Source organism: Canis lupus, chromosome 11, assembly GCF_011100685.1.
Source record: "Canis lupus familiaris isolate Mischka breed German Shepherd chromosome 11, alternate assembly UU_Cfam_GSD_1.0, whole genome shotgun sequence".
Lineage (NCBI taxonomy): Eukaryota > Metazoa > Chordata > Mammalia > Carnivora > Canidae > Canis > Canis lupus.
Window position 1 is genome coordinate 61,470,704 of NC_049232.1, and position 576,716 is coordinate 62,047,419.

Below are 576,716 nucleotides of genomic sequence, written 5' to 3' on the forward strand. Positions count from 1 at the left end.
TTGCTGAGCCCAAGCTTGGGTAGGAAAAGACTGAAAAGTTGTAGCAAGTCACACTCAAATTTGCACCCTTCCTTCACATCACTGAATTTGGTTGGTCCCAAAAAATTGCAACTTCTGAATTTATTTTGAAATAGTCCTAAATGGGCGATGCCATTGAGCACATGGCATAATCAAATGTATATTCTCTCTGGAGGAAAGCAGCTTCATCTTAAACCATAAAGGATTGCACATGTAATTTTTCAAATATATGAGCAGCACACAGTCAAAAATAGTCAAGCACACAAGCAAGGCACCATGCATAAGATCCTTTAAAAGCAGTAGGACACATACACAATATAATTAGATTTTCACAGAGTTCTGAGGTCATAATCGTGAGACCCAGGGTATAACACAATTATGCCTAGTATGTTGTTATTGTTAGTTGTTGTTTGAATAGCTGGGGAAGGGTATTTTTAAAAAGTTCTGGAGAGAGCCCACTTCTGATTGGAGAAAAAGGATAAGGAATAGGAAACCATTAAAAGTAATCTCAAAAAAAGATAGTCTAGCGCATTTGAAAAGGAATGTCTATGAAAATTATATAACCAAAATTAAGCACCCAGTAACTGATTAAATACAATTAAATAGAGAATAAATGAACTAAAAATAGGTCAGAAGAAATTACCCAGAATGTTACACGACAAATAAAAATATGGAAAATATGAGCATTAGGAGATTTACAGGATAGAATGAGAAGGTCTGGTGTACACACCCTTGAAGTTCCAGATGGAGAAGGAGACAGAATATTTATTATGCCTCTTTTATCTCTTTGTTTTTTAATTATAAAATTAAGCATGCATGAAAGAAAAAACTCGATAAATAATACTATAAACCCTATACACCCATCATCATTCAGACTCCACAATTATTAAGATCGGGCCACATTTGTTCATTTTCTTTCTTTTTCTTTACGTCTTTCTTTGTTGCTATGTTTTAAAGCAATTTCCAGAGTTCATATCGCTTTTGCCCCCAGAGGCAGTTTTTAAATATTGAATGACTGAGAATTTTCCAAAACTAATAAGAAGATAGCATCTACACAGACTCAAAAATTCCAACTGTTCCCAAGCAAGATAAACAAAAAGAAATCCACATATGGACACTTTGTACAGAAACCACAGAGTACCAAGACAAAGAGAAAATCTGAAAAGTGGCTTACCCAACTTGCTTAAGGCCATGTAGCCAATAAAAAAGACAGTCAAAGCCTCCTTTTGGGGTCATTTCATTCCAAATTCAGTATCTTTCCTCAATACTACATGTAGAGCAAGGCAAAATTGCCCACAAGCGAACACTGAGTTGATTGGAAGTAGGCAGTGCATACAGGCTTATTAAGTGACTCACCTTGGAATAACCATAGTCCCTAACTGACCAATTACAACCAGGCACAGTTCCAAAGATTACCAAAAAAAGGAGAAATTCCATACATCCCCATACTCACTCACTCTGCCTTATAACTGTGGCTCCTTACCACCGCCTGTCGCAGACAGTCTCTCCATTGCTGTGCAGCCCCCTGCTCCCTTTTTACGTCTTGGGTGACTTCGTTCACTGCCTGCAAGGTTGGTCTCCACCTAGTCTGGTTGTCCCACACTATATTAATCCTCTATCCTAGAAACCCTTTGCTCAGAAACCATTCAGAGAGCTAATATATGTACATTGTCTTGCGATGTATATTAGATATATTAACCCGAAGAACTAGACCCAAAGAACTAACACCCATTCCTTGACTGGTCTGTTTTTAACTAAGGATTGGGATTGGGCAGGGACTTCAGAGCTTCATGAGTTTGTGTCTTCATTTTATAGATGAGAAGAGTGAGCCTCATGTGAAAAGATGCAGCTAACATACCATTACCCAGATATTTAGAAATCTTATGTTTATGATAAAAACAGCTAACTTTGTCCAAAATTTCTGGAGTGAGCTAGCTACAAGGAAGTTTTTAACAAGATGGGGAAAAAAAATGTTCCATCTGACTGGAGAAACTTGGATTGTGTCAATATTTCTTTCCATAATCTCCTAACGAGAGAAAGAAATTGGATGTCCTTATAAAAAAGCAATCAAAGGAGTAAATGAATATCTTCTCCCGGGAAGGTTACAAACAAAGAACTGATAGAATAAAAGCCACTAACAGCTGAGGGGTAAAGACGTGAGAGAAGACAATAAAGTGACATTGAATTTCAGCCCAGTCCACACATTGTTGGAAAGTGTGAGCTGTGCACAACATTTAATCAAAACGCTATACGAAAGATCGGGATTCAATGATTGATGAGTTGAAGATTCACCAAAAATTTACCAGCAATTTTTTAAAGACATATATTTCAAATTTTTAGGGAATTTCACATTTGATGGGGCCCCTGGGTGGCTCAGTCCCTTAAGTGTCTGCCTTCAGCTCAGGTCATGATCCCAGGGTCCTGCATCAGGCTCTCTGCTCAGCAGGGAGCCTGCTTCTCCCTCTCCCTCTGCCAGCTGCCCCACTTGCTTGTGCTTGTGCTCTCTCTCTCTGTCAAATAAATAAACAAAATCTAAATATATGTTCTCATTCATTTGGGGAATATAAATAATAGTGAAAGGGAATATAAGGGAAGGGAGAAGAAATATGTGAGAAATATCAAAAAGGGAGAACATAAAGACTCCTAACTCTGGGAAACGAACTAGGGGTGGTGGAAGGGGAGGAGGGCAGGGGGTGGGGGTGAATGGGTGACGGGCACTGAGGGGGGCACTTGACGGGATGAGCACTGGGTGTTATTCTGTATGTTGGCAAATTGAACACCAATAAAAAATAAATTTATTATAAAAAACAAAAATAAAAAATAAAAGAAGGGCAGCCCCGGGGCTCAGCGGTTTAGCGCCTGCCTTAGCGCCTGCCTTCAGCCGGGGGCTGATCCTGGAGAACCTGGATCCGAGCCTGCTTCTCCCTCTGCCTGTGTCTCTGACTCTCTCTCTCTCTCAAAAATAAATAAATAACATATTTTTTAAAATAATAATAAAAGAAGATCTCACATTTGAAAACATTCACATTCTTAACATAGAAATTTTAGAAAATATTGAAAATTATATACGATAAAATAAAAAATCATCAGTAATTCAGTAACTAAGAGTTAGCCACCAGTAACGTGTTATTGCTTCCTTCTCAGCTTTCTATGTACATAAATATGTTTTTACAACTATCACTGTGATAAGTACCCTCATTTATAAATCTAAAAACAATTCTGTTTATATCCTCTGAATGTATTCCCTAAGGTTATAAAGATATACAATAGTAGAGTTATTAAGAGATTGAGCTTTCAGGTGCACCTGGTTGGCTCAGTCGGAAGAGTGTGCGACTCTTGGTCTCAGGTTGTGAGTTCAAGCCCCACATTGGGTGTATAGATTGCTTAAATAAATAAAGTTTTAAAAAAAGACAGAGATTGGGCTTCCAGTCAGAGTTGTCATTGAATACCAGCTTTGCCACTTATGAACTTATATAACTTCTCCAGGTCTCAGTTATCTCCTCTGTGAAAAAGGAAAAGGGGAATGTGAAGAAATGAAAAATGTAAAAAATGACCTACTTCATAGGTTAATAGTGAAGATGAAAATAATTGAATGTACAAATCTTGGGATACATACAGTAGATAAACAAGTTATTGTTGTCTTTAGATAACAGGGCCACAGGGACTTTTAATGCATTTTGCATGCCTTTTTTACACATCATATATTTTCTAAATTAAAAAGCATCTATTGCCATGGGGGTGCCTGGCTGACTCAGTTGGTAGGGTTTGTGACTTTTGACCTCTGGGCTCATTCAAGTCCCATGATGTAGGTAGAGATTACTTAAAATAATAAAATGAAGTGGTTAAAGTGGCAAATGTTATGTGTACTTTACCCTAATAAAATTTTTTTTTAAAAAAGCGTCTGCTGGGACACCTGGGTGGCTCAACAGTTGAGTATCTGTCTTTGGCTCAGGACGTGATCCTGGAGTTCTGGGATCGAGTCCCATATCGGGCTCCCTGCATGGAGCCTGCTTCTCCCTCTGCCTATGTCTCTGCCTCTCTCTCTCTTTCTCTCTGTGTCTTTCATGAATAAATAAAATCTTTTTCAAAAAAAGAAAGCATCTACTGCTATTATTACAGAAAAACATTATTCTTTTTAAAAGATAACACTACTTCTTTATTGGGGCATTACGTCATATTTCCATCTCTCTCTCTCTCTCTCTCTCTCTGCAACACAAAAGACCCTAGAAATCTCTTTGTTTTTAAGACTTGTAGAAAAATACTAATAGCTGACACTTGTTGATTGCATACTATAACCAGGAGCTTTATAGTATTGTGCCAAGGGTGGGGCAGTGGGAGTAGCTAATGACATATAAGGTGCATTGTCTATAGAGAATTTTCAAAAGTAATCAAGCTTTATCTGCCTGCTTTTTATTATTACCATGTGCCTGAAATTTTGAACAATGTCAGTGATGAAATTGCTCTTCTCTAAAACATCTTTGGTTGGACTACCTTCTAAACTGCTTGCTGAGTTTTAAGAATATGTATATATATTATATTAGATGTATATATATAACCTTATAGATGTTTATTATATAATATGTATATGATACTTATTATATAATATATATTTTATATATACACCTCATATTAGCAAAAGTTTATTACTTGTCTCTTAACAAACATTGTATTCCAAAATAGAAGTTAATCCAAAGAAACCGTACTTGCACAGTCAACCGTGATACATGTAGACACAGCTTCATGGGTTTGCTTCAAGAGTAAGTTCATAATGGTTAGGAATTGTTCAAGCTCATTTAGGGCAGTGTTCCTCTTTATAGCACCTTGGTAGGACACACCCCTACATTTAAACAGCAAGTACAAATAAACAATAACAGCACAGTCATTCAAAAGGTAAAGAAACAAAACTAGATTAATTTAATGCAATCATTTTATGTCACAGTTTGGGTTTTTAGTTATAGTTTAAAACTTCAAACAGGGGGGATCCCTGGGTGGCTCAGCGGTTTGGCACCTGCCTTTGGCCCACGGCATGAACTTGGAGTCCTGGGATCGAGTCCCACGTCGGGTTCCCTGCATGGAGCCTGCTTCTCCTTCTGCCTGTGTCTCTGCCTCTCTCTCTCTCTCTGTGTCTCTCATGAATAAATAAATAAAATCTTAAAACAAAACAAAACAAAACAAAAAAACTTCAAACAGGGATGCCTGGGTAGCTTAGTTGGTTAAGCGTCTGCCTTTGGCTCAGGTCATGATCTCAGGGCCCTGGGATTGAGCTCCCTGTTCATTAGGGAGTCTGCTTCTCCCTCTCCTCCTCCCCCATCTCGTGTACTCTCTCTCGCTCTCTCTCTAATAAATTAAAAAATCTTAAAACAAACCTCAAAATAGTAAAACTGTGAACTGCAAGGTACAATACCTTGGTGAATAAGTGTATATTTTTCACACAAAATACACCTTTTAGTTCTTAAAAATTGAAATTTATTTTTTAATTGTTTTGAAACAGAAAAATAAATTAGAAAATGATTATTAGTGATAATAACTTTGTCACCTAGAGAGGTGCATTAAAAATGACCTGTTCCAGGCATCAAATATGCCCAATACACCATTGTAAACCTGCCAAGTGCTCTCTGCCTTTTAATAATCACAATGCAATGTCGCAGACTAGGACAAGACCCACAGCTAGTAATATGCAAAGCTGGTGATGAAACCCACCTTTGTCTGACTCCAGAGCCCAAGATTGCAACCAGTGTGTCAGGTTGTTTGCATTGCTAACAAGAAAGGCAAAGTAAGGAATAGAAGTTGTTGTGTTTCAGGCTTCTTTTGAAAAAGAAGCCTTACTTCAGGGCAGTTCATTACTTTTGCCTTGAACCTTAGCTCCTAAGATTGTAAATTATCTCTACCAACACTCTCCTAAACAATTACCTAAGGGCCTGAAAGAGTTTATGCACCTTCCCACAGGAAACAATTTACTTTCTTTTCCCAGGAGTAAAAGCCCCATTAAGCTTCTAAATAAGATATTTTTTCCCTATTACCTGGTTGCTTTAATAGATGTTTAATTTGTTTTTCGAAATAACATTAAAATAATATAGAGGACCTCTTTTCAGAGTTCAGAAGAGGCTACACTGATGAACCAAATGGGCTTTCTCAATAGGTTGAGAAACCGGAGGCATTTACGTTCACTCTACATTAATGTGCCTTGACATTTACTTCTTAAAAAGGCTCCAGCATTTCCAGTGTTTTTAAATGCAAAACTGTTCTCAAGCCACAACTTTTAGTTCCATTGCGACATTATCCTTTCCTTTTACCTGAAGTCATGAATGAGCTGTGCTTGGCAATACGTGAAGAAAATTGCTGATGTCAGAAAAAGGACTGGTAATAGAAACAGAACTTTAGTGCTGGAAGTGTTGGGATCAGGTTACTGATGTCTCTCCTCTGGCAGAATTTCACTAGAACTTTCAGTAAGGTGTCACTATAAGGACTTACATCACATGAAGCATTTGTGTGACAGAAAGAGGGGCAGGAAAAAGAAATGCTAAGAATTCAGATTTAAACATTTGTTGAGGAAAAGTTACATTTCATGAAGGTTCTCATACATTTCATGAAGGTCACTCTCACAGTGACCTAATGAAAGAGTTTTATTGATCCCTATTTTATAGACTGGAATATTGCTGTTAGCAGAGACGCTAAGGGACTTGCCCAAGGCCTCACAATTAGTAAATGGCAAAATGGGTATAAAACCCATCTGTCTCAAGTCCAGAGATCTTTCGACTATGCTGTATAGCTGCCTCCTATGCCATGGCCACTTCTGTCCCTAAAGAAAATGCAATGGTGAAGAACATGGGCTATGGAGTCAGACAGCTTGGCTCTAGATGCCAATCCTACCACTTCACAGCTATGGGATGGTGGGCAAATTATTACCTCATAGGTCAATGACAGTGAGTGAGCAATGCCTATAGAATATTCCATTTCTCCTACATTTCTTCCCCCTTTCTGTTCTGTGAGGACACGTACTAGCTAATGAAATACAACCAAAAGAATAAGTGTCCTTTCTGGGCTAAATCAGTGAAAAGTCCATGGGTAATTATCTAATGCTTTCTTTTTTTAAAGAGAGATTTATTTATTTATTTACTTATTTGAGAGAGAGCAAGAGAGCATGTGCAAATGAGCGGAGGGAAGGACAGAGGGAGAAGGAGATATACAAACTCCCAGTGGGGCGGAGGCTGACTCAGGGCTCAGGTCCAAGCCCCTGAGATCATGAACCAAGCTGAGATCGAGAGTTGGCCGCTTAACCAACTGAGCTGCCTAGGCACCCCATTATTTCTTTACTTTGAGAGATTGAAAGACCTGAAGTTTTACAAGATGCAGTTAAAATCCATTCAAACTTCCAGAAATTTGGGTACCTGAATAATTCCATGGAGCAGTTACAACCATCCTCTCCCATCTGAGCCACACACCATGTCATAAATACTGTGAGGGCAAAGGAAACCTTTGTTCTACTAAACCACTTAGATCTGAAGGTAAATTTGTTGTAGCAGCATAGTCCAGTCTGTCTAGATCACTTTTTTTTTTTTTACATCTCATTTTCCTAGTCTCTAAAACAGCCATAATAATTTTTACTTAACTGAATTATCTTGAGGATGAAATGAGACTTTTTATAGGCCATACCTGAATGCATCGTCAAACTAGGAAGAGGTAGGAGGAAGGAGTTGAGTATATGGCAATCTGGGTGAATCACTGTCTCTCTGCTTTTTCCAAAAGTAAAGGAAATTAGACTACATATATGATATTCAAAGGTTTCTTGCCACCAACTCAATATTCTGCTACTCCTCTAAATTTCTCCTTGACTTCAGACTTCCATCATTCAGTTGTTTGACTCAAGTTAATTGGTGACTATTCCCTGCCAAATGCTGTGTTAGGAGATGACCAAGGGGACAGGTCATGAGAAAGGGCAATTTGGATTTTCTCTAAATCCAAACTGAGGATAGGGCATACATGTTCTGGGAATGGAGAGAAAATGATCTGAAGAAACTTGGCATAGTCTCTCTTTCCTACTTTTGAAGAAACCATAAATGAAGCTCTCCAGGAAGGAGTCTAGGGAAGCTGGTGATAGTCATGAGAAGGCCCTTTGGGAAGGGAACAGCATGTCATTTTTGCTTTAGTACTCTTTTAAAATGTCTTTCTATATCCCTGCAACTAGCTGAGGGGGAGTAAGAGAGCAAAGCTGTCAGACCAGCAGCATCTTAATTATGGAGATTAGAAATATTTTATGCAATTGACACAGCCTCTTCTAAATTACATAGTATTAGGGAAAATGACTCTGTCTAGTGCCAATGAAGAAGGAAGAAAGGAGCTCTGAGAAAAAGAACAGGTGGATTTTGACAGTTTGTCCAATAAAATAATAATAGTTGGGGGGAAAAAAACTTTAAAAACCAGACTAATGCTACAATTTTCATTACCTAACACAAATCTCTTAACAGGACTTGAGGGAAGCTGGGAATGACTGCAGCTAAGCTTCAAACTGCCAGTCCAGCCAGACCTCACAGTCTCTGCCTGCCTCTTTTCCTTCACTTTGTTCTGCAGCACCACACTAGGAGGCCAGCTATGGGAACACTTGGGAGGAGAGGAGTTGGCGGTCAAGAGATGGCTTCCTTCCCAGGTAGTCTATGTTCTTTGCTCAGTCAGAGAAATATCACTTAGTTTCCCTGAAGTGGTACCTTGGTATTCTCAAAAAGTTCAACTACTTCCTATGGCCTAGTAATTTCCTGCCAGGCATAGGAGCATCTGGTTCTACAAGAATTGAGGCCCGTCAAGAGCATCCTGAACACTGAATGCTTTGTTAAGAATATGGAGGACTGGGATCCCTGGGTGGCGCAGCGGTTTGGTGCCTGCCTTTGGCCCAGGGCGCGATCCTGGAGACCCGGGATCGAATCCCACATCAGGCTCCCGGTGCATGGAGCCTGCTTCTCCCTCTGCCTGTGTCTCTGCCTCTCTCTCTCTCTCTCTGACTATCATAAATAAATAAATAAATAAATAAATAAAATAAAAAAAAAGAATATGGAGGACTCCCATCAATCATACTTGGGCATCATTTTGCTGAATTGAGCAGAGGAGTTGATGACTAGGGGCAAAAGCTTTAGCACCTACTGTTTTTATTACTTAATCTCTCCTTCTTCTAGACCTCCCCTCCCTGTAACATATCATCACAGTGAAGTTTTTAAAGGTTCTATTACCATTTTTGCTCCATTCTCTGATCCTCTTGTCTGTAGGAGGTGTGAACTCCAAGGTCTATGGAGCCAGGGGGTAATGTAGATGGGAGAAGCTGGCTCTTGTCAGAAGACACTTTAGAGACCAGTATTAGGAACCATGGCAAACTGGAGAGCTCATAGCAAGATCTCCCATCCCACATACTCTTCCTACAATGTGACATTGATAATTCTTCCGTTGGGGTCAGGTGTTGGTGGCAACCAACATCCCTTTCCTTGAGTCTGAATGGGCTTGTGACTATAACAAAAATCATGTTATGTGCTTTCTGATGCTAGGTTATAAAAGGTAATGTAATGTAGTTTAAGCCTGGTCCTCTTCGGATGCTCACTCTTGGAACCCAGCCACCATCCTGCAAGGAAGCCCAGGTCATAGGGCAAGTCTCCATGTAAGTATTCTGGCTCACAGCCAACAGCCAGCATCAACCACCAGGCAGGTGAATGAAGAAATTCTGAGATGACTCCTGCCCCATCCACTGTATGATTGCAGTGACATGAGAGCTCTCACGTGAGAAGTCCCCAGAACTGTGAGAGATGGTAATAAATAATTGTTGTCTTAAGTCTGATTTGTGATACAATATATAATTGGAACACCCAACAGATCTTATTCATTTCTAAGCCTGTGCCTTGCTTAAGTTATTTTATGCCAGAGAAATCTTTTTATTTCCTCTCTTCACTTACTGAAAATCTACCTGTTGTTCAAGGATCAGCTGAATGCCACTTGCTCCAAGAAGTCTTTATTAATCATGGCTTTTGATAGCGATCTGTTCTTTCTCTGTACTCTGGACGCTTTGCATGATTTCTCCATGATTAAAAGGTCATCTGGGAGGACTGCTTTCCCTACAATCATTTTATAAAAACATTTAACATAGTTTAAAAAACAGTGCCTGGTTTGTCAAAACCACAGCAATGCAGAAGTCCATAATTCAGAAAGTCTCTCTCTTCTGTCTTGCTCTACCTCACCTCAATTTAATCTCGCATCTTCTCCAAAGGTGAATGGTATATTTACCAGCAGAGTGGTATATATTTTTCACAGACTTTATTACAAATACACAGAGACAAACACACAGTATTTGTATAAACAGGATTCCAGGGTGGCTCAGCAGTTTAGCACTGGCTTCAGCCCAGGGCATGATCCTGGAGTCCCAGGATTGAGTCCCATATTGGGCTCCCTGCATGGAGCCTGTGTCTCCCTCTACCTGTGTCTCTGCCTCTCTCTCTCTCTCTCTCTCTCTGTGTCTCTCATGAATAAAGAAATAAAATCTTTAAAATAAATAAATAAAATATAAACAGGATTCTATCATAATACTGTTTGGTAAACCTTTTTTAGTAGATGATGTATTGTGGTTATCTTCCCATGTCAGTAAGTACTAACCTACCTCATATTTTTTATAGCTGTAAAATATCTCCTATTAGCTAACCAATTATTTAATATTCTACTTATAGAAATTTAGGTCTTTCCCAATTTTTCCTTACTGTAAACGAGATTGTATTGCTGTTAAATACGTTCCTGGACAAGAAAAGGTTGAACTGAAAGAAATGCATCTTTTAAATTTTGGTATAAATTCTTAAACCCTTTTCCAGAAAGAGGTAACTATATCCCCATCAATAGTATATGAGAGCACTGTGACTTTCTCTGACACTGAATATTATCGAGCTTTTAAATCTTCACCAATTTGTTAGGTGAAGAATGATAGCTTCTAATTTTTTAACTTACAGTTTTATTCCTAGTGAAGTTGAGCAGCATTTCACATTTTATGAGTCCTTGTATTTCTTTCACTGTGGGTTTTGTCTGCTATGTCCTTTGCCTGTTTCTTTCTCTATTGAGTGCTTTTAGGGATTTTTTGGCTTTTACTTTTTTAATAGGAACCGTCTGAGTATTAACAATAGTAAAAATCTTAGTCTGTTCAGGCTGCTATGACAAAATTCCATAGACTGGGTGTTTCATAAACGACAGAAATTAATTCCCCAAGTTCTAGAAGTTGCAAATCCTAAGATCAGGGTGCTAGACAGCATGATGGAATTCTGGTGAAGGCCCTTTCCTGGTTTCATACTGCCAACTTCTTTCTGTGTCCTCACATGGTGGAAGAGACTGAGGATCTCTCTGGAACCTTTTTTATAGTCACTAATCCCATTCTTGAGGGCTCTATCCTTAAAACCCACATACCTTCCAAAGGCCCACCTTCTAAAACTACCACCTTTGGGAATTAGGATTTCAACATATGAATTTTGGGGGACATGAACATTCCTGCTGTAGCAGTGAACATTTTATATATCACTTTGCAAGGATTTTTTATCTCTGTGTTGGGTGTGTTTATGGTAACTTTTGCATCTAGGGGTTTAAAGAGATTTATATAGTTAACACTGTCTTTTGCCAAGGTGTTAGGTTACAGTTTCTTAAAAAACAAAAAACAAAAACCCTTCTATACTTTAAATATTATAAAAATAAATATATTTCATTCCAGATGTTTTACAGAAAAAAAAGCCAAACATTAAAAAAAATCATATAATATTTCTGATAACTCTTCCTTAAGACATTCTAGGCATTTGTAAATGTCAATTTCTGGGAACTCATTGACAAAATGCAGTTATTTGTTGAAGAAATATTTGTGACCTATTCCTGGATACCATCCTCTTTTCTAGTCTTTTGGTACACAGTGGGAACTTGTCTAGTGGGGATAAGAAGAGTTAACAGAGGGAAAAATGTAATGCAGCATTTTTTTTAACGAACAAAATAAATCAATCTCTGTGGTCCTCCTCTGAGCTTATATAGCATGTGGACTCATTCCTCTCATTACATTTAATCTATACTCTAATTCTTAGTTTAAATGTCTTTCCACCTCACTAAAATGTAAACGACTTAAGGGCAAAAAATGTACCTCATTTATCTTTGAATCCCTGGCATCTAGCTAGGTATCTGGCTCATTATAATGGCTCAAGACCTATATTGTTAAATAAATGGATTTCCCTACTTTACAAGTTGCCTCTTTTCCTTCTCACATGAATACTCATAATCCTGTCTCCCTTCCTCTCTTTCCTCACCCAACCACCTCAAAATAAAAACCAATGCTAACTGTATGATGGAAACAGCTGAACTCCCCAAGGACTGATGTTTACATAGTGATATTTAATCAAACATGCTTAGCTCATAAGAAAGACTCAATTAAAAAATTATTGAATAAATGATAACTGCAGATTTTAAAAATGTCATTCAGGAAAGTAATAAGGGAAAAGCTAACCACCACCCCCCAACACAAATTCACAGCTAGCATTTTTAGAGAACTTACAAATTGCCTGATATTGCAGGAGAAATCCACATGAAACCACAAATAAAAGATAGAGTTATTAACACCAGGGAGACATCAACTTAAAGTACAGGCAGAAACTAAGTTGCAGAACTAAGGATTTATAATTCTTAGAGTCTTGCGGGGAACAACGCTGTCTTTTTTTTGTCACACGCCTGAGTTCAGGCAAGCTCTTTTCAGGGGTTTCTAACTTCAAGACTTAACTGGGAGCCTGCGATACATTTCCATCTTCTCAAATAGAGACTTGCTCTTGCCTTTCTGGTAATGAATGAACAGTTACAGCCCTTGGTTACAATTAGTTTTTGCTTCTGGAGCATTTCCCAGGGGTGATATGCCAATGCTTCCAGGAGGAGATTGTGAGGCAGATCTGGAGGCTGGGGCTCTGCTGAAGCAAATGTGCTCTTATGGGATGCGGCTGTGAACACAGTATGTGCTAAAATGTAAATAACACAGCCAAAAGCACCAAATGCCACTTTTTACAAAAAAAAAAAAAAAAAAAAAAAAGAGGATGATTCTGAGCAGTTACAGGCATACACATACATAGATGCATTTATATTTGTACCCCCAAACCAGCAATCCTGTGAACAATTAGTCAGGCATTATTAAAATCGTAGGAAAGACCAGTGATTCAGTGTTTTCCTTCTGTGAGTGACCAGCACCAAACCCTCCATCTGAAACTGGAAACCCTGGAATTCACTTGGCCAATTATGCAATACTAGACCACTGGGAAGCATTTCTGGCTGGCTCAGCTGGTGATCTGCTTTTACCCTGCAGCACCAAGATTGATAGACCTTATAATTTTATCCTGGTTAGTGCAGATGCTGTTCTTACATAAGTTGAAAAAAATAAAAAACCAAAACAAAAAACCACGCTCTTTCTCTCAAAAGAAAAACAAACTAAGCCCTTCCCAAGTGGTTTGCCTTGATGACACCTCATGGTAGTGAGATCAGTACCTTGATCACTGGCTAGAATTAAAAAAAAAAAAAAACACCTTTCGCAATTTCTGAATTTTCTGTAGCTTTCATTGAATCCTGAACGTGCTTGTTTATGAGAAAGAGTGAAGAAGAGGAACAGCAGTTTGTCCCCCTCTAAATCACTCCTTTTATGAGGCTTCTTTGGGTATGAGGGGGATGGGAAAGAGACTCCTTCTTAGAAGGTACAGAATATCAAGTCGGGAGCCCTTAGTTTCTCTTATGCTAATGACGAGGTATAATTTTAAAACATCACATTCATATGCATATATGATGCATACATACATAATTAGTATATTTACAAAGCCCCTCGCGGAATCTTAGAACTCCTAGTTCCATTAACCCTTCAAGGGAAACCGATTTCATAACAGTCAAGCACAATGGAATGTGTTTCCTTTCAAGTATATTCACCCAACCTCCGTATCTACGAAAGAGACCTCCAAGAAAGTGAAATACATTATTTTTTTCTGAAGCACTGCCACAGCCTGTTACGTATTTATCTGCTTTTGCAGCTCTAATTACAAAATAAGCACTAGCTACTACATGGAATAGCTATACTAGCCAAAAAGATTTTTATAATCTGGGAGAAATGCTCCCATATTGACTCTGCTAAGAGAAACAACTCCCCTTTCCTTGATTATAAAGAAGGAAGACAGATGGCTTCTTGTTTAAGACTGTAATTTTACTTTCAGCCTCCTCCCTCAGTTAAAAACAAGATGTACTTTGAGGCTTTGAGGGAAAATCTCAAGGGAAGGTTTTTTTTTCTTCCTGACTGCATTGAATAATTCAACAAACATTTGAGAGAGCTGAGGGAAATACAAAGAAGAAAATCCTTTCCCTTGTTCTCAGGGAGTTTACAGTCTAATTGTGAAGTTTATAATCAGAATTGGGACGAGAGCCATTCAAGTTTTATTTTTTTCACTTCTATATAGTGGCTTGATGGTTCCTGGTAACACATTGAGGATTTACTAGCCCAGAGGTACGGTGCACCCTTGGAACAGGCTGAACTAGAACGCGGATAGGATGCAGAGGAAGCATTGATGATCTCAAGCAGTACTTGTGGAGTGGAGCTCTACCTACTAGCCGCTTTCTTATCTGATCTTGAAGATAACCCTTCCTGGTCTTCCTATCATCAAGTCACAGGAGACAAGAAAGTGGTTTAGAAAGGTGATTCATCCGCTGTCACAGATCTAGGAAGTGGTATTGGAACACACCAATCAGGGATTCTTCATTGGTCTTTTGTTTGTTTGTTTGTTTTGTTTTTTAGCTGTCTCCAGGTTCCTGTTATGACTTCCCTTGGCTTTCAATGCACATAGGTCAACTGACTTCAGTGCTGTCTTTTTCCCCCTAGACTTGGAGTAATCTCTAAAATTTGCTGTCTCTCATTTGGGTAGGCCTTCTAAAGCCTCACTGCTTTGCACCTTTGTAAAGAAACTCCCCTCCCTCCCCCATTCGTCTTTGAGACATTCTTTGGCAGGATGAAATGAAACCTGTAAAAGGCTTGCAACAGTGCTTGGCAGGTGGTTCTCTTAATTTTGACCCTGATCTTTAAGTTTTATTCCCGCCACCCTTTCACTTGCTTCTTTTCGCCTTTTCTTTTTAAACACTTGCTTCTTTAGCCTTTTTGTTTTTTTTTAAAGGATATATATTTTTTAAAGATCTTGTTCATGAGAGACACACACAGAGAGAGGCAGAGGGAGAAGCAGGCTCCATGCAGGGAGCCGGACGTGGGACTCGATCCCGTGACCCCAGTATCAGGCCCTGGGTTGAAGGCAGGTGCTAAACTGCTGAGCCACCCAGGGATCCCCTTGTTTTGTTTTTTTAAGTAAACCCTACACCAACGTGGGGCTTGAACTCAAGACAAGGTGAAGAGTTACATGCTCCACTAAGGAGCCAGCCCGGGGCCCCTATTCCTTATTGGACGCTATTTCCCCAGGGCTGTACGTCTCTGGAAGGTGGCGACCACGCCTATTCTAACTTGTTGCAAGTCCACAGGGTATTAATGTAGCAATGGGGACTGGTTAAGACCACAGAAGCTGTCATTCTGGTTCACTTCTTCATTCCCAGTACCCATACGTTACTGGGACTAAGTACGTCCTCAGTTAACTCTTTTTAATAGGAACGACTTAATACTGGCTTATTGCTTTTTGCGGACAATCCTGCATACGAAAGTTTCGTTCAGACCAACATCGCTGTGCACTGGGAGACTCGGCGAACCTGCTACCTGTTTCCCCATCCATGGCTCTTTGTAAACATTTTGACCTTGGGGTTGCGTGCATCTTACTAGGCTGTCTCCTGCAAACGCTCAGTTTCATCAGCAAAACGGGGCCAGCAGCAACAGATGCAGGTCTCTCCCCGTCGTCTACCACCCACTCCGTCACCAGGCAAGGTTGAGTGTGTACACTTTCCTCTCGGGCCAAGAAGCCCCCGCGGAAGCAGGGAGGTGCCAGCGGGGTCTTCGGGCTGCGCGCCCAGCAGCAGGGCGAGCGAGGAGTGCACGAGCCTCGCCGGAGCCTGCCGGGTCCGGAAGCGCCACAGCCCCCGGCGCCCTCCCGCTCCGAGGCAGCGCCGTGCCTCGGTGCCACCGCCAAAGAGGCTCGGCGCTGCGCAGGCTCGGACGCGCGCCGAAAGGCCCGGGCTCGTTGGGGCCGCCGCCGCCCGGCTGTCGGCGCGGCGCTGCACTGGGGGCGGGGAGTCTGATGGGAGACGCGCGCGGCGCGGAGGAGGCGGCGGCCCGGGAGAGGGAGAGGGAGCGGGAGAGGGACTGGGCGCGGGAGGCGGGAGGCGGGGGACAGGGGGAGGCGCCGCCGCCGCCGCCGCCGCCGCCGCCCGCCCCTTTCCGCTGGGGAGCAGCTGCAGCAGCAGGAGCGGAGCAGGAGCCGCGCAGCCGCCGCCGCCGCCGCCGCCGCCGCCGCCGCCGCCGGGGGATGTGGCCGGCGCCCGCCCCGAGCCGCGCCGCGTCCTGAGCGCCCCGCCGCCGCCCGAGCCGCCGCCGCCAGAGCCGCCGCCGCCCGAGCCGCCGCGCCGTGCGGGGCCAGGCCGCGCCCTCCCCGGGCGCCCGCCGGCTCGCATGCCGAGGGGCTCCGGGGCGTAGCTGCGCGCCGGGCGCCGCCTCCGGGCTCCTCCGGCCCCGCCATGGGCTGCTGCAGCTCCGCCTCCTCCGCCGCGCAGGTGAGGGGCTCCCGCCTCCCGGCCGCCCGCCCGGATGCCTCCCCCGCCCGTGCGCCCCTTCAGCCCCCCGCGCACTCCGGAGGGCGCCTCTCCCGCAGGTGCCCCCCTCCCGCAGGTGCCCCCCTCCCGCAGGTGCCCCCGCGGCCGCCTCTGCGCCCCCCCCCCCCCCCCCCCCCCCCCGGCTCTGCGGGCGCCTTCCCGACTTGGCCTCCTCTTCCCAGTCACACCTGAGCGGCCCGTCCCGCCGCCTGCAGGTAGAGGCGGCCCGGGCGCCTGCCCGCTGCTGTGCCCCAGGTGGCACCCGGTCCCCGTCTTCGGGCCTGGCGCCTCTCCTCCCATCCCCTGGGAGTCTCCCCTTCCCCATCCGCCGGCTGCGTGCTGTGCCCCCAGGCGGGGTGCCCCCCAGCGTGGGCTCTTCACCCCTTTGCCATCTTATTGCGGTGTCTGCTCCATCAGGCATCCGTCCTGCCCCTTGCTCGTGGCCCCCGACCCCGGGTCCAAGTGCTGGAGCGCGTTCCGAGCCCCTCCACCGCCCGCTGCCCGGACCCCAGCGGCCGGCGTGCGCCCCACCCCCGTGCCCCGACCCGCGGCTCCGCGGCCTCCGCACCCGAGGCCCCTGCGGGAGCGCTGCCCCTAAGCCGGGCGGGAGATTGGGCACCTGGGGGGGGACGGGAGCGTTACGGAAACTCGCTCTTTGTTGCCAGTGTAACAGGAGGAAGAGGTGCCGAATTTAGTTTTTCTGTGGGCACTGGCTGAATGTTGTCGCTGAGGGCTGAGATGCAGAGATTTCTCCCAGCTTCCACCCTGCCCCCATCCAAATTTCGCTAACCTCCCTCTCCCTTGCCGATCCGAGCCTTGAACCTGGATGGAAATGTTTAGACAACTGTATAAGGATCAAATGTAATGGAACTTGACTGCTGGCCACTAATAACTGAGAGGACCTGTTTGTAAATTACCTAATTTAGTGGATTAGTGAGTGTATTTACAAATACGATAAAAAGCAATCAGGAATACTGCATCAAACTGTCTGGCGGTGGTGTATGAAAAATAGGCTCTGACAACGCCTGGGATGTAATCTCACAGTTTCATTAGCGTAGAATTTAACTGTGGTCTTTGGTTTGTTTGTTTTGGGGGAGACAAGGGCTCTTGTTTTTGGAAATAAAGGCTGGTTGGTTCTTGGTGAAGAAAAAATGCTAGTTTGGAAAAAAAAAAAAAAAATTCCTCCGGAGATCGAGCATCTGTGATAATGCCAGAAGTGTTTTGCTGCTGCTAAATGACTATATATAACTCAGTTTTAAATAACCTGCATACTTGTTCTGAAAATCTGAGATCTGTTAGAAAATGACTAGAATTGCAGATGAATGGAGGACATTTATGTTTTATCAAGTATCCAACCCATTTGTCCAGTTCTTTTTTTTGGGGAGGGGGTGTTTGCTTACTGGTTTTTTTTTTTTTTTTCCCCCTCCCCTACTAGGATCACAGTCAGGCTGATTGGTTTAGTTAGTTAAACCTTCCTATTTAGTTGGAATAGCAAAGAAAACTATGTGTGGTTGGTGGTATGGAGCAGAGGTCGATAGACCAGGGTTTTCATATTAACAGTTAAAGGTGTGGGATTATACAATACCTTTCCACTGGTTAGGGAGTTTTGGGGGAGGGGGAATCTAATTGAGTGCTATTCATCTAACATTTACTTACATATTATTTTCAATAAAAAGGTGTTTTCATACTGCTTTTCTTTTAAGAGCTGGGGTACCTTACATCCTCTTTTGGTGGTGAAATGCCTTTAAGGCAGGAAATTATTGATAGTTTGTAGATGGCTTGTTCAGTGTGTGAACAGTTAAAATTGGGAGGGAGGAACGCTGGACCAAAACTCTGCTTTAATCATAGGTCTTGCATTTGACTAGCTCCACATCTTACTTTTCAGAATGCTGTCACATACGTTTTCTTTGCCTTTTCCTCCTCTTGTAGTCACTGTTTCCTTCATGCCACGTTCTACAGACAAGATGCATGTCATGCACCCTCAGGGATGCATTTTTTTTTTTTTTCCTCTAGATTCCTATAACCAATTGACAGCTGTCATATGCCTTTAAGTTCAGCTTTAGGGACTTGTAGTGTTCAGTGGAGCATTGAGTAGCAGGTTTTGTGCCAAAGAGCTCCTCTTTTTTTTTTTTTTTTTTTTCAATTTGAGATTTTGGCATCATTCTTCATTTGTGAAATGTTACCAGTCTACTGGCATTTAAATGCCCCTTTCAGGAGTATTTCTGGTTTTAGAATAATATATCTATATATATTATGTTGAAACAAAATAGGAATGCAACTTCGCATCACTTTGAACCTCTCTTGGAGGCCTCAGTGATAATTTCAGGCAGAATAGGTTTCTTTTCATCCCTTCTACTGGACTGTAAGCTTCTTGAGTATAGGAACTGTTTTTGTTTTCCTCATTTTTGTATCCATTGCAGTGCCTCACTCTTATATACCTTGTACAGAATAGTTGCTCAGCAATATTCAGTAAACAGAATTATGTACACACATTTGAACATCTGGCTGCAAGTAGCATTGAATATGAGTCCAGCCCTGACCCATGTGCTGTTTTCACTTCCATAGGCTGGTTGACTAATTCTACCAAGCTATCCTCTTTGAAGCTCAAATTTGAACTGTTTAAGTTAAAACTGACCTGCCTTTCCCACGTTCCTTCCTATTCTGTCAGTGGTACCATCAGTTTGCAAAATTGAGCAGGATTTTCCTTTTCTCCTGGTGCTCTGCTCAATGCCTATATTTTAGCTGGAGCAGTGGCTGTAACATCTTTAAAAAGCTTGTCTGCAAACTCTAATGATAACCTGCACAGCACATCAAAACAACGTGCTTCGGGGTACTCTGCAGTTCAGCTTAGCTTTTCTCAGTGGTATCGTCAGCAATTTTAAAGCTCTGGCAGGTTTTATCAATGTAAATATAGTACGTTTCCTTTTTGTAGTAGCGATTCACTTTTGAAATGTAATTTATTTTTCCTCCTAGTCTCTTGCTATGTTGTAGACTCTCATGAAAGAGTTTATGGTCTTCCCAGCTGTTTCATCTCTTTTAGCCTGTCCTGGTATTATTTTCATTTTCTTGGCAGTGTCTGGATATCATAATTTGCCATCAAAATAATTACCCTGTTTTAGGATTTAGATCAAAGGAAAGTGTCACATTCTATACTAACTTGCATGTCATTGCGGAAGGAGCAAATTATTGGCAGAATAATTTGTGCTGTATCAGTTATGTACATCTAAGAATCTTAAGAATATCTAGTGAGTCAGGGCTCTTATAGAACTCTTAATTATGATTTTTATTAGTGACCACTATGAGTTATTTGCTAATATTAGTAGCTGCTCAAAACAAGCCAAACACATGATAGCCTTTGCCTAAAAATCTCTTTGAAGGGAACATAAAAGTGAGATAGTCTTGAGTTTCTTTTTACAGCACTAATCTTCCCTAAGACTCTTAAAATTTATTCCCAACTCTCCATAATTCGTTTGTTCTGTTATAACCTGACATAATTTCTATTCTTGTAATGTTAAACTTCAAAGTTCACTTGTAAATCTTCAGATTTATGAAATGTTCTTTTCCATTGACAAACCCGTTTGAATGAAGCAGGCTTTCCAAAGATTACTTAGCAAATTGCCGTAAGTCTTTGTCGTTAATGGCTAGATCATTATTTCTCACAGCAGTGCTTTGGAGGCCAGGAGATTTTGCAAGTGCTCTGAAGTTCTGTGTCCTTTGGTTCTAACCTTAGAAATTGTGAGAAAGATAGAGGAGTATCTTTCTGGTTGAACAAACCGCCTCTTGTCTGTCTGACTTTAGGAGAAATAGTGCTTGTCTATTGTCTTGTCCCATGGTCCTCAAACTGAGAGCTATAAATTTAACTGTCTTTTTCTAGCTCTTACATCTTGTCGAGGGAGTAATAAAAAACAGCCAAGTGGTTCACTAATACTGGTTAACTTTTGAGTATGTTAACTGTTCCTTAACAGATTTTAATAATACTGTAGTCTCCATCTACTTTGTGGAATTTGGAGTCAGATGATAAAAATGGTATTTGAAGAGTGTGATGGGATTTCCCAACAGAAACTAAATTGTTCCATTAAAATATGTCCAGGAAAGTAGACTTGGTACAACTAGGGATTAAAAAGTCATGGCATGAAGATGTGTTTTGTTTTGTTTTGTTTTTTTCCTACTTCTGAGTGCTCTGCTGTTAGTATGGAAGACCCACTCCTCAAAATATGTAAATCAAAGTTACTGTTAAAATTGGAAAATAATGTAAAAATGGTAATGCTTTTTGTACAGTTATTTTCCACAGCCATTTTCAGGTATTAATTTCTATAGTAATTCCGAAGTTGACTCTACTCTCATTTTACAGCTGAGGAAATTAGGAGTTGGAGGTTGGGAAACTTGGCTGAAGTCAACTACCGAGTGACAGATCCAAACTTTAACCCTGGTTTCTGGATCGCAGTTCTGTGTTCCTGTGTTCACATGCATGCTTCCCAAATCTTACATTGCAGCTTACTCTGTCTTTAGAAAAGTTCCACTGGGGCACCTGGGTGGCTCAGTCTGTGAAGCTTTTGCCTTAGGCTCAGGTCATGATCCCAGGGCGCTGGGATCCAGTCTCATTTTGGGAACTGGAAATGGGGCTGGATCCTCTCTGCTGTTCCTCATGCTTATGCTTTCTCTCTCTCTGTCGAATGGATAAATAAAATCTTAAAAAAAAAAAAAAAAAAAGGTTCCACTCAATACAATTCTGAATTAAGGAATTTCCAAGTTAAAGTCATGCCACCATTTTGAACTTCCTGCAGTTTCTAGCTGTGGAACAACATACTATAGCAAAAGTAGTCTGGCTAGAATGTTCCTAGGCTTAAAAATACTACCAAATACTATTTGATGTGTTCATCCTATCATTTAGAAATGTTATTGGCTTGGGAGGATAATTATTTATAAAAATACATTCTCTATTATGCTACTGGTAATTGGTTAATAGCTGTTTTTGCATATAACCCTCCACCCCCTCCTGCCCCCACCTCCCACCTTCCAAGAAGAAAAATATTTCCATGTTGTAACTTTGGCTCAGATTTTTGGGACTTTAGGGGATATCAGAGATAAACCAGTCCTACTGTCTCACTTTTCTGTTGAGCTAAACTAGAACTGAGAAGCTATGAAGTAGTCTGATGTCAGAGAAAGATGTTGTGATGTAGCTGGGACTAGAAGCCTACTCTTAATCTCTTGCTTTTTTTGTAGTACAGTTAATTCTTAATGTTTTAAGTCTTATCTTTGCAACCTTGGCTGTATATTAGAAACACTTGGGAGAACTTAAAAAAACACTAATGCCTGGGCGGCTTGATCCATTAAGCCTCTGCCTTCAGCTCAGGTCATGATCCCAGGGTCCTGGAATCGAGCCCTGCATCTCTGCGTTGGGCTCCCTTCTCAGTGCGGGGCCTACTTTTTCCTCTCTCTGCCTCTCCCCCTGCTTGTGCTCTCTCTCTCTATGTGTCAAATAAATAAAATCCTTAAAAACAAAATAAAACAGTAATGCCTGGGTCCTACTCCCAGAGATTCTGATTTCAGTGGTTCTAGGTCACTGCGTGGGCATCACAATTTTTTGAAGCTTCCCCGGTGATTCTTCTCTGCCGCCAAGGTTGAAAACCATGGAGAACATACTTTTATTTAGGTAACTTCATCCCCTCTTATGGTTTCAATTACAGTCTGTATGCTGACAATTCCCAAAATGAATTACTGAATTGAAAGAAACTCTGTTCTGGCCTCTGATCCTAATATCCAGCTGATGACTTAGCACTTCCACTAGAATATCTTAGAGGCAGCTCAAACTCAGCTTGTCAAAAACAACTCAAAATTTGTACACACACACATCTTTTTCAGAATCTCTGGTTCACTGAAGGATACCAATATCCTGGTGTGAAAGCTGGAAACTGAGGCATACAGGAGCCTACTTTTCATTTCTTCTCATCTAGTCACCACGTTTTGCTTCTTTTACCTCCTAAATTCAACTGCCAGCACCCCAGTCTAAGCCTCCATCATCTGGCCAGAACCTTGCTTACAGATCTCCCTGTATTATTCATGCCCCCTTCAAATTTTTCTTTGTACTGTACTCTTAGTGATCTTTAAAAAAATCCAGAGTTGGTTGTGTCCCTCTCCTGCTTAAAACCCTTTAATGGTTTCTGATGGCCTTTAGGACAAAGACCAGAATCTCTGACTTTAACCAACAAGACTCCGTGTTGGCTGGTCTCCCACTCTCCAGCGTCATTGTCCTCTTATGCCAGGCATCGTACTCTTTGTGCTCCAACCTCACAGACTCCTCAGTAGATTGTATTTCTTCTCCCTTTAGGACCTTTCCCACTTGCTATTCATTTGTTTGGAAGATTCTTTGTTTTCTTCCTGGCCTTTGGCTGGCTACTTACTCTTAAGTTTTAGCCTTCCAGTCATTTCTTTGGAAAAGACTCCCCTGATCTTTCAAACCAGGCCACATCTCCTCAATAAATTCTCATAGCCTTAAGTATTTTCCCTTTGAATGCTTAAAATAATAAACAAATAATTATACAATTGATATTGTCTGGCCTGAGAGTTGGCAAAACTTTATAGTCCATGGGCCAAATCTGGACAGCTACCTGTTTTTTATATGGCTTGCAAGCTAAGAATGCCAAAATTGTGTGTGTGTGTATTTAAATGGTTGAAAAAATCAAAAGATTATTGTATGATAATTTATTTCATACAAGTTGTATGAAATTTGACTTTCATTGTCCACAAAGTTTTAATGGGATACGATCCTACTCATTCATTTACATATTGTCTGTGGCGGCTTTCATGCTGCAAAGCAAGGTTGTAGTCTACAAGTGTCAATATTTATTCTGTGGCCTTAAAAAAAAAAAAAAAGTATGCTGACCCCTGGGCTAGACCAAGCTGACAAAGAGTAGGACCATGTCTCTTTTGTTCATTGCTGTTATTCTCTGTGCTAGATTGATCCCCGGTACATAATAGGTGCTCAGGAAATATTTGAACAAATTGGCAAAGGTTCTCTTTTTTCCATGGATGGGTGTGGATGAACTCCTACCTTAGCAATTCTGCTATTTTAAGATTCAATATGATACTTTTTTAAAGGGATACTTTCAGAGAATATTCTCTATAGCATCTTCAGCAGCATTCTTCAGCAGCTTGTATGTTGCAGATATACATCTCACATGAAGCAAGGGGACTTATTAAAGAGGTGTAAGTTCCTGTGTCAAGGTGGATGGGAAAACACTGGTCCACTCTAATAATGGACCAGTTGGATTTACAGTGCTGATGTTTTTATAACAGGCACAAATGGATGGGACTTTATGTGTAGTGTTACAAAGAAAAAGTGTTTGAACTGGTAAAAACTTCAGTTGTTAAAGAGGCATTGTTATTTATATTGTGGGAATTCACTCTGGAAATGGTTAAAGTTTCTGGTACAGTAATATTTCTTCCCTTTTAGTACTTTTTGTTTTCTTATTTATTTGGAATTTAGCACAGCATGATGTTCCAATTTTAAATTTATGCATTGTGTCAAACTTGGTACTGTTTAAAAGGTGATTTTTGAGAGTTACTTGCACTTTTCAGTAGTTTTTTTTTTCTTAAGATTTTATTTATTTGAGAGAGAGAAGGTGCACAAGTGTGGGGCAGGTGGGACGGAGGGGGAGAGGGAAAAGCTGACTCCCTGCTGTTCTGGGAGCTGGACTTGGGGCTCTATCCCAAGACCGTGGGATCATGACCTGAGCTGAAGGCAGATGCTTAACCGACTGAGCAACCTCAGGCATCCCTTTTCAGTATGTTTTAATATGCTCATTGGTGGTGTGGGAGGTCTTAGTTTATTTTTTCCTGAGATAGACTCTTTTTTTTTTTTTCTTTTTTAAAGATTTATTTATTTTAGAGGGGGGTGTGGACAGAGGAGAGAGGAAGAAGCAGACTCCCCTCTGAGCAGGGAGCCCAACATGGGATTTAATCCCAGGACCCTGAGATCATGATCTGACCTGAAGGGAGGTCCTTAACTGACTAAGCCACCTAGGTACCCTGGGAGAGAGTCTTAAGTTGACTCTCTGCTGAGCACAGAGCCCCATGGATGCAGGGCTCCATCTCAGAATCCTGAGATCATGACCTGAGCTGAAACCAAGAATCGGACGCTTAACAGACTGCGTCACCCAGGTTCCCTAATAGACTCCTTTTTAATTTTGTATCAGTTGTATAATAGAATTTACTTAAAAAACATTTGGTTGATAAACCACTGGAATTTATTTATCATGTGAAAATAATATTACTCTTTTTAGCTGTTCTCTGTAACATCTCACAAACAACTATTTGAACATTTATTTAGAAAGGAAACTCTTCAAAGCTATTTTTAGTCTAATTTTTGAGGTTGCTAGATACACTGAAAATTGTTAAACAGAAGTGTTTGATTTCTGGATACTTTAGTATAATGTTAAAGAAAATAGCAAGAAGAAAAACTGGAAATAGATGGTTACTTCTTGTTACTCTAGTAGCAGTGAAGATATGAAAATTTGCTTTTTTTTTTGTAGCATTGTGATAATGATGATGATCTTGTAAGATTTTTCATTATGAACCACTTAGGATGATTCAGGTGTAAGAAATAAACCTTAAATCTAAGTAGCTAAAACAGGGGTGCATGGTGGCTCAGTGGTTGAGTATCTGCCTTTGGCTCAGGTCATGAATTTGGGGTCCTGGGACCAAGCTCCACATCGGGCTCCCTGCTCAGTGGGGAGTCTGCTTCTTCGGCCTGCAGCTCTCCCTGCTTGTGCTCTGTCTCTGTCAAATAAGTAAAATCTTAAAAAAATAAATAGTTACAACATTAAAAAATTAATCTCTCATAAATTGAGAGGTAGGGTGTCTACTAAGTTGGTTAGTTTAATGGCTTGATGATGTCAACCAGGACCTAACTTCCCTCTTTGTTTTTTTTTTTTTTTTAATTGTTTAAATTAGGCAGCTTCTCCTTCCTTATCTGCCCTCATGATCCCAAGATGGATGTGGCTCTTCTGACCTTCTTTTGCTGAGCCAACAACCTCCAGTGGTTTCCCTGTAGGAGGAGATAGGGAGGGCTGCATACTCATCCCTAAACAATTTCTAGCGAGGGGGAGGCAAAGAACCCTGTAATTGGTTGGCTTAGGCTCACCAGGATTTCCTGGAGTCAAGTGGAGGGTGGAGCAACACTAGAACAAAATTAGAAATCTGCCAGCAGTGCAGAGGGTGGGGATGGTGACGGAGTATGTCAGCCAATAGTACCTGTTACATGGTTTTGCCATTTTCTTCTGCCTGTGAAGTCACACCTCTGTAGTGTTTCCTAACATTTTGCTTATAGCTCCATTATAAGACTTTTCACAGTTCATAGCTGAAAGTCACACAATTATCTTCCTGTTCTCCCAGTAATACTGCTCTAGCCACCAGTGAAGCCCCTATTTCTTTTACCCACCCCACTGCCTCTTTCCCGTTCTGAGGTCAGGATAGCTTCAGGATAAAGAAGACCATTTAAGGTTGGAATGATGGTGAAGTAGCTCATTAATATTCCCCCAAGTCCATGGATCCCCAAGAGAATCTTGGGGGTTAGTATAAACTCTTCCCTATGGCTCTCAGTTTCCTTTCTACCTCTTCCGTATGTGTTTTTGTCTATTCAGTACTCATTTATTCTCTTTTCTCTTACATTTTCTTTTTTCTTCACACCCCTCCCTGACGCATCAGGAGTCATAATACTGAGTGGAATAGACTGGGACAGAAGGAAGAGAGAGCGCCTTTTTTTTCTTTCCCTCCTGTTAATTTCTTTCTTTTTCTTTTTGTATAAAGAATAAAAAAGCTGAAGGTTCACATCATTATTTAGGAAATCTATGATGTAAAGAGCTCATAAAAATGCATCTCTGCAACAAATAGCTAATTTACAGAAGACGAAATAGTAAACTAATATGTAAATGTGTTCAGTGTTACAGATAATCAAATTAACTGAAAGTACAGAGACTCTCTTACACCTGCAACTTTGGTAAAAGTTAACAGAATATTAATTGCTCATGTGGTTTTGACTCAAGTGTACTTTATTGATTTGCTGAATAAATTGAAATGACTCTCTTGGGACATTGTTTGATGACATACATTGAAAGCCATAAAAAAGCAGTTGACATCCCTTATTTAGTACTTCAGAAGTACAATAAATACTATATGCAAGAATCTTTCCTTTTGGTGTTATTTATAATAGCAAAAGAATTTAATTTTAAATATATTTTTGGTGTAAAATTTCTTTTATGCTAAAAAAAGTGTATTATATGTGTCTCATTTCCTATCCCCAGCTTAATGATCCTCCTTTAATGCCTTCTATCTTCCTTATAAGATATCTTTTCCCTACTGTTACCCTGAAGAGCTATTAGAATCCATAGAATTGAACACCTTCTTATACTGATGGGAGTAATGGCTGTATAGCCAGACTGCATGGGTTTGAATTTCAGTTTCTCACCAGCTGGTTTATTTGGACTAAATTCTTTTAACATTTGGCTCCTCACTTTCCCCAGATGTAAAATGGGAACAATTATAAAACCTGTCTCATAGGCTTATAGCAGATTGCACAACCCATGAAAATGTCTCCACCATTATGATATTAATGGAAACTAAATCTGTCAGATGTCTTTGTATATATTAATCCTGCCCTGAAAAAAATCCTGTGTGGGTTTGGGAAAAGGGACCCTGACTTCTAAAAATTTTCAATTATGTCAGGAAGATGAGTGCTAAGGGTGAAATAGCAATAATGAGAGCTAAATTGGGTGCTTAGGGATTCAGGGAACGGGGAAAACAAGAAAAGATGGACCAGTTGGTGAGTGGGCTACCTGAAAATGGCCATTGATCTGGCCTTGAAGGATAAGGCTTAGAAAGAGTGGGGGGGATAGTCAGATTTCAGTAGAGAACAGGGAGAGAGGAGGCATTTCAATGAAAGGAATTGCTTGAATAAAGGCAAGGAAGCCTTTAACATACTGCAAAGGAGACCTGGCCCGAGTAGAGAGAAGAGGTCGTACTTGTAGGGAAGGCATTAATATTTGACGGGAAGGAAATAGGCAGCCATGGAAGGGTTTTCAGAGTGATTTAAGGAAGATTAATATGACAGCCTTGCCTGTGCTCAAAGTAGGAGAAGGGGAAACAGATGCCACCCCACGAAGCTGCTCACTATCTTGGACCAAACAGTAGTGTTTCCCAAATGGGTAACAGAGAAGAGATATTATGGAATTGAAATAGGACAGACTTTCCTGATTTATCTGGGTATGTGGGATGAAGGAGAGGGATAAAACCAGTTTAGAATGCCATATAATGGAGGAAGGGTATTATACTAGGCATCACAAGTGGAGATGGAGACCGGTATGTGGGGAAGGGAAGATGAGTTTAATTTTGTGTGGACTGAGTTTTGAGGCGATACTGATACCTACATATAGCAAGCAGTTTCCCATAGGCAATGGAAGACCCAGAACTGGATTTCAAGTAATGCTTTAAGTCATGTGCATTGAGTGGATGCTTTCAGGATGGGTGATCTCTGAGGCGAAGGAGAGGGCATGAAATACGAGAGTAGACAACTAGAGAATGAGTAATGACTGGTCGTTAACTAGGGGTTTCCCTGTGCTGAATCCCATCTGCTCTCATACAATAAATTTCATTTTTTTCTCACAACTCTGGGAGGAGTAGCAGTGTTAGCCCCATTTTATAGATGAGGAAGCTGAGGCTGAGAAGGCTTAGGCAGTTTGGCCAACTTCCCTTATTTTTTTATTTTAAAAGATTTTTTTATTTATTCATGAGAGACCCACAGAGAGAGGCAGAGACACAGGCAGAGGGAGAAGCAGGCTCCATGCAGGAAGCCCGATGTGGGACTCGATCCTGTGACCCTAGGATCACACCCTAGACTGAAGGCAGATGTTCAACAGCTGAGCCACCCAGGCATCTCCCAACGTCCCCTAAATAGTGTCAAGCCCAGAGTAGTTGAAAGCATGTACATTTCCTCCTGCACATTCATTTTTCTCTACTACGTTTGAATAGTATATTAAATGTACCTCAGACACCACTTTTCTGTCACTTAAATTCATAGATTGTATGTACTACTTCACATTAAAGTATGTGTGTATAGAGGAGGGTGTTGGTTTTATCTTATTTTTTTTTAGGATTATTTATTTGAGAGAGAGAGAGAGAGAGAGAGATTGGGCAGGGGGGGAGGGGCAGAGGGAGAGGATCTCCAGAAGACTCCCTGCTGAGCACGGAGCCCAAGGTAAGCTTGATCTCAGGACTCCCAGATCATGACCTGAGTCAAAATTGAGAGTCAGAAGCTTAGCTGACTGAGCCACCCAGGTGCCCAGAAGGTGTTGGTTTTAAATCAGCGTACCCCAAACTAGAGGTCTGGAATGACAATTTGGAGCAGAGTATGTGGTCTGCATAAGTGGTGGTTATAAACCTCAGACTCTAGGGACCCTTGACTACCGTGTATTCATGCCTGGGCCCTTTTACAGATTCTTCTAAGACCTTGAGTCTGAACAAGTCTATCATGGCATTAAGTTTACTAAATGTGACTATAATTGTGTCCTTATCCCTATAATTCAGATTGTTGAGAATATAGTTTTAAATAAGGAATATATGTTTAGTCAGTCAGTCTTTGGAGGTCCATGACCTCTAAAAGGGTTAATGTAATTGATGCTGGTGTTATTTAATAGTGAGTACCAACAAGGCTCTGGAGAGCAGTAAGAAAGGAAAGGGTGAAGAAAATGGCCACAGTGAAGTTGACTTTGTAGCACAAATGATTAGCATGCACATTAGGATCAAATTACGAAGGCAGAGATTTTCACCACCAGGGCAAAAGCTGGATTAAAAAAAAACAACTAAATTATACTTTAAAAACTCAGCATATTTAAGAGAGTTTTATTCCTTCTAGGCTCTGAAGTTTTTTCAAGTCTGTTTTGCATGTGATTTTGTATTTTCATGACAAGTCTAAAAACATCGAGTGTTGGAAGACAATTCTAAGGATATCAAGTTTTAGGTCTAGCATATTAAATACATATTGAAACTAACCATTCTACATCAAGAAAAACATTTTGGAATAGACACAGGTGGTAGAAGTAGATTTCAGTTGTGAAAGTTTAGAAATAATACTTGAATACTTTCATGTTAAAATTGAATACAATTCTGTTTTTAAATAGATAGTGATAATTTTTAAAAGTTTATAGTTTAATCTGAGAAGGTAAACCAAGAGTTAGTAGAAAGGCATGTTTCTCTCACTTTCCCATACCCTCCTACTGGCTATTTATCAGGTTCTATGCTCCAGGGGTGGTGCTCCACGTTAAGGATACAAATGTTACTTAGCTAAGAATGCCTTGAGGGTTTCTTCCAAGGATGTGCTTCCTCAACACCAGAGCTACTAGATGATCATCCAAGAAAAGGGTTCTAAGGTCAGAAAAGTTGGGAAGTTCTTGCTCTTGCTCGTTCCATACCACCTCCCCAACATCTCCCTTTCCTTACCTCTTTTGTTTGGGTCACAGTGCATATCAGTGTATTAAAGGGTCATTGCTACACACTTCCCATCCCCAACCCCAGGAAACCAATTTAACTTTGCATAACTGACCTTTTTGAAATTATTTGTCCTTAGAAATTTTTTTTATTACATCTATTTTAAGTATATTTATTTTTTTTAGTAAACTACCTCCAACGGGACTCAAACTCACAACCCCCAAGATCAAAAGTTGCAAGCATTTTCCACTGAATCAGCCAGGTGCCCCTTTCATCACATCTTGAGGAACTATTATGCAGAACACACTTTGAGAAATAGTTCTTGGAGTATTTCTTCTCAATTCTCTTAAGGGACAACAAAAGAGAGAGTGGTAGCAACACAGATAGGTAGCCCTTAGGTAGAAGTGCTCAGCAGATCTGAAACCATATTTGAGACCTCATGTTCTTTAAAATATTGACAGGACAATGTAAATAAATTTCAAGTCACTCTACTGTATTATAATCTAAAAGCCTTCATGTGAATTATTTCTCAGATTTGTAGCTTGAGATCTCCCAAGAAGTTGGGGAAGAGTTAATAGTTTAAAAAGGAGCCAACCAGTTTGTAACTTGGGAATCTGGACTGCTATGAGGCCAGCTGGGCCAAGAGCTAGAGAGGGAACTAGACATTTGTGCTTGGGGGTTTTCTTCTTTCCTCTAGGTCTGCTGCTAAACACTCCAAAGGGCCATCCAGTGAGACCTGGTGATCCGATGCTGTCTTTTGTTGGAGAAAGAATTGAGGATGGAGATGAAGCTATAGGGAGGGGCTAAGCAAATAATAGATTCTCAGTGAACACTAAATAAATGTGATGGGGGCATGGGGTATTCAGGGGCTAACAGTTTAGGATGCTAATGATACTTGTCAAAATTACTATTAAAACAAATATAACCTGTGGTGTAGAGGAAATGTGAATGAACCTGAAAATTACAATAAGCCATTATTCTAAATGTTTGTCTTAATCCTTGTGATTGTGAACCTGACCTTGTTAGCATGTGTTCCCTTCATTATAATGAAGTCTTGGTAAAGACCTTAATGCTAGCAAGTTAGGGGGGAAAAAAAAGCACATCATAAACTAGAGACCTCCGGCTGGTCCATACCTAAGTATGCTACGTAATCAGCACTGGTTGATGGATTTATGGGAATGAAGCCTTCTCTTCCCTTCTGCCTCTGCCTCCTGCCCCCCCCCCCCCCCCCCCCCCCCCCCCGCCCTTTCTTTTTTTACTGGCTCATGTTGCAAAATGTGTGAAGGAAGCTCCTCTGGCCTGTCTTCACAATGCCTTCCTGGGAGCAGAGTGGGTACAGCCACAGATCCTATGTATTTTGTTCAAAGTGTGACTGGAAGGACAAAAAGCACAGCAGAACTGAGCCCTGCCTGTGGCTGTGGTGCACCAGTGAGGAAGCTCTGAAGCCAGCGGGAAGGCACTGAGAAGAAAAAAATAAAAGCATCAAGAATGTTAGTAAAATAGAAAATTCTAGGCTGGTCACATGCTTTGGTTTAGTTTAGTGTTTACTGGTGAGTATGCTGCTCAGGCTGCTAAGTACTGGCTTTAACCAAGAATGAGACTTTGCCTCTAGAAGTGTACAATCTACAGAGGAGTGTAGGGGCTTCCACAGTGTTGGGGTACACCTGCAACTCTTTTTTCTTTTTAAGATTTTATTTATTCATGAGCAACAGAGAGCGAGGAAGAGACACAGGCAGAGGGAGAAGCAGGCTCCCTGCAGGGAGCCTGATGTAGGACTCGATCCTGGGACTCTGGGATCACAACCTGAATCAAAGGCAGATGCTCAACCACTGAGCCACCCAGGTGCCCCTGCACCCCTGTTTCTTAAATAGCCAGAAGTTAAACTTGTTTACAGTGTGTAAAGCACTGATAATTTCTTGGTAGATTTTTTTTTTTTTTTAAGATTTTACTCATTTATTCATGAGAGAGGGGCAGAGACATAGGCAGAGGGAGAAGCGGGCTCCTCACAGGAAGCCCAATGCAGGGACTTGGTCCCAGGGCCCCAAGATCACGACCTGAGCCAAAGGCAGATGCTCAACCACTGAGCCACCCAGGCAGGTATCACTCTTGGTAGATCCTAAACTAATTTTTAAAAATATAAGCTAGCAGTCTCGGCTGACTCCTAATTAAGCTCAGATCATGATCTTGGGGTCCTGGGAGCAAGCTCCAAGTCGGACTCCTTGTTTAGCTGGGAGTCTGCCTGAGAATTCTCTCTTCTTCTTCTTTTTTTTTTTTTTTTTTTTTAGAATTCTCTCTTCCTTCCCCTCTACCCCTCCCCTGCCCCTGCTCTTGCTCTTGCTATCTCTCTAAAATAAATAAATCTTAAAAAAAAAAAAAAAGAGCTAGAACTAGACATTATGACGTATGATCTGTGTCAATTCTTAACTACTAAGCGTGGAGTTCAGTAAACTTTGCGATAAATTTATTGTGTCTATAGGTGCGGTAGTATTTTATTACACTGAGCAAGAGGAAAAATATTGTCCTTTACCAGAAAATAAAGCTTCCCTAGAGTCCATAGACAGGTCACACTGACTCCTGAGGCAGTCCCATAGAAAAGATAGTACCTGTAATGTGTTTAATATATATATATATATATTTTTAAGTTTTTATTTATTTAAGTAATCTCTACCCCCAATGTGGGGCTCCGACTCATGATCAAGAGTCACATGCTCTTCTAGTCAGGCGCCCCATTTGTTTAATATTTTTATTATTCCTGCATTGAAATGACCAACATTTAAGCTATCTGATTTTTGTTCTTTGATAGTGCAAGGTTATCGTAACTTTATTTAAAGTAGAACAAATCAAAGGTATTCTTAGGTTGTTTTCACTAATTTCTGGTAGCTCTTGCTGCTTATCCACATCTGTAGACTGAGTGCCAGATCTCTCCCCTTTCACCCTGCCAGGAAGCCCAGGTACTGTCATACCTAACTGGATACTGTAACCTGTTAATGACCCACAGCCACCGAACCACAGGGCCCAGAGTAGATTTCAGTTGTCTCTAATCACTGCATCAGACCAGCTTCTTGTCTTTTCCAGTTTTCTCCCACACAAATGGGCATTTTCTCTTCTATTCTCTAAGTATTTACACTGTATCTGTTTCCGAAAATATTTTACGTGATTTGTTAACAAATGTAAATATATTTAAGAGTTTCAAGATGAAAAATAAAAAGCTAAAAGGAGAGGAGGTGGAGGTGGTAAAGAAGAAAGAGGCACACATGTCCTAAGTGCCTAAACTTACCTATCAGAGTTCCTAGCCCTACTTTAGAATGGTACTAACTCAAAGGAGATTATTACATGGAATCCTTTTACCGAATCCCACAACTGTCAGAGACTTGAGGTCTATAGCCCAACCCACCAAAGTATCATATCCACTAAGTGGACTTTGTTCAGGCTCTGCTTAAATACTTCCATCAGCAGAGAACTCACTGCTTCTTGAGATACTTAATTCTGGGCAGTTAGTGGAAATGTCTTCATTTTTGCACAGCTGAGCTCTTGTGTCCATGCAACTTTATGGTTGGTTCTGATTCTGCACCCTTTGGCCAGATAAAATAACTGAACTGAAGATAGAAAACTGAAATCAACCTTTAATGTGTGCCAAGTAATGTATGTGTGTGTTTTATACTTAAAAACCCTTATACAACTATTTCTAAATGTCATGAGTCCAGATCCTGTACTATTCTGGGCTCCCCCCATTTCTCTCTCTTATGCTTTGATTTTTAAATTTTTTTTATTCCTATCAAAGCTATACATGCATATATTTTTAAAGAAACATTTCTAGCAGGAGCTTTTTTTTAAGTCTCCCCCATTTTTTGTTGCCCGGAGGCCATCACTTTCAAATCTTTGAAGTAAATCTTTTGCTTTTCTCTCTGTATTTCTAGCATGCTTATATTGCTACCTCCTGGCTCTTCAGTTTTTGACATTAATTTTGGCCTCTGTTATGGATGATGAAGATTGAGCTCTCTTGCAACACCCTTTTTTGTACCATCCCATGTGCACACTTCCAGTCCCTGTTATCCATCTGCTGTAGACCTATCATAATGTTTGGGTCAGTGTTCAGGCTTTACGTTATGACTATATAAATGCTCTTCACAGCTGAATCATGTAATATTTCATTAATCTTACATAATCTTTTGTTGCTCTTGGAGATAATTGTTTTGTTTGCTTTTTACTTAGTTTTCTGTGGACTTAATGACTACCTCTAAATTCTTGCCTAGTTGTGTGAATTTCTTTGAGTTAGCTCAGGTACTTTAGATACTCTTTTCAATTTCAATTTCCTGACTAGATCTCTCCTATAACTCTAATCCGAGCTGGCCACTTTTCAGGCTTCTATTGCAAAGCTCTTAATTTGAGATTTCCCTTCATACCAGAGATTACCTTGGTCTTTCTTGTGTTGGAGTCCCAGTTATCTGGATGTTGTGTACTTTTTAAAAATTTATTTAAAAATATTTAAAGTGCCTGTGTGGCTTTATTTTATGAATTCATGTAAGGAAAATGAAGGAAAGGAGGAAGAAGGGAAAAAAGAATTGGAGGAAGAAGGCTGCTTTTTTGCCTTCAAACTGCAAGATCTGGGGAGAGTTCAGAACATCTCTGCTTGAAACAAGACCAGTGAATGTGGTCAACATGGTAGATTCAATATGCACTTGTCTCTGCTCCTTCTCCAAACTCCTTGGCATGGCATAAATATGGATCCAGATCACTTAGAATTTGAGGCCGAGGATCACTGAGGGCATAGGTGAGAAAAGAGGCTGAAAACAACAAAATTGGTTGACAGTGTATGTTAGGAATAGGTAGACCCTTGGATCACTTCCCAGCCAAGCAACTAGATAACACTCTGCCCTCAAATTTTCTGTTTTTACATGTTACATTAAGGTCTCTGATCCATTTTGAGTTCATTTTTGTAGATGGTTTGAGGTATAAGTTGGATTTTTTGTTTGCATTTTTGCATATGGGTTTCTAATTATTCCAGTACAATTTGTTGAAAATGCTATACTTTTTCCACTGGATTTCATTTGTTCCTTATTCAGATATCAACCATATATGCGTGTGGGTCCATTTCTGAACTTTCTATTCTGTTACATTCATCTGGGGTTTTTTTGTTTTTTAAGATTTTATTTTTATTTGACAGAGCACAAGCGGAGGCAATGGCAGGGAGAGGGAGAAGCAGGCTCCCTGCCAAGCTGGGAGCCTGACATAGGGCGCAATCCCAGGACCCTGGGATCATGACCTGAGCCGAAGGCAGACGCTTATCCAACTGAGCCACCCAGGTGCCCCCTTCATCTGTTTTATGGTAGCTTTATACTGTATATTGAAGTCAGGTACTGTGATTCCTTTAACCTTTTTCTGCTTTTTAAAGAACTATTTTGGCTGTTAGAGTTCCTTTGTCTTTCCTTACACATTTTAGAATCAGCTTGTCAATATAAATCCTGCTGGGGTTTTTATTTGTCTTTTGTTAAAGCTGTAGATCAATTAAGGAAGAATTGTTAAATAATACTGAGTTTTCATATCTGTGATTGTGGTATAGTTCTCTGTATATTTAAACCTTTGATTTCTTTCCTTAGTGTTACTGTTCTGATCTTTTCTGTCTTGGTTTATTCCCCTGATTTGGTAAAATACCTCTTTCTGTAGTTTCCTGAGAAAGGATACTTGAGGTAATTTTTTTTTTTTTTATATACCTCGCATGTTTTTATTCTTACTTCATAACTGTTTTACATTTGGCTGGATTTAGAATTCTGGATTGGAAATTATTGTTCCTCAGAATTTAGAATGTGTTGTTCTTTTGTTGTTTTGCTTCTAGGGTGACTGTTGACTCTTGCCATTCCGATTCTTGATTTTTCAGTATTCAACTTGTTTTATTCTCTCTGGAGCCTTTTAGGATTTTCCTTGTAACCTGTATTCTGACATTTTTCAGTGATGTGTCTTTTGAGGATCTGTTTTTATCCATTATGCTGACCACTGGAAATCTGGAAATCTGTGTTTTGCAGTTGGAAAAATTTTTCCTGAATTTTATTTGATTCTTTCCCATCTGTTTCCCCTGTTCCTTAATTTTCTTCATCATTTTTGAACTCCTTGTCTTCTCCACATTCTGGTAGATTTCCTCAGTTTATCTTTTAGTATTTCTATTGTATTTTTATTTCTGCTGTGGAACTTAATTTCCTAGGGTATTTTTTTTTCCTAGGGTATTTTATTTTTTTCTTTTCAATGTTCTTTTTTATTTTTGCATCTTCTGTTCTTATCTCTCTGGGCATATGTGTACGCATTTGTTTTAAATTCAGTTCTCTATTTGCATCATCTGTTTCTTCTAATGTACTCTGTTTGTCTCTGCATTCACCTTAAAACTTGCCTTAAATGTCTGGTAATCTTAGCTATCTGCTCATTATTTAAGTGTGGGGCTCTAAAAGGCTGTTTGAAAATACTGTATTCATTTGGAAACAGTTGACTGGGCTCCACTGTGGTGTGGCCTGGCTGGGCTGTTTCCTTGGGAAATGTCCAGCGTCAGTATCTTTGGGACTAGTCAGATTTTCCCAAAGAAGTTTCTTCCTGTCTCATGGAGGGCATTACTAGTCAGGTTGCCAGAGTTCTGGGATACAGAGGGGAAAGGAAGTTGGATGGGAGTTGGTCTCAATAGTTAATATGTAAACTTCCACCTAAGTTTTTTGTTTCCCATGTAGTACCCCTGGCCATAACCTGTCTGGACAGACAAGGGGCTGTTAGTTGCTCAGCTGCACACAGCGTATAACTGCTCTTGAGCATCCTTTCACTAAATTCTCCCATTTAAGTCTACTGTCACCTCCAGTTCTAGAGATATGATATACCACTAATTCCTGAGGTTTGGGGGATTTTTATGCCATACATTGGTATGCTTCCAGGCTTTCACTGTTGACTTGGAATTTAGGTTTTTGGATTCTTATATGTCAATTATGTCTTTCCTACCCACTTCCAAGCTCCAAATATTTTAAGTCCCTTTACTGTCATTTTAGTGGCATTTTGGAAGAGAGCAGAGTTAAATGCATGTATTCAATAAGTCAGCATTTACTGGATTTACTATCCAAGTCTCTTTTGTCTTTATGAATTCTAGTTTAACAGTTTCATTAAAGTGTGGTGCACAGAAAGGAGCTCACTAACCTAGAGGAAGTCAGTCCTTCTGGATTCTTCATGTTGCCCAAGGTGGAATTAGCTTTTCTAATAACTTCACTTACATTAGCTTGCAGTCTACCAAAAGCCCTAAGTCATCTTTTATCCTGTCCTGATGTTTTTGTAATGTTGGGTTTTTAAAACAGGACAAAGCTTGAATTTACCTAGGATTTTTAAAACTGTTGGGTTTTGCCCAGTCTCTTTAGTTGGTCATCTCTTTTCTTAAGGCCATTTGAGCAATTGTGGGACATTTGGGTGACTCAGAGAGTTAAGTGTCCAACTCTTGATCTCAATTCAGGTCTTGATCTCAGAGTTGTGAGTTTAAGCCCCATGTTGGGCTCCACTCTGGTGTGGAGCCTACTTAAAGAAAAAACAAAACACCACTTGAGCAGTTCCAACTACATCTGACACTTATTTGAGTCCATTTCCCCCATCTTCAGAGATAGGATTAGGATGGGGTCAACACATTTTAGTAAAATTTAGCTATATCATATGTTGCCCAGTCTCTATTCTGGTAATGTCGAAAGAGAACATCACATTAACTAGGGATGCCTTGCTCTGGTATAGGTGCCGGCTCTTACTATTTACCTCTTCTTAAGAGCCCACTAACCCTCCTTTGTTAATTCGCTCTAGAATTTTACTCAGAGTTGAAGTTATGCTCAATTGCAGTTTGTGGCATTCACTTTATTCCCCTTTCTGGAAATGGAGAGGCTAACGTATTTCCCCTGGTTCTCTGCCATCGTGGAGGGCATATAACTGGTCTGGATGACCAGGGTGTGAACTCTCGCCTGGGAGATAGGAAAGGAGGCAATGTCTGATCTGCCTGTGTTCTCAGCACACTGTGCTGGTCTAATGTAGGAGACATTCTGTAAATGTTTGAGTTTGTTTGTTTGAAACAGCTTCACCTTCTTTCTGGACTTCCTCACCTATTCACCTATTGACCTTAATGTTGAGTCTCATTCTACTAAATTTTTGTGATACTTTCTCACTTGTGTTTAAAGTGTCAGGATGTTCCAAGTATTATGCTGGCTTTTGGATCTATAGTAAAGCCTAAGACGGTTCCTGCTGTCATGGAGCTTACGACTCAGTGGGGAGGAAAGCACTGAAGAAGGGCCGACAGTAAAGTTGGTGCATGACCCATCCTATGCACATAGTCTTTATGTAACATGTCTGGCATGTGCTAACTTTGCTGCCACCACCCTAGTCTGAGTCAACATTGTCCTGTGTTTATGGGCTTGCACTGCTTTCTCCACACAGCAGTCTGTGTGATCAAAAAGCTAACTCAGATCCCATCTCCCCTGTGCCTGCAGCCCATCAGTAACTTCCATCCCACTTCACAGTGATATCCAGACTTCCTTTCTGCCTTGATCTGGCTCTGCCTATCTCTTCACCTCCCCTCCTACCAGTTTCCATTCGTTATGTTCTGGCCAGATTTATTGTTTTCAGACATGTCGATCCTTCCATGTCATAGCCTTGCTTTTCTTCTGTCTGCTTAACTATACCCTCAGATTTGTCAGGCTTGCTTTCTCGGTTCTGAGATGGCATTTCTACCTCAACCCTGTCGTGCTATTTCTTAAATTGGTTGTATGTTTCTTTAAGCTGATCATCACCTGGAACTATTTACATATATTTACTGGCTTTCTCCCTCCATAAGCTTCATGAGCACAGGAATTTTTCTGTTTGGTTGAATGCTGTATCCCCAATGTTTCAGAAGGCTGTGGCAATTAGGAGATGGCCAAATAATGTTTATTATTGGATGAATGATGCATTACAGTATTGGTTTACATCATTTTTTCTACCTCTCCTTTATTCGTTTAAAGTTTAAGGCCCTTTTGATGAGATAGGCCAGTTTGTGAGCAAAAGCATTCTTCCAGACTTGATAAGGTACCTGCTGGCAGAGTTGTGTCTTAAACTGTAAGAAATTAAATTCTCTTCTTTGATGCCATTTGTGTAACCAGTGGTTAATTTTCTGCATGCTTCCTAGTCCTGTTGGAATAATAGATAAAAAGACCAACTGTGGCTCTAACTCCTTGTGTTTCATAATTCTTAGATATGTTTCTACTGCTAGGCTTTTTGTATCACATGATCGTTTTTTTGTTTGTTTTTGAAGTAATCTCTCTGCCTAATGTTCTCTGCCCAGTGTGGGTCTTGAACTCATCATGACCCTGGGATCAAGACTTCTATGCTGTATTGACTGAGCCAGCTAGATGCCCTAGTATCCTGTAATCTTGACAGGCTTTCTCTTACCTTTTGGATTCCTCCTGTTGAAACTTGTTAGACTTGTTAATTTTCTGCTTAGCATGGGATGATGGTCTTCTAGAAGATTCTGCAAATCTTTAGTCCTATATTTATATCTCCTCTAGTCCAGATTTTTTATTCTCTTCTTCCTCTATGTTCCTGTTCACAATGGTATTTTTTTTTAAATCACTTCCCTAATTCCAGCTGGTCATGGGAAAGGCTTTGTGAAGCAAAAGGATTGGAGTTTGGTCTTGAGGATGAGTAATAACTTTAGTGGGACTACGTAAAGGAACTCTGCTGGTCTGTAGGAATGGCATAAGCAAAAGCACAAAAGGGCACAACACACAGTGTGTTTTGCAGAAGTGGTCTGGGATGACTGGAGTATGTGTTTATCAGCAGTATGGGGGTCTGCTGAAAAGTAGATTGTGACCTTAAATGAAGGCTCAGGATTATGGAGGTTCTGTATTCTCTCCCGTACTATTTTTATTTTTTCTATTTTAAAAAAAGATTTTATTTATTCATGAGAGAGTCAGAGAGGCAGAGACATAGTCAGAGGGAGAGGCAGGCTCCCTGTAGGGGAGCCTGATGCAGGACTCGATCCCAGGACACCAGGATCACGCCCTGAGCCGAAAGCAGAAGTTCAACCACTGAGCCACCCATGTTCCCCTTCTTTTATATTGTTAGTGTGGGAATTATTTAATTCTTTTTACATATTGGTTGAAGGTGAATATCTCTTAATTTCTTTTCCTGTCTTCAACAGCACCCTACATAGTAGCTTGCATATAATAGGTGTTCACTGTTGAGTTAAATTGAATTTTGATAAGATTTAATCTCCCCAAGAATCTAGAAGGCCAGACTTTTTCTATTGAATTAATCTAAAAAAGGGGATAAATGATTTTGTATTGTATACCTCATGCATCTGCACTGTGGATGTTCATTTTTTTGGTGTCTTTATTTCTTACATGTCGCTTTTCCATTTATAATCTATGTTATCACAGCAAGCAGTACTGGAATCAAGGAGAGGCCTTAGCTTTCTCAGTATCTCCATCAGGTCCCCATTCTTGATAGGACAGTTGATATTTCCATAATCTCCAGTGCAGTACTGTACAGGGCCATCTTCATGTACTCCCTTCCAATCAGGGAATTCTCTTTCCCTCAGAGAAGAAAATCTGGAGCCACTATGGATTATCTCATGTTAGGTATAATGGTCTTGTTTATAGATAAGAAAATCAGGGAGGCCTGAGTGGCTCAGCGGTTGAGTGTCTGCCTCTAGCTCAGGGCGTGATCCCGGGATCTAGGATCAAATTCCACATTGGGCTCCTTGCAGGGAGCCTGCTTCTCCCTCTGCCTGTGTCTCCTCCCCCCTCTCTCTCTGTGTCTCTCATGAATAAATAAATAAAATCTTAAAAAAAAAAAAAAGGAAAATGAGGTGATAGTGGTCAAAGGTCTAAAATTACTTAGTAAACAAATGATGTGGAATTAGAACATAAGTCTTAGGTTGGTGTTTTCCCTGTTTTGGGTATCCCAAATCCCACTTAAGGTTGATGAGTGGCCTACTGGCCAATTGAAAAAAAAAATGCAGTTTGTGCATCAGTGTCTAGGATACATGCTGAAAGTGGGCCTTCCCATCTGCTGAGAGTTACAGGCAAATTCAAAGTGTCTGGCCTTTCTTGTGACAATTGCATGAAAATGGGTAAGAAAAAGAAAAAAGGGCACCTAGGTGGTCTAGTCGGTTAGGTATCTGACTCTTGGTTTTGGCTCAGGTAACAATCTCAGGGTTGTGAGGTTGAGACCCAAGTAGGGCTCCATGCTTTGTGGGGAGTCTACTTGAGATTCTTTCCCTCTCCCTCTCCTTTTGCTCCTCCCCCTGCTTGTGTGTGTGCTCTCTCTCTCTCAATACATAAATAAATGTAATCTTTTACAAAAAAAACTTCTACCACATTAAATATTATGTTAAAATAACTATTTCACATGTTTAATTTTTAGTTTTCTTCCCTTGGATTTTCACCATGGACTTTATAATTCTCAGAAGGGCTTTCTCCATTTGTCATAAACTGGAACTGATACTGATAACTTTGATTAGTTAGAGTCAACCAAAGTTTCTTTCTTTTTTTAAAATTTTATTTATTTGAGAGGGAGAGAAAGAGAGAGAGAGAGAGAGAAGCCGACTCCCCGCTGAGTGCTTGAGGCAGGGCTTGATCCCAGGACCCTAGGATCATGACCTGAGTGGAAAGCAAACACTTAACTGACAGAGCCACCCAGGTGCACCCCAGAGTTTATTTCTAAGACATAAAATGTTGATGAATTAGAGGTGGAGGTCTTACTCCTTTATTGTCAATGTAGTCAGTATGGACTGTGGAGGTGAGTGGACTACATTTTGCTTTTATTAATACTTGTCAACTAGGTTTTTCTTTTTTTCTTCTTTTTTCCAGTTCTAATTGAATAGGTGCCCATTGATTTGAAAAATCTGTATGTAAACTCAGGATGCTGGGCTCTTATATCATTTCATGGTGGATGATTTGTGTAAAATTGCAACTGAGTGAATTTCATTCAAGCAGTGAGAGTCTTGAAGATGTGAGTCCATTGCAAAAAAAGTGTTATGTTCTGTGTATATTGTCTAATTCTTAATCTGCAGTCACAGAGCAGTGATAATTCAAACCATTGTACATATCAGTATCAGAGTTCATTAACCAGTTTGGCATTGCTCTAAAATTATGGCTTTTGTTTTTCCCTCCACAGAGTGTGCCTAACTTTTTTGTTGTTGTTGTTCTTGGTAATATTAATGGTAAACTACTTTTCCTGCTTCTGATGGTCTTTTGAATCAGGTAGCATTTTTTAGTTGTAAGGAACCCTCAACCCTGTGTCTTCTACATTTTATCCACACCCACAGATACATGTGAATGAATATGGGAGTTCTCTAAATTATTATTTCTCTCTGCATACAAATATGTTTCATAGTGCTGAAAGATGGGATAGGATAGGACCACTGACCTTGAGGTTAGAGATAACAATGGTGAAGAAGACTAATCAATACAAAGGATATATCTCTCAAGATTTGTTTATGCTCATTATAGCAAACTCTTAATGCATTTATTGGATAAATCCCTAATTCTCATTTTATTGGATAATTTCCTATAAGCAATATGAAGCTTTCCCTTTCCCACTTTTATCCTGTTGAACAGTGTATCTTTTATTTCAGCATTAGATTCAAAATTCCCTCTGGATTCTGCCCTCAGTTTCTTCATATGATCTTTGTCCACTGAGCAAGATGGCACTTGAGGCATGCTGGCCTTTTCCAGTAAGCAACGTAATCCTGTCCCACTGCTTTTCCTTATGATGTTCTCCTTGTTCTTGTTTGGACTTTCTATTCTATGTAATTTTGTTCCAATGAGCCAGCTCATATTCCTTCTATTTTTTTTTTAATATTCCTTCCTTTAAAGAAGTCTTTCTCATTAGTCTATACTGATTACTCCTATCTCTATGCACTTAGCACATAATCATCTCACTAGCCTGAGTATTATTACCTGAGTTTTCCAAGTCATCTACCTACAGAAATACTACTTAAAAGCATAGAAATGGGGCCCTGTCATTCTGGGCATGAAGCAAATTCTCATGCCCACAATTTAATTAACATATTGTAGAATCAAAGAACACTAACACATAAGTGTATCAAGTTACTTTGATAGCTTGCTATCAGTTTACTTTGCTACATGTAGTGCTATGTATTTTGTACATATTATCACAATGTTACGGATGAGAAATTAAGGGCACATTGGTTAAGTGAGTTGCCCCAAGGTCAGATAGTAGCTTCTTTGTAGTAGAGCCAGGGGTTTGTAAACAGGTTTGCCAAGCTTCAAAACCAGTGTTCTTTGTACTGTGTGAAAGTCTTTGTACCTCTAATTCAAATGTGTATGTGTGTATAACTGAAGGAATAAAATAGAAGTCTTTCTTTGAACGTGATTTTCTTCTTTGATAGACGCTGAGTACTACTACAACATGACATTATCATGGGTCAGGGTTGTGAAGGATAATAATTTTGCCTTCTTGTCCTCAAAGCACTTGAATCTAATTGGCTAATATAGGTCTATGTATTGTTACCTACACACAAGGAAGGATGAAATAAGATCTGTAAAAGGACATTAGGGGCACCTAAGTGGCTCAGTGGTTGAGCATCTGTCTTTGGCTCACATCGTGATCCTAGGCTCCTGGAATCGAGTTCCACATCTGGCTCCTCTCAGGGAGCCTGCTTCTCCGTCTGCCTATGTAAAATCTCTATCTCTGTCTCTCTGTGTCTCTCATGAATAAATAAAATCTAAAAAAAAAAAAAAAAAAAGAGGAAAGAGGAACTTAAATAGTCCTATAGGTGTGTGGAAGAGATTATCATTTCCAACTGGAAGAATTAGAGATGGACCAGAAGCTAGCATTCTGGGATTGATGGAAGGACAGAAGTTGGAAATAAGATTGTATTGAGCTTGGGGGATCCCTGGGTGGCCCAGCGGTTTAGCGCCTGCCTTTGGCCCAGGGTGGAGTCCCGGGATTGAGTCCCATGTCAGGCTCCTGGCATGGAACCTGCTTCTCCCTCCTCCTGTGTCTCTGCCTTTCTCTGTCTCTCTCTCTCTGTCTCTCTCTCTCTCTGTCTCTCTCTCTATCACGAATAAATAAATAAATCTTAAAAAAAAAAAGATTGTATTGAGCTTGGATTTTGGAACTTGAAGACTGGGGTTCAGTTTCTTACACCATCATTTACTAGCCAGGTAACCTTGGGAAAATTAGCCAATAGCTCTGACTTTAGGGGTTAATGAGAAGACTCTAGGAAAAAATTGTATGTGGATCTCTTGGCATTGTGCCTAGTACGTAATAAGCTCTCAGTAAATGTTAGCTAAAGTAATTTTGTTAATGAAAAGGTCATGAACAAACCCTTAGAAGAAGCTTGAAAGTGACTAGTAAGTTTTTGGAGGGGTTTTAGTCTCTTTGGGACTAAATATAATGGTACACAGTGGGATGAGCCTTGAAAGGCAAATTGGAAATTATGGTTTCAGTGAATCATTTGATCCTCAGAATGTTATTGCTTCTTCCTTAGACAACAGATAGAGCCATTCGAGTTTTGTATTTTTGTTTTGTTTTGTTTTGTTTTCACAGAAGTGGTGTCATGTAACGTGAACTTTAGGAAAATAATAGAATGGGAAAATTAGACTGCAGATGAGTGGAGGGGTATGGGAAGACTGATGATGCAGCTGACTGACTAGGGGAAAACTGATGAGAATCCAAACCAGTGTAGGTTGGTGGGGAGTAAGGGGAATAAGAGGCTGAGACGTGCAGGAGCAGAAATAACCTCCTGTTATTTCACCTCAAGATCATGTGCACTAACACTGAAATGTGTGTATTCTTATTGTTCAGCTTATAAAATCTTTATGTGCTCATTTTAGAGAAAAGTTTAGAATAAAATAATCATAATTCCAGGGACGCCTGAGTGACTCAGTGGTTGTGCATCTGTCTTTGGCTCAGAGCATGATCCTGGGGTCCCGGGATCGAGTCCTGTATTGGGCTCCTCGCAGGGAACCTGCATCTCCCTCTGCCTATGTCTCTGTCTCTCTCTCATTAATAAATAAACAAAATCTTTTTTTTTTTTTTTTTTTTAAATAAACAAAATCTTAAAAAAAATCATAATTCCAGCACATAGAAACAACCACTATGTGTGTGTGTGTTTTTTTTTTTTTTTTTTAAGATTTTATTATTAGAGAGCACAGGGACGTGGGGCAGAGGGAGAAGCAGACTCCTCACTAAGCAGAGAGCCCAACTCGGGGCTCGATTCCAGGACACTGAGATCAAGCTCTGAGCCCAAATCAAGAGTCAGATGCTTAACCGACTGAGCCACCCAGGCTTACATTTTTATTTGGAATAATTTTAGATTTACAGAAGAGTTGCAAATAATACAGAATATTCTTGTTCCCTTTATCCAGCGTCCTTTATGTTAACATCTTATGTAACAATGATACATTTATCAAACTAAGAAATTAACATTGGTATGACACTGTTAAATAAATTATAGTCTTTATTTGGGTTTTCCCAGTTTTTCCATTGTTGTTTCTTTTTTTTTCTATCCCAGGATTCAGTCCAGGATCCCACATTGCATTTAGCCATCATATCTTCTTAGTTAACTCCTCCAAGCTATGACAGTTTCTCAGGTGATTCTTTTATTTCATTACCTTGTATCTATTGAAAAGTAAGCACATATGCTTTGAAGTAATGAATTACAGGTTCCCTCACTATCCAAAAGTAGAGGAGTCCCATGAAAGCTGAAATGCTGAAAAGTGAAGAAACAGTTACTGTTTCATAAAGGCAGAAATCCTCTTTGGATTTCTTTCATTTGAGGAAAAAAGAACAAATGTAGTTTTTTAGTAAAGTGAATTTTTGGATAGCAGGGAAAATTTATGCATTATTTGAAATCCACTTATGTGTAGGTCCACATGAAGTTTAAATTCTTTTTTTTTTTTTTAAAGATTTAAAAATTTATTTTAGAGAGCCCGAGCAGGAGGAGAGACAGAGAGTGGGGAAGCAGACTCCTCACTGAGCAGAGATCCCAATGATCTAAGCCAAAACCAAGTGTTGGATGCTTAACTGTTGGAGCCACCCAGGCGCCCCTAAATTCTTAAAAAAATTCTTGATAATGATGCAAAACATATTTATGAAATTAAGGTTTCAGAATTAATTTGAAATCATTTTGAAATATAATTTAATAAAGTTAATCCCCAAAGTGCAAAATTACAGGCCTGGAACTAATCATATAGCATTCTTGATGTATTGATAGGAAAGTGGCATTTAAGAAACAACCATACTCTGCAGCTATAGGGTATATAGTCAGGCATATTTCAGTTTGTCCTGACTCTAGGGTCACATCACAAATGTAAAGCTCCAGTGTTAATTTCAGCCCTTTCCTGAAAAAGAGTATGCTTTTACAGTAGTAGACACATTGTAGAATTCAGCACATGTCCGAAGTTTTAGGATACCTTTAAGCTTGTAAATTCATCTTCAGACTATCTTAAATATTGACTCTTTGTTGGTTAAATTTTGTCTTCAGCTCTCGCATTTTGTTCATGAAAATGTGAACCATGCCAGTGGGACAAATGCTTGATGATTCAGGCCTGTCTCTGAAGGATGCACTTTAGAGGTAATGACAGATACTCTTTTGAGATTAATTGATAAGATTCTCTAATTTTTAAATTCAGTGATTCCACAGAATGTGGGGGTTTGTCAGCTATTAAATGAATCGCAGTTTCCATTGGCTTGGTTCACATGTCTAGTTTGAATCAGAACACTTGAATAGCCTTGGTCATATCAGTAGTGCTCTGGTTTTTTCCCTACAGTTTCAGCTTTGGTGTGTTCAAATGTCTTGTCACATCATGGAAGAACAATCTTGTGAGTCGCCAGGGGGTCTGACAAGTCGAGCCACTCAAAGCCCTTTAATTCCAAGTGTCCTTGATCTGAGGAAGCAGCTCAGTAAATCTCTTTAAGTTTTCACAGCCTAACCATATGCCTGCATTAAAATAAACTTCTCTGCACTGTTTCACCATCTTCCAAATACTCCTTGAATTTGTGATGATGAAGGCCATAACCTGGAGTTCCTTTATCATTTCATGTAGTGAACCTGATTCATTCATTCATTCAGTATTTGTTGAACTCAATAGCATTCTGTGTGCCAGCAACTCTTCTAGGTACTGGGGATACAGCAGACAGCAAGCACCAGGCTTCTTTTCTAGTGGACAAGGCAGGTGCACAAAATAAGTAAAATAGACAGTTTAGCATGCTGCTGTGGAGAATAGTAAGTTAGGGAGTGTGTGTTTGAGATATACAGGATGGTGGTCAGGAGAAGCCTCGCTAAGATGACATTTGAGCAAAAACTTAAGGGTAGTGAGGGGGCAAGCTAGCTTTATTACCCAGGAAAGGACTGTTCTAGGCAGAGGGAACCATAAGTGCAAAAGTCAGGAGATGGAAGCAAGCCTGAGAGACTAGAGGGGTAGGGTAGCAAGGCTATAGTGGTTGGAGGTGTGTATGGAGGGAACAGCTCAGAGATGGGTGGCACCGGAACACTTAGCATGTTGTAAGCCATTATAAAAACTGGCTTTTGCTCTGAGTGAGGTTAGAAAACATTGTGGGGTCTTGAGCAAAGGAATAATATGATCTGGCTTTCTTTTTTTTTTTTTTTTAATTTTTATTTATTTATGATAGTCACAGAGAGAGAGAGAGAGAGAGAGGCAGAGACACAGGCAGAGGGAGAAGCAGGCTCCATGCACCGGGAGCCTGACGTGGGATTCGATCCCGGGTCTCCAGGATCGCGCCCTGGGCCAAAGGCAGGCGCCAAACCACTGCGCCACCCAGGGATCCCTGATCTGGCTTTCTGATGAAAAGGGTTTCATTTTATTGAAACTAGTGTTGAGGGGACAAGGATAAAAACAGAAGGCTGTTGCAGTAATTCAGATAAAGGTGGCTTGAGCCAGGGTGGTGGGAATGGTCAGATTCTGGACATGTTTGGAAGATAAAAGACATCAGCATTTCTTTTCTTTCTTTCTTTCTTCCTTTTTTTTTTTTAAGATTTTATTTATTTATTCATGAGCGACACAGAGAGAGAGGCAGAGACACAGGCAGAGGGAGAAGCAGGCTCCTCATAGGGAGCCTGATGGGGGACTGCATACCCAGATCCAGGATCACACCCTGAACAAAAGGCAGGTGCTCAACCGCTGAGCCACCCAGGCATCCTGACTTCAGCATTTCTTAATGAATGGGATTTGTGGTGTGAGAAAGAGAGTTCATAAGGTTTTTAGTCTGAACACCTGAGAAGATGGAATGACTGCAGAGATGGGGAAGGCTGTTGGAGCAGGTTGTGTGGGATAATATCTGGAGTTTTGGTGCTCTGTGTGCCTTTGAATGAGACAATGGGGCTGGGTGTGGCCACACTCTTTGCTTGCATGTTCTTCAGAAATTTGCATATGCCCTCTCCCCTGCAAGGTACTCCACTGATGACAAATGGTTTAAACTTTTCCAATGTTTAAATCAAGCATCTTAAATTCTTTGGTGGCGGGTACTTCCTGTCTTTTAGCTACTAGGTTAAAAAAGAATCTCACATTTCAAGTGGTTTCCCTGTGATAAGCAAGTTGCAGTAGACCCAATAGTTCTGGAATACGGATGTTTCTGCTGCCACACCCTATAGGTGAACCTGGAAAATATAAGCAAACAAAAACAGAACGAAACTAAAGCCTCAATACTTTAAAAGTAAAATAAACAACTTCATGTTGTGTAAAATCAAGGTTGATGGGAGAAATGGGGTTGGGACAGAACATTTAAAACTAAGGAACTTTGTGGCCAGGTAGTCCTAATAGAAGTATTAAGAAAAAATACACATAGTTTACTGGCATTGCACCCAATATGGCAGTGAGAAAATTCTTTGTAACCTTAAACTCCAGAGTTCGTGCTTTGTTCTTTGGAGAAGTAGGTCTTAGGGGGTATTTGCTTCTAATAGAGACCTTTTCATCAAAGTTAAAAATCTGATCCAGGTTATATAGCCTTCATGGATTAATGAAGCTGTCTTTGCATCTTGCTCATCTGTATTTACAGCTTTGCCAGATAGTTAGTTTAGAAGATGGAGAGTGTAGTTGTATTTGAAGCCGATGAATCAGCCACCTCTTAAAAGTAAGTCACTTCTATAGATTTTTCAGCTTTTTTCCCTGTTAAGTTCTACTTGCTAAGGCATTCTCTTTAACAATCATGAGAAAACTTATGTCTGATTACTCGGAAACATTAACATGCTGGGAAAAAGTACATGAGAGCCAGTGTGACTTCTTCATTATGCGAATGTCATTCATCTCTTTGCCAGTTGTGTGTGAGATAATGAGAATCAAAGAAACACATTGCTGCAGAACAGGTTATATTGCTAGGCTGGGCCTCCTGACTCCTGAGAGCTGATGTACAGTCCAGGACCAAACTTGGATCTACCTCTTTATTGGATTATCTAGAATTTTTCTGTTTAAAATATGTAATCAATAAATAAAAGTTAAAAAAAAATTAAAAAAAAAAAAAAAGGGATCCCTGGGTGGCGCAGCGGTTTGGCGCCTGCCTTTGGCCCAGGGCGCGGTCCTGGATATCCGGGATCGAATCCCACGTCAGGCTCCCGGTGCATGGAGCCTGCTTCTCCCTCTGCCTGTGTCTCTGCCTCTCTCTCTCTCACTGTGTGCCTATCATAAATAAATAAATAAAAGTTAAAAAAAATTAAAAAAAATATGTAATCAAGTGGTGCCTGGATGGCTTGGTGGGTTGAGCATCCAACTCTTGATTTTGGCTCAGGTCACCATCTCAGGGTTGTGAGATTGAGTCCCGCATTGGCTCTCTGCTCAGTGGGGAGTCTACCTGAGATTCTATCTCTCCCTCTGCCCCTCCCCCTGCTCAGGTGCTCTCTCTCTCTCTTTCTCAAATAAATCTTTAAAAAAAAGTGTGTGTTAAAAAATAAAAGAGGTGTTCAGTAAGAAAAATCCTAATGTTATTTCAGTAGTATACTCAAAAAACATTTGAAAAAGTTCAACATCTATTCATTTTAAGAAGCAGGAAGTGAAAACTACATATTGAATGAGACCCACTCTCTTGAACCAACCAACAGCCAATATCACACTTGATAATGACACACTAGAGGATTTTCTGCTTACTTCTGGAGCATATTAGCAAGACTTCTATTACCATTAACAGTATTCTGGAAGTTTTGACTGGTGAAGTAAACTATAAAGAAAGAAACTATAATTATTTGAAAAGAGATAAAATACAAAAACCAAGAAAATCAATTAAAATTATTAATAAGCAGTATATATGTTAAGTATAAAAAATCAATAGCTTTCCCAAGTGTTGACAATAACCAGTTAGAAACATAAAATGTGAAGAACATCCTTCAGTATAGTAACAACAAATATAATATACATAGAAATAAGCCTAGTAAGAAGTGTGTGGTATCAAAATCATGAATACTTGGGCAGCCCAGGTAGCTCAGTGGTTTAGCACTGCCTTCGGCCCAGGGCGTGATCCTGGAGACCCGGGATTGATCTGCCTGTGTCTCTGCCTCTCTCTCTCTCTCTGTTTCTCTCATGGATGGATGAATAAAATCTTTTAAAAAAAATCATGAATACTGTAAAACTTGGAATTTCTAAAGCAAAACTTTAATGAACTGGAGGGATGCACCTTTTTCCTGGGTGTGGAAACTGGAATAGTGCTATGTCATTTTTTTCCCAGTTAATTTACAGATCTAACATAATTTGTGTAAAAATAATGTACATTTGTAGAGGGACTTGAGAAAATGATTCTAAGTAATAAAGGAGAGACTAATACAGATAACAAAACTTAATGCCATAGCAATCAATTGTGTGTTACAGTTAGCATAGTGGTCATGAGGTCACGTGTTGGAGGTAGAGCCCTTGGATTCTAGGCTTGGCATTTACCAAGCAGATGACCATGGCCCAGTTACTTAATCCCTCTACTCCTAAATTTTCTCACCTGTAAAGCATGAGATTAAATGAGATACTGTAAATAAGGAGCTGAGCAAACTGCTGGTACATGGAAAGTACCCAAAACATGTTAGTTGTTCTTATTTTGCATTGACACAAGAGTAAAACATGTCAGTGGAAGAGAATTTATAAACATAAGACCATAACATATATCAGAATTAATTACTTATTGAAAGAGCCATTTTTTTTTTTTAAGATTTTATTTATTTATTCATGAGAGACACAGAGAGAGAGGCAGAGACACCGGCAGAGGGAGAAACAGGCTCCATGTAGGGAGCCTGATGTGGGACCCCATCCCGGGGCTTCAGGATCGTGCCCTGGGCTGAAGGCAGCGCTAAAGCGCTGAGCCACCCGGGCTGCCCTGAAGGAGCCATTTTGAATCAGACAGTTGATTAGATATTTAGGTTAAAAATTTTGGATGACTCGTATTCCACATCAAAATAAATTCCATGGAACCATAAACAAATAGAAAAAAATGTATCAAATAATTGAATAGCTTAAAAGCCGTGAGAAAAGATCCAAAGTCAAATGGATTGACTGAGGCGCAAGGAGTGGTATATTGGTCAATATATAATAACCAGCTCTGTGAGGGAGGAAAGCAGATGCCCAGGTTGGTCACATCTGTAGATTTCCTTGGTATAATTCTCCCGCCATGCTGATTTCGGGCTACCAACATGAAATCAGTGAGCAGGAATTGGGAGGAGATGTGCATCGCTGGCTCTCATGAACTGGTACAATCTGGCTGTAGCATGCCACTTGCTCAGAAATGGCAAAGCATGCTGAGAAACCATCTAGTGATCATCCTAAGCCAGAACACATTCCTGCTGGAAACTGTCTTCCTCAGGAAGCATCAGATAGAGAGAATTGAGAATAAAAACTTTACTCTGTTGTATCATGGAGATACCTTGCACTGGACCAGCACCAGTAGAAGGAAGCTGAACCTGCAAAAGGTGTTGGGGGTGGGGAGGGCGGGGAAGAGGCCTGTGGGGTGGCTCGGGCCCACTTGGGAGCAGCCTCTTTGGAAACAAAATCATACATTGGTTGAAGACTAAAGGGGCAAGGTATTGCTAGGTAAATGCTTAGCAGTAAAAGAACAATTAGACCAGAGTAGAGGTTGTTTCCTCCTTGGTTTCTTCTTCTGAAGCCCGTGGTACTCTTGGTGGTGGATATGTGTTTTACTATCTTCTGTCTCTGCATATTTATATTCTTATCTCTCTTTTATTCTCCCTTTGTTCAGTTACTGTCTATAGTAGTTTTCATAAGTATGGTCCTCAGAAAGACCAGACATGGTGGGAATGATGATGTGTGAGAGCACAAAGGCTTTTGTTTAGAAAGTGATGAAGTGAGCCACGTGGTTTTTTGTAGTAGACCAGAAGGCCAAAGATGTGTCTCATTGTGATCAGGGAATCATGGTATTGTCAAGAAGGGAGGCTTCACGGTATGGAGACTTGAGGTCCTGTCTCATGTTTGTTGGATATTGGGATTCCAGCAGGGGCTTGTACCTTTCATTCCATAATGGATTGCTAGCTTATTATTTGGTAGCCCTGTCTTAGGTTTATCATTTTAGAATGGATTGTTTCTTTGTGATCATATCTGGGGTTCTAATAGATTGGAATTAGGATTTAATTGGATCTCAAGGAGGTGGAGACTTTTTGAATATGGGAACAAAATTGTTAGAAGTTGTATAGTTGCTGGAAGCCTGTAATTGAGAATCATTACATACTTTAGGCAGTACAGAACCAATTGGTATGGAGTGGGATAGGTATATGGAAAGAGAAAATAGTTACTTTTAAGGGGTTAATCAAAATCAATCTTATGATGTAAGAAAAGTAACTTATACATACAGAGGACTAATTGGATTGGAAAGATGGGTTGCCAGATTTGGATACAGACCAGTTGAGGTATGAATGAGGTCAGCTGGTTTGGAACTTGGCTTTGGAGATGGACAAACATTGTTTCTTATGAGTGGGATTTTTTTTTTAAAGTGGGCCCTACACCCACATGGGGGGCTTGAACTCACAACCCTGAGATCAAGACCTGAGCTGAGATCAAGAATTGGACACTCAACTGACTGAGGTACCCAGGCACTTCATTCATGGTGGGATATTTTAGTGACTTATTGGGCATGGAAGTTTACAGATACTCATGTTTTTAGAGCATTTATTTATTCAAGTTTGGTCCATTAACATTCATTTTTCTTGGTTGATTTTTTTTTTTTTTTTAAGAGCAAGTTTAGTATCTGTCATTTATAGGGCTATTAATTTGCTGATTCAGTGTTCCTTCTTATTTGGGTGTTTCTAGTCTTTTTGTATGAAGTGTATTTTTAATCACTTCAGATCTTTAGCTGGTTTTCATTAATTTAGCTCCTGATGTGCCCACATATTTTCTTGAAAACTTTCCCTAATGATGGAACATTGTATCTCAGAGTTGCAAAGGACTGTAATAATTTTCTAATCCAACTTTCAATTCGATGCTTGAATCCCCTGTATTATTCTCTTCCATTTCAGCCTTACATAATATCTTGATTTTTAAGAGTTGGGTCTATCAAGAAGTGGGATTTGAGGGTTTGTGGCAGTATAGCATTCTCAGACCCAGCATTCACTTGGAGATAACTAATTAGTCATCCTTAGGGATGGCTGAAGGCTGGAACATGGATACCATTCGGTTGCCCTTACTACTGGGTACTCTGACCTTTAAACTCTAGGCAGGGGTGGCAGTGTGGTTGGATTTAGGACCCAGATTCTAGGCCTGGACTAAACCCAGGACTCTCATGTTCCTAGGGCTTCCTCCATAGTTCTTATCTATTTGTAGGGGGAGATAGGGTGTTTGAGGTTGGTGGTAGTATAGAACCAACTTCTTTTTTTCCAGGCTTGCCTTCTAATAAGGTCAGTCTGTAGGTCCAACAGCTACCCGTTTGTAAATTATGCTGAAATGCTGGGAAAGTTCTCTAGAAGGGTTCTAAATTATAGCTCATTAATGTTTTTTTTGCTTATAGAATTTTTTAAAAAAGATTTTATTTATTTTTAAAAGATTTTATTTATTTGTTCATGGGAGACACACACACACAGAGAGAGAGAGAGAGAGAGAGAGAGAGAGAGAGGCAGAGACTCAGGCAGAAGGAGAAGCAGGCTCCATGTAGGGAGCCCGACGTGGGACTAGATCCCGGGACTCCAGGATCACGCCCTGGCTGAAGGCGGCGCTAAACTGCTGGGCCACCCAGGCTTCCCTGCTTATAGAATTTGAATGCAGAATAGTTGGTGTAGTTTGGGTTTTACCAAGGAAGCCCAACTGATGGCTGCCAGGAGGCTTTACCGAGTATCCTTGATATTAGAATTCACCAAGCCCTAGAGCTTTTTAGGCTCAAAGAGTCAATTTTGCTAGTATATATAGAGTGCATCCTTCTCTTAATAGTAGAATTATGTAAATCTAAGTAACAAGACACATGTCAACTCAGGGGGCTAATTTATTAAGTGAACATACTGACCAGAAAATTTTAGTCATCTTAGCTAATATTAAGGTAAAGCTGAATTATTATTTTAAAATTATATTTATTCTTAATAGAAAGTAGTACTTTTTTTTTTAATAGTTCAATCCAAATATGGAAATGTGTTAAGTCGAAAAGTCCTTTTGTGATCCTACCTTGTGAAATAACAATGGTTAAGAGCAGAGTCTAGATGTAGTCATCCAGACTCTCTGCACATGGAGTTGCCTCTGCTACTCTCTTGGCTTTAGTTTTCTATAGCTCTCTAGAGCACATCACTTGTTAACTTGTGGGAAGAAGCTAGAGGACAGTCATAAGGTTACCTAATGACATGGAATCAGATGAGCAGAGCAGTCTGGATGACTCACCGTGTAGCAGCATGTCAGTCAGTAGCCTGAATTGTCTATTCATCAATCTAGAGTCTGCTGCCCTGGCACCTCTTCTTCAAGATAGTTTGGAAGGGCGATGTCAACATTTATCTCTCAGACTGTTATTTTTCAGTGTAACTGGTCAAGTACAGATCCTGCCACCTAATAGTTGCTAAATAAATAGTAGCCGTGGGTGTACCTGCCCTTCCCAGCCCTTTTTTCTGACAAGTACATTTTTTCTCTAGGTATGTTTATACCACAGCCTAGTTTTACTTTAGCATGTGTACCCTTTAGCCTCTTTAAGATGTCTTTTCTATTTCTACTTTGATCTGTTTTATTTCAGTTCTGTACAAACTTATTTCTCTTTTTCCTCTTGTGCTTTCCACAGAAGGGTTGAACTAGTCTATGAAAATCAGCACTATCTAGTAATTCTTGTAATTTCTGATTTCTTACAAAAATACTTCCTTTCATCAAATTTCATTATTACCCAACTCTCCACCTTGATTAAAATTACTGTTTTTATCTTATTGTCTATCTAATGTATCGTCTATCTAATGTATCTACATTAGGTGTTTATATGAAGTCTGTTATGAAATCAGAACTCCGTGTGTGAAGTAGCCAAAATGGCCTCCTTTTACGTGTTTTCTATGATTTCTTTTATACATATAACAGCTTTATTTTTTTTTTTAAAGATTTTATTTATTTACTCATGAGAGACACAGAGAGAGAGAGGCAGAGAGACACAGACAGCAGGTTCCATGCAGGAAGCCTGACGTGGGACTCGATCCCAAGTCTCCAGGATCATGCCCTGTACTGAAGGTGGCGCTAAACCACTGAGCCACCCAGGTTGCCCTAAGCCACCCGGGTTGCCCCATATAACAGCTTTAATGAGATACAATTTTTAGGGGGGGAAGGGACAGAGGGAGAGGGAAAATCTTAAGCAGTCTCTACACCCAGTGCAGAGCCCAACGTGGGGCTTGATCTCACGACCCTGAGCTCATGACCTGGATTGAAATCGGGAGTTGGACACTTAACTGACTGGGCCAGCCACCCAGGTGCCCCAAGATTAATTCTTATACCATACAATTTGTGCATTAAAAATTTATTGTTCAGTAGTTTTTAGTATATTCAGAGTGTGTAACCAACACTTCCATCAGTTTTAGAACATTTTTATCATCCCCCAAAGAAACCCCATACTCATGAGTCATCATTTCCCATTTCCCCTCAACTCCCATCCGATTGTAGGCAAGTTCTAATCTACTTTCTGTCTATAGATTTGCCTATTCTGGACATTTTTATATAAATGGAATGATGTAATATGTGGCCTTTTGTGTCAGGCTTTTTTCGCTTTAATGTTTTCAGAGTTCATGTTGTAGTATGTATCACTACTTCACTCCTTTTTATTCCAAAGTTTATATTCCATGCTGTGGATCTACCATACTGCATTTATCCATTCATCAGTTGATGGGCATTTGTATGTGATTTTTTTTCTTTTTTTTTAAGTAAGCTTTACACTCAACATGGTACTTGAACTCATGACTCTGAGATCAAGAGTCACATGCCCTACTGACTGATCCAGCCAAATGTCCCTGTATGTGATTTCTTATTAGCAAAGTAGCTCCTAAGCATTGTTTTTCATTTTGAAATCCAAGCAGTGTTTTAGAAAATATGGATGGAAGCTGTAGAAGGCTAGGAGGAAACAACAGTTGTTTCTACCTGTTAGACATCGCTGCAGGTGTTTACTTAAATATCAACAGCAATATTTGGACATTTGGAAATTATCTTTGAACTCAAAATCCAAAATATGTTAATAACATGTTATTCTTCGTTATGGCCTATAATTTTCCTGTAAGAAAAATGTTAACCATGCAAAAAAATCAATTTAGATAAAATAAGCCACAGAATGTACTATAGTAATTTTGCTGTAATTCTTATGCCTCTCATTGTTCTATTTTCCCTGTTCTCTTTCAAATATATCATCAGTTCACAGTATCCACATAGGATGTTAACCACAGTCAGCAGAGAAGAGCAATGGGGTCCTCAGCCCTGGAGCTCAACTGCTTGCTTCACATGCCAGCTGTTTTAGTACTTACTGGCTGCATGACTTGGACAAGTTACTTACTCCCTCTTTGCCTCAGTTTTGTCATCAATGAAATGGAAATAATAATAGTACCAACCTCAGGCTTGTTGTGAAAATCAAATAGGTTAATGTTGTAAAGTGTCTGGCATATGGGATATGTTCAATAATATAAGATATAGTCTTCATTTAATGTCATACAGTTACTAAGCGCTTGGGATAAAACATTTTGGTAATCCATTTTTTTTAAAGATTTTATTTATTTATTGGGAGAGGGAGGGAGAGAGAGAATGAGAGAGAGTGCTTGAGTGCATGCATGTGCCTTCAGACTGGCAGGGAGAGGGACAAACTGCGCTGAGCACAGGGCTGGGTGCCAGGCTCCATTCTACAACCCTGAGATCATGACCTGAGGCAAAGCAAGAGTCAGATGCTCAACTGACTGAACCCAGTCACCCAGGCACCCCTGATTTTGGTAATCTTAGCTGAGGTTGATGGATAACCTTTTCCCACCTTCAGTAAACATGTGCATTTTACCTATTTCACCAAGCTTCATGTGTGAACTCAAATGAATTGCATATTTATAAAAGGAAGGAAAGAAAAGGTAAAACCTAGAGATGAGGAAGGTTAGAAAGAGGAGAACAGAAAGGTGAAAGTCAAGTACCAAATTTCTTAGGCCCCAGTGCGGTTCCTTTCATGTGGTAATGACTATTTATCGAATGGATGGATTTTTGTGTAGTTTGGTTGACTCTGGGTTTTATTATTTTTTTATTTTTTAGAATTTATTTATTTATTTATGATAGTCACACACACAGAGAGAGAGAGAGGCAGAGACATAGGCAGAGGGAGAAGCAGGCTCCATGCACTGGGAGCCTGACGTGGGATTCAATCCCGGGTCTCCAGGATCGCGCCCTGGGCCAAAGACAGGCGCCAAACCGCTGCGCCACCCAGGGATCCCGACTCTGGGTTTTAGAATTGAAGTTTTCTTCATATTTCTTAACAAATTTAAGACCTAGGAAGGCATTTCAGTTGCTCTTGTTGGCCATTGCCATTTGAAGGTTACTATTTATTTCTTAACATTTACCATGATAATCTCTGCTATAACTGTGCACTCATTAATTTCTCCTGTTTTTGTTTTTGTTTTTTTTTAAGATTTTATCCATTTATTTTGAAACAGAGAGGGAGTGTGAACAGGGGGAGGGGCAAAGGGAGAGGGAAAGGGAGAAGCAGGTTCTCCACTGAATAGAGAGCTTGATCTGGGCTCGGATTTCAGGACCCCAGGATTCTGACCTGAGCTGAAGGCAGACCTACTGGCCACTCAGGTGCCCTAGTTTCTCCTGATTGTATTTTCTTATACAACTAATTTTTCATATTTTTCAGGCACACATTTTAGAACGTATGCAATATGGGAGCAATTTTTACGTGTTTGACATGAGTACTGGTCAGAAATAAATTTTTAAGATGCATCGTAGGGAAGATTCCCCCCTTTGCCAGTTGTGAAAGGGCATTGATAGTGATTTAGGGCCTGGTTCTAGCTCGGAGCTTTACTTAAATTCATTTAGTCCTTTAAACCACAGCACATGATGTGGGGATAGTCTCCTTTACCTTTCAAGTGGGGAAATCAGGTCAGCTGATTATACTTCTATTTATAAGAGAAGGTAGGATTCAAATCCAAGTTTATGTTGCTCCCTCTCACTGTACCCGTGTATTACCACCTTTATAATGTTTGCCAGTATATTTATTATCTGTGTCATGTTGCCACTTCTGCATTCTTTAGGAGAACCTTGCTCCTGCCTGGCTGATTGTCAACATATAGCTTTCAAGTGACGTTTTACATGTTCTGATCTCCTGTCAATAAGTGTCAGGATGAGTGAATGTTTTCCGGTGCTTTTGATACTGTGTCTATTTATAGTTAATACTATACTGAGGAAGTAGAAAAAGAATAACCTGGAGAAATGGGAGCCAGTATTACTTTTTGTTGTTATTTCCTCCATAATTAAATAGCATTAATGGAAATCAAAGTGAGGAAAATGCATTATAAGTCAAACTATTTAAAAATTTCACTACCTCCTTCCAATGCTTGTACATTTTCATATACTATTTTATAAGTTGTAGAGCTAGAACATAGATTTGCTTTCATACCATGTTTCTTTTTAAAGAAATTTTTAAAGATTTTATGTCTTTATTGATGAGAGACACACAGAGAGAAGTAGAGACATAGGCAGAGGGAAAAGCAGGCTCCCTGCAGGGAGCTGGATGCAGGATTCCATCCCAGGACCCCGGGATCACAACCTGAGCCAAAGGCAGACACTCAAACACTGAGCCCCCCCCAGGTGCCCGCCCCTCCTACCATGTTTCTTAATATATATAACTTTTTATCATTACCATTTTTTTGGTTACAATGCAAACTCTTCATAAGTATTTTTATGATTGCTCAGTATTCCACTCTCCTGTATAACTATTTTCCTGTTAGTTAATTCTTTTTTCATAATGGCCCTGTATTGAACATCTTATGTGTAGCTATTTTAACATTTTAGATTATTTCCTTGGGTTTTTGAAATGTAGTGCCAAATCACTTTCTAAAAGTATCTAACCAGTTTAAACTGCTTTCAGTTTCAGCATAGTCTTAACTAGTGCTGCTTGCTACCTGCCTTCACTTTTCAAAGTGTTTTTCAGTGGGAGCATGAATCCTTATGCTGTGGTTTCCAGAAATGTATTGTTAGAGAGGTTGGCACTGTCTGTATTCATGTCTCCCAATGGATATCTGACCGCATAACTTTTTAGGAGTCTCACATTAAGATGTCAAAGAAGTCTTACTTCAAAGCTAGATTTGTTAGCATTTCTGAAACTTATTTAAATCTGAAATTTATTTTTCTCATAGACTTATTAATAAGTCTATGAGAAGACCATACTATATAATATCTGTGGGAAAAGGAGCCAGCCTATAACATAGTAGAATGCTCTTTAGGAATGTGATCTTGTGCAGGGGAGGCAAGTAGGGATGTTTGCTCTAACATTACATCACTCTAATGGTAAGGGACCTAACCTTGTTCGTTCATTCATTAGACATTTAGAGAGCCTGCTGTGTGCCAGACACTGTTCATCTACTGGGGATATAGCTGTGAATAAAACAACAAGTCCTTGCCCCTAAGTAGGCAGTAAGGTGGGAAGAATGGTCCTTATATGTTCATTCCCTTGCAGAGGATTCTGTACACCTTGATTTTTTTTTTTAAGATTTTTAAATTTCTATTTGAGAGAAAGAATACGAGCTGCAGGGTGGGGCAGAGGAAGAGAGAAAAGCAGACTCTCCACTGAGCAGGGAGCCTGATGCACGGCTTGATCCCAGGACCCCGAGATCATGACTTGAGCCCAAGGCAGGTGCTTAATGACTGAGCTGCCTAGGCACCCCTCTTATTCTGACTTAAAACATAAATTTACTCAATTCCATCCACTCATTAGCTATTTTATAGTCAGTGTAATCTTCACATTTCTTCTCCTTAGTCAGTATAGACTTCAAGTCAGTTCTTACCTATTGTGTCATGGAAAGGAAGCCAGATGTGAGTTAGAATCCTAAACTGAGTACCTGTGAACTCCTGCTTTCATAAATATTTTTGGCATAGCAAGGAAACTCATAAATCCATTAGCAGTCTGGAAACTGGCTGTACTGTAGCAGGGAAGTGGTGCAAAGTAGACCTTGGTCTTGTTTGTCTGTCCTTGGTATCATCAAGTACTGAAGAAGTTCTGATACTTACAAGATGTAATGGGGGAAAGACAAAGGCCATTAAAATTTATAATTAAAAAATAGTAATTCCAAATTAAAAACATTGCTCACCACTGATTCAGAATAAAGAAATACTGTTTGAGGACACAGACAAGGCTTGTCTGTACAATTTTGTTCATGTTTCATTTGATGATGGTGGTAAAAGATGCTATTAAGCTATGTTGCAGAGCAAGATGATCTTGGCCTCTGCCCAGTAATTATCACATGCCTGTGTGCAAGAAAGACAGCCACTGAGGAGTCTGATGTAAGAACATTTTTTAGCAGGCCCCTCAGTTATTTATTTATTTATTTTTAGAGCAGTTGGAGAAAGGGTGAAGACAGAAGCAAAATATCTCCCCAATGATCTTTCTATCTCCATGTAACTAAATAACTTATAAAGCAGCTCTAGTTGCCATTTCCTTCTTTTTTCTTAAACAGATGAATGTCTGTGATTTAGTATAAAGTTCATGAACTAAGAAAAGCGGTTGGACACAGATGCCTGTATCTTTCCACTCTATGTATCTTATTACCTTTAACTGCCTGTTAAAATCATGCTTTTATTTTTACCTTTCAAATATAAATTGCCATCACCAGGCTTAGCAAATGAAACGGATTACTTATGGTAACTGTGAGTAGTTATGCACTCCAAATCCTTGAGAGAGCTTTCCCAAAGGGCAGGCAATGTCTTTCAAAATCCTATTACAGGATTTTATTTGCAGGTGCTATGAACAGAAGGCTGAAAGCCTCCATGTTTTATTGCTGCCCAACTTCATCAGGTCTGCTCACTCTATTGAAAATTGTGGCAAAAATGATACACATCAGCTCTTTTATTCTTTTGTTACTACTCTGCGCAAATAAAAGCATATTGGGGAACTTAATGAAGCAGTATGTCCTTGGAGGGAGCTTTGAAGATTTGGAGTGTATGACTATTTGTCTTTAATACTGGAGATTTTTGTGTAAAACAGACTGGCACGAACAAAATCAAGTCCTCACAGATAGCCCAATGTTTGCCACATATGTACTTAAATCACACAAATACCTAGTAGTAGTCACCTTGGAGATGCATTCAGTGACTACCTTAGAGGCTTTCTGGATGTGCCAAGGAGCAGCCAGGGCAAGTGAAACTGTAGCAGAGCCATTGGAACCATGGAGCCAATTTTAGAGGTGATCTATTTAGAGAGACCATGATTTCAAAACAAAAACAGAAACACCCCCCCCCCCCCAAAAAAAAAAAAAAAAACCAACAACAAAACACTGGGGAGGGAGAATTGATTATTCAACAAATTAGCAAACATACCCCACAGATACACATTCTGGGAATCTGTCCTACAAGAGAGGCCACGTCTCAGTTTGCTTTGGCCTTCACATGCATAGTTGGCTTTTCACTGGAATCTGGAAAAGGCAGCATGGATGGAAAGGATGGATCTGTGCTGCAGAGATCTAGGTACACATGGTGTCTCTATGCTTCTCGTGAGCTATAGGCTCCAGGTTACTGCAATTCCTGACCTACCAGTTTAACTCTCATTGCTGGAGAGTGTGGGCATGTGTCGAATATCTTAAAAGGATAATCTTGATTCTGCTTAAATTTCTGAGCTTCGGTACTTAATTATTCATAATGAATACTTGCGGTATACCTCCCGACTGATCAAAACATACAAGGATGGGCAACTATAGTTGTGACTTTGGCCCTAACGGTGTTGGAGCTGACGCTGGCCTGCCTTTATTTGCAGGGTTAACACCGCCTGTACACCACTTCTTTTCCTTTGAACCAGCCCCCCAAGTTGACACTTAATGCTTATTTGAATGTAGTAGGCTGCAGTCCTCTGGGTTCCTCAGGGGAAATGACAAGGGACCTTGTGGCCAGTTATTGCAACAGAAATCCCAAGCTGAAGCAATTCTAGATGTATGCGACCGGATAGTATTTGGGAATCTCACCAGTGACATGAACATGAAAGTATTCCAGCGGCTAAGTAAATACAGTGCTGCACTAATTGTGCCAGAAAAGAAAGGAAAAATGGTTTTCCTTTCTTTGAAGACTGAAAGGCCGCTTCCTAACTGAAGCAGCCATAGAATCTTTAGTATAAAGAAATCTTAATGGATACAAAGTAAAGAAATGGCTGATTTTTGTATTTTTAAATCAACTTAATGTTCTGTTTGTTTGCTACTAAACATTTCTGAGTGGAATAATTCTTATTTGGCAGTCGGTATTTCCCCATCATAGTGAGCGAGAATTTTCACTCACATTTTGGGCACAAAACACATTCTATTTTAGACACCGAAGGATCATTTTTCAGTGTTTGCTTCAGAATTTGTGAGGTAATTTCAACAGATCTCACAAATGTTTACTCAATAGTTCTGCATCTCTATTTCTGCAGTAATTTGTACACATCTCTATTTTGGCATCCCTTGATGAGATATCATGGTACCTAATTTGTCTCTCTCTCATGAAACTGGAGCTCAGTGAGGGCAGGGCTATCTCAGTTGGCTTTGAATCACAGGTACCCTGTGTGGCGCTCAGTATTGATCTGAAGAATCAATGGAATGTTTAAAGGTATTGTCTTAAAATCGAGTAACTTCTTAATATAATTGTACTCTTTTTGTAACACATTTTTCATTATTTCAAACCATATCTACACAAGTCTGCTGTGTCAAGGAAAGATTCATAGCATAAGGTAATACTGTTACTAGATTAGTATAAGAATCTTTTGGGAAGCTTTGTACTTTTAATTAGGAGAAAGTCATACAGAGAGTAAGTATAGAGTATCGAAAGAGGGCTGGAAGCATTCAGTCATTGCTGTTAGATATCACCTGGGTAACTTGTGACTGCCTGGATTTTGGATCTTCCTCAACTCCATAATTGAGACCCGCTTGTCTCAGTTCTGGATTGTTGTTGGTATTGCGTCTCTGATCTTTTCTTTTTTTCCTGATCCTTCCTTGCCCTGCCTACTTCCATGAACTAGATTCACATCTGCTAGACCTTTTGCTATACTTGGCCCACCCTTCCTGCCCTATGAGGGCTGATGGCCTCCAACGATACCTGATTTGACCTAACAGGTTATAACATATCATTTCTCCAAACCTGTGTGTGTTACTGTTATCTTTAATACATTTACTCAACAACTATATTTTCATTAGAGATAACATAGAAATTTAAGTCAAAACTTATTTCAGGTTTAGTTCCTAAAAAATACACATTCCTACTACTTGCCTATCAAATTCATCAGAAGGCCTTGGGTATTAGGGCTCATAGTGAATGTAGAGGCTAGGGCATAGTTGCTAGTGCTAAGACTTCTATGAGAGATACTATGGAAGCTTTTCTTCCTCCCTTCCTCCTTCCCTTCCTCCCTTCCTTCCTCCTTCCTTCTTTTCAACTATGATATGCAAAATGTAGGAAGGAATGGGAAGATACTAAACATTGTTCTTTCCTAACTGTAAAGATATGAATATAATAAAACATAAACATGAGGTAGATGTCAAGGGAGTCGGGATGGGTCATTCGGTTAAGTGTTGGACTCCTGGTTTTGGCTCATGTCATGATGTCAGGGTTGGAAGATCAAGCCCGGGTCCAGCTCCATGCCCAGCATAGAGTCTACTTGAGATTCGCCTGCTCATGCATGCATGTTCTCTCTCTCTCTCTCTCAAATAAATAAATAAATAAATAAATCTTAAAATAAATCTGTGAATAATAAATAAATCTTAAAAAAAAAACAAAAACCCTCCAAAACATGAGGTAGAGGTCAGTTATGGTCTTAGAGTTGTTTTGTGTGGTCTAGTAACTAATATTAAAAATTACAATTCTACTTTCTAGATTATTAACCTTGTATAGCTAAGAAGATTATATGATGTGAATGTCATTGTACATACATATTTGCACCCTTATTTTTAAAATTAAAAACAAAACAAAACAAAACTTTGGGGCCTGGGTGGCTCAGTCAGTTAAGAGTTGGACTCTTGGTTTCAACTCAGGTCATGATCTCAGGGGCCTAGGATTGAGCCCTGCATCTGGTTGCCTATTCAGTGGGGAGTCTGCTTGTCTCCCTCTCCCTCTGCCCCTCCCCTCACTCATGTGCTCTCTCTCTCACTCTCTAAGATAAATAATTCTTTAAAAAATAAGTAACAAAAAACTTGATTATGGAAAATGTCAAACTTTAATTTTACCCATTTTATTCAAAACTTTTCTTTGTATACATTCAAATTTGGTATCTTATTCTTTCAATCTAAGAATTTGTAAAAAAAAACATTTTTTTTTGTAGTTGAGGTTTGCTGCTAATAAATTCTTAGATTTTATTTGTTTGAAAAGGTTTTTATTTCTGAAAAACATTTTTTGGGGGTGGTATATGATTCTGGGTTAATAGTGTTCATTGTTTTGTTTTGCTTCATTTTTTTTTAAAGATTTTATTTATTTGAGAGAGAGAGCACTAGAGAGAGCTAGTACAAACAAGGGGAAAGGGCAGAGGGAAAGGGATAAGCAGGCTCCTGCCCTGCCTCCCAGCCAGAAGCCCAACGTGGGGCTTGATCCCAGGTCCCCAGGATCATGACTGAGCTGAAGGCAGATGCCTAAAAGACTGAGCCACCCAGGTGCTCCTTGTTTTTGTTTGTTTATTTGAAGATTTTATGTATTTGAGAGATTGAGAGAGAGAGCTTGAGCAGGGAGTAGGAAGGGACAGAGGGAGAGGGAGAAGCAGACTCCCTGCTGAGCAGGGAGTGGAAGATCATGACCTGAGCTGAAGGCAGGTGCTTAACCAACCCACTGAGCCACCCAGGTGCCCCTAGTATTGGTTGTTTTACTTTTTTTAAGTAATTTAAAGCTGTCATTGCATGGTTTTTTGCTTTACGTAGTTTCTGACAAGAAGGTTGCTTAATCTTTGTATCCTGCCCCTGCCTCCACTGCCATTGAGATGATCTCTGTATTTTTGGTTTCCAAGGGTTTCAATATAATATGTGTAGGGTATGTATGTGTGTGTATACACACATGCATGTGTGTGTTGGATTTATCCTGCTTGGGATTCTCTGAGCTTCTTGGATCTCTGCTTTGATTTCTTTTGTTATAAATTTAGTAAATATAGCTGTGCTATTAGTTACAAATTTCGGAAAATTCTCAGTCATTAGTTTTCCTAACATTTTCTCTGTTTCATTCAATCTTCTTCTAGGATTCCAATTACACTTCTGTTAGACCATTTGATATTTCCCTGTAGTTCTTGGATGTTCTGTTGTGGGTTTTTGATTTTTCATTCTTTTTTTCTTTGTGTTTCACTGTCAGTAATTTCTATTGACTTATCCTTGAGTTTATTGATTTCTTCCTGGGCTGTGTTTAGTATATTGATGAGCATGACAAAGGCATTCTTTATCTTGTTACCATGTTTTTTATTTTTAGCATTTCCTTAACTCTTACTTATATGCCCATCTCTCTGCTTGAGTTTGAGGTCTCAGGTTTCAGAAATAGATTTTACACTTATTTTCTTTGAACCTTGTTTTTCTCTTTTATAAACTAAAAAATCATTATATATGTATATAATAATAATATATAATAATAACTAACAGAATTGTTATGAGAATCAAATATGATCCATTGGACTAGTTCCTACCTCTCCTTTCCCATGGTTCAATCTGTCACTCAAGGCTTGCATGGTATGATTACTTTGACCCTATTTAGTTCCTAAATTGTGAGATTCTGTGAAGGGGAAGGGACCTAATATTTACTGACAGCCTATATTAATCTCATGTAGAATTTGAGAAAGGGATAAAAATCACATTTAAAAAGTGCTTTTGTAAAACATTTTACTTTTACCAGGTCTATGTGGATTTTAATTGAAAGAAACAGACAGCATTAAATCCAGTTGCCACTTGGTTAAATCTGTTAAAGAGTCATTAAAATTTTTCAACTGTTGGGTTTCTTGACACACTTGAGAAATGTCATGGCTCATAAAACATCTTACTCTCTTTCTCTGCGCATATAGGATTTTAAATAATTGGATTGGCTCCCAAATTTTGCATTGTGAGGAAAAACTAATGGAGGTTTTTCTCCTTACTGACTGGTGGAAATGAATGTTATTCTCATTGGATTTGCCTTTGTAGTCACAGACTTGGATTCAGATTCTGGCTACACAGCTGTATAATCTTGGGCTGATTATTTAACTTTAGAGCTTGAGTTTTTGTTTTATCTGTGAAATAAGGATGATACCTACATCAGCTGTTTTAAAGACAATGTTTATATACATAAAGTATGTGAAGCTTTGGGTATAGTGCCTAGTTAATAGAGATCAATGAGTGATGTGGCATTAAGAATAATAGTAGCTAAAGTGGAAATATGCCATTATTAAGTCAAATTTTAGTAAATAGAAGGGGAAAGACAAGTTTAATATTCTTTTTTCTTTTAGTTGAAAAGATCCATCTCCCAAGACACACACACACACACACACACATATATTTTTTAAAGATTTTTATTTATTTATTCATGAGAGACACACAGAGAGAGGCAGAGACATAGGCATTTAGTTTAGGCAAGAGACAGAGGCAGAGGGAGAATCAGGTTTCCTTCAGGGAGCCTGAGGTGGTACTCGATCCCAGGACCCTAGGATCACGACCTGAGGCGAAGGCAGACACTCAACCACTGAGTCACCCAGGTGCCCCAGAGTATTTTAACAAAAGGGAGAGGGCTAACTAAAAAATGAATGTTGATGAATAAGAATAATAACCAAGAATTCGTGTTTGCTATGTGACGAGATCCTCAGAATAGCTCCGTGAAGTAAGCTGCCACTCTTCTGAGAAGTCTTTCTTTATCTGAATGAGCGTGCCACCCCGTTTTGTGTTCTTCCATTCTAATTTATACTTTATCGCAATTTTTATGTATAACTCCTGTCCTTTTTCCACTTCTCATCCCCAGTGAAGGTTTTTTTATATATAAGGTTAGAAGTGGCCCACAGTGAGTTGAATTGTTGAGATTTTTGAATCTTTGCATGTTTCTGGTCAGGAGTGAAATCCCACTTTATGTTATAGGTGAAAATCTAAGCATTAAAAACGGAATATTTGTCTAAAGTAAAACTACTAAGAAAATAGCTGTGGATAAATAAACTGGTCAATCAGCCTGAGCCCCCCCGCCACATCCCCGACTGTTTAAGATAAACAAATACAGTATTTTAAAGTAGCTGTTGCTCTAGAGGTTACCTTAGAGTAAATATAATGAATTTCGCAGAAGTGTCCAAATTCTGTGTTTGTAAATAATATTATTGTAATGGGTATTACTCAAGATTGAAATTATTTAATACAAAGAAACATTCTTTATTCATACACTGAGCAACTGTGTTCCAAAACACAGACCACAATACCGGCCTTCTTACTTGAATAGTACAAGGAATAATGTCAAATTATTTTTGTAGCTTTTTCTTTTTTTGGTCATAAAAATTTTCACAAAACTGTCTTCATGATCACAGATTTTTAGAGTTGGAAGGAACCTAAGAGATCCAATCTAACTCCTTCCTGCCACCCAGAGAGATGAAGCGATTTATCTAGTCCTGTAGCTAACTAATGACAGAACCAGGGAGAGAACAGAGCCCTTCATCTATTTTCCATAGTGTTACATTCCTCTGGAAAAAACTGCCTACTCACTCTTGGTTTTTAATGCTAGTTAGAGTCTTGGGGTAAGGTTTTTTCCCCATGACTCACTACTGCTCTTTTGTTTTCTTGTGTGGGTGTCTGGGAGCAAGCTATCAAGGGTGGCGGGGTTTTTTGTTGAACAATTGAACAGTGTAAGGCTCTGAACAAGGAAAAAGCATTTGTCTGGTTAGCACGCGAAGGGTCAGGAGGAAGTGTTGTAGCTCAGACTCTTTGCCCTCAGTATTGATAGGCAGGTATTTTAAAGTTGAGTTTCCTAACCTGGGGTCTGAATTTTCTAAAGTTTTATGAAAATTATGCAAATAGATGCATACCTCCCAAGACCAGAATGTGTACCTTTCATCAGGTTATCAAAGGGTATGTAGCTAAAACCTTTCTTTCTTTCTTTCTTTTTTTTTTTTTTTTAAGGGAGGGAAAGCTAATAAAACCTGAGAACCAGTTCCTCACTCTTGCACTCTACATACTAATTATACTAGAGGGCTCCTTATTATCTCCAGCCACCTTCTGCTTGTGTGCCCTTTCTGGTAGATAAGACTTCCCACATGGTTTCCTGGATCTTGTCATGGAAGCCTTTGGAGGCCCTGGCCTTCTTCTTACAGGAACTTTTCCTGTAGGTTTTCCAAGGCTACTTACTGTCTCTCTCCCTTCTCTGTTTATTGTTTCCAGCAGAGGGTGCAGGATTTTTGTTCATTAGAAAGCTTAGGGGTGTTATTTCAATTACATTCTGTTTAAAAGGAATTTGTACATTGACTTGAAAACATAAGACTATTTGCTGTAAGAAAAAAAAATACAATCAGGATTCCAATCAATACTTTGCAAATTCACCTTTAGAATGCTGCTGGTTCTTAAAAAAAAAAAAAAAAATGCTGCTGGTTCTTTAGTTAGGGAATCTCTGTTAAATCTAGAAACTCTTTAAACTTTCCAGAAACAGAATGAAAATCTGTGGATGGTGGTTTAGGAGTTACCCAGATCAGTCTATAAAAATGTTTTAATTTATGGGACACCTGGGTGGCTCAGCAGTTGAGTGTCTGCCTTTAGCTCAGGGCTGATTCTGGTTCTGGAATCGGGTCCTACACCGGGCTCCCTGTGGGGGAGCCTGCTTCTCCCTCTGCCTGTGTGTCTGCCTCTCTTTGTTGTCTCTCGTGAGTAAATAATTAAATAAAATCTTAAAAAAAAAGTTTTAATTTAGTTTTTCGTTCCTGAATCTTACTAGAATTCATTTTAACGGACTTTCTTCCTAGAAGAGAACACATGTAAAACACATTCTAAATTTGTAAATCTAACATCTGGACACACAACAAGAAAGCTACCACTAGGATTGAAGTTGGAAGAATTTGTCATTTTATTTTATTTTAGTTTAGTTTATTTATTTTTAAGCAGGCTCCACGCCCAGCATAGAGCCTACTTTGGGGCTTGAACTCACAACCCTGAGATCAAAACCTGAGCTGATAACAAGAATCAGGAGCTTAACCGACTGAGCCACCCAGGCACCCCTGTTTATTCTTTTTAAAGAGCTAACACTGAGTATATATCTTGAACCCTTTGGTGTCATGTTAGATGCTGGGAAATGAGAAGAGGTCTCTTTCTTTGTGAAGCTCATGATCTTCTGAGGACATAGCTCAGCACGTTCTAATTCAACATGCTAAATGTAATAGAGGTACAAAAAAAAAAAGCATTGGAATCAGTACTCTTCCTGGCCAGAAGAAAGGTGGGAGTTAGGGAAAAGTTCCCAGGAAGGTGACACATATATGAGTTGTGTATTAAAATGTTCAGTAGAAACTTGTCAGGCAAGATGGAATCTAGGAATATGTGGTATGTTTGTGCCTTCCTCATTTTAATTAAATTTAACATTCACCACTCTATTATTTTTCATTTTCCATTAGAGTTCTAAACGAGAATGGAAGCCACTGGAAGATCGTAGCTGTACAGACATACCGTGGCTGCTGCTTTTTATCCTCTTCTGCATTGGGATGGTAAGGATACTCTCACAGATGATCAGAACCTGATGAATTCACGATCCAAGGGAATGATGGGGAATTGGTTTAAAGAGGGAGCTTGTTATTTACTTATATTTAACCCCTCCTGCATTGCTTATAACTAGAGGTTCTAGGATACCATTGAAGCTGCTTAATTTTGCCCCATACAATTCGTTGGTATTTGGTACCCTTTGATTTTTTTTTTTTCTTAAGCCTCCATGAGATAAATTAAGAGGATTGGAACTCTGTCTCTTTTCCTAGATCATTTGAGAAAGCCAGATCATTTGACATAAATTTCTGTGGATTGTGATCTTGGTGGAGTGTTGAGCAGAGCACTGGCCCCTGAGTCCCGAGTATTTATCCAACCCAGTCACACAAACCTAATGATTATTTTTGAACCAGTTTTCCTCTCAGGGGATTTGGTGTTCCTTTGTATAAAATTAGACTTTTTGCCAGAGGATATCTACAATGTTTCCAATTCTGACATCTTTCAGTTCTTCTTGGAGGGGAGGCTGATTGCTCCCTGCTTCTGCCCATACCAGGCCCCTGCTGCCTGCTGTGTCTGCTGGAAAGAGTGGCATCTCTCAGTTGGAGATCCAGGAACCTGGTGATTTTCCATTGGGTATAGAGGATGGAGGAACAGAGCCCCTGGTGCAGAGTGTCAGGGGTGTGCTTATTCAAATTGCATCCCCACCCTGCCCTGCAGGATTTCTGACACAGGCCTCTGGAACTCAAGAGTCACAAGGTGCTGAGCTGGAAAAAAAGGTTGAAAACAGTGGTTTTCAAGCTAGCTGATGTTTAGAGCTAGAATCAGAGCAGAGTTGGAAATCCTCATCTGGTTCATCACCCTCCTTCTACAGATTAAAAGCATCAAACCCAGAGATGGAAATGACCATGCCAAAACCACATCATGTTAATGGGAGAGCTGGTAACAGAACCCTGCTCTCCTTATTTCCAGGGCTGTGCTCTCTTCTGTCAGCTTGTTTCCTCTTCCTTAAAGGGACTGTGCAGATGGGCATTGCTTTCTCTTTCTTAGTCTTTACAACCAAAAACACAAACATGCTACCTCTCTGGCAGCCTTTTTCCACAAATGTGAGAGTATTTTTAGTCCCCAGCTCCCCATACCTTTTATAGAGCTTCTTTAAGGATAATCTTACTCTGTGTTCTCTGTGACTGCACACCTCACAAACGCCCTTTGAAAAATCACAGAACCACCCTAATCCTAATAGACATAATTGCAGGTACCAGTTATATACCCGAAGAAAGGAAAAGAAAGCAGCAGACTTTAAAAAGATATGTAATAAATTGGGCAAAATGAGGAGTGCTAGTTTTAAAGATAATAGCTCAGTTTCATGAAACCTGAGATATTTAGAAAACTTCAAAATACCCATTTCCTCACTTAGAACTTCTGAGATGTGGTTCAAGAGTCTACTTAGTTTAATGGAGTAGCACCTGAAATGCAGTGTGCATGCAGAGTGTGGGAGAGATTTTCTTTTTTTTTTTGCTAACAGAATTAGCGCAACCTCTCTCTACACCCTGAATTATCCCTGAGACAGACAGCAGCTGACCTTTCAAAATTATGTTTATAAAAACATGTACCTGCCACTCTAGGTGCTTTTGATTTTTCTATGCTAAAATAGCTCGGTAAAGTGCAGTCATTAATGTTGATAGGCTGATTTGGGAGTGACTCAGGGTAAGGAGCTATTTGTTTACTGACACATTTTAATGCATTGGTAATTAATATAATACTGATTTCGGTGCCATGGTAATTAAGACCCACTGTGTGTACTTTTAAATGCAGGCATAGTGTTGTTTGTTTTGGAATGATTTTTTTTTTTTATTGGATTACCCTCATAGAGTTGAGCTAACCTCACATCCTGCTATGTGGAAACTGGAGAAATTTCCAAATTCTGTTGCCCACCATACTGGCACAGCAGTTCGAGCCAAGTTTGTCTTCTGTGTATTTGTTTTGTATGGTTTTTAAAAGCCTTTTTTTTTTTTCTTTAGGATTTCATTCTGTAGTACTTTTCAGAGAAACATTCACCAAACATTTGTCGAGCATTATCCTGTGCTTGATGCTTCTGTATGTATTTATCTCATTCAGTTCTCTCAGTTGCCTTATGAAATAGATTCTATCCTCAGTTTACAAACAAGGTGTAACAAGGTTAAATATTAGCTTGTCTAAGAATAGAATACTGGTAACATGTGACAAAGGTAGAATAGGAACTGGAATACTCTTTAACCTAGTAGCCAGTGGTCTGCTTCTTTCTGTCATCTCGGTGGCCTAATATTTAAGCTGTATCTTTATTCACTGTCCTTACTTGAAGTTCTTTGCTCATTCCTTGATATCTACTCTTTGAAATATTTTAAGGTCTTTCTTATTTCATTCATCTTCACCATTAAGTCTTTTTTATATGTGTTCACCTCTTCATAAGTAGAGGCTTCTCTTTTATTTCTTCCCTTACATTCAGTTTTTCCATGCTTGCCTTGTCTAGAACTTAGGGTTTTTTTCAAAGCAAATTGCTACCAGCCTTTTTGAGAGCTATCATCTTCCACATTTGAACTTTTATCGATATTTTGAAATTATTGGACATACATTTACTCTGTTCTAAAAAACTGCATGTAGCATTGTACTTCTAAATTTATGTTTTCCATTAAGGTAGCAATCAAGTGGTTCTCATATTGGACAAGTTGACTACATACCAGAATCAGCTAGGATTTAAAACAAACAAACAATTCTTTCCTGGGTTCTTCCTCTGATTCTGACTTAGTATCTGTGTTTTCAATGTTTATCCAGGGTTGAGACTACTGTTTTAGGCACCAATAAACCACTGAAGAGTTTTCTGTTCTTTTTCTTTTTCTTTTTTTTAAGATTTTATTTATTTATTCATGAGAGACACAGAGAGAGAGAGAGGCAGAGACACAGGCAGAGGGAGAAGCAGGCTCCATGCAGGGAGCCCGATGTGGGACTCGATCCCAGGTCTCCAGTATCACACCCCAGGCTGCAGGCAGCACTAAACCACTGCGCCACCAGGGCTGCCCTATTTTTTTTTTTTTTTTTTTTTGAAGAGGGAGAGCTGGGAGGGGCAGAGGGAGAGAGAGAATCTTAAGCAGGCTCCATACCTGACACGGGGCTCAATCTCACAATCCTGAGTTCATGACCTGGGCAGAAATTAAGAGTTGGAAGCTTAACTGAACTGAGCCACCCAGATGCCCCAACCACTGAAGAGTTATGAGCAAGAAATGATGTGACCGAGTTTACAAAGATGGCCCTGGTAGCCAATGTTATAGATAGCTTATAATGCCGTTATAAAGGGGAAGCACTTTAGAGGCTGTAATAGTCCAGATAACATGTGGAAAACTTGAAATAAAGTAGCGATAAAGGAGAGGAGGAGAGAGTGTCATCAATGTTGTAGATAAGATGGAGGCAGAGTATGCATGACTAAGAGGTTCTTGTATTAGGGGTTCAGGGTAGGGTTCTTCAGGTCAAATCTGACCCCAACTTATAAGTTCCAAACCACAGTTTCTATACACATGCAGGAAGAAGAATGAGATGGATAAACAAAGTATTATATTAGTAGCGAGGCTGTACCCTGATTATACCCAAATAAAGAACTCCTTGGTAAAAATGACTTGTAGAATGAAGCGTGGGCCATGTGGCCTGAAGGTCCTTCTCATCGTGGGTTGTGTGACTTAATTTTGTCTCAGGGAGAGAGAGGTATGAGTGAGAAGAGAAAAGAGATCCGTCTGGACCCTATCTGCCCAGATCAGCTTACCACAGAAAGACAGGAAAGAGGTGGCTACTTGGCCTTAATGGGAGTGCTCCCCACAAACAGTAAAAGGCACAGAGATGCCTACAACTTACCCCTGATACTTAGTCCTATTTACTGTGGACTAGGGGGTGTTCGGCATGCGACATAGAAACATTTCAATTTCACAAATATACAATGAAGTAGATTCTGTTGTCAACATCATTCTCTTTTACAGTTAAGAAAGCAGAGGCACAGAGCTATGTTAAATAACTTGTCTAGGTTACATAGTGGCAGTAGTGGACCCAGAAGAGAAGATGAAAGATGGTGAGGCCTCAAGAGGTCCTCTGTTGCCTGAAATTGGGAACAACAGGAAAGTAATTGTTTAGAACATGGACACGGTAACCTCACCTGCCAGCAAAACATGGACTTGTCAGTGTTTCAGCAAACAGGTTAGCATTCTTGCTTCCTCCCATGAAGTTAGGAAGTGAGAGTGATGGCAGGAAGTGTGGAGAGGGGAGACTGAGGAGTCCCTCTGACTTTGTATCTCACATATGCAGTCTGGTGAAGAATGATACTACAAAGACAGACAGGGTAGATGTAGGAAAAGGGAAGTGGTTTGGGGAAATGTGGAATGAGAAGATGAGTTTGGGAGAGGTAGGGTGTGGGTAAAGATAAGCAATGGGTTGGAGTTTTAGAGAATGATCTGGACTAGAGCTGGGTGTAGGAGACCTCCCTGTATACCTTGTCCCTTCAGACTGCTTTCAAGGACCTTTCTTTATTTGATAGCATTCGTCTAGTTCCCAGAGCATAGTGTTTCTACCTCATTAACTATTGTCGAGCATGCAGCACAAAGTGAAAGACTCAGAGACTCACTGCAGTATTTAGTCATTTGTGTGATGGTCTGTGCTTTGGCAGGATTGGAGAAAAGGAATAACAGCATGCCAAAAATTACCTTAAGGTTACCCGATCCAAATACCTACTTACTTCTGTTAATCCTTTGGGTTTTTTTTTTTTCCTTTTTTAAAAAAAATTATGGCAAAATATACATAACATAAAATTCACTATTTTAACTATTTTAAAATAGTTTGAATCAATTTGCTTTTGATCCACTCTTGTTTTTGTATTCTCGGACACTATGGACCAAATGGGTTTATACTTCTTCCAGCAAGTATAGTTTGAAACATTTTACTTTTTATCTACTTTCCCTTAGGATCATAAAATTTGGGAAGAGGAAAGGGCTTTAAAGATTAATCTAGTTCAAGCCCCTTGACAGGTAAGGAAACTGAGGCTCAGAATTTACAGAGACTTCCCCACGATCATAAGGAGTATTTGTGGCAGAGCCGGGTTCATTTCCTAGTATTCCTTGTCTGTGTGTTTTATTTCTTTTTTTCATTGTTCAAGCTGCCTATGAAACTGAGCTTCTCTGATTCTGTTTCCTCACACCTCATTATTTTCTGATCTTTTGAGAACATTTCAGTTCTTTCAGGGTAAACTTTATGTATTATAACCCTTTCATACCCTGCCTGGCATCTTGTGTTTGATTATGCTCAATAAATGCTTATGAACTAGACATTTCTTAGACTTCCAGTAATTTTTGCTTATTGCTTCTTTCTTCCTTTTAGAGTAGTACATCCTATTAAACTTTAAAGAAATCTAGAAATTTGGCAGATTGGCAAAATTTTTAAATTTTTATTTGTTTGTATAAATATTAGTTCTGCATTAGGCATTCTTATGCTATCCTGTCTGCTGGGTCCTCATGGCCTTTCTTGTTTCAGGGCTCTCAGAAGAGGAGGAACAGAAGCCAAATGTTACTTCAAGGTTTGACAAATTAGTTATTAGGAGATTGACTCCAAGCTTTGACTGAGTTTAGGGATAGAGGAATAGGATTAGGTAGAGAGCTAAAGGAGGTTATATTTGAGGAGAAGAGTCTGGATATATTTTCATTAGTCCTTGGGAGAAAGCTATAAGTGTCAATCTTTTTTGCCCATCTTTTTATTTTGAATCATTTTGTTATATTCATATTTCATTGCCATCTGCCACACATGTTTTTGTTGATTTTTTTCCTCACCCCTCAAACCAAAACTAAGGCCTTCTGTCTTGCTCAGTTGCATGTTAAGGCTCCAGGTTTGAAATTCAAACATGCTTGTGAAATAAAATGTGTCCCTCTTTTTGACTAATAGTGAGTGAAACTAAGCAAATCCTCCTTCTTACGTTGAAGTAATGAGCACAGTTCATTAATTAGCAAATTGTCTTTCTCCCACATAGGCAAAGTGTGTCTTTCTCACACACTTCCGAGTGTGCCAGATCCAGCTTGGGATCCACCACCACTGGATGCCTTGATCTGATTTGAGTCACCTCCTGTTTGTGATTAGATTTGTCTGCTCCTTCTCTCCCTCTCTCAGAAGAGCAGTTCTGCCAGCACTTCAGTAACTCAGTCCTTTTAAGATTTTAGCCATGGTTCTCTTCCTTACTAATAGGCTTACTTTCTCTGCAGTGATTGCTCTCTACTATAGGGATATAAAAGCTTTCCTCATCCCCCTTATCATTTGCTTCATTAATATGATTTCCTTCTCTTGAATGCCTCTTCCTCTCCCCACTCACAGCCATTAAATTACTGAGTGGATTCTGTAAAGTTTCTCTCGTCCTATTTTAATTTCATGTACCACATTTTTTTCTCTTCTGAAACTGTATTGCTTCCTGCATTTGGATTTCAGAATGTTGTGTGTGTTTTTTTAAGGGCGATTGTATTTTTAATTATATTTGGCCTAGTTCCCCATCATCAGTACTTGTACCATATGGGAAGTCCCTGGGATAACAGTCATGGTTTCCTCCTATCTTATTACCTTACTTATTCTCCTTCCTTTCTCCCCTGCAGCTTCTTACCCTCCCTTCTCTAATGCCTTTGGAAGCTACTAAGAAGTTTAAATGGCCTGTGTGAAAATATGTCAGTGTCCCATTTTACCACATATATGTAACATTTATAATTTATACTCTGTCTACATCCCAGAGGGATATGAGGTGGCTTATGATTTAAAAGACAAAAAAACACTCAGCATAATACCCTCCATTTCCATCCACGTCGGAACAAAAGGACAAACATTATATGGTCTCATTCATTTGGGGAATATAAATAATAGTGAAAGGGAATAGAGGGGAAGGGAGAAGAAATGGGTAGGAAATATCAGAAAGGGAGACAGAACATGGAAGATTCCTAACTCTGGGAAACGAACTAGGGGTGGTGGAAGGGGAGGGGGGCGGGGGGTGGGGGTGACTAGTTGGCGGGCACTGAGGGGAGCACTTGACGGGATGAGCACTGGGTGTTATTCTGTATGTTGGCAAATTGAACACCAATAAAAAATAAATTTATTATTAAAAAATGAAAATAAAAAACAAAAACCAACAAACCCTCACATATCCAACTGTACTGTTAAAAATAGTCACAAAGGGAAATCAGAAACCATTTAAAGGAATCTGTAACAAAAAGTCCTTATCAAACACAAGAAGAAAATTTCTATAAAAAGTGAAAGAAGAACATAACCTTTTAATTATGCAAGGGCTTTGCTATTTTAGACTAGTAGAGAAAGAAGATTGTAATTGTGGTCTGAATGTTTCTGTATAGTGTCAGAATTACTGACATGCTTTCTCATTTTCCTCCCTAGAAATTTTTGTTCTAAAGGAGAGAACTAAAGGAGTTTTTGGTTAGTCCCCAATTACTGGTGTCAACTTCTTTAGTCTGGCTTTGTCTTTCAAATTTCCCACTAACAGCTACCCTGTCTTGATGACCAGTCATGCACCAGCCCAGCTAGGGGTTAGATATGCATTATCTCATTTAGTCCTCATCATCAGGCTGTGAAATAGATGATGGTACTTGTGTTAGGGATGAGGAAGAAACACTCTAAGTAGGTAATTGGATCAAAGTCCCATAGGTAGTAAGTGGTAGAGTGAGGGTTTAAATCCATATCTCTCTGGGTTCCCTTTCTGTTACTCTCTGATTCATCTTGTCAAAGAACTGTATTGGAAAGGTTAGCCATTAAACCTCCTAATCACTTCCAGTTTTTGTTCGGTGTAGGATTTCCTAATTTGAAGTAATGATATGCTTAAAATGGCATGCTGGTTTGCATCTCTGTATGTGTACAGGGGCTTAAGTATTTTTTTTTTTTTTCTCTTTTTTAGTATTGGCGTGAAGTCCTGTCATGGAACTATCATGCATTTTCCATGGAGGAATCAGGAGAGAGGGAGGGGGCAAAAGGCGAGAGTGAATGAGTGAATCCCCACCAGCCTTCTGCCTAACTCTATTGCGAGCAGTTAGCTGCTGCTTTGAGGCAGAAGGGTACTAACATTTTTATTGAAACAGACACTTACATGCATTATTTCATGTAATTCTCACAGCAGCCTTTGTGGTAAGTGGTTTTAGCCTCAATTTATAGACAGGAAAACTGAAGCACAGAACATTAAGCAGGTTTGTCCAGTGTCACACAAGTAGAAAATGGAGTGATCAGTATTCCATTGATCAGTGAAGGTTATCTGACCCTAGAACCCATGGTCTTTTCCTTTACGTGTTCTCATTTTTAACAACAATAATAGTTAATATTTATTGAGCTCTTACTATGTGCTGAGCAGGATTCTTGCCACTTTACTGGATTATTTCATTTAATCCATATAGCACTCTTATGAGATATACACCCACTATCTCCATTTTACCTGAATAGAGTGAGACGCAGAGTTGAAATCACTTGGCAAGGATCCACAGGCATGAGAGTAGCAAATCAGAGATAGTCTCTCTCTGAAATTGGACTTTCTTACAGACTGTAGTTTCAAGCAGTTTCTACTAACTAGAGCCACACTCTCTACACTTCCCCCCTCCTCCCTTCCTTACCTGCAAGATAAAAAATAGAGGGGTTATTTAGAAAAAAAAAAAAAAAGAGTTTTTGCCTTTTTAAGAAAGTATGTTTAGGAAAGAAATAGTCTCCTTGGAGGAACTGCATATGAGTACAGCACTGAGCACCATAGGCCTGAGATCTCACTGGGCTGCTTATACGCACACTACTCATGAGTCTTGACTATCCTACGTTAAACACTGATAATCTCTGCCTTCGTTGGCCACTTCAATAAGGACAAAAAAAACCATAACCTTTTAATGACCATGTTGCAAGATTTTCTAACCCCAGTCTTTTCTCCCAATTCATTTTGTCAGGAGTGAGTGAGTCACTTACTTCCTATTCTTATGACTGCTAGCCTGCAGTGAGTATAGGCTGTTATTGCCTTGTCTCGGTCACTGCATACTTGACTTAGCAGGCACGATACAGTTCCGAAGCGTCTACCATTTATTTGCCTTTGGCACTGTGATGAAGCCTATTCCTGTGAAATGAAGTAACCTTTGTGGCACACAGACCCAGTGCCTCACTCTCTTGAGTCTGCGACATTAAAAGCATGGTGGTGTTGCACGGTGTAATTCTTTGGCTTGTATACAGCTTTATTGCAGAAAGGAAACAGAAGTGTTGCATGTACCAAAGTGATAATAATTCAAAACCCACATACCTATGTTCTTTGATTTTTTTTTCTTTCATCTGTTGCTATTGTTCATTTAACAGAACTCCTTTACAACCAAATAAAACTAAAGAATGAAACAAGCTGGGTTTGATTTTATGGTCTGATCTTTACTAGCTTCTGTGGCATTGGGCAACTTACTGAACCTCTCTGGGTCTCATTCTCCCTCCTGAGGATTAGCGATAATGTCTGGTAAGCACCTAGTAGGAGCATGGCACGGTGCAGATGTTCAATACAGAGAAGCTATTACTATCATAAAATGCAAAGACTATCTTATGATGTAAAAGCTTGAGATTTGTTTTGTTGTGGTAGTAAATAGTGTTTCCCTGTGGGCTTCTTGTGCTGCTTATGTGAAATCCAAGGAAAACAGTTGAATAGTGTTTGCAATAAGGAAAGATGGCTCTTTGTTCCCTTCAACAGACAAAAGAAGCTCATTATCGTATCAAGTAGTGACTGTTGCTATTGAACTGGTTTATTTGTATGTTTTTTCTGTTTTTTTTTTCTAGGGATTTATTTGTGGCTTTTCAGTAGCAACAGGTGCAGCAGCGAGACTAGTGTCAGGATACGACAGCTATGGAAATATCTGTGGGCAGAAAAATGCAAAGTTGGAAGCAATACCAAACAGTGGTATGGACCACACCCATCGGAAGTGAGTAGACTGTTGGCTGAATGAACACTGTGGAAACTTTGAATGGGGGGTAGAAAATCCTGCTTTTCCAGTAATATCTTACTGAATATTATTTTTATATGACTCCTGTTGGTGTTTTTATTTTTTTAACCTCCCACTCGAATTATTCCTGTTTTTGGTCTGTCAATACATTTTCCAGGAAATAAAATTAGCTACCAAGTTAAAATGCACTATCTTGAGGTTTTAATGAGTATAGGCTTGATTTGAGAGGATTATTCCTATACTCTGTTTTCCCATTAGCCTTTAGGTTATACATGAAGTCTTAAATCAGGAAATAACTTAATACTTTTTCTTCCTACGACTGTATTGATGGGAGACAGAGGGATGATAATGGATTTTGAAACATTAAAGGTATAACGAAACATTTTGTGATGCATCATTTATAAGTACAGTACACATCAATTTCCAATTTTATAAGATACATTTTCTTTGTCAGACTTTAAAATTTGTTTTGAATTTGCAAGTTTCATCTTTCGCATTTCATGAAATTCCTGACTTAATTGCCTTTTTTCTTCAGAGGAGCTATTATTTCATTTTTAATGTCTGTGAGGAAAATGTCATCATACATATTTTAGATTTGATGTCAGTATATTTGTCCACACTGTATGTTTATGCCCCATTACAGTTGATTAGACAGGTTTAATAAATAAATCAAGTCTTCAAAATTAACCAAACATTTTAAAGTAATGGGTTACCCAATTCAGTTTATGAACTTTATAGGAAAAGGCTAAGCAGTGAAAACTATTTTTAAGGATGTAGTTGTCTTAAGAAGTATTTTCCAGGATATAGTAACTATATTTATTATTAGATAAATCCGTTCATTAAATCAGTGCCTTTACTGGAAAGTATAAGATTAATTTGATAATTTCACAAACTTGAAGAAATCCAAGTAGTTATGATATGATCTCAGAAATATTCCCCCATTGAATGGAGTAATGCAGTTCAAATAAATATAATTTTAAATAATAATAATGAATATTTGTGTAGCGTATCATAGTTGGCAAGCATATAACACCATGCTGTGAGGTAGGTGTAGCAGAGGTTTAGAGAGATTGAAATGATTTTCTCAAAAGTCTGGTTGGTCAGTGGAATATCAAATGCAGATTATGAGCTTTTTCTCTTGATAAGCATCTGCATCCCTTGACAGAAGTGAAAATTGGACTCAGAGTAATTTGGAGGATTTTCATTTATCCCTTTTTTGATTGTTTTATAGAATTAACACTTTTAGGCCTTGTGTTATTTCTGATAACAAGACAGCCTATATATGTATATTGTTTATTTGTTTATATATAGACAGCCTATATATATATATATGTATGTGTGTGTGTGTATGTATATATTTCTTTATATATATATATTTCTTTTACTTTTTGTTTTGAAATAATTTTAGACTCATAGAAGTTACAAAAATAGTACAGAATTCCACATCTTTTTTTGTTGTTGTTGTAGGTAATGTCTATGTTGCAAACACTTTTTGACTCTTTAATGCTATTGACATGTACCAAACATAAAATATTACCATTTAGGTAACTGAAGAGATAGGAGGAAAAGAGATCTCTTCCTTCAGATCTACTGCTCACATGAGGTCATACTCATGTTTATGGCTCCCTTTATAATTTGCTGATGGTTCCAAACATATTGTCACCATAAGATTTGTGTAAATGTCACTCTTCACACTTAAACTTATAGAAGTTCATTTGGTCAATTTTTAATTTCAAGTCCTTGTATTTTCTAAATACTGATACAGCTATTTCTTGTATACTATATATTCTTCATACTATATATTCAATACACTATGTATGTGTATGTACACACACTATATATATTTTTATAATTGGCCTCTTTCAAAGAGAGCCTACTTCTTATTCCAAAAAAGTGGTGACTTTTCCCTGAGTATTAGCATAGTTGGGAGCCATTCATGGATAGCTATAGAGGAAATAGTTTCCCAGGTAGCTATACCTTAAGTATACATGTTTGTTTGTTTGTTTGTTTATTGAGAGGGAGAGGGTGAGGGAGAATCTTAAGCAGGCTCCATGCCCAATGTGGAGCCTGACCCAGGGCTCGATCTCACAACCCTGAGATCATGACCTGAACCAAAATGCAGAGTCAGATGCTCAACCAACAGTGCTACCCATTTTAGTGCTGAACCATCTAAGTATTTCTCTTAAAATGCTACATATATATTTTAATGAGTAATACATTTTTTAACATAACTTTCTCAGGTAAGTCTATATTGTTTGGATTTGAAAGAAGGCACAGTGTCTCTGTGTTTGTTACCTTTACTCCGTCCTCTTATTTTTTCAGCCAAATGCATTCATTTCCTAGTTTTTCATTCATTTCCTACTATATGTTTGTCTCCATTATGATACTAGGCCCTACCATAAGCAATAAAAATTTTTTATACCTGTTTTGTCTGCTTCTACCCCAACTTGACCTTGATCACTATTTTCTCTCATTTTTTAATCCTCAGTCCCTAATACCTGATATTTACTAGGACCTACCTCCATACATACTTCTTGAATAAGTTAATAAATGAATCCTCTAAAATCTTGAATACAACTAATTCTTTCTTGCCTTCATGAGTATTATTTCCTCTGTCAGAAGGAAATATTTCTCCCATTCTTCATGTGGCTGCATTCTACTCATCCTTCAGTCCTCATTATATATGTTATTTCCCAGAAAGGTCTTTTTTGACTTCACAGTTTAAATCAGGTATTTAAAAATACTTTCTCATGGGGAAAATGACTCTTGATCTTGGGGTTGTAAGTTTGAGCTCCATGTTCAGTGTAGTTTATTTTAAAAATAAATAAATGAAAATAAATAAAAAGATTCCCATTGTGTCCTGTAATATGTGTAATAACATATTTATTTTGTGATTATTTGTTAAATGTTTGTGTCTTCTAAGTTCATGAGAGCAGAGGTGAAGTCTGTTTCATTCAGACTGTATCCGTAGTACTTGGAATGTTGCAGGCACTCAAGTAAATGTTTGTTGAATGGGTAAAAAATTTATTTTCTTAAAATATTTTTTAAGAAGTGAAATACCAAGTCTGAGGATAAGATTAAGATTACTAATAAATATTTTAAGATTATAAAAATTGCTAATGAATATGGCTTTCCATAATGTCCATTCTATTTACATTACCACCAGTGTCTGAGGCTGCTTTATCTTTGCTTGTATTACTAGTTTTTATTTTTTGCTAATTTGGTTAACCAAAAATGGCATTTTATAGTTTTAATTTGCAAGTCTTTGGTTATTCATGAGCATGAGCCTTTTTCCTTCACATGTTTGTTGACCTCAGGACAGCTGTTGTGGTAGCATATCTATTCTTGGTCTTCTAATCTCTAATCTTCTCCATCCTTTATGCTGTGATAGGATTAAGTTCTTTCAAATACTTTTTATGGTCATTTCCCTGCTCAAGAGCCTTTCCTTAGTGTTGATGCCTACATTATCAAAGGGGAGCCTATTCAACACCTGCCTTTGCAGGCTTCCCATGATCTAGACCCATTGTACCTACTCAGTCCTTTCCCACTGTTTCTCAGTGCAGTAGATAGTATTTTTATCCAAGATATTCATTCTATTTGTGTGCAGTCCCCTCTACTTCTCTGCCAGTTTGAATTCTTGAAAGACTTAATAAGATGGGTCCTGTAACTAACCTCTTCATGAAATATTTCAAAACAAACTTTATCCTATAGTGATCTTTTATTACCTGAACTTTCCTATCTCAAATCTGTTTTTCTGTTGCCCTGGAGTTCTTCTCCAATTATACTGTGTGTTTCTTCTGCCTGCATTAATTATCATTTGCTAGGTAACAATGTTACTATAAATTGGTGGCTTAAAACAAGACACAATTACTATCTCACAGTTTCTGTGGGTCAGGAATATGAGTATGGTTTAACTGAGTCTTCTGCTTCGGAGTGTCTCCCAGGACCTCGATCAAGGTGTTGGTCAGGCCTTGGGCTCTGTTGGGGAGTTCTCCTTCCAAGCTCACATAGTTGGCAACACCCCGTCTTTCAGGATTGTTGGACTCAGGGCTTTAGCTCTTCTTCATGGCTGTAAGCCTGGGCCACCCTCAGTGCATGCTGTGAGAGCCACTCCATATATATGGTGGCTTACTTCAAAAGCCAGCAAGGGAAAGCATCAATAGAGTCTGCTAGCAAGATGGAAATTAAATTTTATGTAATATAATTATAGAAGTGATATCTTGTTACCTTTGCCATTTTCTCGTGTTAGAAGCATATCACAAGTCCCACCCAAAGTCAAGGGAGGGAATTACACCAAAGTGTGAATTCCAAGAAGTGGGAATAATTGGGGCATCTTATAGTCTTCTGCCACCCTACCCAACTCTGTCTCCCTGGAGCGCCATATTTTTACAGCTGCCAGATTAAAACATCCAAGAGTTATTTCACAGGGGCTTAGTAAGGATGTGAAAGAAAATGGTAGATAATATTTTATGAAATACAGGAAGGCCCCAACTTCAAATGGATTATGTTCCCAAAGTTCACTTTTAAATTGTTTGTTTGAGATATGTATAACTCTTCTGCATAGAAACAATGCTATAAATAAGGTTCTGAGGCTGGGTTAACTCAGAAAGGTCATTTGTCTTAGAATCATGGAGTGTCAGAGATGAAAGGGATTTTTAAGATTATCTAGTGTGTAACCTCCTTAAAGCATCCCATCAAGTATTGGTAAACTTGTGTGTAACCTCGGTAAAGCAGCCCATCAAATATTGCTGCCAACTGAGGCTCAGAGAAGAAAATGACTTATTTTGTAGTTGAAAATGACTTATTTTGTAGTTGAGCTATTATTATGTAGCAGAGATGCTAGAGAACATAGGTAAGGCTTACAGTCTTTTTTCCTTTCTTTTTTTGGTGGAGGGAGTAGTTGTAGGGAGTGGAGTAGTAATAATATATTTGAAGTCTGATAGACAATTCCAAAAAGATCTCTTCTTCCACATTCTACATTGCCTACCATTTTCAGAACTGTAAAGCTAGCCTTACAGTATATGTGTCAATTTTTAGACAGAGAATTATTATTATTATAGAAATTGTTCCCAAAGGGGAAGCCCCATATCCTCCATATCAATTTGGATAGAGCAAGGCTGCTTCTAGTTCTAAGATATCTGGATTTGTCGATATGGGGACTATACTGGGGCAAAGCATCTAGCTCTGTTAGCCCCTGGGAGACAACTGGAGGAGCAGGAGGTATTATTATATTTCTACCATGGATGTTACCTTGTCCTGGGTGCCCGGGATGGGAGAGGCTATGGCAAGATGGTAGTGGCTCTTAGTATGCATAGGTTATTGTAAAACCAGATAAGGGTATGTTGAGAACTGCTTTTAATGTTTTAAATGTAGGTATTATATCATTATTAGAAATTTTTCTCTATTCTGCAAAAAGTCCTAACACAGAGCTTAGTGAGTCTTTGTGACTCTTAAGAAATTTTCTCAGTGAGATAAGTGAGATAGATCTCACTTATCACTATTGATTTTTTTCATAGAGGTTCCAAAGATTTATTTTTTGCACAAATCTAACTTTATTCTTTATCTTTTTATCTTTCCTCTAAGGAAGCCATTTAAAGCCCCAATCACTGATAAAGGCTCTTTGACTGTAAAATGCCTCTCAGATTTCAGATAATCAGTATGAACAGAATGTACAGGAAGTAGAGGTCTGAGGAGGTTGATGGCATACATTTATAAGTAAAATCTATAGGGGGCATTTTATTTGAGACCTTTTTCAATTACCTTCATAACCTGTGGCAGGGTATATCTACTGTGAGTTTTACTTTTTCTTTAACTGTCTCATTCCCCGGAAATCCACTGCAAAGAATGTTTGTGCTTAAAAGGGCCGTGGAGATCACTGAGCCCCTTCATTTTTCGGATAAAGAGACTGGGGTCTAGGAAATGTCAGTGGCTTGATGAAACAGTAGTATCAGAACTAGCACCCCACTCTTTACGCTCAGTCTAGTGCTCTTTGCGTTATGTACTCCACCACCCCTGGTAAGCGACACAATGATTTCAGTTTCCCATCCTTTTTACTTTTGGGGTCTCTCCCTCTGGACATTTAAAGATGAAAAACTTTTAGTAGAACATGCAGAGAAGAAAGGGCAGGTAATATAAATTAATAAAGTTATAACTAAAGAAACTTTGAAACCTACACAATCTATGAAGGCTTCGAATAATCTGAAGGCAGCCTTGTCTGTTTCTCTCTGTCAGATGAAGAACGTGCATTTTATTGATGAAATATGTTGTTCTTATTTCACACTTGGGCATTTTTAGCATTTGTGTGTTTTAAATACCTACTGAAAAACATGTAGTTTATTTTTTTATTTTTATTTTTTAAAGATTTTATTTATTTATTCATGAGAGACAGAGGGAGAGAGAGAGAGAGGCGGAGACACAGGCAGAGGGAGAAGCAGGCTCCATGCAGGGACTCCAAAGCAGGACTCCATCCTGGGCCTCCAGGATCATGCCCTGGACTGAAGGTGGCACTAAACCACTGAGCCACCTGGGCTGCCTGAAAAACATGTAGTTTAAACTAATAATGTTACTTTTTTTCTCCTGACAATGTTACTTTTTTAAGATAGTTGATTATTTAATAGACAGTAGTCTTATTTTAAAGAAACACTCTATTTTTACGATCTCTGTATGGACACAGGATAGGACTGTAGTGGCCACCGATTACCTTCCCTAAAGCTCAGGTCTCTGTAGGTTTAGTGTCTGGCTCAGTCCACCCCATGATGGCTAGTTAGCTTACTTACTCTTATAAAAAGCTTTTTGGGGAGTTGGGACTGATATGGTACCAATTTGGAGAATGTGTTTACTCTTTAAACTACTCATAAGAAGATTGGCAAGTTTCCCGTGCCTACATCATACCGAATACCCATCTATATTAGGAAGAATGTTTTTCTTTAATTAGTTAATAAGTAAAACATGCCTTTAGTGAAGAGTTTTTAAGGAGTTATCAAGTCTTCTTGACTGTGCATACCTGTCCCTGTTTGAAGAAGAAAAGGAACTAGAATAAAATTTGCTAAACTTCTTGCTTCGAGGATCCTTGTCAGCCAACTACAGTTAGTTCTTATTCAACTAGGACATCTTTCTCTTTCAGATGACTTAAATTACTGCTTACTGAATGACTATCCTTCACCATTCTTGAAAATTCTATTAATTATTTTATTTAGTCCTCAGCATTTATTAAAATGTGTGTGCAAGAGATCTCCATTAGGAAAAACAAAAGAGGAAACAACCCAAATGGCTGACAAAAGAGGTTTGGTTAAATTCATTTATTCAGGCATTCTATTTTTTGCCATCTTCTTTTGTTTAGGCATTGGCGATTATAATCTTGAGCAAAAGAGGCACACTCTTTAACTCATGGAAATTATAATCTAGTGAACAAAACAGAACTTAATAAGGTCATCTGACAGTCATAGTATTAACAGCTGTTTTAAGTGTTATGAAGGGAGAAGCATAAAGGCTTGAGACAGGTTGTAGTAGGAGGACCTGGCCCAGTCCGAGTTACTGTTGAATGGAAAATTATGGTGTAGAATCATGTCCATTGATATGGAATAGCCACATAACATTATGAAGGGAAAAATAAGTTACAGAACAACAGAAATAGTATGATTTTTATATATACATATAAAAACGTGCATAGAAAGGTATAGAATGACATGAAGATGTTAACGTGTGGTTAATCTGTCATATTTTGGATGGTTTTGATTTTATACTGTTTCTCCTAAGTTCTCTTCAATCAATATATATAATTTATGTAATGAAAAAAAGTGGGGAAAAAAGACATTCATAATCCCTGTCCTTGAAAAGCTTGGATTTTAGCAAGGAAGACAGAATATGCAGATAAACCATGACCGTGCCATGTGGGACATCCTGTAAGTGTTGTGTGGTGAGTGCCTTTTCCTAGGTTCCTAACAGCAGGCTGGTGGGGACAGAAAAATAAGGCAATTTGATGGTGGCACTGGAACCACTGCTCTATTATTAGTTGCTTCTGCAACTGTAACAAATTGCCACAAACCAAGTGGCTTGAAACGCAAAGTTCTCTGTAGATCAGAAATCTACATGGTAAGGCTCAACCGGTTCCCTGTGCAAGGTTTCACAGGGCTGAAATCAAAGTGTCAGCAGGGCTAGGTTTCTTACCGGAGGCTTTGGGGAATGAATCTTCTTCCAAGCTCATTCAAGCTCTTACCAGAATTTGGTTCCATGTGGCTGTCAGATTGAGGTCCCATTTCCTTGCTGGTTGTCAACAAGGGGTCGTTCTCAGCTTCTAGAGGCAGCCTATATATTCAAGAACCTATATTCTGTGGCTCATGGTCCATCCTTTAGCAACAATGGGCCAGATCCTTCTCATGCTTCGGTGTCTCTGACCTCCCCTTCTTCAGGGTAACATGTTGGTTCTAGATTGTCCATTTGTGTGAAAGAATCTCTCTCAGCCAAAGGACTTGGGGGGTTCAGGGACAGAGTCATTTCAAGTAGGGTTTTAGAGCCTTACGTTGGAGGTCCAGAGCAGGACTTGCATTCTAGCAAGGCGAAAATCAAATAAAGTAGGCTTTTTGGAAGAAAGGCATACGTAGTGGTGATGAGGGGGAAACTGGTGAATGGATGGTCGTGTGGGTTCTTGGGCTATGTGGCAGCTCAAGAGCCTATCTCCAGTGAGGATGGAATTCCAATTAGAATGTCAAGCTTAGTTCTTATTTGCTGAATAACATTGTGGGCTGAGTCTACAGGTTGGAGTTCTGTAGGACATGCTAAAGCTGGGTGACAACTGGCACCTATAATGAATAGCTCCTAATTCTATCTTGTGGAGTTGTAGAGGCTTAGAAGAGGAGAGGCAGTGCATTTTATCCATGGTGCTAATGCTTGAGTTTTACAGTGTTCAGGGTTTTCTCCAGAGCAGCCCAATAGAGCACTTGCTTATTCCTACAGTTTGAGAGGAGTTTGAACAAATGGAGATACTTTGGCTTTGCCTTGAGGGAAAGCCCTGTCCTCTTGGCTTCTTGTCAAATATTCTCTGATTCTAGCATTAACCTACCATCTCTCCTAGTTTGGTTCAACACGAAAAAGAGCAGCCTAGATACTACACATGAACTTGTATTTGTGGACTCTTTTTGTCATAAACTGATAAGCATTTGAAAAGAATAACATTTTTGAAGTTCTAAATGGAAACTTATTGTATTATTTATGCAGTTTTCCCTAAACTCTGTTTTACTCTCATGGAAAATGTGAGGTGTTGTAAAAATGATAGGTAAATATTCTGAGGGCAAATTTATGGAGGCATCTTTGGAATTTCTTTTTTTCCTTTTTCTTTCTTTCTTTCTTTCTTTCTTTCTTTCTTTCTTTCTTTCTTTCTTTCTTTTCTTTCTTTTCTTTCCTTTCTTTCCTTTCTTTCCTTTCTTTTTTTTTGCTGTATTTTGTGATCGCACCACTATTTTTTTTTTTTATCACACCACGATTTAGCCTGAATTTTAAAGCTTTCTACAAAGATAACATCTGTATTACTAGTCTAATTCTAGGATATTATTTGCTATGGATAATACCGCTAGCAATTTGAAAGAAGAGATTCAATTATGTACCTTAGAAAATGCAGGAGTTGAAATTTGAAATGTTTTGCAGATTCAAAATAGGGAAGTAAAAAGCCACTTAGAAGTAGATGACATGCATGCAATGAGACAAGGATGAGGTGATTGGTTTTTCTCTGTGTTACCTGCTTCAGTGTATATCCCGCCCAAGTGAGTTAAACATGCTCAGTCCAGACTTTCACTACTTGGGTTGGTTCCAGGTTAACCAGGCAACTGTAAAGAGTCTAATAAGCATTTGTCATTGTATATAAGCTCATAGATATGACCTTTGTAATATACTTTAGATAATTATTAACCACTTCAACTATGAATGTTAAAGTCATTAGTTTGCCACCTCTTTATTTATCTGGATGTGAGGGTCCACAGTCCACATATGACCACACTCAATTCCGACACTTATGCAAGATTGGATCCCTAAGATTATCTTTACTTCTGATACCACTTGCAAGTTCAGGGGGTCCACACGACCATTCTTAAGACTCACAGAACTTGCTGAAATCCATTATATTCACAGCTACAGTTTGAGGGAAGAGCTATAGATTAACACCAGCCAGTGAAAGAAGTACACAGGGCAGAGTGTTCATTGTTTTCTTTCTGTGGTGTCAGGGCATTTGCGTAACAGTATACATGACACATTGCCAAGTGATAAGCTCACCCAAGTCTCAATATTCAGAATTTTTATTGTGGCTTCATTATGCAGGCATGATTCATTGCACATGTGGCTGATCCTATCTCTAGCCCCTTATCAAACTGACAACACATGATCCCCAAATTCCTTGTCTACATGACATTGCTGGTGTTCCTAAGGGTGGTCAACCCCTTGGGCAGCTGGCTAGTTCAGTTGGTAGAGCATTCAGTTCTTGATCTCAGTGCTGTAAATTGAAGCTCCATGTTGGGTGTAGAGATTACTTTAAAAGCTTAAAAAAAAAAAAAGAAGAAGAAGAATGATCAGTCCCTGCCCTAAATTCTATCTGGTGAGGCCCTGCCCACACCCTAAATCATATTGTTGGAGTATCTGCCATGACCCAAGGTCCCTGGCAAATAAAGACACTCCTTTGCCCTAGGGCAAAGTTGAAACCTTTTTCTGAGTAGATTAAATTCTTTGTTATGCACTTTAAATGTGTAGGACTTAATTAGGGGATTCTTGGATTTTGTAAAGTATGTTTTTCAAGATGAAATTTGAGATATTTTATTTTTATAGTTTTATTACAGTATAATTTACATATAATAATTTATTGTAACTAGTAACTGTATATTCATACATGCTTTATCACAATCCACACTTCTGTTGCCCCCTGAAAATTACTTTATGCCCCTTTGCAGCCAGTTCTTCCCCCATTCTTGTCCCCAAGTAACCACTGATCTGCTTTCTGATGGTATAGTTTTACCTTGTCTAGAATTTCATAGGCATGGAATCATGTAGTATATTGTGTTTTGTGTCTGGCCTTTTTAACATAGCATAATAATGTTATTGAGATTCACCCATGTTGTTAAATACAATAGTCTGTTCTGTTTTAATTACTGAGTAGTATTCCATTCTGTGGATATACCACATTTTGCTTGTCTGTTCACTAGGTTTGGGTAATTTGGTTTATTTACTTATTTAAAATAATTTTTTTTCTGTTGTGAATAACACTGCTTTGGAAACCTATGCATGTGATGCTATATAGATATGTATTTCATTATTCTTGGGTAGATACCTAGGTTTGGGATTGCTGAGTCATATAGTACAGTTATGTTTAACTTTATAAGAAATTGCGGAACTATTTTCCAAAGGAGTTGCAGCATTTTGCATTCTCACCATAGCTGGAGCACAGGGGTGCAAGAGCACCTGGCCCTGGGGGTTCCAAATGGACCAGGTTCAGCTGGTCACATGTGCATGTGATGGTATTTCTGTATGGTTTTAAATCTCGTGTTTTAGTTTTAGTGACCAGTGATGGTGAGCATCTTTTTAAAGTATTGGTTAACCATCCATAAGTCTTCTTGTGTGAAGTATTTGTTCAGATCCTTTGCACATTTCGACAAATTGGTTTGTTTTAAAAAGTTTTAAGAATTCTTCATATATTCTGTTTACAAGACCCTAATTAGGTATATGTTTTGCAAATATTTCTCTAATTTGTGGTTTGCCTTTTTGTTTTCTTAGTGGTATCTTTTGACAAATTTTTAATTTTGATGAAATCTCATTTGTCCATTAGATATACTTAAAACATACACACAAATGTATCTTTTTAATGGCTCAATGTTTTTGTACTCTGACAAATCATCGATGTGACCCAAAGTCATAGAGATTTGTTTCTATGTTTTTGTAGCCGGTGCACAGGGGTACAGGAGCCCCTGGCTCCGGGGTCCCCAAACAGACCAGGTTCAGGCTGCTTGCCCTTAACAAAATCCAAAGGCAGAGAGACACGTGGTGAGGAAACAAGAAAGGAATTTATTTCAGTGAGGCCAACACCAGGAAGGCAGCGGATTAACGTCTCAAAGACCATCTTCAAAGTGCTGAAAATACTTCTAGGTTTATATAAGGAGAATGTGGGACAAAGGTGGGTGGGTACATGCAGGTGGGCTGTAAAGGTCAGGTCATCATTGTCTTGGGGTCAGTCACGTGGGGTCTTGTTGGCTCTGGGCAGTCTTCTTGCTTGAGAGGGTGGTTTTGGTTCCCAACAGGGGATGCTTTACCTGCAGGGTCTTTTGCCTGAGTTAAGAGATAAGCTGGAAAGAAGAACTTAATCAGTTGGAAAGTACAGACTGAGGTTCAAATGGAAGTACTTGACATCCTCTTTCATTTTCTTCTGTACATTTTGTATTTAGCTCTTATGTTTATGCCTATGATCCATTTTGATTTAATGTTTGCATACTGTGTAAAGAGGTCAAGATTTGTCTTCTTTTTCCCCCAATACAAAAACCCAGTTATTCTAGCTTCATTTATTGAAAAGACTGCCCTCCCTGTTGAATAACCTTGGCACCTTTGTAAAAAAATAGATTTTTAAGTCTAGGGCATTAAAGGAAGCTGATAGAGTTTCTGGTAGCGGCAGATACCGGTATTACTGAAAAAATTAAAGTAAGGCTATCACCTCTTTTTGTAGCACTGTTTTAAATAACTAGTTGCAACAAATTATATAAAAGATAAATGGAATGTGTGTAGGTCAGTAGAGATAAAGATAATACTATCTGCCAATGACGAGGGACGGTAACCTAAATGCTTAGGAGATTTAACAAAAACATATCTTGAAATGAGATGCTTAAATCATGAGTTATAAGACATACACCTAACTCAATTCAGTAATTTATTTTATCACTAGACAAAATAGAATGAAAAACGTAATACTTGTCTTATGAGAAAACAATCTAACAAGATAGAGGGCCAAATACAGAGAATTATAATACTTTAATAGAAAAGAAAACAGGGGATCCCTGGGTGGCTCAGTGGTTTAGCGCCTGCCTTTGGCCCAGGGCTTGATCCTGGAGTCCCTGCGTCGGGCTCCCAGCATGGATCCTGCTTCTCCCTCCTCCTGTGTCTCTGCCTCTATCTCTCTCTATGTCTATCATAAATAAATAAATAAATCTTAAAAAAAAAAAAAGAAAAGAAAAGAAAACGAATAATAAGAGAATATAATCTACTCCTAGTTGAGTAGCCTTAATAAGGATGACAATACTAACAAAGTTAATTTATAGATTTAATACAATACCAGTTAAGATCCTGATAGGATGGTGAATTGGGCTTGATTGAGAGTATAAATCACAGAATAAAGGAGCAGGAAAGAACTTCAGGGGAGAACATGTTAAAAATTATGCTTGTTCACAGAATAATTTGAGAGGATTAGAATTAGGAGCATATATATTTTGAGACAGTTAAATGGAGATAGAAGAGTAGGGAGCCATACAATGGAAGTAGAGAAGTAAGATTAGACCAGAAATTTAGGTTAAGTGTGGTTCCTAAATGTTAGCATCAGATTAACTGAAATTACTGGCTTTGGAGATAGAAAGGGAAACTTTTGGGTTTCACCAGAGTTTGCCTATTTAAAGGCCTCTAGGCAGGCACTATAAGTCATGTAAGGGGGCTGGGATCATAGGGAATGTTGGACACTTTGAACTTGATATGTTTGTGCCCAATTAAAGAATAGTTTCTACTTGGTTCTAGATGATTTTTGGCATGTGGATGGATGGCCCAGTGGTCCTCCTTTTTCAAAAGAAGCCAGAAATCTATTTATGGAAGGAGAGTAGGCGAGCACACATAACCTATCACCTTAGTCTATTCAGGCTGTTAAAACAAAATGTCACAGACTGAGAGGGTTATAAACAACAACAGGAATTTTAATTCTCTTAGTTCTGGAGACTAGAAGTCTAAGGTCGAGACATTGGAATGATAACAGTCTCATGAAGGCCCTCTTTGTGGTTCATTGCTAATATCTCCCTGTGTGCTCATGTGGTGGAAGTGGAGAGAGATCTCTTTGGAAACTTTCATAAGGGCACTAGCCCCACTCATGAGGGCTCCACCCTCATGACCAAATCACCTCTCAGAGGCTCCTAATACCATCGCTTTTGAAAGTTAGGATTTAACATATGAAATGTGGGGGCATACATTCTGACTATAGCACTTACTGATCTTCTGATTTTTAAATATTGGCAATTAATGTATTGGCCAAACAAAACCGGAAAGGGGGGAAAGATTACTCGTTGTCTAATTAGTGATTGTGTAGGTTAGAGCAGAACAAAAAGGAATTTTGCCATTCAAAAAGTATGTTAACAAGACCACTTGAACGCAGGTTAGTAACAGTGATAGAAACACAATAGAAATATCAGAAATAAATTGATAGCAGCATATGAGAAATCAAATCAAATAAAATAAAAACTAATAGCAATTGGTGTTTAACAAAAGACATTGTTGGATGATAGTATGAAGGAAGATATATCTAGAGCTATTTTAATCTCACACCATGCAAAATAAATTTTAGATGAGTTAAATATTGTAAAACAAATATTATACTTACTTTTGTTATGGAGAGGAAACCATTTATATATTATTGAAGCATTAAAGGAGTAAAGTAGAACCAAGGTGGGTATGTTTGATTGTTAAAAAATTTGATTCTCTGATATAAAGAGAAAAGCAGTACCTTGAGAACAGCGTTTGTAGTTTTTCTATGATCAGTAAGATTCTTCCTGTAATTGGAGATATATCTGTAAGGGTAGATGCAGTAGATAGATTACCAACAATGGTTTACATTTTCACCAAGGATGATTTACACTGGAGAAAATAACATTAATATGTGTGACCTAAAGATCTTCATTTGGTAAATGAAGTTAATAATAAACACCCTATTTCCTAGGGTGTTTTGGAGGTATAAATACAATAAATGATGTATGCTTCTTAGCACACTGCCTGGAACCATAGATGTTAAACTCTTATTTATTATAATCATTTTCATTATTATTATTTTCCAAAGCAGGTTTCAAAGTTACTTATCAAAGCTTCTTCCCTTTTTAACCCAGATGGCTAAATTAGCAGTTTTCCCCAAGTTTACATTTGTGGAGTTTACAAAGTACTTTCACATATTGTCTCATTGATTCTCACTCTAGCCCTGGGAACTCTGAATTTCTTCTCAGTGGGGGCTTTCAGGATTCACTCTTCGGAGTCACAGCTTGGTTTTTGGTCATCACCCTTTATTGCTCCACCTATAACATCAATTCAAACTAATTCAAGAACTCCCCACTCTGACCACAGCCTTCTCTCCTTCCTGCTTGTCTGTTTTTCTTTGCCTACTGGAGCCATTCTCTGACCTTTAGTTCTTTGACTCCAGTACCTTCTCCTAACTGCTTTTCTTTCTTTTGTCCTTATTTTCTGTTATAATTTTTCATGCTGTTGTGATCATATCTAGTGCCTGTTTCTGCCTTATTCTGTCCTTCTCAAAGACTAAGAAGTCTATGACAGGCAGAGGATTTAAATGGACATTTCTTCAAAGAAGTGAGGTTGAGGGGTGCCTGGGTGGCTCAGATGGTTAAGCATCTGCCTTTGGTTCAGGTTACGATCTCAGGGTCCTGGGATCAAGCCCCACCTTAGGCTCCCTGCTGGACCCTCTCCCTCTCCCTCTGCCTGCCACTCCCCCTGCTTGTACTTTCTGTCAAATAAATAAATAAAATCTTTAGAAATAATTTTTTTTTAAAGAAGAGAGGTTGAATGGCCAATAAGCACATAAAAAGATGTTCAACATCAAGGAAATGCAAATCAGAATCACAATGAGTTACTACTTCACATCCACTAGAATAGTTAATGGTAAAAAAAAAAAAAAAAAAAGACAGTTGCAAGTGTTGGCAAGGATGTGGAAAAATCAGATTCCTCATATATTGCTGGTCTTCTGAACATTAAATGAAGCACCTGCTATGGAGAAGTCTGGCAGTTCCTCAAAATAATAAATACAGAGTTACCATGTGACCCAGCAATTCTACTCATTACTTATATTCATAAAAGCATGCATCCATACAAAGGCTTGTATATAGATGTTCATAGCAGCATTATTCCAAATAGCCGAGAAAGGAAAACAACACAAATGTGTACCAACTGATGAATGAATAAACAAAATGTGTTTTCTCTGTACAACATAATATTCAGCCATAAAGAAGAAGTACCAAAAAAAAAAAAAAAGTACCACCGATATATGCTATAACATGGATGCGACTTGAAGACCCCATGCTAACTAGAAGAAGACTGTTACGAAGGACCATTTATTCTATGATACTATTTATATGAACTCTCCAGAACAGATAAATCTGTAGGGATAGAGAACATATTCGTGGTTGCCTGGGGCTAGGGGTTAGAAAGTGGGGGGATGGGGAATGGCTGTTAACAGGTATGAGATTTCTTTTGAGGGTAATGAAATGTTATAGAAATAGATTGTGGTGATGGATAAACAACTCTGTAAAATATACTTAAAAATATTTAATTGAACTGAGTTGTACAAAACTTTGAACTATACAGTTTATAGGAAAATTTCATGGCATGTGAGTTATAGCTCAATAAAACTGTTAAACTAAAAAGAAAAATAAATCTCTGGTCATTGACTCTTAGCACATATTATTTCTCAGCCTGAGTGCTGGAAGAAGTTGATTTTGAGAATACCCCCCGTGACTGTGTAGTATTGCCATTGAACTTGGGGTTAGGGATGTTATTCCAGTTGACTAGATTAAATAGAGAGCTTTTCTCTCTTACAGGTCTTGTGGATTATTTTTAAGAGGTATTTTAGGGGAACCTGGCCGGCCTAGTTGGTGGAGTATGTGACTCTTGATCTCAGGGTTGTGAGTTTGGGCCCCACACTGGGCGTAGAGATTACTTAAAAATAAATCTCTTAAAAATTTAATTTGCTTTTTTTTTTTTTTTTTTTCTGGCTTCAGCTTAGTGTGAGGAACACAATTTACTGTCTAGCTCTTGGTTATCATTCTGATGATTATCTTTTCCTTTATAGTATATGCATAAGGAGCCAACAGACGCTTAGCTAAATAATAGAATCATTTTTTTCCCCATGCCGTTTCAGGTCCATGCCTTTGTTTTGTCTCTTTGTTCATCTTACTTTACTCTTAGTTTTAATCTCTTTGGGAGGCTTTGACAATCTGATAAAAATTATAAGAAATCTCTCTTCAGAAAACTGCATGTGAATTTGTGCACCAAATTTTGCTTATAATTTCAAGGGGGCCACAAAAAAATTTTTCAAGAGGATCACAGGTTTCACCTAGGATTAGAATCTCAACTCTGGGGGCACCTGGGTGGCTCAGTCAATTAAGCATCTCCCTTTAGCTCAGGTCATTATCCCAGGATCCTGGGATTGAGCCCCACACTGGGCTCCCTGCTCAGGGGAGAGCCTGTGTTTCCCTCTCCCTCTGCTTGGTCTTGCTCACTCTACTCAAATAAATACATAAAATTAAAAAAAAAATCTCTGCACACTCACTTTGGTGATCTCATATACTCCTGGGGGTGAGGTTATCATTTATTTATATGCTGGTAATTCCACAGTCTTTATCTTTTGTCCAGATTTTTGTGCCAAGACATTCCAACCAACTGTCCAGGTCTCTACTTGGACATTCCACAGACACTTTGGACTCACACTATCTACAGTTAGAACATGATCTTCTCCCTCCAAACTCTACCTCTTCTCCTGAGATGAGTGTCTGATTGAACAGAACAGGCGTCCAAACCACAGTGCCCTGGCTACTCTAGTCTAAACCACATCATTCTTAATTTCTTCCATTCTTAATTTTGTCCACAAATGAGCATCGTGCTTAATTTCTTCCTTTCCCTCCACATATAATCAATCATCAGGTTTCTTAATTGTGTTAATTCTGTGTTTCCAAAATTTCATTTTTGTTCCCATTCCCATCCTAGTCGAAGTCATCCTCTCGGTAGAGATTCAGTCTTTTTACTTTCTCTCTTGCCCGCCTTTAATTCATTCCCCACATGACAGCTGGTGAACCCTCAGTGGCTCTCCAGTGTCGTTAGGTTGAATTCCCAAGTTTCTGACCTCTTTGCCACCATCTACGAGGCCTGTGTGAAGCAGCTCCAGCTGACCTGTTTGGCCACTGGTTCTTCACCACAGTCCGGTTTTCATTTTCTCTGTTATGCCACGCTGTCTCTCCCTTTCATGTCTTTGCATGTTCTCTTCCTTCCCTGTTTCTGCCTCCGTTCCCCCACACCTTGCAAATTCATTACTCAGTCTTTAGGTCCTGGCTTTAGGTTTCCCTTCTTCTGGACACCTGTCCATTCATAGAGCCCTTTGGAGGCATTCACTTATCCTTCTTCCTCTGCGATAGCATTTGTACACTTTTGTAATTACCTCCCTACTCTCTCTGGACTCAATGCTGGGAAGGGAGACACTGTTTATGTTGGTCTTATTTATCATGTCATCGCTAGTGTGTATTTAGCCCTGTACCTGGCAGAGGTGTTCAATATATTTCTGTTGAATGAATAAGAGTATTTCCTTCTACCTAAACTATCTTCTTCCTTACCTTCTCTCTACCCTCTGCTCTGCTTGGCAAAATCTTACACAGTTAAGGTCCATTGATTAACTCAACAAATACGTTAGGAACTCCTTTATTCCAGGCACTGTTTTCAGCACTGGAGATAATAATGATGAATGAGACAGCGAATATTTCTGCCTTTTGGGAGCTGATAGTCTATGGATGGAGACAGATAATAAACAGATAAATAAGTAAAATAGAGAGTGTGTGAGTATAAGTGCTAAGGAGAAACAGAAGGCAGGAAAGATGCATGATGCACATTTTAGAGAGGTGGCTGCCCCACCTTCATGGAGACTTGAAGCACATGAGGCTACCAATAGCTGTGCTGCTCTCTGGAGAAAGAACACCCCAGGCAGATAGAAGGGCAGAGGTGTCTAGGCACGAGTGAGCTGGAAGAGAGGAACAGAAAGGAGACCTGTGGGAGGTGAGGTCAGAGAGGTAAACATCTCAGAGTGTTTCTGTCTTAATCTGATCCCTGGGCTTCCTCCACAGTTGGAAGCTGTTTTCAGCTCTCAATGCTGTGAATTTACCAGAAACGAGAAGAAAGTTTCCCTTCTTAGCAGTTATCTGTGAATCAAGGGCTACAGAAGTGCTTGCGTAGAGGGCTGCCAGGTTGGTGAGGTACGTGCCAAGGCACTTCTTTAACAGGTGATACCCCTGGGGACGTTTTTTTGCCTCTTCCTCAATGACATTGGGGGGCGGGCAGTGGGAAAGTAGGGCATCGCCATCGTCAACCTCGCAGGTCGGGTCGCCCACAGTTCACCTCCGCCCTTTGTTTCTGTTCCTTTGTCTGTGTTCTTGCCATCTTGGGGGCATCGTGAACATCCTACAGTTCTCTCAGCCACTGTCTAGAGTGACAGTTTTGAAGATAAATCACTGCTTTCAACTTGTTTCTCTTTCTCCGCTTGGCTTTGTTCCAGAAAGTAGAGGGCCAACGGGGGTTTCAGTTAATTATGTGTTGGGTTAGTGTGTGTTGAGTTAGTTTGGGTTTTTTATGGACTTCCATATGCAGACTCCAGTTGCTCTGCCCTTGTGGAACACAGCACTTCAGGGTGGGTCTCCCCTGGGATGCTGGCACCCCACACAGGAAGTGAGAGGCCTCCTCTGGACACAGCCCCACTGCGGGTGGGGCAGAGATCCAGGGCTCTCTGAAGTCTATATTTAGCGATGGGAGAAGCCTCTGCTAGGCTGTTGTGTCCTTCCTTTTGGTGCGATTCACTAATGGCAGCGTGCTCTGTGGATAGGGGCTGCAAATTGTAAATTGATAGGTGGTAATAATTGGAAAAATGATCAGACTCCGTTTCTCTTCTCCTCTGGGGGGAAACATGCGTCAGGAATCACTAACGCAGAGGGCGACGGGCAGAGGGATTTTTCAGCCAGCGTTCCAGCTCTAGTGCTGCAGTGCTTCCGTCCTGATTAGAGAGGAGAGAATCCAAATTTGGCAGGAGGTGGCCAGTAGACTAGTATCTGTTTGCCACTTTTTGCTCCAAAAAGCCCTGCCGCAGAGTTGCCATGGCAGCCGGAGAGGATTTAATGGCAAAGGCTCAGCTCAGGGAGCAGCGCCGCTGGTGGCCCCAGCCTTCCCCTCCCCTGGCCGTCAACCCCAGGGCCTGTGACCCCAGGGTATCCGTGTGCCGTGGCTGCTGAGAGCACACGCGTGATGCCCTGGGGCTGGAGGGGCCTTCAGATTCCAAGGGTGGCCACTTCTGTCTCCTGTTTCCCCTTGGGCGTAGCCCTCTGAAGTCCCATCCTGCAGTCCACCTTATCAAATCATTTGCAGTTCCTTAAATATGCTCTTTCATGCTCCTGTACTTTTATACATGCAGTTTCCTCTGCCTAGAATGCTCCCCTCCCCAACTGTCTGGAAAATTCCTACTCATTTTCAAAATGTGGCTTAGATACTGCCTCTTGCTCCATAGTGCTTCTTCTAACCCCTCATGCTCCGTGCAGAATTACGCAGTTTCCTCTGCCATCTCAGCCTTGCTACGTATCACCTGATTTGGAAATTACTGTATTTTTGTTTCTTCTCTAGACTGTAAGTTATTTGCATTTAAGAACTGTTATTTTTTTTAAATGAATTTCGTATCCCCAGGCCTATCCCACAAGTAGTAAACACTTCGTAGTGTTTGTTGAGGGAATGAAGTGTTTCCACATCATCCTACGTCCTTCTTATCCTGAGAGCGTTGCATGCCACGTAAAGGACCGACTGTGTCGTGTCTGGCTAGGGTTTCATCTGCTCTCAGGCTCCAGAAGGTTGAGCCGATCTAATTGGTCTGTAACTCATTCACCTTTTATTTATTTATTTATTTCCACTTTCCATTTTGAATCGGAGGGGCGCTGGTGGAAAGAGCCACCCTTGGGATCCTGTCCCCCCAGGGTTCAAGTCAGTGTGGCCTTCGGTTACTTGACCGGCTTGTAAATCTCAGTTCCCTCTTGTTGAATTAGGATGGGTGAGGATAGTGCCTATGATGCTCTATGGCCCCGAAGTAAATTCTTGGTAAATCTTAGGTTCTCTCCTTTGCCCTATCTTCCTTGAAGAAAATGAAAGCAAACTAGAAGTTTAAATAGTTTGCACCATCTCTAGCATCCTTATCTGCATTGGGTTGCTCAGTGTCCACTCCCTTGCCCTGAGCACAGCTGGAGAAATCGCCTCTTTCTATGTCTCTTGTCTCTTTTCCCGAACTTCCATGCTTGCTTGTTTTTGTCTTTGGTGTATCTGTCCCCATGAGTTTACTCTGTCCTGCCATACCCTGTATTTCAAGAATTTCAATTTAAAGTGAATTTTCCATTTCTCACCTTCAGCGGTTCCCAGGACTATATCTCGACTCTAATACATGTTCCCACGCCTTACCTGCCGTTCTCTGTAATGTTTGCCTTACAGTTCAGTGTTCAGCATTTTTCACCATTCCTGTAACTAAAGTTCAAAACTATCTTAGGTTGCTTTGTAGTGCTCTTTGCAAATGTGTCCTTCTCGATACCACATGATACTGCTGCATGCCTGTCATACTTGCCAATGCCTGTAGGTGTCTGGGCTGTCGGTTTGTGAATGTGTTTTTCTCTTGTTGCATCTTTTCCTACTTTCATTCCCACTTTTGGTATTTTATTCATTATTGCTCCTCTATAGAATATGAGCTAATATGAGCTAAAGAAATTTTTAAGTTGTTAGTAGGTCTAGCAAAGACTCCTTGAGATAGCAATGAAAATTGGCTTTTCGGGGCAGCCTGGGTGGCTCAGTGGTTTAGCGCCACCTTCAGCCCAGGGTATGATCCTGGGGGCCCAGGATCGAGTCCCACATCAGGCTCCCTGCATAGAGTCTGCTTCTCCCTCTGCCTGTGTCTGTGCTCTCTCTCAATCTGTGTCTCTCACGAATAAATAAATAAAATCTTTAAAAAAAATTGGCTTTTCACTCCAGTTTATTGGTTATCTGTGACAGTGGTTCTCCACCTTGAAAGGATGGGGCAGAGGAGCCAGGGCGTGTAATCATGAATCCATGGGCTCCAGCCCCTTCCCAACCATTTATTTACCCAGTGGCAGAGTCCAAGAAGACTATTTAGGAAACCTTTTTAGTATGTTTTATAGCCTCCTATCTGGTGTCTTTGCTCTCTCAGTTAAAAAAACCCCAACTTATCGGTAGATTTGTTAGTTAAAATAATCGGGTTTGCCAATGTCATGCTTATTTGAGAGTTAGTTATTTGTTTCATTTCCCAAAAAATGAAATTGGCAAATACAGTTCATTTTGTTTGAAATGAAAACTGAAACTAATGTAAGGATTTATTTACCTGGCTAATGGCATTTTTAAATCAAAAGGCAAGAAGGTGCAATTTTAATGAATCATAAATTTGTCTATTTGACACATACACTTTTCCTACTCAAATATTCGGTTAAATGCCATTCAGTTAAAATTTAATTACTTACGAACATGTTGCCATGGATTGAATGAACTTCAGGATGCTGGAAACAATATTAAATGTTAATACAGAACAGTTACAATGATTTATTATTTTGTAGGAAATATTTTGGGAATAGAGCAGGTTGGACACGGCGTGAAACACCAAATCAGAAGGACTAAGTTTAAATTCATGCTCTGGCATCTACTAGCTGACTTGGGTCATGTAGTTAGTCCCTAGGGCCTCAGTTTTATCCTCAGTGGAATGGCAATAGCCTCTAGCTCTTAAAATTGTTGTGAGGATCAAATAAAGTCATGAATGTGACAGTTCCTAGGACCCAGACATCCAGTAAGTGTTAATAGAATCAGAATCTCGCCCGGCTAGCCTAGTCAGTAGAGCATGAGTCTCTTAGAATTGGACTCTAAGGCCTATAAATCATTTTAAATGTTGTGTGTATGCACATACATATGTTGTGTGTATGTGCATTTTAATATGTGGAGTGTGTAAGGAATTAAAGGCATGTATTCATAGACTGTGGAGGTGGGAGACTGTTTTGCATATAATGGTGTATATATGTGCAAGTGATTTTATTTCCTGAGGATATCGTTTAAGATCATCTTCTGTTGAAGTAAATTCTTCCATACCATACATACAGGCTGAAGAATGAGTGGTGTTAATTTTATAGTGTTATAGACATGCTAGAGTTCTTCTCTGCCTGCTGTGTTATTTTATACCTTGTGCCAGACCGCTTCTAGAGGGCTACTTAATTGTTGTTGTTTTTAAAGTTCATTTATTTATTTTTTAGTAATCTCCGCACCCATTGTGGGACTTGAACTCATGGACCCTGAGATCAAAAATCACTTACTCTTCCAACTAAGCCATCCAAGCACCTCAAGGCCTCCTTAGTTCTTATCATGGCTAATGACCTAATGGTCGTGAATACTCCTACACAGATTTTTCTTCCAAATAATGGATAATGTTAGTATAAGAGTCCTGTTGTATGCCCATATCAGAAAGTGCTGAATTTAGTGCCTTACTATCATATGTAAAATTCCTGAAAAGGCAAATAGTTTTCTTAAGGATATAAATCACTGAGTATATACTGCATGTTAGCTGTTTTATGTATAGTATCAGTAACATTAAACTATAAAATAGGTATAAAAAAACTATAAAACTATGCAGTTTTATACATAAGGAAACTGAGGCTCAGAAAGAAGCATATTCCCCAAGGGCAGAGAACTGTTAAGAAAGAGAGCCAGAAAGTAGGCTCAGATTGGTCTGACCCACGCCTGATAGAAGGCTACTGTTCAGTCACTAGGATAAATCAAGAGTGTGCTTTAAGGTATATAAGAGATTGCAAATACAGTGAGAACATTTTTGGCCTTGGAGAAGGCAGATTCCTGCAGGACGGTCAGACAAGGTATCTGATCTCAGCAGGTTGTGAAAGGCGATGTCACTGATCCAACAGCAAAGGCCTAGGAGCCTCTGGCCCTCCTTTTTCCCAAGCCTGTTTTCCTATTGTCATGTGATGATTATTATTATTTCTTCTTCTTCTTCTTCTTCTTCTTCTTCTTCTTCTTCTTCTTCTTCTTCTTCTTCTTCTTCTTCTTCTTCTTCTTCTTCTTCTTCTTCTTCTTCTTCTTCTTCTTCTTCTTCTTCCTTCTTCTTCTTCCTTCTTCCTTCTTCTTCCTTCTTCCTTCTTCTTCCTTCTCTTCTTCTTCTTCGATTCTTTATTTATTTATTCATGAGAGACACACACAGAGAGGGGCAGAGACATAGGCAGAAGGAGAAACAGGCTCTATGCAGGGACCCCGATGCGGGACTCAATCCCGGGACCCCAGGACCATGCCCTGAGCCAAAGGCAGACACCTAACCACTGAGCCACCCAGGCGTCCCTGTCATGTAATTTCTGCAGATACTTCTCCAGGCATTGCTCATCACTTAGAACTGTGCATCTAACTCCTCTTCCCACCCCAGTTCCACAGCCCACCTGCCTGCTCCCCACAAAAACAGACAGCAGGATTGTGGTGAGGACTGTGTGATGAGTGAATTAATATGTGTAAAAGGTGTAATACAGCATCTGGCACATAGTAAGTACTCAATAAACCTTGGCTGCCATTATTTTTTATTGTTCTTGTTTATCCTTGGTGGTGCTGGTAAATGATTCCAAGTTTTCATGACACTTCCCACAAGGACCTGTGTGTTCTCTGCCCTGGAGCTGGCTTCGTGCCACGTCCCTTGCCAGATTTCCCAGGCATGGCAAGCTCACTCCCATGCACAGGATCGATGGAGAGAGAGGGAGTAGGGGAGCACTTGTTTCCACACAAAGATGGTCAGAAGGTTTTCTCTGTGGGCTAGTTCCCTGTCATCAGACACAGGAACAGTCTGTGAATTCCACTTCCAAATAACATCTTTCTGCTTGGCTTCTTTCTTTCTTCTTATCTATGTAGAACATTAATGGTATTGGAGTCATGAACATTGTTACAAATTTGGGGTTTTTTTTGTTTGTTTTTAGTTTGGTGGTTTGTAGCTTATCCCTGGCCTTCGTGCTTGAACCTGGCTCCTCTGCAGTATGTGACATGACTGCACCTAAAAAGGCCTCTCAGGTCCTCCTCCCTGTGACATACGCACTTTTGTTTTCAGTTTAATTTTTTTTTTCTGGTATCGTTTTATATTGTCCATTCCAGCATGTGTATTGACTTGCTTTTCAATTTTCTCACCTAGTTCTTATATTTGGTTATGTTTCCTGATTTGAATCCTATTTTATATAGCAAAGCAACAGAGTTTAACAACGTGGGAAGGCTGTTGGCAGATAGATGATTTCATAAAACTTTCTGCGGACCCAGTAGAATGGAAACCAGCGCACCGGAGGTTCTTTTAACTGCTCTCTTACTTAAAGGCATTCCTACTTGTACCTCCCACACCACTGATCCATGGTAGACCTTGCTTTTCTCAGTTAAGAGTATTTGGCTCTTACTTCCTTTTTGGGAGATGAGAACATCCACAATCTTTGCCATCTCCTCTACTTTTTAAAAAAAAGATTATTTCATTCATTCATTCATTCATTCATTCATGATAGACACAGAGAGAGAGAGAGGCAGAGACACAGGCAGAGGGAGAAGCAGGCTCCATGCAGGGAGCCTGATGTGGGACTCGATCCTGGGACTCCAGCGTCATATCTTGGGCCGAAGGCAGGCGCTAAACCGCTGAGCCACCCAGGGATCCCTTCTCTTCTACTTTTTAACATTTAAAAAAAAATCTGTTTCAGGGTAATTTCTGACTAATCTTTCCTTTTCCAAAATATAAATGTATAGCATATAAAAGGGATGATTTAAGATTTGGACATTATTTTGTTGATATGTAATGGACCTTTTTAATAAACAATATTTATTATAGTTACCTCTTTTCAAAAGTCATTTACATTTTCTAGAAAATGAGAATTCTGAAAAGTGAAAGAAATTAAAATCACCTTATTCTAACATCCAGAGATGACTGTAGTTAAAATGTTGATGTTTTCCCCTCTAGTCTCCATTCAACTTTATATATTCAATTTTATATAATTTTATAACTCATAACTTTATATATTCAATTTTATATAATTTTATACTCATTTTTACAATTACATATTCATTAGCAAAAGTTTATGTTTTTATAATTTTACTTTTTATATAATTATATTTTCGTTAGCTAATGTTTATATATAAACTATAATTCATGTTATTCGGCAGTCTTAGGATACTCTAGTAATTTTTAGGCACAAGTTTGACAAAAAATAAAACAAATTAATTATTTAAAAACTAAAATAGATAATTTCTAATTATAAAGTATACATTACAGAAATTTAAATATTAAAAAAATGCATCATGATAAAAGTCCTCCAGTTCCTCCAGCCCCCATTATTTACAATTAATTAATTAAAAGAAAACTGATTAGATTGGTGAAATGTCTGTTCATCTTTGATAAAATTTGTGAATGAGTATGGAATAGATGTTCTTTGCTTTTAGGCTTAGTCAAATTAGGCAGTGGACCAGAATGTGTTCTTGTGAAATAACATCTCAATATTTTTCTCCATGCTTTAGGTATGTGTTCTTTTTGGATCCATGCAATCTGGACTTGATAAACCGAAAGATCAAGTCTGTAGCACTCTGTGTAACAGCATGTCCAAGACAAGAATTGAAAACCCTAAGTGATGTTCAGAAGTTTGCAGAGATGAATGGTGAGACATGAGGCCATCCAGGTCCTCACGCTGGTCATTTCCTCTCACTGTTGAAAATTGTATTTGCTTTCCAATATAACTAGTGTTAGATCATCAAAGAACCTTAAAAAAGAGAAAGAGAATTGAAAGTGCTTTTGGACTTTCTTGATGAAAAAGATTATAGTCACCTGGGGAGCTTGTTAAAACTCCAGATTCCTAGGCTCCCCCCAGGGAAATTCTGACTGAGTAGGTCTTTGGGTTCTGGAAATTTGTTGTTGTTGTTGTTTTTCTTTTTTATAAATGTCTCAGGTGATTTTGAGTAGCCTCTTTGAGCATTTGGGAATTACTAGAGACTATTCTTTGTGAAATGTTTTTTTTTTCTTTTTGTCTTCCTAAGTATTGATTAAAAGTATTTCAATGAGTATATTTTGTTTTTATTCCTGGATAATCATATATGTCTATTATAAGAAATTTGAAATATTCAGGAAAAGGAAAATGAAGTAAAAACCAAAATTCTACCATCTTCGAATTATGTTGGTGCATTTTGCTTTTTTAAATTTAACACTGTCTCATAAGCATTTTTCTTTTATTTTTTTATTTTTTTAAAGATTTTATTTATTCATGAGAGACACACAGAGAGAGAGGCACAGGCAGAGGGAGAAACAGGCTCCGTGCAGGGAGCCCGACGTGGGACTTGATCCCAGGTCTCCAGGATCATACCCTGGGCTGAAAGTGGCGCTAAACCGCTGAGCCACCTGGGCTGCCCACATAAGCATTTTTCTAAGAGTAAAGTTTTGCGAAACTTTGAGGTTAAACATAAACGAATTAGTTGAGAAAACATAGTCCATTTCCAGATCTCTGACTCCATTCCCTTGGGTTTCCAATTTCCAGGAGCTGTCCTCACTTCCCTCTGACTTACCTTAGTTCTCTTCAGAGAATTTTGTTTTTAACCTCTCTTCGTGGAGGGCCACAAACTGTTAGCCTGTAGTTTTAAACTTCCATGAGGTTTCATGTTTGCATTTTGTGTGCTGGGATCCTTGGAGCTACCTTCACCCTACCTGAATTGACAAGCTCATTTTGGTTCCTAGGAACAAGGGCTAACTCAGGCATGCATTTGGTACAACTTCTAGCTGGGTGAAGAGACAGCTTAGGAACGTAGCTGCACACACACCTCTACGTGGCTCCAGTTCTTCCCGAGATGTTGGTCTCTGTAGAAGGACCACACGTCCTTCCAGACTGGCAGTATTCTTATCCTAACACTCCATGCCCTCAGCATGAGGTGGTGGGAAGAGAATGAGATTAATGTGACTGGATTCTGATTCTACTGCTGTCACTAACTGGCTCTGTAATGAGGGACAGAAGGTATAGCCTCTGAACTAGATTGTTTCATCTGGGGGAAAAAATGGATTAAAAGCAATACCTCCTTTATAGGTAATTGTGAGGAATAAATGAGATGATGCATGAATTTTTGGCACTTGGTGGGCACTGAATAAAGAGGTACCCACTATCCTTCAAGATCTCATTTTTTAAAAATTTTTATTTATTTATGATAGTCACAGAGAGAGAGAGAGAGAGAGAGAGAGAGAGGGAGAGACACAGGCAGAGGGAGAAGCAGGCTCCATGCACTGAGAGCCCGATGTGGGATTCGATCCCGGGTCTCCAGGATCGCGCCCTGGGCCAAAGGCAGGCGCTAACCAGCTGTGCCACCCAGGGATCCCTCATTTTTTATTCCCCCAGGATATCCTTACATGTATTGATTTGCTGAGTCTAATAGTGCAACAGTTGGCCCTTTCATTATCAAGTTTCTTAGGGAGGAATGTGTTATCCCTTACAGGCTTTTCTAAAATCTTAGGCAGCGTGAGCATGCACAGTTCACTCTGTGAGGTGGTGGTATTGAGTGATTAAGATTATTGGCTCTAGAACCAGATTATCTGGGTTCAAATGTTGGTCCTACCACTTACTAGCCATGAGACCCAGGGCAAGTTACTTACTGATCTATAGATGCCTCAATTTCTTCATTTATGAAGGAGATAATATTTGTACGAAAACTATTTCATAGGTTGTTATAAGGACCTCATAAGTGAAAAATGCTTAGTAGAGTGTCTGGCAAATAGCAAATTGGTAAAAAAAAAAAAAAAAAAAGTGTTGGTTACCCCTGTTACATTACTACTGTTAATGTTCTTATTCTTCAATGGAATGTAATATTTTCCTGCCTGTAGTCTCTCTCTACTTCTAGCCCCTTACATATTGCTGCCATATTAATGTTGCCAGAGTTTCAATCCTATCAATCCCTTACTTAGAAGTCATCAGAGGAAAAAAAAAAGGAAAGAAAGAAAAAAAAGAAAGCACTATATGTCTTACCTTGGCATTCAAAGCTATGACCTAGTGTCAAACTATCTTCTAACACGTTTTCTTGAACCCACTGGGTATGAGTCTTGGTCCCTTGAACTTGACATGTCATCTGGAGGGCCAGAAGAGAGTTAGTTCATTGTCAACTGTATTGCCTGCTGTGATGATCTGGGAAGAAATGCTCCATGCCGCCCTGCTGGTATGTTTATTTCCAGGCCATTATCCTTTTAAGTGATTATGATACTGAGTATGGCCTATTAAGGCAGTGTATAAGACCTTTCTGGTGAGTTTTGCAGCTTTTTTTTTTCCACAGTGTCTTACACAAAGCAGGTGTTCAAGAATATTAATGAATAAATATTATTCCAGAAAACAGACTTCTTAAATTGGTGCCTAACTATACAGGCACCCTTAGGCTTTTGAGGCAGCTGTTTGTAAAATAAGTTAACGTGTTAGGCATAAAAAAAAGTATTAATAATGGCAGCTTCAAGAAACACAGCAGTGGAGGATAGAGAAGATAAATATTTTAAAAGGCAATAGAAAAACTATGAAATTGTAATAAAGAAGGGAGCCTTTGGTGGAGGGACCTAAATACTTTTATTTTAGTAGCAACCCAAAGTTGAAAATTCTGAATTTCTTAAAAAGAAATCTATGTTGTTCTTTGGATTGGTGACTTAATACTGGACCTGTAAGATTTAATTCCAACATTGTTCTTGTCATGGAGAGAATTCTGTGTCTATTTTGTGCATTATCCTTTTTCCCTCTTTTGTCTATCATTTGAGGTGGATATTGATTTGGAAGGAACAGATGATTTTAGTTTTAAGTGGGGGAATTTCCAAACCTGTAAGAAAGAATTGTCCAAAATCCACAACAGAGTCAGAATGTGAGAGCAAACTATAAAACTCTTAGAAGAAAACATAGGGGAAAACTTAATGACATTATATTGACAATAATTTCTTGGCTCGGAACCAAAAGCACAGTCAACAAAAGAAAAAAATAGGTAAATTGGACTACATCAAAATTTAAAACTTCTCTTCATCCAAGGACACAGCAGAGTGAAAAGGTAAATAGGAGAAAAGATTTGCAAATCATATATCTGATAAAGGATTAATATCCAGAATATATAAAGAATTTTTAGAACACAACAGGAAAAAAAAAAAGTACCCAAAGTGGCCAAAAATGGCAAAGGACTTGAATAGACATTTCTTCAAAGAAGATACATGATGGGCCAATAGTAAGGACATGAAAAAATGTTCAATCTACTCATCATATGAGAAATGCAAATAAAAACCACAGTGAGATACCACCTTACACACATTAGGACAGCTTCATAGAGAAAAACCCAAAACACCACAAGACAGAAAACAACAAATGTTGGTGAAGTTCTGGGTAAATTGGAATCTTTGTGCATCATTGGTAGAAATATGGAATTGTGTGTCTGTTATGGAAAAGAGTTTGGAGTTTCCTTAAAAAATTAAAAATAGAATTACCACAGAGGATTTTAGGGCAGTAAAAATATTTCGTATGATACTTTAATGATGGATTCACATCATTATACATTTGTCCATGCCCCTAGTACTGTGGACTTTGGGTGATTACGATGTGTCAAGGGAGGCTCATCAGTTGTATCAAATGTACCACTCTGGTGGGGAAGTTATAATAGAGGAGGCTACGCATGTGTGGAGGCAGGAGGTATGTGGGAAACCTCTGTACCTTCCTTTAAATTTTGTTGTGAACCTAAAACTACTCTAAAAAATAGTCTTTTAGAAAGTAGATTACTGCAGCACGTGGGTGAGTCAGTGGTTGAGCATCTGCTTCCGGCTCAGGTTGTGATCCCAGGGTTCTGGGATCGAGTCCCATATTGGGCTCCCTGTGGGGAGCCTGCTTCTCCCTCTGCCTTTGTCTCTGCCTCTCTCTGTGTCTCTCATGAATAAATGAATAAAATCTTAAAAAAAAAAAAAAAAAGAAAAAGTAAATTACCATATGACCTAGCAATCTCACTTTCCGGTATATATCCAAAAGAAGTGATGACAGGATTTCAGAGAGGTATTTGTATACTCATGTTCACTGTAGCATGATTCATAATAGCCAAAAGATGGGAGCAACTGATGGATGAATGGATAAAGAAAACATGGTATTAACCTTCAATGGAATATTCGCCTTAAAAAAACAAGGAAGTCCTGTCATATGCACTACAACATAGATGAACCTTGAAGTCATTATTTTAGGTGAAATAAGCCAGTAATAGGAAGATAGGGCGATGGTTTTCACTGACTATAGAATTTCAGTTTTTCAGATGAAAAGAAATTCTAGAGATCTGTTGGACAACAATATGCATATAGTTAACACTATATACACTGAAAAACTGGTTAGGATGGTCATTGTTGTATTACATGTTTTACCACAATTTTTTTTTTTTAAAAAGGAAGGAAATTCTGATACATGCTACAATATGGATGAATCTTGAAGACATTGTTATATGAAATAACCCAGTCACCTAAGGACACATACAGTATGATTCTACTTATATGAAGTACTTAGGGTAGTCAGATTCATGGAGACAGAATAGAATGGTAGTTGCCAGGGGCTGCAGGGCGAGAAGAATGGGGAGTTACTGCTTTATAAGTAAAGAGGTTGAATTTTGCAAGATGGGAAGTTCTGGAGGTAGAGGGTGGTGATGGTTGAGCAACAACGTGAATGTATTTAAAGCTACTGAAATGTGCACTTAAATGGTGGTAAAATGGTAAATGTTTTATTATGTGTATTTTACTACAAGTTAAAAAGATCATGAAAGAAAAAAAAAGATCATGAAAGAGAAAGATCCTGTTTAGAGTAGTAACTTTTTAAATGATAATTTTAAACCTTAATTTAAAATATAAGGTAAAACAACATTTTTCTTACCAGACTAAAAACGACAATATAAATCATTTCAAAGAGTTTTAAGTTTCCATGACAACATTTGAAAGGGCTTTTTAGCATTTACAACTATCCATTTGTGTGACCTTTTATTACCTTCACAAATTACTTAAAATCTTTATAAGGGAAAGCTAACTTTTAGGCTCCTGTAATAATGTTTGTAAGAAATGCATTTATGAGGCAAAAAATATTTCCTCAACTCTTTCTTTTAGATAAGAAAGAGGAGTTGTTTTCTTGGACACTGCAGTTTGTAAAACGCCTCCGTCAAATCTGTCCGGCTAAAATAGAAAATTTAGAAGAAATAGCTGGACATGAGATGGTCATGTGGAGATGCCATATTACAAAGAGCTTTAAAAGGCAAGCAGAAGAATTTAGACAAATGTAAAAGTCTAAATTCTGACACATGAGTTGAGTGGTAGCTGTACAAGCATACACTTTATTATTATGATTTGTCGTTTTTATATGATACGAATGTAAGTATGCTAGAGAATAAGTTAAAAATTGTCTTTTAAAGATTAAAGTTGTCAAGTACTATGACTCAGTACTAAACTTTTTTGGTTCTTTGTTTATTATCTTCCTGCAATAGTGCATGAGTTTCCTGTGTGGCAGGATTGCGCTCTTCACTTCTGTATATGCAAGCCCAGTACAGGACCCCACATAGTAGCTATTTATGTTTTTTGAAAGAATAATGGATTGGACTTCCCTACTTTAAAAAAAAACAAAAACAGATTTTATTTATTTACTAGAGAGAGAGAGAGGAGAGAGAGAGCACGAGCAGGGGGAGAGGAAGAGGGAGAAGCAGACTCCCCTCTGAGCAGGGAGCTGGAGGCTGGGCTCCTATCCCAGGACCCTGCGATCATGACCTGAGCCACCCAGGTGCCCCTGGACTTCCCTCTTCATTTCTCTCAGCACTTCAGAATTTCTCATTCTCTCAACACACTTTATCCTTCGCTCAATTCTGAATCAGCATCAGTTGCCACCAGGGTAAAATGTTTAGCTTCATTCTAACCAGAATTGATGTGAATCTTTGGTCATCTTCTTCTTCATCTCTCAAAATGTTCATCTTATTCATTCATTTCTCTCTCTATCCAGCTATCCACGTGATTATTCATAACCTTTTCTTTTTTCCTAAGCCCTCTTGTTTTTCGTCTTTCCTAACCTTGTGCCCTACAGAGAAAACTGCAACCATCTGGTGAGAGCCCTCACATGAGTTATTTTCAGGAGAGCATGAATTCCATCTTACTCTAATTTTACTTCCCTCTAGTTACAAGAACAAGTTTCCTTCATACTTTATTATTGTTAATTTTGAAAAATCAACTAATGTGTCCATTGTAGGGGGGAAGAGAATGCCCTGTCCCTCTGAAGCTCTTGTCAGCCTGATATGAGAATTTTACCTCAACCCAGCCTGGCCACGCCAGGTCGTAATGCCTGCTGGAACAGTCCCTTCCCTTCTTCTCTCCCTGCTCTGAGTCTGGCCCTTAGTTTGTCTTTTGCTTTACTCCGCTATCCTCGTTAGTCAGGATGGGTGCCTGGGTCTATATAAATCAGACTTAAGCCCTGCATTGTTCTACTGTGCCATTTATCAGTACCTACTTTGTGCCAAGCACAGTGCCAGTTGGCTTTTGCATGTCATTTTATTCTTTCTTGCAATCTAAATTCTAAACAGCAGTTTAGAAATAAGAACAACCTAAAAGCTGGGAGCCCACTGCATATTCTCAGTCGTTGCTAGTATTTTACACCTTTTGCATTACTCTTACCAAACTTTTTATGATACCTGATTTTTATTTTTCCTAACGGTAGTAAAATGGAAGAAATCTTATTTTTCTTGTTCATGTCCCATTTCCAGTATGTGAGAAATGATTCCCATCTGAGAGTGCTTCTTTGGTGCACTGTATTTTGTGAAAAGTCTGAGAGCTTTATGAACTACCATTTAGACCGTGTTCATACTTTGAGTAGGGCCATCCAGCGTGGTGCTTTCTCAGCAATCGTTGTTCTGTCTTTGAAAACCTCGAAAGATGATGTGGTACATCAGATAAAATTTGTGAATAGAAATAAGCCTTTGATTATCATTATCTAGGTGTTATGTTTAAAGTTAGTATCAATAGATGACCAGTATTACCCTCTTTCTTGCCAGTCAGTAACTATAGAACTTAAACCAGAGAGTTAGTATGTTTTCTTTTTGGCACAGTGAATCAAAAGATTGGACTTGATATCATTTATAAAGGAATGAAGTGATCAACCCTAGCAACTGTCTTAATTGCATCCAACTCAGAAGCCAGCAAGGGAAGCTTGATTGTTAAGGGAAAAAAAAAATCTTTACATTTCATAATGCAATTTTAAGTAATTCCTTCATTCAGCAATTAATTAGCACCCATTAAGTGCGTGCTAGAGAAACAAAGAAAAAGTACAGTACCCTTTAAGGGACTTGCATGATAGAAGACAAACTTTTCATTGTCCTTCACAATACCTAGGAGTCTTACACATAGATGCCCAAAATTAATTCACTCAGCAAATATTTATTAGGTACATAGTATGTGCTAATACTGGTTGACAGATAATGTCATACCACCAGCTAGTTAATGGGTGCTTCTTGGGAAATACATGCTTTTTTTTGCTGGTTACTGGTATCCTGGTTGTTGGCTTTCCTAATTAGAGAGAAAGGGGTTAAATTCATTGGACCTCACACAGCAATGTAATTTGTTTTTCATAATGAACACTGTTCTGCATTGGGAGATTTTCTTTTTTTATTAACTACAATGTTCTAAAGTATGTTTTTAAAGGAATCTTTGCTCTTAATTTAGTGTGTCCTACTAATATCATTGATAGCAAATCAAGCAAAATTTTAAAGCAAGAAGAATTAGCCTCCAACTTACCAACCCCATTTTGTATTTTTGTTTCAAATAATTTGGTGTTTTAGACCAGTAGTTATCAACTAAGGGTAATTTTGCCACTGTATGCCTCCCCCTACACCCCTCACTCCATACACATGCATAGCAGTGTTAGGAGACGTTTTTGGTTGTCAAAACTGAGTGAAGGGTTAGGGAGAGGGCACTGTAATCTAGTGGATAGAAACCAAGGAGACTGGTAAACATCCTGCAATGCGCGGGACAGCTCCCTGCAAGCAAGAATTGCCCAGCTCAAATTGTCATAATACCAAGGTTGAGAGATTTTGTTTTACATAGTATAATTTGTAGTGAATAGTGAAAAGCATATAAACATTTTATATAACATGTAACACCCAAATAAGAGATTAAAAATAGGTTATTTCATTTTTTTCAATCAAGATGTCTGTTGTATTCAACAGATGGCTTTTGACTACTGTCTATGTGCCAGAAGAGAGGAGTCCCACATGTTTTGAAGGCATAAGATCCCAGTTCTCAAAGAGCTTGCTTTCTACAAATAGAGATGATATGTAAGCTTTAAAAAAAAAAAAAAACCCACAAAATAATAGACTAAGTTGTATAATAGAATTAAACAGTAAAGAGCTTTGGGTGCATCAGAGAAGCTTGATGAAGATGGTGAGGCTTGGTAGTTTGTAGAAATTCTGCTCAAACTTGAATACTCACTCAAATGGTAATTAGGAATGGATAATCCAAGCTGAGGGAACAGCATGTGAAAAGCACGGAAGTTTGTCAAACAGCAGGAATTGTAAGTAGTATATTATGTTAAAATGAGGCTGGAGTTTTTGGTGGAGGCCTACCTTAGGAGAGCTTTGAAGCCAAGGAGTTTGGAAATTATTCTGAGGGCCAGAGGATAATACAAGTAAGGACCATTTTACAAAGACCATTCTCAAGGCTGTGTGCAGCATGCAGAGAAGAAACCCTTTGGGAGAATAGTTTGTACCAATAGGAGATCTTGAAGGTCTGATATAACAGAAAGATCTGATTGTCAGAACTTGGTAATTTGAAGTCTTGAATACTATATGGAGACGGTGGCTAAAGAAGACAATAGAAGATGACCTCCCATTTCATCTTGGGGATTTTGTGGATGGTGAAGCCATTACCAACCATAGATGATGTATGAGAGAGGCAGAGCAGATTTGAAGAGTAGGTGACGGAAATGTCTTTTTTTTTTCAAACGTTGTTTTTGAGGTATCTGTGGAATGGATGTTTTTTGCCCAGAAGCTTATTGAATATTTGTCTGATTATGATTATTAAGAATGGCACAGAAGAAGCATTGTGGCCTAGGATGAAAGAATTTTATTTCTAAATTTGTCAGTGATTGCTTATAAGGCCTTAGAAGTATTACTTATTTTATTTCATCTGTAGTGTTTGGAGCATGGTGATGGAAACATACCTCTTAGAGGAATTCTTATAAGTGATATTGAGCTAAAGAATAAATAATTGAATATTATAAGGCATTTGAAAAATTATAGTAGTTAAACATTCTGGGGACTATAGCAACTGTTTACCAAGATAAATGTTTATATACCCAAGTTGGCTTCCTAAGATCACTCATTTTGAATAACATTGGCTGAGATGCATGAATTGCCTCTGGTGTGGTTTAGATAAGCTTTTGTTTTTGGTTTTAGACTCCATTACTCAAGTACGGTTTTCCCTGCCTTTTACATTAGAAGAAAAACTTTGTCTTACTCTTTATGACCAAACCTCTTGTGCTAAGTATTGTTTATACTATCACTATAAAAAAAAAATAATAAGATGGATACCACCTTAAAAGTGTTTGCTGAAAATGCATTAGCTAATAAACATGAAAAGAAAAACAATTGTAAAATGTTTGCCATTACTGGGTTGTTTTAATGTTTTGCATTGAGACTTCTGTATCCATCAGCCCTTTGAACAGGAAGCATTATAAGGTTTCTTCTGATTGTTACTACTCACACATTGTAAAGATCTTTTTCCTTTAATCTATTTAGTACAGGATCTATTTAGTACTGGCCTATGTCCCAGAATACCATCAGAGATAAGGCTATTATCCTTTCATTGAGCATTATCCTGGGAAAGTATTTATAAAATTGAACTCTGTTGCACCTGCTGACCTCCTTTTTTAAATGAAGAAAGGGTGGGGATGGAGATTATGTTCACTGAATTCAGACGGAGCAGTGTGTTTGACAGCCCTGACACAGAGTGCTTTGGTTCGGCCCTTTCATATTGTGCAAATCGATTCCATCTTGGACTCTGAAAGAAATAAGTTGACAATTCAGATCAGGAAGTTGATGATCACGTTGGGTGCTCTGCAGTTATTGGCACAGTTGCTGTTTTTTTCATGAGCAATTCTATAGTAAGACTCCCAGATATTTCAGGATTAATCTAAAATGTTTGCTTGCCACTGCTGTCATGTTTTCTCTAAAATTGCTGTAAATAGAATCTAGTGGCATTATCTTCAAATGTGAAAGGCTAATTTTAGAAGAGTTAGTTATTTAATATTCATGCTTAACTTAAAATAATAAGTCATTAAAATGGAAAAGAATGTTCAAAAACAATTTCAGAAACTTCGTTTCCTACAGAATCTATCTTAAGAAGCTGAAGAAACTTGAACAGTGCCATGTAACTTTCAAGTATCTCTCTTAAAATATTTTATGTTGTCAAGGGACACCTGGATGCCTCAGTCGGCTAAGCATCTGACTCTTGATTTCCACTTGGGTCATGATCTCAGAGTCCTGGGATAGAGCCCACGTTGGGTTCTCCGCTCTGCAGAGAGCCTGCTTGTCTCCCTCTCTCTTTGCCCCTCTCCTTGTTCTCTATCTCTCAAATAAATAAATTAATCTTTTTAAAAAAAGTATCTTACATTGTCAAATTACGTGAAATATCTTTATATAAAATAGATGCTGTATGTATTTTTTAATGATGATATTTATAGCCCACGTACTTAAATACCTAGCAAGTTGGTCGCTGGTTTTGGAGCAGCATTACTGAATAAAATGCAGGTTTGTGGCTTTTTAAAAATTCTTTGGTTGGTAGGACCAACCATGTATTCCCTTCTAGTTCTTTCTTATATCTTCACGTGACATTTCTATAATTAGCTCAATGTTAAAACCTGCTGTTTTCACTTCACCTTTTTTCTTCAACTTTTTCCGTGGTCATACAGTGTGCAAGTCCATTGTTACTGTAATATAAACACAAAGCTATTCCATTTATATTTAATAATAAGTATTTGACCAAATTTGTAATCTGGTAGGAACTATAATTAATAAAATATAAATCGGTTACCTGATAGAGTACAGTAGGTCCTCAGCAAAATTAGAACTAGAACCTAGGTCTTCTCAGTTAACGATATCTATTGTATGACAAACCTGACAACATTCTAGTTGCCATATGACAGAATTAGCAGGCCAATAAAATAAGACTTATCAAGGATTTGGTGGACTGCATCCATCTGAATTTTATATATTATTGAGATACCTATTAGCCACAGAGACCAAGAAATAGATGGCTGTTTGCATAACCCAGTTTATGATGGAATATGAGCTGTCTTAAACTATCTGAAAACAGAGTCCTTTAATCAATCTGTTAAGTTTATTTGCAACTAGTATTTCTTGCCTTTTAAATAAGGAAAAAGTGGTGTATTGTCTGAAAGGATATATGCTATGTGCAGTCACTTAAAATGCTTAGTACTGGAAAGCATAGGGAAGAGGGACAGCAAGTATAGTTGAGGGTGGATTTGTAGTCAGAGATCTAGGGGTTCAACCCCAGCTCTGCTGCATAGCAGCTGTGTCATCTTGGGCAAGTTATGTACCTTATCTCCTAGCCTCTATTTTGTCCTCTCTAAAGTAGGCTTAATAACACTTGCATAATAGAGTTGTAGTCAATACATAGTTAATAATATGTATGAGATGAGAAGAGGGCCCTCCCCCCAACCACTCCACCAATGACTTTCTAAGAGTTCCCAGTATGATGAAAGGAGAGGGCAGGCCCCTTGTCCTTCCCCAACCTTCCTGCTGGGATGAGAAACTTGCATGGGGAATAGAATCAGCCTTGGGAATGGGCTGCTCTTGGCCTGATCCTCAGAAGTGCTGAGGCTGGCCAAGATGGTTGGCTTCTTCAGTAGGAGGATTTTGTCATGTTTCTATTGTTGTGTTGTTTGGAGACATTCTTGGACACAGTTTGGTCAGTTAAAATTAAAAGTTGACTCTTAAAAAACAAACAAACAAAAAAATATATATATATATATAGCACCTGATATGTGGCAGACACTCAATAAAGTTCTTGTTGTTATTACCTTAATATTATTAATTAAAATTTGCATATTAATTACCTGAGAGGAATCCATTTTAAATGATTGAGGATTGATATTAAAGACCAAATCAAATTCTTATTAATTCTATAGTATTTGAAAGTTCGATATGTTGAATTAATATTAGCATATAAAATAAATACAGTGGATCAATGAGACAATTTATTTAGGCTCTGTTCTCTTAGCTAACATACAGCTTTTCTTTCAACAGGCTCAGCACTATGTAGCTACAACCTAAAGCCTTCAGAATATACTACATCTTCAAAAGCTTCTGTTCTGTGCCCCAAACTACCAGTTCCAGCGAGGTAAATTTTATTGTATTTTGTTCACTTGTGACTTTTGTTTTTGTAGGTAGATTTTAAACTGGGGAAAGAGTAACCTGATATCTGTTGCTCAGGACCAATACTTTTACAACAAAATTTAAAAAGTAGTACTAAAAATGACAACATGTCTTTCATATCTTAAAACACACACAGAGGAAACAACTTTTTCTCATTCTCAGATTTTAAATTGCTTTTGGGGGCTTACTTTTTTTTTTAATGCCATAATTTTTAAGTATGTAGAACTACTGAGTCATTGCAAAATCTAGAAGCCAAGTCTCACAGTCTCCAAAGATGCCTTGAAGTTGATCCTTATAATACTTCCTAGGATTATTTTTAATTTACTTTGTAAATGTAGAAAATATGCCAGTGACTGTTCTCTATACCTTGTTGCAGGCTGTATTAAGGTACATTCTCTATAATAATACACTGTTTGCCATATCTTATCCAAGGTCTTACTCAACAAACATTTATTATTTCAGTACTTACTGCATATAATGGATACAAAGAAGAGACAAGAAATACTCTTTGTATTGAAGGATCTCAGAGTAGTTATGAGTAAAGCCAACTTTAAAATTATAAATAGGTTTTTTGACAAGGAAATAAATTTGCAGGTATTATAGAATATATCCTCAGAATTAGATGCATAGGATTTGGAGCATGCCTGATCTTGAGAACCTTAAGTGTGTATCACTAAGCATGTATGACACGAGTCAGCTTCGCCAGGAATACGAAGTTGAAACCACTTTTATTATATCTTGGTATATTACAGCAAGCTACTGATTAAAATTTTGAGACTGATTTTATGTGTGCATTCCTTTGGCTTGCTTATGGTTGTAACTTGTGCTGCTTTATTAACTTGAATGAAATTTTCTGTTGGAAAGTAGACAAAGGATATATCCATTTAATTGATGTCCAGCTCTTTTAGTCTTGTCAAGTCACCATTGAAATTAAAATGTAAAGCCTATGAAAATGAAAATTAAGGGACTGTTTTAAAAGATACTAAGTAGGACCTATAAATTATGGGCTTAGACCAATAGATAAAGAGACTCCATTCATGACCATTGAGAATAGAATAGAGTCATTGGAGAAAATTTATCAATGTAAAAACAGGAAAGGCTCTGTCCTCTTATCAACTCAACTGCTAAAAAGCCTGTTTTAAATGCATGCTATGAGTATAGAGTCATATTTTAAGGCATAAACATATTATAAAAGGATAACCAAAAGCCTAGATGTGAGGATGAGGTTGCTCTGCTCCTGTGTGGGACAGGGGTTCAGGTAAATCCTCATTCACCTCTGACCTCTGGCTCTACCATGTTGATAACTGCCTGTTCCTGATTATCTATCTTAGGTGTTCCATTCTTGGCTGTACAGAACTCACACATCTCAAATACAGTGTCCTAAGGGGCATTCACTGAAAGATGAAACATAGTATTAGGGCTTGAGTTTTAAACATGGACAAAAAAAAAAACAAAACAAACAAACATGGACAGATTTGTCTTCTAGCAAGATCATACACTAATGTCTCAGTAATCTAAGAAGCAGTGATGACCCTATGCCATCTTAAAATGGACTATACCCAATGTTTATGCTGTATTTAAAGATCCTCATGCTTAACTTATTTTAGCATACCTCATAGTCTAAGTATCTTAGCACTTTTATCTGAATTCAACCTGTTGGAAAGTAAAAAAGAAGTGACAGTTGATACAAGAAAAATCAAGTTAGGACCTTGTAAATACCATTTAGCATTTGGCAAGCAAAGAGCAAAGATCAGAAAACAGTGAATGTGTTTTAATAAAAAACTTGGGGCAATCCCACATTCTTCACCTCATATTAGATATCAGATCTTCAAAGATGAGTAAGATCTAGTTTCTGTCCTTAAGAAACTCTGTCAATTAAAAAAAAAAAAAAAGGAACTGGTTTTGGTGACTTTTTTATATACACTAGAAGACTGGCACCACGCAAACCTATGATGCAGGCAAATGGCCCTGAGCATTGTTTATATCTCTGTTGCTCTCCTTCTAGAAGCACCCTAGCAGGACAGAAAGAGCTGAACTTTGAGTCCAGATAGGCCTGGGGGTGAATTCTGTGTCACCACTTGTTCTTTGTCACCTTGGGCAAGTCTCTTCACCTCTCTGTGAACCAAGCATCCTCACATGTAAAATGAGAATATTAATACCTCTATCATGGAATTGTTGTAAGAATTAAAGTAAAAAAATAAAATAAAATAAATAAAGTAATATGTTTTAAGCATTATTGTGCTTGGCATCCGGCGTAGGGAAAAGTATTTCTCTTAACCTCTAGAGCCTCCCCTTTTGCCCTTCACCTTCCTGGGTACGTGGGCACCTTCTGCTATTGAAAGCAATGCCTTGTCTTAGAGAAAAGCAATTGTAAACTAATTTACAATAAAACACTAACACTACACAATTGCCAAATGATTACTATTTCTAAGAGCTTTTGAATTTTAAAAGCAAATGCCTGGAAAGGGCAATGTTTAATCCAAATTTGTAACTGTTGGTGGCATGCTGAGTATGGTAGTGATAGGGAGACTAGCCCTTACACTTAAAACACTTAAAGGTTTAGGTGTAGCTAAAGAAAACTGCAGTAGTAGAAATATTACATAAATTCAGTTTACTCACCAGACGTTTATTTTGATACTTCTGGATGCCAGAAAGGATATTAGGTGTTGGGGAATTAATAGTATGATATGGAAAAGAGAAACTAATAGCCAAGGAAAAAAAAATGTTATATATTCATATTTTTTAAATGAAGGATTCAATGTAAATTAACATTTATAAATCATCTACTGTGTGCCAGCCACCATATGAAGCTTCTCATGTGTATTGTCTTATTTAATCTTCACAAAAGCCTATGAGGATATTGTTCCTGATTTATAGATGAGGAAATAAAAGATGAGAGAAGTTAAATGTTGTGCAAAGTCACACAATTAATTGTTGGGAATCAGAGTTTTAATCTAAGATCTTATAAAATCTATACCATAGTTTTACACTATGCGAATGTTAATCTACTTATAGCCATGGGATGAGGTGACCTTAGGGTCCTCCTACTCTGCCCTCTTCCCCACGACATAGTCCAATACCACAGTTAAAAAGGTGGAGGCGACCGGCATGCTTAGTTGGTAGAGCATGTGACTCCTGATCTCAGGGTCATTAGTTCTAGCTCCACATTGGGCATGGAACCTACTTAATAAAAAAGTAAAAAGTAAAAGTAAAAAAAAAAAAAAGGAGTATAGGAAGGAAAGAAGAGAGAAAATAAAAGAAATGTATGAAAACCACTGAGTATTACAATTAGATTCTTGATTTATTTCCTTCATTTTCTGTGTTATAGAGATACTGCTAGAACTCTTTATTGTTATTCTTCATTAAATAAAACTTTTCTTTAGAAATCATGTGTAACTGCTTATTTACACATGCTTATTAACCTGAAGTTTTAAGATAATTGTGTGAGATACAAACCCCTGTCTTCTCTTATGACGGCATATGGATAAGAGATATTAGGCATCATGTGTCGTCAGGCTTTGAGGGAGGAGAGCTCATTAACTGCGATAGCCTGGACTTAAGGCCAGTGGGCAGTGTGTTTGCCAAGGTAAGATACAATTTCCCTCTGAGTGGCTAATTTTTAAAAATCTTTAGAAGACTTATTATAAATTCATTTTGTTCTTGTTGACTTATATTTCAATAATGTGAAACAGCATCAGTTCCTAATGGGACTACATTGACTTCTTAAAGATTCAATATTCTGTGGGCTTCAAAAGGTAGAAAAAGTTGCTATAAATAGAATTCTTTATGCTTGTCCTCCTAATTAAGAAGCACAGAGTGTGTCATTTAGGTTAGACATTAAAGCAGAAAAGATCTCACATACCAGGTTCTCAGAAGTGTTCTTTTCTGAGAGGTATATGAAGCCAGCAAACATTCACTATATCATGTAGGTCTTAAATGGTGAAATACCAGACAAACCATTTCAATGCCATGATTACTTAGATATGTATATTTTTTTAACAAGAATGTCATTTGAGTATTAAAAATTCATGGCTGGTTAAGTTGTTTTTGTTGTGGGAATAGTAGAAGAAAAGAATGACCAAGGAGTGTAGTGTTTTTTACTTTAAAACTAACTATTTAACTTTGTTTTTGACTACTGTGTCCAAATACCATCTTCTCTTTTATTTGCCTCCTATTTTTGATATGCCTTACCACTAAGAGCAGATTTTGACCATCAGCTAGACAATGTAATCAGTTTATGCTAATTTTATGCCTTCAAATTTAGAGCTGTCAGGTGTTGTGGTTTGTTTGTTTTTTTTAATTGACATAGGTTAAATTATAAGGTAAGGGACTGTTGTTACTTTGCTTCAGTTCTTTGAAGGAGACTTGTAAAAGTACTCTTTCCAATTAGCCAAGTGTTTAGGTATAGTTTAAAATTGACTTCAAAGGGTAAAAGAGCAGATATTACTCAGCGTTAACTCTTAAATAGAAATGAAAGATTAGAATTTTAAGAATATAATCCTTCCCTTTCAAGCCATTTATCCTCATTATAAGTCTGAAAAGCAGAAAAACACCAACACTACTGAGCATGTTGCTCCTGTTAATTTAGAATCACTGACTTATGGCTGGGCTTTATTACTATTTATTATATTATTACTACTCCCACTCTTTCAGCTAACAGGAAGAGAAACAGGCGGCTATGTAGTGGTAGGAGGATCACCGCAGGCTTTTGAACTCATCCAGGTTTGTTCCCATTATAACAGGCCCCGCTATCTTTTGGAAGTGATGTGTATTTCTCTTTGAGTCTAAAACTATGGCAGCATCCTGGTAGGATTTGGGAGATAGAGGCAGAGCTGCCTCTGGACAGAGGATAAGTTTCACTTATGGTTATATGACAGGAAAAGGGGCCAACAAAATTGGTAGATATTGAAAATGAGAAAATGGCATCTGTATCCTCAAGGTAGATATATTTTATGTTCCAGGGTGAAGGCAAGTGAGTTAAGCAGAGGCTACACCCGAAATGATAGGGTAATAAGTAAAGCAGATGAAGATGTAGATAATCGTGGAGCAGAGAAGACTTCAGTTTTGAAGGATAGAGAACAACGCTTTAGTTAAAATATGGTTAGAACTCCTTACATAGGGACATTAACCTGGCAGAGACATCATCTAGTTAGATAATATCAGGAAGAAAAACAGGTGTAGGTCACAAAAGGTTGTCAGTTTAAAGGTTTCTGTCCCAAGTCAGCCACCGTTGACCATGAACTTATGGTTAATTCTTTTGATTCCTTCCTGTGCTATTTCGGATTAAATTCATTTCATTTATTGTAGCTATAATTTTATAGTTTTTTATACGATTAGTGAAACAAGTTTGGTCAAAAACATTGACTTGTATACCTTTATTTAAACATTACTCAGAATGCTCTTTCTGCAATTTCTGACAAAATATCAAATCTTGGGCATTCACTTTCACCAACACCAACATTTTAGAGGTACACACAAATAACCCACAAGTCACAAGAGACACTTCTTTTTTTAAGTGAACACTATGTCATAGTGTCACATCATTATTTTGGGATACATTTTACTGAAGCATAACGAAGGTAAGACTAGGTCTTTATTATTATTTTATTGTTCCATGAAGATGGAACATGAAGCATGAAGATGTTGCCTATTCTTACTCCCATTGGTGCTCATTTACCAGCATTTAAGGAAAATCAATACTTAGCACACTTATATTTTTATTTGGAAAGAAATATTTTTGTTGTTTTTTTGAGGAAGGAAACACAAAGATAGTGTTTTGCTTTAGGTCATTCAAAATTGCTTTGCTGAGATCAGAAAACTTGGAATTTGGTATTCAGACATGTACTCCTATCCACTAATTTGACCACAATACAGCGCCAACCAAGAATGAGAGCACACCTGCCTCACTGCAGTCAGCTGTGTTATATGAGAGCTTTCTCTGAGTTCTACAGATAATTCTGAAAATATGAGATTTATGGTAGCGATGGCTAACTTTTAATGCACACAGAAGTGTGTATATGTGTATGGACAGGCATATGGAATCTCGTGGAATCCATACAAATCACAACTGAGGGCATATTCACAGAGCTCTTTTAGAATCTCTCATTGGTCAGACGTATACCATATTCTCAAAGGCTAAAGTAGAATATGTTATAACAAACCAGACCTTATGTCTCTGTTCACACACAGCCGTGTTCCTTAACAAGAAGAGCTGTGGTCAGTATAAACCTGATATAACTGGTTACCTCTTTTTTTGGACATAAATAATCTCACAATAATAATGACATATAAAAAGAAAACAGTGCAGAATCTCATGACCCTAACAAATCAGAGATTTTTCATTTATTCTTATTTTTTTCTGTTCTCATTCTTATGTTTATATCTTTTGTACAGAGACAGCAACCATCACATTAGATACAAATCTTTGGGTTTTTTTTTTCCCCTTGTACTATTACCTCATAAAGTGTTCCCATACATTAATATCCATGGTTATTGGGTTTTTCTGTTTTTGTGTTTTTGTGTTTTTTTAGATTTCATTTATTTATATGAGAGTGAGAGAGAGCGTGGGGCTGGAGGGGCAGAGGCAGAGGGAGAAGTAAACTCCCCACTGAGCAGGGAGGCCCACGCAGGGCTCGATCCCAGGACCCCAAGATCATGACCTGAGCTGAAGGCAGATGCTTAACCTTAACCCACTGAGCCACCCAGGCACCCCATAGTTACTGTTTGAAACAGCTATGTATTATGCTGTATGTTGATGTCTCGGCATGATTAATTTCTAAGAGCGTTAATAAGCTTGTGCCCCAAACACCTTTTCTTTTCATGCCAGGTTTTGTATGCTGTTCTGATAGAGGAAACATTTTATTAACAGTGGCACGTTTTGAGCAAAAGCATGTGTGTTTTCTATGTCTAAATAGCTTATGGCAAAAATTCATTTTCAGTTCAATGAAGTGTATGTTTGTAAGTTCTGTCATCTGCCCATTGATTGATAGATGTGCAGGCTAGGCGTTTATGTGTTCGGTTTTGCTTTTGGTAGTTCTGTACGTGTGTGTGTATGTGTGTGTGTGTCTCTTTTCAGAAGGGGAGGGTACTGTCTTCCTTCGGAATATGCACTCCACCCTCTGTGATGAGGCCTGTGGTGAGATGCGCATCCCTGCCCATGACAGTCATCTTCACGGCATTGAGCTCCAGCTCGTGGCCCCCATGTGATGCGTGGAGGGTGGAGTGTATCGCAGTCACAGTCACCTTTCATTTGTGTGTTGGATGTGGCATTTATATTAAGGAGGAGTAATTTTTTTTCTGATTTTTGTTTTCTTGTATCACCAGTGCACCTATCCCATTCTTCCATCGCTGTGCTCCCGTGAACATTTCCTGCTATGCCAAGTTTGCAGAGGCCCTGATCACCTTTGTCAGTGACAATAGTGTCTTACACAGGCTGATTAGTGGAGTAATGACCAGCAAAGAAATTATATTGGGACTTTGCTTGTTATCACTAGGTAATTGTTTTTCTCATTCTTAGCTATTGCATAGTACCGCAGTAGAAGACTGTTCTGTCTTGTAACCAAAATATGAATATAGCCGGGATACCTGTAAAATGTTTAACTTCCCATAGCCAAACTAACTGTTTCAGATTATATATAGTTACAAATATATACATATTTAAATAAATATATATATATATATTTATATATCTGAAACTTTCTTTTTCTCTCATTGGAGAAAACTGGTGTTTTCCCAAACTTTGATGACTGTCTATAATAACCTTTACTATGATAGCAGGAGGCTTCTTTTAATGAATCAACACCCCTTTGTTTTTTGTTATGATTCCAAAGGCTTATACAAAGAGGCCACATATTCTTTTCTATATTTTCATCAAAGAGCATAGCTTTCTGATAGATTACTTTTGAGATATGGGTTTTTTTTTTTTTTTCATTGCTACAGTTCATAATATCACTGTATTGCTGGGAAAGTTAGAAAATCTCCACTTGGTAGCCACTGAATTCCTGTCATTAGATAATATAATCAAATAAATGTGATTTTCAAGATGTAAACTGCCTGTATTATCCTAGAGCTCTATATGTAGCCATATCAGAATCTAGAGATCTTTCTAGTTAAGAGGAGTAAACTGTGGTAGGAACCAAGCACCTCTTTCATTATATAAGTAAAATGAGTATTTTTGTCTGTTAGCAACAATTATAGTCATTGAGAAGACTAGCTGAATTTCCATCTTGTCATTAGAGACTATTTTCTTTTTGCTTAGGTAGTACTTGACTCAATTGAAATAATGCTGTCCATATGAAAAGCTATTTCTGTGATATTTGAAACGCTCCCATCTGTTTTTGGTTCCTATACATTTATTGCAAAAGTGATAATGTTATCTAGTCACAGATCCCAACCATTTTTTGGCTTTGCAAATGGCCCCCGAAAACTTGACTATTAGTCTGGCTTTATTAAAAAAAATTATTAAAAAAAAATTATTTACTCTCTGAAATAGTTGAATACTTTAAGGAAAAAAGAAATCGAAACCTTAAAAATGGTGATAGTAATTTTAAACCATTGGAATTCCAGTTTTTATTAGAATGGTTCTCTTTAGGCTTAAGATCTTTGTTCATTTGTTTGTGAAATGGGCCTTTAGATAATTAAAGATGAACATATTATGATTTCAGAAATGAATTTCCCTATGCAAAGGTCAAATCTTCCCAGTTTCTTTCTTTAAAATTTTTCACTCCAGATTTTAGCATGTCAGAATTTAGCTTAGGATGGGTAGAGGTGTTGGCTAAATCACTCAACTAGGCTTTGCTCTTTTTTTGAAGATCTGTCAATCAGGACCCCTGACCCCAATTGAATTGAGAAATAAGGTCAGAGGGATTAGGGCCTTCGTGGCTTCAGGATACTATTCTGTAGAGTCAGAGCATTTCTTGGGAATTTTAGAGGAGAAATGACCAGAAAAAGATTAAAATACTGTCTAGCTTGTTGACCAGCTATCAGAGAAGTTGGTCCTGAAATGCTAGGATTACTCTAGGGAAGTACAGCAGCTATTTTAACTGACCTTTGCCTACGTGTAGCAATTTTTCTGATCACCAACATGACACGTCATTCTCTACACTCTGTGTGTTGGCATGTGTGTTTGCATGTGAGTTCTGATGTCTTCCCGTGGTGAATCCACAACAGTTCTGTGCTGTTTTTGAGTCACCATATTGCATTTGCATGTGTTCTTTGTCATTTATCAACCCACAGTTAGGAACCTGAGTTTCAAGCGACGCTCTTCCAGTGGCGCAAGTACCAAAGTCAAAGTGCAAAAGTAGCCAGTTAACCTTTCTTACCAAAATTGGGGTCTTGTCAAGAGCAACAATTTATATCCCTAGGAGAAAACAATTGAAAGAGTTTCTCTTTATGTTTTCCAATGTTTTAAAATAATATTCTACATGTTCTCTATCTTCCCTGCAGTTCTGTCCATGATTCTGATGGTGATAATCAGGTATATTTCAAGAGTACTTGTGTGGATCTTAACAATTCTGGTCATACTGGGTTCACTTGGTAAGCTTCTTATTCCTTTGTTTTTTAGTAATTAGAATTGAGAGTTAAGTTTGCTTTTAGCAACCCCTCAATTCAGAACTACGTTCATTATTTTAAAGATTTTATTTATGTATTTGAGAGAGAAAGGGAGAGGGTACACACATGTGAGCTAGGGAAGGAGCAGAGGGGGAGGGAGAGAGACCAGCAGACTGCGCTGAGCGGGAGCCCAACAAGGGGCTGGATCCTAGAACCCTGGATCACGACCTGAGCCAAAGGCAGACACGCTCAACCACTGAGCCACGCAGGTGCCCCTGCTTCTTGTTCTTCAATTTTTCACTCAGTACTTTTCAGTGTTCCCTGCCTGGCAGAGGAAGCGACTCTTTCTTTTTATCCTAAACTTTTTAAAGGCCTGAACACGCCATCCGAAAGTGTTGAGATTCTTTCTGGTTGAAATATTCCTGGCGTAATAATCGAATGTGTGTAAAATATTGTTACTCATTTTTCTATCTATTGATATTCTATTTTGTGTAATGTTTTTATTTTACTATTTCTAATGAAACCTTCTGGGTTTTCTGTATTTATTGTCTTTTTTTATACCTACTCATGGTATCTAGCTACTTCCATGGTAGAAAATAGAAATATAAAAAAAGAAAGAAGTTTTATTTTTCACATAACACCTCTTTTCTTTAAAGAGAGTTTGCTTTTGCCTTTAAAATTTTCACAGTTTAACCTGGCTTCCCCTCAGTTTACCACTACTAGCATATGAAATTCAGAACTTATATTTATATATGAGTTCATTGAACTTATATACAAGTTCACTGAAAATTGTTTTTTCAATGCTTTACCCAATATGAAACTTTATTATTAGGGGAGTTTGCCCCCATTACATTTATAATCCTGCCTGCTATGTTTGGTCTTATTGATGTCATCTATTTTATATTTTCTTTAAGTCTATGCTTTCTTATTTTGTTTTCTCTATGTTTGCTATATATACTATGCTTTCATTGGTTATTTTTACCCTTGGTTTGGATGGTATACATTTTATATTTACTTCTACAGTAGATAATCTATACATTTTCAGAAAATATTCTTTAATCTAGAATCTTCTTGTTATTTAAGGGTGAAATGGAAAGGGTATATGTTGGGTTTTACCCTGCTTCCTTTAAATTCAACATGTACTTCTTCCATTCTAACCCTCCTCTCATCTGCCTGTTCCCGCTTTTTAGCCATTAACAAATAATCCGAGTTTTTGTATTCAGGTTATTAAAGTTAAAATATTATTTGATACATTGTATCTTTCTAAAGAATGTTTGCTTTGCCTTGAAATGTTTCATAATAATGTTTATAAAATTATTTACATTCTTCTGCCCCAGTTTTAGTGAGAACTACTGGTCTTATTTTTGTAAAACTTCATTCTTGAGTTCTTAATTTCAGTTCATCTTTGTTTTTAATTCTTAGTTTCAGGGGTAGAATTTAGTGAATCATCAGTTACATATCACACCCAGTGCTCATTCCATCAAGTGCTCTAATGCCCATCACCTAGTTACCCCACCCCCCTACTCACCACCCCTCCAGCAACCCTCATTTTGTTTCCTAGAGTTCAGCATCTCTTATGGTTTGCCTCCCTCTCTATTTTTATCTGATTTTATTTTTTCTTCCCTTCCCCTGTGTTCATCTGTTTTGTTTCTTAAATTCCACATGTGAGTGAAATTATATGGTATTTGTCTTTCTCTGATTGATTTATTTCGCTTAGCATCATACACTGTAGCTCCATGCACAGTGTTGCAAATGGCAAGATTTCATTATTTTTGAAGGCTGGGTAATATTCCAGTGTGTGTGTGTGTGTGTGTGTACACGTCTTCTTTATCCATTTATCTGTGGATGAACATCTGAGCTATTTCCATATTTTGGCTATTGTGGACATTGCTGCTATAAACTTTGGGGTGCGGGTGCTCTGGTTCATCTTTGTTTTGATGAGAATTTGAATTCATGTAGCTTATTCATGAAGTACTTGTGGGTTGTGTATTTTCTCAACTCTTTATTATCTAAGATTATCTTTGTCTTACATCTGAATATTGAATCTGCTGCATATAAAATTCTCAAGCAGCAATATGTTTCCTGTGTCGGTACTTTACTTTTTGGAGACCAGTCTAATTTTGTGCCCTTGCCCATCACCCATCTCACTTACCTTGTTGTGTATCTAATTTTTAATTTATCTTTATAACTTAAAATTTCCGTTTAGTTCTGAATCTTAACTAAATTTGCCAATGATTCTTTTCTTTGGCGGGGGGGTGTCTTTTACAACTTTGAAAAGTGGTCGTATTTCTGTATCTGATTACAATTTCTGTTCCAGTGGTTTTTCTCTTAGCATCATTGTTCATTCTTCTGCTGTCATCTTCTAAATTATCATTTTAATCCTTTGACATTTTCTTTACACTCAGGAAGCTCTCTTCAAGCATACCTTCCAGATCACTGATTTTGTTTTCCTCACTGTCATTTCTGTACTTGACTTACCTCATTTTGTGATTCCATTTCTTACTTCTTCCAGCCATCGTGTGGCCGTTGTGTCTAGTACTGTGTTTAGATGTTGTCTTAGTCACTTTGGGCTGCCATAACAAAGTACCATTGACTGGATGCCTTATCAACAAGAAATACTTACTTCTCATAGTTCTGGAGACCAGGAAGGTCAAAACCAAGGTGCCAGCAGATTCGGAATCTGATGAGTTCTGGCTTCCTTTGTCCAGCTGTCATCTTGCTATTTGCTAACATGGTGCAAGTGGAGAGGAGCTCTCTGAGAGCTATTTTATAAGGACACTAATCCTGTTCATGAGGGCTACACTCTCATGACCTCATCATCTTCCAAAGACCCACCTCCAAATACCATCTCATTAAGGATTAGGAATTCAATCTATGAGTTTTAGGGGGTCATAAACATTCAGCTTATAGCAGATGGGTAGTTTTTTATAATAAAAGTAGATTTGCATTCCAGCTCTGTCACTTACTAGATGTGTCACATTTGGCATGTTACTTCACTTTCCTGAATTTCAATTTTATCATTTATCTATAAAGTGGGACTTTTAATACCTACTTAATAGTATTATGGTGATTCAATTTGGTCACCTCTACTGTGTACTTCCGAACACAAATTTACATAAGCAATGTCTATTGTGGCTGTTATGGACAGTGACCTCCTTGATGTCTTCATTATTATCTCATTCTGTTTTCTTTTCTGTTTGTCTTTCTCTCATAACTTTTTTTTTAAAGATTTAAAAAATTTTTAAGTAATCTCTATACCCAGTGTGGAGCTCAAACTCACAACCCCGAGGTCAAGAGTTACATGCTCTGCCAACTGAGCCACCAAGGTGCCCATTTCCCTCGTAACTTTTTATTCCCATTTGTAGATAACATGTTTTATTCTGTTGTTTGAGGCAATGACACTTTTCTTTAAGATTTCAAAATGAGGGATCCCTGGGTGGCGCAGCGGTTTGGCGCCTGCCTTTGGCCCAGGGCGCGATCCCGGAGACCCGGGATCGAATCCCACGTCAGGCTCCCGGTGCATGGAGCCTGCTTCTCCCTCTGCCTGTGTCTCTGCCTCTCTCTCTCTCTCTCTCTGTGTGACTATCATAAATAAATAAAATTAAAAATAAAAAATAAAAAAGATTTCAAAATGAAAATAGTTCCCTTTTTCAAATGTTTTTCATAGACTTGTGTTTAAGTTTGTTTACTCATCTTCAATAGAAAAAAAAAAATTGATTCTGGCTGTTTGGCACCAGGTAGGGTTGGCATTTCCCTTTGACCCTGCTCACTGTTTACTTGAGTGCAGTTGGAGGTCAGGTTGATTTGTATACTTCTTGGTCCAATTTCTCATCTCCCAGACATTTATCTTGTCTGCCCATTCATATACATCTTTACTCAGAATCTTCCATTTCCTTACCAGAGCCTACAAGGCCTTCTAGTATGATCTGGTCCCCAGAGCCCCTCTGCCCACAGCTCCCACCACTCTGCCCCTTGCTTGTGGCCTTCTCCTTTCTCTCCTGCCAGACATGGTCTCATCTCAGCATCTTAGAACTTGCTAGTACCTCTTGCCTGCAACACCCTTTCCTTAGATGGCTTTATAAATTGTTTTCTCTCTGTCTTTGATTCTTTTGCTCAAATACCATTTCACCACTGAAACCTTGCTTACTCATCCTTTCACAATGCTTTCCCAACCACAGCACTTTCTATCCCTATTAAAAGATGACTTTTTTTCCCTTAGGCTTCATAGACTATATTTTTACTTATTTCCTTATTTGTTTTGTTTCCTTATTACTATATAAGCTCCTTGAGGGTTGAAGATGGGGATTTAGTTTTGTTCACAGCTCTGTCCCCAGCACCTAAAATAGTTGATGCTCTGGGCACTCAGAAAGAAGGTGTTTGATGCAGCTCTCTCATGTGGAGGTGGGTTTTCCCCCATCTTTAGTCTAACTTTTGGAATCTCTGAACCAGTGATAGGGAGAAACCTGCATCCAGCACACACCACTACCAAGCTATCAAAGATCTCCTATCTTTGTTCCTACTTTTGGTGGGAATCGTTTCTTTCATCTTCATTTGCTCCTTGTACAAATACTGTCTTAACTGCATGACTGTGTCTGCACGAGGCACTGGGGTTACTGTGGTAACACAACAGAGAGGATCTGGGCCTTCCTCAGCTTCATTGCTGGTTTCTGTGACCCTTACTAACTTCGTACAAGCTCCTCAGGTCTCAGCAGGCACTGATTCTCTCTGTATGGTCAGTTCCTCTCAGGGGTACTTGTCTTTGCTTGGCTCTCTCTGAGCTTCAGCGTCAATAATAAATACCATTGAAGGACATTTATTTGGTGTACTGAAAGATATCTTAACTACCTAGTGTGAATGATGATAATGGAGTAATTGGAGCTCCCCTTATGCCTGCAAAAAGTGACAGCCACACACCTCCCAGCCAAATGGATTGTTGCTGCGTTAGTCCCATGGTGATGTATAGGAAGGATCCGGGAAAGTGAAGATTTATGTTATGAGTTTCCTTGTGCTTGTTATTTCCAAAACAATTGTTTTTTGAATGCAGGTGGCACTGGGGTACTGTGGTGGCTGTATGCAAAGCAAAGAAGGTCTCCCAAAGAAACAGTTATTCCTGAGCAGCTTCAGATAGCTGAAGACAATCTTCGGGCCCTCCTCATCTATGCCATTTCAGCCACGGTGTTCACAGTGAGTGGGCTCGGGTGGATCGTTTAGGTTTATGTTTTTATTTACAGGGATCATTAATGAAGCAGAAACTCACCTCTGGCAATTGCATGCCTAACCCTGAGCTGCATTAGATGAAATCTCTGTCCCATAGGCATGGAACATTAAAAGGTCTTCAGAAGGCTTCCCTAATTGATGAGTGTTATTTGATGCAACATTTGGTTCTGCATTGCCTGCTCGTTAAGAGGGGATTTTTACCTAGAATATTTATATTATCCTTTGTTAGTAAAAACATATTATTTTGCTGTCATAATATAATTCCCTTTTTAAAAGTGGTTTTCTTTACTAAAGTATGTTAAGAAATACACCACTTCATATCATTTCATTTCCTTGTGTACTAATTATTTTCCTCTTTTTTTCCTTTTAAACTTTTCACAACATTATTCCAAGTTAGAGATGAACTTCACTGCCTAGGCACTGTAGAGTAAATTACTGATGAACGTGTGGTTAAATAATGTGTACCCATATATTTGATTCATCTCCTTCTCCTCTCTGAGAAAAGAAAAAAAAATCTCAGACCACTTCTTGGACCAATCCCAAGCTTTTAATTGAGCTTTAGAAATAAAAAATAAAGGCAACATGAAACCATTGGTGCCAAAAGGTATTTGCTTGTTATTATTATACAAATACATATTAATCGTCTTTTAAACAGTTTTTTCCCCTCTTTTTTAAGTATAGTTCACTGACCCTCACCCAGGGCACGGTGAGGGTGTGTAAGGGGTGAATCTGACACAGACCCTGCTCTTTAGGAGCCCTTGGTCTGATAACAGAGGTGAAGTGCAAATACCTCCTTTTGTAGTCATGGCATATGATCTCCCCTGTTTTCAGAGTGACAGGCATGTATCTATTCAAATAAATGCAGAGCCTCATCCTGACTGACAAACAACATGTTTTGATTCCTAATGAGTAGAAAAGGAAAGTTAGGAGAATTCTAGGATATTAATAAACTGAGAAATCCTTTTATGTTTAGCTTTAAGGATATTTTCAGGATTCAATTGAGAATGCTAAATGCCACAACACTGATAAAGTATTTTTGGGATTCAGAGAATAACCTTTCCCCCATGTGGGATGAAGTGTAATGTTCAAAATTTCCACCATCATTTGGTTTCTGTATTCACTGCTTAGGGCAGTAACTGGAACCTTTCTCTGCATTTGCTCTTTACAGGTGATATTGTTCCTGATAATGTTGGTCATGCGCAAGCGTGTTGCTCTCACCATTGCCTTGTTCCACGTGGCTGGCAAAGTCTTCATCCACTTGCCGCTGCTAGTCTTCCAACCCTTTTGGACTTTCTTTGCTCTTGTCTTGTTTTGGGCATACTGGATCATGACACTTCTTTTTCTTGGCACTACTGGTAAGAAGACCTGCTGCTGCTTCTCCTTATTCGTGATGAATCTGATTTGTATTAAATTACTTTAAAACTTCAGATAGAATTCTTAGACCTTTATAACGAAGGTCTGATTGCCATTGGAACTAGCAATGAATTTGGTTAAGATTCTTCAACAGCCCATTCCCTATTCATGATTTTTAGATCCTCCTCCCAAAGTAGGTCCAGACAGGTCATGGCTTTGAAGTCCAGTACTGATTCAGACATTAGGATTCATTCTAAGATGGACAAATGAACTCTGTGCGGCTGTGGAGCAGCCTTAAACCCCAGTTACAGCCAAAGATCAACTTGCTTCCTCGGGATTTTCTAATTTGGAAAAGATCTGAACCTAGGTAGAGTTTCTGGTGATGATATTGTTTGTAGTTAGACTCTCAGACTTGCATGTAGCTACACTTTATATCAGAAGTTAACCCTAAATGGAATTAATTGTGATGAGTGGCATAAGGATAGTGTGCTTGTATGTAACTTCTCTGGCAGTTCAGCACGCATTCACCAATTGAATATAATATTAATTTCTGTCCTTTGCTAATAATTGAGATATCTATAATTATTGGATGAGTAATAAAAGAGCCCTGAAAAAAGATTGAAGTGTTTGAAAATTCATGCCTAAATTAACTGACGTGGTAAGAACTATATTCAAATAGAACACTTTTTAAAAGCTTTATGATGCCTTTGGGGAAAACAAAATGCTTAAATGTAGAATGTCTGGCTTCACAGCTTTTCAAGTGATAATTATTTTTGTCTCTTAATTAAATAGCACCGTGATCATAAATTTTGTGGTTTGGGGGTAGGAGGGACTGTTGTTGGAAATTAGATTAATCTCTTATATTTAACAGCCATATTTCTTAGTTTGTACTTTATGAGCTCCTTCTTTCCTTCCTTGATTATTTTCCCAGGCAGCGCTGTTCAGAATGAGCAAGGCTTTGTGGAGTTTAAAGTTTCTGGGCCTCTGCAATACATGTGGTGGTACCATGTGGTGGGCCTGATTTGGATCAGTGAATTTATCCTAGCGTGTCAGCAGATGACTGTGGCAGGAGCTGTGGTAACATACTATTTTACTAGGTGAGAATTTATTCTTGTCAGAAAACTTAAGATCTTCTAAGTGATTGTGTCTGAAGGAGATGGAAGTAAGGCTGGTAAGGGTTTTATTTCTTTAAAAAGTAATTGGAAATAAATATGACAAAATGTTATAGCTGATAATCCTGAGAGGTAGGAACATGGGAGGTTGTTATTTAATCTTTATACTTTTCTGTAAGTTTCTCAAAAAGTTAGAACAGCAGGTCATGACATAACTTCAATTATATTAGGCAGAAAAATAAATCTTGTAGTGTCTTATGTACTTTTTGCTTTATATAAAGGTCCATCGGGGCACCTAGGTGGTGCAGCAAGTTAAGCATCGGACTCTTAGATTTGGCTCAGGTCATGATCTCAGGGTAGTGAGATCAAGCCCTGGGTGGGGTGCTCAGCATAGAATCTGCCTGAAATTCTCTCCCCTTTTCCCTCTGCCCCTCACATTTGTACTCTCTCTAAAATAAATCAATAAATCTTAAAAAATAAAATAAATAAAGGTCCATCAAAGGACAACAAGCCTTTTTTTTTTTTTTTAAGATTTTATTTATTCATGAGATATATACAGAGAGAGAGGCAGAGACACAGGCAGAGGGACAAGCAGGCCCAATGTGGAACTCTATCCTGGGACTCCAGGATCATGCCCTGAACCAAAGGCAGACACTCAACCACTGAGCCACCCTAGGCGTCCCAACAAACCTTTTTAATTTATTTGGGTCAGAACAGTATTGTGACTCCCATTCCTAACTTCAGAGATGAATATAAGCTGTAGGCATTTTAGTTTTCTTTTTTTTTTTTTTTTTTTTTTGGCATTTTAGTTTTCTATTAAAATGAGGTACCTGGTCTAGATTGAACATCTTTTTTTTTTTTTTTTTAAGATTTATTTATTTATTTATTTATTTATTTATTTATTTATTTATTTGAGTGAGAGAGCAGGTGGGGAGAGACAGAGGATGAAGGATAGTCTTTTAAGCAGACTCCATGCTGAGAATGGAACTGACATAAGGCTCCATCCCACAACCTTGAGATCCTGACATGAGCTGAAACCAAGAGCTGGATGCCTAACCAACTGTACCATCTAGGCACCCCAGAACATCTTTTTTAAGTTCTGTTTTTTGATTGTATATTTAACTCTGTATTTACTAGTAAAAGCTTTCAAAGCACAGTTTAATTTTACTTAACGTCTTAGAGCCTAAGAACCCCATGAAACTACCATAGAGAAATGAAACATGAACTCTATTTGGTACATCAGCAGCATTTGTATTAGTTGTATATTACTTTCCCATTTTGTCACAAATCTAGAATTCTTTTTAGATGAACTAATTTTTCACTGCATTGGATTCTGAACCATTCCTGTACTTAGCCTTTGTTTTAAATGTCTTTGGTTATTTTTTAAACAGGGATAAAAGGAATTTGCCATTTACACCTATTTTGGCATCAGTGAATCGCCTTATTCGTTATCACCTGGGTACTGTGGCAAAAGGATCTTTCATTATCACGTTAGTCAAAATTCCACGAATGATCCTTATGTACATGCACAGTCAGCTCAAAGGAAAGGTAAGGAGAAAATACTTTTCTGGGCTTTCTGTGGTCATATCCCAGACCTCAGCTCTGTGTGTGGTAAAGCTCCCAGTGATGCTAAGTCCATAGCTGTGAACATTTTCTTCAGAATCCTTGCAAAGCAGAATCTAGTCCTGCTTTGTCCCCTACTCTTGCTCTCTACATGCTGTGGCAAAATCCATCGTGTCACTGGTTTCCCAAAGTTATCCTGTGCTTCTCTTCCTCTGTGTTGACTCACACCTCCTCCTTGGATCCTCTTCCCTATCCCTGACTGTGGAGATAATACACATTTCAACACAGGTTGGCTCATATGCCACCCCTTCCTAGAAACCTTCCCTGATTCCTCCTCCTCGATGACATCATCTCCTTCTGTCCTCCACTCTTATAGCACTAGTATCTATTGCATATTCTGTTTCTAACCTTTTTTTATGTTTAGCTTTTTTTTCTTCTACAATAGTAGAAGTTCCTTTCTGGTCTTGTATACCTGACTTTATCTTATATGCAGTAGGTACTAAATACCTGTTGAATTAATTGATTACAAATAATTTAGCTATTACATTTTGAGGGAAAAGAGGGTGGGTACGGAGGCCTTTGAAACATAGGTTGTGATTTTTTTTACTTTATTTTTCTAACATTTGGAATATTCTATATGATGGTTTGATTCTATATGATGGTTTTTAATTATTTCTAATTTGTCCTTTCCAGGAAAATGCTTGTGCCCGATGTGTGCTGAAATCTTGCATTTGTTGCCTTTGGTGTCTTGAAAAGTGCCTAAACTATTTAAATCAGGTAAAATATTTTAAAAAATAAATCTAACATTCACTTTCAAGGATAGGTTCATCATTTCTTCTTCCAAGATAAAATAATTGAGCTTACTTGAAAGATGTTACATATTTCTCATGATGTTATACATTGTGGCTTATTCGTGTATATCTATTTCTATCATATTCTTTAAAAAAATAAAAGACTTTATTTGAGAGAGAGGAAGAAAGAGCACAAGCAGGGGGAGGGGCAGAAGGAGAGGGAGAAGCAGGCTCCCCGCTGAGCAGGTAGCCTAATGCTGGGCTCTATCCCAGGACCCTGAGGATCATGACCTGAGCTGAAGGCAGATACTTAACCAACTGAGCCACCCCAGTGCCCCATCATATTCTTATTTTTAAGAGTGATGTATATTCTTGTCAAGGCTCAGTATTAGTTAATTGTAACATAAGGATAAAATATCATTAGGGTTCATCTTCAGGAAAGACATTTATCCCTTAATTCACATCCTTTCATCTTTGATTTTCTCTAAGAATCTGTCTAAGCTAGCCATATTTCTTTAATTCTTCTTTTAAATGTTTGAGAGGTACCTGGCTGGTTCATCCCATAGAGCATAGTGACTGTTGATCTCAGGGTCGTGTGTTCAAGCCCCATGTTGAGTATGGAGCTTACCTTTTAAAATGAATGAATGAGTGAATGAATGAATGAATATTGTTTGAAAGCTTTAGTGAAAAGTCATTGTGACACTTAAACTCATTTTTTTGCTCTGTCTACTATTGTCTAAGACTAGTGTGCTGTCTATCCTGATACTTTTTTCAGGGAGATCCAGCTGCTTAAAGACTATGATATTAGCCTGGGAGATAGTCTCAGAGGAAGTGCTATGTCTTGCTGTATCTAGGCACACAGGACTCTCTCTGAAGCACTCTTCCCATCTTTTCTTCTTCTTCTTCTTTTTTTTTTTTTTTACAACTCCTCTGCATTACTTGAAAATCAGTTGTAATGTGCCAATGCCCTCATCTAATAGACCAAAGATAGAAATGGGCTTTCTCACCATTTACCTCTAAGTGATTCAAGAGTAGCAGTGTACTTTCATTCACTCGAGGCTAGTCAGAGGATGGTAGCCCTGTTCGCTGTGGCGTTGAGCATGCCTGGAATTTTGCTTTATTGGAGTTCTATGGTTAATATGAAAAAGTAGGCATGACATTTCATTAGCAAAATAAATTCTTGTCAATTGTAATATTGTATGGATGGAAAGTATTTGGAAGGTCATTATTAAAAAAATTAGTAATAGCCATAGCAATCTGAAAAATTACATTCTTTAAAATTTGGTTTGGGACCAAGTCATCCTTATCGAAGAGTTGATGGATGCAGTACTAAAAATAATCATCATTACATTTTGTACCCATCACTAAATTGCTCATCGGTAGAGAAGAAGCAAAACCCATCTCTTCATTCTCAGTTTCTACCATCTTCCCAACAGGAATCTTTTGCTCTTTGTAGTTTTCCAAACCTGCCTGAAATGAGTTCCTTCCAACACTTGAATAGCTCCTACTAATCCTTAAAGATTCTACCTTGAGCTTCGCTTCAAAGAAGTCTTCCCTCATTATCCTAGACCCCTGCTGACCCTCCACATAACAGATTCATACCTCTGTGAAAACACTAACAATGTTACATGGAAATCATCTGTTTACCTCTTTTTTTAAAAAAAAAAGATTTTATTTATTTATTCATGAGAGACACAAAGAGAGAGACGCAGAGACATAGGCAGAGGTAGAAGGAAGCTCCATGCAGGGAGCCTGATGTGAGACTAGATCTCGGGACTCCAGGATCACACCCTGAGCCAAAGGCAGGCGCTAAACCGCTGAGCCACCCAGGGATCCCATTACCTCTTTATCTCCACCTTCAGACCTTTAGCTCCCTAAAGACAGGGATCTTAATTATTTTTGTCTCTAGAAACTATCCCAGTATCTGATATAGAATAGGTGGTCTTTAAATGTTTTCCAAATGAATTGTTAATCAGTGAATACCTGGATTTTAAAAGACTAATAGTGTGATGTAAAACCAGAAGAAAGAGTCTCAAAAAGGAGATGTACAGGTATACAGAAGGAAGAGAAGAAATCACACGGTTTGATGAGAATCCAAGGTTCTCAGCTCATCCCATGCTAAACGTTAATCATTTTAGTACTGACAGTCCTGAGACATATATCCAAACTTCAAGTTGGTCTTTATTGTACAGGTTTTGTACACTTTGGATCTTCATTGAAGATTTAAGGGAACTGTTAAAATAGTAATAAATAAGTGAGTTTAGGTTTAGAGAGAGTGATTCTGAACTAATACTTAGTTCTGTTTGGGAATGAAACGCTATCAGGCCTGATTACCAGAGTGCTTCATGTCTCCTTTTCTCACAGGAATCTCACTGGAGTTGAGGTCAACATCCTGAAGACATCGGAACAGGGCACCTGGGGGTAGCTCAGTGGTTGAGCGTCTGCCTTCAGCTCGGGGCATGACCCTGGGGTCCTGGGATGAAGTCCTGCATCAGACTCCCTATCAGAGCCTGTTTCTCCCTCTGCCTATGTCTCTGCCTCTCTCCCTGTGTCTCTCATAAATAAATTAATTAAATCTTTTTTAGAAATTAAAAAAAAAAAGTGTTCTAATGAACCCTTCCTGCCAGGTTAAGCAGAAGTATCTGTTGCCAGTAGAATTTTTTTCTTAAGATTTCATTTATTTGAGAGAAAGCAGAGAGAGAGAGAGAGAGAGAGAGAGAGCATGAGCAGGGGAGAGAGGCAGAGGGAGAAGCAGAATGCCTGCTGAGCAGAGAAACCATTGCAGGGCTTGATTCCAGGACCCTAAGGCCCTGACCCTGAGCCACCCAGGTGCCCTACCAGTGGAATTTTTTTAAACCCTTGCTCCCGTGAAATGTTTCAGAGTTGGGTGGGCACCCGTCTGTTTAAAGCATTTAAGATGACAGGAATCATGGCAGTACTGAATAGATGAGCTTTAGAGACTTTTCTAAAATTTGGAAAAAAAAAAAAAACAGTAAGGTCTAAGAGTATGATCTGCTGGTGTTTGAAGGGACATTCTTCTCAGTGCTGTCACAAACATTTGGCAGTTACAAGATTAGTGCTGTGCTAGAGATCAAGCCTGAGCTGGCACCAAGATAACAGGCAGCTCACACCTTTCCTTTTGTCTCTAGTATTTATCACTTCCTGAAAATGAAGTTTCTTTTTCCCATATGCATTGGATTGAGTCCATATTTTTATAGCCTTGTTGGAGAAGACAAGATGGATAATTGGGGGGATATACAGTGGAGAAAGCCCAGATATTGAAGGTGTGTTTCAATCCCAACAGTTTAATTATTTGGCAAGTCCAGTGAAACTTCAGAATCTCCGTTTCCTTCTTCACTGAGTAGAGAAAAATATACCTATCCTCATAGGCTTTAGGCAAGGATGAAATATTAATGCAGATAAATCACCTCTTACAGTGCCTGGCTCTTGATCATCACCTAGTAACCGTTATCGCTCTCTCCTGCTCCCTTCATTTTATTGTTTTATAAAGAACTCCCAATGTTTTACTCTAAGATAAGAGAGCTCTGGCAAAGATAAAACGAGAAGTAGTTCTAAAGATGTATCTACTTTCTTTAAAAGTAAATATAATGTAAAAAATACTGAAGAGTTTGGAAAACCAAGAGAAAACAAAGTCACCCATGATCTCACTGTGCTAATAAAAGTGACCTTTATTGAAATATGTACTATTAGCTTTGAGAAAAAGTTTCTAATATTTTATTTCAGTGTAGTAATGTCTTATCAGACATTGCTTATAGACTGATAAGACAGTCATTTGTAAAACGAGGATAATAATAGTATCTGTAGTGCCCATTACCATGAGGATGCAGAGATGGTATCTGTAGTACTCTGAGTCTGTGCCTGGACACAGCAAATCCTCTGTAATGATGACTCTTATTGTATAGTACTGTTCACAGTTAGTTTCTTTTACATTTTTTAATGTGCAGTGGTTTTTATTTTTCTCCTGGCAGGTCTTTCAGACTTTTTTTTTAACACTTTCTTACTTAGCTTTTTATGCTTGGAAAGATTTTTCCCACCTTAAGGTCAAATAATTATTCCAGTATTTTTTCCTCTAATATTTCAGATGTTTACCTTTTTTTTTTTTTTTTTTAATACTTTTGAGTTGGGGATTTAATCAGTTGTCTCATGGCCAGTTAGTCATTATTCTTGCTTCTGCTATGAAATGTCACTTTAATCATGTACTAAATTCTTCTACATCATACTTGAGTATGTCTTAGGACTTTCTTTTCTGTACTATTGATCTGCCTATGCTTTTACACCAGTACTGCAATATCTAACTACTATACCTTCTTCTACTTCCTCCTCCCCCTCCTCCTCCTCTTCTTCTTTTTCTTTTTCTTCTTCTTCTTCTGGATACAATGGGTATTTTTTTTTTTAATTCTATAGCTTCATTATATATCTCTAACACATATAATACAAATTCCTCTCATTCTTATTTTTCAAAATTTCTTGTCAAGTCACCTGTTTACATTCTGAAATTATTTTTGGAATGTTTAATAGAGTACAGTGAAATAATAATACTAATTTTAATGCCAGCTAATATTTATTGAACACTTACCACGTGCCAGGCACTGTGGTTCGTTCACACTTTACATGTAGAGTCTCCCATCCAGAGATCTGTTTTGTCTACTCTTTGGAAATGGTTAACAATTAGTTAATGCCTGTTGCATTGTTTTCCTCCTGTCCTTTCTTTTGCTGTCACTCCTGAGATCATCATGCAACTTTTTTTTTTTAAGATTTTATTTATTCATGAGAGACACAGAGAGAAAGAAAGAGAGAGATGCAGAGACACAGGCAGAGGGAAAGCAGGCCCCATGCAGGAAGCCTGACGTGGCACTCGTTCCTGGGTCTCCAGGATCACACCCTGGGCTGCAGGCGGCGCTAAACCACTGTGCCACCGGGGCTGCCCATCATGCAACTTTGAAGTCAAAAGCCTTGAGTAGGGCTGGACAATGCAGACCCCTGCAGGACAGTTGAGGAGCATTAGGTTACTCATGGAAATAAGTGCAGCAGACTGGGCCCAAGGCAGTAGAGAGTGGTAGAGACTAGTAAACTGGGGAGTTCGTATTGCATCCCCAGAGGACAGTCACTTCTTAGCTCTGATATACTCTTGCCATGTGAGAATTTCTAGACAGTTGCTAACTCTTCCACTTTCTCAAGTGAAGCCAGAATTCTCGATGTTTGCATTTTGTCTCCTGCTATTAAAATGTTGACAACTAAAAAAAAAAAAAAAAAAAAAAAAACTGAATGAGCCAGACAAATAAGGTCTTTAGGCCACCAAAAAGTCAGTTGTCCGGGATGCCTGGGTGGCTCAGTGGTTGAGCGTCTGCCTTTGGCTCAGGGCATGATCCTGGAGACCTGGGATCAAGTCCCGTGTCGGGCTCCCGGCATGGAGCCTGCTTCTCCCTCTGCCTCTGTGTCTGCCTCTCTCTCATGAATAAATAAATAAAATCTTAAAAAAAAAAAAAAAAAAGGGTCAGTTGTCCATAAGCCATCAGCTTATTGCCAGTGCTTTAAGAATTTAGAGGATAATAGTAGAGGAGTATTGATAATGAAGGTAGAGGAGACCAGAATCCTTTTGCAGCATGGTATGAAATTCTAAAAGCCCAAGCCATGGTCCAGTGCCAAACTGCATGGAAAATACAGCTGGCTTCAGAAAAGACCGTTGGATTTTCAAAATAAGCCATTTATTATTTATAGCATAGGTGCTAGAGTTTTGCACATAAAGAGAGTGAACTGTGAACTGCTCTTTGTTTCTGCAAGTGCATATCTTAAGTGACCAGGAAGGTGATTGTACACCTCATCTAACAGAATTCACTTTAGGTGGAGAGACTGTTACAACTAAAATCTGTTTCTTGTGGGCATTACTCAGCCCTTGGTTTGCTTTGACACCATTTAGAAGTAGTGTGTTTAATACTAGACGGGATCTGCTCTCTGGCTGCCAAGCTTTTAAGATTATAAAGCTCTTCTCTATGCAGCTGCAAAGATATTTTTTGAGCACTTACTACCTAATACTACATTAAGCACTTAATATATATTATCACTTTCTCTCTAGAACTCTGTAAGGAAGGCTCATTTCCTCCGTCTTACAGATGAGAAAGTTGAGACTAGCATCTTGTAGCAAATCGTATGACCTAGAGATGGAGGAAGTTTTCAAAACTAAGTTTGCCCAGTTCTTGCCAGGGGATCACCATTTCCCATATAAATATATACTCATTGTATGCATCATAAAAAGGACTAGAGTACAGATTATTATAGACATCATGCAAACATCTCAAATTTTCAAGTTTTGTGCTATAAACTAAGAGAAACAGTGGTTTTCATGACAATCAATTTAAGATTTACAACATATTTTTAATTCTTATATCCCTTAAAAAGTCCTAAGAATTTAGAACCAAACTAAATGAGGGACACTTGAGGAATGGTTGAGCATCTGCCTTCGGCTCCTGGGGTCCTGGGATCGAGTCCCACATCAGGCTCCCTGCATGGAGCCTGCTTCTCCCTCTTCCTGTGTCTCGGCCTCTCTGTGTCTCTCATGAATAAATAAAATCTTTAAAAAAAATAAAAGAACCAAACTGAATGAAATGTATGGTATAGGTTGTTGGGCTTTTTGCCCCCCGTTTCTCACTCAAAATAAGAAAGGGATAATTTCACTATATTTTCCCTTATTTACTTTATAATGATCCACACATACCTTTTCCTTTTTCCTACCATTGTTGTCTATCTTGCCCTAGTGAGTTATTATATACAGATTTTAAATTTCAAGAGAATTTCTAGTTCTGTAAGTGAAGAAAAGAAAGGTGTGAAAATGTGGAAGCAGTATTCCAGAACATGTGGCCAAGCAGGCCTGGGTTATATACATGGTGACCTTCTACCCTAACATTTTCTTCCACATGCCCAGGACTTTTTCTTTTTATTCATTCATTCATTCATTCATGGGAAACACAGAAGGGCAGAGACATAGGCAGAAGGAGAAGCAGGCTCCCTATGGGGAACCGGATGCAGGACTCGATCCCAGGACCCTGGGATCATGACCTCAGCCAAAGGCAGATGCTTAACCACTGAGCCACCCAGGTGCCCCGACCAGGACTTTTATACCTCATCCTGTCACATACAAATGCTACCAGGGACCCCTTGGGCCTAACAGTCATCCTTTTAAAAAGCTCCCTGGATGGCAATCACCTTCTATCTTCCTTCTGGGAGTTATACAGTCTCAAGCCTATATCCTGCCTGAGCAGATGTTGGGCACTGGCTAAATGTTCATCATTTGCCTCTCTGTGGGCAGTTGAGTGCAAGATCAGGAAGGTTGTCTGTGAAGGTAGGTGGGCTGTAAAAATCTCAACCAAGTAGTTGAACAGAAAGTTCAGAGAACAGTAATAGGGAAAGCCACAGAGAACTCAGAATTTCTTGAGAGCCTTAGCGTGAATCCTTTCAGACTAGGAGGTATAGAAGTGAAAGGAAAGTTTCATTGGCCTGCTGTGATCTGTAGCACAATTTTATTCCTGAAGAGGTCATCTTGACCTTTGTGTGTCACATGCAGCTCATCTTCCTGCCTTAGGAGTGGGAGAAAGAGCTTATGAAATATCCACTTAACTTTTTTTCAGTTAGGTTGAATACAAAGGAGTTGCACAGATCTGTAGGAATTTTGCCAAGAAAGCTAAATTTCTGTGATATATCCAACCCTGAAACTGAGGAGTGGAGAAAAGAAATTATTGCTCCCTCCTTCCATGTCCACAAAGGGTAGATGGAATGGGTGGGGCAGGATGGGAAGAGAAGAAGCAGGTCAGAGGAGGAATAATAATTTCTTCTGAATTATTGAAAAACAAAACTTCTGTGGCTTAGTTTGGAGATGTTAGACCCTCTTTGAGTTTGCTGGTCTGATGATAACAGAGGAGAGAGGTTGGAGGTGTGTGGATCCTCTCTTGCTTCTATCTCTTTCAAAGAAGGTCATGGTCAAACTGGGAAGGGTAAAGAGGCACCTGGGTGGCTCAGTGGTTGAACGTCTGCCTTTGGCTCAGGTTGTGATCCCGGGGTCCTGGAATCGAGTCCTGCATCAGGCTCCCTGTGGGAGCCTGCTTCCCCCTCTGCCTGTGTCTCTGCCTCTCTCTCCCTGTGTCTCTCATTAATAAATAAATAAAATCTTTTAAAAAATAAATAAATAAACTGGGGAGGGGAGAATAGCATAGTTAACAATGAGTTGTTGATACTCATTGAGGAGGTAAAGTTTAAGACAGTAACTATTTGATTTAAATGGGTTATCTGGTATCCTTGATTCTAGATATTATAGTGCCTTTTTTTTTTTTTTAGCTTCGGAAAACATCTAATAATACATAGTTAATATGACAGGTATTTTCCCCCTGAGAACCTGTTATTAATTAAATGGTTCATTAGTCTCCTGATCATGTCTTAGAATAAGGGAAATAAGGTATTTTCCTGTATTTTCCTTATGGGATGTTCTGTTTCAAATCACCACAGACATCTGTCAGTTGTCAGAAGTCGTAGAGAAAGGTACTAAAAGACTGGAAATGAGGAAATGTGGTTTGTTTTCCAAAAGGGATGAGAAGATGGGGTTCGTGGACTATAAACAAGGTTGATGTTGATACTGGGCAATACTCTAGAACAGGAGTCAGCAGCAAAGTTTTTCTGTAAAGGACCAAATAGTAAATAGTTTTGGCTTTGTGGCCATATAGACTCTGTCACAATTGTTCATTTCTGCCATTGTAGCATGAAAACAGCCATAACACTATGTAAACAAATGAAAATTGCTGTGTTCCAATAAAACTTTATTAACAGAAGTAGACAGCAGGCCAGATTTGGCCCACAGGTTGTAGTTTGACAACCTCTGCTTTAGAATAAATTGTTAAATGGGTTTTTTGTGTGTTTGAGTATAGAGGGAACTGGTTGGTCTTGGTTCTTTGAGAAGAGATCAGGCCTAGGAAGTCCTTCTCCATCATTTTTCAGCAGAGTTACTGTTACATAAGATCAAAAGTATAGTTTATTTTGATGTCATTGAGGCATTTGGTAGAATGTTTCAAAAGAAGCTTTATAGGTAAAATGTAGACCACTGCACTGCAGTTAGGTAGTTGACTCTTTGGTGCCTGCTATCTTTTAGCTGGTAAGAAGCAATGGCAGATGACAATATATGAGAGCAAGCAGCAAACTAATGCTACCAGAACAATTTAATAGTATTATTTCTTTAAAACACTCTATATATTAGCTTTTGAGATAAAAAGAACTGTAAACATAATGAAGTAGTATATTCTGATAACAAATTAACCTAGTTTGTTTGATGGAGTGATATATAGTAAAATCATGTTATCTTTCTCAAAGAGCATCATTATATCCTACTGCCTCCTTGCTGAAAAAGTAGTGCCCTACCCGTATAGTCTTCTTTCCTTGGCCCTATAATATTCTGTGTTTTCAGTCGATGAATTTAACTGTATAATAACAAATTAATTTTTTGGTGACTCAAATTTCATGCCAAATTCCTATTAACAAGCATACAATAGGAACATTCATAAATTAAAGACTATATCTCCCAAGCTCAGTGTTTAAATGGGACTGGGAGATACTGGCTTCCAGTTATGGAATGAATAAGTCATGGGGATGAAAGGTACAGAATGGGGAAGATGGTGGTATTGTCATACTGTATGGTGACACATGGTAGCCACGCTTGTGGTGAACAGAGCATAACTTACAGAGTTGTGGAGTCGCTATATTGTATAGCTGAAACTAATGTATCATTGTGTGTTAAGTATACTTCAGTTTAAGAAAAAGACTTTAGGGACACCTGGGTGTCATAGTCCCTTAAGCATCTGCCTCCAGCCTAGGTCATGATCCCAGGGTCCTGGGATCAAGCCCACATTGGGCTCCCTGCTCAGCAGGGAGTCTGCTTCTCCCTCTGCTCCATACCCCACTTGTGCTCACTCTCTCTTTCTCTCAAATAAAGAAATAAATCTCTTAAAATAAAAAACAAGTTAAAAAAAAACTTTACAGGGGCACTAGGTGGCTCAGTCAGTTGAGTGTCTAATTCTTAGCTTTGGCTTAAGGTCATGAGATTGAACGTGAGGCTCCACACTCAGTGGGGAGTCTGCTTGAGATTCTCTCTCTCCTTTTCCCTTCCTTCCACCTTGCTCCCAGGTGCATGTTCTCCCTCTCTCTCACTCTGTCTCTCTCAAATAAATAAATAAATAAATAAATAAATAAATAAAATCTTTTTAAAAAGTGGACAATGTAAAGTAAGCCCTTTATATGGCAGCTTTCCAACAGCTGTAACATTCTGGACTCACCAACAATTTAAGTCTGCACTAAACCAAAAATTCCCCAGGATAAGTTTTAGTCACATACTTTCCCTTCTTAAGACTTAGACGTATTTGATGTTCTAGTATTTATTCACATTTCCCAGAAAATGTCAATCCTATTCTAGAATGCTGTGTAAAAAGGGGGAAAAAAAAATCAGAGTCTGTGACAGAGGGTCAGAGAAGACATGGAGCAGCAGAAGCAGGTATAATTGAATAAAAGTGTGTCAGCTGGGACTCCGTATGACAAGGGACAGAAAGCCAGCTCAATCTGACCTAAAAAAGAGAGCATGAGGAAGGGGCAGAGAGAGATTGGGAGGAAAGATTCTTAGCAATGTATTAGCTTGTGTGGCTGGAAAGTCCAGAAATGTGGCTCCTAATCATGCAAACATTGTCACCAGGTACAAGTAACTGGTTTCTCTCTGCTCTCCCCCCTACCCCCCCCCCCCCGCCCCCCGCCCCTGTGATGGAAGCCTTGCCCTCCCTTTCATATTGGGACCTCCAGCAGCTTCAGGCTCTTTGCATTATGTTGGCAAAACAGCCATGGCAGTTCATACCCTCACACATTGCTATCCAAGAAAATGAGAGCTGGTTTGTCAGGAGCTCCTGTGGAAGAGAAGGGAAACTTATTTTTTCCCAGAAGCCCTAGGGAACATCTTTTGCTTTCATTGGCTCTATTAGTGTATGTACCAATCCCAGAACCAGTCATTGTGGAGGTAGGTAAAACATGCTGATCAGCTGACATCAGTCTAGGCCACCCCCAGAGCCAGAGCTAGTGTCCCTCACTCAGACTCTAAGAGAATGGGGAAGGACTGTTTTCTCAAAGGGGATGTGGGGTCCTACTCCCAGGAGGGTATGTTTGCAACAAACAGCTGTCTACCACAAGTACTGTGAGAAATGATAGCATAATGGAAGGCACCAAAGAGGTAGATGGCAGGTGTTCCAGAAAACAACACAGCATCCCTGTGCCTTTTACCTATTTGTGTAGCTTTTAAAGCATCACTGGAATCGTAATAATGCATCACTGATATTCATAATGATGAACCTGAGACATCTAGGAAAGGTTAAATTATGTTTGATTTACCTAAGGCAGGGAAGAACTTAATGGATGTTGGAAAGGTTTGTGCATGCTTTAATAAATATCAGTATTTTAGAAGGACTAAAACTAAGCCAACCAAAAAGCTCTTTTTACCATATCAGGTTTTGTTTTTTTTTAAATGTCTAGCATTTCCTTGTGCTAAGTCTTAACCTATACCTCACCAAAGGCGTGAGTTTAACTGTGAACTGTTTTCACAAGCTATGCTTTATTTATTTTTATTTATTTTTATTTTTTTATTTTTATTTATTTATTCATGAGAGACACAGAGAGAAAGAGAGGCAGAGAGACACAGGCAGAGGGAGAAGCAGGCTCCTCGCAGGAAGCCCGATGTGGGACTCGATCCCGGGTCTCCAGGATCAGGCCCTGGGCTGAAGGCGGCGCTAAACCGCTGAGCCACCTGGGCTGCCCTGTTTTCACAAGCTATGCTTTAACCATATTATTTGGTTTATATCTTAACAGAGTAAAATTACATTTATTGATGAAAATATTGTTTTTTGCTTTGGTCCAGAATGCATACACAGCCACAGCTATCAACAGCACCAACTTCTGCACCTCCGCGAAGGATGCCTTTGTCATTCTGGTGGAGAATGCTTTACGGGTGGCTGCCATCAACACAGTGGGGGATTTCATGTTATTCCTAGGCAAGGTAAGACCAAATATGTTATCTGAAACATAAAGTCAATTTTTGCATATTTATATATGAAAAATATCTTGCTCACCAAAGTACTAAATATATGTAATATAAAAGAAGCACTTACAAAGCCCTAATTTGTGTCAGATACTGTTCTAAGTATCTATGGTGCTCATTTAATCTTAACAAATTTGTAAAGGAAGTTCTAATATTATCCTCATTTTTATAATGGGGAAACGGAGACACAGCAGTTAAGTAATTTGCCCATGTTTCTCCTTACATATTTTGATCTGTAAAGAATTCAGAACCAGTCTGCTTAGTGATTAGGGGTACTGCATCAGGAGTCTGACTGCGTCAGTTTAAATCCTGGCTCTGTTACCTACTAGCTGTATGACCGAGGCAGGGTACATAACCATTCTGTGCTTCAATTTGTGCGTGTATGAAAGTGGGATAATAATAGAGTCATACCTGTAGGGCTATGAGGATTAGATGCATAATACGGGTAGTGTACCTAAGACAGTGCTCAACACATTTTACGTTCTCGATGAATGTTGGCTGTTACTGTTACTATGTATAAATGCCTTTAAAACAGAGCTGTTAGGAAGTGAGACTTACCTGTCCTTAAAGTGTCTGAAAAGAGGTAATTTTTATGTACTTTTAAAATCTGCAAAATAATAAATAACAATATAATGGATTTCTTTGTATCTGTAGTTTGAACCATTAGAATCTCAGAAAATTTGAAAAATTGAGCTGACACCATTATAGCCTAATAATATCATTTTCATATATTCCCTCCCAGTGTTTTTTTGTAGGCTTATATTTCTGTAGAATAACAATCATAGCATCATACCAGTTTGTTCTGTCCTTTGTACTTCATATTATATCATATACAATTCTCATATTGCCCTGATAATCTTCATAATTATTCATTATCATGATGGAAAGTATTTTATCAAATGCCATTCTTAAATATCCTCTTACTGCTAAACATTTAGGTTACTCCAGCCACTGTGTTTTGAAAATGTTTTTGAAAGGGAAAAAATATTTGATGTATAGAGGCATGGATAGCACAGTGTGGTTTCAAGTTCTCAGGCAACTGTCATCTGAAAAGAATTATAAAACTGTGCAGTTATTTTGAGAATCTGTAATTCAACTTACATTATGACTGTTGGATTTGTCCTTGTCATGTTCTTACAAGAGGAAATGTTTTATAGTAAGGACTGAATGAGTTAATCCATGTTAAGGACTGAGTGTAGTGTTTGACACTCTTATTAACTATTGCTGTTATTTATATGCTATATGACTAATTTAAGAAGGCTTCAGATTTTTTGTCTATATGTTTTACATATTTATAATTTATCTACTAAGAAGGATATGAGGCAACTTAAAGTAAGAACATGTGTACACAGAGCAATTAAAATAAAAGAGAAGCCATATTAGAAGAGTAACAGAAAATTATATTCAGGAGCAGCACTTGATCATGATGGTGATTTTAGTAAACTCTGATGGAGACACTTGCTCAGCACTAGGTACTGAGGAATGTATTTTATGTGAAGTGTTAATCATCCTCCCCTGTAAGGTGAGCCACTGTTATTACCTTCATTTTATAGCAGAGGAAACCAAAGTTAGGAGAACTAGATACGTTGCCCAAATTTAGAGAACTAGAATGTGGCAAAGCTGGAGTTCAAACTTAGGTCTGTCTGGTTTCTCAGTTTTAAGTCACTATGCGCTGACATTAAGTTTGCCCTTGGATTTTTTTTTTAAAGAAGTCTTTTGATTCAGGAATTCTCTTGATGGTAAACCACTACTAGAAATAATTCTAAATACAGAAAAATAGAGTATTATTTCTAATAGTTATCAATTGCAAACAATCTGCTGCCTAACAAATTGCACTACTAAGCATTTATCATAAAGATACAGATGTAATCTGAAGGGGCACCTGCACCCCAATGTTTATAGCAGCAATGTTCACAATACCCAAACTATGGAAAGAGCCCAGATGTCTATTGACAGATTAATGGATAAAGAAGATATGGATATACACCATGGAATACTACCCAGCCATCAAAAAAGAAAAAGAAAAAAAAAACAAAAAGAAAGAAATCTTGCCATTTGCAATGACATGGATAGAACTAGAGGGTATTATGCTAAGCAAAATAAGTCAATCAGAAAAAGACAATTATATGATTTCACTCATAAGTGGAATTCAAGAAACAAAATGGGATCATAGAGGAAGGGAGACAAATATAAAACAAGATGAAATCAGAGAGGGAGACAAACCATAAGAGATGCTGAACTCTAGGAAACAAATTGAGGGTCGCTGGAGGGTGGGGATCTGGGGGACAGGGTAACTGGGTGATGGACATTAAGGAGGTTCATGTGATATAATGAACCCTGGGCATTATATAAGATTGATGAACCACTGACCTCTACCTCTGAAACTAGCAATATACTACATGTTAGTTCATTGAATTTAAATTTTAAAAAAGTAAAAAAAAATTTTCTAAATCTACTGCCTAACAATAGAGAAATGGTTAGAAATAATAGCAGACTATTATTTACCTATTAGACCATATTTTTCATTAAAAGTTTATAATATGATAAGCGAAAAGGCTGAGTAAAACTACTGGACTATCACTGTTAAGTACTGTTTAAGTACTTAAACTGTTAGTACTGTTAAGTACTGTTTAAGAATGTACATATGAAAAAGAATTACTGTCTCAAAATGTTAATAATGATTATCTTTGGATATTGAAAATATGTTTGGATATTGAAAATGTCAGTGATTGGAAACCCCTTCCCCTGCGTTACCATAATAATCTCTATAAAATATGGATTTTTGGAATGCCTGGGTGGCTCAGCGGTTGAGTGTCTGCCTTTGGCTCAGGGCGTGATCCTGGAGTCCTGGGATCGAGTCCCACATCAGGCTCCCTACAGGGACCCTGCTTCTCCCTCTGCCTATGTCTCCACCTCTCTCTGAATAAATAAATGAAATCTTTAAAAATAAATAAATATGGATTTTTGTATAATGGAGAAATATAGAGATGATAAAATACAATATTTTAAAATTGACTTTGAGTTTTTCAGCAGCTTAGTGACCTGTCAAAATTTTTTCTTTAGTTTTATCATAACCTTTTTTTCATTCCACAAATATTCTAGAATGCCCACTACTAATGTGTGAGGGACTTTTCTGGGTACTGGTTATATACTAGTCAATAAAAAGAATTTAAAATCTAGTAGAAAAGGCAGCTTTATATCCCTCTTTTCACTTCATATTGTGTTATGAGCATTTCCTATTTTATTAAAAATGTTTTAAACATGGTTAAACAATTGCTGTATCATCATTTATTTAACCAAACCTCCAATTTCTTTTTACGGTTAAACTGTTCTCATTTATGAATATAAAGTATGATACTGTGAAACTTTTGTATACAAATCCTTGCCTGTGTCGATCCTTATTTCCTGAGCCCAGAATCATAGAAGTGGAATTAATGAGTCAAAGTACATAATAGGTTTCTTGATGTACATTGCTAAATTGCTTTCCAGAAACATATAAGTTGGAATAATACAAAATTTGTAACACTGTAAAAAAGCCACGGATGATAAATTATTTTTTAATCGAGATACTAAAAAAGGAGGGAAAAAATTGAGAGGGGAATAAAGTCTTCTGGGTTTTCAACATACTGAGATAAATATTCTTTAGTTATCTTTTTTAAAATGTAGTTCTGATCACAGAATGCAGGAAATCTTTTGAAAGCATTTCTTTCGTTACAATTAAAAGTGGCTACTAGTATGCAGAAATAGTTTTCTGATTAGATAGTTCAAGTGGGTAGATCTGAATAAGCATTATAAAGGACAGGGAGCATCTGGGTGGCTCAGTTGGTGAAGCACCTACTGTCTGCTCTTTGGCTCAGATCATGATTCCAGGGTCCTGGGATCAAGCCCCACGTCATGTCATCCCGGCTCCTTGCTGAGCAAGGAGTTTGCTTTTCCCTCTGCCCCTCCCCCTGCCTGTGCTCTTTCTCACTCACTCACTCTCTCTCAAATAAATAAAGTCATTTTAAAAAAATAAAAGTGTCAGGAACAAACTATTGATAATATACAACTTGGATTAATCATGAGGGAATTTTGCTGAGTGGAAAACTCCAATCCCAGAAAATTAAATACTGTATTGATTCCATTTATATAACATTCTTAGATACCTTTTTTTTTTTAAGTAGGCTGTATGCCGAATGTGGGGCTTGAAACAGTCTTAAAATGACAACATTATGGAAATTGGGAACAGATTTGTGGTCACCCAGTTAGAGATGGGGTTGGGGGAGGAATAGGAATAGTCATAAAAAAGGGTAAGGTGAAGGATCCTTGTGATGATGAAAATGCTCTGTATCTTGACTATGTTGATGTCAATACTGTGGTTATGATATTGTACAATACTATAGTGTAGTTTTACAAGATGTAATCGTTGAAGGGAACTAGGTAAAGGGTACATGGAATCATCTGTGTTATTTCTCACACCTACCCATGAATTCAAAATTGTCTTAAGATTTAATTTTAAAATCCCTAAATTTAAAAGAAAACCAAAGACAGTGCCATGGATCCCATTTCCATGGAACCCAAGTAGTTTCATGGCATGGTAAATTAGATTTGGGAGGGATCTTAGGTCCTCTAATGTAGTGGCTTGTGAACTGTGATCACTGGTCTATAGGGCCCCCACAGATAAAAATAGAGATTTACAAGCTATTTAAACATTTTCAAGTCCAGTAGATAGTGCATATTTGCCCAATAAAACTATACAAAAACACCCACAAAATCTCAAGCTCTTCACTTCTGTGTGAAATTATTTTATCTCTATTTGATAATACTTTTTCTAACATTAATCATTGGAAGTTTATTTGGTATCGATTAATTAAAAATGAGGATATGAATTATTACTTATAGGTGCTATTTTACTGGTAAACAAAATACTTCAAAACTTTGAGTTCCATGTGGAAAGGACATCATAAATGCAAGATTTATGGTGGAAATGAAAGGAAAAAACAATGATTGCCAAGCACTGTGGGGTTTCAGAATGCCTTATTTTAATACTTAGGGATGTGTGTACTATTATGTCTCTTTTAAAGGCAGAAAAACAGACTCAGGTTAAATTTGACCTTGCTTCGAGTTACAAAACTAAGAAGTATTAACTCTGTGATTCAAATCTACATCTTTCTGATTACAAAACTAGCACCCTTTCCTTCCTGCAGAAGAGTCAAAACTTTTTAAATCATATGTCTTATTAGAAAAAAGTTTTGAGCCCACTTCCTAATATATTTATATTTATTAATATATGTGCTGTGTTTAATAATTTATGAAGCATATAAAGCATAGTATTAAAAAATTTCAATAAATGAGAGAGACAATTTGAAGTCCTAGGTGATCCCCTCAAATACTCCTCGGGTATTTGTGATCAGTATGGAGATCACTGATACAGACCAGTACTTCTTACAGGCTGTGGACTTTATCACAATGACCTTAGGTACTTTTTAAATGAATATTGCTGGGCTTCCCCTTATTGGACTCTAGGGGTGGGGCCCAGGAATCTGTTATTCACAAACTCCCCAAGTGATACCTATCTCCTCTATTGTTTGAGAACCGTTAATGTATCCTCTGCTTGAATAAATGGATGATACCCTTTCATAATATTTGGGAGTAATTATTATATTTCTTTGACCTTTTTGGCTAAATATCATTAATTCTTGAAGATTTTTCTCATATGACAATATCTAGCCTCCCACCTCAACAGCTTTGGTCTCAGCATTGGTTTGTCTGAGCCATACCTTCTCCCTTTACTTGACTTTAACATTTCAAATGTGGCTTAACTTCTGGTGGTATAATGAGAGCAAAAGACCCTCAGTCCTGCAGGATGAATATCAAAAATTTGAAGATGAGTATAAGAAATAACTGATTCTAAAAACCAAAAAGAGTGAAGGAAAACAGATATAATTAGCTATCTGTAGAAATCACCCCAGAAAATAAGTAACTATTAAAGAGGATTCCTGAGTGCCTCAAAAAATGGTGGAGGGTCTTTCAAATTTTGGATAAACCCAGATTTGCTCCCTAAATCTGAGAAGGGTCATTTATAGCCTGATCAATATTTCACCTAATGCCTTATAACTCTTGGTTAAAATGTTGAGGGAGAGGTGCTTTGGTGTGGATAAATAGTAGGGAAAAGGCAAGAGAATTCTCAAACCATTCTCAGCACTGGACAAGGAAAGGCTGCTGTGATTCTAGAGCATTCTTTCTTTTCCTTTGTTATTTAATGCTGGGTGGTAGGCCAAGTAAGGGGCTGAGCAAAACTCTGTTCAGGATTCATTAAAACCTGTTACTGCTTTATATTCAAATCCAAGCATTTCCTGAGTTTTTACCTACAAATAGTGCTGGAGTTGGCATTGTAACATTCTCAGCACTGGACAAGGAAAGGCTGCTGTGATTCTAGAGCATTCTTTCTTTTCCTTTGTTATTTAATGCTGGGTGGTAGGCCAAGTAAGGGGCTGAGCAAAACTCTGTTCAGGATTCAATAAAACCTGTTACTGCTTTATATTCAAATCCAAGCATTTCCTGAGTTTTTACCTACAAATAGTGCTGGAGTTGGCATTGTAACACCGTTATTTGGGTGCTGCCTGCTCTTCTACTCTGTGACCTTGGGCAGGTTGCCTAGCATCTCTGAGCACATTTCCCAGTCTATAAAATGAGGATGATAATGTTCGCCATAAACCATTCATAGAGATTGAAAAACCGAACTAAAATGTATTAAAAGAACCACAAGAAATGTAAAGTGCTGCATGGGAAAGATCAGAGTAGGTCATTCTTGACAATAAGCAAATTGGCTATTTCTTGTATTCTTCTATGATGGATGTTTGTGGCAACCTCTTTGCTCATAAGGTAATCCAAATCTAAATTTCAAGGCAAATCATATTAAATTCACCACGTATACTGTGTGAAATAAAATGTGAAACAAAGAACCCTTAGAGATGTTTGTTGCAGCCAGAAAACAATAGAAGTCTCTAGTTGGAGAAGCCCAGTCAAATTTTAAATCACCCCTAAAATGAAATTATGTGGCTAAGTATTTATGAAACATTTAGAATGATGCTATAAATATTAATGAATAGATTTTAATGATTCATATATAATACTGTTTCATATATGTAAAAGTGCTTAGAAAAAAGTACATAGCAACACCCTGGAATGTCAGTAATTTTCTTCTAAGTGCTACTAAGGGAATTTTCTAAAATATGCATACCTTGATTTTAAAAATTGCTAAATATGGGAAGTTTTAAAGGTGCTAAATATGGGAAGTTTTAAGGAACCAGCATAACATTTGGAAAACATGACTATTTTTCATTTAAACCAGACGTGTTTAACGGATTCTGTTTTATTTATGTGATATATATGTATACGTGTCTGTGGATATATGTGAATTATACTTCCTAACTTGAGGTGGAATGAATGTATGCGACCATCATTTATACATGTTGAAGGGAATTTGAAGTCTGCAAATGATGAAGAAATGGTGATTTTCTGTTGTAGGCTATTAAGTGTCCTCTTTGTTCTCTCTGCTTCAGGTGCTGATAGTCTGCAGCACAGGCTTGGCTGGGATTATGCTGCTCAACTACCAGCAAGATTACACAGTATGGGTGCTGCCTCTGATCATCGTCTGCCTCTTTGCTTTCCTAGTCGCTCATTGCTTCCTGTCCATTTACGAAATGGTAGTGGATGTATTATTCTTGTGTTTTGCCATTGATACAAAATACAATGATGGGAGCCCTGGCAGAGAATTCTATATGGATAAAGTGCTGATGGTAAGTACTTCAAATGCCCTCGACTGCTTTAGGGGTAAAAATACTAGTGAAAATATTCTGCAAAACGTTCTCTGTAATTCACTCCTAGTATATGTAACTGAGTAATTTGGAGTTATACCTGTAGTGTTCAGGAATGAGGTTAGTCATAGGGAAATCAGGGAAGAAAGTCCCATCCTTGGCATGGATGGGAAAATTTAAATACACCAAGCTGTAGCCATACCCACTTTAGCCCTGAGTTCACATTATGTCATACTACTGCCTCCCTCTCTGCGATTAGATGGAATAGAATTGACTTTTTAAACCGAGTTTTAGCCCTTGAATTGGAACATTGGACCACTGATGTTCTCAGTGCCCTTTCCTAAAGTGGAGCTCAAAGACTTCCTAGGTTGTAGTACCTGTCTGTATTTCTCCATCTATCATCTTTCCAAATATTATTGCTATCAACCCCACTAGAACTCATTATCCTAAGTATGCCAGGCCAAATTGAGGGTGTTGCGTAATGAATACAGATGAACAGACCCTGATTGTATTATTTTCCATTAGTCAAGATCCAAATCTTTACACAGGTATTAACATTTACATTCTTTATACTTATGTAGCCTCTGCAGCTTCCCTGTTTTCGAATCTCAATAGAATTTTTTAAAAATTTAGAAACCGTATTTAAATGGTTCAAATACTGTTACCAATGTCAAATGCTACCAAATTAAGGATACTTCTTAATAATAATACTTTGCTGTTAAGCAGTGAAATATTCCTACCTGAAGAGTAGGTAACATTGAAGAGTAAATATTAGACACTAAGATAACAAGTCCTCTGCCCAGGAGTGTGGTTTATCTAGTTAAATCTAAAATAAATGTGGTAATAAATAAGATAGATTCCTTTTTTTCCCCCCAATTGCAAAAGTTGTAAATGATTTAACGGACATATTTGGTACTGATGATCTCTTTCACTGAGAACACCATCAGCTAAATTTTGGACTTTTTCATAATGTCTAAATTATAATTCTAACTGGTTGTCTTCATGATGGTATTTGACTTGTGAGCATTCTACCTCCCTGCTGATGAAGGCATTTAGAAGAAGAATTTGGTGATATCTGGCTGGCTTAGTCGGTAGAGCATGTGACTCTTGATCTCGGGGTTATAAATTTCAGTGCCATGTGGGTGTAGATTAAAAAAAAAAAAAGGAAGAAGAATTTGTTTTTGTTTTTTAAACCCCTGATCAGAAGCTGAGTAAAAAAAATATACTTTTTCTTCTTTTAGTGTTTTCTGTAAGAATGATGAGAATATTTAATGGAGAAGTACTCCATAAACTTTGACAGGATAGAAATGTCTCCTTTGGGGCACAATCCCATTTTAACTACTTTTGACCACAAGTTCTGGTTGTTACTTCCTGTCTTCCTGCTTTATGGAGTAATTTCAAAGCCAGATAGGCATTTTTTTTTAAGTAGCTCATTTATGGCTTGGTAAAAACTGTGTTCTGGACATAGTAGTATCGATGTTTTCTTTTACCTTCTAAGGTTATTTTAAAGAGAGGGCGTAAATGCTGGAGTATGGAGTAAAATGCTCTTGTTGTTCCGTTTAACCTTGATTTGGAAAAAGTAGAACAACAAAACAATAACCAAGTCTGGGAAAACAGTCCTTTTAAAAAAAAAAGTTAGGTATTTTCTCTTCCAAATAGAAGTAACATTCTTACCTTGAGCCTCAGTACGATGGTCACAACGAATGGATCAAAAAGATTTTATCTTGACAAATTGCAGCCTATCCACACAAATTTAGCAGCTCTTGTGTAGAGTTAATAAATATAATTTACTGCTATGTTTTCAGGCCATCCATTTACTAACATAGAATCAAAAATGTAAATGCTCCTTAGAAGTCATCTACCAACCATCATCTGAAAGGACCCAAGAATTCATGCAATCTGGTCCATATTTTGCAGGAGTTTGTGGAAAACAGTAGAAAAGCAATGAAAGAAGCTGGGAAGGGAGGCGTTGCTGATGCCAGAGAGCTAAAACCGATGGTAGGTGGAGATGAGGCAGTGGCCGGCCTCCAAGAGTTTCATTTTCACTTCCTCTCTCTCTCTGTCTTCACTGATTGCACTTCTTCGGGAGAAGCTTTGGTTATCTGTATCACGCAGGACATGCTGCTCTTTCTGTTTGTGTGTTTACCCATCACCTGGATTGCAGAATTCTTGTCACAACTGAGGTCACCTTCTGTAAAAGTAAGCTGAAAGGAACAGCATCGTTTTCCTGTGCCTGTGGTGGGCAGGGGCTCTTTTGTCCCTAAAGTAAAACTGCTGGTTCAATGCAGGGTGGGGAGGTTGGGGGGGGGGGGGGGGGACACAAGAGGGGGGGATCTTTTTAACTGTCAGTGTTTGGTTTTCATCAGACTGAACATGTGGTTATACGGTTGAATGGACAGTCTGATTTTTGTCATTTTTGGGAGGTGATAATTCCTTTCAACTTGCTAAAATTCATATCCCCCACTTTTTAAATATTGTTTTGTTTCTGTTCCTGTCTTTTACCCTTTGCTGACTTTTTCTTCCGTTGCCTGGATTGTACTTTCTTTGTTTCTTAAGCTATTTTTCAGTAGCCAACAAGGTTTATTTCCATCAGCACTCACGTTCCCGCTCAGTAAGACAACCTGGTCTTCTCTAACCTCAGCTTAATTGTGAGAAGGATAAATGATCTCTGGTCAGTGATATATATGTATTATAAGTACTCTACTTACATTTGAAGAAAAAAAAAAAGCAACTTAATCACTGTAAGAGACTCCTGAGTTGCTTTTCCCACAGATATTCCCACCTCTGCATAATGACAGATGTCTCTTGCGTATGTTTGTGTAATTACTGCTTATTTTACAAATGTATTGTTCTTAAAGAGCATGTTACTACAAGATATTATATGATTGCCTACCTCCTTAAACAGTTCATTTTAAATAATGTGCCTTCTAATTGCACATAACCTCCAAAAGTATGAGATGAAGACTCTTCTTTCTTCTTTATAGTGTAGTAAGTGGTTGATTTCATAGGTTTCCATCTTAAAAATAAATACATAATATAAAACAAGCCCATTTAAGTATACAAGAGTAAAGAAAATGGGTCTGTTTAAGATAGGGAGGGAGGAAGGCTATATGGATATGCAGAATAATTGTATATTCAACCTAAATTAAAACCTCAGCAGAATGTTTAGAATAAACTCTTTCCTCCATAACCCCTTCCAGGGCATGTTTTGGTGTTACTTTTAATAGCATTGATAATTATAAAGTCAAGACTTCAATGTTTACTTTCCAAGGTACAGATCACTCTAATCATAAGTAAAGGGATGTCGAGCTCTTAGTTTTAATTAAGCCTGCATCTACCAGAACTGCATTGAGTGAGCGAGGGGCACCATCAGCAACACCCCCAGTCTGGTTACTTGCCTTCCCTTTCTTTCTTTCTGTATCCCTCTTACTTAACACTGGCTGAGGGGGACAGCAATAAAGGTTCTTGCCAACTTTCTGGTGGCATGGGGAAATGAGGAAGGCTTTCTTCTTGCCACTGTTCGTCTTTCTTGTTCAGTAAATAAGGATCCCAGCCTATAACTTAAAAAGGTAAAACATAAAATCTGAAAATGCAAGCCATTTTTTCTCTCCCTTTTCTGCCTTTCCACTAGTTGACACTTTTCTATTAAATCATTTGTCGGTAATAATCATTTTTTAAAAGGGAGAAGTATTTGGAGGTCTAGACTAGCTTAGTTTGACCATGAATTGGCATATGTATTTCTGCATCATTCTTTAGTGAAAGATAAATTGCGGTTGACCAGAATGCAGAATTCTCTTACCTAAACCCCTAATTCATTGGTGATAATACTAGGAGAATTGCCCAAGTTATGGGGCATTCTACCAGAAGCCAAGATTTAGAAAGATTTTTTTTTCCAATATTACTTTCAGTTTTAAATTAATGTCCCTTAACTCAAACTCTGCTTTAAAATCTTCATTCATATTTTGCTTTTATTTTATGTTGTTCATCAGTTCATTGCTTGCTGATTAATGGCAAAACCCTCCACTATGTCCCCAAATCTATCTTTTATGTGCATTGTTCTTCTGGTGCTTTGGACATTATAGCATTTGATCTCTAAGAATGATGTTTTATATGATTTAAAAACTTCCCAGGAGAGAAGTTGAGATGTTGCTTACAGGGTAGTTAAAAATTTGAAGCATAACCAGTAGCTCTGATTCTTAGCTCTCTTTTTAAATTAGCATGATAAGAGTTGACCACTCTCTTGGATGTGTCCCTAAATAATTATCTGAGAAATTCCTCACTCAAATTTAGGGATTGATAGAATTTAGGATTGCTTATTTTTATTTGCTTGGTTTAATTCACATGTTGTTCCCTTAGATGAAAATTCTGTAAAAGTGTCATACCTATTTTGCTGTATCTATACAATCTGCTCTTTAAGTTCACTTGTCTATCTTCTTTCTTGATGGGATATTTTAATTTAGGGTTTACTTTTTGCCTATAGAATAACATTCAGGAAAAATGAGGTTTTAAGTTTCCCTTTTGACAGGAGACCGTTGAAGTAAATAAGTACTTCCAGTTTAACTCTTGAGCTTTTATTTTTATTTTTATTTTTTTTGAGAGAACCTCACCAGTTAAGGAAACTTTAAAGGTTTGTGAGGTCATCCTATAAATCTTTGAAAATGATTTTAGAAAAATTGATCCAAATGTGATGTAGAAGTTTAAGAAAGAGACATTCCGGCCTTCCGCGTACAGGAAAGAATTTATAGAGGAAAGGGGAGAAAAGAAACCTGAACACTATAGCAACTTAGGCCATAGACGTATTCTTCTACATATCTCAAAGATTCCCCCAAAAGGAAGTGTGATTTTCAACATTCATAGGAATTATAGCCCCTGGAATAGAAGTTCAAGGAGAAAGGCTCTCAGTCCATTTTGCTTTGCTGCCGCTTATCACCATCTATGTATTTGTAACATCATTCATGATCTCCTTTTAATGGTAATTGTCTAAGATTATACTCTGTATGACTTTGTTTTCTAGGCTTCGGGAGCAAGTTCTGCTTGAACCTAGCCGACCGTTATGGAACCCATTGACATTCCAAAACAATATATACACATAACTATGTATTTGTGTGTGTGGGTGTGTGTATATATGTATATGTATGTGTGTATATATATGTATATGTATATACACACACACACATAATCAGCCAAAATCAGAGAAAAGGAACAGGGATTTAATACCTTTTTTATGCTTATTTTTGTCAAACATGTACTCCTTTCATACGGGTGGCTTTTACAAGGCAACTGCCGTCATTTAATGTTTTCAATTGTAATTGTCTTAATGGAAATGTTAAGATTCATATCTGATTAACATTTTTAATAACTTAGAGGAGATTTTAACTTTAGTTATTTAAATTAGGTAAAATGATTGTACCGAATTCTCTGTCTAAAGTTTATTCAGGGGTGATTTTCCCTGATGTATGCATAAAATCAAGGTCTTATTTTACTGATGCATAAGTCCTAGTGGGATGAGACTAGGCATATGCTTTCAGATAAATAAGGAGATACTCCAATCAGTTTTCCCCAATCAAAGAAGCCATGTCATTTTACTTTTAGAAACATACTAGTGGACTCAATATGGGAATTTTCATAATAGCTCATGCATTTGTCAGCCAACATTAAAAAGTAACCAACTCCTCAGGTATTTGTAGTTTACCCTAAGCTTCTATAAGAGAGTAGGTTAAAAAGAAAAGGGTAGATAATCTTTCTTATGCAAACTTTGTTCTTATAGTTTGTCTTTCTTTCATTTTTTACTGTAGTAGCATCCTCCACACATTTGTGTGCCTGATTTGAAGGGAAGCTGGGGTGCCCAGCAACTTTAGCCTTTAAGTTTCTGTGTATTGATTTGCTGATTAAGTAATGCTGGGAGGAATAAAAAAGGGAGAGAATTGTGGAACACAAAGCATTGCAGATTCCAGTGCTTGGGCTTCTGCTTCTAAGGAACTTCAGTGGCTTCAGGCTTAAGTGGCCATTTTATTCAAATGCTTGCTGTAAAATCTGAAAACATACTGGCAGGTGCTCCTCTCCTCGGCAATTCATTCAGTATCCAGAATCCTACAATGTTTCACTGAAGAATTGGTTATATTTTTTTGATCCTCAAGTGTTGAATATTCTTTTTCTTTGGGAATGGGTTTGGGGTTTTTTGTTTCTTGTTGTTTTTCTTTTTTATTCCTGAAGCTTACCAGATATGAATGGCTAATATTCCATTGTTCTGCTTATTGTAATGGTGAATGCTTTAAGAAAAAAAAAGTGTAATTTGCTAAGAATAATTCATGATCTGTTTATGCGATAACTCCTTTTTGTTACGATTTTTTTAAAAAAAGCTATTTTTGTTAATGTAAAGTAAATATTTCAGAGCAAATTTTTTAAACTTATTGCACTAAATACAGGCTCTGTACAAAAAAAAAAAAAGCCTCAGCATTTTATCATTCCATGGAAGAAGAATCTTTTGAAAGAAAGCATTGCCTCCTACCAGAATTAGACAGTGAATTAGACCGGTATTATGGAAATGCATACAATTAATGTCACTAGGGCTTAATAAGCAGCGATTTGCTCACGTGCTTGCTTTCAAAGGGTTAGACCTTTAAATTGCTGCAAAAGGTAAATTGTTTCCTTGTTTTTTGTTTTTTGTTTTTAAGTATCCGTGTTCTTTACTCTAGCTAGGCTAAAATTTGCTAAATGCCTTGGTTTCTTTTCAAAGCTCATGTAATATTTCTGATTTTTCAGAATATTTGCAATAAGAGTCTGGATTAAAAAAAAAAAAAAAACCACACAGTTAAGAGCTCATATCTTGGCAAGACCTGAGAAACCAACATTGTGAGAATAGCTATTTTGAAACAGTAATTCTCCAGAAGTTAACATCTAACATCAGCCAGACAGTATCATTGTACTCTTTTGTATCATTTGAAATGGAATAAATATAATTATGTAACTAACAATTACCCAAATAGATGAGAGAGCAAATAATGTGAGAAAATTCGGAATACCTTCTGTTTCATAGCCACACAGATTTTGGACGTTAAGAAACATTGGGAACTAAATTTAGGATTGGAAAAAGTTTGGAAGACGAGTATCAGAACAGAAGACATTCTAGGAGCTAGCTATTTTAGGAGATGTCCCTCCAAAGTGACGTGATGGAAGTCTTGAATTTGGAAATTAGGTTCTACTCACTTGGACATCCCAACATCATGGACTCTTGCTGCTCCCTGTTGCATTTGCTCGCAATCTCAGCTATTTGGAAGCCACCAGGAATGCTTTCTAATTATCATTTGCAACTAGAACTGTAATCAGAAAGAAATTTTGTATTTTTGTATAACTTGATTGTGTGCCATTTTATATAACAGGTCCTGTTTTACAAATAAATTTTGTTTTACTAACATTGTGTTTAGAAATTATGATCTATGTGTAACCATGTCATTTGAGTTTCAAATTAATTGCCAGGCTGTTTTCCCTAAGTAAATTTGTGTGCCATGTAAGTAGATATATGCATCTGTGCATATATACATTACACAGGCACACACAGAGAGATATTTAATACAGAGAATATCACTCTCTTGTGAGCTTCATTCCTTGATACGTGTTATAAAGCCTCACAGAGGCTTTTTAGCAATATTTAAATGTTTTGAGGTTATGTTTGGATATTCCTGCTGCCTCTTTCATTCATTGCGAGTCATTCTCCAGCTAGCTCTGGGCTGCCTTATTGCTATTCGCTCACTGCCTCCATCTTCTGCCCAAGTGCGAAGAATAGATGAAAAACAAAAATTATCTGTGATATGTGGTGACCTGAATAATTTTATAAGCCATTGACTCTGTGTTGTGGTTTGTGTCTTTTTCTGTGGTGGATCTTCAAAACTGTGTTCAGTACTTACATCTCCAGAGTCACAGTTAGGGTCCTCTACTGTAAATACTGATCATGGTGACCAGAGTATCACTGTGGGTTCTGTTATCAGAAAAAGGCTCTGATACATGATTTAGACTTTCTAGGCTCCTGCCTCAAGAGCAAGCGCTGCTGTAATATAAAATGGAAGGGAAAAGGATATATATTTCAGTTATAAATCCACGAGACCCATCTTCTATGGGAGGCTTAACCAGCGCCTTAGGTAAACATTAGGAATTTAGCTAGGGCATTGAGATTATATAATCCTTGCATGGATGAGCAGAGCTCAAAGCAAGTTGTTCCTTTAAATCATTTAATGCAATGCTTCATGTTTAGGATTAGAGCTTTTATCCTATCCTATAGCATGATTAAACCCCACGTACTGCAATTTAAGTAGCTTAACTGTGTGTTGTTCCCCAAACTTCTTCCACAGTGGTTGGGGAGGAGGCGCTCCCTAAGTCTATTTTAAAATTATACTGGAAATAAGTTTTTTTCTCTAGAGAATATCCCCTTACTCTTATATTTTCTTTTTTCAGCAAAGAACATTAAGCTGCTGATTTCTGATACCATTGACCTTGGTATCTGCCAGGGGCCCTTGTCTTTCCAGGGCAGTTTCAGGATTTCATCCCACTAGGGGGTAGTGAAGAGCTGACCCCTGCCTTTGCCCTGGTCCTGAGCTGCAGCTTTACACCGGAGCAGTGTTCTCCCAACAGAACTGCTGGCACCAAAGTATCAGGCCATGTCAGTGCCCCCAACGCTTCAGCCATTTCCACCAGGCACCTGTACTAGCTAATAAAATCCATTTCAGGAGGTCCTCTCCACCCACCCCACCTACAAAACAAAACTATGGGGTCAGTTCCAAAACCAGAGTTGCCAATTATGGTGACCCAAGCATTTAATTTTATCTTTGGTCAATAACCTTCTCACTTGAATTTTTGGAGTTTCCAGTAGCCTTAACATAGCCTGTGAGAAGTTTCCTTCAGAAAAGTCTTTAAGCTTTCTTTCACCTTTCAATAAGTTCTCTACTGCTTTTTTTATTGCTACTAAAAAAAAAAAAAAAAAAAATCCTGAGAGTCTGGAGGCTTATCGATGCACCTGCCACAGTTAATTTCTGTATTCTTTTCATATATTCCATCTGACAGGAGTGCACTACAAGGGCTTGCTTAGAGTTGTTAAGACGTGGTCTGTGAATATATATTGGAAAATTGCAGGTTCAAAGTAAATACATATATAAATGTGTTATATATTCACAGCATAGACTGCCTTTTGCTTTAAATGCATATTCATGTGTCTTTGTGTACTAAGTATGCACATTAGCCCTTTTGAAAAGTAGGCACTGTTCAGATACAGTGGCTGCTTTTGGAGTTAGCTCATCTTTGATTAGTGGCACATAGCCTAAATTTTGAAAGCAAGACCCTTGAATGGGTCAAGAGAAAAATCTAAAGCATGTAACAAACTTAAAAAGCAAATCAGAAAACTAAGCATGTTGCATATGCTTGTCAATTTAAAATAGCACACTCTCCCCATTCAGATTTCATAAATGTGAGCCAAATTCTTATTCTCTACATTTTAAGAGGAAAATTTTAATCCAAGATTCAAATCTTTAAAAATATCTTTCTTACAGAAAACTTCAATGCCAAGTTTTTAAATTTGAGAGTTTCTGTGGAAAACCTTTCTATAGAAATACTATAGTACCTTTTCTTCCCATCTTCGTGATTTTTATATGTGTAAAAAAAGACAAATCATGGTTCAGTTTCAGTATTGCATGAACAATGATCACTTTTGTAAATTACACGGACAGGATTTAAGTCTGATATTTTCTAAAGGAGTTCATTAGTAAATTTGTGGAAAAGACGTGAAATTATTAGGAACCAAAATATTAGACAATGTTTTCCCATTTTGATACTCAATTTTACAACTAAAATGATTTCGTGAGGAATAAATACTCCAGGCCAGAGCATTCAGAATAATAAAGCTTTTCAGTTACTAAATTGACTAAACTAAAGGTTTAGTCAATATCTGGTTGAATATGAAAACATTGTAATTCCTAAATGTTTCAGAAAAATTTTCACTTTTATTTGCTAAGACCTGATTTTAATATTTGATATTCCTAAGCAGGTTCTTAATCTTTTGGGAGGACTATGGGCCCCTTTGAGAAGCTTATGAAAGCAATGGACTTTCTCTCAAATGCGCATAGCACATCTATGAACATTTAAAATGGTAATAGAATTTCAGGGCCCTCCATCTGCCAGCCTCCACCCCACCAGCCCCTTGGAGCCTAATGCACACAAATCAAAAGCTGCTCTAATGTTGATGTGATAACATGTTTTGAAATAAAGTCGTGATTAGGCCGTCCACTGAAGATAACTTCTAAGATAGTACTTACCAACTTCTGTCTTGGAATCATTTGTATAACTTGAAGACTTTGATTTAGTACCAGCTTTGGAAATCGAAACCACACTAATCTGAGTGAGTAACAAAATGGTCAACACTGAATCTTCAGGACAGTAAGATTTCTTTCCTTGGAGGTATGATGGTGTGTGTTGGAGAGGGGATTTTGGCAAGCTACCAAATTCTTGGGCATGGACAAGAAAATCCAAGAAGGAATCCTTATAATTATCACATCTACCAAAACACTCAATTCTTTTTATTATTGCTCAGATATGACAAACCTTATCAGTAGATCACTGTCTAAAAATATATCCGTCATCATGACCAAGAACAGTTGAAGATGATGATCAATGAGCAAACTCAGTATAGTTCATAGTTGATAACATTTTAGTAGAAAGTTGGAGGAGCAGATGCTGGGGGTGGAGGGCAGGGAATTCAAAATTTATTTTTCTCCCTCCTTATATCAGGGAGGTATTTCTTTGTTTTGCCTTTCTAGTCACCCCCTAGAGCAGCCTTTGGCCACTCTGCTAATGAGACTGTGCCTCCACTGCCCCGCAGCCACCCGGTCTTCTTTAGGGAAGCATGTGGATTTCTTGACATCTCAACCTTACTATTAGTTAGGGTGCTGCATCTACATTGAGGGCCCTCGGGGCCCTTAAAGGAGCAGCTAGAAATCCTTAAAGGAGTTTGAAGTTCTTTTTAAGATTGGGTTCCAATGAGTCATTTATAGTCAGACATCAAACCGTTACCTACATTTTCAAGCTGAAGAAAGCAGTGGGAATCTCATAACTGGCTGGAGAAGAAAGGAGAAAATTCAGCTCCCTCCCCGACCCCATACCTCCAGAAGAGCTTTAATGAACCTTCTGCAGTAGCAAATGGAGAGACCATGGGTGGAAATTCCCATATCGGGTGCAAAAGGCCCTAAGTCCAGTGTAAGTATCTACATTTGATATTCCTTTTGTTGTAGATGTGTATGACTTAGAGAGAATGTTCTGATCTTCACATCTGAATCTGATCCACCCATCCTGTCAGATTGGAATGTAGTTGGAGTTAGTTATATTTTTTTTCAGGAATTTGTGTTAAACCATTCTGTGTGAGTAAAAGTAAGCACTGAAAAGAAGACTTGAATAAATGGGCATGGAACTGAGTGGAAGCTACAGCCAGCATCCCAGAGACCATTCTACCTGCCACTAGAAAATGTGAGCACTCTATTTGCCGTGTTGATCATCAGGCCAGGATTCATAAATTGTGTTAGATACCTCGCAGGAATGAGACAATAATAGGACAACTTTGGGGGCTGATGATTTGGGACAGGGACCATTCAGTAAATTTTCCCCATCCTTCTGGGTTCCAGTAGTCTGCTCAGAGTTCTTTTTGGCTCCTCTTGTTTTTGTGCTAGTTTTGGTTTTCAGAGACTTAGCATGGGGAAAGTTACCTTTCTTCTATGTTGCCTTAGTGCTGCAAGGTTATATTGTGTTGTTGAGGTTTTCTGACTTCTTCCTTCCTATAAAAGGATACTGGGAGCTCCATAATGAAAAGAAGTTTCAATTGTACTAACTCAGTACATTCTTGACCACTGAGTGCACTTCAAACAGGTCTTGTACCCAGTGAGGTAAGTTCAGTGGGTTGTTAGCTGATCCGATTATAGGAGGAAAAACATTACAACTAATAAAAAAGTAGGGAGAAAAGCATAGAGGGCACCTAACAAAATAATAGGGGCTCTGGAAAAACAACCAAAGACAAAAGCATATCTTCTGAAGACCAAAGGTCCAACTTTAAGTACTTGCTGGCACAGCCCATCTGAACTTCTGGAGATGAGAATAGAGCTCCTAGAAGAGGCAGCCAAGCTTTAAGATGAGTCAGTGCAATAGGGACCTGCTATTGATCGCTCAGGCTCTGAGCCTTATATCCAGTGTCAGGCCCAGCCCGGTGTACGGAAGTGCAGTGTAAGGGGTGATATGAATAGAAAACACGCATCAGTGTCTCGATTGCTCACTGCTGTGTGATCCAGCATGAGAAGTATGTTGTGGTACCACATATTTCTCTATCTGATGCCTTTTTTTGTCTTCGTCATTTTCTTTTGCCATTTGCATCCTATTTCATAGTGTCAAAATGAATTTTTGTATCACGTCCTGTCTGTCCATTACGAACTATGGGATCACAGTTCAGCCTTCCATGAATTCTGTAGTTCGAGATCCTTTACTTTAGCGCTATTTTGAGCTTTTCCTTATCACAGTGTCACTACACTGTATTCAGGTGGGGAAACAAACATGTAGGTGCTTGAACATGCCCCACAGACACGGTTGTAGCCCTACTATTTGTGACTGTCATTATTGACACAGTGCAGACTTTACAGACAGAGCATTATGCTCTCAGAGGACTTTAAAAATATGTATATTAAGCAATTAACTTTCTGGAGTTATCAAATCTTGCTGGGAAATTAACTTACAAGAGCTCTGAAATGGATGGAATTCCATCTGGCTTCAGAGTACAATGAGCCTATATGAAATGGAGCTTTGAAATGTTTTTCTTGTGCAGAAATATGAACTAGAAAAAAAGTGCTGATCCAATGCTAAGTTTTCTCTGTGTACTGACTCAGTTGCCAGAATTATAATGAAAACTGTATTTTAGTCTAAAAAATGTATAGAATTTTTTATGTAATAAATAAAATTTTATAGGAAAGAATATCATTGTCTACTGTGTTGGAACCTTTCCCATGCCCAGGATGGTGATAAATAGCACTGTAAGGGAGGAAAATAATTTTCCCCCTACCCTTCTGAGTTTTTAGCTGAGACCCCTACATGACAGAAGACAGATCAATGAGAGAAAAGCAGGCAGAAATTTGTTAACATGTATACCTCATGTATACATGGGAGATACCCAGGGAAAATTGAGTCGTCCCCCGCCAAGGTGACTTAGAATTCAAGCTTAAACACCATCTTACTAGGGAAAGGGGAGGTCTCATAGAGAAGAGGAGATGATTTTTAGGGAAGATGAGTGGGCCCTTAGAAGAATACAGGAGGGGTAAGATAGTTTGTGAGAGAGTTAGCCTGGGTATGGTGTCGACTTCTTGTCTCCAGTGATAAGTCCATTCTCCCTCGTTGAGGAACCTCCCAAAAAGAGAATTGATGACACTCAAGTTCCTTTTGGAGGATCTGTCTTTAGCCAGATAAGGAGCATTCAGAGAAAGCCTCTTCCTGCATTTGCTGTTTTTCAAGTACCTACAGTTCAAAATGATCAATATACCACAATGGCATTTTTTGGGTGGCATGTTTTGAAATTGTAGACTGTAGAGTCATATTTTGGGGTGGCATATTCTACTCTTCAGTAGAAATAGTGATCCTGGGCAACATCTTGTCTTCAGATTAGGTCATTATGCTGCAAGGGTACCCTAGAATTTCCCAGCTCTTCCTTTCTAGCACCTCTCAGCATATCCTAGGGTCTTTGAGATACAAAATATAAAAGCACTACAAACCAAAGAAGTACCAAATTCATCCACTGCCCGACCAGGCTTGAATCTGACTTGCCCTGTGAATGCTAAGGTTACAACTGAATTAAGCCATTAGGTGGAGTAGAAAAAAGCCTGTTGGATAACATTTACAATGGAAAACACTTTTGGCTGGTACGCCCTGCACGTAAATGGAAGCCTGGATCTGTGCTAAGTTCATGGGTTTGTGAAACTGTGGTATGCCATCATTTATGCAGTGGTTGTGCCCCATTAAAGTTTGGAAAAAGCAAGCTTGTTTAAAACTAATTGTATTTTAAATGGTACTGGGGACTAAAGAAGAGGATGTGCATAAGTGGAAGACCTTTTGGTATACCAATAAACTTCTAATTTGTTTCATAGTTTTGGACTTTATTTAAGATGCTGCTGTACAGACTACTTTTCATTAGCAAATGTGAATGATGCCCAGATCATAGATGTTTATCTGTACCCATCTTGCCAAAAGTTGTTACAGAACATTTGTGAGGCCTCCTCAAACACTGGAGGTACTTGAGGTACTGGAGTATATTAATGATTCTGGACTGTTAATTCTTTTTTTTGGGTGGTTCTGATGTAAATATATATAATTTCTTGTTCTATAGACCACCTAGTGATTAAAGATCCTGTGAAAAGCCTCACATCTCCTAAAAGGAACCCAGAATTTTTTTCTTTGACTGTGGAAAGTATACTCTGTATCCAATTTCAAATTTCAGAGAATAAAGAAAAATCTATAGGATTTCTTCCAGGAAGCTACTATTTGCACACTCCAGGTTAATATGTAAGTTAGGATTGAAATTTGAGCTTCAACTAGCTGTATAGATCGAAGCTCTTACAGGTGTTGAAAAGTTCAGAAAGAAGCCAGTGTCCTATGAGAATCTTTGGCCTTAGATCTTTGATCAAGTGCTATGAAACTATTCAGTGCCTTTTCACATCATTTGTGTTTTCTGGTTGGTTGTGGCAAGTAGCAGTGAAAGCAAATGTGCTTTGTGCCTTTAATTTGATATTATGCGTTAACTATTCAAATCCTGAGAAAAATAACTTTAGAAGATGCACCTAGATTGCATTTGGGTTTTCAGAAAACACAAAGCTAAGGTATTAGACCATTTCATGGACTTATCAGCAATTTCAATAGAAGTCTTAAAGCTTTCTGGATAGTTAGCAGCTCCCTGGCCAGGTATGTCAGTCTAGAGAGGCGACAGTAAGGAATTGCCTTCAAGGCAAAACAAAAGGGCTTTTAGTCATTCATACTTATCATATAACTTTACACTTGGAGACAGGATATTAAGAGTTTGTGTTTGATCTACTGTCCATCTGCTAGGAAGGATTCTCACAGCTTATAATCAAATAATTTAACAACAAAGTTAAAAATAAAAGGCAAATGAAAATTGGGAAAAGAAGATTAGCTGCTTAAGAAACCCAAGGATGAGCATTAAGACTGAATTCCCAGTTGTCTGTCAGTCCTGCAAAGAGGAAATCAAGAAAGGTACATAGTTTTACATGCCTAATAAAAAGAAGTGTTGAATAGAACTTTAATAAGGAGGGACTGGGCAGGTATTAAAGATGAGTAATGTTTAATGACTTGACATAATGTCTACAGTATATAGTCAATGAAAAAAGGATAAAGCAGTATTTCCAGCCTGATCTCATTTATGTAAAATCAATATTTTTATACATTTTTAAATAACTAAGGGTACAGTAGATGTAATTCTGTAAGCGCTGGTACTTAATCGGTTAATTGAAAAATTTGGTTAATGAAGAGAATCATTATTAATGAAAAAGTTTAAATACAAGTAAGTATTCATTGGCCAATCTTTGACATAGTGTAGTTCTTTTTTATGACTGACTCCTCTGAATTTGTCTTTTGTCCTTTTTTTTTTTCATTAACCACACCGATAATGTAACCACCTAAAAATGTAATAAGTGGAATTATCGATTTTTAAAAGTGGATCGGGAGTTTAGACATGCATATGAAGCCAGCTGTGTATGGACTCCCAGATTTTTATAATTTCTTTCCATTTGTTATAATCCTCACACACACAGAATTTGAGAGTAATATTTTTAGTATCTTTATAGTCTTTCCAAAGCGAAGCATTCAACTCAGTTTTCATTGCAATTACTCTCTTCATACTCATTGTTTTAATCAATATGTATAATGTAAATAACCATACCATTAGAATCAACACTGCACCTGGCATAACATGTTGGAATAAACACACCTGACTCTTGCTAAACATAGTCCACTGATGCCGAAAACAGTGTACAGTGCCCCTGGGAACGTTCAGCCTGCTATGAAATCAACCAGTACCTTCTACAAGGGAGTGGAGAATGGCAGTTAATCTGGCAAGATGATGAAGTGGAGGTCAGCTAAGAAAGCCACTCTATTTATATCAAAATGATGGTGATGGTTATCTCTGCATTATGGGATTGTGGATAATTTATTTTTTCTTTGCTTATTTGTATGTTTAAAATATTCCTCTACAGTTTCTTAATATGAAAAAACATAGTCACATTAAAAAGCAAATAGCTAGGTAAGTATCGTAAAACGGTAGTAACTAAACCCATATGATAATAGATCTAATGGAGTAGAAGAGATAGTTGCCAAAACAAATTATATTTTTATAAGAATTTAATAAAAGCTAAGGACCTCAAATGAATAAGGAAAGAAATTTCATTTAATAAACGGTGTTAAAAACAATTGACTTTCAGTCTGAAAACAAATCTAAGTTAAATCCAAATGGATTAAGAATTTTTTTTTTCTATTAGATGAAGGAAAGATCAGGGGAAGGAGTGGGAGGGACTTCATGAATTTAGAAGGATTAGGTTTAAAAAAAAAAGCATGGACTGGTGGGAGTGGTGAGATCCTGTCCCACATTTTGTGGAAAATGTAATGAGCAAGGCCCATTTCAGATGCATTTACTAAGCATATCTACAGCAGTCTGCTAAGTGTGTCCACTTTAACTCAACGAGCATTTCCTGAGACCTCCTCTGGTCAACCAGATTTATAATGTGGGAACTCAGTGGTGAATATTCACTCCCTGATCTTAGGTAGCTCACAGCTTAATGAGGGAGATAGGCAGCAGTGAGTGTTAGGATGAGAACAGGGTGCTTTGGGAGCACATAGGGAGGTATTGGGGTCATTAGGAGCTACCTGAGCTGAGACTTGAAGGATGAGCAGGAATTAGCCAGATGATGAAAGGAGAGATGGGGGGAGGGGAGAAGATTCTACTCAGGAATAGCAGCGATCCTACAGCAACACGGAACAACACCAGTTGTTCAGCATGTCCTAAGCCAAGAATATGTGGATATGTAGCTAGAGGTGCCTGTGACCCCGGAGAGGATACAGGAGTCTTGCGTGTGCATTCAGGTCTGAACCAAGAGCTGTCAGGAGCCTGGAACAGGAAGAAGGAGACCTGAGAATGGGGAAGGAAGAGGAAGAGGAATATTCCAGGGGGAAATCTAACAGGCCTGATGACCAACTAGTGGGGAGAAAGAAAAGGAAATTGTGGAGGTCTATACTCAGAGTGGTGCGTGTCACCTTTGCACTTAAAGATAGGGGCTTGCACCGGGTGGTCACATTCATCCAGGCTCTGATTCTCTACTTGAGTGAATATCAGAAATATTTACCTTTACTCCTTAATGCTATCTGATACAAAAATTCTGTAGTGATAAGAAGGAGTCAAATGGAGAAGAGTGTGAGGGCCTGAAGAAAATTCTCTCTGTCAACAAAATATTTTTTTCACTCCCTGATAAATGAAATCCACCTAATTTCTGGTTTTCAGTTAAGAGATCCCAACCTAACAATGGCTGTGCAGTTCAGGTAGCTGCAGGCAAACTGTCTCCATGGCCTTAGATCTCTGATCTGCTGATTGTTAATCATCTGCACACTTCTACACTAACAAAAAATAATGCAATATATTTGGTGTATTTGTATGTTTACATATACGTGCTCCACTTTTTTCCAAAGAGGCATCTATACAACAAGATTACTAAAAATAGAAAAGCAAGGGTGTCTACCTGGCTCAATCGGTGGACCATGCAACTCCTGATCTCGGGTCGTGGGTTTGAGCCCTACGTTGGATGTAGAGATTATAAAGAAAGAAAGAAAATAGAAAAGCAAAGGATAAGCGAGAAGAAACAAATATGCTAGACCCTAGGACTAATTGTCACAGCATAATAAGGCATTAATATTTTGAGCTTCCTGGCATCCTGAAAAGAGAGGAAAACACCGAGGTTTATAGACTATGATTTTTTGATGTAAGTGTATGTATTATTCAAGTTACTGTGAGAGCAAAATTAATCTGCATATGACCATCAAATTGGGGTTTGGAAGTGCTGAGCTGATAAAGTCCCAGCATGTAACTCCGAGTCTTTAACTGAGTGTGTTACTTTATCCTTACCCAGATCTTCCTCTATTGGGACTTAAAAGACACATTCTTAAGTATTAATAAAACAGGAAAGACTTTTCGTTTATTCCAAAGACATTTACCGAGTCCTATATTTGCTAAGGATACAGAAATGAGAGACCCAGGCTTTGCCTTCAGCATTTAGGAAAGCAGAGGGATGAGCAGATGATTGTAATGGAGTGAGCCAGACCCTCCAATGGAGTTAGCTCAGCAGCGTGGAGGGACAGAGAGATGGGATGGCGTGAGGTAAAGAAACCTTAGAGAAAGGGAGGTGGGTTCTCTGTTCCAAGCAGAGGGAACAGCATGTATAAAGAAATGACATGTCTGTCAATCTGTACCAGAGAATGGGTGCAGGGACCTGAAATTGGAGATCTCAACGCAAGTCAGGTCTTGGGGGTCTTGTGGGTCATGCTAAAGGATTTGATATTATGCTGAAGAAAATGGAGACTCACTGAAGGATTTTTTTTTTTTAATTTTATTTATTTATGATAGTCACACAGAGAGAGAGAGAGAGAGAGGCAGAGACACAGGCAGAGGGAGAAGCAGGCTCCATGCACCGGGAGCCTGACGTGGGATTCGATCCTGGGTCTCCAGGATCGCACCCTGGGCCAAAGGCAGGCGCCAAACCGCTGCGCCACCCAGGGATCCCTCACTGAAGGATTTTAAGCAGAAGAGTTGCTTGATGATTTGAGCATTTTAGGGGGGGAAATCACCATGGTAGCAGTGTGGGAACTTACTCAACCTGATAAGGAGTGTTTATGAAATCCACACAGCTAATATCATACCCATTGGTAAAAGATGCAAAGTTTTCCCCCTAAGATCAGTAAAAAGACAGGCATGCCTATTCTTGCCATTTCTATTCAACATTATACTGAACGTTCCAGCCAGGGCAATTCAGTAAGAAAAACAAGAAAAAAGGTACCCAGATTAGAAAGAAGTAAAATTATCTCTCTTCCCAGATGACACAATTTTATATATAGAAAATCATGATGAATTCACACACACACACACACACACACACACACAATTAAAGTAAGCATTGTTGTGGGATACAAGATCAACACATAAAAATCAATTTTATTTCTATGCAGCAGCAACGAACCATCTAAAAAGGAAATGAAGAAAACAATCCCATTCACAGCACCAAAAAGAATAAAATCCTGAGAAATAAATTTAACCAAGGAGGTACAAGATGTTTACATTAAAAACCACAAAATACCATTGAAAGAAATGAAAAGAAGACACAAATAAATGGAAAGACATCTATGTTCATGGGTTGGAAGAGTTAAATTTTATTTTGAAGTGGGCTCCAAGCCCAACATGGGGCTCAAACTTACAACCCTGAGATCAAGTCACATGCTCTACCAACTGAGCCAGAATTACTATTATTAGGATGATAATACTACCCAAAGTGGTTGACAGAGTCAATGCAATCCTTATCAAAATCCCAGTGGCCTGTTTTTGTAGAAATTGCAATTCAAAAATTCATATGGAGTTTTCCCAAGAACTCCATATTGCCAAAACAATCTTGAAAAAGAATAAAGGTGAAGAACCACCAATTCCTCAGTCTTCATCACTTACAACCTTGACATTTTTTAAGAGTCAGGACATTTATTTGATAGAATGTCCTTCAATTTGGGTGTAAGTTTCCTCATGATTAGATTAAGTTATGCATTATTGGCAGGGTTACCACAGACATCACGTTGTATTGTTCTCAGTGCTTCATATCAGGAGGCACCTAATATGTGTTTGTCCACTATTGGTGATTAGTGGTGATTGATCATCTGGTTAGGGTGGATCTCCCTGGTCTCTCCACTATAAATTTGCTATTTCTCCCTTTGTAGTTAATAAGTATCTCGTGGGATCCCCGGGTGGCTCAGCAGTTTAGCGCCTGCCTTTGGCCCAGGGCCTGATCCTGGAGACCTGGGATCGAGTCCCACATCGGGCTCCCTGCATGGAGCCTGCTTCTCACTCTGCCTGTGTCTCTGCCTCTCTCTCTCTCTGTGTCTCTCATGAATAAATAAATAAATAAATAAATAAATAAATAAATAAATAAATAAATAAATGATGTTAAAAAAAAGTAAGTATCTCGTGAAGAGGTATTTTGAAACTATGTCAAGATCCTGTTTCTCATCAACCTTTCACCCACTGGCTTTAGCAACTCTTCGTGATTCTTCTCTGAAACAACCACTACTGTGACTTTTGCCTAATGATGGTTTTCTAATACCATCATTCCTTCTATGTTTATTAGTTGGTGTTCTACTGTAAGGAAGAACTTTTTCTTCTCTCCCACTTATATATTTATTCATTGAATAAATATCTAATTATGGATTTTTTTTCTATCCTCATTGTCTTTATGCCCGAATTGTCTCACATTTGCCCAACGAGAGCACATCCATACTGGCTTCTTTATACTTTGACTTGTCTCTATGAGCCTTTGAGTACTTCTTGTTTACTAACACAACCCAGATATTCCAGGCTCATCTAGGGCTTGCCCTGGCTCAGCTCTGTAATCACTAATTCTTAAAGGAACCCTGGTTCCTTTTGATGGAAGTTGGTATTTAGAAACCAAAGTCTAGGCACTACAAGTACTCATTGTGGTAGCTTTTATTGAAAATACAGAAAGCTGACTTCACCTAATGGCACTATACAATGCTTTTTTGTTGTTTTATTGAAACGGCAATACAAAATACAAAAATACTGAAAATATTCCACCCCTTGCCTACGTCCTTGTGCCACTATTTTTATCTTGTACATATGATTTCTAATCCTACATAGGAATGTGCATATTGGGATGCCTGGGTGGCTCAGCGGTTGAGCGCCTGCCTTCGGCCCAGGGAGTCCCAGGATCGAGTCTCAGGATCGAGTCCCAGGATCCAGTCCCAGGATCCAGTCCCAGGGTCGAGTCCCACATCAGTCTCCCTGCATGGAGCCTGCTTCTCCCTCTGCCTGTGTCTCTGCCTCTCTCTCTCTCTCTCTCTCATGAATAAATAAATAAAATCTTTTTTTTAAAAAAGGAATGTGCATATATATATATGCACATTTATATATAGTTATATATGCAAAGTTGCAACCATATGTCATATCACTATGTTTTCCTTTTTTCACGTATGTTAAATCCTGTTCCTAAATATGTTGTCGTGCTGCTACAAGGGCTTAATCCCTCTCCTTTCAAATGGCTTCCCCGAGTTCCATTGAGCAGCTGTGCCCTGTGCACTAAGTTCTTCTTTCTCTAGTGTGGGCATGTAGTGGCTTTTAGGTTTTAGCTATTCAGAGATGGTTCTGAAAATCTAGCATCCATGTTTTTTCTTCAGCTGTATTTGTTCCTCTGGATAAATTCCCAGAAGTCAAAAAAAGATTTTTTTTTTAAGTGTAACACAATTTCTTTTCCTCACTATCTTTTCAACCTTTAATCTTTCACATTTCTTTCTCCTCCAAGGATGCCTGGAGCTCCAACAGTGTGTTGGAGTTTCACTGGTCTTCATCAAAGTCATAAAGCAAGGAGTGCCTACCAGGCACCAGATTCTGTGCTATAGCATAGCAGAACCATATATGGTTCAGAGATGTGTGCTTGTGCATGCATGTAGATGTGTTTGCCTCCTCAGGACAAATGTGCAAAGTGGGTATTATCTGAGGAATTGAGAGACAAAGAGGTTAAGGAGTTTTTCTGGTGGCAAATGGCAGATCCAGGATTCAACCTGAGGTCTTTCTTACTGCAAAGACCTTGAACTTTGCCATACAAAAGGCACTCCATCCTGCCATGATGTGTTGGCTGGGCTGCCACACCTGCTGCCTGCATTTAGGTCAGAGCTCGGATTTTTCTTCAGCATAAGCCTGGTTCTGGGAGCCCTTACTGTTTATCTAAATTACAAAGAACAAGGCTCTCAGGAGCTTAGCAGACCTGAGAAGAAATATGGGTGGAATAGTCATTAATTGAAGGACCAAACCTAAGACTTGCTAATTAATTTCAACCCAAGGGAGGGCTCCAATAGAGGAGGCAGACGCCAGATGTGAGTAACAAAAAAACCCAAAATAACAGTTGCTGAAAGAAGACAGAAGTTTGTATTTCTCACACATCGCCCTAAGGCAGTGCATTACAGTGATTAATTAGGAGCATGAGCTCCAATTCAAGCACACCTGTGTCCCTTAGGAGCTATATGATCTTGGGCTTCAGACTCTCTAGGCCTCTGTTTTTCCACCTAGGTAATAGAGAAATAGTGTCCAGTGTAAAAGAGTTTTTTTTTTTTTTTTTTTAATGATTATTAACTCCATTGTTACATGCAAAATTCATAAAGCAGCTCCCGGCATACAGTGAATGTTCAGTAAATATTAACTCTTGTTGTTGGTCTTTTGCCTTAGTCTTGGACAGTTTAATATTTTTCCTGCTGATGTGGATGAAGAAATGGAGAGAGGGGCGCCTGGCTGGCTCAGTTGGTAGAGCATGTGACTCTTGATCTAGGGTTTGTAAGTTCAAGCTCCATGTTGGGCATGGAGCTTACTTAAAAAAGAAAGAAAAGAAAGAAGAAAGAAAGAAAGAAAGAAAGAAAGAAAGAAAGAAAGAAAGAAAGAAAGAAAGAAAGAAAGAAAGAGAGAGAGAGAGAGAAGAGAGAGAGAGAAAGAAAGAAAGAAAGAAAGAAAGAAAGAAAGAAAGAAAGAAAGAAAGAAAAAGAAAAACAGCAAAGAGAAAAAAGAAGGAAGGGAGAAAGAAAGAAGGAAATGGAAGGAGTGGCCAAGACTACAACTTGTCTCCCCATATCCTTTTTTTTTCAGTCTTTAATGGTGACATTTACCTGATTTTTTAGATGGATATATAGCCATTCTGAACAAAGACTACATTTCCCAGCTCCACTTGCAGCTAAGTTATGACTATGTGACTCAGTTCTGGCCAGTGGGATATAAGTGGAAATGATATGTAATTACCAGGAAATGTCTAAAAGGAAAGGCTATTGTCTCCTCCTTGATTTCCTCTTCCCTGCTGGCTGGGATTCAGACATGATGGCTACAAGTCCAGCAGCAATCGTGGACAATGCAGTGACCTTGAAACTTGCAGAAGTTCATAATAGAGTAACAAGGTAGAAGGTGCCTGCGTCCTTGACACTTGGCATATCATATCAACCCTGGGCTGACAACCTCCAGACATTTTTTTTTTTTTTTTTTTGAGAGAGAGAGAAAGAGGGGATAGAGAGCAAGGAGCAGGGGTAGAGGGACAGAAGAAGAGGGAGAGAGAGAATCTTAAGCAGCCTCCTTACCCAGCGTGGAGCCTGATACTGGGCTTGATCTCATGACCCTGAGATCATGACCTGAGCCAAAATCAAGAGTTTTCAGATGCTTAACCAACTGAGCCACCCAGGTACCCCCACCCTCCACACTTCTTGAATAAACTTGTGAGTAACTGTTGTTTGGATGGGGTTTTTGTTTTGTTTTGTTTTTTGCCATTACAGCTGAGCACAATCCTAACTAATACTAAAAATAGATCATATTTTAGTGACTTAGAGCTAAAAAAGCTAGCTGTATAGTTTATTGGATAACAACCAGAGCTCCGGAGCAATGGACTAAATCTGGCAGCATGGAGTTTAGCAATGATTGTGTAAAGTGCTTCCTTGGGTCCATAAAACCAGCCTTGCAATGGCCCAAATGAGGTTGATATGGCCTTGGGGTCTCCTGAATGGAGTGTCTTATAAAGGAGACAGCAGAGTGGCTTCACAGGGTATGTATGTGTCCCCATTGCCCCACCCCTGCCCCACAAGCATCAGAGTTCAAGGCATGCTGTGTATAAATCGATAGTGGGATGTTTCAGTTCAAGGGATTTGGGCCTCTGTTAATAGCACGGTGTCCAGCAGGAAGGAAGCGATGACTCTGCATTAGTTTTTATAGGTCAATCCGCACCCGGAATATAAACAAATGAGAGTGTTTTCAAAGACAAACCTGGAAAAGACATCTACTTTGAAAAGAGGTATCTTGGGGTGAGGGACGTGAAAAGAAATGATCACTGTATTCAATTATCGGAAGGGATGTTACAGAGAAAGAAGAGTTTCTATAATCTTGCCCTAAGGCCTTGAAGGGTTCTAATGGTTAGAAAGACAGATTTTATCAGCCAACTAACATGTTAATCACCTATTACTATCAGGCTCTGGCAGTGACTGCTAATTGTCCTACCCAATATCTGTTCTGTCCTTCTTCCCCGTGAGTTTAACCCAGATGTTGTTCCAGTCACCCAAGTGCCCAACTAAAACACCCACCTTCTCAGACTGAAGTCTGAGGTGGTCATGTGACCTCATTCTTGCAAAGAGATATGAGGTGGAATATAAGAGAGAATTCCAAAGAAGGTTTGCCTTCTAATAGAAGTGCCTCCCATCCTCCAGGTTTCCCTGCCTTCTCCCTGTCTGGAATGCAGCCACGCCTGCTTCTATTTATCTTGGGTTTGCAAAGGTAACACGACAGCAGAACCTATACTCAGCAGCACTTGGATCTTCAGATACTAATGGGTTTATTATTTTTGTCTTTGTTTTAAAATAATGGCTTTATTATTGTCCATGTTTTAAGGAATGGATCTTGGTAACAGGATTCCTTTTCGACTGTATGTCCTAGGAACTAACCAGTAGGGATCAGGTTATTGGCAGCAGTCGTCTTACAAGCAGGAGGAAGAACCACAGGTGAAAGGCGGAGCAGAAAGATGGGAGGGGCCTAGCTCCTGGAGGACAGCTCCTCATTCAACTTTTCCTTTGTGCTTCCTGTTACCTAAGAAAGATTGATGCCTTCCTGGTTTAGGCCACGGTAACAGGTTTCTTGCCTGTGCAGCTGAGATGCAGTCCCAGCCCAGGCACCATGCTGACTTTGATGGGGTCAGGAAAGGCTTGCTCATGGAGTCACTGGCTTTTCCTGCCTTTCCTGGTCAGAAGGTGAGGAGGAAGTTCCCAGAAACAAATGGACTGAGTTGGGGGAAAGGAAATGATCTCCTTGACCCTAGAGGAATGCATGCAGAGGCTGGGAAGCACTTTGTTTTTTTTTTAAGATTTTATTTATTTATTCATGAGAGACAGAGAGAAAGAAAGCAGAGACACAGGCAGAGGGAGAAGCAGGCTCCCCGCAGGAGCCTGACATGGGGCTCGATCCTGGGCCTCCAGGATAACGCCCTGGGCCAAAGGCAGGCACTAAACCACTGAACCACCCAGGCGTCCCAGCACTTTTGCAGCTGCGTGTTATAAAGCAGTGTTCAGTGTTGAGTGAAGAGTTGGATTCAATGGCCTTTAAAGTCCATTCTAGAACAAAAACTTTCCAAAAGTCAGAAAGTTCGTTAAAAAAAAGTGGGCTCAGGGCATTTAAGTGTTGGTCACTGAACAGATGGTGTGTTTCAGCCGTAGACTGCACCGGAATATACGATCTTCATTAGTTTCTAAGAAAGCGCTCTCCCTGAACCCCCCTGGGTAACCATGTCATGCCAATTTTTAAGTTTCTAATGGAATTTTAGTTTATGTTTTATTCGTAGTAAAGTAATTTATCCCACTCTTCCACTACTAGGGTTTCTATTTATCTTGGGTTTGCAAAGTTAACACGACAACAGAACCTATACTCAGCAGCACTTGGATTTTCAGATACTAATGGGTTTATTTTGTCTTTGTTTTAAAATAATGGCTTTATTATTGTCCATGTTTTAAAGAATGGATCTTGGTAACAGGATTTCTTTTTTTTTTTTGGTAACAGGATTTCTTTTCGACTGTATGTCCTAGGGACTAACCATTAGGGATCAGGTTATTGGCAGAGTTTTTGTAAACGTGGTGGTCGGTGTTCTTCATGCGAAAGGAGGACTTTTTTCCTCTTGTATCGAAGTCTGGGTTCTTTGATGGGATGAATATAAGAATGGACCATTTCAGTCCTTCCTGGAGGCCGTGTCAGATCCTCCGGGGTGATCTCAAGCCTGAGGAGGGGCTGCCTCTGTGAAGGTACCCGGTGGTGCCTGGCAGGCAGGAAGGGCTCAGTAGATGTTGGGGGAATGAATGAACACATGAGGCCCTTTCCAGCCTGACTATCCCTGAGTCAAGGCTGGGAGATGCTATCATATGGGCTGCGTGGGGTGCAAATCAGTGTTTCTCAAAGTGCATCACAATGGAGGATGGAGGGAGGATAAGAAGGTGGTGCTTAAAATGGAAATTTTGATTAAAAAAAATTTTTTTTTAAAGATTTTATTTATTTATTAATGAGAGACACAGAGACATAGGCAGAGGGAGAAGCAGGCTCCTCGATGGGATCCCCAGACCCCAGGATCACGACCCGAGCCGAAGGCCACCACTCAACCACTGAGCCACCCAGGTGTCCCTAAAATGGAAAATTTTCATTCAAGGCCCTACTCCAAACCTGCTGAATCAGAATCTCCGCAGCTGGGCCTCAGGAATCTGCATTTTGACAATCCCTGCCCTCCCAGCGCCTCTCCTGTGTAATGAACTCTAGCACCACCGGTGTGTATATTGGCTGTTCTGGTTAAAGCTTCCACAGAGGGATGGGACCTTAGAAAGGAGCAGGAATTCCTGCTGGAGCTGGATTTTGGGTGGTCATCCTCGAGGAAGCAGCCGTAGCAGATGTGCTTGTGTCTGACGACACCTGCTGGTTGCTGGTGACAATTAGCAAACGCACCAGCCCCTCCAACGGCACAGGTGTTTTCTCTTATGGGGCCTACAATGCTGCATTTTAGTGTTTGAATTCTAACAGCAGTGAATAATATCCCCAAACCCCAGGTATTGGGGGGACACCTGCTTTCACATTTCTGTCCTCTTTTCAGTAGCTCTGGGTAGAATCAAGAGATTATTGAAGAATATGGTCCTTCAATTATCTTATATGTTTCTTAGAACAAATATTCTTATTTCTTTTTTTTTTAAAGATTTTATTTATTTATTACAGAGAGAGAGAAAGCAAGAGGAGAGGCAGAGGGAGAAGCGGACTCCCCGCTGAGCAGAAAGCCTGATGCGGGCAAATCCCAGGACCCTGAGATCATAACCTGAGCCAAAGGCAGACACTTAACTGACTGAGCTACCCAGGTCCCCAAATATTCTTATTTCATGCTCCTATGAAACACTGACAAGTTTTGGATTTCCTCTGAGAGGATTTACTGAAACTTCAACTAGAGAGCTCATTCTTTGTGGTTGTTTTAACGAAATCATGAGAAGCCAACTTTTATCTCTCATTGAAGACTCCAGGCAGGATAAAGAGGAAAATGTTTCAAGATATCTTAGCGTAATTGGTTCCTTTCCTTACTGAGCACCTACTCTATGGCCGGCCCTCCTCTCAGGGAGTTCAAAGTTCAGGAATGGAGAGGGGGTGGGTGTGGTCAATGCCATGGAAGTGGGTGTGATGTGTAGAAGCAGTGAGGGGATAGAGGTGGAATCCACAAATATGATGAAGCCTGCAACAAATTCATTCTTCTGAATCCTACACAGACATTCCCAGGTCAGAAGTTCCCAGAATAGAGACAAGTATGTGCTAAAACATAGAGGTGTGAAATGGGATTTGGGGTGTCTGCACTGGGAGAGGGGTAACCTCCAATTAATTTGCTCTTATGAAGAGTGAGGCTGCAAGTGACGGGTGCTGGGGCCAAGGAGGCAGGCTGGGCCTCATCTACCTGCCAAGAAGGTTAAATTTCACCCTATAGGTGTGAATGACCACTGAAAAGTTGAAATTTAAGATTTGCTTTTTTTTTTAAGCTTTTATTTATTTATTCGTGAGAGACACAGAAAGAGAGAGAGGCAGAGACACAGGCAGAGGGAGAAGCAGGCTCCATTCAGGGAGCCTGATGCGGGACCCAATCACGCCCTGGGCCAAAGGCAGGCACTAAACCACCAAGCCACCCAGGGATCCCTAAGATTTGCTTTTTATCAGATAATTTATTGCATTGGAATATCAATGCAGTAAGTACAGGACTTCCTTTGTAACTAACGGGTCAAATCTGAGTCCAAATTCCTGAAGATTGTATATAGTAGTTGAGAATTTTGTGCAGATTCAACACAAAAGGTCCCAGTCCATTTGGAAAATCTCTTAGCATTCTAGTAATTAGATTTGGCCTGTGTATTTAAACAGGAGGTTCTTTTTATGTAGATAGATGGCAGGCTTGGATCCCTGCACCTTTTTTCTAAAGATCATACTTATTTATGTATTTGAGAGAGAGAAATAATAAAAGCAGGGGGAGGGGCAGAGGGAGAGGAAGAGGGAAAGAATCTCAAGCAGACTCCATGCTGAGCATGGAGCTGGAAGCTCCATCTCGTGACCTTGAGATCCTGACCCGAGGCCAAACCAAGAGTGGGACACTTAGCCACCCAGGCGCCCCATCATGCCTTTTATTTCAGAGCTTCTGCACTGCCTCTCTTCCTGTCCTAACAGGACCCTCCATGAAGCTTTGCCTGTCACACAAAATCTCTCAGGTATCCTTCCCAGGACCCAAAGCTAGCACTGGTTCATAGTCAGAGCCAGAGGCAGGAAAGAAACCAATTCATTGTTTTGTGCATAACTTTTCATCTTTTAAAAATAATAAATGATTGGGGGCACTTGGGTGGCTCAGTTGGTTATGTGTCTGCCTTCAGCTCAGGTCATGATCCCAGGATCTTGGGATCGTGCCCCACATTGGGCTCCCTGCTCAGAGGGGAGCCTGCTTCTCCCTCTCCTTCTGCCCACCACTCCCCCTGCTTGTGCACTTTCTCTGTCTCTCAAATAATTAAACAAATGAAATCTTTAAAAAATAATAAGTGATAATGGATATATTTCCATGTTGCTTTTCACAGCAGCATAAGGTGCTCACCTTGTGTTCATGCTACATAATCAACACTTTTCCTCGTGAAAGATGGACAAACACAATCTTTTTATTTCTTCCTCCTCCCTTCTGCTCCATCTTCAGCCACACTGTGTATATATCCTTACACACTTGACCTGATCCAGCAGAAAGAGCATGGATTTGGAAACTGATGGACTTGAATTTGAATCTTGCCTCCTCCCTGCCATTATGTTAGCAAGCCACTTAACTTTTCCTTTTTTTTTTCCACTGGGCGAAAGGAGCTAATAATACCTTCTCTTGAGGATTGAGTGAGAAAAATATGTATAAAATGACTGAGACCAGTACCCAACACCCAGCAGGCCCTTAATAAATGTTAGTCCTTTCCCTTTTTTCTTTCCTTCCCTTGATATCGATGAATCATCAAAAGACCAGGAAGCACACAGCATTCAGACTGCAACAGTGGTAAGTGGCTATTAGTTCATGCTGTTCTGTGCTGTTCTATGGGGTTTACCTCTGAAACAGGTTAATTAAATAAGAGACCTTTTCTTAGCTTACAGATTTTCTGTCCCAATCGCTCTGTAAAGAGTTTGAGCTCTTTCAAGTATGGAGTCTGACGGTCATTAACCAGCTGTTCCGAGAGGAATCCAGTCCTGTCAATATTTGCTCACCGCTGGCCATGGACCATAACTCTGATGTGATCCCCAGAACCAGGCTCTCTTGACCTGGGGGTGGGACTGCCCCATCAGCACAGATAAGTAGCTTGTGCCTGACTGGCCCAGCCCCAAATCAGGAGAGGGTCTCTTAGCCACTCATGCCGAAGTGTGACTTTCTTATTAACAGGTATTACCTAACAGATGGAGGGTTCTTGCTTATTAGCCAGGTCAACAGCCTAAAGGACATTACTCTCAAAGATTTGGTCCAAAGTTAATCTTTGACTTCAAGGGGTAACATTTGGGGGGACAGTTCCCCAAAATTGTATATATTCTGTTCTGTGGTAGTCATCTACTCTTAATATTCCAGAAATGCAGAGATATTGGCAAATTGTGCCTGAACAAAGTTTGGCCGTGGACATGACAATCAAAAAAGAGTCAAGTGACAAAAGATTGAAGAACCCAAAAGAAAAAGACTTAGAAGATGAAGAATCCTAATGATGGCATGCAGATGTGTGGTAGGAATTGTGCTGGTTTGCACACCTTCGGTACCTCCGAATAGCACTAATATAAATTATATAAACACCTGCCTGAGGGGGTGTTTATATGTTATATTAGTGCTACCTACCACAGACAAACTGGTGACTGACATGGGGAGATAACGATGATACTCAAACATTACTCTGCTTTATTGTACTTGAAGGATTTTAGAGTATGTTCAAAGCAATTTTTTAAAAAAAGATTTTATTTATTTATTTGACAGAGAGCATGAGAGAGCACAAGCAGGAGGAGAGGGAGAAGCAGACTTCCTGCTGAGCAGGGAGCCAGATGTGGGGCTCTATCCCAGGGCCCTGGGATCACAACCTGAGCCAAAGGCAGATGCTTAACCGACGCAGCCACCCAGGCTTCCCAAAGCAATTTTTTAATTTTGTGTTTAATAAGCTCAAAGGGTTGGAAAGGAGATTGTACCTTCATTGTAGTTTTACAAAGGCAGCACCTTTCAGGAAATACACGAGTCAAGAGAAAGAGCCTTTGGACAGACCGTTATCTCCCCATCTGGGATTTTAAAGGTTTGAACACACTACACTCTAGGAAGCATCTTGTTTGCTCTGGAACTTCTAATTTACAGGTACATACAATGGCGAAATTATTAATAGAAATTAATTTAGTAATCCCTACCTTCTAACCAGTTTAGGAGTCCTCGTAGAAGGCAGCATGTTTGCGTGCTGCCTGCTTTGACAGTTGGAGAGCAGAATCTGGTGCTTTGCACCTTCCATAGTATACTCAGCTGTCTTTGGAACAGCTGGTGCCTGTGCTGTTTGAAACCTGTCAATCATTTGCTCAGAGGGCTCTTTTGTCTGCTATTACTCAGGACAGATGCCATGGTCTCCAGAGCCCATCCAGTCCAGGATCTCCTGGTCTGGATGGAAAGCATCCTGCTGCCTGCAGCCGCAACCACCCCCCACCCCCCATTGGGGCAGAAAGAGAGGGGAGACACCAAATGTCCTGTTTAACTTCCTGTTAGATTCCAAGGAAGAGGGAGGAAGACACAGGACTTAATTAAATAAAAATCATGGTTATCTGTAACTTCTGTTATTTACGAAGCGTTGGCCTACTATTGGGAATGGAAAATTAAAGTTATCATGAGATTCTTAATTGTCCTGGAAACAGAAATGTGCGCATGCAGGAGTCAGAGTGGAGTTACAAAGGCTCTTTCCTTTCACTGGAAATCACATATCCCTTTTTCTATACACATCTCTTTCTTTTCTTCCAAAGTAAGGAAGTCTGCAATGTCAGAAAGTTGAGCTGATTATAGTCAATATAATATTTATTTAAATAGCATGGTCTAGATAGATCTGCTTTTGGGTTGCTTTGAAATGCTTCCAAGAAAAGAACTGCAAAAGCCCATTTGAAGACATAGGTAGATAGCATAATTTTGGGAGATAGAAAGTGTTCAGCAGAATTTGAATAAACTGACAAATACCTAGAGTTCCAGAGGTGTAACCATATTATATATTTTAAGAAGGCAGATGTTAGGCATTTAAAAAAATCATGTTATGTTAACTTATTTTTTCATTATAAAACAATACCTGGGAATGATTCTTCTGGTTTTCAAATAGATGGTCTGATAAATAAGACGCATTAGTATTTTGTGAATCAGATGTGCTAGTATGGTGTACATTGTTCCAGGAACAGCCACCATTTACTGAACACTTACTAAGTGAGAGCTACAGCACTATGGGCTTTATGTGGATTATCTCTTTACATCCTTATAAATCATGAGACACTGAATTGTTCCCATTTTATTTTATTTTTTTAAAAAGATTTTATTCATGAGAGACACAGAGAGAGAGAGAAGCAGAGACACAGGCAGAGGGAGAAGCAGGCTCCATGCAGGGAGCCTGATGTGGGACTGGATCCTGGGACTCCAGGATCATGCCCTGGACCAAAGGCAGACGCCCAACTACTGAGCCACCCAGGCGTTCCCTCCATTTTATTTTATGATTTTTATTTTTTTAAAGATTTAGTGTTTAAGTAACCTCTACACCCAATGGGGGTCTTGAACACACAACCCTGAGATCAAGAGTTGCATGCTCTACCGGCAGAGCCAGCCAGGCGCCCCCAGTTCCCATTTTAAAGATAAGAACACAATGACTCAGATCAGAGGGCCTCTAGCAGGTTACTGAAGTGTTAGATCCACAGTGATTAACAGACCTCTGGATTATGGGGGTTTATATAATAGCCCACGTTCAGAGAAGAGAGCAACAATATTCATGATCCAGTCTTGCTTTAAGTTCTTTTTTTTTTTAATTTTTATTTATTTATGATAGTCACAGAGAGAGAGAGAGAGAGAGAGAGAGAGAGAGAGGCAGAGACACAGGCAGAGGGAGAAGCAGGCTCCATGCAACGGGAGCCTGATGTGGGATTCCATCCCGGGTCTCCAGGATCGTGCCCTGGGCCAAAGGCAGGCGCTAAACCACTGCGCCACCCAGGGATCCCTTGCTTTAAGTTCATAATCCTCCAGGCATCTCCTTGTAATTTCTTTGGCGCCTGGGTATGTTATTATTTTCCAACCGTGTATAGGGCCCAAGTCTTCCAATAACTAGCCATAGATTCAGTGTTATGCTTGCTGAAATCTTTTACTAGGTGCCAGCTGACAGGAGGCAAGATGGTGTTGTTGGGTTGGACTTTCCTGAGTTACAACAATAAGGATGTCCACCAGCACCTCTTTTAACTCAAGCTCAAAGTCAAATCTAGCAATTTAAGTACTCATTCCAGTACCAATTTAAGTACTCATTCTCAATTTGAAGTACATTTCCTACTTCAAATGTAAGAACTGCTCCTAGGGGCCTCATGCTCTGATGTGGGGTCTCCTGTTCCATCAGCTGCCATGAGACAGACCCCTGGCTAGGGCAGTCCTGTCACAAGTCTTGGTGAGGTGATGTGGCCACTGGCTAAGAGTAAAATTTGCATTATGTTTTAAAAGCTCATTGTAAAATAATGCCCTCCAAACTATAGTTCCTTGGGGCAAAACCTGGATTTGGTATCCTATTTGTGGTCTGCACGAAGTTAAACATTTTCTCTCAAAATTCTTCGAGTGCCATCACCAATCTAAACGAAGAAAGAATTTTAACTTATTTAGATTACTATCCAGACCTAAAGAAGAAGTTTGGGGCATGATATCCAAGTCACCCAACTAAAAACTCTAGAATCTTCCATAGCTTTTCCTTCTCCCCAGTCATCTCCCAGCCCGCAACAAGGAACAAAGCTAGATTTATCTCAGGCCCTGTGTGGGACATAGTAGGTACTCAACAAAGGCTACTTATTGAGTGGACAAAGGAAAAGTGGGAGGGAGAGAAGGAAAGCGGGAGGACAGTTTAGAACTTCAGTGTTCAAAATCTGCCCTAAGGTTAACAGTGTGCAGAAACAGCTCTTTTAAAAGTTATTTGGCGATGTGCATTAAAATCTAAAGAAGGTGCACATCCCTTAATCAAGTACTTCTGTATTTAGAAATTTAAGACGTGCAAAAAGATTTTGTCACAAACCAGAGTATTGTTCCCAGTGAGAAGATATTTCAACCAACCTGAATGTCCAACAAGAAGGAATCAGATTGGTGAATCACAATACATCTATAGCTGTTCTTCCTCTGGTTTTTCCCATCTCAGTAAATAGCATGACTTTTAAGCCAGCTGCTCAGGCTGGGAAGCTAGAATCATTCCTAAATTTCCCTCCCTCCATTTCAACTGTTATTCCAAATCCTATCATTTTCCAAAATATACAGGGAGTCATCTTGTGTTAGCCCAAGCCGGCAATAGATGTCGTCAAGCCTAAAAGCCAGTGTATGAAACAGTTGTGAATGTTTCAGGGGTTGACTTGTCATGATACGAGGAAATACATTGTTCCAATAACGGTAAGTGGGTAATGATCACTCCATCAACATCAGGTAGGATGAAATTAACTGAGAGACATAGAGAAACATGGACAAGGAAAAATTAGAAAACAATGATACAGGATCATACGCATAAAACATACTGTACTATGCTTGATGGATGGTTTATTAGATTTTTCAAAGTTGATTTTGACTAGATGCAATCAGTACCGCCTGAAGTAGCACTGAGCATCAGGTCCTCACTCCTGCCCTCCTCCCTCTGGACCCCTTCAGAGGGCAAGAAGTCCACAGAGCCGAAGGGACATGGCCCCCCAAAGCCCACTTCCTTCCCCTGAGGCCACACTGAAGAAACCCAAGCCCCCAGAACTCTCTCCTTCAACAAGGCCTGAATGGGTTTCTTTTCCAGGTACCTCCTCCAAGGGTGGATCCTGGCTGTGGCAGGGGTGTGGATGGATCTTGGACTAGTGGGCTCAGGAGTCTGCAGGGAGCATCAGAAGGGGGCTGGAGCAAGGAATGGGAAAAGAATGGGTCCTCTTGCCTCCGACCCCACAAGTGCTAGTAGCCACCCTGGATGTGGTATTTCCTGCCACCTCCCCCCCCAGCGCCACCATATCTCATCTGCACCCATTACTACCTCTACACTACTCTGGGCCCTGTCCCCTCTTAGATGGGTTGCCGTGGTACTCCCCTAACTAGCTTCCTGTCGTATGCTCTTGTCCCCTAGTCCCTTCTCCTACACAGGATAAGCAGAACGAGCTTTCTCAAACATGCATCGGATCATGTAACTGCCATGGTGTGACAATGTGGTGTCTACTCCGTGCCATGGCGTGGGTGCCTCCAGCTTCTGCTGTCTCGGCCTCAACAAATGCCAGCCACAGACACCATCTTTCAGTTTCCAGCGCTTGCTAAGAAATTTTCCACCTCAGGGCCTTCAAGTATGTTGCCATGCTGTGCCATCCTCCATAATGAATTTTTAATGGTGGCCTACCTTTTTATTCGGCCACCTGCATCTATTTCTCCTGTTTGTTTAATGCCTACTACCTCCATCAAATTGTAATCATCACATTCAATAATACACACACCAGAACTTAGTAATATGTAGTACACATGTGCCATTAATTAATCTGTAAATGGAGTACCATTTTGTCATAAAATAATATTTATTGGCATATAAAATGGCACATGATGTAAAATTAAATGAAAAAAGCAGATTATGTAGTAATATAATCCCATTTTTGTTTCTAAAAATGTGAATATGGGCAGCCTGGGTGGCTCAGCACTTTAGTGTCACCTTCAGCCCAGGGCATGATCCTGGAGACCCGGGATCGAGTCTCACATCAGGCTCCCGGCATGGAGCCTGCTTCTCCCTCTGACTGTGTCTCTGCTTCTCTCTCTCTCTGTGTCTCTCATGAATAAATAAATAAATATAATCTTAAAAAATTAAATTAAATAAAAATGTGACTATATATACTACACATACATTTGTGTGTGTTAAAAAATATGCAAGGTGCAACAGTGGTTTTCTGGGTTGCAAAATTATAATTTATGTTTGCTTATCTTTTAAATACTGAGTGTGTATTATCTTCATAATAAGAACACATTTTGGTTTTTATAACTAAATAAATACATTAATATCCACCTGTACAGAAACTATCCCAGTAAACTGACATTTTACTTGGAAATAGGTTAGATGTCCAGCGTTATGGGATTGTTGAGCTGGGTTATGCCACAACAATTCAATAAAATGGTAGGTAACCATCAAAAAACCATTATGAAGGATGCCACAGCCTTGAAAATACTAATGATATTACATTAACTTAGATATTTAAAAAGTGGGATGAAATGATAAAAAATACTTTTAAATGGCTTCTTTTGTTCACCAAACTCCCTATTATATCACTTAGTACATTTCTACGTGCTTGAACAATTTATGTCTGATATCCGCTAGTTGCATGTTAATTTTTTTGGTAAGAATATTTGTAGAATTTAGGCTTTATATATAAATTACTTCTAAATAAAATCTCAAATTCCCTAGGATGTGAAATGCATCACTAATCCACAAGGGGGCGATATCATAGTCATTAAGCCACATGAGAGAATTTGCTGAGGTTACTCAGTGCATTGCATCGTTCCTAACGTTATTTCTTATTTGATCTTTGATCTACGTTGGCATTTACATTCCTTTTAGGCCCTAGAAATGTAATATATTTTGTGCTTTTATTTTTAAATTATGAAGTAAATAATTCCCCTGGCTGGGAGGAAGTGAAGGTCTCTCTCCGCCCATACGTTTTTGGTTCCTCACTACTTTGCTTCCTAAATCTATTTCATTTTCTAAAATAACAAATAATATCAATTGATATTTCCTGAAAACATTCTATGAGTAAGTCATTGTGGTGGGTCTTTATATATATTATCTCATTTACTCTTGCACAGTGGATGGTCTTCATTTTACAGATGAGAAAATAGAGGCTAAGGGAAGATTGGTAATTTGCCCAAAGTCCACAGTTATCTTTTGCCAGAGCCTGGATTCAAGCCCAGTCTCTGTAAAGAAATTGTTAAATGGATAAATTGAAAACTAAGCAAATAAAGGAGTAAACAAATGACTATACATAAATAAATGAGAGAGAGAGAGAGTGTGTGTGTGTGTGTGTGTGTGTGTGTGTCTGTGTGTGTATCTATCTACTATCTATCTAATTCAGGTCATATTAAAAATAAAAGGTTACAGTAAGTTAGATACCTATTAAATACTTTCTATCCTCTGTTTTCCCTTAATATAAAATATGAGAATTTTATTGTGTGTTATTAAAAATTCCTTGCAAACAAGGCTATAATAGATTTACAATCTTCTTTCATTTTATGTACTATATTTTCTTCAGTCTTTCCTCTATAATTGAATTTAGTAGTTCCCCCTCGAAATTAGAGAATTATTAATAATGTTAAAACGATCACTTTTGTATAGAGATCTTTGTCTTTCCATTGTTAAGGTTACATCTCTGGAACTTGAATGACTTATTAGATAAAAATAAACTTTTTTTTCTTAAATTTTATTTATTTGAAAGAGAGGGTGAGAGAGAGAGAACATGAGCGGGGGGAGGGGCAGATCCTACCCACTGAGCAGGGAGCCCAATGTGGGGATCAATTCCGGGACCCTGAGATCATGACCCGAGCCAAAGGCAGACGCTTAACCGACTGAACCACCCAGGCACCACAAGAAATGAACTTTTAAAAGGCTCTTGTTAAGTTAAAAGTTTATTTTTATTTTTTTAAAGATTTTATTTATTAATTTGTGAAAGACATGGAGAGAGATGCAGAGGTAGAGGGAGAAGCAGGCTCCCCACAGTGAGCCCAATGCAGGACTCGATCCCAGGACCCCAGGATCATGACCTGAGCCGAAGGCAGACGCTCAACCACTGAGCCACCCAGGTGCCCCTAAGTTAAAGTTTTAACCTGATGATCAAAGTAACTCATTTTCCTTTCAATATATGTAGCAAATATTTCCAGAAAGGAAAGAAAAACTATGCTGTATCCCCCTTACCAGAATTAACTACTTTTATGATGTTTATTTCCTGCTATATATTTATGTATATGTAATATTTATCTACATGTATGTCTCATTTCCACAGAGTTGATAATAAAACATATACACATAGAAGCTTCATATCCTGTCCTCGCCATTTAAACATTATATATAACATTATATATAGGTATGTACATAAACATATTTCAGATCATTAAATATTCTTCAGAAACATGATTTATAATAGTGGATTTATATTTCCTTATGTTAATGTTTTATCATTAAACTTTTAGATTATTTTAATCTTTTGATTGTAGGATGTATTTGTCATACTGCTGATTGGTTCCTTAAGATAGACTTCTGGAAATGGTATCACTAGATCAAAAGGTAAAGGTACTTCTTTATGAATGTTGATACATATTGCCAAATTGCTTTCAAGAAAGGTACCAAATTACTAAGGTAAATATTTACTAAGGTCTATGAATGTCCCCATTTTCCCACACCTGGCAGCTACTCAGGACACCATTCTCACTCACTTCTGATAACCCTAACGGCAGAAGATGAATGACGGTCTCTTGTTTTTGCTTGCATTTCTTTATTAGTGAATTAAATATGTTGCATTAATTTATCAGCCTTTTCTATTTCCTCTTCTGTAAACTCTCTATTCATGTCCCTTGCCAATTTTGTTATTGAGATATCACTGCTTTCCTTACTGTTGGATAAATGATTTTTATATATTAGGGATATTAGCATCTTTTCAGTCATATATTCATTGCAAATATTTTTCCTTATTTATAATGTGTCTAATTTTGTTAGTGATATTTTATCTATCAATGGTCTAAATTTTTATGATAGACAAATTGATTTATTTTGTGTTATTTTCCCAATTTTTTCGTTCAAGTCTTTCCTTATTCCCCTAAATCAATAAAATACTTACCTATATATTCTTCTATTTTTTTCAATTTTTTTATTTTCAAAATTGAGGTATGGGGTACCTGAATGGTCAGTCAGTTAAGTGTCTGCCTTTGGCTCAGGTCATGATCTCGGGGTCCTGGGATTGAGCCCCACCTCGGGTTGCCTGCACTGGGGAGACTGCCTCCCCCTCTGCCCCCTGCTCGTGTTCTCTCTCATTATCTCTCCAAATAAATAAAATCTTTTTAAAAATTAAGGTATAATTTATATTCTGTTTTTAATTTTTTTTTAAGATTTTCTTTATTGATTCATGAGAGACACAGAGAGAGGGAGAGACACAGGTAGAGGGAGAAGCAGGCTCCCTGCGGGGAGTGACATAGGACCCGATCCCAGGACCCCGGAATCACACCCTGAGCTAAAGGCAGATGCTCAACCACTGAGCCACCTAGGCATCCCTGTCTTTAATGGTTTTAGTTTTCATTTTTCATATTTATTAATAGCTGGAAGTCATTTTGTTATATAACATGAAATGAGGGGATCCCTGGGTGGCGCAGCGGTTTGGCGCCTGCCTTTGGCCCAGGGCGCGATCTTGGAGACCCGGGATCGAATCCCACGTCGGGCTCCCTGCATGGAGCCTGTTTCTCCCTCTGCCTGTCTCTGCTTCTCTCTCTCTCTCTCTGTGACTATCATAAATTAAAATAAATAAAATAAATAAATAAAATAACATGAAATGAGGTCCATACTAAATATTTAACCAATTTCCACCAAATCATTTATTGAATAATTCATCCCTTCCTTCACTGATTTTTAAAGATGTTTTATTGTATGCAGTAGACTCCTTAATATTTCCAAGAAAGATAGTAGTAGCCAAGAGTTTGGACTTTGTGATCAACCACATTTAGGTTCAGATTCTGGCTCTGCCTCTGGCTCTGCTTTTTTTTTTTTTTTTTTTTTTTTTTTTGGTTTGGGGAAATTACTTAGCTCATTGAATCCTGTTTCTCCACCTATAAAAGAGGGATTGTATTGTAGAGAGGACTCTATTATATTATATGGTGCATCCAGAGCATTTAGCATGAGGTGTGTCACCTGGGAAGTAGTCTATAGAGTACATATTAGTTGCTATGATTATGACTGTGATATTGGTAAAGTTATTTCATATTTTTTTAAAAGATTTAATTTATTCATGAGAGATACAGAGAGAAAGGCAGAGACGTAGGCAGAGGGAGAAGCAGGGAGCTTCTGTGGGGAGCCCGATGTGGACTTGATCTGGGGACCGTGGGATCACGCCCTGAGCCAAAGGCAGATGCTCAACCGCTGAGCCACCCAAGTGTCCCAACTTAGTCCATCTTTTAATAAATCTCAATGTTCTTGAATGATGTAGAAAGCTTTCATGAGTTACTGGGAATCTGAAAAATAAAGCTGCATTTGTTTTAACCTGTAATGAGTTACTGGGAATTTGATTAAAAAATAAAACAAAGCTGCATTCATATCTCCACAGTGGATTTTAGTGAGGCTCCACTCACAACTAAATGATACACTTCCACATCTACAGGGCATACAATTCAGATTATGCTTTAGAACAAAGACCTGAAGAATAAAACAAACAAACAGAACAAAACAAAAAACAGATTATCTTAAAAGCTAAAGGGATTTGGGGGTAAAGTTTTCTGTATTACTTTATTTTTTTTGACAATAATTGTGTATATTAAGGGAAGAATAATAAAGAAGTTTCCATTGGAAAAACTGCATACCTGAACAAAGTTGGAGATTAATCATCACCAACATTTAGAGCTCATTGCAAATAGTAAAACATCAATGCTTAAATCTGTAAATTCGGAGAAGCCCTGTAGGAACTGTTTCAAGGCATATTTGTTTCATCAATCTCTCTGGTTTCCTGTGCCAGGTTTGTTTATTGTAGTTTTAGATTGCACTTTCATATCTGTGAAGCCAATTCCCACCTTAATCTTTATTTTGAAATTTTATTTAATAGCAACTCTTGCCCATTATTCTTCCAGGTGAAATGTAGATTCACTTTTAAGCCTTTCCAATTGCCTACCTGCCATCTCTACTGGATTTCTTTTTTATTTTCTCAAAGATTGATTTTATTATTTATTTATTTATTTATTTATTTATTTATTTGACACAGAGAGAGCACAAGCAGGGGGAGGGGTAGAGGGAAAGGGAGAAGCAGACTCCCTGCTGAGCAGGGAGCCCCATGTGGGGTTTGATCCCAGGATTCTGGGATCATGACCTGAGCCAAATGCAGACGCTTAACTGACTGAGCCACCCAGGCACCCCCACTTGGATTTCTAATAACCATATCAAACTTAACATTCCCAAACCGAACTCTTCTCATTAAATAGCAACTCTGACCTTGGCATTTGCTGAGAACAAAAGCTGTGAATCATCCTTGACCATGTTTTTTCTCTCACACCCCACACCCAATCCATTAACAACTCCTGTGGACTCTATTTTTCCATAGAGAGCCATAATACAGTCATTCTCACCTCTTCCATTGCTGCTACCCCTTATTTGTTACCTGGAAAATGGCAACAGATTCCTAACTCATCTTCCGGGTTCCAGCCTTGTCCCCTTACATTTTATTCTCAACACAAGAGTCAGGGTGATCTTTTTAAAATCTAAGTCAGATTTCATCAGTCCTCTGTTCAGCACTCTCCAAAGGCTTACCATCTCACTCAAAATAAATTGACTACATTTCAAAGTCCCTATATGATTCACCCCCCTACTGCTGCTCTCAAATCATTTCCTACCATTCTCCCTTCAATCACTCTCTTCCAGCCACGAGACCTCCCCCAGGACCTTGCTGTTCTTTGTATAACCAGGTATATCTTAGGACCTTTGTACTTGCTTCCACATGTCTCATGCACTCACTTGCTTTAGGTCTCAGTACAAATGTTACCTTATCAGTAAGGCCTTCCTTGAACTACTTACAGAAAATAGTAACACCACCACCACATTCCCTGTCTGGTTCATATCTCTAATTTTTCCAATTGCCACTTATTATCTTTTGATATATAGAATCACTTAATAACTGTTTACTGTCAAAAAGGTCATGAAATTTTAATTAGAAGACTACTAGATTTATAAATTAATTTGGAAAACATTATTTTTAAAATAATTATTCTTCCCATTCAGAATTGCACCTGAAAAGAGTAACTCTGACCAGTTCCAAGAGCCTCCGAGAGACAAATGGTCAAATAAGACCCAAATTCCAATCCATATAGTATAGTTAAGAGAATTTGAAGCCTAGTAAATTTTAAGCAGGTATAACTCCACATGTCATCAGAGTACCTTCAAATTCATCTGATAAATGTTAATTGAGTTCCTATTCTGTACTTTGCACAGTAAACAATTGAGGACTTCTTTTTCTGGCATACTTCCAGCATTTTACAAGATTACCAAAAACAGGAAGTTGGCTATATTAAATTATCATTTTTCATAGGTTAAAAACAGTTAAATGGTGGCTCTAGTTTTTGAATAATTGCTTTATAGGCCTACTCTTTTGTCAATGATTACCTTGTAGGCCAACAACTATCTGTTCAGACCACTCCTTGTTAGAAGTGATAAAACCTTACCATTGATGTAGAATAGAATGCCTGTTGTTCTATTTCACTTTGCTGAAGGTAGCTGGGAGGAAGCATCTGAAAGATTGAAGAAAACATCCAAAAATAATATCATGTCATTAATAAGCAAGGTATAAAGAAAGGGGGCAGAGACAATGATTCTCTGGGCCTGGAAGTTTTGTTCTTCTGTCTTTAGGGACCAAAGTGTTGTTGCAATATGCTCTTCCAGAAAGAACAACCAAAGGTGGATCCCTCTTTTCTTCTTTCCTGGTACCAAAAATCATAGAGTAGCATGGTATGTAGTTTGTGTCTGATAATGTTCTATTATGATCACAGCTGGAACAAGAATCGTAACCCTGAACTTTGGAACAAAGATGGATTTCTGCTCAGCACAAGTTTTATTACAGTACATTACAGCAAATCCAGAAAGACAGCCCTGATTTTTTTTAAAGATTTTCTTTCTTCTTTCTTTCTTTCTTTCTTTCTTTCTTTCTTTCTTTCTTTCTTTCTTTCTTTCTTTCTTTCTTTTTTCTTTCTTTCTTTCTTCTTTCTTTCTTTCTTTCTTTCTTTCTTTCTTTCTTCTTTCTTTTTCTTTCTTTCTTTCTTCTTTCTTTCTTTTTCTCTTTCTTTCTTTCTTTCTTTCTTTCTTTCTTTCTTTCTTTCTTTCTCTTTCTTTCAAGAGAGAGAAAAATAGAGAGTGTGAGCATGAGCCAGGGAAGATGCACAGGGAGAGAATCTCCAGCAGACTCCACACTGAGCTTGAGCTGGACACAACTCTGAGATCATGACCAAGAGTCAGATGTTTAGCTGACTGAGCCACCCAGGCACCCCAAGACAGCCCTGATTTTTAAATAAAAATTTTCCTTTTTAAGTTGCTTAAAATTGAGTCTTAAATTTGCCATATTAAAAACTAGGAACTTCTGTTCATCAAAAGACACCATGGAAAGAGAGAAAATAGAAGCCTTAGACTGGAAAAATGACATTTTCAAAACACATTTGATAAAGAGTTCCTATCCAAAATGTATAAAGAACCTCTGCAATAGAATAAAAGAGACCCCAAATGAGTAAAAGACTTGAACAGGCACTTTCCAAATGCCCAATGAGCATATAAAATGCTGCTTAACATCTTCATTTATCTAGGACATGCAAATTAGAACCACAATGATACTACTACCCAACCTAGCCAACAAGATGGCTAAAATTTAAGGTGTTGGCTAGGTTGTAGAGCTACTGGAACTCTCATTTACTGCTCATGGGAAAATAAATCGGTGTAAGCACATTGGAAACTTATTTGGCTATATTATTAAATCTAAAAATAAATATATGTCCTAAGATCCAGCAAGTTCACTCCTGTGTATGTGCCCAATGAAAGTGCATGCATACATGCACCAAAAGTTATGTTTAATAATCTTCACGGGTGGATTATTTATAAGAGCCAAAACTGAAAAAAAAAATAAAAATAAATAAATAAATTTTAAAAAGAGCCCAAACTGGAAAAAACTCTATTGTTTTTTAAGTATTGTCAACTATACTTCCATTTTAAAAGATAGTAAAAACTGGAAATAATTCATGTTTATAATAGTCAAATGGATTAATAAATTGTGTTATAGTTAAACAATAGCATACTACACGGAAGTGAAAAAAGAATGAGCTACAGCTAACTTGAAACAACATGAAGAAATCATACAGATGAAATATTGAGCAAAATGCTAAACACAAGAGTATATACAGTGTGATTTCATTTAACTCAAGTTTAAGAACAGGCAAAAGTTATCTATGATAAAAGAGAACAGAATAATGGTTACTTTGTGGAGTGTTTTGACTGAGATGGGGCATGAGGGGAAGAATATATATATAGGAGATAAAGATATATATATATGTCTTCTTTATCCATTCATCAGTTGAAGGACATCATGGCTCCTTCCAAAGTTTGGCTATTGTGGACATTGCTGCTATGAACATTGGGGTGCATGTGTCCTGGCATTTCACTACATCAGTATCTTTGGGGTAAATACCCAGTAGTGCATAGTAGGGTCATAGGTTAGCTCTATTTTTAACTTCTTGAGGAACCTCCACACTGTTTTCCAGAGTGAAGCAACCAGTTCTTGATTTTGGCTCAGGTCATGATCTTGGGGTCCTGGGATCAAGACCCACAGTGGGCTCTGCACTCAGGGGGAATCTGCTTGAGGATTCTCTCTCTCCCTCTTCCTCTGCCCCTCCCACTGCATGCTCTCTCTCTCTCTCTCAAATAATAAATTGTTTTTAAAAAGTACTAAATTCAGATAGATCATAGAAAAGATTATGTAGTGAAAATAGCTTTATATATAAAAGAGGGAGTCTCAGAAAAACAGAGCTCTTGAAAGTTAGCAATAGAATAAAAATGTAAAATTCAGTAGAAGAGTTAGAAGATGAATTTGAGGAAATCTCTCAGAAAGTAGGGCAAAAAAAGATGGAAAAGATAAAATTAGAGATTCATTCCAGGGAATTCAATGTCCAAATTCAGGGCACTCCAGAGAGGTTGTCGGGGAGGGGCCCCTGGGAGTGAGGGAGGGAAGGAGGGAGATGGAGGGGGAGGGGCAGGGAGAAACTGTTATACATAGAAAAAGGATCAATAATCAGAATGACAATGGCTTTCTAACACAGTACTGGTAACTACAAAAAAATGGAAGAACACTTTCAAAATTTTGAAGGAAAGTGGTTTCCATTGTAGATTCTCCATCTATCCAGACTGTGAAATCTATGTGAGAGTAGAATAAAGACATTTCAGATATACAAGGGATTTACATACAGTCATACCAATTATACCAGATCATAATCAAAGACAACTGATCACTCTATTTTCTATATAAAAAGAAATGATAATCATGATCAACTGTTTTTATTTTAAGGAGGTAGAATGAGAAAAATTAAGTCAAAAGAAAGTAGGATGATAAAAAAAATGAGTAAAATTTGAAACCATTTAAATTCACTTTTTATTTAACAAATATGTACCTAGTGTCTATTTTTTTTGCCAGCACTGTTTGTTTGTTTTAAATTTGAGAGAAATAACACAAGCAGAGGGGAGGGGAGAAGCAGACACCCTGATGAGCAGGGACCCCCATCCGGGCTCCATCCCAGGACCCTAGGGTCATGACCTGTGTCGAAGGCAGATGATTAACCAATTGAGCCACGCCGGTGCCATTGCTAGCACTGTTTTATTATTTTTTTTATTTTTTATTTTTTTGGTCTTGAATCTGGTTTATTAAAAGCTGAAACTCTATCCTCTCACTTCTGTGCCAACGCTTCTTTTTTTTTATTTTTTTATTTTTTATTTTTTTTAATTTATTTTTTATTGGTGTTCAATTTACTAACATACAGAATAACCCCCAGTGCCCGTCACCCATTCACTCCCACCCCCGCCCTCCTCCCCTTCTACCACCTAGCACTGTTTTAAATGCTCAAGGTACAATGGTGAAAACAGAGAAAAGTCTTTGCCCTTATAAAGCACATTAGGGAAACATTTAAATAATAATTATACATCTACTTAATGAAATATTGTGTAACCTTTACAATTATACATGAATACCAGAGACATAGGAAATGTTTATAATATAATGTGAGGTGAGAAGAACACAGGTTTGGCCAAAGATAAAAGGGAAGTCATAAATCTAAAATAGGTATGCTACAATGGTGAGATTATGAATAAAGTTTTCTTTTTGTAAAAATTCACTTTAATTTTATGCTGGGTTTTTAAACAGACAAGGAAAACATTAAAAATTAAAAAAAAACAGAATTAGTAAAAATCCTATGTTGGCTGTTTAAAATTCTATGCCAAGCATTTCATTTGGAAAGAGTTGCTGACAAAGATGTTTATTATCTGAAATTTTTATAACTATTAGCTCTTTGCTAATAGGATACTATTTGCTAGTAAGATACTAGAGGGCATTGTATTTAAGTTCAGGGGCCATCCAAAAAATTGTACAAAGGGGTTTTCTTTCTCTTCCTTAAGAGAGAGAATGGGAAATTACCTCTCCTGGTGGGAAAAATATGACCATTTGGTTGGATGTTATCATGAACGCTTTCTTTTTTACTCCAGCTATGCAGAGGAAAATGAGGGTGTCGAAAGGAATGCAGAGCCAATGTCAAATTGGAGGCTAGAAAGATCCATTAAACTTTGCCTATTAATTAGCTCTGTGAGCTAATGAGCTCTATGAACAAGGTGAATAGACTCCCTAAAATTCAATCAGAGAAGAGTTACTGGCAGCTTACTGGCAGCTGATACCACAGTTTTTCATAAAGGACACTCTAAAACTCCCGGCTGGTGAGGGAATAATATCGGCAGTGATATTACTGAGGTACTTTCCACAGGTGGTAGTGAGAGCTTATTTTAGCACCATGTATTTGTACTAAACATGAGACTTCAGGAATCTCTATGTAGAAAACTGCTGTATACTGTATAGGAAGCAAAACTTTCTTGGATCAGCTAATTAGATCTAGTCTTGGACATGAAATCTGGGGATCTGACATAACAGGAAAATTCAGGGAGCCTTGAAATGAATGTTATAATCATGTCTCAGGATGAGTTAGATGCTGTGGGTTTTTTCATGTTCAAGAGCAGTAGGAAAGATAATGATTCCATTAAAGTGTTGTATAAAATCGTATTCAATCAGATTACACACATTATTTATATTTAGCTTCTTAATCAATATTTTATAATTTTAAAAAGGAGGAAGCTAACTGTAATGTAGTCTCCTGGATGGGATCCTGGAATAGGAAAGGACATTAAAGAAAATGAATGAGATATGAATAAAGTACAAAGTTTAATTAATGACTATATACCAATATGGGCTCATTAGTTTTAACAAATGTACATAGTGACATAAGATGTAAACAATAGGGACATAAAATGTAAACAGTAGGGTGTGGGGTATATGGGAACTCTCTGTATTATTTTTGCAACTTTTCTATAAACTGAAAACTATTTTAAAATGAAAAGGTTATTTAAATTTTAAAAAAGGAGGAAAAACTTTTGTCTCAATTTCAGATAAATTACAACTTTGGCTTGAGCCTAGTTTTCAGACCGCACAACAGTAACTAACACATCAACCACTATCGGATGTCAGTCTAATCCTAGGTTCTGTTATTTTCAGTGGCAGGAAAAAAAATCTTGGAAGTTGAAACTGCAAATCGAAATATGTAAAATCATAAAGCATGGAACTGATGAGACAGCAATGCTTAGAAAAGGTGGTATGGTATATAGGAAAACATTGTAATTTCTTTCTTTGTTTTTTTTATGAAAGATTTTATTTATTTATTCATGAAAGCCACAGGCAGAGGGAGAAGCAGGCTCCCTGTAGGGAGCCTGATGCAGGACTCAATCCCAGGACTGAGATCATGACCTGAGCCAAAGGCAGACGCTCAACCACTGAGCCACCCAGGTGCCCCAGAATTGTAATTTCTTAATTGAGGAACTGAAATAGTGAGAGCAATGACTTAGGGATTTATTCTATCAGGTGTTTGCAGAATGCGTTGAAGATGGGGAGAAATCTGTGGCAGGGGATCAGCAAAAGGCAATAACTGGCATATGGAACAAAAGCTTCAAGACTAAAAACCTAAAATGAAATTCGGGGCAAGGGTTTCAAGCAATATTATTCTTAGCACCACATACAACCTGTTTTAGGTGCCCAGAAACAAGCAGAGCCTACTGAGGAGACATGTATCCAGGTGATCTTAGCCTGTCTCCACTGCACCTTTGAATCCTAGGACTACTTTATGTCCCTTGTTCAAGTCCAAGCTCTCTTGGCATCTTGTCTGGACTGCATCTTGTCACCTCTGATTGTCCTTGCATCCGCACTGCACTTGTTTGATAGTTGAGCTGGAGTCAATGCTTCTTTTCTATTTTTAACCCATCCTAATGGGTTTAAAAAGAATTTTTTTGGGGAAAATATTTCAAACTTATAGAAAAGCTACAGGGATAAGAATGGGACACAGAACACTATATAAACTCTTGTTACACATATTGTTAAATATTTCTCTCTCTATATATATATACATATTTATTTATTTATTTATTTATTTTTATGTATGTGTACACACCCAATATTTTTGAACCATTTGAGAATAATTTGCATACACCATCACCCTTTAGTCCTAACAACTTTATTGTATATTTCCTAAGAATAAGGATATCCTTTTATAAAACCACAGTATATAGTTGTCAACTTTGGTACACTTTACACAGTCACTGTTTCTTGAATTGAACAGTGAGAACACCTATTATCCTGGTTTGACCTGTCCTACTGCTGAGTCACAGCGGGGAGAAATCCAAAGTCTTATTTGAATTTCAGGTTTGGGTCTTTGAGAGTGCGAAAGGTTCAGATTTTTCAGATTACTTTTGAATTCGACTCACTATGTGTTTGACTTCATTGTTCAGCTATTCTGAAAACATCTTTTTCAAAGAATAATGTTGAAAAAAAACAACAAAGAATAATGCCGATACCAATATTGGCAAACACTAACTGGACATTCATTATTATGTCAGGCACTGTTTTAAGCACTTTATATTTGTTAATGCACTTAATCCTCACAACAACTGTAAAGGACCATACCATAGCTATCTTCATTGGATACAGGGGGAAATGTAGGCATGGAAGTTAACTAAGTTGACCACAAATAGCTGATAATGGCATAAAAATCAAGATTTGAACTCAAGCTCTTTTCCTATTTGTTAATATGTGTGCATGTGTGTGCATGTGTATGTGTGTGTGTATTTCGCCTTCTTACATTTCACAGTGTCTTCTCTAAAGATGACCCCATGCTATTTCTTGTTATTGATTGATTCTCATTGTGTTGTGTTCCCCTAGGAGAGAAGCATTCATTTTCTTGATGTGTTTATTTTTCAGCTGAAGCGAAGGTGACTGGTCCCATGAGCCCGGAAGAATGAACTCAGAAGAGGCTGTTTACATGAGGATCTCCCACTCACCAGCTGTTGAGAGTCTGTGGATGAAGAGCAGGATCTTATTACTTCAATGGAAGTGGGGGACCATGTTGCTGAACCACCAACAGCCAAGTGGATTTGGCACAGTAGGGCTGCCTAATAAATGATTCATCAGAAGAATTTGATGCAAGTCTGTCTTGCAGCAGTGTCTTCAAAGTTAGAGTTGCTTTCTTATCTAGCTTTGTGTATGTTTGCGTGATCTCTGCTGCTTCTCCCTCAAGCGCCACTACTGGCCTGAAGACTAGATCCACAATGAAATTCTCTTCATTCAGGCTATTTATAGAGCCAGTGTGGGTTCATAACTATTTATTGAGTGCCTGTTCCATGCCAGTCATTAGGCTGAATGCTTTAAAATATTTACGCTTCACAAAACACCTACTTTATCCATTTTGCCTACAAGGAAATGGAGGCTCAGAGTGATTGTGCACTATGTATAAGATCACACAGTTGGCAGAGTCAAGGCTCAAGTCTAGATCTAGGTCTAAAGCCCCTTCATTCTAACACATTGCTTTGCCTATGACTACTGCAGGGATAATTAGCCCATCATATCATCACTGGTATTCCTCTCATAACTAGACACAGGGATGGGGGTATATGTAGGAAGTGTCTGAGAGGGAGGGTCAGGGAGGCTTTAGAGGCACTGAATAATTGCAGAATTGTTTTCTAAGAAAAATAACATAACGTGCTTTTAGATGAAAGGTTGATAAACTATGGCCTGTGAGTCAAATCCAGCCCCCAACCTATTTTTTGTAAATAAAGTTTTATGGGAACACAGCCATCTCCAATCCTGTATGTGTTGTCTATGATTGATTTCTCTCTACAGTGGCATAGTTGCATAGTTGTGGTAGAGATCATATGGCCTGCAAAGCCTAAAATATTGACTATCTGGGTGTTGCCAGAAAAAGGTAGCTGATCCCTGTTTCAGATGACTTAGGAAGAAAGCCAACAGTTTTCATTAGGCTGATTTATGTTTTTTTTTTCCATTGAACTGAAAAACTACTTGAAGATTTGTAATACAGAGGTAATCACTGTATTCTAATGGTGGTGTCCAAGTCTGAATGGGGGTGGAGGGTTTGAGATCTAACCCCAGAAGGTTAAGGGATAGGGAGTAGAAGGGAGATGTTTGAGCCTCTGGGTCCCCAGTCAACTCCTCACCCCAGATGCATCCCACTCATGCCCTTCCTATTCCTCCTGCCAAATCAGGTTTCCTAAAATAACTCTTTGCTCATAAACTTGTAAGTGGTTTCCCACTTACAACATGCTCAAATCCCAATACTCCAGCCTGGAATTTAGAGACCACAACAATCTGACCCCTACTAATCTCTCTTTCCACTCCTTTCCTTTTTAAAAAAATCATGAGTAAGTCATGCCAAATTTGAATTTATATTTCAAAGCCAATTTACTACTCTTTGATTCTTTAAAGTTTTTTAGTGTTAATTCCAGTATAGTTAACATACAGTGTTAACATTAGTTTCAGGTGTACAATATAGTGATTCAACAGTTGTATGCATTACTCAGAGCTCATCATGATAAATGTGCTCTTTAATCCTCATTGTTTATTTCACCAATCCCCCCACTCTTTGATTCACCTTTTTTTTTTTTTGAGAGAGAGAGAGAGAGAGAGAGAGAGAGAGGAACCATGTGCTGAGGCAAGGGTGCCAGGGAGGGGGGAGAGAATCCTAAGCAGACGCTTAGCCCACAGGCCAACACGGGGCTCAGTCTTAAGACCCAGAGATCATGACCTGAGCTGAAATCAAGAGCTGGATGCTTAACCAACTGAGCCACCCAGGCACCCCTGATTCACTGTTATATAAGTAGAAAAGTAAGCATATAAAAGTATTTGATAACAGGAAACCAGGCTGTGCTTTATATATGATGTCACTGTACCTAAGTTAAAACTAAACAAAAGAAAAAAATTTTTAAAGGTTTTATTTATTTATTCATGAGAGACAGAGAGAGGAGAGAGAGAGAGGCAGAGACACAGGCAGAGGGAGAAGCAGGCTCCACGCAGGGAGCCCGACATGGGATTCGATCCTGGGTCTCGAGGATCAGGCCCTGGGCTGTAGGCGGCACTAAACCGCTGAGCCACCAGGGCTGCCCCCTTGTTTTGTTTTTAAATTGTAATACAAGCATTCTCTCACATTACCATGTAGTTTTCATAAAGATAATTTTTCATGCTGCAGAACAGTCCATGACTTAGATGTTCCAATGTTTTCCTAATACTTCCCCGGTATCAGGACATTGAGGGCTCCTATTTCCATTCATTTCATCTCCTATCTCCATTCCTCAGAGTAGTTCTTGGTTCCCAACTTCGCTCATGCTGTTTCCTTGGCTTGGAGAGGGTTTTGTCTTCCCTTCATGTCTGCTGGTATTACGTTCCCCCATCCAGCTTTGGTTCTGTCATCCCCCTGTCACCCCCAGCCTTTGAAAACTCCTATGGCTAAGGAAAAGTTCATATAGTGCCCTGCAGAATGAGAGGTGGATTTCAAGAGATTTATTTCCCTCGGACGTGCTGACATGGCACCATCTGAACCTGACAATAAGAGCACAGTAATACCGAAGGGCTCACAGACACCATTATTTCCTGGTGCTGTGCTCAGGAGAATGGTTTATTTTAGAAAATGATAATTGATAGGGGCACCTGGGTGTTCAGTCAGTCAAGTGATCAACTCTTGACTTCAGCTCAGGTCATGATCTCAGGGTCGTGAGATGGAGTCCCTCGTTGGGCTTCATGCTGGGAGTGGAGCCTGCTTAAGGTTATCTCTCTCCCTCCCTCTGCCACTACCCTGCTCCTGCTCTTTTTCTTGCTCTCTTCCTCAAAAAATAAAAATAATTGATAGCTACCATATACTATGTACTTTCCATAAATCGGGGATTATTCTAGGTAAGCACTTTACATCTTCATGACAACCGTTTCAGGTGGGTATTGTTAATACTCCTCATTTTACAAATAAGAACATTGACGTACAAAGAGGTTACCAAATCACCCAAGGCCACACAACTGGTAAGTGGTAGACTTGGCATTTTTTAAAAAAATATTTTATTTATTTATTTATTCATGAGAGACACACAGAGAGAGGTGGAGACATAGGCAGAGGCAGAAGCAGCCTCCCTGCGGGGAACCCGGTGTGGAACTCAATCCCAGGACCCTGGGATCACAACCTGAGCCAAAGGCAGATGCTCAACCACAGAGCCACCCAGATGCCCCTAGGCTTGGCATTTGAATTCAGTCTGGTATCAGAATCTGGGTGCTTAGCCAGTGGTCAATTCACTATGGCCCTTTATCTTCCAAGTCTCAATTAGTCTCAATCTGGCCCATACTATTCCATACCATAGGAACAGTGAGAACAACTCTGTGTTGGAGGGACCAGGTGGTGGGGTGGGGCGGGGGGCAGCATCCTTTCACAATGAAGAAATATACAGGCCGATAAATTTGCTTTGTCCTTGGTCATTCCCTGAACAAGATGAGTCTAGAGACATTTCGAGAGCCAAGGCAGGCTCTGATGGAAACACCTGTGTCTTCCAGACTTCTCTTATCTCGGTGTCTCCAGTGCCTAGCATAAAGCAAGCCATAATACATGGAGAAGGTATTGTGACATAGCAACATCATAATGGCTACAGTTTAGTTAACTGCCCCTTTCAAGCCCTGACCCAGGAAGGAGAGGGGCCTCCTGCAATGGAGCATATGAGAATGGGGGTGGGGAGAAGAGATTCAGAGCACATTCCAGAGGTGAGTACAATTGCAAAGCTGAGTCAGAAATGGAATGAATAGTCATGGCTTCTAGTTTGCAGAATGACAGACTCTCAGGGTTTGGAAAGATGAAAAAAGTTATCTCGGCCATCTACCCTTCCACTGCCTGATTCCCCCTAGGAAAGCTCTGCAAAGCACATGCCTAGCTCCTGCTTGGAAACCTCCAGTGATAGGGACCTCACCACCAAAGCCCATTCCAGTTGTGTATGGCTATCAAGAAAGTTGGATTTATTGTTGATTGGAAATGCATCTTCTAGTAGCTTCCATAAATTGGGTCTAATTCTATGTGTGAGATGTTAGAGAACAAGTCACCTGCCTCTTCCACACAACTACCCTATAGGGATTTGAGGTAAATGATCATGTCCTCCCTGGCATGAGAGATTTTTCCTTTCCAGGCTAAATACTCACAGGCGCTTTTAATTGTGTCTCTTCTCATAAGCCTTCCAGGCCCTTCCGTCATGTTTGTGTGCACTGATTGCATCCCACTTTGCTTACAGCGCCCCCAGGTATGGAGCTGGACCACCCCATACAGCACGAGCTCACATAGGAACAAATCATCCTTTCCCTCCTATGAGAGCTTAAATGTCTAAAATGAGTTCCTAGGGCCAGAACTTCGTACTCTGAGTTCAAGGGGGTTCTAGGACTTTTGGTTGAGTCTGTTTTAGTCAGAAGGAGACAGGGGGAAAAAAAGACATAGGTTTCAATGATTAGGAAGAGAGGACAGCTAATATTTTTTGAATACTTTCTACATGACAGATGCTGTGAAACTCTTAACGTGAATTATCTCATTTAATCAATCCAAAAACTGTGCAGGTGGTACTGTTATGATGCTGCTTTCACAACTGAAGAAACTTATGCTTAGAGAAACTCAGGGTTTCCCTGGGTTGGGTGGTGAATGCTAAGACTCAGGTCAGATATTAACAGGGAGAAACAGGTGGAGATTTGGAGCTTCAACCAAGAGCAGCATCTGGCCAGTGATTATGCTTCAGAAAATCCAGGATAACAATGAAAACGGGAGTTAGAGGTGAGAATAAGACTCCTAAGGCCCCAAAGACTAAGAGGGTTTCCCCATCCAAGGGTGGCACAGAAGGAGATGATGTAGGTAATAATAGTAACAGCTACCATTTGTTAAATTCGTACTAAACCCGGCGCTTTGTATATGTAATCTCCTTAATCCCCACAATAAGCATAACTGGGAATGACTACTACTCTCATCACTGTTACAGATGAGGAAGTTGAGGCTTATCTGGGTGGAAAGACTCACTGAGGGCTACACAGCTGGTAGGGGACGGTGGCGGGATGTAAATTCAGACTGCTGACTCAGGGCCCATGGCCCTATACAGACTCTCAAAGGGGAACACTGTTGGCAACACTTAAGGGAAGGAACTTTCCCTCCTAGGAGATGGGAGCATCCCAAGAATTTATGAGGGGACTCTGGCTTCTGGAAGAGACAATTTTGCCAGACTCTTCACATAAGGTTATTCTAACTTGACATTTCCTCAGAAAGGTATTCCTAGAGGCCCAGGAACCTCAATAAAATAAATACATATGGCTAGATATGCTATCTTAGAATTAGAAACATAAAGGTTCAAACAGCTGTTTTTATGCCTTTGTAGTTGCTGCTTCTTTTTTTTAAACAATTTGCTTTCATTTAGTTCAATGGTTCTCAAGCTTTAGTGGGCATCAATCACCTGGAGGACTTGTTAAAATACGGATTTCTGAACCTTCATGCCAGTGTTTCTGACCTAGATGAAGGCTGGGGGGTGAAGGCTGAGAATTTGCCCTTCTAACAAGTTACCAGGTGGTGCTGATGCAGCTGGTCTGCGGATTATGCTTGAGAACAGCGGCTTTACTCTATTAGTAAAGCTACTTTTGAAAATTGCCAAATCAACTTGGCTGTGAAAAGGTAAGTACAGAAAAGGCAAAGGACTTGCCCATGGGCCCAAAGCAGCGGGAATGGGGTGGGGGTGCAGACTCAGTGCCCAGCCAGGTGCATGCTGCTGCCAGAGGGCCTGTATAGGCTGGGGACAATGGAGGTCACAGCCAGAAGAGACAGGAACCAGGGCAAGCAGAAAGCCCAGGTGAGCTGGGCAGGGAAGTCAATCTGCCTAAAGAAACAGAGACCTGGGGGTGTCTGAGTGGCTCAGTCAGTTGAGCATCTGCCTTCAGTTCAGGTCATGATCCCAGAGTCCTAGGCTTCCTGCTCAACAGGTTGCCTGTTTCTCCCCCTCCCTCTGCAGCTCCCCCTGCTTGTTCGTTCTCTCTCTCTCTCTCTCTCTCTCTCTCTCTCTAATAAATAAATATAAAAGAGGGATGCCTGGGTGGCTCAGCGGTTTAGCGCCTGCCTTCAGCCCAGGGAGTGATCCTGGAATCCCAGGATCAAGTCCCACATCCGGCTCCCTGCATGGAGCCTGTTCTTTCTTCTGCCTGTGTCTCTGCCTCTCTCTCTCTGTGTCTCTCATGAATAAATAAATAAAATCTTTAAAAAATATATAAAAGAAAGAAAAAGAAGAAAGAAAGGAAGGAAGGAAGGAAGGAAGGAAGGAAGGAAGGAAGGAAGGAAGGAAGGGAAAGGAAGGGAGATCTGGCAAAGTTAGAAGTCAAATGAAGCAGAGATCTTGTCAAAAGCTGCAGGCTCCTGGCTGGGCTGCCGGGAAAGAACCAGAGGAGTGAGGAGGCAAGGAGCCAGGAGTGAGCTCCCAGGATGTGACCTGTGACAGTATTCTGGTGATCACATTTCAGTTGCGACTTGCTGTCTCCAAAGCCTCTTTCTGTCTCCTCCTGTGGTTATACCTATCAGTCATAAAGTGCCCAGGAGTTGCTCTCTGAAGTCAAGTCCTTGCAGCAAGAGAACTGGGGACAGTGCAAAATGCTGTTTCTTCCCTAGTGATAAGTCCCATAGCAGAAGGCAGGGACAGGGCTAGGGAGCTCAGTCAGGCAGTTTGACCTCTAATGTTCTCCAGTCCCCAGGCTGCATTTCTCCCTTATGGGAAACTGACTCAGCAGCAGTGAGGACAGTGCAGATGCAATGCGGAGAATGGCCTTCATGCTCGCAGCCCTGCACTAGAGGCCATGTGCTGGGCTGCTCCCACTGCTCCTTGTGGAACTGGGGTGGCTTGGATAGGAGGCTCCTTTCCCGTGATACCAAGAGACGGAGCATCTCTCTGCAAGTTCGCATGCCATTACTCCATGCAGCTGCAGGATAAAATTGTGCACATAGGCTCCCCCTGGGCCCTGGCCTTTAAGCACACTGTCCTCCTAGCTTAAGCCAAGTCCCTGTTTTTCCTTTTGTGTCCTTCAGCTTGTTTCTTGTATATGTCTGTCCAGTATAAAAAGGATTTATTGAGTGCATACTGGATAGCAGGCCCTGTGCTGGCGATCCAGATTCCAGTAAAAGAAATTTCAACCTGCATAGAAGTCACAATACGGAGTATAATTGTATGGAGACAATTATAGCCTTGTAGGATAAATGCTTTTTCTTAAATAGAGTTCATGCCCTCTCGAGGCCTTTGTATTTTCTGTTCCTTCTATCTAGAATGCTCTTCCCCAGATATTTGTATGGCTCATTCTCTCATTTTGCTCAGGTCACTTCTGAGGCCTTCCCTGACCTTCTTATAGAAAATGGAGCCCTCACAAGTCTTTGAGTCCATTTACTATATATATATATATATATATATATATATATATATATATATATATATATATATATATTTCCCCCCCCTGCCTCCTATACTAGATTGTAAGCTCTCCCTGCAGAGCAGGGCCCTGTCGCTGCTGAATTCTCAGTTTAGAGAACTGGTACCTCATAGGTACTCAATATATATTTCCCTTCTGTTCATTCCTGAGTGATTGACTAGTTGGAACTCTTCTGAGCCTCTCCAGAGTCATTGAAATGGAGGATGAGGTTTTTCTGCTAGAGGAAGAACCTTTTCAAGCCTACCACCCCTAGCTTTCTACAGACTGCATGCATGGTCCCTTCAGGTCAGACTGAGGAGGTTCTAGCTCCCCACCAACAGTTATAATTTACTGGCCATTAACTCTGTACTGGGCACTTTTTTTTTCAAACTTCAAAAATAGTTTAAAAATTATTAAAGGATAAAACTGACCCCTCCCCACCCCCCCACTCCCCCACTCTCCAGCCCTGTTCATGCATTGTTCTCAGTACCGCTGTTGCAGAGCTAAGGTAGGCAGGTGCGGTTCTGCTCCCCCCACCCCTCACTGATGGAAATCGCTGCTGAAGATGGCTGAGGAGAGGGATCTGGCTTTGAGGGTGGCTTTTCCACGCAACTGTGTGACTTTGGACAAGGTCCTGGACCTCTCTTGTACTGGGCACTTGCAATACGTTATTTAATCCTCAGAACGCTCTGCAAAGTCATCATTATTGACTTTTTATTGCTCTTTTTTTTTTAGGAAGGTGAAATAGGCCCAGGGACAGCGACCTGCTCAGAATCCAGGAGGATGCCCAGGAGGGCTCTCTGGGAAAGGTCTGCTGGGCTCCGCGGTCTACTCCGGTCTCTGCGACGTTCCTGCAGGCCTTTCCGTGCTTCCACTACACCCCTCCCACCCCCCCGCCCAGCCCTGTCCTTTTCGGTGGTCGGTGGGCCTGGTCTGGCCTGGGCAGCCGGTGTCAGGGGCGCTTTAGCGGCGAGCAGGAGGCGGAGGGGGCTGGTTTATCCCAAGGGTCAGCGCTGTCCTTGCCCGGCCCTCCCCACGGGCCCCGCTGCGGGACGTCCCGTGGTCCGCTCCGAGGCCCGCAGCGATGGCGCGGGCTGGAGGGAGAAGGATGCGCGAAGGAAGGCGAGGCTCGGCCGCGGGCCCCGAGGGACGACGCGCCCGCTCTCCGCCCCACCCCCGCCAGCCGCGGACCCCGCCCCACCCCGTCCCGCGGCAGCGCGCATGCGCCGGGCGCTCCGGCCCCTCCCCCCGCGGGCCGCCCTTTTCACCCTGGCAACCGCGGCGCGACGGCGGCGGCGCGGGCTGGGCGCGGACCGGGCGGGGCGGCGCCGGGCGGCCGGAGGCTGAGGCGGCCGCGGGGCCGGTGTTGGCGTGTCCGACTTCCCTCCGCCTCGCCGCACGGCTCTTCGACGCCGGCTTCGGGCCCAGCGGACAGAGCCCCCGGCCATGGACTCCCAGAAAGTGAGTGAGGGAGGGCGGCGCGGGGCCGCCGAGGTGGGGGGCGGGGGGCGGGGTGGGGCGGGGCGGGGGCCCGGGCTCGGGGGGCGGCGGCTCGGGCGAGGCTGCGGGCCCCGCGCCCTCACTAGCCTTCCTCCCTAGCCTCCCTAACCTCCCTAACCTCCCTCAGCCTCCCTCCTCAGCCTCCCTCCCTAACCTCCCTCCGTCCCTAACCTCCTCTCCCTAACCTGCCTCCCCCCCCCCCAACCTCCCCCCCCCCCAGCCTCCCTCCCCCGTGAGAGCAAAGCAGCGCCCTCCGGGCTGCGGAGACCTTGCCGGGTGACCCAAGCTGGCCTTTGGCCCCGGGCCCCGCTCCTGAGGGGCGGAGAAGGGAGCTGTCCCCGTTTCTCTCCGTCATTTTCTGCGGCGCCCTAGGCCCCCTTTGATGCTCGAACCTCCGCGTGCGGGCGCGGGTTTATCCCTCCTCAGCGGGGTCTGCCTGCCGACGCCCAGGCCCCAGGCCGATGCTCCTTCCCCCCGCCCAGCCGTCTGTCTCTGCACCCTACGCTGTGCTGCGGGTCGGGAAGCAGCGCCCCGCGCCCCCCGCGCCCCCCGCGCCCCGCCGCCGCGTGACCAGTTCGGAAGCAGGTCTTGGTGTTTGGTGTTAGTTGAACCGGGAGAAGAGACTTCGAGTTGGCAGCGGTCCCACACCCTCTCCGACCGGCTGGTCGCTGGTCACAGTTACCTCATGGTCATGGTGGCCTGTTGTAGACTTTACGAACAAGTTAAGGAGAGGATATGCAGAACTGGTCATTTCAATTAAGAAGAAAAAAAAAAAAAAAGAAAAAGAAAAAGAAAGTTTGGAGATCACAGCCAATGTTTTGAATACAATTAGAGTTATTAATGTTGTCATAATCCCTGCATAGAAATCCTGTTCTCTTTGTTAGATAGCAATTGAAGCACAGTACGGTATAGGAGGGGAACACAAGTGTTATTAATAATGTAGCAGGGAAAAACAAGGGCATAACCAACAGGCCATTCTTTTCTATTATTAGATGGAAAGCACTGGAAAAACTTTTTGGAACAGTATTTTCTCTAATTTTGCCTGCATTCCCGGACCCCAAGGAGCCCCGGGGGCACGGGAGGGTGGGTAGTGTAGTGATGTGTTAAGCATTGACTATTACAGTATTTTACTGAAGTGCAGTATGATTTGTGTGCGTGCATCTTGAGACTCAGTTGGGTAATAATACTCAGTTTTCATTTCCATGACTGTTAGACGTATGTAAAAAATGACATTTCGTGTTTTGAATATATCTATGTTTAAAACATCTCTGCCTAAATTTGTAAAAACATTTCACACCTTATTTAACTTTTCTAAAGTAAAGTCATGTGATAGCTGAGTGGGCGTTAGTTCAGGGCAAATGGAAGGCCGGAGGCTTGGGGTCCATTCTACTATTTACTAGCTCTGTGATATGAGCAAATCACTCTAACTGTGATCAATCTATTTCCTCATTTATGCAGTGGAAGTAAGAATATTTTACAGTTACTGTAAAAATCAAGTAGGGTAATTTATTTTGAAAACATAAGGTTTTAAAGTTTACAAAGTACTAAAATTCTCCATGTGTGGTAAAGTATAATTTTAAAGAGTATTTTAATGTGGATCGTCATATTTTGCCAGGGCATGCATTATCACTTACTTTAATAACTCAAAGAGTGGGAAGTTGTGGCCCTTGCAGAGTCCTACAACTAGTCATAAGGCTGAGATTTGAACTAACTTGGTCTCATTCCAAATGGAGTTTTTGAGTAGCTACAAGTACCACATGCAGTTTCCTCAGAGGTAGTAGCAAAGAATTAGGTATTCTTTGTGATAACTTTGAAAATCAACCTCTCAACACTAGAAAATGTGTTGAATGCCATTTCACTTGTTGGTATCAAATACTATTTCTAGAAAAAACAGTATTTCCAATAAAAAACTATTTGTCTTATAGCTTAAAATCTTAATGCTTATAACCAATTTATTATGAATTTGAGCATCTTTCTCATGAATTACTGCAGAATCCATTATATACCTCAACTGATAATGAACTGTGTATTTATTTCTCTTTATGTAAATAGTACACCCCTAGCATGCTTTTTCTTCCCTGTTATAGAATGTTACAATGAAAATAGGTACTTTAGTCATTGTAAGGAAAATAGTAAGGTACTGCAAATGGCAAATGGTGAGGATGGCTTGAATATATACTTGATAGTAAGGCACTGGGATTTGGCCTTTAAATTATTAAGAGGATGACTTTGGAGACAAGTCTTCAGTCCTACTACTATCTATGAGTTGAATGAGCTTGGGTAATTTGCTGTGTGTCTCTATTTTATCATCTATAGAATAGAGATAACAATTATACTTACCTCAAAGGGTTATTGTGAGGATCATGTTAATTTTTAAAAATCCTTGGTGCCTAGTGCACTTAAGTTCTGCTGGCTGTTGTTACGAATTTCATAATCCCAACTTGAAAATAACTTTCTCCTTTTGTTGATAATTTGTATAACTATTTTTTTTCTAATCCAGCCTACCAATTTTTAACCTTTGTCCTTAAGTTTTAAAACATGTTTTCTGTTTTTATATCTGTAATAAGTGATTTCAAATGATGGTGTCAAAGAGTTGTTGAATTCTAATTGAAAGAGGATTCGGAGTTCTGACTCATGCAGTCTGACAATAGGGGTTAAGTTAACTGGACAGTCTTACAGAAGCTGGATGGTGGCTAGTCAGCAGATGGATTAGCTTGACCAGCTGCTTTTTTGTCTGTGAAAATAACTTGGACTTCAGTGTTGTGTTAGCAACAGATGCTCTATTTGAGTAGAGGAAGAAAACATAATTGCCTTGGGTATGTAAGGCATACTGTTGGATACAGAAAACCACAGTATTATCTCTTAGAAATAAACAGAAGAATTTTGTTTATATCCAGTTTATGGGACACTTTTGCCAACAGGATATGTTACAGATAGGCGGCTTTGTTCAATACCCAAACCTTTTGATTATGTCCTTAAGTGGTTTTAAGATAAAATCCCGAAGGTTTCCATACCTGATTAAATACATATGTTCAAAGAAACCAATGAAACAAAAGACATTTACACCTTTCTACAATCTTGGTCCTTAGAATTTGATAGTTTAAGGTTTTGCACAGGACATCATTTGTATTCATAGGGATTGCTGTTTCTAGGAAAGGTACATGCTGTAGGAATAATAAAGGTGGAGCCCAGAAGAAGGATGGTGCTAAGAGCATACTTTTTGGGGGAGACATGCTCCCTAGCCTCCCTCCCTAACCTCCCTAATCTCCCTTCCTAGCCTCCCTAACCTCCCTCCTAGCCTCCCTCCCTAACCTTCCTCCCTAACCTCCCTCCCTAGGCCTCCCTCCCTAACCTCCCCCAGGATGGTGCTAAGAGCATACTTTTTGGGGGAGGGTTTGGTTTTTTGGTGGATTTCCCTGCCTTTTCCTGCATATTCTTTACTTTCTACTTAGAAAGTGGTAGTGACACAAGACTGGACACATGAAGATTGGGTGAACACATGAACTGAATAGGATTGGTTTTAAAGCGTGACAAGCCGTAGCAAGTAGCTGTCTGCACGTGGCTTCCTTATCCCAGTTTCCTCCTCTACCCTGGTATTCATTCTTTCCCTTCATTGTACCTTAGCAATTCAGAGACCTCCACCATATCCATATAACCAGCCATTTCATGTTCCGAAATTACTTCCTTTTCTCAGTCAAGAAAATATTATTTCCTGAAGAAAGGAAAGAAAAATAAAATTTGAGTATTCTGCATCCAGTGTTGTGTTAGATTTCTTTAAACTTTCATGATAGTTCTTATTCCTGTTGCACATCTATATGGAAAACCAAACTCAGCGGCTAACTGACTTGTTCAGAGTTGCACAGCTAGCAAGTGATAGTCTAGATTCAAACCTGGTTTTCACAGCCCAAGCTTTTTTCATTACCACCCTTCTTTACTGAATCTTTTGTCTTTAATGTGATATGATTAATTAAAATTTAAGTTGTTATTAGGAACAAATTCCTATAAATAGAGTTTTTTAAAAAGGATTTTAGAGGCACCTGGGTGGCCCTGTCATTGAGTGGCTGCAGACTCAATGGGGAGTCAGCTTCTTCCTTTGCCTGCTCATGCTCAGTCGCTCTCTCTCAAATAAATAAAATTAAAGTATTTATTTTTTATTTATTTGAGAGAAAGAGAGAGAGAGAGCACGAGCAGCAGGAGGGGCAGAGGGAAAAGGCAAAACAGAGAGCTCCCGCTGAGAAGGGAGCCTTGACCTTGGGCTGGATCCCAGGACCCTAGGATCATGACCTGAGCTGAAGGCAGGCGCTTAGCTAACTTTAGCCACCCAGGTGCCACCATAAAGTAGTTTTTTTAAAGAAGCTAATTAAATCTAGTGAAAATCGTTGATAGAAAGAGTAGAACATGATTTTTAAAATGATTTTATTTATTTATTCATGAGACACACACACACACACAGAGGCAGAGACACAGGCAGAGGGAGAAGCAGGCTCCATGCAGGGAGCCCGATGCGGGACTGGATCCTGGGACTCTAGGATCACGCCCTGCGCCAAAGGCGTGCCAAACTGCTGAGCCACCCAGGCGTCCCTAGGACATGATTTATATAAAACTCTGGAATTTGGTCTCTCTTGATGCCCTGTATACAATCTTTATTTTTCGTGTGTGTGTGTGTGTGTGTATGTGTGTGTAGGTGTATGTATCCTCTCTCTCTAGCTCTTCTTTTTTGAGAGAATGTCTTAGCTTTCTAAAGTAGAACTCTGAACAGGAAGTGGAGTTTTATGTATCCTACCCAAATGCAACCACAGTCATTCCCAGGGAATGGATCAAAGTAATCTGGGATGTACAGGCATGAGGTACCCTTTTCAAAGGACCATACTGACATACTCTTGATCACTATATTTAAATACAGATTTATTCATATGTTATTGAACTTGGAAGTTTTAAAAAATTGGAAATACAATTGACCCTTGAACAGCACAGGAGTTAGGGGTGCTGACATGCCCCTGATTCGGTTGGAAATATATATGCATATAACTTTTGACTCCCCCCAAACTTAACTACAGATAGCCTGCTGTTGACTGAAACAGTAAACTGGAAGCCTATGGATAACATAAACAGTCATTGAGCATATATTTTGTATGTTATATGTACCATATACTCTATTCTTACAGTATATGGTACATTAAGCTATAGCTTATGGTACAGTAAGCTAGCACAAAGAAAATGTTAAGAAAATTATAAGAAAGGGAAAATATATTTACAGTAATGAACTGTAAAAAGTCCATTTATAAGTGCACTGGGACAGTTCCAACCCAGGCAATTCAAGGGTCAATGGTGAAGCAGATTTTTTAAAAAATTTTAATTTTAATACAGTGCTTTTTTGCAATGCCTGGCTGAATGTAAACAGGATTATTCATGCAGTAAACACATACTGAGTGTTTGCCATGATGATAGGTAATCCACTCTAAGCTACGGTGGACAATATTTTAAAGTAGGTAGATTTTGTCTCCAGCTTTCTTTTTTTGACATTCTTCTCAGCCACAGGGTTCTGGTAGAATCTGGTTTTAGTTATTGATACTTGTTGATTGATAGCTAATTATATTTTTAGCTAATTTATATAACTAGGAGTTAGCACAGCCAGTCTATGCACTTTTGTTACATTATAATTAATACAAACTTATTGTAGGAAAATAGGAAATACAGATAAATGAAAATAAAATGAAAAATCACCCAAATCCTGCCACTCAGGGATAACCTGTTTTAGCATTTGTATGTATTACATTCCAGTTTTTAAATGAATATAGAACTTAAAAAGACTATGGTATCATGTATGGTAATACTGTTTTCTAATTTGCCTTTCAATTAATACATTATAAATCTTTTACCATGTTAATATCATTCTACAGCACTTAATTCAGAATTCTTTTGTATGGCTGTATATTACTTGATTTTTAATCAGTACTCTTTATTGTATGTTTATGTTGGTCCCAACCTTCTTGTGTTATAAATAACACTGAGACAAATATAGTCAAGTCTCTGTTTATACCTTTAGTTATTTACTTAGAATAAATTTATTTACTTATTTACTTTTAAAATTTTTTAAAAGATTTTATTTATTTATTCATGAGAGACACGGAGAGAGAGAGGCAGAGACACAGGCAGAGGAAGAAGCAGGTTCCATGCAGGAGCCCGACGTGGGACTTGATCCCGGGTCCCCAGGATCAGGCTCTGGGCTGAAGGCAGCGCTAAACCACTGAGCCACCTGGGCTGCCCTATTTATTTACTTTTAAAAATATTTTATTTATTCATGAGAGAGAGAGGCATAAACACAGGCAGAGGGAGAAGCAGGCTCCATGCAGGGAGCCCAAAGTGGGACTCAATCCTGGAACTCTAGGATCATGTCCTGGGCCATAGGCAGGCACTAAACCGCTGAGCCACCCAGGCATCCCAACTTAGAATAAATTTAGTAGAAATGGAATTATTGAGTCAATCTGTCTAAAGTTTTAAAAATCTTTTGGTACATATTGCCAAGTTGCCCTTGAGAAGGGTTGTTCTGCTTCTCCCTCTGCCTTCGTCTGTGCCCCCCCCCCCCCGTCTGTGCCCCCCCCCCCGTCTCTTGTGAATAAATAAAATCTTAAGAAAAAAAAGACACAAGGATTGTTAGTTTGTATTGCCACCGCAGAGCCTGAGTGTACCCTGTCTTCATTCCCTTTGCACCTCCCTCAGATGGTGGGACCTCTGGTTTCTCTGGCTGAATATGAGCTTCCTAGACTTCACTGAATGGAACAGCCAATTCAGAGGTCACTGTGCAAGGGTAAAGCTTCCCTAGGTCGTCATTCATTATATTTCTTCAAATCCTAGGTGAGAGAGTACCTCTTCTGTCCTCATATCTTCCAGCTGGGTTCAAGGTTGAAAGGCAGCATTTCCCACCAGGTCTTTTATTAGATTTTTTTCTGTGGATCACCTCAGTTGCCTCTGTAAACAGGTGGTGTTCCTAACTGTTTCACTGATAAAAGAGGGCATGGCTTTCTACCAGTTATGATGATCAGATTCCTGAATTCCTCAGCAATATATAATTCTCCTTTTTCAGTTCTTCATATAACATCTGAGCATAATACTTTTATTTGTGTTGTCAGAGCTATGGTCAGCTGGTGAGATTCTGATTGTCTAGCTTACCAGCTGGATAGAGCGTTCTAGATTTCAGTTCTTGTTACCTAATTCAAAGGAAAAGTCTATGGTGTGGTGTGATGCAAGTGGTATCATTTCTGGTGGCATAAGGATGTTTTCCAGAAATGCTATATCCTGGTTTCATTGATCCCTTTACTCTAATTGCAGGAACACTATGCTTGTTATGTACAGTCCATGGCAGTGTAAGCAGCCTAGGGTACCATGAAAATAGAGGGAGCTTCCTAGATTTGAATTGTGACTGCCGCTTGATAGCTATGTGATGTAAGAAAATTTCTTTTTTTTTTCTATTTTTTTATTTTTTGTAAGAGAATTTCTTCTCTTACTTTCCTTTTCTTGAGCCGTTAAATGGAAAGGCTGATACCACTTTTTAAAAATCTATTATGTTTAGCATAGCATCTGGCACACTTTCTATGTGCTTAGTGAATACTACTGAAATGGCCATAAGAATAGTTTGACCTTCTTAAATTGTAGATTGACTAGTGATATTTGCAGTAATTCTAGATTTGTGTATTTTGATGGTCTGGAATACTAATGTAGAATTTGAATCAGAGATCTTGTCAGTGTGAGTAGATGCTGGTCGGAAATTCATATGTCAAGGTGTTTCTCTAATTATGACTGCTTGGTCATTGAGGTCCTCAAATTCAGACTAGCATATAAACCTGGGTATAATGAATTTCTGCCACTGGTTCTAAGAACAGGAGGTTTCTGAAACGTAATTTCAGGAACTTACTGCACTGGATAGTTTCTAAGTAAGTAACCCAACTTGGCAGAGTTTTTGTTGAATGTAGCAGAATTAACACTCAATATTTGAATTTGGCATCTTCACATATATTAAGCTAAAACGAGTAGAACCGTGCCCTTTCAAATGTTGAAAGTCATTATGTTCTCAGGCTTAATAAGATGCCTATAGTAAGAATAGCTGTTTTTGTTCCTCTTGTATCTGGCAGGGTGGTATATGTTACAATCTGCTAATCAGCTCCAGTTTTTTTTTTAGCTCCAGTTTTTACAGTCTTGAAGTAAAATCTTAGTCTTTTTGGTGCCCTTAGATACTCTTTTCATTTACCTCTCATCTTTATTTTCAGGTAATACAGTGTAATAATTAAGAGCACAGACTTAGGAGTGAGACTGCCTTAATTTGAATCCAGGCTCTGCCACGTTAGCATGGAGATCTTGAGCAAACTATTATTTAACCTCTCTATATCTCAGCTTCCAAATTGGAAAATAGGGATAATATTAGTGTCCTACTTCATAGGATTCTTGAGAGGGTTAAATGAATTAATATATGTAAAGAGCTTAAAATGGTGCTATACTTAAGAGTATAAAAGTGTTATTTTGTGGAAGAGACTGTTGATTGTGCCTTTACTTCGCGATTGTGACTATCAGCATAATATTAAGCTATGCTTCTTTGAAGAGGATACCTCATGCCTTGCACATCGCAGCATCCTAGATTTTTGATCCATTCCATGGGAATGATTGCAGTTGTGCTTGGAGAGGTATATAGCCCCCCTCCCTGTTTTTGTGTTTGTTAGCATAGCACTTATCTGAGCCAGTTTCCCTTGTCAAGTAATTGAGAGGCTAAATCCTGATATAGTAGATTTTTGAGGTCCTGGTAACTGTGGTTCTTGACCGAAGGATAATGGCTGAGATTGCCTGTGCACACTTCTTTTAGAGATATATGCCCTATGTATTTTATTGTGATCCAGCAAATTTGGTATTTGGCGAAGCGCATCTTCAGACCTGTATCACCTAGAACTTTTAGTCATGGCCACCTGAAGTCTTCCTAATATAATTATATTGAAAGGTAATGGGAGACTTGAGGTCTGAGATGAAATCTGAGATCCTTGTAGGCATCCTTTCACATTGGTAGAATCCGACAGAGCAGGTGTCGTCTATCATCAGGTTTTGATAATAATTGACGCAAATGTATTCTACAATAAGTCCATTCCATAAATACCTTTTTGGAACTTATCTTAATGATGGAACTTCTTTTAACAATACGTTGTGTATACATTTTAGAACAGTGTTTATAGGCAGAGGAACTGATAGGTGTGAAGGTTCCCAGGTGGGAAACAAGGCATATTAGAGAAACTCACAGCAGGCTGCTGTAGCTGGAATGTAGCAAGAAAGAGGAAGTCTGGTGTGAGCTGAAGCAGGAGAGGTTGGCACCGGGAAGATCATGGAGGGGTTTACAGATTATATAAGGTCATGTTAACATCATGTTAAAAGATTTTCAGGGTTTTTAAAAAGATTTTATTTATTTATTCATGAGAGACACACACAGAGGCAGAGACATAGGCAAAGGGAGAAGCAGACTCCATGCAGGGAGCCCAACGTGGGACTCTATCTCCGGATCATGCCCTGAGCCAAAGGCAGACACTCAAACACTGAGCCATCCAGGTGTCCCAAGGCTTTCAGTTTTATCAAAGGAAGCCATTGAAGACTAAATTAAAAGAAAGAGTGATGCTATCATATTATTCTCGCTGCAGTATTCAGAACTGATTGTTGGGGAGAAAAAAATGGATCACAAGCTAGTTAAGTTTCACAAGAGTATAAGTTGAAATATGATACTGACTTATGCTAAGGTAGTAGTATTAATTACAAAACTACTTAAGAGGTAAAATCCACAGGACTTGGTGACTACATGTAGAGCACAAATGAGAGGAGGGGGATGTAATGATGATGGCAGCCTAGGTTTCTGATTTTGCAGCTAGTACCACCATTTGCAGAAATAGAACACTAGAAAAGGGCTTAGGTTTAGTGGGGGACATTATGACATGTTGAGCTTTGAAGTGCTTATGAGACATCCAGGTGGAGATTCCAAGTAAGCAGTTGTATGAAGATGATCTGGGGCTCAGAGAAGAGGCTCTGCATCTACTGGTGCACTGATTGCTTACGTTACATTCATTGAGACTTTTGGCTTTGTGCTTCCTCTTCAACTTCTTTACCAATTACTGCGTCTCCATTTTAAAAGCTATTGATTAATTGTGGAGGCCCTAAAGGGATAAAGTGGGGTAGAAAACTCAAAAGATTATGGTATCTTTTAATTCTTTTCTCTTTCTCTAATTTTCTGAATATAGATACCCTGCCCTGGCATGTTGCCTGTCATATTTATAAAACACTTTAACAAATTTATACTGGATTTGGTACATATTTAGCTAGTCTCCTGTTGTATGCCTATTAGGCACACACTATCGCTGTATACACCTTTCTTCTGACTCTTACTACCTACAGAAAACTTTAGCCTCACCTCATATCACATACACAAGATAGAGTTGAGTTTCAGAACTCAGTTCATGTAATCCTTATCCTTTAGTTTTTATAAGTTTTGGTATTGGTGGTGGTACTTAAAATTTTTGGTTACTTGTATTTGTTTTCCAGTTCTACTCAGTCCCAAGTTCCTTAGTTCTTTCTGTCTTCATGCCATTTTCACCCTTAGTCTAGCCAGTCCCTGTTCTTGTGAGGACCAGAATGATTGAAGCCTTGGTCCCCTTGATTATTTATTTCTCATCCCTTCCCTGATGAACTTTGACTATAGGAGAATACAAAATGTGAGTTCTTGATTACAGTCTTGCATTTGCTCATTCTCTCCAGATTAAAGGGAAAGTGGCTTCAGAGCTTCTGGAGCTCTTCAGCAGTCTATTCTTGGAGAACTTTCATGATACATCCCTTTTTTCTTAGAAAAGCTTAGAGTTGGGACGCTTGGGTGGCTTAGTGGTTGAGCATCTGCCCTAAGCTCAGGGCATGATCCTTGGTTAGGGGATTGAGTCCCACATTGGGCTCCCTGGAGGGAGCCTGCTTCTCCCTCTGCCTGTGTCTCTGCCTCTCTCTCTGTGTTTCTTATAAATAAATAAATAAATAAAATCTTAAAAAAAAAAAAAGAAAAGAAAAAAGCTTAGGATAGAGGCAGCTCTTTATCTGTATTAGCTACCAAGGTCACATTGGTTGCTTTGGGTACTCTTATTCACCTGGATGATTGTTTCTTCGGTTTTTTTTCTTCTTCTTTTTAAGATTTTACTTATTTGAGAGAGTGAGAGAAAGAACGAGTGTAGGGAAGGTCAGAGGGAGAGGGAGAAGCAGATTCTCCAGTGAGCAGGGAGTCCCTATGTGGAGCTTGATCCCAGGACCTTGAGATCATGACCTGAACTGAAGGCAGAAAGCAGGCACTTAACTGACTGAGCTACCCAGGTGCCCCACTGCAGCCATGTTTTCTAATGCATTTGGTAGCTGTTAAAATACAGGTCACCTTAAATGCTGAGGCTCCAAAGCCCTCTACAGCTGGCTTGTCCATTCATATAGCATCTCAGTGGTGTACATTATAGCAAAGGCTCCGAAGCTCTCCCTACCTAGAGATTGGAGTAATACCCTCCCCCACCCCCAGAGAATTTCAGACTTCAGTCTTTTTACTTTGGCAGTAAGGTAAGCTGTCTTTCTCAGGATGTGGGCCCTTTGTTTAGGTGTTCCGTGGTAGACCCTAATTCTGTACTGGAACTCCCACTGAAGTGCAAAATGTGAGCCACAAAGCATTTTCTCTTCAAAGAATGAGATGATGTTTCCCTGAAATACTATATCACACTTTAGAGACCTTTGGTTCCCAACTACTTTCTGGGGGAGTGTGATATTTTTAAAACCTTAGGTAATTCATTTAGAATACCATTACCCCCAAAGCTTTAACACATAGATCAGAGGGTTTCTTTCCAGAAATTGCTATTAACTCTTCATGGACCAACACAAATTGAGAAAGATGACTTTTCATTTTCTGGTAATGGCAGAGTTTTGAATTAATTAAAAAGGAATAGTATTTACCATTAGATTTTTTATGGTCTTTACCATAAGATTACTGTAATCTCACAGTATTATGTCTTGGAGGTATGGAGTAGTACAATACACAAAGGACAGCATTATCCTGATGATTCTTTAAGTTCATATAACTTACATGTCAGGTGTCTTCAGGTGCAGCTTTGTTTTTGTCTCAGACAAAACTCAGACAAAAATATGAAAAACTGTTTTGTACTAGGGAAGTTTTTTGGGCTTTGTGGGCTTTTGTTGTTGTTGTTCTGAATTAGATCTGCCTTTTTTATGTATCAGTGCCTCACAGGTTCTTTGGTGAAATTTCTTTGTTTTTATTGGACTCATATATATAGGTGATTGAAATTTTGTTTTTGAGTTGAATTCATTGAGTCTGACTCCTCCTTTTCATGGGATAAAATCTCTCCTAGGAAGACTCATCTTTACCTTGAAGTTCATGAGTATGCTTAGCACTGGACAGAGCTTAACCTCCACCAGTGATTCTTTACTATGTAAATTCTAAGTTTTGTATGTCATGAAGAGGCTTAGCAAACCAAAATTTAAAAAGAATATATAGTTTATTATATGAATATTTCATATGATGGGCAAATTGGCTAGACTTAGAAACAGTATTCTAAAGTGGTAAACAGCATGGACTTTGTAAACAGACTGAGCATAATTTTTACCCTACTAGCAGTTACTACCATTTTATCATCTGTACAGTTTGAATGTAGCCCTGCCATTAGGAGAGATAAAGGAGGAGGCAGCTATAGTCCATTTACCAAAAAGAGCCCAGTCTCTTTTTTATTTTTTAAATATTTATTTATTTATTTGAGAGAGAGAGAGAGCGCACACAAGAGCAAGAAGGAGGAGCAGAGGGAGAGAGAGAATCCCAAGCAGACTACCCGCTGAGCCTGACCCAGGCTTCATCTCACAATCCCAAGATCATGACTGGACCCTCAACTGACTGAACTACCCAAAGGCCCCAGAAAGAGTCCAGTCTTCATTGAAGCTTACTCTACACAGTCCAATGATTATGCAGAACCATTACTACTCTTCCACTGTTTTTTTAAAAAAATATTTTATTTATTTGAGAGAGAGAGTGAGAGAGAAAAGAGCACGACTGTGTGGGGAGGGAATAGAAGGAGAGGGAGAAGCAGACTCCCTGCTGAGCAGGGAGCCCAATGTGGGGCTCAATCCCAGGACCCTGAGATCACAACCTGAGCTGGAGGCAGATGCTTAACTCCCTAAGCCACCTAGGCGCCCCTTCCATTGTGTTTAAAAAAAAAAAATATATATATATATATATAAATATAAATATTTACTTACGAGGCTTCCAATTATTCATCCAAGGTAGGAGATATACCTTGGATGGATAATTGGAAGCCTCTTAAGTCCTCTGCCCTCTTTTTCTATTATCTCTGTACTACCATTCTTGCCCTTACAACTGTACTCACCCCTGCCCCAAATCCTGGCTTCATACTGCCCCTCTGCTGGTTGTTTTTGTATTAAAATCTTGGTGCACCTATTTCTGGAAAGAACACCACAGGATAAACAGCTAACTCTTGGTATTGATCTTCTCTCATAGCATAATTTCATTGTATTATTATACTAAAATACTACCAACTGTGAGAATGGGAAAAATAGTATAAGTAAGTGAATATATATAACACAGAACCCTGAGCAGCCTCAAGGATGAGGATAATACCTCCTTATCTTCAGAGATTCTTGTGAAAATTGAGAACTATTATGATTATTTTTAATTTTTTCCTACTATAATGCCTTATGAGCATTTATATGAAATACTCTTTATCAGTTTATTTCCTGAGCTCTTTAGATATAGCCCTTTACTGATATCTGGTTATATACTGAGGAGAACCTTTATCACAAAGTCTTATATGATATTATTAAAATACTTATATTTCTGGTACTTACAGAAGCAAGACTTGTACTTCTGGGAAAATTATAAAGTAAAAATACTTGCATTTGATTCTTACTGAGAATACAAGTACCTTGTTTGGATTTTGCTCTTACTACCCATGAAGAGTTACTGAACAGCTAGACCTATGCTGTCCAGTATGACAGCACTTGTCACATATGGCTAGAGAACGTGAAAATAATTAAAGGTAAAATCAGTAAACTCAGTTCCTCAGTTCTGTCTACATTTCAAGAGCTCATTAGCTTCATATAGCTATTGACTAGCATATTGGACAGCACATGTATAGGCTATGTGTATCATAGCAGAGAACTTAATTGTATAGCACTGAACTGGAGAGTATGAGAAGATTAAATAACTAAGTATTTTATTTAAATAGAAAGCATTATCAAAAAGTCTTTTGAGGTAGGGCACCTGGGTAGCTCATTGGTTGAGCATCTGCCTTTGGGGTCCTGGGGTCTTGGGATCAGGTCCTGCATTAGGCTCCCCTCGGGGAGCCTGCTTCTCCCTCTGCCTATGTCTCTGCCTCTCTTTCTGTCTCTCTCATGAATAAATAAATAAATCTTAAAAATCTGAGATACTTGCTATTAAAATTACTTAACTCTTTAATTATGGTTTTATAGCATCTGTAAGTACTGTGATGAATATTGTAATTTTAGCTACAAATTTATCTACTTTGGTATTTGTTTATTTTTATAAATAAAATGTCAACTTTTACTGCTCTTTAAAAAATTCTTCATATCTTAATATTGTATTAGGAAGTTCCATTTGTTTTTGCAGCATTTAAGGATTTGGTTTTATTCCTTACCTCTGGCCCTATTACCTAAAATAATAGTATTGGCATTAAATTATATTGATTATCTTCAATATGAAAGGTATGGTGGTGATTAAGTTGTACACTAGGAATAAGAAGTTTTAAAACAGTACATGCATATCCTATCTTTTGTAATTATAGGCCTTTGGAAATTTGATAATGAGAAATTTTACATTTCTCCTCTTATATGGATTGTTGAGAGAATTGTTATGCTTAATACTTTTATTAAAATATCATGATGTTAAGTTTTGTTTGTTTCATTTGTTTTAATCCTAGGAAGCTCTACAAAGGATCATTTCAACTCTGGCAAATAAAAATGATGAAATTCAGAACTTTATTGATACACTAAATCAAACACTAAAAGGAGTACAGGTATGAATCTTTTTAAAAATGTGTAAAAAATGTGTAATATGAAAAAAATGTGTAATGTGTTGCAAGGAATGATGTTGGGTCAAATCAGAAGCATAAATATACTACATCAACTCTAGATTATAAATTAAGGTGAGAGCATGGTTTTTAAATGCAGATAAAGAAAAATGTTTTCCTTACTATTTTTGTATTCTCTATGGAAAGATCAAATAGTAGGGGAAGAAGAAAACTCTGGAGTAGTAGTTGGTAGGGAATATTACAGTGCTCGCTTTTGAACCTTTCCATTATAGATAATTGTTTTATAATTCCAATTAAGAGCAAATTACACGTTTTCAGAGTAGTGGGAAGCTAACCATTTCTTTTACAGTAAATACTGGAAGGAAAATGTGGCTGGTAAGAGGTCTGCTTGCAGAACTGGAAGAAAGTTAAACTTTTAAAAATAACGTGCCTAATGAGGAAGAGAAATGTTTAGAAATGGTTCCAGGTTTGGGCAGATAATCCATGTAGTATGTAATCAAATGTGGATGAATGTGCCTTAATGAATTTATTGGTGAAATAAACAGAGGATCTATAGGATACCAGTAGACAGTAAATCCTTTCCTGTGATTTTTGTTTGTTTGAACCTAGGTTTTTGCTTGGGTCTTGGCTTGTTAAACTTTATGGTCCTTGTTATTTCCTTTACTTCAGAATTTATTGTAATTGAGGTTAGTTGATTAAGATCTTCATCACTTTAACTGTCATTCTCAAACTTTTTTACTGGAAAATTTGGTGAATCCACAAATCCACTTTCTTTAAATAAGCAAAGCTAGTTCTAAGACTCTTGATCTGTATATAAGAGAATTATCACATTTGACATCTGGAAAAAGAGATCATAAGCCAGAGATAGCCCAAACTATTTTTCTGATGAATAATTATTAGTAGTCTACCTTAGAACCTAGAAAGAAAACTAGAGGGAGAATTGAACTACAACCTTGTCACTGAAGATGGAGGCATAAGAGGTAGAGTGTAAGAGACTATAAGTATGTGTCAATTGGTTATCAAGAAGTAGTCCATTCTCTTTTTACAGATAAGTAAACTGAGGTCCACGAATTTAAGTGGCTTGTCCAAGGTCACACTGTTACTGAGTGGTTAATGTGAGATTTGACTTAGTTCTTTTTCCTACCAGACTGCACATTTCTTTTGCCACAGCTTGTTCTTATTACTGCAAATCAATTAGTAAAATGATTAATGCCATTTTTGGTAAGACTCCAAGTGAGGTAATATCTAATTTTTATAAAAATTATAAGCAAAAGTTTGGTTTATGTTACTACAATAGATTGTACATATTAGTTTTCTTAACCAGTGCCAATTCTCTTAATTGAATGATTTATCTAAGTTGAGAAATGCCTAAGATGATTTCTTCTCATAATTACTGCAAGTGTGGTTATTGCTTATCTAGAGATTTCACAGATATTTTAAGTTATTGTTGAAATAGCAGCATCTTGCTTAACGTGGCAGTGAGGAGCTCTGGGACGTCAACAGGCTTGAAATGTTTTATTGATTCTGCCATCATTAATTAGTTGTGTGGCTTTGGGCAAGTCACTTCTGTATTTTAATTCCTAAAATTTAGGAGTTTGACTACAAATTTTAGTCAGTAGATGACTTGTGAGGTTCTTTGAGCACTAAAAATCAATGTTTGATAAATCTCTTAGGTCCAGTAAGGAATTGTTTGGTCTTGTTAAGTTCTGTATATCTTATGTAAATGCACTGTTTTAGACAACCTGAACAATCGTACCATTCACGCAAAATTAGCCCCATCCCTGTGTGCACAAACTGTTCTTCAGTTATGGAAACAAAATTTCTGGAATATTTTATTAAAATGCTCATTGATGATTGTGATGCATGACAAAGGTTGAGAACCACTGGCTTAGGATCTGCCTTGGAACCTGAAATTCTGGACAAAGTTGGCAGTTTAAAACAATTTTTCACATTGTCCTATGGAAATGGTGTTGTAAAAGATAAAGAGGAGAGTATGGGCTACTCCATAAAAGATGCTTAACTCAGCATAACTGAGATAGTGCTGTCAGCATTAGCAGCCAGCTTCTAGGATTTACCTGTTTTTAAAGCATATGTCAAATATTAGAATTTTTAATTACATTTTTTATTCTACTCCACCCCCTCTGTTCTATCACTTAGGTAAGTCATATTGCAAGATGGATTAATTCTTTCCTTTATCTTGGCCAAGGCCCTCCCCTGTATAGTTTTTACCCTTCTACTCTAATCTAGACTGTCATCATTTAGGTAGGGACTGTGTTCCCTAAGAAGAACTTTTATCCTTTTTTGCTAATGTTCCTTAGATTTTTCCAGATCCCACTCATCTCTGAAAGACCTTCTTGAAATGCTTCTTCTTCCCTCTTAAACTTGTACTCATTTGACCTCAGTGCTTCCAGTTAGTTGGCCCTACAGTGTTCAACTATTGTTAAATTACCTTGTCAGTTATTCTGAGCTTAACGTGTCTGTGTGTATTTTCAGATCAACTTATGGTAGGCTAGTTATGATACTCCTTAGCATATAGATAATTTTCATATAGCAGTTTAATAAATTTTTAAAACACTGGGCTCTAGTTGGACCATTCTTAAATTGATATGATACCCTTCCCCCCCTCCAATCAGACCAGAGGCTTCTAAAGATGGAAGTGGTATCTCATTGTAGGATATCACATAGAGGGTCCTCATTGATATCTTCCATGTATTCTTGGACATCTCATCACTGTTACTTCATTGTTGATTTTTGATAAATACTGTATTGTGTTTAGGAAGTTTCCTTCTATTCCTGTTTTTATCATTGATTTATTATTTTTTAAGTAGGTTCCATGCATATGTGGGGCTTGACCTCAGGAATGAGAGCTGAATGCTCTATTGACTGAGCCAACCAGATGCCTCTCTATTCCTGCTTTTAGAAAAAGCAAGATAGTACAGTAGTTAAGAATACTGACTTTGTGCCTAGTACCCTTATTCAAATTCTGGGTCCAACCACTTTTCTAGTTGTATGACTTAGCTTCATTGTGTGTCAGTTCTTCCATCTGTAAAGTAAAGCTGTGCTTGTTAGGATAAAATTAGTTCATAAGTGTTGGGTATTTAAACAGTACTTGGCACATAGTACCCACTATAGCAATTATTATTATTATACTTAGACTTCCTAAGTTCTATCAAGGTTTAAAAAAAATTTGTTGATTTAATTTTATGGGTCATGTCCTTTATTTTTGTAATTCATAATTTTTTGGGCAAGTTTCCAAATAGTTGAAATTTCCTTCAAGTCCTGGAATAAAATCCATTCGTGTGTGGTGAAAAAACAAAACAAATATTAGAATTTTTTTGCTTATATGATTTTAGCTTGAGATAGTTTATAAATGTGAATCTGTTCTGTCTTTTGTAAGCATATCTTTTAATTTTCAGGTATTTGACAGCTCTTCAAGTAAAAATCATTGTTTTGTTTATTAAACAGGAAAATTCTTCTAACATACTTTCGGAGTTAGATGAAGAATTTGATAGTTTATATTCTATTTTGGATGAGGTGAAGGAAAGTATGATTAACAGTATCAAGCAGGAACAAGCTCGTAAATCACAAGAATTACAGGTGAGATCATGCAGCATATTTAAATATAGATAACTTTTGTCTGTTTAATATTTGATTTACTGACAGAAAAAAATGAGTGAATTTCTGTGAATAACTACTTTTATCTTGTAGAAAAATGATTAACTTTTGGTTTCCTCATAGATATCTTGTTTTTTCTTAATAGTGATAAAAACCTAAGATTTACCATTGTAACCTTTTTAAAATGTATAGTTCAGTAGTGTTAACTCTATTGACATTGTTGTGTAACAGATCTCTAGAACTTTTTATCTTTAAAACTGAAACTCTATACCCATCGAACAACAACTACCTATTTGCTTTTTACCCCACCACTGGCAACCACTAGTGTGTTTTCATGATTTTGATTACTCTAGATAACCTCACATAAGTGGAATAATTCAGTATCTGCCCCTTCTGTAACTGGCTTATTTCACTCAGTGTAATGTCTTTAAAGTTTGTCCATCTTGCAATATGTGCTAGAATTTCCTTTTTATGACTGAATTATATTTCACTATATATGTGTGTATGTGTATGTATGTACATTTATATATCTTTATATGAATAAAAATGTGTGTGTATATATGTACGTTTGTATAGATTTTTTTTAAACTAACAATTTTTTAAAAGATTTTATTTATTCATGAGAGAGACAGAGAGAGAGGCAGGCAAAGACACAGGCAGAAGGAGAAGCAGGCTCCATGCAGGGAGCCTGATGTGGGACTCGATCCCAGGTCTCCAGGATCATGCCCTGGGCCGAAGGTAGGCAACTAAACCATTGAGCCACCCGGGCTGCCCTATATATTTCTTTATATGAATAAAGAAAATGTGTGTGTGTGTGTGTATGCAAATATATATTGACATGCAACACCACACATAGTTACACATTTTTTTTCTTCTAATGAGAACCTTTAAGATCTACTCTTTTTTTCCTCTGAGGCTATTCACAAATTACTGCTTTAAATCATATGTCATATTTTTTTCATCAGTTTCAGAGGTAGAATTTAGTGATTTATCAGTTGCATATAACTCCCAATGCTCTTTCCATCAAGTGCCCTCCTTAATGCCCATCACCCGATTATCTGTTCCCCCCACCCCCTCCAGCAATTCTCAGTTTGTTTCTTAAAGTTCAGTGTCTCTTATGGTTTTGCCTCCTCCTCTGATTTCATCTTATTTTATTTTTCCTTCCCTTCCCCTATGTTCATTTGTTTTGTTTCTTAAATTCAACACGTGAGTGAAATCATATGGTATTTATTTTTCTCTGACTTATTTCACTTAGCATAATACCATATAGTTCCATCCATATCATTACAAATGGCAAGATTTCCTTGTTTTTGATGGCTGAGTAATAATATTCCATTGTGTATATATACTACATCTTCTTTATTCATCTGCTGATGGACATCAGGGCTCTTTCCATAGTTTGACTGTTATGGACATTGCTGCTATAAACATTGGGGTGCAGGTGCCCCTTTGAATCACTGTGTTTGTATCCTTTGGATAAATAGCTAGTAGTTCAATTGCTGGGACAAAGAGTAGCTCTATTTTTAACTTTTGGAGGAAGCTCCATACAGTTTTCCAGAGTGGCTGCACCAGTTTGCTTTCCCACCAACAATGTAAGAGGGTTTCCCTTTCTCTGCATCCTCATCAACATCGGTTGTTTCCTGAGTCATTAATTTTAGCCATTCTGACAGGTGTGAGGTGGTATCTCATTGTGGTTTTGATTTGCATTTCCCTCATGCCAAGTGTAGTTAGTTAAGCATTTTTTCATGTGTCTGTTAGCCATTTGTGTGTTGTCTTTGGAGAAATGTCTGTTCATGTCCTCTGCCAATTTCTTGACTGGATTTTTTTGTTTTTTTTTGGGTGTGAAGTTTGATAAGTTAAGGTCTACTCTCTTAGCAATGTTTAAATGTACAATACAGTAGGGGCATCTGTCTGGCTCAGTCAGTAGAGCGTGAGACTCTTGATCTCAGGGTCATGAGTTCAAGCCCCACATCCGTCCTAGAGCTTACTTAAAAAAATATACAATATAGTATTCTTTTCACTATGCTGTATGTTACATTTCCAGGACTTATTTTATAATCGGAAGTTTGTACCTTTTGACCACCATCACCCATTCATCCATTTAAAAATTTTTTTGGTAGTAGCCATCTTAATGAGTGTGAGATGATGCTGTTTGGGTGTGGTGACTGCAAGGATGTTAGAACCATTTTTTCTTCCTGTAGCATAACTTGAGATCTTCATTTTTTCCAGTGATTCCATTTTTTAAAAATTATCACCCAGTTATCCTTTGTAACTCTTAATATTTGCCTCTTCTCAGTGCTACAAAAATTTTGGCAATGTTTTTTCATAGGAGTAGTGATCTAGGTGGGATGAAGAGGTATTAGGGAATAGCAGGCTATAAAATAAGACTGAGTTGTTGAAATACAAATTTAGTTAACTTCATTCTTATGTTATGATTCAAAGGAAAAGCTATGGTAATATCAGCATAATGGTAATTTAATATCAGCATAATGGTAATGGTAAAGCTTTATTGGGATAGTTTAAAAACCAAATATTAAAAAAAATCACAACTTGGCTACCGATGCCATTTTATTCTTTAATTGGAGACAGTAGAACATCTCTGTTCTTCATTTGGGTTCACAAACTTGTTTTAATTGTATTCCTTTGTACCCCTTTGTTAAGCTTTCCCTTTTGTAAGCAAATTCATAGAGGTTTCTTTTTTTTTAAGATTTTATTTATTTATTAGAGAGAGAGAGAGAGAGAGAGAGAGAGAGCATGTACAAGCAGGGGGGCAGACAGAGGGAGCAGCCGACTCCTCCCTGAGCAGGGATCCCAGGACCCTTGGATCATGACCTAAGCCGAAGGCTGATGCTTAACTGAGCCATCCAGATGCCCTCATAACATTTTCTTAGAATAAAATATTTTATCTTAAACTTTGACCTCAGATTGGATTCTTTCACTTTAATAATTCCTTGAGATATATTCCTTATTTTTTTAAAAGATTTTATTTACTTATTCATGAGAGACAGAGAGGCAGAGAGAGAGGCAGAGACAGGAGAAGCAGGCTCCATGCAAGAAGCCGGATATGGGACTTGATCCTGGGACAGCCGAAGGCAGACACTCAACTACTGAGCCACCCACGCATCCCTCCTTATTCTTTTAGTTACCTTTTACTTTTAATACTACATTAACTTAGTCTGCCCTAGTGATCCTGTGTAGACCATTAATAGCTACCATTTTTTTCTGAGTGATTTTGCTTAAATTTTTCATAAAGCTCTCATCCAAATGGGATGTTTCAAATGGTGGTTTATTAATTATTCTTCAGAAGTCATGAGAGCTTTACTTATAGGAAGTATAGTATTTTTGGGAAATTATGATTAGGTTCTTAGAATAATACGTGAAAACCTATTTTAACCTCAAATTTGGCAAAACTATTCTACTTTTCGAAGTAAAAATATAACGCATGAGAACCAATAAAATGAGCCATAGTTTTATCTTTAGTGCTGAACTTAATGGATACCTAAGTAGATTTGAATGTGGAATAGATAGTAATAAATAGATACTAATATTCTAAGTAGAATCTTGGGTACATTAAAAAACTTAGAAATAGATCTGTTTCTTTGCTTAAAAGTATCACAGTATTTTTGCATGACTGGGCTTAGTTTTAGACAACAGATGATAGAGTGACAGAGAACTGAATAAGAAAGACTAGTACATGAATTTAATATATCACTATAACAGAGCATATCACTGTAACAGTTACTGTCTTTTATTTCTCTTTATTCTTTTTGAATCCTGTCACTTGGATTTGTGATTCCTATGTTACCCAATTTTGGAAATTATAAATTAGCATTTATGGTAGTAGGTATTACTTGGGTTGATGTGGTATATGGAGTACTAAAGTGGTGCTCAACTGCATGCATCTGTCACTTGATTCATAAACTTTAAATTGTTAAATATCAAAGAAACTTAGTCTTCATTTATACAGGATGTTGTCTGCAGATGGATTATTTTGATATTTTATTATTTTTTATTTTATTTTAATGTTTTGAAAGATTTTGAGACAGCGAGCATACAAATGGGGAGGAAGGTCAGGGGGAGAGGGAGAAGCAGACTCTCTGTTGAGCAGGAAGTCTGATACAGGGCTCGATCCCAGGACCCCGGGATCACAACCTAAGCTGAAGGCAGACACTCAATCTACTGAGCCATTCAGGCACCACCCATATTTTGATTTTTTAATTTAAATTATTGATAGTTTAAAAAATATTTGCTAGTTCCCTGACTGCCCTGATCGAGAAGAATTGTAAGTAAATTAAGTAAATAATTGCTTTATTTTGTTTTGTATTTTTAAATGATGAGTATATCTGTATGCAATTTAGCTATTTTGAACAAATTATGGAAGGATGTTTAGTACAATATATTAAGATAGTTAAAATTTGTTACATATATGACTAGTGATTATATTGCTTTAATAGTTCTCTAAAATATTTTTGTTCAATTTTTGCTATTAAAATTGTAAGTTCGTTATAACAATATATATTTAAGATTCTCAAGGAAATAGGAAATTTTATTTTAAAGATTTATTATTGTTTTTTAGAGTCAGCTCAGTCAATGTAATAATGCCTTGGAGAACTCAGAAGAACTACTAGAATTTGCAACACGGTCATTAGATATAAAGGAACCTGAAGAATTTTCAAAGGTAAAAATCCAGCCCAAAAAACTAGACTAACCATTTAAATAGGAGAATTTTGTTTAAAAAAAAAAATGATGTTTTCCCTTTCAATTTTGAATTTATTAAGTCATTTCTAATACTAAAAAAGGCTTGGAATTTTTAAAAACATATTTTATTTATTTATTCATGAGAAACACACAGAGAGAGAGAGAGGCAGAGACACACAGGCAGAGGGAGAAGCAGGCATCATGCAGGGAGCCCGATGTGGGACTCGATCCCGGGACTCTGGGATCACGTCCTGAGCCGAAGGCAGATGCTCAGCCACTGAACCACCCAGGCATCCCTGGCTTGGAATTTCTTAAGTAAAATGTTATCTATTCATTATTCCAATGTGGATACCTAGATGTATGTATCTTTGGGGCCATGGACAAATTATCTAATTTCTCTTAAATGCTCTATTAAGATGAATCAAGTTATTTTCCTTTTCAGTTACATTCTTATTGGTCACTTATTTTAAGGGTACTTTTGTATTTTATCTGAGTCATACCTTTGTTATAAATATTTCATGATTAAGGGAAGATTAATATTGCTATTAACATTCTTAAAAATCTAGTTTTGTATTCCTTCCTTCTATGAGCTGATTGGAAAAACATCACTTGATGCATATAAGCACTGTAACAGTGAAATTTGCTATTATATTTATTATTAAGTGCCCCACTGTTTAGTGTAATTGTATGTTTAATTAAAATATGAAAATGTAGGTTCTTATTTTAAGGGTATGTTTGGTATGAAATATAAACAGTAGAATAAGACTACTAGTGTTGTAACCTAGATCCTGTTATTTAAGAGATTCTGAATTCTAGATTTTTATTTTTATTTTAAATTGGGTCATTTTTAAATGATTACCAATTTATCAAATCAGATTTCTGTTTGATGTAGAATACAGCTGTAGAATATATTAAAAATGGTGTGAGGAAAAGTGGCAACTTGAGCTGTATAATGAGCTCAAGTGTGTACTAATGTAAAATATGTACTGTGTAGTAATCATATCAAGATAAGGTATTCACATTTGATATTATTTCCTTGGTCTTTGTGGACTAGGTAGTGAACTGTATTAGTGTTAGAAAGGTGGCTTTATTATCCTTTTGTGTTCATCTAATATTTTAATTTCATGATTTTTCTTTGAACTTGAAGGTAGAAAAATCTTCCTTGAGAAGATAACATTTGGTGGCTTATGTGCTGCGTTTTGAAAATGAATTTTAAAAATGGATTCTTTTAAGTGAAATGAATCAAAAGTTCTTTTGCTATAAATTCATGAACTAATTAATTCTTGAATTTAGAGGTAGACTGTAAGTAGGTTCATCTTTGCACTTGGTAGGACTAGCTATGTAAAGAAATTATGAGATAAATGTATCATACTTTATGTTTTAATTTTTATTTTTAAAAAAGATTTTTATCCATCTATTCATGAGAGACACAGGAAGAGAGAGAGGCAGAGACATAGGCAGAGGGAGAAGCAGGCTCCATGCAGGGAGCCCAATGTGGGACTCGATCCCCGGACTCTAGGACCACACCCTGGGCTGAAGGCAGGCTCCAAACTGCTGAGCTACCCAGCCATCCCGAAATGTATCATACTTTAAAGTACTTTAGAAGAATAGATAGATCTCCTATTCAGAAGACATTTATGGGATAACCTCAAACATCTGGAACATAGCCAAAAAACATACAGAAAGCAAAAAATAATCTGAGTCATCAAAATCAGTATCATAGAGTTGATGGGCAGGAATACATGTTCTTTTCTCATGATAGTTTCTCAGCATCTAGTTCCTGCTATCTCCATGGTGCTACTAAATTTTTAGTTTTTTTCTTCAGTTTCCCTGTTAATAAAGTCCTCTTCTAGTGGAGTGGGATAGCTGTTAATGATAGGCATATTCATAGCCGCAAGAATTAATAGCTGAGAGCCTGAGAATGAGGAAGAAGAAGACAGGAAAACCATAAAACATGGACACAAGTACTCAAAAACAACTTGAGCCCAGTTACATTTAAGTAGGGATTGGTACTCCGAAAACCTGTGATCAAGTTTGTTTCTCCTAAGTTTCGCTTTCCACTATGTCCTCTCCCCTTCCTCTCAAAGGCTACTATTTTCTTTCTCCTTTGTCCTTTCCAGCTTTGTTAAAACTTGTTCCCAGCTGATGTAAATTGGAAAAGTTCTGATAAAATAAGTCACATTGTGGTTTAAACATATTTTCTTTTTTAAATTATTTTTTAAAGATTTTATTTAGGGGGATCCCTGGGTGGCTCAGCGGTTTGGCGCCTGCCTTTCGGGATCAAGTCCCACGTCAGGCTCCTGGCATGGAGCCTGCTTCTCCCTCCTCCTGTGTCTCTGCCTCTCTCTCTCTCTCTCTCTGTCTCTCATGAGTAAATAAATAAATAAATATTTATCTATCATAAATAAATAAATCTTTAAAAAAATAAAGATTTTATTTATTTACTCATGAGAGATACACACAGAGAGAGGGAGAGGCAGAAACACAGGCAGAGGGAGAAGCAGGCTCCATGCAGGGAGCCCGACATGGGACTCGATCCCAAGTCTCCAGGATCAAGCCCTGGACTGAAGGTGGCGCTAAACTGCTGTGCCACCTGGGCTGCCCTAAACATATTTTCTTAATGTTCCATTATGTGTCTTATTTTATTATTTTGGTTTTCCACCATTTTGTGGCACTGCTTAATAGCTTAAAGCATTTGGAAATGTGATGAAATGAATTATTTGTCAGTGTTTACTACCTAGAAATCTGAGTTTATTATTATTGAAGAAAAATGCTTAACTGAGAGTTGTTTGAAATTATTAGTACATCCAAATAGTATCCAAATAATGGTTTGATTCCAAGTCAAAAACCAAATTCACTTTCTTAGATAACTGGATGTACTAGAGGCTTGCCTCAAACACCTAATTGCTGACAAAATAGGGAAGATGACTTTGAAGATCAATTTTATTTGGCTTTGAAGAATAATTATCTAGTATATTTTTAGAAATTTGGAAAAAAATTCTTTTAAGGTGTGCTGTTTATGAATATCCCATATTAAAGTGATTAAATCAGACTAGTATGAATAGTTCATGGGCACAAAAAATCATAGGCTAGAATCCAGCCCATGAATCTTTTTAGACTTTATTATCTTCAAAAAGAGTAATTTAAATACTAATATTTAAATAATCACCTTACAGTACCTCATTATGAGAATTGAATATGAAGCTATGCTATTTACCAGCATTAGGCAATCTGAAAATGAACGGGTAAAAATGGCACAAATGGGAAAGGATTTTTGGAACATACTTACACTAATTTTTAAAAATTTGGTATTACAAATTGGTTTTATTTTTCACTAATTTTTTTAAATTGTTAGGAGTTTGGTTGATAGTAAATATATGAAGAAGGATCACCAGCAAATGAGATTTGGATTATTTGCTTTATTTCTGGATGGACAAGTAGCTGAAACTCCACCGTACCTGGCTTCTCTGCTAATAGCCTGCATTGCTTGGATCCTTTGACAAAATTAATACTTCTTTCTCTCTTTTTTTAAGATTTTATTTTATTTGACAGAGAGCACAAGTAGGCAGAGTGTCAGGCAAAAGGAGAGGGAGAAGCAGGCTCTCTCCACTGAGCGGAAGGCAGACGCTTAACCAGCTGAGTCACCCAGGTGCCCCCAAAATTAATATTTCTATTTTCCTACCCCGAATATAGAACTTGAATTCTACATTTGAAAAGAGCCTAGTTTGGATACCTGGGTAGCTGAGTGGTTGAGTGTCTGCCTTTGGCTCAGGTGGTGATCCCAGGGTCCTGGGATCAAGTCCCCCATTGGGCTCCTTTGCACAGAGCCTGCTTCTCCCTCTGCCTGTGTCTTTGCCCCCCTCTCTCTCTGTCTCTCTCATGAATAAATAAATAAAATCTTAAAAAAAATGAAAATAGCTGAGTCTGTGGGGTATTTCCAAGTCATTAACCATCCACTTCCTCACTATCTTGCCACACGTAACCCAGTTGTCTGACTAGAAGGGAGGTACTGGTCACCAGTACACAAAGCCTTTCCTGGAATAAAAAATACAAAGTGGGGTGAAAGGGGAACAGTGTCTTCTGCACTTGATCACAGATGAAAAGGGAGGTTTTGTGTATTTCCCACTTTAGACTCACAGTAACTAGCCACTGGCATATTGTTCAGTCAATGTCAGCTTCTAACTACTGGGAGGAACAAACAAAAAGGATAGAAGCTCTGTATGTTTTCAAGGGAATAGAAGTATTGGCAGAAGTGTTTTCTGTGGGTTGAAATCAGGAATGCTGAGAGAAGAGGACCTTCACTGAAAGCATGCATGATTTTAGTTACTGAGGCAATTTAAAGACAAATGTAAATATTTGTTAAGAATAGTCCAGACTATAATTTTTCACCTTTATTTCATTTGTGGATGTTTAAGTCTTACAGAAATAAAGTTTCCTGTTATATAAATGTGCTTACTTATAGAACAGATGTATGCAGTACTGTATTCAAAGTTTATTTCCAGTTATTTACTATAGCTTGTGAAGACTAAGATGATCATATTTTTTGAAAAGTAGTTCTTTTTATAAACATATGTATAGAAAATATAAAACTTTTAACATATGGAATCAACTGCTTTGCAGTGTTTTTGTTTTAGTTTTTTTTTTTAATGCTGGTATTTTTTCCAAATGAGAAATAGCATATTGAAGCTATATTTTTTTTACTTTCTCTTGATGAATCCCTCGCATTTCCCAAGTCATTCCTTAATATGGTATTTTTAGAGTGAGGGTAGAAGTCTCAGTTATGTATTGTAAAAAGTATTGGAAAAGTATTGTATGTTTGCCTGTTAGTCATTTTCAGATTGTCTCAAGGAAATATTACAAAATTTTCTATCCCAAATCTAAGAGGAAAATCTGAAGTATAAGACCATGTAAATATACAGACAAGACTTGAAAAGTTTCTTAGTGTTGTGTGGCATTGAGAGTGTTAGTAGGAACTCTATTGGGCTTTACTGCAAATCAAAATAAAGACAAATCATGTCAGGCAAATGCCAGTTTTGAACTCTAGTTTTTGCTAGATTCATCATTTTGACAGTGTGAGTGTATTATTTTCTGTTGTTACCCAGAAACAGATATACAGTTAGCCTTTAAAAAACATGAGAATTATGAGCACTGAGCCCCATGTAGTTTAAAATCCATGTCTGACTTTTGACTCACCCAAATCTTAACTACTCATTGTTGACAAGAAGACTTACCTATAACATAGTCGATTAATGCATATTTTGTGTTATATGTATTACATGCTCAATTCTTAAAATAAGCTAGAGAAAATATTACTAAGAAAATCATAAGGAAAAGAAAATACATTTACAGCACTGTGTTATAAAATCCTGCATATAGGTGGACCCATGCAGTTCAAATTGTTAAGGGTCAATTATATTATTTTTGTTGCTTTTTATTAATGCTCTGATTTTAACTAACTTTTCCCTTGCGGCCTCTTCACTTCAGCCTATATTTCAGAGAATTAGATTGTTAAAATGCTTAATTTATTTTGGATAATTTTTAAAAGCTACTGTGTGCAAATAAGATGGCTTAGGATGGACTTTTAGGGTTTGAAGATGCTTTAGTACTTATCATTTTATAGATAAGATAATTGAATCCTAAGAGTTAAGTGATTTGCTGGTTAATGTGGTGTGAAACTCAGATCTCTTAAGCCTTTGGTCTCATGCTCCATATTTTTTGCTGAGGTGTTTTAGAACTTTTGCTAATTGGGAAGATATTTAGAAATACCAAATTTTGTTCTTTTTGGGTAAATGATTCATTGAATACAATAAGCAAGATCTAAAACATATTTTGTTTTATTATTATTCCCATTTTAATGTTTAGAAAATACTGTTAAGTTAGCTGCTTCACAGTAGAGTTATTTTCTAGGGTACTTTCCATATAACATCTTTCTATAAAAGGAGAAAAATATGATAGTAAGAAATATAGAAAAAATAAGATCTGAACTTTCAGAGTGCTTGTTAAATTAAACTCATGGAAGAAAATAGTTTCTGTATTTACTTACAGCAGATTAAAAACAAGAAAGATTGGGAAAATATCTGGTTTAACTTCTTTATATTTAATTGGTAATTATGAAGAACCATTTGTGATTACTTCTACTTGTACTCTTATTACAGGTCTTTTTAAGGGCGTTTGGTCTCAGGTGATAGATTCCTATAACTGATAAAGGATCAGAATTATAAGATTTATTTTGAAAACAATTATTGAGAGATGGAGGAAGGGAATGAGGGAGAAAGGAACCAACTCTGATCAGAATAAAGAGAAATGAAGTGTTGGCAACCAAGATTTCAGTGGAAGATTGAAATGGAAATAGTGATTGAAATTGAAATAGAAAATAGTGATATTGAGCAAGGTAATGTGGCTAATGCTTCTTGAAAACTTTCTAATAATGTACAATAAGTAGCATTACCCAAAAATCTAAAGAATTAACTGAGGCCTGTTCATTCTGGAATCGTTTTGTACTTGGTAAACAGAGATGTTTAATTGACAAAATAACATCACTCTTGAAATTGAAATTTACAGAAATCAAGCAGTACAGTAATGTGTATCTTTTGGATAGATTTCTACTTTGGGAGAAGAAATTCCAGAAAAAAAATTAAACCATTTGTTTTCCAATTTAAGATGTTTCTTAAAATTGGGCCCTTTTAGAGAAGTATCTTCAGAATTTGAGACTTTCTACTCTTTTATCATTGCACAGAATAACTTTTTCAACCCCTTCTGCATTTACACAGTGTATATACTGTTAAATTCGAACCTAAATGAAAGAGGAACCGCTGAGTCTTCAGTTTGATCACCTGGGTATGTTTATATATAAATACACAAGATGACAACTTTTCCAGCATTATTTGGCTTTTCATCTGTTTCTTTTCTGGTTTGTCACAAGCAGCCTAGTACATTAAATGATGAAAGGAAGCTTTACATGCATGTGCACACGTGCACACTTGTACACAGACACACTAAAAAAAGTCACCTTACTGAGTTAAATAATACTAGACACACAATTGAATCATTCTGGTTAGTTTAAAAGACAGTATTGGGGGTGCCAGGCTGGCTGAATCAGTAGAGCATGTGACTCTTAATCTCAGGGTTGTAAGTTTGAGCACCGTATTGGGTGTAGAGATCACTTTAAAAAATGGTTGTAGGGAAATTATTATTATTACTTTAATATTTTATTTAAGTTCAATTTGTTGTGGGGAAATTAAACATGCATACTGTATAATGTTCTTGAAAGATGAAAGAAAATCAATGTTTAGAAAAAGATAGTTATGGTCTCCATATTGTTAGGTTCTTTGGGAGTGATTGATAAGTAACATTCTTCTAACCAAATTCTAAAACAGTTGGGAAATAAAGCAATAAAGTTGATAAGAGGCCAAATACCAATAAAATGATATTAGAGAATTTTAGCTTATATCAGTGGGCAAGCTTTCTAATATTGAATCCTAGAGTTAGTCAGACTTTCCCACCCAGATATGGTCAATACAAGGGTACCTCGACTCTGTGTGTGTGTGTGTGTGTGTGTGTGCACGCGCGCGCGTGAGAGAGAGAGAGAGAGAGCGCACGCGAGCACCTGTTTCTGTGAAACTTCCTACACAGAGGGAAAGAACAGAATATATGTTCCCTGTAGGCAAGCAAGCTTCCAGAAAGAAGGGAAAATAGCTGAGCTTATTTCTAGTTTCTCCTTTCAAACTCGTAATCAGATTAAGTCCTTTCTCCTCACCTGAAGAAATGAAGGATTAGAGAGAGGCTAAGGGAGTGATTAATGCTAGTAGCACTTAGGCACTTATCTATATGTAAAGAAACATCAAGAGCAGAGGAGTCTCCTTTTTCTCTTCCCTGACACTTATATTAAAATCCTTGGTTGTAATTCTAGCTGTAATGACAATAATTTAAAAAAATTTTTGTAATTGACTTTAACATTTCTTATTCCTAGTACCAAAGTCATGTCAGGATGTAAGACACGTATTAATGCCAGTGGGTTGGGTTGTTTGCTGTAAAATGTGAAGCTTGGAAAGGATCTATAGAACGAGTGAAGACTAAAATTTCTTAATAAAGAAAAGAGAATGATTAGTATACAGGATCTCACAATTGATTATTGTAGTGCTGGAAATGTCTCATATGCTCATCTCGTAAATGTCAGTTCTGTTTTTTTGTGTAGAAAGGTACTCAAGACCACATTATTTTAGGATAGATATAAAAATGACCAATACCAAGTAAGAACAGTGTTAGAACTGAAGAAGAGATGCAACGGAAACATTGCTATATACATCAAATTAGTGTTCAGTTAAATTTAATAATTATTAGTATCACCATGTGGCAAGCTTTGTGCTCGGCCTAGGATAGAGTGTAGAGCAAAATAATCATGGTTTACATTAGATGCATTGTTAATTGTGGTCAGTTTGGGGGAGAAAAACTGTTGTTGAATATATTGTATGTAAATGTGAAGGGGACAGTGGATTTTATGTGTATTGTTTTCCTGTATACTCTACAGCACCAAGTGACAGCTGTGTCCTTTCCTAAATTCATAAATTTGTGCTAGCATTCTCAAAAAAAAAAAAAAAAAAGATATCTCATGCCAAGTAGGCTTAAGTTAGCAGGTTCTATGAAGTCATCTCAGGGAAAGAACCTATTGCTAGAAGTATTTCTCTGATTTCTCCTCGTCTGAATTTTTGTCATTATCGCTTCACTCTTTGGGGTAAAGGATTGTAGAACGGCAGCTCAGTTTTATATGTTAGCAGGCAAGCCCTCAAAATGCAAAGTCTTTGCCCAGGGAAGGCATATAGAGAAAACTTGGAGCAACCATAATGAAGTGGTGAAAGAGATCATTGAAGAAAAATTGGAGAGCAGATTTGAAATGTATAAGAAAATCATTAGATTGCATAGAAATGTGTGCCCCATGAAGGAGATTGATTGTTCTAGTTGAAGCGTGTCAGACTGAATGGAAATGGAGGTTTATTTTGATAATCTTAAGGTAAGGAAAATCATTTATAGTCATCTGGAATTAGTTTGAAGTGTTCAGTTTTCCTCCTTTTAAGGTGATTTATATGGGGTCCGGATATTGTTTTTGCTATAGTTCTAACATCACATTATGCAGGCTGATGTGAACTGTACAAATTTCCTGTAATTCATGTTTTGGGTGACTGTGAACTAATCTATTCCAGGATTTTATCCTAACTTTTCTTGCATGTCACTGCCATTGAAACTTGCATGAAAAGCACTAACTGCCTTCTTTCTCTTCTCCCTGATTTGCTCCAAGGCTGCCAGACAGATCAAGGATAGGTATGGTATAAAACCTACATTTTTATATAAGTGTCAATATTTAAGTCAGAAATGAAATTCAAGAAAAGTTTCTTATTTCACTTTTGTTGGTTAAAATAAAAATACCTAATGCCATGTACAAAAAAAGAAAATGTCTTTTGCATATCTTATGGGATAAACAGTATATTAGCAGGGTTAAAAAAACAGTTGTGGACAATTATATACTTAAAGAATTTCATTTCTGATATTATATAGTTAGTTTTAGTACAGTTCTTAATTAGCTATGAATGGATGGGGACCCATTTTGGATAATTAAAAATTATATTCCTGCAATGTTTTTTTGTTCATAATTTTATAAGTATGTCCTATTTTCTGAGAAGTCATAGCATTGTTAATAGTCCTCAAGAGCTAAAGCTCTCCTACTTCAGTGCTCTCCTGTTTAACACCTTTGTATTCTCATTCCATCCTGTTCCTGGTGCCATCTCTTTCTATTTTTCATGCCACTACTATCTAATGTGTGGGAAGAGAAAATTAAAGAAAGTGATGACCTAATGAAAGACTTTCTCATTGGTAGAGCCAGGATTCAGAAAGGTAATTTAGTACTTGCTGTAATGAGTACACCAAAGGGCTAAAAAAGCTGCTGACAGTTTTGGATTGAGTTACCACAGAAGGGATGGTTTTGATCTTCCTGGTTAGTCACTGAGCATTGATGATAGTGAGATTATCCCTTAAAGTTTCTTCCTTTGAGGATTATGAGATTCTCTGAAAGGCATATCTCTTCAAAACACCACTCTGAATCTGAGACTAAACTATTTATTCTTCATCAGATAATTCACAAAAGTATTCATCATGGATTGTGTGAAAACCAGTGTGTCTATTGTTACAATCTTGGCTGAAGCCTTCAATTCTGTTTTTCTGATCGTCTATTATTTGACTAGAGGCAAGATTCACATGGCACTCGTAGCACTCTCAGTACAAATACTAATTTTTAGGTATTTTGGTGTATTTTATATCAGGGAATGGTTAAAAGCATGGATCATCTTATTCTGGATGTAGAAAGGTGATTATGAGAGTCTGAAGGTGAAAAGTATTGGCTATGTGAGTAGGTAGGTGCTAGGTAGGTCAGTTTTTTGAGTAAGATAGAATTAGGTTGTATCTGCTGGAATTTGCTATGTGTAACCCATCTTTCACTGTGGCTAGATTATTCTTCAGTTTAGGCACATACTTCCCTAAGTCTTGCTATGGTCTCTGATTTTCTGGATTAGAAGTCACTTCCTAATCAGGCTTCGGCTTATCCAAAGACTTTTCAAGAGCCCTTGCAAGATCTTCTCTTGTTCCTCTCCTAGGAATCTGTATGGTTCTCTACTTCCAAGAATCTGTCCTTACCCCTGACATCTTTCTTTGTTCAGCTTTGTCACAATTTAATGATGAATTTTCATGGCTGAATGCAAAGCTTTGGTAAAGCTTGACCTCTTTGCCTCTTCTATGCCCACTTCTTGGCTTGATTTAATTAGTTTTCAGGTGATCTTAGGAGTTGGAATTCCTTTTCTCTGTCACGGCAAGCCCCCCCCCCCCCCCAAAAGCTTATACATTATCTATTTTGGCTACCCATGAAATTATTACTTCCTTCTCAAGAACACTTCTGGGTCTTGACTTAATTTTTTAAACTTGATTTTTAACTTCAAAATGTCCAGATTTCTCTTATATATTTTATTAGGTGCTGCTAGAAGCAAGCTGCTAGAATTCCATCATTGCCATTTATGATATAAAAATAATTTAAATACATAATCATAGTAAGATGATTTTTACTAGTGAAGAAGGATTATTCTCTTATATGAGGGCAAAAATGATGTTTAAGAAAGAGTGTCTAGGGATCCCTGGGTGGCGCAGCGGTTTGGCGCCTGCCTTTGGCCCAGGGCGCGATCCTGGAGACCCAGGATCGAATCCCACATCAGGCTCCCGGTGCATGGAGCCTGCTTCTCCCTCTGCCTGTGTCTCTGCCTCCCTCTCTCTCTCTGTGTGACTATCATAAATAAATAAAAATTTAAAAAAAAAAAAAAAAAAAAAGAAAGAGTGTCTAACATACTTGAGCAGAGAATCAAATATGTAAAAATCATTTGTGAGAACTGAATATTTATCATTTGTTGTGGTAGAAGTTATGCAGGAGAAACAGTGGGAATGACAAGAAGAACTAAGCAACTGAAATGAAAAGATAATAGCAGATCTCTCTAACTTTACCAATCACTGATATGTATTTATGGGTGCTTTTAGTAATGTTGGAAGAGGATTAGTTGAGGTTTGCTGTGGACTTATGCTTCTTGAAAGAAAGGGGTCATGAAAAGGTGAGTCAAGTTAATTAGATAATTTGAGGAAATGGAAAGTGTTCATTTATATGTTTTGCAGTTATATTTTCTTTGTAAAAATGAAACTGAGGGGAAAGGATCTTTGTATTCAATTTGTACTATAGGCAATAAATAAAAAAAGTCAAGGTGAATTAAAACATTCCTAACCATCTGGTTCTTGTAGAGAATTATCTATGGATTTTAGGTTGTTGATTTGGGCTTTCAGGCACAATTACCTAAATTTATTCAGTTTAGGTTTTGATGGACCTTTCTAATGCACTTTCGGAGGACATTCTTTTTCTTTGAGGCTACAGTGATTAAAACCAAGTGTTTTTTTTTTTTTAAGATTGTATTTATTCATGGGAGATACAGAGAGAGAGGCAGAGACATAGGTAAAGGGAGAAAGAAACAGGTTCCCCGAGGGGACTCCGATGTGGAACTCGATCCTGGGACTCTGGGATCACGACCTGAGCCGAAGGCAGATACTCAACTGCTGAGCCACCCAGACATCCTAAAATCAAGTTTTATAGATAAAATTTTAGATTTAAATTCCCTAAAATACTTTTAGATTTTTTCAACAGCTGTCAACATTTAAGTAGATTTAGAAGCATCCAAGTAGTTTCAAATCCAAGTAGTTTCATTGATTGAGTGGTCATTTATACTAAGTACCTATCTGAATATAGCTCTTTCAGAAGTCTTCAAACGAAAAGATACTTGGGGCTTTAAAGAACAAAGTAAGACTTAGGTTTTGTTCCTAACCTCTTATTGATGTAATCTGAAATTTAATTTTTGAGAACCAACAGCTTAAAGTAATGTGTGTGAAATATTCAGCATTATGCTTGGTTTTCAGTGAGTTCACTTCCCCATAAGTTGTATTTCAGTATAGAACATTCTTCTTGATCGATAGTTCAGCTATTGTTGACTCACTGTTATTAATAAAGTTATTACTTTCCTAGTTTTAAAGTGAAATAAAATAATTGAATGCAGCAATAAATTTAATATCTTTTATACCGCATTATATCTGGGTAGATTTGCCAGATCTAAATAACTAGGCCTAGTATTCCCTTTGTTTGTCAGCTTTACTTCTTCTCCCAAATTATGCATTAACAGGACAATATTCCATGAATAGTACTTTTAATCATTTTTTGACCAAAGATAATAAGGGACGTTACTTTGTGACACTTGTGGAAATTTACTGTAATGTGAAAATAGAAATTTGAGATAAAATGACAAATTAATAGAATATGAGAATTTCTTTTAATCTCTAGTTTTAATTGACAGAAAAGTGTCCCCATACTTTGGGTAAAATGAGGTCTGATATAGCTTCTTTTGTGTATATGTCTGTTTTTTTTATACCACACCCATCTAATAAATATTTATTGAACTATTATTTCCATGGCATATGGGCTGTTTCTCCTTGTATCCTTCCATGTATCAGATGTTGATACATCAGGGTGATACCTACTAGCATGGTATTCAAAATTGTGATTTTACTTCTCTCCTTTCTCATCCATGCCCTATCTTTAGCAGGTACTAGGCTGTACAGTATTTGGTCAGGGTACTTTTACTCTTAATTGAGGTTACAGGGAGTAGCTGTGACTACTAAGGAGAGTGTAGAGTTCATTATTTGGCATATGAAAAGGAATGAGGTTGGCATCAGGAAGTCAGTGAGATTGAGTGTACTAGGTTCAGACACCTGTTGGGTCTGTGAACGATGATTTATAAGGGATATTTTCTTTTGTGAAATTTTTGTGTGCCATTTTATAAAACTGGCTGGAAGAAAGTTACTTAAAGTTATATTAAATGTCTAAATTTAAAAATATTTTAAGTTTTTTATTTAATTTTCTAAAGACTCAGAACAAATTTCTTTTTAGCTTTGTTACCTTTGTTATAGTTTCTGAAATCACTAAAATGAAATAACTTCTATCTTCATTTATAAATTAAATATGGCATACTCTCCATTCTTTTATTTTTAAAAGTATATTTGTGTTTACCGTAGAGTAACAATGGCTTCAGCCTTTCGCCTTTCTTTGAAACCAAAGGTCAGTGACAACATGACTCATTTAATGGTGGATTTTTCTCAGGAAAGACAGATGCTGCAAACTTTGAAGTTTTTGCCTGGTAAGTATGTACATATATTACATGTGAAGTGTTTTATTGTAATGGACTTTGAAATGTAAATATTAAGTATAGTGTGGGTTTTTTCCTTCATTCAGCTAAGGAATAATTAAATTTGGTAGCCTTTATTTTTAGAGAATTATTTTACTGGTAGTAAAAATTCCATTTTGAGAATTTTTAAAAAAGATTTTAGAGACACACACAGAGAGAGACAGAGACATAGGCAGAGAAAGAAGCAGGTTCTTTGCAGGAAGCCTGTTGTGGGACTCAATCCAGGGACTCTGGGATCACGCCTGAGCCAAAGGCAGACTCTCAACTGCTGAGCCACCCAGGAGTCCCATTTTGAGATTCCTATTAAAGGGATATCTATGATTGTTAATTTGGTAAAGAGAAGCAATATACCATGATGGTTAACAGTGGGTTTGGGGGCCAGACTTAGACTTGAATCCTGGTTGCCATTTACTTACTGTGAACCTTGAACAAATTATTTAATTTTGTTTCATTTTCTTCATCTTGAAAATGTGATGTTACTCTTCTAGGGTTTGTATGAGGATTAAATGAATTCAAACCTCTGAATCGCTTGAAAATAGTGCCAGGCACTTAGTTAATACTCAGTGCATATTAGCTGCTGCCATTACCAGTATAGTTGTGGTTGTTGGCTTAGATGAACTTTTATTTCCAGTAGTAATAGGTTAAAATTGGTTTATTAGAGTATTAGTATAAGGGTTAGTACGAGGATAGCAAAAACCATTTGAAATTGAGCCCCCAATTTTTCCCACTTATGTGAGAAAGCAAACTAAGGACCGTTTGTTGGTATTCTCTTTTTAGCTAACGTCAAGAAGTGGTGTTAGGTTGATAGCTAAAACAGTTTGAACATGATGATTTGAGGGATCAGGTGTTTGTTTTACTTATTTACAGGTGCTTTTTATTACAGGTTCTAGTTAGAACTGGCTTTAATTTTTGGAGATTAGCTGTTTTTGAATAGAGAGTGTTGATCATATGAAACCATTCTCTGAGTATTTGGTCAGGCACTTTAAAATATGATTGTAAAGATAGGTTAGTAGTCATGAAACCAAAATGGAACTAATAAGGAAGGGTAGTTTAAGTGAAGCATTAACCTGTGTGGTAGTTCCAGAGGAGTTTATTCTTTTTTTAAAGATTTTATTTATTCATGAGACAGAGCGAGAGAAAGAGAGAGAGAGAGAGAGAGAGAGGCAGAGACACAGGCAGAGGGAGAAGCAGGCTCCATGCAGGGAGCCCAGTGTGGGACTCTATCCCAAGACTCCAGGATCATCATGCCCTAGCCAAAGGTGGCGCTAAACTGCTGAGCCACCCAGGCGTCCCTCTAGAGGAGTTTATAGAAGGAAAAGATGACAGAAGGAACCATAGGTATAGAGGAAGGGGGTATATTTGTCAGTGGATATCTACCTGTAAATTCGCCTTTCAGAATTACTATTATAGTGTCATTCACACTATTTCTAAATTCAGAAGGAAAGTCAGGAGTTGTGGATTATGAATGTATACATGAGTATTATTATTTTGATTTTTTTTGGAAAAAAACTGTTAAAAAGCAGTCTTTTCACCATTACTTTCCTTCTCTTGGGTTTTCTGTCATGGCTTAACAGACCAAGGCCATGTCTACTAAAAAGTCAAGTAGATTGCATACACAGTAGGATTTCCTTTTTTGGCAAACTGTGTTATGACAGTCTCAAGCAATGCAGTATAATAAAAAACAAGAAAACCTTTTGTGGAGGAATTTCATCTGAAAGGAAGATTATAGTAGGTTGTTAAAATTTGTGAAAGATGAATTCATGTCACTAATTTTTTATTCTGTGATAGCATAAAAATTTCCCATAAGATGGAATCAGATTAACTTAGAAAAACAAATACCTTTTTTTTAAAAAAAGATTTTTATTTATTTATTCATGAGAGACAGAGAGAGAGAGAGAGAGAGAGAGAGGCAGAAGGAGAAGCAGGTTCCCTGCAGGGAGCCCAGTGTGGGACTCAATTGGGATCCCAGGATCATGCCCTGAGCTGAAGGCAGACGCTCAACCGCTGAGCCACCCAGGCATCCCGAAAAACCAATATCTTCATCCTTTAATAATCTGTTCCATAAACACCACAAAAATCAACTCTTACACTGTAGTATGTATAGTAACATGAGTTGTACACTTACTTGAGTTTGAAAAATGGAAGTGGTAGTGATAATAATTCTAGTCATTTTCTTCTACTCTTAGCTATTTTTTATACACTAAAACTTAAGAATTTATATCCTCCTCCTCTCTGAGCTCCTGCAGCTAAGAAGAGAAACATATCTGTGGCAGTGTTGATGTCACTTGCCTTTTTACATTCACATGCAGGAACATAAAATTCTTGAACCAATTTCTACACTATTGCCAGTTGAGTGTTACTTTATGGAAATTGCTGTGAATTGCTTTCCATTCTCATTTCCAAAGAAAATCCTGCATTTCCTAAGTATTTTTTTCTGTTACAAATATACCACTTTTCATCTTACCCTGAAGCTCTGTCCCCCATTTGATGAACTCTTCTCTTCTGTATAGAATCTTGGGTGAATTTTCCACACATTAGATCCAGGTCAGCCTTAATTTGACATATACCACTCTTAGATTATCAAAATTTTCTTTCTCCTTCCAGGTATCATCACTTTCTTGGATTTTTTTTTTTTTGTCATTTTTACCTCAGTTGCCACTTCTAGCAGTTTGTTCTCTTTTGGAGGCCATTATTCACATGAAAGAAATATCTACTTGCCAATACATTCTTACTGGAATAGCAGCTGAATTAAAATGTAGATTCTGGGGAGTTAGCTGGGCCTGCTTACAAATTAAATGCTTAAAAAAACAAAACAAAACAAAAAAAAAACAAATTAAATGCTTTTTGCTTTTACATCAGCCTCTTGGAACTTTCAGGCTTTTGACTTTTCAGGCTTTTGTACCGGCCTTTGACTCAGCAAAATTACAAAATTATTACATGCCATAGGCTGTTACATTTCCTCACATGTAGGCAGTGCAGAGCATATTAAATTCATAAATGCCTGTGGTTTATTCTTTTGGCAGTGAATACTAGTCTATATTGCTTGTTTCAATAATTGAGATTAGCATTTGTTATGTATTATAGGGACAAGAACCCTACAAAAGCTAGATTAAGAAAATTAACCATAGTGACAAATGGTAAATATTTATTGGAGGGCACCTGGGTGGGTCAGTGGTTTAGTGTCTGCCTTTGGCTCAGGTCATGATCCTGGGGTCCTGGGATCTAGTCTTGTATCAGGCTCCCCATAGGGAACCTGCTTCTCCCTGTGCCTGTGTCTCTGCCTCTCTCATGAATAAATAAATAAAATCTTTAAAGAAATACTTACTTGGTTATCTTTTATCTTACTAATAAGGTATATCAGATTCTAAATATTTATTGTACAATTACTCACACAGACAAGAGTTGAACTTTGGAGACTATATTTAATGGAGATCAGTTGTCCCATTTTTCTCCCTTCCTCTTTTCTTACTAGTTAGGCTTGAAGATGTCAAATTTATATCAAATTCTTTTCATATTGGTCTTTTTTTTTTAAAGTAGGCTCCAATGCTAGGCTACAGTCTTGAACTCATTGACTCTGAGATCAAGACCAGGGCTGAGATTAAGGGTCAGATACTTACTGACTGAGCCACCCAGGGACCTCTAGGACTCATCATGGTCTTGATTATTTTGTCTAAGATGTAAAATATTTGGTTTACTTTGTTATTTGCTAAGTTCTACATTGCTTTGCATTTTAACTTTTGTGTATAATTCCTTTGTTGTCATAGTTTTTAAAAATTAATACTTTGGGGTGTGCCTGAGTAGCTCAGCTACTGATTCTTGATTTTAGCTCTGGTCACGATTTCAAGATTGTAATCTATATTCCATAGCTGTTTGAAGTAGTAGATTAAAAAGTATGTGTTGAGGAATAACAAGTTATTCTTGATTATTTATCTTTAGCATATTTGACTTGCTTTTTGCCAACTAGGATTTTATTAATAAACTTTGAGTAAGTCTATGAAAAAACTTTAAACGTGAATTTTTATATGGAACTTTGAAAAATAGTTACTTTGCCTTTATAGAGTATCCTTTCCGTTAGCCTCATTCAATTACACCATTAAAAACAACATGAAAAAAAGTTTGAATGATAAACATAAATATTAGATTAGTAGTATAATAAATGAGAAATGAGCTTTTTTTTTTTTTTTTTTTTCCTCTCAGTCCCTAAAGCTCCAGAGATAGATCCAGTAGAGTGTTTGGTGGCAGACAATTCTGTAACAGTAGCTTGGAGAATGCCAGAAGAAGATAATAAGATTGATCACTTTATACTAGAACATCGGAAAACTAATTTTGATGGACTTCCACGTGTAAAGGATGAGCGATGCTGGGAGACAATTGATAATATTAAGGGTACTGAATATACACTGTCAGGTAAAATGATGACTGCATTTCATAAATCTCATTCTCAGAAAGTAAGTGTAATTGTGAAAAGTATTTTGAGTTACTTTAAAAGATAAAGTTAAGCTTCTTTGGCCAAGCTGACTTTTTCTATAATTTATTATAGAAGTAAATTTCTCTTAAAATATCAGGAAGACTTTCATTTTAATTAGTTCTGGATATTTGTAATCTGGTAAAACAATGTACGTAAAACAAACATGAAGGGGTGTTCTGGAAACAATATTTCAGAATAACATTGAATTTTACCCTTGATTTTTTTTAATAATAAAAAAGCTGTCAATTTTCTAGATATACATACTACTCTGCATTTCAGTGGTACTATAAAAATTGTTGCTTTTACCTTTTTATGACTACCTTCACAGTAATACTTAAAGAGCTGTGACTTGGCATTAGAAATTTGTGTTAGCCTTTGAAAAGTCTTTAAAAAGGTATCTCTACATACATAGGGCTTTGGTATTTGAAATGGCCAACTGTTTCCAGAATTGTTCAACCTTATGCATGAGCAGTTACATTACCATTATTAAACGCTTACCATTTGTCAGGAGCTGGGCTGAAGTGTATTACACAATACATTATTATTTAATCTTTATAATTATGAAGTTGAATCTATTATTCTATTTTGCAGATACAAAAACTGGCTCTGTCAAGTTGTTGATGATCTCATAGCTAGTAATTTTTAGACTGAGATTTTAAAGATTTTATTTATTTTTAAAGTAATCTACGTCCATTGTGGGGCTCAAACATAATTCTGAGAATCAGAGTTGCCAGTCAGAGATGTCATACATTAGGATTTTTTAATCTGGACTTGATTACTTCAGAGTTTCCTATGCTTTACTTTTTCTTTAAATTCATTTTTCACATAAAAAGACAATGTTTCATAAATATAAAAATTGTTTAGGATATCTTCTTTCCAGAAATTGAATATGTTATTTATGTATTTATTTATTTATTTTTAAAGATTTTATTTATTTATTCATGAGAGACACAGAGAGAGAGGTAGAGACACAGGAAGAGGGAGGAGAAGCAGGCCTGATGCAGAACTCAGTCCTGGGACTCCAGGATCACACCCTGAGCCAAAGGCAGATGTTCAACTGCTGAACCATTTAGGCATCCTGAATATGTTATTTTAAATTAGCATTTCTCCTTGAATGAAACATCACTTTTAACAAGGTTTGAAAGTACCTTTTTATCACTAGATTTTTTAAAAATCCACATTGGTAAACTGTATATAATTTATTTCTTTTGAAGAAAGTAATAGATAAATTTTGATTACTCTTATTTGAGGCATTATCACCTTTTTAACATAAATGTGTACTCTCCTGGAGTAAAGAGGTAAGTAAGTAGTTCCAAGGAGGGAAAGTGTCTGAAGGTTCATACTCATACTTTTGGAATAGATCCCTTTATTTTTCATATCTGAAAACCATTTTCATTTTTTTCAGGCTTGAAGTTTGATTCAAAATATATGAATTTCAGAGTACGAGCTTGTAACAAAGCTGTAGCTGGAGAGTATTCTGATCCAGTGACTCTAGAGACCAGAGGTAAGATCATAGATATTTATATAGCATAAAACAAAACTTAACATCTGAAGTTATTCAAGACTGTGAGAGGAAGCATTTCATGTATGGTAGCAGTTTTTCCCCACTGCACGTGTACACACACACACACACACACACACACATACACTTGGAATTCCCAGCAGTAGGAATTTTACGATGGGGGAATTAGGACTACAATATTGGTTTTCCTTTGTTCATCTTTTATGATGGTGTTCAGGTGGGTAAAATAAACCAAGATGATGGCATTATATTCTCTGGTGGATGTTAGTTTATAAATTGCAATCTAATATAAATACATAGGCATCAGTGAAATTTGCCCAGAGATTTCTAAGGGAATGGATTATGGCTCAATAATGAGGAGGTACCATTCAGTTTAGTTCCTGCTCTCTTTTCTTGCTTTCTCTCACTTTTTCTTTCTTTTTTTTTTCCTCTCTCTCTCTTTTCCAGAGAGGGAGAGAGAAGTGGGAGAGAGAAAATCTTAAGCAAGCTGCATGTCTAGGGCAGAGCCCAGTGCAGCCTTGATCTCACAACCCTGAGATCGTAACCTGTGCTGAAATCAAGAGTCAGACCCTTAACCAACTGAGCCACCCAGCTGCCCCATGTTTTCTTAAACCTTACTGTAGAAATTAACACTTGTATTTTTATTAATGATTATAGAGCACTCTGAGAGTTCTCCATTTGATTATTAAAACCATCTTGGGGGACGCCTGGGTGGCTCAGGGGTTGAGTATCTGCCTTCAGCTCAGGGCGTGATCCTGGAGTCCCGGGATCGAGTCCCACATCGGGCTCCCTGCATGGAGCCTGCTTCTCCCTCTGCCTGTGTCTCTGCCTCTCTCTCTGTGTGTGTCTCTAATGAATAAATAAATTAATTAATTAAAAAAGATAAAACCATCTTGAGAGAACAGTAGTCTAGATATTACTTATACCCATTTTGTAGATGAAAAAAGTGAAGTTTAAATATGTTAAATGACTTGCCTATGATCTCTAGAACTAACTTGGAAAGGTGTAATTAAGAATCTATTTCCAGGCTGCCTGGGTGGCTCAGATGGTTAAGCATCTGCCCTTGGCTCAGGTTGTGATTCCAGGGTTCAGGATCAAGCCCCACGTTGGGCTGTCTGCTGAGCAGAGAGCCTGCTTCTCCCTCTCCTACTGCCGGCTGCTCCCACTGCTTGTGCATGCTTGCTCTCTCTCTCTCTCTGTCTCTCTGTCAAATAAATAAGATCTTTAAAAAAAAATCTGTTTCCAAGTTCCTTGCCAGCCCTTACTGTGGGCCTGGAACCTGGGTGTTTATAGTCTTCTGAGAGCAATTTGGATTTAGTTAAAACTCTCTAGAATAACATATTTCAACATAGTTTTTTTTAGGTAGTTAGCACTTGGAAGGCCATAGTGCTAGAGATCTTGTCAGTTGTGAGATGATAATTGACTGGGTTTACTTCAAGAATCAGATTCAACATATTGTTGAGGTACTTGAGCTTTCAAGTGGTCCACTGACATAGTTCATAAAGCATTTGGATGGGTTTACATGCCAGAGTTTGATATGATTTGGAAGTGATATAAAAATATTATATCAGAATAAAACAAACTATGAAGTCCCTAAGTTATTGACAAGACAAACTCAAAAGAATGTGTCACAAAGTTAAAAAAAACTAAGTTGAGTAATTTGCTTAGATTAGCAAATGTTTTTATTCAAGAACTATAGATAACTTAGCCGAGAATGCAGTTACTTTGAATTACTTGTAATCAAATTAAGATGTTATTGTGGTTTCTTTAGAGATTTTAACCATTTCAAAGTATAGTCATATATATGTAGATTATTTTCTACACAGCTTGAATTGTTTTTAGTCCTTGTCAGGTAAAATTGCATTATTATTCTCCCTCAGGAGTATTTTATCTTTTTATGTCTTTTGTTCCTTCTCTTTTACCCTTTATATTTAGGGACCAAACTTGGACCTATACATTTCTATGCAGATTCCACAGATTCAGGAAAATAAACAGCTGGCTTGTTTCTTTGGAGTTGGGCTGGCTGCTCCTATTGGCAGTGTGTGAATCTTAGTAGTCAAATTCATGGTCTTAGTGTTTGTAGAGAAAGACTAAATTCGTTTTAGTCCTTCCAAGAATTCTCACTGTGAGGTAAACCCCTTGGGGTGGGGATAGACTGAAATTTAACCTTGAGGCCCACTAAACATGGTTCTGACCTTCAGGGAGACTCAGAATTTGTCCCTTAAATGGCTGTAGGTCTCAACTTTTCTAAAGTTATTCCATACCACTGAGTGGTTGTGAGCTACCACTGTGGCAAGAGCTACAGAGGAAAAGGTTAGGTTTTTTAAAAGATGACGTGGTGAACAATTATTAATTTTTTTTGGCTTATTGCAGTACTTTTTGACCAAACATAGAAATAAATGTATAGAACAAAGAATTGGAGGGAAAGGGAGAAAGATGGAAGTTAAATAGTGGAAGCCTACCAAAATTTGATATCCTGCCTCTTACCAGTGTTCAATGTGGGAAATAGTGAACATCTTTCATTTCTGTCTCTCCAGTGTATGTAGTAGCACTATTTCATATTATTGGAACTGTCACATGTGATGTGTAACCTAAGGTCTTATGAATAGAATTTTTAAGTAATTTTACATTACTTCCTTGTAAAGGTAAATGATATTTTAATCACAAATTACTCTCTAGTTTCAAATGATAGTGGCTATGATGCAATTTTGGAGTGCAGAGAAAACAGGTACCAACACAAACATGAAACATAACGATAACTTTGATTTTTTTGGTCCTTTGTTTTCATAGACTTTTAAAGATACAGAAACTATTATAGAGATAATCTGATGTTTGAGACCTCACTTTTGAGACCAGTCCTGTATTTTTTGTTTTTGATACACAGTATCACTGTTAGCTGAGAGAGGTTCAGTGACTTGGTTGACGTCCCATAAAGGAGATAGTATACAAAACCAAAAAAAGAAAAAAAGAAAGAGGGAGAGAGAGAGAGATGAAAGATTATACCCCTGGGATTAAAGTTCATACCTTTCTGTCTGCATGCTGTGGTATTTAAGTCTAGTCTCAGGTGACGTGAAGGTGACACCTTTTTTTTTTTTTTTTTTTTGCCACTTATGACTCTGTCCTTCTCCATCATATTAAATATTTGGGAACAGCCTTAGGATTTTTTCTTGCCTGTTTTTTTGAACAGTCTTAGAATTTTAACAAGCACCTGAGAATTGATGGCACCTTAGACTTAAATGTACTTTTTTTTTCTCTCCAGAATGTAGATACCCTAACATATTATTAGCTACTAGCTAATATAGGGGTTAATTAACTCTTGTTTTTTTTTAAGTTTATGGACTTTTTTTTAGTTTTTATTAATATCTACAACCAATGTGGGGCTCAAACTCACCACCCCTGAGATCAAGAGTGCATGCTCTCCTGACTGAACCAGCCAAGTGGTTCAGTTTTCTTAAGGCAGCTCATTCTTGATAGTGCAGGGTGTCAGATTTGCTTAATCCTAATTTTTTAGTAACCTGCTTATCAAGTGCCTATTTAGTAACCTTTTAGGCACCTTATTAAGTGCCTATTTAGTAACCTTTAGTAAGGAATTTTGTTACCATTTATACTGGAAAACTATATTCTTTTTGTAATTTCATTTCTGTTTACATGCAGATTTTGAAAAGCTAATAACTTACTTGTATGATATTTCCTAGAAGCAGTATGTTCAGTAGATTTGTACTTAGGAAGTTATTTTATAAATAGACAATGAACAATGGATCAGATCCATAGCTGAAATTAAAGTGCTCTTTATAGAACAGTGAAGGAAAAATTTTTTTAATCTACTAGGTAAACATTAGGCGCTGTATATGAATATCTTGTTTGATGATGCATACTTCATAGAAACATTGAAGCTTTGGCTAAATCAAGTAATATCCTTAAGTAAAATGGAGTTATAAAGGAATATCACTTCAATGAGTAATTACCAGAAATTTGAACTTTTGCAGGAAAATACAGCTAACAGAAGCAGATTCGTTAGTAAATATATAGTAGATGATGCCTTGTGTAAGGCAGAGATTCTGGGAATTGCATTGGAGTATCTGAGGAATTCTGCATTATTCAGCTTAATAAATACATTTTAATGATTTACGTTCAGTTTCCAAAGAGAGAAGGTAATACATCTATCTCTATTAGGTGGGCCAGTTTCCTTGCTTCTCCTGTCATAGGCTGTTTATCTGTGCTTTTTAATTCAAAACTACTGAGAGTTTAAATATGAAACCATTAAGTATTAGAGCCTCAGAGAAAATATGTGTGTGCCAGACTGTATAATTTTCTACATCACTTTTTTCCCACATCCTCAAGTCTACCAGCTCCTCTTCCTATTTAGTCATAACAATCAACTGATAGTCCACTGATATTCTAATAACAGAAAGTTGAGATTATTATGTGCTGATGGAACTTCCAGGAGAGGGAATAGCAGTAACACCAGAGGCCATACAAGTACATTGTGTTTGGTTGGGGTTGCAGGATATATAGAGAACAATAATGGGAAATAAAGTAGGAGTTAGTTAATTACAGCCTTATCTTTGGAAACTTTAAATGCTAGCATTAGGAATTTTTAAAAAAGATTTTATTTATTTATTCATGAGAGACCCAGAGAGAGGCAGAGACACAGGCAGAGGGAGAAGCAGTCTCCATGCAAGGGAGCCTGATGTGGAACTCGATCTTAGGACTCCAGCATCAGGCCCTGGGCCGAAGGCAGGGGCTCAACCGCTGAGCCACCCAGGCATTCCAGCATTAGAAATTTGAACTTTAGCTTTGCGCAGTGGCAGTATCGTAGCCAATGAGGTTTATCCAAGGCGCGATTATTGCTAATAGAAATTTGAACTTTATTCTCTTTGTACAGTGCTGAATAAATTAAGAAGGAAAATAATGTTATGATGGTTGTGCTGTGGATATGTTCTATATATTTTTAAAAAGTGAACTATTTTTTTGGACAGCATTAAACTTCAGTTTGGATAACTCCTCATCCCATTTGAACCTGAGAGTTGAAGATACCTGTGTAGAGTGGGATCCTACTGGAGGAAAAGGTCAAGAAAACAAAATGAAAGGGAAAGAGAATAAAGGCAGGTAAGTCATTTCATTAGATCTGTTATGTGGACACATGCTTGTGTGTTGATTCTTATTTGACAGTGACTTATGAAATTCTTCCTCTATACATCAGTATGATTTGTGATAGGCTAGTAACACAGAGGAATATAATACTGTTTATCAGTACTTGAATTTGTTATAAATTTTTCATTACTTTTTCTTTCCTAATCCTCGTTTTACACATTTTTATTTCAGTATTCCATTTCTTTAAAGTTATATCTACAGCAACTTGAACTGATTAAGAAAGAAGTTCCTGAATTTTAGATCACCAATCTTACCTGAAGTCTGCATTAAATGGCAACTTTTAGCATGTACAGTCCCATTGTCTTGTCCCTGATCAGCAACCTTATGAACTAAAGAGGAAGGAAGGCTTGGGACCTTTTGTTGTTGTCAGACTTTTTTAGACAGTCTTTGAAGTATGGGGGCCTCTTTTTTAACAGAGGAAAATTTTGCTCAAACTGAAATAAAGCAATATCACTGTGAGTTACAACAGTGAATCAAAAGAATTTTTCTCAACAGGCTTTTGATCTAATTTTATTATAAGCTGTTAAATTTAAGTTGTAAAGCAGTCTCTTAACAGTTGCCTATTTTTATCTAACAGTGTCCATGTTACTTCACTGAAGAAACATACAAGGTGATGATCTATGTCTGTCTGGTTCTAGGACTTAGTATACCTAGCTTCGCTGAATAACTTTAATTTTTCTTTTAACCGATAAGCAGAAGCCATTGCAGCAGCTTTCATAAGCTAAAATACTGCTCTCTGTAGACTGTCTGTATTGGTAGCTTATGTTTTGAATTTACAGCATTATAGTATGCTGCATACTGTTTGGATTATGTTGTATATGGTAACAAAACAATAAGCTCTGCTTTAAAGTCTTTGTTGAGTTATTTTCCCTCATCTCATTTTTTTCTGCATTTACTTGTAACTGGCATCTTTCTTGTGCTGTATTCAGTATATCTAACATTACAGCTTTGTTTTTATTTGTACTTGACACGAAGCAGGTTTGAAGTGTTCTTATATTGTATGATAATAATACAGTTTCAAAAGCATTAAGGATAAAAAGTAAAGGTCATTATTGAAATTACTAGGACGGTGCTCAGAAAGATGAATCAATTCAAATTGCATGATTAATAATGTGCTAATTTGAAGATACCACATCTTTACCAGAAACCAGAATGTATTCCCTTTTCAAAATTATCTTTTTTCTAGTTTGTTTGCTCATTATTAGTGAAAGTGACTTTGAGTTAGCATATTATAAATTACAAAATGTTGCTGGACTTAATAGAATATATGAAGTTTCATTTGGTCACTTGGAGATTTTTAGACTGCTTCTATTTAAGCAGTTCAGATCATATTACTTCTCTTTCTCCTTCCCTTTTAAGGATACTTTATGTGTAGGGTACTTCTGGAATGTTATATCCATTTATTCTTTCTATAAATACTTGGTCAATGTAAGGTGTTAGCTAGATGTGGTGGGGTTTGTAGAGATTAACACTATTCCTGCCTTTAAGAAATTTGCCTTAGCTTATGTATATGGGTTATATATCTATATACAACTAATGATAATACAAGGTAAAGGGGATCCCTGGGTGGCTCAGCGGTTTGGCGCCTGCCTTCAGCCCAGGGTGCAATCCTGGAGTCCCGGCATCGAGTCCCACGTCGGGCTCCCTGCATGGAGCCTGCTTCTCCTTCTGCCTGTCTCTCTCTATCATGAATAAATAATAAATAAAATCTTTAAAAAAAAAAGAAATACAAGGTAAAGATTACATGTAATGGTAAGCATGAATAAAGAATTTTGAGGAAGAAAGATGTCCTGAGCTGCCAGGTTTTAAAGTGGTCAGTTAGGACATTGAGCCGAACTGAAAGTAACAATCAAGCCTTTATTCACTTACGTGATAGTATAAGCAAGAGGCCACAAAGGAAAGGGTGCTAGCTCTCCTCACTGTTCCATTTTCCCTAACATAATGGCATTGGGTGAGGGTCAGGTAAATCAAAGCAGATTGCAAATGATGGTTATCTGGAGGATCATCTCACTGCCAAGAGAGTCTCAAACAGAATGCTGTTCCTGTTCTTTTATGGACCTGAGGCCAAGAAGAAGAGAGAAGAGGAAGGGTTAGAAGTGGGAAAGTATTGAGATGGAGTGGAGAGAGTGTCTTCAGATTGCATACATCATCCTTGCTCCCTTTAAGGAGGTCTCCAAAGAGGGCCTGAAAAGGTCTCATAAGGGAATCTCTGAATGGAAGTGCCTAAGCTAGGAGTGCAGATATGCATATGAGCACTGGGTTGGGGTGGAGGTGGATTGCATCTCCCTTCAGAAACTGGGATAAATTAGGTAAGTATCAGGTCTGGCATAGGAAAGGCAGCCCTCCCAAGCCTGTCACTAAAAGCCTTTTATTCTTGTCTATAGTTGGGCCTGAAAAGCTACACATAGGATTTTAGCCTGGAGATGGATTTCCCAGAAGAGTTATTTAGCCTGGTAGAATCTGGAAGATCTTCATTAATGAAATAATAGGCTGGTTCTCAAGAAAGTAGAATGCATGCCATTTGGTCTTGCATTGAGAGAGGGAGAAGTAAGAGAAAAGACACTGAAGCAGGTTGCCTGAGTTTAAGGAACACTTTAGCTGCTACATTTAGCTAAATAGTGCTCTCTAACGGTGAGAAGGCTAGAAAAGCAGATTGCGACCAAATATAGAAGAACCTAAAATGCCAAGCTAAGCTTTATAGGCAATAAGGAAGTACTTGAAGATTTTAAAGTAGGAATATCAGACTTAGGTTTATCTGGTAACAGTGAACAAGATGAATTAGGTGGCAAAGAGAATTTCAGAAACTAGTAAAACCATCTTGAGTGCAGGTAAACAAAGAACCTTAATTTGCACAATTAAGCTGCAAAAGTATCTGTCTTTAGAGGAACAAGGTGGGAGGGATCATGTTTGACCTAGGATAGTAATAGCTGTTGTACTGCTTGCAAAAATGTTCTTAGGGTTGGAAGTCTAGAACGCTGCTATCAAGGAGCCCTCCTTATTTAACTTTTCTCTGAAATTTAAACTGCCACTCTTAATAGTTAAATCTGTTTGTTTTTTCTCCATGCTTTTCCTTTTATTTCTTTACTACTGGTAAGTTATAATTTTTTTGTTTTTTAAATGCAGTGATTCAGTATAATTGAAGTGTTCTCTTTGTCTTTGGGTTTTGATTTATTTTGTGTTTTTGAGATTTAGTGCAAGACATCATACTGTCCCATTTATCATATCATGTAATTTGATATAAGGAGAGGTTGACTCTTGTCCATTTTAGCAGGAGAAATGCTTATAATATTTGATATTATCCTCTGTAAGGATTTGGGCATATACTATTCTTTTTAAGAAGATCCAGAGAAAAAAAATACCTGCTGCTTATGAAAAGGTTATTTAGTTTTCATTAGAATAAGCATATTTTTGCCATTTTAAAATTTAAATTTAACTGCAAGAAATGTAAGCTCTATAATCTGTTACTTTTCTTGAGGTTTTTTTCCCCTTCCATTCTTTTGTTTTCCTTTTCATCTTTCTCATTTTGGCATTGTTTCTTATTTCAACTGTGTGTTCTTTGTATCAACTTTGTTGTCTGCATGATACTAGTGTTCAGCCTGCTTTATGTTGATGACTTCTTACATTTCAGTGTTTATAGTTGAAAACTCTTTAATGATAATTCAGATAAAATAATTAAAAATCTTTTCAAAGTTTCCTTTTATGATTTGTGATTTTGGTTTGTGAAACATTTATTACATAGAATATTTGTTTTCCCTTTTTTCCTGCTTATATAGAAGTGGCACACCATCCCCTAAACGGACATCTATAGGCTCCAGGCCACCAGCAGTAAGAGGCAGCAGAGATCGTTTTACTGGGGAGTCATACACAGTGCTGGGTAGGATAAACATAGCCTTCATTTTGTCAGTTAATATTAAAAGCATCATGGTCACACTGGTGGCCACTCCTGAGCTGGAGAGGCCTATGTATTGAATGAATATTTGCCAAGTTTTCTCCCTCTTGAAGCCTGATTACTTTTGGGAGGTTTCAAATTGTCTAATTATTGGTTTGTTTAAAACTTTACTTCATTTTACTTTGTATTTTAAGTATATGCATATCTTTTTAAAGAGATAATAAGGAATAAAAGTTTTAAAACCTTTTATAAATGAGAAAATTTAATAGGAAATATACAAGTAAAGTTATAGCAGATACTCTGCGTTTGTTGTCTGTGTTAATATGGTTATTTTTCTGAATCAGATTTTTTGTGCCATTCTGTGGGATAAGAGATAGGTAAAAATCTATGTAACTCATAAAGAAGAAGTAATAGTCAAATTTGCCTTTCTGATCTTTTGTAGGAGACACTGCTATTGAAAGTGGACAACATTACTGGGAGGTCAAGGCCCAGAAGGATTGTAAATCCTACAGCGTGGGAGTAGCATATAAGACTTTGGGGAAATTTGACCAATTAGGAAAGACAAACACTAGTTGGTGTATCCATGTCAACAACTGGCTACAAAACACATTTGCAGCAAAGCATAATAATAAAGTCAAAGCCTTGGATGTTGCTGTTCCTGAGAGAATAGGTGTATTTTGTGATTTTGATGGGGGTAAGTTTACTGATTTTCTCATAAGTCCTTTTGTCATAATTGCTTATATTTTAGTACTTTTCTTTGGTAATTGTCAATATGCAACTTCCATTAATATGGTGGTAATGGTGTCTTGACCTACCAGGATTTGATCACAAACATATGCAGCTCTAGAATTGACTGGAAGTGTGTGTGATGTTTGCCGGAAGCCTTAAACAACAGTCATCTGTAATATGCTTATAAGTCTGAAAGAATGGTTTTCTTAGTTTTAGTCTTAAGCATTAAAATTTTTTTCTATTTTAATTCTTTCCTGACCTTATTTTATTACCTATAAAGAGTTGTGGAGTCAGATTTTTCAAGTTGGAGTAGACCTTAGAAATTGCCCAAACCATGTGCCACACAGTAAAAAATACTTATTATGGTTGTCTCTGCAGGTAGTTGTCACTGCTGTGCTTGATGAGCTTTTTAATATGAAATTTAAAGCTTATTTCATTGTTGGACAGTACTTAGTAGTAGAAAGTTTTTCGATAATTGACTCACCTTGTTTTCTAATAACTTCTGAGATTACTGTCCTTAAATTTTGTCACCTGAAGAAACACCGAATTATGTTCCCTAATCCACATTCTTATGATAATACTTGTTAAAAAACTACTAACATTCTTCCCTTGCTCTTTTTCCAGACTATACATTCTCTGTATCATTAGCTATTCCTCTTACTCCTTTAATTTTTCCAAAACTTTATAAGCTGCTGTGGTTATTTTCTGTGTCAGCATATTTCTTAAGCATTGATTCTCAAAGTAGAACATGGAACTTCTGATCATCATGGACATGTGATTTGGCAACACAATTTCTAGTAATGTGACTTAATAGTACTGTTGGTCTATATTGAACTTATAGCCACACAATCCACTAGGTCTTTTTCATGGAGTTGCAGTCAGATTGTCTTTTTTCCCCCATGTGTTAGGCAGTTTGTTTGTTTGTTTGTTTGTTTATTTATTTATTTTTATGATAGTCACAGAGAGAGAGAGAGAGAGAGAGAGAGAGAGAGAGAGGCAGAGACACAGGCAGAGGGAGAAGCAGGCTCCATGCACCGGGAGCCTGATGTGGGATTCGATCCTGGGTCTCCAGGATCGTGCCCTGGGCCAAAGGCAGGCGCCAAACCGCTGCGCCACCCAGGGATCCCTGTTAGGCAGTTTAGTGTGTTCAAACTCAAAAGGAAAATACTACATTTGTCCTTAAGTTTCTTTTTCTCTTTTGTTTCAAATTTTTATTTTAATTCTAGGTAGTTAATATACAGTGTGATACTGATTTCAGGAGTAGAATTTAGTGATTCATCACATACATATAATGCCCCGTGCTCATCACAAGAGCCCTCCTTAATACTCATCACCCATTTTAGCCCATCCCCCATCTACCTCTCCTCTATCAACCCTCAGTTTTTTCTCTATAGTTAAGAGTCTCTTACGGTTTCACTGTCATAGAGTTGGCCAAGTTTTTTGAAAACTTTTGTTAAAGTCATCTAAAAAGTAACTTGATTTATCTTTTGTAAAATTTGCTTAAGCTTTTTGAATTAGGTACTTGATAAGTATCTTCACTACTATCATCAAAATATATATATATATTTTTTGAGAGAGAATGAATGAGCAGGGCAGACGGAGAGAGAGGGAGAGACTCTTAAGCAGGCACCATGCCCAGCACAGAACCCAATATGGCGCTCAGTCTCATGACCCCGAGATCATGACCTGAGCCAAAATCAAGAGTCAGATGCTTAAACGACTGAGCCTCCCAGGCATTCATATAAAAATTTTGAAGATGTGACTATTAAGTTAGGGAACAAAACTAATTCCCTAGATACTTCTTTCCAAGTTGACACTTTGAGCTAATAAAACCCTATTTTGTCATTTTAAGTAACATTATGTCCAAATAATTTGCTGAGCCTTCAACCTAGTTACTCAAAAGAAAAAAGTTAACTTTGGCTTGGTTTAATTTTAGTGATATGTTAGTTTTGCTGCATTCTTTTTTACCTACTCACTTTGAATCAAATAAATAATTCTCCTCAGGACATATATACACATTTTATTCTTTTTCAACTCTCAAGATAGCTCGCTCTTACCCTTTTCTGTCTCTTTTCTCATACTTCATGGTTCTTCAAAGATAGTAGTGAGAAATGTAATTGCTAGCCAGAACATAGGGTACAGGAAAGAGTTGTTAATGTAGGATGGGATCAGATTCTGAGGGCCTTGACAAATAATGATAGGCTGTCTTTTTTAGTGAGGGAAAGGAGTTTCTGGGCATTTTAGAAAACTATAGTCATATATGATGGTAATCTAGTTTTAGAAATATTGGAGAGTATGTGGTTAAATATGAAAAAGATTGCAAATATAGGGTAAGACTTTTCAGGAGTCAGTCTTTAAACAGTGTAGGCAGGACCATATTTATTTATTAAGTATTATATTCTTATTGCCTGACAAGTGCTTTTTACATAGCAAGCTCTTAATAAGTTCTGGTTCAGTGATTAGTATTAACAAGGGCCTGAGCAGTATGGAATCAAGAGGAATGGATTTGATAGTGAGTACTAGGAGAAGTTACAGGGCTCAATAACTAAATATGGATTGGAGGGTAAACAAAGAGCAGTTGAAAATGACTGAGATTCCAGCCAGTGTGGTCAAGAGGATGGTATGTGATCAGAAGCATGGGAACATAGTCCTGGAGAAAGATGAGATGCCATCAGGACAACCATGTGGCACAGCTGGCTAATACTTAGAAATTCAATGGTAGAACTCTGAAGACTAGAGCTGAAGCTGAAAGTTAGACACGGCATCACAGAGTGGCTACTGAAGATCTCACAGATTGCTCTACTGTTTACTAACTTTGTGAGCATAGTTTGGCTAATGTTTTGAGGTAATGTATATAAAGAACCCAGTGCTTTAATGGTAGACATAAATAATAGTTTCTCTTCTTTGTTTTGTGGTAGCTGAGTCATTAAGAGAACATTGTAGAGAGACAACAGAGCCTGGACAAGTGCCTACATTCAGAGTAGGAGAAAAGGAGACAGGAGGTATCCTCAGGGTTAGAGATATGGAGAAGTCATGGGATAGAATTTCAAGAAGTGGTAATAGATGTAAGGAGGCCATCAGATTGGATAGTTAAGTGGTTAGAAAGACAGTAATTTTAGTTGCATGATCATGTTGAAAGACTGTGAGGGTATTTTAAAAATTAGAATAGCTGAAGCAGTGGGATGCCTGGGTGGCTCAGTGGTTGAGCATCTACCTTCATCTCAGGGCATGATCCTGGGGTCCCGGGATCAAGTCCCATATTGGGCTCCTTGCATGGGACTTGCTTATCCTTTCTCTCTCTCTCTCTCTCTCTCTCTGACTCTCTCTGTGTCTCTCATGAATAAGTAAGTAAAACCTTAAAAAAAATTTAAAAGCTGAAGCAGTGATAATTATGATTTCAGAGACTGAAATGAGTATGGCTTCAAGTGGTTAGAAGACAAGGTTTGATAGAGTAAGCCTTAAATGAAGATAGGAATTGCATAGCGAAGCTGGTTATAGCAAGAATGGGAAGAAATAGCCCGGTTTTTACTGAGTTAAGAAAACCATTTGTTAAATAATGATAAAGTAAAGAAACAGTTTATAGTTGAGTAAGTAGAATAGTGCCAGATTATGGAAGCACTATGGAGATCTTGAAAATCAGGAAAAAAAATTAGATTTTGGCTTTTCCTTAGCATGTGTACTAATTTTCTAGTGAGAATTTCTGAGTCCAGTCTGTATAATTTGTAACCAAAAAAAAGTGCCAAAATATGTATTAAGTTACTACTTTTACCCATGATTTTGTGTTAGATTTAATAAAATGTTTTTGTATAATAAGGCTTTTTTTTTCCCGTTTTAGGTCAACTTTCTTTCTATGATGCAAGCTCAAAACAGTTGTTGTATTCCTTTAAGACAAAATTTACTCAGCCGGTACTACCTGGTTTCATGGTTAGTACTTAATTTATATTTTCTTTGGCTTGGCAACTTTAAGGAGAAAAATCTGTGCTATATATTTGGGGAAGCCAAATACCTTATTTTTTTCTTTATATTCTTCCTTCTTTCCCTAATCTATCTCTCCCAAATCTGTGATTGTCTCTATATTTTTGGTATTTTTATTGAAGTAAATATTATTACATAAAAGTATTATAAGAATGCAGTTTGATGAATCTTTATAGGACTGCACACATTTTTGTAACAAGTGTCTAGATCAAGAAATGGAACATTATTAGAACCTCATTATCAGAACCACTTTGTGCCTATTTCTAGCCCCTAGGATCAACTGGCAAAGTGGCTACTATCTTGAGTTTTAATACCATAAATTCATTTTGTCTCCTTTCCAACTTTGTATAAATCATACAATATCTTTTTGGTTCAGCATTATGTTTGTGAGATTTATCCATGTTCTATGTGGTGATAGTTTATTCATTCTTACATAGTTTTCCATTATATTTATATGTATTGTTTTCCATTAGATGAGTATTTCATCATTTATATATCCATTGGGTTCTTGAGTGGTTTACATACTGATATATGTATTGCAAATTTCTCTTTCACTCTGGCTTTCCTTTCCCCTGTCTTATTGGTATCTTTTGATGAACAAAAGTTGTTAATTTTAATGTTGCTCAATTTATTAAGATAAAAACTTATGGTTTGCACTTTTGTGTTCTATTTAAGAAGTCATTTTCACCCCCCCAAGGTTATGAAAATACTCTTGTTTTCTTGCAAAGCTTTTTAAAAGATTTTATTTATTCATGAGAGAGATACATAGAGAAAGGCAGAAGACAGAGGCAGAGGGAGAAATAGATTCCCTGAAGGGAGCCAGATGCAGGACTCAATCCCAGGATCACGACCTGGGCCAAAGGGAGACGCTTAACCCCTGAGCCATCCAGGTGCCTCAAAGATCCTTTTTCTGTTGCAGTATGGTGTCACCTTTATAAAATATTAGATGAGTCTATGTGTGGTAGGCAGACACATACATAGACACACATACATAATTTGAGGACTACTCCATTTCAGGTTGATTTATACAAGAAAAGGTCATGATTCTACACAAAATGTGGTTTGAGTTTTTTTTTAATTAAGATGTTACTGCTTCTTCTTATCCTTTATCCTTTGTATTTGTAGTTTGGGCTACTGTGGGGAGTTCTGCAGTACAGTTGAGATCCTCAGTATTCTGGCTTAAGTTGGGTGCTACTTCTACAATCAGAACGGTATATTTCCAATGCAGAGCTTGTAGAAAGTTTTGTATGTGTGATCTTCATCATTATCCTGACTGCAGCTTCTAACTATGAAGAGAACATATTTAAGGTGTATGTGGGGCTAAAACAGTACTTTTAAATCTCACAATTGATAATGATAATTTATTTACCTTGGGTACCCTAAAATCTTAAATTTAAAAGTCCTAATAACTTTGGTTTTTCATTAAAAGTAAAAGGGATCAGTGAATAAAGTTATTGTTCATAGAAAAATACTTAGGTATTTAGAAAAAAGGTTATTATTACTTTGCCAGAAACCTCTGCTGTATTATGTTTTTGGCTGTTTTTCCAAATAGGTCAATCAGGAACAAATTTTTTTAGCATATGAAACTCAAAGTAATTTTTTCCCTGTGTCTCAGAGGGTAGATTTCATGTTTGAGTCTATCTCACATAGATATAGAGTGAGTTTATTGCTTTCCGTTCCAAATAGTTAAACCATGATTTATTAGTAAATGTTGAAAGATGCTTTAGGAAATGTATCTTCAAACTGGTTGGAATTATTTTTTTCTTTCATTGAAGGCTGTATTACTAGGTAACTTACATTTTTTGTGTACAAGATTAATTTTCTTTTTAAAAGTAAGCTTACTGAGGTTAATGTATAGGAGTGTACAGTTCTTTGGGACTTGACAGATGCATATAGTTGTGTAACACCACCGTAATCAAGACCTCAAACATTTCTATCACCCTAGAAAAGTCATTCCTTTGTTGTGGACTTCTCTGATCATACCTATCCCTGGCAGTCACTAACCAGGTTTTACTCTACAGTTTTTGCCTTTTCTAGAATATTACAGAAAAGGGATTGTATGGTATGTAGACTTTTGATTCTGTAGCATAATACATTTGAAATTCATCGATGTTGTGTTTATCAGTAGCCTTTCTTTCTTACTGGTGAGGAGTGTGTGTTTAATTGTTGACTATGTATGTATGTACCAAACATTATCCACTCACCAGCTGAAGGACTTTTGGATTCTTTACAGTTTTTGGCAATTTTGAATAAAGGCACTATATACATTTGCAAGTGGGTTTTGTGTGAATATTCATTGTCATTTCTCTTGGGCAAATACCTAGGAGTGAGGGTGTTAGATCACATTGAAAGTTGATGTTTATCTTTAAAAGAAGCTACTGAATTGTTTTTTCCAAAGTGGCTGTATGACTTTTGCATTCCTACTAGAAATATATGAAAGTTCACCACATCCTTGCCACTATTTGATATTGTCAGATATTTTATTGGTCAGCAATTGTAATAGGCATGTAATGGTATTTCATTGGGGTTTCAAATTTTCCTAAGGACAAATGACGTTGAGCATTTTTCATGTGCTTATTTGCCATTTGTATTTCTTTGGTGAAGTGTATACTATTTGTTCATTTTTTATTGGGTTTTCTCATTAATGAGTTTTAAGCTTTCTTTATGTATAATAGATATGAGTCCCTTAGCAAATAACTGTTTTGCAAATATTTTCTCCCAGTTTGGCTTTTCTCATTTTCTGAACATTTTGAAGAGAAGGTTTTCATTTTAATGAAGTCCTATTTATCCATTTTTTTTCTTTTATAGATCATGCTTTGCCTAACTCAAGGTTACAAAGATACTTTCTTTTGCATTCTTCCTAAAGTTTTACAGTTTTACGTTTTACATTTAGGCCTGCGATCCATTTTGAGTTATTTTTTTGTATATGGTACCAGGTCTGATTTTTTGCATATGGATTCCAAGTGTTCCAGTACCACTTTGAAAAAGACTAATCTTTCTTCATTGACTTGCCCTTGCACCTTTGTGCTCGATGTTCCAAGTAAATATGTTTGTTAATCACTTAAATAATTTACAAAAAAGTAATATAGTGATTTTATGATCACAGAGCTGCTTTTGTATGTTGGGAGTTATCATTACTGAACATGCTAGTTTTAAAAATTTGGATTGTTAATCATACAGCTATAAACTTCACATGTCAATAAATTCTTTGGTACAGTACTGTAGTCACTTAGTAAATATTGAACACTTTAGGATATAATTGAAGGTGGGAATACTTCAACAGTTTCTAGGTCCCTTGTCTCAAGCTATGTCTACTACAAACCAGGCACTTATGATAATTTAAATGATCCATTCTCACATATTTTAAATCTTTTGAGTCTGTTCCAAATCAGTTATTGTTCATCTTATTGAATGATACTTACTCTGTTTACAAGCAAAGCAGTTTCATCTTTCATGAACTTATTCACATTCATGATAATAGACTATGGCAATGTGGTATATGTGGATATTGCCATTTGCATTTTTCTCAGAAGTCCTTAAAGAATTGTAAAGAGTTCTTACTATTAACAAGTTAGGGAAAAAATAACGGATTTTACTGTTAACACAGGAACATTAGATTCCTATAGTCTCAGGCCACACCTCATTATCATAATCTAAAGAAATAATTGGGATAAGGAAATTGGCTCTTTTTGCACTTCTCTTATTGTGAAGTTTAGCATCATTAATAATAGCCAATATCTTTGGCTATTAATCCTAAAAAGTTAATCTCTAAATCTCTACAGCTCTTAGTTTCTTCTCTTACATGCACTTCCAGTGTGTTCTTCTACCGTAAAGACTCCCTCTCGCCTCTGTGGTTCTAAGACTCTTGAGTTAGCCTTTCCAACATCCCCTCAGTTCACATATGAAGGTTATCAGTTTGGAGCTTGTTCACTTGTTCACATAAGTGGCATTTTGCGTTTCAAATGGAACTTTAAGGATCACCTAAGTTCTAATTTGATTTGAAATCTAACTGAAGCTTTGTTTCACCTTTTCGTAGGTTTGGTGTGGTGGACTTTCTTTGAATACTGGGATGCAGGTGCCAAGTGCTGTGAGAACACTTCAGAAAAGTGAAAATGGCATGACGGGTTCAGCTAGCAGCCTCAACAATGTTACTCAGTAATGCTTACTCAGAATATGTTTACCCCCTTTTTGATTGGGTGGCCTTTTCTGTGCAGTTACTAATCCCAGAAATTTCTGAGTGGTGGAAATCAGGTTTGCTACACTCTGCTTTAAGGCCTGGAATGTATTAGCATTAAGCATCTAGTACAAAATACTCACAGGAACCTACTGTGCAGGATCATCAAGCAAGCAGATACCACACAAGAAACTGATGTTTTAAAGAGTAAATGGGAAGAAAGGCAGTGTTAAAATAGTTATATAAAACTCATTTTTTTGTGTGTTTCTTGGGTTACTTTGGCTCTTCTGATATGTTTAGTTACATATGGTAGCCCTAGGACCTGAGAGGAAAGCGTTAAATTTTGTTGTCTTTCCTCTATACTTTATCTCATCACACTGTTACTAGGTTCATACACTGAAGCTTTAAAAAAAAAAAAAAAAAAAAGGTCTTCTAAGGTTTTCTAAAAATTGAAATAATTGGTTCAGGATGCTAGAATGGCTTTCTTACAATGGTTTGTTTTTCTCCTTTTAAATAAGTTTGAGTTTTGCTAAATTATCCTCTTTTGTTTACTGACTAGATTGTGTGTCATTTTCTCTTTTCTGAATGTCGTGATATTTCTCTTATGGTTAAAACTCAAAATAGAGTGAATAGGAAGAGTTTCTAGACATAGTTGCTTAAAAATCACCAATACTAAAAAAATAAAAAATAAATAAAAAAATCACCAATACTTTAGTTTTTACCAGCTGCACTAACAGCGGCAAAGGGATATGCTTTGTATGTTGCCTTGTTTAAGTAGACTTCTTTTCACTCCATCATTTTGGATGATGGATAAAATTTTTAAAAGCTTTCTATTTTCTGATTTTGTTGTCTAATTCAATACTACCTTTAATAGTTATCTTGGTAAAATTCCCACTTGAATTTGATAATAATTGATAACTATACTGATTTTTAATATTTTAAGTAGGAATGAAATTTTATTAAAGTTATACATTAGGTAGAAAAACCTACACCATTTATGTTTCATCTCAGAAGGCTAGGTTATAAAGGAAGGTGCCTGAAACTATACTGAAGTCATTAATGTCTGGTTTTTAGTAAGATTTGGAAGGGTTTAAACAAATGTTTTGAAAAAAGGTCTACATATCTCTTTCACTTACTTGCCACATGAATTTTTCAAACATAACTATTCAGATGTTATTTTTCTTTTAATCCTTTTGCAACATTCGTTTATTTCCTAAAGGGGTATAATTCTTCCAAAAATTATCATAGACAAATCTTTCCCAAACTTAGGGAAAATGTGTTAAACATAAAACACATGGTTATTGAGCAGAACGTATCTATTATTTAAAGGTTGGTTAAAATTTGTTATACAAGTTCTTTGAGCCAAACTGAAAGTTGTGATTACAGTATTTAAGGATTCTTTGAGCATTTTGAGTGGTCTCTGGATTTTTACTTTCTCATGTTGACTTTCATTCTAATTTTAAGTATATTGTGCTAGCAAACTTCTCCCAAGAAGTGATTGTTGCTGCTTACAGCTGAGTTGTCTATTATAGAAAGGCCTGTTGAATAGGTATAGTGGATTCTCTCCTATTAAAGTTTACTGCTTACTGTTAGGATGTTTTGTTCATTGGTAAAACAAACCTAAATGAGAAAATTCCTTTGAACTGGCTATTATTTTTCTAGAAGACATTTATATCTTCTCTAGTGTCTCATGACATATTGGTACTTTTAAAGACCAATGCAGTTGGGAGAATGAAGTATGTCAATAGATATCCTTTTGATTCTCCAAACAAAGTAGAATTTTGGGTTTTGTTCTTCTTAAAGATCTTCAAAAAATTGTTTGGACGTTCTTTTCCTTACAATGGGGTTATTCTAGGAACTAAGGAAACAGGCAGTTAAAATTATCTTTCATAGAGTCAAATCTGAAAGCAGTGAGTGGAATGGCTTTCTGCGAACATTTACACGTGTATATTTTAGCAAAAATGACACACAAAATGCCAGATGTTCTTGTATAAAATTTTTTACTATTACGTCTTACATAATTGTGTCTTCTCTTTAATTCAGTGCCTTCTTCCTCTAAGCGTGCTCTTGCTCCATGCCCCATGCAGTGTCAACTGATATTTAAGCCAGAGACCATTATGTTATACTGGTTAGGGCCTTCTATTTGCAGGGGTGTGGAGAAGAGGAAATATTAATCAGGGGCTGGAGGAGTGCATATGATTCTTTCCTGTGCTCATGCCATCATTTGAAAACTTTCATATAAAATTTTCTAATATTCATTTGGAAAATTCATTTGAAGTAATAACAGTTATGACTTCATTATAAGAATCTGAGATTACCCTCTTACTGTGCTTCTTCTTAAAGGTCTCTATTAAGAACAAAATGTGTAGGGTTTTAAGTTTATATGTGTTAAACTGGAAAAGTTTGCCACCTTCATTTTCAAAATAGAAAATAATCAACTGTAGTGCCTATTTAAAAAGTCTCACATTAAGGTAACTAAATATATAACATTTTCATTTGAATTAAAAAATATTGAGCCTTTTTGCTTAATTCAATGCATTATGGGAAGGCAGTATACCCTTTCAGATGTTCTTTATTAGTTTATTTACTCTTTGTTGTGACAGGTCAAACATGATTGCTTTCTGTAAAAGAAATGCATGAGAGGTTGACGGTAATGGATGTATCATAGGTATAAAAAATTGTTTTATAAAAACATGCGTTCAGTATTGCATTTCTCTTTTAGCAGTTGAATCCCAAACCAGTTTTGGTAAACTGGATAAAGGAATGAAGGAATTGCCTTAAGCACTTTAGAATAAGAATTTTTTCACAATTGATTTTGATTATTTGGGCTTACCATGTCACATACATCTTTAACTTGGTAAATATGTATATATCAAGCATTTAATAACTGAGCGCACATAGCAATTTAATATACAGTAATTCTTTGAATGTTCCAGGTGTAGGTAAACAAATTGATAGTATTAGAAGTGTGCCTGTCTGTACATGGGTTTTATTGATGGCATCTGTAACATGTTGACAAACCCAGCCACTGTACAGCTAGACTTGGCCTACTTAGTTCTGCAAAGAGTAATTTTTTCCCATATTATCATCTAAAGAAACACATTGGCTTGGTTTTGTTTACTCATTTGTTGAATTAAAGTATAAACAGTATCATGTATAATTTGAATTTTTTGTAACTGATTCTTGGGTGGTACAAATAATAAAAGTAAATAATTTGTAATGAAAGTTTAATTAAGCTAACATACTCCATTTCATTACTTACCTAGAATGATTAGTTTTTCTCTGTACTTCTAAAATTATAGTTATTTTTTGTTTCTTTTGAAAACATGGAAAAAGTTGGAAAAGGATATACATGGAAGATGATTATTTCAGAGTATTAATTTTGGAAGAGGACACTGTAGACTTCTTAGTATAAAATATGGTGGATTCCAGGCTAAAAATACTAAGAAGTTTATTTTCAAATTATCGTAATTCTTATTTTTTTTATCGTAGTTCTTTTTTAAAAACCCCATATTTTTAAGATCAATGTCCATTCATCAGCTAATTCATGCAGCAGATATTTAAGTGTCTGTGATATGGGCAGCCATGCTTTGTATTTAGATTTCCACAATTAGTGAAGTTTGATTTATTGTGCATATAGTTTTACTACCTTTTTGAGTAGTGTGACAAAATTTGTATCTTAAAAACAATGTTTTGCTAATAAGTCAAATTTTAAAAAGTAAATTTGTTATAGTTTATAAAAAATTCAAATTAACTGCTTATAATATGGCTTACTTTTATATAGTCACATAAAATGGGTCTAGAAAACTTTCTTCCTTGATTTTATTTTAAACTGGATATATTCTCTTAGGGAAGTGTATAGTCAGCATACATTTACTCAATACCCAAGTAACCATAAAGTTATTTGCTATTTTTAACCAAAATGTACATTTCATAATGCTGGTACTGAAACGTTATACTAGATCATGAATGTTTCTTTAATCACTACAGAACGATTACCTCATGTTCAGTATAATTTTAGTTTTCTGTGTATTTTACAGTATTCACATTATCCAAATATTTGTGACCTGATATGCTTTGCTACCTGGAATATTTGATTAATGTAAATACAGCTTTTTGAGTAGTTTGGAGTTTAAATGGACTGTATTTGGTATATGATGCTTTTATTGAAAAGATATTGTTGGACTTGTCATATAAAGGTTAGTACTGGCTTATAAATAAATAATAGATTGCCATAGTACTTTTCTCCTCAGAGTACCCAATTATTAAATTAAAACAGTATTTGTTATTTCTGGGTCAATATAAGGTAATCACTTTTGATTCATAATCATTTGACCTATGTTTAAACATATTTTCTTATAATGATATCCATTCACTATAAGTTGGTCTTTGGGAATGGACATGTAAGGACTTCACAGTATGTAGGGCAGAAGGTGGGTGAATGTGTTTGCTTTGGCTTGGAGTTTTCATAAGTTTGGACTAGTTTTAAAATTAAGTCAAATTATGATTGGTAAAAGGCCTTTTTATTAGTACTGGAAATTTTTGGAGAGCCTAAGGGCTATAAGAACGCATATATATTTTTTAACATTTTCAATATCTCTAAGGTACCAAAGCACAGAGTCTAATTTACCATTTAAGGGAGACTCTTTAAAATCAAATTTATAACTAATTCATACTATAAGATATGTAATAGTTAAAGTTTTAGATCAATCTACATTAAAAACCACAATCTTTAAGATTTCTGGATATGATATAAAAAGTATTTTGGTTTCATTTCTTTTGAAGTAATTAATTTAAAATTAATCACCATAGTTCTACCATATACTAACTAGGCCTATGACCTCTACATAAATCATTTCTCATCTTTGGGCCTCCACTGCCTTACATAAAATAATTGTAACTTGTTTGTCTTTTCTCACATGTGTGAGAATTTGTGAGAAATAAAATGAAATGGAGTATGTGAAATTGCTTCAACACCATAAAATGCTATATAAATGTGTAAGGTATTATTTTCAGTTAATAATGGATTTAAGTGTTGGGATAGTTCCAGATGCTCTTTCATTTAATAAAGCATGTGCTTAAAGTGGTATGACCAGGACTTCAAAAAAAAAAAAAAACAAAAAACAAACAAACAAAAACAAACCTTCCTGATTAAAATGCCCTTTACATTCTTTATTTTCTGCATGACCTGTGGCCTTTTTGTGTTTTTCACATCAAGCTTATTACTCTATATATCAAGACTTTGTACAATTGTAAACGTCTCTCACAGCATTAGTGTGTCAGTGTAGAATAGTAGCATAAATAAATGATTTAAGCTATGTTTCCATTCAGGCATTTGCACTTTCAATTTATGACTGCTCAGTGCCACAATACAGAGTGAATTTAGCCCAAATAATTATTTCCAAACAACCAAATGATTCAGTAGTTTTTTGTCATGGGATAAATGATATTAGGTGTATGTGCCCACTTAACATTTGACAACTTTAGTTGCATTAACAAATATGAAGCATTTCAAAACTTTGCTAACCTGAGTATCATTTAGTATCTCTCCTAACATTTTGTTTTTGCTTTAAATTGGATTTATAGGTTATCTTGATCTATAGCTTATTTGTTATGTCTGTCATCTGGACATGGTTTTGCTATGCAGTTCTGATAATAAAAATTCTGATTCCTCAGGTTTAACCTTTAAGTTATGGAGAACATTAATGAACTACTTAAAGTGTACTCAGTTCTGCAAACTAGTGTTTTAATAAGCATATTGCCTCATTATCCTTGGAAACGAGACAAAGCCTTTTAAACTTTAACTAGAAACTTCTTAACTTTAAAATAGAGTATGCAAAGTGGAGTAACTTGTATGTTGAAATGATTGTATGTTCTGTATAGAATGACCAAGTTAAGTTCTTACAAAAGCACCTGGAATATCTCATCTAAAAATTAAACATTTTTCTGCTTTCTTTTGCTTCAGTGCTTGCATTTTTACCAACTTTCATTAACTATCTACAATGTGCTGTTGGGAATGAGAAGATAAAAAAGCCCCCACAAGCTTATATTTTAGAGCAGTGCTGTTCAACAGAATTTTATGCAGTGATGGGAAGTTCAATATTCGTGCTGTCCAACATGGTAGCCAGGAGCCACAGGCAGCTCTCGAGCACTGTAAATATGACTAGTTCAGCTAAGAAACTGAATTTTTTATTGTAATTCATTTAAATGTAAAGAGCCACATCTTACTACTCCCTACAGTTTTGTACAGTGCAGCTATAAATGAAAGATGAAACATGCTATAATATAAATCCAGGACTTAGTTTCTGTCTTTGAAGCTTGTCACATCTTGGGTTACATTTTGGCAGATTGTAGCTAAAAGAGTCAGAACCAGAATCTAAGCCTTTTTAAAATGTGTTTCCTAACTTGAAATTGGTTTAGGAGAAAAAAGAAAACCAATCAATGACTAAATGAGACCAGAGCTCTGAACTATGGTTATTTTCACCAAAAGAAGAATGAAGGGAGACTGGATCCTCTTGAGTCATAGGGAGAGAAGTGTGACATAGATACTGAGAAACCAGTACCCTCCTATAGAAGATGAAGTGGAGAACAGTTTAGCAATATTAAATACACATACCTTTGAACAGCTAATTCCATTTATTGGTATTTGTCATACATACAAATAAGCCAGTACTCATTATAGCTTTACAAGAGCAAAATACAAGCAACCTGTCAATTGAAGAAAAGATAGGCTACCAGAATTCCAAAGACTCCCCTTTTCTAACTTGCTGCACTAATAAGATAACATTGTTACATACTTTTCTAGATATAATCTGCATGCCCTTTCCCAATAAATTTTAAAAATATGTAGACTATCATGGGGGTTGGTTTCCTCAATTAGAGTCCTTTCCATGAATATCAGTCCTTCTGTGCCTGTCTGAATCTCTGTGGGATAAGAACTCGGAAATCGAGTGCACTCTACTTCTGTCCCAAGTGTTTCCCTTACTAAACCGTATTTTACATTTACACTGCATGGGATTAGTAGTATGTTTATGCCCCTTTTGCACAAGGTCACCACAATGATTAGAATATGGTGCTTCCAAGTAACCCTACACACCTGTTCCAGAATATGCTACTAATGGAAGGGTACTCATGATATGAAATGGAAAGAGCAAGTCTAACAGTATGTATGGTGTGACACATGGGGGTATATGCGCACCTAGACTTGGGCAAGAGGGATCCCTGCCCTGATCCTCATACTGGCTGTGCCTCTTCACGGAATGAAGAAGAACCCAAAGGATTGCACCCACTTGGAAATTCATGCTCCCCTATCCACTATGCATCAGACAGCCAGAACCCCATAATTCCCTGCCTGACCAGCCCAAAGCTTGATTCCAGAACAGATGCAGGCCTCTTTGTGAAATCATCCTGAAGACAGACTGTGCTACAGTCACACACACCTTAACACTTAAAGGAGTGGCAGTTCGTGATGGATGGGGCTTAGATATCAGACTGGGGTGTCCACGTGCATGCATACCAGGACTCTTGTGGTAAGCTGAAACTAGAAATAAAAGGAGACAGACCAGGGCCTTGTGAGGACAGGCCGACCTAGCTGTGCTCACACTTTACAGTATATGTCTGAGAATTCCAAATTTGATCCTAAATTTCTGTTTTTGAGAAGGAATATTTGCCAAGGTAGAGGATACATACTTATTTGATGGTTCTTTACTTAGTACTTAAAATATGTCAGTTAGACTCCATTTGTACTCTTGCCCCAGGACCCAGAATGTTAGGGTGGGCCAAGATGTAATCCCATAGCAGAGTAATGTTTTTAAAAGACTTTTAAAAATATTTATTAGTGTATTTGACAGGGAGAGCAAGCACAAACAGGAGCAGCAGGCAGAGGGAGAGGGAGAAGCCGGCTTCCCACTGAGCAAAGAGCTCGATGCAGTGCTTGATCCCAGGACCCTGGGATCATGACTTGAGCTAAAAGCAGATGCTTAACCAACTGAACCACCCAAGTGCCCCTAAAATATTTTTTTTAAGATTTTTTTTTTTCATTAATTAGAGCACGAGTGAGGAGAGGTAGAGCAGACAAGCTGACTCCCAGTGAATAGGGAGGCAGATGTGGGACTTGATCCCAGGACCCCAAGATCATGATCTGAGCTAAAAGCAAATGCTCAACTGACTGAGCTCCCAGGCACTCCTACCTACATCTGTAATTTTTAAAAGATCTTTGGGGTGCCTGAGTGGCTCAGTTAAGCGTCCAACTCTTGATTTCAGCTCCAGTCATGATCTCAGGGTCATGGAATTGAGCCCCAAGTTGAGCTCTGAGTTCAGGGAGTCAGCTTGAGATTCTCTTCCCCAACCCCCCTCACGTGCACATGTGCACTCTCTTTAAATCTTTTAATAAAAAGATACATCTTTGCCTATAATAAAGACTGCTTTTACCCATTCTTGTACCCTTTGTCCAACTGGATTGGCTGACCAAGTTAAAGCATACTGACTGGGCTTCTCTGGTATGCTAGAGAAGTACTGCTTCCACCAGTTGAGTTGTGTTTACATCCTGTTAGCTGTTTGTTCCCAAACTTGTTTACGCTAGTGTCAGTCATTTTAATTATAGAATTTAAATATGACCTAAACCAATGATACACGAATATGAAAAATTCTAAGTTGAGGGAAACCTTAAAGATAGCTAAAAAATAAGTCACTGACAAGACAGTCGTGTCCAAGATAATTGTAAATGATAGGGGAGGACTGCAAAAACAAAATCTCAAAAATATAGGCTCTCTGACTTGATTGCTTCACTTGTTTAAGTTCTTGGTCCACTTAAAAAAAATAAAGTAGGAATAGTAGATGATGCATTGTGCTTTTAGTTTATGTGGGAGAAATAGAAGCTCCAATCAGTTGATGTGTATTTTAAAAGATCTTCGCTCAAAAGATTGCCAATGTAATCCTCACTTTAACTGCTGTTTTTTGTTTTTTAGGTCTATATGGAAAAAGATTTGTTATGTATTTGAAAAGTATTTACTTCTAAGAACCTGATGATAATTTTTCCCTTTTCTTGTTCATTTTTATGATCGCTTTCAAATATACAGAGGGAGAGGCTATTAATGAGCACTTTATGCTCATCACAGATTTATCAGTTACTAAAATTTTGCCATGTCTGTATCATCTTTTAAAAAGCTTTTTAAAATTTCGCCTATAAGCATTGCAGTATGTGTCGATGATGACTTAGTCTTTTAAACACAGCCACATTGTGTTAACATTCTTAGCAAAATTAACAGCACTTCCTTAATATAATCTAATGGCTCTGTTCATATAAAAATTTTGTCTCAAAATTTATTTTTTTTTAAGAGTGAGGGCATGCATTCAGAGGCAGAGGGAAAGGATCTCAAGCAGACTCTACACTAAACAGGGAGCCTGATACAGGCTCAGTCCCACAATGCTAAGATCATCACCTGAGCCTAAATCAAGAGTCTCACGCTCATCCAACTGAGCCACCCAGGTGCCCCTCAAAATGTCTTTTTATGGTTGTTTTCTTCAAATCAGGATACAGGCAAGGTCTACACACTGCCTTTGGTTTTAGGTCTCTGATTTTGTGGTAGTTCTCTCCCTCCCTCCTCTTTAAATTCCATTGATATACTGGGGCCTTTACCTCTTAGAATATCATACATTCTGAATTTGGCTGATTGCTTCTGTACATACCCTTTGTTAAATCTAGAGTTTTGATTAAATAAGTGCAGGTTCAATTTTTAGGCAAGAATCCTTCGCAAGTGGTGGTGTGTACTTTCTGCTGCATCACATCATGGCATACAGAGTGTCTCACCCCAGATCAATCATAAGATTGATCAGCGGGGTGGGTTCAGGTGGTGTCAGCCTAATCCACTTATTAATAAGTTCCCCATCAAAAAAATAATATAAAGTTAAAAAGTTCCTCATCAATATTTCACCTAAATTTTAACATCTATTGATAAATGTTGTTCCATATTTCATCATGAGTAGCAAAATGGTAATTGTTCTTTAATTCATTTATTAGCTAGAATTCTAATTAGCATGTTGGCTAACAGTTCATGCAAGAAAGGATAAATGCTTGATGTTTTTCCTTCATCAAGTTTTACAATAGAGATTTGGTGCCCTGGCAATCTTCAAGTTATGACTAGTGTGCTTCTCATTTTTAAGAAATTATAAAATCAAGAATTTTTATCTGTAGTGTTTCAATCAATAAGTTACTCATTTTGATGCTCACATTTTCCCATCTTTGGTCTGCCAAGTTAGCACTCGTGTCCAGTGATCCCTTTAACCTTCCTTTGGGTGTTCTCTTTTTTATGAATCTACCAACTACTAGTTCTAAGTATACAGAACTAGTTTTTTTTTTTTTTTTTTTTTTAACAGAACTAGTTCTTAAGTAATAAGAGGACTTGGACAAAATAAGTTTGTATGTACACGGAAAATTTCTAAAAGGAAAAATAAACTGGTATTATAGGAAATGCGGGGGGGTAAAAAAGAAAAAAAAAACCATTATATGATGTTCCAAAAAAACAGAGTTTAGAAAACTCAGATATATAAAAGTATTTTCAGTTTTTACGATGGACTGATAATAGTAATCTTTGTATAAACAAAATTTACAGTATTTAGTGCTTTATACAAAATTGACGTCAAAATCGATACATATCTGATTCTTACCAATCCTTTGGATTTCACTGTGAAGTTAAGAAAACCAGGGCCGGGGGCAGCCCGGGCGGCTCAGCGGCTTAGCGCCGCCCTCAGCCCAGGGCGTGACCCCGGAGTCCCAGGATCGAGTCCCGCGTCGGGCTCCCTGCACGGAGCCTGCTTCTCCCTCTGCCTGTGTCTCCGCCTCTCTCTGCCCGCCTCCTTCTCTCTTTCTCTGTGCGTGTCTCATGAGTAAATAAATAAAATATTAAAAGAAAAAAGAAGACCAGAGCCGGGACTGTATGCGTGTGTACTTCCCCCTGGAGCTTGGATGTCCTGCATCTCCACCTCCTGAGCAAGAACAGGCTATTTCCCACTACATCCCCGTCTCACCTGATGGATGGTCCCCAGACCAGAATTCAGGGAGTTACTCTGAATCCCTTTGCATAGCACACGCGCTATAAAACAAACAACAAACAAAAAAAACACCACCTCCTCGTTTTATCTGAAATCCGCATCTTTAGCATCCTACACTGTACCTGGCAAGCTCACACTCTTAGCAGCACAGCTCGGCTGGGGCCTCTGCGGTCCTTGCTGCAGCTCCAGGCCTCAGGTCGCCTCAGCGTGCCGAGCGATGAGATGGCAACAGGCAGGAGAGCTTCAGGGATCGGGGAGGCCGCGGCCGGAGCTGCGGACGCGCCGACGCCCGGGGCAGTGCCGCGCGGTGGTCTCCGACGACGACCGGAGCAGCCACGGCCCTGCGCTTGACGGCACCTTTTGCAGCGGTTGCTGGGAACGCCGTAAAGCGGAGTTGCCGCCGCTGTTGGGTGAGGTAAGGTGTGGGAGACGCCGCGGGGCCGCGGGGGGGCGGGGGGTGCGCCTTCAGACGTCATCGCTGGCCGGTCGGATGCGCTCCCCGTGCATCCCCAGCATTCCGGGCACCTGCTTCCCCGCAGCGGCCGGGGCGGGACAGCCCCGCCCACGCCCCTGAGCGGGTCCGCGGGGAAGAGCCGCATCCGGGGACAGGCGCGGTTTGGGGGGGCGACCGAGACCCTCGTAGGACTTTGCTCGGGGTGGCGACGTTGGAGCAGGGTCGTGAGAGCCGTGTCGGGATTGGCGGGAGCACCGCGCTGGGGGTGAGTGGCGGCGAGCGCGGCGGGCCGTGGGGCGGCGGGTGCGGGGGCGCGGACGCACGGAGAGCCGCCGGCCTGGGGCAGCCCCGCGGGCGGGTAGGGCCGTGGCGGGAGGGGCGGGGGGGGCGGGGACCTCGACGCCTCCCGCAGCGCGGCCGCTTCCTCGGGCGGTGGGAGGGAGGGACGACTCCGTTAACCATCTCTCTCTCATCCTGATGCTTTCCCGGTGGGCTCAACGGGAGCCTAGGAGTGGGGAGCAGCCTTCTCTTCTGACATGGGAGAGGGAGAGAGCTGATGGAGAATAAAATTGTTAATCTCGAATTTGCTGGATTTGAGGCGTAGGAAGTAGACTTGGAAATACAGGCAGATGGAGTGCGTACATTGGGAACTTAAATAGTAAGTTGTCTCTCAGAGGGTGGTAGTTAAAGATCTTGAAATAAATTTGCTTTGAGGAATAGACTTTTTTTTTTTTGAGATTTACTTATTTATTTATTTATGAGAGACACACAGAAAGAGAGGCAGAGACACAGGCAGAGGGAGAAGCAGGCTCCATGCAGGGAGCCCGACGTCGGGACTCGATCCCGGGTCTCCAGGATCGCGCCCTGGGCCAAAGGCAGGCGCCAAACCGCTGAGCCACCGAGGGATCCCCCGAAGGGTAGATTTTTAGAGTGACTAGAGGATGTGCCCATGGGTGGGAGGCTGGAGAAATGATTGAAGGAGACGTCTGGCCCTGAGCGGTGAGCAAGGATCTCTTAAAAGATTACATGTAGTCACTCATAGTAGATTGTTGAGGCCAACATTGTTATCATAATAATGTAATGGCATTTGCAGCAGATACTAAACACCCGTTTCTAGGAACCCTGGCGGAAAATAATTCAAATAAATGTAATTTTTCTCTGCCTTTCTAATTGCTCAGAAATAATAACATTTACATGTTTGTTCAACAGGTATAGATGTGTTTCAGGCACTGCTAGGTGCTAAGATGAACAAGGTAGATATTGTTCTGATTATTGCTGCATCTAAGGGCCTTAGCTTCTAGGTCAGTGCTTTTCAAATTTATTTAGTTTTTTTTTTTTTTATTGGGAGTTCAATTTGCCAACATACAGCATAACACCCAGTGCTCATCCCCCCAAGTGCCCCCCTCAGTGCCCGTCACCCAGTCACCCCAACCCCCCGCCCACCTCCCCTTGTTCGTTTCCCAGAGTTAGGGGAATTTTAACATACATAGGAAATCACCTGAGGATTTTGTTAAAGTGCGGATTCTAAATCAGTAGGTCTATAGTAGAGTCGTTGTGTTATTTTTTTGACAAACTAATGGCGATGCTGATATTGCTGGTCTCAGGACCATCCTTTTAAGTAGCAATGATCTAGATCCTGTCTAGCAAATGTGGCAGCTATTAAACCACTACTACCCATCATCTGTTTTTATTAATAATTTCAATGCCTTTATGAAAATAAGGTATGATCATTATAACAATATTGGGACAGTACAGAACAGTACAGTATAAAGAACAGTGTAAAAAATCATTCCACTTTCCCCACCTAGATATTATTGATATTTTGGTGAATATCCATCCAGGTTTTATATGTGTACATGTGTTCATACTTTATATATTGTCTTAATATTTGATACATTTTGAGCCCTGTGTTTTATTCTGTTAGCCATATAGTTTTACTAAGTACAGTACCCAAGCATCAACCAAGCAGTTAAGAACTTGCATTCTTGAGGGGAAGACTGCTCAGTTAAAAATACTGTGGTTTAATACCATTCTGTTACTCAAAAAATAGGAAGATATTAACATAATCAAAGCTTATAACATGTGTGAGCTGTAGTAAATGAGTATTTTTAAATTGATTCAGAGGGACGCCTCAGTGGCTTAGCGGTTTGGTGTCTGCCTTCAGCCCCGGGGCGTGATCCTGGAGTCTTAGGATCCAGTCCCACATCCGGCTCCCTGCCTGGTGTCTGCCTTTCTCTCTGCCTGTGTCTCTGCCTCTCTCTCTCTCTGCGTCTCTCATGAATAAATAAATTTAAAAAAATTGATTCAGACTTTTTGAAGTTTTTTAAAAAAATTTAAAAAATATTTGAAAGTCAATTGATGTTCACATAGGATAAATAGAAAAAAATACCTTCACTCCACCCAACCCAAAGACAAACAGTGTTCTTACCGTGGAGTGTATGCTAACTAAGGTAGCTCTTAAATGACCTCAAGGAATAGCTTATATAATTAATGTTTGGGATCAAAAGAAATCCTTGGTTCATCAAGTTTCTGCTGCTTTCAAAATAACCATAATCTTCTGTGGTTATACATACCCTATAGTCTTGTGACAGGGAACTGCTAGCAGCTTGCCCAGTGTCTAGTGCAGAGGACTCAGCAATATTTGTGAAGTTAATGAAGGAATGAGTGAATGAAGTAGCAAACCCAGCCCACCTGTGTGACATAAACTCTGGCTATCACTCTTCACCTGCAGATGCTTGAATTCACAGCTCATCTCAAATTCTTTTGTACTCTTCTAGCCACACAGAGCTCTTCTATAAAAAGTTGCTTTTTAAGTCTGTGTGCTTAAATTCTGTGAAAGAATTTGGAATTCGGAATACCGTGGGATAAAGAAAGATGCATAATAGCCTCTTGTCTCAAGGAACTGTAATTTAAGACTAACTGCAAAAATAGTACAGATGTACAGTGCTGTGGGAATATAAGGGAGGGAGACTTTAATTGTGTGAGAGTGGAGGGAATTATTAGTAGACCTTTAAAATGGCTTATTAATTATTGCTAGCATTACTGTATACTCTGTTCTAGGTGCTATTCAGTGCTTTACATGCATTAATTTGTTCAGTCCTCAGAACAGCCTTGTGAGTCAAGTACAATTTATAAATCCACTTTAAAGATGGGGGCATAGAGACATTAAGTAACCTGGCCAAAGTCCTACGAGTTTCAAGTGGCAGAGCAGGATTTGGAGACAGCAGTCTGTTTTCAGTACTCTTAACTACTTGATAGGCAGCAAGAGGGGCAGGGAGGTGGGGGGAGAAAGCATTGTAGATAGAAGGAATAGCATAAGCTAAGGCACCTAGGTGAGACAGTACTGTATCAGAGGATTTACATAAAAGAATAGTACAATGGGGATCCCTGGGTCGCTCAGCGGTTTGGCGCCTGCCTCCGGCCCAGGTAGTGATCCTGGAGTCCTGGGATCCAGTTCCACGTCGGGCTCTCTGCATGGAGCCTGCTTCTCCCTCTGTCTACATCTCCGCCTCTCTCTCTATGTGTGTCTCTGATGAATAAGTAAAATCTTAAAAAAAAAAAAAATAGTACGAAATAAGCCATAGAAGGTCTTAATGTAGAGAAAGTGATACAAAGAGGTACACTTGATATAAATTTGACTTTGACCCCTAAGTTGGGTATTTTGAGGAAATATTTGGAATGGAGTACCGTGGGATATTCTACTACCAGTTGGTAGTAGGATATTCATGTAGGAGGCTTTCTCTCTAGGCAGAGGTAATAAGACCTTTAAATTAGGTTAATTATAGTGCAAGTGGAAGAGAAATGGCAGCTTTTAGAGGCACTGAGAAGAATATACACAGTTTGACTCATTAGATATAGAGTTAGAACCACAAAACTATTTTGTTTTGAATATAAAAGATGGAGAATATAGGTATACTATTAACGGAATATAGTGGTCAAGTCATGGAAGAAATCTAGGGTGAAGGCAGACCATGATTTGTTTAGATGCTAATGGAATGTTCAAGAAGACATATCTAGCAGTCAGCTGGAATATTTGTAAGTAGTACTAAGCCAATAGCTTATGGCAAGTGTATCTAATAAAATGATTAAGAGCAAGAGAATGTAAAGAGAACTTCATCTAGATTTTATAGCCAGCAGACAATTCTAGGCAATTGGACAATACAACTTCCTTTACCCTTTTACTTTGCCCTTGTAATATCAGTCCCCTCCTGTCCTCACTTCGTTTCTTAGCTAGACTTTCTTGTCTGGGTCTGTCATTTCTGACACTTTGCAGGACCTCATCATTCCATAGTTATTCAGAAAGGAGTCACTACATATTTGCAGTTTTTCTGGAGCATCAAATGGAGAGACCAGTTTTTTTTTTTTTTTATCTTAATTTTGTCAGCATGTTGAGATAGAGGTTATATTGCAAAGGGTTAAGAAGTGAATGAGTGGTAAACAGAGAATTCTTAACCCCAGGCAATCTAACCTTAACTTCCAGGCTATTCTTAACTCTCAAGTTAATTATGAAAAGAAAGGAAATGAACAACATGAAAGACCAGTAGTATTTAGGGAAGATGGGTAGCATTTATTGCTACTGTGCCTTTTTTTGTTCATAGCAACTGGAAATGTAGATTTTTTTCATGTCTTTTTTTTTTTAAGATTTTATTTATTTATGAGAGACACAGAGAGAGACAGAGACATAGGCAGAGGGACAAGCAAGCTTGATCCTAGGACCCCAGGATCATGACCTGAGCCGAAGGCAGATGCTCAACCACTGAGCTACCCAGGTGCCCTTCATGCCTTAACCTTGAATACATGTGCAGAAGCATTTTCTCTTTGTGCTTTCTAAAATGCTACCTCACATCTCTAATTGTACCTTTGTCTAATTACACTGCCCTCTTTGTAGGTTAGCCTCCTGTTTTATTTTGCAGTGCAAACCATATTTGAATTTCAGTTCTGTCTAATTCATACCACCCATGCCTCCCTCTTCCTCTCCCTCTCTGACGTCCCTGAATAACTTGGCACCTAGCAGCATTGAAGGGAACGGGCTGGCGCACATCATCTTAGGAACCTAATTTAGGTATCAGGCCTGGTCATTTCTTGTCAGAGTTCTGATGTCAAGAGAGGTGGTCCAGAAGGCAGGAGTATGGGAAAGTGAAATAAAAAAGGCAATTAGACATTCAGATCCTTTCTCAGATGATTCTTAAAGGAGTGATGGTGGTGGTGGTCATGGGATGTCAGGTAAGCCAGGTGCCAAAGTCTTTCATTGCCATTACCTCCAAAGAACAAATTATATAAAACAAGCAAATGGGAAGCCAGGAGAATATGAACTGCTGATCTTGGCTGTAGAGCAAGCCTGAGAACTTGCCGTGAACTTCCCATCCTGCACATTTTCCCTTCGTATTTGTGTATGACTTTGATCTACCACCAGTTTTTTCCAACCTTTCCATGTCTTGACACATAGTGAAACTGATAATAAAGGATATAAGAATGTGTTTGTTCTTGACTAGACGTGACTAGTCTTGGGCTTTGGTTATCCCAGGCCCAAAGACTGAGAGGACTGATAGCTCTGACACCCATAATCCATTAAAGGTTCAGTTGGGAGACAGATCTGCCCAATCCTTTCTTCTTCATTGCCAAATGTCAGTTTACGGTACCGGTGATGGCAGGTTTCCGTGTCATCTGAGATGAATTCTGTGCTGCAATACACCATACTTATATTTCTCACATTTACATTAGAACTTGAAGATACTTGAATTACTTAAACCTCATAACTCCCCTTATATCTGCATTATTATTTTTCTGAAAACGTTTGCTTTTTTCCTTTTATTTTCCCTTCATTTTATTATCTGCAATACTTGTACTCTTTTTCATTAGACCTATTGTGTTTTTTAGGAAGCTTTACCTAAGAAAATACATAACCTTGGGACGCTTGGGTGGCTCAGCAGTTTAGCGCCTGCCCTTGGCCTAGGACGTGATCCTGGAGTCCCAGAATTGAGTCCCACATCGGGCTCCCTGCATGGAGCCTGCTTCTCTCTCTCCCTGTGTCTCTCATGAATAAATAAATAAAATCTTCCAAAAAGAAAATACATTACCTATCCTCCCCAGAACTTTTATCACGATCGCTAAAATGCCACATATAAGAAGAAACATATACGTGAAGAATATTTTTATTTTCTATGCCATATTTCTCCATACATTATTTTTAAAAGTTTCCTGTTGAGTTGGAACAAAGTATGGGCTTTAAATTCTTTTTTTTTTTTTTTTTAAGATTTTATTTACTTATTTGAGAGAGAGCGAGCGAGAGCACAGGTAAGGTAAGGAGCAGAGGGAGAAGCAGACTCCCTGCTGAGCAGGGAGCCTGATGTGGGGCTTGATCCCAGGGCTCCAGGATCATGACCTGAGAGCCAAAGGCAGAAGCTTAACTGACTGAGCCACCCAGGCACCCCTGAGCTTTAAATTCTTTTAAAAGAATCACTTTTTCATATTTTGCTTTAACATAAAAATTCCTGCAAATCTTCTTAAAATAAAAAATATTTTAAATAATTTTGTGTGTTCTTTAGCATTTTTGAGTATACTTGTTATTTCTTGATATTAATTCAGCCAGTTTTAGGCTGGTAGGGGAATGATTCATATGTACTAATAAGTATAATTCATAGTGGAAAGTTAGAAAAGCCTCTCCTTGTGCTGCCATGATAACTTGTGCCTACTCCTACATAGCAGTTACACCATTTCCATTTCCCTCATATTTTCCTCTGATAGAGTCTATCACAAACTAGATGTGGGGATGGTAAGGAGTAGCATTTGTTTGATTTTGGAAAAAACTTCCCATGCTATTTTTTAGGTACATCACGTTATTCATCACCATCAACATCACCATTCTTTTGAAAACTCCTACTCATCTCTAAACCCTTAGAAAATAGGAAACTGTATCTTATTTATCATTTTATGTCCAGTGCTTAGCATTTTTATGGCCTCTGCTTGTAAGGTAGACAGTAAATGTTCCCAGCAGGAAAGTAAAACTAGGAGTTTCAGTATAGGAGAAATTAATTTTGATTTGGAAGACCATGAAAGACTTTATGCAAGGGTTACTTGAGAAGAGTTATGAAAGAAGCGTAGAGCTAGTTTTATGGAAATGGATGAAAGCATTTCACACAAGAGAGAATGAACAAAAGCAGAGGCAGAAAAGTGTGTATACTCCAGGATTCTTGGGCAGAAATCTCAGAGTGTGTGAAGTGGGAGAAGCCTACAGAATTTGCCTGTGTTCAGTCAGATTGTGAATACTCTTGAAGGCCATTGTATGGCATTGGAACTTTATTTGTAGGTGGAAGAGAACCATTGAAAAATTTTTTATCATGGCACAACTTGATTCATCTGTCAGCAATTTGGTATATCATTCTGTGGGTGAGATTATGGGCAGGTCGAAAGCTTTAGTTAAAATTATGACATTAAGTACAATTAGAGTCTAAATTAGAATGACTATGAAGAAAGAAGAGGGAATTGATACCAGAGATAAAATGAATAAGCCTTAGCGCCTCTTTTTTTAAGTATCACATTTTTCATTTTAAAATGGTAACTACATTCCTAATTAAGAGATTGTGCTAGCAAAAAGGAATGCTTTGACAGGCAAATACTCCTTCTTTGCAATTGAAATTGCCTTGGCATTTATAGAAAATAATGAAATAAAGTTAATTGGATATCATCTTGATAATAGTAGAGTTAAGTGATTGATGATAAGTGTTGGAGGTTTATTTTATGTAAGAATTGATTGCAGATTAGAGACCTGTCCAAAAAGAGAACAAGGTAATAATTTGGACCTTATTTTGGGTCTCTGTAATGGTTTATATAGGCCTTTTATGCTTTCTCTCTATGTATTAATTTGAGCATAGAAGAGGCTCAGTTATGGCACACTCTGAATGCCACTTTAGAAAAGTACATAGGAATCAGTATATAATATGTTGAAACACTATTTAGTATAACTACAAGAAACTGAGCTGAAAAATTAAAAATGAAGGAAATTCTCCTTGTTCTCTTACAAGCTACCCTTATCAGAGTATTTATTTTAGCAGATTTTAGCTGATAGCAAAAACTAGTGTCATCATCAATGTTATTTTATGTATGTTGCTAGTTTTTACAGTTTAATAAGAAAACAGAACACGATCGTGATTTACTCAGTTGTTTTTACTCTACACATTATCTGTAAATCAAGTGAATTATTCCTACGTTTAGCATCATTTCTCCTAAGTAGTTTGTTGACTTTATATAATATTGTATTTGCTTCATGTAGGCTTCAGCTCTGGAAGCTCATTTGTATTGTTTTAAAACTCTAAACCAAGACTTGATTTTCAAGATGGCAGAGTAGAGACATTTGTACCCTCTTCTATCTGAAATTACCCTGAAATTACAAGGAAAATGAGAAACAGAGATTGTATCTTTGATGAGACCAGAAATCCTAAGACCCCAAATCAAAATATTTGAGAAATGGTTGTCAAATGTAAGCAGGAAGAGATTAAAAGAGGATGCTAATTGGAAGAGATCTCAGATACAGTTTGTAGAGTGATATGAGAGAGATCGTCTGTTTACAGGGGGATCCGGGTGTATAGGAAGGCAGCGGGAGTTTCCTCGGATGGTTTGGCTGCATGAACTAGCAGGAAAGGAAGAGCAAATGAGAAAACACAGACACACCCACCATCTTGCAGGAAGTACTTTCTTGGTAAGGCCAAGAAGTCATGGCCAAACAACTTTCTCTCACTTGTTCTCAAGACACATTCTCTTTGCCTCTGTTTTTGTCACACACACTCATGCTCAGAACACTGTCATAAAATGCGTTCTTGTATATCAGAGACTACCTTCTAGACCAGAACACAGCCTACTTCTTCCTTCCACAGTCCCCTCCAAATAATTAGTCCGAATAGAGTTCACATCATCTACAGGTAAATAATAAAATGGAAATGGGCACAGTATCTACACAAAAGTGCTGCAAGAAAAAAGGAAAAAGTGAACAGGGAAAAACACTTGACAAAGAACCCATGAGAAAACTGTATTGGCCTAACAAATTTAATGAAATAATCACTTCTTTAAAATAATAGAGAAAGTTAATTGACTAGGGAGAAATAGTAAGACAACAGGATGTGATAAATCATATTCTGGCGGAACTCAAGAAAAGAAAAAAAGAAAATCAGAAATAAAAGACCATATTGAAAGCAAAAAAGGAGAATTAACATTGTTGAAAAGTCAGTAAAGGGCATGTTGATGGACTTTTGAAAATTGAACAAAGTAAAATGAGAATGAAAGGAGATGAAACAAATGCTCATTGTATCCTGGAAATAGAGAATTCAGCATGAAAGCAGAAAAATAGGGCAGCCCCGGTAGCGCAGTGGTTTAGCGCCGCCTGCAGCCCAGGGTGTGATCCTGGAGACCCAGGATCGAGTCCTACGTCGGGCTCCCTGCATGGAGCCTGCTTCTCCCTCTGCCTGTGTCTCTGCCTCTCTCTCTCTCTAGCTGTGTCTCTATGAATAAATAAATAAAATCTTAAAAAAAAAACAGAAAAATACTCAAACATATAACTTAAACTGCTAAAAAGGAAATCTTAGTTCTATAGGTCGAAATGACACATAATGAAGGAAAGCTAATGTACGTTAACCCTTGAATATTGTGAGATTAAGGACACTGACCTCCCATGCAGTTAAAAATCTGTGTGTTAACTTTTGACTCCCCCAATTCTTAACTGCTAATAACCTAACCTACCATTGACCAGAAGTCTTATTGATAACTGTTGATTAACACATATTTTGTATATGTATTATATGCTGTATTTTTACTATAAAGTAAGCTGGAGAAAAAATGTTATGAGGAAAATCATAAGGAAGAGAAAGTACATTTACAACTTTAAATAATCCATGTATAAGTGGATCCATGTAATTCCAATCCTGTGTTAAAGGGTCAGCTGTAGAGTCGTCAACATCAACCTACTTTTTAAAAATTGGATTTCAGAGTTAAGGAGTGCATTCTCTGCTCATTTCATTAAAAAAGTCAGTTTACCTATAGAGGAGTACTGGGGGAAGGATCAGATATTGTCAAGGAGATATTTAGCATTATAGGACAGTGGTACAAAGCCTACATACAAGTCATCAGGGGGAAGAAAGTATGACCTCAGCACAGTTATCAGTTGATAAGTGTATTTCAACAATGCAAGAACTCAAGGTAAATAATATCTATTAAGTTTTTTGATAAACTGTGAGACGATGAAAATCAGCCATCTAGAGATGAATGGAGATGATAGAGCAAAAGGCTTGGCAGGGAAGATATGAACAAGAACAAAAGAACTGTGGGATTTGTAGCAACAGAATATAATAGAACTGAAACAAGGTAGAAATAATTAATAAAAGTCAAGATTGAAGGAGGAAAAAAAGGAGGGTGAGTATAAATTTATTGATTTCCTCTTATTTTTCAGCTGGGGAACAAAGGACAGAAAGTTTAGACATCGAGTAATAGAGGTGTCGGTATATTTAAAGGAATAAAGATGAACACTTGAAGAACTAAATATATGTTTAACCAAAATCAGGGCAGACTAGGTACAAAGAGGTAGAACTATATTAAATGTTTTATCTTTAATTGTCAGATGCAACCAAAGGTGGAAGGACAAAAATTTTTATTTTTATGGTTTATTTACATTTGCAAAAGGACTGAAAACATATGTGGGATATTTATAAAAACTGACCATATCCTAGGTCACAAAAAACAACAAAAAGCTATCATACAGATGATGTTTCCTGACAAAATTTTCTCAGTTTCTTCTATGGAAGTAGTTAATATGCTCAGCAGCATCAGCATGGCCTGGCAACTTGTCAGAAATGCAAATTCAGAAGCCAGATCTACTGAATCAGGAACTATAGAAGCCCCCAAATCTCCATTGGCCAAATTTTACAGATATCTTGTTCATGTTTGGTATTTGCAATTGTTATTTGTAGAATGACATGATAAATATTTTTGTTCTTTCATGTTTGGTCTCATATCTGATTATTTATTTAGGAGGAAATAAGCAAATCAAAGAATGTTCTATAGAACTTCAGGTGACATTTTCTCTATTTTTGTGGTGTTTATTAGAGGTGAAAAATTAAAAATAGGTTTTTGTTTTTTTAGAAATATCTTTTTGTTTACAGAAAACAAGATTATCTTCTTATCCAAAAAAGATGAAATCAACTGGGTTACTCTCAAAAGACAACCAAGTGAGCACCGCAGACTAATGAGTAGAATCAATAAGAACGTGATTTTGGCGCTTTTAACTTTGACAAGTTCTGCATTTCTGCTGTTTCAGCTGTACTACTACAAGCACTATTTATCAGCAAAGGTAATATTTTTTTCTCTCTTCTCATCATTAGGCTTAATTTTAACTGTATATTTTTCTAATTAAATTTAATTAATTAAATTTAGTTAATTAAATTTAATTAGTTGCAGTTTTTCAAATTCTTGCAGAATTTTTTTTTTTTTTTTTTTTAAGATTTCATTTATTTGACAGAGAGAGAGAGAGACCACAAGTGGGGGAGGAGGGGCAGTAGGCAAAGGGAGAGGGAGAAGCAGGCTCCCTGCAGAGCAAGGAACCCATCAAGGGCTTTGATCCCAGGACCCTGAGATCATGACCTGAGCCAAAGGCAGACACTTAACTGACTGAGCTACCCAGGCGCTCCTAGAAATAGATCTTACTGAGATTCTCATCTTTGTAAAGTGTGGCGAGCAATTCAACATTGCAGTTAAATATTATTATAATAACACACTAGTCAAAGGTGCCAAGTTTCAGTAATGTTTATTGAATTTTTTTTCTGTTACAGTTATATAAAAACTATTATTCTTCCAAACACATCATCCCTATTGGGAAGAATTCAGTAATAAATAATTTTGATAAAATACCAAAATTGGTTTATTTTAGTACAATGTACTTCTCCCTCCCACTCTAGGGGAGGATACTTCTCTGCCCTCGTTGAACTTGACCATGAGACTTACTTTGGCTGGTGGAATGTTACAGACACATGCAGAAATTTCAAAGAGATTGTTATGATGTGACTTGCCCTTTGTGTAACCCTGACTAGAATGTGCCCTGAGTAGATGCTGCTCCTCCAGTCTGGGCTCTGGATGAGATGTATGAAGCAGATCAAAGCATAGCTGCCCAGCTTGACCCATGGATCTGACAGAGAAAATAAATGCATGGTAGCATTTTAAGACTGGGTCAAGTTTATTATGCAGCATTGTTATGTGGAGTTGCTAGATCTCATTTTACAGATGAGAAAACCAAAACTCTAACAGAGAAGATAACTTACCTCCCTGAATCACCCAATTTCTAACAAGCAGGGCTGACAGCTTGTCCATTCTTTGCAGGCTAACTTATTTCTGAAATAATTGGCAAGTACCCAGGCTACCAGCTATCTTGGCTGTTTATCCCAATGAATGCCTTTGTGTGCCATCTTCAACCCCCTCCTGAGTACTTGCTCCGGAGAAGGTCCTAGAGTAGAATTTCTGGGTCTAATGTGCATGTTTTAGATTTTGTCACATATCGCAAAGTTATATTCCGTAAGGATGAGTAGTGTGTCTAATTTGCTATCCCCTTTTCAAATGTGGGAATAATAGCAACAGTAACAACAGTAATGGCATCTGTATGAGTTAGAGATGTTTGGGGCTGACTACTAGTAGCTTAAACAAATAGAGGATTATTGGTCTCTTCTGCCTTTAAGTCCAAAGCTTCTCAAATTCTCTTGACGTTTTCCTTGTGCTAGACAAGGCTGGAAGAAGACATAGTGCATTCTAAAAGGCTTCTACTTTTGTGACATTTACCTACAGATTTCCAGATATAAGATAATCTGGGAAAGCAAGGTTTTATTACTAGTGTTGTTGTTGTTGTTACTTAGCTTTTCCAGCCTATATAATAGAGATTGCAGAGGAGAAGTGTGAGAGTGGGGGTCAGGTCAACTGACCTACAGTGTCTGCTACAGCAGCTACATCTTTTGGTGTGCTTCTAGGCTTGGCACTGTGCTAAGCATTGCACATACATTTAATTCTTAAAACAGCAAATTAAGTATATCTTGTACTTTCTGTTTTCCTGGAGAAAAAGCTGAGGTTTGTTGAGATTTCTTAATTTGTCAACTGTCACATAATTTATTTTATTTTATTTTATTTTTGAGAGAGAGAGTGTGCAAGTAGGGGGAGAGGCAGAGAAAAGGGAGACAGAGAATCTTAAGCAGACTCCACCCTGGGCATGGAATCTCAGTCTCACAACCCTGAGATCATGACCTAAACTGGAATCAGGAGTCAGATGCTTAAACCAGCTGAGCCACCCAGGCACCCTTATGTCACATAATTATTAAGTGAGGGAGATAGAATTTAAACCTAGGGAGTCTACCCCCAAGAACCTTGTTCCTAATATTTTTAGTGTTTTTGATGTTCAAAAACTGAAAAGATATTAAACTCCATTATAGGTCATTTATTTGATTACTACTGGGGCTAAACTTTCCATATGCTTACTGGTTCTTTCTGTTTCTTTTTTTTTTTTTTCTTACTTCTTTGTATTCCTACCTGCATATTTTTCTGAGGGTGTGTTCTATATAATTTTAAGGATGGTATACCTTTATCAGACATATTGAACATTTTTCCTGATTTATGAATTTGCCTTTTAACTTTATATTCATGATATAACCCCCCGTAATACATTTGTATTTAATTTCTAGGTAGACAGCTGTCTTCCTTAAGGCATCTGGTTTTTATGTCATAAGTGGTCCAAGACTGTGGAAATATTCACCTGTATTTTCATCTAATACTATTCATGTTTACATTTTTTAATTAAATAGAATTTACTTTAGAATGAGGTATGAATTCGATATCTAACTTAAATTTTTTCCCAAATGGTTGATCATTTGTACCAATATCACCTTTTTAATTCCATCATTAACTTAAAAATCCCATCTTAATTATACGTTAAATTCCTATAAATAACTATTATCTCGACCCTTTCTTTTGGAATGCATTGTAGTTTTAGTTGTTTAAAGCACAGACTCCAGCCTAGGAATAAACCGTATCTATACTGCTTATTAGCTATGGGATCTTGGGTAAATTACTTCTAAATGCTGTGCCCTCATCTATAAAATAGGGAGAATAACAGTACCATCTTGTAGACTTATGAAGCTTAAACAAATTAATGCACATAAAACCTTTGGAACAGTGCATGTCACATACAGATCAAAAAATATAGGCTTTTTATTTTTTTTGAGGAAAGATGTTACCTGACCCAAGGTTTATTTTTTTTTCAAGTAATATCATTCATTCACTCATTCATTTTGTTTCAAGTTTTTATTTAAATTCTAGTTGTCATATAGTGTAATACTGGTTTCAGGAATAGAATTTAGTGATTCATCACTTATATGTGTAGCACCCAGTGCTTAATCATAACAAGTGCCCTCCTTAATACCCACCACCCATCTAGCCCATCCCCCACCCACCTCCTCTATCTCAACCCTCAGTTTTCTATAGTTAAGAGTTTCTTACAGTCTGCCTATGAGCTATTGTTTTTAAAGATTTATTTATTTGAGAGAGAGAGAGAGAACACAAATGTGGGGAGAGGCAGAGAGTGAAGGAGAGAGAAGAATCTCAAGCAGACCTGCTGAATGCAGAGCGTGATGTTGGGCTCGATCCCAGGACACTGAGATCATGACCTGAGCCAAAACCACAAGTCGGATGCCCAACCAACTGAGCCACCCAGGCACCCCATGAGCTATTTTTTTATTATTATCTTCAGTTTTATAATCAAAAGTAGTATTTGTTATATTGTGTCCATGGCATATAAACTGCCTTAGTGATAAGTGCCATTAAGCAAAATTGAACAAAATAAGGCATAAAATTTTAAAAAGTTCACTAAACTTGTATGCTCTTAGATTTGCGAAGTTTGTATTTGTACTAGTTATTTTTTATGTTCACTATTAATCATACGTAGAGATGAACATCTAAGTTCTGAAATAACAAAGGTTACTTTTATGTTATTGAAAAATATAGAAACTATATTAAACTATTCCTAGTTAAGTAATTTTACATTTTACAAAATGGAATTTTAAACTTTATTAATTCAAAAATTTTTATTTAAAAGTCACTTTTGCCAGGCATTCTGACAAAGTGATAGAAACAATGAGAAATGGTTTCTTTCTTCATATATTTATGATTTGTTTGGCTTACTACAAATCAATTTGAGCCTCATTTTTTTTTTTTTTTTTTTTTGAGCCTCATTTTTTTTTAAATGCACTAATAGCAACTTTGCTGGTTAAGATAATGTATGTAATTCATCTAACTTACTGTTGGGTATATGGTAGATGCTCAGTGGATGGTAGCTAGCTATTAGTAGCTCATACATTCTGGTCCTTCTAAGGTTTATATTGCTGTTTGAAAATTAAATTGTATTTAATTATTACAGGTTTCTCATGAGCCTACATTTATCAGTTTTTCATAAGTGAGTTATCTGGGGCCCAGATATGTTAAGCTTCCTGCTGAAGATTGCCAAGTTCAGATCCTAAAACTTACGTCTTTACTCATAGAGCTAATACCACATGTAAATATGAATATGTTCAAATGAAATACTATAGCATTGATAAGATGTGAAATGAGATGGCTTTAAAGTATTATGAATCACAGTAAAAAATTATAAAATATTATTGCCTAAGTGGAAGGAAGAAAAGTCAACAACCTATGTTTATATAAAGCACTGAGTGAACCAAACTGTTGGTTTGATTAATGATTTTTTTTAAGATTTTATTTATTATAAAATAATATAATAAATTATTTTATTATTAATAATTATTATTAATAATTATTAAATTATTATCTCTTATTCATGAGAGACACAGAGAGAGAGGCAGAGACATAGGCAGAAGGAGAAGCAGGCTCCTCGCAGGGAGCCTGATAGAGGACTCCATCCCCAGACCCCGGGATTATGACCTGAGCCAAAGGCATATGCTCAACCACTGAGCCACCCAGGCGTCTCAGTTAATGATGTTCTTGACTTAGAACTATAAGCAACATCAGTACCTGCAATATCCAGCTATTCTTATTAGCTAGAAAGCCACTTACAGGGTTTTGTGCTAGGATGTCTTTCTTTGCATTATATGTAGTAACCTCTGTGTGTTTGGTTAGAAGACCAGGAAGGAAGAAAGGGGAGTTTGGGTTTCAAGTTTAACAATAGTCATTCACAGTGAACAATTTTATATGCTGTTATTAGAAATGGAAATAAATCTGGTAGCCATTTAGATCATTTGCAACAAAGATTTTTGAAATATTTTGAGTTGGTCAGTTGGCTAAAATCATGCAAGAAATGATTTTTAAAATATCTTCTTTTTTTAATAATAAATTTATTTTTTATTGGTGTTCAATTTACCAACATACAGTTAAAAATATCTTCTTTGGCTATTGGCTCTTATGTTCTGAAGGATAATATATGGGTCATTGCTGGAGGAAAAATATTTTATCTGATAATCTGATGTAGTATGATAAACTTTGATAAATGCTGTTGTCCTCTTCCTAATTTTTCCTCCACATCTCCCTGGCCCCATTATTGCCATTGTTCAGGAGAAATGTGAAAGAATTTCTTCCATTGGAATTGACAGATACTGAAAAAATATTTCCATGTGTTCCCAGACTTCAGACTTCATAGGTTTTCTGGCCAAACATTTTGGCTTACTAATAAACAAAGCTTTCCACCATCCCACATCACATTTATGAGGCCTATCCACTAAGAACTTGAGTGACTTGGGAATAAGGAAAAGAACAGTGCGTCCACTGGAAGGAAAGGCACTGAGATCCAGAAGGGGAAAGCTGCCTGTAGGATTGATGGATTTACCATGATTCGTGTTTCTGATCCTTAGGATCGCAAATGTATAAATAATTGAAAAAGATCAGTTATTAAAGACTTAAAAAGATGTTCTTAAGTCTTACTCTTCGATTCTCTGTAGGCAGATTAATGATCATGCTAGATTAAGAATTCTGGTTTTTGGTTTCTGTAAGTTATTGGATACTCTCTTTCAAAAAAAAGAAAGGATTTTTTCCTTAAATTTTCACCTCCTCTGTCTCAAATACTTTGTCTTTAATGGCATATCTTAATTTGACTCCTTTATCCGTGTAGTTCAGTAAGCCACCAGACTTTCTACCCTTTTTTTTGGCATCTGATTCCATCTTTATTTACTTCACTTAATTTATTTGTTCACTTAATTTTTACTCTAAATATCCTATGGGAATATATTTAGGCTTAAAATTTTTTATTTCTAAAACTCCTGGTTTTATGTAGCATTTCTTTCAGAACATTCAGCCATTTATTTCTGAAGTGTTGGTTGAGCACTTACTGTGTGCCAAGCTTAGTACTAGGTTGTGAGACAAAATGATGAGTCATGTGTAATCCTTGCTGTCTAGGAAGTCACAAATTGGGGAAATTTGGGATTGAAGAAGCAAGGAGTTAAGAAATGTATAGAGGCGCCTGGGCAGCTTAGTGGGTTAAGTGTCTTGTCTGACTCTTCATTTCAGCTCAGGTCATGATCTCAGAGTCCTGGGATCAAGCCCTATGTCTTGCTCCACACTCTGCAGAGTCTGCTTGAGATTCTCTCTCCCCCCCTCCCTCTGCCCTTCCACCTTGCTCACTGGTTCTCTCCCTCTCAAATAATGAAATTAAAAAAAAAGAAAAAGAAAAAAAAAAGAAACCTAGAAAGAGACATATAAGCAAATAACAATATAATATGTTACTTCTTTAAAGTATACTTCATAAACCCTGTTCTGCCTATTTTACTAGTTACAGTTTAAGAACTTTTAGTCTCTAGCCTTTGTAATCCTTTTCTGTACAGCTGTCACAGTTATTTTTCTTAAGATCAGATCCAGTTATTCTCTGCATAGCACACCTATGAAATAAGATCCAAATTTCTTACCATGTGGGTAGTCACTGTTAGCTCCTCCAGATTGTGTTTTCTCCATACTCTGGGCCTTGGGAGGCTGACCTCTATGGACTGCATTAGCTGAGTTCCCTTGTATTTTCTAGTTGAGGTCAGCCAATGGGAAACATCACCTGGAGATTGGAGACCAGAGGGAAAGAGAGGTCAGGTTATTTCTTCTCTTGGTTCTCTATTTGTAGGATCATTGCTTGATAGGGACTGCATTCCTCTGATACAGCTACAGTATAGCCACTGGGTGCCAGTAACTTCTTACCAGGTAGATTAACTATTAAGATAAATGAAATTTAAACTGCAGGGTCCTTCACTTCCAAAGGCCCTTGAAGGGGCCTTAGGAATATATTACCAAGCTAAATTTTTTGGTGAAGTTTGCAAAAGATATTTTTGCATTCTTTTCTTAAAAAGGACTACCACAATTGTATAATTTTCAGGCTCCTATAAAGCTGGAACCTCCTATGTCCTTATCTTTGACCCTTCAAGCTTAGGTAAGTGCAAAGTTTATAGTGAATGAAAAACTGCTGAATAACCTACTTAGGAAGGTTACAATAGAATACTTAATGGATGAAATAGTATTTTGAATTGATTTTATAAGTTCTCCAGGTAAAGAAGATAGGGAAGGCCATTACAAATAGAGGAAGCGGCCTATTTGAAGAGAATGAGCTATGTGGATATTTAGAAGAGGAGCATACTACCCAGAGACCAAAGGAAGCACAGAAGTCCTAAGGCAGGAACATGCCTCCCAGTTTTAAGAGCAGGAAAGATATCAATATGGCTATAGAGGACTTTTGCTTTTATTCTAAGTGAAATTAGGAACCATACGAAAGTTTTGAGCTGATAGGTGGCATGATCTGACTCTTAAAAAAGTAGTAGAGTGAATGCTCTGTTGAGAATAGATTGTAAGGTCAAGGGCTAAAACAGACCAGTTAGAAGGCTGTCCTAGTAACTTACACAAAATGGTAATGGCTTGAACAAGGGATCTTGTCATGAAAAGTGGAAGAGTTCATGAAAAGTGGTAGAGTTCAGAAAAAGTGGAAAGTAAAGCTGTCAGAATTTGTTGATGAGTTAGTTATTGGATGTAAAAGACAGAAAGGAGTCAGGGATAATTTCAGTGTTTTGGGCCCAATTGGAAACGTTGCTAATTGGGAAGTTGCTATTTACTGAGATGGGAAAGACAGGAGAAGCAAGCTTGAGGGATGGAGATCTGAATTTGAGATGCCTATTTGACATACAGGTGAAGAGGTGAATAGAGTTGAATATATAAGTTTGGAATTCAAAGGACTGGTTTGGTTGGAAATATAAATTGAAAGTTGTAAGTGTGTAGATTGTATGTAAAGCCATTAGAGTAGATGAATTACCAAGAAAGTGAACAGTGAGTAAAAAGAGAAAAGTCTCATGGTCTGAGTTTTGGGATCCTCCAATACATCAGGGAGGTGGAAGAACTAGCAAATGAGAATAAGAAGGAGCAGCCAGAGAGAAATCCAGGAAAACTAGAAGTATGGGATTCTGAGAGCCAAGCAACTGAAGTTTAAGTGAGACAGAAATGATCAATAATTCTTGTTAGATCAAATAAGGAGTAATAATTGACCATTGGATTTAGCAACGTGGAAGTCATTGGTGATCTTGATGAATACCTGAAAGAGTGAAATTAATCTTGTGAGCTCATGGGAAGAAAGGAATCAGAGGCAGTGAGAACAGACAACCTATTAGGGGTTTTGCTTGAAAGAAGAGAGAAAATTGTTAGTTGGCAAGAGGAGTTTTTTCTTTTGTTTGTTTGTTTGTTTGAAGATAGGAGAAATAATACCATGTTTCTTTTTTTTTTTAATTTTTTTTATTTATTTATGATAGTCTCACAGAGAGAGAGAGAGGCAGAGACACAGGCAGAGGGAGAAGCAGGCTCCATGCACCGGGAGCCCGACGTGGGATTCGATCCCGGGTCTTCCAGGATCGAGCCCTGGGCCAAAGGCAGGCGCCAAAGCGCTGCGCCACCCAGGAATCCCTAATACCATGTTTCTATATTGATGGGAATGATCCAGCAAAGAAAACAAAGCTCAGAAATTGTGTCTCATCTACTAATGAAGGGCTAAGTAAGCAACAAGGGCTATGTCACAGAGTTTGCAATCTCTTTTCAAGGATGAAGATTACAAAGCTATCTCTTTGTGGTTTGTTCTCAAATATCCCTTGGTATGAAAATATTATTGTCAAATTGAGAGCTTATGAGGAGAGACCAGTTCGCTCTATCTTACTCAGTATATCTGTTCCTCTTTTCCGCTCTCCTTCCCTGCATTTAACAAACCATCATTAAACATTTACTCATTGCCCATGCTAGGGCACTGTCAATACAAAGAAGGATTGGATTCAGTCCCTGCTCTTGAGTTTGCAGTTTAGTGGGGGAAGTAAGTCTCCTTTTTAGGAGCCTGGGGCATATTTCATTTTTAGGATAAGGCTATTCTTTCTTCTTCAGTATCCTCCCATCTACATCTTCTAGGTAAAGAACACACTCAAGGCATAAAAAACTTCTCTGGATCTTCTTTCAGCTTGAAGCATTCTTCCTGTTGTCTCTAGGCCATCAGACATTCTTTTTCCTTATACTTTCAAAGTATTTTGGGGCTTGTCAGATGAAAACTGATAATGTTTTCTTCCTTCTGATTCTCTAGCCCTGAATATTTTTTCTTAATTTTTATTTGTTACTGGAGTATAGTTAACACACAATGTTACATTAGTTTCAACACTGATTCAACAGTACATTAGTACATTAGTAAATTAGTACAACACAGTGAATCAAGTCATGCTATGCTCACCACAGGGGTAGCTACCGTCTGTCATGCAGCACTATTACAGTACCATTGACTGCATTCCTCAAGCTGTACCTTTCATCCCTGTGGCTTATTCATTCCATAACTAGAAGCCTTTATCTCCCACTCTCCTTCACTCATTTTGCCCAGTCCCTCCCCCGCCCCAGCCACCACCAGTTTGTTCTCCGTATACCAACTCAAACAAGTCAGACAGAGAAAGATAGCTTTGAATTTACTAAAATATTTTTCTGTTATCTTCTTAGAATGGAACTGGTTTATCAAAATCTAAAGGAAGCCGAATTGGATTTGATAGCACACAGTGGGTATGTACAAGCATGAAATTCCTCATTTATAGTGTTCATTTAGTTCATTTGTTTATGTACTCAATAAGTATTTGTTGAATGATGACAATGGTGATAGCTATCTTCGTGGGCAGTGAAAGTAGGTGGTGGAGGGGAAGAGGTAGGCCCTGTGTCAAGTGCTTTATATACAGTATTTCATTTAGTTCTTATGGAAACTTTATTAAGTCAGTACATGTTTTTATCTCAGTTCACTTAGAAGGTTTAAGGTTAGTTGGCTAATAAGTGACTGAACCCAGATTCTAAATGTTTGCCTTCAGAATTCTCACTCACTAAACGATGGTGCATCTCCAAATGAAAAAATATGTGAATCAGAATGGAACTATGAATAAGGGAAAATAATGATTAAGAATAGAAATCTAGTCAACATGTTTACTTTTTAAGATCAAGAAAACTAGTGGTATGCACAAGATATCCCTGTTTTGATTTATAAATTTTAGAGTATACATTTATAAAATATGTTTCTTTACCTTTTTTCTAGCCAAATTTAGAATGAAAAACAGTGCAAGGTTATTGGTTACTAATAAAAAATTACATTTATCCTATTAGTATACATTTTGAATATGACCATTTATTTCTTGTGGATGACTCGTCTTTGGCATCTCTTTAACCAGAGACATGAAGCTTTAGATAGGAAATGGGTTTTCAAAATCATGAAGCAGCAATGAAGTAGTAATAATTTTAGGTCATTGCTGACACCAATTGGTCTTGAACTATTATTTAAAAGTAAAGTCTGGGATATCCTAAATCAGCCTCCTCAACTATGAAATATCAAAATAAATTTTTAATTTATTAAAAATATCAGATATTTTGCTCTGTGAATGTAGGAGTTGTCTGAGGGGAATGGGAAAAGCCTCATCTTTTTCTTTCAGGGAAGGATCCTGAGGTAGGAGAAAATAAGGGATTTTTTTTTTTTAAAGGGTTTGCTTCCAAGATAAATGAGAAAAGATTAAAGAACAGCTCACTATTCAGTGAGTTCTCTGTGTTAATTACATTGCATGGTACTAAGAATCACTGTTTATAATTGCAGAATCATGTGGAGGGGGAGAAGTACTAAAATACTTTTGTTATGGTATTTTAGAAGGAAGGAGGGATGAAATCTAATCAGTAAGTGTGATACTGCAAGCTGATAAGATTCTAGAATGAGTTATTAAATAGATGACTTGAGGAAAGGGAAGGATGATTATTAGGAACCAGCCTTTCACTAAGAACAAGTCCCGCCAAAGCCCTTGTAGATGAATAGGCTCTTACAGTCTCAGTACACCCTGCTATCAACAAGACATTTTTCTTTCCTCTAAACAAAATGAATTACGATGATGATAGACATGTTTATTTAGAATTAATTGGATTTAGAGTCAATTGGACATCTGTTTCTAAGGAGCATTGATGATTGCATTGATAACAGCCTGGAAGGCATATTTAGAAGGTGAGTTAGGGAATCTCTCCTCCACCCTGCCCCAATCTATACTTATATCGATAATTGTAACAAAGCCATAAATGTGTTTGTCATGTTTGTATTTAACACTAAGCTGAAAGAGATTCATTCTACAAACGTTAAATACTATGGTATGTGCTGGTGTCTGTCACTTCATCATCTTTCTTCCAAAATCATTCTTTTATTCTCCTAGTGTGAAGCACAGAAAGCAACCACCATAAAAGAAAAAAAAAAAAAGATAAATGAGAAAATCAAAATTTAAGACATCATTTTTTTGAAAAAATTTTTGTGAAATTGGTATTATTCCTTAAATTGTTGAATTGTTGATAGAATTCACCTGTGAATCATCTGAATCTGGAGTTTTTTCTTGTTGCTATTGTTTATATATATATATATATATATATATATATAAAATTCATATAAAGTATATGAAACAAATATATACAAATATATAACATATATGAATATATAATGAATATATGTATATATGCACATTCAATTTAGTTAACTCATATAAAATATATTCAAATAAAATATACAAAAATATATATGAATATATAATATATAAACATGTAACATATATGTATATATAAATTCAACTTAGTTAATAGGTATAGGGCAATTCAGATTTTCTGTTTCATCTTGTGGGAGTTTGTTAATTGTGTTTTTAAAGAAATTTATCCATTTCATCTAAGTCATTGAATCTCTTGTTTTTAAAGATTTTGTTTATTCATGAGAGACAGAGGGAGAGGCAGAGACATAGGCAGAAGGAGAAGCAGGCTCCATGCAGGGAGCCTGATATGAGACTTGATCCTGGAACTCCAGGATCACCCCCAAGCCAAAGGCAGACGCTGAACCGCGGAGCCACCCAGGTGTCCCTAAGTTATTGAATCTTTTAGCATAAAGTTGGCTTTCTAATTTTTAACTTAGTTATTTCAGCCACTAAGAGATCATAAATTCCTCTAGAGCAGAGATTATTGTAGTCTTGGTATTTTGCATACTCGGCCTAAGAACAAATGGTAAGAGACTTATTACTAGCTTTATCTCATTTTTTCTTTCTTTAAAAATTTTTTTATTTAAATTCAATTTAGTTCACATACAGTGTATTATTCGTTTCAGGGGTAGAATTTAATGATTCATCAGTTGTATATAATACCACTGCTCATTCTATCACCTGCCCTCCTTAATGCCCATTACCCAGTGACCCCATCCTTCTATTCACCTGCCTTTCAGCCACACACAGTTTGTTCCCTATAGTTGAGAGTTTCTCATGGTCTTTTTTTTTTTTTTCGCCAATTTTTTTAGATTTTATTCATTTATTCTTGAGAGACAGAGAGAGAGGCAGAGACACAGGCAGAGGGAGGAGCAGGCTCCACAAAGGGAGCCCAATGCAGGACTTGATCCCGAGACTCCTGGATCACACCCTGGGCCGAAGGCAGGTGCTAAACCGCTGAGCCATTCTGGCTGCCCTCATTTTTTTTTCTATTCTTAAAATTTTTTTTTAATATTTTATTTATTCATGAGAGACACAGAGAGGCAGAGACATAGGCAGAGGGAGAAGCAGGCTCCATGTGGGGAGCCTGATGCGGGACTCGATCCCAGGATCTGGGATCAAGACCTGAGCCAAAGGCAGACACTCAACCACTGAGCCACCCAGGCGCCCCAGTCTATCCTTAAAATTCTTAATATCCTTATCTGTTTATTATCTTGTATATGTTTTTACATTTTTCTTCAAATTTTGTGAATAATTGTTTATCCTTAATTCTGTGAGACATCTTTTTAATGGGCATACATCCCTTTGAAATCATTATTACTTTCATTAAAGTATACTTTAAAAAAAAAAGATTTTATTTATTCATGAGAGACACAGAGTAAGAGAGAGAAAGAGGCAGAGACACAGGCAGAGGGAGAAGCAGGCTCCATGCAGGAAGCCTGATGTGGGACTCGATCCTGGGCCTCCAGGATCACTACCTGGACCAAAGGTGGTGCTAAAACCCCTGAGCCACCCGGGCTGCCCTAAGGTATACTTTTAAAGCAATAATGTATACCAGTTCTTCTATTTATCTTTGCTGTTCTTTGGTGTTACACTTGAGTGGGATTGTGTTTCTATTCTAGTTTTGAAACTTATTTTTTCAGTAGGGGTCTCTACTTACTGCTCCAAAGAATTATATTTTAAAATATTACATTACTGTTAGAAAATCAAACTATATTTGAGAATAGTCAAGCATGCAATATATTTTAGTTTGAATCTTTTGCTTAGAAAGATTATTAAGCAGTATTAACAAACATGAAAAAAAGTAGCACACAGAATTGATTTTTTATTTTGAAAAGGTTGACATTACCATTTTTAAAAACTGACAGATCCGGTATTACCTCTCCAACTTAGGCTCAAAAAGATTTAGCCAATACCAAGGGAATAATTTGTAAGCCCCAGGTTTTCATCTCAGGTACAATTTCGTCTATGTTGTTCTTTTGATGTATAATTGGTAGCTTACTTTTCTGTACTTTATAGTGTGTTGCATATATTTTTACTGTAGCATATTTTATCATATATTGTAAATACTTGTTCATCTTGCTTAGTATATTGTGTATATCCTGAGAGCAGGGGCCCTATAGTATTTATCTGCTTACTCGTTCAGCATAAATAATAGACATGGTATCTTTTGAGTAAAAACTGTACATATTCTTATAAAATTAATGAATAAAAAAATTAATAAGGTGGATTATTGTATTGGTTTAGAAGAGTTAGGAGATTCTTTTTCTCTCAAACAGCGTGCAGTTAAAAAATTTATTGTGCTAACATCCAGCCAAAATGTACCAGTGTTCCTTATTGATCCTTTGATCCTGGAATTGATTAATAAAGACTTTGAACAAGTCAAAAATACTTCTCATGGCTCCACTTCAGAATGCAAGTTTTTCTGTGTTCCAAGAGACTTTACCACATTTGCGCTACGGTATCACCTGTGGAAGAATGAGGTAAGATGATTTGCTTTCACATAACAGAATGTGTCCTTTACAAAATAGTGTGGGAATAAACCAGTTTTTTAAAAGTAAAACATGTCAAAAATCTTTAAAGCTTTTTATAAATTGTGTTGGGAATATTTTCAGCTATAAGTAATAGAAGACAATTAACAATGGCTTCAGCAAATAGAGGGACCTACTTTTCTTGTGTAACAAGAGGTTAAAAGATTGGTGCCGTTGGTATTAGCTGCTCACTGATGTCAGGGCTGGTATCACTGAAGTTCTTTCTTCATTTTTCTCATCATTACAAGATAGCTGTCCTGGTTATCAGACATCATAATCCATGTTTAAAGACAGGAAGGGCTAGTGACACTATCCTTTGAAGCAAGAATTTTCTCAGAAGCTTCTGATAAACTGCTTATAGCTCACTGTCCAGAACTAGATTCGTACGTCTTCTGGTTGTAAAGGGCTTAGGAAGACAGGTGTTTAGCATTTCCATCAGCATAGGCAGGCAAGTAGGAAGGGTTTTGGTGATGAATATTCAGTATTTGCCACATAAGGTGTGTGAGGGCAATGTCACTAGTCCATAGCACTACTCTTTCCATCTTGAAAGTGTGTAGTACTTGTTTGATACTCATGATTCTGTGATGGTGGGATTTTTGGGTAGCATTTAGCTGGGCAGTTCTGATCTCAGCTAAGCTCAGCTTCTAGTCACCTAGGCAGCTCTGCTTCTCCAGGGTGGCTTGCTGTCAAATGGAGCAGTGGAGGTATCTTGACCATGTGTCTAATCATCCAGGCTAGTCTGAGAAAGCAAAAACATGAAAAGTTTCTTGATATTGTTAAAATATTAAGATTTCTTAACTGTGAACATAAATAATACCTCCTTTCATTCAGATGTTCTTTGATGAGATTTAATAAAATACTGTATTTTTTCTAACAGATTTTACACATTAAAAAAGATTCTATTATTTAGAGAAAAAGAGAGAGCATACAAGTTGGGGGAGGCGCAGAGGGGAAGGGAGGGAGGGAGGGAGGGCGGGAGGGCAGGCATCTCAAGGAGACTCTGCACTGAATGTGGAGCCCAACGTGTGCCTTGATCCCGCAACCCTGAGATTTTGACCTGAGCCAAACCAGGAGTCAGGCGCTCAACCAACTGAGCCACCCAGGTGCTCCATATTTTGCACATTTTTGATAAGATTTATTCCTTGCTACCTTATAGTTTGTGTGCACACGTGCATGCACGCACAAGGGGTGGAGGTGACAAGATAACATGGATATTTTACCTCTTCCTTTACTAATTCGTTATTAGAGGTAGTTGAGAATGCTGTTGGTTTTTGTATTTTGACCCTGTTTCCCAGCTACTGTTCTGAACTCTGCACTGTATAGATAAACTTCAGTTTCTTCCCTGCCTTCTCCCTTCTTCATCCCCTTTCCCACCCTCTTTCTTTTTTCTCTTTCTTTGAATGTAGCAGGTTATATTTTCTGCACAAAAAGACAATTTAGTGGGATGCCTGTGTGGCTGAGTGGTTGAGCATCTGCCTTTGGGTCAAGGCATGATCCTGGAGACCCGGGGTCGGGCCCCACATCGGGCTCCTTGCATGGAGCCTGCTTCTCCTCCTTCTGCCTATGTCTCTGCTTCTCTCTGTGTGTGTCTCTCATGAATAAATAAATAAAATCTTTAAAAAAAAAAAAAGACAATTTAGTCTCTTCCTTTCCAACCTTTACACCTGATTTCTTTTTCTTGTGTTACTGATTTAGGTAGGACAAGATAATATTAAATAAAAGTATTCTTTATTTTGAAAGAAAGAACTTTGTATTGCTTGGATGTTGGACCTCCAGAATTGAGTCTCTCATTTTCTTGTCTTTGATTTCTTTCTCATCTATAGATTTTTCATCTCTTTTTCTAACTGTCCTACTTTTATTTTTTTATAAATTTATTTTTTATTGGTGTTCAATTTGCCATCATATAGAATAACACCCAGTGCTCATCCCGTCAAGTGCCCACCTCAGTGCCCATCGCCCAGTCACCCCCACCCCCAACCCACCTCCCCTTCCACCACCCATAGTTCTTGTCCTACTTTTAAACAAAATCTAACACTGCCATTGATTTTCTTCATATTGCTCAAAATTTTTATATTTTTCCAAAAATTTTGTGTACTGTTTCTTATGATTCTTGTTTCATGGGTATGGTTATATCTTTTTTTGTTCTGTAGATTTTCATGTTTTGGGGGTTTTGTTTAGTTGTTTGCTCCGTATTGCATTTTGTTTTTCTAAATCCCTTCATTTTGGGCATTTATTTTTTTGTTATGGTTATTTATTTTTTTGTTGTGGTTATTTTATTTGGTTTTCATGATATAGCCATTCTTTAATGTTTGCTGATCTTTGTTCATATTTAAGAATGAGGCACTGAAAACCAGTTGGAAGCTTTCTTTTAGGGCCATGTTTCATAAACTGGTGACTTTCATGATAGAGTAATAATAAGGCTATGCCAGCTTTCTCACTGACTCCTAAATGTCAGTATTTGTAGCCCATTTCTACTGGACTGTTTGATTTCCTCATAGAAAAAGACCACAATGCTTATAAGCCTTTTCTATAAAGAGTTTTTATAATGTTCCTTTGTTTTCCCAAAATGAAGTTTGACATTATAACCTGCCTACATACAGAATCCCCTAAGTCAATATAATGTCTTAATTATAATATGAATTAGAAATAAAAGGGAATGTGTATTTCAGCTTGTAAATGTTCAGTCAAGACTACATTGGAAAGCATAATGAAGTAATTCAGATGGTTGCACTTTTCAGTGGGATCATTAAATATGATTAGCTTCAAATATAGACTCATATTATGAATGATACTGTTAGTAATGTGATTTTTTAAAATAATGAACAGGTTTCCAACAACAGAAAAGTAAAATTGTCTCCTCCTTTAGCATAGCCATTGTATCCCTGAGAAATAGAGGTTCAGATCATTATGAACAAGTTTTTCTGCTGCAGGACTGATAGAACATTTGAAATTATTTAGGATATGGGACAGATATTCATATTTTGAATTATAGAATGTCTAGCATTCCTGGCCTGAGGCTCTAAATGCCACTTGTATCTTCCTCAATCATTATGATAATTAAAAATATGCCCACAAATATTTTTAAAGATTTTATTTATTTATTTGAGAGAGAATGCACAAATGAGGGGAGAGGCAAAAGAAGAGGGAGAAGCAGGTTCCTCACTGAGCAGGGAGCCTGACACAGGGTTCAGTCCCAGGACCCTGGTTTGTGACCTAAGCCAAAGGTAGACACTTAAATCAACTGAGCCACCCAGGTGCCCCTGCCCACAAATTTTTTAAATGTCTCTTGGATATGGTAGCACTTGCCTTGAGAACCAATACTTTAGAAGAAAGAGACTGTGCCACGATTGGCAAGACCAATATGCAAAAGGTCAGCAATACCCAGAATAAGTACACAGGTTCATATTTATTCTTTTATACATATGACATGACATAGAGTTCTTGGATAGTCCTTCCTAAACCTTCGCCTAAGGTAGAGCTAATTAGAGTACTAGACCTAATTATTATAAACTTAATTCGTATGTGATTATTCTTTATTAATACCATTACCATAAAGTGAGCAAACTACTGCCAAAGGCAATTGGGAGTAGATTTGTGCTGTATAGCCTTGACTTAGGCCTTTGCTCTATTTCATCAGAGCAATTAGTTTGTTCTGACTTTTCTCTCATGATTATAAGAAGACAAGCCATTTCATAGTTCTACCTATTTTGTTTGTCAATGTTTCCTCCCACATCCCAAGGTCTGATTCCCCTTCAAGGTCTTGTTAGCCTTTTAATTTTTTCCTCAATTTACCAGCTAATAATGCATTTCTTCCATCCTGTACATTTCATCTCTGAGTTGGTCACTCTCACCCTCAGTCAGTACATTCTACTTCTTAGGTATACTCAGAGAGAAAAGGAAAAAGAGGAGCCCTGCAGTTGATCAATCTAACATAAGGAGAGTCAGGTGAAATTACATTAGTTAGGGTAAGTTGCATTAGTTGCTGTTAAAAAAAAAAAAAAATCCCTAAAATCTCATTAACCTAGCACAAGAAAGGAGTGATTGTCTTTACTCAACTCCAGTATGGATATTCTTGGTCAGGGGTACTCCTGGATGACCCTCCTCGAAGCAGTGACTTAGGGATACAGGCTGTTTCATTTGTGTGGTTTTTCCATCTTGGAGTTCTTTGCTTCCCTAGATGCAGACAGAAGAGGGAAAGCATGGAAGATTTTATGAAGATTGTAAGTCAGGCCTAGAAGTATTATATGATATTTCCATCCACATTCCTTTGGTCAGGACACAGTTTAGCTCTATATCCATAAGTGACAGTTGTTATTGCCAGTTAGCGTTCTCTACCAGAATTAGCACTTTCTCTCATATAACAGCATAAATAACAATAACACCAGATATCTGTTGAGTACCTACTGTGTACTAGGAATCAACTAGTACTTGCATTTGTTGATGGAGTTAAACAATTAAACAATTAAAAAGCTGTATAATCAATATTATAATAGAGGTCTATGTCTGTTATGAGATCATGATGAGGATACAGCTAATCCAAATGACAACATTCAGAAGCAGTAAGTGATGTGAATAAAGTATTCTTGAAGAATGTTTATGACTACTGTGACTTAAGACAAACTTACAGACACAGCTCCATAATTTAATAATGTTAAAGCCTGATATTACCACTTAGAGCTTTGTTATCCTTAATTGTAGACTAAGTATAATAATATCTTCCTTGCTGCCCTCAAATAGTTTCTGGGGGCATCAGATGAGATAATGAATGTGAATGAGTTTCATATACACTATATGAATAGAGAATAGAGAGGTAGTATTAAGAATGGAAAGAACCTTAGATTTAGTTGGAGAAGACCTAAATGCTGGCAATGGCTTTGCCTCTTATTAATTCTGGTTTTTTAGACTTCTGTGGGTCTGGTTTTTAATCTAGCATACCTCGTGCTACTTATTTTAGAAGGTAGATGTCATATGTAAATGCAATAATGTTTATAAAAGTTCCTTGGAAATTATAAAGTCCTATTAAAATCTCGTGTGTTCTCAATAATTAATACTATTTAATCATCCATAGCACTTTTTGTTGGTATTAGGACTAAAAGTCTACCATATAGATTAATCTTGTTACATTAGATTTTACTCTAATGATGTTGGAAAATGTACTTGTTTGATAGTATGTCTCAGTATCTTTTCTAATTGGCATTATGATGGACTTCTATTGAAGTAGCAGTTTAACTATGAGATGAAAGTATTCTTCTTTTGAAGTACTTTGGAAGATACAGATTAATAGAAGTTAAATTGAAAATTAAATGTTTTGTTTTAAGTGCTATCCTTATATTAACAATTACTTTGTAGATACTATCCGGAAAACACTAATGTGAGCATTCTCTTTCCAAGGAAGAAATTGGTACTAATTTGCATAAAGAGAGTTTGAATGTATCCTCCAAGCTATGTAGTTCCCCTTTCTGGTATGCTTCTTAATTCTACCACCACCACCTTCCTCCTTGCCACCCTTAGTTCTAAATCTTCAGGCAAAGAGCACGTTAGCATAAAATATGTATGGCTTAATTCAGTGTAAAAGTCACTTTAGTTTTGCTACCAGCATTTGGTTTTAAATATTTAAGCTTGATGTTTCTTTGGTTTTAGGAAGGCTGGTTTCGGATAGCTGAAAATATGGGATTTCAATGCCTAAAGATCGAGAGCAAAGATCCCCGGCTAGATGGCATAGACTCACTTTCTGGAACTGAAATTCCCTTGCACTACATCTGCAGATTGGCCAATCATGCCATCCACTTGGTGGTCTTTCATGAGAGGAGTGGCAACTACCTCTGGCATGGCCATTTACGACTCAAAGGACACATGGACAGGAAATTTGTTCCTTTCCGAAAGTTACAGTTTGGTCGTTATCCTGGAGCTTTTGACAGGTAAATTCAGGATCTAAAGGGGAGTCCTGAAACTTATATTTTCCAGTCATGAATTCTTACTCTTTGTTTACATTTAATAATTAATATGTAATTTACACAAATCAGTTTTGAAATGTAAATATTCAATAGGAAGAAATTCATGTACATGACACCAAGAAATATATGTAAGAACATTCATGACAACATTGTTTGTAACGCCCCCAAACATTGTATATTCATACAGTGAAATATTGTAGAGCATGGAAATGAATGAATTAATGCTCTGTGTAACAACATAGTTGAATCCTACAATGTTGAGTGACCGAAGCAAGACTTAAAATAATACAACTCTTGATTACATTTATAAAAAGTACAAACACAGGAGAAGATATGTTCATAATATATGCTTTCATAGTAAAAGTGGTCAGAAGGTACAAACTCCCAGTTAAAAGATAAATAATTTCTGTGGATGTAATGTACAGTGTGGTGACTGTAGCTACAGTGCTGTATTGTATATTTGAAAGTTGCTGAGAAAGTAGATCTTAAAAAGTGATCTCTGAGGTAGCTGAGGAAAATATGCTTGATGTTTAGCTCTTTTACTTATGTTGTATTTTTTGAAGAGCTGCCAGTTTTCTGGGTTAAGTCCTTGTAATAAATCTTAACTTTTGTTTTCAGGCCAGAATTACAACAAATTACTGTTGATGGATTAGAAATTCTCATCCCAAAAGATCCAGTGCACTTTCTAGAAGAAATACCACGCTCTAGGTTTATTGAGTGTAGGTATAAAGAAGCTCGAGCATTCTTTCAGGTTAGAAATAATCAAATATTGTACTTTTTAAATTAAAGGAAATGTGTGTATTTTTAATAGTTCTGGGAAGGGGTAGGGAATGAAGGGACTTATGAAAAATAGGTAAGAAATATTTTTTGGTTTATCTATTTTCTTCTAGATTGATTGATTGATTGATTTTTAGGTAGTTTAAACATTAACCTCAAGAAACTATTTCTTCCCTAGTTGAATGGTGTGTTGTTTGTGGAGACATTGTTTTATTTAGATAGACTTTTGGTAGGTTTAGCACTGGCCTTTGCTTTAGGTTAGGACACCCCATACACTTTATCAAAGGTGGTGTGTTCTTGAAGCACCCCAGTTAGGATGAAGCCACTGAAGATGGACCATATAGATTTGGAAAAGATTTCATGGAAAATACAGTTTTTCTCAGAGGGTTGACAATGAATATGAATTTTTTTGTGTTTATGAAGGTTTTTTGAAGGTAAATGCTATGCAGAGACCAGTGCTTTTTGAACTTTACTTTATTCTGCAGCTGTAGCTTTCAGTTCAATAAACATTTATTGAAAGCCAGTTTCCCAGGAACTCTGCTGACCCCGGGGATATAAAGATTTTGAGAGACATGAAAGTTCAGCTCTAAGCGATGACTGGAAACAGAAATATTAGTAAAAACAGATTTATGATGGATTTGGGGCACCTAATCCTTCCTCTTGCCCTTTGCTTTTTGGGATTCCCTTCCAAGAAAGCTGTAGACACATGAACAGGAAAGGAATGGAGAAATGAAGTACCAGCTGTATCATCACTAAGTGATGCCCTAAAATTGTGCCCCACACCCACAAATGCAAGGTTTTCCTGGTAGGCTGTGTTACTCCCATGGACTAAGGCCTGACAGCCTTCCTGGTGGGTCTTCCCAGCCCAGTCCCCTTTTCTGTAGTTGTGGAGCTGTGAAACATACCCAGTCAGCCTCATGGGTGGAAAGCTGGCCAACTGCCTCTGTGGATGGGCCTACTCTCATAGGCAAGTGCTGATCATCATTTATCACGCAGTAAGTAAGAAGACGCAGAGATGTAGTCTGGTGCTTGGACTTGACCACTCACTCTTCTGGCCTTAAGGGAGTTTGTTCTGGTTGCCACTTCTGTTAGAGCACTTATGACAGTGAATTAGGAGTGTATGTCTTGGGATCCCTGGGTGGCGCAGCGGTTGAGCGCCTGCCTTTGGCCCAGGGCGCGATCCTGGAGACCCGGGATCAAATCCCATGTCAGGCTCCCGGTGCATGGAGCCTGCTTCTCCCTCTGCCTGTGTCTCTGCCTCTCTCTCTCTCTCTCTCTCTCTCTCTCTCTCTGTGACTATCATAAATAAATAAAAAGAAAAAGAAAACATTTAAAAAAAAAAAAAAAAAAAAAAAGGAGTGTATGTCTTGTCCCCCTAGTAGACTATATGAACTTCTTGATGGCAGGCATCTTACTTTATTCACCTCTGTAGCCCCAGTATCTAGAACAGCATCTGGCACAAAGAAAAAATCCTATAATTATGAAAAAATGTTTGGAGAATAATGTGCTCATCTGAATCAAATGATTTTTTTTAAGGACACTTAGGAGGACTCCTCTATTACCTAGCAAGCATTTGCCCAGGCCCATTTCATTGCTCTTTGTGAGAAAGCAGTGTAAAATGTAAAATGCTTCAAAATAGTGATGCATCATTAGGATAGTATCAAATTTTTTAATTCTGTATTTTCGTTCTTGCTTTTGAAATTTTTAGGGCAAGCACTCAGTCAGCATTTGAGTGAAGAATATGGATGATAGATGCTCAGAGGGCTTACCATTTATAGCCTCATAGATTTTGTTGTTTAGAGTACCATCACACAGCAAGACTATAATCCTGCCTGGAGGTTTATATTTATAGTAGGATCATATGGAACTTTGTGTTCATTCTATCAGGTTGTTTGTGTCCCTCACTTGCAGCAAGGTATACTTGTGATTTCAAATTTTCTTTTCTTTTTTGCTGTTATATTGGTATTACTAATGTAGGGTGCCTAGTTAGGTTAATAACTCTTTACTCTTAATCTCTTAAATGTTTCATTGTTTGAAAATACCAGGAGAGTCAGTTTTTAAATTGAAGTGAGCATACATAACTTTGGACACTTGATGGCGCCAAACAGTCTTATATACAATGCCTGGTGTAAAACAAGCAATGAACTAATCCAACAGAGCTCATAAAACAACCTTCTAACTTTCTATTTCTAATAATATTTTTTTTGAAAAATTCTCAAACATTCAAGAAAGTTATAAATAAAATACAAATATTTTTTTCCTGAACCATTTGGGAGTAAGTTGTTGACTGTATATCTCACAAATCAGATAATTTAGCATTTTCCCAAAATAAGAACATTCTCGTACGTTGTCTTAATAAAAAAAATCAGGAAGTTAACATGTAGATTTATTACCACTTAATCCCCATTCGAGTTTTGCTAATTACCCCAGTAATGCCTTTATAATAAAAGGATCCAGTTCAGAGTAAAATATGATAAAAAGGATTTAGAATCACATGTCGTATTTAATTTTTTTCTTTCTCTTTTTAAAAAAGATTTTATTTATTTTAGGGGGAGAGAGAGTGTGAGCAGGAGGAGGGGTGAAGGGAGAGGGAGAGAAAGAATCCCAAGCAGACACTGCCCTGAGTGCAGAGCATGACCCAGGTGTTTGATCTCACTACCCTGAGGTCATGACCTGAGCCGAAATCAAGAGTTGATTGCTTAACCTACTGAGCCACCCAGGTGCCCCTGTATTTAATTTTTCTATTTCTTTAGTTTCATCCAGTCTGGAATGATTTCATAGTCCTGTTTTTTAACTTTTATGAATAACTTTGATGCTTTTGAAGATTACAGGCCAGATATTTTGTAAATTGTTCCTTGTTTGAGGTTCATCTGATTTTTCCTCATATAAGATTCAGGTAATACACCTATAATAGGAATAACAGAGGTGATTCTGTGCTTTTCTCATTACATCAGATGCTGCATGGTTGTGATTTGTCCCGTTACTATTGATGTTCACACTGATCACTCGATTAAAGTGGTATCTCTAGCTTCACCCTTGTCAAGGTTCTGCTTTTCCTTTGTTACCAATAGAAATTTGGCATGAAGGCACTTTTTAAAAAAATATTTATTTATTTATTTATTTGAGAGAAAGTTTGCGCAGGGTTCAGGAGAGACACAGGAAGAGAAGAATCCAAGCAGACTCCCTGCTGAGCATGGAGGCCACCGTGGGGCTCAGTCTCAAGAGCTATGAGATCATGACCTGAGCTGAAATTGCCAGTCAGAAGCTCAACTGACTGAGCTACCCAGGTGCCCAGAAGGTACTTTCAAACCAAGTAAATATTGGCAATATTGCCAAAATATTGGCGCCTGGGTGGCCCAATTGGTGAGGTGTGTTGGACTCTTGATTTCAGCCCAGGTCATGAGATTGAGCCCTGCATCAGACTCTGTGCTGGGCATGGAGCCTGCTTAAGATTCTCTTTCTCCTTCTGCCCCTCTTCCCACACCAGGTGCGCGATCTCCCTCTTAAAAAAATTGATAATATCCTTATCAGTCTTTCAATTTATTTGTTTACATCCTGGTTTCCTATTTTATTCAACAGGTTATAGTCCATTCTTTTCTTTTTAATTACTTACTTATATATATATATTTTTTTTAGTAATCTGTACACCCACCATGGGGCTTGAACACACAACCCAGAGATCAAGAGTCACATGACCTTCTGAGTCAGCCAGGCAACCTCTTTTATTTTCATTATTTACTTTCATCCTCAAATTCTTTCTTACTTGGCCAGTGGAAACCTCTTCATGGTGGCTTCCATGGCTTTTTGACACGTCTTCTTCATTTTTTGAGTTCTATTTTACTCTTTGGCTCTTTGGCTCTAGGTTCATCCTTTAACTTCCCTGCTGCAACACCAGAATCAACTGTTTCTCTAAGTTCTGATTCCTTTTATTTTTTATTTTTTAATATCTATCTATCTATTTATTTATCCATTCATTCATTCATTCATGAGAGATAGAGGGAGGCAGAGACACAGGCAGAGGGAGAAGCAGGTTCTATGCAGGGAGTCCAATGTGGGACTTGATCCCAGGACTCCAGGTTCATGCCCTGAGCCGGAGGCAGGCGCTTAACTGCTGAGCCACTCAGGCATCCCCTGATTCCTTTTAGAAGCCATGATTTGGATGCCAGGTGTGTTCATTGCTACTTGGTTTTTGTTGCACACAAGCCCTCTCAATGACTGTGTGTGTGTGTGTGTGTGTGTGTGTTTCTGTATCTATCTATTTAGATCCATAAATTTACATTGATATCACCATTCCAACTAATTTATGTTTCATTTAAACAGCCTAGGGTTTATTTCCTTATTTGTGACTCCCTTCTCAAAAAGTGAGAAATTTGACTTCTGTTGTTCTTAATATATTTGCTTATATGTCCAATTGCCTGTCATTGCTTCTGTCCCTTCTCCCACATGGTTGCTGTCCTCACCCTGCTTGAATGTTGCTAATCTCCCCCTGGGCTGCCTCCATCTATGGACATACTTCTCAAACTGCTTCCGGCTCTGACTCCTCACACTGGACGTGGAGGGGGTGTCCTCTCCATGTGGATTCCCTCCTCACTTGATTCAAGCTCTGATGCCCATACCCAGCTACCATGAGCATTTTCTTGCTTTGCCTTACCTAGTGGTTTTAGTATTGAATAGTTCAGGAAGGCAGGGGGAGGAGAAGAGGAAATACTCTCTTGACTTACTTTATTTACTTCTAATTATTTTCTTAATCTACCAAGAAGTTTAGAAGTAGGATAATATACGTTTTCCTGAACTTGATTTTGTTTCAGCAGTAACTATCAAATAATACTTAATGAGTTTCAGTCCAGTCTATTGTATTCTATTGAAAAACCAGAGGGTAATATGGAAATATCTGGACACCTGGCTTAGGAATATCTACAAAGCTATATTACCCTCCTTTTCTACCAATTTTTTTCTGAGATTTTGGACAAATTTCTAAGCCTTAATTTCCCCATGAGTGGGTACCTTCTGTCACATTATTTTCAGTCTATATTTGGGGGAAGACTGAGGGAAAGGTTGCCTGAATGCCAAGGATCAAATGGATATAATATTTAAATTAAGGGATCCCTGGGTGGCGCAGCGGTTTGGCACCTGCCTTTGGCCCAGGGCGCGATCCTGGAGACCCGGGATCGAATCCCACGTCGGGCTCCCAGTGCATGGAGCCTGCTTCTCCCTCTGCCTCTCTCTCTCTCTCTCTCTCTCTCTCTCTGTGACTATCATAAAAAAAAAAAATTAAATTAAGGTTTTGTCTTTTTCTAGAGGTATGGTAAGCTCAAGATTGACATTTTTATTTTTATTTTTTAACTTACTTTTTATTGGTGTTCAATTTACCAACATACAGAATAACCCCCAGTGCCCGTCACCCATTCACTCCCACCCCCTGCCCGCCTCCCCTTCTACCACCCCTAGTTCGATTCCCAGAGTTAGCAGTCTTTACGTTCTGTCTCCCTTTCTGATATTTCCCACACATTTCTTCTCCCTTCCCTTATATTCCCTTTCACTATTATTTATATTCCCCACATGAATGAGAACATATAATGTTTGTCCTTCTCCGATTGACTTATTTCACTCAGCATAATACCCTCCAGTTCCATCCACATTGAAGCAAATGGTGGGTATTTGTCATTTCTAATGGCTGAGGAATATTCCATTGTATACATAAACCACATCTTCTTTATCCACTCATCTTTCGATGGACACCGAGGCTCCTTCCACAGCTTGGCTATCGTGGCCATTGCTGCTATAAACATTGGGGTGCAGGTGTCCCTGCGTTTCCTTGCATCTGTATCTTTGGGGTAAATCCCCAACAGTGCAATTGCTGGGTCGTAGGGCAGGTCTATTTTTAACTCTTTGAGGAACCTCCACACAGTTTTCCAGAGTGGCTGCACCAGTTCACATTCCCACCAACAGTGCAGGAGGGTTCCCTTTTCTCCGCATCCTCTCCAACATTTGTTGTTTCCTGCCTTGTTAATTTTCCCCATTCTCACTGGTGTGAGGTGGGATCTCATTGTGGTTTTGATTTGTATTTCCCTGATGGCAAGTGATGCGGAGCATTTTCTCATGTGCATGTTGGCCATGTCTGTGTCTTCCTCTGTGAGATTTCTCTTTATGTCTTTTGCCCATTTCATGATTGGATTGTTTGTTTCTTTGGTGTTGTTTGATAAGTTCTTTATACATCTTGGAAACTAGCCCTTTATCTGATATGTCATTTGCAAATATCTTCTCCCATTCTGTAGGTTGTCTTTTAGTTTTGTTGACTGTATCCTTTGCTGTGCAAAAGCTTCTTATCTTGATGAAGTCCCAATAGTTCATTTTTGCTTTTGTTTCTTTTGCCTTCCTGGATGTATCTTGCAAGAAGTTACTGTGGCCGAGTTCTAAAAGGGTGTTGCCTGTGTTCTTCTCTAGGATTTTGATGGAATCTTGTCTCACATTTAGATCTTTTATCCATTTTGAGTTTATCTTTGTGTATGGTGCAAGAGAGTGGGCTAGTTTCATTCTTCTGCATGTGGATGTCCAATTTTCCCAGCACCATTTATTGAAGAGATTGTCTTTCTTCCGATGGATAGTCTTTCCTCCTTTATCGAATATTAGTTGCCCATAAAGTTCAGGGTCCACTTCTGGGTTCTCTATTCTGTTCCATTGATCTATGTGTCTGTTTTTGTGCCAGTACCACACTGTCTTGATGACCACAGCTTTGTAGTACAACCTGAAATCTGGCATTGTGATGCCCCCAGATATGGTTTTCTTTTTTAAAATTCCCCTAGCTATTCGGGGTCTTTTCTGATTCCACACAAATCTTAAAATAATTTGTTCTAACTCTCTGAAGAAAGTCCATGGTATTTTGATAGGGATTGCACTAAACGTGTATATTGCCCTGGGTAACATTGACATTTTCACAATATTAATTCTGCCAATCCATGAGCATGGAATATTTTTCCATCTCTTTGTGTCTTCCTCAATTTCTTTCAGAAGTGTTCTATAGTTTTTAGGGTATGGATCCTTTACCTCTTTGGTTAGGTTTATTCCTAGGTATCTTATGCTTTTGGGTGCAATTGTAAATGGGATTGACTCCTTAATTTCTCTTTCTTCAGTCTCATTGTTAGTGTATAGAAATGCCACTGATTTCTGGGCATTGATTTTGTATCCTGCCACGCTACCAAATTGCTGTATGAGTTCTAGCAATCTTGGGGTAGAGACTTTTGGGTTTTCTATGTAGAGTATCATGTCATTGGCGAAGAGGGAAAGTTTGACTTCTTCTTTGCCAATTTGAATGGCCTTTAATGTCTTTTTGTTGTCTGATTGCTGAGGCTAGGACTTCCAGTACTATGTTGAATAGTAGTGGTGATAGTGGACATCCCTGTCTTGTTCCTGATCTTAGGGGAAAGGCTCCCAGTGCTTCCCCATTGAGAATGATATTTGCTGTGGGCTTTTCGTAGATGGCTTTTAAGATGTTGAGGAATGTTCCCTCTATCCCTACACTCTGAAGAGTTTTGATCAGAAATGGATGCTGTATTTTGTCCAATGCTTTCTCTGCATCTAATGAGAGGATCATATGGTTCTTGGTTTTTCTCTTGCTGATATGATGAATCACATTGATTGTTTTACGGGTGTTGAACCAGCCTTGTGTCCCAGGGATAAATCCTACTTGGTCATGGTGAATAATTTTCTTAATGTATTGTTGGATCCTATTGGCCAGTATCTTGTTGAGATTTTTGCATCCATGTTCATCAGGGGTATTGGTCTGTAATTCTCCTTTTTGGTGGGGTCTTTGTCTGGTTTTGGAATTAAGGTGATGCTGGCCTCATAGAATGAATTTGTAAGTACTCCATCTCTTTCTATCTTTCCAAACAGCTTTAGTAGAATAGGTGTGGTTTCTTCTTTAAACGTTTGATAGAATTCCCCTGGGAAGCCATCTGGCCCTGGACTCTTGTGTCTTGGGAGGTTTTTGATGACTGCTTCAATTTCCTCCCTGGTTATTGGCCTGTTCAGGTTTTCTATTTCTTCCTGTTCCAGTTTTGGTAGTTTGTGGCTTTCCAGGAATGCGTCCATTTCTTCCAGATTGCCTAATTTATTGGTGTATAGCTGTTCATAATATGTTTTTAAAATCGTTTGTATTTCCTTGGTGTTGGTAGTGATCTCTCCTTTCTCATACATGATTTTATTAATTTGAGTCTTCTCTCTCTTCTTTTTAATAAGGCTGGCTAATGGTTTATCTATCTTACTAATTCTTTCAAAGAACCAACTCCTGGTTCTGTTGATCTGTTCCACAGTTTTTCTGGTCTCGATTTTGTTGAGTTCTGCTCGAATCTTTATTAACTCTCGTCTTCTCCTGGGTGTAGGATCTATCTGCTGTTTTTTCTCTAGCTCCTTTATGTGTAAGGTTAGCTTTTGTATTTGAGTTCTTTCCAGTTTTTGAATGGATGCTTGTATTGCGATGTATTTCCCCCTTAGGACTGCTTTTGCTGCATCCCAAAGATTTTGAACGGTTGTATCTTCATTCTCATTAGTTTCCATGAATCTTTTTAATTCTTCCTTAATTTCCTGGTTGACCCTTTCATCTTTTAGCAGGATGGTCCTTAATCTCCACGTGTTTGAGGTCCTTCCAAACTTCTTGTTGTGATTTAGTTCTAATTTCAAGGCATTATGGTCTGAGAATATGCAGGGGACGATCCCAATCTTTTGGTATCGGTTCAGACCCGATTTGTGACCCAGTATGTGGTCTATTCTGGAGAAAGTTCCATGTGCACTTGAGAAGAATGTGTATTCAGTTGAGTTTGGATGTAAAGTTCTGTAGATATCTGTGAAATCCATCTGGTCCAGTGTATCATTTAAAGCTCTCGTTTCTTTGGAGATGTTGTGCTTAGAAGACCTATCGAGTATAGAAAGAGCTAGATTGAAGTCACCAAGTATAAGTGTATTGTTATTTAAGTATTTCTTCACTTTGGTTATTAATTGATATATTTGGCAGCTCCCACATTCGGGGCATATATATTGAGGATTGTTAAGTCCTCTTGTTGGATAGATCCTTTAAGTATGATATAGTGTCCCTCTTCATCTCTCACTACAGTCTTTGGGGTAAATTTTAGTTTATCTGATATAAGGATGGCTACCCCTGCTTTCTTTTGAGGACCATTCGAATAGTAAATAGTTTTCCAACCTTTTATTTTCAGGCTGTAGGTGTCCTTCTGTCTAAAATGAGTCTCTTGTAGACAGCAAATAGATGGGTCCTGCTTTTTTATCCAGTCTGAAATCCCTGCGCCTTTTGATGGGGTCATGAAGCCCGTTCACATTCAGAGTTACTATTGAGAGATATGAGTTTAGTGTCATCATGAGATCTATTCAGTCCTTGTTTTTGTGGATTTTTCTCCTGAACTTCTTCTTAAAGGGGAATTTTAAGAGTCCCCCTTAAAATTTCTTGCAGAGCTGGTTTGGAGGTCACATATTCTTTCAGTTGCTGCCTGTCTTGGAAGCTCTTTATCTCTCCTTCCATTTTGAATGAGAGCCTTGCTGGATAAAGTATTCTTGGTTGCATGTTCTTCTCCTTTAGGACCCTGAATATATCCTGCCAGCCCTTTCTGGCCTGCCAGGTCTCTGTGGAGAGGTCTGCTGTTACCCTAATACTCCTCCCCATAAAAGTCAGGGATTTCTTGTCTCTTGCTTCTTTAAGGATCTTCTCTTTATCTTTGGAATTTGCAAGCTTCACTATTAAATGTCGAGGTGTTGAACGGTTTTTATTGATTTTAGGGGGAATCTCTCTATTTCCTGGATCTGAATGCCTGTTTCCCTTCCCAGATTAGGAAAGTTTTCAGCTAGAATTTGTTCAAATACATATTCTGGCCCTCTGTCCCTTTCGGCGCCCTCGGGAACCCCAATTAAACGTAGGTTTTTCTTCCTCAGGCTATCGTTTATTTCCCTTAATCTATCTTCATGGTCTTTTGTCTCTTTTTTCCTCAGTTTCCCTCTTTGCCATCAACTTGTCTTCTATGTCACTCACTCATTCTTCCACCTCGTTAACCCTGGTCGTTAGGACTTCTAGTTTGGATTGCATCTCATTCAATTGATTTTTAATTTCTGCCTGATTAGCTCTAAATTCTGCAGTCATGAAGTCTCTTGAGTCCTTTATGGTTTTTTCTAGAGCCTCCAGTAGCTGTATAATAGTGCTTCTGAATTGGCTTTCTGACATTGTAACTCTGTGGGAGAGAGGACTGTTTCTGATTCTTTCTTTTGAGGTGAGGTTTTCCTTCTAGTCATTTTGCTCAGTGCAGAGTGGCCAAAAAGCAAGTTGTATTGGGAAAAGGAGAAAAAGAGAGGAGAGAAAGAAGGAAAGAAAAGAGAGAGAGAAAAAGAAAAGGAAGAAAAAAAGAAAAAAAAAGAAAAAGAGAAAGAAAAAAGGGGGAAAAAAGGGTGGGGGAAGCAAACAAATCAAAAAGCAAAACAAAACAAAACAAAACAAAAAAAACAAAAAACCCACGGGGGAGTATCTTCTGATTCTGTGTACTTTAAGTCCCTTGACTTCCCCTGGAACTTGTCCGTCTAGCTGGTCTTCTGGGGGAGGGGCCTGTTGTGCTGATTTTCAGGTGTGAGCACTTGGGGGAGCTGCTCTGCCCCCTGCCTGGTGCAGGGCTCAGTGGGGGTTGTTTACCCCGTGAGGCCCCAGGAGCAACAACCTGCAGTGGCGGGGCCAGCTCTGGAGCCCTGGATTCAGCTCCCACAGTAACTACTCCGTCTGCAGGGCCTGGATGCTCCGGGGCGGGGCCGCTGATCTGCTCAGCTCGGGGCAGGAGCGTCCTTGCTGTCCTGGGCCCTCCGGGCCTCTGCCTGTCCCGGGGGAGGCCGGATCCTGGGCTGTGTCCCGGCGCCCTGTGCTCCGGGGCCTGCCCTGTTGGATTCGCGCTCCCTTGCGGCGCAGCCCCCCTCCGCGGCACCGCCTGCTCGAGCCCCTCCAAGCTGCTCCTGGAGCCGCGCAGCCCCCTCCGCACGGAGCCTCTTCCTCTGCCCGAGCCCCTCCGAGCTGCTCCTGGCCGCGCAGCCCCCTCTGCGGAGCCGCCGCCCGAGCCCCCCCACCAGCTGCTCCCGCCCCGCAGCCCCCTCCGCGGAGCCGCCCCCGAGCCCCTCCGAGCTGCTCCGGTCCCGCCGTGCGAGCTGCAGTCTTTTAGGGAGCTCGGCCGCAGGGGTGTGGCGCACTCTCCTGGGCGCGCAGTTGCTCTGTTAGTGTCCCCGGGAGCCCGAGGGCATCCCCGCCCTCCTGGGTCCTGCTCCAACTCCCCGCGAGCCCCTTTCCGCCCGGGAAGGTCGGTGCAGCTCCTGCTCCTCCGGGACGGGGCTCTCCTGTCCTGGGGACACTCGCCCGGGCCTCAGCCCGGCTCCTCCCGTGGCCCCTCCCCCTTGGAGGCCTTTTGTTTCTTTATTTCTTTTTCCCCGTCTTCCTACCTTGATAGAAGCGCGAACTCTTCTCACTGTAGCATTCCAGGTGTTCTCTCTAAATCTCAGGCCGAATTCATAGACTTTCAGGATAATTTGAAGGTTTTCTAGATAATTTGGTTGGTACGTGATTTGGAGACCCTACTCTTCCGCCATCTTGCCCCTCCCCAAGATTGACATTTTTAAATAGAAAAAAATAAATACTATATTTTAAAAAATCCAAAACAGATATGAAAGGTTTATAGGTACATATCCTTTAATATATATGAGAATCAGTTCTAAGAAGTGAAATTTCTGGAAGTGTCATGCTAGGAAAGGTATATCAGAGGTGAGAGTATGTCCATGCAGGGGACAGCCTCGTAGGACATAACTATCAGAGTAATATTTTTATCAAGCAGAGTTTTCATGTCTGTTATTTAATCTGACTCTTTCAGTCACTCTTCTAAATAAGTCAAGTATTTATCTTTAACAAGTAAAAAACCTGAGTTTTCATTGTGCTACACAGTCATTATTGGCTGAGCATAGACTAAGTCCTGCTCTTCAGTCTTTCCCACCATACCAAGGGTAAGAACATGCGCCTCCCTTTCCAATCAAGAGAAGCTATGGCTCTGAGTATGTTTTCATCTTGAAGGGATCACATACAATTTGTATGTTCTGGAGAAGGCAACTTCTCTTCTGGGATCCCACTTTCTTCCTAGGGATAGTTTTTTCTTAAGATTCCCTAAAGTCGTTCCAGCAACTATATTTTCTCCTGCTATATTGTAGAAGAATGATGGGATATTATAGGTAATATAGGTTATTATAGGCAGGGGCTAGTGTAGGAGGGGCCGAGTCATTTATTCATTTTCCCATTTACCACTATATGATGCTCACATATTATGTGTCAGGCGCCATTCTAAATATGTACATCCAGTGATGGGGAGGTTTAGTACATGCCCTCAAGAAACCATCTGTATAAGCTAGTGGAGGAAATACAAATAAAATCAACAATGTGAATTTAAAATGATAATTATAGTGAAAGTATATGTAAGTGGTAACTACTATAAAGTCATTGGACAGATTCTTTCATTTGTCTTTTCTATTGACAAATATTTCTTTGTTCTGTATGTGCTGGACAAAAGGGCAGCATTGGAGAATAAATACATACATCTTCCTAGGAAAATTAGGGAATGTTTTTCAAAGGGTAGAACTGAGACTCGGAAGATTTTGTTAGTCAAGAGCACTTCAGATAAAGGAGACATGTATAAAGAAACAGAGGCTTGAAAAGTTATGCTATATTTGGGGAGCTAGAAGGTATTGCTGTATTATACAGTGTGAGGAAGGTTGCATGAAGCTGGACCAGTAGTCAGGGACCAGAACAAACGTCCTCGTCTACTATGGCAAGAAGTTTAGATTTTGATCCATAGGTAGCGAAGCATCACTGAAGAATCTATAGTGTTTTCCTTAGTCTAGAATATCCTAATCATGAAGAAAATTAGAAAAGCATGACTAAGTAAATGATGCTGATAATATTTGTGCAGAACTTAATAATTTATGGGATATTTTCTGTCATCCATTGTCTCACTAAATCTTCAGAGCAGCCCTGCAAAGTGTAATTCTTATCCTTTAGTTACTGATGAGGAAACTGTATCTAAGAGAGGTTTGTTCTTTCATACTCTCACTCATTCAGCAGATGTTCAGGTGCTGCTCTGGTCACTGGAGGTAAAGTGGTAGAATGAAGTCACTTTACTAGTACAGCTTGTGTTCTTCTAAGGTGATAAGTGCCCAGCATCAGAGCCAAAAAGAAGTGGGGCTGGACTTGAACACAGATAATCTGACTCAAAAATCACAGGCTCTTTCTATTAAACTCTGTAGTTTCTCAAGACCAATTGAATCAGTGAATCTTGAAAATGTCACTAAGTGCATTTTGTATAGATATGCTTATAGCTCTCAGAATTAGTCTTCTTTTCTCCTAACTGCCCAGTCTGCTAAATTGTGACGTGGAGGGAGTTGATAGAAGTGGAAGTCTCATCCTTTGGGAATCCTGGTTATACTCCTTTCCCTTTCACTTGTCTTTTCTAGAATCTGCCCCTGTAGTCTTATAAATGTGCAACAAATAAGGAAGTCTGACACTTGATTTTTTTTGACACTTGATTTTTTATAATAGAAAAATTATAATATGGGATTAATTTTCAAATTTGACTTGGATGTCACAGAATTATTTCTAGAAATTTAGGAATGGTCGTAATAGCTGACTGTTTGTTATATCTGTAGCAATACCTTGATGATAACACTGTGGAAGCTATGGCCTTTCGGAAGAATGCAAAGGAATTATTGCAACTGGCAGCCAAAACATTAAAGAAATTGGGAGTACAGTTCTGGCTGAGCAGTGGAACTTGTCTAGGTAAAACTCATGTTGCTTTACATTTGTCTTTTTGTCATTTTGTCCTCTGGCTTTAGGGATGACTGCTTGAGATGACAAAACATCTGTGATATTTGAAGTGTCATAGACAGAATAAATGTAGTGCATGTAGCAGGAATTTATTGATTTTTTAAAGAAATTAATTTCAGAAACAGAAAAGAGTTAGGAAGACCATGTTGTATGTGTTTACCAAAAACTATAAGTCATGTATAAAATTTATATCAGGATATATAGACTACATTTGATCTTCAGGTAATCCTTAGATTAGCATTTTATTATTCTATCCCAAAGATTGTTCTGCCATTTTAGAAAAAAAATCTGTTCTATTTCTTTATTTACACACTACACAAATGAGAGGAAGACTGAGGGAGTGTCATAAGGTCTTCCCACAAGTCTTTTCCAGGTCACTGATACTATCACTGGTTGGACATCACTGCCTTACCACATTCTATTCATTCTAAGAAGGGGAAATGAATGCTTTTCTAGAGTCCTTATGCAAGTTGCTGTTAGAATCAGAGAAAGATTGATGGATCTCTTTCCACTATACATTACATCTCACACATTTATGTGATATATGCTTTAAGGTTTAACTTTTTTTTCTAAGGTTTAACTTTTTGAAGCAAGATTGTATTACAAACTATGTCATCAGAAATACTTCTTAATCACTTGTGTTGTATTATGCATTTTTAATCCATGTTTTTCTTCATTTAAGAGCAAAATGAGGGAGTTAGATTAGACACTATTTAAGGAGCCTTCCTTTTTTTTTTTTTTTTAAAGTAGGCTTCACACCTAGTGTAGAACCCAGTGCGGGGCCAGAACTCACAACCCTGAGATCAAAACCTGAGCTGAAATCAAGAGTCTGATGCTTTAACTAACTGATCCGCCCAGACACCCTAAGGAGCCTTCCATCTTTAATAGTTTATGAATCTTTCATGGATGTGGGGTGTGGATTTTTCTCAAGCTAGAGATAAGACCCCATCCTAGACTTCTAAAGATCTATGTTAAAATGAAGATAAAGTTTAGAATGCCAAATAGTATTGCCCAATAGCAATGCCTGATAAGACAACTGTAGACATTTACGTACTTTCTGAATAATTTGGATTAAAGAATTAGAAGGATACTAGGGGAGACCCAAGAGCCTTTAGTAGTACTAAGGTATAGATTTTAGTTTTTTAGAACAGTACTATAGCACTTAATTGCCTTTTAATATTGACAATGTACTGAAAATTGGGGATGAAACTGCTCTTTTTTATATGACCCCTCAGGGGCACCAGGTAGTATAGTCAGTTAAGCGACCGACTCTTGGTTCAGCTCAGGTTGTGATCTCAGGGTCCTGAGATGGAGCCTTTGTTGGGCTCCATGGCAGTGGGGAGTCTGCTTGAGTTTCTCTCTCCCTCTCCCCCCACCACACACACTCTCTCTAAATTAATAAATCAATCTTTATGTTGATTTATATCAGACATGAGCTGTTCAGAGTTGCTCAGGAAAGGGATAATAGCTAAGCAAAAGAATTAAATTATATTGTGTAGCATGCCTTAAAGGCAGCCTTCATCATTAGAGGCTTATGATCAAACATTCTCAAAAGTTATATAATTTTTTTTTGTAATGTAATTTTTTTAATGGATGGCCCACCTAACATTTTTTTTTAAGATTTTATTTATTTATTCATGAGAGACACACACACACACACACACACACAGAGGTAGAGACACAAGCAGAGGGAGAAGCAGGCTCCGTGCAGGGAGCCCAATGGTGGGACTTGATCCCAGGAATCCAGGATCATGCCCTGGGCCAAAGGCAGGCGCTCAACCACTGAGCCACCCAGGCATCCCCCACTTAACATTTTTTTAATTGAATTTATTTATTTACAGAGTGTGGAGCCTGACTCAGAACTCAATACAACCCCTAGATCATAACCTGAGCTAAAACACCCAACTGACTGAGCCACACAGGAGGCCTGGCCCAGTTAACATTATTAAAGCTGATAGTTTATCTAGAAATAAAAATAACTCATGAAAATTTTTGAGGATGCTGAGTGCTCAGAGCAGTAAAAATGAAGGAAAGAAGGAAAGAGAAAAAGAAAGAAAGGTTCTTCTACAGATGGCTCCTTATAACCATAGATTTTTAGTTTGGGATTTAATTTTTTAAAAATAATTTTGGTAAAGCACTGGAAGTCTAATCTTATGAAATAAAAACCACTCTTACAAAGATCATAGAATAGTGACTAATTTTTTCCAAGCTTAAGATTTTAAAAAATTTTCTTGTTTCTTTTTTAATTTTTAGGGTGGTATCGGCAATGCAACATTATTACTTATAGTAAAGATGTTGACCTAGGAATTTTTATACAAGATTATAAATCTGATATTATTTCAGCATTTCAGGATGTAGGACTTCCACTCAAACACAAATTTGGGAAGGTCAGTAGTAACAATCTGCTTTACTTCGTAAGTAACATGTCTCAAAGATAGAGTTTATATTAAACAGTTCAGAGATGGTTAAGAATGTTGCACGTGTCATTTTATCACTCAGTATTGACCAGGATGAGATCAGCAGAAGTTTCTTATGTGACTTCTGGACTCTTTAAGGAAAACCAGAAAAATCTGACTTTCTGTTGATAATGAGAAGGAGAAAAGGATCTTTTGAACTCTTGAAGGCGAGTTTATTGCCATTATGTTAGATAACAATATAACATAATTAATATACTGTATAATGTAAAATTAATACAATTATTAAGAGTCCCACCCACACTACCTGAAGTTATATTGTTTCTTATGAGTCACTTAATTTTATGTTCACTTAGGTGTCCTGTCATTATCAACGTGAAATGGTCCTTTGGTAGCTAAGGGTTAGAAATATAGAATCATTTCAAATAGTACTTAAATTTCTTATCTATTTCACATGTTCTGGGTCACAGCAATTTTCTCAGAGTTCAACTAGGAATAGGTCATCATGACTTAAATGAAATTTCCTTTTAGAGAATTTGATTTAATTTCTATGCCCCAAGCCCATGATTCCTTGCAAACATCTTACTCTTTTTTTTTTTTTTTTTTGCAAATAACATCTTACCCTTAATTTGTTAGTTCATAGGGAAATGTTGTCCTGGAAAGCAAGTAGAAGCATATTTAGTCACTAACAAATTATTTTCTTTATCGTAATTTTAGTTTATATGAAAATTTAATAAAATGTTTTTCAGAGGTTAGAGTCCAAGCAATAGAACTCTAGGCATGCAGCAGATGTTTACTGTACACTCACTGTATGCCTGGCACTGCCTCTGCACCTGGACACAAAAATAAGTAACAGTACTTATCCTTGAGGTGTTCACTGTCTAATTGGGGGAAAAAAACACATAATAATTATGTGATTAGTGCTATAACAAGACAGATACATCAAGACTAATGGGAACATAATTATTTGTTAAGAAACTTAAATCATTAAGTTTCTTAAGGGAAATGCTCTCAAAATTCTTTGTACCTTTAACTTTTATTTCTTCCTCTTTTTTAAGTACATAATGTAATGATTTATGGTATGTAGATGAGTTTCTATGATACCACATTTACCTAGGTACTTATTATTGATTGAGATGAGAGACTTATTTCCTAACAGTTTTACTTGATTATTAAAGGGAATCATTTTTCTTGATTCCTTTCCTTCTTTAGTCAGAAACGGGCTCAGGAACAGGATGTTCTGCAGAGTGGTAATTTAGCTACTGTAAATCATTTCCTCTGAGTTTTCATTAATTGTCAGAAGCAACATTATTTTATATGCATTTAAGAAATGAAATGATGTCATGCTACTGATAAATCCATTTTCAGAGGGTTTCAGCTTTAAAAAAATGTTAGAATCAGTATTCTCTCTACAAAACAAAATCTTTGTTTTTTTTTTTTTTTTTTTTTAATATACTTCCTTCATTTCAGTCTGTGAAAGTTTTCATCTTCCTCCTAGGTAGAGGACAGCTTGGAACTATCTTTCCAGGGAAAAGATGATATAAAACTCGACATTTTTTTCTTCTATGAAGAGACTGACCATATGTGGAATGGAGGCACTCAGGCCAAAACAGGAAAAAAATTTAAGTATGAATCAGATAAGTACTTATAAAAGGGGCCAGAGAAATAACTTCAGAAGGTAGAAATGAGGAAGCAACTGAAAAAAACAAATAAAAGACTGTCACAATTTCACTATTAACTTATTCTTCCTCATTTTACCCATAAAGCCCAATTATGTTTGGAAAGTATGGACTGCTTATAAGGACAGTTTAAGAGGAGGAAGTGCCCCTGGGACTTCAGTCTAAAGAGTCATTATGATTAGAAGCCTTTGAGGCATCAGAAAGGGAAAAGCAAAACAAGGCACACTGTGGCCAGAGCTGTAGCCACAACACTAATTGGCTTTTTCAATAGTAAGAGCTTGTTAATTTGATGGAAATGGGCAAAGGGTCAGTAAGAAGGGGATAGTCAGGGTGAAGTGAAATTTAAGTGAGGATGTTGGGACTGAACTGCTTTGAAGCCATGAATGCTCAACAAGCTGTAGAATATGACTTCAACAATAACTGCGGGCTGATCCTTAAAGTATACTCATTGAGCTTAACAGCTACCATATTTTGTCAAATTTAAGATGATACGGATTATAAGATGCACCATTATTCTTTGTGCTATGAAGAAAGGAAAAATACTGCCAATTATAATTCTAAGACACATGATTCACAGATGGAAAAATTTGGGTAGGGGGAAATGTTTCAGAATTGATGGAGTGCAGTATGTTAGATTGACATTTTTAACATTTTTTTTAATGCTGTTACAGTAAAACTTTCTGATGAGAAAAGACAAAAATGACATTAGAACCACTATGTTCTCCTTTATGATGCAGTTGACCTATTCTCAATTCTGAGAGGGAAAGACAAAGAGAGGTGAATGAATGGGAACAGGAGCCCACAGAGCATGGGCTTTGGAGTCAGACAGACATAGGAGACTTCAGCTACTCCGTAACCAGTTCGTGGCCTTTAGCTTTTCTGAACATTAATCTCCTAGTCTGCTAACTTTGGATAGTATTACTGTGTTTGACTATATGAATATTTTGCATCTGTTAACATATAATCATCAAAAAAATCTTAGGAGGCAGGTATTTGGTGAGGTGCTGATACTGTAAGTAGTTGTTCAAGACTACACAGCACATAAGTGAAAGACTTAGACAGCAACCTGGCCTTTAGCCACCACTCCTCACTGCCTCCCTAATACACCTCACAATTTGAGGCACCTGGCAAAATGCTTAGCACTTACTCAGTTATCAGTAAAAAATGTGGTTATCATTATTATGATTACTAATGTGATTATTATCATTATTATGGTAGTTCTGTGACCCGAAGCATAAATTTGCCTCACTAACTAGCTAAGATTGGAGCTTCTTTGTTGAATACATTTGAGCCATTGGGCAGGGTGGGGAATTTCTATAACACAGAAGAGAAATGTCGTTTTCAGACTGGTTTTTCCTGGGTGCGTTGACACACCCTCTTGATATTGCTGAATCTTTATTTGAAGGTAAGGAGTCTTCATGTATGGCTGAATTCTCATTATAAGGTTAAGCTCTGATTAGAAGACAGAAATTAACATAAAATTGACATTCTCACTGTGGCTAGGTGAATGGGGGTAAGTGTTTATAACATTGGCTGCAGTTTGTTTATCCAAATATAATAAAGAAACTGAATTTGGAGGTGCGTGGGTGACTCGGTTGAGTGTCTGACTCTTGGTTTCAGTTCAGGTCATGATCTCAGGGTCATGAAGTAGAGCCCTGCATCAGGCTTCACATTCAGTATGGAGTCTGCTTGAGATTCTCTCTCCTTCTCCCTCTGCCCCTCCTGCTCGTGCTCACTCTCACTCTTTCTCTCTCTAAAATAAATAAATCTTTTAAAAAAATTGAAAAGTTAAAATTAGTGTATGATTTAGAGGCTTCTTTAAAAACTATAAGATAGTGTAGCACAGAAATTGAAGGGATAGAGCCAGTCTACTTGCTTTTGAATCCCAGCTTTATTCTTTACTAGCTCTATTACTGTGGGCAAGTTATTTAGCCTCTCTCCTGTCTCCTGTGCCTGTCTCCTCAAGTGTAAAATTGACAATAATAATAGAAATTGCTACATAGAATGGCTTTAGGGATTAAGTGAGTTAATACATAAAAAGTTTCGAAGAGAATTAAAGATGTCCTGAGTGTCAAGTAATTATTGGCTGCTATTATTACTACTACTAGTAGTAGGACAGGGGTAAAGAAAACTATTTCTCTTCTTCATCTTATGAGAAACTTACGGATTAGATACCTATATAATTAACTCAATATTAAACTCCCGAATCTATTCTTAGAGAACTCATATGAGAATCTCACCTTTTTTCTAAGAAAGGTACTTTCTAGAGCCAGTATTATCATTGTTTTTTTTTTTTCCCAGTATTATCATTGTTATTCTTAAATTTCCTTCCGAGGCTTGAATATCTTTCTTCTCACTAACATGATCTGAAACCCACAAACTTCAAAAGAACGATTCATTTCTAACCAGTACATTTCTGCATAGAAAGAGCTTCTTTCATTCTGCTGTTACTGCTCTTTATGGTAGCAGTGTTTGGGAAGTGTGAAGTGTTCTGATTATTTAACAAGAGAAATGAGCAGTGATGGAACTGTCTGGACAGATGGTGTGAATCCCAGATTTTCTATCCTGTTACTGTGACCTTAAAAGGCAGAGAAAAGAACAGGGGATGGCTGTGTAGAGTAGTTTCTTTGGAAGATTCCTCCAGCCATATGCCATTTTCATTCTTTTCAGCTCTATTTACTTGAAGGAACTATAGTATTTTCACCACTACTATTCCTTGAGGGGGGAAAAAAGCTTTTAAAGCTACTCTAAAGGTCTTTTTATCTGTATAGTATTTTACTTTGTATTCATGTTCATTCTGAGAAAAGCTTAATACTATCATAGAATGCATTTTTTTAAAAAAAGGCTAACAAGGAACTCAGGAAGAAAGAAAAAATTCCTCCTTTTGAAACTTTACTCTGCATGCCTGCAAAATGATGTTTTTGGTCCTCAGATGTAATAATAATATTAATGTGAATAATAAATATATAGCTACTAGAGTATTAATACTGGTTATCTGGCACATAATAGGTACTTTATGTTTATTATCTCAGACAATCCTCACATTATCCCTGTGGGTTAGGTGTTCTCACTCCCAGTCATGAGAAAAGTAACACTTAGAGAAATGAAATAACTTGCTCATTAATGGTAGAACCGAGATTTAACTCCAGAGCTGCTGGGTTCTTAAGCCTAAGTTCTTATTTCTAAGACTTAATAGGTTGAGTGAGTTAATATATGAAATGCATTTACAACAGTACTTGGCACTTAGTAAGTACTCTATAAACATTAACTACTGCTGCTCCTATCATTACTATATTATTATTATTACTGTTTGTGCTACTGTGTTGCTCTGACACGAACATAGTTACCTTCAACACAGTGTTAACTTGGATTAGTTACTCCAGTGGGTCTGAATTTTGTATACTTATTTTTCTTCTCCAGAGTCCCAATCACTAGTAATAAAAAGTGATGAATATAATAACTGAGTCATCAGAATGTGATGTTTTTATTCCATAACTTCACAGTTCCTACAGATGCTGCCCAGGTTTCTTGGGGTTATTTCGTTCTTTCCCATCTGAGTCAGCTGATGTAAATAGGGGCCAGAAGTTTGAGAAGTAATAATAAAAACTATTTACCATGTGCCAGGCACTATGCCAAGCTTTTATATGCATCATCTCATTTAATCTTCACAAGTTTATGAGGGGGCCATTAATCTTGTCACCTTCATTTTATAGATGTAGAAGTTAAGGCAAAGCTAATACTCAGACGTGGGGCCATATCACTTCAGAGCCTATATTATATATACGTGATGTTAGCATCACCACGATCTATCATATTGTAAAGACTCCTGCTATGAACTAGCCCTTCTACTCTATGATATTATCAGAGTAATATAGCTACCTCTCTAACCTCTAATAGGACACATGGTACTCCATGAGCTAGTAGTGGGTTCCTTACACCTTCTGATATTTGTAGATATTCTGATATTTGTCTGATACTTCTGATATTTCTGCTTATTGTACAGATCTTCACAAAATTTGGATTTGTTTTCTGTGGGACTAGACTCCTATCCGAGTGTGGCTCTCATATAATGTTTCATTTATGCAGAGTTTATTTACTAACTCTATGTGCTAAGTATTCTCATGTGAACATACTTAGTTTCTGCTCTCAAGGATTTCATAGTATGGACCATGAAACAAATTATTAAAGTATTTTATCAACAGTATAGTAATTGAAATATATATATATATATATATATATATATATATATATATATTATATATAGTTGAGATACCAAATCAAAGTCTGTCTAGAAGTGACAGCAAGGAAATGTGGCTTTAAAATAGAAAAGTTTGTTAGGTAGACTTGGTAGGAATATGGAGATCTACTACATGACTTGCCAAAGAGCATGGAGACCTTTGGGAAGCAGGTGGTAGAAGTATTTTGTTTCTTAATTGTTGTAGTGGTTACACAGGTATATGTGTTTCTCAAAACTTAAAATGGATGCATTTAATTATATGTAAATTACTTCTCAAAAAGTTTATTTAGAGGGATGCCTGGGTGGCTCAGTTGGTTAAGTGTCTGACTCTTGGTTTCAGCTCAGGTCATGATCCTAGGATCAAGCACCAGGGGTCCTAGGATCAAGCACCATGTCAGGCTCCATGCTCGATGGGGAGTCTGCTTCTCCCTCTGCCCCTCCTACTGCTTGTGCTCTCTCTCTTGTTCTCTCTCTCTCAAATACACTCTTTTTTTAAAAAGCTCATTTAGAAAAAAGTTTATATACAATGTTAAAAAAAAGCTTTGGGTGGTTTAGTCTATTAAGTGTCTGACTCTTGATTTCATTTCAGGTCACGATCTCCGGGTCATGTGTTTGAGTCCCACATTGGGTTCTGTGCTCAGCTCGGAGTCTGCTTGTTCCTCTCCCCCTCTTTCTTCCCCCACTCTTGCTTTCTCTCTCTCAAATAAATAAATAAAATCTTTTTTAAAATGTTGACTTAGAAAACCAACATGAGAAAAGAGCTCAAGATAATGTGCTGAAATAAGGGGATAACTGGGACCAGAAATGATGAATTTGATCAAGGCAGGCTACCTACAATTAGGTAATCTGAGTTCAAAATAAAAGAAGCTTTTTCTATTTTAGTATAAAATTTGAAGTCATAATTTAATCTTTATTTTTTAATTATTATATCCAAAGAGAAATACTATTAAAATTGTCTGAGAGAAAGCAAGCACAGCTGCATCTAATTGGTTGTTGATAAACTATAGATCCTATTTTTGAGAATTATTAAGTAGAAATAAAAATATCCTGAGGCTTTGTTTCTGACATTAAAGTTTTGTGCATACTTTAAATGGATAGTTTTTGATATAGTCATTATGCAGGTGCATTCAGGTGTTACACAATAACAACTATCCATACAAGCTTTAATTTGTCTACTCATTAATGATGATATAAATTTGTTCTTGTTTCTCTTATAGTATATAGATAATAAGTAGTTCTTTCCTATCGAGATTGTAGAGTTTAATAGTTGATAGGATAGGTGGAATCACTCCATTTACACTGTACGTCATGGGAAAATGAGGTTCAGTGGGTAGAATTTTATTTTATAAAACATGCATACACTGTGTATATTGGTTACATGTTAGAAGTTTGGGATAGGAGTGGAGTATGGGATCAATAAAGATCTCAGAGATTATATTCTAGCTTAGGCTCTGAAAAGTATATTACCCACTCCACTGTTACCCTTTTTGCTTCTGTATTATCTGTGGTGGAATTGTGAGAGGCTTAGTAGAAGAGATAATTTTTAAAATGCTAGTCAGTATACTATAACAATTCTAAAGAGTAGGTTCCAATTCTTAGAAAATTGGGCAAAAATGATGGTGATGACTTAATGTGGCACAGTTATTCCTCACTTTGCCATATCCTTTGGTCCAAGCATGCATCACTGTTGAATGTGTCTAAAAGACTTAGCTGATCAGCATCACTAATTAGGGAAATGCAAATCAAAATCACAATGAGATCTCACTTTACACCTGTCAAAAACACAAGAAATAACAAGTGTTGGTGAGGATGTGGAGAAAAAGGAACCCTTATACCCTGTTGATGGGAATGTAAATTGGTTCAGTATGGAGGTTCCTCGAAAAATTAAAAATAGAAATATATGATGCAGTAATTCCAATGTTGGATACTTACCCAAAGAAAACAAAAACACTAGTTTGAAAAGATGTATGTACCCCTGTTCATCTCAGCATTTTTTATAATAGTCAAGATATGGAAACAACCTGAGTGCCTGAGTGTCCATCAATAGACAAATACATAAGGAAGATATAATGTGTGTATACACACACACACACACACACACACACACACACAGTGGGATATTACACAGCTCTAAAAAGGATGAGATCTTGCCATTTAAGAAAACATAAATGGACCTACAGAGTATTATACTAACTGAAATAAGTCAGACTGAGAAATATCATATGATTTCATGCATAAATGAAATCTGAAACAATGAACAGGCAAGCAGAAAGCAGAATCAGACCTATAAATACAGAGAACAAATTGATTGTTGCCAGAGAAGAGGGGGAAGGGAGCTGGCCAAATTGGGTGAAGGGGAGTGGGGACATATAAGCTTCCAGTTATGGAACGAATAAGTTATGGGAATAAAAGGCACAGCATAAGGAGTATAATCAGTATTGCAATAGCTTTGTATTGAGATAGATGGCAGCTATGCTTGTGATGAACATAGCATAATGTATAAACTTGTTACTATGAACACCTGAAGCTTATGTAACATGTGTCACTTATATCAAATAAATATTAAAAAATAAATATAAAAATAAATAAAATAAAATAAAAGATATAGCTGAGCCCTAAGAGAATGGAGTAAATGATTAAAAAAAAGGCAGTATTTAAACAGAATTCCCAAATTAAAGACAGACAACCAGGATAAATATTAAATCTACATCTAGATACTTTTTAAGGAAACTGTAATGTCAAAACCAAAAAATTTTGCAGGCTGCCAGATAAAATAGACTGCTCACAAAGGAACAGCAAATATACCTCTGCAACAATAGATGCCAGAAGATAATTCTGAGAGGTTATAGCATCTTTCAAAAGCTGCGGAAAAATAACTAAGTTATGTGCAAGTATAACAGCACTCAGGAAAGAAGTCAAGATAAAGACATTTACACGTATAAAAAGACTAAGAAAGTTCACATCTCAGAGATCTACACTTAAAGATCTATTAAAGGACTGAGAAGGAAGACATAATATATATGAAATAGTGGTGAACACAGAAATGGGTAAAATATGTCAGTAAATTTGTCAGCTGTTGCCTGTAAAAAATAAAATGACAATGTGTTACAAAGAGAAAAGTCAAAAAAGGAAAAATCTTGATGATAATAAGTTGAGGAGGAGGTGATTTGTCAGTGTTCAAGGAGTAAGTACATTTAAATTCTGTGTGTAGGAAGAAGGTAGAGATTCTGCATACATTCAGTTTTTATCAGAAAATCTTATAGTGAAATCTATAGTGAAGTATACTGTTAAAAAAAAAAACAGCTATTACAAAGAGTAACTACTACTAGATAGAAATATTATTTAAAATTTCCAAAAAGGGGCACGTGGCTGGCACAGTTGGTAGAGCATGTGACTCTTGATCTCAGGGTTGTGAATATAATATATAATATAATATATATATATTATATATATAATATATAATAATACATTGGGTGTCGAGATGATTTTATTTTAAAAAAAGTGTTTTTAAAAAGCCCAAATAGGGGATCCCTGGGTGGCGCAGCGGATTGGCGCCTGCCTTTGGCCCAGGGCGCGATCCTGGAGACCCGGGATCGAATCCCACGTTGGGCTCCCGGTGCATGGAGCCTGCTTCTCCCTCTGCCTATGTCTCTGCCTCTATCTCTCTCTCTCTGTGACTATCATAAATAAATAAAAGTTAAAAAAAAATTAAAAAAAAATAAATGGAAATTCTAAATCTTTAAAAAAAAAAAGCCTAAATAAACAGATCAAAAGGGAATTTATAAACCTATATCAATGAAATTAGGAAAGGTGGGCTAAGAAAAGGTATGGCAAACTGAAAACATTTAAGGATAATCATTACAGCAGTTAGCAGTGTAATTGCACTTACTGTGTGTGTGCTAGACACTATTCTGATTATTCTATGCTAACTTCCCTCTGAGGTACTGTTAGTCCCTCATTTTATAAATGAAGAAATTAAGGCACAAAAGGATTAACAGCTGTAATAACTGATAAGAAAAGTGGTGCCAGGATTTGAGCCCAAGCAGTCTGGCTCTAGAATTCAAAATATGTCTAAATATAAAATTATTTATGAGAAATATTAACAGTTTAAACTAACCTTTATAGAGATGAAGATTAAACCAGGATAGAAAAACAGAACATAGCTATATAATACTTGGCAAGAGGCATACCTAAAGCAAAATCACCCAGCAAGGTTGAAAATTACAGAGATGGAAAAAAGATACACCCCAATATTATTAACTAAAGAAAACTGCTGCTATAATTTTAGTATCAGACAAAATAGAATTTTAGGGGAAAAATATTAAAGGATTAAAAGGCCCACTACATAATTTTACAAGGAAATAGTCCACCAAGAAGTATGTATGATTTTAATAATATGGTCTCTAGTGGCTCTTTCAGTAAAGCATCAGACTCTTGATTTCAGTTCAGGTGATGATCTCAGGGTCATGAGATCAAGCCCCATGTGGGGCTCCACACTCGGTGTGTAGTCTGCTTGAGATTCTCTCTCTCCATCTTCCTCTGCTTCTCCCCCATTCTCTCTCTCAAAATAAATAGAATCTTTAAAGAATATATGGTCTTTATGTATGTAAATCAGAAACTGATGAAATTCCAATGAATATTTGACATGTATTCTAAAATACTTATTAGATTCTAAAATACTTTTATTTTAAAAACTGCTGATTCAACCAAAGAAGAAATTGGCAAAACTACTGAAAATATGAACAAAATCAACAAGCTTAATTTATTGGGTATTATATAAAAGTCTTTACCCAACAAATGCTGAATATACTTTCTTACCTGCTATAAAATGGAACATTTATAAAAAGTTGATTATGTAGTATATCATAAAGGCAATCTTAATAAATTTCAGAGCATTAATAAAAATCTGTGTATGTGAGAGAGAGTGAGAAAGGGAGAGGGATGGAGGGAAGGACATTCTGTACGTTAACAGATTAAAGGAAGAAACCCTACATGATTATTTCAGTAGATGGCATTGTATGACCACAATGGAATTAAAGACATCTTTATTTTATTTTATTTTATTTTATTTTAATATTTTATTTGTGATAGACATAGAGAGAGAGAGAGGCAAATACACAGGCAGAGGGAGAGACAGGCTCCATGCCAGGAGCCCGACATGGGACTCGATCCTGGGGTCCCAGGATCGCGCCGTGGGCCAAAGACAGGCGCTAAACCGCTGAGCCACTGAGGGATCCCAAAGACATCTTTAAAATGTAGGGAAACTTTAAAATGCCTTCCTTAATAACTAATGACTTAAAAAGGAAATAATAGTGGGAATTATAAAATTTTTAGGACTCAATGATAATGTATTACAGATCAAAACTTGTAGGATGCAGTTAAAAGAAGAGAGATAAACTTATAGCCTTAAAAGCATTTAAATATGAAAAAATAGATTTAAAAAGAAAAGCATTTAATTAAAGTAAAAGAATATTCAGCCTAGGCAAATAGAAGAAAGCCAAGAGAAAAAAATTAATGAAATAAAAAAACAGTATCAAAGGTCAACAAATCCAAATGCTGGTTCTTAAAAAAAATAATAAATTAAAAACTAATAAACAGACATCTAGCAAGATTGATCAAGAAAAAAAGTAAAATTAAGGACAATTTACCGAAGCCCAAGAGCTTTAGAGTCTACAAAAGGTCTTTGAAAATAGATGAGTTACTATCTCGTCGTGGTCCTGAGACTTGGTTTCAGTCTTTGAGAAAAATGAAGAAATAAATTTGCTGTATATTTGTCACCAGCACTGTTTTGTTTGTTTGTTTTCTGCTTAATTTCAAAGATACAATGCAGTTACTTTGGGGGTGGGGGGCACTCATCTTAAAAAAATGAGCATTAAATATATTTGGAATAGCAGAAGGTTAAGTAGTTTCTTTTTTTATTTTTATAAATTTCTTTTTATTGGTGTTCAATTTGCCAACATATAGAATAACACCCAGTGCTCATCCCGTCAAGTGCCCACCTCAGTGCCCGTCACCCTGTCACCCCCACCCCCCACCCACCTCCCCTTCCACCACCCCTAGTTCGTTTCCCAGAATTAGGAGTCTCTCATGTTCTGTCTCCCTTTCTGATATTTCCCACTCATTCTTTCTCCTTTCCCCTTTATTCCCTTTCACTATTTTTTATATTCCCCAAATGAATGAGACCATATAATGTTTGTCCTTCTCCAATTGACTTATTTCACTTATTTCACTCAGCATAATACCCTCCAGTTCCATCCACATCCAGTTCCTACAGATGCTGCCCAGGTTTCTTGGGGTTCTTTCTTTCTTTCCCATCTGAGTCAGCTGATGTAAATAGGGGCCAGAAGTTTGAGAAGTAATAATAAAAACTATTTACCATGTGCCAGGCACTATGCCAAGCTTTTATATGTATCATCTCATTTAATCTTCACAAGTTTATGAGGGAGCCATTAATCTTGTCACCTTCATTTTATAGACGTAGAAGTTAAGGCAAAGCTAATACTCAGACGTGGGGCCATATCACTTCAGAGCCTATATTATATATACGTGATGTTAGCGTCACCACGATCTATCATATTGTAAAGACTCCTGCTATGAAAATAGCCCTTTCTACTCTATGATATTATCAGAGTAATATAGCTACCTCTCTAACCTCTAATAGGAAACATGGTACTCCATGAGCTAGTAGCGGGTTCCTTACACCTTCTGATATTTGTAGATATTCTGATATTTGTCTGATACTTCTGATATTTCTGCTTATTGTACAGATCTTCACAAAATTTGGATTTGTTTTCTGTGGGACTAGACTCCTATCCGAGTGTGGCTCTCATATAATGTTTCATTTATGCAGAGTTTATTTACTAACTCTATGTGCTAAGTATTCTCATGTGAACATACTTAGTTTCTGCTCTCAAGGATTTCATAGTATGGACCATGAAACAAATTATTAAAGTATTTTATCAACAGTATAGTAATTGAAGTATATATTATATATTGTTGAGATACCAAATCAAAGTCTGTCTAGAAGTGACAGCAAGGAAATGTGGCTTTAAAATAGAAAAGTTTGTTAGGTAGACTTGGTAGGAATATGGAGAAAGGCCTAATAATAGTTTTACTTAACTATTTTTCTCTTTAAACTATTTCTATTTTTCTTCTTATTAGAAAATTCTATGAGTATTTTTTACATAAAGTAAAAGATTAATTATGGATTGTTTCCTTGACTAGATTCCCAGAAATGAAATCATTATTGTTTGTGCTGTTTGAGAAGTACAAAGGGTAAGTGAGTAATGTTCCAATACCAGTAAAGTCCAAGATTTTATTCCTCAGTCTTGTTTTTCCTTTGACTCGTTAGGACTTAGAAGTTGTATGGGCTTCCTCAGTCTTCCTTGCAGCATGTTTTATTCTGTCTTTTCACTCGTACTGTTTATTTTTATTTTTTGTTAAGATTTTATTTATTTATACATGAGAGACACAGAGAGAGACAGAGACAGAGACACAGGCAGAGAGAGAAGCAGGCTCCTCATAAGGATCCCGGGATCACACCCCGAGCCAAAGGCAGACGCTGAACCGCCGAGCCACCCAGACACCTCTCACCCCTATTTTTTAGATAAACTTTTTATTTTATGATCATTTTTGATTTACAGAAAAGTTGCAAAGATAATACAGAGTTTCTGTATGCCAGTTATTCCTAATGTGGTACCACAGTACCTTGCTCAAAGCTAAGAAACTAACATTGGTGTATTACAATGAACTGAATTCCAGACATGATTTGGGTTTCACCAGTTTTTCTCCTTAATGTCCTTTTTCTGTCTTAGGATATAACTCAAAATACCACATTGCATTTAGATACCCAGCCTTTTGCAACTTCTTTGAGACCAAGATTTTAAGCATGTCACTAAGTAGTACCGGCTTACAATATATCATGACATGTCCCAGTTGTGTCCATTCAAGGGCATTGAGTTCCCTTTTTTGATGTTGCTCCTCAGTACTCTTAACTGGAAATAATCTCTCATTGTTCTGAATTTCCATAGATTTTTTTTTTCCTTTACTTTTTCATACCTTATTTGGGAACTTCTGATGATTTGGCTTTCCTTTCTGAGTTATAGATAGAATCAGGCCAGGTAAATCTGTTGGTCTGAGTGAGACCTGAGCCCTACGTGAAACCAAAATCAGTCCTTAAGTGCATTTGTTTTATTAAGATGATAAGGTAATAATACCAGACTGGTATCTTGATCCAGCTACCACCTTTTTGGCATCAGAACCACAAGGTCAAGCCACCCAGTTTTTTCAGCCATTCTGTTTTACCAGAAGTTAAAGTTAGTTGTTGAATCTCTACTCCTAGGTTCTCTCAGCTTTATAGATTGATACCAAGCTCCCATGGTTTTAGCTCTCAAAAATATATTTGCCTTTTTAGTACTTATAGCTGTGAAGCTAAAACGACGAATTTGAATTATTTCTTTAAATTAATGTATTTAGGGCGGCCCCGGGGAGGCTCAGTGGTTTGGCGCCCGCTTCAGCCCAGGATGTGATCCTGGAGACCCAGAATTGAGTCCCGCTCGGGCTCCCTGCATGGAGCCTGCTTCTCCCTCTGCCTGTATCTCTGCCTCTCTCTCTCTCTCTCTCTCTCTCTCTCTCTCATGAATAAATAAATAAAATCTTTAAAAAAATTTACAAAAAAATAGTGTATTTAAAACATAGACTTTTCTAAAAATGATCTCACATTTCCTATTCTATTTATATCTTTATATTTTACAACAGATATATTGTCTTAGGTTTCCTTAATTGTATCTCCAAACCTCTACCTGTATACAATATACAGAAGTGGGAGTTAGTTATATAGTTAACTTTGTTTATTTGGTTTTTTAAAGAAAGGGTTATTTCAGGGGAACCTGACTGCTGCGTTAGTAGAGCATGTGACTCTTGAGCTAGGGGTTGTAAGTTCAAGCCCTACATTGGGTATAGAGATTACTTAAGATAAAATAAAGATAAAATCTTTTTTTAAAAAAAGATTACCTCAGAATGAATAAATGGCAGACCTTTCATCTGTGTGAGGTAAATGATATTTTTTAAGACCACCATATGTTTTGTTTAAATGTAATTCTAAGGGTGCCTGAGTGGCTCAGTTGGTTAAGCATCTGTCTTCAGCTCAGGTCATGATCTCAGGGTCCTGCGATCAAGCCCCGAGTCAGGGTCCTGCTCAGTGGGGAGTCTGCTTCTCCCTCTCCTTATCCCCACTCATACTCTTTCTCTTGCTTTCTCTCTCTCTCTCAAATAAATAAATAAAATCTTTTTAAAAAAGAATGTAATTCTATAAAGTTTTCTATAAGGTAGTAGTCCAGGAGAAATAAAAACATATTTTCACTGAAAGAGTTGACATGAATGTTCATAGCATTCTTACTTATGGTAGCCAAAAAAAAAGAAAAGAAAAGAACCCAACTGTCCATTTTCTGACCAGATAAACAACTTACATGTTCATGCAGTGGCATACTACTCAGCAATAGAGAGAAATGAACTACTGATACATGCAATAACATAGATGAATGTCCAAAATATTATGCTTAGTGGAGGAAGTCAGACATACTACGTAGCTGCATGTATTTGAAATTGTAGAACACGCATAACCAATGAAGGATGTTGTTAGATCAGTGATTGAGAGCATACACTGTTTGTCCTTCTCCGATTGACTTATTTCACTCAGCATAATACCCTCCAGTTCCATCCACGTCGAAGCAAAAGGTGGGTATTTGTCGTTTCTAATGACTGAGTAATATTCCATTGTATACATAGACCATTCATCTTTCGATGAATTCATCCATTTCGATGATTCATCCATTCATCTTTCGATGGACACTGAGGCTCCTTCCACAGTTTGGCTATTGTGGACATTGCTGCTCTAAACATCGGGATGCAGGTGTCCCGGCGTTTCATTGCATCTGTATCTTTGGGGTAAATCCCCAACAGTGCAATTGCTGGGTCGTAGGGCAGGTCTATTTTTAACTCTGAGGAACCTCCACACAGTTTTCCAGAGTGGCTGCACCAGTTCACATTCCCACCAACAGTGCAGGAGGGTTCCCCTTTCTCCACATTCTCTCCAACATTGGTTGTTTACTGTCTTGTTAATTTTCCCCATTCTCACTGGTGTGAGGTGGTATCTCATTGTGGTTTTGATTTGTATTTCCCTGATGGCAAATGATGCGGAGCATTTTCTCATGTGCTTGTTGGCCATGTCTGTGTCTTCCTCTGTGCAATTTCTGTTCATGTCTTTTGCCCATTTCATGATTGGATTGTTTGTTTCTTTGGTGTTGAGTTTAATAAGTTCTTTATAGATCTTGGAAACTAGCCCTTTATCTGATATGTCATTTGCAAATATCTTCTCCCATTCTGTAGATTGTCTTTGAGTTTTGTTGACTGTATCTTTTGCTGTACAAAAGCTTCTTATCTTGATGAAGTCCCAATAGTTCATTTTTGCTTTTGTTTCTCTTGTCTTCATGGTTAAGTAATTTCTTATGCATAAACTACAGCAGTACTTTGATGGGACTTAGAATTATTTTTTCATTACTGAAAGGATTTTTCTTATCACTAAATTGTATTTGGTAATTATAAGTTCCCTGCAGAGGGGACCGTGATACTGTCTTTTGAGCCACAGAAGAGTGTATGTATGTGTGTGTATGTGTATGTGCGCACGTGTGTGTGTCTATATCTTTCTTTTGGGAAATCCTGTAATATCCCTTTTGAGGTAGCTTATTTCGTCAATTAATTAGGGTTCTGGGTCGTAGAGAATACTGTCAACTGTACACACAGTAAATACCATTTCTTAGACAAAGGTAACTTTTTTATATAGTTGTAAAATTCCATTATATTCCATTGGCAAAGAAACATTAAGAACTCTGTATAGCAGTGTAAAAAGAAACTATCTTTTTAAAGAATAAACATTGTAAAATCAGCCAAAAAAAAAAAAAAAAAGAAACTATGTTTTTAACTCATTATACCAACTTTCAAAAGAAAATGCTAAGGACAATGTTAAGTCATAAATTTGATAATTAGGTATAATGTGAAAATGATAAATTTTTCTGGGAAAAAATAAATGTCAAAATTAACTCAGGAAGATCTGGATAACCCATACTCATGAAAGAAATTGAATCAATGATCGGAAATTCTCCTTCCCCTGTCTTTTCCCTACTGAAAGTTTACAGGAAAGTTTTACCATGCCTTACCAGAGAGATTATTCCCTATATTTCCTATGTCAGAAATTTTAAAAAGAAAAAGAATGCTTTAAGCAACTTATTGTATGAGACTGGTAGCAAAATGACTTGAACAGTGCCAAAAATTTTTTAAAGGAAAATTACAGTATTGTCAAACACAGATGAGGATACATTAAGCACAATGAATCAAATTTTGTAGTATTTATATATTAGTGTAATTCTCAACATTAAAGGATTAAAAGATTAAAGGAAAAACCCCTCCATTATTATTTCAATAAATGACATTGCAAATGTTTGATAAATTTCGTAATTAACCAAAAGGGGGGATGGGGAGGCCTTTTAGCAAGCTTGGAATAAAAGAGTTCAGAATTTCTTTAACCGGATAAAGGGAATATACTAAAAACCTAAAAGAAGCAATCATATTTCATGATAAACCTTTTAAGCCTTTCTATCAAAAATCAAAAAAAAAAATGTACTCTCCCTGCTTCTATTAAGTAGAATGCTAGAGGGCTTAGGCACTAGAATAACACAAGAAAAGAAATTAAGAATTAAAAGCAGAGACAAAACTGGTAATGAGAATAAACCATTTGTGTTGTTTTGTAGGAAATTCTTGTTTAAAAACATGGCTCTGCTGTTCCAACTCGGAGTTTAATGCAGCTTATGTTTAAAAAGGTCAAATTCAGTTGTAATTGATAGTTTTTTTATCTCTCTCTCTCTCTCGCTCACTTAGCCTAGCTAACTAGTAATAATAAAAAGTGTTTTTCATTTAGCAATTATGTTTATAGGTTGCACAATTAAACTGATGAGATTACTTTATACAGCAACCAGTAAGTAGTTTTACAGATTGTAAGGAGGTCTGTGAGGAAGAAAATGCAATGGTCTACTCCAACTCTTTTTTTTTTTTAACTCTAAGTCTTAATTCTAATTATTCTTTTATGCAAAGATAAAATGAAGTAAACGAACTATGAAATAGAAACTGTGAATGGAAGGCTTTTTGTGTGTTTGAAAAGATCCCTTAAACTTATAAGGGTTGCCTTAGTGTGAATTTAAATCTGTTCCCATTCTGGATCCTGTCCCAGAGCTTTAAAGTGCAAACTGCTTAGCCAAACTTAATCTTTGCTTTAAAAGCTAAGGTAAGGTAATGTCACAGACCCATGGTGTGTTCTAGTCTTAGTCATTGTTTACTGGTAACCTGGGCAGAGTACATGGCATGTGATATTCTGTGTCACTGACTCCCTCTTCCTCTCCTCAGTCCCATTTTACAGTCAGCTTTCACATTTTATGGTTTGTTTATCTTTCCTCTTCTCCTAGGAAGCTGGAATTTTCTTTTTGCTGATTGAACTGAAAAATTTTTTAGTGAAAAGAAAACCATAATGATTTAGGGATATTTCCATTTAGGAGCAAAAATGAACATTTGAGTTAAATTGTCTTTGTGTTATTTTTATACATTGTTTATGTGCTTTTAATGTTTTGGTTTTGTTCATTTGAACATTTCATTGTTTAAAATACTGCTTCTGTAAAATTTGTAGTATTCTCATTTACCCTGTCTATCCTGGACCTGTGATTTTTCTTTCTTTCACCTCTTTGATAGACTATAGAGGCTAATATTTAAGAGAGGAGCTTCCTGGCCTGTGTAACAAGATAGACCATAATTTCTGCTTTATTTCAACTAGAGTGTGTCCCCTTGATAGGATGGGACAGGTGGACATTCTTCTGACCAGCATCTGATAGGGGAGGGTGGAGGCCGGTGATGGATGGCTGTGTCTGATGACAAAATAAGCAATTCCATGAATATGAGTGTGCAGAATAAAATTGGGACCAGCAGATGGTGGAGCTATGCTGTATCTTATTTCTTCCTCAGCTATGAGATTTGCTGTGGCCGTCTTTTCACAGAAGCCAGCTGGGATTGTCTATTAACTGCCAGCACCCATTGGTTTGGGTAGAAGGGACTTGTTGCTTTCTTTAGAATTTGTTCAGCCTCTCATTTTCATGTATGGCTTTATGTTCATCTGGTGGTAAAACATGATATTTAAAAGCAGAATGTATGAGAACTGACCTTTCCTTGGAGAATATCCCAGCTAGATCCCATTTCCACAATATGATTATGCTTTGACATCTGGCTCTTTCCTGTTCCTTTTTTCTTTAATCCACTGATATTTTAAGTTTCTGTGATCTCTGCTATTGCCACTTGAAATCTCATTACTGAAAGTTCTTTTCATGTTGTGAAGAAAAGAAACATTTCTCAGAAAACACCAACACAGAATATAGGGTTATAATATAAACTTAAGTCTAACGAAACTGCTCATTTTAGTTTTCCTTGGTAATATATTGAATTGAATTTACTGATCTGGAGTACCTTTAAGAAACATAATTTGGCTTAATTTCTTAAACATATCTGCTAGTTAAAATAGTTCCACCATAGATAGAGTAAAATTCAGTATAACTAACATTGCCTGGGCTGATGTAGAGACTTTCTTTCACATCTGAGATGAAAGAAAGACAGAAACTACAGGAAGGTTCATGTGAGGGACAGAAGCCTGGGAATGCATCTTGGAGTCACAGTTGCTAGATATCCTTGGGAAGTCCACGTTGAAAGAAAAGAAGATTCACCTCATACATGTGTACTTATTTCAGTATTCTGTAGTTAGATTCTTTCAGTGGCAGTTTGAATTTGATGGGGATTTAATGATGTGTGAACTGTTAAAAATAAGAAAGTAAGTTTGTGGCTGAGAACAGAAATTTAAGGGAGGGGGCAGGTGGTAAAATAAAAGCAGAAAGAATGTGGTCCATATCACTGTCTTTAAGGGAAATATTGTTCAAGTACAGGACATCCAGGCATTAGGTCTCTTTCTGCATTTGAGGAGGGGGTTGGGGTGTGAAGATCCCCAAAAAGTGATCTTAGTGCATCCTACCACATTCATGTACTGTGGTGTGAAATTTTCACTACAGTATGAGTTAGCAAAGGAGTCTGAAAAATACCCTGGCTGATCCTGAGAGTTTCTTCTTTAGCTCTCTAAGCTGACTAGGTTATCAGAAGCTATCTAGGACCACAGTGAAACTCAGAATGCAGGTGTGAATAAGGCCTGTCACAAAGACACAAGCATTTGTGGTACTGTTGTTGGAGAATGTCTTTATATTGCCAGAATTGATTCAGGTTCTGTGGCTGACTAGAAGGGTTTTGTTTCCTTTCTCACTGCTACATGTACCTCCCTCTGTGTATGAAGAATTTCAAATATTAGAAATGTAGTTTAAAAAAATACTTATATATTCATTGGCTTACCTGAGATATTTAAGGAATGGTTACAGCCAAATCCAAGTCCTTCTCTAGGGTTTTCTCAGCTGGTCATTTCTCTCCACGTTTTGGGAGCTTTTTTGCTTTGACCTCATCTTCAGGCTCTTCTTGCTAATAGATAACAAAGATGCTCAGCTTCCATCCCACCGGCTTAGAAACCTCAGCAGAAAGAATGCCTCTTTCTTCCAGTAGTTCCAGTGGAAATCCCAAAGCTGACTTTTATTTGCCTAATTTGTGTATATTCCCATCCCTGATCCAATCACTATAATATACTAATAATATAATATACTAGTTAGGCCTGGGTCTTTTTTTTTTTTTTTTAACCCATCTCTAGAGAGGGGGTGGGGTCAGCCCTTCCTGAACCATAGGGACAGGGAAATGGGGATGCTGTTAACATTAAAAGTGGAGGGGATCCCTGGGAAGCTCAGCGGTTCAGTGCCTGCCTTTGGCCCAGGGCGTGATCCTGGGGTCCCGGGATTGAGTCCCACATCAGGCTCCCTGCATGGAGCCTGCTTCTCCCTCTGCCTGTGTCTCTGCCCTCCCCCCTCTGTCTATCATGAATAAATAAATAAAATCTTTAAAATAAAAAAAAAAACATTAAAAGTGGAAGGGAAGGTTGGACAGTCAGAAACAACAAAATGTCCACTATATTTGTCCCCAAAGCTATTTAATGGGAGAGAATTTTCCTTCAATCCGAGTGCACTAGCAGCTGGGTTCCTTAGACTGGACTTCTGTTGAGTCTCATCCCTCTGCACATTGCCTCTGTTTTGCCACAGATACCTGTTTCCCAAGTTTACACTGTGCTGGACTGAGTTTGTAGACATGAAGGTTCATGTGCCCTGTGAAACCACTGAATACATTGAAGCCAACTATGGTAAAACCTGGAAGATTCCTGTGAAGACGTGGGACTGGAAGCGCTCTCCCCCCAATGTGCAGCCCAATGGAATCTGGCCTATTTCTGAGTGGGATGAGGTTATCCAGTTATACTGAGACAATAGGTTGAAATGATAAAATTCCCCTTCTGAAACAGGTGGATTCTAACTATTAAGAAGATAAATCTCTATTTGTCAAATGTAAGTAGGGGCCAAAGATATATGTTGAGTCTGAAGATGCAGAAAGAGTCCTAACCTCTGAGCCATCTGATTGAATTCTCTCATTTTACTTTTATTCAGGAGTCCCTATGTGCTAGGTACAGTGCTAGGTTACAGTGGAGAAGCAGAGATGAGTGACACACACGCCTGTCTCTCTTTCCCTTCCCTTTGGTAAGCACCTCAATTTTCTTTTGAGGGAAACATCCTTAGCCTTTGAAGTTCCTGTAGAATATGATGTTCTTTCATACTGTTAGGTAATGTTTGGACTGGAAGATGGGTTTATTGGGCAAAGCTAAAGGAGGATATACTAGTAAAAAAGAATAGCCCACTCCTGTAATCAGCAGTTAAGCTTGTATGTTAGTGCTGCTTTCAAGGTTGTAGAGTCGGAGTTAATATTTAAGTGATCAGACTTTAGGTGACATCAAGAAAAGATGCTAGAACGTTCATTTTACAAGCAACCCAGTATGGAATTGTTTTAGAGTATAGGGCATCATTCTTTCTGTGAGAATGAGAGCTTCTTTTTAGCTTTGTCAAAGATATGCAAATTCCTGTACAATTTGTATTTTTATATTTTAAGTGAAAAGAAAGCTTGTGCTTGTGTGATGCTTGAATTTCCAGTCATTGTGAGAATATTTTCACTGACCTCTGTAGCACTTGTTAACAAATCATTCGAGCGAGATCATGTTACCAGACATGATTTTGAAAGGGTTGTGATTTCACAAAAGTTATTTTCCTTATTTCATTCCCAGCCATCTGTTAGGTAAAAATATGAGCCATTCATGGACATTAATATTTTCTGAATTTATAATCCTTGTACTCCCAATTTTAATGTTAACACTAAAATATTAGTAGAAATACCTCTTATTTTTCTAAGTGTACTTATTCTTCAGTGCATTCATTCATCAATTGCAGCTCCATATCTTTCATTTATGGCCAGCAAGCCAATTTAAATAGTATATGAACCTACCTGTTCCCTCCCTTCTGTACTATCATGTCCCCAAACGAAGATGAACGGCAAACCTGACAAATGCTTTCTCCGTCCTCCCACTCCCAGATCATGGTGTTTGTAAAGTCTGTATCCATTCTCATTGTTCTATCTAGATGTTGTATCTGTTGCATATTGATGGGACAGGAACTCAGACTTCCTGCTTTGTCAAATACCACCCATTCTAAAACCCTTCAGTTTCCTTTCCCCTGCCTCAAGATACGTTTCTGAGTGGGATGGGATGGCCCTGTCTTCCACATCTCATGAGTCACTTTAATTATATATTCCAAGTGAAAAGTAGAGGTATATGTATATATACAATAAACACTGCTATCTTTTTATTCAGGAAAGGAAGCTGAGTCTTAACGTTTTATCTAAGCTGTTCAGGACAACTTTCTGGACAAAATCCCAGATTTTCCTCTAAAACCAGAGAATAACAGGAGTGTCAGAAATGGAAAGCAGAGGGTCTGAGGGAATAGGCTGAGTTTTTCTAAAACAAGGTTGGGAAAAGTGACCTGAAACCACCCCACTTGATATTTTCAAAACACCAAAAACTTTTTTTGATAAATGTTAACCACTGACCCAAATTCCTTTGTTGGGATGAGCTTTCAACATGTGACCATTGGATCTTTTCATAACATAATGAGGCTTTTAGAGACCCTTATAGATTACCATTAAACTTGTCCCCAAAGGACAGGCCATTGTAATCAGTCTCTCTTTGCTGGAAAATCAGCCCACAGAAATCATACCCAAATTCCAAAAAGCCGAACATAATTTCATTTTTCATGGTTGAAAAAAATATCAGATAATAATAGTGTTCCTGAGCAAAATCTGCCTTGCTTACTGAGGACCATTTGCTTGTGCTCAGCATCTAGAAGTGTATATAAAAGTGCAATACACATTTCTGCCCATTTCAAATTGAGGCTTCCACTGTTTGCCAGGTGGTGGAGGTCTTACCCACCACTATTTAGGTTATTTTTTTTTTTTTATCTGTCTCTGTAGTTCAAGGTCTTGAATAATCCAAAACCTGAGATGTCTTGGTCTCATTGACAGAGATTCTGTATCCTTCCCTCCACAGACCACTGGCAGCTGAAATACCTTCCTTGACTGCCTTCTGGTTTTACAAGTTCCTGCTCTTGCTTTGTTCCTACCCTGACTTGAGGGAATGAAAGCTTTTCCCCAGACTCTGAAGGCCAGGCTTGCTTCTGATACAGATTCAGCCATACTTCATCCTGTGCTTCTTGACAGTTCTTAACTGTGCCCAGTGTCCAGAGACCTTGGTTCAGGTGGATCTACCATCAAACCTCATAAGATCATTTTTCTTTCTTCACCTGAGTATCCCAATAATTCTCCTGATATGGCTACTTTCAGGTCCACTTTGTCTGGTTCATAGGCGAAAACCTCTTATATTAACTTGGAAGTTAGGTACCCCTGGATATCCTCCAGGGAGATCCTGAGAGGCAAGATTGATAACCTCTCCCTTGACAAACTGGTGGTCACTCACTCCTTCTTTAAGCAAGGAGCACTTGGCCTTCTCCCCTCTGCTGCAGCTACTGATACCTGGCTCCCGGAATAAAAGTGTAGTATGACAGCAGTTCCTAAAATCAAGCATCCCTAAGAAGCTGGGCAGTGGGATAATCAGTTTCTTTAATTCCCTAGCTACAAACCCTGTAATATGACCACTAGGTGGCGGAATGTCTACCACCATCCTCCCAAAACAAGTATACTCTCAAGTGAAAATCATCTTGCTCTTGAGTCTTAAAAGAGGTCACATTCATTTTATCCCTTTCATTTTATAGCTAAATCAATAAGCTATAGCAGTGATTTGAGAAACACTGGAATCTAAAACTTAAGAGTGCCATGACTTTTGGCCCAGTTCCTAGTTCATTGCATCACAGCACAGCATCTTTAACTCTGCTTGAGATACTTGACAGAGAAGTCAACCTCTGCCTTAGGAGTAAGTTTCAGGGTATTTCTGCCGTTCTCCACTTAATATCTTTCTGCTCAGATTGAGAGCCTGAGCTGACAAAGAGATCAAGAAGGAGTATTTCTTTCTTGTCCAAAATACTTAGGCTATCTTCACACCTTTATCTGCAAAATGCCATATCTCCAAACAGTGAAATAGTTCCTATGTGGAGACATCAGCCTTTGATTATGATATTCTTAACGTCCAGAAGTACCTGATTCTCTTAAGCTCAAGATGTGTCCCATTGCTACTTCACCCCTTCCAATTCCCCAGGAAACCATTGGCTAAGCACTCATTTCCAAAGAATCCTTCCTCCTTCCCTTGTTGATACTCTCTTATGGATACTAGAAGTTGAGGATAAGTTGTGCTCATTGCTATTCTTCTTTGTGACCCCAAACCATTGTATCTAGTCTTAATATGGTTATAGACCTTCAGATGGCAGACAGAAGAGCAAGGTGTTACATAGAAAAGCAGGGGTTATAGATTGGAGACCAGAGCTGCATCTGGGAAACACACTTGGAATGAATTCCCACATTCTAGCCTAATACCTTACCCAGTATCACAAACCTAAGTAAGGCTGCAAATGTCTCTGAGACTCTCCCAAGTTTCACCTTCTGGAAAATGAACACTTCTTTCATCCTTAATATTATAAATCTCCATGGGAAATTTACCCTCAAAGACTAGTCAGAGAAAGAGCCACATTCTCAACTTCTAATAATTACCATGGAAAAACTCCAATTCCTGACCAGATGAAAGGATATCTTTGAGGGAATTTCTCTTTCCTCCTCTTCCTCTGTCATTGAGACCTGTGGTAGGTCACCTCTAATGTTTCACTTAGGGGAGTCAGCATATTAGTATAAAAAGACCACAAACTTCTGAATTTGGCCTGAGTTTGCATCCCAGCTTCGTCATGTGGCATTTGTGGTAGAGGACCTCTCAGCCTCAATTTCCACATAAGTGAATTGGGGAAATGTGTACTTTTCTAGAATTTCGGTAGGATAAAATGGAACATAAAGTGCTTAGCATCAGGCCTAGGATTAAGTAAGTTCTCAAGAAATGTTCCATTTCCTACTTCCAAGTCCCTTTTCTAATCCTTCAAATAAGATTAAGGAAACTATGGTTCAGAATACAAGCCTTACTCAGGAGGTGGGTAGCTGAATTTGCTTAGGGAAAAAATTGTTTCATTATATCAAGGCATTAAAGGACAAATTGTATGGTTCATGAATTCAGAGACATTACCAAGTTGCCTCCTTCTCTAAATAGAACTAGTATTTTCATTTTATTGGTCAGGCTATTGTCTCCTAAGGTCTCTTTATATGATCCCTTATGTTACATAGTTCCTTAGCCCCAAGCAGTTCCCTCTCTCTCCCTTCCTAGATTTAATTCTTGTTCTGCCCTGGACTATTTCAACATTCCAGCTTTTTCTAGAGGTAAACCCTCATCTCCTTGTTACTAAATCTCTACCCAGCCAAAATCAGGTATAAGTTACAATTTGCAGAGAGGAAGAACTTGGAATACTTAGTGTCATATAACTATCAGTACTTTTAGTAAAGGAGAATCGAAAATACTCATTTCCACCTTCTTTCATCAAATTTGTGTTTCTGTTTCAGGCAATAATGAACAGTATGTTTTAAGCTATTTTAAGCTTCTCTGCACAAACTAAAATCTAATTATAGTTTATAAGTCAAACAGAATGATTCAATAGTGATACCTTTTTACAGAACCAGTACTAAAGTAGGCAAGTGTACATTTTTCTAATGAGAAATCTGTGCTTCTGTATTTTCAGAATTTCTGGGTTAGAATGTCCCTCTTGCCATCCCCCAACATAACCCAATATAGAGATGATGCAGGAACCCATTATTCAACCAGGCTGCTATACACTTATGAGCAGCTCTCACAGTGGGGTTGAAAAGGTGTGTGAAGAGAATTAGAAGTACTGTATTTTGTTTTATAAAACAACGTACTGTCTCATGTGCCATTAAAGAAAATTACAAGATTTTGTAGTCTTTTGATGACTCATTCAGAGCATGGGTTTGTTAAATGAAGACCATATATAGCTATTTGTGTGTCCCTTCTAATTCAAAACCAGAAACACATGTATGTGAATTTTTTAAACAAAGTGATATTTTAAACGTAAATTTCAATGTATCCTTACCAGTTGACTATTTGATTTTATCTTCAGGTACAGGTAGTTTGTAGTACTACTGAAAATACCTTTAATATTATTATTTTGATCAGAATTTATAATATATAATCAGTTTGGGATGATAAATAAACATTTTAAATTACTTGAGATGTTTCGTGTTTATTCTGCAAGTTTGCAGTAGATATTACAGCCACTAACATTCTTAAGCAATCTGGTAAAATAGTAAATCTTGCCACAAGTACCATACTTCTAAAAACTAGGGTAAAATGAAGTCATATGAGTGGGTCCTAATCAAATATGACTAGGCCCTTATAAGAAGAGATTAGAATACAGACAGGCACAGAAGGAATACTGCGAAGATTAGGGAGAGGGCAGTCATCTACAAGTCAAGAAGAAAGACCCTCAACGGAAACAAACTCTACCAGCACCTTGATCTTGGACTTCTAACCTACAGAACTGTGAGAAAATAAATGTCTGTTTTAAACCACCTAGTCTGTGATACTTTTTTTTTTTTTAAGATTTATTTATTTTAGAGAGAGAGAGAGCACACACTCGTGTGCAAGCAGGGGTGGAGCAGAGGGAGAGCAAGAGGAAGAGAATCTCAAGCTGACTCCCTGCTGATCGCAGAGCCTGACACGGAGCTCCATCTCACGACCCTGAGATCATGCCCTGAGCCCAAAACCAAGAGTGAGACACTTAACTGACTGAGCCACCAGGCACCCCATTTGTGATACTTTATTAGGCAGCCCTTGATTAATGCAGTAATGAAGACAGTGTGGTATTGGTAAAAAGACACATAGATCACTGGAACAGAATAACCCAGACATTGACACACAAATACACTCAATGGATTTTTGAACAAAGTGCAAAAGCAATTCAGTAGAGGCTAAGATAGCCATTTAAACAACAACAAAAATAACCTCAACTTGAACCTCATACTTTTTACAAAAATGAGCTCAAATGTATCCTGTACTTAAATCTAAGACTATGAAACTTCTAAGGGAAAAAACAGAAAATCTTCATGATTTGGGGCTAGGCAAAGGGTTCTTTCTTAAGACTTGATACCAACCAAAAGCATAATCCATAAAAGGGAAAATTGGTAAGCTGGACTAAACCAAAATTTAAAACTACAAAAGCCTACAAGAAGAGGATGGAAATCAAGCCACAGACTAGAAGGAAGTATTTGCAAACTACATAGCTGACAAGAGAGTAGCATTTAGAATATATAAAGAAACTGACCCTCAATAGCCTGAAAAATCCATTAGAAAATGGGCAAAAGACATGAACAGACATTTCACTGAAAAATATTTACAGCTGATTAAGCACGCTAAAAAGATGTTCAGCACTGTTAACAAAATAGCCAAAAGCAATACTGAGAAGAGCAAAGCTAGAGGCATCACATTTGCTGATCTCCAACCATAATCTAGTGCTATACTAATCAGAACAGTATGGTACTAGCGTAAACATAGACACATAGACCAATGGAACAGAATTGAGAGCCTAGAAAATAAACCCATGCATATCCAATCAACTAATATTTGATGAGGGAGCCAAGAATACTCAACAGAGGATATACAGTCTCTTTAATAAATGAGGTTGGAAAATGGATGTTCACATGCGAAAGTATGAAACCACTTCTGTCTTCCACCACTCACAAAAGTTAACTCAAAATGGATTTAAAAACATAAATGTGAAACCACAAAACTCCTAGAATAAAATGGGAAAAGACTTCTTGACCTTGTTCATGTCAATGATCTTCTTTTGGGATATGACACCAGAAGCACCAAAGGCAACAAAAGTGAAAATAAACAAGTGGGACTACATCAAATTAAAAAGCTTCTGCACAACAATGCAAGGCAGCCTATAGATTAGAAATAAGTATTTGCAAACAATGTATCTGATAAGGAGCTAATATCCAAAAGATACAAGGAACTCCTACAACTCAATAGAAAAAAAACAATCCAATTAAAAGTGGGCAAAGGAACTGAATAGACATTTTTCCAAAGGAGATATTCAGGTGGCCAACAGGTACCTGGAAAGGTGTTCAACATTACTAATCCTCAGGGAAATGCAAATCAAAATCTCACACCTGTTAAAATGACTTACTAAAAAAGACAGGGGCTAATAAATGTTGATGAGAATATGCAGAAAAGGGAACTCTTATTCACTGCTGATGGGAATGTAAATTGATGCAGGCACTAGAAAAACAGCATGAAGTTTCCTCAAAATATTAAAAATAGGGCTACCATATGATGATCCAGCAATTCCACCCTGGATACTTACCTGAAGGAAACAAAATCATTATCCCAAAGAGATTTTTGCCCCCCCCGCCCCCATACATTGCAGGTTTATTTACAATAGTCAAGATATGGAAACAACCTAAGTGTCCCATCAATGTACAAATGGATAAGAAGATGTGGCATATATAGAGAATGGAATACTGTTTAGCCACAAAAAAGCAGGAAATCTTGTCATTTGTGGCCAAATAAGTAGACCTTGAAGGCATTATTGTTAAGGGACATAACAAACAGAAAAAGATTAGATAACTATATGATCTCACTTTATATGTGGAATCTAGAAAAACCAAACTCAGAAACAACAGATTGGTGGTTGCCAGAGGCAGGGGGTAGGGAATTGGATGAAGGTGGTCAAAAGGTACGAACTTCCAGTTGAGACAAGTTCTAGGGGTATAATATACAGCATGATGAGTATAGTTAACAATACTATATTGTATATTCGAAAGCATTTTGTCACAAGAAAACAAATTTTTAGCTATGTGAGGTGATGGATGTTAACTAGTAGTGATCATTTCACAATACGTACATATATCAAATAATTGTGTTGTACACTTTATGACCTATATACAATGTTAGAAGTCAATTATATCTCTATAAAACTGGGGAAAATGTTGCCATTTTTCCTGGTCATAATTTCTTCCATGAAATCTGAAATATTACTGAAGCAAACATTAATAAATCAGCCCTTGCTCAGCTGATAATTAGAAATTTTTCTTGTTATCACTGGTATGAGAAGTAATGCTAGAGCTTCCTCAGCTCTGATTCATTGCACTTTGTGTTTTGGGATCCTATTCCTTGGACGCAAAAATGCAATCTGAATTTCAGCATAGTCCTCTTCCAAAATGTATCATTTTCCAAAAATGTTATGGAAATGTCCATTTTTACTAAAAGTTACTATTAATTTTATTTCTAATCTAACTTTATACCTTTAGTATTCGTCCCATAAATAATGTTTCCCTATGACTATTCTCTCCCCACAAAACTATATGTAAACTGCTGACCAAAGGTGCTAAATGTAACAGCATTTTCTGAAGGGAGTAAAATTTATCATTGATAATAGAGAAGTAAAGAGAGAGAGCTATAATGTTGATTATTAATATAACTTTAAGAAAATGTTCAACAGGGACACCTGGGTGGCTCAGCGATTGAGCGTCTGCCTTTGGCTCAAGGCATGATCCTGGGCTCCCAGGATGGAGTCCCACATCGGGCTCCCCACAGGGAGTCTGCTTCTCCCTCTGCCTGTGTCTCTGCCTCTCTCTCTCTCTCTTTGTGTTTCTCATGAATAAATAAAATCTTAAAAAGGAAAGAAAGAAAGAAAGAAAGAAAGAAAGAAAGAAAGAAAGAAAGAAAGAAGAAAGAAGAAGAAAGAAAGAAAGAAAGAAAGAAAGAAAGAAAAGAAAGAAAGAAAAAGAAAAAGAAAGAAAGAGAGAAAGAGAAAGAAAGAAAGAAAGAAAGAAAGAAAGAAAGAGAAAGAAAGAAAGAAAGAAAAAATGTTCAACATTGTTAACCATCAGGGAAGTGCAATTACAAGCATAATGAGATATCACCGTACACCTACTAGAATGGCTAAAATTTTAAATAGTGATAACACCAAATACTGTAGTTGTCTCTTTTATAAAGGATTTCTTTTTGCATGTGTACTGTGTACCATGGTTTGTACTATGATTTTACTAGAGTGCCCTTCAACATGTTACAAAAACTCTTATAACACTCTTTATAAAAAATTTATTTTTTTAATTTTTTAAAGATTTTATTTATTCAGAGACACAGAGAGAGAGAGAGAGGCAGAGACACAGGCAGAGGGAGAAGCAGGCTCCATGCAGAGAGCCCAACGTGGGACCCCATCCAGGGTCTCCAGGATCACGCCCTGGGCTGCAGGCGGTGCTAAACCGCTGCACCAGCGGGGCTGCCCTCTTTATAAAAAAATTAAAGGAATAATCTTACCACAATTTTTGTGCTGTACTAATCAAAACAGTATGACACTAGCATAATGCACTAGAGACCGCAAGGGCTTTGGTGTTGTACAAACTTGGACTCAAATCCAGGGGTGCCACTTCCTAGTTTTATGATCTTGGGCTAATTATTTAACTTTTGAGTTCCAACTTTTTTTCAATTCAGGGGGCTGAAATTAATGTCTACCTTTAAGGGTTATTATAAGAAATATAGGAAATCTGTAGTATCTGGTACACTGTTCAGTGCATAGTAGATGTTTAATAAATGGTGGCTCTTGTGAATAGTATCTTGCTTTTATTTCTACTTTTGGAATAAATCCCATGAACTTATATTTTCCCAATAAACCCAAGTAATTTTTTTTCTGTAAGATTAGATATTTAAGAGTTCTCTTGGGTAGAGGACCCTGTCCTAAGGTCTGGTGATAAGAAAGGACCCTAGCCTCAAGGGCACAGGTGCATGCTCTGTCTTTTGGGGAGACAGGACATGGGATTAATTGATTCTCAAAGACCAGGCTTGGATAAGGAGACCAAAAGTCCCAGACTTTGTAGAAGGCAGCCTGAGCACCCTAGGCTAGAAAAAGCTCTAGGAAGGAGGGCAAGGAAGGGACGATGAGGTGTAACTTGATCTTAAGACATTATTAGTGAACAGTAACTTTGAATGAAGAAAGGGAAGAAAGCATTTCTGAACAAAAGAAGTCAGTGAAATCATGGAATGGGCTTTGTAGGACAGTACATAAGACCACTTGGCTATACATGGATAAATAGTGGGGGGGAAAAGACAGCTAGAAAAGCGGGCAAGGAACAGATTGGGGGCAGGGGGACCTGAATATACTGCTGTGAAGTTTGGATAAAAGAAAGTGTAGAAAGGTTATTTGAATAAGAACATGATGTTTTTAATCAACACTCCTGGCTAGATTACTACTCACGCGTACTATGTTGGGGGCTGAGGTCCATTTGTTGACTCAGGAAATATTCATGAAGCACCTCCAAGGCCAGAGTGGGGATTTAGAAGAATTTAGGTTCACTGAGACTGATCCCATGAAATCAGTCTAGGACAAGTCCATTTCCACCCAGCCAGATTCTGCTGCCTGGGTCAGAGAGCTGAAGCTGGGACTACTCCCTGGCAAGGTCTGGGCCAGCTTTAATGTCTGCTTGGATCCTAAGGGTGTCGAGTGTGGGAGGAGAGGAGCCCCAAGCACAGGTTGCGTCCTGTTAAAACAGCCCACTTCGGCTACAGTGTGAGTTTCAGAATCGTATCTGAAACCCTAGCTAGCTGGTCTTGGACTTATTTCACATAACTTGTAAGGAAACCAGATCTCCACCAGCTAGAAAAGATGGATATGCTCTTGGGTAGTACAGAAGTATCTGTATTATGCAAAAGCAAATGTGAGAGCTGTGGCAAGAAACCAAGGTTTCCCCTATAGGTTTTTTTTATTGGTTATATTTCAAATGACATCCTCTAATTGTCCCTAAGAAGCCCCGGTGGCGTCTCCTGAAAACATCTGCTGAATTTGAGGACTAAGGGGGTGCCTCCCTCATCCCCTCGGTATATGTGTTTGGTTTGGGCTTTGTCCGTCTGGAAAGCAGAGGGCTCTGGGCAGCTCAGGCCTGGCAGATTTCCCCCACCTGCCTAAAATATAGCTCAGGGGGGCAGAGGCCCCTTCCTAGTCCAATCCTGTGCCTTCACTTTCCAGCCCTGGGAGCTGTGGCCTTTATTTCAAGTCTGGTCCCCAGGGGGCGGAGTGGGGAATGAGGACAGCTGATAAGCCTGACATTATTGACTTTATGGGGAGTATTCAGTGAATTTACTTTCTGCAAGAAGGCTGCACTCTTATCTGCTGCCCACAGAGCATCCAAATCCCCATCTAGGGGACCCATTTGATGAGTTATGTCTCTTATACAAAGACCAGAGAATATAAAAAGGAGAAAGGGGAGTCACACCCCACCTCTTTCTTTTCTCCAGTACCTTGCTCTGCTCCCCGTTCCTCTCCCCCCAATTCCCCTTGCTTTCCCACTGCCCTTGGGGTTATTGGCTGGAAGTAGCACTCTCCACTCCAGGCCTACAGAGCGAAGGCCAAATCAGCCTGGTCTTGAGAGTCAGCAGCTGGGCACACCCAGGGCTGTGCATCCCTCTAGTTGTAACTATGGGAAGAAAAGCCCGCTCACTTTAGGCAGTTCTATGCCGTGCTTTCTATTGCAATGGTCAACATTTGCTCTGGACAGGCCTCAACACCAGGTGTCCTGATAGAGATATGTGTGTGCATGTGTGTCTGGGTGTTACCAAGGAGTCCTGGGTCTGGGGAGCCTTGGAGGGTGGAAATTAATGGTAAAAGAGAGACTGATGCTCAAGAGAAGCTTTTCTTTCCCCTCTTTGATATCTCCCTCACCCAGCTCTGGGTTCTGTTTGCTTCAAATACCAGAAGGAAATAAATGCTTCTTAGCAGCACAGGACCCAAAGTAACTGGGAGAAGAGAAGTGGGAGCCAGGATAGCTGGGGGGGGGGGGGGGGGGGGGGGGGGGCGGGGGGGGGGCAAATGAAAGGAAAAAAGTGCCCTTTGAACGATATTAGAAGCATGTGTTCAGACTCTCAACATTTAGTTTTTGGATAGGGTTTTTCTGGCAATGAAAATGAAAACACAATGTATTGAGCGGCTATGATTTTTATTAGATGCCTATTCTCACCATTTTTAAGCATTTACTCCAAATCATTCACTGAATCTTCACAATAAGCCATGAAGCTAATGTTTCCAACTCACATGAGAATATTGGAACTGGGAGACTAGTGTAGGAATGAGGATTCAGGCAGTCAGCCTGCCTCTGCAGCCATAGCAAAGGCCTTCTTTGAGCTGTCACCCACTTGGTGTTTCTTAATACTTTATTGCACTTAATTCATAGCAAAGTGAGTATTTGTTATTCCCATGTTATAGAAAACAGCCTCAGAAAGGTAAAATATGGGGGGGGGGGGGTTGGCAATTCTATCAGCTTTTTGTTTCTTAAGTCAAGTAGCCAGTTTAATTGAGAAAGTTTCAAAGCAGCATGGGTCTGGAAAGCAATTTATAAATTCCTCTACTTGCAATCCGAACCAGTAGCCTTATCATTGCACTTGTCCCAGGCAAAGCACAAGATTAGACAGCAGACAGAGAAAACAGGAAATGAGAAAAGGCATCAAGAAGACAGTGTTACAACAGTGCAGGAAATCTTTGCAAATCTGATTGTAGATGGATCACCCACCCTTCCCCTCTTCTTTATTCAAACAGGGCCTTAGGTTTGGATCCAGTTGAGGACCACCACTGAGATTCAACGTTGACTGCTTCTGAAATGCAGGATGTCTGGCAGGCTATGGCAATCTTCCAAGTAAGGATAACTTTGTTTACCGAGTAATATTGTCCTCTTCTTTTGTCAACTAAAGTCACTGTAAGCTGCAGGGAAAACCTCAGTGGACAGCACATTTGTTTCCTTATATATCAATACCATTTTTTCCTTTATTGTTTCTATCTGTGAGTATGTCCAGGGCCGCAAGACTAGTGTACATCAGAGACTCTGGTCTGCAGATTCTACTATCTTTCCTTTTCTGGCCAAACTAGGAAACAACCTCAGGAAAGTCCGAAAATGATGAGAAAGCAGCCAGATCTCTCTTTCCTTATGACAGAAGACCAAAGCTCTCACTCAGCCAGCACCCTTCCCAGCGCTCTAGTAGAGATGAGGCCATGTCAGCTTATTTCTCCCTCCAGATGCCCTGGTTTCTTACATCACCTGCTTTCGTCTGCACCCGCTTGCTTTATTACTTTTTTATTTGCAGGAGGTCGAAGAAGGGGAGGCAGGAAGAGCATCTGAGGAGGTAAGCTAATCACTAAGTGGCTCTATGGGTCCTGTGAATGAAGTGACATTAATGTCCATGAGGATTTACAGCCTCTGCTGGCTCTGGGAAGATATTTGTCCAAGGACCACTAGTAAAACAGAGTCAGCTGCAAGTGAAGTCTTGCTTCTTTGGGCATACTTTTTAGTATTTCACTTGTTTGGGAGCAATATTTTGTTTTGTCAAGGATGATAACTTGTTATGTAATTTTATAATCAAGATATATAATTTCTCATATTAAATGGAAAAAGTGTGTGTAATGCTTTGCATGACACCTAGTACTTAGTGCTAAATAATGGGATAGAGAATTTGACACCTGGCCCCCAGTTGGTGCTTGATATCACCCCCTAGGTCAAGCAGCATCCGCTCTCCTGTCACAACCTGCTAGCTAGTCTCCTCACATTGTTTCTCACCCCTCTGTGTACAGCAGCCAGAATGTTCTTCTCTTCTCCTTAAAAAACAATCACCCCTCCCAAAAAAAATAAATAATAAATAAATAAATAAATAAATAAATAAATTAATTAATTAATTAAAAAAAATCACCCAAACCTGTCCCATGGCCTTGGAAGCATTCGTTTCATAGAAACAAGCTATGTGTCTTCTGACAGAAAGCAGGGCAGGCTGGAGGCAGCTGTTTGGAGAAATGAGTCAGCGCTGTCTTGCATTCATTCAACAAATGTCTTATCAAGCAGCTTTTATGTGCAGTGAACACTGTGGGGTTTAGTGATTAACAAAGCTAAGTCCTTGCCCTCTTGACATTTACAGTGTATAACAGGCAAGCCAATAAGCAAGTAAACTAGAATGAGATTTGCTTTGAAGAATTCACCATGGTGATGGGGCACTTTTAAAAAACCAGAGTCAAAAGAATTTTAATTAACCAAATAAAGTTTCACAGAAGGATAAAACCTATGACCAAGAGTCATACCCACACAGCTTCAAATTAACTGTAAAAGAACAAGCACAGTTTTTTTTGGAAAATGCAAAGTAGGTTGTATTAATATAAAATTCATGACAAAAAGCAAAGCAAAGAGAACCATTTTTATATTGATATGGAGTATAGTTCTCTAAATCAATAAAACTTCACTGAGTCTTCATGTGTCAAATGCATTGTATCTTAAAATATAAAGATCTAAAGCAAACTCTTCTGGAAAAACTGAAAGGAAGGAACAGATATGAAATAATAGAGGGAGATTTTCATACAACTCTGTCAAATAGATTAAAATAGACCAAAAGGATGTGAAGGATTATGTTAATGGTTGTATATAAAAACATTTTATTTTTCAAACAGGATATTTACCTCCTTTTTATTGCTAATGGATCATTTATAACAGTTGATCATGTTTTACCAAAGAGAAAGCTCTCAATAAATATCCCAAACAAAAGAATATACAGTGTATCTTTGACTATACCACAGTGAAATTAGAAATTAATAGTAAATTGTTACCAAAAGATACAATGATAAAGAAATTTTAAAAGCACCTTCAAAAAGAAAAATTAAAATAAACAACAGATGTTAGAAACTAATGACAGTGATAGCATAAATGGAAACACAGAATGACACCAAAGATATATCAGAATATAATTCATAGCCAGAAAATTAATAAAATAAACATTCAATCTAAGAATGGGATGTGGAGAGAAAACAAAATAAGCATAAGCAAATGAGAAAGGGCAGATTTAAAAACATAGAGTAGACATTAATACATTAGAAAATCATAAAAGTGTTGGAACACAGAGGTAGTTTTCAAAAACAATAAAATGTATAAGCTTCTGCAAAGCTAATCAAGAAGTCATGAACAACAACATGAGGAATGAGGAAAGCAACACAGATACAGATATATTTTTAAATTTTCATCTTTTTAAGATTTTATTTATTTGATAGCACAAATGGGGGAGGTGCAGAGGGGTGGGAGAAACAGACTCCCCATTAAGCAGGGAACCTGGACTTGGGGCTCAATCGCCGGACCCTGAAATCATGACCTGAGCTGAAGTCAGACACTTAATGACTAAGCCACCCAGGTGCCATCAGATATATATATATATATTTTAAAAATCGTTGAATAGCTGTATATAACACTTTGTTAATGATTCTGAAAAGTACCAAAATTAACCTAAGAGAGAACACTTGAAGGAACAAAACCTACCTAAAAGGATTTACTAGTGGATTCTATTAACTATCAAGAACCAGCTATTTCATGCAATGAATAAATTGATGGTTGCGGACACAATGGGTGGAAGAAAGGATGGATGGATGGATGGATGGATGGATGGATGGATGGATGGAGTAGGGAGGAAGGAGTTTTAAGACTGGAGAGGTAAGGCTGATGCTTGACCTCCAGCCAAAATGACCTTGGCTCACAACCACCTGGGATGACAGAAATCCCTTCTGCAAACCTCAGGTTTGGTCTCTCCTGAAGCTGACAACCCCTGCACACAGGACTAGAGGTCCAGGATTCACAGGCTAATCCAGACAGATCAATTAAGCCAGTAGAACCCGGCTCTCCTAGCGGCCTACCCTTCCCTCGCCAGGAGTCTGCAGGTGCAGTCTCTCCAGGGGGCAGTGAGAGCCATGAATAGTAAGGGTTTTAGCTCAAGCACACAGAGGCGTTTAGCTGCCCAAACTTAATCCCTCAATAATCGGATTATGTAAATTCCTCCTTCAACCCCTTCCCCTGGGGGACGGGACCTAGCCCCTAACTCTCAGCACTGGGAGACCGGGATGGAAGAGCGCCCATCATCGGAAGAATCACTGCCAGTGGAATGGGGCACGGAAAAATGTTTCCCCATTTTAAAAATAAAGGCAACAATAACGTGTAAGACAGTTTTGAGAAGAAAGCAAATGTCGACCCTGGTCCCAGTGTGCCAGTATAGTTGGGTCTCTTTCTCTGTAATCTTTGCCCTCCTGTCAGTTCTTGTCCAGTTGTGCACAGATCCCACTCCACAGCTTATTGTTTCATTTGGCATCACACATTTCTGCCCTTGCTACCCAGTTGCGACATTTTTAAAAAAGATTTTATTTATTTATTCACGAGAGACAGAGAGAGAGAGAGGCAGAGACACAGGCAGAGGGAGAAGCAGGCTCCATGGAGCCGGACGTGGGATTAGATCCCAGGACTCCAGGATCACACCCTGGGCTGAAGGCGGCGCTTAACTGCTGAGCCACTCAGGCTGCCACCCCCCCCCCCCTTTTTTTTTTTAGCAATCACAGACTATGCCACTAAGCAAATACATTTGCTAAGGTTTTTGGCTAAGATGAAGGGTAATATGGGTTCTTGGTTTAAAATATAATACACGGTCTAGGGCAGCCCCGGTGGCACAACTGTTGGGCACCGCCTGCAGCCTGGGGTGTGATCCTGGGGACCCAGGATGGAGTCCCACATCGGGCTCCCTGCATGGAGCCTGCTTCTTCCTCTGCCTGTGTCTCTGCCTCTCTCTGTGTCTATGAATAAATAAATAAAATCTTTTAAAAAATATAATACGCGGTCTATCAGAATAGTGATGTCACAGGGCTTGGTAGAAAAACATGGGCACTGGGAATCTGCAGTTCCCCTTCCACAGCCCACAAAGCAGACAGAAGGGCAGAAAGAGGACAAATGGAGGATGGAAATATCATCTGGAAATATCAAAGTGTGTTTCTAAGGGCCCCCTTTGTGCACAAGTTGATCAATTTTCTCCAACTCACTCCCCACTCCCGTTCCATCCTTTGCATTGCTACCAGATGAGTGTTGGAACCTGTAAACCTAAACATATCATTCTCATCATCTTCAATCCATGCAGCTGGCTTCACATGGATTGGCTTCTCCTCCACTCCTACCTGTGTAATTCCTTCAGTCTTTCCCACCCTTCTGCCCACGTACCCAGGCAACTGTAACTCCTGCCTTTTTAGATGTGCTTTAGATGACTCCGTATTAGTTCTTCTCCAGTACCCAGCGGGTGCCCATTTCCTACATTCTAGATCCCATTCTGGGTATCCAGGACCCCTGGATTTAGACCACACTCTGTGTATCTAGGACTCCCTGAATTTCTGCTCAAATGGCCCTGAGCCTATTTTCAGAGCCTGCACAGGGTTCTTCCTTAGGTCCGTGTGGGCTGGGAGTCCACATCATATACACAAAGCCCTTCACCGAGCAGAACAGAGCTGGGCAGTGGGGAAAGAATGGGGATGGCTCAGAAGTCTCCATCTGTACCTTTGTCCTGGATCCCACAGATGTCAGAGGCAGCCCTGCCTCAGGGCCGGGTTTAAATGCCATCCCCCTCACAAGCAATCTCTGATCCTCCTGTTAGAATCTTGTTCACACTCTCTAGCACTCAGGACTCTCTTGTATTTAGTCATTATGGCCATGCCTCTCCCTCCCAAAAGCTGTGAACTCCTTGAATGCAGATGTAGTGTTTTCTTCACCTTCTTGCTTCTGGAAACTCTAACAATTCACACAAAAGCTTTTTAAAAAATTTATAATAAGAAATATAATAAAAATATAATAAATACATATATATGAAGAGGGACAAACAATCTCAGAGTCTCAGTGAGGCTTGCTTAAAACAGTGAAGATTGACTCCTCGCTCATGTTACATGAGGGCTGTGGTTGGTTATGGCTTTGCTCTATGGCTGTCAGGCTGAAAGAGCAACCCCAACCCCAAACATTTCTCATGACAGCCCAACTAGGAATCACTCTTAGAGCTTCCCCTCCATCACTGCAGATGTCAGGTCTGCCCACACTCTGTTGGCTGATGCAAGTCTCATGGCCAAGCCAGGATGTGGGCAGAGAAATCCCCTCCCACCACCTACAGGGAGGCACTGTCCAGCACATGGGTGGGGTTATATAATCTCCCAGGAAAGGGAGCCAGTAGTTGTCCTTATAGTCCTATTGTTGTTACAACAGTCCTATTTTAAATAGTCCTATTTTACAGATGAGGAGACTGAGGCAGGGAGAAGTTATATAATTTGCCTAGGGTCACATAAGGGGGTAGACCAGGGATTTCAATTTGGGCAGCAACTCCAGAGTCCTTCACTTTTATCCATGAAACTATAATGTATTGTGAATTTATGATTTTAAATCCCATGCTGGGTCCTTTAGAGAATGTGATATCTAGAAATTCTTTACTTACCCATTCATTATTCAGCCAATGTTTGATGAATGCCTATTCACTGGGGTTGGGAGGAGACAGATGAAGTAAATAAGTAAAATATTGCTAAACGGAAAGGAGCACTAAAGAGAGAATAAAGCAGGGCAGGAGGATGAAAAGTCCTTATGTATGTGAAGGTGCAATTTTAGATGTCGTTCTCAGAATCTTCATAAGAAGGTGACATTTGGGGGAATCCCTGGGTGGCTCAGTGGTTGGGTGCCTGCCTTTGGCCCAGGGTGTGATCCTGGGGACCCGGGATCCAGTCCCACGTCAGGCTCCCTGCATGGAGCCTGCTTCTGCCTCTTTCTCTCTCTCTGTGTCTCTCATGAATAAATAAATAAATAAATAAAATCTTTAAAAAAAAATAAAAGGTGACATTTGACCAAAGACAGGAAGAATGTCAGTTTCTTGAGGGCAGAGATTTGTGTGTTTTGTTTGAAGTTGTCTCCCGGCACCTGTACAGGGTGGACCATAGTAGGTGCTCAGTAATAACCGTGCAATGGATGAAAGGAGGTGAGGTGGGGGTGGGAAACTACGTGGGTAACTTGGAGGCAGAGTGTTTCAGGCAGCGAAAACAGTGCAAAGGCCCTGAGGCGGGAGTGCGTTGGGTACGTTCCTGAAACAACAAAGGTCAGAGTGGCTACAGTCGACTAAACCTGGGGGAGAGAAGGAACAGGCAGGTAAAGGGGGTCTTAGGGGCCCTCGTGAAGACTTCAGGTTAATTCTGAGTGAAATGGAGAGCCGCATAAGGGCTTTGAGCCAGAAGCCACAGGAATCCCAACTGGGTCGTTGAGTGATGCTGGAGTGTAGACCGAGAGGGCAGGTGTGGAGGCGGGAAGCCCCGTGGGCAGGGCGCTGAGTAACCTGCTCCGCGCTGGGCCGGGGTCGCCGTGCTTCCCGGCCCCTGGCGCCCCCGGCCCTCTCGGCGGGAGCCTCGTCCTGCGGGCGCGGGGCGCGGGAGGGGCGCGGGAGGGGCGCGCGGCGGCGGCGGGCAGGCCCCGAGGGGCCCGGAGACAAAGGGCCGCGTCCTATAAAGGCGGCGGCGGCGGCGGAGGCGGAGGCGCGCGTCCCGGCGAGGGCGCACACGGCCAGCGAGGCTGCGGCTCCCGGCTCCCGGCTCCCGGCTCCGCGAGGAGGTGCGTCGGCCCCGGGGGCGCGGGGGCTCGGAGGGCCGAGGACTCAATGGAAGCCCTGGGGGGGGCTCCGAGGTCGGGGCGGGGGGGACGCGGCTCCGGGGGAGCAAAGCGATGCCCTGCGCGGTCGGCCAGGCCGCCCCACCTGGGTGGGTGCTGCTGGAGGTCCCCCCGCGGCTCCTGCCAGGGCCGCTGCGGCGGCGTCCCGTCCCGGTGAGCGACTCGCCCGCAGCTGCAGGTCCCCAGCTCCGCAGCTGCAGGTGCCGACTCCGCAGGTGCAGGTCCCCAGCTCCGCAGGTGGAGGTGCCGACTCCGCAGGTGCAGGTCCCCAGCTCCGCAGGTGGAGGTGCCGACTCCGCAGGTGCAGGTCCCCAGCTCCGCAGGTGGAGGTGCCGACTCCGCAGGTGCAGGTCCCCAGCTCCGCAGCTGCAGGTGCCGACTCTGCAGGTTCAGGTGCCCAGCTCCGCAGCTGCAGGTGCCAACTCCGCAGCTGCAGGTGCCGACTCCGCAGCTGCAGGTGCCCAGCTCCAGGCCGAGCTGCCCCCCCGGCGCTGCAGGCCAAGGGAAGAGTCGGGAAGTGAAGGGGCGAGGGCCGCAGGTGGGGCGGGGCTGGCAGAGGATTCAGGTGCAGCAGGCGGGTGCCCACCCAAAGACTGCTTGCTACTCAGGGAAACGCATTTATTAGAACATCAACATGCGGAGGTGTCTAAGGAGGAAAGTAGTTTGCATAATAGTGTGTGTTCTGATATTTAAAGGACATATGTGTTATGTGTAAAGTACACACACCAGACTGGCTACTGCTGGGCGATCAGATTGAAGGTATAGATAGAGAACCTTCTGTGTTTTACTTTATGCACCTACGGACAGCTCGTTTGTTGGTTGTTTTGTTTTGTTTTTTCTTGGAAGAGCATGTGATTACTTCTGTACTGATTTCAAAAGGCAACGCTATGCCCAGTGTGGGAGGTTAGGCATCTTCCCTTAACCTGTCTATGTAAATCACCTTTCTCTCCTTCTGGAGACTGTTTTCACTTATTTTCGAGAAAAAGATGGACGAAGAGACAAATACATATGACCAAATGAAAGAATGAGGAATTTAAAGTCTTATGAACAAAGAGCCACATGATCTGACTGCCTGGGACAGGCCACTGCAGGAATGTTAGCTGTGAGCCTGGGCTGCACCCTTTTCTTGTTGACCTGGACTCTGTGTCCAGAGACCACTGTCACAGAAAAGCAGCAATCCCTATTGGGGGCATTGGCTACTTTCTGTGGGGGCATAATTGTCATTCTTTTCTTTGGTAACCTGTTATCTTCAGTGAGGACAATATAAGAGAGGGAAGTTTGTGTCCAACTATATATATTCCTATTATATTTACCATTACATTCCCCCTGCCCAGGTGTTCCTAATCCCAGGTCCATGACACCTATCCAACCAGACGGATGTAAATAGAAATCAGGGGCTCTGTGTATTTGGATGGGGAGAATTTACATTTTTACTTCTAGTAACCTTTCATCTAAATTTAGCCTTTCCTTTATTTACAAATGTGGGTAATAAAAAGTAGTACAGGTGACAATGTCACCAACAAAAATCATAAATACCTTCCTCTCACATATGTTGCAGATCTTTTGCTTATATATCATGGTGTAGAAATTATGGTAACAAGTCATTTAATGTGTTAAAAACAAAGCACATTACTACTATATTGCATTTTAAAATTATTTTAAGAATTATTAATGATAATGGATTATTTTTATACGTCTATGTATTTCAACTCATGCATTTAAAATAATTATTTTGAGAAGGGAACCAAAAGCTTTTCACTTTGTGAAAATGATTTAAAATCATTGTCCTGGGATAGAGTCCTCCCCTAGACTTCCCCAGTCTGCCAAAAGAATCCATGCCACAAAAAGTTTATGTATCCTGACCCAGCAGGAGTCAGTGGTGACAAAGATGCATACATAGAGAGGCATGAGACACAGGCCATGCCACCAATTCCCCGTGTGACCCAGGGACAGCATGCTTTACTTCTTTTTTGACATCTATCAGGTGTTTTCTGATTTTGCAGCATCTGGTGTATTTTTTTAAGCTCTTAAATTATTCTGAGATCAAGCTTAGCAGTAATCGGGCCTTACAACTGGTAAAACACTAAATGCAATTTACTTTGATTTAATAAGTAGTTCGGTATTTTCCAGTGACCACTACTTTGAATTTTCCCAGCTTGTTAAAGACCTGATTTCTATTTCCCCCTGTGGAGGAGAGTAACACCCTTGAGGCTAAATCAACAAGGCATTATTAAGCTTCTTCTAGGACTGCAGGCTACATTTCTGAAGCCGAAGCCCATCTTTTCCTCTCCTTATTTCCTCTGTCTGCTTCTAGCACAATAGGATTGAGCCCTCTTAGAAGAGAACACCAGTTAGTTTATCCTGCTTAATCTTTCTCTTCCCAGCTTGAAAAGGACCACTACTGCCCCACCCCCCCCGCCCCCGTCCCCGTCCCCCACACGTAAGGAAGTAGAGTTGACTTAGTGAGTGAGCTAAACCCTCCTTTGACAAGAAAAGCTTGAAAGTAACTTTGCTCCTACAGTCCTGGCTGCAAAGCAGCCAGCCTCGTGGTGTAAACAAAACTGAATAGTTTTCTATATAAAATCCCTTGATTTAGGTTCAAACTGTGATATTTTAGTTTTAATTGGCTATAGTTCTGACGGCACTCATATTTTTCATTGCAGATGAAGGATTAGGTTATTTGGAAATGAGTTAGATCAAAGACTATTAATAGGCTGTGCACTGTGGCATTTTAGAGCAGAAAGAGGCCTTTGGGATCACCTAGTTCACCCCCTTCAGTTTGGAAGGACACATGGTATGCCGGGAAGGCCCCTAGAACACTTGGGTAGAAGCTGCTTCTGTGCTTCTATAGCCCCTGTTTCGCTGTCCATTCACAAGACATTGGTTTCCCAGTGTCCAGCAGCCAGTAGAGTGTCAGACACATAGGGTCAGTAAGTGTTGTTACCTAAGCTCGGAGTGCATATGATTGTAATTGGATTATGGGTCCTACTAAGAATGTCTTCACAGAGAAAGGAAGTGGACCTGAGTGGCTGGTGGAGGGAGCCTGAGGCCAGCCAGTGAGCTTGGGCTGCCATGTTTTCTTACCACTGGGTTCTCAGCACAGCACCCAACCCAGATAGAAGCAGGAAAGGCCACAAGAACAGGGATGGAGAAATGTCCTGGGACCATACAGATGATTGAAAAATGCTATTCTTTGGAGTAATGACACTTATCATATGTATAAGGAAGAGAATGCTTGTTATTTATTAAGCACCTTTATAGCAGGCACATAGTATCTCATTTATATATTATATACTTCACATAACATATTATTGAATCCTCACAAGAACCCTGATGATGGCTTAATTTCCATTTTCCAGAGAAGAAATTGAGGCTACAGTAGTTAACTGATTTTCTCAGAATCATATAACTAAGAAATTGGGAGCTGAAATTTAAAACCAGGTCTTTCTACATTAAAGCACATAAACTTTCTTAGTTTTTGTCTATTATGAAGCAAATAATATGTGAGACCTTTCTTATTATAAAAATGTAAAATATTGGGGCAGCTGGGTGGTTCAGTGATTGAGCATCTGCTTTGGGCTCAGGTTGTGATCCCAGGGTACTGGGATCAAATCCCACATTGGGCTCCCCACAGGGAGCCTGCTTCTCCCTCTGCCTGTGTCTCTGCCTCTCTCTGTGTGTCTCTCATGAATATAAATAAAATCCTTAAAAAAATGTAAAATATTACTCAACTATAACAAAACACACTCATCTTCTTTTTCTATCTTCCCCCAACCCACTGTCCTCCCTTAAGGAACCACTATCAACAGTTTGACCTGAATCCTTCCAGGTATTTTGCACACACACACACACACACACACACACACACATATGCGCGTGTCCGTAGACATATAGAGCAGAACAGACAAATACATAAATCAAGCTCAGACATTTTCTACTGCACGTAGCTTCTGTATCAGAAAAAAAAAATGCTAAGTTGCAATAAACATTTACTTTTCCCTGTTTTATTTGTAGAGATGGTGATTGTAATTATCTAATATTTATTGACCACTTACTGTGTGCCGAACACTTTGCTAAAATGGTTTACGTGGATCATTTTATGTGTCCTTACAGATGGTGCCCTGAGTCCCCCTTTACTTATGAGGCATTTGATACATAGAGAGTTTAAGTAGATTGCTCAGGGTCCGACAGCTAAAGAGCAGAACCAAAAGCCAAAACAAGGTTCTGGCTCCGAAGCCTGTGTTCTTAACCACTGTATAGGTGCTTCCATTGGTGACTGATCCCTGTAGGGTCAGGGCTTGGTGGTAACAGTGACTTGTTCTAATTAATTGAGATCATCATTTGGTTCCTACAGAAGGGCAGAGATACCAGCACACAATGTAGTGAAATGACTTCTGGAATATGTCAGCGTCTCTTGGCCAATCCCGACAGTGTCTACAGTACTGTCACTACAGCCAACGCTGCTTGCGTATGTATAGAGCATGAGTTAATGCACAAAAAAACAGTGCCTGGCACAAAGCAAATGCTCTGTTTGCTCTTATTTTCCTTAGTTTATAGTTCACAGAATGCTTTCACGTGTAGTATTCCATTTAATCCTTACAACAAGCTGTGAGGAAAGGATGGTATAATTACACCCGTCGTATAGCTGAGGAATTGAGGCTCAGGCTGGTGAAGTGACTTAGGCAGCGCCTCACAGCTGGTTAGTGTTTGGTGCTTTGACCAGAACACACACCCTTGGAGGGACAAGGTGGCTTTTCCTCTATGTTGAACTCCTGCTGTACCTTCCTCCAGGATTACAGGGACCGGTGAGTGCACTGCTTCTTACCACACACAGTTTCGATAGGGATGACGGTGTTCCTATTTCAAGAGTAGAGCACGGGTGCTCAATGTCCACCACACGCTGAGATCATAGAGAGGTTTGTTTGCTGATGCATCATCTACATTCCCATTAACACATGTTAATCCAAGCTGCCTGGGGTTGGAAAGGCAACCCAAGTGCAGGCTTGTGGAGGCCTGAATATCTTCTACAGCATCTGTGGCAAATTGCCACCCTCACTTGCCCCTTGTCTTGTCTTCTTCTTACACCAAATATCCCCACTTCTGTTTTTCATACAATAGGGTTTCACAACTCTTCATCACTCTGTTCACCCTCCTCTAATTGTGGTCCAGTCTGGATATTTTAGATTTTGCACAGTGAGGCCCAACCCTCCAGGTGAGGTCTGCTGTCTTAAGAGGAGAGCTGTGTTAATGTCCTCATTCCTCAAATTATCTTATTAGTGAAGCCTAGGGTTAGAGCTTTTATTTTTTGAGAATTCATATTTAACTCCCTGTTGGCTGACTATATATTTTGTTTGCACAATACTAAATCCTATGCTATGCCTAATTCTGAACAGCTATGAAGAGTTAGTTCCAAAGGAAGTAGTGGGGTTACTGGGATAAAACCACCTTGTGATGGGGGCTCCAGAACAGGGAGGGAGAAAAAGGCTGAAGGGTATTGTTCTGACCCTATCCCTTCTTCTGCCACATTTTCTTCCGTTGTCAAAAGGAAGATTAAAAAAAAAAAAAAAAAAAAAAGGAAAAACAAAAGCCACCATCACCAACAACCCCCCCCCCCCAAAAAAAAAAAACCCACAAACCTAAAAATGAGGAAGTGGAATTTCCTAAAACCTGGTTCAAAAAGATCTAACATCTCAAATTCTTGGCAGGACAGGTGATACCCACCGTCTCTTACACAGTACTGGGCCCTTTCTCTTTCCTGTCTCAGGACTTCAAACATGACCAGGAAGATCTTCACCAACACCAGGGAGCGGTGGAGGCAGCAGAATGTCAACAGTGCCTTTGCCAAGCTGAGGAAGCTCATCCCCACTCACCCTCCAGACAAAAAGCTAAGCAAAAATGAAACACTTCGCCTGGCAATGAGATATATCAACTTCCTGGTCAAGGTTTTAGGGGAGCAAACCCTGCAGCAAACAGGAGTGGCTGCTCAGGGAAACATTCTGGGACTCTTCCCCCAAGGATCCCACCTGCCGGACAGGACTCTTCTTGGTGACTACCAGGTTCCTTCACTTGACCCAAGCCCCAAAGTTGTGTAGTGGGGCTCTGGCTGTAATCACCCAGGGCAGCACTTGCTCAGAAGCCACTGGCCGTCGACAGCCTTTTGCATGTTCTGGTATCAACTTGATGAATAATTTGTGAGGCATGAATTTAAGTTCCACAGGAGATGGCTCAGGGACAGCTGAGCCGGAAAGGGGCTATGAGGCTTTGGAGTCTGCCACCAGCCCGGGCCTTTCAGGCAGAGCAACCCACCTCTATTTTATTTATCCAGGATCTGCATAACATGTTGTTTGTGGGGGAAAAAAAAGAAAAAAGAAGAAAAAAAACATAGGTTAAACACAGGTTTGAAAACCACCGCTTTACTCAATTTGTTTTCAATACAAGGAAGGAGTTTTCTCATAACAGATCTCAGATGGATGAGTAGAAAATGCTTCCCTCAAAATGTATTTTTTTTTTCGAAATGTATTTTAAAGTTTGTTTTGAAAAATGAGATATATGTGATGGAGGGTGAATGAAATAAGGTTGATGAATGTGAAGACAACCCTCATGGAAACCAACATGAACTCCCTGCGGAAGTTCAGGGAAAAGACCCTCCTGACCTGTGAGGATTACAGGAACATGGCCAATACATGTGGAAGAGCTCTGTATCCCTTATCCCTGTGGAAATACGAAGTGTTGCCTGTGTTGAGCCATTTATATATGTGTTATCTCTAAAGCCAAAAGGTGGATTATATCTGTGAGAGGAAAGGACTTGATAATTTATGAAGTAGAGTTCATAGTTTTCTTATGAAAAACAGCTGAACTAGGTTATCTAAACCCTTAGTTGCACATGTCAGACATTAAAACTTTTCATTCAGCCTGAGTTTCTGCTATTTAAGACCTGTAAAATTCAAATATAATTATGAAAATCCAAATGTTACCATTTAACGACTCATTTGACAGCTTAGTTTAAACAAAAGATCTAGAGTAGACAATAGGAATGTAATACCAGACTTTAATGAATTAATGAATTTGTAATTTGTCTTCCTTGCTATGGAGCATTAGCTCAATCCTATTCTGGGAGGGGTTGTACCCACTAGTCAATGAAACAGTGTGGATCTGGCAAAAGTACTCACAACCATGTGCCACCCTGATGATTGGATTCAAAGATGGATTCAAAGATGAATCCCATAGCTGAGCCCAGAATACAAATAATAGCATTTGATGGTCTCTGGGACATTTGATTTCCCTAAAGTTCTTGACATAGCCTTGGTTTTAAAACCTTCTGAACCACAGGTAGGAAATTGATGGATTTGCAATTATGGATTTTCAGTGTGTACACAACAGAGGAATTTAAATTTCCTGCTACTCCAGAAAGAAGATATTGACTTATGGAAGGTTGAAGTGAGCTTCTTTGGTTTGGTGATCAGAAAAAAGCTCAATGAGGCTCCCTCAAATTCTCATTCCCCCGAGATAGCAAGGTCATAATGTCATTGACATCTATACAGCATTTACACTCGTAGCCCAGTGCATTTCTCCAAACAATATTTTCCTTCTAGGTCCTTTAAACTGCATTCTGTACACTTCCTATGGGTCCAGAATAGTCCAGGGAAACACATACACACCGATTCTAGGAGCCTTCCTCTGAATGTGCATTTCTTTCTATGAGGTGATGTGGACTTAAATTTGTCCCCAAACCAACTGATAGTATAGCTCAAAGCTTTGATGACAGTTGTCGATCAAACACTACTTACTCTCTCATCTGGCATTAAATCAAAATAACACTTTTGACAGCGTTTTTTAAATTAGCTTCATATTAACATGTTGCTGAGGAAGGCACAGAGGACCTCTTTGCCTGAATGCAGGATTTTACTGCTCTCCTCAGAATGAATGCCCCCTTTTCTGCTATTGGAGCCAGGTCTGTGTATACAGGGGGCTTTTCCACTGACGTGTAAGAGGGTGCTTCTGAAAAGTCGTGAGGAGATTGAGTTATCACTAAACTATATGAGGGGGATAATGACTTAAAGAAACTGCAGGAAATTCCATTGATAAATGAATAAACAGTTAAAATACTACTTGATCTAATTCACCTCTTATTTTGTGAGCTTAGGTTTTGGTATATCAGGTTGTGTTGGGTTAAAGTGACTGTCAAAAGGAATTGTAGGTACACATAGACCAAAACCTTTGGCAAGGTATCCATGAGACTGGAAGCTAATTAAAAAATTACTCTGTAGTCTTCCTTGGTGTCTTATAGTCAAGGCTTGGTAATTGCAGTAGTAAGAATATATGGTTAAAATACATTAGAGCTCACCGATGGCATATCTCTTTATGGATCATTTGAACCAAACAGAAAAGTTTAGACAGATTATGCCATTTATGCTACTCCGTTACTTGAAAAAAATGTTCAGTCTCCTGTGGGCACTGGAAACTTCTGGAAACCAGGTCATTGATTTTTATAGATCATTAGATTGGCTAGTTTTACTCCTCAATATACAGAGGAGAAAACAGGACCAGAGTGTTCTGAAGTGGCCTTCTGAGGTCCCATGGACAGTTAGTGCTTGATTTCCTGACTCTGTGTCCAACCTTTCTACAGCCCTGTTCACCCTCTAAGTTTTTTAGGATTGAAAATGGATAAGCACCTTATTGCTATGCTCTTTACAACAGCATTCGGTAATCTTCATATGCCTTTTAATTGAAATTGAATTAATCTGCTTTATAGAATGTGATTAGATGTATTAACCAAAGATTTTTTTTTTGTTAATGTGTTTCGTGCGTTTTTAACATTGGGCTTGCTATTTAACTATTAATTTATTGCAAATAAATTATTTAAGAAAAGAAATTGTTCTTTAAAAAAAAGAATTTCGTAAATTTACTAAGCACTGCTCTCTTCATTCTTATAGCTTTTGGCTCTCAGCCCCTCCCCCATCATGGTCTTTACTCTAGAAAAAAAATCTAGCATCCCCTGGTTAGTCTTTCTCTCCTCTCCCTTTGTCTCTCTCTCTACCTCTGGCTCTCTCTTCATTTTACCTTTCACACAGCTCCCTCATTATCCTTCTCAAACCATTGCTGTGGTCAGACCACTCCCTAGCTATCAAACCTTCAGTGTCTTGTCCACCAGACCGAGACAAGTGCCTTACTCCAGGCCCTCTGCAGCCTGGTCCTTCCTTGTATCTTCCACAATCCCCTAGATAGATTGTACATGCTAGGGGATTCCTGGGTGGCTCAGCGGTTTGGCGCCTGCCTTTGGCCCAGGGCGCGATCCTGGAGTCCCGGGATTGAGTCCTGCGTTGGGCTCCCAGCATGGAACCTGCTTCTCCCTCCTCCTGTGTCTCTGCCTCTCTCTTTCTCTCTCTACATCTATCATGAATAAATAAATAAATAAATCTTTAAAAAAAAGATTGTACATGCTAATGAAACTGCCTCACTTGATGGCCTCTACACATGTCCTACTTCTTAATACTTCTGAGTTTTCTCTTATGATTTCACTTGCATGCATGAATGTTCTTATTCTCTCTCATTCTACTCACTCCTCCACCTGCTCCAAATTCCACCCACTAACATCTTTCATGACTGATCTTAAACACCACTCCTTCACAAACCTTGACTCCTCTTATTTTTTTTTAAGACTTTTATTTATTTATTCATGAGACAGAGAGAGAGAGAGAGGCAGAGACACAGGCAGAGACAGAAGCAGGCTCCACACAGGGAGCCCGATGTGGGACTTGATCCGGGGTCTCCAGGATCATGCCCTGGGCCGAGGGCAGGCGCTAAACCGCTGAGCCACCCAGGGATCCCCCCTTGACTCCTCTTAAACACCATCTTTTACACAAAGTCCTCCTAGATTTCCACCATTCTATTGAAACTTAACTTTCTTAGAATCCCCTTTTGTGCTTCCTGACCCTAACTTCCTCTACTCTATGGTTACAAATATTGGTGTATAGCCTGTCCCCCTTCTCCAGTAAGCGAAGATTTCCTCAAGGAGAGGGGTAGTTTCTAACATTTACTCCTCACCACAGCCCTGCAAGAGACTTCATTTTCAAAATGAGAAAACTGTATCAAGACCATCCCTGTTAAGAAGGCAGCCTCCCCTAAAAGAGGACACAAATGAAACTTGGATAGGCTGAATTTTCCTGAAAACCCCAAAGTCTAATGCTTTTCTTAAAAGCATTGTTTCTCATCATTTCTATTCTACATGCAGCACCTGCCTTAGGAAGTATCACCACCTAAGAATGGCTTGAGATGGGTGAAATATGTATAAGTTATGCACAACTGGCTTTGTCCTTAAAAAGGCAAAAGATGAAAGGAGTCTGGGAGAATGGACAGCTTAACTGCTGACCCACAGGCCAAAGGTTAGTTAAAAGTCACATCCTTAAATAAAAAGGTCAAAGATAAGGAGGGAATCTAAAAGTCCAATGGCAATGCAAAGCAAGGGATTTAAAGTGGCAGGTGTCAGAAAGGAATGCCAAGGAATGAATGCATTCAAAGGATTGCAGGAGGCTGGGGCGGGGGGGGGGGGGGGGGGGGGGGGGGGGTGTTGCACAGTCTCCTAAACCACTTTCACTTCTGTGATTGTTGGGTGTACCATAAATAGGGAAACTTTTCTTTTTTTTCTTTCTCTTTCTTTCTAATGACTTATCATAAAGAGACCTTAAAGAGCACTAAATTTTAACATAAATATACATAAATTTAGGTTTGTAATCTGCCAAATAAATTTAAGAATTTAATATCCAGGGTTCAAGAATTCCCTGGTAGTCAAGTGAAGCGAACTGTCGAATTGAATTTTCTTTTTCTGGATAACTCTGAAAAAGACAGGATTATCATCCAATATGTCCATACGCTTCAACCTAAGTAATTATCCTTCTAGAACCTATCATAAATAATTAATCAGAATTATGGCCAAAGAAGTATGTACATGGATCTCTATTTCAGAATTTCACAATGTACATAAAACTATAATAATAAGAGTAAGAGCTAAGAGTCATGGGTGGGGTGCTTCCTTGACTGCCAAGGCAGCTTCCAGTGTATCAGCCCACCTAATCTTCATAACAATGCTGTATCATTAACATTATATTAATTATGTGTGTTATTCTCACTTCACAGATGAGGAAACTGAAGTTTAGGAGACTATTTATCTTGCTCACGTTTCCACTGCAGAGTCAGAATTTGGCCCCAGTCATTTTTATTCAAAATTACTGCTTTTCACAGACACATTTTGTGTGTGAGTCAAAATTCTTAATTCCTTTTGTATTTTTAAATTTAAAAAATTATCCTTTAAATTGAACTATAGTTGACACACAATGTTGCATTAGTTTCAGGTGTGGGAATTCTTTTTTTAAATTTATTAAAAATTATTTTTAATTTAAATTCAATTTAGGTAACATATACTGTATTATTAGTTTCAGAGTAGAATTTAGTAATTCATCAGTTGCATATAACACCCAGTGCTCATTTCCTCAAGGGCTCTCCTTAATGCCCATCACCCAGTTACCCTCCCAACTCCACTCCAGCAACCCTGTTTATTTCCTATAGTTAAGAGTCTCTTATGGTTTATCTCCCTTTCTGTTTTTATCTTATTTTCTTTTTCCTTCCCTTCCTCTCTGTTCCTCTGTTTTGTTTCTTAAATTATACATATGAATGAAATCATTTGGTATTTCTCTGATTTATTTTGCTTAACATAATACCCTCTAGTTTCATCCACAGCATTGCAAATGGCAATGCCAAGATTTCATTCATTCTGATGGTGAGTTATATATATATATATATAATATATATATGGACTTATATATACATATATTCATATGTATATGAACAAATATATAAATGGATAAAGAAGAGGTGACTATATATATAGTCTCTCTCTTTATTCATATATCTGTCAATGGACATCTGGGCTCTTCCATAGTTTAGCTATTGTGGACATTGCTGCTATAAACATCGGGGTGCATGTACCCCTTTGAATCACTATTTTTGTATCCTTTGGATAAATGTCAGATGTGGGAATTCTTAATATTTTAAATCCTGACCACTTTAATGGAACATCATGGAGCAGGCATATTACCCAATAACGCTATTGGGTAATCAGACACAACCTTGCAAAACAAAGTCCTCCTGTTTAAAAGCACCAAGTTGGGGGTAATCCCACAGCAAGACACTTTGAGGACGCTGTCCTGCAGAGGCAGGCTTGAAAGTGAGCCTGCAGGAGCAACTGTTAGTTGCTCTCTTTAGACTCTGCTTCCCGCTTCCACCTTGGCTTGAGCATGAACTATGGTTCAGAGCATTGGTTCTTGTGAGTGTGTGTATCTGTGCATGTGCTTGCATGCACACGACAGGAAATCTACTCCTCCACATCTCCTACCTGTCCTCCTCCTGGTTTTAGCTCCTCTGCAGTTGAGGAGGAAGAAGAGTGTCTAAGGAAATGGACAGTATTTTTCTTCACTGGATATGGGATTGCATTTTCTTCCTATATTCAGTTTAGACTATTCATATCAATTCTTTCTAACTAGTGATACAAATCAGGTTTAAAAACACTGTGGAACAGCAAAGAATTAAATCTCTTGGATTCAGCAGGACTCTACTTTGCACATAGTCTTAGGGACACTGTGACCCTCTCCCCACTCTGGGAGAAGTGGAGTGCTGTGCTGAATATTTAGCATCTGCTCCAGCAGTCAGGTCACTACAGGGTATGTTTTTTTATATCTTTCACTAAATAAACTAAGACTTAATTTTACCTTATGGTGTGTGTATGTGTGCATGTGAGCACAAGTACATGTGTGCACATGTTCTCTTTCCACCAACCACTAACATACCTGAGAGCATACAGTTGTGGCAGCAATTGGGAGACATCACATCTCATATGGGCACTGCAGAAAGAATGAGTTTTGAAGTATTTAACAGTGGTGACTGGAAAATATGTGGAAAGGGATGGGCTAATCAGTTATTGAAACCATTGGGTCTCTAAGAGAAGTTTAGAGAGGTTGTCATATCAGTGACATCTTTTGGCCTTCCCTTCAGCTCCTTTCAATTTGGACTAATAAGTAACTAGATAAGGTTAAAGCTGAGGATCTGTTGGTATAAGATCCAGTTTCTTGGTGTCTCTTTAATACTCTACCCAAGGAGGTAGATGTTGAGCACAACATCTATGTGATCACAGAGGTCACAAAATGAGCCAAATCCATAGGGAGGAAGGAACCTGGGATAGGAACTGTAGCGGGGGGTCCTCGAATGTCCCCAGTCTTATCACATGGTACGGTAACATTCTGGATGGGACAGGCCTCAGAGATGTCCCTAGACTGAGCATCATTGACTTTCTGAACAAAAACTGGGTACATATTTAGCTTTTAAGCAGTATGTCAGAGGAGAACCCCAAATGTCCTGAGTTTACTTTCTCTGCACGAGTAGATTTAAAAAGGAGAGGAGAGGGCTGCTGAGGACAAAACAATCAAATAAACAAAACAAACAAACAAGAAAATACAGTGTTTGTCAAATTGAGATCTGAATCTTCTCAAAAGCTTTAGCCTTGGAGCCCTTATTTGGACATATTGTAAAATATTTTGGAGTCAAAATTAGTTTTCAGAAGATGGTCATATACATAGTTGAAAAGAGAACTTTCTAAGCAAAACTATAAAGTACAAAGTTTTGAGGCATAAACATCTTTTATTTTCAGTACTTCTGCTTAAAGAATAAATGTTTGTTACCCAGTGAGATAAAATGTTTAAATGGATAGGCTAGGCTGTGTAAAACATTAAAAAGCTATACATTTTATCTTTTGTGGTTATAAGTATCCTAAAATAAAATGGTCTCAAATCAACTGCTGTATTTTTGTAAATTGATAAAGTGCTTTAAAATCCATAGTTTTTGTATTTTAGAAGTAATGTTTTAAAACAGGGGATTGAGATAATAGGAGGGATACAGTAATACTCCCAGGAAACGGTTATCAAAAAGTCACTTTCTAAGGCTATTTTTTTTAAGTTTTTGTTTATTTATTCATAGAAACACACAGAGAGAGAGAAAGGCAGAGACACAGCCAAAGGGAGAAGCAGGCTCCACGCAGGGATCCTGATGTGAGACTCGATCCCAGGACTCCAGGATCATGCCCTGGGCTGAAGGCAGGCACTAAACCGCTGAGCCACCCAGGGATCCCTATTTTTTTTTTTTTTTTATTAAGTTGTCTCCATGCCCAATGTCGGACTTCAATTCAACATCCTGAGACTAAGAGTCACATGCTCTACCAACTGAAGCAAAACAAGTGACCCTTCAAAGCTATTTTTTAAAGAAAAAAAGAAAAGGAGAGTGGGAGTGGGGTCAGTAACAACATTTTTTTTTTAATTATTAAGCTCTGTGAAAGACAATTTTAAGAGAATGAGAAGATAGGGATGCCTGGGTGGCTCAGTGGTTGAGCCACTGAGGAATCATGCTCAGAGCATGATCCCGGGGTCCTGGGATCGGGTCTCATACTGGGCTCCCCTCAGGGACACTGCTTCTCCCTCTGCCTATGTCTCTCCCTCTCTCTGTGTGTTTCTCATGAATAAATAAATAAAATCTTAAAAAAAAAAAAAAAAAAGAATTCCAGATTGCTCCAAAACCTCACCAACACTTATTATTATTGGTCTTTCTTTTAGTCTATCTGTAGTGGTATCTCACTGAAGTTTTAATTTGCATTTCTCTGATGGTTAATGTTATATGCTTATTGGTCATTCCTATACCATCTACTATGAAGTCTGGGTGTTTTTTTTTTTTTTAATATTTTATTTATTTATTCATGAGAGAAGAGAGAGAGAGGGAGAGACATAGGCAGAGGGAGAAGCAGGCTCTCAGGGAACCCGATCCCAGGACCCAAGGATCACGCCCTGAGCCGAAGGTGGACGCTCAACCGCTGAGCCACCCAAGTGTCCCTAAAATCTTTTTTTAAAAAGAAGAGAGAATAAGAAGATAAGCCACAGATTGGGGAAAAAATATTGTCAAAAGACACATCTGATAAAGGATTGTTATTCAAAATATACAAAGAACTCAAGAAGAAAACAAACAAGCAAAAACAATTGAAAAATGAGCCAAAGGGATCCCTGGGTGGCTCAGCGGTTTGGCGCCTGCCTTTGGCCCGGGGCGCGATCCTGGAGACCTGGGATCGAATCCCACGTCGGGCTCCTGGTGCATGGAGCCTGCTTCTCCCTCTGCCTGTGTCTCTGCCTCTCTCTCTCTTTCTGTGTGACTATCTTAAATAAATAAAAAAAAAAAAAGAAAAAGAAAAATGAGCCAAAGACCTTAAAAGACACCTCACCAAAGAACATACGGAGGGCAAATGAGCATATGGAAAATTGCTCTACATCTAATGTCATCAGGGAAATGCGAATTAAAACAATGAGATACTGTTACACACCTATCAGAACAGTTAAATTTTGGATCACTGACAACACCAAATGCTGGAGAGCATGGGGGGCAACAGGACCTTTCATACATTGCTGGTGAAACACTACAGTATAGCCACTTTGGACAGCTGCTTGGCAGTTCCTTATAAAACTAAACATATCCTTCCATACAATCCAGCACTTGCATTCCTCAGTTTTTGCCCAAAAGAGTTGAAGACTTATGTCCACACAAACACCTTCACACAGATGTTTATAGCAGCTGTATTCGTCATTGCCAACACTTAGAAGCAACCAAGATGTCCTTCAGTAGATGAATGGATACATAAACTATAGTGCATCTAGACAGTGTACTATTACTCAGCACTAAAAGGAGATGAGTTATCAAGCCATGAAAAGACACAGAGGAACCTTAAATGCCTATCACTAAGTGAAATAAGCCAACTTGAAAAAGACTACATGCTGTATGATTCCAACTACATGACATTCTGGAAAAGACAGAACTATAGAGACAGTAAAAAGATCAGTGGTTGCTGGAAGTGGGAGGGGGTAGGACGAAAGGGAGAGGATTTTTAGGGCACTGAAATTACTCTGTCTGATATAATAATGATGGATACATGTTATTATACAATTTTCCCTCCAGTTCAAAATGTTTAAAAGATTTTATGTATGTATGTATGTATTTACAGCATGAGGGCGGCAAGGGGCAGAGGGTGAGGGAGAGAGCATCTTGAGCAGACCCCATGATGAGCGTGGAGCTCAACGAGGGGCTTGATCTCAGGAACCTGAGAGCATGACCAGAGCCGAAACCAAGAGTCAGACACTTAACAGACTGAGTCACCCAGGTGCTCCTCCAGTAGAAATTCTATTCAGGATGCCAACATATACCATCAACAAAAACTAGATTTTAAAAATCAGTGACATTTATTTCAATGAGTTTATGTAATATCTAGTTATAAAATTAATCAATGATAGCAAAGAGGCTGTTTTAGTGAATACAAAATTAGAATTAAAAATTCCAGTAGAGTTAACATATAGTATTATATTAGTTTCAAGGTGTATAATATAGTGATTCAACAATTCTATACATTACTCAGTGTTCATCATAAGTGTACTGTTAATCTCCTTCACCTAAGTTTAGGATCCTCCACCATTATCCATATGACTTTATACATTTATTAAAACCCTTAGAATGTACAACACAAGGAGTGAACCATTATCTTTTAACTAATTTATCTGTATCTTTGTGCAAACATAATCATATATTCTCATTTCCTTCTTTCTTATACCACCTTGCTTTCTCTCTTAACACTATATCCTGGAGATCTTCCAATACCATAGTGAACTTTCTCATTCTTGTTAATATCTGCATGTCTTATACCATATGGATATACCTTGGTTACTGACAGACACTGGGTTTTATCCAGTCTTTTGCTGATATTAACAATGCTGCAACGAATAGCCTTCAACACACAAGATTTCTCAAGCTTGTAGATATATTTATAGGATAAGTGCATTCTTAGCAGCAACGTGTGGGAATTCTTGTTTCCACAGTCACCTAGAGAGCATGTTGACAGTTGCTGGGATACTTGCCAATCTGATAGGTGAAAATGTTATCTCAATGCAGTTTTAATTTGCATTTTTCTTTTTATGAGTGAGGCTGACATCATATGCTTATGAGTTATTTGTGTTTTTGAGGACTATTAGCTTTTTTTTTTTTCTATTGGGTTGTTTGGCTTTTTCTTTCCAATTTCTAAAAGCTCTTTATATGTGAAAGAGATCAATCTTTTTTCTGTGATGTGAAAAACAAATACTCCCCCCCCAATATTTCATTTGTCTTATGACTTTGTTTATGGCATTCATTTGCCTTGTATAAGAATTTGATTTTTAAATTTATGGTTCTGGATTTTGAGTCATAGTTATAAAGACTTCCTTCACTCTGAGGTTTTTGTCCTTTTGAACCCACTTTAAAATCTTGCTGTGAGGCCCCATTTTTGAGGTTTCTGAGGCAAGAAATGGTGGGGGGGGGGATGCTGAATATTTCTTCCCCTTTAATACAAACGACTTATTATGACATTGAAAATTACATAATTCAAATAAGTTCAAATAGATAAAACTGCTCCTTCACCAAATTCTAAATTTGATTCTAATAAAGAAAAGTTTCAAAAATTTGCCCCCTGGTACTCTGATACAAGAAAGTGGGAGACCAAGGGCCCACCGGGTTTGAGATAGATCAGCATCTTCTATCCTAAGTTGGCAGAGCTAAGAGTACACATATACTGGGCAGGAAGAAAAAGAAACATCCAAAAGGCAAAACAAAGAGAAAAGGAAGAAAACAAAACAAGAAGTGAAAGTTCAGAAGAACAATTTCCTCAGAAATTGAGCCTCCAGAAACGGATAGCTGGGTAAAGGTGGGATTAGAGTCTGCTACTGCCTGGTATCTCTAGCAGAGCTGTGTCCACGAAGGAGTCTGTCTAATAGTTGCTGTGGTTGCAGATGAAGTGGTGGGAGTGCCATGGGAGTGGTAAATACCTTGACCTCTTTTTCTCCTGCTACCCTCTGCTCTGCTACTGCCTTTCATTTGTTAGCCCAACTAGAGGCCCAAGAGTAGGGAGGCCAGAGTGATGGAGGCTGAGGTTTGTACGGGTCTACCTCCTGGGGCATAGAGAAAGGCAGTTTTCCTTGCCTCCCACATGAGGATCCGGTAACGCATTTTAATGAAAGGTTTTTGATACCTATTGAAATTGGATGAGATATATAATATTAATGTATTTCCTAGCAGTGTTTGGATAAACCTTTACTTGGCCATGATATAATTATCATGATAAAAAAATAATTGTCATGATATAATTATAAATAATTTCATATATGTTCCTAATCGATATCTTGGCCATGTTGTAAAATATCCCTGAAAAAGTCAGACTTACAAAAGCTATCTTTACTAAAATCTACGTGGGAAGGAAGAGAATCTTCTCTAAGGATACCTTGTGCCACTTCCCTTTATGCCACCCCACCAACTCTGCCTATGTAAAAGATGTATGAAGATGCAATTGTTTCAACCCACAGCTCAAGAGATATGTGGGTTGTCAGAGTTAGTGAGCTTCTCAGGCCTTCTCCTTATCACCTTCTTACCCTTTTCTCTAGATACCAGGCCTCCACACCCCCATCTCACACTCAGCGTGTTCTGCATGCTTACTTTGGCTTCTAGAAGATAGAAATGATTTTCCTACCTGCCTCCTCAGACTAAATTTTTGCCCCTAGATTCCAGACCTTCTGAAAACAACCTTGGAGTATCTTCTTCATCTTCCCTGAGAGACTGAATGGCTCTAGGCTCCAGGAGGAAAGATGTTCCACCGCAGAGACTGAGAAGGAAAGATGTACTGGACAAAAGATGGGGAGACAAGGCAGACAAAAGTCAGCTTGTGGGACTAGTAAACTCTTCACATTGTGTTTGAATATCATGATATTGATACCATGATACACCTACGTAGATATACAACATAAACAGATGCCAGTATGGCAAGGTGGGGATGCAGAAGGGAAGTATAAACACCTCAAGGAAGGGTCACTAATATCCACTGAGAGCCTATTATATTTTATAAATGCTATCTCTGATAGTCCTAATAACCATTTAATGGTAGTATTTGTTCCACTTTACAGTTGGAGGAATTGTGGCTTAAAAGAGTCTAAGAGACAAATCTGAGATCACATCGTGATTTACTGCACACATAGAGTCCCTTCCTTAGTTTTCAAAATAATGAAAATTGCAGTTCTATGCATAAACGGCCCATAGCAGAGAAAGCTGCACTCAGTCAAAAAGTTTTCTGGCTTCCCTTGTTATAATAAGTTGATTGTTGGCTTCTAAGCACACCTTACCCAAAGGCCTAAAACAGCTACCACCACCTAGCTTTCCCCCACTTCTTTTCCAGAAATAAAGGAAACATACAGAAGTCCAATTCAGAAAGTACCGAAATCAAACATCCAATGAACTTTGTTCCCTGTAAGTAAACCCCTTATCAGTCTCTTGCAGAGATTCTAAAACGCTTATCTCGATAGACCAGATTATGGGGCTGACCCACTCTCAGTGCTGAGTAGGAATCAAACAGGCATTCTCTTCTGTCAGCAACTCCTGCCTTGCCAATCCAGATAAATCAATTAATGGGATGCAGAGCTGCTGTCTTGCCTTTCTCTTCCTGATGCTTACCTCCCCAAGCTCCCCCGGACTCCTCAGTGCCCTGTTTAATACCATCTAAGAGTCCTTATTTACAAGAGGGCTTGTGCAGGTGCAAGCTTTCAGGCCAGCAGCACAGGAGCAATTGTCGCCCCTCCCCTTGCAAGCTCCAGCCTCCCCTCTTTGTGAGATACTTTTGTTTTCTCCGCTTTTCAGACCAAAGACGTCCCTCAGCAGCTAATCTAATCGGATTATGCTAATTTATACTTCATGAACCTAAACAGCATAACTAGATCTGCAGAGGGCTAAGGCCAGGAAGAGAGGGACAACGACTTTGTTGGTAAACCTACCCCGCAAAAAAGTGCAAAAAGAAAGCACGTCCTGTGTTTAGCCACACAAAGCTGCTACTCTGGAAAGCCTACAGAGCTCTTGACAATTTAGAGTGCCCAGAGGTCTCTGTGTTCCGAACAGAAAAGGCAGTGCAGTGAAGGCACAATTAGGACTGCACTGACAAGGCTGTTTTTTCCCTCTTAAAAAGTAAGGTTCCTCTTCGTTTTTTTACCCAACTGACTCACATTTACCCTCTTGGTTAATCAATATATAAATTCAAAAAAATATATATAAATTCAGAAGCTGAAGCTGAATGGTACAGTTTAACATTCACTGGATCCTACTACTCATTAAGGATGATGCTTTGTGCTATGGGCTGCACAAAAGTGTTGAAGCCTTAGTACTTGCCTTTCAGAATTTATACTCTGATAGGGAAAGATATCCAGGTACAGAAATTAGGAAACACCTCAGTGAGGAGATTGCATTCCTTTAATTTGTTTTCTCTGCCTCATGCTTGAGGACCCTGCTAGTCATCTTTCACAACCTTCCACGGGTTATTTTTAAAATAACTTATATTCATATGAGGCTTTGTGTTAATTCAAATTACATAAGTATATAACTTCATAACAGACTGAGACAATTCACTTACAGAGCTGACAAGCTTGACTATCCTAAAATTAGTGAATGATTCAGGCCTTCTCAGTTCACATGCTTACTTCGTCACTTCTCCCTCTCCATCACTTCCAAAATAGCCCAAATATGCATCAAATATCAGATTCCATCAGAAGAATAGAAAGGCATATTTCATCTCTGCTGTATGTCCCCTCCTCATTTTTGTCTGAAAACTAAAAAGATCACTCTTATCATCTCATAGCTTCAGACCCTGGTTAGAATGGAGAATGGAAAGGCAGAGGGTTAGAAGTGGAATCTCTTCAGACAAAAAAATGTCTTAAAACCAACAGTAAGTTGAGTAAGGAAAACATTTTTCTGCTAAGAAATGGTTTATTTAAGCATATCCGAAATCTTCCACCAGTAGTTTTAATTTCCTCATATGGTCGAATGTTATAAGCCAATCTCAGACTTTTGTTATAGTTTAACATTCAGTAATCTAAACAATGATGAATATTTAAACATATTCATCTTGGTATAATTTTGCTGCAAATGGCCTTCTTTGCCACTATAATGATGCCCTTCTGGATTTTTAGTGCTCATTTAGGACACTCTTGTCAAATTCGTATAATGAACTAAGGGCTGGGGGTTAGGTGGATGTTGGCTGACACTTGGAACTTTCCTAAACTAATAACTCTATTGGCTTCACTCAAAACAAGTATAATGGACATAGCTCTGTGAAAAAAATGACTTCTTTATGAAAATGGTAATGATATAGATTTCTTTTAAGCCTAGAATTTGAAAAAACTTGGCTAACATTAGAAAAATCTGATGAGTGAGAAATGTTTGCATTGTATAAAGTTAGGTATTTCATAGAAAATACTAGTAGACATTTTGGTTATGCTAGAAAATATATGATTGAATTCACTCTGGCAGTTTTTCCCCTATGTGTTATATTGACCCCAGGATTTTCCAAAGCCAGAACCCAGTCAATACATGAACAAAACGAGAAGTTCAACAAAGAGATAGAAATCATTAAAAAGAACCAAACAGAAATTCTAGAGCTGAAGAAGAATAGGAAGACTGAACTGAAAATTTCAATAGAGAGCTTCAACAGCAGACTCAATCAAGCAGAATAAAGAATCAGCACACTCAAAGACATGTCATTTGAAATTATCCAGTTGGAGGAACAACAACAACAAAAACCCAAAAACCACAAAATAGAAAAGAAAGAGTGAAGAAAGCCTATGGGATGTATGGCATATCTTTATGAAAATGAATATATGCATTGTGGAAGTCTCAGTAGGAAAAGAAAGGGAAAGGGGCAGAAAAATTATTTAAAGAAATATGGCTCAAAACTTCCTACTCATCAATGGATGGGTAAGGAAAATGTGGTATATATGTACAATGGAGTATTATTCAGCCTTTAAAAAGAAAAAAATCCTGCCATTTGCAATAACATGGATGAATCTTGAGGACATGCTAAAAAACAAACCAGGTACAGCAAACAGATACCACATGATATTGCTAACATAAGGAATCTAAAATAGTTAGATAGAAGCAGAGAGTAAATGGTGGTTGCCAGAGGCTGGAGGGAGAGGGAAATAGAGACGTCTTAGTCAAAGAGGACAAAGTTTCACTTATACAAGATGAATAAGTCCTAGAGACCTACTGAACAGTTTAGAGCCTATAGTTAACAATATTGTATTATATACTTAAAACTGCTAAGAGTAGATCTTATTACACTTAAACACAAAATAATAACAAATAAAGAGATGGGAGGAAAATTTTGGAGGTGATGGATTTGTCTATGACATAGCTTATAGTGATCATCTCATGGGAGTATATTTATCTCCAAACTCATCAAGTTGTGTACGTTAAATATGAATAAGCTTTTTGTATGCCAATCATACCTCAGTAAAGTGTTGTTTTCTTTTTTCAAATAGGAAAGATCAAATAGTTATTAGATCTAGCGATGAGATGTATTGGGGCTTCTTATAAAGACACAGAGTCCCATCCCTGTGACTCTTTCATTATTTATAAAGACCCCATTCTCTGGAGTGGCATGTGACACTAGTTCCGCCTCCCCGCCCTGTTCTTTCCTGCTACTCTGCACCAGTTCTCCGGGCCAAGTAGTCGCTAGTCTTTGGACTTTGTGGGAATGTGGTAGTGGGAGGATGTCATATGTTTGAGGTCTTGCAGAAGTTGGCAGCAAGTTTTCAGTTTCACTCTTTGGCTATTTTCCCAGCTTCCAATCCCCATCCAGTAAATGCTGCAATTACCCTGAGACTAGTGGGAATCCTTGAGCTCTCTGTCCTTCTGAAAGATGCAAAAGATTATCTGCTTTCTGCACTTAGTTTTTGATAGATAAATATGTCATGCAACAAGGCCCCACGAGGTACCAGTAGACATAGCAATGCGGCTTAGAGAACATGATGCCGGGGTGCGGGGTGTGTGTACGTATGTGTGTGTGAGTGTGTATGTGTGTGTACAGTGCTTGGCCCATGCTTCTGTGGGTGGATATATATAAACAGGAGCAAGAGAAACAGATTGCTCTATAAAATAGTCCATCGAATAGTGGCTGATTTGCCGGCAGGACAATTATCTTTCCACTTTAAACAAATTGTTGCATCAGTTCATGGACTTGTACTTGGGCTTCAACCAGACAGCTGTTACACATTCTAGACCTGTAGACCAGAGTCCTGGTCAAATTCCAGGTCTCTTCTTTTAGTCAGAAGCAGGACACACTGTGAATTAAACTCTGGGAGAGTACTGCTACTCAGAGGCCTGATTTGCTGCTATGAGATTGGCAAAGAGCTTCCTGAAGGAAATCCCCTGCTTTGTAGCCAGGGATGGCAGGCAAACACTGTGGAGTACACATGAGGTTATGACTCGAGTTCATTTGCTAAGCAGCTATTCCCCAGACTTTCTCAACCTCTCGAGCTTGTGTTAGGAGATCATCTTCCAGGGGCTCTCATAGTACCCTGTGCTGTTATAGCAGTCATCAGGTGCCATGTGGCGCCTTGCTATGAGAGACGAAATGGTTCCTTGGAGTCCAATACCTTGGAACCTTGGAACAAAGAGAGGCCCGCAGGGGCTATACCATCAGGCAGCACCAAGAAGTGCCGGCACTGAGGTGAAGCCCTGAGTCCTGGACTGGCTTTCAGTTTTATTATCGTGGAATGTAAAGTATGCAGAAGCAAGGAAGGAAAACAACTCAAGAAACCAGTCATGTGAGGGACAGCAGGGAACTGCATATGTGACTATCTGCAGGGGTCTCAGAAAAGCATTAAGTAGGGGGCTGCTGGGGATGGGAGAACTGACCTCAGCAGGCCTGGCTATCTTATCCACCATCATTGCTGTTTTCAGGACGGATGGATGGCAGGAATAATTGGCTTTTGCCATACACATAAAGCTGCTGCCATTTATTTTTATTATTTTTTTAAAGATTTATTTATTTATTCATGATAGACACACAGAGAGAGAGAGAGAGAGAGAGGCAGAGACACACAGAGAGAGAGAGAGAGAGAGAGAGAGGCAGAGACACAGGCAGAGGGAGAAGCAGGCCCCAAGCAGGGAGCTGGATGTGGGACTTGATCCCAGGTCTCCAGGATCACTCCCTGGGCTACAGGCGGCACTAAACCACTGCGCCACCGGGGCTGCCCTGTTGCCATTTATATATGGCCCTGTTCTTACTGTTTCTTTTACCGCTGAGGTCCTGCTCTCCCACAGTCATGCTACACAATCTTTGTTCATTTGTCTGTGTGCCAAGTAGAACAAAGCTCCCAAGAGCCTGGAGGTGTTCTTCATCTGCCCATAAAGTTGATCAGGTGCATGAACCAGCCTATTAGAATTTCCTCACAAATATCTCACAAGAATCCAATGTAGGCAGAGATGCTGGTGGTCATTTTTCATATAACTATTGAACCATTCACCATTCTTCTTCTGAATGGCAATCTTTAGGGGAATTGATGTATTCTCTTCCTTACCCCTACTGACTCTCATGATCTAGAAGCCTTGTGGAGAATAGAAATCTATTCTATGCTTCATGAAATCTGAGCCTGACTTCAGGTATCCTTGCCACCCAGCTCTGACTTCAAAGTGCGCACTAAAATTTGTATGTCTGGAGCCCGAAGTATTCATTTGTTTAAGCAACAACACAAGAATCTTAGCCCGATTTAGCTGAAATTACTTCCTTTCAAGGAGAAGAGAACTCTTGTAGCATCTAGAGGCTTACAACTGAAGGACTTGGCATCTGACCTCCTCTCCCTACTTTTTAAGCATCCCTGCCCCTGAATATATATTTAAAAGTAGATGATACAAAGAATCAACCATTCTTAAGGCCCAAGATTTTTAGCACCTGCAGATTAATGCCAGAGTGACTATTAACTTCATCTTCTCTTCTTCATTCTTTAGGAAACAGACTTCAGGAGAGTATGAACTAAGAAAATTGCATGCAGCTTCACTATTTTTTCTCAGGGTTCCAGAGGAAACCTCTGATTGAACAGATAACATAACATTGCCTTTGACTGAATTAGGATAGGTTTTTATACCTTGGCTTATCATGCTACTCTCACAGAGACTGAGCTCTTCCTGGAGAGACAGAAAACCCAGTCAGGGCCAGACTTCCTGCCAAGCCCCAAGCTGCCTAGTAAGTTTGTTAGAAAATGTCATTCCTCCTCTTTACTTGAAAAAACTTTTTGAGGTATAAAATACAAATCAAAATGTACACATCTTAAAAGTATAACTCCATTTTCAATAAAGTGAACACAGCAACATCATAGTAAAGAATAGAAACTCCAGAAGCTCCCTTCTCCTGCCTCCAAGAGCAACCACTCATCCCTATTTTCAACTCCATAGATTAGTTTTGCCTGTTTTTTGAATTCCATTAAATGGAATATTGTGTTTGAGAGTCATGATTCACTGATATTGATGCAAGTAGCAATATTTCATTCATTTTCATTGCTGTACAGAATATTGTGTTTGTGTCTGTGTGTGTATACCTATATAGCAACTGGACATCACAATTTATTCACCCATATTTATTTTGACAAACATTTGTGTTGTTTACAATTTTATGCTATTATAAATAATGGTGCTATTCATATTTGTGAGTGGAATTTGTAGATCTGAGGATATCTATGTTCACCTTTAGCAGTTTTCCAAAGTGGTTGCATAATGTTAGACTCTTGCCAGCAGTCTATGAGAGTTTAAGTGGCTTTATATTTTTACCAGCACTCGGTATTGTCTCTCTTTTTAATTGTAAACATTTTAATAAGCAGGTTTTTTTTAAGATTTTTATTTCTTTATTCATAGAGACACATACAGAGAGAGAGGAGCAGAGGCACAGGCAGAGGGAGAAGCAGGCTCCATGCAGGGAGCCTGATGTGGGTCCCCAGGATCAAACCCCGGGCTGCAGGTGGCGCTAAACCACTGCGCCACTGGGGCTGCCCAATAAGGAGGTTTTTAGAAAAGATTTTACTTATTCATGAGAGACACAGAGAGAGGCAGAGACACGGGCAGAGGGAGAAGCAGGCTCTATGCAAGAAGCCCAATGTGGGACTTGATCCCAGGCCAGCAGATGCTTAACCGCTGAGCCACCCAGGCATTCCTTAATAAGCAGTTTTAATTTGCATTTCCATGATGACTATTGAAGTTGGGACCTCTTCATGTATTTATTGGTTATTTGGTTATCCTCTTTTGTGAATTATCTGTTCAAGGTTTTGCTGTTTTGTACTGAACTTAAAAAAACTAATTGACTTTTATTTATTGATATATATGAATTCTTTATATTTTGGGGGTAAGACTTTTCTGTTGGGAGATAAACACATATGGCATGTATCTTCTTCCACTTTGTGTTTGCCTTTTTTTTTTTTTTAATTTATTTATTTATTTATGATAGTCACAGAGAGAGAGAGAGAGGCAGAGACACAGGCAGAGGGAGAAGCAGGCTCCATGCACCGGGAGCCTGATGTGGGATTCGATCCCGGGTCTCCAGGATCGCGCCCTGGGCCAAAGGCAGGCGCCAAACCGCTGCGCCACCCAGGGATCCCTGTGTTTGCCTTTTTATTCTCTTAATGGTGACTTTTGATAATTAGAAGTTAATTTTAATGTAAGCCTATTCATCAATTTTATTCTTCGTGGTTTGAGCTTTCTTTGAGGAGATGTCTAAAGACTAGTCCTTTTTGATGCAACTTTTCACCCGTCTGGAAGAAATCTTCGTGTGGCTCCTGCCCAGTGTTAGCATCAGTAATTTTGTAATAGCTAGTCATCCATACCTTGTCATTAAAGTGTTCCTTGCTTCATTGGCTTGACTTTTTTCACCTGACATTTTTGTTCTGGTAATGTTTGACTATGGTCCTGCTAATGACAGCTGACTAAACTTTATCTGCCCCTCAGGTTGTATTTCTTAGTCTCAGCTATTATCTGACTGACCAGACTTGCCAGTTACCCACTCTAATTAGCTAGTCTCAATGTCCCTATATCTAATTTTATCCTCAGTCTCTCTCGTGGTTATGGATGTGCAACAACTGTTAGCCCAGTTGTCCTAACCTCCGTCTGGTAGAGAATGTTCCCAGCTCTTCTTTAGAGAGTATTCTGGTTAACTTTTTTTTTTCCTTTGGCACCTCAAAGTTAGGTGAGTTTACAGGATTGGAAGCCTTGTCAAAGACTTTTCTGAATTGAACTGGTAGACTTCAATATGGATGGCTTCTGGGTGAGAAAATGTAATAAGAGAACTCAAGGAAACCTCAACTATGTGACTTTAGTCAAAGCAATAGCGTTGTTTTCATGGACTAAGGGAAGCATTATTGTTATTTCTATTTGGGCACACATAATTATTAGGTACAAGGCTAAAGACAAGGAAATAAAAATAAAAAGCAAAACACAAAAGTAAAAGGGAAGCAAATAAGGGAGAAATACCTACATTTTTTCTTGGAATGCTAACGACGGTTTCACTGAGCTTACTGAAGTCTGTCACCTAAGCATCCTTTTCTATTGCACACAGATGATTTTGTTCATTATTTAGTTAATATATACTAGATCACAAGTTTGAAAGTGCTTTTATGTGATAGATTTTTTTAAAAGAAATTAGGTCCCAATTGAATTATGTTCATGATAAGAGAAAATTATTAAAGTCCTTATAATGCTGGTTAAGTAAATTCTGAATAGTAACTGACATTTATTGAGGGCTTTGTATGTGCTAGGCACTGTTCTTAACACACATTAATATATTTAATCCTCACAAAACCCCATGAGGTACAGAGTATTATGTTCACCATTTTATTTATTTATTTATTTATTTAGTTAGTTAGTTAGTTAGTTAGTTAGTTAGTTATTTTTGTTGTTCACCATTTTAGAAATGAGAAAACTGAGGTACAGAGAAACTTGCCCAAGATAATTCAGCTAGCAAGGAGCAGAGCCAGAATTTGACTCAGGATCCCTTGCTTCAGCACCTGCAATCTTAATCACTATTCCTCTAAAATTAATAAAATCTATATAACTTCAGTAGTTAAGAAAGCAGTAGGAAAAAATATCTAATTCCCTTCCAAGAGGTCTGAATATCATAGGAGAAGACTGATAGCTAAGGTTTATCAAGCAAGTACTCATGTGTTAGGCACTATGCTAAACAATTTTTTTCAAAGATTTTATTTATTTATTCATGAGAGACACACAGAGAGAGGCAAATACATAGGCAGAGGGAGAAGCAGGATTCCTGTGGGGAACCTGATGCGAGACTCGATCCCAGGACATGGAGATCATGACCTGAGCCAAAGGCAGACGCTCAACCACTGAGCCACCCAGGTACCCCTATGCTAAGCAATTTATATGCATGCGCTATTAGTTTTGAAAACAACACTACTTATTAAATACTGTTAATCCTAAATTAAGATGAAGGCACAGGATTAGAGAGAGTTAGCAATTGCTTTCTACAAGGTTACACAGTAAATAGCCAGCCAGTCTCCAGAGACCGTGTGTTTTATATTACCACTATGCTACCCTGTCTCCTAAGGATGAGAGTTTCCCAAGTGAACCCCTTAGTATAAAATGGAAAATGCAATTTTATATGCTGCTACTAGCTGGCTAAACTTCACAGAGAGGTAGCTAAGGAGATGGAGGGAAAGACTTTGCTGTTAGATTTGATGGGCCCCATTTGAAAGATGAGATACATATTTATTGAGTGAATGAACATTAGAAATAAGCTGATAGTCCAGCTGAGTATAGTGGTGATAGGAAGAGATTTGTACAGGGTTTTCCTTGCTGGATTTCCAGTTTCATGAACTGCTTGGAGGGAAAAAAATAGATTTCCATGTTTAAAATACTTTGGGGAATTATTCCCTTCTTAGATAATCATAATGCCTCTAAGAAGTTGTGCTGTTATTAACAATCTTCTCTTGGGGCACCCAGGTGGTTCAGTCAGTTAAGCATTGGACTCTTGATTTCAGCTCAGGTTATGATCTCAGGGTCGTGAGATTGAGTCCCTGGGAGGTGCCACATTCAGTGGGGAGCCTGCCTGAGATTCTCTCTCTCTTTGTCTCTCCTCTCTCTCTCTCCCCACCCTTCCTTTGCCCCTCCCCCTGCTTACCCATGCACACCCTCTAAAATAAATACATCTTTAAAAAAATATTCTCTTTAAGTTTTCTTTTTTTCAGACTAAGGAAACTTGTTACTAATTTTTCTATGCAAAACCATAAGAACGTGGATAATAAATACTAATAAATCTTTACATTTTACAGATTTTACATCTAATGTGATTTATACAGATTTACAGATTTTTAAGGAACTTTGAGTGATTGAAGCAGACCATGCTGTCCACAGAAACATATGCAATTCCACTAACTGACATAGATTTAAAAATAGATCTGGGAAGCATGTAATATAGATGAATTCTGTATGAAACCTAGACAGCTTTGGGCTCAAGCAATGGAATACATGTTTATTGTCAGTTGTCCTATAAGGGCAGCTTTAAATTGGATTAATTTGCCTCAGTGATTGTTACTGGACAGAGACCACCTGCAACTGCATTTACCTTCTCTATTTGTACTTATGGACCCTCCTCACCATTCATTCCCTGTTATTTGGACACACTTCTGAACCTCTAAGTAGGATTCCTTTGGTTTGCCCAAATGTTAGGGGCATATTATGTTCTCATTGCTCATGTTTTGGTTTAACCAACCCATCTACACAGATCACTTATGTTTTGTGAGTTCCTAGCTTTAGCTACATGCATTTTCTTTCAAACCTCACTCATCGACCTCATTTTCGAATCTCTCTCTTTTGCTTATCTTCTAGTGCAACAAGATGTTAATTGGGACTTACTATCTTGGAACGCCCCTAAGACAAAAGATGTTACCTTCATATTCTAAAAAGAGGAGGTAGGCCATCTAACTGAGACTTACAGATAACAACTGGTCCAGAGACCTTTGCTCCCAACACCCCAAGATGTCAACAATTTGAAAGGAAATTCATAGAAGGGAATTCAAAGGTTTGGTGCATTTGCTTTTCTACTCCTCTGTCTGTGAGGAAGTAAGTACACACCTCTCCACCATGCCAATTCAGACGCTATTTAAACAGGTATAGGATTACTTTTTTTCTCAAATAACAGTAAGCCTGAGAAACGAACTAGGGTGGTGGAAGGGGAGGTGGGTGGAGGGTGGGGGTGACCGGGTGGCAGGCACTGAGGTGGGCACTTGATGGGATGAGCACTGGGTGTTATTCTGTATGTTGACAAATTGAACACCAATAAAAAATAAATTTATTAAAAAAAAAAACAGTAAGCCTGAGAGAGATAGCTGATATCTTCAGTTATCTGCTATTTTCTTGACCTTCTCTCATGGTCACATGATGGCTGTTCCAGCTCAAGGCAGAAATAAGACCCATATCAAGAGCATGGGTCACCCTTGTGAGAGAAGCCACAGTGCTTTCCCCAACCTGTTTGTCTATTCTTTTACCAATATCACAGTATCTTGATTACTGAGGTTATATGTATAATACGTCTTAAGGTCAAGCAAGCAGAATCAGTCTACCAGCTGTGTTCTTCTTCACTTTGTTTTTAGAAGCATTCCAACAGACTCCCTCTTCATTTTCATTTGCCAGTATTTTAATACATGGTCACTCCTTGCTGAGAGGCTGTAAAAGCCATATTTAAAGTTTTAATTCAATGTGCAAAGTTAGATATACCTGTTGAGTTAGCCTGATGGTGTCTGCTGCAACTGTAGATGTCGGGAAACCTAGCTATGCAGAGGTCCATGGCATCATTGCCAAACCTACAAATGTACCACATGAATGGGTCAGCGCTGGGAACCTCCCATAAAAAGTATCAATAGCCACAAAAAAACCCGAGAACTATAACCAACACTTGTTAACCACAAGACCTTTGTTCCTTTTCTATAATGTCGCTACCTTTTACCTTGACTTTGGAGGGGACAGAAGATGGAAGGGGCAGATGAGGAAAGATGAAAGACCTTTCTTCTATGGCAAGTTTCTGGGCTAGGCAGACCAAGCTGATGGAATGGGAGAAGTTCTGAATTAGATGCAAGACTGACAATTTAGCTGTAGTAGACTTTAACATTTTCATTTCATTTTATTTTTTAGTATGTTTAATGACAAGAAGCAATGGGATCTGCTGAGATAATGTTAAAGGATGGGAAGGGGAGATCTGACACAGGATTATAGTTGGGCGTGGGGTTTCTGGAGGAAGATAAATTCACTTCCTGATTGTGTCCCACTGAGTTCAGTTCCTTCAACAAACTGGTTATGCTATAAACTACAAACCCTTTTTCTAATCCTGACTGCTGACCCATTGCCCTGACTCCTAATAAGTCTTTCTGGCTCTTAACTGGTATCCTTTTCATTGCTGTAGGGGTGCTGAAACTGTTATTAAAAGACAACTTTAAGAATAATATTTGGTGTCTGTGGGATAGGAGAAAGCCCAGGAGGAGTACTTAGGAGAGATTGTAACAGGATAATAACCAATCCTGGTTTGTCACTGACTGCCTTTGTGATCTCTTTGTCACCCTGGGTTTCCTACTCTGAAATAAATGGGCTAAAGAAAATGATTGTAATAGACACCTCTTGTGATGGTTGCCTCGTTCACTTTATTCTCAGGACATTGCCTCTGATACCTAGGGATGCTATGGGTCCATGTGCCACAGCCTCCCTTTAGAGCTGATTAAGCAGGAGAGGACATCTATCCCAGGCCAGGCAGGCTCTCTTTCCTGCAGTATTGAATAGGGGAGTGCAGAGATGGAACAATGTTGACATTGACCATCATTAGTAACTGAGAGCAAGCCACCCCCACCTGCTGCTGCTGGCCTCAGAAATTCCCAGCTTCTTGCTCTTCTTAGGGCTTAATGGCTCAATTCTTCCTTTCATCTGATTCTGCAGTTTTTCAGTAAATCCTTCACTTTGTTTAAGCTGCCCCAAACTGTTTTCTATGACCTGCAATCCACGGTAATTTTTTAAAGGGTCCATTCAACTTCTAGAATGTTATTATTCTTTGATTTAACGGTACCTGTTAATCTTGAATGGAGATGAGTTGTAACCTTGGGTGTTGGTAACCACAGACACCTAGCAGCCACGCAGTGGTGAGTGACTGCAGTTTTGGCAGTCCTTACACTGATGAATACTGAGATATTCCTTTTAATAACATCAGATTTTTAATCAGGTATATTTACATTTGTTACACAGGGAGAACAGTTTTAGTTTGATAGTTTATGTTAGAGGTATATGTGATGTTTATAGAAAAGGATTTGCCTTCAGGGCAAGAAATAGGTAACCAAGTAATATTTTAAAAGTCACCATATCGAAAGGCACTATTATTAAACACTTGAGTCTAAAAAGTTGAGTGATACCCAAATTGGTTCATCACTTAAATCTCATGCACTAGCAGCCCACTTAACTGATTAAATTCAGTGGGTATTTTGAATGCAACTGATGTTCTTTAGTTAATTCTCGGAGATAATGCTGGATATTAAAAAAGTTGAATTCAAATTAAACATTTTGTTGTAAAGGTCATGTAATATTACACTATAATTTGATATGGCATGGTATCAAATACCTATCAAAATAACTTTAGAGTGAAAATGTCTAATTGGAATATCAAAGTTTAGAAGTGTAATTAGCCCCTTTAATATGAAACCTAACTATGGGCCCTTTATGATTCTTTAAAAAGTTACTGTTACTGATTTCCCAAAGTGAAAGGCATGCCACTCAGTGGATGGAAAGCAGTATTGCAGAGAAGAGATAGCGATGATTACATTTTGAGATACTAGTTTTTGGGATTTTGCCACCTTGACTTGGGGGAATGGGTAAGCAAGCTGAGACTAAGAAGAGTTATGTGAGTTGTTCTAGAATTAACTTCATGATTAATATTAGTGGCACGACTGTAATGTTTGTATACAGAGATACAGACTGCAAAAAAATTATTTATTTATAAGGGTAGTTCTGAATGAGGGGCATTTTCATCCCAGCCTTCCACTGGGACATTTGGCAATATATGGAGACATCTTTGGCATGTGTGTGTTACTGCATCTATTGGGTAGAGGCTAGGAATGCTGTTAAACATCCTACAATGCATAAGACAGTCACCACAACAAAGAGCCAATAGTATTGTTGAGAAATCTGGTTTATGAAAATTAGTTTCACATGTTTTTGAACTCAAATTCTTTTTAGTCTAAACTCTTCTAGATATTCATATAATAAGACCAGCTTTACTTTCTAATAGATAAGCAATACTTTATAATACAAATTCATTTTTCTGCAATGATTATGTAACTTTGTAAACTGCTTCCAAAAGTCAGGAAAAGTTTGAATATTCACACTTAATCTCCCCCAATCTCACCTTGCTCTGTTACCAGTTCAAAGCCTTTCCTTCTTTCATTGCTCACTTCCTTTTTTTCTGGATTATTTTATTTTACTAAATAACTGAAGCACTGACCAGAAGCAAATATAGTGAGCATATTTAACATTTGGATACAAATTGTCTTTTTATAAGATTATAATTTCATTTTTCTTAGATTTACACATTTTTTTCTTTAGACTCTAGGCAGATGGAGACCCATCTAATTCTCAGTTTTTGAAAAGAAACAAGTTTCAGATTACTAGGGAGAGCCTGAAATGATTCATTTCTTTCTGTTGGAATTAGTCTGTTTAGGGTAAGTAAAATGTTGGATTTACCTGCTTTTTAAAAAACTCTGATGCTTTTTATGTTGTCCTATTGGTCTTAATAATTGATTTAATTATACCTTAGAATAATAGTGGCATAGACTATCATTGGAGGTGTTGCAAAGAGTCCTTCATATATATTACTTTTTAAAGAACAAAATGCATCCTTTATGAAATTTAAGATTGTCAAATGTAAAACCTTTTGGGAAACACTATCCAAATTGTGCCCCTAAATTCATAACACTGCAATTCCAAAGATAAAGGAATGCATAAAAAGTATGGAAAATGAATACCCTTTGATTTTCCCAGTCTCCAGTCTCTTCTCACCAATTTACTCCTAAACTATTTGTTGATTGCACATTACCCTCCACCTCCATCAAAAAGGGAAAAACCCAGTTTAGTATAATGGTTAAGAGAATGGATTCTGGCTCTGATTTGTCTGAGCATAATGTAGTGATCAAGAGCTTAGATTCTGAAGCCAAGCCACATAGTTTGTGGTATGCCATTCAAGGATTTCTTTTCCAGCCTCATTTCTCACTTTGTAGTCTAGCCAAAATTCCTCTGTCCATCTCCTTCTAGCCTGTAAGGCCAGGTCATCTTACCACTTCCCTGAAATAGTCCTCCTCTTCTCGGAACTGCTCTAGCATGGCACCTCTGCTTCTCACTACCAGTTCTGTACAAATGACGTGTGTGCCTAGAAAACTTAATCTCTTGAGAAAACACAAGCTTACTGAGGGCACGATATTATTGTATTCTTTTTTAGATCTCCACTAAATCACGATGTGCCTTGCACACTAGCTTTGCTTGACAAATGTCAGGTGAATCAATTTAAAGAAGTTAATCCCACTCTGAACCTCTACCCCTCTGGCCTGTACAGGTTTATCCCAAATCATAGAACTTTATATTAAAAAGGATGAATGCAATGTATGTAAATCAAATCCCTAAAAAAATTTCTTGAGGACCCAAAAGAGTCCCCAAGACTCTACGAGGGCTATGCAATCAATACTTAGCATATTTCACATCTTAGGAGAAAAATTTAAAAGTTCTCTACATATGGCTTTAAAATAATAAATATGCTAAATGTTTTTTTTTTTTTTTAAGATTTTATTTATTTATTCATGAGAGACACAGCGAGAGAGAGAGGCAGAGACACAGGCAGAGGGAGAAGCAGGCTCCATGCAGGGAGCCAGACATGGGACTTGATCCCGGGAGTCCAGGATCACACCCTGGGCCAAAGTCAGGCCCTAAACCGCTGAAGCCACCCGGGCTGCCCAAATGTGCTAAATGTTAATGTAAGTAGTGCATTTTAAAATTCACTACGGAGGATCCCTGGGTGGCTCAGCAGTTTAGCACCTGCCTTTGGCCCAAGATGTGATCCTGGAGTCCCGGGATCGAGTCCCGCATTGGGCTCCCTGCATGGAGCCTGCTTCTCCCTCTGCCTCTCTCTCTCTCTCTGTGTCTCTCATGAATAAATAAATAAAATATTTTAATAAAAATAAAATAAAATTCACTACGTATATATTCCTCTGCCCATTCTCCTGGAGCTGGCACCGTTTGCAGCACGAAGAACGCCGGACGGACCCTGTCTGGGAGAACCAGGCTCGGCCCTGCAGGAACAGGCGGGAAGCCGCTGGCCCCGCCCACTCCCAGGACACGCCCCCGCCCCCGCCCCGCCCCGCCCCGCCCCTAGCGTGCCGGCGCCGGGTCCCAGGGCGCACGCGCAGGGCTCCCGCAGGCGGCGCGCCCGGGCGCGAGGCGGCGGCCCCTCCCCCACCCTGGCCGCGCACCTCAGGAACCCGTCGCCGGGGCTGCTGCGGCTGCTGCTGTCGGTCGTCGTCATGGACTCTCCGTGGGATGAGCTGACCTCTTGCCTTTTCTCGCACGTCTATGTTCCCCTTTTTTGACATCGCCCACTACCTGGTGTCCGTGATGGCGCTGAAGCGTCAGCCGGGTGAGTGCGGGAGCCGCAGACCGGCCGCCTCAGGGTGCCTCTCCCGGGAGGACGGCCGGAGCCGCCCGAACGGCCCGGGGCCTGGAGACGGGCTGGAGGGGCGCCGGGGCCGACCCGCCCGCCTCGCGAGCGCGGGGGAGACTGAGGCAGGGAGCGGGCGTGTGTGTGTGCGTGTGTGTGTGTGTGTGTGTGTGTGTGTGGCCCCGGGAGGCGTCAGAGGAGGCGCGACCGCGGGTGCGGACGCCGCGGCGGGCAGGGGCCGCTGACGGGGAAGACGCCGCTGCGGCGTGTGGGAGCCGGAGCCCCTGCACCGGCCTGGCCCTGGCCCTGCGCGGTCCCCGGGCGCCGCCGCCGGCCTGGGGACCCCCGGCGTTCACGGCTCACCTGCGGGGGCGGCCCCGGGCCTCCGCGCTCCAGCGCCGCCTGCCGCTCAGGGCCTGACCCCGGGGTCCCGGGATCGAGCCCCCCGTCGGGCGCCCCGCGTGGAGCCTGCGTCTCCCTCTGCCTGCGTCTCCGCCTCTCTCTGTGTGTCTCTCTCATGAATAGATAGAGAACATCTTAAAAAAAATAGTAAGAACTGTTCATCAGAAGACACCATTCAAGGGCTGAAGACACAGAGCACAACCTGAGAACGGGTATTTGCAAAACTAGAGCCAACAAAGGATGTGTAAATAAAGTGTATACAGAACTACATGTCAATTACGAAAAGACAATTCCGTAGGAAAAAAAAGTGTGTTTAAGGAAGAGGAAGACGAAGGAGAGAAACTTTAACGGGCAGTTACACACACACACACAGAGTATTTCTAAAGAGCCAAGAAACATATGAAAAAGTGCCTAAGATGGGCCGCCCGGGTGGCTCAGCGCTTTAGCGCCTGCCTTCAGCCCAGGGCGTGACCCCGGGGTCCAGGGATCGAGTCCCACGTCGGGCGCCCTGCACGGAGCCTGCTTCTCCCTCCGTCTATGTCTTTGCCTCTGTGTCTCTCATGAATAAATAGATAAATAAAATCTTTAAAAAAAAAAACCCGTAAAAGTCACCTGGGGACAGAGCCCCCCTGGGGACAGAGCCCCCCGGGGACAGCAAGTGGAGCTTGGTCGCTTGGAATAAGGAGTGGTTCTGGACTGCTCTGCAGCCCTGAAAGTTGTGTGGACGCTCAGAGAGCCCCAAGCAGGGACACTTGTCTTCTCCGTACCCAGCTCTGTCACCTTGCTCTGCAGCCGAATAAAGTGATTGTGGTTGGAAGAGAGGGGATCCCCCTTTTTCCGTCGTACGCGTGACGTCGTCCAAGGGTCGTTTGGCACGGTTTCACTATACAGCATTTTGAGGGTTTTTTTTAATCGTATATGGTCAAGGAGCAATATTCGTCTTTTTTACTCTCAGAGTATGTTTATGCCTGTATTGCTTTACTTCTGCAGTTATTCTGCTTGCCTTTTGGATCCTTTATGACTCTCTTCTTTCTTTGAGCTCAGGCATTTTTTTTTTCCCCCCTTTCCTACGTTTTATCTGTTCATGCAGCCTGGTCCTTTAGGGAGAGTTCATTAATGAGTGAATGAGGGCTTGAAGAGGTGCTGTAACTCTTGGGGACTGTTTTTTGTTTTTGTTTTTGACTCTTTGCTCTCAGAAATATTTTTCACTTACATTGATGTTTGTAGCTCAGTCTTTTAAAGCATTGTTTGGTCGAAGTTTTGCCCTGGAAAAGGTGGATATTGTATTAAATCAGGACAGATAATCTGTGTAAGTGAAAGTGTTTCCCTGATTTGAAAAGAAGTACCTTATCATGCCATATTTAGTATTTGGAGTTTTCTTGTATAGGCCAAATCAGGTTCTCAAAGTGTGGCCTGGGAACCCTTGGGGTTCCTGACACTTCCAGGTCAAAATTAGTTCATAATAATATGCAAATATTATTTGTCTTTCTTTACACTCATTTTCTCACAAGTGTGCAGTGGAATTTTCCAGAGGCTACATGACCTGTGATGCTGTAACAGATTGAATACAGAAACAGATATGAGAGTCCAGCTGTTTTCTGCTTGAAGCCAGACATAAAAAAAGGATTTGCTAACATAAAACAGTGGGACCTTCCTCACTAAATGTTTGCTTTGGAAAACACGTATTTTTCATAAAGAATACATAATTGATGTTAACATTTAGTATGTTTATTATTTTTGAAATGAAAAACATTAAGTACTCCTTTAAAATTTTCTCAACAATTTCTAATAAGCTAAATATACCTGTTAACTCCCATAAAAGCTCTTTGGGGTCTTCAAGAACTTTTTTTTTCAAGTCTGACTTTTTAACCTTTAAACTGAAGTTTGTGATTTTTTAAAAGATTTTATTTATTTATTCATGAGACACACAGAGAGAGAGAGGCAGAGACACAGGCAGAGGGAGAAGCAGGCTCCATGCAGGGAGCCCGATGTGGGACTCAATTCCAGGACCCCAGGATCACGCCCTGGGCTGAATGCAGCTCTAAACCACTGAGCCACTCGAGCTGTCCTAAAGTTTGTGATTTTGGACAAAGACATACAGACATGTGATTGCCACCACTATCAAGATATCCAGTAGTTTCATCACTCACCCCAGATTCCCTCCTGCCCTTTGTAGTTGGCCTTCCTCTAGTCTCTGGCAACCATTCATTTGCTCACTAATTTTTAGGGGCGCAAGGAGTCCTGAGACCAAAAAATTTGAGAAGCGCTGGACTAATTTAATGCTGAAACAGTATTACATCTTGTGAATATATTTTATATATGTGTGTGTGAGAGAGAGAGAAACATACTTTATATTCCAGTACCAGTGCTTGTAAACAGGTGAAAATGATAGAATTCATACAAAAGAGTGTACCAATTTAAGCTTTTACCAGAAGTATGTTAGACTGCTTGTTTCTTCCTCAATATTTGCTACCCCCCCCCACTGTTATCATTCTTAACTATCTTATCATTCTAATGATCAGAAAAATAGTTTTCATTTGTACCTGTCAGGGTTACTGAGTGAATGCTTCTTAAGTTTATTGGCAATTTGTATTTTCACTTCTCATTGAGTTGATCATATTGTTTTTTCTATTTAAATTGTAATGTAATACATTTTTAAAAATGATGAATCAGGGGCTCCTGGATTGCTCAGTCAGAAGAGCATGTGACTCTTGATCTCAGGTTTGTGAGTTTAAGCCCCATGTTGGGTGTAGGAATTACTAAAAAATAAATAAAAATAAAAATTAAAAAAATATTGAATCATCCTTATATTCTTGGAATAAACTCCACCTGTTTGAGGTATCATTTTAATTCACTAAGGATTTTATTTGCCAATACTTTGTTTAAATTTTTACTTAATTGGCAACTTTTTCTTATCCCCTGTTGACTGATTTCTCTAGAACTCAGACCTATTGTGCAATAAAACTATAATTCGTCTATGTAGTACCAGGATTCTTCTTATCTTTATTCTCTGGAGCACATTACTCCTTGAGACTCCTGACTTTTGGAATGTATTTTATCACTGCCCATACCTCTCTCCTCACTTGCCTACCATTTACATCTTATATATCTCTTCCTAGAGCTTAAACAATGCTAGTGGAAACAGGTAAAGGGGATTAACTCTTTCTTTCTGTGGTGTGGATAAGGACAGCGTCCCTTTGCTATTTGGTTCAAGTCGTAGGTTTCAAATCCAAGGAAAGATGATGGTTTTCCTCTTTCCTTTTCCACATGACTTGTATTTAATAATTTGGATTGTTTTTTATTTCTTAATTTACCTCCATTTGTCAAATAGTTAACTTTAGTTCCTCCTAAACCTTCGCATCTGATTTTCTATAGTTTTTAGTTTTGGCTAGTAGTCATAGGTTTTGCTTGTTTGTTTTCCTATTTTAGTAGGAAGTTGGAAAATGCTGTGTTGAGGGTTATTAGTCAGAAACCATTTAGCAGGGGCACCTGGCTGGCTTACTGGTTGAGCATCTGCCTTTGGCTCAGGTTGTGATCCCAGGACCCTGGGATCAAGTCCCACATCAGGCTCCCTGTGGGGACCCTGCTTCTTCTCCCTCAGCCTATGTGTCTGCCCCTCTTTCTGTGTCTCTCATGAATAAGTAAAATCTTAAGAAAAACCCCACTTAACAGAAAGTTTATATCAATTTTAGTCTCTCTTATCTTACTTTTTTTTTTTTTTTTAAGATCTTATTTATTTATTCATGAGAGACACGGAGAGAGAGAGAGGCAGAGACACAGGCAGAAGGAGAAGCAGGCTCTGTGCAGGGAGCCCGATGTGGACTCAGTCCCGGGTCTCCAGGATCATGCTCTGGGCTGAAGGCGGCGCTGAACCACTGAGCCCCCCCAGGCTGCCCCTTACCTTACATTTTATTTTTTTTTCTTATCTTACGTTTTAAATCTGCCTTCTCTCTTTTCTTATTTAAATCTTCATTAAAATTAACACATTTTTGCAATCATACATTCATATCCAGTTGCTATTTTTGGTAAAATTTCCTGAAAATTTAATCTACAGTTATTTCTACTTGATTTTTACACACACAATCTATTTTTCCTGTTAATTCTCCCCCACTATACTACAGGGGACAGTATTGGTGATCTGGCAAGACAGTGATATTAAGAAAGTTCATAGTTTAGGAATATCTAAAATATTTCAAATATTGCTAACCTCTCTCGAATCACAGGAAGTTCAGTTAAGCAAATGTTCATTGAAACTTTACTGTGTATCAGGCACTATATTAGATTTTTTTAAAAATATTTTATTTATTTATTCATGAGAGACAGAGAGAGAGAGAGAGAGAGAGGCAGACACACAGGCAGAGGGAGAAGCAGGCTCCATGTAGGGAGCCCGACCTGCGACTTGATCCCGGGACTCCAGGGTCACACCCTGGGCCGAAGGCAGATGCTAAACCGCTGGGCCACCCAGGGATCCAAGATGCTAAGGAGGGCAGCCCTGGTGGCTTAATGGTTTAAGATGCTAAGGATACCAAGACGAAAGATGTTGTTGTAGCCTTAACAGTGTTATTTTCTTCCATGATTTCTATCGTTTCCATATCACCAATGAGTTTTGCTTTCCAGAACTAGGAATCCAGGAATAAAGCCTATTATTGTTTCTCCTTTTAATTTGTGGGAGATGAAAGGATTTATATGTCAAGAATTTGTCAGTTCTGAGGATTCTGTAAAGGTGGCAGCATAATTTTGCTGTCTTTATGAATCCACACATAAAAGCATACAGAAAGGTACAAAAATCATAAATGTACATACAGCTCAATGAATTTTCAAAATGAGCACATCTGTTTAATCAATACCCAGATAAAAAAATTCATGAAACCCCAAAGCCTCTTTTGTTATGTGATGTTTTAAAAACTGACAGTTTGTTCTCCCAGTGTAGGGTGGAAAAGGATGTCTCAGAAATGACAGTTCATAATTTACTTCTATTAGAGAGTCTTAAATGTCTCCAATTTTTAAGTGAAAGAATATTTGATTGACAAGACATAAAATATTGGTCAGGCAGTGTGATGTGGTAAAAAGAGCTAATAAAATCAGGACACCAGTATTAAAACTCTATCACTAACCGGGTAGTTTGAGATAAATTAAAACCCAGTATTTCATCTGTGCAGTGAGTGGTCTGGACTAGAACAACAGCTGACCTGTGTTTCTTCCTTAAGAATCTCAGTTTTGGCTCTAAAGAGATGTTCAAGCTTCAAAGTTTTTTTTTTTTTTTTTTAAGATTTTTATTTATTCATGAAAGACAGAGAGAGAGAGAGGCAGAGAGACAGGCAGAGAGAGGGAGAAGCAGGCTCCCTGTGGGGAGCCCGATGTGGGACTTGATCCCGGGGTCTCCAGGATCACGCCCTGGGCTGAAGGCGGCACGAAACTGCTGAGCCACCTAGGGATCCCCTCAAGCTTCAAAGTTTAAAGATATTTTCAACCCATCCTTTGTTTCCCCAGTAGTGGTAAACTAACTGCTTTCTGTAGTTGGTAATTCTGTGAATCTGTAGTACGTTTTACCTTTTTAACAATCTAGTTAAAAATTTTATACTTAATGTCTTTATAGCAAATTCTCTCTATTAAAATAACTATGTATTTTGTTCCCTGACTGGACTCAGACGGTACAGAGTCCTAGCAGTGGAGTTTAACTTCCTACTTTCCAGTTTGCATATGTCAAGTTAGGATATCTAAAGTTCTGGCTACTTCCTGCCTAGATCCAGTCAGTATAATGTCATTAGTTGTAGTGGGCCAGTGTGATGTTGGATGGATTTCCAATATGATCAAAATCTCTGTGACTTTGTTAGAGAACAGGAGAGTTGACATAGAACTAAGGCAAGATTGCAATATACTGTTCACCTAGTCAGGTAAAAGAGGTGTCTCTGGGGTTCCTTCAAATTAATACAGAAAAAGAGAATTTGCTTACGAGGTTTCAGGGGTTATATTGATTTGTTCCAGTAAAAATACTGCATCTTGAATACAGCTGTATTTGGAGTCACTACCTGTCTACCTTTCTGATAATCCACAGGCATTCTCCAAGATCCATCTGCTTAGTACTTATAGACCAAATAGGCAAGTTAAATGGGATGTGATAGCTGTCACCACCTTTTCATCTTTGACGTTTTTGGTTATGGCACCCATCTCTGTGGTACTGCTTTTTAAAAATACCTTGAGGGGGAGAAGAAACTCTAGGGGCTTCTACTCGAATGTTTCTACCATACTGATTCTGACTACATAAATCAGAGGATCACTATGGGCTTTGTGTCACTTGCCAGCTACGTCTGACTCCATAAATCAGAGGATCACTATGGGCTTTGTGTTACTTGCCAGCTACGTCTATTCTAGTTACACATTAAGGAACTATGGAAACAACCACAAGGTGGGTCTGTAGATTTGCTTGGCCCACTATGATCCAAACTTGATCCAAAACTGGAAGTAGAATATGACTTTATTTTCTAGCTTTCATTTCATAATGAAAATATTTTGATGTTAAAGTTCATAGGTGATTATGAGTGCTTCAGAACTCATATTTTTTTTTTTGTTTGTTTGTTTCTTTTCTTTTTTTCAGAACTCCTACTTTGAATTAGAGTCAGATCTCAATGTGACAAATTTTGTTAAGAGTTTTGGGGAATATCACAAACATCTTAAGATAGGACAGATAATTTTTGTCTTTTAAATATGAGCATGTTAAAAATAAAATAACATCTCCTAATGTCAGCTTGTTCCTTAGCTAAAGGAATGTTTTAAAACTGAGAAAAAAAAGCAAAGAAACCATATTAACTATATTTTTCTACTGACAATTATTTATATATGCAGGAAAGATCTACAAGCTGTTTCTGGTTAACTTTCTGTATTTTCACAGTTTAACTTCACAATAAACTAATTCTGGTACTGGTATGATATATACAAAAGAACATAACACCTAAAGAGATTTGTCATAGGATTGCCTCATACTGTAAAATGTGTTACCATAGTGTATATATTGAAAAGAGCTTCATAGAAAGGCCTATTTGAATTAAGGGAAATTTTTCTAGCGGACATAGTTTTGAAAATTAGACAAAAAAGATGGATGTGAGAGAGACCCTTCAATTGTTCTTTTCCTTTCTTTTTTTTCTCTAATAAAATCTTCGTTTCACTGATTTAAGTGATTTAGGGTTATAAGTACTTTCCTAGTGCTATGGTGTGTTGTTTTCATCTCAGCCTTGCAATAAGAATTGAAAAGAATTTTATCTGGGGCTCAGAGAATAGAAGCAGCCAGAAGTTGCATTTTGCCTGCTTTCTCTGCTGGTAATGATCAGTCCGTTCAGTAGATATATCAACAAGTGTCTGCTGTGTACTAGGTAGTAAATATGTCTTTTTGTATATTTTCTTATTTTAAATCCTTGTAAGTTGTGTATTACTCCCATTTTATGAAAGTTGAAACTTAAGCCAGCAGGGTTTAGTGATCCTACAAAGAGGTCACAAAACTGGTATATAATTCCAGCTGCTTCTTTGACTTGTGACAATACAAAGGGAAGTTAATGGTAGTTAAAATCATAATACTGAGCTCTTGAAATATTTCACATGTTTTTCTGTCATTCAGTACATTTATAGAGCACCTACTGTCTAAAGTCTCTTAGAATTTTAAGAGATAAGAACTTTATAATGGAGCTAACACATATACAAAATCTAGAATGTGATTATGTCCTAAGAGGACAGAATAAAATGTGCAAGTTGAGGAAAAAAGGAAAGTTATTTTGACCTAATCAGAAATGAGTATTACATGAGTGAATCATTTAAATGAAATCATTTAGTAAATTTGATTTGGATTGTTTTAATGGTCAAAGGAAAACCCAGGTATATTAAAATTTGGCTAAGTTAGTGAGTGTTGGGTATTAGGTAGCTGAAGGTAATGGTAAATTTCCATTAGAGTAGTACCCTAGGAACACAGAGGACAGACACCAGTGAGTATTCCTAATTGTATGTTTATTTGAAGTAATAAGTTATCTTAGAATGTGTTCTTCATAGTGACTGTGCTGTGATGGGCTCGTTATGGCTGTCATGCAGTCATTTCCAGAATGCATTCCCAGAGCTAACCAGAGTATGCCTGTGTGAGAGAGAGAGAGAGAGGGACACACACACGGTAGGATTGGAAGACAGTTAAGAGAAAGGGGGATAAAGGGTGTGTATGTGTAAATAAGCATAGGGAAAAAGTCTGGCAGTTGTCATTTCTCAGGATAGGAGTGTGATAGAATGGTAGAAATAGGAAAGGGTAATTTTTTGCTTATTTTGATTTACTTATATAATAATAGTGGTAAGTTAATACTTACTGCTTACTGTGTGCCAGGTCCCCATTCTGAGTGATTTCAAAGTACTCACTTGTAGTTGATTTTTACAACAACTGTGTGGTGTAAATTACTTTTTTCTTTACCACTTCCGTATGTGTATTTTTTCTTTTTTTTTTAAATTTTTATTTATTCTTTTTCGCAACGGGTTTGCCGCCAGAACACAGGTGTCGTGAAAACCACCGCTAAACCTAAACCAAAATGGGAAAGGAGAAGACTCACATCAACATCGTCGTCATTGGACACGTAGATTCGGGCAAGTCTACCACTACTGGCCATCTGATCTACAAATGTGGTGGGATCGACAAAAGAACTATCGAAAAATTTGAGAAGGAGGCTGCTGAGATGGGAAAAGGCTCCTTCAAGTATGCCTGGGTCTTGGATAAACTGAAAGCTGAACGTGAACGTGGTATCACCATTGATATCTCCCTGTGGAAATTCGAGACCAGCAAGTATTACGTGACCATCATTGATGCCCCAGGACACAGAGACTTTATCAAAAACATGATTACAGGCACATCTCAGGCTGACTGTGCTGTCCTGATTGTTGCTGCTGGTGTTGGTGAATTTGAAGCAGGTATCTCCAAGAATGGGCAGACCCGTGAGCATGCCCTTCTGGCTTACACACTGGGTGTAAAACAACTAATTGTTGGTGTTAACAAAATGGATTCCACTGAACCACCCTACAGCCAGAAGAGATACGAGGAAATCGTTAAAGAAGTCAGCACCTACATTAAGAAAATTGGCTACAACCCCGACACAGTAGCATTTGTGCCAATTTCTGGTTGGAATGGTGACAACATGCTGGAGCCAAGTGCTAACATGCCTTGGTTCAAGGGATGGAAAGTCACCCGTAAAGATGGGAATGCCAGCGGAACCACACTGCTTGAAGCCCTGGATTGCATTCTGCCACCAACTCGTCCAACTGATAAGCCCTTGCGTCTGCCTCTCCAAGACGTCTACAAAATTGGTGGTATTGGTACTGTCCCAGTGGGTCGAGTGGAGACTGGTGTTCTTAAGCCTGGTATGGTGGTCACCTTTGCTCCAGTCAATGTTACAACTGAAGTAAAGTCTGTTGAAATGCACCATGAAGCTTTGAGTGAGGCTCTTCCTGGGGACAATGTGGGCTTCAATGTCAAGAACGTATCTGTCAAAGATGTTCGTCGTGGCAATGTGGCTGGTGACAGCAAAAATGACCCACCAATGGAAGCAGCTGGCTTCACAGCTCAGGTGATTATCCTGAACCATCCAGGCCAAATCAGTGCTGGATATGCACCTGTGCTGGATTGTCACACAGCTCACATTGCCTGCAAGTTTGCTGAGCTGAAGGAAAAGATAGATCGTCGTTCTGGAAAGAAGCTGGAAGATGGTCCCAAGTTCTTGAAATCTGGGGATGCTGCCATTGTTGATATGGTTCCTGGCAAACCTATGTGTGTTGAGAGCTTCTCTGACTATCCTCCTCTGGGCCGTTTTGCTGTTCGTGACATGAGACAGACGGTTGCTGTGGGTGTCATCAAAGCAGTGGACAAGAAGGCAGCTGGAGCTGGCAAAGTCACCAAGTCTGCCCAGAAAGCTCAGAAGGCTAAATGAATATTATCCCCAATACCTGCCACCCCAGTCTTAATCAGTGGTGGAAGAACGGTCTCAGAACTGTTTGTGTCAATTGGCCATTTAAGTTTAATAGTAAAAGACTGGTTAATGATAACAATGCATCGTAAAACCTTCAGAAGGAAAGGAGAATGTTTTGTGGACCATTTGTTTTTTTTTTTTTTTTTTTGTGCGTGTGTGGCAGTTTTAAGTTATTAGTTTTTAAAATCAGTACTTTTTAATGGAAACAACTTGACCAAAAATCTGTCACAGAATTTTGAGACCCATTAAAACAAAAGTTTAATGAGAAAAAAAAAAAAAAAAAAAAAAAAAAAATTTTATTTATTTATGATAGTCACAGAGAGAGAGAGAGAGAGAGAGAGAGAGGCAGAGACATAGGCAGAGGGAGAAGCAGGCTCCATGCACCGGGAGCCCGATGTGGGATTCGATCCCCGGTCTCCAGGATCACGCCCTGGGCCAAAGGCAGGCGCCAAACCGCTGCGCCACCCAGGGATCCCTATTTTTTCTTTTTTGAAGATGTGGGAAAGCAAACAATCAACTTGTTGAGTTCACACAAAGAGTAAGTGCTGGTGCCAGGATTTATACCTGAGTAGTTAAACCATAGAGTCAATAAGCACTCTACATTAAGCACTCTGTAATTGCTTTTTTTTTTTTTTTAAGATTTTATTTATTTATTTGAGATAGTGTGCCTGTGTATACAAGTTGGAGGTGGGGCAGAGGGGAGGGAGAAGCTGACTCCCTGCTGAGTCTGATCCTTGAGCGGATCCTGACTTAGCTGAAGGCAGACAGGCGCTTAACCGACTGAGCCGTGCAGCACCCCTCTGTATTCCTTTTCAACATGAAGATGGTGCAGTATGGAGGAAGCTAGTGACCATTACCTAAGAAAAGATAATACTCCTTTGTCAGGCTGACTGACCAATGTTATAATCAGTCACCACTCTGTGGTGCTCTAGTGCCCATATACATATTTAGGTAGGTAATAATATCTAAGTAGAGACATAGCGGTATCATAGCTTACATGGGGGTTTGGCTCTAGAGACAGCATGTATTATCAAAATAATTCTTGAAAATTCTTAGGTTTAAGGAAGTTGCTACACTGAAGATTGATGTCCTGCCTCTTAGTACTTTTCTCATAATTGATTTTTCTTCCAGATTTGGAACAGGTCACCATTTCTTGAGTTCTCACCAGATGTATATCATTAAACCTTGGCATCACATGTTCATTGACAGGATATGTACACCACAGAAAATGCACATCTGCCAACTCATGTTCACTCCTGGGCACGTTTTGTTGTGTGGAATGGTGGGTTGCACTATTTGACTTTATCTCCTTTTTTCTCCCTGAGCACATAGAGATGAATTTCCATGTTAATACAAATATGATGATGTTACCCTAACAAATTCACACATGCATTTATGTAGTTTGTTTTGTTGTTTGTTTTTGCATAAATGGGCATTTTCCTAAGAGATAACAACAACTTGGTTATATATTCTTGCAGACCTTATTTTATGTATTATTTATATGTATATGTACTGATCGAAATACATGGTTTTCTGTACAATAATGATTTCTTATTGTACATATTGTTTATATACATATATAAATATTTTTTTTGTCTATCAGTGCATGTAAAGCTGCTACATTCTTTTAAATAGATGCATTGTATTGGGTTGGGAATCCCTGGTGGCTCAGCAGTTTGGCGCCTGCCTTTGGCCCAGGGCGTGATCCTGGAGTCCCGGGACTGAGTCCCACGTCCAGCTCCCTGCATGGAGCCTGCTTCTCCCTCTGCCTGTATCTCTGCCTCTCTCTCTCCCTGTGTCTTTCATGAGTAAATAAATAAAATCTTAAAAAAAAAATAGATGCATTGTATTCCACAGATTGGGTGTGACATAATTTGTTAAAATTTTGTTTAATTTTATAATTAGTAATAATTTAGTTAAAAGAATTCAAATATGATTAAATCATCATAATATTATATCATTATCATATCATAATCAATATAATTAAATAAATTTGACCATCCTCACAAATCCCAGGCTTTCTCAAGAGATATAATAGGAGTTAATTTTGGTGTATTGCATACCCTTTTCTGTGCATTCCATGTATATGCATCTTCCCATGTTAATATTGCTATATCACACTCTTGATTGCTCCTGTATAGTATTCCATACCACAAATGATCATGGTTCGTTTAACTCTTCTCTGATGATAGTCATTTAGATTTTTTTCATTTTTTTTCACAGCATTATAAACAACACTGCTTTAATATTCTTGTATGAAATTCCTTGGACACTTGAGTCAGTTTTAAATTAAAATTTTAATTTATACTCCCAAGTTACTCTTTAAAATGACTTTTAATACTCTTACAGCAGTATATGAACTTCTTCACATTGTTGCCAACTAATAAGTTAATATAAATACTGAGCTGTACATTTTTTTACCAGTTGAATGTGTGATATGTATTTGGTCATTTATATTTCCTGCTTTGTGACTTGTCCATTTTTCTCTCGTGTTTGTTGTCTTTTTCTGTTGATTTATTGGAATTTGCTTATGTAAGTTGAAAAACACTATTCCAGTCTTTTGTCATATAGAAGTTTTGAATTTTAGTAAGGTCAAAAAAGTCTTTTCCTTCATATCTTTATTCAGGTTAAGTACTTTTCTTTCTGTTGTCAGCGTGCTAGATTTTTTTTGAAATTGGGCGTGTTGAATTTTTAAGTCTTTAATTGTCTAAATGGGAGATGATAATACATTTGTTAGTATAGTAAATGATTTAAATGAATTTTAGGGACGCCTGGGTGGTGCCTGCCTTCCACCCAGGGTGTGATCCTGGAGTCCCGGGATTGAGTCCCTGCATGGGGCCTGTTTCTCCCTCTGCCTGTGTCTCTGCCTCTCTCTCTCTGTGTCTCTCATGAATAAATAAATCTTTTAAAACATGAATTTTAAATATTGAACTCTTTTAATTTGGATAAAATCTACTTGTCTTGATTTATTATCTTTTCAAAAAACTACTGATTTTAATTCATTACTAATATATTTGTGCATTATACTCCTAAACTAAATTATACTGTCTTCTTCCTTTCCTTTCTTTCTTCTCCTCCTTCCTCTCTCACTCTTCTTTCTTTATAATGTATGATATTGGATTAATCATGGAATGATTTAAGTTTTTCTCCTTTGCTGTATTCCATAATGGTTATATAGCATAAAAATGAGTAATCCAAGAATATTTGGTAAATGTTTTCCATTAATTTATCTGAGTTGGCACCTTTCTTAAGATAGATCTTGGCCTTGTAGGTTTTTTCCAGTTATTTATATGTTCAAGTTTTCTATCTGTTTTTAAGGGAATTTTGATAATTTATGTTGTCCATTTCTACTGCATTTTCACATTTATTATATTAAATGGATGTTGTTTTCCTGTAAAACTCTATAAAAACTATTTCTTTATTTTTCCTTCTAATGCTTTGCATTATTTTTGTTCCTACCCTGAGCCCCTTTCTCAGACTTGTTGAACAATGGTCTGTTTTATTGGTTTTTCCAAGAATAGCTTGGGGTTAGCTTTATTGATTGCCCATCTCCATCTTGCTATTTTAACTTCTATTTAATTGGTTTCTGCTTTTATTTTTTTATTTTTAAAAAGATTTTATTGATTTATTCATGAAAGATCTGTAGAGGCAGGCAGAGACACAGGCAGAGGGAGAAGCAGGATCCCTGTGGGGAGCCCAATGTGGGACTCAAACCCAGGAGCCCAGGATCACACCCTGAGCCAAAGGCAGATGCTCAACCACTGCACCACCTAGGCATCCCTGCTTTTATTTTTATAAATTGCTTCTATTTCTCTGGTTGAGTTTATTTTTATTTTTATTTTTTTGTACTTTCCCTTTGATATTTCAAACTTACAAAAGAGTTGCCAGAATAGGTCAAGGAATTCTCATGTACTTTACCCAAATTCATCAAGCATTTATGTTTTGCCCCATTTAAAATTTTTTTCCAGCTTTACTGAGGTATAATTGACAAAATTATATATATTTAAAGTGTACAGTTTGATGGTTTGATATGCATGTGAATTGTTACATGATTATCACAATCAAGTTAATTAGCACATCCATCATCTCACATAGTTACCCCCCCCACCCCGTGACTTAACATCTACTGTCTTAGCAAATTTCAAGTGTATGAGATAGTATTGTTAACTGTAGTCACTATGCTGTACTTTAGATCTCCAGAACTTCCTCATTTTAGAACTAGAAATTTGTACTCTAGCATCTCTGAGTGTTTTTATTTATGCATTACTATTTTTTTCAAAACCACCAGAATGTCAGTTGGAAGCATTTGCGTAGTTACTTCAAATTACTTAAGTCTGTTAATATATAAGAACTATAGAACATTTACTAAAATCAGAACATTTAACAGTAATACAACACTATTATTAAGCCATAGTCCATATTTAGATTTTGTCAGTTGTCCAAAAAGGTCATTTGTAAATATTCTTTCCCATTCTAGGATATGATCTAGAACATACATTGCATGTAGTTGTTGTCTCTTTAATGTTATTTAATCTGGAGCATTTTATCAGCCTTTTTTTTTTTTTTTTTTTGGTATGTGTTTCTTGACTTTGACATTGCTAAAGTGTAGGCCAGGTTTTTTCCCAGAAGTGCCCTCAATTTGGGTGTATCTGATTAGATTAGTTCGAGTTATATATTTTTGGTGGAAATACTGTAGAAGTTAAGATGTGTTTTCAGTGCATGATAGCAGGAGTCACCTGATGTTTGTTTATGGTGAGGTCTGCAAGGTTTCTCCACTCTAAAATTATTTCCCTCTAATTAATAAGTAGTTTGTTAGGAAGCATTTTAAGATAATGTATATATATATGTTCCTCATGAGCCTTTCACCTCTGGGTTTATTTTGTTATTCTGTTTCTAGCCTGTTATGTTAAAAGCTAAGTTTATTTCAGCTTTTATTTTCTAAAGTAATTAAGATAATAAATTTTTCTTAAAATTTGCTTTGATGTATCAACTGGAAGTACTTAAAACAGGGCTGGGAATGAAAGGAGAGAGAGTAGGTAGGGAGATTGTTTATAATAATGTGCTATTAGGAAACTGGCAGTAAGAGGCTGGACAGAGTGTTTTAAAGGTGTCCCGATCACCTGTGTCTTAACAAAGTGCTTACAGTCTTGGTTTAAAGAACAAAAGATAGAGTTTATAATGATTGTGATTGTCGCACTTATGAGTAAGGTTTTGAAAGTCATGAAGTTAAGTTCATTTCTTTCTTATTTTTTTTTTTATTTAAGATTTTATTTATTCACAAGAGACACAGAGAGAGGGGCAGAAACACAGACAGAGGGAGAAGCAGGCTCCATGCAGGGAGCCCGATGTGGGACTTGGGCTCGATCCTGGGTCTCCAGGATCATGCCCTGGGCTGAAGGCAGGTGCTAACCTGCTGAGCCACCCGGGCTGCCCAAGAAGTTTTTCTTTAGTGCCATGGGCACCTTAGGGTTTATTCAGTGTACAGTTCTCTCAGAGTGCATTTCCACTTTGCTGTTCCAGGGGCTGCGGCGGTGGCACGGAAGAACCCTTTTTCAAGCTGGTTTACTGCTATGCTCCATTGCTTTGGTGGAGGAATTTTATCCTGTGTGTTGCTTGCAGAGCCTCCGTTGAGGTTTCTTGCAAACAACACTAATATATTACTGGCATCTTCAATCTGGTAAGCTGCCATTATGGTGAACTATGAGACATTTTAAAAAATTGTTTTGTAAATTACTAATAAATGAAATTTTTTTCTTTATAAAACCTATCTTATGTTCTTGAAAAGTTAATACATGTGCAAAGGAAGGAACCCAAATAAAGCTGATGGTTTTAAGTACAAAGTCTCTTTCTCACCCTTCTCATTTATCCTGTCCAGAGGCAAGTTTGTTACCTTTAGTGGAAGCTTGTCAAATGTGAAAGGAAACCAAATATTTGACCCCAAACTTACTAATTCATACCCACAGACATACAAAAGGATAAAATCAAGAATGCGACCAACTACACAAAAAGTCCAGGTGATTATTATGATCCATTTATAATTACCATTCTTATTATATTCTATGTTGGATTTTTCATCGCCTTATGGGATTTAACATTAATTTTGTTAATTTTGTTTTATTTATTTTTTATTTTTTATTTTATTTTTTTAAAAGATTTTATTTATTCATGAGAGAGAGAGAGAGAGAGAGAGAGAGAGAGAGAGGCAGAGACACAGGCAGAGGGAGAAGCAGGCTCCATGCAGGGAATCTGACATGGGACTCTATCCTGGGTCTCCAGGATCAGGCCGTGGGCTAAAGGTGGCGCTAAACCACTGAACCATTCGGGCTGCCCTAATTTTGTTTTTAATCTAGTTTTGAAGTGAAGAAAAAATGTTAGTAGGAATGGCTTTGGATTCTTACAAATCCAAAGATTCAGTTATCTTTAAGAAGATTGATCCATCAAGCTAAAAAAAAGTATAATACACATCAGAGTGGGTTTACAACATCTGAAGCAGAAACTATACTTTTGATTAAAAACCATATCAAATATAGAATATTAGGAACACTTAAAGTTCATTTTTATTGTGATAATTTTTAAATGAGTATGCAACCAGTCTTAAAGGGGAATATTATACATAGTGGTGGCAATGAGAAAAAGTAACAGTGGAAACCTGTGTTAGTAGAAACAAGTAGGAGTAGAATAATAAATTTGATAGCTAATATTTACTGAGTTGTTAACCGTATATCAGCTAAATTCTTTATATTCATATTTAATCATACACGTCCCGTAAGGTAACCATTATTTTTGACATTTGACAAATGAGAAAACTGAGGCCTGGAGAAACTTTGCTAGAATTTACAGTTCAGTATTCATATTCAGATCAAACCCAGGAAATTTGACTTTAGAGCTTTGACATGTAACAGCCCCTGTCTCTCATAATTGTTTTTTTTGTTTGTTTGTTTTTTGTTTTAAGTGACTTTACCCCCAGTGTGGGACTCAAACTCATGACCCAGACATCAAGAGTGCATGCTTTACCAACTGAGCCAGCCAGGTGCCCCTGTCTCTCATAGATTTGTTTAATCATCTCTTAAAATACAGTCTTCTGCTTGCTATATGTTCGTTCTTTCTTTCTTTCTTTCTTTCTTTCTTTCTTTCTTTCTTTCTTTCTTTCTTTCTTTCTTTGAAGTACAGTTGACATATAGTGTTATATTAGTTTTGGTGTACAATATGTTTCGAGAGTTCTGTGCCTTACTCAGTGCTCATAATGGTAAGTGTACTCTTAAACCCTTTTACCTAGTTCACCCATTTCCACTTCTCCTGTATACTAACCACCCTTCTTTGTTGCATGGACAAAGTGATTATTTAAAAATAAGTTAGAGGGGTGTCTGGGTGGCTCAGTAGGTTAAGTGTCCAATTCTTGATCTTAGCTTAGGCCTTGATCTCAGGATGGTGAGTTCAAGCCCTTGTGTTGGGCTCCTCCATGCTGGGTGTGGAGCTATTTGAAAATAAGAAAGATAAAAATAAGTTAGAACGTTTTACTCCTATGCTCATTAGTTGCTTATCCAATAAAGAACAAAATATAAAAAAAAATAAAAAAGAACAAAATCTAAAACTTTTACTATGGCTTATAAAACCCTACAATATCTTCCCTTTTGTTCTTCCTGATGTAATGTCTCCATTGATTGTACTCCTGTTCATTCTGTTTTAGCCAACATTGGTTTTTATCATTTCTTGAGCACATACAATGTTTTTCTGCCTCAGGACCTTTGTGCTTGCAGTCTTTTCTCTGTAATGCTGTTTCCCCAAAAGGCTCATATTTTCTTTTTTCAGAGAGGTCTTCTTGACTGGAATAGCACCTCCTCTCCCATGAATATCACATAATCCTTCCTTATTTTTCTTTTTAGACTTACTACTGTCTGACGTATTATCTGTTTATTTCTTTTTATGTTGGTCTGTCTCATTCTTCTAACACAATAGCTTATCAGAACAGGGATTTTTGTTTGTTTTTGTTTTTTTTAGAACAGGGATTTTGTTTTGTGAACTGTGTGATAAGTACTTTTCTAGGTTCGCTAAATATATTAAAGAAATGCACTGCTATGTATTAGAAGGGATTTCTGTAATTGAGTAGTAAGGAATTACAGATCTTGATTATTTGATCCCTTAAATAAAATAAAATTGCTTGTCTCCAAGTGGATGCTTTCTTAGCTTAAATTAAAAAGTATGTTAGAAGTGGAAAATAAGAAATGCAATTTTACATAGTGAATTAATAGTATAATATTTAATTGTTAACCTCAGATCTTTTATTATTGCAGTTTTATGCAGGAGGAAATTGAGGCTTAGGGAATTGGTGAATGGCAGGGTCTGAATTCAACTCAGCATTTGGACCATGACTTTAACCAAGAAGAGGTTTCATTTGAACAGTTTTCTTTTTTTTAGGATCAAATCTTTTGTCTTATTTTTATTTACTTATTTATTACAATATATTTTTTCTTTAAAATTTTTCAATTAATATTAAACAGATACAGAAGAATATTTATAAAATAAATGCAAAGTATAAAGAACTGTGATATAAAAAAGGTGCATTCCCATCATTTAGAATAGGAATCTTTTTATTATAAAATGAAAATTCAGGAAAACCACAAAAAAATAAATATTTGGCCTAATGTATTATTATGAAGTATAATATACTTGAAGTTTTACTCAAGTAAGAAGTAAGTTTTTGCCATTCATTCTAGAAGCCCCTTCTGTGTATCTCATTCTAATCACAATGCTTTTCCCACCTTAACCCTTACAGTAGCATACCATTTATCCTTTTATGGTAATCACTTGTATATTTTTATGATTTTATCATCCAGATGTTCATCCCTAGACACTATAATTTTGTCATACCTATTAAAAGATTGATGTCTCTTAAGTCATTTTTATATTATAGATTTCCCCCTCCATTCCTTTTTTTCCCTTATAATTTATCTCTTGAACCAGAGCCATTTGACCTGTAAAGTTTTCCGTAGTCTGGAATGTGCTGATCGCATACACATGGTGCAGATCATTATATTTCTGAATTCTCTGTGTTTCTTGAAAATTGGTAGATTGATTCCGAATACAAATCAGATTCAGGTTAGATTCCTTTGGCAAGACCAGAAGGGGCCCCAAATATCTGATTTGCTTTCTTTTTTGTTGACGTTTGCACTCTTACACTTAATGACCGTATTAATTAACTGGGAATTACACAATGGTAATAGTCTAGTTCTGTCTTCTTATGTATTAGATGGAGTAGTATTATAAATAGATAACTTTCCACTCACCATCTATTATTTGGTTACCCAGTTGTACCATTCATGTAAGAATGGTAGGATAAATCCTTGATTCTTTCTTTTTATGTACCAGTTTTCATGATAATTAGTCCCCTGTCATCTTCCAAAGGTAACCAGTTTTGTTTTGTTTTTTTTTTTTTAGTTATTATGAACTTATGGATTTAAACATATTTCATAGGTTGCAATAAATTGCAATTGTCATTGTTGAAGTTCAATTTGTTTCATCTTTGGCAGATGGGAGCTTCTTCAGATTGGTTCTTCAGACTGATTAGCTCCTTGATACTTAATATAAGATTTCTTTCTTTTCTTTCTTTCTTTCTTTCTTTCTTTCTTTCTTTCTTTCTTTCTTTCTTTCTTTCTTTCTTTCTTTCTTTCTTTCTTTCTTTGAGAGAGAGAGAGAGCGCGTGCACAAGAGTAGGGAGGGTCAGAGGGAGAAACAGACTCTCTGTCAAGGGGGAATCCCACACATGGGGCTGGATCCTGGGACTCCTGGATCATGACCTGAGTTGAAGCCAGACTTCTAACTGACTGAGCCACCAAAGCACCCTAAGATTCATCTTGTACTTTTCTTCTGGAATCACTCATTTCTCTGGTTTCTCTTACTGAGCAATGGCATTTCAGGACCAAAATTTGAACACTAGAGTTGTTCATTATTACTGGATTGATACTGTTTCTAAGCCTTTTCAGTGGACAGAGCTAGGAAAAATCAGGATGAAAATTATTTATGAGTTCATATTAATATTTTTAATTCAAATTCAAGACCATAGAGCCTTCATTAAACTTTTCTGTTACCTCTGTGTGTGTGTGTGTATCCTTCTTTCACACTAAGAATTTTCTTTCTTGAGGGCACAAGGCATAATAGAATGTTCCAGCATTACTCATTTCTTTTATTCTCTATTATATATATGATACACAATAGCTTTGGAGTGACAGTACTAATACTACCATTGATGTGATTACTGAGAACATTAATTTTTTTTTTTTGCATATGTGTTTCTTGTTCTCTTCCCATTGTAAAAATAAACTATTCTACATTGTCATAGTTATAGCTATTATATACTGTTATTCTTGCCTTCCTAATTGTAATTCAATCTTAGTTTTATATTTTATAGTTAACTGTATGTTTAGTGCTTATCACCAGTCTTTATGTTTGTGTCTCTCTAGTAGTTTTGGTTGTTTGAAGCTTATATTCTAGGAGATTTACCACTGAGGTCCCATATATTGATGTTTGTGTCTTTTGTACCTGAAAGTCAGCTTTGCTGGGTATAAAATAATTGGATCACATTTTGTATCTTTGAGGATTTGAAAGTGTCACTCTATTTCTTATGTCATAAAACATTACTGTGAAAAAGTCTGATGATCATTTAATTTTATTTTTCTTATAAGTCACATACCCTTCTAGATGCCCAAAATATATTTTTTCCTGTTAAAGCCTAATAATTTAAATAAAAGAAGTCTTGGTGTTGGTCATTCTGAGTCAGTATTTTTAGGTTATGTGGTATGTTCTTTTTAGTAGGTACATGCTTTTTTTTTTTCCAATTGAGAAAATTATTTTAGTATTTGTACTCTTCAGGAACTCTTATGGTTGTTATACAGCTCTTTGTCTTTCTTCAGTAGACTTTTTATTTTTTAATATTTTAAAAATATTTTTATTTAAATTCAATTTGCCAACATATAGTTTAACCCAGCTCTCATCTTATCATGTGCTCTCCTTAGTGCCTGTCACCCAGTTACCCCATCCCCTCATCTACCTCCCCTACTGCAACCCTTTGTTTCCTGGAGTTAGGCATCTTTCATGGTTTGTCTTTCTCTCTCATTTTTTCCCAGTTTCCCTTATAGTCCCTTTCACTATTTATTATATTCTATATTCTACATATGAATGAAACCATATGATAATTGTTTCTCTGACTTATTTCACTCAGCATAATACCTTCCATTTACATCCACATTGAAATAAATGATAGGTATTTATCTTTTCTGATGGCTAAGTAATATTCCATTGTGTATATATATACATATATATATATATACCCATACACACACATATGTATACATATACACACACATATAACCACATCTTTATTCATCTATCTGAGGACATCGTGGCTCCTTCCACAGTTTGACTGTTGTAGACATTTCTGCTATGAACATTGGGGCACAGGTGTCCTGTCTCTTCATTACACCTGTGTCTTTGGGGTAAATATCCAGATGTGCAGTTGCTGGGTCATAGTTTAGAGGACTTTTTAAATCTCCTTTTTTAAATTTAAAATGTTTTCCTCTTTCTCGTATTTCTTTGAAGGTATTATTATGCTTATTTCTCTTTGTTTTCATTCTAGTTTGGTTTTCATTACTGAAGTGATTTCTTTTCCTTTAATATTTTTTTTTCCTGAGGATTGTATCTTCAGTTCTTAGTTTTTCTAATTCTAATATGTGTTGTTCTTTTATGTGTTGTATCACTTTTCTTTTCTTTTTTTTTAAGATTTTATTTATTTATTCATGATAGACATAGAGGGAGAGAAAGAGAGAGAGAGAGAGAGAGAGAGACAGAGACACAGGCAGAGGGAGAAACAGGCTCCATGCTGAGAGCCTGATGTGGGACTCGATTCTGGGACTCCAGGATCATGCTCCGGGCCAAAGGCAGGCGCTAAACCGCTGAGCTACCCAGGGATCCCCCTGTATCACTTTTCTTAATGTCTTTAGGTTGTTTTGAAATAGTAGGTCACAGTTTTTATCTATTTGGTGGACAGATTTTCCTGAGTGCTTTCATTGTCTACAGGGATTTATTCTGCTTTTTTTTTCTTTTAATAAATTTGTGTGAGATTTGACCTTGATACTTTTCTGTTGGTCATTTTTATGTGAAATTAGGTTTCTTGAACTTTTAGTGTAAGGTGGAATTCAGAAAAGATGTTCTGGCTTCATAGAGTTCCTGCTTCTGTTGTTTTTATAGTGTTCAAAAGATTAAGACCTGCTTTCTCAGATTCCTATGTCTCTTCTCCTTTCTCAGTTTGGTCTGAACCTTCCTTCTGTTGCTCTGTACTGCTGTTTTAATTCTATACCAGTGTTTTCTTCACCTGGGGCTTGTTCTGGGAGACAGCTTGGGTGGATCCATTTTGAAAGTTTATGGGGACTAAATTGTTTCAACCTCTTAGGAACTTCTTACTATGGCGCCTGGTATTGGAGAATCTGTTTCAGTTGTTTCCAAATTGGCCCATTGTGCTTTCTAGTGAATACCCATTTGCTATTTTGGAGTTGTTTTGTTTTTAGGTCCATTAGTTGCCACCTTTTTGCTCTCTTCTTCCTTCCAAAAAATATAGGTCCTGTGGGTGTTGGTGAATTGTCTCTTTCCATTTGCATTTTGGGATTTGAAGGGATACCTTGTCACATAGTTTTAAGCGTTGTGGATGGGGTTTTGATTTTGCTTTCTAGTTGCCCTGTTTTTATTAGGGTTTGAAGAGATCAAAGTCTGTACAGCCACTGCTGCCATCATCTTCCCTAAAACCCTTGCCATTAGTTTTGATGTCCCACTGCTTGACTGATCCCATCTCCTTTCTTCCTTTCTCAGAGATAACTATTACTCTTAATTTTGTGCTTATCCATTCCTTTACTTTTCTGTGCAGTTTTAGCATATGTTTATGTCCCTGAACAATATATTTTTGAAAGTGTTATATATGGCATCATGTGTATGTATTTTTCAGTGACTTTCTGTTTTTGGTCAGCCTTTTTTCTTGAGATTCAGTCTTATTGTGTATGGTTCTAATTTATTAATTTTCACTGTATAGCATACTAGAATTGTCATAATTTATTCATTCTTCTGTTGACAATTGTTTCTAGTTTTTTTTTCTCTTACAAACAATGTTGCTAAGAACATTCTGGTATATACTTGTGTACATGAGCAAGATTTTATCTTTATATTTGATTAAGAGTAGATTTATTGAGTTACAGAGCAAGTTATTCTTAAACTCTATTAGATAAAGATAATGCCAAATCATTTCTCAAAGTGGTTAACAAATTTACATTTCCATCATATTGCACTCAACCTAAGAACTGGACTTTACCAATAACTTACATATATTTCTCTTCCCCCATCCCATTTCTTTTTTTCTTTTTTTTTAATTGGGCGGGAGGAGCCCGCTGGGGGGGGAAACGGCCTGCGCCCCGCCCCCCCATCCCATTTCTATGTACTTTTCCTACAGATAATCTCTATCCTGTTTGTGTTTATCTTAACTTTCTGAAAAAGGTATATAATACATACGACTATACAATAAGTTTTTTGTTTTACTTGTTTTGGCCCTGTTTTAAAATGAGGTATCTCTGGGATGTGTTTTTTTATTTTATTTTATTTATTTGAGAGAGAGAGAACAAGTTGGGAGGGGGGGAGGCAGAGGGAGAGGGAGAAGCAGGCTCCCTGCTGGAGCAGGGACCCCCCCCCCCCCTCCTTCCTGTGCAGGGCTGGATCCCAGGACCCTGGGATCATGACCTGAGCTGAAGGCAGATATTTAACCAGCTGAGCTACCCAGGTGCCTCTGGGACTTGTTTTTTTTCACTTAACATTATATTACTAATGTACGTTAGTACATTCCTTCTCATGCTGTATAATTTATTAATATCTACATTTTATTCTTCTTCTGATGAACATTGTTATTGTTTACAAAATAATATTAACAACCACTGATAGAATACTCACTATGTCCTAGACTTTTTTTTAAGTGCTTTATACGTATTATCTCCTTTAAACCTCACAAGAACCCTTTGAGGTAGGTACTGTTTTATTCTCATTTAGCAGATGATGTAATTGAGGCAAGATGGGCTAAGTAACTTGCCCAAGTATCACAGATATCTAGTAGTTAGGTGCAGAATTCAGATCTAGGCTATCTTTAGTTGGCTTTTATGCAGTGTGTTGTTTTGGATCCTGAAAATGTAGACAAGACCTCTGTCCTCTCAGACCTTTAAAAATAAAAAATGGTAACTGTTTAAAGACACAGTATGTTTTACTATTTTATTTTTAAGGTTTTAATGTTGAGAAAAAATTGTAATCTTTGCTTTATTTGATTTTAATTTGAGAGCTAAAATGATTTTTGGAATGTACTTCAAACTCTAGCAAACTAAACTACGGGATTCTGTGAATGCACTTAATGAAAAGGCCATCTTTATTCAGTACAATAGCTCATAGTACTCACATGTGGATATTAGCACCATCTACTGGCAATGGGAAACAATAACTTGGTATGTCATAGTATAGTATTGTTTGGAAGATAATGTATACTTTCATAGGATTTTTCTTTTTGAAAACTGTTTCTGGGGAAATTAATATTTTGTAATTTTTCTATGTACTGGGATTTGTGCCCCATTTGGTTTCCTCAAACTTCCAAGTATTAAATTATGCGCATATGTATAACTGTGACTGTATTGTTTTGAGGAAAAATACAAGAAAAAGTGTAGTTTTATAGGTCTGTTATTCTCCAGTATTTTTCAAAGCATACATAAAATACACAAACTTATTAATTTGTTAGAGTAATAAGAACAAGAGAAAAGCTGTCATATTGGACTAACACGAACTGTATTTAATTTGTAATTCTGTTTTGGTTTAGTTAAGTAATGCTGTTTTTTTGTAGTCAGAGGAGTAGAATTAATAATAAAGTGAAAACAAGGGTTCTCTGATTAACCATGGGAAGAGTCTCTCTGCTCAGCCCTAGGTATTTACCTAAATTCTATTTTCATCTTTCCTACTTAAACTGGTTTAGCTTTCATTTGTCAATGGTCTGGCATCGTGTTGTATCCTATTTTAGACTAACTTCTATTATTTTGAACTATTCTTTGCTGTTTTTTCTTTCGTTTAACCTTTGTGACTTAAAAATGTATGAGAAATCAGTTGCCTTCTTATTCTTTCTTGTCTGGTGTTCCATTTCTTCTCCAGTGTTTTCTTTAGACACTTTATACAATGAAAGTTGCCTTGGATGTGATGATTTTAGTAAGAGGTGAAATGATGTCTTTACAAAAGGAGGGATGTGGTGATTGCTTAATGAGTATTGGTTGAGTGGTTCATTAAGGGAATTTTAAAAAGCTAACTTACGTTATAGAGCAAGAATGGCTGTTTAGGGAGCCATTAGTCTGATTTGTTTACTTGTGAATCTACTGAGAACAATAAACAATTGTTTTTTTGCCCTGTGGCTATTTAACACTTGAATGAGAACTGTGTTCTGTTTAAAATGTTAGCTTATTGTAGGTATACTTCAGCAATATCTGATTAAATAGGATAAAGCCTTGTTTATTTAAAAATAGCAATAATTACAAATTTTAGCTCTTATGCCAAAATGTCACATAGTTGAATATAAAAAGTCCAAGTTGCTAATAGTTTAGGTTTTTAAACTCATTTTAAAGATAGTCATGCGTAGAGAACAAAAATGGGGTCATTATACTGTATTCTTTTAGTTTTTGTTGTTTCTTTGAGTGTTTTACTTTTGAGCATTCATTACTGCCAAAGTCAAACCTAGTTCTTCTTTCTTAATCTGATCTATGGTGGATACCGAAGTATTTTTATTATATCTTAAAATATTTTTAAAAATTCTTATTTTGGGCATCCTGGGTGGCTCAGTGGTTTAGCACTGCCTTCAGCCCAGGGCCTGATCCTGGAGACCCAGGAGTCCCTACATCAGGCTCCCTGCATGGAGCCTGCTTCTCCCTCTGCCTTTGTCTCTGCACCCCCCAATCCCTGCCCCATGTCTCTTATGAATAAATAAAATCTTTTAAAAAATTGCTTATTTTATGTGTAACCTTTTCTTCCAGTACTTAAATCGACTTCCTTATTCTGTATTTAGAGAGAGAGGTGTGTAGAGGCTCTCAAAATATTTGGACATGTAAAATTTTTAAATGAATTGTTTTTAAAATGCTTTTTATTACTCTCAGATAATTTATTCCTTTCCCTCAAACTCTTTAATTATCAACTGATTCTTTGATTTGACATATTTTGTATTTTGTCTCCTGATTAACTACTAATAAATTATTTAATTTAGAGCTACTTTTCATCACGCTGAGTTTTAGGTGAGGAGATAACAAAATGAATGACATCTAAGGACTATTCTGATTTATTATGAGATTTACACCCTTTATATGTTATAGAAAAAAATTTGTAGAGATGTTGAAGCATAAGAATTGATTATTTTAATTGTACAGAGCCATCAGAATTTAGTGAACTGAGAATATTAAAAAGAAATTCCCAAAGTCAAATGTACATTATAGTATTTGAATGGGACCTTGAAGAATAGGAAGGCATTGGTAGGTGGAGATGAAGAAGAAAGAGTACTCGAGCCTGAACAAACCCCATTGCATCTTGCACTGGATCTCTGAAGTAGTATTTTAACAAATAAATTTCATATTCCATGAATACTTTTAGGAATTCTGACTTTATGAATCATGAATTGCAGTTCTTTTGGAAGACATATAATACTATGTTCTGCTTTAAGCATGAAATTGTCTGCCAGAGTATTTTAGAAATGGGAGAAAAAAAACTAGTGTGTTTTCCAGTTAATGCTGTTAGTAGACTGTATAGGTACGTAGAACAAATTAAACTTCAAAAAATAATGTACCTGGGCAGCCCGGATAGCTCAGCGGTTTAGCGCTGCCTTCGGCTCAGGGCGTGATCCTGGAGACCCCGGATCGAGTCCCATGTCGGGCTCCCTGCATGGAGCCTACTTCTCGCCTCTGCCTGTGTCTCTGGCTCTCTCTCTCTCTCTCTCTCTCTCTCTCTCTCAATCTCTGTGTCTCTCATGAATAAATAATAAAGTCTTTAAAAAAATAATAATTTACCTGAGAGAGTTATTTTTAAACTAGTATCACAATTTAATTGAAGAACGAGTTTCATATTTTTTTTACCTGAATGTAAAAATATTTTTCCTCAACACAAATCTGTCTCCTGAGAGCTATGACCTTTCTCTGTATTGGTCCTAGTTTATGTTCTGCACAGAAGGATACAGGTAAAGATGTTAATAGGGTTGAAATGGAGCCCTTCTCAGCTACTAAGGACTCTTCTCTAACTCCTTTTCCCAGAGGACAAAGACACTCCATTTAGAGAAGTCCCTACCTTAAAAGTGATTGTACCTTTACTTTTTTTGTTGGTGGATTCAGCTCCTACCATCTAGGAGAGTATAGGCACAAATTAGGGATTCAGTAAATACTTTTTGCATATAAAGACTATTCAGAAGTCCAAACAAGATGAAAGTCCCCTTTGATCATTTCTTTTGGGCAGATTATTGTGTATGCCTCCAGGATTTACAAAAATTGACTGCCCAATCCGTGGTCTTCTTGAAGTCAAATTCCTTGTTAATATGGATAATTCAGTTTGTCGTGCTTTGGAAAATTATTGCTGATATGCTGGGTTTTGATTTCTCTTTATTGCTGATCTTGTGATTTGTTTAAAATCTAAGCTTACCTAACTAAATTGGGTATATGTTAAATAATTTATATTTATATATTACATTTATATATTAACATGTTATACTTAATATATTTAAAATTTTATAAAGTATTAAAATATATTATAAAAAGTTATATTTTGTTTATACATTAAAATATTTAAATTTTAATTTCAGGTATATTACATTTTTTTGCCCATGTGACCTAGTTTCCCAGGGCTATTCTTTCCTACCTGTTCAACTCTTGGCTGCGGGAATGAAAGAAGTGACCAGAACTTGGAAAATAGTAGGTGGAGTGAAACATGCTAATAGCTATTACAAAAATAGCTGGATAGTGATGATAGCTATTGGATGGGCCCGAGGTAATATTAACATAATGTGTTTGTAAATATTCTGTTATTGATATGTTATTGCTACTGAACAATTCTCTAGTTACGTTAATGAGGACCACATACTTTAGTAACAGTATTTTGGGAAGAAAGAAGTCTTCTGTTCGCTAGTAAAGTTAATTTATAACTAGCACTTTGTTAGTACTAGTCATCAACTAGTCATCAACCGTATTTTGAGCCTATCTTACAATATAAAATCTTTATCATTGGTTTGATTAGTAGCTCAGAACTAGAGGGACAAATTGACTTAAGAAGTTATGTAAAAAGGATTATATTAAAAATTGCTCTTTTTTGTTTTTTTTTATCCAGAACAACTAGAAATAGTATTTAAATATGATTGATTATGGATTCATCTTCACTCTATATCACTTACCTTTATTGTTGAGTTCTTTTATATGTAGAAGTTGAACAAATTTCTCTAATCTCTTACTATACTGCACCTAAAACTAGTACAGGGAAGGAAATGATAAAGCAGAAAATTTTATTTTTCAGCCTGAAACAAACTCTTAGAAACATCTCTGTGCTTGAGGTTCCAATTTTAACCTTAATTATGGTACAATAGACAGTTGCCAGCTCTGATGAATGGGAGGAGTTGCAATTGTCTCAGTACCATAAATGTACAAGAAAACTCTTTCCTTCCTCCTCAAAATTATATTTTGGGGATCTTCTTCGAATTTTATGTTAGTTGTTTCAAATATTTCCTCCATAAAATTTATCTAAAATTCTTGTTTTATTTTTAGGTGCAGGTGGTAGCATCATCACGAATTTTGAACAGTTGGTAAAAGGAGGTTGGAAACCAGAAGCTGATGAATGGCTGAAGATGTCCTAGTGAGTTGGTATAAACTATACCGAGACCAGCTTTTTATCCTTAAATCTTACCAAGTATCTAAATATGGATGCAATGAAGCTGAAAAAAATAGTCATGATAATGGGAAGAGAATCAAGAAACTTAATCTTTCAAGAAGTCTGCTCTCTCAAATGCAGTTTTTAAAATAAATATTGATTCTTTTCTCTGTGAGTTCCTCCCCTTAGAAACCAAAGCTCCTGGATTGTTATGGAATTGTGGGAAGAGTATGTATTTATGGAGAGAGAAGTACATAGGAACACACTTCTGTGGATCGAAATGAATCAGTTGCAGGTTTTTGGCATTTTCATTAATGACTACAAACAACATCACTCAGATTTCAGATTTGCATGGTAGTAAAATGTTAAGTTTATGGGAACAAATCAATCCATTATTGTAAGGCCTTGTTGCTTTAAAAATGAGAGTTGAGCTTAATTACACATAAAAATAAAAGATTAAAGGAAATAAACCACTCTATATTTGTAGGGTGTACAGGTTACCTTTTGCATCCATTTAAGAGAATCTGATCATTAAATGCTATCTAAAGACACTGACTCATTCTTAAATAAGTCATGGGTGTATCCCTGATGCTCCTGCAAATGAAATAAAGAGATAGAGTTACTGTTACCACAGTTCAAGGAGGAAAAAGACTTAGGGAATAGTGGCCATAGTAATAAGCAAGGTGAGGAAAGACTTTATATTAAAATGGATTAAAAATGAAGGTTGAGAAGCAGTCTGTATGATGAAGTATATGTTTTTTGTGAACCAACAAATTCTATATTTAACTTTGAATGTACTCTTAAGTGTGAATGAAGTAGTTTAGAAATAGAACAAACAAGGCTTTGACTGATAAGTTATAAATAAGGCATTAATGATATTCAAGGGAAATTTTTCTCATTTTGTCTTAAATTGTCTTTTGTAAATGCCTTGAAAAGTCTTTCACAAAACATTTCTTGAGCTCTTATAACCAAAATCAATTTGTTTCTCCTTTGTTCAAAACCTTGGAATGACTCCCCAGATGGCCTGTAAGACCCTATAAGATCTGTCTTTCTTCCATATCCTATTTGCTTTGACTTGATTTATTACTATTTTCTCCTTTGCTTGTATCCTGGAATAAGCCAGGTAATCTGTACTGTATCCTTGAACAAATTTACCACATAGTAGATACTCAGTAAACATTAGATGAATGAATTATCAGTTGGTCAGGTGAGATTGATTACTTGTTCATTATGATATTTTGTGTATGAGTGTGTATATATAAATTTTCATTTATCTATTACCAAATACTTTTGCATAGTAGAGAAAGCCTGTATGGTCTTAGAGAATATATATATTGTCATAAACAGAATGATGGTAGAATTATGAATGTTAAAGATCCTGGTGAGGGCTCAAAAGAGAATGAGGAACATGATATTGGAAATTGGAGGAGAGGTGACATACAGTGGGAGAAAACTTAGTTGAGTTATGTACTACAGTTATGTGGAAAGTATAATTTGTGAGCAGTGAACTTGGATATTTAGTTGAGATTTTGAAGCAGTGTTAAAGGTCTGGACTGGTTTCTTGCTGCTTTTAGTAAAGTGAGAGAGAAAAAGTTCAATTGAGGGGATAACTGTTGAACAAAGAAGCTAATATGATGATTTGGAAAATTCTCGGCCTATCCAGATTGCAAAGGTGATTAAATTAGGAGATTCATATTTACGAAAGTCTGTTGTGGAGAGAAGGTAAAGAGTGTGGCTAGAAAACTTTTGCTAGTGTTAAATTAGGTGTGTGACTCATGGATCCATTCAGCCATCACAGCACAAGCTAGGAACAGACATGAGATTATTTAGGAAAGATATGTGGAGGACCATCTATTTTTTTTTTTTTAAGATTTTTAAAATTTATTCATGAGAGACACAGAGAGAGGCAGAGACATAGGCAGAGGGAGAAGCAGGCTTCATGCAGGGAGCCCGATGTGGGACTAGATCCCGGGACTCCAGGATTACACCCTGAGCCAAAGGCAGATGCTCAACCCCTGAGCCACCCAGGTATCCCCTGTGGAGGACCATTTTAACTAATGTTATAGATTCCTATGTCTTACGCTGCAGACCCACAAGGTTTTTGAAAATGTTATATCAGTAGAAGTACTGCCAGCTTGCCTGGAAAGGGACAAAGATAAGGTGAAATGAAGAGACTGTCAGACTCCCAAAATTCTTTAGGCAGGAAATAGGCTGATAAAACTGCTCAGCTGCAAACATGTGTTACCTTTCAAGAAAAAGGAAAAAATGACTTTTGGCTGGGAGCCACGGGCCTAGATGTCTGAGGCCAGGCCCACAGTTGGAGTCCAGGTGCAAAGGCCAGAGCCATGGGTGCAGAATGGATGGGTGGACTCACTGGATGGAACCTTATGTCACAGAGGATTATTCCCAGGCCTTGAAACCTTGAAACCTAATGGAGTTTGCCCTGCTGGATTTTGAAGTTGCACAGGACCAGTGACTTCTTCCTTCCTTTTCTTTCATTTTCTCTCTTTTGGAATGGAAATGTGTCTGTTACCCTATACGTATTCCACTGTTGTATTTTGGATGCACATAAGCTCATTTTCCAGTTTCACAGGAAACTAATCTCAGAATATTCTAATTGTGTCCTGATCTTTCAAACCAGTTTTACTGACATTTTCCTAAATCTCAGCTCTTTTCCAATTCCCTGTCCCATTTTATTGTCTGCAAAATCCTTGCTTTTCAGATTCAGTGCTTCTGAATTTATGCTCTAAGGGAATGCAATCCAAAATGGAATGTGAATATGCTAAGAGGATACCCATGATGAGACACTATGGTACACAACCCAAACTGTTAGAAACAAAAGATAGCAAAATGACATTAAGATAAACCTCATGCCTGTGACCCCTGGGTGGCTCAGTTAGTTAAACAACTGTCTGCCGTCGGCTCAGGTCATGGTCTCAGGGTCCTGGGATTGAGTCCCGCATCACAGCCAGCTCCCTGCTCAGCGGGGAGCCTGCTTCTCCCTCTGCCTGCCACTCCCCCTGCTTGTGGTCATTTTTATTCTCTCTTTCTCTCTCCCTCTCTGACAAATAAATAAAATCTTTAAAAAAGAGATTAACGTAATTCCTTTTTTTTTTTTATCTCATCCTTTAAAAATGTCAATTTGGAATACATTTTATAATACAGTTATATGTATATGTAATTTATAAGTTAATTGATAAACATGTATTTGTGTCTTAAAACACTTTTTTTGGTATTAATAGGGCTGCACAGTTAAAAAGCTTAGGGCAGCCCGGGTGGCTCAGCGGTTTGGTGCCGCCTTCAGCCCAGGGCGTGATCCTGGAGACCCGGGATCCAGTCCCACGTTGGGCTCCCTGCATGGAGCCTGTTTCTCCCTCTGCCTGTGTCTCTGCCTTTCTCTCTCTCCTCTCTGTGTTTCTCATGAATAAATAAATAAAATTAAAAAAAAAAAAAGTTTAGAGAGACCACTGTTCCAAAACATGAGTGTTACCCAGTCAACTGTTAAGCAAGGTCTAAACCCCTGTGGCCTACACCTAACCCTGTTTTGACTCAATCCTCAGCTTATAATAAATAAATAGTTAATTTTTCATGAAATGCAATTTGTCATATTTGCCATGTGGCATTCTAAGAGTTTATCATTTATCTTTCTCTAGTTGTAAGCATAAGCATAAAGCTAGATAATGATCTGTTACTGAGATACATACTTTAAATGTGTGGCAAATAAATAATACGAAAGTAATGCTTTTGTAGATTAACATTTTATTATGGATGTTAAAATTTCAGCATTCATTTATTAATATACTAACACTAATAGTCTATGCTGGAGTTAGCAAAGTAATGTGCTGGATCTGGCTTATAGTGTTATATGAGAGCCAATTGTGTGTATCTGTTTCTTTTCCATTCTGTACAGTAGCCTGAAATTTACTGTGATGGGAGTATTTACACCATGGAAATGGGAAAATACTAGAAATCAGGGCTTTCTTTTTTTTTTTTTTTTAATTTTTATTTACTTATGATAGTCACACACACAGAGAGAGAGAGAGGCAGAGACACAGGCAGAGGGAGAAGCAGGCTCCATGCACCGGGAGCCCGACATGGGATTCGATCCCGGGTCTCCAGGATTGCGCCCTGGGCCAAAGGCAGGCGCCAAACCGCTGCGCCACCCAGGGATCCCGAAATCAGGGCTTTCTTTTCCCACCCACCCAAAGGGTGCTTGTTTCGTGCTATAATGACTAATCTCCTTTTTCTGAGTCATACTGTGGAACATGGGACTTTCATATCTTTGTGATAAAGTATTATATGGTCAGATGTATTTCAGAAATACTGTATGTAGAAATGAACTCTATTGGAGAGTCACAATAGGTATGAACATTCTAAGATCTATGATATTTTATCAGGGAAATTATACTTTATACAACTTAGCACTTCTAAAACTTTACAAGTATATTAACAGAACTCATTTTTATCTGTTAATAACTCATTAAATTAATATTTTCCAGAGTACTCTTTGAGAAGTAAATGGAGCATATTTGTTACTTACTGACTTAAAGTATGTTTTATTTTCAGCCCTGCCAAGGTGACCCTACTGGGGTCAATTATCTTCACATTCCAGCACACGAAGTATCTGGCAGTATCAAGGCATAACCTTATGTTCCTTTATACCATGTTTCTTGTGGTCACAAAGGTAAGAATTCAGAATAGCTATAAATCAGTATTCTAAATTCTGTGTAACCAGAATTCTGCATACTAGGCAAATAACAGGAACATTTATTTTTTATTGTTATTACAGTCTAAAAAGGTAAATTTTGGGTGGTTTATTCATTGCATCCATGACTTTCTGAAACATAGCTCTTGTATGATTCTTCCTTTGACATTGGCTGAAGCTATCAGGAAAGATTTGCAGATAGTCTAACCATATATTGGAGGCCAGAGAGTAGTGGAAATTGCTATTGCTGATCAGAGACTGAAGACAGCATTGTCTCGTTTGTAAAATGAGGTACTTGGGCTAGGTGTTCTCTGAGGTTCCTTTAAGCTTTAACATTTCAGAATTTTATAGTAGGACATACTTGTGCTTAGTTTCTTATTATTGTCTCGTTGGAAGCTTTATTTTGTCTTGAAATTAGGAGGTAGTATGATATAAGATCACAGGTTTTGGAGACAGGCAGTCTTAAGTTCAAATCTTAGCTTTGCTATCTAATTCTGGAATAGACAAGTCACTTAATGTCTCTGAATCCTGACTTCCTCATCTTCATTGTTTGATTGTTGAGAGAATTGGATGGTGCATATCCTTTTATCACTGTGACAGTCTTAGGAATTTTATTTGCGTCATGAGGCTAATTCTGATTATCTACCATTATTAGATATTGTTCCCTATTCAAAAGTAGATACTTGGTTTTAAAATAAGATTATTATTTAAGTGTAGAGGAATTTTATAGCTAACTTTGTCTTAGCCTAGGTATTTTTGGCTAAAAACTTAACCTATGGAATTCTTAAAAGGAAAACCATATATATTATATAAATTTATATCTTATAGTGACTTGGCATTATAGGGATTACTTACCTTTGTTTTAGTAGTCTCTGCAGTGAAAGTGATCTGTGGCTGTAATTTAGGAACTTCAGATATCTAAGGTAGTCTCTTCTTATGCATATTTCTCTTCCAGTCCTCACTTTGTGAACTGTATGTATTTTTTTGTAATCGCTTATTGAGATACATTATGTACCATACAATTCATCCATTTAAGTGTACATTTCAATTTTTTTTGTCTATTCACAGAATTGTACAGATGTCACTATAATCAATATTAAAACATTTTCACCACTCCAGAAAAGAAACCTCATGCCCATTAGCAGTCACTTAACATTTTCCATCAGGCCCCCCAAATGTAGGCAACCACTGATCTATTATTCTCTGTCTATAGATTTGCCTATTCTGACATTTCATGTAATTGATATCATAAATATGTGGCCCTGTGACTTGTTTCTTTTACTTAGTGTAATGTTTTTGAGGTTAATCCATGTTATGGTATGTATCAGTATGTTATTCCTTTTTTATTGCCAAATAAGAGTCCATTGTATAGATATTGCACATTTTGTTTATCCATCATTTGATGGATATTTGGGTTGTTTTATTCTTTGGCTAGTATGATAATGAGCTGTGAGCATTATTATACTTTTTTTGTGTAGATCCATGTTTCATTTCTTCTGGGTATGTCACATAAAATGGAATAGATAATACAGTAATTTTGTGTTTAACCTTTGGAGAACTACACACTGTTTTCTATGGTGATTTGATAATTTTACATTCCCACCAGCAGTATATGAAAATTCTAGTTTCGCATACCATCATCAATGCTTGTCTTTATTAGAGCCATTCTAGTGGGTGTGAAGTGTCCTCTCATCATGATTTTGATTTACATTTCCCTGTTCAATGTTGAGCATCTTTCATGTGCTTGTTTGTACATCTTCTTTGGAAAAATGTCTCTTCAGATCATTTGCCCAATTTTAATTGTTTCATTTGTCTTTTTAATGTTGAATTGTAAGAATTCCTCATATATTCTGGATCCTAGATGCTTATTAGATTTCTGATTTGTGTTTGTTTTCTCCCATTTGGTAGATTGTCTTTTCACTTTCTTGGTAATGTTTTTAAAAATACAAATTTCTAAAATTTTAATCAAGTCAAGTTTACCTATTTTCTCTTTTGTTGTGTATGCTTTTGGTGTCATATCTAAGAAACTGTTGCCAAATCTAAGGTTAAAAAGATTATGTCTATGTTTTCTTCTACAAGTTTTATAGTTTTAGCTCTAATATTTAGCTCTGTGATCTATTTTGAGTTAATTTTTGGGTATAGTATGAGGAACTTTCAATTCAGCTTCATTCTTTTACATTCTGTGGATATCTATTTATATACTCATGTAGATTTCTGTGGATATCTAGTTGTCCTAGTATTATGTGTTGAAAAGACTATTATTTTCTTCATTGAATTTTCTTGGCACCCATGCAGAAAAATCAGTTGTAAATGTAAGAGTATTTTTCTGGATTCTTTTCCCTCACTTTTACTCCCTTCATCTATTTACTTATCCTTCTGCCAGTACCACACTGTCTTAATTATTTTAGCTGTCTGCTTAATTTTGAAATGGAGAGATATGAATTCTCTGAGCGTGTTCTTTCTAAGGATTGTTTTAATTACTCTGGGTCACTTTCATTGCCGTATAAATTTTAGGTATAACTTCACAATTTCTGCAAAGAAGTCCAGCTCATATTCTCTTAGAGATTGCATTGAATCTGCAAATAAGTTTGGGAGTATTGTCATCCTAACACTGTTAAGGCTTTCAGTCTGCCAACACAGATGTCTTTCCATTTATTCCATGTCTTTTAAAATACATCTTCATTATGTTTCAGTGTACGAGTTGTATGTACGCTCCTTTTGTTAAATTTCTTCCTAAGTATTTTATTCTGTTTGATGCTGTAGTAAATGGAATTGGTTTTTAGCTTTATTTCCAGGTTGTACATTGTAAATATGTGGAAATAAAATTGATTTTTTAAAAAGATTTTATTCATTCATTCATTCATGAGAGAGAGAGAGAGAGAGAGGCAGAGACACAGGCAGAGGGAGAAGCAGGCTCCATACAGGGAGCCTGACATGGGACTCCATCCCGGGTCTCCAGGATCAGGCCCTGGGCTACAGGTGGCGCTAAACCATTGAGCCACCGGGGCTGCCCTAAAATTGTTTTTTGATCTTGTATCCTGTAACCTTGCTAATAAACTCATTTGTTAGCTCTAATAGGTTGTTGTGGGGGTTTTTTGGTGTGGATTCCTTAGGCTTTTATGTATTCAAGATGATGTCATCTGCAAATAGAGATAGTTTTACTTCTTTCTTTTCTTTTTTAAGACTTATTTATTTATTTTAGAGAGAGAGGGAGAGGGAAAGCGAATCCTCAGACTCCCTGCTGAGTGCAGAGCCTGATGCAGAGCTTGATTCCAGGACTTTGAAATCAGGACCTAAGCCAGGACCAGGCCAACAGTTGGCCACTTAACCGCCTGAGCCACTCAGGCGCCCCTACTTCTTTCTTTCCAATCTGCATGTCTTCTGTCTAATTTTCTTGTGCAATTGCCCGGTTAGACACACTCTACAGAGTTTAACAGAAATAGAATGAACATCCTTGTCTTTTTCCTGGATCTTAGGGAGAGGCTATCTAGTCTTCCTCTATTAAATATGATACTAACTTTGAGTCTTTCATTGATGCCTTTTATCAGATTGAGGAAGTTTGTTCCCTCTATTCCTAGTTTTTTGAGTGTTTTCATCATGCAGGGTGTTGGGAGCTATATCATTTCTGAGATTTCTAACTTTAATCTTTAAAGAAAACAAATGCGTATTGTGGATGTATTGGTAAGAATAAGTAGTACCTGTATTTGTTGAATTTTTTTAATTATAAGGATCAGTTTTTGTTGAAGGCTTGGTTTGTGGAATAAAAATGAATTTTTCTTACAATTATTGCTGGACATATAGTTCTTTATTATAATACTTAAACACCATATTGAAATGTGGTAATAACACACAGTATTGAACTTGTCTCATAATATTTCACAACATTTTTCTAATTATCCACCAACTTTTAAATAAAATATGCATTTTAACCCATAAATTTGCCTAAATTCCATTTAGATTTATATTGATTTTTTAAGTGACTTCTCATTTGTTTCTGAGTAGCTACTATAGCCTTTCATTTCTTAGATATAAAAAAATGAATATACAGGGAAAAATTTGCCAGTAATTATTTTTCTTTACTCTTTTGCTGTATTCTTTATATAGTCAGTGTGTATAGAAAATGTGTATTGTCTGCTTGTTTTGGATAATAATCTAGTGTTTTGGTGTATACAGATATACTGATAAGGATGATTTCTCTTTTCAAAGAGACCAGCTCCCCAAAAGTAAAACAAAGCACATTTAGAAAGCTAGAAGTATAAAAATAATGAGTTCTGTCAGAGAAACAGAAAGTAAATGTCCCCACCATTGTTCAACCTCTAGTATCTCTTTTGATGTCTTGACCCATTAGCATCCACTCCGTGGTAAGCCAGAGGAAGTCTCTCTCTTGACATGTGCAGCCTAGCCCTAAGCCAAGGACTTGTGGCACCATCCCATATAGACATCTGGTGTCTCTTCCCCTGCCTCCTGTGCCTACCCAGTGTCCTCCTATTTGATACCCTGCCCTGCAGATTCAAGTCCATTTAGCTTCACTGACATCAATTTCTACCACCTCAGTTTTAGTTCTAGCTTTCTGATTGAGAAATTGTCCTGAGGCAGAAGTGAGGGTAAATGTGTGGATCAGTTTATCAGTTTCTCTCTTCTCCTCATTAGTCTTACACTCTCTGTTGTCCAGTGCCCAAAAGTAGTTACCTCATTTTTTGGTCAGGTTTAAGGTTTTTATGCCTAGAGTCTAGAACTAGTTATTCTATAGTCAAGGAGGAAGTTCCTTTCTACTTACTTCATCAGTCTGTCAGAGACTTTTGTATATTGTTAATCTTTTCAGAGGACCAACTTTTTGGTTTTGTTGTTCCTCAATCATATTGTTTTACATTGCTGTGTCCCACATCACAAGTCTTCATGTATATGCATTTATTGTTATTCAGTTTAAATTTCTTTTTTTAAAGATTTATCCATTTATTTTAGAGAGCGAGTGAGTGCACGCAAGTGAGTGCGGGGAAGGGCAAAAGGAGAGGGAGAAAGAAACTTAGGAGACTTCTCACTGAGTGCTGGCAGGTAGCCCAATGCTAAGAGGATAGCCCAGTCCTGAGCTGGTAGCCAGATATGGCGCTCAGTTCGAAGATCTTGAGATCATGACCTGAGCTGAAACCAAGAGTTGAATGCTTAACCAACTGCACCACTCAGGCTCCCCAGTTTAAATTCCTCTTAACTTACATTACAATTTCTTCTTTGACAAAAAATGTTTGAGTGTATTTTAAAATTTCAGACATTAAAAAAAATCTTTTAAACTTTTAAAAACTTTTCTTTAACTGCATTATAGACAGTATATGTGGTTTGTTATTCTCTGGTGTTTGTTGAGACTTCATTTCTGTACTACATTGATGAAATTTTATAATTTGTATGTATGAAAAGTAAGTATATTTTTTATTTTGGAGGTATAAGGACTCTGCATTGCATATATGTACACATCCTTGTTAATTATGTTTCAAATATGTAGTTACTAATTTTTTGCCATGTCTGATATATTAATTTTCTTTTTCCGAGAGAAGTGTGTTAAATTTCTCCTCCTCTTCTTGTCTCTTTTCCTCCCTCTTATCTTCCTTTCCTTCCCTTCCTTTCCTTTCCGTTCCCCCTCCTCCTCCTTGCCTTCCCAAACCCAAGCAAGCTGGACATTTAGTGATGTTTCGCTCTTATAGGATCCTGGTTTCATTCAAGGAGGACTTACTTCTACTCTTCAGCTTTCACAAGTCATTTATAATTGTTAAAATTTAAGTCTCAGAGGAAAGAAACTTAGTATAGGGAAAAGCACATGGGGTTTGGAGTCAGAATGTGAAATCCAGGCTTCACAGTTTTGAGCAAGTCATTTCTTTTCTTTCTTTCTTTTTTTTGTCATTTATTTTCTTAAATTGGAGTTACACAAAAAAAATTGGAGTTATATATACACTGAGGGATATATGGCTTTTTGGGGCACTAGCTGTACTAAGTCACATTATAAATGTGATGCATTATATACCATTGGTTGATCTCAGTGTTATTATTATAAACATCTTAAAGTTAAACAGGAATATATAATGGGATAGAGTTCAAAATTCACATTTTTAAAGATAAAATATGACATTTTATATTTGGCATGCCTTTGTTTCGGGCTCTGTGAAGTTCACTTTCTCCTATCAGAGATGATTTGAAAAAAGTTTGAGAAGCGTGGATTATCTTTTGGCTCCTTGGCATAAGGAGTTATGGTGAAATAGTGTTATTGTGAAATAAAACACAGGGAGACTTGAGTGGTTAAGAGTGATTTTTTTTTTTTTTTAAGAGTGATTAAAACTGAAAAGCTGTTGGATTTTGAAATGAAGAGGTATTTAGTGACCTTGGTAAAGCAGTTTCAGTGGACTGATAGAGAATAGAAAAATGATTGTAAATAAAGTGAGGTGAATAAGAGGAATTGAAGACAAAGCATATCAACTATTTTAAAGAGATTTGGAGAGAGTATAAGTAGAAGCAGCTTGAGAGAGCAGTTTGGCAAATATCTGACAAAGTTAAAGAATTACATGTCTTGTGACCTGTTAATTCCTTTTCTAGGTATAACCTATAGCCGTCTCCCAACTTGTGGTACAGAGCCCAACCTCATCCGTGTCTCTTTTAAAAAATGCTTAGCAGAATAGCATTTTTTTTTAGATGGATCCCACTAATACCTAAGCCACCAACTAATTCTTTTGTGTACTCTATTTCTCATCCTTATTATACATGGTCTTTTATTCAAGGTGTCAAATCTGAGAAAGTTGGGCTAAATGACCTCATACAGAAAATTAATCTGATTGACAGTACATTTTCCAGAAATACAAAGGATAACTTCAAAGGGCTATTACATTTACAAAAATCTTAGGAACAGGCTCTTTAAAATTTTTTTAAAAACCAACTCACTGAAATACTATTTTTGTACAATAATATATACTCATTCTATGATTAAATTTAATGAGTTTGACAAATTTATGTACCTGCATAATCATTACAGTCAAGATACAGAATATTTCCATTACTTCAGAAAGGCCCTTGTGTACTACAATAAATACCAACTATTGCTTATATCTCCAGGGTACCACTTACCCACTTTCTGTCACTGTAGATTAATCTTTTTTTCAAGTTTTATATATATGGAATTATATCATATATATCTTTGTGTCTAGCTTCTCTTTTTCAGCATAATGTGTTTTTAAAGATTTTATTTGAGAGGGAGAGCATGAGCACAAGTAGGGGGAGGGACAGAGAGACCAGCAGACGGAGACCATTGCAAGGGACTGTATTCTAGGACCCTGGGATCATAACCTAGCCAAAATCAAGAGTTGGCTGCTTAACTGACTGAGCCCCCCAGGTACCCCTTTTTGGTGTAATGTTTTTGAGATTTACCTATGCTGTTGCATATTCCTTTTTATTGCTAAGTAGCATTATATACCCCAATTTGTTTATCCAGTTATCTGTTGACAGATTTTGGATTGTTTCTAGTTTTTGATTTTTCCAGTAAGGTTATTATGAATAAAGTTGCTGTGAACACATGTACTTCGTGTGGACATGTATTTTCATTTCTCTTGGATAAATAACTAGGAGTGGAATTGCTAGGTCATATGGAAAGCATATGTTTAATGTTTAAAGAAACTGGCACACTCTTTTCCAAAATGGTTATACTCCTCAACATTATTACCAGCAACGTATGAAAGTTCCAGTTTTTTATATATGCAGTGGTATCTCACTGTAAGGTTTTTTTCTTTGCATTTCTCTTATAAACTAGAGATCTGAGCACTTTTTCATGTGCTTATCAGCCATTTATATCATTATCTTTAAGCAGGGTTTGTTTAGATCTTTGCTCATTTTTTAAAATTGGATGGTTTGTCTTCTAATGAGTTGTAACATAACAGTTCTCTGTATATTCAAGATAGCAATCCTTTGTGAGATATATGAATTGCAAATATTTTTCTCCACAAATTAGGCTTTCTTTTTTATTTCATTAATATTGTCTTTAGAAGAGCTGAAGTTTTTTTAGTTTTGATGAAGTTCAATTTATCAGATTTTCCTTTTATGGTCCTGCTTTTTGTGTCCTATGTAAATAATCCTTCCATACCCCAGGATTGTGAAGATTTTTCACCTGTATCTTCTTCTTATAGTTTTTACCTTTATATTTAGTTACGTGATCCATTTCAAATTTTTATTTTTGGTAAAAGATAAGGATCAGATTTATTTTTCCATATGAACATGACTTTGTTCCAGCATTATTTGTTGAAAAGACGGTCTTTTCCCTCATTGAATTATATTGGCACCTTTGTTGAATATCAGTTGCCCTTATATATGTGGGTCCATTTCTGGGCAGTATTCTGTTCCATTGATTTATATGTCTATCTTTAGCCAATACCAACTTGTTTTACATAACTATAATTTCATAGTAAGTCTTGAAATCAAATAGTGTAAATACTTCAACTTTATTCTTTCTCAAGATTTCTTTGGATATTTTAAGTGTTTTACATTTTCATATGATGTTAAGATTAGGATATCATTTCTATAAAAAAACCAACAATTGAAATCCAATAAAAAATATACAAAAAAATTTTAAAAACCAGCAAGACTTCTAGGATTGTGATTGAGATTGTGTTTAATAGATCTATTTGGGAGAAATAATATCTTAAGAATATTGAATCTGCCATTCTGTCGATATGATATACTTCTCTGTTTATTTAGTTCTTCTTAAATTTATGTGTTTTCATTGTTTTACACATATTTTGTTACATTTAAATTTATCCTGAAGTAGTTCATAGTTTTGGATGCCTTTATAAATAATAATTTAAAAATTTTCAGTTTTGCGGTTTACATTGCTTGTGTGTAGATGTATAATTGATTCTTGTATGTATTTCTTAAATCCTGTGACCTTGCTAAATTTTACCAGTTGGTTCTGGTATAGTTTGTATAGATTTCTTAACATTGTCTACATATATAATCTTGTTATCTGTAATACAATTTTACTTTTTCCTTTTTGATATGGATGCTGTTTAGTTCTTTTTATTGCCTTATTGTCCTGGCTAGAACCTCCTGTACAACAGTGAATAGAAATGGTGAGTGAAAGTAGACATTTTTGTCTTGTTCTTAACCTTAGTAGGAAAACATTCATCATACATTAAATATGATGTGAGCTATATAAGTTCTTATTGTTGTACTTATCAGGTTGAGGAAATGCCCTTATATTCCTAATTTGGTGATAATTTCTATCATGAAGTGGTTTGGAATTTTGTTAAATACTTTGTTCAGCATTGGTTGAGATGATCATATGGATTTTTTCTCCTATATTCTGTTGATGTGTAGTAGGTTACATTGATTTTAAGAAATGTTACATCAACCTTTCATTTCTGTGATAAACCCCATTTGGCTATGATATTGCTAGATTCAATTTGCTGATATTTTGGAAGGATTTTTTTCCAGTATGTTCATGAAGGATATTGGTTTGCAGTTTTCTTCTTTGTAGTTTCTTTGTCTGCTTTTTTTTTTTTTTTAAGATTTTATTTATTTATGCATGAGAGATGCAGGAGAGAGAGGCAGAGACACAGGCAGAAGGAGAAGCAGGCTTCATGCAGGGAGCCTGACGTGGGACGTGGGACTCGATCCTGGATCTCCAGGATCCTGCCCTGGGCCAAAGGCAGGTTCTAAACCACTAAGCCACCGGGGCTGCCCCTTTGTTTGGTTTTTGTATCAGCATAACACTTGGCTCATTAACTAAGTTGAAAAGTGTTCAATTCTCTATTCTCTGAAAGCATTTATGTAGGTTTGATATTATTTCCTGGTTAAGTGTTTAATCTAGGACTATTTAGATTTTTTATTTTACTTGTGTTCATTTGGTAAGTTGTATTTTTCAAGGAATTTGGTGTTTTGCTTACATTTTTTATTGGCATGAAATTTTTCATGGCAGTTCTTTGATACCCTTTTTAATGTCTGTAGAATTTGTAGTAACGTCTCTACTTTAGTTCCTGGTTTGGTCATTTGTGTTTTCTCTCTTTTTAAATCAGCCCTACTGGATGTTTATCAGTTTCATTAATTTGTTGGAAAGACCTAGCCTTTAGTGTCATTGTTTCCTATTTGATATTTCACTTAATTTCATCTCTTTATTATGTTCTTCCTTGTATGTACTTTGGGCTTACTTTATTTCTTTTTCTATAAAGAAAAGGTTGATAAATTTGACTCTATAACATTTTTTTTTAAAAAGTTGCATAGAAGAAAGCACCATGGACAAAGTAAAAATATACCTGTCAAACTGATAGAAGTATTTACAACATACATCACAAACGGCTTATATTTGTAAATCATAACAACCTTAAAAATTAAGGGATATAGAGCAACAAAACCTGAAAGGAAAATTAAAAGGAGCTGTCAGCAGACAATTCACACAGAGAAGATAGGAAGATATCTTTCAAACGTGAAAAAATGTGCAACACTCATAATTTGAGAAATATTAAAATAACACTTGGATATCCTTTTTCATTTATCTAGCTGGCAGAATTTTAAAAATCTGGTTCTGTGTTCTATCTACAAGGTTATGGAGAATCAGACACTCTTGGAATTTTTCATTTTCTGTGTTTTTTGAATATTCTTGCATGTTTGTTTTTCTCTTTAATTTTTTCTGGCTATTTTTGCATATTGATGTGAACTTTAATAGCAAGTTGTCTAACTCCATAGAAAAACTTGTTGGTATTTTTTATTGAGATTGTATTAAATTTATAAATTAGGCAGTTATATTACATAGAGAGAAACAGAGCTGTTGAAACAGGAGTGAGGACAGAGCTATAAGATTCTTTAATATTTATTTAGAGAAGGAAGATTCAGAATGGGAAACTGGAAGGAAGTTGTTGGGCAAGCAAGGGGAAAACCAAGATAAGGCTTTAGGAAGGATGGTTGGGGGGGGTTGTACTAAATGCTGTTGAAGGGTATATTGAGATAGTATGTTACTGAAAACATGAATGAGGGACAGTGTTGTTAGGCCCTTTGGGGGATACAAATGGGCATATAAACTTTGAATAAGACCCAAAGTCTGTCCTTATGATGTTAGGAAAAGAAATATGAGAAACGTACACTATCCTTTTAAGCTTTATAAGGATAGAGACTAGTTTTGTTTTATTTATCACTGCATCCCTAGCAGTGTGTCTAGTGTTTGTAGCAGATATTAAATACATATTTGTTGACTGATAAATGACCAAAGTCCTCTTTAAGAGGTCTCTCTGTATTTAATTCTTCCATACTTATCTAAGATTGTACTACCAGAAGCGAACAATTCATTTGCCCAGTTTATTGAAAAGGACATTTATAAAAATGGAAATCTTAAAATTTTAATTTATTTGACAGTCTTCAGGTTAATAATTACTGATGCCTGAACGAATGAGATCACCAATGAAGAAAGCATAGGTGACCAAAAAACATGGTTGAATATGCCACTTGTCTTTGGGAGTTCATTCAGATTTCACCGGACACTATTTTAATGGAGTAGACACATGAGTTGCCTTGCAAAGGATTTTTTGGATCTAGGGATGCAGAGACAGAAGTATGTTCTGGATGGAGAGAGTAATCATGTAAATTTTCCTTATATATAGATTCATTGTGATAGTCTTTCAGTTGATCATATGAGGTAGAAATTATGTTTATTCATTGTGCTTTCTATGCTAGACTCAGTAGAGGATCTAAAAGTACATTAAATGCTATTTGTGCCCTTAAAAACTTAGATTGTATGTCACATTTTTCTGGGCATCTTTTAAATGACATAATATGAGATATTACATAAAGAATGTGGTAGAGTTTTAAACAGTTTCTTTACCTGAATTATTTATATTTTAGGATATATTGTAAATATCCAATAGTCTTTAGAGTTTCTACTTTCTTTTTTTTCCTTTTTAAGCAAGAGACCAGGAAGTCAAATGCTATTTAATTTAGATGTTATGCTTGTTCTGTTAATGGTTTGCTAAATAAGGAATCAGTTTTATATTTTATTTGTAAAAGAATAAAGGTTCATTCCATTTGTCACCATTATATTGGTGTCACCTTGCTGAATCAAGATCTGATAAGAGGCTGAATTCACAGAAGTTTGTCCTTGAACCTCATAAGTCTATCTCAGCAGTAATTTCTGATGCCAGCAATACTTCTCAGCTGAGTGATGAGTCTACTGGGAGTGGAGATTCTATTAAAACACTCGACTTTGAAAAATACTATAGTTCATGTTCTTAGGAAATACTTTAGATCCTGACAGTCTTCTCTATTAGTGTTTGTAAAAGACATTGCTGTTTTCCTGACAGTGGACCATTGTTTTTAACTGAATTATTTTATTTGTTATTGGCAGTCCATGAAGTCAAGCTGTGACCAAGGTAGTTATGCTAATACACATTATTTTAACTATTTATTCTAAGGAATAATTTCATATAAAGAAGTTCTTCTTAGATCTTACCCAATAATGATTTAAACTTGTAGATTAACATTATATTTAGACTCATACTCTATATTCTCTCTTCAGGTGACCATGTTCATATTTACCCCTTTACCTTTTAGTTGTATGTATAGTAATGACTTCCAAATCTGTATCTCTTACTTAACTATTTGTGGCCAGGTCTCATCACTGCATTTACTGTTTACTGCTCTGTAATTACTGGTTTATTCTGTCTCTGACCAGCCTGTCCCTGACTGATCTGTAAGGACTTTAAGGGTGGGGACTGTGTTCAACTTTTTTCTGACAGCAAGATGTAATGCATAAGCAGATTATTTTAATCCTGTTGATAGTTGATTTTAGGTTTTGTTCATGCTGTTGTGTTTTGAGTTTGCCTTCTAGAATGTGACCCTTTTGGAGTCTCGGTTTAAACCTGAGGTATATCCCTAGGCAGTTCCACATTGGCTGGTCTTGAACTCCAGCCTTCAGCTGGTTGCTGAAGTGTCTGTCTGACCAGCTTTTAGCTTTCCAACTGTTGCTCTTTGTTAGATTTTTGAAATCTCTTTCTATGTTTGTACAGTTTAGAGTTGGTAAACTTCTCCAGGGCAAGTTATGTGTGGGTCTTTGGGCTCACTTTTTTGTGCTTCTCTTTGCCTTGAGCTGTATTGCCCTCAAGTCCTGGATGCTTTGGCCTTCTCCACTGCAGCCTCTGTGTCCTTAGTCCATTTGGGACTTGTGTTTGCTCTTGTCCTATGCTGTGAATTGACACATATCATTAAAAGAAAAAAACAGGTCGAATGTGGAGCTCACCTTGCTCAAGTAACTTTCTCTTAGGGTTCAAAGCGTTATTAGGTTCCACCTGATTTGTTATTCTCCAGGGCCTTTTAATGGTTGTTTTATGTATTTGTTTTTTATATTGATTCTGGTAAGAGACTGAGTCTGATACACGGCATTTATATAGTTATGACTGGCATGAGGTCATGTGTGTGCATGCAGTTTTTAAAAGGTTCGTTATTTTATTTGTTTACTTTTATTGAGGTCAAAATAACAAGACAAACTATTTCATAGTTATACGATTCTGTGACTTTTTGTATATTCACAATGTTGTGTGTCCTTGCATTTTTAATTTATCTAAATGATAGTATTCCGTAGCTCTTGTTCTTTGTCTCATTTTCACCTAACAGTATTTTTAGGAATTTTTCCATATTGCTTTTCTCTTAGGTTTAACAGGTGCACAGTATGCATTTCATTTAATGCATTCTTCTTGATGGACCCCTATTCTGTCTCCCAACTGCTCACTACCTACACAGTATTGCACTTCATAAGAATTTTATTCTTGATTCCATTTTCCTTAAACAAATGGATCAGGTAGGGGCCTCTTGTGGAGATTTGATTCCAAAAATTTCTAATGTGATTCATTATCTTAGATCTGCTGGAGGAATTGTCTTTTGGAAATTCTTGGGCTTTTTTCAAACCATACTAGTCCTTAGTTCTCCCCTCAGATCCATATTGGTACCAATCTGATTTTTTGAGTATCTGAACATCTCTGAACACTGTGCATTTTGCCAGATAAAGAATTGGTAGCACTTTATATTCTACCTCTTAATGTCTCGGTGCTTTGGATATAAATACACCTGTGGGAAAAATTGGATGATTAGAGACTTTATACTGTCCCTCCTAAGGGTAGTATCCTGCAATTTACTGAAAGTCTGTGACCTTAGATAATGATGGAATTCAGTGTATTTAGTGATTGAACTCAAAATCTGGGTGTTCCAAACTGCTTTACTGCTTATTAGTTCTGTGACTTTGGGCAAATTACTGAACCTGTCGGCCTTGGTTCACATCTCTGTGCTCAGAGTAATAGTGGAGTAATTGTTGGCGTAAATTTAAAGAGGATAAGATCATATAGAACACTTATCAAAGTTCTGGCACATGTTAAGAGCATACTAATGGTATCTGTTCTTGGTTGTTTGTTATAGACTGTAGATATTTTACCTTCCTGTTTCCTTTGAATACTATTTTTGTGGTTATACTGCTCATTTGGTACCCACAAACATGGTGCCTTGTATTATTGTTAATGAGTTATGTTCTACTTTGGTAAAGTATAAACTTATAGAGAACAGAGATTTCCTAGAACCTAGCTTAGTTTGTTTCTCCTAAAGATTAAAGAATACATTTTTAGCTCAGCAATAAACCCATGCATATCCAGTCAATTAATTTACTACAAAGCGGCCAAGAATATACCATGGAGGAAGGATGGTTTCTTCAGTAAATGGTGCTGGGAAAAGTGGAGAGCCACATGCAAAAGGATAAATTGGACCACTATCTCACACAAAAATTAACTCAAAATGGATTCCAGAACCAAAACCATAAAACTCCTGGAAGAAGATATAGGCAGTAAACTTCTTGACATCAGTCTTGGCATTTTTTTTTGATCTGACACCAAAAGCAAAGGCATTAAAAGCAAAGATAAACAAGTGGAACTACATAAAACCAAAAAACTGTGCAGCAAAGGAAACTGTCAGCAATATGAAAGGGACAAAATATTAGCATATCATGTATCTGATAAGTGGTTAATATCCAAAATACACAAAGAACTCATATAAATGAATAGCAAAAAACCTAAATAATCCAGTTAAAAAAATGGACGGCTTTGAATAGACATTTTTCCAAAGACATACAGATGGCCAATGGGTACATGAAAAGATGCTCAGCATCACTGATCATCAAGAAATGTAGTCGGAACCATAAAGAGATATCACCTTACACCTGCCAGAATGGCTATTTCAAAAAGACAAGAAATAACAAGTGTTGATGAGGTTGTGGAGAAAAGGAACCTTTGTACACCATTGGTGGGAATGTAAGTTGGTGCAGCCACTATGCAAAACAATACATAAGCTCCTCAGAAAATTAAATATAGAACTCTGTATGATCTCGTGGTTCCACTCTGGATATTTATCTGAAGAAAATGACACTAATTCAAAAAGATAGATGCACCCCTATGTTCATTGCAGCATTATTTACAATAGCCAGGATAATAGAAACAACATGTCTGTTGATGGATGAATGGATGAAGAAGATGTAATGTGTGTGTGTGTGTGTATGTGGGTATGTGTTTATTTATCCAATGGAAATTACTCAGCCATAAAAAGAATGAAATCTTGCCATTTGCAACAACTTGGATGGATCTTGAAGACATTATGCTAAGTGAAATAAGTCAGATAGAGAAAGACAAATACTACATGATTTCACTTGTATATGAAATCTAAAAACTGGAACAAACAAGCAAATAAAACAAAACTCCTAAATATAAGGAATAGATTGGTGGCTGCCAGAGGCAAGGAGTCAGGGGAATGAAATGGGTAAAGGGATCCAAAAGGTATGAACCTCTGGTTATAAGTCATGGGGATGCAATGTGCAGCATGATGACTATAGTTAATAATAGTGTATTGCATATTTAAAAGCTGCTAAGAATAAATCTTAAAAGTTCTCATCACAGCACAGAAAATATGTAACTATGTATAGTGACCTATTGTGGTGATCATTTGTAATATATACAAATATTGAATCATGTTTTACACCTGAAACTATATGTCAATAATACCTCAATAAAAAACATTTTTTTAAAGAGTAAAAACTAAGAATGTGTTTTTAATCTTTCTCTTTTTAAATTTACTTTCTCCTCTCAGTTTTGAGAAGCAGAAAACATTTGTATTTAAATTCAAAATTGAACTTTTTTTTTTTCCAGATAACCATGATGATTACAGAGACTGCTACTGTGCTTTTTGCTCCTCTTGAGGATACATTGGGTCGGATGCTATTTGGCTGGCAGCAGCAGTTTTCATCATGTGAAAAGAAAAGTGAAACAAAATCATCTTTTAATGGTACTGGTTCATCGACCTCAAAACCTATAGCTGTTGCTTCAGATACTGTTAAAAAGAAACATACTAAGAAGACTGAGTAAATTTACTTTATGAGTTCTAAAGGCAGAAATTTTTTTCTTATCTACCTGTCAGATTGTGATAAATACTTCTATGTAAATGATGTGAAATAAAGATTATATATAAGGAATGGAGGTGACAAAAAGAAAGAACTTCTTTCTGTTTCAGGGAGATTGTCTCTTTCTGGATTGTAATTGAGTGTTATGAGTGTATCATGTGAAACTGTTTTCCTAAGTTATATATAAAAAATTCTGTTGTGATTATTTAATAGTTTTATGTTGATAAAGGAGGCTAGATTTTTTTTCCTAATGTTAGAAAAAGTAAACTTACTATCATTGCAAAATAATAAAAATTAAAGCCTTTGTTTTATTTAGGTATTTTCATACACATTTTAAATGGAATCTCTGAGCTTTAGTTCAAAATTAAACTTATACTTCATATTACCATTATAATTCCTAGATATAGAAAACAATTCCTATTTAACTTTGAGCACTGGGAAAAGTAAACCTTACCTAAACCACTTTATATTATGAATGAAAATAAATGACTAGTTTATATTTCAGATATAAACATTGTATTTTTTAACCCACATTAAGTGGAAAATATTTGAAATTTAATTTTTTAAATCGTATTTTTAAGCAAGAACAGAGTATTGATATAAGTCTTGATTTGAAGTCTGTTTCATGCCCTTGTTTATAATGTTCCTTTTTCTCCAGAGAAAATTAGGGGTATAATTTTTAATAAATTATTAAGCCCATGTTTTGCTTTGTAAATTTCATTTTAAGAGCTTATTTTTTTCCTCTCTTAAAACACATTCATTTTAATTTTAGAAGAAATATTCTCCTCAACATTTCACATATTCTTAATTTCTTTCTGATCTTGGTTGGGGTACATTGGTGGTAGTATCTTTAATGATTCATCATTTTAATTTAAAGATTTTCCCTTATGTCTCTTTCTGATGGCTACTTTTCACTTTTCTAGGAGAAAAAAAGGTACTAAATAATGTTAAACTTTCTTGCTTCATTTTATAATTTAAAAGTCTAGTTACAATTTTTAAACACTGTGACTAACGTCTTTTTTTTCCACCAAGACCATGAACCACGGTTAGTATGTACATAAGGCATTTGGGGATGGCATAGAAGTACTCAAATCACACTAACATTAGAAATTTTTAAAAAATGTTTTAATATAAACAGCAGGGTACTGTACTTGTTAAATAAAAAAATTTTTTTCAGGGGAGGACCTTTGATAGCCTTGGGATATTAAAAAGTTTATTTTCAATATTGTGTCTGAAAGCATTAAATATTTGGGTTTTGTATTATATTTGATAACTCTTGTAGTTAAAAACTTTTCAGAATTAACATGTTACTAATTATTGACTTAGCTTTGAAGTGTGGGTTTAACTATAGTTGAAATATTAGGAGTGTTGTTTTACACTTGTATTAAAGTCAAATTTATTAAAATAAGCTCTTTAGCACTAATGGAGTATTATATTATTTTTATGTTTTTGTTTTATATTTTTCTTTGAGTTAGGAGTTCAGAACTTCTCTGGTATTTTGGCTGATATTACAGTATTATATATCCAGTGATTGCTGTCCGAATGGAATATTGGTACAAACTTTATTAATCTAGTTGTGCATCCTATAACCTTCAATTCAGGGTTCTTGGGAAAAAAGCTACTGGAGAACATGGCTTAGGCTTGAAACCTCCCACTCCAGATATACTCGTGTTGCCTAGACTGGAAACTTCACTAGATTTGCAAAGAAGATTGTTTAGACTTTCCCAACATGTAAAATGAATGAACCCTATGGGCCTGTTTCACACAGCAGTTTCACACACTGCTACATAGGTAGCAGTGAGAAAGTCAGGACCTCCTGGTCTCCTTAAGTTAGAGGAGATAGGACGCTGGCCAGAACATGGGCCAGCTTAGCTCAGTGGTTTCACTCTCTAGTAAAATGTGGCCAAATTAATAACAAATTCTGATTTATCAGATTAGTTTCTCTTCTTTGCTGAGGGAGTAAGGGCTGGAGAGGACCCAGATATGTGGAGTAGGAGGATTTCAGTGGAAAGTCCAGCTTCCCTCTAAGCAGAGACCAAAAGGTGGAAATGAGAGAAGAGAGGAGAGATTCCCCCTTTACTGTATTTCTCTGTCCATTCCTTGGAGGCCAGACACTTCCATTAAAATCTACCTCAAAGCTCAAGTGGATTGCAGTTGAATGATTTGTTGGAATAATGTGTTAAAGAATACTTTCCTTCTCCCCACTGCTCTCTTGGAGTTTACATTCCCCTGGTAGAGAGTCTTAGAATAAACAATGTGTTCTTGTGATACTAAAGGTTATGAATAAGTATTAAGCAGGACACAAAGATAGAAAGTGAGGGACTTGGGGATGTTGAAATAGTGTTGCTAGAGAAGGCCTTTCTGTTAAAGTTGGATTTTAGCAGAGACCTAAAGAACATGTGAGGGAGTAGGCCAGGTAGACATCCAAATAAGTGCAAAGGTCATTCAGCTTTTTTTTACATACTTAAGTTAGATAATGTATAATGTATTTTTCTTCTAAAAAAATAATAAGTATGATTCCACTCTTGGTTTTTAACAGAGAAGTTTCTTTGTTTTTTATTTTTACATTTTTTTTTCTCCAAGTAAAGTTTGCATGCATGAAATGCACAAATTGTAAGTGTACATTTAGTTTTGACAGGGGCACCTGGGTGGCTCAGTTGGTTAAGTATCTGCCTTCAGCTCAGGTCGTGATCTCAGGCTCCTGGGATCAAGCCCCTTGTCAGGCTCCCTCCTGGATGGGGAGCCTCCTCTCCCTCTCCTCTCTGCTTCCCCTGCTTGTACTCATTCTCTCTCTCTGTCAAATAAATAAAATCTTAAAAAAAATGGTTTTGACAAATGAATACAACTAGATACGCTAAATTTCTATGAAGATATAGAATGTTATCAGCATGTTGGGAAGTTCTTTCAAGTTAAATCTGCGCCCCCCCCCCCCCCCGCCCAATTATCCTGAATAGAATAAATAGAATCAGGCAATATATTCTCTTTTCATAAGACTGCTCTCATACTCAGCATAATGTTTTTCAGATTCATTCATCTTGTTGCATTTATCAGTAGTTCATCCTGTTTTAAGTTGCTTAGTAGCAAGTATTCTATGTGAATATGCCACATTTTGTTTGTCCTTTTGATGCACATCAGGGCTGTTTCTAGTTTTGGGATGTTCTGAATAAGCTACTATGACCATTTTTGTGTAAGTCTTGATGAGCATATGTTTTTAATTTCTTTTGGGCAAATATTTAGGAGTAGAATTACTGCTAAACCTTTTTTTACAAAGTGTACCACTTTATACTCCATAACATAGTTTGAAAGTCCCAGGGCTCTGCATCCTTACCAAGGATTAGAGTTGTTAAACATTTTAATTTCGTCCATTTCCAATGGGTGGTTTGTGGTTTCTATGTTTTTAATTTGTATTTCCCTGATGATTGATAATACTAGAGCACTTTTTATGTGTGCTTATTGGCCATTTGTTTATTTCCTTCTGTGAAGCATCTGTTCACGTCTTCTGTTCATACTTTATTGGATTTACTTTTTTATTATTAAGTTGTAGGGGTTTTTATGTATTGTGGATATTGATCCTTTGTCAAATATGTATTTTGCACATATTTTTTTTTTCTGGTCTGTGGCTTACCTACTCATTTTTATAAGGTCTTTTAACAAGCAGAGGTTTTTTTTTTTTTTTTTAAGATTTTATTTATTTATTCATGAGAGACACAGAGAGGGGCAGAGACATAGGCAGAAGCAGAGGGAGAAGCAGGCTCCATGCAAGAAGTCCAATGTGGGACTTGATCCCAGGACTCCAAAATCACGCCCTGGGCTGAAGGCAGGTGCTAAACCGCTGAGCCACCCAGGGATCCCCCAAGCAGAGGCTTTTAAATATTGAAAAGGTCTAATTTCTCAATATTTTAATTTATAGTTAACTGTTTTCTGTGTCTTAAGAAACTTCTGCGTACATCCAGGTTATGAAGATATTTGCCTGAGGAACTCCAAATCAGTGGCTAGCTTTTATTCTGAGAAACACTTAGAAATATTTTATGCTATTATGTAAAGTAATAATTTTGTTAGTCAGCGAGTCACTTAGGCCTCATTTTTAGTTCTGCTTCTTGAAAATCATTGTACACCTTCTATGTGTGGTCGCTTTTTCTGTGCTTGTGTTACAGTTTGTATATTACAGGAATTTAGTGCTTTTCTCTAGGTGTCTGTTTAGGGACTAAGGGGTAGGCTTGACCTTGTTTCATCACAATGCTGAAAATATAGAGATGGCGAATAAGAATGTGATACTAGAAAATACTTTAAAAATGAAATAAATCTCTAAGCTCAGTGTAGGTGTGGGATTGGTTGGAAAGGTAGTGGTCCATATTGGAATATATAATCTTAGTGTATATTTGTGGAGATGGAATTTGGACCAGTGATCTGGTGTGAAAATAGTAGACCTTAGATTACGTTACATGGCAGACTGTCAGGTGACCCATGATAGTACGTTTATGTGGCATGCTTAACTGAAGGTAGTATTACTTTCTTCTATGTTTAATAAGGATATTTAAGATTTAATTGGGACCAAGAAAAAGTCGATTCATATGGTGGGATTATTACCAGCAAGCAATAGTTTGGTTAGTGAGGCAGAGGACTGGAGAGACTCCTGCCTGACAAATTTAGTGACTTCATGTGTATTTTTACCCCTGTAGAATTATAGTATTAGTAAAGAAAATAAAGTTGATAAAGGACATTTGTATTTTTAATAAACATTTGTGTAATCATGCAAAGTTTGACTTAATTGATTTTTAAAAAACAGACTGTAGACTGAAACTTTCTTTGAAAATAATACAAAAGAAGGGATTCTGTTTGTGGTTTATAAATAGCATTTTAATATTTTGACATCTTACCTCTGAGAGGAAGTATGTAGTACTTAAAGTATGTAGTATGTACTTAAATTTGCAAAAGACATTAGATGTTATGAAAGCCCATAATGACCAGAAAAACTCAAAAGGACTAATAGTTACGTTTGGGAAATGATGTGGCTTGAAAAATACAAGTATGCAGCAGTTAAAATTATAGAAGACCTGAACCTAAGGAAATATGCATATATTTTGTAATAAACTGATTGACAGGAATTAATGAAACATTAACATGTTATAGTCTTTGTTTTGAGAAGCCTGCCATTGTGAGTGTTTCCTTACTATGGAAGAAGAGAGAAATTCATGTTAGAGGACAAACAGCAGTCTTTGCTGTGACTGCTTACCTGAAGAGAGTGTTTTGAAAATAATGTATGTGAAAATGTTTTTAAAACATTTCACAGAGAAGAGTAAATTTATAGGTGAAGCCAGAGTTCTACACGGTTTGCAGGGCAAGAAATGTGCCGCATTCATTTTCCCATGTGTAATATTTGAATCCCACAGTCAGTAAGACTCAAAGTCCAGAAGTCCATTCTCATTACACTGTTACTGTTTTATTGTTATGATGCTGTGGTGATGTAATAGTATTATTATGAAGGAGGTGAGTCACTCTGTATGGCATTCTGACTCATACATTTAGATCTATCATACTGTCACTGCACTCCTATGTCAGTTATCACATGCACATTCTATGTCTGATGTTTCAGTATTCTCAGTTGGATACGTGTCCTCAAAAGCTTACATTAGATTACAGATTATGTATTATGATAATTTTTGTGCTAATTAAATATTTGAATACAGTCTTTTTAAAAAAATAAAATCCCATCTCTCTCTTATGTGGTTATGTGTTCAAGTGGCTTAAGGTCTGGTCCTGACTCCTTGTCTTGAGCAATATCATTAATGTTACTCTTTCTAAAGGAGACTTCAAGCCAAACTGTCCAGAATCTTTAAAGTTCTTTCCAGTCCCTCTCTGAACCAAATCCATGGGGTTCTAGGCTACCCCAGGACAGTGGGAATGGCACAGATTGAGTTGATGGTCACTCCACAGGTAGTAGTGATGTGAGTCAGTAGGTGGTGGATGAAGCAGTTGATAAATGTGTAAGAGCTGTGGGCAGCAGGAACAAGGTTGAGAATTTTCTAGGAAGATAGGAGACTAATTAGGCTCCACAGAAGGCACAGTTAACTGTGCTGGCACAGTTATCCCTAAATATTAGGTCGGAAATAAGGTGGCAGAAAGGCTAAATTCTGCTCTAGCCGTTATTAAAGCTGTCAAGGTAAAGTTCTTTCACAGCAGTTGTTTAAAGGACAACCATCCAGGGTCTTAATATCCTATTAGACCTCTTAGAAACACTACATTCCAGTACACAAACCTAGAACCCTTATTCCTACTTCCTCTTTGGTGACTACCTCTATAAGATATCATACTTAAAACCATTCAAATACTGTTAGTTTTGTTAATACTGAGTTTTACTAAGCCTTTCTCTGAGGGGAGGAACCCATGCAAGAGATTCTTTGCAGAAAAGGGAAGATCTGCTTCAAGGTGACTTTTAGTCTTGAACTGTATCAAAATGCAGTTGACATCTCACTGTGGAAGAGAAATTAAAACACATACTTCAATTCTGACAGGGCACTCCCCTCAGCATACATGAGACAAATGAGTTCAATTCAGGCAAGGATGAGAAGAAACTGGCAAGGCAAGTAATCTCTATTAGAAACAGGAACGTTTCTTCAAAAGGACATTTATCAGATTTGCATTTAAAAATTTTAATTGACATATAACATTCAGAAAAGCGTACAAATTGTGTTTGTCTTGTTATCACAAAGAGAACATACCCGTGTAAAGTCCAGATCAAAAATGAAGCATTATTAATACCTCTTTTCTAATCACCACTCTTCCCTTGAAGAGGGTATCTTGACTTCTAATATAAGATATTTGTTTTGATTGTTTTTGAGTTTTACATGCATAGAATTATACCATATTTGTCCAAGTGTGTCTAACTTCTGCATACATTTGTGAAATTCATCTCTCTGTTATTTGTGTAGCTTGTAATTGCATTGTATTGCAATTGTATGACTTCAATTTGTGTATCTAGTCTATTGTGTTGATGGGATTTTAGATTGCTTTTAGTTTGGTGCTATTGCTAATATTGCCGCTATAAAAATACTCCTTTGCATATCTTTTGATTTACATATATATACATTTTTGTTCTGTATGTTCTTACTGAAGGCGATGGGTCATGGAATGTGAACATATTCAGCCTCTGTAGATCTCAAAAGTTTTCCAAAATAGTTAGCTTAATTTGAACTCCTATGAGCAGTGTTTGAGAGTCCCAGTACCCCCACTTCCTTACCAATCCATCTTTTACATTTAATAATTCTGGTGGAGTTAGAGTAGTATCTCATGTTTTTAAATTTGTATTTCCCTGATGAATAGTGAAGTTGAACATGTTTCAGGTAAGTTTATTGGCCATTTGGATATCCTCTTTTGTGAAATGTCTGTTCTAGTTTCTTGCCCATTTTTTTCTCTTAGGTTGTATGTCCTTTCATTTATGCATAGGGCAGTGTGGTGTGTGTGTGTGTGTGTGTGTGTGTGTGTGTGTGTACACATACACTTTGGATATGAGAGGTTTGGGAGTTTCATGCATTGCAAATATATTCATCCACTCTGTCAGCTTTCATTTTCACTCTTAATAGTTAAGTACCATGAACAGAAGTTACTAATTATAATGTCCAGTTTAACAATATTCTCATTATAATTGATTAATGACTTTTTTTTGTCTTATTTAAGAAATCTTTCCCTATTCCACAGTCATAGAGATATTCTATATTATCTTCTGGAAGCTATATTATTGTATCTTTTATCCTAAAAGATTCTAAAATTCCACCTGGAATTTATTATTTTTGTATGGTGTGAGCATGGAGCATTTTCCTTTTTTTCTTTTTCTATATCTAGTTCTTTCACCATCATTTATTGAAAAGTGCCACTTTGTCATAAATTGGACATGTATGCATTAAAATTAAAATGCATTAAAACCCTATTTGTTGCATTGTTCTCTGTCCATCCTTATGCTGTATTGCATATATACTATATTATGTAAACTATGGTAGCGGATATGTCTTCATATCTAGCAGAATAAATCCTCTCACTTTGATCTTTTCCTTCAAATTTTTCTTGTCTATCCTTGGCTCCCTTTGCTTCTATATCAATTTTGAAATTGTCAGCTTCCACAAAAATAACTTGATTGAGTCTTTTGAAATTTTTTAAATTGGAATTAAAAAAAATGTTGGGGTTTTTATTTTACTTTCAATTAACTCCTTTATTTTTCTTCTTTTTTTTTTAATTTTAGAGAGGGAGATAATCTTAAGCAGGCATCACCCCTAGCATCAAGCCCGATGTGGGACTCAAACTCACAGCCCTGAGATCAGGACCCTGAGACCATGACCTGACTGGAAACCAAGAGTTGGTTGCTTAACCAACTGAGCCACCCAGGCTCCCCTCTCACTTATTTCTTTTTCCCTTCTTCTTTTAAATTTTATTTATTTATTTAACAGAGCACAAGCAGGGGGAACAGCAGGCAAAGGGAGAGGGAGAAGCAGGCTCACCACTGAGCAGGGAACATGATGCACGGCTCAATCCCAGGACCTTGGGATCATGATCTGATCTCAAGGCAGATGCTTAACTGACTGAGTCACTCATGTGCCCCTCACATTCCTTCTTGAATGCTATCCCTTTCCTTATGTAAATCTGAATTCTGACCTATTTTTCTTTTTTTTTCTAAAGAAATTTTCTTGACTTTTCTTGCAAGGCCAATCTACTGGCAACAAATTTCCTCAATATTTATTACCTGAGAAATTATTTCTCTTTCACTTTTGAAGAATAATTTTGCAGGGTACAGAAGTCCAGGTTGGTGGTTTTTTCTCACAGCATTTAAATATTTCATTCCATTCTCTCCTTGCTTGCATACTTTATTGCATCTTTGTTTCTCTATAGTTAAGGTGTTTTTCCCCCCACTCTGGTTTCTTTCATGGTTCTTTGTCTTTGATTTTCTGTAATTTGAAAATGATATGCTTACTTGTAGGGTTTTTTGGTTTTGTTTTGTTGATATTTATCTGGCTTGGTGTTTTCTGACCTTCCTGGATCTCTTGTTTGGTGTGTGACATTGATTTGGGGGAAAATTCTCAGTCATTATCATTTCAAATATTCTGTTTCTTTCCTCTCTTCTTCTGGTATTTGCATATGTGTCCTGTTATACTTCTTGTGGTATCTCCACAGTATTTGAATATTCCATTCCTTTTTTTAGTCTTTATTCTCTTTGTTTTTTTGGTTTTCAGGGATTTATCCTCTAGCTCAGAGATTGTTTCCTCAGTCATGTTCAGTCTACTAAAAAACTGATCAAAGACTTTCTTCATTTCTGTTTCGGTGTTTTTGATATCTAGCATTTCTTTTGGTTCTCTTTATGATTTCCGTCTTTCTGCTTGCATTGCTTGCTCATCTATTATTTCATGCTCTCTATCCGTTATAATAGCCCTTAGCATATTAATCACAGTTATTTTAAATTCCTCGCCTAGAATTCCAGCATCCCTGCAATGTCTGGTTCAGATGCTTGCTCTGTCTCTTCAAACTGTGATTTGACTTTTGGTATGCCTTCTAATATTTTCTTGATAGCCAGACATGATGTATCAGAAAGAAGAAACTGCTGGAAGTAGGCCTTTAGTACACCTTTAGGTGTACAGATATCTCTTTGAGACCATACTCATACAGTAGTGAGGTGTGGTGAGAGGGTCTTGTCATTAGGTCTCAGTCTTTCATCAAACCCTTTGCCTCTGGACTGTGAACATCACAAGTGTTTCAGGTTTTTTTCTGCCCCTGTACATGGGACAGATTGGCTAGCAGGCACCAATGTTAGGTCTTTCCGTTTCCCAGGTCAGTTAGGCTCTTATAATACCCTAGCAGTTGAGGCTCTGCTTAACTAGGTACTCCTTAGAGTAGGCCTTGTTAAGAACAAAGTTCTCTGACTTATTTCAAAGTGGTTCCTTTCCCCTGCTGGAAGCTTAAGGAGATTTTTCTCCTGTATTTACCATGAGAGTCTAGTTGAGCTTCTGCAGGTAAATCTCACAATGTTGTTGGGGCCCACTTATGACTGGGTCCCCCTAAAGTTTTTAACTTCCAGAGTTGTCTACACTGAGCCTCCAGCAAGTACAGTTTAGGTTTTCCCACCTAGCACTGACTTTGTTGGCAGTTTATGCTTGAGTCTCCACTCTGGTAAACTACGACTCCCTCTATTTGCCTGTTTCTGCAATTGTGTTTATTCCGTCTCCTTTCTTATGAATCCAAGAAGCATTAATTTTTCAGTGTGTTCAGCTCTTTACTTGCTGTTAGGACAGTTTGGCGACTTCCAAGCTCTACATGGGGAACTGGAAATTGGAACTCTCTCATATTTTTACTGTATAAAATAAGTGAAACGTTTACCATTTTTATTTACTGTTTTTATTATTTGTAAAGATTTTGAGAGTGAAAGAGAGCTCATAAGCAGGGGGAGCATCAGAGGGAGAGGGAGAAGCAGACTCCCTACTGAGCAAGGAGCATGATGTGGGGCTCGATCCCAGGACCCTGAGATCATGACCCGAGCTGAAAGCAGATGTTTGAGCCACCCAGGTGCCCCTATTTTTTAATTGTACAGTTCAATGATATTAAATCTATCTAAAATGTTGTGCACATCACTATCCATCTCCGTAACTATTTTAATCTTATATAAACAAACTCTATATCCTTTAGGCAGTAACTCTGTTTCCCCCTTCCCCAGCCTCTGGCAACTACTGGTCAACTTTATATCTCTATGATTTTGACTACCTTATATAGGTAGAATCATACAGTATGTGTCTTGTGACTAGTACATTTTACTTAGCATAATGTCCTCTAGATTCATCCATGTTGAAACATAAGTTAGAATTTCTGTCCTTTTAAAGACTGAATTATATTCCATTGTGTGCATATACCACATTTCGTTTATCCATTTATCTGTGAGTGGCCACTTTGGTCTTTTTCACATTTTAGCTCTTGTAAATAATGCTACTATGAACATGGGTGTACAGATATCTCTTTGAAACCATACTCTTAATTCTTTTAGGTTTACCTAGAAATGCAATTGCTGAATTATATGGTGATTCTATTTTTAATTTTTTGAGGATCTGCCATACTATTTTCCACATGGGAAATGGAATTGGTGGATTATAGGATAATTCTATTTTTAACTTTTTGAGGACCTGCCATACTGTTTTCCACAGTGGCTATGCCATTTTACATTCCTGATAGTGGCGCATAAGGGTTCCAATTTCTCCACATCCTCTCCAACGCTTACTATTTTCTGTTTTTAATTTTTTTATAATAGCCATCCTAACCAGTGTGAACTGATATCTCATTGTACTTTTGATTTATAATAGCCATCCTAACCAGTGTGAACTGATATCTCATTGTACTTTTGATTTGCATTTGCCAAACGACTAAGGATGTTGAGACTCTTTCATGAGCTTATTGACCATTTGAATGTCTTCTTTGGAGAAATGTCTATTCAAATACTTTGTTAAATTTGGGCTTTTTTCTTCATTGAGTTTTAGGGATTCTCAATTTAATATTAAATCTTTTATTTGATATATGACTTGCAAATATTTTATCCATTATTCTGTTGCTATTGTCTTTTGATGCACACAGTTTTTAAATAATCACAAAGCCCAATTTGTTTCTTTTGTTGCCTTTGCCTTTGGTATCATATCTAAGAAATCATTGCCAAACCTAATGTCATGAAGTATTTGCCCTCTGTTTTTGTCTAAGAATGCTATAGTTTTAGGTGTTATTACATTTAGGTCTTTGATCTATTTTGAGTATACAGTGTTAGGAAAGGGTCCAGCTTTTTTCTTTTGCGTGTGGCCAGCTCTGCTCAGCACAGAGTCTGCTTAATACTCTCCCACTTCTTCCCATGCTGTCTCTCCTCCTCATCTCTAAAATACTTAATGGTATTTATATATTTTTTAAAGTTTTATTTTCCTATGTTTTTATTTAAATTCAAGTTAGTTAACATATAGTATCGATTTCAGGAGAGTTTAGTGACTCATCACATATAATACCCAGTGCTCATCACAAGTACCCTCCTTAATACCCATCATCCATTTAGCCCATGCCCCACTCACCTCCTCTCCAGCAACCTTCAGTTTGTTCTCTATAGTTAAGAGTCTCTTATGGTTGACCTCTCTCTCTGTTTTTATTTTATTTTTCCTTCCTTTCCCCATATTCATCTGTTTTGTTTCTTAAATTCCATATATGAACGAAATAATAAGGTATTTGTCTTTCTCTGACTGACTTATTTTACTTAGCATAATACAATCCAGTTTCATCCACATCATTGCAAGTGGCAAGATTTTGTTCTTTCTGACAGCTGAATAATATTCCATTGTGTATGTGTATGTATATATACACGCATATATACACCACATCTTCTTTAACCATTCATCAGTTGATGAACACTTGGGCTCTTTCCATAGTTTGGCTATTGTTGATAATGCTGCTATAAATAGAGTGCATGTACCCCTTCAAATCTGTATTTTTGTATCCTTTGGGTAAATACCTACTAGTGCAATTGCTGGGTTGTAGGGTAGCTCTATTTTTAACCTTTTGAGGAACCTCTATACTGTTTTCCAGAGCGGCTACCAGCTGCATTCTCACCAGCAGTGTAAGAGGGTTCCCCTTTCTCTACATCTTCACCAACATTTGTTTCCTGATTTGTTAATTTTAGCCATTCTGACTGATGTGAGGTGGTATATCATTGTGGATTTTTATTGTCCAGATGAGTGATGTTGAGCATCTTTCATGTGTCTGTTGGCCATCTGGATGTCTTTGGAAAAATGTCTGTTCATGTCTTCTGCCCATTTCTTAACTAGATTATTTATTTTTTGGCTTGAGTTTGATAAGTTCTTTATAGATTTTGGATACTAACCCTTTATCAGATATGTCATTTGCAAATATCTTCTTCCATTCTGTAGACTACCTTTTTAGTTTTGTTGATTGTTTCCTTTGCTGTGCAGAAGCTTTTTATCTTGATGGAAGTCCCAATAGTTTATTTTTGCCTTTATTTCCCTTGCCTCCAGAGATGTGTCTAGTAAGAAGTTGCTACAGCCAAGGTCAAAGAGGTTTCTGCCTGTGTTCTCCTCTAGGATTTTGATGGATTCCTGTCTTACATTTAGGTCTTTCATCCATTTTGAATTTATTTTTGTGTATGGCATAAGAAAGTGATCAAGTTTCATTCTTCTGCATGTCACTGTCCAGTTTTCCTAGCATCATTTATTTTGTTTTTTTTTTTTAAAGATTTTATTTATTTATTTATAAGAGACACACAGAGAGAGGCAGAGACATAGGCAGAGGGAGAAGCAGGCTCCCTGCGAGGAGCCCAATGTGGGGCTTGATCTCAGGATCCTGGGATCAGGATTTGAGCTAAAGGCAGACACTCAACTACTGAGCCACCCAGTTGCCCCTCTAGCACCATTTATTGGAGAGACTGTCTCTTTTCTGTTAGATATTCTTTCCAGCTTTGTTGAATATTAGTTGACCCTATAGTTGTGGGTCCATTTCTGGGTTCTCTAGTCTGTTCCATTGATCTATGTGTCTGTTTTTGTGCTAGTACCAATACTATCTTGTGATTACAGCTTTATAAAACAGCTTAAAGTCTGGAATTATGATCCTACCCACTTTTTTTTTTTTTTTTTTTTTTTTGCTATTTGGGGTCTTTTCTGCTCTCATTCAAATTTTAGAATTGTTCTAGCTCTGTGAAAAACACTGGTGGTATTTTGATAGAGATTGCATTAAATATGTAGATTGCTTTGAATTGTAGAGATAATTTAACAATATTTATTCTTATCCATGAGCATGGAATGCTTTTCCATTTCTTTGTGTCTTCTTCAATTTCTTTCATAAGTGATCATTAGTTTTCAGATCTTTTACATCTTTGGGTAGGTTTTTATTCCTAGGTATCTTAATGGCTTTTGGTGCAATTATAAATGGGATTGATTCCTAGATTTCTTTTTCTGCTGCTGCTTTATTGGTGTATAGAAATGCAACTGATTGGGATGCCTGGGTGTCTCAGTAGTTGAGTGTCTGCCTTTGGCTCAGGGTGTGATCCTGTGGTCCCGGGATCGAGTGCCACATTGGGCTCCCTGCATGGAGCCTGCTTCTCCCTCTGCCTCTGTCTCTGTTCTCTGCTTCTGTCTCTCGTGAATAAATAAAATCTTAAAAAAAAAAAAAAAGAAATGCAACTGATTTCTGTATGTTGATTTTATATCTTGTGACTTTGCTGAATTCATGTATTAGTTTTAGCAATTTTTTGGTTGAATCTTTTTGAGTTTCTACATAGAGTATCATGGCATCTGTGAAGAGTGATAGTTTGACTTCTTCCTTGCTGATTTGGAGGCCTTTTATTTCTTTTCATTGTCTGATTCCTGAGGCTAGGACTTCCAGTAGTATGTCAAACAATAGTGGTGAGAATGGACATCCCTGTCCTATTCCTGACCTTAGGGGAAAAGCTCTCAGTTTTTCTCCATTGAGGATGATATTAGCTGTGGGACTTTCATGTATGGCCTTTATGATGTTAAGGTATAGTCCTTCTGTCCCTACTCTCTTGAGAGTTTTTTTATCAAGAAAGAATGCTGTGTGTTGTGAAATACTTTTTTTGCATCTATTGAGAGGATCATGTAGTTCTTTTTTTTTTTTTTTTTTTACTGGAAAGAGAGCGAGCAAGTGAAGAGGGGTAGAGGGAAAAGCAGACTTTCTACTAAGCAGGGAGCCCGACACAGGGCTTGATCCCAGGACCCTGAGATCATGACATGAGCTGAAGGCAGATGCCAGCTGACTAAGCCAGCCAGGCACGCTGAGGATCATATGGTTCTTATCCTTTCTTTTATTAATGATCACCACTATATTTTGATTACTGTAGCTTTGTAACAAGTTTTGAAGTTATGAAATGTGAGTGTCCTGGCTTTGTTCTTTTTCAAGATTGTTTTGGCTGTTGGGGGTTGCTTGAGCTTCCATATAAATTTCAGGATGGGTTATTCTGCAAAAAAAATCATGGGGATTTTGATAGGGATTATATTGAGTCTTTAGATCATTTTGGGTAGCGTTAACATCTAAACAACATTAAGACTTCCAATCCATGAACACATGAGATGCGTTTCTATTTATTTTTGTCTTCTTTCACTTTTTCCAGCAATATATTGTAGTTTTTATTGTGAAATCTTTCAACTTCATGGTTAGTTCCTAAGTATTTTACTCTTTTTTCATGTTATTGTAAATGGAATTGTTTTCACAATTTCCTTTTCAGATTGTTCATTGTTAATGTATAGAAATGCTATTTGATTTTTGTATGTTTACTTTGTATTCTGCTATTTAGATGGATTCACTTAGTATTTTTAACTTTTTTTGTGTTCAGTATTAAGGGTTTTCTATTATGAGATCACCTGAGAACAGAGATAATTTTACTTTCTTCTTTCCAATTTGAATATCTTTTATTTCTTTTTCCTTCCTAATTGGTTTTGTTAGAACTTCCAGTACTATGCTGAATAGAAGTAGACATCTTTGTCTCATTCCTCATCTTTGAGAAAAAGCTTTTAGTCTTTAATCATGGAGCATGATCTCTGTGGATTTTATATATAGCTTTTGTTTTGTGAGATAGTTTCCTTCTAATTCTAGTTTATTGATTTTTTTTATCATTAAAGGGTATTAAGGGTGCCTAAGTGGCTCAGTTGGTTAAATGTCCAGCTCTTAATTTCAGCTCAGGTCATGATCTCAGGGTCCTAGGATGGAGCCCCACATCAGAGTCTATTTGTCCCTCTCCCTCCCCCTCTGATCCTCCTCCTGCTCATGCATGTGTGAGTGCTCTCTCTCTCTCTCTCTAAATTAAATAAATAAAATCTTTTTTAAAAAGAAAAAAAAGGTGTTGAATTTTGTCAAATGCTTTTTCTGTGTCTGTTGAGATAATTATTTATTTTCCCTTCCTTCTGTTAATGTGGTGTAGTAAATTGATCAGTTTTCATATGTTGGGCCAACCTTGCATTCTGAGAATAAATCTCAGTTGGTCATGCTATGTAATAATTTTCATATGCTGTTGAATTTGATTTGGGAGTGTTGTGTTAGGGATTTTTGTATCAAAGTTCCTAAGGGATATTGGTCTATAGTTTTTGTTTTGGTTTTTTCCCCTTGTAGTGTTGTGGTCTAGCATTGGCATTAGGGTAATCCTGGCCTCATAGAATGAGTTAGGAAGTGTTTCCCCCTCTTCAGTTTTTTGGCAAAGTGTGAGAAGGACTTGTAAGTGTAAGTATGTAGTCAAAATCAGAGTACTCTAATACTGTAATATTGTGGTATGTTAACTACTTAACTCTAGTATAGGTGTTAAAGAATAATTGTATTAAAAATAACTATAGTTATAATAATTTGTTATGAGTACACAATATAAAAAGAGGTAAATTATGACATCAGTAACAAAAGGTGAGGAGTAAAAGGGTAGCATTTTTGTATGTGATCAAGGGTAACTGATTATCAATATTATCAACATAAAATAGGCTGTTATATCTATAAAATGTTTTATGTAAACTTCCTGATAACCACAAAAGCGAAAACCTACAGTAGATATGCAGAAGATAAAGAGAAGAGAATCAAAGCATAGCAATGAGAACAATCATCAGTTCACAAAGGAAGGCAGCAAGAGAAGAAGAAAGGAATAAGAGAACTTCAAAACAGCCAGAAAACAATAGGATATCATTAAGAAGTCCTTACCTATAAACTGTTATTCTGAGTATAAATGGATTAAATTCTCCGGTGAAAAGTCCTAGAGTGGCTAGATGGAATAAAAAACAAGACCCAACTATATGCGTTCTAAAGGAGACTCACTTAAGCTTTAAGGATACACATAGGCTAAAAGAGAAAAAGATATTCCATATAAGTAGAAACCAAGAGACAGCAAGGCTAGCAATATACCAGACAAAATAGACTATAAGCCAAAACAGTAACAAGAGACAAAGAAGGTGATCATATGATAAAGAGGTCAATTATTGAAAAAATATAACAATTGTAAGTACATATGCACTTAACGGTGGAGCACCAAAATATATTAAGCAAACACTAACAGAACTGAAGGGAGAAATAGACAACAGTACAATACTAGTAGGGGACTTCGGTCCCCCAGTTTTCAACAATGCATAGATCATCCAGAGAGAAAATAAGTAAGGAAATAGTGGATTTGAACAATACTGTAGACCAAATGGATTTAACAGACATATATAGAATATTCCATCTAGCAGCAGAATACACATTCTTCCCAAGTGCACATGTAATATTCTCCAGGATAGATCATAGGTTAGGCCACAGAACAAGTTTCAGCAAATTCAAGAAAGTACAAACATTGCTGAAAGAAATGAAGGAACTAAATAAATTGAAAGATATCCCATATTAATGCATTAGAAGACAATATTGTTCAAATGGCAGTATGTCCCAAAGCAATCTACAGATTCAGTGCAATCCCCATCAAAATTCCAATAATTTTTTTTTTTGCAAAAATGGAACGACTGAACTTCTATGGAAATTATGAATCTACTGGCAACAAATAGACATCTACTCACCAAGGCCAGTTTGGCTATACTTGATGCTGATGCCCAATCTACCAGTAATAGAGACCAACGCTGAGCCCTCAATATGGTAGCCCTCTCAGTATGATTACATTGAACTGCTTCTAAAATGGAAAGGGAAGTACTTTGTTCTTACTCAAATAGACACTTTGGACACAGATTTGACTTCCCTGTACACAATGCTTCTGCCAAAGCTATCATTTTTAGGCTTATAGAATCTCTCTCTCTCTCTCTCTCTCTCTCTCTCTCTCTCTCTCTCTCTCATCATTTTTGGGCTTATAGAATCTTCTGTCTCTACCTACCTACCTACCTACCTATCTACCTATCATTATAATTCTATATAGCATTGCTTCTGATCAAGGAATTCCCCCTCACAGCAAATGAAGTGTAGCACGGGCCGTTGTTCATGATAATTCACTGGTTTTACCATGTCTCCCATGTTTTTTTAATGTCTCATCTCTTCCCTGTGCTGGTTCAGGGGCTCAAGTTCCAAGCCTCTCTTAAGCATTGTAAGAAGAGAATGTATTAGATAGGAACTCAGAACACCCCTAACAATGTTTTTAAACAGGTTTAACTGAAAATTTTTCTGGTTTCAGGAGTTCCCAATTACCCTAAAGGAAGCACTTTTCACATCTACTATCACAAGAACAAATTAAAAGAATCTACTCCAGAAAAGTAAGAGATGTCAGTGATATATTGACATTCTTTTGGATCCTCTCATATTTTACAGAGGGACACTGAAGTTACAGACTTAGATTCTTCCTGCTGGGGGTGCCAGTCAGCCATCTCTGAATTAGTAAACCAGGAGAAATAGGCCCAGGGCTGTGTATGTATGTATGTATGTATGTGTACATTCCCCTATTTCCTTGCTGTAAATCTAGCTTTTTCCATCCTTGAATCCATAGGGTACTGTGCTTCCTTAGATGGGATTTGCAGATAAGGTGCTGGGATCTTAGCCATACATGGTCAGGAAAATCAGCAGATTGGGACTGAGCACATGGTCAGGGAGGTTCACTCATCAGTGAGGAAGGTCCCTGTGGAGGATTCTCTAAAGGTTATAGTGCTCTGGTATTGATCCATTTGTATTAGTCAGATAGGCCAACTGCAGTAACCAAAGTCCCCAGAATATATAATGGCTCAAATGCACTCAAGTTTATTTTCATTCACATGAACAGTCTAAGACCTCTAGGTGGTGTGAAACTATGTTCTGCACAGGCATTCAGTGATCCAGTTTGATAGGCTCTGCCATCTTTAATACATGGCTTTCAAGGTTGCCCTAGAAATTAATACCCAGCTATTGGAAGGGGAAAGAGGCACATTCAAGGTTTTATGGACCAGACCTGGAATACCATTTCTTTCCTTTGGTAGAACTGAATAGTATGGCCACATCTCACTGTAAGAGAAACTGGGCTATGAGCCAAAGGAGAGGAAATCAATTTGTGAGGACTAGCAATGTTGGATATATAGCTTCTGTATCCAAGGGATAGGGATGTAGTGTCTGGAACAGGGCAGCAGCAGAAGCTAAAACCAAGAGTTTGCAGGAAGTCAGGCAGGAGGCAGTATTTGAACTGTTATGGCCAACTTAAAGTAAGATGTTATTCAGCTGTAGCTGTGGAGATGGTTTTGGTGGTGGAAGTGTATTGATGCTAGTCCCTGGGAAAAGGGATTCAAAAGGGTGAGATTCTAGGACCTGAGCCAAGAACTAATATTTAAGTCCAAGCTCTGGTGGTGATATTGAAAGCCAATAGTATGGACAGAGATTTGGGAAAAGGCTTACATGTAAGGGCTTGCCTTGAAGATTCTTTGCCCTTGACTGCAACACTTAATCCCAGGTTACCCCTGCTACTGGGCCTGGGAGTGTTTGGGCTAGGCACAGCTCTGGGACAGTTTAAGACTGGTCTTCTTCCTGAAATTTTCTTTTAACCTTGTCTTTTCCAGAAGGGCACTCATCTATGCTCTTCAAAGAGCTTAATCTCCTTAAAAGAGAGTTGCCCTGCTACCTATGGCTTCTTTAAGCAGCCATATTTATATTCCCTAGCTCTTAGGAATTTACATCAAAATAATGCTGTGACACAGGTCAGAATTTCTAATGTCCTGTGGTCTCATAGGATATATTCGGTCTCACGGTTTAGGCATGTATATTAGAGGCTAAGTAACTACTAGATTTTAAATAGCCAATAGATTCTTTATGGAAAACTTGCATGAATTCCTTGCTTTGTTTGCTTTCTTCTTCGGAGGTGGCCAAAAAAATCTTAACAATTGTTTAGGGCTTTCTGAAAATTGTCTTTTAAGGATGATACTGCATGTACTGTCTAGAGATATTGTTGGAACAGATGTTGCGAGGCTTTTACACTGTAATATGCTAAGAATGCCCATGTATCCCCCAGACATTTTCTTAGGAAGTCCTCAAACACATTCATAGCACTACAGGGCGTTGCCTTCCACTTGACCCTTCCACTCTCTAGATTGTTCAATGCACAAGGGTTATTAAGAAGCCAAAAGATGATTATTACACTACATTGTGGTTGTCAGCTCTATGCTGGCAGATTTTTGAAAACAGATTCAGGAAATCACTGTAGGTTAATGACAAGATATGGAAAGTTCTGGTCTTGGAGTAAGCCTATTTCATAGAACAAAATATGGGATAGTAAAGGAGGCAATATATGATAGTATTTGAGCATAGACTGAAGTAAATCTACCATTTAATGGCAACTTGATCTTGGGCTCATTTTAACCATTTAGCACCTCAATTTCCTCAATTGAGAAATGGAATTATAATAGTACTCACCTCCATAGGGTTATCGATAGAGCTAAGTGAGACAATGCATAGAAAGTGCTTATCATGATGCTTGGCATATAGTAGACCCTCAAAAAATAGGTTACCTATTATTATAGGCTAAAAATTTTTTTAAAAGATTTTATTTGCTCATGAGAGACACACAGAGAGACGCAGAGATATAGGTAGAGGGAGAAGCAGGCTCCCTGTGGGGAGCCTGATGCAGGACTCAATTCCAGGACACTGGGATCACAACGTAAGCCAAAGGCAGATGCTCAACAACTGAGCCACCCAGGTGTCCCTATGGCTAAGGTTTTTTTTTTTTTTAAACCTATCATTTGAGTAAGAAAAAATGGGAGATTAAGTAGCCACCAAATCCAAACACTTGTTCTTAATGGTTAGAACTGAATCCTTGAAATTCTGCTGGTAAAAGAGAACATCTTTGATCGTATCCAGCCCTTTTAGTTACCCACTTAGGGAAAGTATTAGACCAAGTAGGAGAAGAGTCTCAAAAAAGTCTAGAGAAGAGATTCTCCTAGTGGGCCCCAGGTCAATCATGTCAGCATCACAGGGAACTTGCTAGAAATAAAAATTCTTGGGTTAGGTACCCCAGACCTACTAAATCTGAAAATCTGGAAGTGGGACCCAGCATCCAGTGTTTTAACAAGCCCTCCAGGTGATTCTTAAGCTCAGATTTGGGAACCACTGGCATAAGCCACCAGAGATAAATTTGTTGATAAAACTCAGCCTGTAGTCATTGCAGAGAAGTTGTAGAAGTTAATAAGCCCAGGCCTGCACTTGCAGTTGTCTTCCGTAATCTCCACCTGAGCCCCTCCTGCCCCAACTCTGCCTCTTGTGGCATCTTGCACTATAGTCCTGCCATCCATGAGCCTAGTCTTCTGGATCCTTCTATTCTCTCACTTGCCATCCAGCCTGGCTTTAAGAACCTATTGATTTCCCTTCTGAGAGTTTGTATCTGTCTGAGTATCTCTGCCACCATCTCTGCTTTTATTCAATTCCCACTACCTCTCATTGGGTTTAGGATGACAGTGCCACATTTTTGTTCCTTCTGACCTCTTTGTCTTTAGTTTCCTCATTCTTCTTTCCACACTGCCATGGAGGGATTGTACTAAAGCATGATCTTATTCCACGTCCTGAAAAATCTTCAAATGCTTTAGATAAATTCCTTACCATGATATCCCAGGTTCTTCACAGCCTAACCAAAGATTACATTTCCAGCCTCTCCTTTCTGCCTGTTTCTCTCATACCATAGACTCCAGCCACTTTATCTTTTATTCTGTCAATTGCAAGCTCTTTCATGCCTCCTCGCTTCTGCATATGCATTTGTTCCCTGCCTAGCATGTTCTTCTTCTTCATTATCTGCTTATTGAGTTTCTATTTAAAAGTTTAGATTTAGGGCAGTCCTGGTGGCTTAGCAGTTTGGCGCCGCCTTCAGCCCAGGGCGGGATCCTGGAGACTCAGGATCGAGTCCCACATTGGGCTCCCTGCATGGAGCCTGCTTCTCCCTCTGCTTGTGTCTCTGCCTTTCTCTCTCTGTGTCTCTCATGAATAAATAAATAAAATCTTAAAAAAAAAGTTTAGATTTAACATCACCGGTCTCAGGACCTTCCTTGACTCTTCTAAGGAGATTCAGAATTTCTGTCATTTCACCAGTCATACTCCATTTTTAAAAGCATTTACTGCTCCTGCTGATGGTTTTCCTACTAGACTGTGAGCTTCTTAAGGGCCAAAGAAACATATCATCTTATTCCTCTTTGCACATCCGGCACTCAGCACAGCACTTAGGAATTATTAAGTAGTTGCTTACTAAATGTTTGCTGATGAAATGAAGGAATGAAAATAAGTGCATTTTTAAAGAGAATTTTTCCTTTTAAGGAACAAAACCTCAACTGCCCAGGCATAGAATACTGCCTTTGAGAGAGTATTTATGTTCTGGATCACCGCAGCCATGGAAGAGGAATACATCTCTCAGGGGAAACCATGGAAGAGTTTGGGCAGGTGAAATGTAATTATCCAAGCTGGCCCTGGGCCAAGGATTCTCAGAGCCACTGCGAGGCCAGGGCTAAACACAAATGGGTACGACCTTCGTCTCGCATCCCTTCTGAAGAGCTGCTCCTCCGGCAGCGTGGAGACCCCTAACAGCTTGCTGGGGCCTGGGGTCAGTCTCACTCACAGGGAAGGGGCAGCAGAGCCCCGTGACCCAGCTGAGCTGGCTGCTTGGCTCTCGGCTGCCTTTGGTCTAAACACAGCCTGGTGTGGGAACGGAAGCTGGCCTGTGATCTTTCTTTCATTCTTTTGGGCTGCACTGCTGCATTCCTCCCAGCTGAAGTTAGCAACATGCACTTGCCTTTGAGGACACAAGACCTCAGCATGTAACAATAGCTTGACCTCAAGTTACTGGCATCCAATTCCCTCATCTAGCGTGTGTGTGTGTGTGTGTGTGTGTGTGTGTGTGTGTGTTTATGTTTATTTCTAGAAACAATAAATCCCTCTATTCAAATTATCAGGTAACACGTGCACAAATGTATACAGTTGAGAAGCCTTTTTGCAGATGACTTTAAATCCTTTCTGGAAGGAGTTGCGGGTTACACAGAAGTGGCTGACTGGTATTTAAACACAAACTGACTCTAGCATCTGAGCTATGAGACACCCCCCTGACTGGCAGGTTGGGCTTTCAGAGGATCCACCTGGGAGGGGTGGCAGGTAGCAGAGGCCAACAAACATAGCCAGGACTCCTGGGCTCTTGGTTTTAATATAACTAAAATCATAGAATCTTGGAGTTTCCGCAAGGAAATGACCTTGGAGGTGGCCACAGGAGACAGGCAGAAGAATGCAGAGTAAAGAACAAGTCACGTCCTTTATACAAAGCAATCTCACATTTAGTCAGTATTGTGCCTCTCAACCATTCTCCAGACAAGATTTTATGCCCAGAGCAGAGACTTTCCCCTAAACAGCAATATTCCTGTATGTTCTACTTTTCATTTCCTTGATTCTCCCTCCAAAGGTCTCCAAGCAATTTACAAACTGTAGGTTGTGTTTGCAATTCGGACCCTTAAAGTTTATCTATCTTCTCTCCCCTCTCACTTTTCCTTTGTCTTTTATGATTGTGATTGAAAAAGAGGCAGAGTTGGGAGACCAAAGCTCATGAATGTATATGAAGCCATTACATCTGCTGGGTGAGATGCATGCCCAGGCACTCTCTTTTAAATGGCTGTCTCTGCATCACCAGAACTGCTGGAGCTTTTCCCTCCAATCGCACAAATTCATTATTTACTCTTTTACTACATCTATTTACAAGTCCACATGGACCCTCTGGGAGCCCACTTCGGGCCTCAGAGCTCCAGTAATGAAGCCTGGCTCACTCTGCTTTGATATATCTCACCACTACTGCTGCTTGGGGGATAGAGACTGTGCCCACCTCTTTTTTGGAAGGTCAGCCTGACTGAGGACAAAGACTTTAAATTGTGCTCTGTGGAATCCTGGAATCCTGAGTAGGCTGCCAAGAGTTCTAGGAAACACCAGTAATAAAATCAGCATGGACATTTGTTTTTGTTTTTGTTTTTTAAATTATTTTTCAAGGCACTATTATTTTGGTGTGGTTGTTAAACTTTTTCTGGGGTTAAAATGTATACCTAGTGCAAACAGACTGTACTCCCTGAAGTTTGTAAGAGTTAGCCACAGGTATGGATCAAGTGTGTATGGGGAAGCCATACAAGAGTGGCTACTGGGGATGTTCTCTGGTAGTGACTTGTCCCAAATAGAGGTTTGCCGATTTGACTGGGAGGTCAGCTCCAAGGGAAGAATACCTGGCAGTAGTAGACTCAGTAAACATTTGTTGAGTGAATGGATTTTCTGGTTGCTCTCTCCTCTGACAGCCCTACTTGCAGGTTTCCTTCTGCCCCTAGATCTTGTGCCCATTCTGACCAACGGAGGAATTTTATCAGCATTCTTGCTGTAGGTGCCTCACATGCTCAAAGTCAGGGTCCTCAGGCCCGACTAGGACTAGAGGACCCCATTATGATCTACTGGCTGATCCCATCATTGCTCCTCACATCTCCTTTGCTGCACAACACTTTACCCCTAGGGGCAATCCTGGTTGTGTGTCTCACCTTCAGTCCTGGTGGTAATGCTGGTCTCTGCTCTCTAGTCCCCTTGATTCAAGGGCAGAAACTCTGGGTCCTGTCGTCCTTGAATTTTTCTCCAGGTAAATGCCTCCAGAGTCTTGGCCACCAACTGAGATGATCAGTCCCTGGAACTGACAGCTTTGTAGCCTGACTGCTCCCTGGAATATGCTTCTCCAGCTGGTAAGACCTTCCTCTCTGAGCTGAGCATATGAGTATGGGGCAAGGCTGTCAGGGTGGGATTCAGTTTCTCTTCTAGAGTCACCCATATGCTCCAGTCTCCCAACTCTACTCTGCAGAAAAGTCAAGGTTCTCAAACTAAGGGGAAGGGAAGTCTTTAACCTCTCCCCAAGTGATAATAGGTAAGTTAATAAAAACACACGTGCCTCTACTAACACATAAATTGACTATTTGGGAAAATACTGGGGCCCTTGGCCTATTTGCTCTCTGAAGTTGCATTTGTAACAAATGAACAAAACTACTACCAAAGACTTCTTTCTTATAATTACCTTAGGAAGAGCACTCAGAGTGAGGGAACCTTGCTTCTTAGAGGATTTGGCTCATTTCCTTCCATAGTGAGTGAGGGGGAGTCTCATCCTACTGTGGATCAATGATACTGGAAGAAGTACTGGCAGTGACTTTTGGGATGGTCAGGGAGTGGCCCATGAGGAAGGAAAAGTGGAGAACCTGCTTGGACAAGGCACGTGGGAAAAGTTCAGGAAGAGACGTGTAAGTGAAGTTTTTAGAGGAAACAACTGCCAGAGTCTAAGAAATACAAAAGGATGGGAAGAAAATTTGAAGAAGGCTCACTTGGGTTATGATTATAATCTCCTTTAGCATTTTTAAAGAGTATAATAAAAGTTTTGAATTATTTTTGCCTATTGAATTAGTTTACTTGAGTGAGACACCATGCTGGAATCCAACTGCTTGAGAACCAGGAATTTCATTCAACAAATGTTCACTGCCAACTATTGGGCATATAGCAGTGAATAAAACAGACCCAAACCTTTTTCTCATGGAACTTATTGGAAGAGATAGAACGTAAATAAAATAAGTAAATTATATCATATATTGTTAAGTAGTAAATACCACGGAAAAAATAAAGCAGGAGAGAGATATGGAGTTTCAGGGGGCAGATATGTCGAAAATTTTAAATATGGTGGTCTGGGAAAGCCTCCATGAGAGAGTGACATGCGATCAAAGCTTTGAGGTGTGCAAAGGGTGAGCCAGGCCACATATCTGAGGCAGAGTCTCAGAAGAGTTGGTGCCAGGGCATGTTTGTGGATAACAAGGGGGCTATATGGCTATAGTGTAGTTAGTAAGGCAAAGTGCCATGGATGAGCGCAGAGCCCTGCTCACCAGGAGTTTGTAAGTCATTACAAACCCCTGGCTTGTACTCTGGAGAGCTCTGAGCAGAGGAGCAATGAATATGACTTAAAAATGACTTAAGTTTTAAAAGGAGGAATTTTTTTATTTTATTTTATTTTTTAAAGGAGGAATTTAAAAGATGAAAGGGGAGGCAGACATAAGAACAGGTAAGAATTATTACAAAACTTCAGAAGATAAAGATAGTAGCTGAGAATACAGTGAGAAATATGGGAGTTTGTTAGCATTATACGTCCACTTATTCATTAATTATTTAATAAGTCATTTCATAAATGGTTTAATGAATATTTACTGAGTCCTCACAGAGATGACAATCTGAAATGAAAGATGAATAGTTAATTATCAGAAGCCCATCCAACTTCAGAATTCTGAGAGTCTAAGGAACCAGAGAAGGGAGGAACTCACACTTGCCATCATAGAATCTACTGAGAAACATAAATTTCCATCATAGAATCTATTGGTAAACATAAACAAGAGGTGTTTGGCAGATGCCACTCACATTCTGTATAGAGACAGGACAGAGCAGGAGCAGAGGCCCAGGGCCGAGCAAGGGGAATGCTGAAGAACACAATGCAGTTGGCACCTAGAGAATAGAATGAGAGAGGGTGGCTGGAGGTTATGTCCCAAAGGCAGTGGGAAGCAGCTGTGAAGAGCACAGTGGTGAGAAAGCTGCAGGCTACATTGGGGTTGGGGATAAGAACTCCTTTTGGCAACAGCCACAGCAGGTCAAGATCTGCTTCCCTCAGGCCCACTGTTCTGTTTCTGGGGAGACAGGTTCGGTGTCTGTAACCACATGGAATGCCGAGGCACTGAGGCAGACCGCCAGAGCCAGAAGAGCACCCAGAGATTACCTCCTCACTTAGACATCAACATCCACTTAATATCTAGAGGATGATGTGCAAGCTCAGAGATGGGAGGAATTCTCCAAAGTCACCGGTTAGAAAATGTCAGAGTGGGCTCTTAAGCCGGGGCAGAGTTCTCTCTTATTGTCCCTGAGTTGCCAGATGGTGTTTTTCAGTCTTTTCTTTCTCTTCTTTATTCACTGGCATGTGGTCCTCTCTCTCTTGCATTAATTGGTCTGGACCCATCCATGCTGAAGATCTGGTTTCTATCTTGGTAGTCCAGTCATGGGTGGTACAGACGTTGCCTTGGAGTCATGCTGGTCTTGGCCTCTTTCTCAGGAGTTTTGACCTCTTGACCTCTTGCCGTCTGTTGGGACTTGTGACTTGCTCTGTACTCTAATCTCTTTCTTCTGTGACAGCTCATGAGCCATCTGAGGGTGTGCCCAGTTCTGTCCATGCTCTCTCTCTACTAATCTTCCACACAAGGCAACTGTAACAGATTCTCATATCTCTTTCATCCCAAAGTCTAAAGTATTCTCTTCTAAATCCAGCCTGTAAGGTCTCTTTTCATCTTTGCATTAATTCTTTTTCCCTTGTCCTTAGTTCTCTCCCTTTCTGTTTTAAATCTTGATATCGTCTTCCTCTTCTTTTATTATCTTTCTTCTTGATTACCTCACTATTCACAAAAACATTTAGAGACTGATTGGATAATTGGGCAAGGAAGAATTCTTTTGAGAGTGAGTAGTAAGGAGGGAAAAGAGACTAGAAATAGTCATACTTTCTTATTTTTTGTGTTGCATCTGTGTTTCTCATAACAAATAGGGACCTGAATTTTAGGTTTGATCTGGACTGTGTACAGTAGAACTGTTATGTCCCTCTCCTTCCTCCTCCTCCTCCTTCTCATGCTCATCCTTCACATTGTGATTTTAGACTGCCAACAGCATGAGTGTCCTTATCTTTCTTTTACCTGCCATTACTAAGCCATACCATCTTAGTTTGTGTATTGGAATCCCTTTGTGTCATTCTCATGGCTCCAAGTCATATCAACCTAAAACTTCAAGTACTACCTACCTTTATTCTGATGGCTGTCAATTTTGTCCTTCCAGACCATCTCTCTCTAGATTTAAGACCCTTTAGATAGTTACATCATTCTCCTATAACTGTTATAAGTTTGGGGTTACACCCCACTCCCATAATTTTTTGACTGTCATCTAAGGTAAGTTTTTTTTAGCTTTTAAGCTGCTTTTTCTTCTGTGGAAAATGGAGAGATTATGAATATCCACCTGTCAAAGATGGTGGGAGGATAAAATGAGATAATGGATGTAGAACTGTCTTGTAACTTATAACAGATGTTAAAAATAAGCTCTCTGCATAGATGTCCAGACACATGAAAAGATGTTCAACATCACTAATCATCAGGGAAATGCAAATCCAAACCACAGTGAGATACCACCTCACAACTGTCAGAATGACTAGAATAAAAAAGACAAGAAATAACAAGCATTGGTAAGGGATGTGGAGAAAAAAGAACCTTCAAGTACTGTTGGTGGGAATGTGAGTTGGTACAAAACAGTATGGAGGTTCCCCCCCAAAATTAAAAATAAAAATACCATATGATCCAATAATCCTACTATTAGAAATTTGCCAAAAGAAAACAAAAACACTATTTTTAAAGATATATTCACCCCTCTGTTTGTTGCAGCATTATTTACAATAACGAAGATATAAAAGCAACCGAAGTGTCTATTGATAGATGAACAGATAAAGAAGATGTGATACACACACACACACACACACACACACACACACAGTGGAATATTATACAGTCACAAATTGGATGAGATCTTGCCATTTGCAAGGTGGATGGACCTAGAGGGCATTATGCTAAGTGAAATAAGCCAGATTGAAAAAGACATACCATATGATTTTACTCATATGTGGAATCTGAGAAGCAAAACAAATGAATACACAAAATCCAAGAGCAGAATCAGACCTATAATATAGAGAACAAACCGATGGTTGCCAGAGGAAAGCAGGGGCTGGAGGATGAGCAAAGTGTGTGAAGGGGAACAGGGAGATACAGGCTTTCAGTTATGGAATGAATAAGTTAGGGAAATAAGAAAAGTTGAATCACTATGTTGTAAACCTGAAACTATTTATCGCTGTGTGAACTATACTCTAATTTTTTAAAAAAGAAGCCCACTACAAATCATTGTTTTGTGAGTTGTGTTTGCAACTTCAGCGGATACCAGCTAAATTTAGAAATTGCCCCTGCAATAGACATATGTTGCCACCAGGTGGCAGGAGAAACCCGTGATGCAATCAAGGGAGGCCGTGTTCTTAGAGATAAAATAAATTCTGATTGTTAAAGGCAGACAACTCTTCAATGATTGTTAAATAAAAAACAAAGCTTACTTATAAATCACAGCATACCTGAATAAACCAAATATAAAGGCTGTAACACAATGTGTTTCATTTTTTTGAGGAAATGGTGATCATTTTCCAGATGAAATCTTGTACAAAATCCCAAATATATAAAACAGATAAAAATGGCAAGGACACTGGGAATTTGTCCCCTCATCCTCCTCTTTTATTCTTGAGCCACCTTTGCCAAACCTCAGGTCTTCATGGGAAATAGTTTTATTTTATTATTATACTTTTGAATTCATTTATTTTTATGGAGATATGATTGACATACATCATTATATTAGTTTCAGTGAACAACATAATGATTCAATTTTTGTATATATTGCAAAATGATCGCCACAATAAGTCTAGTGAACATGTGTCACCCTACATAGTTACAGAATTTTGGGGATAGAATTGTTTTGTTTGTTTTGTTCTTTTTAAGAGAGAGTGAGTTGGGAGGGGGTGGGGGGAGAAGGCAGAGGAAGTGGGAGAGAATCTTAAGCAGGCTCCACACCCAGCATGCAGCCCAACAGGGGGAGAGGGTGGCTTGATTTCATAGCCCTGGGATCATGACCTGGGCCAAAATCAAGAGTCAGGAGCTTAAACTACTGAGCCACCCAGGCACCCTAGGGAGACTTTTAAACCACTGTTCTTGAGTGGGAAATATCAGAGAGGGAGACAGAACATGAGAGACTCCTAACTCTGGGAAACGAACAAGGGGTAGTGGAAGGGGAGGTGGGTGGGGGGTGGAGGTGACTGGGTGACGGGCTCTGAGGGAGGCACTTGACGGGATGAGCACTGGGTGTTATGCTATATGTTGGCAAATAAAAAAATATACCAAAAAATAGATAAACCACTGCTCTTATAATCATATTTTCCCAACACCCTCTTAAAACATCTTTTTATCATTATGAAAAAATACATAGTAGTCTTTAAAGAATAAAGTTTTAAAATTTATATAAAATATAAATCATAAATAGATAAAATGTATGTAAATATAAAATTATAGAATTTGGGGCACCTGGCTGGCTCAGTCAATGGAGCATACAATTCTTGGTCTCAGGTTTGTGGGTTTGAGCCTCACGTTGGATGTAAAAATTACTTAAAAATAAAGAGTTTTTATTTTTTATTTATTTATTTTTTTGAAAAAGATTTTATTTATTTATTCATGACAGAGAGAGAGAGAGAGAGAGACAGGCAGAGGAAGAAGCAGGCTCCATGCAGGGAGCCTGATGTGGGAGTAGATCCCCAGTCTCCAGGATCACACCCTGGGCTGAAGGTGGCGCTAAACCGCTGGGCCACCGGGGCTGCCCAATAAAGAGTCTTTAAAAATTTATAAAAAATTATAAAACTTATAGAATATACATAGAATTTTTATAAACTCTACCCAGAATTAGAATATATAAATATAAAATTTTAAATTTTAAATAAAAACATTTTAGGACAGTTCAGGAAAGTTTCTTAAAACCACTGCTCAGCTGCTTTCAAACTTTATTTTAATATTTAGAAAATTTCTACCTAGCTTTCAGTCCAAGAGCAGACTGAGCACAAACATTCAACCCCTTTCATCCTTAGAAGTATCAAGAATGATTTCACAGAACTAGAACAAAAAATCCTAAAATTTGTGTGGAACCACAAGAGACCCCAAATAGCCAAAGCAATCTTGAGAAAGAAGAACAAAGCTGGAGGTGTCACAATTACAGATTTTAAGATATGTTATAAAGCTGTAATAATCAAAACAGTATAGTACTGGGATAGAAATAGATACTTAGGTCAATGGAATAGAATAGAGAGCCCAGAAACAAACCTGCACTTATATGGTCAATTAATCTATGATAAAAGAGGTAATATACAATGGGGAAAAGACAGTCTCTTCAATAAATGCTACTGGGAAAACTGGTCAGCTGCACGCCAAAAAAAAAAAAAACAAAAAACAAAAACTGGACTACTCGTTTACATCATACACAAAGATAAACTCAAGATGGATTAAAGACCTAAATGTGAGACCTGAAATGATAAAAATCCTAGAAAATACGTAAGCAGTACTTTGACATCGGCCATAGCAACATTTTTAAAGGTATATCTCCTCAGGCAAAGGAAATAAAAACAAAAACTATTGAGACTACAACAAAATAAAAAGCTTTTGTACAGTGAGGGAAATAATCAACAAAATGAAAAGGCAGCCTACTGAATGGGAGAAGGTATTTGCAAATGATACATTGATGGGGGTTGGATAACCCATGATCACCAAACTCATGAAGAAAATAAGAAAGAGAAAATGAAAATGAACCAATACAACTGACTTTAAAGTAAATATGGGGGGCAGCCCGGGTGGCCTCACCGGTTTAGCGCTGCCTTCAGCCCAGGGGTGGCCCTGGAGACCTGGGATAGAGTCCCATGTCAGGCTCCCTGCATGGAGCCTGCTTCTCCCTCTGCTTGTGTCTCTGCTTCTCTCTCTCTGTGTGTGTCTTTCATGAATAAAAAAATAAAATCTTAAAAAAAAAGTAAATATGGATAATTCAGAGAAAAGAAGAAAACTTTAGAAGGATTTTTTTTTATAAATTTTTATTTATTATTTATGATCGTCACAGAGAGAGAGAGAGAGGCAGAGACATAGGCAGAGGGAGAAGCAGGCTCCATGCACCGGGAGCCCGACGTGGGATTCGATCCCGGGTCTCCAGGATCATGCCCTGGGCCAAAGGCAGGCGCCAAACCGCTGCGCCACCCAGGGATCCCTAGAAGGATTATTAAAGATGTGAATTAGTCAAGATGATATTCTCATAAAATGAAAAGAGTATATCATGATAAAGAGGCACTTGCTTTGGATTAGTGACCAAAGAAAATTCCCCGGGTTTAAAAAATGTAATTCTTAAATCAGGGCTGCCACAGTGCGCAATGCTAGGGGTGTAGCTTTATGAACGCAGTTCTCTAGATGGTGCAGTGTACAGCCTGTGTGGCCATGTGCAATGGCTTGAGTTTGGAGGTTAGGCACCTGGATTCAAGTGTAAACTATGTCGCAGCTGGGGAGAGAGCTTGACTTCTCTGGGCCTTAGTTTCCTTCTGGCCCTGGAATATTGTGGGACTAAGAATGTATTCAAGGAAGGCACAGCAGGAGGCTTTTTCCTGTCTTTGGTTCTTACAGATGTTAACAAATTCCCACAGGTGGTCCTGCCCCTCTCAGGGTCATTTAATCTCTGCATTCATAACCTGTTGCAACTTTTCTCTCTCCTCTGGATCAGAATCTGGGAATGTGAAGGAGTTGGGAGGGCACCCTCTTCTACTACCTCCTCGTCCAAAGTCAGGATTAGTCCTGAAGCAATTCTTTCTTGGTAATCCTTCAGTCTTGGATGAGTGTGTATCTCCTTCAAAACGGGACAGAATCAGTGTAAAGTTTATGGAAAAATTCTGTTGCACAAGAGAAGCATGGTAATGTAATGTGACTGGGCAAATTCACTTTCCTCCAAGATATATTTCTTATAAGAAACTGAAAACATATTTAAAAATATTAATTCCTAACAAGACACGCAAAGATACTTGTTTCTTTTAAATTGACCCGGCTGTTCTTGGGAGGAAAGGGAGTAAGAAAATAAAAGAATGCACGAATGATCAGATGTTATAGCTGGAGTAGAATCTACATAGGAATCAAGAGAGCAGAGACAGGATACTATTAAAAAAAGCAATTAAGTGAGGTAGAAGATGAACTTTAGGTGTTCTTAGAATGCAGAGGAAATGGGCAAAGTTATTAAAGCAATATCAAAGAAGATGGCAACTGTAAGCAACAGAAAGCAAAAATTAGCTTCATGATTGATAAGCATTCTAGAAAAGAATCCAGAACAAATGAGTGGAGGCGATAACTGTGGGAAAAAATAAAACAGGATTTCCGATTTTAAAAAATCCTTAAATTTTTTTAAAAAATTGGATTTCAAAGAAAAAGAACCTTGCAAGCATCCTGAAAAGAAAGTAAAAAACCTGTTTCTAACAAAAGAGCAAAAAAGCAGATTGATGTTAGAATTCTTGGCAACACTGAATGCCAGGAAACAATGTAGAACTTAGTGGAGAAGGTTATGGTTCCTATGTGAAGGGAATAGGAAGAAACTATCAAATATGTATGGTATCTGGAGAAATATCCCACCCGCACGATATTGCTTAACAAATTGTTCATAAGGTGTCCCAGATCCTTGAGATGTGATACACTGCCGTGAGCCTTGCCTATATTAAATACACAGATATAATTTAAGTAATGGTGACAGAAAGCAAAAGACTATATGTAAAGAAATTTAACATGTTATACATATTTAAGAGAGAAAATAGGGGCACCTGGGTGGCTCAGTCAATTGAGCGTCTGCCTTTTGCTCAGGTCATGAACTCAGGTTCCTGGGGTTGAGCCCCGCGATGGGCTCCCTGTTCCACGGGGAGCCTGCTTTTCCCTCTTCTCCCCACTCGTGTTCTATCTCTTGCTATCTTTGTATCTCTCAAATAAACAAATAAATCCTTAAAAAATAAAAGGGAAAATAATAACTGAATTCGAAATAAAAGAAAGCAAAATGGAAGGAATAGAGGCAAGAGAAAATGTAAGTGCTAATTTTCGTATTTTCAATAGACTATAGTAAAAATTACAGTCTCTGTATTTGATAAATATAGATTTGAGAGCGCTTTTGAAAGTTTTCCATGGAATTTATTACTAGAATTCCAAATTTTTTTAGAAGAGTGAAACAAAGATTAATCTATAAAGAGAACTGGAACAGAAAGGAAATATCAAAGAAATGAAAAACAGAAAGCGTAAAATCGCATTAGAAAGGCTAGCATAACAAGTCTGAGAATAAATATAGTTTAAAATTTCCTGTTTAAAAAAAAGTTAAATTTTTTTCAATTTGATCATAAAATTCAGTGGTTTGCTAAAAAATAAAAGACAAAGATATATTGGGAAAATGGAAACAAAAAGAGAGAATCGTTATAGGAATCACTAGTAACTCGTTTTAGAATCATTTTATACTACTAGAAGTGCTGATAGAGATCAGTGATCCTCTAACAGTAAGGTACATCAAAATCACCTGGAGGGTCTGTCAATAAACAGGTCCCTGGGCCCCACCCACAGAGTTTCTGATTCATTAAGTCTGGGGTGGGGCATGAGGATTTGCATAGCTAACAAATTCCCAGATGAGACTTGATGCTGCTAGTCACTGAGAAACACTAATTGAGAGTGGAAATTGAATAGCAATGCAAATGTATGTGCTACAGAATAGCATCAAAATATGCAGAGCAAAAATCATTGGATATATAAGAAGAATAACAAATTTCAACATATTTTTAAAAAATAAAATTATTAAATCTCAAAAAAAAAAAAAAAAAAGGAAAACACATTCCAGGGTAGAGGTAATTATTGATAATTCTTCCCCAATTGACAAGAATTGGAAAATTCCCCTATCATTTGTACTGTTCTAGAATAGGGAACCTAATCAATTTAAAGCCAATTAAAAAGTAGCATAATCTAAATATTCTCAATAGAGATGGATGAAAAGGAAACCAATAGACCATTCTTAAGAATCTTAAGTCTTAAAAAAAGGAGTGGAAAATGATGCAATAGAACCAAGGAAGGTTTATTCCATAAAGAAAGGATTAATTTTAGGAATTTATTACAATAAAACATTATATTCGTAGAGGTCCCTTTAAAAAGAGAAAATATTACACCCATTTACCATAAAACTTAGCATTATTAAGAGTTTCTGTGTGAACCCAAATCATCCTTGGTGGTGATCAGTTATAGTGATCTAGAGTTCCCATGAATCTCACAACGTGAGTGGGAGCATTTATAATTCTCTAAATAGAGGACTTGATTGGGTCAGCGCCCCCCCCCCCCCCATTTATATGGAGTACACTTTGTAAGTAGTGTCTTTATCAAGCAATCTTATAAGTTCCTGGCCTTCTTCATACCTTTGCAACTGCTCCCTGGTGCCATCAGCTATGACTCAAGCTGCAAGATTGTGTACGTGACACATATGACTCCAGCATGCTTGTGGGTAAGATCTGCTCGGGATCCCTCTTCTCAGGAGGAAAGTCCCCTGGAAGGCATTCTTAGGACTTCTTTTGCAACGTGGACAGTTCTGAGCATCTGCTTTCTGAGCCATACCGCATCTGTGATAGGAAAGACTTCAGAAGAAAGGATGATGGAACGTGGCACATTTCTCTATAAAGGAATCTTTAAAAATATTGATGATAGCACTGAACTTTCTGCAGCTATGTGGGTTGAGATTTGAATTATTTCTCTTGGATATTAAAGAACACAGTGACTCAAAGGGCCAGAAGTAGGGCTGGGACAACTTGATATTCAAATGCAAAAGAATGAACTTGAACCTCTATTGCACACAATATAGAAAATCAGGTGGATTAATGACCTTAAAGTAAGAGGTATTCCTAAAGGATTCTTAAAGTAAACACAGGCATAAATCTTCATGATCTCAGATTTGGCAATGGTTTCTTAAATATGACAATAAAACACAAGTATCCAAAGAAAATATAGATAAATTGGACTTCATCAAAGTTAAAAACTTTGGTGCTTCAGAAGGTTTCGAAGGGCATCATCAATAAAATGAAAAGATAATTCACAGACTGGAAGAAAATATTTGCAAATCATATATCTGATAAAGGATTTATATCTGGAATATCTAAAGAACTCTTACAATTCAATAATGAAAAGACAACAAAATTAAAAATGGGCACAGGATCTGAATAGATATTTTTCCATAGAAGATCTACAAATGGCCAATAAGCACATGAAAAGATGCTCAACATCGTTAGTCATCAGAGAAATGCAAATTGAGACCACAATGAGCCACTGGTTTATACCCACTAGGGTGGCTCTAATTAAAAGGACAGATAGCAAGTATTGGTGAGGATGTGGAGAAATTACAACACTCGTATACAGCTGGTGGGAATGTAAAATGGTGCAGTTGCTTTGGAAAATGGTCTGTCAATTCCTCAAAAATTTAAACATAGAATTACCATATGACCCAGTGACAATTCCATTCCTAGGTATATACCCAAGAGAAATGAAAACATATGTCTGCTAAACAAACAAACTTGTACGTAAATGTTCACAGCAGCATTATTCATGATAGTCAAAAGGTGAAAACAACCCAAATATCCATTATTTGGTTATAAAAAGGAATATTGATACGTTAAATGAATAAATCTTAAAAATATGCTATATGGATGGAGCCAATCACAGAAGATCACAGATTGTAGTATTCCATTTATATGAAATGTCCTGAATAGACAAACTCCTAGAGATAGGAAGTATTCTAGTTGTTGCCTATACTAGAGTCTGGAAGGGGATAAGGAGTTTAGGAGCTAGCGAGTATGGAGTTCTCTTTGGGGTGATGAAAACATTCTAAAATTGATGGTGATAATATTGCACATTTCTGTGCATGTACTAAAATCCACTGAATTGTGCATTTTAATGGATGAATTATACGGTATGTAAATTATATCTCAATAAAGCTGTTATAAAGACTAGAATATTGTGGACATTGGGGTCATACATAGACTGAATCTCCTCAATGTATCCTGCATATCCTCTTACATTTAAAAAATGTTTATTTTTCCTGCTTAGGGTTTTAAATTTCTCGTGTCTCTTCCACTGTGGTAATCCAATTTTCTGCAGTATCTGTCTGCTTCCATTACAGCTTTAATTCCAGTTTTATTTTCATGTTCATCCAATCTTTCTTGATGTCAAATTGTTACTTCTTCATGACTCTGTTTTAGTTTCATAGATTCAATATATTCTTGAATCTTGCTGAGCATATGACTCATAAATGCTTCAAAATTTCTCCTGCTTCTTGGAGTAAATCTATTTCATAAAAGAAATTTTTTAAAAAAAGATATCCTCTCCTTCTTCTGACCTGCAATATTCTTATTTCGTAGATGTGGTGATTCTACAGTTTCTTCACTTGGGGCATCTTACCTCCAAGGCTCAGTCAGCACTTTGCTTGTCCTCCAGAAAATAAACTCAACTGTTTGCTTAATGTAGTACTTTCCCCGGGGGTGATGCCAACCTTAGTAGTCTGCACGTGGGTCAGTCTACAAATTGCTGATGGAGTGTTGACTGAATTTGTTTGCCTTTTTCATGGAAATTTGGGAATGGAGATAACAAATGTCTTCTCTAAGTTACCATCTTAGCCAGTCCTCTTTAGGGTCAAAAAGAAAAAAAAGATTTTTTAAGCATAAACTTGGTTTATTTGGAAATTTCAAATAGAGGTGATTTTTTTTTTTTTTTACATCAATAAATCCTTCAGAAGTCTTCCTTTCCGCTGTGGGTCAGCTTGGGACCCCAGTGGCTTGGGCAGTGTGTTTTCTTTTCTCCCTTCTGATCAAATATATTTGCTAAAAAGTTTAATGTTGAATTATCTATGCATAGTTAAGGAAGATGGAGACTCATATTGGTGGGAATTCAAATAATTGGAAAATCATTTGGAAACGTAAACTGTGAGAAAAGAACAACTTATCTTGTGATAGTAATTGCAGGAAGAGGCAATAAGGAGGCTTTTGTCAGAAATAGTGTTAGCTAGACCAGTGGATATAAAATCTGATTACTACCATACATCAAAATGAATTCCAGATGGATTCAAGAGTTAAAAGAATGTACAGTCAGAAAACAGACTAATGTAAAATAGAGTTGTTATCATTTTTTTCCCCAAAGAAGAATACCTTACTAAGCACTGAAGTCACAGAGAAATAAAAGTTTCCAAGATTGGACTCCAAAAATGAAAAACTTCTGTTCAACAACAAAAAGAACCAACATTTAGAAGGCAAACATATTATGGATGTATTTGTAACAATAATGACAAAGTCAGGTCATAGAATTTCATATCTACATGGAACTTTAGGAATTACTTTGGTCAAACTTTTCCCAAGGTGAGGTGGGGTATTAGGTCCATACTGGGACTGTGACTAATGGGTCAAGTGAAGACCACCAGGTGTACTGGTGAAGAGCATGGCCTTGAGAATCTGTAGGGGTGACTTGGTTTCAAGTAGGGCTTCGGCTACTAACTGTTACCTTGGGGAACTCATTTCTCTCTGAGCCTCAGCTTCTTTATCTGTAACGTGGAGGATAATGGTAATCTCTATCTCACAAGGTTATAGTAAGGATAAAATGAGGTAAAAGATTGAGAAAACCTAATAATGTCTAGCACATTGAAAGAGCTCCATAGGTGGGACTGTTTTATTTATCATCACTGCCATCATGTTACTCATCATCTTCATCATTCGTGATTACCATTCTCATCATCCTCATCCCCATCCCTACCTATCTTTGGATCCTGAATCAGCTTTTCTGAGCATCAGAAGCTTTTTGGAGTCTTCAAGTTACTTTGGAGGAAGTCAGTGCAACAGGTGGATGGAATGAAAATGAGGCCAGATGGCACAAAACATCACGTGTCCCTGATGTCCCACCTGATCTGCTCTGGTTTTTCTCTTCCCTCTGCTGGTTTCCTGGTTTGGCATTATTCTCCCTAACTCAAACACTCCATCCCCTGGCCAATTTTGATGGTCCAGGATGCTGCGTAACATTGGAAAGGTTATGAAACTTTTCTTTCTTCCAGTTTCCTCACTTGGAAGTTGGGAATAACAATTCCTAAATCCTCATGGTTGTGAGGATTGTGAAACTTAGCATAGCAGCAGACATCATAGGTCCTCCAAAACTCTTAATTAATTTTGAGAGAGGGTGACTTGCTTAGTGTCACATCTCTTATTGAACCAAGGAATGCCCTTGGGCACAGTGTCTAACTATTGTTAGATTTATGGCCTAGTCTCATGTTAAATATGGAAGGACAGGCTGTTGCTCGGATATGCCCTGCTTGATCCATTTTTCTCTAAGCTCCATATCCACCCACTTTTGAAATTCCTGGAGTGGCTTTTCCTCACCCGGTAGAAATAGCCTTTTGGCTTTCTGTGATAGCTTTCTTTTCCTTTTTTCTTTTCAAATTACTTATGACCACTTGTTTTTTATACATAATTTAAAGAACCAAAGCTGACACCCCTCCCCCATGTAACAGTTGGCAAAAACACTAAAAATATGCCAAAACTTAATTTTATGTGTGTACTTTTTTTTTTACCCCCTAAGAAATAATAAAAAAAATTATACTTGCAAAACATGTAGAGTGGGTCTTGAATCAAGTAATCAAGTTACTTCTGCCAGATGCCTTTGACAGCACCCCAAAAGGTCTAGATTCCTGGGAATTACATTTCCTGTGTGCACCCATCCACATGTCTGCACTTTGTGTGTGTGCGCGAGGTGGAGGCTGGATGTGGCCTGCCCCCCGGGGACACAATTCCTGGTATTAAAAGGCAATAGTTAGGACATTTTTTTCGTGTGTTTCGAACAGCATATTTTTGTCTCAACAGTCTGATGCTGAAGCAGACCTCTGGAAAAGCAAGTCTGTTTCTTGTGCAATTCCTCCTCAACCCCCTCCCACCCTAGCCATATGCTTTTTCTATCTAACTCCCATCTCTTGGATGCCATAAGGTTTGGCAGATTCTTGGCATGGGGCTCAGAGATCTGAAATTATGTTGGGTGTGATGTCTGACCATTCTCCCCTTGTCTGTCCAGCTTTACTTTTCTGTGGGAATATGGATGCACATGGTAATACGGGCTTTGATGTATCCCTCTGGTAGTTGGAATCAATTGCATCTCCTTGATGTTGATATGCTCACTATGATTTAAACACTGCCTTTTAATTTAAAGAATTTTATTGGGAAGGTGTTCTTAGCATATGTTCCCAAATGACATTATTCTTCTGTAGCTGTAGTTCAGTGGGAACTGGATTCAGTAGGAGCTGTATCATTGCTCCTTAGATAGGATTCCTCAGCCTACAAGTTGTAGTACCACAGTACCAGGCACCACTGATAAATGGTTGCCCTTGAGATATTTAATACAGAAGATGTACTCACACTGATATGGTCCTTATGCTGCAAACGCTCCAGGGTCAGTTGTGATACACTCTAGAAGGACCGCCGCATTGGCTGCCATCTTGATATCAGCTGCCATCCTGTTTCCCTGAGCTCAGCAACTTCCCACTGGATTTCCTGATATCTTCCACTGATAAGACCCCCCCCCCCATCACTCAAATCCTAGGACATCATGATTGAGAAAGCTCTTGTACTCCTTTCCCTTAACACTAGGGTCCTTAAAAGGAATTCGAATCTACCCTAGATCCAGATTCCCACCAGTTAGCCATTTTAGTCTCTTCTTTACCCATACCCTAACCTACCTGCTAATGCCTGTTTGATGCTAACCAACTTTTAGACCTATATACACCAGTACCTAGTCCAAGGCACTCATGTAGCTTTTCATTCATACATCCATTCACTCATGCATTCATTCACTTAGGCATATACTTAGGAATCATTTACTGAATCCTTGTGCCTAGAAAACCTCTCCTCAAGCCCTGTGGTGGGGATAGAAAGGGGACAATTATAGTATCGTATCATATTGTATCATATAGTATAATATAGGAACTAAAACGAGAGGGAAGCACAGAATGCTATGAAAACAAAAAGGAAATTTTAATCCAGTCAGGGACTGAGCAGAGAGGAGAGGGGGCGAGGCTGTAGGGGAACATTTCCTAGGAAGCAAACTCATGGAACTGAGTCCCTGCACATAACGAGCACTTCTGTCTCCATCTAGGGGACTTGTCTCCATCTTAGTTCTCTGCCTTGTGCTTTATCAGTTGTACTTTCTAATTCTCCTGTTTCACCTTTGTGTAGAAGTCCTTTCCTGAAACTCAGTGAATTTGGTTGGAATCCAGGTACCCTGCTTAACTCCTTTTGGCATTTTCCTCCCCTCTGGGTGATGGAATATGCTTGGTCCCTGATCCACTTTCTGAAATCTTCCAGAGCCAGGTCCACTGTTACTTGACTTCTGAGTGTTTGACCTCTGAGCCTTGGACCCCCATTTCTGCAGCATCTTCCAGAGTGGATCGCCCAACACAGGTACATGGAAAAAAATCAGACTTTGGGAGCTAGGCTGGGACCTACATACTGGTCCACAGCAGCCTGGTCCTGAGCCAGGTTAGCTTCCCTAGATCCCTTCTGTTTGGCCCCACCTTCTGGTTTCTCCTCTCATCTCAGAGTCCACTTTTAATACCTGCCTCCTCTAAGAGTCTAGTATGCCTTATATCTGAGCATATCTCAATTACGTATAACTGACCAATAAGTTGAATGGGTCGAACTTGGTAGAGTGAAATCCAAAAATAGCTTTAGTTTTTAAATCAACCACTGCTCTTTAAGCCAGCTCAGTTGGGATTCTCTTTCCTATTCCAAGCCAATAACTCAGAAATAGTAGCTTTTCTGGTGATTTCAGGTATCAGAACAGACTCCTTTTTGGAGTATTAAAAAGCTCAATTTGATTTAAATTAGGTTGGACTCAGCTTCCTGCCTTGGAGAAGAGAGATGTGGTCTGTTCTTTTACCCTACCTCCCAGCTAGCTCCCTTTCTACTGCTTCTGGATGAGTGGGAAGGAGGGAAATCTTAATTCTTATTTGACAGCTGCTGGCATAATTGGCCTTGATGCTGTCTGTGTGGCAGATGCCCAAATGCTCAAGGAGAGACTCTGTGAGTCCTTGAAGTCCCAGCCCTGGCCCTCCCAGGGATCTCTGGCGTGGGCGATGCATCCCCTGGCTGGCAGCCAATAACCCCTCCTCAGCTCTTGCTCAGAAGGAATACCTCCAGACTCTTCCTGCTGGCATCTCTTCAGCCTGCACCATCCTCCTGTGAGGGGCTCCTTTTAAGATGGCTCCAGCTTAGCTACACTGGGTGAAGTGCACTTAACCCGTGGGAAAACCTATGTCACCCTTGCTGCACCTTCTGAGGAGGTGGAGCTCACCCCTGCTGTGTCATTCCCTCTCCACTCTGCAGTCACAGGCAGCTCTCTGTGGGTTGAGGTGGGCTGAGTACCCTCTCTCCTGCCCACTTCCTTCCTTTATAAAGAGGAGCCAGGGGTGTCAGACACTTCCTGCCAGATGGGCAACTCTCTTCAAAGAAACCCTTATTCTAACTTTATAAGCTAGTCTGGGCTGAAGGTATGTGATGAGTTAGGAGATCCAGGAGCTGTCAGCTTTGGGCTTCCATGAAAATTCAGAGATACCGGGATGCCTGGGTGGCTAAGTGGTTTAGTGTCTGCCTTTGGTTCAGGTCGTGATCCCGAGGTCCTGGGATCGAGTCCTGCATCAGGCTCCCCTGGAGAGCCTATTTTTCCCTCTGCCTGTGTCTCTGCCTCTCTCTGTGTGTCTCTCATGAGTAAACAAATAAAATCTTAAAAAAAAAAAAAAAAAGAAAATTCAGAGATACCAGGGAAAGGGAGACACACGGTGGGGTGTTTTACTGAGAAAATGTACCAGCAGGAATCATCCAGACTTGGGGGGACTTGAACTTCAAGTTGAACTTTCTGGATTTGTTAACTGAGACTCCTGACTCCCCAGAGAAGCTCCTGTAGCTGCAGCTGATGTCATGGTGGGCACTGTTCATCCGAGCCCCTATGAGTCTCTACCAGCACATTTTGAACCCATAGGCTCTGGAGGGAAACCAATGGAGAAGCAGGAACTGAATAGAAAGGAATGTGGATCAAAACAACACCTGCTGTCCACTGTGGGCCACAAACATGTAATAAAGAGGAAACAAGCCCATGGACAAAAGCTAGGCCTGGTGATTGGCAACGTGTGTGTCACCAGGAAACAGCATGGCTTTCAGTGTGGTGAAATGGCAGGTATGACTCATCTCTCACCTGAACCTCAACCTGTGATGATGATGATGAGTGTGTGTGTGTGATTGAGAGAGAGACAGAGAGAGAGCATTCAAGAGAAACAGAAAGACAAATCCCACTGGAAGAAAATTTGAGTCTGTGATGGGAAGAGAGGGATAGGGAGAGAGGAAAAGGAAGAGAAAGAGAGCAAAAGAGAAAGCAAGAGAGAAGGAGAAAGAGAATGCAAACCAGAGCAAGAGAGCCAGAAGGAGGTGAAGAGGTGTGAGCTCTGGCCAGGCCTCAGGGGCGGGGTGGAAGGCAGCCTCACGGAGCTCAGGAGCCTGGCAGGGGGTATTGAGAGAGAACACATTTGTGCCACTTCAGTGGGCCATTCGGTTCTGAGTTGCAGGGCTGTGTCTGGCCTCCTGCTCAACCTCATGAGACCCAGCCTATGTCCCAAAAAACACTAATCTGAGTGATTTAGTGCCCAATTACTTCCAAGGAAGTGCAGATGCGGGGCGGGGGAGCGGCCTGGGAAGTACAGATGAGGGCTCCCTAAAGGAGCGGGTATTTGTCCTGGGGCTCCAAGGAAGGGAATTAGAAAATGCCTGGAGAAAGCATGTTTCAGGAGGAGGGGGGCAATGGCAGCCACAGAGGGTCTTGAACTGGAAATAGAACCCCTGACGTCCAGCGAGAGAGAAGGCTGGATTAAGGCCAAGAATGGTAAAGACGTCAGGGCTGACCCATACTTTGGCTGACCATTGGGGACTTGGTTCTGTGACTTCTCAGACCTTTAATGATTTCCAAGCCACCCTGTTCAGTGCAAGTCTGGGTCCTGGCACCTCCTGAGGAGCCCCCAGGGCTACTGTTTGCTCCACTGAAAGGAATCCTATCATCAGCACTGCCTGCTTCCTGCTTCTGCCTGGCTCCTCAGCCAACTTCCCAGCCGAATCTTTGCCTCCCCATCCCATCTGCCACAGGTGGATCGGATGTCAGAGAAGCTTCCTGGCTTTTTTAGTTAGTGTGGATTGCCCTCCCACCTGGGTCATAGCCACAGGCAGATAGGAGGCGCAGGATGAAGATTCATCAAATGATAGAATGAAGGATAATGAAGGCACAGGATGTAACCTTGATGTTGGGAAGCCTGGGTTTGATCTGAACTTTATAATTTCCTTGTGGACAAGTTTGGGCACATCACTCACCTTTTCTGTTTCCAGTTTCCTATTTAGCCCCCCTTGGTGACTGTGAGACCTGTATGAGATCATTGTTACGTAATGCGTAAATATCAGTTGTTAACAAGACTCTAAGACAAGGTGTTAAAAGCTATATAAAATTGTGTTTTCCAGCTAAAAACTTTCAGAAATCATTTATGATGGCATATGCATTATAACAGTGTTTTCCAGCCTTTTCTGAAGGTAAGAATTACCTGAAACTCTTCTTAGAAAATACAGATTGCTGGGCTCCTTCCCAGAATTCGCATTTTTGGGGGAGAGGCCTCATGATCTGTATATTTAGCAAGTATTCTAGATCATTCATATCAGCAGTCAAGTCTGAGAAATCGGCTCTATGATATTACATAATACTCAGGTGGTGGGAATCCAGTAGAAGCAGTAAGAATGAGAAATGGAGGTTGAAGGTGAGGAAAGAGAAGCATTCAATAATTTATTAGGGGTGAGTGCCAAAGCCTTATTTTTTTAAGTGTTGGGCATTACAGTTATCATCTTTAGTTCTGGTTGTGAATCAGAGTCAGGAAGCTTTGCACCAAGGAGGCTGACCTTCTTCCTCTCGCTCTCAGCCTGAAGATGAACAGCTCCATTTTGCAGCATCTGCACCCAAGGTCCAGGGCACTGAAGGCATGAAGACAGGGAAGGACAGGAAAAATATTCACTTTTGTTGCTAAAAGCAGGGGCTCCTGCCTGTGGGAGAAGGAGTCTGGTGAAGAACAGAATCTTTTGGGCAAGATGGGCTTCAGGTTGATACAGAAGGAGAGCTTGTCCTTGCCCTTCCTCTCCCTAGCAGGTAGTGACCTCACTTCACTGCTATGGAAGGTATAGCCTGGCCATTGAGACAGAAATAATACTTCTCCTGGACAAGCTGGGCTGGAGGAAACTGGCCCTCCTCTTAACTTGTATCACACTCCACTCACATCTCAGAGAATAGGACACCTGCTACTTTGTTTTCCAGTCACTTCTCTAGCAAAGCCTGGCTGGCTGGTTACAACTGTCTATGCTATTCCTAGGTATGTTGTGGTTGGAAATGATATTTTCCACGTCTAGACCTGGGCATTACAAGTTCTCTGCAATATTCTTGGTTCCTTTTCTCCTGGCCAATCAACTGGAGTTGAAGGAGTCTGACTTGGTAGAATGACACACGGAAGGATCCAAACCCCTGATCCTGGCATGAACAGAAACCTCACAGACCTGCGTGGGACTGTGAGAACAGTGAGAAATACACCACTGAGATTTCAGGGTTGTTGTCATGGTTAGTACATCCCTATGGACTAGCAATTTTGTGATGGGGATTGATGTCCAGTTCATCTCTATGGACTCCATAGCTAGAGACAGTGCCTGGAGTGGAATACATACAGGTGAACATACTCTAGGATGTGGAAGGGGAGGAGTCATGAATACTTGGCCATTAAAGCAGAACTGATGAAACTCTTTTCTTTGGATAAAATGATATACTATCAAAAGCACAGGTTTGGAGTCAGATTTAGTTGAGTTCAGAGTTCCATTCTACCACTGGTAGGCCAGGCAATTTTATCACCTCTGTGAACCTGTTTTACCATCTATAAAATGGGTCTGGAAACTTCTACTTGATATGACTGTTTTGAGAATTAAATGAAGCGACATTTTTGATACAGCCACAGAGCTATCAGAATGTTCATTAATGTAATACATGTAGACTGGTCCCTACTTGTGACAACCCCTGCATCCATGCATAGACTTTTCTTCTGGTTGGATTAATGTAAATGTAAGTGTATCGGACCTGTCTTATGCCCAGGGAGGAACCTGGACAGAACCTATTATAAAAGTGCAAAAGTGTCTCATGAGCATGGAGGCTAGAGTGCAATTAGACCTCAGGAGCCTCTCTCTGTCCTTTAGGATGGCTCCTCTGGGGCCACTGCTTTATTCTTCTCTCATCCTTCAGACCAGCCTACTCTGGTTCCTGGCCCTGGTTCCTTCTGCTCCTAGAGGTCTCCAAGAGATCACTCAGAACAGGCCAAAGTCTAAAGTCTTAGTCCACTTTACTAGAACGTAAGCTCTGAGAGGACAGAGATGGCATTTTAATTATTTAGCACTTGTTTCTCAGATGTACAAAATTGGTGCTATGAATTGGAAGTTGTTAAAATGTTCATACTACTCAAACAGATCTACATATTCAGTGCAATACCTGTCAAAATCCCAATACTTGTCACAGAAATGGAAAAATCAATTCTAAAATGACTCGGAACTACAAATGACCCTGGGTAGCTGAAGGAATTTTGAAAGAGAAGAACAAAATTGGAAGCATCATACTTTCTGATTTCAAATTATATTATAAACCCATAGTAATAAAAAAAGTATGGTGCTAGCATAAAAGCAGACACACAGATCAGTAGAACGGAATCAAGAGCCCAGATTGAAACTCAGTCATACATATAGTCAATCTTCAACAAAGGCACCAAGAGTACTCAAAGAGGAAAGGATGGTTTCTTCAATAAATGATACTAGGAAAACTAGATATCCACATGCAAAAGAATGAAATTCGACCCTTACCTTACACTAAAAACAAAAATTAACTCAAAATAGATTAAAGACAAACATAAGACCTGAAACCATAAAACTCCTAGAAGAAAACGAAGGAGAAGTATCCTTGACATTGGTTTTGTCAATGAATTTTTGGATGCGACACCAGAAGTGCAGGCAACAAAATAAAAAATAAACAATAAATTTCCTTGCACAGCAAAGGAAATGATTAACACAATGAAAAAGGCAACCTATGGATTGGGAATAAATATTTGCAAGCTATACAGATGTAAGGGGTTAGTATCCAAAATATATAAGGAACTCATAACAACTCAATAGCACAAAACAAATAACCAAAATGAAAAATAGGCAAACAACTCGAATGGACGTTTTGTATGTAGAAGACATACAAATGGCAAAAAGGTATATGAGAAGGTGCTTAATATCATTCATCATCAGGGCAATGCAAATCAAAACTACAATGAGATATCCTCTCATATCTGTTGAGGTGGTATTACCAAAGAAATAAAGATAACAATTGTTGGTGAGAATATGAAGAAAGGGGTACCCTTGTGCACTGTTGGGAATGTAAATTGGCACAGCCATTATGGAATACAGTATAGAGCTTCCTAAAAAAAAAAAACCCTATCATATGACCCAACAGTCCCATGTACTTCTGAGTATATATCCAAAGGAAATAAAATCAATATCCTGAAGAGAGAGCCACACTTCATATTCATTGCAGCATTATTCACAATATATATGATAGTATATAATATTATATATAATATCTCTTACTTTATATTATTATATAAATAATATAAATGTCATATTATTATGTGTATAGTATATATATTATTCAGCCTTAAGGAAGAAGGAAATCTTGCCGTTTTTGACAACATGGATGAACCTAGAAGACGTTATGCTAAGCAAAATAAGCACAGGAAGGAAAATATTGCATGATCTCACTTATATATGGAGTATGAAAAAAATCATATTCATAGAAGCATAGAGTGAAATGGTGGTTACTGGAGTGGGGAAGTGTGAGAGAAATAGGGAGATATGGGTCAAAAAGTACAAAGCTTCAGTTTCTGCATGATAAATAAGTCCTAGAGATCTAAGGTACAGCATGGTGTCTATAGTTAATAATACTTGAAACTCGTTAAACTCGTCAACCATAAGTGTTCTCATTATGGGTGCACGCACACACACATACATACCACAAAAGGGATAACTGTGTGAGGTGATGTTAATGAACCTGGCTATAGTCATAATCATTTCACAATGTATATGTGTATCAAAGCATCATATCGTACACCAATGAGACAAAAGAAAATATTATGTTGGTCTCTGTCCTTGGTTTCTGGCAGAGTTCCTGAACACCTTATAATTTCCTGGGTGATAGGAGTGTCAGATTGTTCTAGCGAGACAGTTTGGGTGGGCTCCTGGGCTCCTGAATGAGGGCTGGTCCCTGGGAGACCAAGCCATGTTTGGATACTTGGAATTTTCAGCCCCACCCACCATTCTCTTGAGAGGGGAGAAGAGCTGGAAATGGAGTCAATATTCTCTCATGCCTGCGTGAGGAAGTCTCCATAAAATCCTAAATGCGTGGGATTCGGAGAGTTTCCGGGTTGGTGAATATACATTGAAATTTGAGGAGAGTGATGTGCTCCAAGAGAGCATGGAAGCTCTGTGCCCTTTCTTCACGCTTTGCCCTGTGTATCTTGTCCATCTGTCTGCAGAGTTACATCCTTTTATAATTAACTGGTAATCTAGCAAGTAAAATGTTTCTCTGAGTTCTGTGAGCCGCTCTAGCAAATTAATCAAATCCAAGGAGGGGTTTTGTTTGAAGTCCCAGTCCATAGTCTGTCAGAAGCCCAGGTGACAATGCAGGTTTGTGACTGACATCTGAAGTGTGTGTGTGTGTGTGTGGAGAGGGCCAGTCTTTAGGACTGAGCCCTTAACCTGTGGGATCTGATGGTGTCTCCAGGTGGATAGTGTCAGAACTGAGTTGGATCATAGGATACTCAGCTGGTGTCAGAATGATGCTTATTGGTCCCCAGACCCCACAACCACATGGAATTTGGTTGAAACTTTTAACCCCTTAAAACTTTTAACACCTTAAAAATACATAATTTTTATAGAAAAAGGAAGTTCCCCAGCACTGATAACAGTTTCTGGCCCAGAATAGGCCCTTAGCAACTGTCGAACAAATGGAAAACTAGTACATGGAGACACAGAGTTATTTTGTGATGACAGGGGTCCATCCTATACTGGGACAATTCCTAGCAGAGGATGAACTAGTCCAACACCCCAGTGATATCTCCTTGGGGTTGGTGTTTTAGAGAGCAATAATGACAGCCACCATTTGCTGATCACATACCATGTGGCAGGCACCGTGCTAAGTGCTTCACTACAGTCTGTGCAGTAGATACTACTGGTGTCATCATTTTCCACTTTTTAGAGAGGAAGCTCCTAGAAGATAGGTAACTTAAAAAAAAAAGATTTTATTTATTTATTCATGAGAGATACAGAGAGAAAGAGAGGCAGAGACACAGGCAGAGAGAGAAGCAGGCTCCGTGAGGGAGCCCGATGCTGGACTCGATCCTGGGACACCGGGATGATGCCCTGAGCCAAAGGCAAACGCTCAAACGCTCAATCCAGGCATCCCTAGAAAGGTAACTTCTTAAGGAACCATAAGTGGTGGGAGGGGAGCTGGGATTTGAACCTAGACAATATGACTCTAGTGCTGAAGTTCTTAACTGTAACACTTAGCATCTCAGGCATCCCGTAAGTTGCTGAATGTCTTTCCCTAGAGGAATGAGGCTGGATCCTCATTTGCAATTTGAAATAGTACTTTGCAGGTAGTGAAGGAGGCTGAAAGCAAGGAGACCAATCAAGAGACCAGGAGAGATGAAGTGGTCTGGATTGGGCCAATGGCCCTGGGGTTGGAGCAGAGACCCTGGGGGAGATATCCGATCTCAGACCCAACAGCTTCTAGCTCCACAGGCTGGGATGTCTGTCTCTGATGTATGGTCTTAAAGCCTAGGGCATCCCACTCAGCATGATGACCTGGTGACCCTATAGGTTTGCCGTACTCCTTCTGCTCTTGGGGATGGCACCTGATGACGAATGATGGAAATATTTTCCCTCTTGCAAAGGACCTTTCAGTGTGGGGTCTGCCCTGACAAGCTTTGACTCAAGCACAGCTTTGGAAATTTATGAGGTTGATTTGCTGTCATTGGTCACCATTCCTTTCTGAACTCTTGAATGCCCTCTTGACTTCTGTTAGAGTCCTCATCCTTTTCTTCCACTTATATTTTATTCTGCTTGATTTATAACAATTGCCTTCTTCATTCCACTCCATCCCAGAAACCCCTTCCCTCTAGTTCAACATTGTCTGTTAAAGCAGCTCCAAGTGTTGAAAGAGCCAGGAACTTAGAATCTCGAATACCCAACGTTCCAGGGACAGTTTGATCATTAGCTTGAGCCTTGTTTTCCTTGACTGTAAAGTGAGGACAACTTACCTCACAGAGTTGTTTTGAAGGGTAAATGGGAAGACGTTTATAAAAGGTCTCTGTAAATCCTATGGCATTGTGTAAATGTTCGTTTGCTTCATGAAATTCAGTTGTTCATAATTTCTTGGTCCTTAGTCACCTTCTGCCTGGCAGTGTAGTGATGCTCGAGACAGGAGTTTCTCGAGTGCACAAACACCTGCCTGGATGTCAAGTAGCACCTGATATAAATCACTTGGTCAAAGAGATCCTTTGGATCACTTTCTCTTCCCCACTCAGAGTGGGCTTCTCTATTCTAATGCAGTCTGAGTACTTTCTTCATTGCTCAGATGGGCAGACAGGTTTCCTTTGTAGGAATGCTTTCTTTTCTGAAATTAATTATAGCAGTACTTTATTAAAAGTTAATTGTCAGTCACATTAGGGAATTGTTTAATGATTTGGTAGTTGCGTTGGCCAAAAATACTTGAGGCCAAAATTAGTAGCCTCCTGGGGAGGTGAAACATCTTGAAATTTGCAAGGTGGGTTTGAATAGTATTTTCCAGATTTGCCTGGTTTTAAGAATAACCTGGAGTGCTCTGGGAAAGCAGTTTTCTTGTCCTCACCCTAGAGCCGATGGATCAGCAGACAACTTTGGAGTGGATGATTTTGTACATCTGGGAGATGTTTTTGATACCTGTATTAGAATTCCTATCTTGATACCAAATAATAAGTCAATTTTAAAAGCTAACAAGCTCAACCTATAGATAATTTTAACAAATCTAGTATGTGCTTTTTTTTTTGCACACCCCCTCATGTAGCAAAAATGAAACATATTCTCTGGTAGGTAAAAATAAATAATATTGAGTTATGATGTTCATTCAGTGTCTACTTTCTTCCTGTTTATTCTTAACCTAGAAAAAGATGAACTCCCTTGGTTTTTTTAATTCCACAAAAGAGTTTCCCCAAAGAAATGTTTCCTTACATCTACAAAAGTAACCATGGATATTAGAAGTTAGATTATCACTTCAATGGTTTCTGACAGTAAGGGATTTCCAAACTATCTCTGTAGGGCTGATTTGAAGATTTATATTAAAAAGCGAGCACTTTGCTGGGCGATTTCCCATATATAATCTCATTTAATCCACATGGTGATTTTGCAAGGCATTGTTATCTCCATTTTGCAGGTGAGCAAATCAAGGCTGAGGGTTTAGGGAATTCACCCCTGGTTATAACGCTAGTAAGTGCTGTGACTCTCTTGAGAACCTCACTAATAAGAACTGCCTTTATCTCTAAAATGAATTGGTATTGAGTCTGGAGAGTTGACTTCAGATGTGCTTCTTTGGGAGATTAATGATTAGCGTTAGTATTGAGAATAATAGCAAGGATATTGGTAACATGCAGAAACATTTTTTTGCTGTAATGGAAAGAGAAGAGGTTTTTGCAGCCATAAAAAAAATACCACTTAGGAACTAAGTGACCTTGAGCAAGATACTAAACTTGTCTGAAACTCAGTCTCTGAAAAATGAAGACCATTGTCTTGCCCAATTCACTCTTCAGAGATGGTCGTGAGAAATGAATGAGACAAAGGATTTAGGGTCTAACAGTGTCTGTCACATGGTTAATGCTTAATAAAGTTGAATTCTTTTTTCCTTTCTCCTTCTGTTCACAACGTGAATTTAACCCTGTCATTATACATTTTCCTCTCAGGCTTTCCACCAACGCTTCTCTAACGATAGTAGGATTCCTAATATTTAAATGTATAGACAAGAACTAACAATTATTGTGTGCTTTACATGCATTCTCTCCTTGAACTATCACTACAAATTTTTGAGGAAGATAGTATTATTATTATTTTTAATTTACAGTTGAGGAAGAAGGCAGAGAGAGGCATGTGATTGTCCAAGGACACACGTATACTGTATATACTTACTATGTATAGACAGAGATGAGATGAGAGCCAAATGTTTCATGTATTCTTACCAATCATGTTCCATTGCTTCCATAAAAATTACTACTTGCCATTTTTTTCCATATGTGGGGAGATGGGTTCCTGGAGGGGCAGCATTTTTCTCTGGTTTTCCTGAGACCAGGACTGCTGACTTTGGTTCTGAAGGATGGGTCGACGTGGTTATGCTTTCTTTGGGAACTGACATCTGGTGAGGGTTAATTTAATACGTCAATTCGGCTGGACCATGGGGTGCCTAGATTAAATGATAATTTCTGTGAGGGTGTCTTGGGTGCAATCAGCATTTGAAACAGTAGACTTGGTAAAGCAGATTGCCTTCCCTAATTTGGGTGGGCATCGTCCAATCCATTGAGGGCCTGAAAAGAACAAAAAGGCAGAGGAAAGGGGGAAATCCTTTCTGTGCCTGAGCTAGGACATCAGTATTTTACTCTCAGGCTAGAATTTGTACTATCAAGTGATCCTGGTTCTCACACCTTCGGATCCAATGGGAATTTACACCACCAGCTTTCCCAGGCTCCAGCTTACAGATGGCAGATCGTGGGACTTCTTGGCTTCCATAATCACATGAGCCAATCTTTATTATCTATCTCTCTATCTCCTCCGGGAAGTTCTATGTCTTTGAAAGACCCTGACTAGTCCATATCTAACCAGGATAATTTCTAGTATGACGCTTAATCTCCTACCATGATTTTTCTTGTGATTTCTAAGTGGCAGACATAGCAATGGCAGCAGAACCAGCCACAAAATGGTTTTGATTAAGTATTTGCAGATCCCACGACTTCATCCAGTGTTTCCAGAACACCAAAAGGGCTCGTCAGAAAAAGGCTGCACTTGCATTGTTAATGCCAATATGTTATCACTGATTTTTCATCTTTCCTAAGGGTTCTTTTTCCGACATAGCTACCTCCGAGAATCTTCAACTTTCTCCACCATTTGCTCTAATAATTTCACTACCTCTTCCCTACATATGGTGGACAATAACCACAAGTAGTATGAATGGAGCCCTTTATAAAGTACTTTCACCCACATCATCTTATTTTGTCCACGTTACATCATTGCCCCGACTGTGCCTTCTATCTGGAACACCTCTTTTAGGTCTGGCAAGCTCCTATTCCTCCTCTCTAGCCTAAATCAAATATCTTTTGTTTGAGGCCTGTGGACTACCCAGCATTCTGCTGCTCTGACAGCTTTGCTGTTCTTGAACATGCCAAGCACATCCAGCTTCAGGATTTTGCATTAGCTCTTGTCTCAGGTTGGAACACTTTTTCCCCAGATGTATGCATGACATCGTTTCATTTCAGACTTCGCTCAAAAATCACCTCCTCCAAGAAGTCTTCATGGCCACGTGTTTAAAAATAAGTCTTTGGGGGCTCCTGGGTGGCTCAGTCTGCTAAGCCTCTGGCTCTTGCTTTCAGCTCAGGTTGTGATCTCATGGTCACGACCTGCATTGGTTGCTGTGCTCAGCGAGGAGTCTGCTTGTAGATTCTTTTCCTCCCCCTACTCACACTTTCTCGCTCTCTCTAAAATAAATAAATACATCTTAAAAAAAAAAAGGAAAAACATCTTGGGGGACATTATTAGCCCATTACTAATGTTCATGAATATTGGTTTCAGTTATACCTCAATGAAGCTGAAAAAAAGAGAAAAAGAACAAAAGAATATGGATTTCTTCTCAAGTTCTTTGGTGTAGAAGACACGTTTCCCTGAGTTCTGGGATCGAGGGAGAGCTGCTGACTAGTCCTGGCCCATGTGCTGGGAGCAGAAGTGCCGTGCATCACGTGGGATTGCAGATGCTTGCCTCTTGCTTCTCTCCTCACCTGCCGTGGTGGGCCGCGAAGCCTCCTGTTGGCATCTCGGTAAATCGGTGGACCCTAAGCAGCGCTGTGGGGAGGTGCACAGCAGGGGCTTCTAAACCAGATGGACGAATGGGGAAGATTGGAGGAAAGGATTTCTCAGCTGAGTTTGGAAGGTGGAGCGGGAACCAAACATTCAAGGCTCCCGGTCCACACCCACGATGGAGAGCAAACTATAAACCTATGTTGTGCTAAGCCCCTGAGGCGGTGCATTGCTTATTTCTGCCGTGCAAGCTCAGTGCATCCTGATGGGTCCAGTAGCCCCCACCCCCACTTTTTCTGATTCCTTATTCATTTATTTTTTTAAATATTTTATTTATTCATTCATGAGAGATGGCGGGAGCGGGGGTTGGCAGAGACACAGGCAGAGGGAGAAGCGGGCTCCTTATAAGGAGCCCGATGTGGGACTTGATCCCCGACCCTAGGATCACGCCCTGAGCCAAAGGCAGACACTCAACCGCTGAGCCACCCAGGCGTCGCTCTGATTCCTTATTCTGCTCTGTTTTTCCTCATATCCCCTGGGATGAATGTATGCATTCATTTACTTATTTGTTTATCATCTTCTTTCGCTAGCACAGTGAAAACTGCACTGGGGCAAAGTTCCATGGAGTCTTTGTTTTGTCTACTGCCACATTCCTGTGCTCCAGTATAGTGACTGGCACATAGTAGATGCTCAGGAAATAACTTTGAATGAATAATTGAATACATGAATGGCTATCCAGGCCTGCCATACACTTACCCCGTAGCCTTATGGATTTTTAGTTTACATTTATCCGTTTAGTTCCTATTTCTGGTGCATGCCTGTCATGTGTCAAATGGGGCCTAGTGATAGAGCAGGGAGTTTCTCAGTGCATTATATGTCTGTCCCCTTTGTAATGAGCACTGGAAGGTCAGAGACTAGATCCTTTCTATTCCTGTCCCCAGTTCCTGCCCTTAGCAGATATCCAGTAATGTTTGTTGAATCAAAGAATGGCTCACTGCCCGTGAGAGAGGAATTATTAGCATCTGCAAAAGAGGACACAGGCTGAAATGACTTTCGTGGGCTCACATGGCCCGTAAAAGACCAGGCTTGGATCTTGCCCTGTATCATCCTGAAATGTGTGTTCTTATAAGGAGACCTTATTCTCTTCAGCTATGACTCAGATACAGCCTTTAGGTTATTATGGACATCGATAGGGGCTATAAGTCCCTTGATGGCACGGTGGTGTCTTTTCCTTTCATTGGCGTTTCACCATCTGTACATGCACAATGCCTGGCTAATAGCGAGAGGAACTCAGCACACGTATGGAATGAATAAGTGAGTTCAGTTTAGCAACTTTTGTAAATGTGTCCATTTCTCTGTGATAAACTTCCTTGAGCATTTTACCTTTTGAGATCGTTAGAAGCCTGTGCCACAGTAGGACAGTACTTTTCTTTTCACTTAAAAGCTCATTTGAACTTCCTTATTCCTTTCTTCTCCTCTTTGGGGTTTGCAAGTTCAGCCCTCACAAGTGGCTGCCCATCTGGCAGGTAGCCTGACAATAATAATGGCACATTGCCCTGGTGGTGATGGGGCTTTAAGTTCTGTGCCTAGGAGGGTCAGTCTGCTAGAACTTACCCATCCACAGAGGACTCTGAGAGAAGAGCTAGCTTGCTTTCCCCCCAGGATACTTCTGTATCAAGAAACACAGTCTATGAAACTTGCAGACTGCCTGGATTCAAATCCTAGTCCCAGCAATTGCTAACTGGGTAATCCTGGTTCAGAAACCAAACATCTCTATGCCTCAATGTTCTCATCTGCAAAATGGACATAATAATTATATCTGCATAATTAGTATGGGTGTGCGTATATCTCACATGGAACAGTGCCAGGCACACAGTAAACATGAAATAAATGTTAATTATTGCTGTAATCAAGCATATATCTATTATTTAATTAAACAAATTTTACTAGTGCCCATTAGGGCTCAGGTACTTTGTTCTGGGAATGAATGAGTGAAGACAGTCACTGCCCTTAAATTCCTTGCAGTATTCAGTGGAGGGAATGATAGGAAAATGGGCATTTACCATACAGTGGACATGAGCTGAAAGAAGGGAAGTTGAGGGTGCCTTTGAAGCACATGACAGGGGCTTCTAACCTAGTTGATGGGATCAGGAAAGACTGGAGGAAATGATTCTAAGCTGAGTCCAGAAGGTTGAAGAGGCAGCAAGTATTCAAAGTGCTGTGGTGTGGGATGGATCAGGGCATCTGAGGCAAAGGACTAGCTGGTAAAAAGGCTATTTGGAGGCTAGAGAGAATAGGAGGCATTTACAGAGGAGGGCACATGGATCAGTATGATTGGAGTCTGACTCTTCTGGAGAGTCAGGGGCTAGATCAAGAGGGGTCCTAAAGGTCAGTGTTTTCCAAAATGTAATATGGTAACAAACCATGTGGAGATTTTGCTAAGATGCAGATTCTGACTCAGTGAGTCAACGATGAGGTCTGAGATTCCACATTTCTTACCCAAGTGCAGCAGGTGCTGCTGGATCACTTTGACCAGTAAGGTGGTATGATAGTAAAAAGGATTTGATTCTACTCTGTAAAAAATGAAGGGTTTTAGGCAGCAGCATGAAGCTGTTGGAAAGAAAATAAGGAAAATAAGCTAAGGGAATCGAAAGAAGACCTATTCCTTCCAGGTCCCAATCCTTGCCTTTTCTCAAATGAGCTAGACCCTTCCAAACACCTGGCTGTTGCAAGTGCTGCTCCTTCTCCCCAAGATGGATTTCTTCTACAGATGAATGTCTCCTCATCCACAAAGTGGAGACTTATTCTATTCCAGTTTTCATTTCTGAATTAGATTAGCTTGTCAGTGTGTTTCTTGGAGAATGTTAAGGAAACTTCCTGCATCAGAATCACTTGGGGATGCTTATTAAAACTGCTAGTCCTCCTTGCGTATGGTAGCTGACACGTGCTGACTGGAAAAGTTGGAGGGGGTGGGTACTAGAGATTTAACAGCAACATTCTGCAACTGTCACAGTAAAGATTGGTTCAGGCAAGACACATCAATGGATGTTAAATCCAGGGGAATTTTGATTAGGTGCAGGATATTTGCTTGATCTTAAATTGTATCCCCCTTTTTCATAGATGGTTATTAGAAGCAAAAGGAAATATAATTCCTGTACAGTGGAGGAAGACAGTACCTTGACTGGATGTTTATAGTTAACATCACCAAGGTGAGGCAGATGGACAGTGTGGCAGTGTGTACCTTTAGATATGATGCTTTGAGAAGGCCGCAACATTGCTTAGATGCTATCACTGCTGGGAATGCATAATCTGGGTCTATTTAGGAAAAGACATCAGTGTGCAGTAAAGAATTTGGCCTTGCCCAAAGAAATGTGGCTATTGCCCTCAGCTCTGGGAAGTAATCTGTTATAACTGACAGGAGTAGAGGCTGGCCACACCAGAAAGACCAACCTTGTGAATAGAATGGGAAACATGGGTCATGTGACACAGGTTGGCCTGGGGACTGAGCTCAACCATATGGTCAATCAGGCAATCAATCCATCATGCCTGCATGAGGGAACTCCAGTACAAGCTCTACAGGTTGAGTCTTGAGTCGGCTTCCCTTACCTATCCCTTGTGTGTGTTGTCATGTATCAATTCTGGGAGGCCAATATGTGCTAGCCCTATGGAGAAGAAAACAGAAAATTCCTGTTTGGAACCCTCCAAGACTCTGCCCTATGCATCTATTCCTTTGGCTGATTTTAATCTGTCTCCTTTCTCTGTAATAAACCATAACTGTGAGTAAAACAGCCATCCATAAATTCTATGAGCCCTTCTAGCAAATTACCGAATTTAAGGGTACTTTTGGTAATCCCCTGGATTTGCAATTGGCATCAGATGTGAGGATAGACTTGGGGACTATGCCTTTGAACTTCATAATCTGGCCAACTCTGGGCAATTGGACAAATCCCCAGTGAGGAACTTTCTATTTTAAAAAAGCAGATGGTATTCTCAAAATTTCAGTGTCATAAAAGACAAAGCAAGGCTGGGGAACTGTTTCAGATTACAGGGGGGTTAAAGGACATGACGGCTAAATGAAATACCTAATTTTAGACTGAGTTCTGTCTAGAGTTTTTCTAGAAGAAAAAAAAAATCCATAAAGGATAATGTTGGGTTCATTGACAAAATTGGAAAATGGATGGTAGTTTAGAAAAAAAGAATCATACATTTATGTTGAATTTATGGAAATCAGTAACCCTTTGTGGTTACGTAAGAGAACATCCTTGTTCTTTTTAGCAAATACACACTGAAGTATGTAGAGGTAGAGAGCCATGGTGTCCCAAATGGTTTCGTAAAATTATGTACAGAGAGAAAGAAAGAGATCAAATGGCACAGTAAATGGCACAAAATGCAATGCTTTATTGTAACTTTCCTCTAAGTTTGAAATTATGTGCAAATAAGTAGCTATGTAAAATGCAGGCAGTCTACCTAACACCCAAGTCTTGGTTTCTAAAACCATTCTTTAATAAAAGGTGCTGAGGCTCCTTGAAGAAATGGATGATTTTAGGACTGGAACATGAAAAATGTAAGATAGGCCCGAAGCATCTCATAGTGCTAGATAGTGAGGATGTGCTTAAAAACAAACCAAAAAACCTAAATTGAGTCAGAGGGATCCAGAGGCCAACTGGAAGAGCTTCCAATGGCCAACACTGGAGCAACTTGCACAACCAAATACAACAGTACTGGAGTGAAACCTGAAGTTTGAAATAAATAGCCATTAGATCATACTGACCTAATACTCTGCCCTCAAGGATGGGAAGGACAACTTCCCATTTCTTTTTTTTTTTTTCTTCTTTTTTGCAACTTCCCATTTCTTAAGTGTGGTAGAGTATGGAAGTGATTAAAAAAAAAAAAAGAGTAGCCTCACAGTGGAGAAAACTGAGAAACACAACTTCAGTCAGCGATCAAAGTCCATATCAACAGCAGTAAGTTCTGCCAATTATATGGACCCTTGATATGATGTGATGAGAATGGCACTGTCCCTCTGTGGCTGCCCTCCCCAAAGCCACAGGCCCAGTCTAATCATGAGAAAAACACGACACAAATTCCAGTAGAGAGGCACCCTGCAACCTGACCACAACTGTGAAGGTCATGAAAAACGAGGGAAATCTGAAGGATTGTCCCAGCCAGGGGGAGCCCCGAAGGAGACAAACTAAATGTAATGTGGTGTCCTGAATGGGATGCTGGAACAGAAAGGGGCATTAGGTAAAAACTAAGGAAATTTGAATGAACTCTGGACTTTAGTAAATAAAAACGTATCAATATTGGTTCATAAATTTTGATAAATGAGCCATCCAAATCTAGGATGCCAAAAATAGAGGAAACTGGGAGAGAGGGGGCATATGGGAGCTCACTGTACTGGCTTCTCTGTTCTTCTGTAAATTTAAAACTGTTCTAACAAATAAAGTCTATTTGAGAAAATGCAAGTCCCGCATTAAGTCCCTGGGAGTGGGGCCCCAGCAAATTTTGAGTCAGATTAATTCCTATCAGTTAACATTTAAAGATCACTGGCTGATCACACTCATAAAGTTACTTGGTTGCTCAGTTGTTTCCCCAGCTAGACAGGATTTAATCAAAGTCATGGAGACTGTCTCCTAGTTTCTGAGACCCTGGCTCAGGGAAGTACTCCATAGAAGCCAACTGAATAATTAATATTAATGACCAGTTCTGCATGTGTGATAGCACCCGGGGAGAGTAACAGTTAAAACAATAACCCCCTAGGTTCAATTTCAACTAATCTTAATGACGGAGCACTTGCTATCCATCAGGAGTCCACAAATATTTACCTTGGGCAGCCGTGCAATTGTTAATGATTCCAGGTTCCCATAGACTGGTCTTTGAAAGGGAGGAGTTGCTGCTTTCTGGCTCTGGAGTGAGCTCTCTGCTGCTGGTGCTGGTGGGAGGACGGGGAGGGATGGACGGGGGCAGGAGGGTGAGCAGTCTGCAGACATCCAGGGTGCCTGCTGGGGGAGCTGCTTTCCTCAGTGTTGCTAACTGAGCAGAGCTGGGAACAGAGCCAGGCCACCGCCTGGGTGACCTGTCCCTGCTCATTCACAGACACTTATGGGGCACTGGCTCCCTGCTGCCTGGCTGGATGCTGGGGCCAGAGAAGCTCAGTGACTAGGGAACTTGTGCTGAAAGCCTCAGGAGTGCTGGTATCTCCTCCCTCCTCTCCTGGCTTCCTTGTGGGTCTGGTCTCATTTCCGGTCATTTTCTTCCCAGATCGGCTGTCTCTTCTTGGCTTTGATCTTGGGCTCTGGCTTCAGGTCCCAATATCATTTTTACTCTGGGGCAGTAGCATCTCTGCAGATTGAGCCTTTGCTGATAACATTCTCCAGCACTGCTCTGGGCCAGCGCATCATGTTCTGCCTTTTGTAGGGACCGGTCCTGGAGACTATGTGGACTGTGAAGGCAAATTCAAGAGTAGCCTTTGAAAAGTTCTTAGAAGTGAAACAGGTATCTCGACCGGTTCACTCAGTGGCAGGCAGCGTGCTGGGTGCTTTGCAAGTATGATCTCAGGCACCCTTAAAAACCAGCCCTCTTAGGAAGTCTGAGTAGACCCACTTTCCAGAAGGAGAAACTGAGGGCAGAGAGGCTCAGTCCCCTTGCATCTCACAAGGGACAGAGAAGGACTCTGCACACAGGCAATGTCACACTATGTTGCTTAACAGAAATCTAAGCATTAAGAGACTAAATAATGATCACTTGAGAAAATGGAAGGTTTACTTTTCTCTTTCATAAAAGTCTAAGCAGAATGAAGGAATGGAGAGGTGGGTGAGTGGCAAATACATGTCTATACCAAGGTGGGGTGGCCAAATCCCCTGCACAGTCACCATTTCTGTATACTCGGACCATCCGTCATCTAGCATCCATGCCTCCCTGAGGGGCCTCTCTGCACCCATGTCACCCTCTGCCTGGAGTGAGGTGGGCTCAAAGTGGCAGCAAAGGAATGCCCCCCCCCCCTTCCTCCAAAACTCTTATCAGTTTCTGCAGGTGTTGCCATATAAATCCCTCAGCATCCTTGCCCCTGGGGCAGGATAACTCTGGGTGATATTGTACATTTTCCCAGTATTCCCACTGTGATCGAGGGCCAGCTGCCCATGGTGGTAATGGCTTAGTAATGTACATTTTATTGTTTCTTTCCCGACACCCTCCTGGTGTCTTCTGCATCATCTCTGAAATAAATGCACTCAAATCCTTATCTTCAAGGAAGCAAAAACTAAGCACAACAGTGGCATACTCTAAACCCTCAGAGACCCAAGTTCCTATTTCTTTTTTTTTTCTTTTAAAGATTTATTTATCTACTCTAGAGAGAGAAAGAGCACAGGGAGAGAGAGAGGGAGAGGGAGAGAGAGAATTTTAAGCAGACTCCCTGCTGAGCATGGAGCCCGACTGACCAACCATGGGGTTGGATTTCATGACTTTGGGATCATGACCTGAGCTGAAAGCAAGAGTTGAACACTTAACCAACTGAGCCACCCAGGTGCCCCACAAGAAGCTTCCTTCCTATTCTACGTCCCATAAGTAGCCAACATTGCATTCTCTTACATCCCATGGGCCAGAACCTAGTCATATGGTCACACCTAGCTGCAAGGGAGTCTGTACGCTCAGTGAGAGCTCCAGGGTTCCACTGCCAAAAAAAGAATTGGGGAGTGAATTAACATTAATCATAGACCCAACACTACATTGCCTCGTTAAGCAATTGGGTAGGGGAAGGCATGGTCTTGGGGTGGAATTGATGAGATTGGAGAGGTGGCCTGCATCAGAGCATAAAGGAAGCTGTTTTGCAGGTTAAAGGATTCTGGCTTTCTTTGGGAGATGACAGGAGTGTCACTGTAACATTTTCATCAGCTATGTGAGTCCATGGAATTAATTTTTTGAAAAGAGCTCTCTGTTGACAGCAAGGCCCTGGGTTGATGAGGCAGGAGATTTGGAGATTTGGACAGCAGGTGGCTGACTTTTGCAAGGATCCTGTTGAGAGCCAATGGGGGCCTGACCCGGGGCACTGGCAGTGAAGGCAGAGATAAGGTGACTAATTTAAGATATGTTTAATCAGTATTGAGATGAGAGTTCAGGAAAGGATAATGCTCCTGAGTTGTGTATTCAGAGAGCCAGAGCACTGTGGCACTCTTCCAGCTCAGTCTAGCGGCAGGGTCTGCATGAGAGAAGGTTGTTTTTCTGTACCTGGAAGACTTGCTTGCCAACTGGGTGACCTTAGTTAAGTCACTCCTAGCCTCAGTTTCCCTTCATGTGAAACAGGCTTTTCTTGCCTTTTCTGGGGGCATCGTTATAGTGAATAAAGAGGGTAAGGTCATTTGAGGGTGGATTAAATGCAAACAGTTTTCTAACAGGGAAAACTGCAGAAAGACTTAGAAGTTGAGATGGCTGAGATCTAAAAAGGGAACACATCACATAGGAACACTTTAAAGAGGGAGATTTCAGACAGACTTTTATCGTATTTGGTGTGCACCTGTTGGAAAAGCTCAGACTCTGGTGTCTCACACATAAGAGCTCCAGACCTGGCTCTCCCACACACTTAGCTGTGTGACCTCCAGCAAGTTACTCAACCTCTCTGAGCTTCAGGCACCTCATCAGTAAAGCAGAGATAAGTACCTCTCCATTATAGGGTTGTGAGCATTACATGGGAGTATTAGTAAAGTGCCCAACCCAGAGCCTGGCACAGGACAGGTGCTTGACAAATGCGAATTCCCTCTTCCCTTTGCGTAAGAGACATCAAAAGATCCTGTTGACTCTGTTGGTTTAGTAAAAAAAGAGTTAATTCAGAGAGGAAAAAAACACCCCATCTGATATTTGGAACTCGGTCAAGGGAACCTGGTTGTTTGACTCAAATCTTCTTTTTCCACCAGTTGTGTTGGCAAGGTTTCGGCACAGCCTTTGTCAGAGCCACTTGCTATAATACCAAGAGAAGGCTCTGTGGAAATACAAGGCAGGATTAATATGGTGATTTCAGAAATATAAGGTAGGGTGACACGAAATCGATTAAATAAAATCCCCCCCCCCCCACCTCAGGGTAATGACTTTGGAATTGAAGGGAATGGCTCCAACAGAAGGAGAGGGAGCCATAGTTTGCGGTCCATATGCCTGCTTCATTTTGCAGCTACTCCTAGCTGCCCATCTGTTTGTGACTGCCTAGTCTAACCATGGGGCTTATAAAACAGCATCTACATATATGGATGCCTTCACTCAACAGATGTGAGGATGAGGGATGTCCACATCTGACACCAAGAGCAGTCACCATCCCTTCACGCCTCTCTCCACTCTGTTGTCTCTTGTTGGCCTTTCAATTTCATTCACAGATTTCTCAATTGTTGTTATTTGTAGCCAAATGTGAAAAGGAGAGCATTCTAGAAGTATGGAGTTCCTGTTCTGTGCTAGGGACTTGCTGGCCACTCTGTGATCGAATATCTCACCTAATAATCGCCATTGGACAGGAATGATGCAGAAACAGGTTCGGAGAAATGAAGTGGTGGGTCCAAATTTGTATACCAGGAAATGGTCGCCCTGGATTGAACTCTAGCCTAATGGCAGAGATCTGGACTAATGACAATGATGATTAAAGTACTGCCCCCACCCCCAACCAAGCAACCAAGCGACCAAGCAACCCTCCCCAGCTTTCGGTGCATTCCAGTAGATGACCTCTTGAGAATTTGAGTTTAAATGACTTTGATGCTAAAGGATGAGCTCCCTCTAGCGGCAGAGTATGGTTTGGTGCAACCTCAATTTCTTGGGGACAGGGGAATGTAAAGAAAGATGGGCCCTTTCTTTTATGTAGTACAATTTTGTCTAAAGATACAGTATTGAGACTCTCTCAGTACAGTGAAAACCTGGAATCCAAATCTGGGTGGACCCCCCCCCCCATTGCAAAGTTAATGCTGGGGGGAAATGAGAACCCCTGTATTTCCATCCTACTATTGTAGGAAGACAATGGAATTTGTATTTTCACAGAGCTCTGTGATTGACCAAGACCTTTCGCATCCCTGCCTCAGGGCCTTCAGGACACCTCTGGGAGGCAGGTGCTCCTGCTCCATAGTGAGAGAGCTAGGAATCAGAGAGGCGAAGTGGCTTTTTCAAGGTTACACAGCTGGTCAGTAAAGAAATCATAATTCTAACCTGGGGTTTCCAATTTCTAGGCCTTGTGCTCTTTCAACCACACCACCAAATCTTTCCATGACAGAAGCAGATCGACATCACAGTAGATCATGCATCAGGTGAGGGATGGGGAATCACGGTAGTGATGTCAGAATTAAATGAGACAGATTAAGTTATAACAGATAGTAAAATTTCCCGCTTGTCCCTTCGTCCTCAGGTCCATCCTCTCATTGTTCCAGAAAGATCAAAATGAAAATCACAAATTCCACTGGCTCCTTGCCTGAAAACCCCCACTGCTCTCTATGACTCTTAGGATAAAACCCAAACTCTTAGGCTTGGCCTGAAAAATCTTTCATGATTAGAAGTCTCTTTACCTATATAGGTTCACCATTCTCTCTGCCCCTTAACCTACTGCCATTTGGGAAACTCAGCTTTTTCATTTTTCCCTACAGAGATCAGTTTCTGCTGTATCTTGTGCCACTTTCTCCACCTGGAGCAATTCTACTAATCTTTTCTTTCCAGGTGTGATACCACCTGTCTCTGAAGGTCACAGAATCCCATGGATTATGCCCTGTGCTTCCATCTCCGCTCTTCTCACATTTGATATGTAATTTTACTTTCTTTCAACTGTTGCTCCTGGCTTAGTTCATCTTTGGGTCCTCAATGCCTAACGCAATTCCTTGGCACACAGTGAGTTCACTAAACGTTGGCTAAATGGCTTCAGGAAAGGTACAAAAAATGTCTTTGGGAATTGTAGGCAGAATCAAAGCCCAGTTGATGTGTGCAATGGAGTTTAGGGCTACTTGATAATTTGTAATTAAAATTCCTGGGCAGGGGGGGACCTCCTTGAAAGCCTGCATTCAAAAACCATTGACCATTGTGTGTGTGTGTGTGTGTGTGTGTGTGTGTGTGTATGTTTAAAGTATTTTTAGGGGAAGATGGTTGAAATAAGGGCCACTTGGTTAGCCTTGGGGTTTTTCTTTACCACACTTGTAGAAACTCTTTTGAGCCCGAGGAAGAGATAGAAGTTTGTGGCTTCTTGAATGACTCAGCCTTGAAAGGTCTGAGTTGTTTTGTAGCCCAAATGCAGATTAGTGGATCACCACAAAAGGGTGCTGGAGGAGAGCTCTCTCAATGCGCTTCTCCATAGGCTACCCTGGATCATCTCACTTGGCCCTCTAGGAATCCATGAGGCTCTGACCCAGCTGGTCTCTACCCAACCTTCTTGAGTTAAATTTTTAATTACCACCTCAAAAATCTTCTGATCAAACAAATCAAGGCAGGGTCTTTGACTGCCTGAAACTCTTCTACAGCATTCTTGACCACTGATCTGGTTGACCTTAAAAAACAAGAGCCCCTTATTTTATCAGCAAAATGACTTTATTTGGGAATAGTAGAGGAACTGCAATTTGAGACCAGCAGACTATGGTGAATCATAGGCAAGTCCAGAGAACAGAGGAGATGAGCTTGCTTTTGCAGGGGAAAGGAGGAAGCTGGGAGCAGCTGTTTTGCTGAGTTCCCATTGGCTGGGCTGTTGCTGGGTGGGGAGAAAATCTTCCTTCCCCCTGCTGGACCACATAAAGTAAGCTTCTGTGGGTTGGAAAAGGGGAGGTACTCTTCTTACTGTGAGTTGTAGTGTATGAAAGCTCCCCCTGCAAGGCTTCACGACTCCGTTTTGCATGAGGTTCCCTTTATTGATTTTTTATAGTCTTTTTAGCATCTGCTTGAATCTAGCCAGACCCTGGAAACAGCCTATCAGTTGTTATTACAAACACTTTACTTAAATATCGAGCTATACTCTGCCTCTTTTAATGTTCCAATTACTAGTTGTTGGGACTGGGAGGCCTAAGACCCTCTTTTATCTCCCCTCCTAGAAATATTTTCCTCATTGCCAACTTTTGAACCCCTTTTGCTCAGAGACATAGCTAATGGCTGCCTCTGAAAAATCTCTTAGCAGGCTTGAGGTCTGCCTGCCATGTGGGCTGCACACAGATGTCACTGTAAGTATGAAATGGGAGATAATGTCAGCCAGCCATACACCAATATTAATGCATCTGTAGCCTCCTCTGGTGGGAGGTGGTCAAGGCTGGAAAAAAGTATTTATTGCAAGCTCTGGTAATAGGAATTAAAAACCATCCATACTCCCTGAATCATAAAAATCAATGGTTTTATTTTCTGTGTTTGCTGCCAGTGTCTGCCCATATGCAGAGCTCATTTTTATAGTTACACCGATGAGGGGGATATTTCATGTGTTTTTCTTTGCTGAATGAATTCTGTTTTTCAAGTGACTCAAAAGTTGCCTGAATTATTTTAAAGAATATAGAAACACGATGATTTACTCATTTGCCCTCCAGTGTTGAATAGGCAGGTTGTTTTCAGATTCTGGCGGTTGTGGTCAGAGTACAACTGAGTGCCGACCCTTCCCATTCCCATGGGCCAGCAGCAGCTGCCAGAGACCCTGGCCTGGACAGAGTCTGTCATGTTTGAGGCAATAGTTTACGGGGCTTTGAACACTCCGATGATTCTGAAAAGAGTCCTGCTGCCCTTGTACTGGTAGCCACAGAGCTAGAGGAAGGCTTGGCTCCTTCATACTCCCCAATCCCCCTCTGAGTGGCTCTTTTTTTTTTTTTTTTAAAGATTTATTTATTTATTTATTTATTTATTTATTTATTTATTTATTTATTTATAAGAAACAGAGAGAGAGAGAGAGAGAGAGAGGCAAAGACACAGGCAGAGGGAGAAGCAGGCTCCATGCAAGGAGCCCGATGTGGGACTCGATTCCGGGTCTCTAGGATCACACCCTGGGCTGCAGGTAGCCCTAAACCACTGCGCCACCGGGGCTACCCGAGTGGCTCTGTCTTACACTTTGACTTTGGTGCGGTTTCCAATCGCCTCACCAGGAGACTGACCCCAGCCCTTATGCTTAACTCTGACATCCTCACTAGTGATGCTGCAGCAGACCCTACGTTTGCCACCCAGATCCCTCCTCAAAGTGTAGGATGTTATCCCCAGCTTCCGGGAGTATAACTTGCACACAGTTGTACAAGATTGCTTCCATTGAAGACAGCTGCCTTGCCAAAGCCACGGCCCCTTCCCTGAGCCACCTCTATGATGGATGCAGGGATGTAAAGGCCTGGCCCTCTCTCTGCAAACTGGGACAACTCTGAAGAGCCATCCCAGCCTCCCTGAGACCTCCATCAGGGCTCCATCACAGCCCAACTTCTCCCTCTGCTCATTCTGCTTCCTTCTCCCCACCCCCTTCCTTCCACAGGCAATGATCTAATAAACCTTCTGCATGCTAATCTCCATCTCAGAGTTGGCTTCCTGGGAAAAGCTGTGACACCTCCTAGTCCCTACTGCCTGGACTCTGCCCTCCCCACAGCAGCTAGCCACAACCTGGGATGCTAATGCAGGTGGACGTCTGAACTCCCCTGAACCACAGCATTGCCTTCAGTTGCACCTGGGGCATCATGGGCCCCTTCCAGTTCTTCCTCTGAGATGGTTTCAATTCTTCTTTCCCCTTCAAATCTCAATAAAAAATGACCACATTCTGGGGAGTAGGTGATTAGAATATGCAGAAAGTCTCCTGCCCTTCCTTCTCCCCATCCATCTCTTCCTCTCCTCCTACTGTCTCTACTCTGTGGGAGCCTCCATTGTCTGTTCCCTGTTCGGACCGTGGCCACATCCTCCTAGCTGGGCTCCCTGTCTGCTCTTGTCTGTCTGCTGTCCTCCACACTGCAGCCTGAAGGACCATTTCAAAGCTCCCCTACGTGTGTGTCATTCCCTTGTCTAAAGTTTTCAATGCCTCCTTATAACCTATAGGGCAAAGCTTAGACTCTTAGCAGAACCCTGAAGGCTCTGTGGCATGGACACACCTACCTCTAAGTAACTGTAGCTGGCTTCCCAATTGCAAGCTTTCATGCTTTTGCTCAAGCATTTTTTTTTATATCTTATTTATTTGATTGATTGAGAGAGAGAGAGAGAGAGAGAGAGAGAGAAATCAAGCACGACTCAGGAGGAGGGGCAGAAAAAGAGGGACAAGCAGACTCCCTGAGGAGCACAGAGCCTGATGCAGGCTGACCCCAGAACCCTGAGATCATGACCTGAATCAAAGTCAGACGCTTAACCAACTGAGTCACCTAGGTGCACTTGCTCAAGTATTTTTAGGAATCCTTTTCCTGAACCTCCAGGTAGGGCCAATGGGCCCTCCTTGGAAGGTGTCACGACCCCCTAGTGCTTACCACTCACCTTTAATGTTGAAACAAGCATTCACTTCTCTGATTTGTCCAGTGCACGGCAAGCTCTTTGAAGGCTGTGAGCAATTCTTACTTGTCCCTCTATTTCCAGCACGCGCACAGAGTAGGCACTCAGTAAGGACTCAGCCTGATGCTCTTCATTTATCATGCTTCAGTGGTTTGCAAAGTATTATATCAATTTAAATTTTTACATGCAATGTGCAAACGAATCAGGTTCAGTATGACCACTCAAATTGGGTATTGTTCACCTTAAATTTGATGGCTTTAAAATGTCCCACATTGTTTTACTTGGGTTTTAAAAAATAGGCATTGAGATTAGGTTGCTGATTAACAGCGCCTCTTCTTGTATGGATCACATATTTCTGTCCTTTACCCTTTACCTTATAACCTACAGTCTCACATCAGTTTCTCAACTTAGAATCACTGATATGGAAGTGGGCTTGTCCAGAGGTGAGCTGGTTTGAATATGGCTGTGTGATTTAGAGATAGTTACATCCCTCTATGAACTTTAGTTTCTTTCTTTATTTAAAGATTTATTTATTTGAGAGAGAGAGAGAAAGCACACACACGAGCATATGGAGGGGGACAGAAGGAGAGGGATGGAGAGTCCCAAGCAGACTATGTGCTGAGTGCAGAGCCCAAGATGGGGCTGGATCTCACAACCCTGAGATCATGACCTGAGCCAAAACCAAGATTCAGATACTTAACTGACTGTGCCACCTAGGCACCCCCAGTTTCTTTCTTTAAAATGATAGCCTTTTTTTAAACCTTGATTCTGACAGAAGTCACCTGGTAGCTTCTAAAAAATATGGACTCCTGGGATTATACCCACTGATTTGGACTCTCCTAATGGAACTGGGGATTTTTAGAGCCTCTGGTGACAGTGGTGCAGCCAGGGTCCACAGGATGATTTTTGGGAATCACTGGTCTCCCAGCTTCAGTTGGGCCCATGTATCTTTCAGGCCAAGGAGGAAAGAAGAAAGAGGAATCTACTGGTGTGTTCTGATGCTTGGAAGGCATCTCCTGGAGCGCAGAGCATCCCCACTCCATGCGGTTGCCGAGGGAGGACCAGCATGAGGGCGTGGAAATTCCAGAGGCAGGTTTGGCTCAGCAGATGTGGAAACTCTCTGAGGACCCACATTATCCAACACAGGGGCAGGCTGCCTCCTGGGCTGTGGGGAGAATCAGAGCCACCTGCTTGGCCCAGGCCCTCCCTGAGAGCAAGCCCTCTGTAAGCCGAAGCTACCCTCACAGAGACAGGAAGCAGCCTGGGGGGCAGATGTCTTGGCTCTGCTCCCTGCTAGCTGTGTGACTTCAGGCTGTTCTCGTGCCTGTCTGAGCCTCCGTTACTTCACCTTTAAAATGAGGAGAAGAATAGCTCCTTTTCTGCTGTGGGTTTGTATTTGCTTTTAGGGCAGCTGTATTGAGATATAATTCATATACTGCACAATTTATCCATTTAAGTCATACGATTCAGTGGTTTTTGGTATGTTCACAAAATTGTACCCCCTCACTGTATCACCCCCTCACTGACTGATTTTGAAGGTGGAGTGAGTCTTGCAGGGGAAACCTTCAGCCCAGTGCCAGATGCAGAGGGTGTGCTCCGTGAATGGCAGATATTATTGTCCCCGATGGATTCCTCATCTGTGGGTCAGGTACTCGGGGTGACCGCCTCATGGGGCCAGTGCAGGGGACAGACACCCAGGCATCAGGGAGGGAGCTCCTGTGGCTTCACAGAAGCTTCATGGGGCCCTTCTGTGGCGTGGTGTGTCTGTACCAACAATTACTAATGCACACACATGTGCAAATCGTGAACATTCACTCCTCCCCACATTAGCTCTGTGAGCTGGGCTTTTATCCTTGTTCATTCCTGTTCTTCAAAGATGAAGAATGAGGCTGAGGGAGGCCATGGCTTTTCCAAGCTCACCACTCCAGGATCTCTTTAATACAAGGGCAGATAAAGAAGTCTATTTGCCTCCTACTGTTTTGTTTTTTTGTTTTTTGTTTTCCTGGATACCGTTTTAGTTTGGAAACCACTGCCAGTTTCCAGAAGAGATAAGGTCAGGTAGGAAAAAAGAATGCAAGTAGAGGAGTTGGCTTAAAGTTTATGTGATGATTCCGGGTGGGGGGCTCCTCTCTCCCTGCACTTCGTCTTTTCTCACCTCCTCTGCTAGAGCTGCAGGTCAGGGAGACACGCTAGACAAGGCTCCAAGAAGACCAGAGGCTGCTCTTCCGTGAGAGAATGACAGGGCAGGAGGGTCTGGAGGTGCCATTCCAAACTCACAGGGAGCTTGGGCCCTTTGTGTGCATTTGGGGCTTAAAAATCCCAATGCATGAGGGAGTCCCTGACCACCCAGTCTTCACCAGGTGGATTTGCATCTGTTCCAGCCTCACTTTCTGGGTGATTTTTCTCTTTTTGTTGTCGACTTCCAGCTGGATGAACTGGTGCTTCTTTGCTCCTGTCCCATCTCCATCCCGGCAGAAGCAGGGAGTGGGTATCTGTTGCAGGTGCTCTCCTCTTCCCAGGTGGCTGTGCTCAGCGTTGTATCAGCCCCCTTGGTAGATCAAGAAGGAGCACCTGGCTTGGGCTACTGGGACCCCCAACTGTGGCCTGAGATGTTCCTGGCCACATGCCTCCCCATCCCTAAATCAGGGTAACCACTTTAGGCAGTGGCTATTACTATTTCTGAGTTTGCATAAACCTTGATGGGTCCCCTATTATTGGCCTGCCTCCCCTTCCAAGCTCCTATGCTGGGGCCTCCGTGTTCGTAAGGCTGTCTTCTTCCTTGATCCCCGGCTCCTGAACCCCGGGGCCAACTGTGGACCTACCTTGGGGCCGTGCATTGTCTATTTTTGTTTGCGGTTGAATCCAGGCTGATGCCTGGCACATAGTAGGAACCGAATAAATACTTACTGACCAAATAAATTGTAAACATTCAAGAGAAATGGATATGCAGGAATGGATGGTGATCAGCTGTTTGTTTTCAAAGCCAGGATGATTTGAAAAGTTTGAATTGTTTATTTCACCAAAACCTAACCTGTTCGAGAAACATAAAACTGATTTACTTAGGTTTTAAAAGATGTCAAAGGACTTATTTTAACACACGGACTTATTTTAACACACTCTTCAAATTGCAGAGCAGTTCCCCCAGATGCTTTTGCTATATAATCCCAAATCCTGTTCACGATTCTCCCATTTGGAGTTGATGTGTATTCCCATCCACTTGGGGATAAACTGCTTTTTAATAATTCTGTAATAAAATGACTCCAGCCATCTTTGCTGTTCAAACCCAAATCTGTCCAGATATTTATTTATAAACACAACCCTCCATACAATTTGAAGGGATTCTTATACTCTTTGGAGGTATTTAAAATAAAAAAATTGGGCAGTCCAGGTGGCTCAGTGGTTTAGCACTGACTTCAGCCCTTGGTGTGATCCTGGAGACCTGGGATCGAGTCCCACGTCGGGCTCCCTGCATGGAGCCTGCTTCTCCCTCTGCCTGTGTCTCTGCCTCTCTCTCTCTCTCTCTGTGTCTCTCATGAATAAATAAATAAAATCTTAAAAAAAATAAAATTGAAGAATTAACTTTCCAAAAATGAAAACTTGTGGGTCGTTTCCTGAGGGGGAGACCAACCACTCTACTAATAAAAGAAAGGGGAATAATAGTGACCTGGCATAAATTGTAGGTGAGTTAGACTTGAGAAGGTGGCTAATGGTGTAGGAAGGCTTCCTCTTTTGCTGCTACCTGTTCTTGGGGTTCCCCTCCAGGACAGGCTTGCACTCCAGAATACTTCCACGTGCCATAGTGGAGCTGTATCTATTTACTCTGAATTTTAACACATTCTTCACATGGCCTCTGTTATAGACTGAATTGTGTTCCCCTCAAAATTCGTATGTTGAAGCCCCAGCTCCCAACATGACTGTATTTGGAGATAAGGCTTTTATGGAGGTAATTTTTTTTTTAAGATTTTATTTGTTTATTCATGAGAGACTCATACACACAGAGGCAGAGACACAGACAGAGGGAGAAGCAGGCTCCATGCAAGGGAGCCTGATGCAGGACTTGATCCCAGGACTCCAGGATCACGCCCTGGGCCGCAGGCAGGTGCCAAACCACTGAGCCACCCAGGGATCCCCCTTTTTGGAGGTAATTAGGGTTAAATGTAAAGGCAGAACTCTAATCAAAGAGAACTGGTGTCCTTATGGGAAGAGGCAGAGACACCAGAGTTCTCTCTCTGAGCATGCACAGAGCGAAGGCCATGGGAGGACATGGTGAAGGCGCATGTGTCTCCAAGCCACAAGGAGCGTCCTCGCTAGAAGTTGCAATCTGCTCGCACTTTGATTATGGACTTCTAGCCTCCAGAACTGTGAGAGAGAAACCGCTGAAGCCACCCAGTCTGTGGCATTTTGTTATGGCAGCTCAAACAAACCAATACAGCCTACTCGTGGTTTTTTGTTTTTCCTCTTCTTCCGCCAGGGACGGTGCATTAGTTTCCTAGGGCTGTAACAAAGGACTATTAACTTGGTGGCTTTATTAAAGCAGCAGAAGTTTATTCTGTCAAAGTTTCAGAGGTCAGAAGTCTGACATCCAGGTGTTGGCAGAGTTACACACCCTCCGAAGTTTCTAGTGAAGGGCCCTCGTTTGTCTCTTCCTCTTCTGGTGGCTCCAAGTGTTCCCTGGCCTGACTGCACTCCTCACATCTCTCCTATATGGCTTCTCCGGCTTCTATGTTGGCCTTCTCCAACCACTTATAGGAACATGAGTTTAGGGTCCACCCAGATAATCCAGGATGATTTCTTCTTGAGATCCATAATTTAATTACATTGGCAAAGAATGTAATTCTTTTTTCCAAAAAAAAAAAAAAGGGCCAATTCCCAGATTTTGGGGGTTAGGATGTGGACATAAGTTTTTTTTTTGGGTCACCACTCAATCCACCATAGATAGGCTATTTTATGTCTCACGAATGATGAGCACTATGTGTATGTTTCTTGATAGATAACCATGCCCTTGTGATACATACGAGCCTGTGTGTTCTTGACAAATGCTGGACAGGTAGCTCTATTACAGTCTCCATTTATGGGGGAGGAAGAGGAGCTAGAAGTGACTCACGCAAGGCCATGCTGGGAATGAATTATGTGGCTGCATTTCCATTCAGGATTTCCTGTCTCCAAATTCCATCTTCTTCTCACTGAGCCCAACCATCTTTCAATCGTTATTGATGAAATGAAGATGATAGTGTTAAGAAAAGTAACTACTAACCTGTATTGGGTCTTACCCTGGCCCTGGTCCCATGCAAAGAGTTTTATTTGCATTAACCCATTTTATCCTCACTGCAGCTCTGAAGGTGGGTCCCATTACTATGACCATTCTACAGTCAAAGAAATTGAGGCACAGATAGCTGCAGTTAGTTGTCCAAGCTTCCCAGCTTGGCAAATGGCAGACCTAACATTTGAATCCAGGTCTGTCTTAATCCAAAACTCAATATATATATATTTTTAAATATTTTATTTATTTATTTGGGAGAGGGAGAGAGAGAGCACAAGTGGGCAGAGAGGCCAAGGGAGAGGGAGAAGCAGGCTCACCGCTGAGCAGGGAGCCTGATGTGGGGCTTGATCCTAGGATCCCGGGATCAGGACCTGAGCCAAAGGCAGATGCTTAACCGACTGAGCCACCCAGGCACCCCAAAACTCAAAATCTTAGTCCATGTTAGCTGATTTCTTGAAAGAATGATGTAGTAACTTGGCATTTGCAAATATCTACAGAATTAGAACCCACATGGCATACACGTTCACAGTCAGATTATGGAGGTAAGCTTGCACTCTACTCTGTCTACCTTTTGAGCCTAGAGAGGTAATACAACATTACCTGTTGTGTACCTTAACTATCTGTTAAGGACACAGATTCTGGAGTCAGGTTTGAATCCTTGTTCTACCAATTACAGTCTACACAGCATTGAAGTAACTTCGCTCTGTGGTTGTCTCAGTTTCCCCATCAGTAAAATGGGAGTGCTATTCATAGTACCGACTTTATGGGGTGGCTGCATGGATTAATGAGTTTATACTTGTCAAGTTCTTAGAATGGTGCCTGGTCTGTGGCTATTACTACACGAGTGTTAAACTAAAACCCACACAGAGACATCGGCCTTCCTAGAGTCACCAGACTCTAGGGATGACACATACCCTAGGACACTCAGGTGAAGGTTCAATGTAAAAGCTCACGACACAGCCTTGCTTTAGTGTGCTGGACAGCAAATGGTGGCTTTTATTTTTATTGCATGTGGGGAGTTGAAGTTTGCCTTGATCTCTTCCCTGGCTCTTCTTTGGCAAAAGCGCTGCAGCCAGGGTTCCGGGAGAGGAAGCCTTCAAACTTCCCACTCCGGTTGGCACACGGAGGGAGAATCGTCTTGGATGATTTTCAGGGAGTTTTGCATCCATCACAATTCCTGTTAAAGGAGTGGCACTTGGCCGTCATGAAGCTGCAGAGGGCCTCCAGGGGACGTCTGGCTTTCTAAAGACCCTCACTTCCATGTAGCACTGGGGCTAGCTGTCTTTGGCCAGATTTTCTCCAACTCCTGCCACCAAAATGCAGCCGGGCTTTTGCAGAGTGAGTAAAGTAATTTACAGGGCACGGTGCATGAGCCAATCCCCAGGGCATGTTTGCACTTTAACGGGTCATCGTTCACCCCCGAGATCCTGGGAGCTGGAATGGAGCCCATCCTCCTCGCCTGCCTCCAGGGGAGTAAAGATACACTGAGTTATCTTTTCGGCTGTGCACTGACTGCTTTTCTACTCTCAGGCTCTGAGCTTCGTGAAGGCAAGAACAGGGTGCAGGTGATGTGCTTAGTGAATGAATGTTTCCAGAATTGAATTGTGCGTGGGTAGTTTGGGGCTACCCAGTTTTCCAGAAGGAAGGTGCAGGACCAGCTCCATGGATGTGCCACGTGTGTAGTTAGACAGAAAGGCCCTGAACTTGGCTAATGTTCTGCTATCACTGTCTTGAAATTCTTAGTAGTTTTTGAAGAGGCTCCATGGGTTGTATAGCTGCTCTTATGAAGGAGGCTTGTCTACCCAGAGTTCTCTGACCATATGCCCTCAGGAGCTCCGAGGGCCTAATTTGTCCTTTGGGTGGTGAATATCTAAAAAGACGTACAGAAAGAAGTTTAACATTTTTCCTTGGTCAATATTTTATTTAATGGGAGCCTTTGGCACTACGAATTAAAACGCTTCCCCTGCCTTCCCAAGATGACATTCCTATCTGCTGGTCTTTTTTCTTCTCTTTATGGGTTTATTTTCATTTATCCAACAACCAGAGACTGCAGGCAAGGACTGCCTTTTGCCAATCAGATAGCTATTATTTTGCTCAAGAAAGATCATGGTACAGGCCTGCCAAGGTAGAAACAAATGCACAGTGTGTTCTGCTGAGTGCCAGGGCTGGTGGAAGGATGGGCTGGCTTGGATCATTCGAACCAGGGACTAACCTGTAAGGTCAGGGGTCTTGGAATCCAGAAAGGTCTAGTCCTTCTTCTTGGCATCACTGTGCCAACCTTGTCCCCCCTGAGACATAGAGACTCTTGTTGAATTAGGGGACACCGTTTGGAGGCAGAGGGACCCGGCTGGACTATCATCTTCTCTAGCGTGTGCAGTTCCTGGGAACCTGGGTGTAAAAGAATGAGCAAGAGACAAGGTCTGTGCCCCCGTAGAGCTCAGAGCCTAGGCAGGGGGGGACAGAGGGAGACCACGTAGCCGCACGAAGAGGTCATTGCCATTGCCGCTGTGAGTTAGAACAGAACTCCAGGGAGTTAGGAGTGTTTCACAGGGAGAGAAGATCAGGGGGCAAGGGGGCCTCAGGAGGAATTGGCGTTGGAGGAGAGAGAGGAAGGAGGATTTTCTCAGGCGTGGGCATGAGGATGGGGAGCCAGGGGAGGGAAGAGCCTGTGCCAAGCCCCCGGTGTGGGAGGAAGCAGGGGGCACTGGGGTGGCTGAAAGTGGCCAGTGTGGAAGGGCAGGCGGGACAGGCAAGACGCAGGGGGGTGACGCCGAGATTGGGATCGGGGTGCTGGTCCTGAGAGCAGGAAGTCCTTGGAGCAAGTTAGAGACTCTTGGCTTCCAGCTGTTAAAACTGAGCTCTCTGGGGATCTCTGGGAGGCTCCGCGGTTTGGCGCCTGCCTTTGGCCCAGGGCGTGACCCTGGAGACCCGGGATCGAGTCCGGCGTCGGGCTCCCTGCATGGAGCCTGCTTCTCCCTCCTCCTGTGTCTCTGCCTCTCTCTCTGTCTCTCCATGTCTATCATGAATAAATAAATAAGAAGGATCTGTCTGGGTTACGGAGGGCGCCCTGGACGCCCAGGGGTCGCGGGGGGCCCGGGGCGGAGGCTGGGCCGGGGGCCGGGACGAAAGCCCACGGAGGCCCGGGCCCGCCGGTGCCTCGCCGGGATAACCCGACGGGCAGCAGAAAGGGAACCCGCGGGACTTGGCGACGTCTGGTTGCGGGAGGACCGGCGGGGTCTTGGCCGCTTGGCCACGCGGAGTGCAAGGCGGGCGGCGCCTGCGGGGGGCGGGGGCTGCTCAGGACGATCGCGCCCTTGAACTCGGCTCCTCGGGCAGCTCGGGGCAGCTCGGGGCAGCTCGGGGCCCGTCCCACCCCGTGGGTCCCGCACTCCGCGGGGACTCGCTGGCAGCCCGCGCCCCTGAGCCCCTGTCCTCGCGCGGTCGAGGCGGGCCGGTGCCCCCACGTGCCCGGGCTGCAGGGGGGGGGCGCCGCGGGCCCCCGGGAGGACGTGGGGCTCAGGGCCCCTGGAAGCTGCGCCCTGCGGTGAGCGCTGCCCAGCGCCCAAGGGTGGGAGAGCGGCGCGGGAAGCCGCGTGCGTTTCCGTGTGTCTCCGGGTGGCGGCGCGGGGAAGGGCCTGGGAGCGGGGCCCCGGGGCCGGGCCTCAAGGTCCGCGCGAACCCGCGGGCCCCGGGCGTGCAGCGGCGCGCTAATGGGCAGCCCGCACTGCACGTGTCGCTTGCACGCTTGCACGCTTGCACGCCTGCATCCGCGTCTGCAGGCGCGTGCATGCGTGCGCGTGGCTCCCCGTGTGAGCGCGCACGTGCTGCGGCAGGTGGGCCGTAGGCTTCCCGGGCGGGCGCCTGTGAGCGCGCCACGGCCCAGGGCCTCGCGTGTGTGTCCCTGGAGGAGCCCTGGGTCCGGGCCGCCCTCGCCCCGGAGCCACACATGCCCCCGGCTGCCAGCAGGTGGCCCCTGAGCACCGCGGCCCGGGCTCTGGGGAAGGGGCCCGCAGCCTCCCTGCGCTCGCTCTCCCTCCTGAGAGTCGCCGCGCTGCTGCGGACGGCAGGGATCCTCCCCGCGGCGCCCAGGCCTCTCCGGCTTCACCTGAGGCTCCGGCGGCCCCACGTCCCACCCTCAGCCCACCCAGAGGCGGAGGCGCGTCCCGTAGCCAAGGGACACGGTGGGCAGAAGGAGGATGCTTCTGACCTGTGGGCGAGGTCCCGGGAGTGGCGGGGGCGTAGCCTCCCGTCGAGTCGCCGAGCGCGGCTCTCGGCTCTCGGTTCTGCGCTGGCCTCTGGCTGGGAGCTGCTGGCCCGCGGCCAAGGCCGACAGCAGGTGCGTGCGCCAGGCCTGGGCCTTGGCCGAGGCTGGGGAGCAGCGCAACCCGAGGGTGAGAACTGCGCCCTCCGGGCCACAGAAGGGAAGGAAGACGATGCCTCGGGAGGCTTGCTGGCCTCTGCTTGAGGTGGCGTCGAGGCCAAGCGGCGCGGACAGGTGGCATTGCCCTTCCTCGGAGGCCGGCCGTTCCGTCACCCGCATCTCACGAAGGCAGCGACCGGGCGCACGCACACACACAGCCGGTCTTAAAGTGTGACTGTGTGGCCTCAGGACAATCGGGAAGGCTTGAGAGCTAGGGACCCAGTTGGACATTCCCGTGAGAGCCACTGGCACGGCCGGGAATTGGCCACGGCCTGGGTCATCTCCCACGTGCAGCTCCCGCAGCACAGGCCCCTGGTCTGCTGGTCTCTGGGTCCACTTGGCCAGTGCAGAGCTGAGCCAGGGCTGAGCCCCGCCACTCGCCGGGGACTCCGTGGGCAGGGGCCGTGGAGGGGCAGTGGGCACCGCCTGGAGCACCTGGCAGAGGGGCGGCCTGTGGGGGCCGTTGGGACAGTGGAGGGGAGGTGGAGAGGGTGCAGCTTCCAGCTGAGTCTGGACCAGACCCGCTCTGGCGGGCCTGGGTGCAACCGGAGGACATAGAGTTCCTGAGAAGGAGGCCTCAGAGCAGACCCTTGTGGATGGTCTGAACTGGAAGAGATCTGAGCCATCGGAAGTCCTGTGGGTTTTCCAGTTTCCTGCAGGGCCCAGGGGGTTCCCGGGTCGTACCTTAGGGCAGCCAGTGCTGGTGGGAAGGGAGTAGAGGGAGGGGGAGAGAGAGAAGGAGAGAGAGAGAGAGAGAGAGAGAGAGACAAGACTCTGGACTCCTAGCATTGGTTCAGTTGAAGCCACTCAGCTTTTTATCCTGAGGACAAATTGGAGTTTATTTTTAAGCCTTTATTTTAATAAAGGAGTATTTCTTGAGTGCCTACTGTGTGCAACGCACTGTTCCAGATTCTAGAGGTATTTGGAGAACAGGACATATAACATTCCTACTCTGGACCATTATATTCTAGTAGACAAGTAAACAAATAGGTCAATTTTGGGTTGCAAGTGTATGAACACAATGAAACATGGTCTGCAATTGTATGCAACAGAATAACTTGGGGGAAGGAAGCAACCCAGCTCCTTTAGATCCTGTGTTAAGGATGGCCTCTGTGAGGTGATGTTTGAGCCGAGGCCTGAATGATGACAGTGGGAAGAGCATTCTGGATAAGATTTTGTTTGAAGCAAAAGCTCTGTGGAAAAAAAAATTGAAAATCACTCAGTCTTCTTTTATTTATATTCATTTATTTAAATTTCAAAGGTAATACATATTCATTGTAACGATTTCAAACCTTATTAATGTATATAAAGTCAAATGTAGAAGTAGCTTCTTTCCTCTTCATCTCCCTTCCCCCCACCCCCAATTGCACTTCCTGGAGAGAATCCCTTTATCAGTTAGGTGGATAACCTCCCAGATTTTATTCCGTGCATTTGCAAATATATATGTTAATTTCCCACTTTATCTCTACTTGTCTGTCTCATAGGACATTCAAGCTTAACATGTCCAAAATGACTCCGGACTTTCTCCACTAAACTTCTTTCTCCCCCTGGGCTTTCTCATCTTCGTAAATAACTCCACCCAGTTGTTCAGGCCCCAAGACTTGGCGACATCCTCAATTCTCAATTCCTTCTTTACTTACTCTCGGACCCCAAGGCCAATCCACTGGCACATCCTGTTGGCTCTACCTCCAAAGTATGCCCTTATCTGGACACTTCTCACACTCTCCGCTGCCAGAAACCTGTTCTAAGCCACCACTTCACCTTGCCAGGATCCTAACGGCTCTCCATCCCCTCATTGGTATTTCCTACAATGCATTCTCCATTCAGCAGCCAGTCCATTCAGCAGCCAGAATGATCTTTTGAAAATGGTAAACTTGATTTTGTCCCTCCTTGCTTAATACCCCAGTGGCTTCTCTAGTTTCATCTGGACCATTTCTCTTTCTTATTGATTATCCTTTGTCTCCCTCCTACCATGTCTCAGGGCCTTATATTTGCTGGGCTAGTTCTTTGTCATCATTCTGATCTTAACTCACTGTTGCCCTCCATGGAGACATGCCCTGATGGCTCCATACAGTAGTCTCACTTTTGCCCTGACCACCTCTGTACCCCCAAACATGCTCTATCATATCACCCAGTTTTATTTCCTTTATATAGTACTTATGTAATTAGAACATATCTTGCTTATTTCCTTGTTTATCATCTGTCCCTACCTCTGACTGAACAGAGGCTCTGTCGCGGCAGAGATCTTGACTCGTGTTCTTGTTCACAGCTCTACTGATGGATAGATAAAAGTGTTTCCAGATTGTTGCTAATGAATGAGCCTCTAGTGAACATTCTTGCACATAGATCTTTGGGTAATTGTGTAAGGGATTCTGTGGGACAGACTGCTTGAAGTGGAATTTCTAGGTTGAAGATAGCGTATTTTAAATTTGATAGATGTATCAAGCTACTGCCCAAATTATTGTACCAATTTGTACTTCCATTGACTTTGAGAAGGCCTTTCTCCAAGTCCTTGACAGCACTGGATAATAAAAATGTTTTTCTTGTTTTTGGCCTATGTTATGGGCAAAACCAAGTATTTTACTTTGTTTTATTTTATTTTTTTCAAAGTTTTTTTTTTTTTTTTATTTACTCATGAGGGACGAAGAGAGAGAGAGAGAGAGAAGCAGAGACACAGGCAGAGGGAGAAGCAGGCTCCATGCAGGGAGCCCGATGCGGGACTCAATCCTGGGACTCCAGGATCACGCCCTGGGTGGAAGGCAGGCGCTAAACTGCTGATCCACCGGGGCTGCCCTTTATTTTGTTTTAATTTGTATTTCTCTGATTATATGAGATTGAATATCTTTTAACATGATTTTTGGTCATTTGCACTTTTTCTTTTGGATAATAAACATTGCTGGCCCTGCCCTCTGATACATTTCTATTTGTAAGAAAGAATGGATTATAGGTAGACAATTACCAGTTTTGCCTACCATAGCATTTGGCTATTCATTATTTTTTTCTTCTGTTTTATCTCTATCTTATTAATTGCTAAGAACCCTTTGTGTTCTGTGGAGTTAATTTTGTTATATGTGTTGCAAATGTTTTCCTTATGTCTTTCCTTTATCTTTCAGTACTGTTTAAGATATTAATATGTTTAATCAAAAACAGAGATGGATCTTTAACTTTTCTATTTCTGTTAATGTGAAAATAGCAACTAAAAATTTTAAAATGATCTATAAAAAGGTATATGAAAAGTGAATCTCCCTTCCCATTACACCGAGCTAACCTTGGTTATCTTTGCAAATTTCTTATGTTTACGTGTACATTCATCATTTATTTATTCATCAGCCATTCATTCCTCTACCAAATAATTATAAGCCATTTATACTTCCAATATGTATTGGGTATTTACTATATTCCTGGCATCATACGAAGTATATTAAAAAGAGGATATATGCACATTTATCTTTTAAAATTTTTCTTGGAACATGTGCTTTTCTTTATTCATTTTTTTTTTTTTTTACATTTCAGATGCTTCTATAATAACACACCCATATCCACCTCATTGTTTTTAATGTTTGCTCACTGTTTTATTTTATGCATATACCAGAATATATTTAATCTGGTCCTTACTGATGGACATTCACATTGTTTCCTGTGTGTTTGCAATTGCAAACAATGTTGCAGTGAGTATCCTTGTAGCTATATCTTTACAGCCATGTGCAAATATATCTGTAGGGCAGACTCCTAAAATGGAATTGCATTTTAAGTTTGATAGACATTGCCAAATTGTCCTCCAAAACTGTGTTTCAATTCACACTTCCATCAGATGTGTGAGAGTGCCCATTTCTCTACTTTATTTGCAACCCTGGATATTATGTCTTTTAAATTTTTGCAAACATAAGGCTGTGAGAGTGGTGTTGCATTGTTGCATTTTGCATTTCTCTAATTAGCAGTGAAACTGAGAATCCCTTCATGAATTTATTGGTCACCTGTATTTTTTTTCTATAAATTGTTCAGATTCTTTCCTCACTTTTTATATTGAGTTGTCTTTTAAAAAATTTACATTGACTTGTAGATTCCATATAGTATGAATATTTAAGCTTTGTCTGTTACATGTGCTAGAACTATTTTCTCTCAAGCTGTCTTTAGTCTTTTAACATTGTTTATGGCCTAACCCCACCTTTTTGACCTGGAGACACAATACAATTCCTGTGTAGACCAAAGCTCCCTAATGTCTTCCTGCAGATGTCTTGAACTATGTTTCGTTAGCTCTTCTTTTTCTTTCCAGCCAAGAGTAGAAAGAGATTCTTCAATAGATCCTACTCTGGGGGGCTGCAGGTGAATCCTGAAGGAGAGGTGAGGAGTCATTCTTCACCAGCCTTGCTGTGGTCATTTCTCCTCTGGTAATAGAGCACTTTATCATTGCTTTGCACGTTTTCCTACAGACAAAAGCATTTTTGTTTCAACTTTTAGGACTTCATGTCTTTTTCTTGCTTAAAATATTCTATTACTCAAAACATGGATGGCCCCTCATCCTTGGTTTAGATCATTCCTGAAATAACTCCAGGGAGTCCTTGCGATTCAGTGGAAATGACTCAGGGATTGTCATGGGGTGCGGACTGAGAGGGTGGAGTAGAGGCCTCAGCCTCTCTTTAACCTGTAGGACTCTTGCATGACATTCTCTGTGAAGAAAGCAGTGGTTTCTGGGCCTAAGCCATCCTGGAAAATGGCTACCTACAGCCATACTGTAGAGTGAGGGCTTTATTTTCTAAAAAGCTGTGAAGCTCCAGGGCCTTCAAAAAATGCATCTTTTTTATATCGTAATCACTCTCTCACCTCTGGATAATGAGGCCATCTTGGAGCTCTGCAGTAATGCACAGCTGGATGCTCTTGGGTGTGTACAGGGCAGATTTTGGTTAACAGGCCAGGATGAAATTTTTCCTTCTTTGGTGAAGGTACTTGATGGTAAGTTTCATTAGTATCTATTCTTGTTTTTAAAGCAACATTAACCGTGTCTTCTCAAATATATAAATGTTCCCATTTCAACCAAGAAGTTCATCTGGGGCAAGGGTGCAGCAAGAGAGGAAGTGAGTGGAGAGTCGTTTCTCAACATACCAATCGATAAGGACTGATAATTACTTGTAGCAGAAGCGCTGCTTTTGATGATAGTAATGGAAACCCTAACCACCAGGAAAATAATTACACGAGTGCTCCCCCCCCCAACCCCCAACAGTTTTGCTTTCCTCATTTTCAGTTACCTACTGTCAACCACAGTCTGGAAACGGACAATACTCCTTCTGACTTATCCTCAGAAGGCCAAATAGTAGCCAAACATCTGCTACGTTACTCACCCCACGTCATCTCATCATACAGGCATTGTCATCTCACATCATCACAGGAAGTAGGGTGAGTGCAGAGAGAGAGAGAGAGAGAGACCACATTCACATAACTTTTATTACAGTATCTTGCTATGATTATTCTATTATTGGTTATTGTTGCTAATCTCTCACTGTGTCTAATTATAAATTAAACTTTATCATAGATATGCATGTAAAGGAAAAATTGTAGTATGTACTGGGTTTGGTATATCTAGCCACAGTTTCAGGTATCCTCTGGGGGTCTTGAAATCGCCTTCTGATAAGGGTTGGGGGGGATGACTATATCGTTTTTAAAACTGGAAGTCCAAGGTCAGGCTTCTTTAGGGTTGCTTAATTCAGCAGCTCAACAAGAATCATGACTTTTTGCCTCTTGCATAATATGACTGTTGGGGTCCAGGGGTTATGTGCAGATCCAGCCTGGCACAGTGTTTTGACTGCTGGTGGACTCTCCACCAAATCTCTTTTTAAGAGTGAAGAAACCTTGTCTTGAAGGCCCCAGCCTGGTTCCTTCATGTCTTGTTTGTCAGAGTTGAGGCATATGTCTGCTCCTGGACCAGTCACTGCCAAGAGAATGGGATAAGTTCAATCAGTTACTGCCTGTTCACGATTTTACCCTGAGATAGGGAGAGGGTCACCTTCCCTTGAGTGGTGGCTTACCTGGTCAAAATCAGACAGGGTGTTGTTAACAACGGGGGCCGGGGGGGTGGAGAAGCAACCAGCAGTGGTTGCTATGATACTGCTTTTATTTTAATCAATTGGTTAATGAATTAATTTTATGTTCTCCAAACATTAACATGGTTATTGTTGGAGCAACCTGATTCACTCCTTTGAGGTTCCGCGGTTCACTTCCAGTGATCACACGTAAGAAGGAGAGTGCACATGTGCATATCTTACATCTGGTCCCACTTCTGGAAGGGGTACTCTGTAGGGTGGCAAATAAAGCTTTGTTGCTCTGAACACAGTTGAGCATTCAAGAGACTGAATAGTTGGTGTCAAGAAATAAAGATGGAGATTTATGAGAGGCAGAAGTAGGTGCACAGTTCCTTTATAATATCCTCACACTCTCTTTGAATATTTAACACACACTATCCAATCTCACAATTTCATCTGTTTGAGTTTACATCAGTCAAGTTTGGCAACAAAGCTGCCATTTGTTAAGAAGAATTTCAATTAATTAGTTAATCATTATTATTTTTTCAGAGTGGTTGAAAGGAGTTTGGACATGAGGCCGGTGGCTGAATAGTGCTCAGCTGGTTCCGGATATTTTCTCTCCATTAAACGAAGCCACAGCTTTGTTTTTTTCAGATGAAAATGTGCAGGTTTCACATGTTGGTAAAAGAGAACCACAGTGTTGTACAACTTGGATTGTGCTAAAGGGGTATTACAAGCGGTCATGCAAGTTGGCTGTGTGGCAGGTGATGGTTGCAATGTATAGATTCCCAGTGACAGAAGTGAAATTGTATGTGTTCTGACTAGGGCTGCTGCTGGGCTCTGAAGACACTGGAAATCTAGTTAAGTCACACGCAGTGCGTATCATTCACATCATGGCCAAGGTAACAAGAAGCATCGTGCACTGGTCAGGATGCTCATGGTACCCAGGGAATGCCACAGGCACCAGAGAACATGAATTATGCCATATGTAGCTCCAAGCTATTTGAGCGAAAATTGACCCTCCAGGGTCCAGAGCCCAGTCCAAATTTCCTCATGCTGTTATGCTGTGGCATACAGGAAAGAGAAAAGAGAAGGCTCATCCCTTGCTATGTTTTTATATGCTTTCAAACACCAGAACTGATTCTCCAAAGTAATTTTTCTTCATGCATCCAGACACTTGAACGATGCAACCCAGAGTCAAATCTTGAGCTTCCATAGCAAGTCATCCTAAAGTCGAATACCATTCTCAGCCTTGGCAAATATTTTCCTACTACCTCAGAACTCCAGAGACCTGGTGGTCCTGTCCTCTTGGGGGGTGGGGATGGGGCTGGAGGTACATATTGATGATGGTGATCTCAGCATGGGGATGAGTAGCAAACAAAAGATGATGATGATGATGATGATGTGTGTGTGTGTGTGTGTGTGTGTGTGAGAGAGAGAGAGAGAGAGAGAGACAGAGACAGAGAGAGAGAGGGAGAAAGGGAGAGAGGAAAATGTTCTTGTTTCTAAGAGAAGCTCTGGTAACAGGTTTCCTGGGTAAATGAAAGTTGTATTGTCTTCCATCAGAGATGACTTGAAAATAAAGTGCTTTAATGCTAATACTGCAGATGTCTGCAGGAAACTCAGCACCACACTGAACACTGTAGTTAGATAGCTGTGCAAAAAAGTACATGAAGGAAAGGGCTAATGTGCAATACTTCTATTTAAGATAGAAGGAGGAAATAGAAATTGTGATAGCATGCTATTTCAAGTAATAATAGAAAGTACTTGATGTTTACATGGCGAATGGATCAATACTAATTCTGTAGTCAGTGCACATACAGTAGTTTGGATTATACAAGTGATAGATGCACTCAGTATAGCTGAAATTTCTACCCTGCAACACTTATTTCTCACTGCGTGTTAGATGGAAATTTCCACCCAACTATCTGGGAGGATTTGCATAAGAATGGTGATAGAGCAGTATTCTTTAATGATGTGCTTTTCTTTGTTAAACTTCAAAAATGTCTATGGTGCATGATGAGGTTTGGGTGAATTGCCAAGCTAATGCTTTTATATTTTCTTTAAAGAGCTTATCTTCACTGTGTTGTGGGAGTTACTTTATATTGTGGTTATAAAGGCAGTGGCAGTAAGCTGAATTTGTAGCAATCCCCCCAATATATGCCTCCTCCTCCTCCTCCTCCTCCTCCTCCTGCTCCTCAAGGGCTTGGTCCTGCTAAAAGGAGAATTGGAGAAGGCAGTTGACTGTCACTGGTTCAGTTGTGATGAGTCAGTTGGACTTGTTCTACGGTCCCATACCTGGTTCTGCTCACCAAGAAGCGAGGATGCTATTCTTCTGCTCAAACAATGACCTCCCATTTAGCCTATATCAGCACCGCGCCTGTCAGATGGCTTGAGATCATCCCCAAGCCTGGTGCTCTCACCAAGGACGAGTTGAATTATTCAGATCAGAGCCTGGGAGCAAATGCTGTTTGGAAAGTGACCTTTTTGTCCTCCCCACAAGAACCTAATGTTTACAATGTGAGGAGGAAAAGGGGCTGGAATCTTGGGAATTCCAAGAATGCAGCCAACAAGCAAAAGAAGCTTTCCTTCCTGGGTTGTGCACTTCAAGACTCACTCTCCAGATTCTGCTCCACAGCAACGATTTGCAAGTAGAAAGGTGGAAAAACAAAGCCCCGAAGCTGGAGCCTGTGAGGGTAGTCCAATAGACGACTTCACATTAACCTCAGTTTCAATGAAGCAAAGAATTTGAAAGCCAAGCATGGAAGGAAATTTAGGGTCACCTAATCCGATCCTTTGTCTAAAGCATGAATCTCTTTCCCAGCACAGCTTCATGGCTTGTGGATCATCAGTTGCTATTTGAATACCTCCAAGGACAAAGAACTCACTTCCTCTAAACAGCAAGGACAACAGAGGACATTAGATGGAAGACTTACTGTGTGTCAGGCTTTGTGATAAGCCCCTAAGATTCATGATCTTATTTAATGCTCACAACAACTTTATGAGATAGGTACTATTCTTGCCACCACCATTTTACAGGTGGAGAAACTGAGGCTGTGTATGTTGCAGAGACACCTGCCCAGCCTATCCCATCATTGGCAGCAACGTAGCAATCCCATTGATTGTTACTTTTCTGTCCCTTGGAAACATTTGGAATATACCTTGCCCCTGTTTTACATGATCCCCCTTTGAATGGTCCAGGCAGCCTTTCTTTCCGTCTAGTTTTCCTTTTTTTCTATTTCATGCCAGACATTCCTTAGTCTTAGTTTGGTGAGTTCCTCTAGACCCGTTCCGGCGTACCAACGCTCTTCTCAAAACATGTGTCATTTACTTCTTGAACATTTTGAAGAGACCTTATGATTGTTTTCTTTTATTAGGAGACAGTGGGCTTTGTTGGTGACATCTAACCATGAAGGCATCTATTCTGGGTGCAGAGGCTTTCCAAAGAGCACATGATGAACTTTTTCCACAGCTCTTTTCAGGGAGAAGGCATTTTAAAAATCCAGAGCATTAAAATAAGCCAGGGCTGAGCTTCGATGTCATTGCTGGTGGTAGAGGCAATGTCAGAATAAAAGACAGAAGCCTTCCTGCAAAGTGTTTGTGGGGGTCCCAGGGGGCCCTATGGGAGGCAGCTGCTCTTGGATCTAATTCAGTCTCTGACCTGGATTCTCTGTAGCTCACTAGCATGTTAGCGTGTCCTTCTGCATTAGCCTCCTGGCTTGTGAAAAGTGATCATGTTGTTGACACTCTGGCGCATTTCTCATGGAGTTCTAAGTCGGATTCAGGTAACCCAGGGCTTGCTCTGCTACCTCGGGCAAATCACTCTACCTCTTTGGGCTCTTAGTATCCTCATCTGTGAAAGTGGGTAATGACATCATTCTAACAGTAGTCAATTAATTAAGCAAGTCAGTCACCAGACTGATGTGTCTCCCATGCTGTGGGCAGCCTACCCAAGCCAACCAAAATCTAAGCCCCTGAGTGCCTCAAGGTTAGGAAACAGAAACGCTATGCCAATTGGGCTTTAACCTATAGCCAATCAATAATTTCCTTACTTTGCTTCTACTTTTTCTAAGAATCTCTTCCCAAGCTCCTATTGGTGGAGTGCTGCTACCCACTTTCGGCTTGGTGCTGCCTACCTGGAGTCGGTTTTGCTCAGATAAACTCTTAGCATTGTTAATATGCCTCAATTTATCTTTTAACACTCTTGGTGTCAGAAGAAGAAAGCAGAGACCCCCCCCCCCCCCCCCCGCCCAGGAGCGACGGGCCACCAGGCAGGGGTGCCCGTTGAGGTTTCTGGAGGCCATGGGGAAGTCCCTGCTTTAAGTCCTGCAGCTTTTGCTACATGTCCGGCTTAAAGCATTCATTTTTTCTGCTCTGTGGCACTGGGTTGGACTCAAAAACCAGACTGGGCCTCCCAGGCCCACGGAGCCCCAGGAGCCCAGCAGCTGGGCCTTGGCCCTGGGGCAGCCACACAGGTTTAACCATCCTTGCTCTCCACCGCTCCTGCCCCTTCCTTTGTCTCCTTTTGTTTCCTGAGGACCTGGTTTGTCAACCGTGGGGTGGGGTGGGGCCTAAAAAATAGGGCTGGAGGGAACTGTGAATGGCACTCCCTTGGCTCTTGGGTTCCCACAACTGTGGCCTGCTCTTGGGGTGACTGTCTTTCTCTGTGTGATCTTGGAAAGTAGCTCTGGATCTTGGTGGGGGGGGGGGGCAGTGTCTTCTGTACCCTTCCTGAGGAGCCCTCTTGCGACCGTGGGATTGTTCAGTATAACCAGGAAATGGTCACTGCTCCTCCAGCTGAAACCTGGCAAGGTAGTGGAGAGGAATTTTTTTTTTTTTTTTTTTTTTTTTTAAGGTATGTCTGTGGTTAGAAGTTAGCCAAATTGGAAGCTGCTATTTCAGAACCTGATAGGAACTTTTAAAAAAGCCTTCTCCCCTAAGCTAAAATAAAACTATGTACCCACCAGGAAAGAAAACATTCTGAAGCCACTGTGGAAGGATTTATTAAAACATTCCAAAGAAACACAGCTCTAATTCTAGAACGTAAGTTTTTTTTATTTTATTTTATTTTTTTAAGTAAACTCAATGCCCAGTGTGGTGCGTGAACTCATGACTGTGAGATCAAGAGCATGCTCAGCTGAATTAGCTAGCCAGGCACCCCTAGAAAATAGGAATTAAAAAAAATTTTTTAACTTGAATTCAATTTAGTTAACATATAGTGTATTATTAGTTTCAGGGGTAGAATTTAGTGACTCATCAGTTGCATATCACACCCAGTGTTCATTCCATCAAGTGCCCTCCTTAATGCCATCACCCTGTTACCCCCCCTCCTCCCCTCCAGCAACCCTGTTTGTTTCCTATAGTTGAGAGTCTCTTATGGTTTGCATCTCTCTGTTTTTACCTTATTCTTCGTTCCCTTCCTCTATGTTCATCTGTTTTGTTTCTTAAATTCCACATGTGAATGAAATCATATGGTATTTGTCTTCTCTGACTTATTTCATTCAGCATAATGCCCTCTAGTTCCATCCAAGTCCTTGCAAATGGTGAGATTTCATTCTTTTTGATGGCTGAGTAATATTCCATTGCGCATGTGTGTATAGCATATCTTCTTTATCCATTCACCTGTTTTTGGGCACCTGGGCTCTTTCCATAGTTTGGCTCTTGTGGACATTGGTGTACAGGTGCCCCTTGGAATCACTGAAAATAGTAATCATTTGACTTGCATCTTAGTTGAAGATCTCCCTGATGTAAAGAAACAAGTTGAGGATAATGTAGTCTAACGGCTGGGTCAGTGTCTTGATATTCTTCTGGTTGCAACCCAATTCTTTGAGGAATTAAAGAAAGCTATACTTGTTTTACACATTGAAGTCTTTACAAGAATAAATGAGGCTCTACAAACAATATAAAACTCACCTAATCCTTTTCACCAATCTCAGAACCTTTCCTATTCCAGCTAATGTGACATCCAAAGAGCCTCCCCAGCCACGATGAGGCTTTTTCTGATGGCCAAGACTGCATTGCTGTAGACCTAGAGATACCCGTTACAGTGCACCTCTTCATAAACCAAGATCGGCACAAGTTAGATTGCCATTGAGCTAACAAAAGTAATTGACAACAGATGATCACATTGAAATAATTGTAAGTTTAAGACGCAGACTTGCTAAATCAAGGTTATTTTGAGTTAAAAAATGCTCAACACTAGTAAATTGAGGGGAGAAAAAAAAGAAAATCATTTTTAGGGAACAATTTACATGAACAGCAATTTTCTATAATCCGTGTACTTTTCTCCAAATACAAATTACTACAGAAATTGTTTTCTTTACTTACCCACCCATCTCTCTTCCCTCCTGATTCTTCAGTAAAGTTGGGACAGGGAAAGGGAATGTAATACTTCTTTATTGGTTTAAAAGTATTTATTAGGTATTTTATACCTGATATTTTTAAGTTTCCAATTAATGAGGTAGATAGAAAAAGCACTGGGCTGTGTTGGGAGATCTGGCTTCCTGTCCTGGTTCTGTATGGCCTTAAGACAACCACATTCCCTTTAAGTAAACTCAATGCCCAGTGTGGGGTGTGAGTCTCCTGCTCCTCTTCTGTTGGAGTTTGTGAAGGTGATTTGTAAGGTTGTCCCCAGTTCTGAGTTCCTTCAGTGCAGTTCAGTCTAGGCGAGACCAGCCAGTTTAGTCACCACTACTGGAGTTCCTATTAGGCACTAGACCTTGTGCTGGGCATGGGGATACAATCAGTGAAAAGACATGAACTCCAGGCCAGTGCAGTTCCAGCCGCAGGTTGCCTGCGATTGATTATATCCCACCACTGCTTTTTCCTTGCTGGGGAGTTGCAGTCTTCTAGCCCTCATTTTTTCTTGTGAGATTGTTATGCTAGTAAAATAAACAAATATATATCAAGGGATTCCTATATAGGGCCTGGTACATAGTGAACATTCAGATGATGTTGGCTTTTATTATAATCATTATTGGTGAAGGAGGCAGGCATTAATTCAGTAATCACAAAAAGAAATACATTTTATCTGTGCTAAGTGCTCTGCAAGGATATATCAGGAGAATTTGCTTGGCCTGGGAAATACTGATTAAGGTTAAGATATGAAGGATAAATTCACTAGTTGAAGGGGAGTGGAATAAAGCCAGGGGAACAGCATATGCAAAGCTCCTATGGTAGGAGGAAGCACAGATTTAGAAAAATTGGTTTTGCATCCATGTGTCTCCAGGAGGCCAGAGTTCCCAGGTAGACCCATGGCTCTGACACCCTGAAGTGATGTTCCACAGGATTTAGCTTTCTCCAGAGTGGATTTAGCTTCTAAGGGACAGTAGGAAAGTGCATGTGATGAGTTGTGACACAGAAGGTTGACATTGCCTGGGTCCATCATGCGCTTAGGTAGGTCATGCTTTGGGGACCAAAGTCCCCGACTGTGGCCTGATCATTTCAACGTTCTTGTTCGGCTTGTCTTACGACTGGTCAGATTTGAGTAGGAATTAAGACCAAACTAAATTCTTCCCTGCCTACAGAGAGGCAAGGCTTAATGGGTCTTCAGCTTTTGGGATCATATTTACCATTTGAGAATCTGATGAAATCTATGGATTTTCTGTCTTGAGAGGTGTGTTTACATACTTAAATCCAAAACTGAGTACATTTTAAGGTTGGGTTCCTGGATCCCCCGAAACCCATCCATGGTCCAGGTTAAATGTCCTTCTCTATTGTTGTTGCCTGGATTTTCGACCTTGGTAACTTTTCCCTTAGGCTATTTTAACTTCCTCTGAATTTGTCTCTCTGCCTATAGTTTCTCATCCCTCCAGTTGTTTCTCCATGTCTTCTATGAAAAGAAGAAAAAATTTGTTGGAGCATGGGGATAAAATGAATAAAATTGTAACTATTTATTTTTAGATTAAAGTAAATCAAGCTTATTATAGATACTTTGGAAAATACGTACAAACTTAAAAAAAAAAATTGGTAGTCTGAGCATCCAGAGCAAACCAATCATATATTTTTTCCTAGTACTTTACTATGGAAAATTTCTTTTGTATCATTATGATCTAATTGTATACATGTATATATTTGCATTCAAATGTTTTACTTAACATTTACTTTTCCTTGAGCTTAAATGTGTATATGTATCGAATTTTTTTTTTTTAAATCATGGAAGGTATAAAACATACACAAAAGCATAGAGAATATTGTAATGAACCCTGGCCCCTATGTACTCCATCTCTAGCTTTGAAAATGATCAGTACTCTATTGGTGAACTTTTGATATGTAACAAATGGTCTCAAAATTTAGCAGTTTAAAGTAACCACCATTGATTTAGTTGATAATTCCCTGGGGGAGCGATTTGGGCCGGGCTCAGCTGTGTGATTCTTTTGCTAGTCTTGGCTGGCCTTAGCTGTGCATCTGTGTTTTGCTGCCACTTAGTTAGATGACTCTGCTTCTGGGTTTGGCTGGCTGCCATGTGGGGCCACAGAAGGGAGTGGGTCAATGTATCTCTTCTTATCCAGCAGGTTATCCCTAGACTTCCTCATATGGTGATGGAAGACTTCCAAGCCAGTGAGAAGCAAGTGCCAATGCATAAGTGCTTTTCAAGATTCTGGTTGTATCTCATTTACTAATATGTCATTGGCCAAAGCAAGTGACAGGGTCAGTTCACACTCAAGGGATGGAGAAATCCATTCTACCTCTTGACAAGAGATTCTATAGCATCCTGTTTTAAGGACATGGGTATAGGCAGAAGGATTTGTGGCTATTTTTATAATCTACCACAAGATGTGTTGCTAATATTAATATTAGTAAAATTATCATTTTTTAAAAATTTTTTAAAAATTTTTTATTTATGATAGTCACAGAGAGAGAGAGAGAGAGAGAGAGAGAGGTAGAGACACAGGCAGAGGGAGAAGCAGGCTCCATGCACCGGGAGCCTGACGTGGGATTCGATCCCGGGTCTCCAGGATCGCGCCCTGGGCCAAAGGCAGGCACTAAACTGCTGCGCCACCCAGGGATCCCTAAAATTATCATTTTTTTGATGTTCCTGGTAACTTGTCATGAATCTAATTTAGGTGGCTGAGTAATGTGCCACCAAGTGGATGTACTGAACCTTGTGTGACCATTTCCCTATTGTTGGGTAGTGAGGTCATTGCCATTTTTCTGCCATTATGAATAATGCTACAATGGATGCTTTGTGCATAAAGCTTTTTCTGGTTTTAGGATTATTTCCTCGGAGTAGTCACAAAAGTGATATTACCGTGTCAAACATTTTAGAGCTCTTAGTACACTTTGCCAAATTGCTTTCCAAAAGGATTGTATCAATTTACACTCCCACCAGTGTGTGTGAGATTACCCCACAGGGATCCTTCTAAAATGCAAATCTGATTATCTCACGCCCAGTTTAAAAGTGATCTCTGCTGCCTTCACAATAAAGACTAAACTATGTAAGAGAAACCATGTCTGCTACATGACTTTTGAATAACTAAAAGACTATTTTAGCTTGATAAGACCCTGTATATGCAAGGGCCATAGAATCTAGTATAGGCACAGAACCAAGACGTGAATCCATCACTCTCATGTTGTCCTCAAATGCAGGTTTTTGTAGGAGAGGAAACTGAGGGTCAGGGTGTTCAATGTGAAAAGTAGAAACCGAGTCAGAGCTTTCTATCTGTGGCATTATCTATTTTAGCATCATAAAATCTTTGCAAAGGAGTACACATACAAGTTTAAGTACATATTTAATCAATGCAAATAAATTATAGCACATTTGTTTTGTTGGTTGGAATTCTGTGGCTCCTGAAAACTACAGACTGTGAGATTTGGAATGAGACCTCTTCCTTTGAATCTACATTCTGTCATTTACTAGAATTTGAACAAGATTTAACAGCTCCACGTCTCAGTTTTGTTATCTATAAGATTTAGGTAATAATGCCTATGTCTTAGGGGTTTAGAGGTGATTCAACATATGTATCAAATGTCTAACAGCACCATTCAAGGGTAACTATTATTATTATGAGGAATGAATATGTAAGTAGAAGGGAACCATAAATGTAACCGAAATGAGGAGGCTTTGATAATCCAGGACTATAAATAAAGCTATGTGACTTTTAACACCAAGTTACCATGGTTTGGGATTCAGTTCAGTCTCCTAGCTGGAATTCTTGCCTTTTCTGAGATTTTTTTAACCCCCACTATTCTTGAGAATTCCCAGGTTCATGAGTCCTTGTTTCTCCTTGATGCCCATCTCTATGTCCTTCCTGGAAAGGGAGAGCAGGGACCAAGATGCGTTCCTGGAGGTGAAGTTCTTCAACCAGTGATCTCCAGGCTGCCCTGTCTGTGCCGTGGGTGTGTCTAGCACCACATGGCTAGTGGAGGAGGGGAGCTGTTGATGAGAGCTGGGCTAAGCCTTGGGGTTTCTCCACAGGAATGTCTGATAAAGCTCTTCCTGGACCCCAAGAATTCTAGGACTTGTTTGTTATTGCATTGTGAATATATATTTACACATTTGCTCAAGTCAGCTTGGTTTTCCAATGCCCTGTATCATAGGCAAGGATGTTGTGGATACAAGGATAGTGCGGTACTATCCAGCGGAAATGTAGTGTGGGCCACATATATATTTTCTAGCAGATGCATTAAAGAATATATAAATAAATAGATGAAATGTCAATGTTATTTAACTCAATAGACCTAAATATTATTTCAGTGTATAATGTATATGAAATTATTAATGAAATAATTGATTTTTTTCATAACAAGTCCTTGAAATCTGGTGTATATTTTATGCTTACATCTCAAGTTGGTCTACCCACATTTTAAGTGCTCAGTAGCCACATATGGCTAGTGGCTACTGTATGAGACAGCACAGTTCTAGAAGAAAATACTGATGCTCCAAGTGGTACAACCCTATAGGAGGATAGGTGGTGATATTTACATGCAACTTCTTTTCTCAAAAACTACTTCTGGCTCCAGTTCAATGGGTCTCTGAGGGGTTCAACTTGTTACATGTAGTGCCTAGAATTATTTTCTTTAATCTAGTATTTTGTCTTATTTACCTATTCTAACTCCATTTCCCTTACAATGAATTCCCTGTTAGGGGTCTCTTGTATTTTCCTGCTCTGCTGCTACTCTGTCGAGAACTAGGTTTTAAATCCTTGAACATTAATAGGTTAGGGGCAAGAGAGTCAGAGTTTTATTTCTCCTCCTCTCATGAGGTTCCTCTGCTCTGATGTAGATTTGTAGATACAAAGTTCGTGTGGGAATCTATAACCCAAATGCACAAAGATATGGTGGGGAATGGATTTCTCTTAACAATGGCCAACAGTGTCTGAGCCAGCTAAAATGTTCTGTTGACTCGTGGAAGTTATGCTAGATGGAGTCTAAAGGAGTGATGTGGAGGGGCAGACAGCAAGTTCTGTACTAGTACAGACTTCCTGAAGGAAGGAAGCATGTACTGGGAAGCATTCTCAATTATGGAGGCCCTACTGTGCATGAGAGCTTCACATGCCTTGTTTCCAAGGGTAGACATTATTGTTATTTATTTATTTTTTCTGAGGTAGACATGATCACCCTGTTAGGATGAAATAGTAAAGCTCAGGTTAAGTAACTTAGCTGAGGCTATAAGAAAGGACTCATGTCTGGGATCTCCAGAGACCTTGCCCCTTTCAGTGTCTCACTGGTGCCCTTGAATGGCTAGGGCATTCAATGTCTGAGGGACCACTGGAGTGTGCCTGAGGAGCCTTTACTGGAGAGCAAGAGATCTCTGCAGCAAATACTTTTAATTTCTTACAGAGGATATAGTTTTAATGCATTGATGCAACGCTAACTATTGCTATGAAAGAAATTACCCCAAAATGGCATGAAACAACTCTTATGATGCTCATAGTTCCATGGGTCAGAAATTTGGGCAGGGCAGAATGTTGATTTATCTCTGCTCTGTGACAGGTGAGGCCCCATTTGGAGGACTCGAAGGCCAAGGGCTGGAATGATCTGAAGACCTGTTTACTCCCAGCTCTGCTGGTTGAGGTTGGCTGTCAACCAGTTACATCAAAGCTCTCCATGTCATCTGTCTATATAGACTGGTTTTGGCTTTCTCACAGCATTCTAAAGAACAGCCAAGAGTTTTATTGCTTATAATTGCCTTGCCCCAGAAGTCCTGTGCTTCATGCATCTTATTCAACAAGGTGGTCACAAAGTCTAGTATAAAGGAAAGGCAAAACAGACTCTACCTCTTGATGGGAATTGACAAGGTACCAGGAGGGCAGGTAGGACCAGAAATATTGCTGTGGTCATTCTTAGAAAATACAGTCTATTATGGTCATTATCAGTGTTGTCATCCTAAGTTATGGATGAGGAAGGAAAGGTAGAGAAGTAACCGAGAAGGAAATGTTTTACTGAAATGCCAGGGTCTCTAATAAATGTTAAAATAATGAAGGGTATTAGGAAAATGATAAAAAGGCAAATAAAGGGATCCCTGAGTGGCGCAGCGGTTTGGCGCCTGCCTTTGGCCCAGGGTGCGATCCTGGAGACCCGGGATCGAGTCCCACGTCGGGCTCCCGGTGCATGGAGCCTGCTTCTCCCTCGGCCTATGTCTCTGCCTCTCTCCCTCTCTCTCTCTCTCTATGACTATCATAAATAAATAAAAATTGAAAAAAAATATTAAAAAAAAAAAGGCAAATAAGTTCAAAGGCAAACGGGGGGTATTTGAAAAATCCTCCTCCAGCTAAAGATCCCTTCAAAGACAACAGTGATACTGTCCTTGACTTAGTCCACTGGCCTGACTAATGCTCTTTCTTGCAGCCTCGGGCAGCCTCCACTGGCCAGAGCTCTGTCCTGAGTAACCTTCGATAACTCTGACCTATGCAGGGCTGTAACAGCTTGCCTTTGGCCTGCCCTTTTTTTCTTCATGGCTTAACCCCAAGCCTCCTTTTACTAAAGATTTGGAATTTCATTAAATCAGGGCTGAACTGAGAAATAACGACTGCCTTTATATGCACTGGCTCTTTACTGGCAAGCTATTAGAGGGAAGATAAGGTTCTATAACACTGCCAGGAATAAAGCCTAGAAAATTATGCGAAAAGCTCCACCATCCAGGATAAATGTTATAGGAGGCATTAACCTTCCATAAAAATCCCTTTGCTAGGCAGGAATTTAAATGACAGTCTCTGTGAGAGGAGATATTTAGCCTTAGAAACATATTATATTACCACCCTCACTTAGAATAGCAAGCTCTTTGGTTATCAGCAGTTGGGTATTGTTCATCTTTTTCATAGGAATGCATGCTTAGTAGTATAGCAAATATGTGGTTGTGGTTTTCTGGGTACACCCCTACATTGCACTACGTAGCTCCCAAGAAGTTGTACCTACATTCTACTTTTATTTTGGAATATTGAATAAGAAATTGAAACAAACCTTTATGATAGTCTCCGAATTACTTGTCTTGAGGGGAAAAATAATTTTTCTCCCTAAGGCATAAGTGTGATTCTCCAATGAATGAGTTAGGCTAGAAATCACAGTGATTTCTCTCTCTTCTTACGGAATTTGAATCTTCTAGCAAACAAACCAACAAAATCACAGGGCAAAGCCTTTAGATACAAGTTTATGTGTGTTGTACATACATGTCAAATGTGTTGGGGGAAGATCTTAGGTGATAGCAGAATAGTCTTATTTAGGCTTTAAACACTCAATTTCCATGTCTCAGCATTGAAAGCCTTTGTTAATAGGATGAGAGACCAGATGATTCCTTACTGTCTTAGAGTCTCAGCTGGAGCCCCAGAGCTGCTTCCTGCTCTTCTACAGCTTGGTGTGGAAAAGATGCTGACTTTAGATTCCAGTGGCTAAGTGGATGCAAGTCGTGCTACCTACTTCTTGACTTCCACTATGCCTCCTGAGTGGTTCCTCCCCAAGAATCAACCAACGGGGCATTATTTTTCTTTCTGTTGACTGTGTCACTTTGGAAATATTGTTTGGACCTAGAATTGAAACTTAACATAATGTGTGGTTGAGAAATCCAAAGTTGTACCCTAGTTCATGTAATCAGGTTGACCTACTTACAAGGCAATAACTTGAAGAATTTTAAGATTTTTCTCTAGATTACATCACAATAAAACCAAACAGATTAACACTGAGAGTCAGAAACAACAAATGAAAGAAAGATAGATCTTCTAAAAGGCTTTATAGGTTTTCCTAATGATATAGTAATGATGCATGCTACTAATTTGTTTTAGAAAATATTAATTTAGAATATTTAAAAGCTTTTTGCCTTATAGTGGACTAAATTAAAAAAAATCTTCAGAGGGCCATATCTGTTCCCAAATGAGATTTTTTATTTTTAGGAAGAGTGAACTAACATGGGGGACCAATACGTGCCAGGCACGCACTGTACTCCCTAAATCCCTTTGATCATTGGATAGTGTGGGTGTCATTACTGCATTTTTGTACATTAAGAAACCAAGGCCTAGGGATGTCTACCAACTTGCTCAGACTTCAGATTACCTAGATTAAGCCAGAGTTTGCTACTTATCATCTCACATTCATTTTAGGTCTTTAGAAATTTCTCTAAATTCTAGGGTGGCCAGCCAGTGTCTTAAGTGACATACCTAAGTAAAATGCCTTCTTTTTCCTTGCAGTTAAATCTAATCCATTGACAAAATTTTTCAGTTCCACTGATCACAAATCCATGTGTTTTTTTTTTTTCTATTATCACCAGCGTCCTCACTAGAGCCCAGGGCACTAGCACTTCTAGCATATCCCCTTCTCTGGTTTCCAGGTGTGCTCCTTGCTTCTATGCTTGCTTACCTGGCATCATGCAGACTGGCATCTTCCAAGAAATGAAGATGAAACGTGTCTCTCCTCTCCTCTGCTTGGATTCTCTGTAGATTTGCTATTGTGACTAGAGTAAAATTTGAATTTCCTGCCTTGGCCTATGAGACCTGGCATGCTGTGGTTCCAGCCTTCCCTGCTCATCCCACCTCCTACACTCTGTGCTTTGCTCTCCATGCTCCACTCCCCCACATACTATTTCTAGAAAAGAGCAAAGCTCTTTCCTGCTTCTTACTCTTTTTCTCTCCTTAGAATATTCTTCTACTGGCTCTTCCTATGGCTGGAGTTTTGCCCTTCAGGTCTTGGTTTAAAGGCCGATTCTTCTATGAGATCTTTTTTGGCCACCTTATTTTAAAAAGCTCCCTCTCCTGTGTTATTTGCCATCACAGTGCTGTCTTTGCTTCCTTCATGGCTCTTGTCACAAATGGTAATTACTTGGTGCCTTTGCTTGTTATCTTGCCCCTCACCCTACTCAGACTGTAAGCCACCCTGTGAGCACCCTGTCTATCACATTCTTTGCTGTTACCTCACTGCCTGACACAGGTTGCCACTCAACAAATCTTTGATGCAAAAATCAATGTGTATACTTCAGTAGTCCTTCTGCTCTTAAAATGCCTCCCCTCACTGAATACCAAAGTGTATTCAAGTCATCATCATCTTCTCCATGCCTTATTGGGCAAAAATAGTGGAGTTGGCTTCAAGAGCACTGGTCTCTACTCCCATTTCAGTCATTAACTTGCTGTATGACCTTGAGCAAGTCATTACTTCTTTCCAGATGATCTTTAAGCTCCCTCTGATTCCTGACCTCTGATTGTTTCCAATTTCCCTACTGCTGTTCCCCTGAAGCAACCTTAATAGAAGCAACTTCGTTTTAAACTAACTATTCTGAGATGCAGTCTGCAAATAATTTAGGTGGACCCAGTGTTTCCCCTATGTTTGGAGATTCTTGGGTGGTGTTAAAGGAGTGTGTCAGGTGATGATGTCTGGAGAAAGGGGTGCCTCCAGATGCACTGCACAAGAAAGACAGTTGGATTTCATTGCTGGCACCTATTGTGTTACTGGGGAGAACCTGTTTGCCTTTTGTGACACTACAGCCTGGGGGAACAGCCATGGAGAAACCAGTACTTAATAGTATATAGTGTCTATGACTTCTCCTCTTCATCACTGTGGGAGTGGGAGTTCCTCCCTAGGAATCTCGGTCTGCAAAGGCAACTGCGGGCCAGAGAAAACAAGTTCCTGCATATGGGCTGGGTCTGGCCTGGGTGTCAGGGCCTAGTTGGCTGTCTATCCTGTGTCTCCTGCTTATGGGAACCTGCTTTCTTTAATGTTTACCAGGGGATGGAGGAGGAGAGCAAGAGGTGTGTGTGGGGTGCTATTTGCTGTGCTGAATACTCTACATTTATTACCTCACTAAATTCTGTGAGGCAGTGATTATCTTCCTGTAGTCCCCATTTTCTAGATGGGGCAGCTGAGCTGTATGGAGAAATTAACTTGCTTGAGGTCCCAGTGTTAGGCAATGACAATGTACTAGAGAGCTCACTGTGCGATCTTTACTCCTCTCTCTCATTTCTTTCATCAGTTTCTGGTATCCCAGGGAATGCTGAACTCTGCAGAAGGAGCATTTTCAGGGACTGTTTGAAAAGCCAGTGTGGTGGATCAGTGTACTGGGATTAGATTTGGCCAACAAATTCCCAGAAATTTGGTTTTGGAACTTAGAAATAGGAGATTACATCAGATGTCAACGTAGAGTCAAATAAATGACCATGGAGAAGAATCCTTCTGCTTACTAGGAAAACAATTTAAAAGTTGAACTTAAATATTTTTTTTCCTCTATATCCCAAGTGGCACCACAGCTTTTGGATGTTTCAAGAAAGCTGAGATTTTCTCAAGGCAGACAAGCAACCTTCTAGAAGGTTATCTGGGGTCTAGAGGGGGAGATATTCCACAATGTTTATTGAATGGTGACGTCGGGCCAAGGCCCTGCTGGTCACTGGAAATAAAAAGGTGAAGAAGATACAGCCCCAGGCTGAGGCTGGAGGTCAGGGACAGACAAAGTGGACAGTTTAATATGCTGTCATTAGGCTGTGACAGAGCTGAGAGCAGGAGCCTGGGGAAAATTCTCTAGAGGAGGGGAGTTTCAAGATGAGGCTTGAAGGATAAGCTGGCAAAAATAAAGGAGGCAAGTGTGGGCAAAACTACAGAACCATAGGACATGTGAGTATCTGGGGCGGTCAGAGATGAGGCTGGAGAGAGTGATGACAACCTGCCTGTGGAGGGCCTTGCCCATTAGACTTTGGAGCTTGGATGTTATCCTGTGGTGATGGTTTCAGAAAGATCCCTCTGGGGGGCCATTTAAGAATGTACTGGAGAGAAAAGACTGGAGAAAGTTTGCTCTAATAGTCTAGGCAAGACTGAAGCAGTCTTGAATTAGGGCAGCGGCAGTGTAGGAGGGAGGAGGGGAGGACAGACTCAATCAAATAAGGGATTCTACTGTTCTCAGAATTCGTATATGAAGGTGGTATATAATGAAAGGACCTGGCACAAAGTAGATGCTTACTTTGTGAATGCAAGCTGAGTATACAGAGGGATTGTATTTACACATGCACAGATACCAGCTATGTAATTTTTATGATAAACATAAATACCTGGAAATTTTAAGTTAAAATATTTACTTTCATTATAAAAAGTAAATGTGAATTATAGCCATTCTGTAGCATCTAACATTCTGTACATTAAGATGACAAATTATAGTTTCTAGATATTCATATTTAGTAACACATTTTTCTCCTCGATTGCTTATTATTTTATTGTACTATTATAGATGTTGTATGTGATTTCAGAGTGAAGTTTGATATTGCATATCATTAACTAAATTCTCAGGGATATAATTTTTTTCAGTCTTCAGAGAATAGAATTCAGTAGTTTTGAAGCCTGTACATGTCTTCCAGGGAGTTAGAAAAGCACAAAACACCTTCCTGAATTTTTTTCCCCACGAATAATGGCAGGTTTCTTTTTTTTGGGGAAAGATAATGTTGAAGATGGGATATCATTGTGTGATGAAGATGGGCTGCACTTTATAGCTTATGACTACTTATGCTCCAGAGCTAGAGAGCCCATGGTTGCCTGTTCACTCACTCTAAATTAGATTTCCTCTCTCAATCCCCCTTATGGCACTGTGTTCTTCATAGTACTTTTCAGAAGTGTGAATTAAATATTTGTGGTAGACTAATGCCTGCAAATTCTTTCTTCTTCCATAAGGAAGAGTGGGATCCCTGTGACCTGCCCTTGAATCTGGGTAGGCTCCATGACTGTTAGGCCAGTAGAACATGGCAAAAGATGATATGAGACTTTCCAGGCTCAGATCTTAATAAACTGGTGGCTTCTGCTTCCTGTATCCTGGAACACTTACTGGGAGCCCTGAGCTACTGAACAGGAATCCTGATTACCCTGATACTGCCATGCCAGAGCATCCTTACAGAGGCACTTGTTCAACTGTCCCTACTGAGCCCAACCTTCCAGTCGTCCTTGTGAAGGCATAGGACATGTCAGTGAGCAGCTTTGGACCCTCCAGACTTCATCATGTATGCCAGTGGAATACTGTCATGTGGCCTCCATTGACACCAAGTGGGATAGAACCACTTAGCTGAACCCTGCCTGAATTCCTGACCCTCAGTGTTGCAAGATATAATAAAGTGTTTGACACTTCAAGCCATTATGCTTTGGAGTAGCTTGTTTTGCTGTAATAGACAACTGGAACAATACTCATTGATATTTATTTATTAATATGTATTTTTCCCCTTTAGACAGTACATGATGAGGAGAATAGGGACCCTGTCTGGTTTGTTCACACTGTGTACTCAAACGCTTAGCCCAGTATTAGGGCACCACAGGAACGTTCCATGACAAGTTGAACAGAGTGGAGTTAGCCTAAAACGTAGGTATGGATTCTCTACTTGGACTCCTAAATTATTCATGTATTCTCTTCCTCATTCCTTGGTTTTCCTTCAACATGTGTCTGGGTCCTGATACTAACTTCTGCTTGTTTGCATGCAAAATATTTTGAGGCTAAGCACGCTGTTTGTCTTAAGTAAGGGTCATGTATTTTTCCTAGAACCCATCACATGACAAATTTTCTCAGGTAATTGTAAAAGGATGGGCATGATCCGGATCTAAAATGAATTAAGAAGCAATATCTATATCCCTTTATATCCTTTATATCCTTTCTTTTCCCCTTCCCTCCTTCCTATCCATCAAGCATAATATTGGCTCTGATGCAATACTTGAAAAATAACTCTTGGGCTTCTTAGCATTTGATACCACAGTGTACACAGAGAAACAGGCATATTTATAGTAGGATGGAAGACTTCTTTTCCTGACTTGCTTTGATAGCCAAACTTCTGCTTTCTTAGTGTCCACAAATCACAACTATTAGTAAAGCTTTCATTCAAGTAGAATGATGGCACTGGATGCTTTGTCTTTTCAATACACAATCTTGTTCCTCTTCCTCTTCTTTTGTTTGGTTGCAATTTCACTTCCTGTACCACAGCATATGCTGAACATTTGGTGACACTTGAAGCATCTTTATTAATTTCTCTACAAATCTTTTCCATCACCTAGAAGATGGGTCTTTTGAAAAGTGCCAAGCTGATGTGACAGCTGAGGTGATTTTAGTAGTAGTATTTTGTTTTCTCAGGGCAGCTCTTCATAGTAAGTAAAAAATGCTGTCATGACTTTTTAGCAGGCATTGTTTTAAATGGGTTGTCCTGTCTGAGCATATATCATTAATACTGCCCTTTGGCTGGGAAGTGGGTGTGCACCAAGGCAATGGGATGATGGACTGGATGCTTGCTTTCTCACAATTTGGGCCATTTTACATTAGGTAAACCAGAGTCCTAAAAGCCCTCTTGTTTCATTTATATATATTTTTTCCTGATGGGGATTTTACAGAATTTAATGGCAGTATAGTCAGAGATAATGCAAAAAGTAGTGCTTGGTAATAATTTATTAATGTGATTAGTACTATGGAAGACTCAGGGAGCAGTTCCATTTAGGGGGTCCATTGGGTATAGGTGTGTAAGTGGATAGGGGAAGGGGTGCTTGTGTTGCCGTGATTATGTTAAAAGCTGTGTTGCATCAAGGGAGTCTTAAAATTTCATTCATGATTGAAAGTAATTGGGAACTTTTGTTCGTGTATTAGTCAGGATTCATTCGGTCACAAATGACAACACAACTCAGACTATCTTAAAGGTAAAATTTATCAACACTTGTAATTGAAAAGGTCTAGGTCTTCAGACATGGTTGAATCCAGGTGCTCAAGTTATGTCACTATGTTGGATTCTTTCTAAGGAAGGCTTTTTTTGAACTAGTGGGAAAGATATCCTTTAGCCACTCAAGGCTTTTATATAATCCTTACAGTTCACAATCCTAGAGAATACCGAGGAGATTTTTTTCTAAAGTTCTAGCAAAAACTCTGGGGTGATTCTCCTTGGCCTAATTTAGATTGTATAATTATCCTCAAACCAATAACTGTGGCCGGCAGGAGGGTGTGTTCTAATTATTCAAGTTTGGGCCATGTGCTTATCCCTGAAACCAGAAACAAACATGGTCAAACCCAAGTGTCTCATGTTGACTAGAAATGGTGGTGAGGTGGTTTCTCAGAGGACAGCGTCAATACATATTCCATTATAGTCGCTTATTAGTCTTCTGGGATCCTAAGAGCAGAGAGTGAGATGCTTCCTGAAATGACCTTCGGAGAGGAGAACTGAGTCTAGGTGCATTCTTCCATTTGCTCTCTAAATGACTTTGGGCTAGTTACTTTCCCTCCTGGGGGTCTCAGAATCCTCATTTGTAAGATGAGGAATTTGGACCAGGTGATTCTGATGATGCTATCCACCTTAAAGATGCTACAGTTTTCTTTATCCTAGCTAGAGGGATTATTGTAAACATCCAGAGAGATGAAGTATGGTACTGTGCTATATAAACACAAGGTGTTCCTGATTCTGATCCTGGTGGTACTAATGTGACAGCAATCTTGCATTCTATTAGAAACAGCCCTCAGTCCTCTGCTCAGCATCTGAAGAAATACTGCTTCAGAGTTCCCTCCTTCCCTTCCTCAGCTCAGCAGCAACGCTGGTGAGAGACTTTCTGGCTGCCGTAAGGTCACTGGGATAAATGGGAAGGTTGGCCCATTGCCTGAAAATGAGTTTGGCTTAAAAGTTCCTTGCCCAAGAAATGGAAAGAAAAAACCTGCTGGGATAGCCAAGGGGAAAGAGAAGTGAGTGACCTCTTTAGAAAGAACTGCAGCCCTGAAAATCTGACTAATGGCTGGAGAGGGTATGTGATGATAACTCACAGTGGCCACTTGGATTTAATTATAGCAACATTTGCAGACAATAAGTGGGTCTTGAGTGAAGCTGGCCTGATGATATGGCAGTGACAAAAGCTAATCTGTATTTCTGGCCCAAAGGATGGATGAGAAATGACTTGGGAACATTTCCTTTAGGAGATACATGTATGTGTTTTTGTTGTTGTTACCACTGTGATCAAATACTTATTAAATTCTTGGGGTGAATGTGATTCAATTCACAATTTTCTGAATTGTGGAAAGAGAATGGATTTGGGGTTTGGAAACCCTGGGCTCACTTCGAGAGTTTCCACTTATTCACTGAGCCTCATTTTCATCATTTGCAAAATGAGGAACTTTGTTGTGTTCTTAAAAATCAGTAATTTTGAGATTACAGGTTTGTTAAGGTACATTCATTTTTTTTCTTTTAACATTCTATGCTTTTTAATTCTGTGGCTTACCAATAATAATCATAATTAATAATATTCCTGACTTCTAGGTACTCTCAATAAAAAGGACTTATTAGAGTAGTAGAAAACCCTGGAATTCAATACTGAACTATCAATAAGATTCTAGCAGAAAATACATGGTCTGAACAGAAAAGCTAAACATTTTTCCCACTGGCTTCTGTTTATTGAGCGTCTACTATTTGCCTGCTGTTGAATGTCAGCACTGTGCTTTACATATAGATCAATGCTGTAGGGGAGGTTTTACTAAACCCATTTTTAAACATTAGGAAAGTGAAGGTCAGAGAGGTTAAGTAACTTGCTCAAAAAAGTAGACTGTGCCTTAATAAACTTCTTGTCCTCTAGTCTCAAAATTACTAACTTTTAAGACTGAAAAGAACTCCTCATTTTGCAGAGGGTAGGTGGAAACATCAGAAGTGATTATTAGGTTTCCTAAGTCCAAGCCCAGTAAGTAGCCTTGGAAGGAATGGCATTAGATTCAGGGGTCAGTACAAGGACAGGTCTCTTAATGCTCTGTGATACCTCCGTTCTGTGTCTCCTCTCTGGGTCTTGTTAAATGCAGGAGCTCTGGAATTTCTGGTCCTAGGAATCATTCCATAGCAGTAGGTTTCTGTCTGATATCTTCGGTCTGAAATCCAAGCTTTGTAAGTTGTAAAGGCAGTAACGAAGAAGTATGGAAGGGTGTGGGGAATGGGAACCCTAGATGATGCTGAGGGTTGTGCGCTCAGTGTCTTGCACTCAGCTAGCTTTGGATGCATGTTGATTGGTAATGATGATTGTTTTTATCCTCCTTCAAGTGAACTGCATTTTTCATGAGGATAAGTTGCTTTGATTTGCTCCCTTATGTGATGGAGTCATCTTGGATTCCAAGATGGTGTCCTCAATAGATTCTGATTGTATTTCCTATCTATATAGTATTCACAACATGCAAATGATTATTTTCCTTTGACTGAATTATTATTTTCCAGCCCTCTGAATGTTCTCAGCTACTGTATGAGCTGCTTTTACTGCTTATAAAATTTCCCCAAATTTACTGGTTTAAATACTGGTTTAAAACAACAAACATATATTTAGATTATGATTCTGTGCATTAATAACTAGGGCTAGGCTCAGCCAAGGGTTCTTCTGGTCTTGGATATCCTTAGTCTTGCATCAACTTCCAGTTAGGTAGGTGGCTCTTCTTTTGGGACCTGGCTGGAGAAACGGGAACAACTAGGTTACATGTCTTTCATTATCCTGTAGAGTAACCTGGGCTTGTTCATTTGATGGCTAGATGGGATTCTAAGAGAGAGAAGGGAACTTCTCAAGTTCTCTTGAGTCTCAGAACCATCATGCCGTTTCTTCTGCTGTGTTCTATTTCCTCAAACGAGTTACAAAACCTACCTAGATTCAAGGAGTAGGGAAATAACTTCTACTTTTTTGGTGAAAGTTGCTATAAAATAACATTGCAAAGTTGCATTCACACCAGCAAGGAAACCACTGTGAATTTCTGTGAAAAGTCTGCCATAGCCATTCCTATTGCCACTGAGCTTATGAATGACCAAATAGACTGTCATAGTTGCTATGGAATCCTAACACTTGGCAATAAGAAAGCAGAGCATTGTTTTTACAAATAAATGGAGTGGGGCACCTGGGTGGCTCAGTGGTTGAGTGTCTGCCTTGGGCTCAGGTTGTGATCCCCCAGGGTCCTGGGATCAAGTCCTGTATTGGGCTCCCTGCAGGAGCCTATGTCACCGCCTCTCTCTCTGTCTTTCATGAATGGATAAATAAAATAAAAAAAAATGGAGCTTTGTTTGAAGATTTTGTTTCTTTTTCATTTCAGAAGGAATTTGGGTGGCTTTTAGAGTTACATGGAACAAGGTAAAAGAGCAAATGGAAAAGTATAGGGGAAAGTAAAGCAGTAGAAAAGGATGAAGCTGGGAGCATAGTATAACAATGCATGCTCAGAGGTCCTGTATAGTTGCTAGAAGTGGGCATGTTTGGATCTGGTCTCCTAGTAGCCCAAGTACAGAGGAGAACAAGATTAGTTGTGTGAACCATAATGCCTATTAGACAGAAGGAAGCTAGTGTCTGATGTTGGGTATGGTAAGTCAGAGTTGGTATGAGTATAGCTCAGGGAGGGAGTTTTCTTTTGTGTTTCATGGAAAGACTAGAGGGGTAAAATGTACTAAGTAGAATTTGAAAAGAGGCCAAGTGTAATTGAAGTCAATAAGTATATACTGAGTATGTTTGATAATTAAATCTAACAGTCACATTTTGCAGATTAAGTGTGCTTTAAAAAGTACTTGTGCATTGTCGTTTCTTTGTTGGCTCCAATAACAATGTGAGATAGGTAGGGGAAATATGGTAATATGATTCTTAACAGGGAAACTCAGGTCAAGTGACTTGTTTAAGGTCATGTAATAATAAGGCATGTCTTCTGACTTCGAAGTCCCTGTGATGTGTGGGAAATACTGCACTTGGTTTTAACCAAAAGGCCAAGAAGCGATGATATGTGGGAAATGTTGGATGAGATGCTCTGGAAGATAGAGGAATGCCGTGGTATCAGGAAACTGCAAACTCTTTGGGAGAGAGAGGATTTAGTGATGGTAACAATAATAGGGATTACTTTTCTTCTGCCTTCTTTTTTTATATGTATTATTTGTGTTGATCTTTGTATAGTCTCCATTTTACAGATGGTAAAAACAGGCTTAAAGAGCATAAATCACGTGGCTACATATGCCCCCAGATGGTCTCCAATGTTGGTTTATGACTCCTTATATCAAATTTTAGGACTTTCCACTAATTGATGCTGGCTCAAACTCAGGTAGACTTGATATTAGCAGGGGACACTGTAAGGTGGTGTATAACAATATACAAATGGAGCTTTAGGAGATCAGAAGAAGTAGAGACCAGAGGAGGCCAAATGAGTAGGGGAGAATTAATGGAGGGACATGGAATTAACTGGAATCTACAGGGCTGGCAAAGTGGTTAATGCAAAGGGAAGGCCAAAGAGCTAGGCCAGGCAGGGTGGATGGTACAAGGATAGGTGCAGAAGCAGAAACCAATGAGGTATGTTCAGGGCAATGATGGAAAAAAGTAGTCAGATTATATCAGACAATTACTTTAAAAATTTAGTTTATTATGGATTTAATGAAGACTTGTTAAGTGCAGAAGGTGAAAACAACATAGATATGGCTTAGTCCTCAAAAAACTTAGCAGACAAAAACCTATAAGGAAAGTAGTGGAATCTAAGGTTGGGGAAATACTAGTTGACCAAATATTGGGACAATTGTCAAGATAAGGATCTTGGGCTTGATTCTATGGAGACTAGAGAAAAAGCTCTAGACATAACAATACAAGTATTCCATGAGCCAGGTCACAGGTGTCAAGGACATAGTCCTAATGTCAGCTTTTAAATAGAAACTGTGGTAGGAAGACCCCTGGCTTGTGTGTCCTGGAGAGCGTTCAGGTCCAGGTCCCTGGGCCAATCTGTGGCAGAGTTCAAGCATCGTGGATGCAGGAAATGGCAGCCTATTGCCTCAACACTGTCATGAGCCCTGGCCTGCAGAGGGTAGTCAGAGCTAAAATGTGTATTTACATGACTGTCTTCAAAAAAAAAGTTACATTGTTCTCTCTGGTGATAAATGTGTGTTCATTGTAGGAAAAATTTAAAATGTAGAAAATTTAAAACAGATAATATACCACCAAGAGAGAAACACTGTGAACCTTTTGAAGGACTTCCTCTAGGTTTTTTTTTTTTTTTCTTTTTGTTATAGATGTATTTATCTAATTTTTCTTAGTGTGTGGATCAGTGAGCTCAGTCCTTGACCTCATCACTGGTAGTGTTTTTAGGAGTCCTAGAAATGAAATCATTTGGTTGTATTAAGGATCAGGATATTACTAAAATTATTTCTAGGGAAGATGTAGCAACTTTTACTTTCACACTATAAGAGAACGATCATCTTAATGCATCTTTGTTAGTCTTGAGTACAATCATCAAAAATAAATCTGTTATTCTAAACCTATAAACCCAGTATTGTATAATTGTTCATCAGGCAAATCCCAACAGAAGGACATTTTACAAAATACTTGACCTGTACTTCTTAATACTGTGAAAGTCATCAAAAACAAGAAAAGCCTAAGAAATTGTCATAGTTGAGAAGAACCTAAGGATACACAAGGACTAAATATAATGTATCTGGGGTAGGGTTCTAGAACAGAAAAGGCTGTTAGGTAAAAGTAAGGAAATCTGAACAAAATATGACCTTTAGTTAATAACGATGTATCGGTATTTAATCAGTTGTACAAATTTGCCCTGTCAATAGCGTGTGGTATAGCTTCACCATTTTTCTCTCAATCTAAAGCTGTTCTAACCTAAATTGATTAAAAACTAAAAAAAGAGGGCACACAGATACTAGTGCGACAAATGAGGTAATGAAATGAAGAGATAGCTAATGGATACATTTTAAAAGTTTGCTAAAATTGTTGGTCTATACCTAACAACTATTTCCTTCCATTAGGGTCTCTAGGGTTTTCTTGAAATAACCAGAGATCACAGATGAAGTCGCTGAAAAGGATCATATGGTAATCCATATGATATATTATGTTATATTGGATTGAAAGTATAGTGCTTAAGAGCATGGAGACTGGAATCAGAATGCCTTGGCTTAAGCCCTCATTCTATTATTTACCAGCTGAATGACTTTGGATTAGTTATCTCATGAATCTGCTCCTTTAGTCTTTCAGTCTGTAAACTGGTGATAAAAATAGACTTTAGTAAGTTGCTCTGAGAATGATGTGTTGATATTTGTATAGCACAGAACTATGCCAGGCATTTAGTGCTATGAAAGTGTTTGTTAATAAATAAGTAACGAGAAAAAAATAAATCTGTTAAATGTGGAGTAAACATTTACTGATCAATCCTGTGTGCCAGGCATTGGGTTCAGTGCTAAAAACAGTTGTAGAAAGACCATGTCCTCAAAGAGATTAATGTTTAGTAGGCAGACATATGATAAACAGGTAATTATAGATTGTAGGAAGTGCTAGGAAGGAAATAATAAGGCCAGATGATTAAAAAATATTTGTTTTTAAATTTATAGTTCTTTGATTCCTTGTGATAGGGAATGTTTTATTCTATTTCTTAATGACTTAGTTTACTTTTAATTATGTGTGCCTTTTGTGTATGTTTCTATTGGGTGAGAGCTCTTATATGGATTTATGAGAGCTCTTATTTATGAAGGGCATTAAATCTTTTCCTAGTTTTCTATTTCTTTTAATCTTATCTCTGCTTTAGATATATACACTGTGAGATTTTAATTATTATATGGGCATTGAAGTCTACTTTCCCTGGAGATTGCTGCCATTGTTTTTATGAGAAAAACATGAAAGATTTCTCTAGCCCCCAAAAGAATACATATTTAAATTTATTTTTCTTAATATTTTCTGGGTTCATTTTTTACCTTCTTTTATTCATCTGAATTTTATATATTTTTTTTAAAATAAGGAATGATACAAAGATC

The 576,716-nt window shown here is 38.8% G+C and overlaps 6 protein-coding genes, 3 long non-coding RNA genes and 1 pseudogene across 23 annotated transcripts; 7 read left to right on the forward strand and 3 right to left on the reverse strand.

Moving 5' to 3' along the window:
• Positions 1 to 16,593: 16,593 nt before the first annotated feature.
• On the forward strand, positions 16,594 to 208,495 carry SLC44A1 (solute carrier family 44 member 1). Of its 3 annotated transcripts, none has more exons than XM_038553006.1 (16): positions 16,594 to 16,713; positions 70,354 to 70,443; positions 80,252 to 80,394; positions 106,987 to 107,123; positions 119,767 to 119,860; positions 127,219 to 127,388; positions 129,340 to 129,429; positions 134,489 to 134,628; positions 135,830 to 136,016; positions 136,946 to 137,111; positions 138,518 to 138,674; positions 139,383 to 139,466; positions 151,425 to 151,562; positions 159,149 to 159,385; positions 161,321 to 161,401; positions 208,281 to 208,495. In XM_038553006.1, the coding sequence occupies exons 1-16, from the start codon at positions 16,678 to 16,680 to the stop codon at positions 208,293 to 208,295; spliced, it is 1,965 nt and encodes a 654-aa protein (XP_038408934.1). In that variant the 5' UTR covers positions 16,594 to 16,677; the 3' UTR covers positions 208,296 to 208,495. The 3 variants fall into 3 exon arrangements, with proteins under 3 accessions (XP_038408934.1, XP_038408933.1, XP_038408932.1); XM_038553005.1 differs by lacking the exon at positions 208,281 to 208,495 and adding an exon at positions 164,418 to 166,817; XM_038553004.1 differs by lacking the exon at positions 208,281 to 208,495 and having other exon boundaries at positions 161,321 to 161,611.
• Positions 207,512 to 278,366, reverse strand: LOC119873961. Its single transcript, XR_005367088.1, has 3 exons — positions 278,063 to 278,366; positions 220,921 to 221,013; positions 207,512 to 208,374 (listed from the first exon to the last, which is right to left on the reverse strand). It is a non-coding gene; the product is annotated as an uncharacterized LOC119873961 (long non-coding RNA).
• FSD1L (fibronectin type III and SPRY domain containing 1 like) lies at positions 212,026 to 284,724 on the forward strand. Of its 8 annotated transcripts, XR_005367087.1 has the most exons (16): positions 212,026 to 212,105; positions 232,295 to 232,390; positions 235,871 to 236,002; positions 240,597 to 240,698; positions 250,011 to 250,033; positions 254,354 to 254,475; positions 258,721 to 258,930; positions 260,397 to 260,495; positions 265,493 to 265,622; positions 266,245 to 266,277; positions 269,441 to 269,541; positions 269,999 to 270,250; positions 274,121 to 274,209; positions 278,297 to 278,415; positions 282,475 to 282,633; positions 284,400 to 284,724. XR_005367087.1 is itself a non-coding variant. In XM_038553008.1 (15 exons), exons 1-15 carry the CDS (start codon positions 212,052 to 212,054, stop codon positions 284,425 to 284,427), a joined length of 1,590 nt encoding a protein of 529 aa, XP_038408936.1. In that variant the 5' UTR covers positions 212,026 to 212,051; the 3' UTR covers positions 284,428 to 284,724. The 8 variants fall into 8 exon arrangements, 7 of the variants coding, with proteins under 7 accessions (XP_038408936.1, XP_038408935.1, XP_038408938.1 ...); XM_038553008.1 differs by lacking the exon at positions 282,475 to 282,633; XM_038553007.1 differs by lacking the exon at positions 284,400 to 284,724 and having other exon boundaries at positions 282,475 to 284,388.
• On the forward strand, positions 265,307 to 265,431 carry LOC119876839 (annotated as a pseudogene).
• A 4,049-nt stretch (positions 284,725 to 288,773) lies between the features above and the next one.
• Positions 288,774 to 290,229, reverse strand: LOC119873960 (translation initiation factor IF-2-like). The gene is made up of 2 exons (XM_038553016.1): positions 289,606 to 290,229; positions 288,774 to 289,524 (listed from the first exon to the last, which is right to left on the reverse strand). The coding sequence occupies exon 1, from the start codon at positions 290,080 to 290,082 to the stop codon at positions 289,615 to 289,617; it is 468 nt and encodes a 155-aa protein (XP_038408944.1). The 5' UTR covers positions 290,083 to 290,229; the 3' UTR covers positions 288,774 to 289,524; positions 289,606 to 289,614.
• On the forward strand, positions 289,929 to 365,266 carry FKTN (fukutin). The gene is made up of 10 exons (XM_038553014.1): positions 289,929 to 290,202; positions 301,082 to 301,269; positions 310,932 to 310,991; positions 315,235 to 315,438; positions 321,127 to 321,404; positions 322,059 to 322,191; positions 335,931 to 336,060; positions 338,362 to 338,495; positions 340,021 to 340,148; positions 359,708 to 365,266. The coding sequence occupies exons 2-10, from the start codon at positions 301,165 to 301,167 to the stop codon at positions 359,919 to 359,921; spliced, it is 1,386 nt and encodes a 461-aa protein (XP_038408942.1). The 5' UTR covers positions 289,929 to 290,202; positions 301,082 to 301,164; the 3' UTR covers positions 359,922 to 365,266.
• On the forward strand, positions 315,307 to 386,457 carry TAL2 (TAL bHLH transcription factor 2). Of its 6 annotated transcripts, none has more exons than XM_038553018.1 (4): positions 315,307 to 315,438; positions 372,626 to 372,722; positions 373,168 to 373,206; positions 385,306 to 386,457. In XM_038553018.1, the coding sequence occupies exons 2-4, from the start codon at positions 372,694 to 372,696 to the stop codon at positions 385,631 to 385,633; spliced, it is 396 nt and encodes a 131-aa protein (XP_038408946.1). In that variant the 5' UTR covers positions 315,307 to 315,438; positions 372,626 to 372,693; the 3' UTR covers positions 385,634 to 386,457. The 6 variants fall into 6 exon arrangements, with proteins under 6 accessions (XP_038408946.1, XP_038408949.1, XP_038408945.1 ...); XM_038553021.1 differs by lacking the exon at positions 315,307 to 315,438 and adding an exon at positions 322,064 to 322,191; XM_038553017.1 differs by lacking the exon at positions 315,307 to 315,438 and adding an exon at positions 340,021 to 340,148.
• An 11,747-nt stretch (positions 386,458 to 398,204) lies between these two features.
• Positions 398,205 to 409,647, forward strand: LOC119876819. Its single transcript, XR_005367090.1, has 4 exons — positions 398,205 to 398,933; positions 401,010 to 401,541; positions 404,460 to 404,694; positions 409,335 to 409,647. It is a non-coding gene; the product is annotated as an uncharacterized LOC119876819 (long non-coding RNA).
• Positions 409,648 to 415,045: 5,398 nt separating this feature from the next.
• TMEM38B (transmembrane protein 38B) lies at positions 415,046 to 467,054 on the forward strand. Its single transcript, XM_038553015.1, is given in 7 exon segments — positions 415,046 to 415,072; positions 415,074 to 415,158; positions 431,082 to 431,238; positions 443,440 to 443,624; positions 444,392 to 444,479; positions 449,061 to 449,178; positions 465,381 to 467,054. Coding segments are annotated over 7 exon segments (876 nt in total). The 3' UTR covers positions 465,597 to 467,054.
• LOC119873962 lies at positions 426,027 to 449,156 on the reverse strand. The gene is made up of 3 exons (XR_005367089.1): positions 449,035 to 449,156; positions 444,025 to 444,097; positions 426,027 to 426,418 (listed from the first exon to the last, which is right to left on the reverse strand). It is a non-coding gene; the product is annotated as an uncharacterized LOC119873962 (long non-coding RNA).
• Positions 467,055 to 576,716: the final 109,662 nt, after the last annotated feature.

What these genes read in the sequence shown, in the direction of transcription:
- SLC44A1 (XM_038553004.1), top strand. Translation starts at nt 16,678, where the DNA reads ATGGGCTGCTGCAGCTCCGCCTCCTCCGCCGCGCAG. An exon ending in GGTCATACTGGGTTCACTTG is followed by an intron (nt 129,430 to 134,488) that starts GTAAGCTTCTTA and finishes TTTTGAATGCAG; the next exon opens with GTGGCACTGGGGTACTGTGG. An exon ending in TCATGTTATTCCTAGGCAAG is followed by an intron (nt 151,563 to 159,148) that starts GTAAGACCAAAT and finishes TCTCTGCTTCAG; the next exon opens with GTGCTGATAGTCTGCAGCAC.
- TAL2 (XM_038553018.1), top strand. Translation starts at nt 372,694, where the DNA reads ATGTCTGGCAGGCTATGGCAATCTTCCAA. An exon ending in AGGCTATGGCAATCTTCCAA is followed by an intron (nt 372,723 to 373,167) that starts GTAAGGATAACT and finishes TTTTATTTGCAG; the next exon opens with GAGGTCGAAGAAGGGGAGGC. An exon ending in CAGGAAGAGCATCTGAGGAG is followed by an intron (nt 373,207 to 385,305) that starts GTAAGCTAATCA and finishes TTCCTGTCTCAG; the next exon opens with GACTTCAAACATGACCAGGA.
- FSD1L (XM_038553007.1), top strand. Translation starts at nt 212,052, where the DNA reads ATGGAGCATATGAGAATGGGGGTGGGGAGAAGAGATTCAGAGCACATT. An exon ending in GCCAGACAGATCAAGGATAG is followed by an intron (nt 250,034 to 254,353) that starts GTATGGTATAAA and finishes TGTTTACCGTAG; the next exon opens with AGTAACAATGGCTTCAGCCT. An exon ending in AGCCTCAACAATGTTACTCA is followed by an intron (nt 278,416 to 282,474) that starts GTAATGCTTACT and finishes TGTATTTTACAG; the next exon opens with TATTCACATTATCCAAATAT.
- FKTN (XM_038553014.1), top strand. Translation starts at nt 301,165, where the DNA reads ATGAGTAGAATCAATAAGAACGTGATTTTGGCGCTTTTAACTTTGACA. An exon ending in AGCACTATTTATCAGCAAAG is followed by an intron (nt 301,270 to 310,931) that starts GTAATATTTTTT and finishes TTATCTTCTTAG; the next exon opens with AATGGAACTGGTTTATCAAA. An exon ending in GATTTGATAGCACACAGTGG is followed by an intron (nt 310,992 to 315,234) that starts GTATGTACAAGC and finishes TCTCTCAAACAG; the next exon opens with CGTGCAGTTAAAAAATTTAT.
- LOC119873960 (XM_038553016.1), bottom strand. Translation starts at nt 290,082, where the DNA reads ATGCGGCTCTTCCCCGCGGACCCGCTCAGGGGCGTGGGCGGGGCTGTC.